Source organism: Periophthalmus magnuspinnatus, chromosome 1 (genome assembly GCF_009829125.3).
Source record: "Periophthalmus magnuspinnatus isolate fPerMag1 chromosome 1, fPerMag1.2.pri, whole genome shotgun sequence".
Taxonomy (NCBI): Eukaryota; Metazoa; Chordata; class Actinopteri; order Gobiiformes; family Gobiidae; genus Periophthalmus; species Periophthalmus magnuspinnatus.
The window spans coordinates 23,127,585-23,704,300 of NC_047126.1; the positions used below are offsets into that span (position 1 = coordinate 23,127,585).

At 39.2% G+C, this 576,716-nt stretch overlaps 1 protein-coding gene and 1 pseudogene across 1 annotated transcript; one reads left to right on the plus strand and one right to left on the minus strand.

The window, feature by feature from the left end:
* Positions 1–82,528: 82,528 nt before the first annotated feature.
* Positions 82,529–344,006, plus strand: LOC117369807 (protein sidekick-1-like). The gene is made up of 48 exons (XM_055222923.1): positions 82,529–82,722; positions 162,612–162,683; positions 221,480–221,636; positions 226,173–226,279; positions 227,971–228,118; positions 243,455–243,588; positions 254,471–254,497; positions 258,776–258,878; positions 263,790–263,965; positions 266,099–266,182; positions 267,577–267,771; positions 268,442–268,558; positions 269,641–269,808; positions 272,125–272,227; positions 274,088–274,261; positions 274,500–274,636; positions 275,260–275,407; positions 285,789–285,929; positions 286,234–286,415; positions 291,244–291,359; positions 291,945–292,140; positions 295,119–295,217; positions 297,228–297,419; positions 301,219–301,340; positions 301,925–302,037; positions 304,685–304,835; positions 305,294–305,531; positions 306,547–306,662; positions 309,120–309,306; positions 310,349–310,447; positions 316,498–316,692; positions 319,789–319,990; positions 321,640–321,743; positions 322,987–323,057; positions 323,856–323,991; positions 324,623–324,679; positions 325,140–325,241; positions 325,638–325,753; positions 327,944–328,130; positions 329,219–329,356; positions 330,217–330,378; positions 330,900–331,025; positions 332,400–332,564; positions 333,225–333,362; positions 334,973–335,105; positions 336,378–336,507; positions 337,262–338,008; positions 343,675–344,006. The coding sequence occupies exons 1-47, from the start codon at positions 82,560–82,562 to the stop codon at positions 337,562–337,564; spliced, it is 6,630 nt and encodes a 2,209-aa protein (XP_055078898.1). The 5' UTR covers positions 82,529–82,559; the 3' UTR covers positions 337,565–338,008; positions 343,675–344,006.
* Positions 344,007–437,474: 93,468 nt separating this feature from the next.
* On the minus strand, positions 437,475–437,976 carry LOC117374434 (hypoxanthine-guanine phosphoribosyltransferase-like; annotated as a pseudogene).
* Between the last annotated feature and the right edge of the window lie 138,740 nt (positions 437,977–576,716).

A 576,716-nucleotide genomic window follows, 5' to 3' on the forward strand; every position in this document is an offset into this window, starting at 1 on the left:
AAACACCCATTCAAATGCACCTCTGCTGCCTCAGTGCTCCCAGAGTGCACCTCGAGGGGAGGGGTCCTTCACACTGCCTGATTAAAAAACAAATGTAGGCAGCACATATCTATCTACTGGAAATAAAACACATCTAATAATTTAAGAAGGATATTTAGACTAGTATAAACACCCAAGCACTGTTTATTTTTCAGAAAAAAAATACTTTTCAATCATTATTTTCAATATAAATGTATGGGCTCTTGGGGGCCCTCTAGTGGCCTCGGGGCCCTAAGCAGCTGTTTAGTCTGTTTATAGTCTGGGCCGGCTCTGCTGATTACATCCAGTTGATTCTGATTACAAACACCAGGCTCCAGGAGCAGAGTTTGAAGCGTGGATACTTGTTGATGACCAATCACACTGTTCCTTATACCTCCAAACCCCGCCCTCCTCCCTCTCCCCTTTAGTCCTCCAGGTACTGCCCAGTTTAGCAGCTTTATTTAAAATGTGGTTGTGGACAGAGTTTAGATGTTTAGTCCTGAATTCTTTTAAATATGAACATAGACAGGTGGAGGGGCGGTGGCTGAGGAAAATGAACTCTCTGCACTACAGAGCGCTCTACAGGAGACTCCCTTACCCTCTTTATCCAACCATCTGTACCACTCCACTCCTCGGAGATCTCATCCTTTCTATAAACTCTAGTGTTATTTTATGTGAAACCTGACCGCTGTCACGTTGTAAAAGGGAGGAACAATGCAGTGATAAAGATAACCTCCTGCTTGCTTTCCCCGTCTCCTTTAATCCCTTTAATATGGCCGATCCCTGGCTTCAGATGGCACACAGGACTTGTTTAAAGGTTTATGTGGGCATGTTAAAATTCAACTGTGAAAACAAGACTAGAAAACAAAACAGTTTCCCAAAGTTGCCAGTAGAGGCATTCACACATAATCAGTAAAAATCAAATTAGCTAAAATAATGAGATAAGCCAATAATAAGATCATATTTTTAGTGTTTTTTTACATGCACAAGAGAAATCTGTTCCCAATTTATTACATTACAAAGTCTTGGCCCAGTAGCAGCAGCTTTTGAGGTCAAAATAAGTCAAGTTGCTTAATTTTCTAAGTCTAAACCTACAACCTAACGTATACCCACTGACCTGACTGTTACTGGTTCAATCTCAGTGACATTGGAAACTTTTTGTCCTTGGGCAAGACACGTCAAACATCTTTACTGCTGAATAAATGGAGAGGACAGGCAGCTACCTTGGTTTTGTCTTCAGTCTAAATCACATGTGCTGTAAACAAGGATGTTGAATGGTTGTTTTCTGTTAGAAGAAGTAGTACTTGAGACATCCCTTAAAGGTGCACTATGTAACTTTTATGGCAGGGGTTTGCTCTATCTCCATGGAAATCTTAAAGCTTTCTCTAGAATGTAGCACAGTATGGCATAAACCCCGTCTACTGTATCTCTGTGGAGACCAGGAAGTGACACTATCAGTAGAAAATCTGTGAGTGAATGAAGTGAGATAGATGCATTTAACGCCATACTGTGGAACATTCAAGGCAAAGCAATAACATATACTGTATTTTCTGGACTACAAGTCATACTTTTTTTTCTTTTCATAGTTTGGCCGGGGGTGTGACTTATACTCAGATATAAATGTGGAATATAAGTCACATCTGAGTATATAATTTCACACCTTCGTTATGGTCACACTGACAACTGCGTTTTTTCTTCATTATTATGTATTTTTTGACTTATACTCCATAGCGACTTATAGTCCGGAAAATATGGTATATGGGATAAGAAGTTGGCCAGGTCTGATCTGTGGAGAGGTGACCCTGCTGACAGTAAGAATCCATATTTTACAATTTTTTTTAGTTCAGTAAGCACTTCTTATAAAAACAAGATAGATTATATACCTTTAATTGTAGTATTACAGACTGATCTATGAAACTGTATGAAGCACCTCTTTACCGTTGCCATAGTAACGGACCTAAGTAGGAAATGTTTAATTCTTTGGCTCCCAGAAGACGCATCCTGGCACTTCCCAGCCCCCATCACACCAGGCCTAAATTCTATTGTAAGATTTATGGATGCACACAGCTCAAACTTTGGATTAGACTTTTCTTAAAACATCCACAAAGTTTCTGCAAGGACAGAACAATTGACAATCTTTCAGAAAAGAAAGAAGCCATTGACTGAAGTAAATCCAGATAAATGTGCCATGACCAAAACACAAATAAAAGACACGTCTGTTTGATGAAACTATCACAGCTAATGACTTTCTCCACAAAAAGAAGAGGAGCCGTGTACAGTGTTTACACTGTGAATATTGACAGGATTGTTTGCATTGTTTGCACATAACTTTAGATAACTCTTAGCCAGTTTATCTAATGTTGAATTTTTTGACCTCAGTCTATAGTCAACCACTCTCATTTGCATATTTCATATTAGAATGCTTTCTGTTTAACTTGGTCAATAAATATTCATAAACCACAATTTGCTTTTGTAAACAGTGATGCTTTTTCTAGATATGAGCCAGTGATATGGTACATGAATTTGCAAACCTTCAGAGCATTGTTTAATTCATTTACTCATTCATTTGGATAATTGATTTTACTAGATTGGTAATATTTCTCAACTTCTGTTAAGCGGTGTCCCAAATCTCTTCTTTTAGTCAAAGCCGAACACTCACAAAGACCACATGAGTTAAACTTAATCCAATTCTTTATGTCAGTTATACCCCTAATAAACCCTATATAATGCACACTAATTTAGATTTGGTTATTATTATATTTGTTAATTATTCATAATACATCATAATGGAAATATGCTTGTTTCTGCACAGAGCTTGTGTCTGCACGGTGCCTGCACAACAGTGGAGAGTTGTGTTATGTGCGAGACCATGGAGAACTGCGATGATGAAAACAAACCAATGAAATAAAACACCGCAACAAAGGGCAAAACATGAAGGCTAAAGTGAACAGCGCACGGAGCTAACGCTGAAAAATGACACGACCTCAGTGCTACGGAGAGTAAGTGCTCAAAGCAGAACCCGACAGGAAAAACACGTGTAGATGTGAACTCTTATCTTAGCCAAAGTGATGGGACATAAAACTGAAAAAATGAGTCCATAGCCAGAGTAACTGTAGTTCAGATTTAACGTGGCCGGGTTACAATACAGTCTGTTGACAAGTAAATTAGTAATATATTCTAGGGACATTTTGAGTTGGTGTATCTGTCTATAAAGGTGAAATATTTCTGTTTTGGGGATATGCTGATGTTCAACAAAAATAAAGAAGAGTTTTATCTGTGAACCATAACTTAAAAAGAAGATCAACTGTGCTTTTAAACAAATTTTATGCAAGAAAAAGTAAGAAAAATGACCCGACTTGACGTAAATAAGTGATAGATTACACAATTACTGAATTAGATTTGATTACTAATAGCACATAATCAGTATTTCAGTGTCAAACGTGAATGCTGCAAACCACAACTATAGCGATGTTTGATGAGGGAATAAATATAAAGCATGGTTAAAAGTTTCGAAAGTCAACTTGAATATGTCTCCTATAGAAAATCAAAGAACTTCATTACCTCTACATTCAGTTACGTAATAATAATGCACATTCTGATGGTGAATGGCCCCTGTATAAATTACCAGAGCTGTTGAGATGGTGCTCTGATGAGATGTAATGATCCTGGTTCTAGTTCTCCTCACGGAACATTGCGTACGGCTGCTCGAGTTAGCATACGAGGTGTTACAGTGGAGTGAGAGAAGAATTGGTTTGATACGTACACATGTGGTAGCGTTTAGCTTTTTATAGTCGAGGGTGTGCTACCTGCTTGTCTAAAAAGATTATGTTATTTTACCTGGAATGTTCCACAGTACGGCGTTAAGCTTATCGATGGGGACAAGCAGGTGACGCTTGCAGATCCAAGTTACAGGTCAGATCTGTGGAGATGACATTCTGGTCACGTTAAGTAAGAATGTATGTTTTTGAGGTACGTATCAGCAATAAAACAAAACAAAAAAAACAAAACAGCTGTAATTGAATAAATGCCATACCGTGGAACATTCCAGCCAAAGCAATAAGTTAATCCCGGAGACAAGCAGTTTGCAGACTCCCACTGGAAAAGTTACATAGCACATCTTTAACCTCCTGAGACCCGAGCTTTAATCAAATAAAATAATAAAAAAAATAAGTAAATAAAAAAATAAAAATACAATAAATATAATAATAAAAACAAATAAAAATAAAATAATTAAATAAAAATAAATAAATAAAAAATAAATAAATAAACAAAAAAAAATATTCTAAACTCTTAGAAATATTCAAAATTGAAATTTGCACTGTGGCCTAAACAATCCAAAATGTGTTGTCCACAGATGAGGACGCCAGGTCTCAGGAGGTTAAAGCAGGCCTATGCAAAGTCGACTTTTCGGAGCTTTTAAACATGTTATAGTTGTTTCCTTTCATCATTTACTCAATTGTAGTTGTATTTGTGGTGTTTCATTCATTTATTTTCAAGACACCATATTTCTAATCAACTCCTGTTTTCACCGTCACTGGTACACGCCCACTTCTCTGCACTTACTCCTCCATTTTAATTTTCTTAATCGGTGATGCCTGTAGGAATCAGCAGCATTTCTTACTATTTTTTATTATTATTTTTTTAATCTGCAGTTCTCTAGCGTGATGTGTATCCAGCGGAGGTGCCAACAATTTTCCGACTCTATGGCAACGTCAGCTCCCATTGGACTTGTCTCTTTTGTTAAATTGTTTTAGATTAACGTAGCAATTTTACAATTTTTAACATCCACGGCTGTCATAGATAATAACTATATAGCGGACACCAGCACAATAGGACTTCTTTAAATATTCTTAAATGAATTGTAAATTTATTCACTAGGGCTGTGATATTTAACTTCAAATCTCAATGCATTTTTATTTATTATTAGCATTAGTATTAGTATATCTGTAAATTATAGTATTTCAATGTTTATCCATGGTAACTGCCTGTAATATTAGTGTGTAACTGTAAAGGCTTATTTTTATTTAACCTCTGTGCTTGGATTAGCAGCTGTTATCTTACCTTTAACTCATTTTTTAGGTTGCTTGTTTGCTTCTGGTCTTCCACAATGGCTTCCTTGTGGCCGGCAGTGTTCTTTGGTTTTATGTTTTGTTCGATACTGCTTTGTATTAAGTATTTGGGTCTCCATTTTCACAACATCAAGGGGTAAACTGGAGCAAAGTGGGGTACTTGGGTGTGGTACCAAGTAGTGTTGTCACAATTTTAAAAAGATTTCAGTAGAGATGAAAAGGGTCAATACTGATTTCAATACCAAAATGGGAAATTAAAACAGTATTTTAGATTTTGAACAGTATTAGTAGTTTCCTTAATGAGGGGTTTTATGAAAATGTTACTTTTTGGAGTTTTCTACCATGTTATAACATTCCCTCATCAAAAACATGGCTGAAGTACTTTTATATGTCATCCATGCATGTTTGAGTACCGGTAATCAGACGATCTCTCCCGGGTACTACTCAAACCTTCCTCAGTCCAAACTCATAGTCACACACGGCCATTTTTCATAAATATACAAGAGCAGGACACAAAGTAACACACAGTGGTAGTTTCATTAGCGGATTGCACGCTGATTCTAATGTGACAGTGCTCTGAAGGGGGAGTCACTAGGCCTGCCACAGTAAATGCTATATCGATTATGGATTGTTTTTCTTTGTACTACTGGGAAAGTTTTTGTTATTTTTCTGTACTACAATAAGATTTGAGCTGTAGAAATTTTGAATTATGAACTTATATGACTAATTATAGACACAAACTGACTACTTAAGTGTTCAATTGTGTTTTACATTTTTTGTCTTGTACATTTAGAATACTTCTGCTTTATGGTTTGGTTTCATATTATCATTTATATTTATGTCAGCAATATATCGCACTTCAAACTGTGTCATGTGACAGGCCTAGGAGTCACTTTCACAGGGACAGGGTTGGCCCAGCCTATAAACAGACTAAGCAGCTGCTTAGGACCCCAAGGCCACCAGAGGGCCCCCAACAGCCCCCATTTATGTTTAAATAATGACTGAAAAAGTTTTTCTGAAAAATAAACAGCGCTCGGGTGTTTATACTAGTCTAAATATCCTTCTTAAATTATTAGATGTGTTTTATTTCCAGTAGATAGATATGTGCTGCCTACATTTGTTTTTTAATCAGGCAGTGTGAAGGACCCCTCCCCTCGAGGTGCACTCTGGGAGCACTGAGGCAGCAGAGGTGCATTTGAATGGGTGTTTTACAAACTAAAAGACTTTAGTTAGTCAGGTTAAGTTTGTCTTAAATACAGGACAAAGCAAGAAGAGCTCAGAGGGAGGTCACTTTGGGGACAGGACTTTTCAGAGAAGACTCGAAATATGTCAAAATGTACCACCCCCCGTACAGGACACACCTCAGAGGGACAGAGGACAGACAGGACACACCTCAGAGGGACAGAGGACAGACAGGACACACCTCAGAGGGACAGAGGACAGCAGGTGAGTCTGTTTATTACACTGACTGTTTGTGGTTGTGTCTGATCCTTTTGTCTCTAAACATCAGATGATGTGAGTGAAGTTAAAACAGGTCACTGTGTCACATTAACAACGTTGATTATGACAGAAACCTCTGTTAAATCTGCTGAACCAAAGAACGACCTGTGAACGACTCCTGAATGTGTGAATGTTCATACAGGGACGCACCGATACCATGTTTTGCAAAATGAGTACTTTATTTTGAGTATTTACCGATACAGAGTAAAGATTAATTTCATAGGATTTTTATAATATAGACTACTTTTTCATCTTTGAATATTTATCTTATCTACTGCAGTTAGGTATATTCAAATATAATTTATTTAGATAAGCACCTGGCTTTAATATTTATCACTTTCACAGACTGCGTCCGAGCTAACTGCTAACGCGCTAACTGCTAACGCGCTAACTGCTAACGCGCTAACTGCTAACGCGCTAACTGCTAACGCGCTAACGAGCCACTGTTAGCATAACAGTGACTGTTGTGTTACTTTTACCAGGGCCACACTGTGACCAATATGGACATGCTGTACTTTTTTGAATTCACACTATTCAGTCGCTAAATGTGTTTGTCAATTTTAGTAAGTTCCAATGCAGCACAAGCAAATAATCACCACCACCACTTAGCAACATTAGCATGCTACTATTGTAAACACAAGCACTGTGCTGATGTCCTCTGTGAATAAAACCTTTATAGTCCTAAATATTTGTATATTCCACGTGACAGTCACATGTGATCACAGCTGTGCTTAATGTGCAGAACAGGGAATGTGCAGCTTTATGTCCAGAGCAGCTCTGTGGAGAGATGAGCTGTGAGTCAAACAAGAGGCAGCACAGATACAATGGTATTGACTCTTGGTATCGACACTGGCACCCGATACTGGTATTGGTATCCGTGCATCCTACTTATTAATATGCGCATTTAGGCAAAATCTCCCATCCAAAGCCTGACAATAAACATAAAAATGATGTAATCCTAAAATCCTCTTATTTAATGTTCAGTCCTTCCAAATGATCTGGTGATTATAAATCTGATGTTATGTCCAGGCTGTTTCTCTTATGCAACTCTTAACTTGGATCACTACTTTGTACTTCTTGAGTGATATGATTTTGCAGTAAGTATACCCTTGCTTAAGTACATTGTCTGACTACTCTATCCAACCCTGCATCGTATGACATAAAGAATTGAGAAATGTAAGCCCACTTTAGTCAACTGTAACCAGTAAAATGCACTAGAATTTAAAATTTTCTCTGGCAGACCCCCCTTTCTTACATGTTTTTATACTGTTATACTTGTGGGTATTGCTGCTGTGAGCCTCTAGGATTTTCAGTCTTTTAACAACTGGTTGTGTTGATGTCTTAATGTTGTCAAATATGAATATGTGTCGCTGAAGTGGAGACGGCCCCCGAGGGCAAATTCAGCTTACTGCCCCCTAAAGGCCAGGGCCGGCCATGCGCAGGGAGAGGGCAAGGGGAGGGAGCTCAAAAATGAACATTTTTGGTGAATATATATTTTCACACCAATAAAAGATAACATGGCACTCTAAATATGTTTTGTGTTCCCCATAGAAATGTAATAGCTCCTATATAATATTACAAGTCTTGTAATATTTCTGATATTCATCAAGGCGAGGAAAGTTTATTTGTAGAACACAATTTGTACATAAAGTAATTCAAATAAGAAACAAATAAATTAAAACATAAATAATCACAAATAATCATCATAAAATTAACATTAAAACAGAAGAGTGCGGAATAAAAACCTTTGAGTCATAGTCACAGCTAAACAGAACCGTTTTGAGTCTGGATTTAAACATTGTCAAAGTAGAGGCCTGTCTCACATCTTCAGGAAGACTGTTCCAGGTTTTAACTGTATAAAACTGAAACACTGATTCCCCATGTTTAGTCCAGACTCTGGGCACCAGCAGGAGGTCGATCCCTGACGTCCTCAGAGTGTGAGATGGTTCATCAATATCAACCAAGACCATTCTAAAACTAAAAAAAATTCTGATTTTGTCCAAAAATGTGATTTTTCCTGAAATACTTGCTCAAATAAGTAGTTTCAGTTGTAGCTTTAGTATTAATTATTACATGGTAATCTATTTAATTTATTTATTTTTTTTACCACTTTAGTCTAAAGTAATGCTCGCTATAACAATTAACATCACATTTCCTGAAAAAATGAGAACTCTATTTAATTAAAAACTGAATAGTTCCCAGTGTATTTAATATGGGCTTGGTATCGCTGTCATCCCCTGTACATGCGCAGGTTACAATCAGTGCATTTGTCTGAGATGAGGTGCGACAATGGAAGTGTCACCAGATCTGAGCTCCTGATGAATTCCACCGGCAGAGGAAAATGGTTCGAACATTGACTGGCGCTGATGGAATCTTCGTATTTCTGGGCTGTCTGGTTAATGGTTATGAATCGTTTGTGCTGGTGCTCCATTATACTGCCTGGTCAAAGAAAATTCAGTCCCTATCTCGATTTAAAGGGAATGTGTTATATATTTCTTGTCGTTATTGGTCTTTAAACATGCTTTTGAGTACATTTGCTGTGGCGTCTCATGTTTTAGATCTTAAACTAATGGGTTTGTTTCAGGGCCAGCCCTAGCTTTCAGCGGGCCCTAAGCAGAATATTATTATCTTGTTACTATAGATAAAAAAACAAATGTAATCTTTATAAGGGGATATTTAGGCTTCTGTAAATGCCTGAGCACTGTTTCCAGTAAAACTCACTATTATTCATTATAAATGTATGGGCTCTTGGGGGCCCTCTGGTGGCCCTCTGGTGGCCTTGGGCCCTAAGGAGCTGCTTAGTCCACTTATAGGCAGGGCCAGCCATGGTTTGTTTAGTACCATTACTGAAATCTGTTTTAGGACTCTACGGGCAGCAGAGAGAGTAAAGCTTTAGCTAATGATGAACATGGCCCGACATGTTAGTGTATGCACGCAGTTGTAATCAAAGTGATTTGAGAGCATAAAGTGAAACTAAACACTAAATCAGCTTATTTTGCTACTAAACTCTGAATATGGTGTAATAGTATTGTATACTGTCATGAGTTGCAATTTTATTGCAAACTAGGTATATTTGCAGCTTTCTGGTCAAAAAAGTAAAAACCTGCTTTGCCTCCATTTCAAATACTGCATGACATCCCACAGGACTGCCCTGATTACAGCCAGATGTTTTTGATAACAAACATTTGGCTGCAAGGGCAGAGTTTGAAGTGTGGATACCTGTTAGACCAATAACACTGATCCTTATACCTCCAGCTTCTGCCTCTCTTACCCCTCACTCTCTTATTTAGTCGTCCAGGTACTGCCAAAGTGAGCACTATTTGAAATGTAGTTGTGAGTGTAGATGTTTAGTCCAACTTTAAAAGGAGTCTGGCAATTATTTATGGACAGCAGAGGGTTTCTACCTGTGACGTGACAATCCTGGCAAAATTTGAAAACATTCTGATGCTCAGAAGCAAAGAACTTTTTACAGAGCAATACAGAAAGCAGCATGAATGAAGCTGTGTACAACTTCAGGTTTGTGTGATGGTGAGGGAACAATGCTATAACTATTTTACATAATATTTTGCATTGAAAATAGTCCACTGTTTAAGAGAGAGTGTTTTGTATTATCATTGTGTTATTGAAATTGATCGTCATTCTCTGTAGCATGATAGGGCATCTTTAAATTGTAGCAGTTCTGTTCAGACTGTAAACTTTTGAAACCCCAGCCTGGTGTTTGAGCTCCTGGCATTTGGGCAGGCGCAGTCCGACTTGTGTGCACACTCAAAGAATTTGCTCTTTGCTTCCGAAATACCAACCCAAACGTGAAGAACTGGGAGGCTCTGACCTTAAAGGCTCGTGTGGGTCAGGTTAAATTAGAGAGGAAAGGTGTCTGTGAGGTAAACAGTGAAAGGCCAAGTTTTAAAAGTTCACTGTTCATTTATTGTATTAATTATATAGGAGTAAAAAAAGTGTTGCAAATTGAGAGCCTTTTCAAATAAAAGCTTATGATGAGCTCTATAAATAAAGAAGACCTTTAGTGGGTATATCTGTGATATAGTTATAATCTATGACACCTGTGGATCATTACGTTTTAATTTGGATATTTTAAATCGCAATATTCTTTTAAAACAACAAAGACAACAAAGAGCCACACAGTTGTCGACACCTGCTATGGATAGCACATCACACTAACAAGCTTCAGATTTTTTTTTTTCTCATTTGTACCAAAATAACTGCAATGCTGCTGAATCCTACTCATGTCACCACTTAAGAAAATACATTTGGAGAACAGACAGTGGGTGTATACTGGTGACGCTGAAAACGAGACTTGATCAGCACAATGGCTTCTTCAAAATAATAATAATAATAATACATTTTATTTATAAGTGCCATTCCAACACTGAAGGTCATGGCATAAACACAATAAAAATGTGAATTATTTATTAAAATGATTTACTTAGAGAAAGCTAATCTAAAAACGGTCAGTTTTGAGGTGGAACTTAAAAATAAGGATTTAAAACTTGCTCAAACAGGCACGACTTCGGGTGAGTAAATGGGGGGGAAACAACTATAACATGGTTAAAAGCTCTAAAAAAAAAAAAGTCCATTTTGCATCCGTGATCATTTTAGAGTTGTTGGATTTTTTAGGTTTTAGGACCGTGCAGGTGGTGAAATGAAGGATTTCATTGGTCACCCTTCATTTTGAACTAAATCAAATTTCTCTCACTTCATCAGTTTAATGCTTCACTCATTGATTCTGCAGAGATATGCAACTTTTTTTTTTTTTTTTTTTTTTTTTACATTTGCAGTAGTTTCATTAGTGGGATTCACAATGATTGTGAGAGTGCTCTGAAGGGGGAGTGATGTAGCACAGGGAGCAAAGGGAGGGAAGTGTCAAAAACAAAAGAGAGACTGATTTAACATTTTAATATGTTGTTTTTGGCTAATATAGCATTTTGAAGGTGACAGAAGTTAACATGGTGGTTTAAATATGTTATGTTTTAGCAATTAATACCCCATAGAAGTAAAATACCCCCTCTTCTAAACTCATTTGTATATGATGTTTTCTCAAAACCAAAGCTTGTATGAGTATTCAAAGAGCGTATGTTATCTTTCATAATCAGATAGTTTTATAGCTATAGTTAGTGCAGACAATTCACAAAGTAGGAATGAGCTTTGGCGCAGTGGTGCAACATAAAACAAATGTAAAAAGGAATGCATACAATTAGAAGTTTTTGAGTCTCATTCCAAATAGAGAGGATTAAATTTATATAGCCACTCTTTTGCTTTGTTTTATGATGAGACTTACAACGATGCCGTCAGTTCATTTTTAATCCCTTTGCTCACATATGCAGTTTTTTAATGTTTCACTTTCCCAGTTCCCACTATTTGGTGCATGGCCGTATAGATTCACTTCAGTGACCAATGCAGGAGTAGTAGTAGTAGTAGTAGTAGTAGCAGCAGCAGCAACAGCAGTAGCAGTAGTAGCAACTGCGTTTGTATATCTTACAATACAGTCTTTGTTCTCCTCAGTCAGATTGACCTTCAGAGTGTTTCAGTAGTAATAGTAGTAGTAGTAGTAGCTAGTAGTGGTTGTAGCAGCAGCAGGGGGGAGCCCAAAATTTGACCCTCTTCCTATTTTATTTGCAGGGGGGGGGGTGGCATGTGAGTGACAGGAGCAGCAGCTGTAGTAATCGTAGCAGTAGCAGTTATAGCAGCAGTAGTACGTACATCTTGCAGTACATTCATCTTTCCTTTCTTTGTCTCTTTCTTTCCTCTGCAGACTGTGAAGAGACAGACGCGAGAAGAGCCTTGACCTTTACACTTGATCCCTCCATCACTCTCTCCTTCTCTCTCTCCTTTCTCCTCCTCCTCATCTCCCTCGCTCTGCTTCTTCTCCCTCTCCTTACCCCCCCTCCCTTTTTATCTCTCCCCCTGTCTACAATCTCCCCGTTTTTTTCTGTCACACTCTTCCCACCCTCTCTCTCCTCCTCCTACCTCCCTCTTTTTGTCTCTCTTTCTCTCTCTCACACTTCCTTCCCTTTCTCCCCTTTGTCCCTCTAATTCTCTTTTCCCTACCTCTCTCCTCCCCCTTTCTTTCGTCCCTTTATCTCATCCCCTCCTGCTCCCCCTCCTCTTCCCTCCCTCTCACAAACTTTCTTTCTCTGCCTCTGTCTGCCTTTCTCTGTGGTCTTCCCTTCCTATGTCTCTTCCCTCCCTCCTTCTGTCTGTCTCTGTCACACACACACACCCTCTTCCCTCCCCCTACCTCCCCTCTCCCTCTATTTCTCTTCTCTCCCCTCCTCTCTCATCCTACTATCTTTCTCTGTCTCCTCTCATCTCCTTCTCTTCCCCTTCCGTCCCTCCCTCTTTTCTCCTCTCAACCCCCCCCTTTTCCCCTCCTGTCTCTCTGTCCCATAACCCCCTATCTCCTCCTCGTTCCTTTTTTCTCTATTCCTCCTTCTCTTAACCCCTCCTCTCCCCCTTATCTCCTGTCTCTGTCCCTTCCCTCTCTCTCCCGCATCCTTCTTTCTCTCTCTTCCTCCCTCTCTCTCACCCTGTATTCTCACTTTTTTCTCGCTCCTCTCCCCCTACGTTACTCTCCCCTGCTCTCTGATTTACTCTCCTTCCCTTCCTCCCCCCTTCTCTTTCTGCCTTCTCTAGCTCACTCTCTTGCCTGTCTCTTTTTTCTCTCTGTTCCTCCCTCTCTCACCCTCTATTCTCAATCTTTCTCACTCCCTCTGCCCTCCACTCTCTCTGTTCTCCCTCATGTGCTGTGATTTACTCTCCCCCTGTCCCTCCCTCCTCCCCTCCCTCCCTTTCTCCTCCATTCATACCTCCTGCGTTCCGTGTCTGTATTAGCGCCTCCATTACTCCTCCTTCACCATTGTTTCAGGACGGTCGATCGGCTCTGACACAAAGGCCGCTCCCACACACACACAATCAATATCAATATTTAAACACACAAAACAGAGGAGGAACACACTGGCCTCTGTGCATAGGTAATGTTACGATCAACTCAACCATATCATTAAATTCATGTCGTATTGAGAAGTTTTCAAACGGGGTTAATGGGGGTGGTATTTAAGTGAAAATTGACGTTTTTATTATTATCTGAAGTTGATTTTTGTTCCGTTTGTGCATGTTTATAGAGCTTGAGATGAATGTCAAAAAAGTCAGTTACCATGGAAATCCGCCATGTTTGTAGCAGTAGTGCCGAACACTCATAGAGCTGTATCAGATTATATTAGTTTATTTGTCATTTTTATGTTGCATAAAAATGAAATTATGTTTCACACAGCCACCACAATTCAGTGCCAGAGTAGATGTTGTAAAAGTAATATAGAATCGATTCAGAGTATGATTTAACAGCCTAAGTACTGTCGGTAAGAAGCGGTGGAGCATTCAAGGAGTTCTGTAGATGAACTTTGGCCAAGAATCGAAGTGTTGCACTGATAAAATGTGTAGGTAGAGGCGTATGCGTCAGGTGAGACGTAAGTGTAGGTCACGTCGCCATCTTGGTTCACTCCGCTTGATTGTTTCGGTTGGTATCTCCTCTGGAAGGTCTTTGTCCATCGTCTGTAGCATCTCAGAGGTCTATAGTTAGCACTTTAGCTATTAGCTGTTGTTTCAGTCAGTGAAGATGGGTCATTAAGTGGTATTTTCTCTGGAAGTTCTCAAAGTGTTTCCTCTCGTAGGTCTTCTGCCACATTGGTGTAAAAGGTCTGTGGGGTCTCGAGGTACATTGCCAAAATAATGAAAAATTAAAACAAAAAACTGGTAAATACATCCATCAATCTACAGTGTCAGAAAACATTTGAATGAATGCTAAGGCTAGTATTTAGCATCTTAACATCTCCATTGGTTTGACATTAGGCTCCCTGAAAATTCTGCAAACAGTGACGTCAAAATCTCCAGCTCTATTAAACATTGGAGGAAAGAGTATGGAAATTTGTTCACATATTGGGTACAAATGATAAAACACGCTCACAGTACTAGTTATTTTAGGCAAGATTAAGTTTAGATTTCAAACATCATTTTATGAACAATTTAATTTAAATGTTGTCTTATGTTGTCTTGCCCCAGTACAGGTATATTGTATAAGCAGCTCTCTAAGCAGGTCAAAATAAGTCAGCTGTGTACTGTCTGCATATTATAAAGTCTTTTGGCAGCACTTTAAAATACAGTCCAGGACTTACTGTGGTAGTTAGTAGATACTTGACTGGTAATTACGGTGGTACTTACAGTGGTAGTCACTTAGTACTTCTGATGGTACTTTGGCTGGTACTTATACTGATACTTATTGCAGTATGTCATATTAAGTGAATGATATTAAAGAATATGTTGTTATGAGGCAGATGAAGCTTTGATTTCATTATAGGTTCATAGAAAATACACAAGACAAAACATTGTGAAAACACTGTCATGATTCACGTGTTTCTGCTCTTTGTTTTGCCTCCTGTGTGCTCCTTGTTATTATTGGAAATTTCTTTTCAATGTGATTGTTGTATTAATGTGAAATTAAGTGTTTGTGTGTTCAGTTTTGTCTTGTGTATGTTTCTATGAACTTATAATGAAATCAAAGCGTCATCTGCCTCATAACAACATATTCTTTAATATCATTCACTTAATATGACATACTGCAATAAGTACCAGTACTAGTACCAGTACTTATTAGTGCAAGTATCACTTTTTGTACCACTAAAAGTACCGCTGTAAGTACCACAAAGTACCACTATTAGTTATACAGTATGTCTCAGTATAAGTACCAGCCAAGGTACCACCAGAAGTATCATAGTAACTACCCCAGTAACTACCACTGTAAGTACCACTGTCAAGATACTGTCAAGTATCTACTAACTACCACAGTAAGTCCCGGACCATATTTTAAAGTGCTACCAGTCTTTTATTGTTTAACAATCAGGAAATGTAATTAACGTTAGCTTTACTGTGAGTGCAAAACTCCCTTCTCTCCTCTGAAATGTGTGAAAAGCGCCTATAAACTCATTTTTAGCCTGAGTACTTCTCTCAAACAGAAAACACTTTGATGTCATGTGGTAATACAGGAAGTGCTCCACTGTATTTTTAAACTCCATCTACCTTCACTGGAATCATTTGGATAATTTCAGCCCTGGAATGGTCAATCTATACTGAACAAAAGGCAAAAGGTCGGTTACCTTGAAGACTACAACTACATGACATCACAAAGTGGAACAGAGCATTTTGAGCTTTGGAGATGCAGACAAACTAATAATAAAGGATTACTCAAACATGTGTGAATGAAACAAAACACAACTCCAGGTATGGTTTGAAGAGGTAACAACATTATAACATGCCTTAAAGGTCACAAGTCAATTTTGTGTACCGTAAATTTCGGACTATTAAGAGCATCTGAATATAAGCCGCACCAGCAAGCAGCAGCATTTTGTACATATATAGGCTGCACTTGAATATACGCCACACGTTACAAATATGTTGTAACATGGGATACTTAGACAGAAAGACGGTACACAGAGGGTTTTTTGAGTTTTAATTTAAGACGCGCTTTTTTTCAAACTGTGCCTGAAAATCTGCAGTACGGCACAAACACACCATCAACACGGGATGAACACACCTGCATGTTTAGAAAATTACACAGAACTAACACGGGCCATCTGCTTTTATTTCCTTTTATTATTTTTATTCTGCAAACTGACAGTTCAAAATTAAAACTAGTCTATTCTTCAGTGCATAATATTTCTCCACGTCTGTCTCACTTTTGCGGTTACTGCTAGAGAGTGCCCCCCGGTGGCTGTTAGCCAGTAAAAATCTATAAATTAGCCGCACCGTTGTATAAGCCGCAGAGTTCAAAAAAGTAGAGGCTTATAGTCCGAAATTTATGGTAATATAAGACCTTTGAACATGAACTAATGGTAATCCTGAATCCTCTTTGATTTGAAATTTTCTCGCTAACAAAGCTAATAAATACTTATAATAAATACACTAGCGTGTATTGTTTTCAGCTTGCTTTAGGCTTCCTCGTCAGTGTGCCAAACTAGTGTCAACACATTTAAACATGGCATAGGGAATAATATCAGAAATCTCCAAAACCTGTGATAGCTTTCAAGAAACAAATGTACAAATTTATGCTTCAGAGATCAGTCAGCAACCATTTTCAAATCTGTTAGCATTGTGGAGGCGCGTACATGTTCCGCGCGCTTCGCCATCTGATCCCTCACAAATCTACTTTTAAGCCTGCGTCTCTCTCCGGTGACACGCGGCAGGTGAAGGTGTCATCTGCTACTGACATTTTCATAAAGGGAGAACTTTGTCTGCTGGATGCTATCTGAAACCGAACATAATGGCACCCACTTTTACGCCCGAGCTGTCAGCCGCTGCTCCGTCAGGGTGTCAGAGTGCGGGTACATTTCATTTTCTTCAAGACATATGACAGAAATACAGCGTTTAGTGTGATGGGAAGTTGCAATGTGTTGGTGTTTAGAAATAAGTAGAGTGCTGATCTGTTTGAAAGTTAAAGTTTTGTTGTGTAACTTTGGAAAATAGTTGTATATAGCGCATCATTTTGTGTTTGGCAGCTTAGATTTGGGATTTCTCATTTAGAGCTGAAAAACGATGGAAAACACGCACAAATTTCTGAATTCCAAGTGTAAAAAACACAATTGCTGGCAGAGTGCACAAGGATTAGTGCACTTCAGATTGGAGCAGTTTAAATGAGACTAAAACAAGTTTTGTTTCAGCGAAGGCATTTTAAACACTGAGCTTTAAAGAGGGGGTATTTTGCATCGATTGTATTGAGCTTCTATCATGTTATAACATTTCCTCATCAAAACCTGCCTGAAGAGGTTTTAGATGTTATCCACACCCTCGCCGCCACCTGCGTGTCTCCTTGGAGATGTCATTAGTTTGATCGGAAAGCTGCACAATATGGCATTAAACTCAAACAGGTCAAGGGCCATCCATTAAAAATGTTACATTGTGCACCTTTAAATTCGCTCACATAATGGTCTGTTTCTACCATCAAAAAACATATTATTTATACAGTAATGTCTTTGCCATGGCAGCTTGGTGCAGACATATCATGAGAGAAAAGGAAATGGACAAGTGAATGAGATGGCCTCTAAAGACATGATTTACGAGCGGAAGTGTAATGGAGAGTGTACGTGTCAGGAGTACAGGTCTTCATTTGAACACACACACACACACACACACATTGGGTTTACATCAGGGCCAGAGGTGGGGAGTACTCGGTTAAATGTACTCAGTTACGTTTACATGAGAAATTTTTTTCAGTGTACTTTTCTAGCAGCATACTTGAGTAATATTTTATTGAAGTAACAGTACATGGCACACTCTCAACACTCTACACGCAGACCACAGACACAAGGAGAATCGGATGAGATTTTAAATCTCTGATCGCAGACTGCAGAGAAGAGACCACACACCACAAGCTAGAGCACCTCACATCAGCTGTTTCCTGTTTCCTACAGTAAACCAACTTTGAGACTTGAAGTGAAGTGCTCTGACCTTTTGAGCATTTTATAGTTTAGACATTATATATAAAATGTGGTGTAGTAGTTCAGATGAATGCTTTTAATTCACCGAAGGTTGGCAATCGGAAGTCATGTTTACTATCGCTAATCTGAAGCAGCTTCACCCAGATCTGTGCAGCATGGATTTATATAAACAGACACCCATGAGGAACTGAAAGCTTCAAACTGGATTAATAGTTTTTTTATGGGCTGGGTGTGATTATTTGCGCACACATTCTAATGGATAATCTGGATGAGAATGCTGCTTTTTCACTTTACAGGTTTACGAGAGCTAAGTAATAAAGTCGGCTAATTATTTTGCGTGATTTCTAGTGTTTGTATCCTGCACCTCTGTGTCCGTGACTCCGTCTGCCCCTGATGCTCTGTTTTATTGGCTGGTGCTGTGACGGTGATGTTCTGTATTTGATATGAAAGAGCCACTCAGAGTCACACTGACACCACACATGAGGAGCACAGTGGATTGAAAATATATATAAACATACAAAGATCCAAAGCTGGGTCGCACCTCTCCAAAGTCGAGCAGAAGCAATTTGGGCAAATGATCCTGTAGTGTGCGGTGGGCTTTACTTGAGTAACATTTTTTATTACTCTTCCCACTGTGAGTAAGTCTCCAAGTAACAAAAGGTTTATGGTGACAATATGAAAATCAATAGAAAAATTGTGTTTCTTGCACTGCTCCAGAATTATCCATCCATCCATTTTCTTCCGCTTATCTAGGACCGGGTCGTGGGGGCAGCAGTCAAAGCAGGGACTCCCAGACATCCCTCACCCCAGACATGTCCTCCAGCTCCTCTGGTGGGACCCCAAAGCGTTCCCAGGCCAGCTGAGAGAGATAGTCCCTCCAGCGTGTCCTGGGTTTTCGCCGGGGCCTCCTCCCAGTGGGACATGCCCAGAACACCTCCCTAGGGAGGTGTCCAGGGGGCATCCTGAGCAGATGCCCCAGCCAGCTCAGCTGGTTCCTCTCTACTCTGAGCCACTCCCGTGTGACCGAGCTCCTCACACTATCTCTAAGGAAGCCCAACCACCCTGCAGAGGAAACCCAGTTCGGCCGCTTGACTCGAACCTCGATTGACCGGTAAATCGAGAGCTTTACCTTTTGACTCCGCTCCTTCTTTACTACAACAGTTCAATACAGCGACTGCATCACTGCAGACGCTGCACCGATCTGCCTGTCAATCTCATTCTCCATCCTTCCCTCACTCGTGAACAAGACCCCGAGATACTTGAACTCCTCCACTTGGGGCAGAGACTCACCACCCACCCGGAGAGAGCAAACCACCTTTTTCCGGTCGAGAACCATGGCCTCGGATTTGGAGGAGCTGATTCTCATCCCAGCCGCTTCACACTTGGCTGCAAACCGCCTCAGTGCCTGTTGCAGGTCCTGGCTCGAAGAAGCCATCAGGACAACATCATCTGCAAACAGCAGAGATGAGATCCTGCGGTTCCCAAACCAGACCCCCTCTGGCCCCTGGCTGCACCTAGAAATTCTGTCCATAAATATAATGAACAGAACCGGTGACAAAGGGCAGCCCAGGTGGAGTCCAACATGCACCAGGCAAAGGTCTGACTTACTGCCAGCAATGCGAACACAGCTCCTGCTCCGGTCATACAGGGACCAGACAGCCCTTAGGAAAAGGCCCCGGAGCACCCCCAAAGGACACCACGAGGGACACGATCGAATGCCTTCTCCAGATCCACAAAACACATGTGGACTGTTTGGACAAACTCCCATGAACCCTCAAGGACCCAATGGAGAGGATAGAGCTGGTCCAGTGTTCCACGACCAGGACAAAAAACCTTCAGAATATTTTCTGTTGTATTTATTGTCTATCGTTTGTAAATGATGGGTAGCCAATGAGTTCCAATGATATATCATTCTAGTTTTGCCAGGTAAGCGTACTGTGTACTTTTACTTGAGTAATACTTGGCTACCCACCTCTGGTCAGGGCTGGGCAATAAGACAACGTTTTGTTTTTTTCTTCCTGCTGTCTGAACTCTGCTCCATCCTCTGCTTTTACTGACAGAGGATAGACTGTAGACCTCATTAAAACCCCCAACCATGTTTTGTCAATTAAAGTCAGTGAATTGCACAGCCGTAGTTCACATGCTTTTAGAGGACATCACATTATTTCCATTGTTTCCTTCTGCTAAATTTAACTCTCTACAGGTATGTTTTTGATGAGGGAACAATCTTATAACATGGCAGAAAGCTAAAAAGTAATACAATTGCATAACACCTCCTCTTTAACCTAAAACCCCAATCTTAACTTTAAATTATGTTGTTGAGCTAATGATATAGGATGGAGGGTGGGGATAGGGTTGTCAAAAGTATTGAATTTAAGATACTAATCGATGCTAAAACTAGTATGGCCAAAAAAATAAATTGATTTCTTTGCACAAGGTTGGGGTTATGATTTTAATTATTTAAGAAATCGCCTTCAATTTCTGCTTTCAATTATATTTGTATACATATGTAATCCTTTCAAAATCTCATTTATTAGAAACACAACTCAATTGATTCATTGCCCAGCTCTACCCTCTTTAATATTAAATAGTGAAAACATAATATTTGTTCTTTCTTCTGCTTGTAAGGCCCTTGATCACGACTAGTACAGAGACAGGTGCCTGCAGCTTTCTACTCTAGACTAGAGAAGACTCTGTGAGACTACTGCAACTGCTGCTTGAGATAAGATTGACTTTTTCCACCCACAGAAGGAGCAGGAGGATTCGTCGAGGTTAAACATACCTGCGGTTGTCTAGTGTTTGAAATGGGAACTGGAACAAATGCTCTGTGTAAGTGATGATAGAGTAAATGTGTACTGTAAGTCATGGAGAGTCTGTTGAAAGGCGAAGTGACTTGTGGGCTCAGTAGGTTACTATTTATAATATTACAGTCATAAGTGAGCTAGCATTAGCCAACGGTTTTTCAGGTAGTCAAACACCTTAACAGGACTGTGAACGCTGATGTTGATTACAGGCACCTGAAAATGTTTAAATTTATTTTATATTTTGTTTTTTGTTTGTTTGTTTGTTTTTGTCACCATGGAAACTGCTGAAGATTATTTCATAGACATACATGCAAGAGTAAGTATTGTCTGTATTATGGTCTTAATTTGAAGCTAAATTATTGGGTAAGTATGTAATAATAAGAATGTAACAATATGTGTTTCTTGGTCCAGTTTAACACTGATGTGGTCTTGGTTTGGTCCTTTTCTAGTTCTCATTTAGTCCTAGTCTAGTCTAAGTGTAGTACTCGTAGTATTTGGTTCACAACACCTGTTCTGATGGCATACTGTGATGTTGCCCAACATAATACCTTATAATATGGATACTTAAAGCTGACCTGTTCTGTAAAATCAACTTTTTAGAGCTTTTAACCGCGTTATAGTTGTTTCCCATCACATTTCCCATCTCAGAGTTGTATTTGGAGTGATTTGCGCATGTTTGAGCAATCTTTATTCTTCTGTATTCAAGACATCATTGATCTGATCAACCCCCATTTTTACCACCGCTGATACACAGCAACTTTTCTGTACTTACTTCGTTCTACAATTTTATTTTCTTAAACTGTGATAAGCAATAGGATTCAACAGCGTAGTATAGTCACTTTGACACAAAAAAAAAAAAAAAAAAAATCTGTGCGCTAGCGTGATCTGCTGCTATTTATCAGAGATGCTAACTGTGTGGCTCTTTGTTGTGATGACGCTTATGGCAGTGTCAGCTCCTACTGGGCGCTGCAGTCTAATGCGGAAGTCAGCGGACTTGTCTTTTATTAAGTCAGATCAGTATTTAATTAGATTATAACTATATAACAGACACAGGTGCAATATGTCTTCTTTAATTTTATGGCAAGTTTTATTCCTGATCATCAATCTAAATGTGAAATGCAAATGTTTATAAAATTTTATGTAACTTTTATAACTGTATAACATATGCAATATATGTATAAGTATTGCATTATGAGTTGCCATTAAAACAAGCCAGTGTACCTTCACCATTCAAAGTCTGGAAGGACAAACTCATTTTCTAATGTTTATTCATGTGTTTCAGTCATAAAAGCACTTGAAATGAAACATGGAAATCCATTCAGGATATCTTAGCCAACAAACCAGAATATTACCATTAAAAGCCTGCAACAACGACCTTTCAAAATCCAAACAAAAGCTAAAATATGCCATAATCACTCTTACACAGTGACATACAAGTTTGACATTCAGAAAATAGGATGTTTCAGTGCTTCATTTGTAAATCTGAAGTTGCCAGGACAAAAAGTGACTTTGTCCGATATAAGTTCAAAATATGACCGGGACCAACACAATGAGTGAGCAATGACAATTGACTCTCAGAAATGCCAAAATACAAAGCAACTTGTCCATCTTACCCCCTAATAGCACAGACCTGTTATACAAAATCAACTGCCATGTTACAACTGTCTGCCTTTCACATTTACCCTCTGGAAGATGGATTTAGATTGATTCATTTATGATTGAGTTATCTTTATACTGTATTCAAGACGTCATTGCTCCGATCAACACCACAGTACACACCTACTGCTCTGTACTTACTTCTCCAATTGTTCTGGTGCTGCCAGGTTTTCCCGAAGCAATTTTTCAACCCTGAAGTCGGAGCACTTTTTTCTTAATTGTTGAAAGGCCTTTGTTAAATGCTAAATTGCTAGATTGACTCTGCTGAGTTTTAAGCCATGCTAGTTGTAATCTCATCATAAACATACCCAGAATGTTGTCTTGTTTCATTCACACATGTTTGAGTAACCCTTTATTATTGTCTGTTTACATTTCCAAAGCTCAAAATGGCCCCGTTCCACCTCGTGATGTCATGAGGTGGTAGTTTTTAAGTTAACAGCTATCTTTTGTCTCTTGTTCAGTAGAGATTGACAATTCCTGGACTGAAGTTATCCAAATGATTGTAGTGAAGTGGAGTGGAGTTTAAAAACACAATGGGCCACTTCCTGTGTTATCACATGACATCACAAGGTGGAGCAGTGTTTTCTGTTTGAGAGAAGAACTCGGGGGTTGCAGGGTTTGTGTATTAAACATGTGAATGAAACAAAACACAACTCTAGACATTTTTTGATGACAAAATGACAAAATATTCTAATTTATTCTCTTTAAGTAATTTCAGTATTGCAATTTAAAATGTCTAAATTATAACAATGTATAGCAGACAAAAGCACAACATGCCTTATTCGACTATGTACAGCCTATTTTTATAATTCATCAGATGTGTTTCTATGCATGCATTGTTCTTGGATGTTTATTCACTCTATGCCACGAGTCACAGAAGCACCTGCATGCATCACTTTGTCTCATTAGGGAATTTCACAGTATTTCCGTACCTGCTTGTCACAGCCAGATCGTGTCAGATCTCAGAGGCTAAGCAAAGCTGGGCGTGGTTAGTGCTTGGATGGGAGACCACTGGGAATACCACATGCCACAGTGGGGAAGCTGCGGCTTTAGTGGACACTGTTATTGTTTCCCTAGACAAAACACTTCACCCACATTGCCTAGTATGATGTGTGTGTGAGAATCGGTCGTGGTTATTTGTAAAGTACTGAAGAAGTGTGTATTCTGGATTTCAGGCAAAGATGTGAGTATGGTCACCAGTGAATCCCTGTGAGTTCAGATGGGCGTGATTGACCGGTGGATTAACCAATCAGAGACACGCATGGTTTTATCTGTATGAAAACAAATATGGCTGCTCATGAGGTAAAAAAAAAAAAAAAAAAAAATTGAACAAAATATCACAGTGCCTGAAAAGCACTAAAGCACTAAACTCTCTTAATCTGAGGTGAGAGAAATGTAATTTTGTTCAAAATGATGGGTGATCACTGAGTTCCTTTGTTTCACATGTCACAGAAAAAAAGCATAATTGATTCCACAGTCATTTTGGCTCTGGCTCGTGATACAATGGTTGGAGACCAGACTGATATCCCTCTGTTTAAAAAAAGAGATTTTTCATTCTGGACTTGCCAGGCAGAGCAATTATTATTATTATTTCTTATCATTTGGTAATATAATATAATTACAATTTAAATTGGCCCCAAACATTCTGCTGCAGAACATTGCGGAGGGTGGTAACTGAGGCGGCCAGTCAGATTCCACAAGTAAATGAATAACATAGCGCAACTGAAACTAGTAATGAGCTAAGGTATGCTGGACCAAATAATTATAGATAAAGAAAAACGTATTTATAGTATGTCACAGTGTCAGACAATCTCCATAAGTAGAATTTGTGTTTTGTCAGCAAGCATATATGTTTGGATATGCATGGTTTATAATAATATCTCTATAATTACCTGTTCTCCACACTGTTTTTTTTTTGTTTGTTTTGTTTTGTTTTGTTTCTTTACAGTTGGACTTAGCTGTTGACAGAACTAACCACAAAATATAAATATATCTTTTAGACATGATTGTTTTAACATGTATTTGTGAAAATTATGAGCAAATACCTTTATAAAACTGCAGTCTTTATATACCCCATTATAAGTCACTTTGTCATGGTCGTCATGGCGATCTAAAAATATCCCGGAGGCGTGATGGGATCAGGTGAAGGGCTTTGTCAAATGGAGGTGTACCTGTCCCAAAGGAGAAGAGAGCCACGCTGCCCCCTACAGCACAGACATCTGCATCCAAAATGACACCAACATCTGCGTGTCTCTGTGATGGTGTATTGCTTTGCATGGAATGTTTCATGGTGTAATTTTAAAGGAGCCCTATCTGATTTCAAACCATGAGTCAGAGAGCATGTTTTAGTTTGAACTTTTGACCCCCACTTTAATCTTGCAGCCTTTGTGATACTGCACCATGGAAACGACTGTTTAGTGTTCTCGTTTCAGGCAGGTGTTTTCTTATAGTCTGATCTCTGGCTACTAATTGTGTTTTTGGCACTCTTGAAAATGCACCATGACAGAAAATCAATAGTTTGGCATAGTGTCAGGCAGTTGCTTTCCCATAATTCTTAGTAACTGCGTGCCTGATTGGATGAAAAAGCGTGACCCTCGGAGCAGTTTCTCTATTAGTTATTACCTGAGAAAATACAATCTTATTTTACAGACTTTCAGCTCCTTTGTGGGATCCAAATCGTTTGGATCTGTTCCTTTCAAAGAGCTGTTCAAAAGACTGGATCATTTACTATTTATTTATATGACAGAAGCTAAGGTGAGAACATTTTAACAACAGACTAATCACAGAGAAATGATCAAGGCTCAGATGTGTTGAAAATGGATCAAACTGAGAGTGTCTACCCTTTCAAATGATGTACAATCTAAAAAAAAAAGAAAAGAAAAAGTGCATTACAATAATCATAAAAATAATACAAATACTTTTTTTTTTTTTTTTTTTTTTTTTTTTTGGTGCACAAACCACCAGTTCCAACAGTTCATGCTAAGGAGCCGTTCAAAGGAGCCGACTTCACATCAGTACCATCATGTAAAGAGCAATTTTAGAGAATAAATTAAAATCAGGGACAGGCTAGCGATGGAACTAACAGATCTTTTATGGGACTCTTTTGAATCTAAGAGCCATTCAAAAGACTGGCTCTTTATATTTAATTATATGTCAGAGGTCAATGAGAGAACTCATTTTAACAACAAACTAATCACAGACAGAAACTACCAAGGCTAGGATTTGTGGGTGGGGGTATGTTTAACTTTTATAATAATAATTAAAAACTTAACTGCTATTAAGATGCCAAATGTTTTCTGTCTTAGAAGATCTCATTCGTGTAGCCCGCTCTGCTTCTGAGCTGATTCTTAAAAATGCATAAGAGTTAGAAAGTAAAAGATTCAGCTCTTTTAAAAAAATGAGATCCGGATCCAACTGTTCACTTTAAGGAAGTGTTCAGAAGAGCCGACTCGCTCACGAAGGTCACATCACTGGTACTGACCCTTTAAACGTCTATTAGCTTCCTCTAAGTGGGGTTGCATCTCCATAGATCTGACCTGTAACTGGGCCTCGTGGCATCACTGTGGAGATAGATAGGTTTAATGCTTTGTTGTGAATTATCGCTCGAGTTCCGTTTTACTGCAAAACTATAACAACACAAATGAGAGAGGAGGGTTTGGGGAGAGACTTGGCGCAGTATAGGAGATGAATAGGATGAACTGCTGAGAGAGAGCGGGAGGACAGAAAAAGATGGTATGAACGGGTCATTTTCAGGAACAAAAGGAGTATGTGTTCTGTAGGGATGTATGGGGTGTATGTAGTCGACATGGCAACAGCAGCAGTTGTTGTGAGGGAATACTAGAGCAGAATTTGATTTGATCTGTTACAGAGTGAGGTATGGTTACTGGGGCATGAATTATAAAGGCTACATCACCGACCTTTTCTCTCTATTCTTGTGACATTGTAGCATATTGGTGATATAGTCTGGAGCTAGGCCATGGAAAGCTTTTGAAGTAATTAAGTTACTCTAACGTGAATAATTTTTTCTCTTCAGTAAGTCACTTCTTGGACCACTACTTTGTGCTTTTACTTAACTAATATTATTGCGAAGTAAAGTTACCTCGTGAGCAGCCATATTTGTTTTCATGCGGACAGACCATGCGTGTCCCTGATTGGTTAATCCACCTGTCAGTCACGCCCATCTGAACTCACATCTTACATAAAAGTATAAGTATTAAGCAAGTATAAGTAACTGAGAACCATTTGCGTCTATACTAGTTGAGGAATAACCAACAGGAAATTGGATATTCCCCGAGACAAGCAGATGCACACCCTCCAAAACCAATGTTACATAGTGCAGCTTTAAACAGCTAAAATAAGGCTCAATAACGTGACGTATAACAAACCGAGTACCATTATTTTGTTATCTGCAGCTATCCTCTCCTATCTCAGTAAGACACCACATTGTTATCTGTTATAACAGGTGCACTTGCCTCCAAGCTCCCCTTATGCACCCACCACCACCCTCTCTCTCTCTCTCTCTCTTTTTTTTTTCTCTTTCCCTATCACTCCCTACTAACTGTACTCCCACGGCGTTCCTACATGCACGACGCCCCGCCAGCCGCTCTCAGATCTCCGCACACGGGCGAGCAAAACACAAAACAAAAACGCGTAAAATGAACAGCAGGCACGATCCCCCAGGGTGTGAGGCTTTTGGTCCAGCCTCTCCTCCTCATCGCCTCTCGCGCTCCTCGGTTCACACAATGACCCTGAAATCATCGCGTGTACTCTGCCTTTCTTATTTCAATAGACTTGCAATGCCCGCTGCTTTGGCACTTCATACTTGTGTCATGAAAGAGCTCGGAGATGGCGATTTTCACAGTTCGCTATATCATCTCGAGTGATCCAACTTCACAGCACAAGGTCCCCGCGTCTTCCACACAATCCCAGGCTATTTATCCGGAAAAGGTCTGCGGGGGGTGCTGCCGTTGCTCGCCAATTGCTCTACTCCAGTGCGACAGTGTGGTTGGGGTGACGGAGTTGACATTAACCCGGGGGGTCATTACCGTTACAGAGAGTGTTAACCTGAACTGGTGGCCATATTATCCTTCACTTAACTACCCCCGTAAGAAAGTGTTAATGTTAGCAAAACTTTAATAGTAATGTTTATGTCTCAAGCGCCTTCAAGGTGCTTTGCCGAGATAAAGTAATAACAGAGTAAGAATGTTAGAACAATAAAAATACAATACAATACAACACAAATGGGGAGTGAGGGTATGAGGGGGGAAGACTTGGCACAATTTAAGAGATGAATAGGATGAACTGTTGTGAAAGAGAGAGGGAGGACAGAAAAGGATGGTAGAAACTGGTCATTTTCAGGAAAAAAGGGAGATGAAGTGAAGTCTTATGTGTTTGATAGTAAACGTTATAAGTAATTAAGCTACTCTTACTTGAATATTTTTACTCTTATCCTTGGATCCATCCATTTTCTGCCGCTTCCAAGCAGGGACTCCCAGACTTCCCTCACCCCAGACACGTCCTCCAGCTCCTCCGATGGGACCCCAAAGCGTTTACTCTTACTTGAATCATTTCTTGGACCACTACTTTGTACTTTTACTTGAGTAATATTAATTTGAAGTAACGTAACTCTTACCTACGTACAATTTGTGTCTTATTCTTGCTTGTTGCCAAAGATAAGTTTCTCGCCATACTGTGAAATATTCCAAGCTGAAGAATAACTAAGGAAGTAACATATTCCCAGAGAGAAGCAGATGGCATACCCTCTAGAGCAAAACAACTAAAATAAGGCTGAAAAATGTAAGGTATAACTCTAAATATGATTTCTGACTGAAACTTGGATCAACTTTAGCATGACATTTTCGCAGACTAAACCTAAAATATTATTTGACTAAATCTGAACGAAAACAAAATTAAAATATGTTGCTACAATTAATACCACTATAGGCACCTGACAGCTATGCCCTCTCTCGCCCTCCGTGTTATAAAAGGGCACGGAAAAGGCGATTTTCACAGTCCACTATATCATCTCCACACGCAATAAAGTGATCCGACTTCACAGCACAAGCTCCCCCCGTCTGCCGCACAATCCCGACCCATTTATCCGCGAAAGGTGGTGGGTGGTGCTGTCGCTGCTTGGCAATTGATCTACTCCAGTCTGGTAGTGGTGATGGAGTTGACGCTCACCAGGGGGTCATTACTGTTACATAGAAAGACTGTTCGTTAATCTGAACTGGAGTGGAGCGCTCCGTGGAAGACAGAGAACTCACTGCTGGAATGTGTTGCTATAATGTTGTAAGAAGTAATTTTGGTATGAAGGTACGAGTAAGTTCAGCCAGGAAGATGCTATTACTACTCTTGTGCTCAGTATGCTACAGTCAGCCAATACGAATAAGTTTTATTGAGCAAGATTCCAAAAATTGGCAGTGGTGGAAAGAGTACTGAAATTGTGAACTCAAGTAAAAGTAGTTACATGGCTAAAAAATGTAAGAACAAACTATGCATGAAAAATACTACTCAAACTACTTGTTACTTGTTACTTTTAATGTTTTGGAGCAGTGTTTTATACAATACATAAATAATGAAACAATTTGCATACTCTCTTAGCTTTGACATTAGCATTCAACTAATTCAGGCATGTCTAAACTGTGGCACGGGGGCCAAATGCGGCCCTCAGACCAATTTTTCTTGGCCCTCAAGCTTCCAGGTGAATTGGCCCATATTACAGTACTTAAACAGTACTATTTACTGTACATTTCTGAAAATCTACTTGCTGCCAATGTCAGATATTTAATGTGTCCCGTTGAGGATGCATGAATAAAGGTCTAGTGGTTCAGTCTAACTTGTAATAAACACACAGATTTGAAGTATTCACTGTATTGGCGACCAGTCTATGTCCCTCAATCGGTCCTCAGCTTTGTCAGTGTTTTTATATGTGGCCCCTAATGAGAAAAGTTTGGACACCCCTGAACTAATTAGAATGACATGACACAATTTTGGCAGCTATGTGAATGTGGACAAACGCTCTACCAGCTGAGCTACTGTCGCCCCACGAACAGAGAAAATGTACAATACTGCAAAATGATACATATGCCAATAATCTCTGAAGTGATGGAAATGCACTCCCTCTCTTCCTCCATTTTGTTGTTTTAGCAATGCACCATAACCCCCCATTCACACCGCAGCAGCAGAACCATCACCTCTGTACCTCCTCCTCTTCACCACCAGTGTGAAGTACCTAAAAGGAGGTTATTGTGAGGTCGTAATGTTTTTTTTATGTGACAAAAATGCACCACATGACAAATATAAACTATATTTTGGACCATATGTTACGGTAGCCCTGGAGGGACATTGGAAATAAGGTTACTCAAAACTCACTCACGTTGGTAAGCCGTATGTGTAAATACTGGCTTCAGATGTAGTCACCCATACAAATATTTTAGAACTAAATTATTCTTCGTGTCATTCAGTGGGAAATTGCTTCAGGAACTGCAGGGGCCTGTTGTTATACAGGGTAATATCTCACTTTGTATTACACCACTAGTGTAACCTATATATATAAAAATGTGATCCATGGCTTGAGGCCTTCTGCTTTCTGTATGGTGATGTGTGCAACAGAGCAGTGTTTCTATAGCCCCTGGGGAACCCATGCACTTAGCAGGGGCTACTTGGAAAAGGAGGTGAAAGTGTTCGGCAATTTATATATTTCTGGCAGTCGGGGATGGAATGTAACGAAGGACAAGTAGTGAAGTACTGTACTACAGAACAAAGTACACATTTTAAGTATCTGTACTTTGTGAATTTTATAGTGGATATGTTTTACTTTTACTTCACAGCATCTGTACTTTCTACTCCACTACATTTTTGAACAGGACTGAAAAGTAAAAGTATTTTTTATCATAGTTTGAGACCTGCTGAAAAGGCTGAGGGTTTATTTTTAACATGTTTGTCATTTGAGCAAATACAAATATACAACGAATAACAGCTAGCAGAATTCAGTAAAAATGTTTATCAAAATCACTACATTTGAAGCTGTATTACATCTCAAAATCTGTGCAAAATGCTTTACTTTTTACTCTTTAAGTACATTTTCAAGCAGGTACTTTAATACTTTAACTTAAGTAGATTCTTTGTGTCATATTTTTAGTTTTACTTGAGCATTTGTTTTGTCCTGGTATCTGTGTTTTCACTAAAACATGATCATAATATAACTGTTCATAGTGTAATCACCATTACCATTTATTTAACTAATACTTAACCTATGATAATTAATTTTATGATTTTTTTTTTTCTTTTTTCTTAAAACAAGATTGAAATTCCTCACCTCACATTAGTCTGTTTGGACCATGTGCTACGGTAACCCTACAAGGACATGCGCAAATGAAAAATATGTCCTTGTGATTTCCATTTGAAATTGCAAAGTTGAAGTCAAGTCAATTGCAATCACTAGAAACGAGAAAGTATTTTCAGAAAAAAAAAAAACATGTTTCCCTGCTCCTGCAGTTTGTGGTCTTTGGTAAAGTGGTTATGTTAGTAGATATTTTACATTGTCCTATGACACATAGTGATCTTGAATGATCAGCACAAGAAAATCAAGCTAAGATAAGACAAACCTTTATGGGAAATTACAGTGCAACATAACACAGATGAACAACAGGTGGAATATGCAATCAAAATCAAACTCAAGACACATTATACATATACATACATATTTACAACAGAGAAAAACGCATCACAGTGTCAGCAAAGTAAAGCTATAAAGCTACACAACTTTGCTCAATCCGTGTGTCTGTATTCTGGGCCATATGCTGCACACTAACCACAGTCACAGTATTCATTGTATTAGAGTATTTGTACAATAAGTGACTATAAGAAGGGTTCTATACAGAGCACCATATGGACACATGAAATAAACAGCAGGTCATTGTACTAGTGAAGACTCATTCAGTACTGCACATGAGTACTACAGGAGGATGACACATGTACAGGACTAGCATTGTTCATTGTACAGTCTGACAACAGCCGGAAGGAAAGGCCTGTAGAACTTCTCCTTCACACAGCGAGGGTGGATCAGTCTGTCACTGAAGCTGCTTTCCAGATCAAGCTTCATTCTGTTATTTGAATAAATCCCTGATAGTAACAACAATTATAATATTTAGCTAAGAATCTGACATGTATGTGACTTACACTTCAGTGGATATTCTTGTTGATAATGTTTTAGGCCTGGTTAATCCAAGTGTAATCTAGACCTGGTTTAAGCGTGATAGGTCGAGTCCAGCAAAATCTTCTGACCCGCCTCACATCACGGCATCTCTTGCTCAACAACTAAAAAGGCTGCATATTGAAATGTAATCCCATTAAATTAGTTTGACTATATTGTGATTCAGTCTCTGAAAGTATCCAACTTTTTTGTCAAACATTGTCTCACACTCTTGGGCACCCCTTATATCATGTACTGTGTTATTTTTTTATTTTTTTTAACCCTATTATAGCCAAAAAGAACTATTATGATTTCTTGCTTTAAAGATATTTATGCCAAGAGGAGCTATTATGCAAAATTAATCACTTTTTAGAGCTTTTCATCACCACAGGTAGACCCCCACAGCTTAATTTTGTTTTCTTAATCGGTAAGACATGTAAGATTTGGCAACATCTTGTAGTCATTTTGGAACAAATAAAAAAATCTGCTACTCTCTAGCGTGATGTGCAGTTATCCATAGGAGGTGACAACAACTGCATGACTCTTTCTTACTTTTTTATGAAATCGTTTTAGATGAATATTGCAATTAAAAAGTCCAAATTGTAACACATTGATCTATGGCTGTCATAGACTATAACTATATAGCAGACACACATTATGTCTTCTTTAATCATGTAAAGATATATTACTAAGAACATTTTAGATCCTACGCAGGTCTGGCTTTCTGTTAAATCGGAAACCATTTCAAGTGCCCTCCTGGCAAGTGCTCGCATACCCCTAGCGGTCCCCTTACCCCTAGTTGGGAAACACTTGTCTATTTGTTTGTCCTCGTGTTTCCCCTTCACCTCTCTCTTGCTCTCGTTCTTCTTCGCTCACTCCTTCCTGCGTATCACAGAGGGGCAGAGTACAGGGACGAAACAGTTCTCGGCAGGTTAAGCTCCAAAATGTTGCGTGTTTTATTACAATCTGACTCATATTCACCAACAATACAAAGATGTACTTTCATAACCTGTTGCTATGTAATCCTTGTTTTGTCCTATTTTTTAGCCCTGGTTTAGTCCTGGTCTAGTCTTGGTTTAGTTATGAGTTTAATGTTGAAAATGGCATTCTAAAGAGTGTTTTTTAATTATCATCATGGTATCAGAATCGGTATTGAGTATCAAGTCTGTTACTTAGTAGTTTGAAATTTTAGTATGGTGACACTAGTGTGAAGGCTAAACTAGGATCAAACTCAGTCTTGTTTACATTTCCTATCTCACCTTCATCTCTCCCCTAAGCTAACCCTAGATCTGCTCGACAGGTATACCCCGTCTCACATGAAAGACTTCCGTTCTCACCCCCTCCACCCTCCCCACCCTCTCCTCTCTTCTCCCCGGGCCCCCGGACTATCCCACAGCCCCCGGGAGTTGGCTAACAGGTGGAGCCAGTTCTTTTGCAGGGGGGATCAAATTTCTATCGGGGCCGTAATCCAAGAAGGGTGCAAGATATGCTCGGGGCCGCAATAAAAACGCAAACAATAAACCAGGTGTGGGAGAGGAACGAGGAGGAGACACGGTGACAGTGAAACAACCAAAACAGTAGTGAATAACTGAGGAGTAATGAACAGCCCATTGAATGATTAACGTTAGGTGCAGTTCTAGGCGTTTGGTAGCTTTAAACGAGATTTTGGTTGTGGGTTTCTAATGGATACACGTTTTTTTAAAGTGATACACCACATGATTAGATAAGTAAATGAATGGCCATGTAAGAAAAGCATATTGTAATGATCAAAAAGCAAAACATCATATGCTTTAAGGCGGGGGTGTCCAAACTAAGGCCCGGGGGCCAAATGCGGCCCTCAGACCAGTTTTTATTGGCCCTCAAGCCTCCTGCTGAACCGACCCAATTGATCATAAGCAGTACTTGTAACAGCAAATTAAACTATTTCTACCACTATAATCTCAAACATCACATTGCAGTGTGATACAGACCTAAAATGAATGTGTTTCAAGCCTTATTAATACACAGCGGCTCTGTCAAAGCTGTTTTTAAAGTACCGCACTGCACTGATCGCTGGTCTGTGGCCCTGCGCTGCGAATATGTTTTAAGATGTGGCCTTCGATAAAAATAGTTTGGGCACCTCTGCTTTAAGGGTTAACTGTAGCTATAGCTCACTTCCGTTGTATATGCTAAAGCGCTAATTTAGAATGACATTATTAGCACAAAAAAAAAACCATTAGCATACTCACCTTTATCCTGCCCTCTTTTTTAAATTTTCTGACCCAGGACAGACTTCTTTCATCTCAGACAAATCCTCCAGCTAAGGTAGTCTTGTCCAAGCCATAGCTAAAGGTTTTGGAGATGGGTCCCGCTGCTCCTGACAGGTTGCCCCAGCTGCATTGAAGGATGGGTCAAATGCAGAGGACAAGTTTCCCTGTGGGGACAATAAAGTGTACCTTAGATGAGTGATGTCTAGGAACCGATTTGCTTCTCTCAGGGAGCCGTGACCTGACTTTGGATCTTCCTAAAGCGATTTTGAAGCCGCTGCGCTCCTCATGTGCGTCGTGTCAGTCTCATCAGAACCACAGAACATCACCGCCACTGAACCAGTCAATAAAACAGTGTCAGGAGCAGACAGAATGACAGACGCGCAAAACACAAACTCAGGAAATGGCAAAAATAATTTAAAAACGACTTGATTACGCACCTCTTGTAAAGTTGTTAAACTGCATCTCATCCATATTATCCATGAGAATTTGTCGTCTGTAAATAATGACACCCAGTCCACTAAACAACGCTATTAGTCCAGTTTGAAGTGTTCTTTAAAAGTAAAAAGTGAGTTGTAGCAAGAGTAGTTCCTCATGTGTGTCTGTTTACATCAGCGCAGCAAGGATCAGGGTCAAGCTGCTGCAGATTAGAGATAGTGACTGTGCATTCAAAATATGTATCTGAACTACTGCACCATATTTCACATATAATAACAACACAGTTTTTATTTGCATCTAAATTAGATGTGCAACGCTCTGTTCTTTTGAACACTTTACAGTCTTAAAGCGAGTCTTACTGTACAACTTTAAGCTTGTGGTGTCTGCTCCCTTCGCTGCCATATCCCGTTGTGGTCTTGTTGAAATGTCACACGATTGTCCTCGTGTCTGTGGTCTGCACTTTGTGATGCACATTTAAAAAAAACAAACATTTAACACTGAAAAATCCTGCAGTGTGTCGTGAGCCTTAGCTATAGCACAAACTTTGCAAGTCAAGGTTTAAACATGGTAAAGATATACTGCTTTAAAAACACCTTCTTGATTGAACAGTTTGCGCTTCATTCATTTACTGCAATGTGAATCATATTAATATTACTAATGAGTGTCCTTAACATGGCTTGAATGGGTTATTATGGAGACCTTAAGTGACTTTCTGCATTGTCAATACGGTAACATTTAATCCATTTCATGAAAGCTAGTTCTTCACGTCTGCTTGTCTCTCTTTGTAGTGTCTGTTCAAATGGCATGACCTGTGAATATATTAAAGAGATAAGACCTTGAAACCTCCATGTTAATATCTAAATATCTCTTTGCCTTTTGTAGGATTACACAGGGTTAGGCTTATACATAATATGTCATAATGAGGTTGAAGATACATTTTAATTTGAAGGATTTTTTTTTTTTTTAGATTCGTTTTTTACATTTACTCTAAAAATCATCAGTTAAAGCCTCAGTACGTAACTTTCTAGCCACTGTTTATTGCACTGAAAAGCATGTGCACCCTGAGCAGGCTTGTAGCTCCACAAACCTGACTCTCCTTCTGTTTGCAAGGAAATATTGTTCCTTTAGCTAGAATATGTCACAGTATAGCATAAAATGTATCTATCGTCATGAAGAATGTTCCGAAGTATGGTTTTAATTCTCTTTTTCCATAGAATCATGCAGGTGACCCTCTACCTGAACCCTCAACCAACTGAACAAACCACAACCAAAATGACAAAAAAATTCAACAATTATTATGAGAATGAATGAATGAATGAAAGTGGTGTTACAAAAAATAAATAAATTGATGTGCAAGGTGTCGTGTTTCTTCAGTGACCTTATGTGGCTCCAGTTTTGTGAGGGGAGGGGTGTGTTCTTGTGTTAGATAAGACCTTCATGGCTGAATATGTGAAACATCTTCAAAGTCTTGTAATGTTTATTTTAAAACTTCCTTACTTTTACTTGCCGTCCCTGATTTTTACCGTCTTAAAAACATGAAAAACGAAACTAGTTTATTTAATGGTGTGCAGCGGTCCAAAGTTCTTCCTCACTTACCTTATGCATTCTGAGGATCCTAGTTATCCAGTGCAATAAGATTATAAGCAAACAACTTTTACAACTTTCAGAGACCAGAGCGGAGTCAACAACTAGCATGCTAACCGTGCATTCCCTGATTCCCTCAGTAGATCACTTTATGATTAAATGCAGACAGTACAGAGTGGACTAATATTGACTTCAAGAGCTGGTTTTACAGGATATGTGTACTAGGGCCAGACATGGAAAAATATCAGGTACAAACCCTTTAATTTTCATCTTATTCCCACCTCTTGCCACGTGTTTGTCACTTTCAACCAATCACAGCCTGCTTTACATCTCAACCAATCACCTGTTAAGCCATAATGGGAGACCTTTTTGAGAACTAAATTTGTGATACTAAACATTTGAATGACATTATAAATCCTACAATTAAAGAAAAAAAAATTCTCCTCCTTGTCATTCTTCTTTTCATTTTTCTTCTTCTCATTCTCCTTCTTCTCATTCTTCTTCTTCTCATTCTTCTTCTCATTCTTCCTCTCATTCTTTTTCTCATTCTTCACGCTCTTCTCCTTCTCCTTCTTGTTCTTCTCATTCTTTTTCCTGTTCTTCACATTCTTCTCCTTCTCATTCTTCCTTTCATTCTTTTTCTCATTCTTTATTCTTCTCCTTCTCATTCTTCCCGTGCTTGTTCTTCTTCTCATTCTCCTTCTCATTCTTCCCGTGCTTGTTCTTCTTCTCATTCTCCTTCTCATTCTTCCCGTTCTTGTTCTTCTTCTCCTTCTCCTTCTCATTCTTCCCGTTCTTGTTCTTCTTCTCATTCTTTTTCCCGTTCTTCATATTCTTCTCATTCTTCTTCTTCTCATTCTTCTTCTCATTCTTTTCATTCTTTCTCATTCTTCACATTCTTCTCCTTCTTCTTCTTCTCATTCTTTTTCCAGTTCTTCTCATTCTTCTTGTTCTTCTCATTATTCCTCTTCTTCTCATTCTTCTCCTTGTTCTTCTCATTCTTCTCGTACTTCTTCATCTTCATCATCTTACAATTCAATCAGCTTTCCACCATGTTATAACCTTGTTCCCTCGTCAACAAAACCTGCCTAAAGTAGTCGTATATGTCATTGATGCTTGTTTGTGTAATCTAGTGATCTCTCCTGGGCTCTGTTCAAACCCTCCTCATGTTGTTCAGCTGTGCTCACGTCCTCCATGCTCTCACAAGACAAATTTACAAAGGCATGATACAAAACTGTATACAAGAACTTGATAAACCTCATGCAGTGTGCAGTGATAGCGCTCTGCAGGGGGAGTAACTTAGCACGGAGAGCAAAGGGAGAGGAGACTATGCTGTTTTTGACGAGTATACCATTTTCAAAACCATAAAATGTCTCATAGTGATCTAAATATGTTGCGTTAGCGTTTAATACATTTTAACAATTTGTGTTGAATGGTGGCATTGAGCTCGTGTAGAAAACATGATCAAAAACCTTTTATCTTTTAGTTCTTGTTTTTTTAGTGGATGAAGGCTACAACCTTAAGTTAGTTGTGATTCAGGGTTGTCTTTGGGCTGGCTGAACAATAAAATCAGCTTGCAAAAAGACAGCAGCCGTGAAAACTTTACAGCCCCCGAACTCTCAAAAACGTCTCCAAATATTCCCTATTCCTTCCCAGTGCCCAAAGGTTGTCTCAGTTCACGGAGCAGTCAGCTTTATGTTGGTTTTTATTTGGTGAGCTGCTGTCTACTTTCTTTACTATCTGCGGGTTTGGACATGAGGCAAACGGAAGAGACATCACTCTATTTCATTCACTCAAAATCAGAAGTGTTACCCTGGGAACAATATGACACTGGTGTGAGCTAAAGACTGAAGGAAGAATACACAATCATCATTTAATGGTGTGATTGACAAATACGAAGATTATAGCTAGTGCTGTGTTTAGATTAAGTTGAGACGCAGCAGGTCATTGGTAAAAAAAACATTAATTTAGAGATATCGATTTGAAATGTCTTCTGTAAATGTAAGAAAAATGCATTACAGGGTTGTCGCGAATGGTTTAATGTAAAAATAAGGCATTTTATGTGTCAAAGTTTACAATTTTTGGGACTCTGAAAACAAACATTAACAGAGCCAGGGTTAAATGTCTTGCTTCTTTTTGTTGGCATATTAGATATAAAAAAATAAACTGGGCAGCTTTTAGTATTTGAGTAAACTAAATCTGAAAATTTGTCTAAAAATTATAATTTCATTTTATTTTTGGAGTTAAAACTGTAATAAATCAAACTTGGAATTAGATATAAAAAAAAAATCCATTGAATGTTTTATCAAAATCTTGTTAAGTAGGGATTACATTTACATTATAAAATACAGAGGTGGGTGGGGCAAAAGCCAAAAGTTGTACTCAAGAAACATTGCTATTGGCTACTCAGGTAACCGAAGTTTTTACTCTAGTAAGACTAAAAGTATGGCGTCAGAACACTATTACAATTTAATGCATTTGAGAGAACAGCCTTTACAATCACAATGCCCCATATAACTCTATGGAGGCAAGTTGCCGTTAAATTACGTTAAATTAAATATTAAAACCTCTTTCAGTGCAGAGTGGATAATTTTGTTATTTCCATATGAAAGCTTATATGCTATGAGACCAAACTGACTAAAAAAATGAAAAAAACACACAACTTTTGCCTGTAATAGCTTCCCTTAAAGAATGTATTTATTTATACATTTGATTTATGCATCTCAAGTCGCTATCCAAAATAAATAATCCATCCATTTGCTCTGTACAAATGAGAACGCATGCACAATGGCAAACAAAAGACACAAACATCTTTGCTCATCTCATAACCAACTGACCCACATCCCCTGTCCTGGCACAAGTATTTTAGTATTGCACAGACTACAGTAAAGAGGAACATCCATAAGTCTGAATGAAGTCATAATATAAGAGGAAGTAACAGGTACATGGTGTCTTTACATGTGTGCAGAGGTGATAGATCTTAGTGTTCTAGGGAGATTATTCTAGTCCCCGAGAGCTCTATAGCAAAATCCCTGTCTCCCACCTCTTTGTTGATTCTTGGATTGGTGAGAGGGATGTTGTAGATGTCGTAAAGGGCCCATATATGCTAGTTTTTGATCTATGTTATACTGGTGTTTCCTCATCAAAAACACTCCAGGAGTTTTGCTTTGTTTCATGTTTAACACTCAAATCATGCATATTTAGGCTGAGTTCTTTACTCAAACTTAAAACGCTCTATTCCACCTTGTGATGTCATGTGGTAATACAGGAAGGAACTGTGTTTTTAAATTTCATACCCTTAATTAAAAAAAAAAATGAATTATTTCAGCCCTGGAATTGCCACCTCTATTGAACAAAAGGTAAAATGTAGCTGTTAACTTGAAAACTACCTATTCGTGACATCACAAGGTGGAACAGAGCATTTTGAGCTTTGGAGATGTAGACAGACTAATAATAAAGCATCCTTGTAAAAATATGTAGCTTAATCACTGTCACGCAATGCTAACTGCTATTGTTTTAGCCTCATTTACACTGCTGCTTTTCCATAATGGGTTAATCCTGCAGCTAGGTACTCCTAACCATGAAGCTAACCCATAATCTGAACAAGGGTACTGCTCCGTATAGATCACCCCAACAACACCTAAGTTTGTTACCTGCATTTGACCCATCAAATGCAGATGACAAATTTCTCTGCGTCGACCACAACAAACAAAACATTAGCATAATTAATCCTTGTAAAGTTAAATAACATAATCAATCTAACTCAAAACTAACTGCTATTGTTCCCAACCTCATTTACATTCCTTTTTTTTTTCCCACAATAGGCTAATCCTCCAGGTAGGTACTCCTAACAGTCAAACCAACCCATGATCACTCCAAAAACACCAAAGGATGGGTCAAATGCAGACAACAAATCTCCATATGGTGATAATATAAACTGTAACCTTTGCAAAATTAATCTGTGTAAAACAAAATAATCTGTTTTTAGCCTCATTTACACTGCTCCTTTTTCACAATAGGCTAATCCTCCAGCTAGGTACTCCTAACTATAAAACCAACTCATGATCACCTCAACAGAACCAAATAATAGGTCAAATGTAGATAAATCCATGTAAATAACTTAATTGGTCTAACTCGATACTGACGGATATGGCTCTTAACCTCATTTAAACATAGGCCAGTCCTCCAGCTAGGTACTTGAACTGACTTGACCTGGTACTCCTAACCATAAAACTAACCCACGATCACCCTCAACAACACCAAAAGACGGGTCAAACGCACACAGCTTTCTCTATACTGACAATAATAACAACTGTATAATAACCTTTGCATAATTAATCCCTGTAAAACCAAATAGCATTATCAATCTCCCAGCACCTCGCTTCACAACTCCACTCCATCATTTCAGTTTTAGTGTTTTCCAAAAAACAAAGCCATCACAACACACTCTTACCACCCACCGCGAGGCGAACGGTTCCACTCCCGACTTTACACCTCCAGCACCGCGGAGCCATGTAATATTGATACGGGCTGTCGGCAGAGGAGGTGTGGCGTGGTTGGCCCTGATTCATATTCAGGGCCTGGGGCAATTACGGCGACAATGAAAAAGATGCTTACAGAGGCCACCTATAGAGCTGATGGGAACGGCACCTCCACTTGCTAACACAGCCATTACGATTGATGGGGTTTGCTGAATTCTAGGCGTTACGACCGAGTTGCCCTGGTTTAGAGAGGGAGATGGGTAGCTGAAGCATGCATGATAGTAGAGTTAGGGTAGTACTCGGTTACCTTTACTTGAACACTTTTAAACAAATTGTACTTTTCTAGCAGCATACATTTACTCCTGAGTGACAGCACTACTTCAGTAAATAATTTGGTCACTCTCTCAACTGTCTGTCCTTCAAATTATATTAACTTCAAATTATAAATCCCTCTCTCTTAAGTTATTGTTACTTGAGTCATTTCTTGGACCACTACTTTGTAACGTCGCTCTTCTTAGAGTACATTTTTTGGTTACTCTGCCTATCTCTGCATAATAGGTTGAAGTTATAGATCGTCCTGACCAAGACTAATGATTAGCAATTATTTTTTTGTCAGACAGGAGCGTTTGTTTACCTGCTGAACACAGTTGTTTGTAACTTAAAATAACGTTTGTGTGTGTATTATTATGATGCAAAATCGGTTGCCAGCAAAATGGTGCAATGCATTTACAATAACTGCTAGCTACCTTAAAGAAAAAGTGACAGAATATTGGCTTTAAAACATGGAGGATCACTTTCTGTATTCTCAACTAATGACATCACAGGGTGGACTTGTTAAATTATCTTTTCAGAGCGAGATGGGCGAAAGATCCAGGATTACTCAAACAAAAGACAACTTTACATAGGTTTTTGGTGAGAGAACAACATATTCACATCAAAAAAAGCTAAGTGAACTTTAAATTTAGGATTCAGAAGAGGTATGGGTTGATTTCGTCTTGTAATATGAACGCAGTAACAGAGACAGTAACAAAAGATTTGCAGCTTTTTACAACTATAACTGACCCTCATCTATTTTGGCATGCGTTCTTCCCCCAATAAAATCAACATTAATGGTCAACCAAAGCAGGTAAGCTAGTAAACCCCACCCTCGCACGAAACGCCTGTAATGTCATCCTCACTATTCATGCCGTTTGTCAATGTCCTGCAGTCAGTCTTAAAAAAAAAATTAAATAAAAAATAAAAAATCTCCGTATGCAAACTCTACAGAAGTGAAAAATCTGTTAATATTGACATTATTGCTCCTCCGTACATGCCAGCAATTAGTGCAAAGCATTTACAATAACTGCTAGCTATCTTAAAAAAAAAAGAAGTCCTGTGACAGAATATTGGCTTTAAAACATGGAGGATCACTTTCTGGTTTCCCAGTTAATGACATCACAGGGTGGACTTGTTAGATTATCCACTTTTCAGAGCGAGATGGGCGAAAGATCCAGGATTACTCAAACAAAAGACAACTTTACGTAGTTTTTTGATGATATTATGTACTTAAAAGTCCTCACCTTTCATGCCGTTTGTCAATGTTCTGCAGTCAGTCTTTTAAAAAAAACAACTCTTTGTATGCAGACTCTACAGAAGTGACAGATCGGTTAATATTGACATTATCTCTCCTCCGTACATGACAGCAGAGCCAGGGGGGAGCTCATTAGCGGCGTGAGTGCGTGCTAGCGGGTTGGACGGTCGATTGGCACGGGGAGTTAAACAGGTGTTAAAGTGGCAGGGGACAGTATAAACCTACAGGGTGGGTCGCCGATGATGTGCGGGGGGAGGCGGGCGGGCGGTTAGGTGAGGGTATAGGTTATCAGGTCGCACGAGCGCAGAGGCACAGAGCAGATGCGGCAGTGCGTGTGAAGAAGTGGGCCAGATTTGTCACCCCAATTAATCTATCCAGGTAAGTTTTTCGTGAAAATAAGCCAGACGTAAAGAGGTCGAGAGACATATGGTGAAATTATGTCAAATCTACCGAAACTGCAAGTAACTAGGGCTGAACGGTTTGGGGGAAATGTCTAATTGCGGGATTGGATTTGCAATTTCTGTTTTAACGATTGTGTTCAAAGTTAACATTTAAACACGTCCAGAAGAAATGAAAGCCTGAAATATGAACTGACAAATTTAATCAAGACATTTCAGAACAGATCTTAGCTGAGGGTTTGTGCAGGATATGATATTTGGTTGTTTGTAGAGGAAATGATGGTACTTCAAAAATGCAGTGGTTGGGATTTGCTAAATGGGTCCATTCAAATTGCGATTTTGATTCAGTGTCGATTCATCTTGTTGCCCTCAGCGGTGGATGAAGTACTCAATTTTGTTAAGTAAAAGTACAGATACAGAGGTCAGAAGTTGCTCAAGTAAAAGTAAAAGTATGACATGAAAAAATCGGCTCAAGTAAAAGTATTGAAGTACTCAGTAAACAGTAGAAGTATTTCACGCAACTGCTGCTCATTTGTTAAAGTGATAAATATAGTGATATTGATTTAAAAAATGATACAGATTATAAATAAAATAACAGTATAAATATAAATTAATCAAAATCAAAAAGACGTTTTACGAATCAATTTCTAAATTTTTCGTATGAATTTTATGTCTTCATTTTTGTTCGCTCAAAGCCAAAGCTTGAACTCTAACATGGTAAAAATAACCCCTCAAATCATATGAAATGTACTTTTACTTTTCAGCTAAGTTAAAAAAATGTAGTGGAGTAGAAAGTACAGATATCTGCTCTTAAATGTAGTGAAGTAAAAGTAAAATGTATGCACTGTAAAATGTACTTCAGTAAACTACAGATATCTAAAAATTCTACTTAAGTACAGTACTTTACTACTTTTACTTTGTTACTTTCCTCCACTGGTGGCCATACAAGTTACTGAGTACAAAATGGAAGATAACTGTCTGTGAAGTGATACTATAATGATGTAGTACCAAGGCCCTGCTGTATTTCTCGAGCAATCTATATCCTTTCTGTGTGGAGTTTTCATGTCTTCCCTTTGTCTGGGTGGTTTTCCCCTGGTGTTCCTCCTCCTAAATGCACAATATAGGTCAATCCTCGAGCTAGGTACTTCTGAGCGAGCTGGAGGGTTTGCAGGACAACCACTGCTCCTGACAGATTGCTCCATGCAGCAAAAATGCATGAGGTGTTTCCAAGAGAAGAACTTAAAGACCTACTGTGTAACTATTTGGGGAAAGGCCTGCCACCTGTAAACTTGACTATCTCCATAGAGACAAGCAAGAGATGCCATCAGGCCAAGTTACAAGTCATATCTGTGGAGCAGTGACTTCGCACACAGTAAGAATGAACATTTTTAAAGGTATTTTTGTGTTATTAATACATAAAAAAACTGAATAAGTTGAGATACATATCTGCTTGTCTCCATGGGGATAGTATTGCTTTGTCTGCAATATTCCATAGTGTTCATTTTGGTAACGGCAAACAATTTTGTGTTTTATTGCTCAAAAATATGCATTCTTATTGTGAGCGGGGTCACCTATTAAATACCGTAATGTGGAATATTTCAGGCAAAGCAATAACATTTCCATGACAGACCTTCTCATGAAAAAGTTACATAATATGCCTTTAAAGTCCTTGTACATGATTTTTTTTTTCCCCTGCTCAGGTATATAGTATAAACAGCTCCTGAGGTTAAAGTATGGTAAGGCTGCTGCGTGCTGTCTGCATTTAAGCGGTTTATTGTCAATCAGGAAGTGCACGTTAGCATGCTAATTGCTATAAACTCATTGTGGTGAATAATTATTATGCCCGGAACACATAAGGTAAGTGAGGAATAACTTCTGCCCACTGCAAACTGTTTAAATTGAACTAGTTGAACTTTCCAGATGAACTTTTCCAGATGGTAAAAATATAGAACCTTTAGGTAATAAGGGAAACTATGGAACAGTATATAAAAAAATAATAATAATAATAAAATCAAAATTAAATAAAAAAATAAATAAATAATAATATATTTAGATCATTATGTTAACTTGCTACATTTGCCAAAAATCAACAAATTTACATGTTTTTGACGCTCTGAGTCCCCCCCCTCCCTTTGCTCTCCACAAGTCTTCCCCCCTTCAGAGCACAATCACAACACACTCCTGAATCCCACTAATGAAATCACTGCACATCGCATCAGGTTTGTCAAGTTGTAGTGTACAGATTTGTTTCACACTTTTGTATATTTATGGAGTGTGGGCTCCTATAAAAACACAAATGGGACCTTAAAGTCCATGTAAATTCTAGCTCCATACACTTCAGGGTCAGTGGTTCTTTGTACATTGTTATAGCTGATTTTTGGTGACAGGGATTTGTGACACCCAAACCTGTATTGAAAACCTGCCATGTTGCTTCTCATTTAATCTCATCTGAAGAGGACACCATCGAACATTTAATCAACAATATTTATTCTCCACAGGTTGAGACACATTGGATCTGACACGCTCATAATACCCGCTATTTTTCTTCACAGCATACTTTCAGACGCCAAATATAGTACCTTGAATTAATTTAAGTGATTTCTTCAGTATATTACGACAAAGTTGGCATGTTATTTTTGTGTGAGAGGTTTTCTGAGGATACTGTGCTCCCCTCCATCAACTTGAAACATGCAATAAGCTAAACCTCCAGCTAGGTACTTCTAACCATGATTGTATCTTCTGGATATTGCTCTCCACATTGGTCACTCACCAATCAGTTTGCTCTAAGATTCCCTCATCAAGAATGTCTGAAGTGGTTTTATATATGATCATGCATGTTTGAGTAGTCTATCCTCTTACTTATGGTGAGCAGTACGATTCTGTTCAAGACTCGGCCCATGAGCCTTGGTCACCCATGTTGCTGCACAGCCATTTTACATCATTAGATTAGATTGTCATTGTACAAAATACAATGAAACTTTTGACAGAGCAAAACTGCAGCAGTAAAAATGAATAAATATACACATTCTCACATTTATATCAATAAAACCACATTAATTAAATAAATTAAATAAACTGATGATTCCCTTTAGGCCTTTTATCAGTGCGTGGGTGTCTGGAGCACGTCCTCTGCTCGTGGGTAGAAGCTGTTGCACAGCCTGTTTGTGTGTGTGATGGGAGTTTGAAGTCTCCCCAAGGGCGAGTGCAGAAGGGTGTGTAGGGACCCGTGTGCTGTTTTCAGGGTGTGTAGGGTCCTGCAGGATGTTGGAGACCTGTGTTTGGAGACATGATGAGTACAACTCTACAACTCACAAACCTGATGCAATGTGGAGTAATTTAATTGGTGGAATGCACAATGATTGTGTTGTGATAGCACTCTGACGGAGGAGTAACTTAGTGTGGGAGCGAAAGGGAGCGGAGACTATGTAGGTAAGTGTTTTTCGGGAAATATAACATTTTCAAGTTCATAAACTACAACAGGACTTGTTCTGTAGTCAAACAGTGTTTGCAAAGAACACTTGGCTCTATTAGCAAAGCATTCATGTTGCCTAAGGCCTTCATTTCATAATTTTTTCACTGTTCATTTCTGCTGGCAGAGGAGGATGGTCCAACTCCTGAATACCTTCATGAACATGGAAGTGTAGTTTTCCAAATGTAGACATTATATTTATTTTGTGAAATGCAAATTCAACATGTTTAAAATCCCCAAAAGCTGCAAGAATGCATATATCCACTTTAAAGGCGTACTAAATGCAGATCCATGACTAGGCGGCCCCACTCAGAGACAATCCATGGCTTTCAAGGTTTGTTTTTTCAAAGCAACATCTCCATAAAGCAGATAGAAGACCCCCCACCCAAAAAGCATTGGTGCAATACACTGTCCACCTTTTAAGTGTTGACTTTCTCCTCTCTCTTCAAAAAATGCATATACAATTTTGCACATAATAGACTATATCCAAGTAAATATTGCAGTATCCTGGAGCGCTGAAAGCAGTTCTGAAACGTAGAGAAATAAACTGCCCTTATCTCCCACTAATATTGTCCCGGTTATTGTGCCTGCCGCGTTTTATCCGTGTCTGAAATGGTTCCAGAGCATTACCTTGACAGTGGGCAGCAAATGCGTATAGGTAATGCGCAGGAGACGCCGGTAATTGGGGGCTAAATTGCTTCAAAATTAGACCGGTTGAGCATCGAGTTGGTGTCAAAGCCATGATAGAACTGCTCTGCGTGTGCGCGCATCTGTGTGTGTGCTCTGTCAGGCGTGGAGAGACGTCTTAAATAATAAATAGTATTGATTTGAATAAACAATGTCTGAAGTCGGGTTGGTGTGGGCTCCCTAGCAAAATACAAGGTTTTTTTTTTTTTTTTTAATCTTCCATTAGCCTCATAGTTAATAGTAGAGAGGTCGACAGCACAAAAAGGCAATTTGCTTAAGCCTGCAGGGTGCATTGTTGACCTTGGTTTTAACATAATTTGGTTGGAGGGGCTTGTTTTGACCACCACAGCGTGTGGCTTTGTCACAGAAAGCCCCATTAGCATCATAGATTTTAATTGTTTTTCTTTTATATTCCGTCAGGGCATTCGAGGTATTGTGGATAATTCTAATTGAAGTCTTTTTTTAATTATTATGCCTTAGTCTTGTTATTTCATATTGTACAACTTAAAGACGGGATACTATGCAAAATCGATTTTCTAAGCTTTTTATCACATTATAACGTTTCCTGATGAAAAACATGCCTGAAGAGGATTTAGATGTCATTCATGCGTGTCTCAGTATTTTAGTGATCTCTCCTGGGCCCTATTTGAACCCTCCTTATGATTAGCTGTGTGATTCTGTGCATTGCTCAGTTCTACAACACACATGCTCCCTCACAACAATTGTCCATAAATATACAAAAGAATAATACAAAACTGTACACAGCAACTTGACAAACCTGATGTGATGTGCAGAAGTTTCATTAGTGGGATGCAGCTGATTGTGTCGTGAAAACGCTCTGAAGATAAGTGGGGGGGATAAGTTCATAGTGTAGCTAGAGGACCTTGGGATGTTCTTTTGATTTCTCTTTGTTGCTTCTACAGGTCTTTGGATGACTTGTTTCCATAGCAGCTAGTGAACCTTGGCTGTTTCTCTGTTCCTCTGTCTTGTTTCTATAGCTGCTAGAGGACTGTGAATGCCCCCTCAGACTTGTCCTAGTAGCAGGTAGCAAATCTTAGATGTTCTTCACACTTGTTTCAGTAGCAGCTTGAGAACTTTGGGTGGTCTTTTGATATGTCACCTCACAACAAAAGACCAACAGCTATGGATATTTTATTCATATTGCTCTAAAACCTTTAAATGGAAAGTAAATTTGCGAATGTGACCCTTGATGATTTTATTTATGGTCTGTTTGCATGACCAGAGATCTACAAACTGAATTTCTCTTTGGGGTTAATAAAGCTGTTGAATGATTGATTGACCTTGGGTTTTCTTCAGATTTCTCTCTATAGGTTCTAGATGACTTTGACTGCTCCTCAAACTTGTCTCTCGTGCAGCTACATGTTCTTCATGTTGGGTGTTCTTCAGACATGTCCCTATAACAGCTGGGTTACCTTCACTTTTCAATAACTGGGGGTAATGGAGAAGGGGTGAGGCTAGTAGTGTCCTCGCCCTACTCCACCAGGTCAGTATTGAACAACCTGCTGGACATCTCCCCCTCACAGTCTATATCAGGCCAATCAGTAACAATGAGGAACACAAGTTATACCAATTAACCAGTTAAACCAATTAAAAAGTTGAGAAATCATAACTCATTTATTATATGTAAAGAAATATGTCATCTCCTATATACTGCCCTATACTATCGTTCACCAACATGTTTTCTATCCTACACTCAAGTGGAGTCAAATGCATTTATGATCACTAGAAACCCTTAAGATGATGTACACCAAAATCATTATTAAATTTAAATAACTGGGCGTCATCTTCTCTTCAAGGTGCAACTTTTACGTAATCATCTCAGATCATGTGACAATTTACTGTAAACTTGTTGTATAGTACACAATTTGTCATAACGCTTTATTCTGTCAGAAAATACATGCACAGAACACATTAAGAGTTGCAAAAGTACATATTTTTTTAGTGTTCACAGTGGTGACCGGTGGGTTGAAATGGGTTAATACTCATTGGCTCCTGTGGCTCAGAGAATAGACTTTCTCTCCATGGACCAGCACCAAAGTACATTTCTGACATGTTAGTGTCATATGAACCATCTCACACTCTGAGGACTTCAGGGACCGGCCTCCTGCTGGTGCCCAGAGTCAGGACTAAATATGAGGAATCAGCGTTTCAGCTTTCTGCAGTGAAAACCTAGAACAATCTTTGTGAAGATGTGAGACAGGCCTCTACTTTGACAATGTTTAAATTCAGGCTGAAAACAGTTCTGTTTAGCTGTGCATACGACTGAAAGGTTTTATAAAGGTTTTTATTCTGCACTTTTCTCATTTAATGTTAATTTTATTTGTGATTATTTTTGTTTTGATTTGTTGTATTGTGACTCTAATGTCTTATTTCTTTAAATAACTTGGAATTACCTTGTGTACTAGTTGTGCTATACAAATAAACTTGCCTTACTTTGCTTAATAACCCATAGAAGTAAAATGCCCCCTCTTTAAAGGTATACTGTGTAGCTTTTTTATGTGTGTTATTGCTTAGCTTAGAATGTTCCACAGTTTTGTTGCTGAAAAATACCTTGCATGACATACATTCTTACTGTTGAGAGGAGTCTTTTTTTTTTTTGCCGTAAAAACCTCTATAATTAAATAAATGCAAGATCCATATATCTATAACATCTCAACATAAGAAGGTGGCAGACCCCACAAGAGAAAAGTCACATAATGCACCTTTCGTTTATTATTTCATTGTTATATATTTTGTTTAGTAGATGATTATTTTAAGACAAAAGGTAAAACTACCACTGCATGACATCACAAGGTGGAACAGAGCATTTTGAGCTTTGGAGGTGTAGACAGACTAATGGGATTACAGGATTACTAAAACGTGTGAACGAAATAAAACACAGGGTATGTTTTTGATGAGGTAGCAGCAGTCGATTTTGCCTAATACGGGACCTTTAGCGGTTTATACTAATACATCAAAATTGGTTTATTCATGAATTAATAAAAAACAACCAGCCGACCAATTTGACTGAAACGTTGATATCAAGACCCGCATCCCTTAAATGAGCTACGCTTTTCAGAGCAGAAATGGACACTTTTACTTGTCAGGGCCAGTCTATGCAGGCAGTTAGATGCCATTTGACAGAGCATTGTGGGAGATTTCAGCTGGTGGTCAATTTGCCTTTGCAAAGAAATGCGACGTTCAGCTTTGCGCGTCTTTTCAGCAGCTAACACAAAAGACCATTTCACAATCATTACCAGTTTTTTTTTCTTTCCTGTGTGCGCCGCAGAACATTACATCACTCAGAAGTGAACAGAAGATAACTACCATTATTTCATCCACTCTTTTACCCATCTTTTTCTGCACTTCCATATGTCAAAGTTATTAAATGGATTTTTTTTCTTTTGTTTTTTGGTTTTGGTTCTGTCTTGTTTAGTCCTCATTTTAGCCCTGATGGGGACTCAGTTTGCTCCTGTTCTTGACCTGGTTAAGTCCTGATCGTATCCAGGTTTCATTCTGAGTTAAGTCTGAGTTTAAAAAGGTCTAATTGCAATCATAATGTATTTATTCTAATATCAAATATCCAGTTCATTTTATTGTTTTGTTTCTTTGCATTACCGTCACGGCAAAACTCTGCTCTTGTCTCTGAAAGTTTATAGCGTTTATAAACTCATCACAGTGAATAATTAGGATGGTCAAAATGCATAAGGTCGTGAGGAATAACTTTATAATATCTTTTAAAATTATTAGCTTAAAAATGCAAATGTCAAAATGCATTTTTAAGAGTAATTACCCCTTTTGTTTTCAAACTATAGATTAAAGTAATGCCCCTAAATCCATGCATTTATCTCCAGTAGGTTAGACTGTAACGTCCTGCTCACTGGCCTCTCCAAACGAGCGTTAAGACAGAACAGAACATCCAGAACACTGCTGCTCGGGTCCTGATTAGAATCAGGAAGTACTTCACACATAAGTCCTAAACAAGCACATAAGCACCACCACAAGTATATCTCCGACATGTTAGTAAAATATGAGCCATCTCACACTCTGAGGACTTCAGGGACCGGCCTCCTGCTGGTGCCCAGAGTCAGGACTAAACATGAGGAATCAGTGTTTCAGTTTTATGCAGCTAAAACCTTCAGTCTCCCTGAAGATGTGAGACAGGCCTCTACTTTGACAATGCTTAAATCCAGACTCAAAACGGTTCTGTTCAGCTGAGCATATGACTGAAAGGTTTTTATTCTGCACTCTTCTGTTTTTGTTACTTTTATGGTGATTATTTGTGATTGTTTATGTTTTGATTTGTTGTATTGTGATTTTAATGTCTTTCTTATTCTGTAAAGCACTTTGAATTACTGTGTGTAAAAACTGTGCTATACAAATAAACTTGCCTTCTCTTGCCTAAAGTCTAAGCAGGACTCTCAAGTTTGAATATTCTCTTGGAGCACATGTGTTTGGCCATGTCTTTATCTCATGACAGAGGAGTCTGAATTCTGCAGACTACTTTGACCTACTCCTCTGATTTTAAAAATGCTGGACAAGTGTAATTTTTACAGTAAGTGTTTTTTTGTCAGTAGCATGCATCATGCAACAGTATTAGTAATAGACTGGTAAAACTTTACAGTTAATAACCTACCTTTGCTAACACTGGCAGCAGTATCATCTGTCAGACATATTTTCTCAGAAAAACCACCATCACATTGTATTAGTACTGATTTGTTGCAAAGCTGCATCATATTTGCTGAAAAAGTGGGTTAATTGTGTTGTTGATTTTTAATGATGAGACATTCACGAACGAGTCGGCACTTTTGAAGAGACTCTTAATGTGAATGCCTGGAACCAGAGCCAAATCCAATTTTTATGCATTTTTATACTGATTAACACTGAACCGTTACAAGAATCAGCACAGAAGCAGAGCAAGTGACACCAGTGAGAACAAAAACATGTATTTGGCATCATATTAACATTTAGATTTTTTATTATTATTATTATTATTATTATTATTATTATTGTTATAGTGCAGTGTTGTATTTAGATTATTCATCATTTCAAAGTGAGTGAATTTTAAAATGAGTCTCACATTGGCTTCTGTCATATAAATACAAACAAAGCCAGTCTTTTGAAAGTATCTTTGAAATGAATGGATACAAAAGATTTGGCTCCCCTAAAAGAGCTAAAAGTCCCATCACTATTGATTTCCAGATATCTGCCGCTGCTATCAGCTGGACTTCACTCTGCCATCAACTACACACTGAGACTTCCTGGTATGGAACCCTAGTAAACACCTTAAAACACTGCATTATGATGATTTTAGATTTTGTTGCTAGTATTCTTTTCTGAAAATAGGCACAATTTGATTAATGATTGCACATTTGTTTACAGGTGTCCAGAGGTTCTACTGAGCTAAAAATATTGTCCATTTATTTTTACACTGTTGGATATGGGGTCATTTGTTCATTTTCAATTTGTTTGTTAGTAAGAAACACATTTCTTCTGTTTCCATTAACATCATCATTCTGCCTTTTACGGTTTTGTCTCCCCCTTTACTTTGACAACTACAAACTTCTGTCTTGCATCCCATATTTCTGTCTGTCTTGCATCCCTTTCCACTTTGGCATATCCACTTAGTGTTTCTCGCTCACAAATATGCGCTCTATGCTGTAAATATTGTTTGCAAAATAAAATAATAATCAAAAAGACAATACTGTATAAGTATTGTTTCGATTGTGTACAGTTCACACAATGGGATGAGGTTATATAGATGTAACTTAAACTTACAGAAGTGAAACAAGTGAAAATGTATTATGTATAATTGTTGCATGGATTTTAAATAAAAAGCCATTGTTTCTAAATTACTGTATGTAAAGGAGTTTTATTGTGAAAAGCTAAATAGCCTTTAACTGTATCGAAGCTGTGAAATCAACAGTAGTGTGTCGTAAAAAGAAACTTCATAATGTTAAAATGCTGTACACCTGTATGCGGTAGGAAGTAATTATTTTATTCACAGCATGCTTGCCATAAGTATACCACATTTATGTTCTTCCTGTGCTCAGAACATTGCGTCCCTGTGCCTCAGAAGTGAACCAAGATAAATACTATTATTATATCAGTTACTTAAAAGGTTTCTTGGCACTTCCATAGGTCAAAGTCTTTTTTTTTTTTTTTTTTTTTTTTTTTTTTTTTTTTTTTTTTTTTTTTTTTTTTTGCATTTGTCTTGGTTTGATCTTGGTTTAGTCCTGTTGTAGTCCAAATTTAGTCCAGGTCTAGTCCAGGGTTAGTTTGGTCCATAGTCTCTGTAGTCTTTGCAGTGTTAGCAGCTGAATCCGAATTTTCTATATATAGTTGAACAAAGTTTGTCTCGCCCCAGTACAGATATATGGTATAAGCAGTTTTTGGGGTAGAAATGAGACCACTGTGTACTGTTTTAAAGTTAAGATAGTCGTGTAATGGCTTGCTGTGAAAATACTTGTAGTTAAATTATAGTTACTAACAAAATACATTAGTTAGACATGAATTGTACTGTCAGGTACTACCTCAGACAGAAGTAGCTTGTAGCCTGGTGAGATGTTACTCATTTCTACAGTTGGTGTGATGCCGTTTCTGAGCCATTTTTGTTAAACCCTTTAATGAAATATAAAATCACATATTTGATTAATTTATACAATATAAAATAAATAAATAAATCAAAATAATGTAACCTTCTGGACGCAGTAACTACATAGTGTAATATTACTTCTCCAACAGTGGTTAGTACTTGCCTAACCTTAAAACTTAACTCTAAGCTTAACATTTTTAACCCATATCTGAACTTTAAACTGTTGTTGAGCTAATCAAAGTTTTTACCTCATGAAAACCTGATTTTTGTCACCGTAATAGATTTTAGTCCCTGCAGTGTGATTTATATCCACCCAAACCCACAAAACACACCCACATGAGCCGAAATTATTGCCAGGATTGACCATAAGTAATTTGTGGAATCTAGCCGGTGCAAAATGTAGACAATGCTAACCAACTCTACAAACCAAATATACATTGATTCCAGTCGAGTGTTAGTCCCCTATACCATGTCCTTCTCACTCAAGGCTACGTTCTCATTTGATTTTCCTCACTCCCATTCAAATACACTTAAATGGCATGTGCTATCTTTTAGTGCTGCCATCCCCTGCCCACTCCAATGTTTACTGAACTAAACACACGCGAGCACGGACTCTGGCTAAAGTAGTGTCTCTAAAAGTACGCTGCCAGAGGAGTAATGCGGACATCTCCTATGGGACTGTTCCCCTGCACATTCTAAATGCTCCTCATCTATCTTTTATATGGAGTCTATAATGGAGCATGGGCAGCAACAAATCTGCGGGTTGAGATTGAAAAGTAGAATATGCAACACGAGAACTGGGCTACAGCTCGTGGTTTGGTTATGTGGTATGTGGAGGATGGAGAAAGGTATTTCTGTGACGGCATGAGCTGAGTGAGATGGTGGGTAAATGAGAATCGCAATTGATACTTTGCAGTGACATCACGCTGGGGGGGTAATGCATATACGTCTATGGTGGAATGTTGAACACTTACCATGGTGAAACACTGTAAACACAGCTTTGTTTAACGATGGTCTGAAGATGGTTCACCTACTCGACTATCTGCCTCCTCAGGGTCAGGCGACAGATGAGCTTAAGTCTTTAGCATGACAACCCAAAGAAGGAGAAAGAGGAAGCAGGAAATAGCATGTAAAAAAAACAAAAAACAAAAAGAAAACACTGAATTATTTATTTATTTTGTGTATCATAATTTTTTTCCTTTCTTTTACGTATTTTATTCATTTATTTTCTCACATTTACATTCTCTTTTCTCACTTACGTCTTATTTCTTGATATATCTTGTTATATCTTGGTATGTCTTGTATGGCTTGATATGTCTTGGCATGTCTTGGTATATCTTGGTATGTCTTGATATGTCTTGATTCGTCTTGGTACGTCTTAAATATGTCTTGGTATTTCTTGGTATGTCTTGATACGTCTTGAAATTTCTTGGTATGTCTTGGTGTGTCTTGGTATGTCTTGGTGTGTCTTGGTATGTCTTGGAATGTCTTGGAATGTCTTAACATGTCTTGGAATGTGTTGGAATGTGTTGGTATATCTTGATATGTCTTGATACGTCTTGATACGTCTTGGTACGTCTTAAATACGTCTTGATATTTCTTGGTATGTCTTATACAGTGGTGACAAATGGTGATATGACTGATCACTTTGTTTGTCTGTCTTGTATTTTTTTAAAAAAAAGAAAAAGGAAATGAATATTTTTCAGCAGCCTGGGATCCTGAGTTGTTCCCAGACCAGCCGAGAGACACAGTCCCTTCAGCTCCAGCTAGGGTTGCTTAGCTTGAGGATATTAGGCTCAGTTCATGTAGAAATGGAATATCAAATGAAACTATTAGGACATTTTACAACAACAAGATTCAATCTTTGCGATTGTGCCAAATCTCAAATACCCACTCAGCAAATCCATCCCATTTTTGAACAAACTGACTCACCAATTTATTTATCCTCTCCTCCCGCTGTTCCTACTTAAACGTCACCAGGGGCCACACACAAATCAGGTCCCTGCTTTTGACGCTGAACGTTTCACCTTGTCCCAATGGCATGCTTCTAGACGCTGAGAAAAAAAAAGATGCAGAAATATTTAATGGAGTTAACATCCCATCTCCATATAGAAAGGCCACGACCAGCCATCAGGGACTTGAACTGGTGACCCTCTGGTTGGGGGGTGCTGACCATGCAAGAATTTCTCCTTCTTTTAAGTGCACGTCTGCTGTCATTGAGGTAACATTGAAGATCCAGGATACATTAAGGCATATTACATTTTTTATAAGAAGAAATAGCGGTGGTGTAGTTGGTTAAAACCTTCACTTGAACTAAAAGGTTTCTAGTTCGTAGTCGAAAGGCATAAAAATTGGCCAGAATAAATATAGCACATGTGATTGTTACGGTCTTATAAGATGTATAATATGGGAAATGGGGTGTTACAGCATTAGAGGGAAAGCCACTCAGCTGATTGGTTGGTTTAAACATAGCTGCAGTTTGATTTGTTGAAATGGAGGCGTGGCTGGATGAGCAGGAAGTACGCAGACAGGGGAGGATTTTCTTGATTTCAGGATAGGCGTTTCTATTCATACACAATGATTTATTTGTTCACTTTTAAAAAATATTCTGAAACCTCTTATTACACATATTATACATAAAAATAATGCATATGTATGATAACATTTTTTGTCATCTCAGTTTCACAAGCCATAGAATAAAAGGTTTCAAATGCACACTTGTTTGTCAGTTGTGTTGTGTAGTAAGAAGTTAGAATGAGGTTTTAAACATTAGCTTCAAGCATGAGTTGGTTCGTAATTATCTGTAAATGCATCATATTAAGGTACTACAATCACAGCTGTGTTATTTATTTATTTATATATTTATTTGACAGGGACAATGCAATCAGACATAGTTACAAAATGAACATTGCAGCTGATGTGATGCATATAGAGTTTATAGCAAGAGCTAATTTTCAACTCCCGTCCCTGGTTGGGCTTTTTTACAATTTACTAATATGCAAAGTATATTAAAACACTTATCCCTTAAAATAGTTACATCAGTGCCCAAATATACATTTAACACTCACACTTTAACACTTTCTCTCACTCACCAACTGTCATACTACTTATTTACAAGTGGGTACAGTTTTGACTCATTTTCAGCCAGTTCTTAACCCTAGAGGTGAACATATTTAACTCAGAAATGCAGACAAAAGCAGACAAAAGACACATACGTTTTGGTCATGCCTCACGTAAAAGCAGAATTCACTCACTGAGCTACAGCGGCTGCACTAGCACTGATTCATGATTGGCTGCAGGTGCTGCGGTTTCGGTTTAAACCAACTGGATATCAGCATTGACCCTGACAACCCAAATGAGAGACTCGTGTGAGGCTCATTCTGCTTTCTGATTAGATATTCCTCTTGAGACTCAAAACACCAAATTATAACATAAACAAAGTGGCCATTATGTGCAATGTTTTTGTAATGAAGAATAAATCAGCATTGCTATTGTTATCAGTAAGAGCTAGATTTCATTTGTTTACTTCTCATCTGGGGACACAGTTAGATCATGTTTATGAAATTTTAAATCAGTCTTACATAGGGTTTCTTTAATATATTTTTCAGTTGAATGTTTGTTTTTCTCCTTGACCTGAACAGCTCTGTAAATAGAATAAATATATTGACTTCACCTTGCGTTGCCTCTGTGCTTTACCTTATTAATAAATCAAATATGGATGAATTCAAGGACTACGGCCCGGGAATCTAACTCCCAGGATGTTAACAAAGAGTCAAGGCGTTGCAAGGCATTCTGGGATTTCAACTCATAACCTCAGCTTTTGCGAGGGTACATTACTGAAAAGAACATATTTGGATTGCTGCTAGTACAAGATATTTTTTTCCGATCAGATTTAACCATGACAAGAAGGTCGGGGGGCCAGGGATCCAGGGACAAAAAAACATGAATATTTGATGATTTAAAGTTCGTAATCTGCAGTAAATGGGTACTTTGGTCTTTGTAATTGCCCGGATAGTAACCGGTACACTTTAGAAATACAATAAGAAGAATAAGCTATTATCTTAAAAGGAACACTGGCCCCGTAGCAAGACGGTGTTTAATAATTCTGACTTATTATGAATGAACTATTAGACAATGAACATTTAGTCAAGGTCTGATCCCCTGTACTTTATTTTTTTTTTTTTATAAAAGGTTGTGCTAGTGCCAAAAGGCCAAACTACATGCAAAAATGTAACCACGGAAACCACATTTTCTGCTCATTTCTCCTACCATTAATCTGTCTTTATCAACCAATCACAGCTTGCTCTCTTAACCTATCAACCAATCATCTCTTAATATGATCCTATAAACAGAGATAGAGTAAATTCAGCCTTTAAGACCTAACTCCGCTCCCGTGTACTCAACGCTTCTACACAGTTTACCTGCTCCTCGGCCAGAACGCATTCAATAAAGCCTACGAATAATTTTCTTTCGTGGCCGTCTGAGTTTTTCCATGTTGAAATGTTATATCTCTCCCTTTTCACTTTACCTTTTCTCCACCACAGCAAGAAAAACACCAACCTCGCCATATCCTCCTCTTCACCATCAGTGTCTAGGCCCCTGGGATATGTAATTTGTCAATATATAATTTTACATAACTGTGTGGGCAGCCTAACCTTCCAGGGTCTAAGTACCAAAGTTTATTCTTTCAGCTTCTCTCTCTCTCTCGCTTTAATCGTTTATCATTTTAACTCTCTCCTGGTAGGAAATGATTTTTTTTAGACCTGCAGGACCAAGCAACTTAATGTGACTTGAGAAAACATATGTTTGTGTCTGCTATATAGTTATAATGGTTAGAGTGTTGGTTCCCCATCCCAAAGGTCGGAGGATCGAGTCCCGCTTGGACCAAGTTCTGTCATTGTATCCTTAGGCAAGACACTTCACCCACATTGCCTAGTATGAAAGTGGTGTGTGTGCGAATGATAGGTGGTGGTCGGAGGGGCCGATGGCGCAGATTGGCAGCCTTGCTTCCATTAGTCTGCCCCAGGGCAGCTGTGGCTACAATAGTAGCTTACCATCACCAAGTGTGGAAATGAATGAATAATGACTATAGTGTAGCACTTTGAGAGGCTTTGACAAAGCGCATTACAAGAGTAAGCCATTATTATTATTATTATAATCTGTGACATTCATCATTATGTTGTATTTTAGACATTTTGAAGTGCTCTGCCGGACCATGCTGACGGCAAGTACAGAGCAAAGTGCAGAGTGTGTTTGGTTTAAGTTTTTTTCACTAGAATTATATGGGGTAAGGTATGTGTCAAATGCATGCATATTTATCTATGTTTGTGCAAAAAATGTATTTTGTATTTTCTTGAGAGAATACAAATTTTAAAATCGCAGCATTTCACATTCATAAGTACAAAAATATAAAATGTGTATTTCTCAACTTGAGAATGCGAATCTCAGCTGTGATTAAACTGTCAATATGACGTCGCTGCTCACAGACATGAAGAGTGGAGCAGACACTCGTGGACACACTGCTCTGGCTGTAGAAAAACTGTCACTTTGCACACTTTTGCCATATATTAATGTATTTATTGTTTCTACAACAATAACGTTATAGAATTAAACACATTTTTATTTACAAACTCTGCCCTTGGCTTGTCTTAATGCGGCCTCCAAGTGTTTTATCATCATTATTATAGGGTAGTAATAGATTACAGTGTATAGCCTATATATTACAGAAATTTGCTCATGAGCATTTGTTAATTCATTTGGAATGGGACAGTGCACTTTCACAAAACACATCATTAAATATGAGTAAAAGATTTAAAAATTAGAAAAAAGGCTACAGTGTTTCCGCTGCATTCATTTGTGTGCAGTAAAATGCCCCCCTCACATTCACCTGTCTCTAATGTTCACACTGCTTTACTTCATCTGCAACCTGCGACAGCTCGTGTGGCGTATTAAACACAGTTATAATACGTGTTATGGGCCAATTTCATCAAAAGCGTTGTAGAGCTTTTAAGTCATTGTCTGTCACTGGACTCACTCCACCACTCTGCACACGAGAGCGAGGAGGAGGGGCTGTCTACAAGTGCACACGCACAGCACACATATACAGGCAGCATGTACACATGCAGCATGCGTGTGTGTGCAGACATGCACATGCAGCAAGAGTGTGCACACACACATGCAGCATGCACACACACACATCCACACACAGAGAGACTTCTATGAGTCCGTGCTGAGACAGAGGTGAACGTTAGATTAGTGCTACTTTGAGTCATTTTTGCTCTGTGGTTTGTTTTGTTGTTGGTAGCACATTACTTTACTTTGCTGCCAACTACAGGGACAACTTGTCAGAGTTAAAGGGCCAGAGCTCCATTCATTGTAAATAGGCTATAAAATCCATTAGAAAATACTTATAATTTGAAAGTTTGACAAATACATATGTGAGATCAATCACTGCCATATGACATTAATTGGACCTAGATAATGATTGAGTAATAATAATTATTAATGAACTAATAAAAAATCTACTTAATAAAGTCCCTCGTGACATTCGTGGATTCAAATATGGCCCTTGAGAATTGTCTACCCCTGGTCTAAACCCATCCACAGTAGGTGAGTGTAGTGCTTTGCCCTAGGACACAACAACAGCATGGACAGCTGGGATCAAACCACAAACCTTCTAGTTACATGTTGATCGCTGTACAACCTTAACCACTCTAGTCCTAACAATGGTAAGCAATTAATTTGGAAAGCAGTTCATTTGAAAATCCATCTTGCTAGCTAGCTTTTGAATACTACTGCTTTTTTAGGATGGGAGCTTTGGCAGCCAGGGTGGGCATATTTTCCATGAATTATTGAGCTGCGTTTTCTTCAGTACTTTCTTCACTACTTTTAAAAGACAGTTGTATCAAATCAAAAAATATCTCTGCATCCACTCGGGACACTCGAGTATGGACAACTTATTACGCTCAAGCATTTCCCATTAGAATTTACCAGCCTTCTTTTAGGATTCGGGTCAGTTTTAAAGACTTTTTTCTCCCTCCTACCCCGAAGCGAAATGTGTTAAGATGCGCCTAAGAGTCATTCACATAATATTACGGGGTTGTTCTTGACCTGCCAGACGCCGACTTGAGGAAAACGTGCTAAGGAGTTGGATGAAACGTAGAATCTTGAAAGCCGATGCCGTGGGATTTTGCCAGTCTGGTGGTCGTTTGAAGGGAGGGAGTTCAGGGGTAAACCGGGGGTATTGGAGAGACCGGGACCGGGCTACAACACTCGAAGGCAGTGCGAGAGGAGTCAAGGCCGTGTGTGAAAGTAGGACGAATGAATAATTGTTTTAAGAAAGACTGTGGATTGGGGATACTTAGTCTTGTATGGTTCAGGGTATGCTACCTGCTTGACTTCGTAGACTCTGGGGCTGCAACAATCGAGTCGAAATCACAATTTGAAATGACACATTTAGCAAATCACAAAGGCTGCCATTTTTGAAGTGCCATAAATTCCGAAATATCGTCTTATTCTCCATAAAAACTGCTAACCCTGTAAGTTCGATCTATACAAACATGTGATTCTTGTATTCCTTTGTGATGCCTATTTGCCCGTTCTCCTAGATCCATTTAAAATATGAACTTTGAACAAAATTCTACCATAAAAACATAAATGGCAATGCTGTTTTCCCCCGATCATAGACTGTATAAAGAAGTGGACTAAGAGTGTGACGTCGCCCATAGCGTTCAGCTTCAGTCAAATGAAGCTCGTCGAGGCTAACGGTGACGGGGGGAATTTGGAACCAGGCTCTATATTTGGAATTTCAACTGTGAGTATCATAGCAACCAAAGAGTTAATCTAAAGCGAAGCTGTTGAAGGTAACGCCCCGTCCTGCCCGCACCACTGGTTTAGCAGAGGGCGGGTGCTTAGCAATGCTGTCAATCAAAGACCAGCGGGAGTGACCTCGGGGAAAGAAGGCAGCAGATTTGTCTTACTAATGTTCCTATCTTGAGTTACAGACACAGTAGTGAAATAAAAACAAGAGCAACATGTAGAACAGGTTAATACGAACATTTTAAGACCAAAATGATGAGCCTGACAGCAGCGAATTGGAGCCAGAGCCCATGATCACTTCCTATTTCGAACGTGACGGCTAGCAGGTTAGCTATGTCCATTTATATATAGAGTCTATGGCCCTAATAGAGAGCAGTTATCACTTTGTCTGGTTTCACTATATGGTATTAAGCAAGCAGGTGACACTACTTTGGCAAGTTACAGGTACATTCTATGGCAAGGCAAGCCCACTCACAGTAAGAATGCATGCTTATTGAGGTATTTTAAAGCAAAAAACACATCCACATTTGAAGACAGACTTGTTTAATGACACACTGTGGAACATCCAAGCAAATATACTTCATATTACAGTGGATTTAAATAGCTCCTTTCAAGACTAAGTTTAAATTGCATTATTCATTCACTCCACATTTGATGGCGGTAAGATAGCACTGAAGCCACAACTGCCCTGGGGTAGAGTGATGGAAAAGCAATCACATCTCCATGGAGACAAACAGAAGGCAATTTACGCAGTTCAACTTTAAACGTTGTATATTACGCACAGAGCCAGATCTCACCTTCAGGGGGCCCTAAGCAAATTTGGTTTGGAGTCCCTTGTCACTTCAGGTGCCACTCGGGCTCAGGTGATTATTCACATTCGACAACATGAAGCACAGCTGTCATCATCTGCACTAAATGTATCTGTAATAACAACATCAGACAGACTAAAGCACCAAGGCACTTATAGAGGCGGAGGACATAGGATAATAGAAGAAATAGGCTACAATCAAGACCTGATTATCAACAAAAAATGTAGAATATTATTATGACATTTTTACTGTTTAGTACATTCATATTTTACAGTTGATCAAAGTCTGATTACATTTATGGATTCTGTAATGTTATAAAGTTGTATATGTGACACACTAGACACACTAGTGACACACTAGGCCCCTAAGTATGGTCTCCAAATTTATACTTCAACATAACACTTTGATTGACTCATTATGAACAGGACAATTATAAGCCTCTGTCTTTCTCTTTTACTATCATAATGTGACTATGCACTGCCATGAAAATGTTAAAAGTTTCACTTTAGGATTACATCATTTTTGTGTGGGTGAATACCCTTATTAATATGCACATGATGTGTACGCAAATTAGTGTATAAGTGGTTAATATGCATGAAGACGCCAGCGCATTTGTGGCTCGTTCACGGGTCATTCACTCGTCCAGCAAAGGCAAAGAGGAGAAGTTTCCCTTATTATCAGCAGTAACCCTCTGTAGCCTATTTTTGCTGTGAGGCAAAGACAACAGACAAACGTGTAGTGAACTTACATCATGCTGTCTTCATGCTGTTGCTGAGATGTGTTTATGAGCGCGGGAGGAGGGCAGAGAGGTCAGGGGCACTGCAATGTATAGTACAACACATTTAATAAATCAGGAAGTGATATTTAAGCATACAAGCAAATCAGGGGACTTTTCTGTTGTAAGTACAAGTAGAGTGACAGACACACTATCGGGAGGCGGGGCCCTTCACAGCTGCAGGGCCCTACACAACTTGCGTAGTCTGCGTATAGGATGATCCAACTCTGATTATGCAAAATGAAATCTTCTGAGCTTGAAGCTATGTTAGAATTGTGTTACCTCCTCATAAACATACCTGGAGTTGTGTTTTATTTCATTCACACAAGTTTGAATAATCCTGCATTATTAGGCTGTCTGCATCCCAAAAACTCAAAATGCTCTGTCCTACTGATGTCATGAAGCAAGAGTTTTCATGTTAACAGCTCCTTTTACCTTTAGTTCAGTAGAGAGTGGCAATTCTAGGGGTCAAATCATCCAAATCATTCTAGTGAAGGTGTATGGAGTTTAAAAACACACTGGAGCACTTTCTGTATAAACACATGACATCACAAAGTGGAACAGAGTATCTTCTGTCTGAAAGAAGAACACAGTCTAAATACGCAGGGTTGTGTGTTAAAACATGTGAATGAAACCAAACACAACTCCAGGTGTGTGTTTTGATGAGGAAACAACATTATAACATAGATCAGAAAATAGCGTAATAAGGGCCCTTTAATCTGTACAATGAGTAACCCTTTGCTCTACACTGAGGAATGAAGCTGCTTAAATGAGGTTAAACTCAATAGCCGCTGGCTCTGAAGGTTGCCATGAAGAGCACTGACACAATCCAACCGAGTCTGGTGAAGTGTTTTCAATCTAGAATCTGAAAACTGCCTGTAGTTTTCTACTCAGAAGTAATGAGTAGAGTATTTTCATGCTATTATCTATACTGTAAAGGTATTATTTTAGAGTAATATTAAAACTCATAATATTAAAACTTGTAATATTAAACTTTGAACTTTAAATCATTTGTTTTCATTTAGATTATTTGTTAATTGTAAAACACAATATCGTACTAAAATGTCTGTGGTTTTATAGTTGAAAAAATGTGACATTCTATAACCAGATTTATTTATTTTATTTTTTTTTTGATGAATGCAAGTAAGTAATAAGAAGTGGGCGGGTATAAGGGGTAGATGAAAAAAAAAAACATTTTTGGAGCGCTCATGCCTAGTTCATTTTAAACAGTTTGCTGTCACTTAACTTTTGCATTCTGACCATCCTAATTATTTATCATTATGAGTTTATAAGAACTTTTCACACCTTTCAGAGGCTAGAGTGGAGTTTTGCCATCACAGTAATGCAACTAGCAAGTAATAACTAGTATGCCAAGTGCATACTTCCTGATTCTCCAACAATAAGAGTACAGTACTCATTTCACTGTGGATAATGACACACTCTTACCAGCATCAGCCAGTACCTTCACAAGGTATTTTGCTTTTGGTCTTGGGTTGATATGCACATCTCTCACTAAAGGGACACAGAACCCTTCTCCTTCCTGAGTGGTATGATGGCTGGACATTCTCATGGTGTTTATATTTGCCTATAATTGTTTGAGCAGATGAACGTGGCACCTTCAGGCATCTGAAGAGTACATCCAAGGATGAACCAGACTTGTGCAAGTCCACAATTCTCTTCCTCATGTCTTGGCTGATTTCTTTTGACTTTGCCATGATGTTACACAAAGAAGCAGCCTTCAAACACATCCACAGGAGTGTCTCTAATTAACTCAAATGTTGTCAATATACCAATCAGAAGCTTCCAAACACATGACATCATCATCTTTTCCCAAATTGTTTAAATGCATAGTAATTTTGCTGTATCTAAACTTATGATTTTGGAGAAAGTAATGAAAATACTTCTCTCATTATTCTGGCATTTAGCAAATGGAAATAATTTTGTTAATCCTAATTGACCTAAAACAGGAAAAGTTTGGTCTGATTTCATGTCAGACAGTGAGGAAAAAAGTGTATGTGTCTTTTTATATTGTGTGTGTAAACTTCTGGTTTCAGCTGTATAACACGATTAAAACTCATGCAAATCTATTTTGCAAAACACGTCTCCTTTAAAGTTTCAAATTGGATCACTTCTTCCCCCTGTGCTCAGACAAAAGATAGACAAAATATCCAGCATGTTCAGTGCAGGTTGGGTAGGCGGGGGGGTACCCGTATCATAGCAACAAGGAGACATCTGACGATCAGTAGTCTGGTTCTGTCTGTAAACATGAGAGGGGAGACAGGTAGGAGAGTAGGAGGTAGTGGGGGGGAGGAGACTTCTGAACGGGCACGCTGTAGGACCCAAGCCTGAGTCAGGGCTGCACCGTGGGGGTGGAGGAGGGAGAGGAGGAGGGAGGCTGAATGTGTAAAAAAAAGTTTGTTAAAAATAAAAAGAGAGGAATTAGAGAAGTGCGAGGAAGGTCATGAACACAGTATGACTATAATCTGTTGATCATTTTACCACCTGTCAGAAATATGTGAAAATATGAGGTGAAAAAGAATGGTTTTCTCCTGTCATATGAATAAATTCTAGTGTTGGGAGTTTAAATTCTAGTGTTCTTGTCCAAACGCCGTTCAAAAGAGTGGCTCTTTGGCTCTTTATTTATATGACAGACACCAATGTGAAGACTCATTTTAACATCAAACTAAATACATAGACAAATGAAGAAGACTAAGATGTGTTTAAAATAGTTCAAACTGAGAGCGAGCGTGAACTTTTATTATGTCAAATATGTGCACACACCTCTCACTCGTGTTGCATACTCTGCTTGCTTGCTGGTTCTTGTGTTGTTTCAGCTTTAATCAGTATAAATAATAATAATAATAATAATAATAATAATATAATAATAATAAAAATCTGTTCCAACCGTTCATGTCATGTCATTACTATATAAAAATTTTGCAAACCTTCAAAACAACAAGTTCATGTTTTCTCGAACATGGTATAACATGACCCACGTCTATGTAATATACAGCAAGAAGGTTACAGGTTTCGTCTCCTGAGCTCCCTGGGCATTTCTATGTAAAATTTGCATATTCTCTTGAGTGGGCTTCCTCTGGGGACCTCAGTTTCTCCCATCGACCCCAAACATGCACAGTAGGGAAAATCCTCCAGCCAAGTTTGTCCTGACCAAGATTAGCTGAAGATCTATAGATGGGTCTCTGTGACACCCACTGCTCCTGACAGGCTGCCCCTGCACCACTGGTTGTAGAATGGGTCAAATGCACAAGGCAGCAAGAAAGTATATGTTAATCTGAACAGTATGAGCTTGATTTTGTCCAGGCTTAGTCCCAGTGTTGATGTGTGAAAGTGTGAACGTGTGAAAGTGTGAACGCAGCCCTTTGTCTGTTATGGGCATGTCTTAGTCTTCCTTCAGAATGATGGTGGCTTAGTGGTTCAAGTGCTTTTCCCTCACAACATGAAGGTCCTGGGTTTGAGTCCCAGGTCCGGTACATCTCAGTGAAATCATCCTGCTTATATAAATTTATGTTTAACATTTCTGAACAATACAACACTAAACAATATAAAGGAGCTATTCAAAATGCTTCGGAGGTTACAGCAGATATCCGAGTATGTATCAGCTTCTTTAGATGTGTTATTGGGATCTGAGGGAATCTAACCACAACACCTCAGTCATAGTTCCTGGGTTTACGTGCCTTTTCCTTATTCGCTTTTTTTTTTTTTTTTTTTGGACTAGGCCAGTTATCCTGTTTTCCTGGTGTGCATGTGAACGTACAGTTATGGAAGTTGCTTTTGTCTTAACTCAGGTGCTGTTACTGGGAAGAGACGTAGGTGTTGTGTAACTCATTTGTATTTTGAATGAGACGTTTCTTTCAATGACAAGTTTTATTTTTGATTCACATACAGTAGGAAAAAAGTCAATGTCACTTTGTTCAGCTGAAAAAAAAAAAAAAAAAAAAAAAAAAAAAAAAAGAAGAGAAGACTTTCAAAGCTCCACAAACTGTATCTCCCATTGCAGGCAGTGGTCCAAATAACACACAAACGAATACCGTAAATTTCGGATTATAAGCCGCTACTTTTTTTCCACGCTTTGAACCCTGCGGCTTTTACAGCAGTGCGGCTTATATATGGAATTTTACTGGATAACGGCCCCTGGGGGGCGCTCTCTAGCTGTAAACGTAAAAGTGAGACAGACGTGGGGAAAGATTCTGCTCTGAAGAATTCACTAGTTTTGATTTTGAACGATCATTTTGCGCATCATGAAATGGATATGATGCCGTTTTTAAGATAAAGAAACAGAAAGGAAACAGAGCAGGGGTCGGCCTTTAACACGCAAAGAGCCATTTGGATCCACTTTCCACGTAAAATAAAACACTGGGAGCCGCAAATACTTTTTGACATCTAAAATGAAGATAACACTGTATAATAACAATAATGTAACGGAATAATGTAGGTTTTACTTTCACGGACAAGCCTTCTACACGTGGCAGATAAATATGGCAAAAACAACTTAAGTGCATTAAAAAAATACAACTCACCAAACCGCTGCATCATGCATCGCGCTGATTATGTGATTATGTCTACTCTACTCCGCAGTTTCTTTAAAAAAACAACAACAAAAAAACTCGTAGCGTATCATTTTATCCCAGGTGCTTATTCTCCATGTGCCAAAGCAGTTTTGAAGGTTTCATTGCCTTATTTGCTTTTCCCGTATGTTACGCAGAGCGGCCTCTGTGCGTGAGTCACCTGTAGCGACAAACCCAGATTTTAAGTAGGCATTGTCTGTTAAATTTATCTTTCTTTTTCTTGGAGGTCGTAGTCTCCTCTTCTGGCTCCTCAGTTGTCCTTTTCCCCTTTGTTAAAAGCTCTCCAAAGACTTTTGTTTTGGCTCATTTTCACTCGCTTGTGGCTCTACTTTTGTGCGTCGTGTCTGATGTGTTATATGTGATACGTCACCGCGGAGACAAGAGCAGATAATAAACTTGCTACTACATCAAATAGATTTCTGTGGCGATTTCCAGCAGGATTTTCATGATACATCTACGGACGAGCTTATTAGTGTGTCATTAGGGACGGGCGAAAGTTGCTCCTGACCCCTGTGCGCACAGCGTCTGAAAATCAGGGCTCTTTACGCAGGACTGAGCTGTGTCTGTGTTAGTTCCCAAGCCACGCAGAGCCGCAGTATGAGGCTGAAAGAGGCGCATACGGCTCCGGAGCCGCGGGTTGCCGACCCCTGAAATAGAGCCACTGCACGTAAGCTCGACATCAATGAATCCAACTTGGTCAATGTAAAAAGACGACAAAAGTTTTCAGAGGAAATAAAAGCAGATTTTCCGTGTTGGTGCAGCTTTATTTTATAAACCTGCAGATGTGTTCATCCCGTGTTGTTGTCGTGTTGGTGCCAATTTTCAGGCACAGTTTAAAAAAAAGTGTGTCGGTGCACCGTCTTTCTGTGTAAATGTCTCATGTTACAATATGAAAACCTGCGGCTTACATTCAGGTGCGGCTTATATATGTACAAAATTGATTTTCTCTTCAAATTTAGCTGGTGCGGCTTATATCAAGGTGCGCTCTGTAGTCCGAAATTTACGGTAAATACAACTTGCACCTCTACATACTTATTAGCACCGCATGATTATATAAAACAAATGTAATATTACCAACAGCATACTCTACAGCTGCTAAAAATAGATCATAATGTTGCAGTGCATTGTGGGATTAGCCCTTAGACAAACCCATATGTATTGTTTTCTATGCAGCGCGCTACAATTTAGCGAGTCAAAAACGTTCATATGGCTATATTTTCTTGCCATTTAAATTCATCCAGGACATGAGCGATGAGTGATTCATTACATGTGAGTAAGGATTGTGGGTGGGGATAGGGGGTAGGTGAAAACAATGATTTTTCTGAGCACCCAAGTCAAGGTTCAGGACAATACTGGATTATTCAAACATGCATGAATCAAGCTTTGTTATCAGTCAAAGCCCGATCTCGTTAGATGCCAGGCCAATGCCAGGGGCGCAGCAGTAGGTTTAATTGAAACTGTTGTTGTGCAAGACACTTCACCCACATTTTGTAGTATGAATGTAGTGTGTGAGTGTTGTTAGTCATATGGGTGTTTTTTTTTTTTTTTTATGTACTTACCTTGACATATTTCGGCTGCTAGCTGTAAGCCATCCTCAGAACTGTCACCGGTGTTGGTTGTGGCGTGTCATATATCAGCTGTTACTTCCTGTAGGCGTGCTCAGCCTGATAGACCTGGCAGGTTGCTCAGACTGACCACGCCTCCCCGTCGCCCGGTGGTCTCTGGAGAGGGATGTCCCGTGTGTGAAAGGAGGAATGCTCCTTCATCTTGGTTGATGGTGCCTGCCCCCCGCTTTGTGATCTCTGCAGATACTATCAGTCTCAGCATGGTCTCCATCAACCTGTCGGATCCTGATGGACCCTCCATCAGAAAAATGACATAGTGCGCCTTTAAGTAATATTGTGTTTTAATTAGGTTATAGCATAATGATTTACACATGTGATAGATTATTACCACGAAGCTTTACATGTCCTGGATCTCAGTTTGCACCATCTGTTTTTCATTTTCACAATAACATTTATTATTTATTTCATTTGTTTTGCATATAACCACGTTGGAACTGCAGCTATTACACCTACAATGAGGTGTGGACAGCTGTCATGCCATCTCAAGCCATTTTCCGCCCACAGCATAAAATATTCAGTCAATTGGTATAAAAAAAAAGTCATTGTTTAGCTGGAGAGGTGACGAGGAAAGCACAGTTTGAAGGTCAAACACAGAGTGGATCGCAGTCCGACAGCTGTGCAGGTGTTGGAATTTCATAGGTGATGGAGAAGATGTGAAGGGGATTCCTGGAGGGCCCGGTCCCTGTGCCCGAGTTAACGTCACAATCACTCAGGCAGAAAGGCAATTAAGGCTCCTGGCTACGGTTACGCAGTGGAAAGTGACAGACCCGTGAATAATTGAAGACAAAACAGTGCATTGCGAAAAGTGTGTGTAAGAGTGTGTGTGTGTGTGTGTGTGTGTGGGTGGGGGTGTGTGTGTGTGTGGGGGGGGGGGGTGGGGGGGGGGGGGTGCGTGTGTGTGTGTGCATACATGTTGGGATTTCATGCTCTCTGTGGACATGGCATTGACTTAAGAGCTTTATTTTATGGGTCCAGTATTGCAGAACTCTGAATCCAGATCAAAATGATCCGGATTTCCATATCCCTGGATTCTGATCCTTGGATCATACACTTCAATCCCGGTATTTCAAAACTTTGTTGGATTGGATCAAAATGATCAAGGACGGCAGGCAGGATGCAATGTGAAGTATTTCACTGAGATAAGGAGCAGTTGGGAGATTTTTATTACTAAAGTAGAAAATAGGGCTGGAATTGTATGTCTATTTGGTTAAAATCACTTGTTATGTTATGTTAAACTACTAAATCACTACAAAGCAATACAAAAATTGCATTAAAACTTTGCTTTTTTATGCAAAGTTGCCTATCCTTTATAGGATACACAACTTTACCTGTTTCTCAGAGAGAAACATTTTATCCATCTGATCTGTCATGTTTTATAGTAATATTTGACTCTGTGGCTCTCATCGTTTGTAGCATCATGACAAAACATTTCAGAATTCAACCAAGATAATGACTTATTTCACTGGTGAAACTGATGTATATATTAAATTTACAAGAGAAATTTAATTATTACACTTTTAAAATTTTCAATCATATTCATATCATTTTGATGAATAAAAGTTCTTATATTGTCATATTATAACTTGAGGATTCTCGATGAGTAAAGATTTACTCATTGAGATTTTTTATTTTTTTTAACCTTGGATCAGCCTCAAATCCACCTCTGAGGTGGGATCACTTTAATCCTGGTTTTCAGGATCAAAATTATCCAGATTTGGCTTGAAATACCCAATTTTGGGTTCAAATCCAATTCACTTGGATTAAGCCTGGTGGATTTTGTATGAAATACTGGCCCCAATCATTCATGCATGTTTGAGACATCTAGTGATCTCTCCTGGACCCTGTTTGAACCTTCCTTTCAGTACAGTCTGCAAATGTCTCCACTGTCAAGTGACCTGGATCCCTATAGCAAAGGTGTGGCTACCCAAGGAAACGAGATGATTGGACAAGAGAGAACACAGACTCAACATGGCAAAAAGCAGATATAAACATAAAATAATTTCTAACCAAACTCTGACTTGATCTTGTGATAAACTGCCGTATTTCCAGTGATGGCAACTTATACGTTGAGATGATAAGCTTCGTGCTAGCAACAGCTGTTTCCTGTTTATGCATCTTGCATAAAGATAGAAAATCTGATATTTCCAGTGCATAATACATCTAAGAAGAGTCAGACCAATGCATTATATAAAGAGATGTAAAAACACCGCAGAGGCTCAGAGAAGTGAAAGAATCTTTTGCCACTTTTCACACACAGTTTTTGTGAATTGCTGAGATTGCCCTTATAGTTATGAGTATAATTCAGATATGATTCTATTTACTAAAAATAACATGTGTTATGTTTGGGTGACGTCGGTGTCTCACGTAGCAGAGCTTTGCCCCTGGACCTGGAGCTTTTCCCGGAGCATGGAGACACAACTCTGCTGGAGGCAGTCGCACCAAACAGACCCCCTCCAAGGCGGCCCCAAGCGAACCATGCCAATGGAAAAGAGACTTTACAGTTAGCAGTAGGATCCTGTCACCCATGCTCCTGCTCAGCATTTTTCAATAAATATACAAAAGTACAATACAAAACAATACACGACAACTTCACAAAAATAGGTAAGATTTGCAATAAAATCTTAAATGTAATGATGGTCACTAAATATTGGTGAAACAATCTGTGTAACCAGTCACTACTTGCTTAACTTTAACCTATTTTAACCCATATCAAAACTTTACCCAAGTTGTTGACCTACAGTGCTGTGAAAAAGTAGTTGCCCCCTGACCGATTTCTTACTTTTTCTTCACCTTTGTCACTCAGATCAAGCTAACTTAAATATTATACAAAGATAACTCACAGGTAAACACAAAATGCAGTTTTAAGTGCCGATTTTATTTATTAATGGAAAAAGCCATCTGAACCTACATGGCCCATGTGAAAAAGTAATTGCCCCTAAACCTCATAACTGGTTGGACCACCCTTAGCAACAATAACGACACTCAAGCGTTTGCAATAAATGGGAGTCTTTCACATCTCTGTGGAGGAATTTTGGCCCACTTTTCTTTGCAGAATTGTTTTATATCAGCCACACTGGAGGGTTTCCGAGTGTGAACCTTTTTAAAGTCATGCCACAGCATCTCTATTGGGTTCAGGTCTGGACTTTGATTAGGCCACTCCAAAAACCTCATTCTTTTTTTTTAAGCTGTTCAGAAGTGGACGTGCTTCTGTGCTTTGGATCATTGTCCTGCAGAACCCAAGTGCACTTCAGCTTGAGGTCACAAACTGATGGCCAGACACTCTCCTTCAGGGTTTATTGGTAGAGAGCAGAGGTCATGGTTCCTTCAATCACAGCACGTCATCCAGGTTGGCATGATGTTCTTTTTATCAAATTCTGTGGTCATTTTACACCAGATGTAATGGGATGCACTCCTTACAAAAAGTTCAACTATTGATTCATCAGTCCACAGAATATTTTCCCAAAAGCTTTGGGGATCATCAAGATGTTTTTTGGCAAAAGTGAGACAAGCCTTTATGTTCTTTTTTGTCAGCAGTGACTTTTGCCTTGGAACTCTGCCATGACTGCCATTTTTGCCTAGTCTCTTTCTTGTAGTTGAGTCATGAACACTGACCTTTACTGAGGCAAGTGAGGCCTGCATTTGTTTAGACGTTTTACTGGTTCCCTTTGTGATCTCTTGGATCAGTCGTTGCTGTGCTCTTGGAGTGATTTTTGTAGGCCAGCCACTCCTGTGAAGGTTCACCACAACCATGCTTTCTCCATTTATGGATAATGGCTCACACCGTGGTACGCTGGAGTCCCAAAGATTTAAAAAATGGCTTTGTAACCTTATCCAGACTGAGACATGTCACTTGCTGTACTTTTCTTTTTATCTGTTCCTGAATTTCTTTGGATCGTGACATGATGTCTTGGGTTCAATATGGCCGACTTCACCTTGTCAGACAGGTTCTATTTAAGTGATCTCTTGATTTGAAAGGTCTGGCAGCAATCAGGCTATGAAATACAATTAAATAATATGATTCACATATATCAGAGTTACCTCATCATTTAACAAGGGGGCAATTATGTATCATGTAGGTTTGGATAGCTTTTTTCTCTTAAATAAAATCATCACAGAAAAACAGCATTTTATGTTTACTTGTGTTATTTTTGTTTAATATTTAAATTAGTTTGATTTGAAATACTTAAATGTGACACATGCAAAAAGTAAGAAATCAGGAAAGGAGTAAAGACTTTTTCACAGCATTGTAATAGTAAAGGAGTCCTGATTTTTCTCTTCATAGAGGATTAGTGTTGTCACAATGCACAAATTTCAACCTCCATTTTGATACTAAGATAGGCTGCTCCATAGGCTGCACAATACTGATTCAAGGAAACACTCTTTATTTAGACAATAGAATGTGATTTTCAACATTAAATAATAACACTTTTTTTTTTATATTACCATAAAGGTAAGTTCCATAGTGGTCCATGGGAGTATACTAGTCCATGTGCTGGCAAAAGACAAAGTTTAAATCTGTCAACTGGACAAATCATTGTAGGAGTGAAGATGTTTCACTGCTCATCCAAGCTGCTTCTTCAGTTCTGGTCAAATTGCTGGTGGATGCTGCCTTAAATCTATATGAAGGGAGGAGCTAACTACACTGAAACTGGAAACAACTATTGTCTTCGGTTTCAACTTTAACAACCCTATTCAACCTTTAATAGCCCTCCTGTTGTTCTCTTTTGTTTCTTTTTGTTTGCTTTGGGTCTGAGGATGGAGTTATAGATGGCTCCGCACTCCGCTATACCACGCCACTGAATCATCTCTGACTGAGGACACAGACCCTCACTCACAGACCCTCACTCACTGGATGCGTTTCATCTCCTCACAGCTGCACTGCACAGGGCTGTGAGTCCAGAGGAGCTCATGAAGCATTTGCACAGAAACCCCGAGTTTGTCAAGTATAAGTCCTTGTTTACTAAAATAACGACTTACACAAAAGCCAGAGAGCTACTGCAGATCACTGTGTTACGTGAGATTACTCTTTAGCTCATGACACATCCACTTACACGTGTTTTTTGTCCACCACAAGGGTAATTAGGCATTAAACTGTAGTGTAAACAAGTCCAATAAAGGTTTTCACATCACTGTGTTTCAGTGACATAAAGTGAAAGTTAACAGCCTCCTGAGTCCATCTATCAAAGCAACAACTATTAGAAGTAATCTGATGAAAATAACGTACATGCGGAGGGTATTTACTTCGTAAATCCAGATGTAGTTCACGTTGTCTTTACTGTTTGGTGGTTTCTCAATTGCGGAGATTGATCTGGCCAGACACCAGTGGAGAAGAAAATAGACTTTGTCCGTAATTTTGTCAGAGGAGAGCAGCATGGCGGAGCACCAGCACAGTCCTGCACAACATACACGAGATGTGGAACGGCTCTCATTTACTACAACAGCTGCACAATTACAACACAGTGCATAGTGCCGGTGGAGATGCATGATGTGGAGTCATCCTTTAAGCTATTCAGGAAAGATTCATTGCTCCCCTGTGAATGTGACTTTTTTAGTATCAATACCTGCTCAAATAAGTATCTACATTGAATACCAGTTTAACCATCGTTTAATATACATTTAATATAACATTTTTAGATTTTAGTCCCCGCAATGTGATAAATACGTGATCATGTGTGTGTGTCTGTGAGCGAGAGGGGTGAGGAAGGGTCATATCTGCCAGTTTGAATTGAAGCTGGTGTGAATACAAAGGTTCAGGTGGTGGCAATCGGTGACCTCCCCAGTGGACAGCGGTGACCATGTGATTGGTGAATGTAGGACGCAGACACGATAAAAGCAGTGACGTAGTATTGCACAGTATGGTGAGGGCTGGTATGTTTACAAGAAAGGCAAAAAGCACTTTACACATCAGGTCAATTTATAGGTCATGTTTGTGGACAGGGGACTCTGCGCTCAAGCTCTGAATCTATGTTTTTGATGTATTTTTTAGCAATTAAAACACTTGAAATACAGTAAATGCATGATAGATAACTTTAATGCCATATTGTGGGGCATTCAAGGCAAAGAACTAGCATTTCCATGGAGATAAGAAGGTGTGGTACCCTCTCAAAGAAAAGTTACTAAGTGCACCTTTAATAAAAGAAACAAAATTGCGGTGTCCAATGGGAGCTGACGTTGCTGTAAATGTCATAGAGTCACACTGTCATCCTGTGGGTAGCTATGGAAGTGAGTATTTAAGTCTGTCTTAAAGTTGAAGTAAACACAAAATACATTTTTTGCTACTAAATTGGTACATGGTTAATAGCATTTTCTACTTTTCCTTCAAATTTTTCACATTTTTAGTGCAAACTATATAAATATGGACCTTTCTGGTCTAAAACGCCTACATCTATGTTTGTGCTGCCTTTAGTGGCCGCTGCAATTTCCAGTAGTTGGTGACATCACAAAACACTCCCTTGATTACAGGCAGGTGTTTCCCCTCACTGAATTCTATAGTCCCCCAGGTACTGCGTAGTTCAGCAGCTCTATTTGAAATGTGGTTGTGGATGTAGTTTAATGAGTTAGTCCCACTTTAATATCTCTGAGCTCTCCCAAACCCTTTGGCACGTCACATTCAGTTTTAGTATTCAGCTTCTTGGCTACGACCACAGCTTTAAAAAAGCTTTTTCATATGTGAAAGTAAAGCAAGGTGAGCCACCCTCACACGACCAATTAGCTCTCATATCAAAGCATTATAGTGACTCATATGGCTTGTTCTTACAAGTTTGCAATACATTAATGTAGTGGCCTTTCACAATATGCTTTTTGGAGGACTACGGGAGTGTTAACTGCTAACACATAACATGATATATTTGCTGAAAAAACATATTAACATGTTTTATAAGCCTCCCCTTCATTTTTGATGCCCTGAGAGCCCCCTCCCTTTACTCTCAGTGCTCTGTCACTCACCCTTTAGAGCACCATTACAACACAATTAGCTGCATCCCACTAATGAAACTACTGAACATCACATCAGGTTTGCCAAACTGTTGTGTAAAGTTTTGTATTATGCTTTTTATGGAGAACTGTCATGTGGGAGCATGGATGGCGTCGGCTTGTGGGCTGATCATTGGACATAGTCTTTCAGCTCACCATAAGGAGGGTTCAAATACAGCCCAGGAGAGATTGTGAAATTACTCAAACAAGCACAGATGACATCTAAAACCTCTTCAGGCATGTTTCGGATGAAGGAACAAAGTTATACTGTGATAGAAAGGTCTAAAAAAATCTACTTTGCGTAACACCTCCTCTTTAATAAAAGTTACCTCCGTTCCACTTTGGGTCGATGCACTGGTTTCCGCTTCAATTTCATTTCCCTCCCATTCTTCCATAACTCCTGCTCTGTATCACTTGGCCTCTTTCCATTCAGCCCCTTGCATACCTCCCCTTTAATGTCCCCAGACACTTATCTTCATTGCATGCTAAATAAACCCCATCACCGCTCTCTTTCTCTCTTTTTAGCTTTAGAAGGCGATGCAGACAGTGTCCTCAGACTCCGCACGGCCGGGGTCACGCAGGGTTGTCCTCCTATTATCAAAGGCGGGAGGACAGACAGCTAAATGGATAGGGGAGCCGAGAGGAGAAGAGGCTAGCTAGCGCGGACAGCCTGATGCCTCTGCTCGACCACTCCGGGCGATGGATAGCCTGTCTCCAAGGATTTATCGAGCACATAAAAGAATAGGTCACTGCATTGTAGACTTTTATATTAACGTGGTATTTAATCACTGCCACTGCAAAGATATAGCCGCGGGACCGTTTTAGCATCCGAACGACGTAAGTGGAGTGACGTAGCAGTAAACATATACTTGAGTAAAGGTACTGCAGAATGATATTACTCAAGTAGATGTACCGTTGTAGAATAAACGGAAGTAGTCCCACCAGTACATGACCCAGAGACATGAACCTTCAAGAGATTGTGATGGCGTCGTCCATCCCAGTCTAGTCTAGTCCAGTTTATGCGGCTATTAGGGTTGTGAAAAGTATTGAAAATCAAAAACTAATGGAACTAAATACTCATTGTCACGCACAGGACAGACTCAAACCTTTCCTGCGTAGCTTTAGCATGATCTCCAGCTGTATCAGAGAAAGTATAAGAGCTCATAAACGGTAAACGGCTTGGCTATATCGCACTTTTCCACCTCCAAGGCACACAAAGCGTTTTACATCAAGAAACCACTCACCCATTCACATTCTCATACGCCAGTGTACGCCGACACCGTGAGTAAGGTAGGTTCAGTGTCTTGGCCAAGGACAATGATAGTATTCATCTGTAGGAGCTGGAATCACAACACCAACCTGTGAGTCAGTGGATCAGACAACTGTAGCAATGATGTTTATGTCGAGAGTAGGATTCGAACCCCCAACCTTTGCCCGTAGTCTCCTGTACTCCCGTCACGTGGACTGAGGGATCACACGGACATAAGGCCACATGGTAATATACAAGAAAACACGACCAGTTAATGTTGAAAATAACATTCTAGTCTAAATAATGAATGGTCGCGGTACCAGAATCGGTACTGAATATCGAGTCTGTTCCTTAGTTTTGAAATTAAGTTGAAATTTTTGTATCTTGGCAACACTAGCGGCTATGCTTCCGTTAAAGGGAGCATTATACGTCTGATGATGCACGCCAAGATAACTATAATAATAAGGGCTGAGCTGGCAGTGTGGGGCTGGCACAGCACAGAAATGCAGTTTGTCTTTCAAAGTGGTTGTCCAAGAAATGATTTCCCCTTAGAATGATATGGCTCTGGTAGACGTTTTTGTTGAAATTTAGTTTTTATTTTCTTGTATAATCTTACACCTTCTTCTCATTTTTCAAGGTTTCACAGCATTTGGTGCATTTTTTTAGTTTTTTTTGTTCCAGTGAGTGGTCAGAACTTTAAAACTAATTATCAAGGACTATAATTCAAAGAGGACAATTACTGAAGTTATTTTATATTCATTCATATCCGTTTCATATCAGTTGCTATTCAAAATGATACTGATTGTGCTTTAATGTCTGCACTCTAAGGATCTGCTTTATTACTGCAGCCCCATACTTCACCCAGAGCCCTGAGGTCAGCTGGATGTGCCCAAAGCCAGGCTCAAGACCAGAGGTGACAGGCTCTTTTCTGTGGCAGCGCCCAGAATATGGAACAGATCCTCTTGAGTGTTTAACGCAGTTTAACACTAGACTGAAACCCACCTCTTCTAGCTGGACAGGATATCTTGGTGTTTTATTGTTCTTTGCCTGCGTTTGCGTTGTTTTTTTTGTTTTTTTACTTTTATGTGAAGCAGCTTAAGTTGTATTTTAAATGTGCTATACAAATAAAATTGAATTGAGGTAAGCGTAAACAAGTATTTGGGTAAACTACGAGAATAACATCTGATTTATAATTTGAAGTTAATGTAATTGTAAGGACAAAATGTGAAATAATGCACAAAATCTAGTATCTGATGTCAACATAAAACTTACTCACGGTTGGAAGACTAAACAAAACTGTTACGCAAAAAATATTACTCAAGTGGAACTAAAACTATCATCTGACACAACTATTAGAAGTATATATAGTAAATGTATTTAAGTACTACCCACCTTTTCCTTGCAAGTACAATCTTTTAAAAGTTCTTTAAAATATGAGGTTGTTTTGCAGGTGATGGATGGAATGAGTTATACGCTTGCAGTTGAATCGTGCGCTCTATACCTTTCTAAGTACGCTCATTAAATTGTGAACTCGCCAATTTGTAATGGCCAAAGTAATAGTGGAGCATAAATCTACTGACATTCATGGGACTGGAGTAAAAAAACTTAAAGGGCCTGTACCAGATTTTTTTCCCCCATGTACTTCCATGTACAGATATATTGTATACGTTTGAGGTCAAAATAAGTCCTCTGTGTGCTGTCTGCATCTAATTAGAAAGTGTTTTATCATCAGAGAATCAGGAAGTCCATGGTGGGCTTGCTAGTTGTTGTCAGCGTTACTCAACTCTGGTCTGTGAAAAACACTTATGATGATTTGTTTATTTCAAGCATTGGTCTATGGTCTAATAACATTTTTCATACTTGTCCAAGAAAGGGAAACAAAATAAATAAATAAATAAATAATAATAAAAAAAAAAATAAAAATATTATTATTATTAATAATAATAATAATAATAATAATAATGCATGAATACACTTTGAATGTATCACATGTACAAAATGTCTTTAACCTAAGTATTTGATCAAAAAGGAGTGGGATGAAGTAATATTTATGAAGTAATATTTATTCTCACCCCTGTGTTATGCATGTACAATATATTTCTAGTTTGCTTCCTTATAAAGTCACACAAATCTCATAGTATTAATATTCACAAACATTCAAATGTACATATCCAAGACTAAGCAGTTACGTGTTCTCTGTGTGTTTCTGTGTTTTTATGCATTTTCTTAAATTTGTGAATACTTTACCCCCCCCCAAGTCTGTTCCCCAGTTTGACCGACACACAGAGTCACAGAATCTTTTCCTTGTATAGTTCGGATGATTTTTTGTGTTTACTTTAAAACTGTCCAGTCCTCTCACTCGTCCCACTTATAAACTCATCACTGTGAATAACTAGAATGCTCTGAATGCATAAGGTAAGTGAGGAATAACTTTGGACCAGTGCAAAACATTTTAAATCAGGTAGAGCTCCTTTAAGAGTCGAGCTTAGTAAATAAATTATAATATTTAAAGGCGCACTATGTATTTCAACCTCGGAAAACATGTATTCTTACTGTTAGCGGGGCTGCCTCTCCAGAGATCTGACCTGGAACTTAACCTGGTGGTGTTATCTGTTTCTTTCCATAGAAACTGAAGCAATAACATCTCAGAAAAGTTACCTTGTAGACCTTTAATTAGACACTATGTTCTATTTGTATATACTTTGGTACAATATTTAGTATGAGGCGCGTATAAATTCTATGGTACACTTTGATACTGTTTTGCCAATAATGAGATTTTTTGGCCTTGTCTGTTGATATTTCTGCAATTACCGAGTCTGACAACATAAAACAAAACTGGCACAAAGTCCATAATCTTTTCTGCCTGTGCAAATAATTATCCATTAGAGTCTCAAAAGGGCCGATATAATGAAATAACTCAGGAGCGAATATGGACAGACAAAGTCATTATTTCAAACATTAGTTGGGAACAATTCACTATAAATAATCGTGTATTGGCAGATTTACTGTTTTCTCTTTTTCCACTTTGAACAGAGTCGCCGTTGCAGCTGTTTAAGTACAAATACAGACAGTTTTTACTCTTGGGTGACCGCTGTCTTACAAGTGACAGTATGTAACTTTTTGCGTTTTATTGCACTGAAAAACATGTGTCCTTACTGTGAGCGGGCTTGCATCTCCACAAACCTGACTCGTATTTGGGCTGAAGAAGGGCCTCCTACTGCTTGTTTCCATGTAAATGTATATTTTTTTTGTTATAATATTTCACAGTACAACGTGAAACTTGTCTATCTTCGTGGAGCATGTTCCGAAGTATATTTCAAAGTTTTTACACATACTGTTCCTTTAAGACTAGAGTTTTGAGCATTTAATTGTTTCATTTATTTTGGGAATAAAAAAATGTAAAGGTATGTTTATTTCGTCCTCTTTTTTGTTATAATTTAGTGCAATACTGGCCTTCTACATATGACTGAACGTTTATTTTTATTCTACATTCTTCTCTTTTAATGTTAATTTTATGATGATTGTGATTATTTATGTTTTGATTTGCTTTTATTGCAATTTTAATGTCTTTCTTATTCTGTAAAGCACTTTGAATTACTTGTGTACAAATTGTGCTGTACAAATAAACTTGCCTTGCCTGCTAAGTGCAATAACACAACTGGAGGTTTTTGTTGAGTGGCACCACAGATTTCTGGGTTGACCTGTGCCCCCCTCTGGCCTCTCCCTTCAAATGCCCCTGTCAGGAAACAGTGTTCGTCCCAATGTGGAGGAGCAGCGGCTCTAACCCAAGCTTGACAAGAAATTACCTTGTTCTGGTCCAGATTTTTCAATAGATTAAGAAGTTAAAGTAAGCAACACAAACAGACAAGTTCATGAAAAAGTAGTATTAACACACATTGCCTGTTTTTGTGCTGGGAGGTGGATTTGAGTTGTGTTTAAACTCGTCTCTCTGATCCAGATCCTGGGACTTTATGAGAAAATATGTACTGGATTGTGGCTCTGGTGAGTCTTGGTGCTCGGAGGCGCTTGTGTCTCGACGTGTGCAGCTCTAGTCACTTTTTCCAGTCCAGCGCAGAGACTGGCGAAGGTTTGGGGGGGCGCCAGAGACCACGACTCCCTGTCTGCTGCGCCACGCCTCTTTTTACGCACTGCCCAATGAGAGGAGAGGGAGCTGCCCCCTGAGCCAATCAGAGCAGACGGATGATAGTGAAAAGAAGTTAAGTTTTTTGAGTTTGCCACAGAGCGAGTGCAATATTTCACTGAGATTTCGTTTGTAGGAGAAGAGTCGAAAAGTAGTTCAGTAGTGCTCACATGCGCTTTGACAAGACGGGGCAGCCTACAGCAGAGGGTCAGGACGAGCCCTCTCTCTCCCCGAGTCTGTGCGCCGAGCAGAGGCACAGGGCAGCGGGCTGGCAGGTGCTCATTTGAGGGAGACGCATCGCTCCAGACGGCTGGCCTCTCCTCAACAGGGTGCCGCCACCGAGACTGGACTAACAGCGCCAAACGGGCACACGAACTCCCGGGAGTCTCCAGCGGACTGTGGACAGCTCCTGAGCCAGTGTGACGCCGCCTCTCTCCCGTAAAGAGTGCTGGAGTGACTCGCTAAAAGGCTCTGAGCTCCGGTGTCGCAGCAGACCCTCTGTGGAGTAACATTAGCTGGAGAGGATCTGCGGTTCACGTTGAGGTCACTTTTTGTCTGTCTCGTTGCGCATTCACCGCTCCGTGGATTAAAAAGTCCTTGTTAGAGGCGCTGTGTGGGATTTGGGTGTGCTTCTGTGAACCTGTTGTGTCTCTCCTCTGTAATGTGACACGCTTAGCATTAGGGCAACTTAGCCTCTCTGGTGTCACCGTTTGGGGAGTGATCTATTTCCACCCCGCCCGGACCAGGCTAACCCTTCATTAGTTCGGGCAACTTGTGTCCACTTCCCCGCCTTCTGGAGCTCGCACAGCGGCCCGGGACTGCCGCTGCTCACGGCGTGTTTGTTGAAAGGACCGGTCTGGAGTATTCAAAGAATCAATTAGAGGATTGATTTTAGAAGAGAGCACGCGCCCGGGGCAGAGAGCGCGCGCTCGTCTGGACAATGTCCCGGTTTTATCGCCTCTCCGCTAATACGCACACGGAGTGACTAAACAGCCAAATGATCCACGGGGCAAATCCCGCTGAAGACGTCCAAACAGGAGGATTTGTGTCGGTGGTGGAATAAGCCGATAAGTGCAACACACACTCACATGTATTAATTGTGTCGGAGTCTAAATGAAATGGTGGCAGGATAAGGCTGTGATTATCCTGTGGAGCGGGAGTGGAGGAGAGGGAAGCCCTCCCTTCAGTCTGCCTGCGGAGTTTGGAGCTGTACGCGGGGATCTGTGAGCACTGTCGGGGACTAAAGTGCGTGAGCCGCGTGGGGTGTCCCTTCTGCGGGTTCTTTCCCCGTGTGAGAGTTTTTATGAGAAAGTAATTGAATTACAAAATAAACGGATACGTGCCCTGTGGTTAATCTTGGACGTATTTTGGGAAAATGAAATCTGGATTTGACTGCACAGAGCAAGCGGAGGAGACCGCTTTACGCAGCCAGAGGATGACGCATGGCGCGGCGGCCACCAGGAGCAGGGGTCCCCGGTGTGTGGAGCTGTTCGTGCTGCTGCTCCTGGGCAGCTGCTGCCACATGTTGCACGGTCAAGGTAAGGCTCCTCTCCGGGGCAGTCCATCCGAACGTCACGCTGTGCGCCCCGGGATGACGGGCTGTAAATCTAAGAACAATTCAGCTCCTGACATAAATCTTATAGAAGCGCGCTGCTTTTAATTGTGTTGCACCATTCATCTGATCGATCTGTGCGCGCGCATCCAGCTCTGCACTCAGCTGTGCAGGAGGCACGCGGGTGTGCATGGATGCGTGCTGACTCGGTCAAACCAACTTTGGAGCTAAAATGACCTGATGGTGCTTCAGTTTGGGGCTTGTTACTGTCCAGTTCTAAAACTGTCTGCGCTTCAAACATTTAGAGTTACTCACGGCTCCAACTGTCAGAGGATCTGTGCACTGCTCCGACTGGGGTTGTTGATGGATGATAATAACATTATTTATATTTATATATGATATTGTTATTTCTGTTACAGTAGTTTAGGTCATGATTAGAAGAGCACACATACTTGTAGACAAACACACCATGTTCTGGCTGTATGTCACCTCCTGAGTTGTGGAGCAGGGCTGAGTAAACGTCCCAGAGAATGACTTGGGCTCTCGCAGACAGAGCGGTGCTTCCTCAGGGACCACTCCACAGCCTCGGGTCACACTGTGGAGCTCTGCTCTCTTCTTCCCACTTATGACTGGCTAGATACATTGTACTGACTTTTGTAATATCATTTTATCGCAAATTGGAAGAGAGCAATCAGTAGTGTGGCTTTTATGTTGTGGATACAATTGGAAGTATTTCACATGCAGTTTATGGTCAAGACACAAGATACATAACATTACTTTTAAAAGTTCCTCTTCATTCACTAAACCTCCAGAAATACCAGGGTGTTATCTGATCCGTGCTGTTGTGGCTAATACGCAGATTTAAGTCTATGTGATACTATAAAAGTAAATACTACGATTTAAAGTTGAAAATCACCTTCTATTGTCTAAATTAATAGTATTTTTTACTATTTAGTCTTTTCCGCAGTATCGAAATCAAGTTAGAAATTTTAGTATCATGACAACACTATATGAGTACGCTGGAAATTTCTGTTTTCACCTACTCCATATCCCCACTAGGGCTGCAACTAACGATTATGTTTAGTTTTTAGAATTTAGTATAGTTTAGTATTTATTATTAATTAAAATCAGAAATAGTTGAGTCATTTTTTTACGTTTTGATTCAGTTATGCCGCCGTAGGATTCTATTATGGAGCTGTTTTAAATAAATATCGCTGTCTACAATCAGCAAAATGTTAAAGGCGCTGTACATATCAGAGAGCTAACAACAACTAGCATGCTAACTTGCACTTCCTGATAACTGGACAGTAAAAAGCTTTCTAATTGGATGCAGACAGCACACAACGGACTTAGTCTGTACCATAGACTGTATAAAGAAGTGGACTGAGTGAGTGTGACGTCACCCATGGCGTTTGGCTCCAGTCAAATGGAGCTCATCGAGACTAGAGCAGTTATAAGAGCGAATTTGGAGTTTCAGATTTGGAATTCCGACTCCGAGTATCATAGCAACCAAAGAGCCAATCTGGAGCCAGGCTGTTAAAGGTAACACCTCTTACCCGCGCTTAGCAACACTGTCCATCGTGATTTACGGACGCGATAGTGAAATAAAAACCCCAGGATGATGTAGAGCGGGTTAACGCGTGCAATTTAAGACCAAAATGACAAGTCTGACAGCAGTTATGGAGAGAGGGGCGACAGTTTTCAATGTAAAGTGAATTGGAGTCGATGGAGCTGGAAGCGCGTCCAGCACGTTAGCTCTGTCCATATTTATATATACAGTCTAGAGGCAAGACAAATTCTGTGCAAACACATGGAAGAACATTGGGCACATAGCCTTTAAATAATCCTCTGCATTTAGTTGAGTTAAGTAGTACGTAAAAAAAATGTAATATGTCTTCTTAAAGCCTCCTGTTAGACAAATTGACACTATACTCCCATCTATCCTTTTTTGCATCATCCTGCCTTTCTTCTCTCCCGTCGCATAGCCATCAGCGGGACTGGCTTGATGTAGATGTGCTTGACGATCCACTTAAAACGCGAAGACCCGAGCTGGGCGTGCAGAGCCATGGGAGCGCGCACTGTCTGTAAACTCGGCTGACAGCTCATTTTGAACCGGGACACTGCTGCCACGGCAACAGGAGCGTGATTTATGACAACGGGCAACCAGTGAGGGGAGGAGAGGGAGTTGTTCAGTAGTAGTGGTGGTAGTAGTAGTAGTAGTTGTCATGATACTAAGGAATAGACTCCATTTCCAATACCATGATAAAAAAACAAAACAACATTTAGACCATAGAATGTGATTTTCAGCATTAAATAATAGTACTTTCGTTTATTTTACCATGTGTAATCCCTCACTCATCCAGGTAGGTTCCGTAGTGGTCCATGGGCGTGTACTAGTCTATGTGGTCTTATACTTGTTCTGATACAGCTCATTTTTAAGTTGATATTTAGGTTACTACTGCACAAATACTTCAAGAAATGTTTTACCAGTGTTGTTTTTCACTTCATCTACAGATATATTACACATTTCACCATAAATTATACTTTTGTGTAGCTCAAATCAAGCCTGCTACTACTACTACTACTACTACTACTACTATATATCGACTTATCGCTCAATACATGACAGATGGATCAATTATTTTTGGGGGTGAATTTTTATCGTGGGCACATTTTCTTTTGTACTAGTGGAGACGTTTTGTTCTTTTTCTGTGCTGTGATGAGATTTGAGCTGTAGCGTTGAATAAATAACTTCTATGACTCATTAAGTATTTAATTTATTCATTGAAGCTGCACATATAGAGTAGTTATTTTGGGAGGAAACGCTGCTTTAGGGTTATGTCATCGGCATAAAGGCATTCAGTATTATAGTTTATCATCTATATTTTCTTAGTTAAATTTGTTTTCATGACAAGCCGAGCTCAAACACAGTGTTGAGGTAGATAGTAAGATAGTCATTTTTCCCATCTTTATTAATAGAGAACCTAATTAACTAACTATCTCTACCCTGGAATGTCAGAATGGTTGTTTATTTTTGTTATAAAAACTTCAATCTGTTGCCAATCAACAGATGGCTTCATTCTACTCCTTCTCAAACATACTGTGACTTGTTGAGTGTTACATGAGATTGCTGTTTTTGTTCCTAATGTTTGAGACAAATACATTTCAACTCAATTTTTTTGTGGTTTTGCAGATATTTGCACTTCTTAGCAAATCGGCTATCGGTCTTAAATCTTCAGCTCAGGCCGATATTTAGTTTGGCTGTTCTCTTGCCTAAAGAGTGCACAGAAAGCTTTATTTGAACACTTTAATGCAAAAAGATAACTGCTCAAAACGTGACTGCACTGCTCTGTTGAAGGTTTGTGGTAAAAGTGGACTGTGAGTGAGTTTTTCGTAAATTAAAAGCACATAATTTGGTGAAAATCATCAAAAGTGACCCTACACATTGGCCCAAAAATATCGGCAGTGTATCGGACATCGGTCTCTCCGTATTCTTAACATCGGTCAATTGTATCGGCCATGAAAAAAAACATATCGGTCAATTTCTAGATGGGGGAAAGAACCAGATTTTCATATTTATTACATTGCACTTGGCTATGAAATATCCAAAAGGTCAATTCGCAAACGTTGAACCTTATAACTTTGATTATTGACTAGACCCAAGAACTGACTGTATCACAACAAAAAGCTGCATTTTAACTATTTTAATTTCAGCTGTCCCCCATCTGTGTTAAAATATATTGGCTATGATGTCACCTGAAACCCAGTAATAGGTTGCGTTCACATGACATTTCAAGATCCCAGAATTCATGTGGTTTAAACTGAGCTGGTGTGAACAGGTCTATGGCAGAATTTGCTGTTTAACTGTCAGATTTGAGATTTGTTGACCTGGTTTATGGTTAATATCTCGAATTACTGGGGCTATTCACATCAAACAAAAATATGGAGCATCAGTTTGGACTTTTCTTTCAAAAACAACAAGTCTCATTCAAGTGCTTTTCAATGAATCAGTCCTTTATTCTGTTTTTATACCTTTTATGATAATTAACACAGCACCACAATAAGCTTCAAAAACAAAGCTTTTCACTACAGTTTTTACAATGGCAACAATACTAAAGACTAAATAGGCTCAAAAGGGAGTGGGAAGAAGTAAAACTCTTGATTAGAGATAGATTTATTTGTTTTATTTATTTATTTATTACACAGACAGTGCCTATTGAGTGCCAAACAATAACTTTTTTGTGTATTAGCTATTTGTTTTAAATTCTAGTATTTTGTTAGGCCCTAAAACATGATCTTTATGTCCCTATGGGAGAAAAATGCATTTTGAGCAAACAGCCTTTAAAGTTACAATGTCCCATATAACTCTACGGCTGTAAGTCTGTGTAATCCCTCAGTCGTCCAGGTTCTTTTTCTACAACTGCAATTTGATTTAATTAAATATTAAAACATGTTTCGTGGCAGAGTGGATCTTTTTGTTGTTTCCACATGAAAGAGACCAAACTGACCAAAAAATGAATGATAAAAGTTTTGCCTGTAGCCAAAACATGAAATAAAAAATCTGTTATTCTCAAAGCTTAGACAAAAAAGAGTAAAACAAAATTGTATCTGAAGGAGCTGTGCACGAAACACAAATGTTCAAATCATTTCATATAGTCAGCATAAAGCTTTTGTCACTTGTAGATTTCTCAAGTTACTCAAGTAAATGTAACTGAGTACTACCCATGTGCTTATAGTAACTTGAGACTGAAACAGTTTATATTGCATAGCGAGTCCAATACTTCAGCTCCGTTCTTTGTTTTCTTGTTTTTCCCTGCAAGTCTCAGGCAATCAGTCCCAATAATGTGTAGAAAAGCTTTTCCACCCATTGCCTCTTGTTCTACATTGCAGGAAACCACCGCCTAAATTAGTCAAATCCGGGATGGGGAATGTGCTTTGACATCCAGACCGGTTAATATTTGTTATTCAAATTTGCTAAGTAGATGTCTGATAAATGTGCTGGAGTACTTTACATTTATATGAAGAAGATTTTTTTCTCATATCCATAGAATTGCGTCTTAAGTGCATGTAAACGCAACTCATTCGGGCAGAAAATGGATTCTTGTAGCACTAAAGGCGACATATGTTTTACTCTAGCAATTTAAATATTTTTGCATAGCTTAGCAGTCATGTTATATATTTCAAAATAATTGTTATGTTAATTGTTATGTAGAGTGGTGGGTAGTACTCAATTACTTTTACTCAACTACAATACCGGAGTAACCTTTGAGTAGTTTGTAATAATATATTCAACATTGTAACAGTACGTTTTGGTTCAGATATGATTTAGTTTGTCTGATTTTTGTGTCTGTCCTTTGAAAATACCAGAGTTTTCCAATTACATAAACTTAAATTAAGAATCAGATGTTGTTTGAGTAATTTCTTGAACCACTTCAACTTGGGAAACATTATTTTGAAATAACAATACTCTTACTTCAGAAAATGTTTTGGCTACATGCCTCTGGATATGTATTATGCCCTTTTTTCAGCACTTATCCTTTCTTTCACGTTCTTATTGATTGCTTGAATTTGGTATGACGCCCTCTACTGGTCACAATGGGGAGTGAAGCATTTTGAAAAGACAAATTAGCAGCATTTATCAACATAACTAACGGACAGATGATATGGATAGGGCCAGCGCAGCGTTTCAGCGTACACCTTTGTGGGTAGTGTATATGGATTTTTAATAGCTTATATAGAGTCAAAACTGAGAACTAGTATTTAAAGGTGCTAATATAAACGATATATTTTTAAAATCTACTTTTGGTCACCTTTGATTAGATATTTCACATAGTACGATTAAGCTTTTAGGGTTGTCAAACGTATCGAAAATCAGATATTAATCGATGCTAAAACTAGTAGATACTCTTTAAAGTAAGTATCGATACTAAAAAAGTTGCATCGGGTTTTGACAGGAATGAACCTTTCCTGAATCGCTTTAGAATGATCTTGGGCTGTATCAAAACAAATATAAGACCACATAGACTAGTACACGCCCATGGAACCTACCTGGATGACTGAGGGATTACACAGATATAAGACTAGATGGGAATATAAAAGAAAGTACGATGATTTAATGTTACAATATTACATACAAAAAAAACCAAAAAAAAAACACCAAGAGATGGCACAACGTCTGCTGAGGTGTAAAGCAGTTTGAATCAGGTTATAATCAATAGCTTCTAGTATTGAAAGTAGAGCATTTCAAGTGCTTTAAACAGATCAGTCAGAAAACAGGTGGGCACTTCTTGGACTACCACCTAATGACATCACGCAGTGCAACCAACCATTTTTTCAGAGTTCAGTAGAATGAAACATCCACAGACGAAACAAAACCACAACTCTAGACATGTTTGGGGTGCGCGAACAGCACTACAACAAGGCTAACAGCTCATAATAATCAGTTTAGCATAATGGAAGACCTTTTAAACCTGTGTGAATGGAACAAAAAACTAATCCTGCTATATTTTTCAGATACTCGCAACAATCTTACAAAGCTTAACAACGCAGAGTTAGCGTAACAACATGTATCTAGCCTCTCTGCAAAGCTCCACTGCCCCGAACATGACCTTTCATTGTGGGATCCTTTTAAACAGACCTGGAAATATTCAACGGGACGAGGATTTATTACTGCACCAACCTGCTATTAGTTTGGGATGCGCGCGGAATGAGGTATTAGAGCCATTGTCCTCTCCGCAAATGATTTCCATAAACTAGATTGGGGCTTGATTGTATTGCGAGGGCGGGGAGGAGGGTTGTGAGGGGGGGGGGGGGGGGGGTTGGGGCAGGCGTCGGTGTTGTAAATATGATTGTTTTTGTAGCGATCATGCTTGGATGGGTTGCAGGATTAAGGTATTGGACATGCTAGCTAGCGGGAGGGGAGGGAGGGTCGGTGTTGCTGTTGATAATCCCACTGTTAGCCAATGACCCGTTTACTTTCTAGATCAGTGGGCCCCCCGTTAGTTGTCTGGTGTGAGAGAGAAGCACATAAAATTGAGATGGGTAACAAGCATGACATGCGATTTAAAGGGGACATATTTTGCAATTCAACCTGATTTAGAAAAACGTGTTATAAATGTGATTGAAGCGTGTTTGAGTAATCCTGCGTTGTCCTGCATCTGGGACTTGAGCGTGCAGAAAATGCGCTTTCACCTAACCCCTATCCCTGCCCACATCCCTAAACTTAGTTGCAATTCACAATATTCAGTCTCTAAGTTGTACATGCAGCAACCACGCTTCAGCATAAAAACACATAATGAAAATCCTTAATGAAAAACTGTAATTAATTTAAATTGCTATTAAAAATGTCAAAGGCAGTTAAGAGATGAACTGAGGGACCGGGACGGCTCATATGGTAAAAGCAGATCAGATAAATAAACAGGACTAAAACGGTTAAGAGCTTTATAAACCAATAAAAGCACTTAAAATCCATCCTGAAGCTCACGGGAAGCCAGAAATAGACAGAAATATGTCCCCTACACATCTTTAAATAGACAGTTTGTCATTTGAGATCTAATTAGAAATGTTGTTGAATGAGAACCACGTGGAAAGAACTGTCCGTGACTATCTCTTTGTCGTGGTTTAACCTAAAGGTAAGAAAAGGGACTAAATTTGAGGGGGATGATAGTTTTTTCTAGGATTCAAAATTGGGTGGATGTCCTTTAAGTAGAAAACAACCAGGAAGTAAGCAGGTGCTAGGAATTGTAAGTTTGTAATGTGTTATGAAAGAGGATTGTAAATTGTTTTAAATGGACTAGTGCTGTTCTCCCAGCTTACTTTGTAGAGCGTTTGTCCACTGATCCAAAGGTTGGCAGTTCAAATCTCACTCTTGACATAAACACCATTGACCCACAGATGAATGCGGTCATTGTGTCCTTGGGCATTTAACCCACCTCTCCCTCAGTGTTTGTGGACACTGGTGTATGAATGGGTGAGTGGTTCCTTGATGTTAAAGTGATTTGAGTGCCTTGAAAGTGGAAAAGCGCTGTATAAAAATGTGACCATTTACTGTTCTGTTTTTCATGTTTACTGTAAAAACAACTCCATAAACAATGTTATGTTTAATACTAATTTGTTAAGCTGTTATATTTGTTCTACTTTCCAGACAAAAGAAGTAGCATAAAAATGAAACTGTGCTTAGTATTCTGGCATTGTTATGAAAAGGTCTTGAAAGGTTCAATTCCCAGTCCACCTAGGGCCCCTCTGTGTGGTGTTATTATGTGCCCATGTTTCCCCTTGGGCTGCGGGATTAATTGCAATCAAATGAAAATTTCTTGGTTGAATGGTCACAATTAGCAAATGGCAAAGGCTACAGTTAATTACGTAAGATAATGTCTCCTGCAAGCAACAAAATACCTCCTTAAGGTTCGCTGTAAGATTCTGTCCAATGCTCAACCCACAAGCCGCTGCTCCCACACGACAATCCTCCATAAATATACAAAACATGTACACGACAAACCTGATGCAAATGTGCAGTAGTTTCATTAGCAGAATGCACAGTGATGTGATAGCGCTCTGAAGGGGGAGTGACTTAGAACGTAGAGCAAAAGGAGGGCGTCAAAAATGAAAGTGAAACTTATAAAACATGTTAATGTGTTTTTTTTCTTCCCAATTATAGCATTTTTAAAACAATGAAAGGTAACATGGTGATCTAAATATAGTATGTGTTAGCAGTTAACATCCTGTAGAAGTAAATCTTTAAACATCTACAAACACGTTCTGAAATGTGTGAGATTCTTGTATTGGTTTGGCAGTTCATATTTCAGTCTTATTTCAAATGTCAATGTAAACTTGGATTGTAGGTGTAGTATCTGTGGTAAATATTTGTCATTATCAGTTTTAGTACAGTTAAGTGGTAGTTTAAGGAAAAAAGTAGAAGTACAAAAATGTGTACAGGAAATATAGTGGTTAGTTCCAAAAAACTTGTCCTCAACATCAAAAATACCATCCAAAATGCAAGAACGTTTTATGCTCAAGTAACACATTTTTAAACCTTCACTTAACAAACAATATCATTTATTTGTATTAGTCTAATCATAGCTATTGTCAAATGTAGACAAGTTTTGGCACTTGGTAACATGATAGTTGCTAGGTAACAGTTATAGAAATACCTTTGTGATATAATTATGCTGCCTGTGTCCAAACATGAAGTAAAACTGTCAACTTCACCAAAACAAAACAAAAAATAAAAAGAAACACTAGAAAAAAACGAAGGTAAGATTTTTAGTCAAACGTGTCTTCTCTCAGTTCTTCTCTCAAATGGAAAACACTCTGTTCCACCTTGTGATGTCATCTGCTAATACAAGAAGTGCTCCACTGTGTTTTTAAACTCCATACAATTTCACTGGAATCATTTGGATATTTTCAGCCCTTGAATTGCCAATCTCTCCTGAACTAATTTTAAACGGTAGCTGTCAATTTGAAAACTACCATTTCATGACATCACAAGGTGGAACCAAGTATTTTGAGCTTTGGACATGTAAACAGACTAATAATAAAGTGTTACTCAAACATGTGAATGAAACAAAACAGCTCCAGGTATGTTTTTGATGAGGTAAAAACATTCTAACATGGCTTAAAGCTCATGAGTCAATTTTGTGTAATATAGGACCTTTAAAGAAGAACATGATAAGAAGAACAGAAACTTAATCTCCTTTTTAAATTTCTCTTGTTTATTTATTCTAAGCTGGATAAATATTTTCCAATTTCTTCTTTTCAAAACAAAGTGTTTATGTTCCTATAGCGACGCCTGTCCCCTTGGCAGAGAAACACAATTTAGCACAGCACAGCGTGAAATGAATCAGACAAGGCATGCTTCCAACTAGCATCCAAGACAGATATGAACAATATTGATCCGTGGCAGGGTGTGAAACTGCGCTAGCATGCTCTGCTCATTTAGTGCAGCATTTATTGGTGGATTGGCGCGACATTTCTGCTTAGGGTGTGGAAGGGTTAGAAGGTTCAGTGAAAGATTGTAACTAACTGGTAGCAAAAAAAAAAAAAAAACTTAAAAGGTTAGACAACCACTTACACTCGCAATCCAATCCAAATTGCAATTTAAATGGACAATTTAGCAAATTGCAAAGATTGCAGTTTTTGAAGCACCATCATTTCCTCCACAAACAATAAAACATCTTATTCTGTGTAAAACTAGCAATGCTAGACTGTTTGTCCTGTCGCTTAGACCTGTCCAAACATGTTCTGTAGGGCTGTAGTCTAATGAAGAAATTTGTGGTTAACAAAACTATTACATATCTCTATGTACCTGACCCTAATTGCATTCCTCAGTCTACACCTGCACAGGAGTTCATGCCAAAACTATTATGGTAAATGGTCACATTTTTATATAGTGCTTTTCAACCCTCAAGGCACTTAAAACACTTTACATCTAGAAACCACTCACCCATTCACACACACATTCATACACCAGTGTACACAGACACTGGGGGCGAGGTGGGCTAAGTGTCATGACCAAGGACACAAGGACAACACTTATCTGTGGAAGCTGTGGGTCAATGGATCTGAAAAAAGTCACATTCATAGAACAGGAATGAACCAATGATATTTAAGTCGAGAGCGGGATTTGAATCACCATCCTTCAGATCAGTGGACACTCTACCAATTGAGCTACTGGTGCAAAAATGTACTAGGAAATGTACTTATGTACAGATTCAACTTGTGAATCATGACTTTAATCTGCTTTTTTATAAATACCAAGAAAGACCAAATCTTCAACAAACTCTCTCACTCATTAACTTCTCTTTTTTGCTGTTGTCCCATATAAATCCCTATAATCTAAATGAAATTATTTGTCAAGTAATGCAAATTTTGGTCAACCGAGACACCATTGACTGAAGGCCTTTAACCCTAGTATTCTGAAATTTGAATATTGTTTTCATGCATATTTCAGTCGTTTAATCAAATCTTCTGAATGCCTTTAAAATGTCAACTTGGAACAGAATCCCATTATTAAAACATAAATCACAGGGCTAACAGAAAAATCACAAATTCTTCAACCCTCATCGGTGCAACTAAGAGTGTAGAAGGGCTGGATGGTTCAACTAAAGATCACAACTAACTGGCAAAAGAAAAAAAAAAAAACAGTGAAAAGGTCAGACAACCGCTGACACCCGTTTTCCCCGGGCCGCAGATGGCGTGCCGGGTAGAATATTTTAGGGTTACTTCGGACGGAGGGAGGATGGGGGGGAGGGGTGGCAGGAATGTGGCTGTGGGAAGGGAGGCGAGGGAGGTCGGAGAGGGGGTGCATTTGTAGAAAGTGCGCCAGCAAGTTAGCGTTGGGGAGGTATCGGGGTTATTATGGAGGTTAAGAGGATTTAGAACAAGGGGGTGATGGAGAAGTTGGTGCTTTCAGACAATGTAAGAAGAGAAAGGGGGTTGCCATCTGTTGCTTAGGTTGGTTTCGAGGTGGGTCATTGGACGTGAGGCAATGACATATTATTGGGGATTTGGTTATAATGTCAAAGATTGTACAATTCGTACTCATGTTCACGTAAAATGTACTTTTAGAGCTTCTTACCATGTTGTAACTTTGTTCCTGGAGTTGTATTTTCTTCATCAAACACTTACAGTCTTAAAAATGAAAAACAGAAGTAGTTCATTTTAAACAGTTTGCAGTGGTCCAAAGCTATTCCTCACTTACCTTATGCATTCCGAGCATCCAAATGTTTTTGTTGTGTGGGAGCGTGGATGACGTAGGCTTGTGGGCTGAGCATTGGACAGAATCTCACAGCTAACTGTAAAGAGGGTACGAATAGAGCTCAGGAGAGATAGCTAAATCACTGAAACATGCATGGATGACATCTAAAGCCCCCTTCAGGCATGTTTTTGATGAGCGAACATTATAACATGGCATCGCATCAGGTTTGTGAAGTTGTAGTGTATTGTTTTGTATCGTGCTTTTGTAGATTTATTAAAAATGTCTATGTGGTTATGTAGGGTTGTGGGCGGAGCCTTGTACAAGAGGCGTGGGATCATACAGCTAACCATAAAGAGGGTTCGAATAGGGCCCAGGAGAAATCAGTAAATCATCATTTTAAGTCCCCTTCAGGCATGTTTTTGATGAGGGAACATTATAACATGGGAGAAAGCTCAAAAAATGCATCATAGCTCCTCCTTAACGTTATAAACCATCACTGTTCTAATCTAAGTTTTTGTTTGTCATTGTTCATGCCCATTACTGCCAGCAGAGAGACACACCAGACATGCCAGTAACCTCAAAAATAGTGGTTTATATGTCCACTTCAAGTTTCTTATTTGTTGAGAAATGGTAGCGACTACATACGCTATAAATCTCCATCTCCAGGCCCCATTTCTGTGCAGTCAAAATGAAAAACTCTGCCTGAACACCTTTTCATCACAATATTTTCAAATATGTGACAAAAATTATTGCACTCACCATGTTAGGATATTTTTAGCTAGCATGGTGTGTAACTCACTCAAAGCAAACGTAAGCTAATAAACGTAGCGTACTACATTTCTATGGGGTTTTAACTGAACATATTTAGATCACCATATTACCTTTTATTGTTTTGAAATTGCTATATTCCCCAAGAACAACATATCCACATGTTTGTTTAGTTTCTGTTTTGTTTATTGACGCTGAGTCTTCCCTCCCTTTGCTCTCCACGCTAAGTCACTCCCCCCTCAGAGCGCTATCACAGCACAATCAGTGTACGTCCCACTAATGAAACTACTGCACATCTCATCAGGTTTGTGAAGTTGTAGTGTATTGTTTTGTGTCACGATTTTGTATATTTATAAAAAATCATCTGCAGAGAGCTTCCAGGTTTCATTCGCTTGTGGGTAGAGCGTGGGATTATACATTTAACTGCAAAGAGGGTTCGAATAGGGCCAGGGAGAGATCGTAATATTACTCTAATACGCTGCTTCGTAATTATATGTCCAATAATGAGCTCATGATCATTTCTATAAGCTGTGAGCGTCTATCATTTTACCTTAGCTTAATACGTGGTCAGTTGCACTCCAAAGTGTGATCTGTTCTGGTTTATGTGAGGACATGAACTTGTGTTATCGGCGGCTGCTCTTGATGTCGTGTCAGACTGTGCTAACAAATGCATTAATATTAATCAATAGTGCACACTGCGGTAACATTACATTGGGGACATTAGTTTGTTGAAATGCAATGCTCTCTCTTTGATCACACAAATTCTGCTCACCGTCACTGAGAAATAAATGCTGGCAAACAGGATGTACTAAACAGCGTATAGACCGGTTAACGATTATTTGATTAATAAATTAGTTGAGTGTTGTTTACGGGTTAGGCAAAAGGCGGACTGGAGCACCCGCCGGACATACTGAAATCATGCAAACTCAGAAAAGCTCCATAAAATCTGCAAATAGAACCTGCAGCCTTCTTGTTGAGAGCCAAAGTGAGAACCAGACTTCACTTGTGTGGTCCAATTGTGAATTTTGAACATTGAAACACTTAAATTTCATAGTTTCTAGAAAAATCAATGATGAACACCTTCTTATTAAATACTTTTCTTTATAACGTGCACAAAAGTACTAGTAGTAATATTACACAAAAGCTTGCATATACGCTTTTTCACCAAATTCACAAAAGTTGAATTCTTCTTATGCATCATTTCTAGTGTGTGCTGGTCTCCATAGAGTTTTATAAGTTTGAATGCCATATTTTTGGAACATTCCTTTCAAAAGCGGTGACGTGGCCATGGAGGCATAACCTTTAAGTGCAATTGTGCTGGAATACTATCCCTAGTTATGACCATTTTCAACTCATATATTCATTTAAGCCCAACCACCTTACATTTTAAAAGCCAATAAAAGCCATTTCATGACTTTGCATAGTATTATACCTATCACACATATCTATCTGAAGTGGCAGTTTATCATATAGACGACATACTGCATTTTTCAGCACACTCTGGCACCGCTTATCAAATCAATAGCCACCCCAAACCAATCCCTCTCCCTCCTGCCTACTCGCCACCCACCAAACGAGATCAGTTTCACTCAATTCCACTTCACCCTTCCCACAAATGCATAAGGAGGAGGTGGGGGGGTGGTGGAGTGGGTCACAGCCATATCACCAGAGCAGACGGGGGTGACAAGTCCAGCCGGGACAGCTGGACGCGTGTCTGCAGCGATAGGCGGAGGGGGTGGGGGCGGTGGGGGTATGTGGCTGAGTGGTATAGACGGGACCTTGGCATTTGTGGGAGGGCAGAAGGTGCTGACTTTGCATCCGCAGCGCTCTGGTTCTCCGTGGAGGGGGAGAGGGGGTCCGTGGTGAAGCCAAGTTATGATGTGGTCATACCATGTTACTATTGATCAGACTGCGGAAGGATGACCGGCATGCACAGACACTTTCTAAGACTGCATTTTAAGGAACGTCATGAACTATATAAATCTATCCTTAAATTTTGTCATGGTACTAGAGATTTCGAAGGGTCTAAGCTTTATCATTTGAGATTTTATGTTACAGCTAAGTAGGTTTGTCAGTAACACTTTATAATAACTTTACTATTTACAATCTTAAAGCTGCCATCCCGAACTTTTATTTCAGCAGTAGATGGCCGATGCGAAAGAAACCTTTTCCAACTGCCCCCTCCACTCACCTGGCCTTTGTTCAGGCTCAGCTCTCTGATCTTCTGTCAAGCCAAACCTGGCACACTGTCAGACAGAAGTAATATAGATAGCATCTAGTGGTGATATGTGAGAATACAACCGGGCAGAGTCGGCCAGTCTAATTACAGATGGTATCTTTAATCAAGCATGAAGAATTGCATAATTTCTTAAAGGACAAACGGTATATCAAGAAAGACTCGGAATTAGTAACTACATAGCCTGATCCATTCTTAATAATTAATTTGTTAACTATGAACTGCATTAATTTGAACCAATAGTGCACACTGCAGAAACATTACACTGGGGACATTTGTTAAAATGCTTTCTCTTTGATCATACAAATTCTGCTCAACTTAAGCCTTTAAGGACTGAGTACAGCTCGCCTAGACTTTTATTCTTTTTTTAGCCATAAAAATCATGTTAAAGGAAGAATGTACTGCATTTTTTCCACATAACTACCTCCATTTTACATATCCTTTGACACATCTGATTGGTCATCTTCGAGGGACAACGTAAGCACATTACTGTAATGACAGTAAAATATTTAAAGAGCCCCGTGCCTCTGCTTTGAGATGCCGTTTGAATTTACATAAGAACACAATTGGTTGCGGAGTTATGGTAATGGAAAGTCTGCAACCGCGCTCTATCGGTGATGACAGCATCTGCCACAATAGGGTTAACTGTGATGTGACAGCTAGCATGCCTTTTTCATGTTTTATTGTGGCTAATTGTAGTTCTTAGAAACATTACCTGTTTGTCATTATGAAAGTTGAAATACTAAATGAATGTGGATTGTTGCTGCACATTTTCTAAAAAGGTCACAGTATCATCCTACTTATTGTCTACAAATGTCCTAACATGTTTTCATTTCACTCATCATGGTCATATTTGAAACGAATAACACCAAAACATTGTTATATAGCCTTTATGTAAGCTGCACTGGGGCTAAGGATCATTCCTTATATAGTTCATAAGTGGAAAATGACACATACTGTGTTACTAATGATCTGACTGTGGAGGGAGTGTTAAATAAGAGTACTTTGTTCATGTTCACTGCAATGGAGAAAAGTACCATGGTCTATATTGTTCTGGACAGAATGACAAAAGAGGGTAAGTTGTCACACTATTTTACTTATGATCTGACTGCAGAGGATTAACATGCACAGTACAACACTTTCTGAGACTAGTGGAATTATACTTAGATTTAAAAAAACTTGGACTAAAATGATATTTGATAATGTCATGATAATTACTACATCAACTTGAACGATATTTTTTGGTGTCAGTATTTATCGTGAGTACTTTTTTGTTGCAGTACTGGGAAATTTTTGGATATTTTTTGACTATATGATAAGACTTAAGGTGTAAAAGATTAAATTGATAACTTTAACTCATTACAGATGCAGACTAAGTACAAGCAAAGAATCATGCTTATAGTAGTTCTGAAGAGTATCTCTGAAGAGTTGAGGTAAGTGGATAACTTGCATAGTTAAACACTCGAAGATGAATGAAATGGTTATAGTCAAAAGTGAGTGTTGCAAAACTTCTTCACGTTGGCTACAGTCGAGCACCTCTAGTTGGCTTAAGTGGAGCAAAGAATCATGGTCTATGTAGTTCTGAACTTTGTGTTACTAATGAGCTATAAGAATGCTGTGTTGGAATTTCATAGCTCCTTTGAAGACACCCATAGTGCTTTCCATACTTTCATTTTCTTCTGCTTATCTGGGGCTGAGTTGTGGGGGCAGCAGTCCAAGCAGGGACTCCCAGACTTCCCTCCACCCAGACACTTCCTCCAGCTCCTCCAGTGAGACCCCAAAGCGTTCCCAGGCCGGCCAAGAGACAGTTCCAGGGGCCGCCTCATAGTGCTTTACAGTGCATTATTCTTTCCCTCCATCCTGTGTGCTGGTAAGTTAGTATTTCAGCCACAGCTACCCTGGGGCAGACAAAAGGGAGGCTGGTAATCTGCACCACCGTCCCTTCCAACACCTTGAACACTCACGCAGACACCACATTCACACTCGGAACAACACTTTGCACTAGAGCCTGGTCTTCCCAGTGGTCTACCATCCCAAGTACTAACCAGGCACAGTCTTGCTTCCAAGATCTGCACATTGCCAGTCAGGTATGGTCAATGGGTGATTATTTGAGTGCGGAGGGCTGACACGGGGAAATTATTGTTGTCAAACTTAAGAGAAAATTAAGACAGAAAAAGCGATGCATAACATAATACATTTTTTCATACTGGCTGCACTGGAGCCAAGGATCGTGGAATTAAGAGTACTTTGTTCGTACATTTGTGGCAATGGAGAAAATTAGCACGGTCTATAGAGTTCTGGACAGGATGACAAAGAGGGCAAGTTGTCACACTGTGTTACTAATGACCTGACTGCAGAGTACTGAATAACATGCACAGTACGACACTTTCTCAGACTCATGGATTTATAATTACATTTCAAAAGAATGGGACTAAAATAGTGTCTAGTAAGAGTACAGTGTTCATGTAGGTCCATGTAGCTTTGAAGAGTTGAGATAAGTGACTGTTGTACTGTTCAACACTTCTGTAACAGTGAAATTATTATTATTATTGCCTTATTTCAAAGCATAGAGCAAAGGATCATGGTCGTTGTAGTTCTGGGAAGTTATGATGTCATACCGTGTTACAATTATCTAACTGCGGATGATTGACAGCTGTAGCGAAAGAATTGCTTTCACATTTCCGATGAATGATAGCAATTTCTTCATGTTGCCTGCACCAGAAGTAAAGGATCATGGTCTATGTAGTTCAGGGGTTACAATATCATACCATGTTACAATTTATCTGACTGTGGATGGTTGACAGACACATTGAAATTGTTTTAATAAAAAGACAGAAAAAGTGATTTCTTCACGTTAGCTACGCTGGAGAAAAGGATCATGGTCAATGTATTCTCGGGAATGAGTGCAAGTTGTCATACAGTGTTACCATGGATCATGCTGCAGTGTCGCCAACTGACATGTACAGCGCCACACATTGCGAAACTAAAACGCAATGGAGATTAATGTACTAGCAAATCGCATTAGGTTGAGTTACACACTATTATGCCCACAGGGAAATTATTTTGGTCATTGAGCTCATCCATCATATAGTAGTGCATGGTGACAGAGTGGTTAGCACTAATACTTCTCCTACCTCTGCATGATGAGAAAAGAGACCTGAATTAACTAGTGATGTCCAATACCGATCTTTTAAAGGGGGCTATTATGCAAAATACTTTAAATTTTAGCTTTCTACCATGTTATAATGTTGTTTCCTCATCAAAAACGTGCCTGAAGAGGTTTAGATCTCACCCATGCATGTTCCGGGAAATTAGCAATCTCTCCCAGGTGCTATTTGAACCCTGTTTACAGTTAGCAGTACAATCCTGTCCAAGACTCAGCCCACAAACCTATGTCATCCATGCTCCCACACGACAATTCTCCATAAATATACAAAAGCATGATACAAAACAGTACACAGCAACCTGACAAACCTGATGTGATGTGCAGCAGTTTTGTTAGTGAGATGCACGCTGATTGCATTGTGATCATAGACTGTATATATAAATGGACATACTATAGCTACCGTGTTAGCCTCCACATTCCAAACAGGAAGTGAGTATAGGCGCAAAGTGGTTCTTTCAAGCTTTGGTTACAATTCACATTCTATTGACAAACCATGGCCCCTCTCTCTGTGAGCCTTGTCATTTTGGTCTTAAAATGTTCATATTAACATCTACATGATCCTTGTGGGTTTTTTTTTTCGTTGTATAGTCCTTAAATCAAGATATGGACATTAATAACAGACCAATCCAGAGCCTTCTTTCCCTGAGGTCGCTAGCGTTAGCAACAGGTTGATTGACAGCCTTGTTGCTAAGCACCTGCCCCTTGCAAAACCACCAGTGCAGAAGTGCAGTGCAGAAGGGGCGTGTAACTTAACCCATCTTTCTCCTGATTTGCTCTGTGGTTTCATGCTCAGATTTCCAAATATGGTCTCTGGTTGCAGATTAGCCGCTTTAACAGCTAGCCTCGATGAGCTTCATTTAGTTGCAACTGCACGCTCTGGGTGAAGTCACACTCCCTTACTCCACTTCTATTATACAGTCTATGGTTGTGATAGCATTCTGAAGGGGGAGTGCGGACAGCAGAGAGAGGGGAGTCTCAGAGCATCATAATGAAAGTGAAACTTAACATGTTAATACGTTGTTTTGGGTGAATATAGCACAACTTTAACAATAACAACATGGTGATCTACATATGTTTTGTGTTAGCAGTTAATACCCAATAAAAGTAAAATACCTCCTCTTTTAGGGCTGGGCAAAAAAAACTAAAAAACAATTAAATTGATTAATTGAATTTGAAGTTCAAATCAGTTTGTTTGGAAGAAAATCTATTTTTATTTCCCTGACTTTTGTCCATTGGAAATTGCACTGAAAATGCAAGAAAGCCTGCTCCCAGCGCTGACTGCTTTGAAATCAGTGATGTCAAATTAAATGTTAGGGGGGCATGTTTATGCAACAGTTTGTTTTATCTCATTCATAAAAGATCTCCCCACTGGCCAATGGGTTAAACATGATCACTGAATACAATCTGTTCAGTTTTTATCATTTCCTGTATTTTGCAAAACATTTTTAGTGGAGAGAGATTTTTTCTCATTTTAGAGAAAAAAATCAACAATTTTATTTTCAGGCAAAGTGTTTGACTATGCTGATACAAATCTTCAATCTGATACCTAATTGACATTTTAACACCAGTTTAAGCAGTTCATGCGCCTTTATATATAACACTGAGTATGTTCATTTTGAATTTAATTAAACATCTTTCTTTACAAAATTTAGAATACAAGTCTGCATTTTCAAAGAAAGACCAAACCAAGAGTGATGTGGTAGAATGAAAACATGACTTTCAATCTCATCAAAAACATGCCTGAAGTGGTTTTATATGTCATCCATGCTTGTTTGAGTAATCTCTCCTGGACCCTATTTGAACCCTCCTTATGGTTAGCAGTACGATCCTGTACAAGGCTCAGCCCACAAGCCTACATCACTCATGCTCCTATGCTGCAGTGTATGAATATACAAAAGCATGATACAAAACAATACACTGCAACTTGACAAGCCTGATGCGATTTGCAGTAGTTTTTAGAGGGATGCACGTTGATTGTGTTGTGATAGGGCTCTGAAGGGGGGGCTCTGGGCACCAAAAACAAAACTCAAACTAATTAAACATTTTTATGTTTTCTGTGAATATAGAATTTTCAAAACAATAAAAGGTAACATGATGATGGCAAAAGACAAAGTTTAAATCTTTCAACTGGACCAATCATTGTAGGAGTGAAGACGTTTTGCTGCTCATCCAAGTTGCTTCTTCAGTTCTGGTCAGATTGCTGGTGGACACTACCGTATATCTATCTCTAGGGAAGAACTGACTACACTGAAACTGTAAAAAGCTATTGTCTCCATTTTCAGCCTTAACAACCCCATTCAACCCTTAATTGCCCTCCTATTGTTCTCTTTTTTTCTTTTTGTTGGCTTTGAGTCTGAGGATGGAATCTGATCTGTGAGAGATCATGTCTAAGGCCCCCATTCCTGTTCAAGGAAGGATTGTCCTTCCTAACAACAATAGCTTCTTTAACTCCCCCTTCAAACCATTTATTTTCTCTTCTTTCTTTCTGAACTTCACTATCTTCAAAGGAGTGGCTTTGAGATGGAGATGCACAGCAGACTGTGGTCCTGAGGAGCTCTTTCAACAGTGTTGGTACATCCTCTTATGGAGTGTCTGTTTAGTTTCTTTAATGTAACGCTCACTGGTTTTGTCCTTTGGGTGAACCAGTTTCTGTTCTGAACCTCATACAGTCTGAAAATTCTCTGAACTTTTTTTTTTCATGGTGATCTAAATATGTTAATCGTTATTACTTTATAGAAGTGTAATACTAATCCGATACTTATCCGATACTTATTATATTAATTTTCCATTTCAGTCTATCTCTCAGTCTTTACATTTCAGTCTTTCTCTTAACCACTTCTTCAGCGATAATGATACAATGATAATCCATGCCTCTACAAGGTGACACAAAAGCGTTTTAAAGAGTCTTTCTAGCATGTAAAGAGTTAAACCATCCCAGCCTGACTCTAGGTGGTGAATTGCCAATGAGTGAGTTCCATGCCTGCTGGTGTGTGCATAGGGCAGCTTGGCGGGGGACGGCGCATTGGCAGTGTGGCTTATTGATTCGATAAATGGTGCCAAGCGGCCTGTTCGGAGCTGCACATTTTCCAGGTTCTGACCCCACAATCCCAGACGCTTAATACTTTTTATTTTATCCCCAAAAAGGACGCAATTCTTTTTAAGAGGCTGAGTCCGCTGATCCTTTTGGGTCTTCCCTCCCTCTTCTCCTCCCTTTCCTCCTCCTCTTCCTCTTCACCGCCCTCGCTCAATCGATGCCCACACCCCTGCTCATAAATACGGAGCTTTAGATGAGCCAAGTCTGGCCTGGTCCGCGAGCACATTTAAATAAGCCCATTGATCTTTCATTTTGGACTTAACGTGACGGGAGCATTTTACTGTCTGCCTGCCCACCTCCCCCTGCTCCTGTCTTGCTTCATAACTCCTTGCAGGCTTTTGTTTGCACTCGTGTATAAATGGCGTTTTAAAGGGTTTTATCGAATGAAAGCACAGTGGATTATGCCAAAGTTCTGTTCAGCTGGAGGAGACTTAAACAGATAGAGACAATTTAAGGTCCAGTATTCTGCTAAATTGTCTTTTTGAGTTTTAAATCATGCTGATGACTGTTGTTCTCAAGCCAGAACTTATCTACATCAGTGTTTTGTTGCATAGCTTACATAGTCTGTGATATACTGGTTTACTGATATATGGGGCCTTTATTTGCACTTTTTATCTTCTGGAGATCACCTTAAACCAACAGCATAGGAGAGTATTTGAGTTGAGCAGACTAATAGCTTAAGAAAGACATAAAGCTTTATTTTACTTTAGTGCAATCAAGTACAGGTAGGGCTGTCCAAGTGTGGAAAATCAGACACTAATAGATACTTATTTGAGCAAATATTGGTACTAAAAAAGTCACATTCACAGGACAGAAATGAACCTTTCCTGAATAGCTTTAAAGCCCATGGACCACTATGGGACCTACCTGGACAACAGATGGATTACACAGATACAAGGCCACATGGGAATATAAAAGAAAGCACTACTATTTAATATTGAACATGGCATTTCCTTAGCTTATTGTGGTATCGGAAATCAGTATCAAATATCAAGTCTATTCCTTACTATCAAAATCAAGTTAGAAGTTTTAGTATTGTGACAACACTAGGTACATGGCCTTTTGAGACACGACTGAAATATGAACAGATAAACTAAACTATAAGTACAAAATGTCTGTAGAAAAACACAGGATTTTTGTTATAATTGCACATTTGGTAATGGCGGTAACTGAAAGTGTGATTTTGATTGGCTTGCAAGATATTCCACAGCTCTGTTCTGATAGATTTGTTTGGACAACAAGCATAGACTGGTAGTGGTGAGGAGGAAATGGATAGCCTTGGCAGATAGTTGGTTCTGCTGCTGCGGTGGAGATGGGACAAATGGCTGTAGCATATACCTTAAGGTTCATATGAAAGGTTTTCATGTTTTTCTAATTATGACTTTGTTTGGTGGGATAGTACCTGTGTTGAATACTTATCGTAGTTTTACATCAGGTAAGTGGCAGTTTGTAGGAAAAAAATAGGAGAAAAGAAGAAGAAAAATACAAGAAATAGCAGTGAGTTCTAAAATGGAATACCTTATACCTTATACTTATGTCATCAACAGTATAAATATGTATTCAACAAAATAACAGTGTTATTCATTTTTATGGGTCTAATAATAACTATTATGCAATTTAGACTGGTTTTGGCTCTTGTCAACATCATGGCTTACCCTGAAAATCATTTTTAGACAAATCTTATTTATTTTGTGTGTGTGAAATGAATACTCTAACCTGTAGATACGCACTTGAAATGCTTGGGAGAAGAAAGGTACAGCTATGCATTGGACTGAAAGTTGAACTGGCATATTTTAAAAGTTGGAACGAAGCACAGTTTGGAACATTGGCCACATGAAAAGTGATTGCAGATAATGCTAATATAAGTAGGTCTTGTCATTATTGCTAACCTTGCCGAGGGTAATTGCATTAAAATGGACTTCCCGTGCGACAGCTGCTCTGCGCCTCCCTCTGTCAAAAAGAATGGACCAATGTCACCGTGAGGAAGAAGAAAGGAGGACAGGTTTTACAGTTTTTCAAGAATTTTTCATAGGATTTGATTGAAAATGTGTTCCTGGCCTCACAACCTCCAGCTGTAACGAAAGTGAGGAGCAGGTGATGCAAAACATCAGATTTAAGGCTTCATTAAACTGACAGTTTAAAGGTGTGCTATGTAAGGTGTCTCGTGGAGGGGTCTGGCACCTGGCTGTTTCCATGGAGATGTTACTGCTTTGGTGGAATGTCCTGCAGTGTGGTATTAAACCAATCACTTTTGCATTTCTTCAATTACATGTGTATTACTGCAAAAAAAAAAAAAAAAAAACACACCGGAAAACATTACTCATTGCTGTGTTAGTAAACTCCACAGATCTGACCTGTAAGGCTGGTTGTCCTCATGGAGACCGATAAATACATTTCTGTTAGGGTTGTCAAATGTATCAGAAATCAGATACTAATTAATACTAAAACTGGTATCTGAATTAAATACTCCATTAAGCAGGTATTGATACTGAAAAGTCAAGAAATGAACTTTTCCTTAATAGTTTTAGAATGATCTTGAGCTGTATTAGAACAAGTATAAGACACATAGACTAATATACGCCCATGGACCACTACGGGACATACATGGACGCAGGCTTGGATGCAAAGGGCCACCTCATTTTAAAAGGCTTGTCCCTTAATCTTAGGCAGGTTAATTAATGACACTTGATGGAGGAGTATTGTCTTTGCATTTTGTTTTGGTCTAGACACACCACTCCCTGGACGACTGAACAATTACACCGATATAAAGCCACATGGTAATATAAAGGAAAGTACTTTATGATTTAATGTTGAAAATCACATTCTGTTGTCTAAATAAAGAGTGTTTTTAATTATTTTGGTATCATAATCGGTATCGAGTATCAAGTCTGTCCCTTAGTATCATAATCGAATTTGAAATTTTAACATCGTGACAGCACTAATCTCTCCAGAAAAGTAACACGGTACACCTTTTATTAATCAGTAATGATATAATATGTTTTGAGTTTAAGTGGCAACCATTTAAAGCAACAGTATGTAACATTCTGGAGGTGACAAACCTTACTTTGGAACATTCTCCATAGAGATAGATATGTTTTATGCCATACTGTGGAATATTATAGACAAGTGAACAACATTTCCATGGAAACGAGCAGGAGGAAGTCCTTCTACAGGCCACATACGAATCAAGAGTCAGGTTTGTGGAGATGCAAGTCAGCTCACAGTAAGGACACATGCTTTTCAGCACAACAACAACATAAAAAGAGCTAAGCAAGTCTTATTACGTACTTTGGCTTTAACACATGAAACCTAACAGATACAAAATGTCAAAAGTCGGAGTAGTGTAGCAGTATCAGCACCAGTAGTAGTAGCAGTAGTAGTAATATCAGCAGCACTAGTAATTGCAGTAGCAGTGCAGTACTAGCAGTACTTGCCATAGCAGTAGTAGTTATAGTAGTAGCAGCAGTAGTAGAGCAGTATCAACCCAAAAAAAATATTCTTACATGTTTTATTTGAAAGAATGCATCATATTCTCCCCACAGTTCTCATAGTGGCCTGTTGGGGGAGCTCTTCTCATGTGAAACCTAGGCCAGAGTGAACCTCAAGACCTTTGCATTTATCCCTCCTGACAACAGAAACATGTTTAGTTCTGACCAGGCCTGCTCTTCACTGCCCTCTGAATACAAAAGTGTATGTTTACATTCTTTCTTACCACGTATAATATATTATTTACAATATGAAGTTGTACCTTATCTACTCCTTTGAGCTGTATCAGAACAAGTATAAGACCAAATAGACTTCTATATGCTCATGGACCACTATGGAACGTACCTTTTGATAATATACAAAGTTCTGTATGATTTAATGTTGAAAATCACATTCTACTGTTGAAATAAAGAGTGTTTTATTATTGTGGTACTGGAATAGGTATTCAGTATCGAGTTTGTTCCTTAGTACTGAAATCAAGTTTGAAATTTTAGCATTGTGGCAACACTAACATTAAGTATATATATATATATATATATATATATATATATATGTGTGTGTGTGTATACATTTTTTGCCTCCAACTTATTATAATGGTGTGGTCATGTTAAATATATTTAGATTCAATATATTTGTGATTAAATTTAGTGCCACTACAAATGCCCCAGTTTTTAGGCAAGGCAAGTTTATTTGTACAGCACAATTAGTACACAAAGTAATTCAAAGTGCTTTACAGAATAAGAAGGACATTAAAATCACACAAATCAAAACATAAATAATCACAAATAATCATCATAAAATTAACATTAAAAGAGAAGAGTGCAGAATAAAAACCTTTCAGTCATGTGCACAGCTAAACAGAACCGTTTTGAGCCTGGATTTAAACATTGTCAAAGTAGAGGCCTGTGTCACATCTTCAGGAAGACTGTTCCAGGTTTTAGCTGCATAAAACTGAAATGCTGTTTCCCCATGTTTAGTCCTGACTCTGGGCACCAGCAGGAGGCCGGTCCCTGAAGTCCTCAGAGTGTGAGATGGTTCATATGGCTCTAACATGTCAGAGATGTACTTTGGTGATAGGCCATGGAGAGACTTGTTCACAAGCAGAGCTGCTTTAAAGTCTCTTGTTTTACAGCTGTTTTACTATTAATTGTTATTTTTGTTAGATTGATGTAAAATATAGTTGTGATCTGTTGTTAAGTCTCTTATGCTCCGAGTGAGTGACAGGTATTTTTAATCACAGTGAAGTGTGGACTTTCAGGGGAATTTTTTTCAATTTGTTTTTAATGGTGAATGTCCGGAGATCTGGTCGTCAAGGTCCCCGCCTTCGACTGCCGCCCAGATCTCTCTGCACCCGCCCCTCATGGCTCCTCGCGCAGGTGGTGAGTCCACGGGAGGACGGCCCCACGTCGTTCCTTCGGGCTGTGGGGAAAGGCCCGGCCACCAGGCGCTCGCTGCCGAGCACCCACCCCAGGCCTGGCTCCAGGGTGGGGCCCCGGTAACGCCAGTCCGGGCGACGTAAACGGCCTTGTTGGATTGCTCTTGATGATGGGCTTCTGGCTGGGATGAGAATCAGCTCCTCCAAATCCGAGGCCATGGTTCTGGACCGGAAAAATGTGGTTTGCCCTCTCCGGGTGGGTGGTGAGTCTCTGCCCCAAGTGGAGGAGTTCAAGTATCTCGGGGTCTTGTTCACAAGTGAGGGAAGGATGGAGCGTGAGATTGACAGGCGGATCGGTGCAGCGTCTGCAGTGATGCGGTCGCTGTATCGGTCCGTTGTGGTAAAGAAGGAGCTGAGCCCAAAGGCAAAGCTCCCGATTTACCGGTCAATCTACGTTCCTACCCTCACCTATGGTCATGAGCTCTGGGTAATGACCGAAAGGACAAGGTCGCGGATACAAGCGGCTGAAATGAGTTTCCTCCGCAGAGTGGCCGGGCGCACCCTTAGGGATAGGGTGAGGAGCTCGGTCACACTGGAGGAGCTCGGAGTAGAGCCGCTGCTCCTACACATCGAGAAGAACCAGCTGAGGTGGCTCGGGCATCTGCTCAGGATGCCTCCTGGACACCTCCCTAGGGAGGTATTCTGGGCATGTCCCACTGGGAGGAGGCCCCGGGGAAGACCCAGGACACGCTGGAGGGACTATCTCTCTCGGCTGGCCTGGGAACGCCTTGGGGTCCCACCGGAGGAGCTGGAGGACGTGTCCGGGGTGAGGGAAGTCTGGGAGTCCCTGCTTAGACTGCTGCCCCCGCGACCCGGCCCCGGATAAGCGGAAGAAAATGGATGGATGGATGGTGAATCAAAAGACTATAAAAATACTAATACACTATAAAAAATATGTCTGTCTGATCCATAGTAAAAGTCAAAGTTAAATCTGTCAACTGGACAAAACGTTGTAGGAGTGAAAATGTTTCACTGCTCATCCAAGCCGCTTCTTCAGTTCTGGTCAGATTTCTGGTGGACGCTGCCGTCTATCTATCTGAAGGGAGGAAACTGATACTGTAAACAGTTCAACCTTAATGGCCTCCATTCAACGTTCAATGGCCCTGGTGAGTCTCTCCATTGTTCTATTTGTTTCCTTTGTTTGCTTTGGGTCTGAGGATGGAATTACAAGTTGGGGACAGGTGATGTCTAAGGCCACCATTCCTGTTCAAGAAAGGATTGTAATTTTCGTATTGATAACTTGAAGTTTAAAATAGAAATCTTAAAAAGCAGTTGTTACCTTAGCGGGATGCACACTGATTGTGTTGTGATAGCACTCTGGGGGGTGACTTAGCACAGAGAGCAAAGAGACTGAGAGCGTTAAAAACAAAAGTGAAATGTTGTTTTTGGGGAAATATAGCATTTTTAAAACCATAAAAGGGACCATGATGATCTAAATATGTTATGTGTTAGCAGTTAATACCCTGTAGAACTAAAATCACCCCTTTTTAAGCATAATGACATTAATGATGTTTTAGTGAAATGAGTCATTTAACGTGTCATGTGCATTTTAACTCCCTATGCTCCACTGCTTGCATTTCCTGGCATAGTGCTGCTCCATAGCTTTCCATATTTCTTGCGACCCCATGCTTGCCATAGCAGCTGTTGTCAGACATGTTGGACAGCCCTATTGGATTACCAGCAGATGTGGGCACAGATAGGAGCTGAGGGGGCACTCGGGCTGACTCAGCTGTCCTCCGTGTACGCTGCACGTGCACGGGTATGCGCACTCTTTATTATGTTATGGTAATGCAATCTTAGCTCTGAAGTCTAGAGGTCGCGGCCCAATGGATTACACGTAATCAAGTGGTCAGCTTTGTGGGTTCCAAGGCTGGGAATGACGGACTAGTCTATTTGTGATTCAGTGTTTGACTTATGATGCTGGTAGTATAGCAATACGGTGAAATGGGTAGGTGCTTTTGACACTAGGGTTGTCAAGAGTATCGAAAATTATATGCCAATAGATACTAAAGCTAGTATCAAAAATAGATACTGACTTGAGCAGGTTTTGATACTAAAAAAGTCACATTCACAGGATTGAAATGAACCTGTTCCGAATAGCTTTAGAATGATCTTGAGCTGTATCAGAACAAGTATAAGACCACATAGTATACCCCAGACTATAGTAGTGACCCATGGACTACTATGAAAGCATTACACAGATATAAGACAATGTCTTATGTCCATATACCCCCAGACTCCACCCCCAATATACACACACACTTTTTTCTATAGTCCAGGTACTACCCAGTCCAGCAGTTCTATTTCAAATGTGGTTGTGGGTAGAGGTTTTTAGTCCCACTTTAAGAAATTACAAACACAGCATAAATAATGCATCATCATTATTATTAATAACCTTGTTTCATTGTCGGCACTTCAGAAAATATGTTTTTAGATTTGAGTAATTACCATATAATTAGTTGTTTCATCTGCTGTACATTAAGAAGCAGAGTTACAGAGGTTTAAATTGTGTCTAATGACTTAATGAGAGTGAACCTGATTTGTGGCCAGAGCAAATGTAGGGTCAATTGATCCAGGTCAGAGTACCTCACAACTTCTAACTGTTAATGACTGCTCCAATTGTTTACACTATAAACCTCACCAGCTCTCTGCTAGCAAGCCAATACCTATACAGACATGAATGAATGCATTTAATTAGATTTTCTTCAATTATTACCGCAAGCTCAGTACTCATAAGTTGTCTTAAGTATTAATGAGTGTCAACTAACTGATATATGAAGCATGTCTTGTCTTCAGTGGTTAGTCGCTATGGCAACAGTAATTTTCATCATTCTAAAACTCATGGATAGACTCAAATAGCATCTCAACTTGAGACAAACATCCACACCCCAAATTCCACCCCTGCATCCAGGTGTTTGTAATCAGAATGTCAGGGCAGTCTTGAGTGGTGTCACCAACTACTGGAAATTGCAGAGGCCACTGAGAGCAGCATGCATTTAGATTTAGGTTTTCAAACAGAAAGCTGCAATCTTACCTAGTTTGAACTAACACTGCCAAAAATGTCTTTTAATATTAACACTCCATATACACAGATGAGTAGTGAAATTATTCCTTTTTTTACCAGTAGATGGCAGATGTGAAACCCCACTGCCCTCAACTGGACACTCCCCCATCCCCTCAGCTGTCCTTTTCCTCCTCACCTGACCCGTCGCCTCCCACCTCCCCTCACCACTTGATTCAGTGGCCTAGCGAGTACATAAGAAGTGACCATGTTCAGGCAATATCCCCGTGTCTGGCTGCTTGTTGCCATGGATGTGTCATGGCTTTGGCTGGAATGTTTCATCGTATGGCATTAAACCCCATCGAATCATGCAAATGGATTATTAATTTTACAAAAAACATGGTTGCAACATTGATTTATTAAAGATTTTACTGAAAATGTTGCCTAATTTTATGTTTTTAATTTCTTTTTCTTTTTTCTTATGTGACTTATGTGACGTAATTACATAACTGTTACCTTGTAGCCCTACTGTTAACAAGGTCTAAAGGTCCAAATTGCACAATAGTTAAGATTAGACTAATACAAATAAATGACAACCTCTATATTTTGTTAAATGAATGCTTAAATGGTCAAAAAATGCTTACGTGTTAACTGTTCCTGCATTTTGGATAGAATTTTCTGTGTTGATGACATGGGTAGAGGTGTTTTGCTTTAGAACTTACTACGGTATTTTTGGACATTTCTTCTCAAATTGTTTCCTACAAACTGCCTAAAAACTGCCTTAACTGAGGTAAATCTATGATAAATATTTACTGCAGGTAGTATCCCACCAAACCAAGGCATTATTGAAAAAAACTTAAAAACCTGTCATATGTACTTTAAAGGTCCTGTATTATACAAAATGGATTCTTGTGGGCTTTTACCCATGTTATAATGTTGTTACCTCATCAAAAACATATCTGGAGTTGTGTTTTGTTTCATTCACACATGTTTGAATAACCCTACATTACATCTGCAAAGCTCAAAATGCTCTGTTCCACTTTGTGATGTCATGTAGTGGTATTTTTCAAGTTAACAGTTACCTTTTACCTTTGGTTCAGTAGAGATTGACAGTTCCAGGGCTGAAATGATCCAAATGATTCTAGTGAAGGTGTATGGAGTTTAAAAACACAGTGGAGCATTTCCTGTATTACTACGGGACATCACAAGGTGGAACAGAGTGGGTGTGTGTTAAACATATGTGAATAAAACAAAACAAAACTCCAGCTATGTTTTTGATGAGGAAACAACTTTCTAACATAGATCAGAAAATAGCAGAGTGTGTCCTCTTTTAAATGCCAATGCAACACCACAATCGTAAACACATTCGACAGGAACTTGGAGGCCAACCAATTACGGGAAACTCAGAACCGAACATAATCGACAAATGAAACCGTGTGCATCAAAGTTATGTAAAAGTCACGCTCCCTTTGTCGGGTGCAGAGTGATTATCGCACAGACCAAGCCTCTAATTGACCCTTTCCTCGTTACTGTGCGGTTAAGTGAATTTCACTTTTGTGTTAATTGTTTCACACAGATGAGATGGGCACATGGGTGTACTGGCTATGCGTATGTGTGTGTGTATCTGTGTGTAGAGTCATATGTGCGTGTGTGAAACTGCATGTACTTGATTAGGGTGCCCAGCGGATACGTGAGAAGTGACCACGTCCAGCCAATGTCCCGCAGATGACCTCCCCTTTAATTAAGAGCTGACTCCTCTGCCGCGCCTGAGGAATTTGTCATACTCTGTCTTCAAATAGAAATTCATATGTGAGGTTTTATTATCATGCAGCTGGCTCTTCTGTCCTGGATCTTGTTTTAGACTTGACGGCAGGGATGATGATATGAGAAAAAAAAATGAATTACTTCTATACTCACATTTTAATTTAAAAAGCCTATATTCATTTTTCTGATGTGATCCTTAACAAAACACATTTGGACTTTTGTTTCATTCACACGTGTTTATCAGACAAATCCTGCATATTTTGGCTGAGTTCTTCTCTCAAACAGAAAACACACTGTTCCACTTTGTGATGTCCTCATGTGGTAATACAGGAAGTGCTCTACTATGTTTTTAAACTCCATACACCTTCATCTACTAAACTAAGGTAAAACTTAGATAAAAAAATTACTTATAAACAACCCCTTGATGACATCACAACGTGGGACAGAGCATTTTGAGATTCGGAAATGTAAACAGACTAGCCTAACAAACAAAAAACACAAGTCCATTTTTGTTTTTGAGGAGATAACGACGTTCTGATATGGCTTAAATCTCATAAGTCAATTTTGCGTAATGTAAGACCTTTAATAATGCCGCTGATTTTGTTATAAAAAGTATTCTAGATTGTGTATAGTCCAAATGAGTACGTGAGTATTGAATCTATCTAGCAACAGAAGCTAATTAGGGGTAAAATATAGCAAAAACCTTTTGTCCATTATGGCCGGGAACTCCTTGTATTTCACCGGAGGAACAGGGACAGTGCTGCTCCTCTGTCAGTGCATTTGCCACATTTAATAGACCGCACAGTTGGCCCAAAAATAGCCAACACAAGGTTACATAAGCTAGCTGTTAGCTCCAGGCATTATTGTCACAAACTTGAGTCACTTAGCAAACTTTTCTCCCTCGAAATGCACTGGCGAAATAGGGCAGCCTTGGCTACTACCCTGTATTTGTTTAATTCTTTCGTTCCTTCCATATTTCTTCCTTCCTTTCTTGTGTATTTCCTTAAATTGTACATCTATCCTCCCTCTCTTTCCTTCTTCTCTCCTTCTACCTTTCTTCCTCTCCTTCCTTGCACACTTCTGACATTCTTTACTTCTCTGTCTTATTTCCTCCCTCCTTCACTTACTATACATTCTTTCCTTCTTTGCTCACTTTCTTAAGTATTACCTCCTTTCTGTCCCTTCTTTCGTCATTTCTTTTTTCCTCCCTTCTTTCATTCATCTCTGGCTTTCTTTCTTTCCTTCATCCCTCCTCCCTTTTTCTTGCTTTCTTTCATCCCTCCTCCCTTTCTTTCTTTCACCCCTCCTCCCTTTCTTTCTTCCTTTCTTCCTTTCTTTCTTTCTCTTTCCTTCATCCCTCCTCCCTTTCTTTCTTTCATCCCTCCTCCCTTTCTTTCTTTCTTTCTTTCTTTCTTTCTTTCTCTTTCCTTCATCCCTCGTCCCTTTCATTCTTTCCTTCATCCCTCCTCCCTTTCTTTCTTTCTTTCTTTCTTTCTTTCATCCCTCCTCCCTCCCTTTCTTTCTTTCATCCCTCCTCTCCATTTCTTTCTTTCCTTCATCCCTCCTCTCTCCCTTTCTTTCTCTTTCCTTCACCCATTGTCCCTTTCTTTCCTTCTTTCTTTTTTCTTTCTTTCTTTCCTTCCTTCATCCCTCCTCTATTTCTTTCTTTCTTTCTTTCTTTCTGTCTTTCTTCCTACATGTCTTCCTTCTTTCTTATCTCCCTTCTCCCCCCCTCCCTCCTTCTCTTATCACCTTTCCCTCCCTTCCTTTCTTCCATCCTTCTTTCACTGAGACTTGATGCCCACTCCAAAACCAAACACTCTTTCTTCAGACAACACAATGTGATTTTCAACATTAAACCGTAGCACTTTCTTTTATATCACCACGTGGCCTTCTCTCTCACTTATCCCCCCGTCTTCCTTCCACCCCTCCCTCCGTCCCACCCAGTCCCACCCCTTTCTCCCCTTGTTCTCCTGGCGTATCCTCCGGGGTGGTGTCCTGTCTGACAGATGGTTGTCGGGAGCTTGTGTAAAATGAGCTACGTCAGGTCAGACCGGCGCAGATCCACCTTTGCGTCTCCAACCCGCCGTGTACGGAGACCCAAAAGTGACATCATTGGAAATAAATAAACACAAGAATAAACTGTGAAATTGGGGATACAATGAATACAAACATAAGTACTTCATTTTGAGTACTTGCTGAGGTACACATTGCTTTTAATTTTTCATCTACGTTTGTGCAGGGGCGGAGTTTGAAGTGTGGATACCCGTTAGACCAATCACACTGCTCCTTATACCTTTAGACTCCGCCCCTCCTCCTCCCTCTTTTCTTTCATCCTCCAGTCACTGCCCAGTTTATCAGCTGTATTTGAAATGTGATTGTGGGCGGAGTTTAAATCCGTAAATCGTTACTACAACCACATATACTTGCATGATAGCGTGTTACTAAATTGCGGATAAACTTTTTTTTTTTTTTTTCTCCACGGTTCATTCCCTAGTTGGTGCTTGGATGTGGGACCACTGGGAATACCTATAGCCAATTTTTCACCGGGATACTGTTTTAAATTTCTACTAAAATCACTGTAGTTAGGTAAGTCCAATATAATTTACATAACTGCCTTCAATATCTACTGCTTTGTTTCCAGACTGCGATCTCCACATTAAACGCTATGGAGCAGTTAGCATCACAGTGAGCGTTAGCGTCTTAATTTTACCACGGCTGCACTTCGACCAACATGGACGTTCTGTACCTCTTTTAAAACCTCTGACCTCGCTCTATTCAGTTTTGTCAGTTACAGTAAGTCCCAATGCATGCGTAAGTAAAGAATCACCCACACCACTTAGCCACGTTAGCATGCTACTATGTAAACACAAGCACTGCGCTGACGTCCTTAATGAACAATAAAAACCTTTAAGAGTCCTAAATATTTTTATAGTTCATGGGACTGTTACATATGATTAAAGATGAGTTTAATGTGCAGGACAGTTAATGTGCGTGTTTATGATCTCCTCCTCTCTGCTCACTGTTCAGAGGGGAGCTGCGAGTCAGATTAAGTTACAGCGGTATCGGCTCTTGGTATCGGCAGCGTATTGGTGAGTATGACACCTGGTATCAGTATCAGGCGCATCTCTAGTTGGAATGTGTTTAAAAAGTGGTGAATATAAATATTAATGTGTAAATAAATAACTTGTAGTAATAGTAGTGGTATTTGAAGTAGTAGTAGTAGTCCCTCCCTCTGTTCTATCCTTCGTCCCTCTCTTCCTTCCTTGTCTTCTTTCTCTCTTTTACCTTCCTTCCTCCCTCCCATCTTGCATTCCTCCCTTTCTCCTTTCCTTTCTTCCATCCTTCATTCCTTTTCCTTCTTTTTCTTCATTCCTTCTCTTATTTACTTCCTCCATTTCTTCCCCCTTTCTCTCTTTTCTTCCATATGTCTCTCCCTCTCATCATTCCTTCTCTCTTTTCCCTTCCTTCCTCCCTCCCATCCTGTTTTCCTTTCTTTCTCCCTACCTCTCTTCCATCCTTCACCCCTCTTTTCCTTCCTTTTCTTCATTCTTTCTCTCTTTTCCCTTCCTTCCTCCCTCCCATTCTGTTTTCCTTTCTTTTTCCCTACCTCTCTTCCATCCTTCACCCCTCTTTTCCTTCTTTTTCTTCACTCTTTCTCTTTTCCCTTCCTTCCTCCCATCTTGTCTTCCTTTCTCCCTCCCTCTCCCATCCTTCATTCCTCTCTTCCTTCTCTTCTCTCTTTCCCTTCCTTTGTTCCTTCCCCCTTTCTCGCTTGTCTTCCATCTGTCTCTCCCTCTCTTCATTCCTTCTTTCTTTTCTCTTCCTTTCTCCCTCCCTCTCTTCCATCCTTCATCCCTCTCTTCCTTCCTTCCTTCTCTTCATTCCTTCTCTCTTTTCCCTCCCCCCCTCCCATCCTATCTTCCTTCCTTTCTCCCTCCCTCTCTTCTATCCTTCATCCCTCTCTTCCTTCCTTCTCTTCGTTCCTTCACTCTTTTCCCTTCCTTCCTCCCTTTTTCCCCTTTTTCTTTTTATTCCATCTGTCTCTCCCTCTCTTCCTTCTTTCTCTTTTCCCTCCCTTCTGTGCTCCCTCTCATTCTCTCTCCCTCTCTCTCTCTCCCTCCTTCCCTCCCTCTTTTCTTCAGTGTACTATTGGCTGACAGGTTGTAGAGTATATCTCCAGTTTTCTCTCAGCTGTGACAGTGCTGTGTTCATGCTCAAATTGTAGAGTATTTTGGTTTGACAATCTGGCACCCACTCGCTCTATTCCGGCTGAGTGTTTTGGTGGCTCGCTGGACGGACGCGGTAGAGAGCGGTAATGGGGGGGTAAACGCTCGTCCGGGGTGCGGGGTGGAAGTTTGCCACGTGGAGTCTACAGTGTCGCCATAGTGATAGATGATGTAGGACGGAGTGGTCTGAACAGGCGGGTTTGCTAAATGTGAACCCGCCAGATTTACACTGTGGACAGGAGCAACAGTAGAAGAAAGTCCACCTGGCATCTTAACATTCATTTTTTAAAGGGGGGTGAGGGTCAGGAGACATACACAAAATTGTCTTTTTTTAAGGCAAGTTTATTTGTATAGCACAATTTGTACACTTCAGGAAGACTGTTCCATGTTTTATCTGCATAAAACTGAAACACTGATTCCTCATGTTTAGTCCTGACTCTGGGCCCCAGCAGGAGGCCGGTCCCTGAAGTCCTCAGAGTGTCAGATGCTTCATGCCTCATAAACACTTTATAATATTTGCACAAAACTGGACACTTTATAACACCGGTCACTTTAATAAGTCATGTTTGCACTGTTGTTCTGATGCTGCTGTTGTATATATTTTCTACCTTTAAGTATTTGATTTGATTTTTTTAAGCATATCTTTTTTAACTTTGTGCATGCCCTTATTTGTATTTGTATTTATTCAGTGTCTTATGTTGCACTTTATCACCAAAGTAAGTTCCTAGTTTGTGAACTGTTTTCACAAACGGTGGCAATAAAAAGGATTCTGATATGGCACTAACATGTCAGAAATGTATTTCGGCGATAGGCCTTGGAGAGACTTGTCACAATCAGAGCTGCTTTACAGTCTATTCTGAGCCACAGGAGCCAGTGCAGAGACCTGAGCACAGGACTTATGTGCTCATACTTCCTGGTTCTAGTCAGGACCCGAGCAGCAGTGTTCTGGATGTACTGCAGCTGTGTTAACGCTCGTTTGGAGAGGCCAGTGAGCAGGACGTTACAGCAGTCTAACCTACTGGAGACAAATGTTTTTAGATGATAAAAAGCTGCAGCTGTTATTATTATTATTTGATGTGGCTGTTAAAGTTCAAGTCTCATTATTACCCCTAAATTTCTAGCCTGATTTGAAGGTTTTAGAGAGAAAGAGACTGGAGGTGACTGCTGACACTTTCTCTATGTTTCTGTGGGCCAAAGATGATGACTTCAGTCTTGTCTGGGTTTAGCTGGAGAAGGAAGAAACTTTTTTTCTAACCATGCATGTTATAACGATGTTTTCTAATCAAAAACACTAAAGACTAAATCCACTTTTTCACTACTAAACAGTGCATATGGTGTTTTAATAGCAGTATCACCTGTTCTTAGTCATTTTTTGGCAACTTTAATGTAAACTTGGTACAATTGCAAGTTTCTGGTCAAAAACGCCGACATCTAAGTTTGTGCGGTTTAGACCAATCACACTGTTCCTTATACCTTTAGACTCCGCCCCTCCTCCTCCCTCACTCTTCTCTTTCATCCTCCAGGCACTGCCCAGTTTATCAGCTATAATTGAAACGCGGTTGTGGGCGGAGTTTAGGTGTTTAGTCCTTTATTAAATCCATAAATCATTACTACAAACAAACATACACTCGCACGATAGCATGTTTTTGTTTTTTTTCTCTGTGGTTCATTCCCTGGTTAGAGCTTCGATGTGGGACCGCAGGGAATAAGAGGTACCACAGTGGGGGTAACAGTGAGTGGAAACTACCCTTGGGCAAGACACGCCACTTAGACCTGTCACAAAAACAAACTTTGAAGTGTGATATATCGCTGAAGTCTAGACGATGAACGATAATATTAAAACCAAACCATGAAAAACACTACTCTAAATGTGCAATATAAAAAACATAGCAGCACCTACCTACCTCGCCTAGTAAGAAGGTGGTGCCTGCGAGCGTTGGTGGTGTTCGAAGGGGCAGATGGTGTAGACTGAGTAAATGAATAATGCATTGTAAAGCGCTTTGGGTGTCATGAAAGGCGATATATATAAATCCAATGCATTATTATTATTATTATTATTATAGTACAGAGGGAGCTCACATGCAAACCCTTTCACTGCGACCTCTGACCCTAACCCGTGCTTGACTTTTTTTTGCAGGCGAACATAATCGAACTCGAATATTAACTTTGTCTTATCAGGTTCGTCCAGCATCGTTGATTTTACACAAACTTGCCCAAAAAAACATCCTTCAGATTTCAAATACACCCGCGAGATACCACTAACTCCACTTCTCACTCTCCCCTCTCCTCTTCCGCCGTTCAGATCACTATTTCCCCTCCTCGCCGTGCTGTCCGGGGACTAGAAAATCCTTGCCGCGGGAGACACACACAAACACACACACGTGGATCCTCCTGAGTTTGTTAGATACAAGGGAGGAGGCAGTATCGACCCAACGGGGGCTCAAATACAAAGGACTATACGCGGGCGCTTCTCAAAACAATTCATCTGAAAGCATTCCAATGAAGACCAAATATCACAAAGCATTACGCATTACACGGCTTTCGCTGCACTGTAGGCACCCCGTCGCGGCAGACGTATTCTTTCGCTGACAAAATATAGATCCATAATTCTTCCATAAAGAGAGAGGTTCGCGAAGGCCAGACTCTGCAGATGGATCTGGATAAAAGAATCAATTTAAAAGTTTGTCTGTGCTTTGTTTACATGAATAAAATGAAGTTACAAGCGGAGATGAGGTGGGATGTGAACACACGCCTAAAGTTGGATTTATGTGGAGTTTTTCTAAAGGTACGCCATGTAACTTTTCTGGTGGAGGTTCTGCACATCTGCTTACGTCCATGGAGATGTTTGGCTTCGACTGGAGTACGGTTTTAAATGAAAATATCACTTTTATTCGGTTGCTTGTGTTTGAAATACCTTTAGAAATATGTTTGTGCCTTACTGTGTTTGCCAGTTAAATCCAAAATGATATCTCTCTGTATTATTATTATTATTATTATTATTATTATTATTATTATTATTATTATTATTTTATAGATTTTTTTAGACAAACATAGTGACTGGGTGGAGACGGCAGAGGAAAGTGCTAGAAATTTGTAAGTGAGGAAAGAAGTTATAGAGAATGTGAATTCGGGGGAAAAAAAACAAAATAAGTAAATAAATAAAATAAAAATTAATTAGGTGTTGTGATCAGTAAAGTTATTTTTTCCTCCCTTTTTTTTCTCTTTCTCTGTATTTTTTATTCAAAGGATTATGAGCCTGCTCCCTCTGCCCTCTGTTACGCCTCGAGCCAGAACCAAACGTGATGGTGCAGTCAGATGTGTTGTTTTCAGTGTTGCATGCTCGTTGTTCACGTTCACTTATCATTCACAAATAAAATCTAATTTCCCTCACCTCAGATTAAAGTTTAGATTAGAGTTCATTGATTCTTCGCTCATTGATTCTTCAGAAATCAGAACGCAGCGTTGTTTTTCCCCCTCTCTTTTCTTTCAAATAAGCAGCCATATTTGTTTTCAGGGACCATGTGTGCCCCTGATTGGCTAATCCACCTGTCAATCTGAATATGGGGAGATTCACCGGTGACCAGATTCACACCTTCATAAACTATCGAAGACGTGTATATTCTGCGTGTCTCCATGGTGATAAATATGTTTAATGCCTGATATGTTTATATTTGTGGATGATGAATGTGGATTAATGCGAAACTTTAAGGCTGTCAGCTGTGTACAGTCTGCATCTAATTATAAACCGGTTTACTGTCTGTGAATCAGGACGTGCGCGCTTATCATGCCAGCTGTTGTTAGCATTACCGTCACAGCTCCTCCCTTCAGATAGATGTAAGGCAGTGTCCACCAGTAACTGACCAAAACTGAAGAAGCGACTTGGATGAGCAGCGAAATGTCTTCAGTCCTACAATGATTTGTCCAGTTGACAGATTTTGCTATTACCTTCACAGTAAAACTCACTGAAACGTTTGAAAACTGCTTATAACTTCATCATGGTGAATAATTAGGATGTTCGTTATGCATAGATAAGTGAGGAATAACGTTGGGCAAACTGTTTAAAATCAATTAGTTCTGTTTTTCATGTTTTTAAGATGCTAAAAATTAGAAACAGTACCTTTAATCAAACAGAAGCCACTGAGATATAGCAACATTTTTTTTTTTTTTTTTTTTTCAAATGTTTATGTATTGTTACCGAGGCAACAAAATAAATGAACTTCCACACAATACATACAGTGCATCTGGGTTAGGGCTGTCAATAGTATCAAAAATCAGTATAATTTAATTTAAGTAACGATACTAAAAAACCAGGACAGAAACAAACCACATGGTAATATAAAAGATTTAATGTTGCATATTTATGTATATATGTTTTTTTTTTTTTGTTTTTTTTTTATTATCTACGTAGTATCGAAAAGGCATTGAGCACCGACTGTATTGATTAGTATCGAAATCAAGTGTAAACTGCATGACGACGGTAATCTGGGTGTTCTTCGTTTCACCATTATTAGCGTTTTATGCTTGCCACAGAAAAAAATAAAATAAAATAGGTGCAACGTTGACCTCCAAAGGCCCTGGGGCCCAGAGCCAAAACTCATAAATGAAATTAGAATTCATCATTTGGCTCTCCAACAAGAGGCTGATTAAGTGTGAAGGCTGGAGTGGCAGAACACGGCTCTGAGCTACTCTCATTTAGGAGGACCGCAGGCACTTGTTCAACCCAGCGACCACAGGGAAGAGGTGACAAAGTACAACTGCAAAATGAATGTGGAATTTGCAGTTATGGTGTTGTACTTGCAGGCGGTAAGGAGATGGGATCTGATGTTTAAAGGAGCTGGATGTAATATTTTGACCTATTCTGCTTTTAGTCGCGTTCTCATTTTCCCTCTCGAAGTTGTATTTTGGGTGTTTCATGCATGTCTGAGTCATCTTTATAGTCCTATATTCAAGACGTCTTAGCTCCATCCCCTCATTTTCATCGCCACTGGGAAATGCGTACTGCTATGTGCTGTATTTTCCGGAGTTTAAGTCGCACTGGAGTATAGGTCGCACCGCAGTATAAGTCGCACCTGAATATAAGTCGCACCTGAATATATTATTTATTTTTTATTTATTAGTTTATTTGAATAGGGACAATGCACATTAATCGACATTTCTGTAAATGCGCCAGTATTAGCTATACAGCTAGTTTCCAACTGCAGTCCCACTGTAACTGTAAATCGCACCGGATTATAAATCGCACTGAAGTATAAGTCGCACCGGAGTATAAATCGCACTGAAGTATAAGTCGCACTGGAGTATAAGTCACACCGGAGTATAAGCCGCACCGCAAATGCATAATAATGAAGGAAAAAAACATAAATTTCACATATAAATTGCATCTGAGTATAAGTCGCACCCCAGGCTAAACTGAAAATAAGTGCGACGTATAGTCCAGAAAATACAGTACTTTCTTCTTACTTCTTGACCGGTGATATACAAAGGATTCAGCAGCCTTGCATAGTCATTTTGGTACAGATGCAACACAATCCACTGATTTACAGCTACACATAGGAGGAACTGTTAGTTGTCATGATGTTTACGGTGACGTCAGTTCCCATTGGGCACCGCAGAAGTCAGCTGACCTGTTTCTTTTATTAAGTTGGTTTAGGTCAATATGTCTGAATTATAACATAATGATCCACATGTGTCATAGATTATGACTATATAGCAAATACAACCATAATATTTAGTTTTCTTTACATTTCATAAGCTAGACTTGACTTGAGCTGTGTCGTTCAAATCAAATATAGCTGCTGCTGCTGATAATTGTAATGCTGATTTATTCTTGATTGCAACATTGAACATGAAGTCCAAATTGTTTATGTTATTATTCGATGTTTTGGTTCTCAAAGCAATTATCCAATCAAAGAGCAGAATGAGCCATAATGCCTGGTTCAGCGCTGAAATCCAGTTTATTTAAACCCAAAGGACTCTGTCTGATCTGAGTCATCACTATAAAATCCCCAGCACCTAAAGCCATAGACTGGGAATGAGAAAAACGTGTATGTTCAGTTGTGATTGTAGTTTTTGAACAATATGAATGAAGTGGAGTCTGATTTTTCTGAATAATCACAGGTAAGTACAGAGAAGTGGGCGGAGATAGGGCTAGGTGAAATCTGAAATTTTCTGGGTCAAGCCTCACATGCAGGACAATACAGGATTACTCCAACATACATGACTCTGTTAAAATCTTAAAGTTGATTTTTCATATGTCTCCTTTAAAGGTGCAGTTTGTAACTTTGCACAGAAAGAATGCATGTAGATTCAAAGTAGTATTTACAATATAAACATCTGTAATTTAATAGATATGTGTTGTATTAAGTGTTTAATGCCATACTGTGGGACATTCTAGACCACATGTGTCAAACTCAAGGCTCGTGGGCCAAATGTGGTCCATCACTTTATTTTATGTGGCCCGCGGCAAAGTAAATTAAAAGGTGTGACTGCCTTAAAATATCAGTTTGTCGTATGCTGGTGCAGGTGGGACCAAAAAGGTGCAGAACTCGGAGCAAGTTTACAGTGTTTATTTACAGTTTGTGAAATAACAGACAAGTATAGCTTAGCCCGGCGAGAGGCGAGGAGCCGGGTGCGAGCCAGAGTCCGGGAATGCGTCGAGGAGAGCAGGGACAGGAACAGGGAGTAACCAGTACCGGAGCTGGAGACAGGAACAGGGACGGAGCCAGGGGCAACGGAGGCAGGGAGCGGGAACCAGAGCGGGAAGCGGGGTGCAAGCCGGGGTCCAGGACGAGACAAGGTGGTGGAGACAAAACAGACAATACCGGAGCAGGAACACAGGGTCAGGAACAGAGCCAGAGGCAGAGGAGCTGGGACGGTCCAGGGAGCAGGAATCTGAGTGAAGTAAAAGTCAGCATCAAAAAGGTAACAAGAGAGTACAAAAGCAGAGCAGGAACAATCACGTTTGACACGCGGACGATCTGGCACCGAGTGTCTGGTCCTGGCTCCTCTTATCCACGACAGGCGGTGATGATTGCGCTGATGGAATGCAGGTGCGCGCGGGAGGAGCCAGGAACTCCGCCCAGCTCCAGGTTCAGGCAGGTGAGGGAGGGGAAAAGCACACAGGGAAACAACACAGGAGACAGAAATACGTGCATCATGACACAGTTTATCAGGAGATACACAGTTACACAGCCATTTTTCATATCTATGCAAATCCATATGCAATATTTGTAACTTGAATAAGTAATAAATATAGAAACGGTTAAGTAACAAGCTTAATAAGTAGTTGCATTTATTTTACATTACATTTGGTTACATTTAGTTACATTTCTAAACAAAGCAATAATATAACTCCTCCACAAAGACGAGCAGATGACAAACCCTTCATCTGAAAAGTTAAATAATGTGACAAAATTGGGTGTTTTAATACATGCATTCCTACTTTGAGCAGGCTTGTCACTCCACAGACATGACCTGTAACTCGCCCTTGTGTTGCCACATTCTCGTCTCCATAGCGATAGACAAGTTGTAACGCCATACTGTGGAACGTTCCTGCCAAAATATTTCAATCCCAAAGGAGACTCTCCACCAGCAAAGTTAGTTCAACTTTAAAATGTTCACTTTATCTGTTCAAAATTCAGACGCTTCAGAACAAAATATGACAATTATCAATAACCTCAGGCACTTGTTCAACCACAGAGAGACGAGTTACAGCAGCATCATTTGTGAAATTTTGAGGATTCTCTTTTGTATGTTCAGCAGGCTAGAAAATCGAATGGGGTGCTGTAATTGGTTACGCTATCGGTTGGAAAAATTCAGATGTTTCACTGCAAAATGTGGTTATTAACTAAGATGTGAAGCAGCTGTTCAACCAAATAACTAAAGAGACAAAAAGACAAATTACAACGTCACATTTTATGAAATTTTTAGAGTTATGTTTTCAAAGTGCGGAAGAAAATGGAATAATTTGTTTGGATTTGTTATAACCCTACCAACATTAGAATTTCAAATGTTAAAATTTATTCAAGGTGTTTTGTCTGTTTGGGTCGACAGTTCAAATCCACCTCTATCTATTTTAATCTGCCGTTGTGTCCTTGTGCAAGACACTTCACCATGCTTGTCCACCCCAGAGCAGCTGTGGCTAGACGTAGCTCTTTCGATTTGAATACGCTTCAAATCTTATGCCTAATTTTGACCACACTGATGTGAATGTAGTTTTAAAGGTACAGTTTGTAACTTTCTGGAACTCCATGGAAACAGAAAGTTAAAACCGTACTTGAGAACATTTGTCATGGAGATAGATACGTTTTATGCTGCATTTTGAAAGATTATGGCCAGAGGAACAACATTTCCACGGAAACCAATCGAGTCAGGTCTGTGGAGATGCAAGCCCAGAGTAGGGACACTTGTTTTTAGTGTAATGCTTTTATTTTTGTCTATTTTTGGCTAAAACGTTACATACAGGGCTTTAAAAATACTACGTGGTCTGATACTATTCCAAAACTATTCAGCGAAGGTCTAAATGTATCCAAAGTATTTTTATTTTTTTTTCAGTCAACACATGAACTCATGTCAGTTTCTGGCGCTGATACTTTTGACAACCCTAACATGATTGGCAGGTGACATGGGGTAAAAAACTATACTACTCTTTACAGAAAATTCTATGCTGCAAACACAGTATTTTTCAAGGTTTGCACAAAAAAGTTATGAATAGAAAATGGCTCGGTTAATGTGTTCATGAATACTTCTGTAAATATGTTTTTTTGTTTAGCTTGGCCTTGCAAATGTGTCAAAATATCTCCAAGGCTGGACTCCCGGAAAGTGCTGTAAAGAGGTCCAACAATTGATTTCAGTGTATGAAAAAAGTAAAATAAATAAATAAATAATAATAATACTTTATTAATACTGTATTTGAGTTTTGTTTTGTTTCTTTCCCCGTAGAAGCAGCTGTCGAGGTCAAAATATGTCCTCTGGTTGCTGCCTGCACCTAAAACATTCTATTGTCCGATAATCAGGAAGTGTGCTGTAGCATGCTAGATGTTGTTAGCCTTGTGCTGACAAAATTGCTTGCTACTTTCTGCAGGCTTGTCTCTCCATAGATATGACCTGTAACTTGTCACTTTCTCGTTTCCATGGCGATACACAAGTTTAATGCCATACTACAGAACATTCCTGCCGAAATACTTCTATCCCAACAAAGACTAAACCAGCAAATTCAGTCCAACTTTAAAATGTTCACTTTATCTGTTCAAAAGTGTGATGTAGCATGATAGATGTTGTTAGTTTTACTGTGACGACAGAACTCCGCTCTCGTCTTTGGAAGCTTGGAGAGCACTTGTAAACTCATTGTGGTGAATAATTAGGATGCTCGGGATGCATAAATGTAAGTGAGGATTGACTTTGGATCACTGCAAATGAAGTATTCAGTGCTAGTGCAGCCTTTGCAGCTCAGTGAGTGAATCTTGGAGGTTCTGAGCTTCACACGAGGCCTGACCTGTCTGTATATAGTGAGAATGGATAAAATACTAGTATGTATCCTCTATATACAGTTTAATCCACTACCAGCCAGTGTTCACTTGTGGTTGTAGTACCCTGTATCAAACAGTAAGAGCACACGCCACGTACAGTTGCTTTAAGTAGTTGTCTTGTCTGTCTTCTCCAGGTATATTTGACAGTGCTTGACGCTCCACTGATGTTAATCTTTGTGATGTGTACCTCAGGGTCAGAACGCCTCACAGCACGAGCGCAGGCCTGTTTGATGTCTTAAAGGTAGAAGCGATCGAACAGCCGGGGGGAGAGCAGAGGTTTAACATGCAGCTTTGATCCCGGAGACCAAGGTCCAGACTGGGGCACCCACGGAGGAGAGGTGCCCACTGTACTGTCTGTGTTTGTGAGTGTGTGTGTGTGTGTGTGTGTGTCTGTGTGTGTGTGAAAGAGGAGACCGAGCAAGGCAGGAGCAAGAAATGTTTAGCTGTAAGATTCTGTCCGATGCTCAGCCTTTTTTGCATTTACTTCAAAAGGCTCATATTACACTATTTTCCGATCTATGTTATAATGTTTCCTCGTCACAAACATACTCGGTGTTGTGTTTTGCTTCTCTTAAACTGAAAACACTCTGTTCCGTCTTGTGATGTCATGTCAATACAGGAAGTGCTCCACTGTGTTTTTAAACTCCATACAATTTCACTAGATTTAGATTTACGAGGCTTAAACAAAGCATTGAATTTATGTCTTAAATGAAGACGGGGTGCGATTTAATAACTTTTCTTCTTCCCACTCCTTTTTGAGCTTATATAAGGATTAATTTGTGAAATGTGTTTTAAGTGTAACCGCTACATGTGCTCACAAAAAAATAAAAATAAAATAATAATAATAATAATAATGATAATAAAATAACATTTAAAAAAATAAAATAAAAATAAAATAGATAAATACAAATAAATCTATAAATAAATGAATAAATAATAATTAAATATATAATAAATAAATAAATACATAAATACATAAATAAATGAATGAATGAATGAATGAATGAATGAATGAATGAATGAATGAAGGTACAACAGAATATTTTGAGATTTGGAGATGCAGACAAGCTCATAATAAAGGGTTAGTCGTGTGTGAATGGGACAAAACACTCTGGACATGTTTTTGAAGAGGTAACACGATTATAACATGGTTTAAAGCTCACAAGAGTCATTTTTGAGTAATATAGGAATGAAATGTTACTTTTTAGCCCAAAAATATGCACGTTAAAGGCTTGTTGGGTTTTTTTTTGCACTGAATAACTGAAAAAACATGGGTCTATACTCTGAGCGCGCCACCTCCAGAAAGTTACATACTGTGCCTTAAATAATTACCTTTAAATACGTTCTGCTATGAAAGGCATTTTATCCATCCTTTTCAGCGAGTGCCAATGGAATTACGCAACACTTGGCTTCTGACGCAGCTTAAAATACTTTTTTTTATCTCCTTGTGCTAGCTTGAGAAAACCTGGAGAGCCCCAGTACACAGTTTGTTTTAAAAAAAAATGCTGCTCTGTGGGAGTTGAAAATTCTCGTCTGGTTGCGCTGTAAATTGGCTGCTTTTCTGAATGCAGCAGAAGGCTAGAGTTGTGACTTTCGGCCCACGCGTTCTCTCAGTTACAACTGTTAAGATTATTTTTGTTCGGCAGTTGTGGTATTTTTGTTTGTTTGTTTACATTGATCTGTGTGGCACTCGGTGCAAGTTATGTTTTTAGGAAAGGTCATTGGTATTGCAGCAAGGAAGAAATAGTTATTTTTATTGAGTGAAATACAAGAAAATTCCCAGGAGACTGTAATTAGTGTTTTTTAGGGCTGCATGATGCTGGAAATTATTGTGATAAACGATATGGCTGATAAGTGCTGCTATAGTACTGCAAAATTATAGGTATTCATATACTTTTTGACCCAATAATTTCAGTTCATATGTTGTAAAAATAGCTCTTTGCCATTTGCATCAGTGTTTTATCCTCTGAGAATCAGAAAGCGTGCTGTTAGCATACTGGTTGTTGTTAGAATTAGCAGACACTTTGGGCCTGAAAACAAGTCTTGATCTTTGGTTTCATTCTGTACTTATTATTATTTTTTTAATCTATGAAGTTTTGAACTTTGAGAGTGTTTAAACAAGAAAGAAATGGGAGAAAATGTTAATGCCTGTCTGAGAAAAGTGTATAAAGTGTGTGGTGAGGGGTTTTACAGCCTTTAAACATATATAATTAATGTAAAAAATAAAGCTACTTCACAGATTTTGCCTATTGCGGGTTATTCTTAGAGCGTAACCCCCCACAATAAACAAGGGACCGCTCTACAGCCAAAGGAACAGCATGCGTGTGGAAATAAACAGGATCAGGCCAAATAAGAGTCACGTTTATGGAAAACACAAGTTTAAGACAGAAAACAGTACTGGTAAAACAAAAAGAAAAACACAAAATTTTGGCCAAAATATTACTTCTATCTTTTGGATTCTCAGCTCTTGTCGCAGATATTCTGAGTTGACATTACTAAACAAGATCTATGGACCATAAAACTAAAAGATATTATGATTATGGTTAGTGTCTTGGCTTAGTCAGATGATGCCAAATGCTTTGAGTGGAAAATCAGTTTATCTTAATGGAGTCAACTTCATTTGAGTTCACTTGTCCTACATAATCCCTACTACCCCCCCTGTGTCTGTGCGTTCGCATCAGTCTCCACTCCTTCCTCCTCTCACTGCAAATTTGTGGCGCTACCATTCATCTCATTAGCGTGCACATGCTAGCAACATTACCATCGCCATTTTGTGAAGAGCGAATGGGGAATAAATGCAAATAAAATGAAATTGTTATAGGAGAGGATAGAAATGAACGATGTAATCTCATAGTGGTTAAAATAGCGGTGGCATGTTCTCCTTATGTCTGTATTTGTGTCGCCAAGGTGATCCGCTTTCAACTTCAAACGTGAGAAAAAAGCAGTTTATCTTGAGCAAAATAATAGTTCACCGCTTTTAAAAAGTGCAGTATGCGACTTTTCTGGTGTCGCCAAGGTGATCACTGTAATAAACAATAGGGTAGTTTAACTTAAAAAAAACATAAGTTGAATTTCTGTCTTATAGTTTTAGGTTATTTTAACATACTTATACTACTTATGCTGAGTAACGTTATTTGTTCTAACAAGACATGTTTTACTTCAGCAAAACTTGACAACTTTCCAGGTAAAAGTCAAAATTTTAGTTGTTTATTAACCCAAATTCAACGCCATATTAAACTAATGGCTTTTTGTCTTCCCTTATGACAACTTATTATAATAACTTATACATATTTAGGAACGCATTGCTCCAAATTAGGTTAACTCATCATTTTAAGGCAACTCAAACGTTTACTTTATATTACTAACTGCAATATTACAATACAACTGTGCAAACTGTAAGGGCAACTCATACAAAAGGCATATTTTCTGAATTGGGGACAGTCTGTTGCATTCACAGTTATAAAAATATGTCAGTTCACATGTTTTCCCTGCAGCATCACAAATACATGTGTGTAGGCAATAGCAGTTGTAGTTTGTAGAGCCAATAATACATTCACGTGGAACTAGAGTAAACAAACATGCAGTTAGGCCTTGCACGTCTTTAAACCCGACTGAGCTTTTTTATCTACAATATTTAAAATGGCGTCTCATACACTGAAAAAACTCATTGCCATAACCTGTTTTTAAATGCCAGAGAACTTCAACGAGTCACAACATAAAAACTATTGAAATGCATTTTAGTAGGCAAGGCAAGTTTATTTGTATAGCACAATTCATGCACAAGGTAATTCAAAGTGCTTTACAGAATAAAAAAAATATATTAAAATCAAAATACAACAAATCAAAACTAATAATCACAAATAATCATCATAAAATTAACATTAAAAGAGAAGAGTGCAGAATCATGCAGTCGTATGCACAGATAAACAGAGCCGTTTTGAGCCTGGATTTAAACATTGTCAAAGTAGAGGCCTGTCTCACATCTTCAGGAAGACTCTTCCAGGTTCTAGCTGCATAAAACTGAAACACTGATTCCCCATGTTTAGTCCTGACTCTGGGCACCAGCAGGAGGCCGGTCCCTGAAGTCCTCAGAGTGTGAGATGGTTCATATGGCACTAACATGTCAGAGATGTACTTTGGTGCTGGGCCATGGTGAGACTTGTCACAAGCAGAGCTGCTTTAAAGTCTATTCTCTGAGCCACAGGAGCCAGTGCAGAGACCTGAGCACAGGACTTATGTGCTCATACTTCCTGGTTCTAGTCAGGACCCGAGCAGCAGCGTTCTGGATGTACTGCAGCTGTGTTAAGGCTCGTTTGGAGAGGCCAGTGAGCAGGCCGTTACAGTAGTCTAACCTACTGGAGACAAATGCATAGATAAGTCTCTCTAAGTCTGGCTTTGACAGTATACCTTTGATTTTTGCAATGTTCTTTAGGTGGTAAAAAGCTGCAGATGTTATTGATTTGATGTGGCTGTTAAAGTTCAAGTCTGAGTCCATTACTACCCCTAGATTTCTAGTCTGATCTGAAGATTTTAGAGAGAGAGACTGGAGTTGAGTGCTAACATTGTCTCTCTATTTCTGATGAAGATGATGACTTCAGTCTTGTCTCACTTTATCTGGAGAAAGTTGTTTTGCATCCTCATACTGAGCTGTTGGATGCAGTGGCAGAGTGAATCCACTGGTCCATATTCACCTGCTGCCAGTGAGACATAGATCTGAGTGTCATGTGCATAGTTGTGGTAGGACACATTATTGCTGCGTATTAACTGGCCCAAAGGCAGCATGTAGAGATTGAACAACAGGGGTCCCAGGATTGACCCCTGGGCACCCCACAGGTCAGGGGTCAAACCTTTTATCTGAGACACATTTTTCAATTTCAACAAAGAACTCCCTGTTTTCTAAATAGGATCTGACCTAGTACTCCCATTTTTACCTTGTTATTACTTATTATAATATTTCAGACTGGAACTAAAAGCAGTCACTGGTTTGTCAGTGACGGTGCTGCCTCATATAAGATTTGAATGCAGTAAAACACCAAATGTAAACGTAAAACCTGCACAGGACTCACCATGTGGACATCTGTCAGAGAACGTCGACTGTGCCAATATATTGATGCCAGACTTTTATAAGCAACTGTAACATATTTGTGTGACTGATTAACATTTCTTTTCCTCTGATGTAATGCAGAGTCCAGGCATCAGATGTCCTCTTTTCATTTGTGCTCTGCATGAAAGAAAAAAAAAAAAAAATCAATTTCAATAATCAAGCATCACCTTTCCTCTCTGAAGCTGCACAACACCTTCAGCATTCTGCCCAGGCGGCGCCATGTGGGACTCAAGCACAAAATTTACTCACTAAAAAACACAAATGAGTGTGTAGAGATCACTACAGGATTCAAATGATATCATATATTAACTACTGAAATTGATTAAGTTTAGATTTCATCACCTGGTGCAACTCCACAGGACCATCATGTCATCAGGACACACAGTGCAAGTGCAGACAGTCTTTAAACACACAAAAAAGGTCATTGTAATTATTATAATTACATTGATTTAGGAATGAGTGAAGGGCTGTTACATCCCCCGTGTTTGCCAAATAGAGAAGTGGGACAGATAAGTTGGCACTTTTGCTGAGCATTACCTTCATAGTTGTGTTGCTCTTTTTCAAACATTCACACATTGGACTGATGGACATTTGTGCAGTTTTCTCAAGCCCTGTTTAACCTAAGGCAAAAAAAGGTTATATTAAAATATATAATCACACAATTATAATCCAACAATATTGACATTGTTCTCTATTTTCACTAGTTTTGATCTGTCCATTGACACACGTTATGTCCAGTGCCTTTAAACACATATAGCATGTATCTCTCAATATAAAACAATGCTCACATTGTTCAGTAACATTAGCTAAGTGTTGGTACTGTGTCCTTTTTAAGTCCACCTGGTCCTGCCTCTCTGTTCTTTAACATCAGTAAAACCCATGGGTTCATTTGGTCTCTACATTTGTATTTGTGTATGGTTCGCGGTGCTGCTGGGCTCCTGCTGAGCGATAGGGGACTGATTAGACACTCATGGCACCGACACACGACAGGCTGTGTGAACGAGAGGACACCAGCAGCACAGACCTGTAAATATGTTATTATTCCACTAGTAAGATGACAATAGACACCTCTAAACACCCAAGGATGGTGGCATGTTATCCCTGTGTCTAGGCTGCTATGGTCAAGGTAATCCAGTTTCTCTCTTCAATTTCAAACATGAGCTGATCCTCCAGCTGGGTACTCTTGAGTAAGAATTTTGGTCCAGAATGCCTAGCTGGAGGATATGAAGACACGCCCTTAGCCCCTGCACTGTGTTTGCCCATTGTCTTTTACAGATTTGTACAGTTGTTCCTATGAGAACAATTAATTATACCTTAAATTAATTCAAACTGTTTAAACAATGAGAGATTTACAATATGTGTTTGAAGAAGCTTTGAAATTTACACAAAAGAAGTGATTTTGTCTCATGAGTAACCAGCAAACTAGCTTTGGGAGTTGGGCTGCGCTAAAGTGACACAAATGAAAAGAATGTTTTAAAATTGTTACACCAATAACACAAAAAAACACAAAAAGTGATATTTTTGCAATTTATGACAAATTTTCTAAAATGTGTTTGAAGGTGTTTTTCATGTCAACATGCTGCCTAAAAGAAAACAACTTGCAAAACAAAACATTTCTTCCTTTTTTTTTATTTTTTAAGAGGGAGTATTCCAGTTCTATGGGGTGTGAATTGGTAACACATAAATATTTAGATCACCATGTTACCTTTTATTGTTTTGAAAATGATATATTCAATGAAAACAACGTATTAAAATGTTTAATTACTGTATTTTCCGGACTAGAAGTTTCACTTTTTTTTCATACTTTGGCCGGGGTGTGACTTATACTCAGATGCGACTTATAGGTGAAATGGTTAAAATATATAATTTCACATCTTTGTTATTGTCACTGACAACTGCACGAGGGCACTCTAGACTTCTGTTCAGAGGTGACACCCAGGATGAAGAATTCAATGGATTTAGTGAGTTGGAGTTAGATCCAGTGTAAACTTATTTTAAACTTGTTTTGTTTTATGCTTTAGTTATCTGATTAACTGTTAACATCTTATGTTAACATACCAGACACTTATTGAGTTTGCTTCATGTAACTGGATACATACAAACGTGCTGTACTGATGATCAGCCTGTTGTTCTCTATTTTGTTGATATTATTATAATTCGCCTTTAAAGATAAAACATCTCTTCTTGGTCTCGGATTTTGTAAAATAAATTTCCCCAAAAATGCGACTTAAAGTCCAGTGTGACTTATATATGTTTTTTCTTCATTATTAGGCATTTTTGGCTGGTGTGACTTATACTCCGGACTGACTTATAGTCTGGAAAATACGGTAGTTTCAATTTTGTTTTTGAGCCCCCCTCCTCTTGCTCTTTGTGCTAAGACTGTCTCCCTTCAGAGAGCTATCACAACACAATCAGCCCTAATGAAACTACTGCACATCACATTCGCATTTGTTCATCGGTTTGTCAAGTTGTTGTGTAAAGTTTTGCATCATGTATTTGTGTATTTATTTAAAATGATCCTGTGGGAGCCTGGGTGTCGTAGTCTTGTGGACGGAGCCTTGAACAGAATCTTGTAGCTAACTGTAAACAGGGTTCGAATCATCCCTGGGGAGAGATTCCTATATTACTCAAACACGCATGTATACAGACGGGGAGAACTGTTAACCATGAAATCAGAATCTAACCTAATCCTTTTAAATTAATCTTCAATACCTCACTGTATCCACTTATTAACCTACACTGACCTATTACAAATTCTCCATAAACATAATGGCATTACACTAGACTGCATTCACTGGCTCAGCTCTGTAGCAATTAACAGCTGCCACACTTCACAGGTACATAATCACTCACTAATAAATCTGGTGTATTTCCTCTTCAAAAAGACGTCCCATTTTAATTATAGGCTTGCATACGAACGCGGCGAGAACACGTTTAAAGCAACGTATCATCAAGAAGAGCAGAGCGAAATATCACGACAATGTGGAAGGAAGTGGGAGGATGCACAAAACTTATCTAGGCTAATCTAAGTTAAAGAGGGAGTATTACGTTAAATCGATTTTTTTGAGGTTTATAACGGTATTTCCTCATCAGAAACATGCCTGAAGAGGTTTTAAATGTCATCCATGCGTCTTTGAGTAACAATTTCCTTTACAATATTAGCAATTATGGTTAACTGTGGGATTCTGTCTCCATAAATATACAAACGCATGATACGACTTCACAAACCTGATGCCATGCGCTGTGGTTTCGTTAGCCCCCCCAAAGGTAACGTGGCGATCTAAATCTGTTACGTGTTAGCAGTTAATACGCCATAGACCGCGCGGTGTGGTTGAAGTACCTTGCTCATTGACACAAAATCACCGCGAGCGCCTTGCAGCACTGAAATAGAACAGGTGCAGAGGAGTTACTGGAGCAGCCCCTCATTGTGTATTCACTGATGTTGTTGGAAGATCGTTAGCAGAATAAATGTGGACTGCGCGAATCACAACACCATATGTTCAGGAGTGGACCAAGGAAAAAAAAAAAAAAGAGGAAGAGGAAGAGCAGGAGGAGGAGGAGGAGAGCCACTGCAGCAGGTTTTAATAAATACACTGCAGAAATGGCAACGCTAAACAAGCCAGAATCAACTGAAATCATGTGCTGTTTTATCATTAGTTTCGAGTAGCTTAGAATTGTTAAAGTAGACGTAAACACATTTTTAACAGCTTTATCAGTATTATCATTATCAATAGTCACTGCAATTTCAAGTAGTTGGTGACATCACATAGGACTGTGCCAATTAAAGCCAAGTGTTTCTGATTACACCTGGCTGCACGGGTGGAGTTTGAAGTGTGGATACCCGTTAGACCAATCACATCTCTCCTTACATATCCTCAGACCCCGCCCCTTTTCCTCTCTCAGTCTTTCTTTACTCCACAGCACAATAGCACTTTAGCACTTTTTTTTTTTTTTTTAATGCAATGCAGATTGTAAAAGCAGCTGCTGTGTGCCGTCTGCCTCTAAGTCTACAACGCCATATTGTCCGAGAATCAGGAAATGTGCTATTAGAGTGCTAGTTGTTGTTAGCTTAGCCATGATGGAAAGCTATATTTCTGGGGGGGGGGGGGTTTCATTTCTTCTTTAGTTATACGTACATGCACAGAGAGTAATGTGTAGTAATGTGGCTAGTTGCAACTGGGAGGGCATCTGGTTGGAACTGCGCAACCAGCTGAGCGTATATGTTTACATCAGATCGAGTTTTTGTTTGTTTAAACGTGCAAACAATCAGACCTCCAGTTATCTTGAGTTTCCTGGCCAAGGTTTTTTGCAAGTTTCATTTCTATTGTCCGATAGAGTTTAACAGAAAAGAATTGAAACCCACACATTTCCGCTCGTTTCAAGAAGTCTAACGATTCAAATAATTTTCAGAGCATTTCAAACTGGTATTCACTCCTTTTAACAATTCAACCCAAAACTCACAATTACCTTGAAGCCCCCATCAGCAGTAAGTTCACTCAAAAAGAAAAAAAAAATAAATCTGGCACATTTCTATTCATGACAAAATGACAACAAGTAGCATAGTGTTTCATTATTTTTTCCTGCATATTTGAGACAACATTACACTATTATCCCCGGTCCCTCCGCTTTAAATAAATTAGCATGTAGATTAATCCCATTTCAGGTTGGTCGTGGAGGTTAGCGCTGTAGTAGCTTTGCCTTGATTTTCGTTCGGCCTTTATTAAGCGCAAGGACGTCACGGTGGAGCAGACGCAACCCGTTTCTAACCCGGAACCGCGGGATTATACGAGCTCAGACGGTTATTAGGTACATCTGAACTCTGGATGGAGAGAAAGAGGGAAGGAGGGAGAAAGAAAGCAAGAGATGGAGATAAAAAGATGGAGAGAGAGAAGGGGTAGAGAAGAGGACACTGGGAGAGACAAGAGAGGAAGGCGGGGTTGAAGACACTGTAATAAAGCAGGGATTATTCTTAATACAATTCATACTTTGCAGCTGATGTCAACAACATTCCCTGGAGGTGTGAAGTTAACTGGAAGCACTGCTCTGCCTGAAGCTCTGTTACTCGAGTTAGACTTTAATCTGAGCTTTGTTTCAACACAATCGGCACCCGGTGAGCTGATTTCTGCTGTGAAACGTACATAAATAAAAATGCATGAGGTTTATATAGAACCACAAGCCAGTTTCATCCTAGGTAAGGTGAGTGAAATGTCTTGCCGAAGGACAGATTAGATATATTGTGGTTGAGGCTGCTATTTAGTTATAATCTATGACATCTATGGATTATTATGTTAGGATTTGGACTGTTTAAATGGAAATATTCAGCTAAAACGACTTAATAAAAGAAAAAAAAAACAACAATGTGAGCTGACGTCGCCGTAAACATCATCGCAACAAAGAGCCACACAGTTCAACATCACTGATTAAGAAAATAAAATTAGAAAATGAAGTAAATCCAGAGCAGCGGGCGTGTATTGATGGTGGTGAAAATGGGGTCGATCGGCGAAATGGCGTCTTGAAAATTAGCGTTTAAAGATCTTTCAAACGTGTACGAATCAGTCCAAATACAACTTAAGGTAAGTAAGTAGAGGAAACAACTATAACATGGTTAAAAGCTTTAAAAAGTCAATTTTGCAGAATAGGTCCGCTTTAAAAGAGCCAAAAAAATGCACAGTTAGTCAAATATACACAGCAAAAACACAGTTTAGTATCGTACAGACCCTTTAACTCAAATTAAAGATAATGGACGCCAAACCATGCAGTTCCAGTGACAAGTGCCAATGTGAGATGTGCTTCTTTGGAAATGGATGACGTTGCCATACTTTTTGCACCCTTGTTTGTGGCTAAAGGTGTGCTATAATAGTTATTCTCAGCCCACATCAATGTATAATCACTTTCTCCAGGTGTCCTTTTTGCACATACGCTGAAGTATCTGAAATATATATCAGACTTTCTATTTATTGTATATTCCTGAAAGCCCCACAGACTTCATGACTTGTATGTTAGCGTTTTTATTTAGCTATAAGTGGAGCTACTGATGTGCCTGAAAGCTAGCCGCTACAATGCTAGCGCCGCCCACACGCTCACACGGACCCGCACAAACAGCCCGCGGTCAACCATGGAGAGCCGGGACTATTTTTGGCATCGCGTTAGCAATGACACATAGCCGTTACGCTTTTAGTATTTATTTTTTCCAGGGTTCTGCAAAGTTTGTGCTTTGAAGGAGAAGTTAAGGAACTTTCTTCTTGAATAAGTAATCGGTGTGGGTTTTGTGGCATGGTCAGAAAGTGGTGTAATATGAGACACTTCACAAGAATAGAAAACAAAAACAAAAAAAAAACTTTATTTTTGAAATTGTAGTGTGCTTAAATAAATCTAAAAAACAAAAAAAAAACAAAAACAAAAAAACAAGGCTTTTTATGTGTAATGACAAAATTGGACATATTTGGGACATAAATCTGAAAAATGAATAGAGCCAGGTCTAGATGTCTTACTTCATTTTGTTGGCATATTAGATACAAAAAAGAAAAAAAAAAGAGGATTTGAATAAACTATTTTACTGAGAATTGATGTTGAGAGCGCAAACTGACAAAAAAACAAACAAAACATTCTTACATTTTGAAATTGAAGTAATGAATCTGAAACTGTAGTGCACTCACGTAAAAAAGACAAACATCAAAAAGACATTTTCAGATAAAAATAAGACTTTTTATGTGTGAAAACTGACAAATTTGGACACGTGTAGGACAAGAATCTGAACAATGGCCAGGTATCTTCTTCTTCTTCTCTTCATTTTGTTTGCATATTAGATACAAAAAGAAAAAAACAACAACTGAGGATCTGAGTAAACTAATTTCTTCTTGACAATTGACATAAAAAAACAAAAAAACAACAGTCAATTTGAGGCTCAGCTTGTCGTACAGACGTTTCCTGAAGATTCTATATAGGTAGGCGGTTCTATTCTTAGCTCACGTACACGGTGCTGTTGTACCCTTGGGCAAGACACTTCCATATTGGCTACATTTAGAGTGCGAGTTGTGGATAGGAGTAAAAACGTACAAAATTATTAGGATTTTGCAGAAACACATTTGTAGATTTGTAGACAGAAAACTCAAGCTCACTCCATGTTTTCTCCTTTATGGCATCGTGCGTATAAATCCTTATAATACTAACAAAATAAGTTATATATATACAAAATGAAAGGAGGCTAAATAAATTAGGTTTGAAGTATCTCAGGCTGACTTTTTCTCCTTTTTAGTTTCTAGCACGTCTCCCTTCGATATAGTTGCGTTTCTGTGTGGATTTACTGACCTGAAAAGAACAGAAACGTCTTCATGTATAATTCTTTTTCTATTAAAAACAGTTTGATTTTAACTTTTCTCACAAGCTCCACGGGGGAAAGGGGAACTCTTCAGAGAGGATTCCAGTATTCCTTTTGTCTTAAAGTGTTTGCAGTACTTCAAAAATGCACAGATCTACATATATAAGTCAAGAATAATAATAATAATACATGCACGATTATGTTTTATTTAGATGAGAATGCAGGTCATCTAGATCAATACTTCTGCAACTCAGCTATGTCTTCTGAACAAGTGAACTAGGCCATATTCATTAATCTATCATTTCATAAGTAAAGAGTTATTTGAATAAAACATAGTTGTGTGTGTGTATTAAAGAAGACATATTGTGCTTGTGTCTGCTCTATAGTTATTATCGATGACACCTATGGATCATTATGTTAGAATTTGCACATTTTAAATCACAATATTCATTTAAAACTGAAAAAATAAAAAAAATTAAATTAAAGAACGAACTGTTGACGGTGAAAACAGGAGTTGATCAGCAATATGGCATCTTGAAAATAAGCGATTAAAGATTGGTCAAACATGCACAAATCACTCCAAATACAATGAGAAAAGGGTAAATGGTGAAGGGAAACACCTATAACATGGATAAAAACTCTGAAAAGTCGATTTTGCGTCATTCAGAGCTCACATCAGCCATGAGTGTCCAAAAAGTGCTATACAAGTCTTTTTTTTTTTTTTTTTTTATTGAATTGATTTAAAAAAAAAAATCTATTTATTTATGTATTTATTTTTATGTATTTTATGCACACAAAAAAAAAAAAATCTGAATCTGAAAAATGTACATACTTTTTTTTCTTTTAGTTTTTTATCAATTCACTAGTTTTAAGAGACTAAGAGGCTTGCACTTCCACAAACCTGACTCTTATTTGGCCTGGACGAGGGTCTCGTTTCCATGGAAATGTTGTTCTTTCGGCTATAATCGTATAAGATTCTACGACTAAACCTACTCGTGTTTGTATCCTCAGTATGTGACAGCTAATGGCATCCCAATTTAAAGGTGCTCTATATAATTGGGGAGATTGGTTATTGCGCTGACTGGAAACTTCTACAGTACAACATTAAAATCATCCTTTTCGTCTCTCGCAATGTATTGTGGTCTATATTATCATTATTATTATTATAGCGCAGGACACTACTTTACAAGGTGCATTGTGAACTACTTTTTCACCAAGTGGACATTCAGACAGCACTAAAAATGGCGTGAAGCCTAAATGGCGGCCTAAGTAGGGGATAGTGGACATTCAGACACAGCCTACATCTTGTTTTGTATGCACCTGATGGCTGACCAACCGGGCGGGGTCAGCTTAGCGTAGTCGTAGTAGTGTTTGGTGGTTTCATGCATCAGTGGCAGCCCTGTGTGAGCCCTCTGTGATTAGAGTGGCCTGGAGTACTTCATTTGTGTAATCAGGCTTTAATTGGCATTGAGGAAAACACATTCATCAGACCACAATGACTCTCCAGGTTTCAGATTTCCTCAATTGAGACTTGCTGCAGACCTCCACCCAAGGACCCTACCTTGCAGACAAGAGAGGGCGATTTATCAGTCCCAGTATCGGTACCAGCTCATATATATATGCACCGTATCGCTGTAGTACTTTTTTATGCATAAATAATTGTTTTTGCATGAACTCCCGTGCAGGTGTAGCCTTGTGAGTGCAGTTTGGGTCAGATACATAAAGACATGTTATAGTTTTGAGAACTTTTGCCAACTTTTTTAGCACGATATATTGCTACAGAGATATACTGCAATGAACGATAAGATTGAAACTATTTTATAACACTGATAAAGTAACAATAATGCAAGAAAATACTAGAAAAACATCTTTAAATAGACCGTATCATTAAAAGACATGAGCTGCAACAGATACACAGCAGAATGAAGCAATAATGAGCCGTAGAAGTTGCTTTTTCAAGCCTCTACAGCTCAAATCTTTTCGCAGTACAACAAAAATAACAAAAATCTCCCCGTTATCGCAACAACCCCAAAATACATTGTTCCTGCTCTACCTCCACTGACATGTCCCTCATCATTTTTCATTGGTTTACTTTATAAATGACTTAATTACGCTTTCTGTCACTTGTTGCCTTAGTTCATTGTGCGTTACAGGCCAATGAAGGTGATAAAGCTCATTTCAAACACCAATAGATTTCATTTCTACTTTGAAATTTAGTAGCTTTGTGTTGTCTTTGCTTTACTCTGCTTGTGTAGGTTAATTAGCAGTTTAAAACATGTCGTAACAAACAAAAAACACATATTTAACTGTCAACTTTGGCCTACATATACAAGAGCGTGAATAGCAAAAGCATATTCGATGTAGTTTGTCCTTGTGTGTTGCCGTAGACCTTGTGTCTGGTTCAGATTTGGCACAAATCTGTAATGGTTAAGGTTAGGGAAATGGTTTGGACTTCTCTTAAATGTAAAACTATGTCAGCTTTTGTAATGCTACGTTACTTTTAGGGACCTAAGTCGCGTGAGGGTCGTCTGGGTGGAGGTCTGCAGCCAGAGCCCTCTCGATTTTCCTTGCATATTATTTAATTACTCTGGTTGGTGGAGTCAAATGAGCGCAGAGGTGCAGACTGGCCAGCAGGGGGAACAGAGAGGTAGAGGCTTAGTCGCAGGTTACATGGATGTCAGAGGAGTCCAGAGATCCAAGCACAAAGTAGAGTGGTAATAGTGTTCACTTGACCGGCTGCACTTTGAAGGTGCTGTAAGATTTGATATTTTCCAGCGCTAAATTGTTTTATAAGAATCAAAGGCCATCGAGGTTCTCAAAGTATTTTTCACTCATTTTCCACATAGACTTTTAGAAAAATTCAACTATGCGTGAGCTCGTGTTAATGACGTGATTGTGTTTAGTCCAAAAACAGCACATTTATGACTTGAAATTTGCTTAAATTAAAAAGAAAATGGTTTAGTGTTTTTTTAAAAGTTCTATGCAAGTGGTTGAGAAAGTACTAAACAGTTGCCTAAATATCTGCATTAAAGAAACTGTGTGTAGCCTGCGCTCTTACAGTGAAAACACCAAAAAAACAAAAACAAAAATACATTCACAACTGACCCTGGGTTGCCAGTGCCTTAACCTGCAAATAGAGGACACATACAAGTTTTTCTTAGTATATATGCAGACTATGCCCCATGTGAAAGCGCAGAACCTACAGAATTCAGTCACTGAGCTGCAGAGGCTGAACTAGCACTGATTCATGATTGGCTGCAGGTGCTGGGGTTTAGGGAGTGGCGATTCAAAACAGAATCAAGTCCGATTAAGTTTAAACCAATGGATTTTAGCATTGGAACTGGCAACCCAAATGAGACTGGTGTGAGGCTGCTTCTGCTGTCTGATTGGAAAACTGCCTTGAGAACCAAAACGCCAAATTATAACATAAACAACTTGACCATCATGTCCATTTTTTTGTAACACTAAGAATAAATCAGCATTAGAATTGTTGATAGTACAAGTTATATTTGATTTGAACATGTTTACCTTTTATCTGGGGACACAGATGGGTCAAATTCATTATTATTATTATTATTTTTTTAATCAAAATTTTACATACGGGTCCTTTAATATAAGATGAACTAATAAAAAAGCAGTACTTATTATTGTCATTTTTGCCCAACCCTATAGATTTGAATATATACGCGCACACACATACACACACTCTGGCCCTTCTCTCTGTGAGACAAAGCAATTAGCTCTCTAGAAAGGTCCTGGGTTCAAATCCCTCATTATCTCCCTTGTTCTATATCCGTGAGTTGCTCTAGCACCATTGAAAGTCGAACGAAACCTAGAGGACAAATTTCCTTGAGGGGACAATCAAATCCACCTTAACCTTAACGCACCCAAATAATGATGTAATAACTGGCCCGCGCTTCCAACCGCCCTATAGTCTGCCCCGATCAATAGGGAGAAAAATAGCACTCTTAATTTATAATGTTACTTTCATATTAGCCAAAACACTCCGATGATTAGTTGAGCTTCAGCTACTTGTAATTTAGCGAGCGCTCTTTGGCCCGCAGTTGGAAAAGCAAAGTGCATTTTTTAATTAGAGCCCTTAGATCGTTTAGCGAGGAGGGCGGAGAGGGAGTGGGCTTTAATCTCACACTTGGTTTCACCCGTAGTGTCTTGCTTTTATACTTCCCTTTTTAAGACATAAATCTACCGCTCGTACTGCGAAAAGCATGCATTCGTTGGAGGTTAGGAACATTTGGTTTGTCTGATGAAAAGATGAGAAGGTGGAGGAGCTGACCTGTCATTGACAAATCAAAACACGCAAGAGACGCTCAACTTTAAAGTGTCTGGGCACAATTTTTCTCCCCGTTTATTTGAGCGAACTTGTTCCTACTTCAGTGCAGACGTATTGTATAAGTAGCCCTTGAGGTCAGTCGACTGTGTATCTAATTACAAAGTGTGTTATGAATCAGGAAGTGCACTGTTAACATGCTACTTGTTGTTAGCTTTACCGTGATGGCCTCTAAATCCAACGCGTCATCATCATAGCTAGCATACATATAGCTAGTGCTGGACAATATGGAAAAAATCAAATATCACGATATGGATTATTTTATATCACGATAACGATATATATCACAATGTTTTCAGTTATTCTCTGAAAAGTTTGACAAAAAATGTATTGCTTTTTTCCAACTTTATTTTGAAGCAACGTTTAACTCAACTGTCACAAGTGAGAAACATACATTTTAGTGCAACAATATAAATGTATCGAATGAAAACAGCTGTGGAGGAGGTGCAGTAGCCTTCACATTTTTTCCAAGATAACAGTTATTTAAGCATAACGTACCTCGGATCAAGGACTTTGACAAGGTCTCGAAAGCTGTCCTTCTCAACTACATATGCAGGAGCCTTTGCAAATGTAACTCGAGATGGCACATGTGATTTGTTTATGGCGCTGGGATGTTTTCTCATTTCTCTTGTGCGAAAGACTGCTTTATCTTCGGCTGGCTATAGTTTTTCTTTTCGCAACTTGTCCCCGCTCTTCCACAACTTGGTTTAGCTTGGATTTTTTGGATTCTTATGTATTCTTTTTCGTGGACCTTCTTTAGGCGATAGAAGAGGTTTGTTGTGTTGACGTCGGGCGCGGGAATAGTCTTGTAGCGTAGTTTGCATATGGCCGTCTTCCGCTCCGTGTTGGACCTGTTGAACTCAAAATGTAACCAAATGACAGACGTACCCCCTCTTTTTGGTTAAAAGTGCTTGTTTTTGGGCTGTCTGCGTCTCTGTCTGTTGCGGCTCCGGGCGTGAAACTTCAACCTGTTGTGCGTCCATCGTTCAGCACTCATGAGTTAAGTAACGTAAAGCACGTCGCAAAGCTGTACGAGAATGTAAAGCAGCGTCGTGTCGCAAAACCACAAGATGGAGTTTCTTTGCAAAAAATCTCTTTATTATTCTTTATTTTCACTTATAGTATGCATAGTGACCAGACAACACTAATACCATCGTCACAGGCTATTTAATGATATATTTGCTGTAATAATTGATAAAATTAGGTCAGAAACAATAGAAGAGAAATGGCATGATCGACTCTCTCTTCTTCGTCCCCCTGATATGTCTCGTCATATCGTCCAGCACGACATAGAACCGATCCAGGGAACGTGTGCTCACAGATTATTTGCTCACACACAAGCTCCTGCAGTTGTTACTTTCCCTTTTAATGCGGTGGACCCAAAAAAACATAACATCCAAGCTAGTCTTTGGTTCAGAGATAATTTCTGGCATTGATGGTCTAAAATAAGAACTCACCCAAACACAACACAACGTCCAAACTATGTAATATTTGGCTGTCTGTTTCTACTCGCCTAACCTTACACTGCAAAGCGGATTCTCATATTTGTAAGTTCACAAACTCATGAGAATCTTGGCAGGCTCCCGCTGGTGCGATAGTGCCCGGCCGCTGGTGGGCTAGAGACTGGACCAATCGCAGAGCGGCAGTGAGGTTTGGGCGGAAGCCAAAGGCGACGCTACCGAGCGAACCAAAACAAACACGGCCATGGTGACAGACCACTTCAGCCTGTTATTGTGAAAATACTGACTCTTTTGTTTGTGAAAAACGTGCAGAAGGCAAACACTTTCTGCATTTGTGAACAGGGACGATGTGCTGTTCTCTCAACTGGATTTGACCAAAGGTAGATTTTTTCTTTTTTTTCTTTCAGTATTTGTTTGAAGGTGAAAAGCAGTACACATGTCAATCTGGAATGACCCTGGTTATTTTCCCTGCCCCGTTCTCGTATATCCTCTTCCAGAAAAGTTACATAGTGCACCTTTAAAAAACACCTAATAACCCCGACACGTGTAAACTGTGTAGTGTGGGTGCGGCTGTCTCTTGTATGACTTGTTGTATCATATGACAATGGGATGAACACAAATGAGACGCCTTAAGGCAGTGAGGACATAATGGCTGAAACACTCTCACACTATTATGTGCGCTTATTGTTCAGCATATGCGTCAATCCAACATATTCATTTTCTTTACCTTTATTTCAGAAAAATCATTGTTGAAGCTATCAAGCAACAGCACATTCTTACTTTTAAATAGTTTTAAACTGCCCGGTTCAATAATGCGTTGGCAGACAATAAAATCACCTTGAATTTCAACAAAGAATGAGTCTCAAAGTGGTAATAGTCACAAGTTGAGCATGACTGCACTATCCACTATCTTCTTGTCTCCATGCCGATACTATTGTATGTTCCACAGTACAACATTAAACATGTCCATATTCCTACACACAAGCAGGTGACGGCGCAAGGTCAGATCTGTGGAGAAAGTAAAAATACATGTTTTTCAAGGTATTGCTCAGAAATGAAAACATCTATTATTTGTACAAAGGCAAGTTAGGCAAGTTTTGAAGGTTCAATGGCAAAACAATGACATCTCCATGGAGACAAGGAGGTGGCGGATCCTACAACAGAAACGTTACATAGCGCATCTTTAAAGGCAGCTTTGGAATAATTTATTTGCTTATCCCTTGCCTTGCCACTTGACTCACTTAACCTGCATGAAAGCACAATTTTAAACCAGTCGTAAAATAGGAGCCTCTTAGCCAAGTGCAGCTAATTAATCCAAACTATTTCATTACATTCACTCGACCAGAATGAGTGTGTGCTGATGGGCCCATAGAGTTTGTGTATGCTTCCAGTACAGTGCACTCTAAAGAGGGGGCATTACACTTCTATGGGGTATTAACTGCTAGCACGTAACATATTCATACCACGTAACATATTCATACCTTTTATTGTTCTGAAAATGCTATATTCCCAGAAATGTATTTACACGTTGATTAAGTTTCAGTTTTGCTTTTGACACTCTGAGCCACTCCCCCTTCACAGCACTATCACATTATAATCGCTGTGCATTTCGCTAAAGAACCTACTGCACATCGCATCAGGTTTGTGAAGTTGTAGCGTGTGAAAAGTTGTGTTGGGGCAGTGGTGCATGAAGTACTCAATTTTGTTACTTAAGTACAGATAACAGAACAAAATAACACTCAAGTAAAAGTAAAAGTATCACATAAAAAAAATCTATTTAAGTAAAAGTATTTAAGCACCTGTTTAAAAATGTACTTTAAGAATAAAAAGTAAAAGTATTTCACACAAGTGTTGTTAATTTGTTAAAGTATAAATGTAGTAATAACGATTGAAAATGATACATATTTTGGTCAAAAGTCAGTTTCTAAAATTTTCTCATGAATTTGTGTATTTATTTTTGTTTGCTCAAAGCTTGAACTCAAAAACTTTAGTCAGGATGTTACCACAAACATAATAAAAAAATAATCTTTTAAATCATATGAAATGTACTTTTACTTTTCAGTCCAGTTCAAAAATGTAGTGGAGTAGAAAGTACAGATAGCTGCTCTCAAATGTAGTCAAGTAAGGCAGATACCTCAAAATTCTACTTAAGTACAATACTTGACTCCTTTATTTCGTTACCTGTCACTGTGATGAAGCATGTGACGTAGGCTTTTGGGCTCAGCTTTAGATTGTACTGCTAACCATAAAGACGGTTCAAATAGGGCCCGGGAGAGATAGCTAGATTACTCAAACATGCATTGATTATTTATGAAACCCACGGGTGTTTTTATTGCGCTAAAACCTTGAAAAACAAACATTTTTACTGTGTAGCCTTTTTTCCAGTGAAAAACTACAAGACTGTAGACTTATATGAACTTTGTTTCAATCATTTTAAAGCCACGGTAAGTATCTTTTTAGCCAAAATACACTAAATAAAAGCTTTTTTTTCCATTTTGCTCATGTTTATTCTACTGAAAAACTTGAAAACATACATCCTTCCTGTGCACAGGTTTGCATCTCCACAAACCTGACTCTCATTTGGGCCTCTTCCTGCTAGTTTCCATGGAAATGCTGTTCCATTTGCTAATAAATCTGCATGGAGAATCTCGCGAAGTCTGGTTTTAACTTTCCATCAAACCATGCCAGTGACGTACCTTCTTGAGAAAGTTACATACTGTACTTTTCATCCCAAAACCCCATCCGTTTCAGCGATGTAACACTGCTAATTTGCTATGCTAAGAAACCAAAGCAGCAAATGAGCACTATAACCTTTTCTATAGGCTAAACAAAGGCGCAACTTCCATTTTAATTCAAATGAGCATGTCGGCGGCTCGTCCAGGACCCCAGCTGTGTTATTATAGCACTCTAATACATCCATGATACAAGCTAATCATGTTTATGCTAGCAAGTAATTAGCCGCACTGATTTCATGCATTTTTTAAGCGTCGGTTGAAGAGCTTAGCAGTCAATAGTCCGCTAATTTGCCATGCACATCGATTTGTGTTTATGTATCATGTTTGAAAAGCGCCAAATTAATGAAGGAAAATGCAGCTAGCACCGCCGAAACAATCAGCGCTTTTATATTAATTAAAAAACCCAATTGCAAGTCATGATTTGAATATTTCTTGGTAGCTTAGCTTAGTGATGTAAATGGAAGAAATGTTTGTTATCATGGACGTTCATAGACGAATGTTAAACGTGCACGATGTAACTTTTTTGTAGGGGGTACATCACCTGTTTGTCTCTATTACTCAATACTTTTACTTTCTGTCTATACCCAATATGAACCGATACCAGTGTAAGGACAGGAAGTGGCATTTATTTCCTTAAAACACGTTTAACTTATTACAAAAGAGATCCGATTGTGTTATGTAACTGTCATTTATCCTTCAAATAACTACTGAAGAGCTCTGTATGAGTAAAAGTTCAAATATTATGTTATATTATGATTATTCTAGTTCAAAAACAGCCTGTGAATAGTCTTTTTTACATCCAAATAAAACTCCCAACCAGAATATCGACTTAACTGATGGAACTGACACCCGATCCAGCAATATTTTCAGTATCGGTATAGTATCGGTATAGTATGTGTATCGGTGCGTCCCTAACCTTTATGCTATTCATGATATTGCTTTGTGTGTAATGTTGTATAATCTACTTAACATGCAGTACCTGAAAGGGGGTCGCCTCTCCACAGATGTGACATATAACTCTGTGGTGTGCTCGCCTCCATGGGGGTAGATAAATTCAACACCATACTGTCGAACATTTTAGGCGAAATAATAGCCTTGGAGACCAGCAGGTGGTAAGTAATTCCTTGATGTTGTGTCCTACTAAACATTTTCTGTCTAAGCTATTAAAACCAACCAGGATATTCCATATACTTTCACCAAACTCATTTTAAAGTGCTATTCACGATCAAGCTATTAGCAAGACATTCTGTGTGGTGAAGGTAATTTGAGCTCTGAAGTGATGCTGGTGTTTATATAGCCTTTTATATATATAGTAAAGAAGGGTTAGGGTCATGTTAACAATAGCCATTTAGAAAACTTTCCTCCCACTGTTGCCAACTGGGGGAGGGAAAAAATATCTAATGCAGGCAAATTGCAAGACAACATCTTTCATAGCCTACACTACATAATAATAAATAATACATTATCTAATACATTTTCTATTTACTTTTATTGATTAATTTAGCAGGACATTCTATCATTAATAACATTCCAAACACGGGTATTTTACTTCTATGGGGCATTAACAGCTAACACATGCATATTTAGATCAGAATGTTACCTTTTATTGTTTTGAAAATGCTATATTCGTCGAAAAAAACAACATGTTAACAAGTGTCACGTTCGTTTTTGACACTCTGAGTCCTCTCGCCCTTTGCTCTCCGCTTTAAGCCCCCCACCTTCAGAGCGCTACACAACACAATCAGCGTGCAATGAAACTACTGCACATCGCATCAGGTTTGTCAAGTTGTTGTGTACAGTTTTGTATCATGTATCATGCTTTTGTATATTTACGGAGTATTGTGTTGCCGCGCGGATGTCGTATAAGCTTGTAGGCTAAGTATTGCACTGAATCTTACAGCTAACCATAAGGACGGTACAAATAATGCCCAGGAGAGATCACTAAATTACTCAAACATGTATGGATAACATTTAAAAACCACCTCAGGCAGGTTTTTGATGAGGAAACAACGTTATAGCATGCTAGAAAGCTACATTTTGCATGATATCGCCTCTTTAAACTGTTTATTTTAGCTTCGTTATATAGTTTGATTGTAAGCTGCATTCAAAGTACGTCTGTCTGTTGGTTAATTTAATTCAACTGTCAATTGTTTTTCACGCAACTTTGATTTTAATTGAAAATCCATTGAACCGAAACACAGACATATACAGTCTATGTTTTGAATATTAGCACCATAAAGTTACATTATAAACGCTTCGACTAACTATATGCATGTCTTTGTTTTGAACCAAATAGCTGCTTATATACATTTCTGATAACATCTCAACAAATTTAATCCCGTTCTCGTCAGCAGTTGTGACAGAGGAAGTAGAATTGGCAGATTAAGTGCTGATTGTATTGAGCCGGTTGAACGCAGGTGCCTGAAAAGCTCATTCACAAACATGCAAACCTACCTACCGCAGCGCATTTATCTGCACATCTCATGCACGGGACCGCACAATTTACAAAGCCCAGCGTGCGCTAACATACAACGCTACATGTGACAAACACGTGCTCCCGACACTACGTTCTATAGGTTTAAAAACGCCGTGCAGTGAAAAGTCAATACGCAGCTATCAACTATATGTTTGCTCTGTTGAAAACGATGGTGTAGTGATCCACATAGAGTTGCCCCGAGCTGCTGGATTGACATTTTAGAGCAGTGGATTATGCTCATGGAGATGTTATTGCTGTGTCTAAAATGCTCCACGGTATGGCATTAAAAACATGTAGCTCCGTGAAGAAAATCAGGTGATAAGCCGAGTTACAAGTCAGATTTGTGGAGGTGAGTCCGCATCTGTTTCAAGGTTAGGAATAAAAACAAGGAATAAAAACATCCAAAATCCAAAGTTTGTGCTGTAGAGGGACGGAAAAGTCACTTCTGCTTTTAATTATTGGTTCATTCTGCATATTATTTGTTGTAACTCTGTGATGATACTGTATTTTATTTATTTATTTAGTTATTTATTTAATGCAAAACATACATAAATAGTGGACATACATATACAATAGTGACAAGTGGTGATAAGACATACAAGACAAACCAAGACATAACACGGTTTGTGAATGTAACAGTTATTTAAAATCGTATGTGACAAGTCTGTGTGTGTGTATGTGTGTGTGGGGGTGGAGGTGTGTGTGTGTATGTGTATGTATACGTCTGTGTGTGACATTTCTGTGATTTTGGACGGGGGTAAGGTGAAGATGGGAGAGCAGTATGCTAGTTAGTCATATAGGCTTATAGAGAATATAGATGGGAAAAAATAAAATAAATAAATACATAATAATAATAATAATAATAATAATAATAATGAATTAGGTGTTGTGCATGATACTGTATTTTTTAGATTTTTTTTAAAACTGGGATTATTTTTTATTATGTCTGTGGCATAAAGTAGTTTCAATATTATCGTTTATCGTAATATTTCTCTGTAACAATATATCAAAGTGTGCTTCAAAATGTGTTATCGTGGCAGGCCTGAGCAGGTCATGGTGTTGTAATAAAAAATGCTAAAACAAACAAAATACAAATGCGAACCTGGAGTATTTAGCCTCAGTGATGCATGTCTGTTAAAAAATGCTCAGTTTGAATTTTGCCAGGATTGTTGCATCACAGTTAAAGTCATTCTCATGTTTTTAGTTTATAGAAGTTTGTTGTTTGTAGAGATCAGGATTGTCTCATCATATATCATAGAATTCTGCGTAATGTTAAAGTGAAACACTAAACTTAACTAAAGATTCAAAGGTTTTCTGACGCTATAGTGTGATAAATATATTTACCAGTGGTGACCGAGCAGCTTGATGAGGTGTTTCGTGGCTCTTTTGTTTACGTTTTTATGTTGTGTTTGCGACAATGGACACAAAGTCAAGTTTTTACATTCAATCTCAAGCTCTAAGTCTTATATTTGCCAGTTTTTGAATATTAAGAATCAATATCTGACTTCCAGCGTTATTTGCTAACTAACATTAAAAGCTCAAATTAAATTAGAATTTGTACTGTAGCTATGTTTTTGATGCAATTTGTCCAGCATATCTGTTGAATTTGGCACTAATCATCAGAACTTCAGTAAACTAGGCTAAACTGTGCTGCACATGGTAATGTTTTCTAATGAGGCTCTGGTGTTACTTATGTGCGGTCGCCAAAACAGTCTTAGTTTTTCATAGCCTGTGATGTTTGTTTTTGTGTTGGCATGGGCTGATAATAATTAATCACATTCTAAGAGATCAAATCATGTCAAATTGTCAAAGATCATTTTCTTAATGAAGAGGTCTATAGCCAGTCCTCTGTCAGTAAAAGCATGTGGTTTGCAGCAGTGTTCAGACTTTGCACGGATAATTGGACTATTTTTGGCACAGATAATTAAGTCTTCTTTATGAAATTGATATCAGAAGCCATTTTAAACCCTTAAATAAGGCAAATTAAATAGTCATCAATACAAGGGTGGACATGGCATTCATTTGTTTTGCCATATTGCCTCATGTAGCCTATGGCAATCTGTAATCATGTGCCAAACTAATTTAGACTTTACAGTAGCTATTCCAGTTTTCCTGCCAGGAGTCACTGAGGATTCAATGTGTACTATTTTTTGTTACTTTTTTATTCATTTTTATTTGAAATGTTGTGTTGTTTGTGAATTGTATTTGCTCCTGAAATCCTCCCTTTTCTGTTATCTACATGTAACAATCTGATTTGGGACAAGAGCAGAAAGGAGAAGTTAGTGAGTGAGTGAGTTAGCTGAAGACTTGGTGTTTTGTGGTAGTTCTTGGTAAAAAAAAAAAAAAGGCAAGGCAAGTTTATTTGTATAGCACAATTTGTACACAAAGTAATTCAAAGAGCTTTACAGAATAAGAAATACATTAGAATCACAATGCAACAAATCAAAGCATAAATACACATCATAAAATAAACATTAAAAGAGAAGAGTGCAGAATAAACCCCTTTCAGTCATGTGCACAGCTAAACAGAACTGTTTTGAGCCTGGATTTAAACATTGTCAAAGTAGAGGCCTGTCTCACATCTTTAGGAAGTTTGTTCCATGTTTTAGCTGCATAAAACTGAAATGCTGTTTCCTCATGTTTAGTCCTGACTCTGGGCACCAGCAGGAGGTCTGTCCCTGAAGTCCTCAGAGTGTGAGATGGTTCATATGACACTAACATGTGGGAGATATACTTTGGTGATAGGCCATGCAGAGACTTGTTCACAAGCAGAGCTGCTTTAAAGTCTATTCTCAGAGCCACATGAAGCCAATAAAAAGACAAATTAAACTCATGTTTTATAAATTGAATCTGTCTCTATATAAGTACTTAGAATCAATTCTTTGATACCAATATCAATTCTGTGTTTGTGTCATGCATATAAATGAGGTTGTCCTGCATGCATCTGGCACAGGGCGGGCTGCATTATAATTAAATATGTTTTATGGGTGAGAGCTAAACGTGGAGAAAACCAATCTGATATGTGCGATGCCAAGCACTGGGTTAAGTAGTTAATCTCTGGTGTTCATTACAATATAATTAAACAACACTAACACCTTATCTTGTCACTTTATACTGAATTAAAAGCAGAATGATTAACTGAGCCCTAATTCCATAACAATTGCTTAGGAACTATTGTTTTTTTGTTTTTGTGTTTTTGTTTTTTTTTTGCTTTCTGCCATGTTATAAAATTGCTCTCTAATCAAAAACAATACTAGTCACTAAAAGAAATCACCAGGTTAAACATTTGTGAATTTACATTTTGGGTCTTGCCCCCCATCTGGGAGTATGACGTCATCCCTTTCTAAACTCTGAAAACCACCAGTACTTATCTTTGTTATGAAGGAGACTGCAAATTGTGATCGATTGAAATGCTATGGCAAACGTTACCTTCTCTGGCTCATTGTGTTTTTCTATCTCCCCTGCATTATGACGAGCACGATTCTTCACTGCGGCCTCCCCTCCAGCTGTGAGGGCTTACAGCGGCGCGCTAATTGGCCGTACGGACCGCACTCAGTGTACGTGTGAGTTTTTGAAATGGGCTCAATGCCTGCTCGCTGGCTCCCTCGTCCCCATTAGAGGAGTATTCAGCGAGAGAGATGGCCTTTGTAATGGGAGATAAGGGATTTAAACAGGTGTCCAAGCTCATTCACCGTAAAGCTGTACTGCGGAACTTATAGGATTTGGCTTGTGGTGGTCAACTATTATAAACGATGATAATGATGAGGAAAATAAGAGCGAAAAAGTGGTGTAGTTGCTTCGTCATATTACCATAAGCTAGTCAGTTCAAATTTTGCAAGAGGCTCATATGCGGTCACTCTTCACCAGGATGTTCCTGCAGTAATGTAGCTGGAATAGGAAGCGTATCCGATGTAAAAATCATTTAAGACAGTAATAAATAGGTCATTCTGTTTGCAAGGTCATGTTGCCTCAGACGTCTATTGAAATTCTGCTTCAGTTTTCCCCAGGTAGTTACGTACTAGATATAAATACAGAGGTTTCATAGGTTCCGTAAATCATCTGCAGACTCGTTTTCAACATTTCTAACATCGGTTTGCGTTGATTACAACTGCATGCTTATATTAGCATGATGTTTGTTTGTTTTCAGTGGTTCATTCCCATGGCTAGCAGTAGTTGGAGTGCTAACCCTTAAAGTTGAAAGCTTTTTTTCATTTTGGCTTGTGTTTATTGCACTGAAAAGTCTTGCATCTCCACAAACCTGACTCTTACTTGGCCTGGAGAAGAGCTTCCTCCTGCTTGTTTCCATGGAAATGTTCCTTTGGCTACAATCTTCCACAGTATGGCATAAAACATATCTGTCTCTATGGAGAATGTTCATAAGTATATTTTTTCTTTCTATTTTCATGGAATCATGAAGATGATGTGTGATCTCCAGAAAGTTGTATACTGTACCTTTAACACAGTATTTAAATAGGAACTAAACATCTAAACTCCGCCCACAACCACATTTCAAACAATGCTGCTAAACTGGCCAGTACCTAGAGTAAAGGCCTGGAGCCTAATTTTCATTCATTTTTGACCTGAATGCTGCAAATGTACATAGTTTGCACTAAAATTACAAATTATTAATTTGGATTTTGATTCTTGTATTCATTTGTCAGTTCATTTGTCTTAACAGAATCCTAATAACAATACTTGCCAGGAAAAAATTGTGATCAAATATTTTCAGGGGTAGCCAAAAGTTGTACTCAAGTAAGATAGTGTTATTGAAGTAGAAGTACAAAATAGTGGTCCAAGAAAAAAAAGCAAAACCAGTTACTAAGTAAGAGACATGGGACATAACATCGGATTTATTCCTTTTATTTATAGTAGTTACAAAACAATAAAAAAAAAATAATGCTTGCAGCTGATGCAATGCATACAGAGTATAGCAAATACAAAGTGTCCACTCTCGTCCTTCAAATGTATCATTTGAAGAAAAACAGAATAATGCACAGAATCTGGTATTTTCAAAGGACAAACACAAAAATGAGAAAAACTACATCATATCTGAAGGAGCAGTGCAAGAAACACAAACATGCAAATAATTTCATATTGTCAACATAAAGCTTTAGTCACTTGTCGAATTACTCACAGTGAGAAGAGTAACCCTAACTTTTACTCAAGTAAGAGTACTGTTAGTTCAATAAAAATATTACTCAAGTAGAGGTAAAAGTGTACTGCTAGAAAAGTACTCTGAAAAGTACAGTTTCTTTTAACAGTTGCTCAAGTAAATGTAAGTGAGTGATTTTAACTGAGTACTACCCACCTAAGGGTATTTTTCCTCAAATCGTTCAGCCCTACATAGAACAATGAAGGTTTTCCACCTCAGTCCTAATACGACACATTCATTTCACTTTATCTTTGACTAGGTATTTCTCAGCACAGACCCACTGAAGTTAGTTTATAGCTCTGGCAGCAGCAGTCAGCCATGTGTGAGCTTGGGTGATATTATGGGATTTCACAGCCCAAAAGCAGTTCAGGGGAGCACATCTAGACAGCGACCGTCCCGCGGGTGAGTGAGACCTGAACCAGGACCCATCCAGGGGTGTTTTGGGGGTCTTAAAGGGGGGAGATTTTCTCTATCTCCGACGTACAGCTTGGCACTCCAGGCAGCGCCACCAGCGATGAACCACGATGCACTAAAATGATGGTCGTCCTAGGTTTATTATAATAAATACTAGGACTACACCCTTTTGGGGAAAAAACATGTGATTACCATTAGATTTGCACTATATGTTTAAGACATATGAATTTATAAACTAATAGACCAGAAGATGTTAGCAGCAAGACAAGGTGGACAGAGTAATTTAAAGTGCATCAGAGAATAAGACAGACATTAAAATCACAATGCAAACAAATCAAAACATAAAAACCCATAACATGCCAGAGATGTACTTTGGTGCTAGGTCCAGGGAGAGACTTGTACACAAACAGAGCTGCTTTAAAGTCTATTCTCTGAGCCACAGGAAGCCCCAGGTCAGCTATGTCCATTTATACATACAGTCTATGGTAATTTGTATGAAATCAGGCCCTGAAGAGAATCGAGATGTGCAGCCCTGACACTATATTATTACTATATTGATGTATAGATCAGAAATATGACATTTGAGCAATATGGTTTTTAAAAAAAGGAGGTGGGGAGGTGTCATGTGCACGGTGATGTTCATGATGTTACTGCTTAGCCCAAAATATTCCACAGCAGAACATTTACCATCTTGTATTTAGTATTTAGTCTCTGTTCCTCCAGATTAGAGTGTTCAGAAATACTTGGCTCCGCTGCGTAATGTCACATTCAAATTGCTTTCTCTACACCGGAGTTCATTTTAGCTTCTCCCTTTGCATACGTTTAACTTAATGCGCAAATTAATAATGCATAAATTAGATACAAATTTAAAACTCACATTCGACCACCCAGCTAGCCTTAATGCTTGCCTTGCTTTTCACATTTCAGCACCATTTTGTGTCACCACTTTTTTTTATGAAGCAGATAAAATCATTTTCAAAGTCAAATGAGATTTGGGTGGACAGTGATGGATGCCCTAATAGTCTTGGCTCACATCCATCAGGGTGTCAGACGGCATAAAATACACTTCCTATGAACTCCACTCAAACGCAGTAGAGTGGAATGCGCCAAAAGTTGTAAAATGTTTAAATGATATAGAGACTTTATGAGGAAAAGTCATCTCTGATATCGTAATATGGTCGCCTTTATATATTTTTCCACATAAATCAGGGTAGAAAATGGCTGACAGCTCTTATGAAACCCATTCTTAAAGACCCTGTACTCAATTTTTTCTCCATATATTTGAGCAAAATTCAAAATGCCCCAGCACAGAGATTTTATATAAGCAAGTCAAAATATATATGCTGTGTACTGTCTGCATCAAATTATAAAGCGCTTTATCTGTGCACATTAGCATGCTAGTTGTTTTTAGTATTACCGCATTAACTCATCGCAGTGAATAAGTAGGATGTTTGGAATGGATAAGGTAAATGAGGTAAAACTTTGGACCAAAACTTAAGTGGTAACCCAGGAAGTGCCACTACAGTAGTCCCTCGTTTATCCGCAATAAGCGAAATCCGTGAAGTAGTCAGCTTTATTTTTTACAATTATTCTATATGTTTTAAGGCTGTAAAACCCCTCATCACACACTTTATACACTTTTCTCAGACAAGACATTAACATTTTCTCACATTTCTCTCTTGTTTAATTAATTAATAGTGACTCAGGCATATTTTACAGTTCCTCTGACCGCGCTTCGTCCTGGCGCCGCTCCACTGTAGTGTCAATAGAACACATTCTGTACTGTACAGGAGACACGGCACGGAGGAGACTGGTTGACAATGGTCTACAGTCCCTTAGCCAATCAGGACGCAGAACACAATGCTGTAATAAAGCATGTAAAATTGCAACAAAAAAAATCCACGAAACAGTGAGATCGCGAAAGGTGAACCGCGATATAGCGAGGGAGAACTGTACATGTGTTATTCTCTGTAAAATGAAAAAGTGAGGTGCTTATTCTGCTTTCTGATTGGATAATTGGCTACCGAAACACGCATGTACCCACAAATGACTGCATGTGAATAGTAAAGGGCACATATTATATAAAATCATTAACTTACATTAACCCTAACCCACCTATCCGCTGTCGCTACTCACATCCAGGGGTGGCACCAGACAATTTTGATTGGAGAAACTAATGGAGGTGCTAAGTTTTTGCAGTGGGGGCGCTCACTTAACATGTTCATTTGTGACCGTACCCCCTCCTCCTACCGTGTTTGCTTCCGGTTTTGAACAAGTTTCAATGTAGTTAGCCCCCTGTAGTGATTTATGAAAACTAATATGGAATTATTTTTTTAATTGTAGCCTCATTTTGAACACTGTAGTTGCCATTGGGACAGTTTTAGTCAAGATTGGGGCAAAAATCTTTGGGGGAGTGAGATGGGGCAGCATTGGCTATTCTAGGGGAGGCTAGTGCCCCCTCAAGCCCTCACCATGGCGCCGCCCCTGCCCACATCTCTCATCGGTTTTGAATATTAAAAATTAAGTTTCACAAATATTCCAATGCATGTTTCAAAAATAGATGTCAAGATCAACATTGTATTTTACATATAAACCACAAAACAAAGTAAAAATCTGGTTACATTCAAGTACCATCCAGCAGCATGTTGATGTCTCCATAAACAGTGTTTTCTGAGAGCTAGGGAAGAGTGAGTTGGGCAGGGTCATACACAGTCCAACGTATTCGGCTCCAGTCTGAAGGTTAGTATTGACATCTCTGTCCCCTGGTGCTTCTTTCCCTCTCATTATAAATATGTGCTGTTTGAACTGACAGCTCCACAATGGGCTCATTTAGACTCTGCAGAACATAAAGAACTGCACACACTCCTCTCCTTGTGCAGTACTGATGAATCCTGCCACCTATGAAAAGCCTACAGTAAATTAACTAGTGAAGGTTGTTGATTAAACATCCTATAATGCCCAAAATTGACTATTGTTAGCTTTTAGAATGTTGTTACCATATCAGAAACAGACCTGGAGTAGTGTTTATTTCATTCATGTTTGAGTAACTCTTTAATATTAGTCTCTCTACATTCCCAAAGCTCGAAATGCTCTGTTCCCCCTTGTGATGTCATCCCTATGAGGTAGTTTTTGACTTAACAGCTAGCTTTTACCTTTTGTTCTGCAGAGATTGTCAATTCCAGGCTTGAAATTATCCAAATTATTCTAGTGAAGGTGTATGGAGTTTTAAAACACAGTGGAGCAGGGTTTGGGTGTTAAATATGTGTGAATGAAACAAACACAATTCCATGTATGCTTTTGACGAGGAAACAACATTATAACATTACTGAAAATGACTTTCTATTGCCTAAATAAAGAGTGTTTTTATTATTATCATGGTATTGGAGTCATAAACTGTATAAAGAAGTGGACTAAGTGAGCGTAACTTCACCCATAGCGTTCGGCTCCAGTCAAATGAAGCTCATCGAAGCTTGCTGCTATTCGGGCGAATTTGAAGCCGAGTTGCGTATTTGGAATTCCAGCCACGAGTATCATAGCAACCAAAGAGCCAATCCGGAGCGAGGCTGTTGAAAGTAACGCCCCTTCCCGCCTGCACCGCTGGATTGGAAGTGAACAGGCACTTAGCAACGCTGTCAATCAAACCTGTTGCCAACGCTAGCGGGAGTGTCCACGGAGAAAGAAGGCACCTGATTCGTCTGTTATTAATGTTCATACCTTGATTCACGGACAAAATGGAGAAATAAAAACACCAGGATCACGTAGAGCGGGTTAATACGAACATTTTACAGAGAGATGGCTGACAATTTTTCAACGTAAAGTGAATTGGAGCCAGAGTTGATGGAGCCGGAAGTGCGCCCATGATCACTTACTATTTGGAACGCTGTGGCTAGTGCGTTAGCTATGTCTATTTATATATACAGTCTATGGTATCAAGTCTATTCTTTAGTATCGAAATCAAGTTTGAAATTTTAATACGGTGACAATTGGCTGCAGAGCGCTCCATTAAAATCACCCAAGCTGATCATTAGCGGTTGATTCAAATTTGATTACTTGCCCAGCCCTAGGTACAAAACTTAACTGCTCACTATATAGACCACCTTAGGCCACTTTAAAATGTCACTCCTCTGATTGGAACAAGCCCTCCTCTCTATCTAAAGTGTGAGAGGGAGCCACTCCAAAAGGACACTATCAGATGGCGCAGATGAATGGGGCGTATCTCCTTTACACAGCTGACACTATCACACCCACTGCGGCTCTACTCATTACATGTTTACAAGGCCCCACAATGACAGCCATTTTATCAGCGCCTTTCAAAAAAGCACCAATAGGATCTACGCGTGAGGAGTCGCGGAGAAGCAGATGGAGCAGGCAAAAGTTGTGGCAATTCACACGCACAACAGGGCCGGATTCAATCGTTTTGTTTTTTTTTCCAGGTGGTTGGATTTGTAAATATAAGGTTTGCTCAAATTATGAAGTCGATAAAAATAAACCCTCAGCCTTTTCAGCAGGTCTCAAACAGTAATGAAATGTACTTTTACTTTTCAGTCCTGTTCAAAAATGCAGTAGAGAAGAAAGTACAGATACATCTCAAATGTAGTGAAGTAAAAGTAAAATGTATTCACTTTAAAATATGTCAAGCTTTTACCTAAGCACAGTACTTTAATACTTTTACTTTGTTACCTTCTATCACTGCATATGGATCAGTTCTGTCTTATTTTATTAATGCTGTTTTCTGTCTCAGTCCCTAACTGACAATTCCTGCCTGTTCATAGTGGGATTTCACCGTTGCAAGCAGTGTTTTTTTCATTTATGTGTTTTTATTGTTGAAAAATGGCTAGAAGACATTTTGAAAACCTACGTGACCTAGAGTACAGGCAGGGAAAACACTCATAAAAGTCAATTTTGCATAATATTTCCCCTGTAATAATCGTGTAGCCTGTAGAATCGAAACTAAAACTGGTATCAAAACTAGATACTCATATGTACAAATATCATTACTGAAAAATAGAAACAGAAAGAACAGCGTTTTTTTTTTTTCTGGATTACAGTTTTAGATTGGTTTGGATCTGCAGAATTTGTATTATCATTATTATTTTGTGTTGAAAATGTCATTTTTTTAATATCACTATGGTATCAAAATCAGTATCAAGCCTTTTCTTATTATTAAAATTGAGTTTGAATCTGAATAAATGTTTAAATGTGAACTTCCCCCTGCATTTTGGATGGAAGTTTATGTTCTAGATTGTACGGAGCCATGTTTTATGTAATGCCCATAGACTGTATATATAAATGGACATAGCTAACGTGCTAGCTGCTGCGTTCCAAATAAAAAGTGATCATGGGCACGCTCCTGGCTCGTTCGACTTTGGCTCCAATTCACTTTACATTGAAATATTGTCACTTAACTGCTGCATTGAGCGTCATCATTTTGGTCTTAAAATGTTCGTATTAACACACTCTACACGATCCTGGTGTTTTGGTTTTTTTTTTAATTTCGCTATTGTTTCAAAATATGAACATTAATAACACGCAAATCAGACACCTTCTTTCCCCGAGGTTGCTCCCGCCAGCGTTGGCAGCAAGTTTGATTGACAGCGTTACTAAGCACTCACTCCTTGCTAAACCAGCGGTGCGGGCGGGAAGGGGTGTTACCTTCAACAACCTCGCTCTGGATTGGCTCTTTGGTTGCTATGATACTTGCGGTCGGAATTCCAAATGTAGAACTCAGCCTCTATGACTGCTCTAGCCTCGATGAGCTTCATTTGACTGGAGGCAAACGCTATGGCCGACGTTACGCTCACTTAGTCCTCTTCTTTATACAGACTATGGCCATTTCCAGCGTTTTTTTTTTTTTTTTTTAAGTATGGTAAACATGTACGCTACCAAATGAACTAATAATCTGAAAAACATGAAAACTGGTCCGATGCACTTTAATCATGGTATAATTTCTATATCAATTTATCGTTCAATATATGGAAAGCTGGAGCAATATCTTTTTGAGGCCAGTATTTACTGTGTGTATATTTTCTTTGCACGACTAGGAAAGTTTTGGGATTTTTTTGGCAATATGACAAGATTTCAGCTATAAAAGTTTGAATAAATCACTTCTATGACTCATTACAGATGCAAACGAAGTACTAAAGGGATTCATTCTCCTAGTTATTAAAGTTATTGTACATTCAGAATAGTTTTTTGGGGATAATTCTATTTTAGGGTTATTGTGTCAGTGACATAAATTAGTTTCAAAATTTGTTATCGTGACAGGCCTAGTGATAAGTAAGCACCAAACTTTCCTAAGCCACGGGCCCTGTGTTGGTTGTTTTGATGGAATTGGCTAATTAGCGTCGGCCTTTTACTCCGCGAGCTTGAGTTTGGTGTTTGATGATTTTTACACTCACGATCTCTATTTATCATGTGGTTTTTAAGCATGGATAGTAAAATATGTTTACTTCTTTATCTGTTTGTAGTTGTATCGGGAGTGCGGCGACCCAGACAAGACGGTGAGAGCAGCCAACGGACGATGTCAGGAGTAGAGACAGGTATGTTTAAAGTGTGTCCATGGAAGAGGATGTAACAGTGAAAGGGCCTGTGTTGCACTATTTTGAATCTATGTTATAATGTTGTATCCTCATCACAAACATACGCGGAGTTGTGTTTTGTTTCATTCACAAAAGTTTAGGCCAATAATCCAGTGTGTGAATGAAACAAAACACAACTCCAGGTATGTTTCTTACGAGGTAACAGCATTATAACATGACCAAAAGCTTAAATGTGTCAGTTTTACATAATCTAGGACTCTCAATGTGCTGATGGATTAGACAACTCCTCATATAATAATCATGTATTAATAATCTGAGTATATCAATGCAGTCTATCAGAAGTGTGCTAAAAATGCACCTGTACATTTCTCAGTTGAGTTTCAATATAATTTTACGATATTTTTAAGCCTTACACTGAAATTTAGCTTCATTTCCAGCCATTCTTTTAATCCTGTCCTTTTGAATAGTTTTCGTTTCATAGATGCCATTCAATCTGCTGTGGGTTGACAGGTCATTTATGAGAACAGGAGAAGGCTACACACGCGTTTTGTACTGTAACCCACGCACACACCGATCTATCATCAGCTCAATGTAATGGACGGCTGGGGTCAGAGGGATCGCAGACCCGTGGCTGACCCCTCCTGACACCAATAAGAGACGTGGCCTGTCAATTGGTTTGTGTGGATAGACACACAGAAAAGAGATATATAACACAAGAGCGAGCAGAGCAACAGCTGCGGCGGTAAGGGTGTCGGCCAGTCGTTATTGAAAAAAATAAAATAAGAGCAGCTTGAAAATTGAAATACACGAAGTTTGTAGTGTATGTAATAGATATTTATATTCTACTGATTAGGACTTGGTAATGGATGATACTTCTGGTAAATATTTGTTAGTTTTACAGCAGTCAAGTGGCAGTAGCAGGAAAAAAACGTCAAAAAGAAAAGTACTACCAGGCAACTGGCAACTGCGACACATTTCCCACCTCCAACTTGAAAAAATGCCCTGGAACGCCGCTGGTAATTACCACCGCAAACTGGGAGAGGATGAGACTCCCACTTCAGATACTGCTTCAACTGTGGCGTATTACAACAACATAATCACAAATTAAAAACTGTATTTGAGGGAATAACCAGCACATAAACGACGCCAACACTTGACTTGACTTCAACTGGAACATTCTCAGGTCGAAACTCGCCGCATTCAACTGGGAAATAAAAAAATAAAAATAAAAGGGCTGATATGGATTTTTTGAGTCGATACCGATACCTGATATATGGCTTGATGCTGTGGCTGATACCGATATTTGCCGATACTGGTATTTAGCTTTCAAAATCCATAGCAAGACCCACATGTGTGTCTGAAGTTGAAGTAACAATCACAAATTAACCCTTTAAGGACTGAGCACATTATAGACCAGCATAGCTCGCCTGGACGTTTTTTTCTTTTTTAGCCATAAAAATCATGTTAAAGGAAATATAAGCATGTACTTTTGCCTTTTTATCACACAACTACCTCTATTTTACATATCCATTCATATTTTTCCTTTTATGCAGGAAACTTAGATCAGAAAACAGCGTAATATGGGCCTTTTAGCTTGAGTTATGTTGCACATGTACACTTCCATCCATCTTCACACTTATCCGTGATCAGGTGGTGAGGAAGATGAGGAAGAGAAGGAGGAGGAGATGGAACCAACAGGTCAAATGATTTGTGCCTGACCACCATAGCTCAGTGTCAGGCCGAGCAGACGCGGTCTCATCAAAGGGGATTGACAGAGGGGGCGGTCACAGGGCGGAGGGGGCGTGACCTCACTTACAGGAGGGCAATGGGGCTGTCACCTCACATCACAGAGGGGAGAGTGGACGGATTGTCTAACAGGTAATGAGTTGAAACTAACATAGTATGGTTACTGGCCTTTAAACATGCTCTTGAGTGGCTTTGCTTTGGCTTTTCATGTTGTAGAACTTAAAATAATGGCTATGAATAAAAAACACAAATCATTTCGTACTCCACATATTTGAATTTTGGTGTGACAAAAACTAGCTGATTAAAGATGTGGTATTACAGTGGTCCCTCGTTTATCACATTCTAAAAATAACCCTCAATAGGCGAAATATAAGTAGTTAACTTTATTTTTTACAATTATTATATATGTTTTGCAGCTGTAAAACCCCTCACCACACACTTTATACACTTTCCTCACACAGACATTAACATTTTCTCACATTTCTCTCTTGTTTAAACTCTCTCAAAGTTGAAACCTTCATTTCATCGACATTGCTAGTTTTCTCCCCGACAAAACCCACAAACATACAGCACTTCAGAGTCACACTGCGATCCAACATTTATGTAAATTTGTCTGAACACATTCTGTACTGCACAGGAGAAACGGCACGGAGGAAACTGTGGACAATGGTCTACAGTCCCTCAGCCAATCAGGACGCAGAACACAATGCATGTTCATATGCTGTAAAAAAACCATGAAAAATTGCACCAAAAAAATCTGTGAAACAGTGAAACCGTACAAGGTAAACCGCAATATAGTGAGGGACAAAAGTATACATAATCACAGAGAAAGAAAAAAAAATCCAGATCCACTGACCCACAGGTTGGCAGTGCGATTGTAACTCCCACAGATGAATGCTGTTGTTGTGTCCTTGGGCAAGACACTTAACCCACCTCGCCCCCAGTGTCTGCGTATACTAGTGTGTGAATGGGTGAGTGGTTCCTTGATGTAAAGTGCTTTGAGTGCCTTGAAGGTAGAAACACCCTGTATAAAAAGTGACCACTGACCATAAGGGACAACGAGAAGTGGATGACTGAATTAGATGAAGATTTGGTGTTTTTTTGGTAGAAACTTTACATTGGTTCTTAGTACTTTTTGCATGCAATAGTTGTTTTTGCATGAACTCCCCGTGCTGGTTTAGTCTTGTGAGTGAAGTTTGGATCAGACACATAGAGATTTTTTGCCATGCCCCCTTTTTAGTCCACAAATCAATCGGCAGGACATGTCTTTAATCAACCGAGAGTTTCTTTAGTTGACTACAGCCCTAGATTCAACACATTTATACATCCTCAAAGCCCAAAACCAAGTGTTTTTAATGCTTCATTTTTGCTGTCCCCTCATTGCAGACTTGGCTTGTATAAAATAAACAGGAGAGAAAAACATATTGACATTCTGAGCAGTAAAAGGAGTTATATCTGATGTTTACATGTGGTGTGATTCATGCTGCTATTCTGGTTGTTCCTCATTAAAACTGGCCTCTTTTGGGTCCACTGCTAGGGGCGCTATGCTATGTTAGTTTATGTTTACATGTTTCACAGTGTTTGCTACTTTACTGCAGCAGTCTTACACATATGTTAGTATTGTGTAGGCTCTCTCTTTCACTGACACATATGCAACGTGCGCGCCTAAAGCAGGTATATTGTTTATTGTATTGTATTGTATTGTGACTATATATCAGAAGGAGGATGTGACAACAGGGCTTCAAGTGCTGATTCTTTTTGTCAAATTAGTGTTGCCATGATACTAACATTTCAGACTCAATTTCGATAAGGAATAGGACACTTAATGTAATCCTCAGTCGTCCAGGTAGGTTTCATAGTGGTCCATGGGTGTATACTAGTCTATGTGGTGGAAGAATAGATAGATCATTTACAAACAAAGTGTATTATAATCAGTTTGTGAAGTTGTAGTGTATTGTTTTGTAACGTGCTTTTGTGTATTTATGAAAAATCAGCGTGTAGGGGCATGGATGATGTAGGCTTATGGGCTACGTCATCTTCAAGCATGTTTTTGATGAAGGAACAATGTTATAACCTGGTAGAAATCTCCAAAAAATCAGTTTTGCTTAATACTCCCTCTTCAAGGCTCTTACTTCCGGGTTTGCGATTAATAAAATACTTGATTATCAGAAACATACAATACATAGCGGCCTGGTTTAGTCTCAAAGAGGTGTTCTTACATGACACGCCATGGAAGAAACAGAAAAGAAAAAAAAAAAGAACACAATAAAAAAAAATAAGATGAGTATTGTTTGAGTAGTTCCAGGATTGCCCTGCATTTGACGCTTTGAAGAGGTAATGAAATATATCGCTTTTTTCACTTTGAGGCTTTTAAATTAGCTTTACTCTATAGTCTTTACTCTATTATCATGTTGACGAGAGCCACGTTTTAAGTTAACCATTTCAAAGTGTCACTCAACTTATTTTATTTATTTTTATTTTATTTTATTTATTGTATTAATTTGATTTAGAGGGACATTTATTTTATTGTATTAATTTTCTTTCATTATTTATTTTTTCTTTATTTCCTTTATTTTTATCTTAATATTGTATTTTATTTATTTTATACATTTTATTTATAGTGACATTTATTGTATTGTATTAATTTTCTTTCATTATTTATTTTTTCTTTATTTCTTTTATTTTATTTATTTATAGGGACATTTATTTTATTTCATTTTTTATGTATTTATTTTATTTTTTTATTATTTTATTTTATAAGTACATTGCAGAATAAATGTACTGCACAGACCAGATTTAGCTTCCATCTGTAGTCCCTGGGCGGTCCCCATTTCAATCCAGTCCAATCCCCTCATTCACCCCTATTTTATTCTATTATTTTTATTTTATATTAACTATTTTATATTTATATTAACTATTTCATTTAGATTTCTTTTATTGTATTTATTTCTTGACAAATTCATCGTCTTTCTCACATCACGCCTTCATCTGATTGTGCCTTTGTTATGGAGCAGATCTTTAAAGTCCATCTCTGCCCGTCAGTCCTGGCACAGACGCATCAGCCGCCTCGTGCCATGCGCTCGGTAGATTAGGTACTTTTTACTTCCAGAGTTTAAGATCACATTGCCTTATCGTTGACAACAGAACCTCTACTCCAGCCAAAGATATATGTTCCAGCTCTGCGCTAACCCTTTTATTTATCTGTTTAAAAGCTCATAAATCATCGGCTTTTTCATATGGCTGAGCATTCTGTTTTCAAACGGCCTCTTGTTAATAGACCGCATAGTGTAAAAAAAAAAAAAAGATAGCCTATTTCAAATGTTGGCCTGATCTGACCGCACGGTTGCCATGGGTTTTAACAATATTAGTGAGATAATGAACAAAGTCTTTATGGAGCTCAACAGTGACACCGCCCACCCTCCGGTTCTGAAAGTATATTTCCATTAATTTTTCTCACAGACTTTATGAAAAAAAAAAAAAAAAATCGATTAAAAGTTTGAAAGCTTGCTCAGGGTTAATCAGCTCTGTGGTAACTAGTGACCACAAGATATATCATTTTATTTAAAATCTCTTTCTCAAACTTTATAAACCATTAAGTTATAAAAGCATTTCACCGAATCTTGCGTTTTAAATGTGCTTTTTGGCTTTAAATCAACCGTGTTATGAATATTAATTACCGTGTAGCTGGTTCTCTTCCTCTGTGATGCCTTTGAACTCTTAATATTAAAAGTGTTTATTGGAAAAAAATATTGAAAAATGTACTGTTGAGCTCCATGATTCAATGTTGTTGGACAATAGTCTTGCCACGATACAAACATTTCAATTCTGATACCATGTTGATAATAAAAACACTTTATTTAGACACTAGAATGTCATTTTCAATATTAATTCATAGTACTTCCTTTTATGTAATCATGTGGTCTTATATCGGTGTCTTTTATCAGTCGTCCAAGTTGGGTCCATCGTGGTCCATGGGCGTGTACTAGTCCAGGGGTGTCCAAACTTTTCTCATTAAGGGCCAAATATAACAACACAGACAAAACTGAGAGCCGATTGAGGGCCATAGACTGCTCGCCATAACAGTCAATACTTCAAATCTGTGTGTTTATTACAAGTTAGATTGAACCACTAGACCTTTATTTATGCATCCTCAGTGGGACACATTAAATATTTCAGATGGGCAGTGAGTAGATTTTCAAAAATGTACATTAAAAAGTACTGTACAATTCACCTGGAAGCTTGAGGGCCAAGAAAAATTGCTCTGAGGGCCGCATTTGGCCCCCGGGCCACAGTTTAGGCATGCCTGTAGTAGTCTATGTGTCTTGTACTTGTTCTGATGCAGCTCAAGATCATTCTAAAGCTGTTCAGAAGGTTAATTTCTGTCCTGTTGATGTGTGATTTTGTTAGTATTGATACCGCAAGTGACTCATTTTGATACTAGTTTTAATATAGATTAGTATCTGATTTTCGATACTTTTGACAGTCCTATTGATCAAAACGTTAAGAATGTGAAATATGACCAGATGCTGCCAGACAACGAGCTGTAGTCGAGTTGGATCTTAAGAAAATGACTCATAATCATTGTGCAGTAGCAGATGTGTATGAAGTATGGGTGCTGAGGAGGGACACGCTGCTCCAGGGGACATGAGGACACAGGGACACTCAGGGAGACATGTGTCCTGTGGGGTATTCAGACTCTGTCAGGGACCATCACAGCTCCTGTCAGCAAACACACTGTGACAGACAAAGTAGGAGACGTATTTCCTCTCTTCTTCAGTCTACTCCTGTCTGTTCCGCTCTTCTCCTGTTGGCTCCTCTCTGCTCCTCTCTACTCCTGTTGGCTCCTCTCTGCTCCTCTCTACTCCTCTCTTCTCCTGTTGGCTCCTCTCTGCTCCTCTCTACTCCTCTCTTCTCCTGTTGGCTCCTCTCTGCTCCTGTTGGCTCCTCTCTTCTCCTGTTGGCTCCTCTCTGCTCCTGTTGGCTCCTCTCTGCCCCTTTTTGCTCTTTTCTGCTCCTGTCTCCTCCTTTTGCATCCTATCTACTGCTGTTGGCTCCATTCTACTCCTGTCTGCTCCTTTTGGCTCCTATCTACTCCTGTCTGCTCCTCTCTGCTCCTGCCTGCTCTTCTCTTCTCCTGTCAGCTCCTGTCTGCTCTTATCTGCTCCTATCTGCTCCTTTTTGCTCCTCTCTGCTCATTTCTCCTCCTGTCTGTTCCTCTCTACTCCTCTCTACTCCTCTCTACTCCTCTCTGCTCCTGTCTGCTCCTCTCTACTCCTCTCTGCTCCTCTCTGCTCCTCTCAGCTCCTCTTTCCTCCTGTCTGCTCCTGTCAGACTGATTGTTCTTTTATGTGATGGACCTATTATGTAAATCGACTTCTTTGTGCTTTGAACCATGTTATAATGATGCTCCCTCATCATGCATATTTGAGTAATCCTATTGTCTCGCATTTGAGGCATGAATGCTCCGAAAATTTCAGTCTTCACCTACCCCCTGTCTCCCCCCACTGTTCTGCAATAAAAACACAGACTCACCATCAAATATTTAGGTTTCATATGCAACTTGCTACAATGTGATTCATCTATCAAGAGGGGGGGGACCAACAGCAGGGAATCAGGTCAATGGCTCTTTATCTAGCGTCGCGTCTCATGTTGATTTCTCATGATTTTATTTTTATTTTTTTCATTGTTCATTCCCACAACAATGCGTAATATGTCTCATTTAACTTTGGCAGCGCAGTGGCTGAGTGGCTGGGACTCTCGACTCCCAGCCAGAAGATTTCAGGTTCAATTCTCAGGGTTTTACATGCACCATAGGTAAAATCCTCCAGCTAATAGTCCTGACGAGACTAGCTCAAGATCTCGAGATGGATCCTACTTCTGACAGGTTGCCCAGCAGCATTGAAGGACGGGTCAAATGCAGAGGTCATATTTTCCCTACACAATAAAATATAACTCAACCATAACCCTAAATGAACTTAATAATGAACTTAAATAATCTTAGAATCAAAATATGTATGATAATAAAACTGCAAAATCAGCACTTTTTGGAGCTGAAAAACTTTAATTTCTCTTCATTTTTCTTAACATTTCTTCCCCTCCCTCCCTTTCCCTACCCTCCTCTACCCTCCTCCCCCACATAATATATAAAACACACTTGCTCTAGGTACAGCAGAGGCAGAAATAGCGTGATAGATGGTGTGTTGGCGCGGTAATAGCTCCCCGCTGCTTTGGATGTATTTAAGTTGTTAATAGCCGGCGTCAGCGGAAATGCCCCCACGAGACCGCACGGTACAAACCTGCGGAGAGGCTGTCGCGCAGAGAAGAGTTTGTACTGCGTTTGGACAATATTATGATTAGTGTCACCGGCTGTGAACAAAACTCCCAGTCAGCCATTTTGTATCATATAGTGTCGTATTCCACCCACTTGTGTATAACCTGATGAAAGAAGCTTGAGGCTCGGTTTTGCATCGCATTTGTGCCATACTGACAGAGCTGACACTTTGCATATTTCATAAAAGGTATTTAAATAAAAAAACAAGAGCAAAAAAACAAAAACCTTTTACCATGTTATAGCATTCCCTCGTCAAAAACAGATGTCATCCATGCATGTTTCAGTAATCTAGAGATCTAAATAGGTTATCTGTTGGCAGTTAATAGCCCATATAAATAAAAAAAACCCTCTTTAATGTATTTCTGTTGTAGTTAGTTCCCATATTTTTGAGGATAAAGGCAAACCAAAACCAAATAAAAGAAATTGGACTAACTGTAGTTTAAGCAGATTAAAGGTGCAAACAAACAAGACTTGGCCTGGTGGTGTCACTTGTGCAAGTGTAGACCCCCCAACCAGAAAAGTTACATACTGCACCTTTACATATACTTTAAAACACGTGAAAATAACGGACTAAAATTAGACAAAATTAGACGACATGACTAATATGTTCACAAAATACTATTTATTCAGGGTGTATTTCAAGCTGTTGTGCAAATGAATATAGACGTGTAGGAAAAATATAATGAGTTTTTTGCCAAATTACTTATCTATCTACTTATTATTATTATTATCATTATTATTATTATGTGTAAATAAATAAAGAAACAGGGTAGAAAAAGAAGAGCATTTTCCTGTTGTTTCATCATGGCCTGATAAACAGCCTCACACTGACGCATGTCTGAGGAAGACACTGACACTTTGAGAACATTTTGTTACTAATTAAAATTCACAAAAAAGATAGTTCATTTTCTCTACCTGAAAAATAACTGTAGGCTGGAAACCACAGGTGATTCAAATGTTTAAAGGTACACTCCAAAATCTTTCTGGTATCTTTCATATTCCACAGTATGGCTTTAAACTCTTCTTCTTCCTAGAGACAGGCTGGTAGTGCCCCCAGGCGCAAATTACAGGTCAGATCTGTGGAGAAATGCCTTTTTCAAGGCACTGCTGTATCATTAAATACTACTGCAAATGAATAAATGCAAAATAGATGAAATAGTCAAACTGTGGAACGTTCCAGGGTTCCATTGGTCTAATGAAGGGCTGAATGTACAACAGACATGTTTCACACTGCACTCTACTCCACTTTATTATTATTATTATTTGGGTTGTGATCTATAATTTCTGCCAAATGCAGTTATTTGTTTAGAGCGGACCTTTTCTGCAAAATAAATTTTTGGAGTTTTTTAACCATGTTATAGTTGTTTCCTCTTCTCATTTCCCCTCTCAAAGTTGTATTTAGAGTGATTCATGCATGTTTGAATAAACTTTATTCTCCTGTATTCAAGACGTCATTGCTCCAATCAACCCCCATTCTCACCACCACCAGTGCACACCCACAATTTACACATTTAAAATATCTGAAATGACGTCTTAAAAGAAACAAGTCTGCTAACTTCCCCGTTAGAAAACTGTGGCGCCCAATGGGAGCTAACACCGCCCTAAACCTTATCCCTACAAAAAAAACCTCTTATGGATAGTCCCACTAGCAAGTCTGGGATTTATTTATTTATTTATTTTTCATTTGTACCAAAATGACTACACGATCATTAATAAAGTAATAAACAAAGTACCGAGCAGTGGGGGTATGCTGGTGACGGTGAAAACTGGGAAAATAAGCAATTAAAGATTGCTCAAACATGCACAAATCACTTGAAAAACGACTTCAAGAGGGGAAATGAGAAGAAGAAACAACTGCAACATGGTTAAAACATCTGAAAATTCCATTTTGCATAAAACCAGAGGGGGCAGGGACTTAGCCCTAAGCTCTGGAACGCTCTTGTATTTTTTTTTCTTTTAATTTTAATTAGATTATATAAATTTTATAGTTTTAACTCTTTTTTTTAGCTTTATGTACTTTAATGCTTTATATATGCTTTATTGATTTATTTTATTGTTTTTTTGTTTGTTTGTTTTTTTGGAGGAGAAGCATAACATAGTCTCAAGTCACGGGGCTCAAGTCCGAGTCACTGACCTTTGAGTCCAAGTCGAACCCCAAGTCTTAGTCCATTTTATCAAGTCAAATTTCAAGTCCTCAAAATAGTGACTCAAGTCTGGCTCGAGTCAAAGTTACAATTTGCAAGTCCCCACCTCTGGGATATTTTGTGTCATTATAAAATGCTTGTACCTGGTGTTCTTGCCTCTTTGTATGTTTCATCTGTTGTGTGTAACAGTGATTCATAACAGCCTCAAACAGCAAGAGCAGTTACTTAACTTACCAGACCAAACTTACCTTTAGAAAAAAAGTTATCATAGGAATATAATCTGGCCTAGGGACGTTGCAATTGCCCTAGACCATAATATACCCGAGTATAATAGAGCATAGGCCTCTTTCACTTGGGTATATTCCACACAGGGGGTATATTGCACCTTAGGAGAAAAAGCTAAATCAGAGACTCCCAGAAATAACTTTGTCTGGCCGACCTTTTTTCTTTTTTTATTGCTGTCATATTTTGTGTGTGCATGCTGTTGTAGGTCTCTCTCAAAACTCTACAAAAAACTCTCAAAAAAGAATACCAGGGATACTTTTGGATCATCTGTAAACATTGGCAGGTGGATGTATTTTCACGTAAAATAGAAATAGGAGTTGTGTGCACCGTGGATCTATTAAAACGACTGGATATTGGTATCTTAGATGTGTCTTGAGTTGGATTAGTGGCCACTCATTGGTACTGCAGTGAAAAATCCCTCCCCAAATGCCAAGAAACCATTTTTTCCATAGATCGCAATGTAATCAGGAAAAAAACAGGAAAACCGGACACCTGGCCTAGTCTAATTTAAACCGTTTCTTGTAAATGCATATAAACTCAGGAATTATGATCAGAGTGTAGTGAATCTCAAAGATCCCAATAACATATCTGGAGAAGTCTGTACATACTCGGATGCCCGGTGCATGTAACTGTGCACTCATTTTATATAAGCAGCAAAAAAACTGCTACAAACAATGTTTGATTATTTTATAAAAGTTTTGTTCATTGTTTTGTTAAAGTGAAAGTGAAAACTACCTGAGCATCAGTGTAGAAAGTGCTGCAGAGCAGTAATGTGAGTAAAGCAGTTACCCACATGTCTGAAGATAAAGCATTGAATCACACTGTCAAAAGTGTGGTCTGGGACAAAAGTTTGATTTAGATTAGTTTAGCATCAGAATACTTAATATTCTGAATACTTAACACTAACTTTAGTGTTAAGCATCTCAAAATCTCACTTGGTTTTACATTAGGCTAACTAGAAATGATATGATCCAGATGGTTACAGGCCACGCCTGTGTAATGTGAACAGAATAATATGTGTGACTTGTGTGTTTATTCTTCAACAGCAAATAATAATAATAATGAAGTTGGTATAAGCAGCATACATAAACTACCCTCAAACTCCACAGGTGCACAGTCCTATTAGGGATAGTACCAGTACTATGTGATGTACTGTGTGATGTACTGTGTGACGTACTATGTGATGTACTGTGTGATGTACTATGTGATGTACTGTGTGACACACTATGTGATGTACTGTGTGACGTACTATGTGATGTACTATGTGATGTACTATGTGATGTACTATGCGATGTACTGTGTGACGTACTATGCGATCGCTGGGATTTGATCTCAGGTCATCTGCTTGCAAAGCAGCCATGCTCATGCTTATTTAAAGTCAAAATAAATAATTTATTTAACTGTTACAAACCTAAAATGACTGAGTGCAAAGAAAGAGTGCATAAAATAAAAACATTTTAGCAAATTCAAAATAGTTTACTGATATATTGTTATGACATCAACATTATGTTAATGATGATGTCAGTTATTCATTCAAAATGTGTCTATTTGATTTGACCAACAGTCTGTTTAATTCAATTCAGTTTATTTTTTATAAAGCTTAAAGTCAATAACAGACAAGTAAATTAACCAATAGGAAACAAGCAAATGGATAACTCTCCCAGAACATCCCCTGTCCTTAGACCCTCCTTCTCAGCAAGGAAAAACTCAAAAAATCCATTGGGCAAAAGAGAAACCTCGAGGAGAACCACAGTGAAGGAGAGATCCACTCCCATGGACAGACAGGCTGCAGACGTGTCCAGGACTAATGCGCATCCATTTGCAGATAAAGTTCTAATCTGTAGAATCAGAGCCTGCTCAAGACTAAAGAAAAGAGGAAGGCTTATCCAGGGTAGAGTAGGGCTCATCCAGCCAGGTGAAGGAAGGGATGATCTGGGCCCAGAGAACAGGATCAGGGCATCTGGGGTCCAGTCATCAACAGGTGGTCAGCGGCCAGGCATCAGAAACATTTGCACATCCCAGAGGGGAGTGGGACAAAGGACAACTTGTAAATAGCAATGGACAGATAGATGAACTGCATAGTGAATATTGTTGACAGAGAAAGTAGGAAGAAACAGAAACAATAAAATTTAGACTCAGGATTATTGTGGCCAAAATAACCGCGATTAACGATATTATCACGAAAATTATTAACCTGTTAACATTCCAACAGCCCAGGCCTACAAGTTTACAGCAATGTACATATACTTCTGCTTCACTCACACAAACAATCTACATATCAAATGAAAGCTACGGCGCTCGTACAAAAAAGTAAAAAATGTGGATTTGGACTTCACTTACCATTGAGCGCTCTGGTTCTGTCAAACATCAACATATTCCCACAAAGTTGGTCTCATTCGTTCCGTAAAGGTCCAGAGAATATAATCCAGTGAAGAAATTATGTCCACAAAATAAGATCCTCCATGTCAAATCTGCTGCAGGAAAGTACTCCAAATATGAAATCTGCTCCATCACTTCTTTGTATTTCTTTGGTCAATTTCAGGCATAATAAACTGACAGCGCCAACTTTCTTCCTCAGTGCTAAACACACATGTTAGCTTCTGATTGACACCAATGTTGGCCAATAAGGTGGGGGTTGTGGGTTACTGAGGCCGCAGACAGCGAATCAGTGCTACATATGACTGAAAGATTACGCCCCACTCTCCCCCTTGTAGAATCAAGCAGTTACATTACACACATTTAGTGACATTTGCCCCTTACAGCCAATGACCAGCAGAACACGACGATGTATGGCATGCCACGCTTTTCCGTAAACGACGTACCTGGCCGAAAATGTGTACTTCTCAGTGTAGCCGCCATCTTGCTGAAATGGGACAGTCCTTGTCGCGCCGGAAGTGACGCAAGTGCCCGTCGACAGCACTGTGAACGATGCATTTAAAGCACTGTGGTGAATTGGGACATGGCCGAAGCCGAGTGGATGCAGAAATCTGTGCATAATGGCGCATTCTACGCACTGTTGTTTTGCGTTTTAAACATGATGAAACGGACAAAACAAAGGAAATACACAATCGAGGACACTGTGGATGTTTGTACAAGTTAAACTAGAGTCATCTCAGACACATCTCGGTTCATGGCAAAGAGTGAAGTTCCCACAGTGGACTCAGGAGTAGAGGACATTATGTTTTGATGGATTGGATGCTGTTCTCGATTGGTAAGCATGGTTTATTCTGCTATTGACTTAATTGTAGGTAAAATATATTGTGTGTGATCGTTAGCTTTGCTTCTGTGCACATAGTCTGCATTTGAACCATGTGCTCTGGCACATTTGTGTTCAGCTGTATGAATTAGACTTAATTTGTCTATTGTTTAAAAGGTGTTGTTTTATTCTGCAGGTTGCATTATTGTAGGTAAAATATAAGATGTGCACACATCAGCATCTCATCTGTGCGCACGGGTGAGGCGCGCACTGGCACGTTCCCATGGAGAGTTACGGATCAGAATTATCTTATTGTTGATATCATGGCAGAATGGCAGAATATTTGTGTTCAAACACCAGAACTAACATCTAAATATTGTATTGAAACTGCAAACATGATTCAGTGTGGTGCCGAAAAGGCGATTATAATTGTGCGCGATGATCACGATTATTAAAAAATGACACGAACGATTAAATGCGGACCTTTTTTAAATCGCGATTAGCGATATTATCATATATCGTCCCATCCCTAGTGCTCAAGTTACCATACTTCCCCCAGCATAGCTGATCCTAAGGCAGCTTAGCTAAAACTGTGGGTTTTATTTCTGCTCCTAACTGGCCAATCCATGGGCTACTTCAAAGATAAACAATTTAAGCCTGGTCTTAAATGTAGAGACTGTGGTGGCCTCTGTAACATGGGCAGGGAGCTGATTCCATAATACAGAAACTTGGGTGCTAAAAGTTCTCCCTCCTACTGTGCTTTTAGACACTCTAAGAACAACCACTAGTCCAGCATTTTGAGAGCACACTACTCTGTTTGGATGATATGGTACTTATCAGATAAAAAGGATTTAAACCAGCTGAGGGCTGCCCCTCTGACAGCTACGTCTCATTGTAATCTCTGCAGTAGAATGTTGTGATCGATGGTGTCAAACGTTGCACTGAGGTCCAGCAGAACAAGGACTGAGACCAGTCTATTTACAGCAGCCAGTAACAAGTCATTTGTGACTTTAAGTAGTGCAGTTTCTCAGCTGTGGTGAGCTCTGAATCCTGATTAAAAAACTTCAAATAAATAATTAGCCTGTAGGTGGCGACAAAACTGTTTAACTACAACTCTTTCAAGGATTTTTGAGACAGGGAAGATTAGAGATGGGTCTATAGTTAAATCATATAGATCAGGTTCAAGATGAGTTTTTTCAGAAGCGGTTTAATCACTGCACATAGACATTTTCTAATGTAATGTATTTATTATATTAAGGATAGGATCTCTAATTAGAGAGAGGACTTATTTGAGGAGTCTGCTTGGAATAAGATCTTACATACAAGTTGATGTTTTGGAGAACATACAGGCTGAAGTTATCTCTGTTTGGTCGACAGCAGTGTCTAGTATCACTGTTGGATTTATGTGGGACACTAGTTTTACAACTTGGGCTTTCTCAGTACTAATTGCAGGAGTAATTTCATTGAATTTATCTCTGATGTTGTGATTTTGTAGTTAAAAAACTTAAGAAAGTCATTGCTGCTGAGCGTAGCAGGGATTGAGAGTTCAGCTGTGACAGTTTGTCAGCCTGGCTACAGCGCTGAACAGAAACCTGCTGTTGTTTTTGTTTATTTCTATTATATTTGGAAACTATCTGTTTTGGGCCTTCCACAGAGTCTTCTTATAAGACAATAGGCAGATTTTCCATGCCTGTTGGGATTGCTCAGCGTGGGAATGGTGCCATGGCCTCTCAAATTTTTGAACCTTTTGTTTGAGTGAGTGCAGTTCTTCACTGTACCATGAGGCGGGAGGTGTGGGCCTTACAGCCTTCTGTTTTAACACAGTGACAATATCACAAGTGGTTTTCAGGGAGTGCGTAGATCATAGACTAAAGTTGTTCTCAGCAGGGTCACATGACACGTCCCTAAATATTGGCTCTAATGTTGTATAAATACAAAGTGTGAGGCTTTTACCGAAGTCTTAAGACTCCAGTCTAAGCTTCTGAGCTGTGGTCCAGACTTTTCTGGACATTGCCTCTGTTCAAATCCCATTTCTCAAAACACTAAATTACTTAGGCATGACAGAGGTGAACTGAACCAGAGATTTAAAACTTAAAATTTGTTGGTGCAAAGAAATAAAGTAGGGGATTATAAAGTGATGTGTGGTCATTAGTTACCACAAAGATGATTAGCCCTGAGATAGATTTATTTTTATTTTTTTCTATGGGAATGGTGAATGGAAAATGTACTTTGGGAACAGTCAATATATTGAAGAGACCACACCTCTAAAACATGTGGTCTCTCACTGCAGCTGGTACAAAAGGATATGTGCCGACTGCTACCTCTTCTGGCAGATGTCCTGTTGACTTGAATACTGGATCCATGCGAGCCACAGCCGTTTTGAAGCGACTGACCAGAGCTGTAATGTCGACATGCTCAGAGGAGTATGGGACGTCTGCAAGAGCCTGTAGGTGCCTGCATGGGAGAGGACAATGTCAGTTTAATCACTTAAAGTATCTGAAATAATTCTAGTAGTTCTTTATATTATTAAATAGTTTGTTCAACAAAGTCTACCTCAACAGCTCAGTCTCATCACAATGTTCCCACACATTTTTCTGAACTCTGTGCGTTGACATAAACAGCTTCACGGTCCGAAGGGCTTGGAGACATGCATTTATCTAACAGGAGTTAGATGTTTGGGAGTCTGAAATCCAGAGATATAAATCATTCTGCCTATTCAGTAAGACCACAGGAATATTATCAGATGACCAGTGTAAAGTAAACTCACCCAGTGCGTGCAAGGTCAGGCCCTTTCTCGGATTGAGTTGGAGAGGTGGGCATCACAGGCTCACCCTTGAAGAGGTCCTTCACTTTGGGCACGGCCTTTTCTTGGGTCGTAGATTTCCCCTCAAACATGATGCCAATCTCTGGCCCTGCCTTGGACACAGGTTCCTCTTTCTTGGACTCTTTATGACCCAGCTTTGGACTGGGCGTACACTGTAGAAATGAACATATAAAAATTACGTATCAAGACCTATTTGATTAGATTTTTTAAACTTAAGATCACATGAAATATCCTTAAAGGTGCACTATGTAACTTTTCTGGTGGAGGGTTCACCACCTGCTTGTCTTATTGCTTGTCTTGGAGTGTTCCACAATATGGGATTAAAGCTACAAATATTAATTAAATGTGATTTGATCAGAAAAGTGACATAGCACACTTTTAGTGAACTAAGTATTGATGATTTCCTCACACTGGTACTGCAGCATATGCATCCAGTCACTGCGGATGGAGCCACTTTGTACTCTGTTGAAGATCAAAAATAGAAAAAAGTATTAAAATACATTTCAGTACACAGGACATCATTAAAGGTGTGTATGGGGCACTTACCCTGAAGCACTTTGGAAGCCTAAAGAACGTTGTCCTTGGTGCAGACTTAGGACCGCTGTAACAATAAAGTTAAGTTTAGGCAAGTAGTAACAGAACCACTGTAGAAGCCATCAAGAGCACAATTGGGAGTAGTTTTGACTATGCCTTCGCAGCATATGTGTCCTGTGATCTATGTATGAGTATGTATCTCTGTAGTTTAATATAAAGCACTGAGTATCCATATAGAGTCTATGTTTACTGATATCGACAGTTTAAATAATGTGAGATGAAATAGCGAAAACAACATTTACTCTAAACTAATGTGCAGATGTTGTAGCCTACGCAGCATGCTAAATCACTCATCTCAATGTAATAGACACAGAAAAACAATAAAAACAACATTGACAAACACGGATTTAACTTAAGTTTGTAATAATATTTTTCTACAATAGACATTTCTAAGCAGTCCATTAACATTAAACAAATGAAAAGTGTTTAGCAAAAAGCATTTAGGATCTTTTGTCTTCAAACTACGCTCTCTCTCTCTATCTGATTTAAGCCTAATTAATAGTCTAAATATTTAATCTGTCTAGTTTGTGAAGTGTTATGAGACAATGGATGATAAAAGAAAAAAAAAAAAAAAAGAATGTGTCTTGATTACCTGCTCGCCCGTTTAGGTGCAGACATCTGCTTGTACAGTCAATCGGGAGTTATGTAAATCTGGTCAAATGTTCCGGCTTTCTTCTGCCCTTGATAATGTGTACATCCCTGTGCGCAAGAAAAATCCACAATCTTTAAAACTCCAATAAAGTTTGTTAATTACGGCAGATGTGGTTGGTTTATATGGGAATTCTCTGCAGGTATCACTGCCAGTATGGGGTTTGGAGGTGCATGCTGAAACAGCAACTGCAGAAGGTCTATAGCTTATATTTTATCATTAGATTTTAGATTTTAACCCACGATGGACTTAAATAGCCTGTAGGATTTGGATCAGTTTGATAGATACCAGGTTAGTACAGTGGCAAAAATTGTACTTAGGCAAGACACTTCACCAACACTGCCTATTATGAAAGTGGTGTGTTCGTGTGTGTTTGTTGGTTGTGGTCGGAGGGGTCAATGCCACAGATTGGCAACCTCACATGTGTCAGTCTGCCCCAGGGCAGTTGTGTCTACAGTAGTAGCTTACCTCCACTGAGCGTGGAGTGAATGATTACTGCACAGTAAACTGCTTTGGATGTCTTGAAAGGCGCCATATAAATCCAGTGGCCAATTAATTAATTAAAAAAATTTGCTGTATGCAAGTTTATTTGTATAGCACAATTCATTCAAGTAATTCAGAGTTCCTTTCAGAATAAGAAAGACATTAAAATCACAATACAACAAATCAGAACATAAATAATCACAAATAATCATCATAAAATGAAGAATAAAAGAGAAGAGTGCAGAAAAAACAAAAAAAAACAAAACAACGTTCAGTCATAGTCATAGCTGAACAGAACCATTTTGAGTTTGGATTTAAACATTGTCAAAGTAGAGGCCTGTCTCACATCTTCATGAAGACTGTTCCAGGTTTTAGCTATGCCTCACTCTGCATGCGGATCTGTGTCGTCTGTGTTGGCCCTGTTTACTTTACATGAGAACCAAAGGCTCTGCTGTGCAGTGACCACCTTTGAAGTTGCATGTGCGAGACCACGTGTTCATTTGATAACTATTTACTTATTAAGGGAAGGGGCTTGTGGTTGGCTCTGGTGTCCGGCAAAAAATAGAATCCAATGGATTTCATTCAGACCACTGGAGCGCCTCCGCCATCTGAGCTCCTTTCGTATTTTGTACTATACTCACGGCTACCGGACCAGAGCTGCACCATGTGCAGTTTGAGCCCGGGGTAAAACTGCAACACTGATTCTCATGTTTAGTCCTGACTCTGGGCACCAGCAGAAGGCCTGTCCCTGAAATCCTCGTAGTGTGAGATGGTTCATATGGCAATAACATGTGGGAGATCGGAGCCACAGGACTTTTGTGCTCATACTTCCTAGTGTTCTGTCTGGATGTACTGCAGCTGTCTTAACGCTCGTCGAGCCCACACGGTGCAACACTGATCTTGCGGATGTTGCTAGTTAACAGATCGTGTGGCCTAAAACTGTTTTTGTGCTGCACATCCCCGTTGCTCTTAAGATATGAGCCAAAACTTTCAGTGTCTGTGTAATCCCTCAGTCGTCCAGGGATGATCCATGGTAAAAGCAAATTGTAAAATCTGTCAACAAGACAAAAACTTGTAGGAAACATCTTCACTGCTACAACTTTTTGCCCAGTTGACAGATTTTACAATTTGCTTTTACTACAAAACTTTCAGTATCAATCAATTTTGAAAACTGTCCGTGTTTTTTGTTTTGTTTTTTATTATTATTATTTTTGTCATAAAATGGTGGACACCTTTACCACCACAGCTGTTGCTCTATCCATTCTATTGTCCAAGTGACAGATCCCCAACCAGAAAAATGACATAGTGCACCTTTAAATTAGCTCTTTCTATCACCTTCACAATGGCACACATAATGTCTGTGAATGGCACTATTATGATCCAGTTGGCCCAGAATGAAGAGCAGTCACAATGAGAGGAGACAAGTTATGGCCCTTGATTCTGTGCACCTCACTGGAACACATGGTCACTGCCACTGTCTGGTTATGTTATTGACTAAAATGCTAGTCAATTTTTGTCCAGATTTAAAGGAACTGTATGTACCCTAAGCTCTTCAATCACAACTGAGCCATCAGTGCCTTCACCTGCACAGAGGAAACATTGGGCATGATGGGCATAGTATTTTATGTTATAATATGCTGTTTTGGTTTTAAATAAAATTATCCAATCTGAAAGCAGAATATAGTTCCTTCAAATTATGTTTTAAAGAAGTGGTATTTTACTTCTATGAGGTGTTAACTACTAACACATAACATATTTAGATCACCGTGTTACCTTTTATTGTTTTGAAAATGCTATATTCACCGTAAATGACATATTAACATGTTTCACAAAGTTTCACTTTCATTATGATGCTCTGAGTCTCCACTCTCTTTGTTGTACATGCTAAAACACTCGCACTATCACAACACAGTCACAATGCATCCAGTTAATGAAAGTACTTCACATCGCATCAGGTTTGTCCAGTTGTTGTGTACAATTTTTTGTCATCTTTTTGTATATTTATGGAGAATTATCGTGTTGGAGCATGGGTGAGATAGGCTTGTGGACGGAGCATTGGACAAATCTTACAGCTAACCCTAAGAGCACAAGGGAGAGATCGATTACTCAAACATGCACGGATGACATTTAAAACCACTTCAGGGATGTTTTTGATGAGCAAACATTATAACATGGTAGAAAACACCAGAAAGTCCATTTTGCATAATACCCCCTCTTTAAGAAAATTTCCTATGGGGCAGGGCACAGCTGTCAGAGAGTGCAGTGACAGTCCTATAGGGAAACATTGTCTTTCCAAACAGCAGGGCAGCGGAGGAAAGAGTGGAAGAGGCAGATGGAGAGGGAAGGAGGGAGGATAGAGGAGGAGTGAAGCACTGGGCAAGGTGTAAAAAGTGAGGCAAGTAGATTATGAAATATTTAGGAAGAGTGAGAGGAGAGAAAGACGGAGAGGTCATGATCCCTGCTCCCTCTAATGACCTCTCTGAAGGGAGCAGCTACAGGAGAGAGAGACAGAGAGAGAGACAGAGCGACAGACGGAGTTGAGAGAGGTACACAGCTTTCTGCCTGTAACTGTTTTGACTGGCCATGAACTTTTTTTTCACAAATACTTACAAGTAACATTTATTTTGAGATGGAGTCAGGAAATGTTCTTGCAGAAGTCCAGTCGGGATGTAGACAGATGTACACTAAGAGTTTGGACACATTTTCTCATTCAATATTTTCTTTTTTTTTCATTAGGTTCTGTAATTTCTAAATTTTATTTGCATACATAAGACATCAAATGTATGACAGAAGATATATGGAATTGTGTAGCAAAGGAAAAAAAAAGAGTTACATAACTCAACCAATTATTTTTATATTTTAGATTTGAATGCTCAGAGTAACCCTTTGTTTTGTTGACAGTGTTGCAAACCCTTGACTTTCTCCTGAAGTCTCCTGAAATGTTTTTTGACATCACAGCTGTGCCACATCAAGAAATGCCAAACGTGCAAAGCAGTGATAAACACAAAGTGTGGTTATTTGAGTTTTTTGTTTGCTACATACCATACATTTCCATTCACAGTGATGCCTCTGTGATGCCTACATTCCCATTGTAAATAGACATGCAAATTGCATCAGAATTGTGAAGTCGTAGCATAAGCGTGGGAAGTAGGGGTGCCCCTCTGTTAGATTCCCAGGGAACTACAAGAAGGCCCTTTGGTTGCTGCCCTCTGCTGAGCAAAACTAGATCTATTCCTAACAGAGATACGATCAAAATAAACAAACACTCATTTGAGGTGGTTTAACACGTGTTAGTGGCTCTGTGGACCAACCCCAGTGTGCACTAGATTTAGTTCTGTTTACTTCACTTTTGGGTCAGCCTTTTTCAGATAGACCGTGCATCATTCTCCCCAAACACACTCCATGAGCCTCGTGAGAGTCCATCAGCTGCGCTTCAAGTGGACAGAGTCCCATGAACATGTGATGGTCTTTTCTTTCACCTGTGGCTAAATACGCCATGAGGACTGCACACAGAGGAGGTGTAGTGGTGGAGGAGAAAAAGCATTTTAAATGATACACAGACAGACCCAGGTGTGCCTCTGCAGACTGAGGCAGTAGGACACTAGTCTAAGCACTCTTTTACTGTCACAGCAGACTGAGTAAGTTGGCCCGAGGTCGGCCGAGTTCACACCTCTCCGAGACCTTCTGTTTGAAGCGCTCTTGGACCGGCCATTGACTGCCGTCCAGAGTGCAACTGTTGTGGTCACACCAGCCTAAGCGCGCCCCTCTCGGAGTGAATGCTCTTTTACGCGGACCTAACTAGTGGCAGTGTGAAAATTATCTTATTGAATCATTTCTGCAACTGTTTGCCTAAAGGTTAAACTGAGTAAAGTAAACCCGAATGTGATGTCACGCGCTCATATGTGGTGCGAACCTTTGAGCACTGAGCAGTGACAGCTAGTGTTTATATTCTGTGGCGGATTTTTGGCAAAAGAACAGAAAAGGACAACCCCGGACTGGAGCCAAACTGGATTAAGAGGAAGAAACAAGCGTACTTAAAAGTTTGTACAGATCACATTTGGTTAAAACTAATCCATCAGGACTAAGTGTTCAGATGGTGAGAAAAGCACGTGTCCCCTGTCTCACAGCGGTGGATTTGTCTTCATCTGAGCAGGAGAGCATCGCGGTGAGTAAAACACCATGCTGTTAAACAATGATTTAAAATTTGGCACCATTACCAAAAGAGTGAAGACATTGTTTTCACATGTAGAGTTTCATTATTTCTGTTACTCTGACCCACGTGACGCCTGCTTGAGTCATACATGTGTCCACGTCTGTGTGTATGTCTACGATGCATATAGAGAGTAAGAGCACGAACCCTGTCCTTAAACTATAGCGTGAAATGATTTTTTGTGGTCTGATTTACTTTGCATGCATGATCACGGGAGTCCAGAAGCTCATTGTGTTGGTGGCCAAGGCCGACAGTATAAACACAAAATTATATCTGCATTCCTTGGACAATAAAGAAGTAAATAAAAATATCTCCGCACACCCTTCCAAAATTGCGTTCCCGCGGCTATGAGATTTGCACCCTGTTTTTGTATATATCTATGGAAAATAGTTGTGAGGTAAAATGGGTGACAGAGGCTTGTAGGCTCAGCATTGTTCAGAATCTTAGAGCTAATGTAAGCAGGGTTTGACAAGTGCCTTCGAGAGATCACTAGATTACTCAAACATGCATGGATGACTTCTAAATCATTAAAACATGGTAGAAAGCTCCAAAAAGTCGATTTTGCTTAATAATATTTGTTTTGAAGTAATGTGTAATATAATTTAAAATCAAGCTTCAGTTCACGGGACACATTTTAAACATGTCCATGAGCAGTCATATCTAAGCTAACTGTAACAAGAATCCCAACCCTCCTTACCGACGACATTGTGTTACACCAAAAATGGCAAAAAACTGTGCTAATTAAAATTGCAATTGGTACTGGTTGATGGTTGTGTCACATGTAGAATACGGATTTCTAGTTTTATCACAGTACTAAAATTTCAAACTTTCAATTTCGATACTAAGGAATAGGCTTGATACTCAATGCCGATTCCAATACCACGATTATAATAAACAATAGTACTTACTTTTATATTATATTATATCTGTGTAGTCCCTCGGTCGTCCAGGTAGGATCCATAGTGGCCCATACTTGTCCATGTGGTCTTATACTTCTACTACTACAGCTCAAGATCATTCTAAAGCTATTCTGTCCTGTGAGTAGGACTTTTTTAGTATCGATATCTAATGAGTATCTAGTTTCGATACTAGTTTTAGTGTTGCATGGTATCTGATTTTCTGTACTTTTGACAACCCTACAAATTTCTCTATAGGGACAAAATAGTCTAAAAGGGAAAATATTGCGCCATTAAAATGAAATCATAAGGTATACATCAAAAAGTCAGAGGAGGTACTTCTACACAACGCATACATCCCTTCTTTTATTGTTTTACCAAATCAATCCCAAACATAAACAACCCCATGCGTCTCCTCTAATGACACGTTACTGAAATAAAGTTTGCCTTCGGAAACTTGGAGAGAGGGAGAATAATGTGCCGTCGTTCCACATGAATCGCTCGGAAACATTCAAATGCGAGAGCGGCGAGATCCGAGCGTATTTTCCGAACGTATTTCCGACAGCTCCTCTGCAGTGGCACAGCTCATGAAAAATCACCAAAGCCATCGATCACCCAGCACTGCTCCTGTCCCAAACACAACACCATAAGACTAGGGTGTTGGAAAATTGTACTTTTTGGAGTAGTTTTCAGACGCTTTTAGTCCGACTTGAGTAAGAGTGTAACAGTACTCTTACTTGTGTAAAATTTCCGGTGACTGTGAGTAAGTCTACAAGTAGCAAAAGCTTTATGTTGACAGTGTTAAGGGCCCATATTACGCTCTTTTTTGATCTATGTTATAATGTTTCTTCATCAAAAACATACCAGGAGTTGTGTTTTTTTCATTCGCTCACGTTTAATACACAAACCCTGCGTATTTAGTCTCTATTTAGTTCTTCTCTCAAACTAAAAACTTCCTTTCCACCTTGTGATGTCACGTGGTGATACAGAAAATGCTCCCCTGTGTTTTTAAACTCCATACATCTTCACACCAATAGACTCATTTGGATGATTTCAGCCTTGTAATTGCTAATCTCTGCTGAACAACTTCACCCACTTCATGACATCACAAGGTGGAACAGAGAATTTTGAACTTTGGAGATGTAGACAGACTAATAATAAAGGGTTGTGAATGAAACAACATGGCTTAGAGCTCACAAGGGTCAATTTTGCGTAATAAATGACCTTTAAATGTTTCTTTCACCGCTCCTTCAGATTATGATTTAGTTTGGCTCATGTTTGTGTCCTTTGAAAATACAAGATATATTGTGTAGTGTTTTGTCTAATTGGTGTCTGTCCAAAATTTTAATGCCACGCCGTGGAGCATTAGCACTAACATCTTCACAAGGACTTCAAGTTTGTTTTAAATCTCAAAATAAAATGCTAAACTGTGAAGTATGTTATAGAGAGTAGGATTTTAAAACAAACGAGGAGGTTGTTCTGAGCCCAAAATGTAGTTTTTTTGGAGAACGGCTGGTGATAATCTCAGTATTTACATTGTTTTTTTTTTTCCTTTTTTAATAATAATCTTTTTTCTAATTACAAATGATTTATACTCAATATTTAGATTTTGAATCAAGTTTCAAAGCTTGCTCAGGGCTAAAGACCACAGGACCTACCATTTTATTTACAAATCTGTTTCTGAAACTTTATAAACCGCTAACTTATTAAAACATTTCACCAATTTGTGAGTTTTACACATGTTTTTTGGCCTTAAATCAACCGCGTTATGGATATTCGTTACCACATAGCTGATTAGCCTCCAGGATGCCTTTGATTTCTTATTATTTGCGTTTTTGAAAAGTCTACGGAAATGGAAAATTTACTGCCAGAGTGGACTTCGAAGTGGGCGGGGCTGTTGAGCTCCATTACCAACATCTCAATAATCTGTCCACTTTTATTTTCAACCTTTTCCTATTTTCTTCCCCTTATTATTTGAAAGTATGAGTACATTTTGGGCTCATATTATGTCCATCTCATCCATGTGTGTTAAAGCAGAGGGTGGCTGTGACTGGACCCCGCTCTGCCCCTGTCTCTAATGAGGCACAGAGTTTACACTCTCTCACAGTAAACACATCTGAACTCATGCTCTCAGCTGGACTGCATAAACACATCTCTAAACCGTGGAGGGCCCAGTTAGCATGTGGGGACAGAGCTAGCATCATTATGAGACAGGCACGTTAAAGAAGGTTAACAAGCCAGAGTTTTAAAGCAATCTTGGTCAACTCCACAACAATATTTCATCATGTTTGCATAAAGTTACTGTTATGAAACCATGAACCTGGGTATTAAGAATGAGCTATGAGAATGAGCTATACAGTAATCTATGCACTAATTCTACCTGTGACGTAACTATCCAAGGAAACTTCAAACAGTGATTTCTGAAGATCAGAGCAACACAAACTCATAAACAGGATTAATGAAACAAGAGTGAATGAAACAAAACTCCAGGTATGTTTTTAATGAGGGAACAATGTCATAATATGGTTAAAAGCTCAAAAAGTCAATTTAGTAAAGTCTATGTCTTTTTGTGCATATTGTATTGTGTTTATCTACACATTAGATTAGTTTAAAGTTCTGAACTGCATAAACACATCTCTTAGCAGCGTAAACTCTGGAGGTTTAACAGACCAAAACCAACCTGCAAGACAAAGTTTTAAAGCAATTTCGGTCAACTCTAGAAGAATATTTCATTCAGTTTGCATAAAGTGTAGCTATTACTTATTTATGGACCTAAAAAACTGTTGTAATTCTACCTGTGACATAATCATCTGGGCAAATTTGAAGTCCTTTCATGTATATTTTAGTTTATCTGCTACACTTTATTGATATCACATCTCCAGCCAGATTGCATAAACACATCTCTTGCTAACTTAAACTGGAGGGGTGAGTTAAAATGTGGTGGCAGAGCTAGCATCATTAAGATTCAGGCAACAGGCTCTTTTAAGAGGGTTAACAAGCCACGACCGACTGGTAAGGAAGAATTTCAAAGCAATCTTGGTCAACTACTAGAACAACATTCAATTTGCATAAAGTTTTAGTCATTAAACCATGAACAAAACAAAACCTAGCTGTTTAACCAATATAAAAGACACGCTAATATAGTCACGTAGTTGTAATGATGTCAGAAATGCTCAAAATGAGTCTGGTGATACATTTATGGTGTATAGTTTAGTTTATCTGCACAGAGCTTGTTGGCATCACATTTCCAGCCAGATTGCATAAACACATCTCCTGCTAGCAGCTTAAACTGTGGAGGGGCGAGTTAGCATGTGGGGACAGAGCTAGCATCATTATGATACAGGTAACAGGCACTTTTAAGAGGATTAACAAGCCACTGGCAAGGAAAGGTAAAAGTTTTAAAGAAACTGTGGTCAACTTTAGAACAACATTTCACTTTGCAAGTTTTAATATGATGATTTTTCTAATATAAACATGGAGGTGTAATTAACGCAATTTGATGCAGAAATATTTTGAGTATTTTTCTTATTACAGTTGTCCCTCACTATATCGCGGTTCACCTTTCGCGGCCTCGCTGTTTCACAGATTTTTTTTTACAGCATATGAACGTGCATTGTGTTCTGCGTCCTGATTGGCTGAGGGACTGTAGACCATTGTCCATCAGTCTCCTCCGGGCTGTGTCTCCTGTACAGTACAGAATGTGTTCAGACAAATTTACATAAATGTTGGATCGCAGTGTGACTCTGAAGTGCTGTATGATTTCTCCCCGACAAAACCCACAATGTCGATGAAACATTCTGCACCAACAAAGTCTTTGAGAGTGTTAAAACAAGAGAGGAATGTGAGAAAATGTTAATATCTGTCTGAGAAAAGTGAATAAAGTGCGTGGTGAGGGGTTTTACAGCTGCAAAACATATTAGTAATTGTAAATAAAGCTGACTACTTAGCACAGGGGTGTCAAACTCAATGGGCCAGATGTAACTGCAAAAATGCAAAAATGTATTAATGTAACTGAATGTAATGTAAAATAAATGTAACTGCTTTTTTAACTTATTACTTGACTACAAACATTGCATATACGTTTAGATGTAAAAAAAAAAAAAAAAAAAAAAGACTGTAACTGCATATCTTCTGACAAACTGAGATTTTAAGACAGTCATACGTTTTAATTTACCTTATCACGGGCCACATAAAATGACGTGGCGTGCCGCATTTGGCCCCCGGGCCTTGAGTTTGACACATGTTACTTAGCAGATTTCGCCTATTGCGGATTATTTGTAAAAACCCCAGCGATAAACGAGGAACCACTGTACTCACTTAATGTATGCATTCTGAGCATTCTAAGTATTCACAGTGATGAGTTTATAAGCACTTTCCACATTGACATAGCATTGACCTCAAGAGCTGCTCATACAATGAATGTCTGTACAGGTGCAATAGAAAATCTGATCAAAAACATGGAAAAAATTCAGATACAAGACCTTCAGCTGTACTTTCACTTGAGTGTAAATTTTCAGTTCCACCAGCACTGGCAGAAATGCGGGAGAAATATGGGCTTAGGCAGGTTGGACTATTCCCCAGTTGAGTGTGAATATACTGGCCGAGCTCCAGGACTGTGCAGGTCTCGGTGGCCTGTCCAGATGCTGCTGCCTCTGTCTGCACCGCCTCAGGGCTGGTGCTTCAGCTGACAGGTGCTATGTCAGAAGAGCACACAACCAGACCCCACACCACCGGACCCCCACACACACCACCGGACCCTCTGTCTCCTCCAAAAACTGACACACACAAGGAAACATGAGGAAACAGTTAAGAGTTCTGCTGAAACAAGTGCTTTCTGGAGGGGGAAGTGTGTTGCATGTTCACTAATATTATTCTACTTTAGGGTTGAATCAGAGCTAGTATTGAATCTAGATACTCATTTGAGCAAGTATCGATGCTAAAAAAGTCACATTCACAGGACTTTAGAATGAGTTGAGTTGCATCAGAACAAGTATAAGACACATAGACAAGTATATGAACATGGACCACTATGGAACATACCTGAAAAACTGAGGGATGACATTCAGATAACACCATGTGACAATATAAAAGAGAGTACTATTATTTAATGTTGAAAATGACATTCTATTGTATTGTGATAACACTATTCTATGTTTAGTCTTTAGTTTTAATTTTGGTTTATTAATCAGCAAACTCCAAATGGATATCACTCTGTTGTTCAGGTTTTGCCAGACGACTTTTATCAGTGTCCAAAGTCAGGCTTAAAACTATGTCAATTGATTGATTCCATTCTGGGTGATTGTGTGGAAAAATGAGTTCTTATAGTGGGTCCTATTGGGTTTTATGGTCTGATAGTGTATGGATGATTAGATCTGGTTCGGTGGTCAGCTGGAGTGAGGTGGGCGGGTCATTGATGTTTTTGACGTCCCTCAAGCGTTTTCCATCTAATAGATATTACACTGCTTTTTGCATCAGAGTCAGAATTTTTCAAAACATGCTGCTCTTCTCTGTACTCTTTCAGGTTAAGTCTTGTCCTTTGATAGATGAGGGTCGCAGATGGTAGCGCAGTATTCAAGGCTGCTGTGTACTAGCGAGTTATAGACAATGGTCTTAGCCCCAGGGAGCCAGTGCTTCAAGTTCCTACTGATAAAATGAAAAGGCTGTAGAGGCAACAGTGGCTCAGCTCATCTCTTCCATTAATGAAATCATCTGAGGGTCTGTTGTTGTGTCCTTAGGCATGACACTTCACCTGCTTAACCTAACATAGTATGACCCTTACCAACTGAGCGCGGCGTGAATGAATAATGAGTACAGTGTAACGCTTTCGAGTGTAAGGTATTATTATTATTCATTAATTAACTGTAGTCACTCTTTTTAGTTTCAATGACATATATTTAGTGTGGACATCAAATAACCAGAAAGTTTCCAGTTCCATCTCAGCTATAACCAGTGGACTGGGCAGGACACTATCCATCCATCTCCACTAAATGTACTATAAACGTTTGTGTGATTGGAAGTGATAAGAAATTGTCCGCCGAAGGGCAGCAGTAGCTTACCATCACCTCCATATCTAGAGTGAACAAGACAAGTAAAACGGCTGAGAGACGAGGTGCTGTACAAGATCGTAGGGCTGAGTATTACCATGTAGCTCCCGGTGCAATACATATCCTGATACAAACAGCACTAAAAAGAGTCTTAAAAGTTTACAGTTGTTGTGCTCAATAATAAAATGCATTGGGATTTCATGTCCACAATGTTCTTACAATTAGAAAGTAATTTTTTCACCTCAGCAGCTTACACTTTAATGCACTAGTCAGAAAGTAGTCAAAACTTAACAATCAATTTATAATAAAATGTTATTTAAAAGCATTGCAACACAGCATCTCCTATAATGTGTTTGGGGTCTGTGAGCACATATTGTCACATTGATGTTTTGAGTACAGCCCTACAAAATTTACAGTTGTTTTGATCGTTTTTATCATTAGGTAATAACATAAAATACAATGCAATGCTGCCCAAAATGATTTTACAAAGCCTGAATAAAACATACTATTTGAACTTTGACTTTTTCAGCGTGTTGTTCTTTTTATTTTGTCAGTGTACATTAAAAGCTTTTCTCTTGTCCTCTTTGGCTCCTCAAACTCTCTGGTGCAAAACCAGCTAAAATTGTCCTGAAAATATATGACCGTACTAACTGTCTCTCTCCCTCTGTGTTCCCGGTGCTGCCCTGGTTATTGCTCTGTGCCATTTTTGGACACCGCTGCATCCCATAGGTGAGCAAAATTTTTATTACAGATTAAGCACTTAAAACTTGGAAATTTTGGAACCAGGATTTTGTCATGGCCTTTGCCAAAGTTTGTTTTTTGTGTTTGTGTCTGCGGTGTTTTAAACTTATGGTCTTCTATAAATCTTTAGCAATTGAAGGGGACAAGACAAAATACATGCTCAAATACATGGATAAAAATCAAGTACAGGGCCTTTAATATTCCATTTGTTGTCATCTATCTTTGTAGGACAATACAAGTTCTATTTAATTAGTCAAACAGTGTCAAATCATTAAGACATTAAGTGTAAATTAGCATGAACAAATATATTTGCACAACTTATTTGCACTGCATTAGCTGCTGCTCCTGTGACCTGCCATGTGTTGTAATCAAGGCTCCAGACTGTGACCAAATGCTTGCATTTTGACCCTATTTTTGGTGTGTGTGTGTGTGTGTGTGTATTTGCAACCACATATTTTTGTGAGGTGTGTACAAATTCACAGAAGTTAATTTATTTCCTTAGTCAGTACTGCTTAGGATTTGCATTGAATGTATTTGAGTAATAAGACGAGCCGCGCTCATTTGTGCTGCTGTCTCTTCTCTCGTCTTGGCTCCGCCTCCCCTCTCCTCCCACAGCAGAGGCAGACACAGCTGAGTGGAGGCTGAGCTCAGACTGTTCAGGCTGGGTCTTTGTGCCCACAGCAGCGGTCAGTGCCGAGTGTGATCCATAGACATCTCTAGTATCTGTCCAGGACTTGTCTGAGGCTTAAATTCAACCACATTTTTTGTTCTAATAAAAAGATAGTCACACGTGGCAACATGCTTTATCATTTTTTAATCACCAGTTTTTCAGTGTGCTCAAAGAGTAGCTTTAGTAAAACGCACAGTAACCTTTATAAACTCAGACCACACTGTGTCCCACAGAGAGACACAGTGTCACATGTCACATGCGTAGGAACTCCTGTGATAAAAGTGAAGATAAGGAGCTAAGTGTGTTAGCATCAGGCACTGACTGCATATATACAGTCAGTGGTTGACAACTGTGCTGCTCTTCACTATAATCTGCATTCTCTGTGCTTTAAAATGTTTCTCATATGAAAGAGTATAGAATACATCATTAATCAAACTATATGTGAAACTACATATGAATAATGAGAGGAGGCACTGAGTGAAATGTACACCGTTCTTATTCCATTGTTCCAACTTCTTCCAACTTACATTCACTCAATATATGGTTTATTTTCAAACCAGATCAGTTTTGATATGCTTCTTGCTTTCAGCTTATAAATAAATCCATCTGCATTAAACACCTATTAGCTGGTTACATTCCAATTAAACATTAAAATGAAGCATATAAATTAGCTCCATAGTATTAAGTAGGAAAAAAATGCATCAGTTTATACATGTGCCCCAAAATGTTCTGGTTGTGCTCCCAAAAGCCTTCAGTCAGGGGCCACTGTGCAACAATGTTTGTCTGGAGCCCTGGTTGTCATGTAGAAAGAATTGTGAGATTGAGCAAAAATTGTTATATAAGCCCGCAGTGTGTAAGATGTGTCTGAAATGTCAGCTTTTGCCCAGAGTTTAACCTGCAGGCACATGTTCAGGTCGCCTACCCTAATCATAAAATGTGTCTTGGACTGATAAGTCAAATCTGTGCACAACACCTCTGCAATAAAATCACAAAAGCCTGAATAAAGCAGTGTGTGAACACATTTTTTGAGGTACATTTCTCTGAATCTGGTATTATGTAAAATCTTTTTTTTTAGCTTTCTACCTGTTATAACATTGTTCTCGAATCAAAAACAGGCCTGAAGAGGATTTAGATGTCATCCATGCGTGAAATTTAGCAGTCTCTCCCGGGCACTATTCGAACCTTCCTTTAAGGTTAGCTGTAAGATTCTGTCCAGTGCTCAGCCGACGAACCATCCATACTCCCACATAATTCACCATAAATATACAAAAACATGATACAAAACTGTACACAGCAACTAGACAAACCTGAAGTGATGTGCAGTAGTTTCATTAGTGGGATGCACACTGATTGTGTTGTTTCAAAACAATAAAAGTTAACATGGTGATCTAAATATGTTATGTGTGAGGAGTTTATACCCCATAGAAGTAAAATACCTCTTCTTTAACCAGTGGAGATAGAGAGGCTGAAGTGGTTGATAGTTCTGCGGCTGCGGTGGAGATGTTGCTGGTGATTTACATGAGAAGCTAAAACATGTAAGTCAATAATCATATCTGATTGTTACATACTATCCATGGAATGATGAAAAAGTTGGACCATTTCCCAGAGGTGGGTAGTACTCAGTTATGTTTATTCCATTGTATCTACTTGAGTAGTAGATCTAGTTTTTAAGAAATTGTACTTTTCAGAGTTATTTTCTAGCAGCATACTTTTATTCCTACTTGAGTAATATTTTATCGAAGTAACAGTTCTCTTACCTGAGTTAAACTTTTGGTTCCTCTTTCCTCTGTGAGTCTACAGTGACAAAAACTTTATGTTGACAATATGACACAATTTGAACGTTTGTGTTTTTTGAGCCACTCCTTCAGTTTGTGTCATTTTTGTGTCTGTTCTTTGAAAATACCAGATTTTGTCCATTATTTACTTTTATTCTTACTTTTTTACTCTTACTTGAGTAATTTCTTGGACCACTACTTTGTACTTCTACTTGAGCAATATTATTTTGCTGTAACTTTACTCTTACTTAAGTACAGTTTTTGGCAACTCTGCCGTCTACTCTGACATTTCCATGGCAATAAACAACAAAGGTGAGAAGAAACCCTCAATATCTTGTATCTATAACAGACATGTGGAACCCATGAACAGGGTTTTACTTCGAAAAACAGACAGTTACGGTTGCACTAAAAAGAGAGTTTTATGTAATATGAAGCATTTGTACAATACTGGTGGACTCCCATAACAACAATGAACTGTGAAGTCAATTATGTGATGCTACTTTACTATAAACTACTTTGATTCTAGTTTATTCTTTATTTGTCAGGGACCATGTACAAATGCATTAATCTTACAAAGGAGAATGATTTGTACCAGATTTAGCTACTGCTACTTTCCATGTGCAGTCCCTGGGCAGGTGAACACACATTAAAAATGCACATCTCATTACAATTACATTATAAGACTAAGAGTTCATCATTAACATTAGCAGTAAAATCCAAAATGTCACTATTTCAAATACATCACGTTCCCTACAGTCCATACAAATACTGATGATCATTATGTGCACGTTTTTACAGTGAAGACAGCACAGTACAAATTAACTTAAGCGATGTTGACACACTTGATCATCTCAAATGTGTTTGTTCAAATTTCTAGTGAAATGATTAAAATCTACAGACAATTTCAGAGTGAAGAGTCTGGGAGCTGATTCCACGGTCTGATGGTTTGAAAAGAAAAGGCCAAACTGTGCAAAGGCCGACAATCTGTTTGGAACTGTGCAATTTAGATTCACAGAGTTTGTTTGGAGCAGAGTTTAATAAATGTTTGTCAATGGAGGTGGAGGTGCATTATTAATCATTTTGAATAGGTTTCTCAGATTTGAATATGGAATTAAATTGTCAAAACTGATTTTTTTTTTCAACTTGCAGTGCAAACTTTCAAACAAGGTATATATATGTTTTCACAGTAATACAAAATTTGCATTGTTGCCACATAATGAATAATTCCAAACAAAATGGTTAATCTTTTGGATTGTCATCAAGTCCTCAAAATGTCGCCTCTACAAGAAGCCAAAACCAACGAATAACCATATTTCTGTGCTCTCTGTTTTACATTCCATTTACTTGTTTGAGTTTTTACCCTCAATCAAAACATTTATAGCCACGTTTTATTGATTGCAAAAAATATTATCCAATTATCATTATTCTGAAAATCCCAAAAGATATTACCATCTCCATTTCAGTCAGTCCCGCCCACCGCTACACTATAATCTTGTCACATGTTGCCTGATCGGTTGTAATTGGTCGATTAGGGCGGGAGTAGGCATGGCTGTCCTAACTCTTCACCCCATTACCACTCCTTCCTCCTGTCTTCTATATCACATCAATTCCTTCCCTCTTCCATCTCCGCAGCTGTAGAAATTACTAGTCTCCTCGCAAGGGCGCATCATCAATCCCATGATTCATAGCGGGGTGCCGACATAATGGCAGGGCCTCTGATTGAACGCGCTGCCCGGATCTTCGCTCGGTTTAGCGCACGTGAGGGATGGGCCTGCAACGAAAAGGCGTATTACATTTTAAAAGCAAAACAAATCCAGTGTTTGACCTGAACCTCCGGCGGTCCCCTGTACACCCACGCTATGAGCTGTTTGTTTGACCTCTGCTAGCTTGCTTTTGCACTTTATCGCTCCATTAGTGCTAAATGCCGGGCTAGTTTAGAGTGTTTTTATGGATGTTTTGGTAATGGCTGAAACAATTATAGAAATGAAACAGCCAGGCTAGCGGAATGCGATAATAGAACTAATGCAAATGGAGCAACTTATTGTACTGAATTTACATATATATTTTACATAAAGATTAATTACAGTCAAAAAGTCTAAAGACTGCAGTGTTGTTAAAGAGTGGCTTTTTTGCTACCATGTTATAACATTGCTCCCTCGTCAAAAACATGCCTGAAGAGGTTTTAACTGTCAGCAATGTATGTTTGAGTAATTTAGCGTAATTTAGTGTTCTCTCCCTGGCACTATTCAAACCACTTAACGGTTGGCTATACAATTCTGTGCAATGCTCAGCCCACAAAGCTACAACACCCGATGCTCCCTCAGGATGATTTTCCATAAATATACATAATATAATATAAATAAATACACTACAACTTCACAAACCTGATGTGATGTGCAGTAGTGTCATTAGCGAGATGCACGTCGATTGTAATGGGGGGTGACTTATAGCATTTTCAAAACAATAAAAGGTAACATGGTGATCTAAATATGTTATTTATTAGCAATTAGTACCCCAGAAGTGCAATAATCCCTCTTTAAATAATATTGACAGCATTACATTAGTGAAGTGGCAAAACATTTCCTTATTGGTTTTGTTTTTGTTTTTTGCTCAAAATATATGTATAAAAATCATAGTAAATTATTTAAAAAAAGAAAATTATTAAAATACATATGTGGCACTCTTTCCTCAAAACCTTAGACTAGATTTATGTAAAAGAAAAAAAAAAAATAGAAAAAATCTTGGTAATTCCCATTGCTGACAGCAGAGGGAGCTCCAGTGCCTAAATACCTCATTGGAAACAGAAATGTAGTTTATAAAGCGCAGATGTTATTTTATGTTTGAAAATGTGAAATACCAAATAGTGTTTAAGGGAATTAAAGCTTCAACAATGCATAATATGTTTTCTTAACAACACAAGTTTTTGCTTCTCACAATCATTGTTACCTCTTAGTTATATTGTGACATTTATTGATGGGTCTGTCTAGTCCTGACCAAGATCCTTGCTTTCTCACACAATTAGAAGAGTCTAGTCCAGCCCATTTACAAGCAGTCAATATGCAGCCGGCCTCGTGTCTATGTAACAGTGGTAATTTGCTCCTGTTCTCTTGTTGGCCTGTAGTTTTTATTGAGTGCTTTGTGACATTTTGCAAATTGGTGTGTCATTCAGAAAAAAAATGAAATGGAAAAATTGCTTGCATCAAATAAAGTGGGTAATAATAGTTATATAAATCATACAGGCCCAGACAAACATTATGCTTGTTTCATTCAATGGGGCAGACCACCAACTGCTTATTACAAATTGATAAGCCTCTTTTCCAGTGGCGTGGTTCACTTGCGGCTGCTTTGGAGGAGGTTCTGTTTGGTGTGGAGGTAGCCGTCAGGTTTTTCTGCATTTATTTCATGTCTCTTGCCTCTACACTGCACTTTAGCATCTCTGTATGTAATGCGTTTGGTTCGGTTCATAGTAAATGCATCAAACAGGGTGGTACGGTTCTCAGCCCCTACTGAAAATGAACCAGTGGAAACAAGGCTTATGTGAGAGTAAGACAATATAACATAAACCTTTTGTGGGAAAACAGATTTATCACAAAGACAGCACTCAAAAAGAGACGAGAATACGCATTGTTGTGATACTTCTTGCGGTTAATATCTAATAAAAACTGGACAACAGAAAAAACAGTGAGGTACAACACACTTCATGATGCAAAATTGACTTTGACCTTTTAACCGCGCTATATTATTGTCCCCTTTTACTTCTACGGGGTTAACTGCTAACACATTCTGTGATTAATTAGATTAATAATAAGGATTTGGGACAACAGCAGAAGAAGTTAGTGAGAGTGAGTTAGCTAAACACTTGTGAAAAGGCACATTAAACTTCATATAAATTGTTTCGTGGTACTTTTTTCTGTATAAATAGCTGTTTTTGCATGAACTCCTGTGTACGTGTAGTCTTGTGAGGGCAGTTTGGGTCAGATATATAGACATACGTAATAGTTTTGAGAGCTTGCCCCCCGTTTTAATCCGCTAATTGATCGGCGGGTCTTCAGTCGACCAAGAATTTCTTTAGTCGAGTACAGCCCTAGTGCACAAGTTCTGTCGGCTGTGCTGCTGTTTGGGAGTGACATAAGACTACCCGCAAGACAGAGACACAGATGGTATTTATAAAGTATTCATGCTCTAGTTTAGACCGTCTGACTACTGCAAACTCAAATCATTTGTCTTGATTAAGGGTGGGACGAAACACAAGATTTAGGTCCCTGAGACACTTTGACACAAATTGTAATAAATATATCATGGCATAGTTTTACTTTTTAATGAACATTTTAAAATAATAATATAGCCAAATGAATATGGAATTTGTGCCCTCAGCTTTCTAAGGTTGTTGAAGAATATGTGCTGAAAATGAAATAAAAGTGGAGATGAATGCACCCCAATGACTTGTTTTATCCCCCTTAAAGTTCCTTAGCTTTTTTGTTTTTGTTTTACAGTGCTAGTAGTTTTTAAATGTAATGCTAGGTCTCAAACATAATGGACCTGTTTGCACAACATCAGCATCCAAAGTAAAGATGAACTTAAGACTGCAAGGTCAGACTCATGGGCCAATAGACTTGCTACATGTTTGCACTCCACAATAATGTAGTGTAGAAAAATATGAATCAATTTCCCCCACAAGCTCTTTAGACCCAATTGTCTCTAATGTATTAATTACAATTTTTAATGTGGGTTTAATTACAGTAGGTCAGTTGAGAGCGCGTTTGTCCACTGATCCAAAGGTTGGATCAGTGGACAAACGCTCTCGACATGAAAAAAAATAAAAAAATTACAATCATTGGTAGAGCAGTCTGATCCACTGAACCACAGGTTGGCAGTGTGATTCCAGCTCCCACAGATGACTGTCGTTGTGTCCTTGGGCAAGACACATAACCCACCTCACCCCCAGTGTCTGTGTACACTGGTGTATGAATGTGTGTGATGAGTGAGTGAATCCTTGATGTAAAGCGCTTTGAATGCCTCAAAGTTGGAAAAGTACTATATAAAAATGTGACCATTTACCATTTAGTGTCACCATAATGTACTCTATACTTGTACTTGAGTCACATTATGGATTCCCTTCAGTAACAGGTATGCTATAACATTGTTCCTCTTTTCAAAAACATGCCTAAAGAGGTTTTATATGTTTTCCATGCATGCTTCAAACTCTCCCCATACAAACCTTAAGGTTAGCTATAAGATTCTGTTCAACACTCCTACATCAAAGCCTACATCATCCACGCTCCCACACGACAATTCTCCATAAACATACAAAAACATGATACAAAACTGTGCCCTACAACTTCACAAACCTGATGCGATGTGCAGTAGTTTCATTAGTGTTGTGATCTGTTCCACATTATGACATTAAACTAATCTATCTTTGTTTCTTCTTTGACTAGAGGTGGATTTATTGTTTAAAAAAATAATAGTAAATTAAATGCTACCTAGTGTAATCCCTTGGTAACTCTTCATTCATGCTTTAGTTAGTTAATTAGTTGTAGTTATTATAAAAACATATCTAATAATGACTAAATAAAGCTCAGCCTGAACTCAGCCTGAATCATTCATATTAATAAACTTTTTTTTCATTATGAATTTGTTTTTTTATTAGGCTAATTAAAGTATAGTAATTACAAACTGTATGTAATGCCTTTTTAATGTGTTTTACATTAATACAAGGGCCAGTTCTAGACATTTAGTTGCACTGGGCAAGATTTTTGTTGTGGCCCCCCAATGGATGCACGTAAAAAAATAAAATCAATAAAAATCAATAAATCAATACACCAGTCATAATAAAACAAATGCAAACAGATTAGATAAATAAATGGATGGGCATGTAAGAAAAGCATACTGTAATAATCATTATATGCTTTGAGGGCCAAATCTCGGAGGATGTTGCGGCCCTAAGAAACCGCTTAGTTTGTTTATACAACGGTCCGGCCCTGCTTCATACTTGAGTACATTTTTGGCTACTCCTACCTCTGATCATCATTCAGACTAACCCCTGCGTTTACCCGCCCTAATTTCCCTGTCATACTTTACCGTGTCCCGTTCCGTGAACTCAGCACTTTCTTTGGAGTTGGAGCCGTCTCCCTCAGAAACTCACAGTAGCGTTTGGCTCTACTCCACTAATGCGATCAGCGCCAGTGGAATAAGTGAAGTGAGGAGAGAGCCCTTTGGTTATGTCAGAAATGCACCCACTTACATCACGCTCCGTTCACCCCTCCAGACGTCAAAACAAGACATTTCCTGACATTTGGGCTTTATTTGGTAAAAGTCGAAAGTCGCAGTCTATTAAGGAAATTCATAAACAAATTATAACCCCCTCACAAGGACACCGGGGAATAGCGTCAATTTCTCATGATGTTGCAATGTGTTGAAATGGATTATATATTGTTGTGGTTGTTTTTCTAAATCATCAATTTGTTGATCAGAATAACATGGTGAGTAATATGTGTGGGCGTGTCTGTGTGCGACAACCGCTTTTTGCATTAAAGAGGGGGCATTATGAAATATTTTTTGAGGTTTCTACCATGTTATAATGTCATTCCTTTGTTGTTCCCTCATCAAAATCTTGCTTAAAGAGGTTTTAGATGTCACCCATGCATGTACTTTAGCAATCCGTCCTTGGCCCTATTTGAACCACGGTTAGCTCTAAGATTCTGTGCACGAGCCACGTTACCCATGCTCCCACACTCTTAAAGATATTAAAGAGTGATACCAATTAGATTAACTTTAAAGGAGGTCTATGTAACTTTTCTGGTGGAGTTTCTGTCATTAGCTTGTCTCCATGGAGCTTATTGTTTTACCTGAAATGTTCCACCGTATGGAGATGGACCGTATAATTTGAAAGTCAAGTATTTTCTTGAAGACAAGCAGGTGACACCCAAGTTACTGGTCAGATCAGTGGAGAGGCAAGATCGATCTTTGTAAGAATGCATCTTTTTCATGTTTTTGTTCAGCAACTGACACACCTGTAATTGAATAAATACAATATCGAACTGTTTAATGTCATACTGGGTAACATGTAGGCAAAGCATCTTTAAAGTCACAGTATGTAACAGTATGTTTTGTTGTTGTTGTGTTTATTGCACTGAAAAACATGCCTCCTTACTCCACAAACCTGACTCTGTATTTGACCCATGAGCAAGGCCCACACCTGCTTGTTTCCACAGAAAGGTTGTTCCTTTGGCTATAATCCTCTAACACAGCTCATGCCAGACTGATATGTGTCGGCCTGAATTGCGTTCTGAAGTGATGACTCTCACTGAAAGAGATCGGAAAAGGTGGGACGTCATGACAATTATTTAAATCTGATTGGCCGAAGTGTCACAACAGCGGACAGAAGACAAAATATGTAAGTCTTGCTACATCCAGCTGAGAGAAAAGCACAGCCATCTTCCCTGTCCATGAATTACCTTTTTTTTTTTTTAACAAACAAAATGATCTGTATTGATGGTCAAATAGGCTGAGGTACATCTGTTGGTGTCGCCATATTTGTTGTTTTGGTTCACTTTAGCACTTCAAACCTCAGTGCTGCTCTGTGATTGGTGCACCAGCCACCTGTCAGGGTGCAAGGTTAACCCTTTAAGGACTGAGCACACTATGGGCCAGTATAGGTCACCTAGACTTTTATATTTTTGTTAGCCATAAAAATCATATTAAAGGAAGTATCAGAATTTACTGCATTTTTTCACACATCTACTTCTATTTTACACTTTCATCCGTATTTTTTCTTTTACGCATCGAATAAATGACTGGGAAAACCCCCGCAGCACCGTGCTCTCATTCGTCACCTTCGCGGAGCAACAGAGGCAGATTACCGTAACTGACGGAAAAATATTTAAATAGCCCCGTGCCTCCGCTTTGAGACGCTGTTTGAATTTACATGAGAGCACGACCGGTTGTAGAGTTACGCTGCTGGAAAGTCCGCATCCGCGCTCTATCGCTGACGATAGGATCCGACGCTATAGGGTTAATGATCTTCAATCGTAAAACTATCTTTACAGAGAATGCTCCGAAGTGTGGTTTTAATTTTCGATTTCCATGGAGTCATGCCTGTGACGTGCCACGTCCAGACAGTTGCATACTCTGCCTTTACGTAATTGCAATATTTTTGATTTGCTGATTGTGACTATTCAAGGTGCGATTTTGATTTGGTTGTGATTAATCTTTCAGCCCTGCTTTTAAATGTACTTTTTATCAAACTTGTTCAAAAACAGCATCTAGACAACAGCCAAATTCAAATCCAATTCAAACAGTGCAATCACAACCCCACAGATGATTCAAATCTGCTATATAACTTTTACCTCTGTTGTATAGTTGGTATTCTGAACACCTCTTGAGAAAATAGAAACAAAAGTACTGAAACTTTTCCACAAACTTCACAGCGGACTTTCAGCTGTGGGTGGATGAATTATGGCCCAGCATTTTGTAAATTCTACACCACAAACTCAAAACGTGTGTCTGCAGTGGAAAAGGGGAAAAAGAGTCTGTCGTCTGTCAACATAAGCTGTGCCGTTAGCCATGAGCAGAGGTGGGCAGTACTCAATTACTTTTATTTAAGTAACTTTTCAAAGAAATTGTACTTTTCAAAGTACTTTTCTAGCAGCATACTTTCACTCCTAGAAGGTTGAGTCAAAATGTCACTTAGCAATGTTAGTCTTTTGGGTTATACATAAAGCTCAGAAATGTTAGTATATCAACAATAAAAATACGAAAATGTAAAGGTGTTGGTTGTTACGATGAAACAGCTCTATGAATAGTAAGGCCTTATCAGTTCTGCAGTGTTGAAGTCATTGCCTCTGTTTCAATTATCGAGCCATTTTTGAACAATACTCCATTTTACAGCAAACAGATGTTATAGTTTAATGTTAAATGCCTGAGTATAATATTTTTTAGTAGGTTAAGGTTACGGTACACTTTATTGTCCCCGTAGGGAAATTTGTCCGCTAAGACATCTCCTCAGAAGCGGTGAGCACTGCAGTGTTGTGCCGATGGTGCATGTTTGGGTTGATGGGGGAAAGTGGAGTCCCTGGAGAAAACCCACCCAGACACAAGGAGAGACATGCACGCCCCCTACTGTCTGACACCTTCTTCAGGACTGCATCCCATGTCACGAGTTATCCCCCTTGGACCTTGTTTGCGGATCTCGATGGCCTCTCGGATCCAGCAGTGATGTTTGTGGCTTTCCGTAACCAACACTCAGCAACATTTACGTTTGTGTCCATTTATCTCAGTTTTTAAGCAGTGGGTCAACAGTCTTTTTCATGCAGTTGATAGATCTCCACTGAGGAAGGAGCCTTTTCTGCTGACATGATCTACATTTATCATGGAATCCAACTACATTTGTGACTACTCTTATTTCTCACACACTTTTTGGTCATCTGTAACTGTTTGCTGACACTTTTGAGACGAATATTCTTGCGCTGACTCAAACCCCACCCATCTGTTCTTCCACCTTTGCTGTGCTTCCATGGATTTCTACACTGTACCCATCTTTCACAGCAACTTTACTAACATAATAACTAATAAAACGTCCACACAGGAAGGAAACCAACAGAATAATTACTTTGTATGTGGATGGATGATGTAATAGCGTAATTTCAAGAAATCTTAAACTAATCTATAAACATACAGTAGCATGTTAGTGTTGGGTTAATACAAAAGTTTACGACTTTATGGTGTGCAAATGTTAAGCATCTTCTAACACTCGCATTATTCTTATATAAATATAAATCTCCAGCCACTGTTTGTTTGTGTTGTGTGTGAACAGCTGTGCAGTGCTGTGCGATAATTGCTTCTTCGTTCTATTGGCTCACGTTCGAGGCAAAGCAGGTTTTGTTGAGTAAAATATGTTCTAATTATATGTTGAATTTTGTGGTCTTCCTCGATGGAGACCTATGTTTTCACAAAAGACACCAGATAGATGGTCTTGGCCCACTGCCCAATTAGTTATTGGTTTAAACAAGGGAAGAGCAATTTTGGTGAGTGTTTTTATTTTTACTTTTTACCTCAATGCTGATACTCAGACAGTATTGTTGTTATCTATCAGAAATGTGCTGTAAATGTTTGGGTTGAGGTTCTAGCATTACACAAAAAAAAACATTTGTATATCGTAAAATATCACTTTACACCCTTGTTTAAAAGAGTTCTGTCCTTTTTATTTGCACTGTGAACACAATTTGACCTCAGAACGAGTCCAGTGATGGTTTTTAGCTTTAAAAACTGCTTAGGAGAAGTCTGAAGTTTTATCTGTGACATAACAATTCAGGCAAAATGCAAATAGAGCATCTTTGAGTTCTCAGAGAAACTGACTTTGTTTTGAATATAGTGGTAAATGTGGATATATATGTCCCTGTATAACCGCTATACACAATATTCAAATTTTCCATATAGATTCGAAAAGTGTATTCGGCTTAAAATATCACCCTGCCTAAAGTTGTAACAAGCACAAATATGACACTATAAATCATGCAAGTACGACAGTGAAATTCAGAGAAGAGTGCCAAAATTCAGTCTTGCATTGTATTATTCATTCACTACAGTTAGAGAGGTGGTGGTACACTTATTTTAGCCACAGCTGCCCTAGAGCAGACTGACGAGACTGTCAATCTGCGCCATCGGCCCCTCTGACGACCACAGACCTTCACATACTAAGCAATGCGGGTGAAGTGTCTTGCCTAAAGATACAATAACAACAGTTTCCACTAGAGACACAGCTTCCTCACTGTGGCACCTGGTATTCCCAGCAGTCTCCCATCCAAGTAGTAACCAGCTTACCAACCCGGCTTAGCTTTAGACTGGATCAGGTATTCACAAGGTAGCATGGCTGATGTATCCTATTGAGAAGGATTTTTTTTTTTTTTTTTTCTCAAATGAATGAATACACCTATATATTTTCCTTATGCAAATTCTCATATAAAGGTCATACAATTACTTCTAAATCCATCTTTGTTCAATTGTAAAAACTTAATATTCACTTAATGTTGCAGCACTGCAGCCCCTTCAGAAGAAAACATCAAAGATTCATGTCAGAATTGTATATTTTGTGCATGAGGCGTCTCACAATGAGGCCTCTCCATAATACATCACAGCTCCAGTCTGCTCTAGCCAGACACCAGAACCACCACATTACCTCGTGAGCCTTTAACTATTCATGGGCTCCGCTCTGTCAGATGTTCCACACCTGATAACACAATGCTTTAAGAATGTTAAGGATTCTGCAGTAGGCATCATGCATGTTTTATGGGCAGTTTGTTTTCTTAAATCATTTATGTAGAAGTAACTTATTATAGATGAAAGAGAAATAAAAATTGAACCAAAGCCGCTATTTAGTTTTCAGAGTCCTGCTGTCCCAAAATGCTGCAATTGAGAATATACACTTCTTCAATACTTAATCCATTATTGGAAATTTTTTTCCCAAAGGTGAAATTATGAAATCCATGTGGCATTTGTAGTACTTTGGCGTTATTTTTTCATGAAAATTGCCAAAAAGTACATGAAAACATTATAGCATATATCAGAAAATAGTGCAATATGAGCCCTTTAACTGTAAAATTATGATATATGTCAGCAAAAAAGCATAACACATCTTCTGGAACTTGTGCAAGTTTTTTAAGCGATCCCTTCTCGACCCTATATATTTTCCTTCATACTGGCAAGGCTAAACTATTGCAACACACAAAATAGGGCACTTTGAGACGTTCCCTTGAAGTGAAGTCGACCAACCAAAGGACCGACTGCCTCCCTCCGTTCAAACACTTGATCAGACGAGTTGCATAGTGCTGGGTACATTGGCTTCAGAATTATAATACAAGTGGCAGCTGGAACTTTCTTCTCTGCATGGCTCCCAGACTGTTTGAAGTGCAGTCTACCCGGTCCCTTACCTGTGAGCTATGCGGCTCTGCAAAGCTCTGTGTTTGAAAAATTTCTCAGGATTTTTGTCATGTCTATAGAGGGATCAATGCCCCCGTGTGTTGTGTCTGGTAACATCCAAATACTTTGAAGGGAAGTGCTCAGGGTTGAGATTGTTGTTGCGAGCTAGTACTTCCGAAATTGCTTTAATGAGTGGCATTGTGGATTCTCAGTGTTAATAAATTAAGAAATTTCGTTCTTTTTTTTTTTTGTCATTCCTGATTAGCAATTGGTAGCATATTGGTTCTAGTATCGGTATTGGCCAATATAGCTATCTGATACTGATATTTTCTCCCTTTTTTTGTGTCCATGTGTCACCCCTTGTCTTTTCGAACAGACTCATGAGTAACAATGGAAGTACAAGAGTGTTATATTTCTGTACACAAACATATACTACACAAATATGAGAGATTATTTTATATCCCATTTTACATACATTTTGTTATTATTTTTTTTTACAAATATGAGTTTATGTTCTTTACTTCAACTTAAGCTATATTTCTAGATCTTGCTATGGATTGTAAAAGTATAATATCAGTATCAGCATTCATTACCGAGATGCACGCTGGTTGTGTTGTGATGCTGCTCTGAAGGCGAAGGCTCAGAGTGTCAAAACTGAAACTTATAAACCAAATTAATATGTTGTTTTCTGCAAATATAGTACTTTCAACAACAACAAAGGTAACATGGTGACCTAAATATATGTTAGCGGTTAATACTTCCATAAAAGTGTAATACCCCCTCTTTCAGGACATGTTTCAGAATTAACAGTTAGCCCCGCCCATCCACTCTCTCATGTACGAGGACGTCTGTGATAGCGGCAGACACTTCTTTCCATACTACTACTACTGCGTGTGATCTACCATAACTGCGCAATTGATATTTTCGGACATCTATGTACTTCTTCAGGAAACTTCCGACACTTGTGGTAATTCCATGACATTCAACAACAACATACCTAACTCCCCGTCTTCCATTTTGACCTTTCTTCCATACACTCCACTTTGAATCTCTAAAGCCCCATAGAAAGCACCCAGCCAGACCCATGCACTACACTTCATATTAGTATGCTTCACCCCCTGTGCTTAGTGTACCCTCAGGCTTCCATACCTCTCCATCTCCAGTCCAGACTTCTCCTCTCCCTTTCCCATTTTCCCCTTTTTGATCCGCTCTTCCATAATGAATGAAAGGATGCGTTTTGTCATTCACCGGAGATTTCTCGATCTGCCCCTTCCCAAGGTCGGCGGGTGGCACCTGTCAGCGGAGATGGAGGGGCAGACGCTGGTGGACAGGACCGACCTTTTTACACAAAGAGAGTGTGGAGGAGAAAAAGATGTTAAATGCAAATGGATTAGCTTCAACTATAGTGAATATGATTATGTAAATTCTTTAAAGGGGACCTATGATACGAAATCTACTTTTATGAGCAGTGTCCCAATGTCATTTGTTTATTCAGAGCTGTATATCAATTGATTTGTGCATGTGCATGTTTGAGTAATCCTGTATTGTGCTGAATATGAGGCTTGAGTACTCAGAAAATCTCAGTTTTCACCTGCCCCCTATCTCCGCCCACTTCTAAGTAAAAATAGATAGAGCCAGGTTTAAATTTCTTTCTTGATTTGACATATCATACATACAAAAAAGTGCAGGGAGGGATTTTGGATCTGTTATTTAGTATTTGAGTAAACTAGGTCTTACGTGCCCATTTTTTGGAGTTTAGGGTTAGATATGGTAAATTGTCATGTTTTTATATAGCACTTTTCCACCTTCAAGGCACAGAACGCTTTACATCAAGGAACACATTCAAACACATTCATACACCCACGTACACAGACACTAGGGGCAAGGTGGCTTAAGTGTCTTGCCCAAGGACACAACGCCGATCAGTGCCACCACTCAACCAATGATTTGAACTGCCAACCTTTGGATCAGTGGACAAACACTCTACCAACTGAGCTACTGTCGTCCCCCTTCCATAAATCTCTTTCTTCTATAGTTTTCGTGGCCTTTATTTATTTATTTGGAAAGTTTAGGGGGAAAATGAATGGGAAATGAGATAGTTCCTCTAGCATGTCCTTTAGCTCCCGTGTCCTCCTTCCGATGAGACACTGAGACAAGACATACCCAAACTCACATTCATAATTGTTACATTTTGCCCGACCATAAATTCCCCACTCCATCTCGGCTACACCATATGTTTTGGACCCATCACGGAATCACGTATCGCAGTGCTATCGTTCACCCATCTGTAGAAATAAACCGCTTTTTGACAGATTCTAATGGGGAAACGTGAGTCCCTGCAGTACTCGCTCGTCCACGTGCTGGTGAAATTTTGGATTTTCTAGCACTGTGTGTTTGATATAACTGATTGGATTCCTTATGTCGCTGCGCTGGAACATATGTTTGTCTTCCACTCCTGTTTTTAATGAGACTCCAAAATGAAAGAAGAGGGAGGATGAAAATTAAATCCGAAATAATTATTGCAGCAAGTTTCCGCTAGTCCTTCAAAAGTATGGGATTGGAGATGACTGGCGTCTCCGTGGGAGGCAGTAGTTGGTTGACTACTTTGTGCATTTCAAAGTTTTGTAAAAGTATCTGCTACAGATTTTTGGATTGGGAGATTTTTGGTTCTTTTTGGGTATATGATACGATTTAAACTGTAAAAGGTTGAACTAATGAGTCATTACAGATTGCAGCTCATGATTTTTTTTTTTTTTACAGTATTGTACATTTAGAATATTTTTGTGATTTAAATCTATTCTTGGGTTATTGTGTCAGTGGCATAAATTTGTTAATATTATGGTAAATGATCATGTTTTTATATAACGCTTTTCCAACTTTAAGGCACTCAAAGCGGTTTACATCAAGGATCCACTCACCCATTCACACAGACATTCATACACCAGTGCATGCAGACACTGGGGGTGAGGTGGATTAAGTGTCTTGCCCAAGGACACAACGATGGTAGTGATCTGTGGTAGCTGGATTGATATATACAATATATACAATATATATACAAGGAGGGAATATAATATAAATACAAAATATTTGCTCTATACCAATTATTATTAACAACAGAGCAAAGCCGTTGTGGTGGACATTGCAGTATCAAGTGATGGAAACATCAGGAAAAAGGAACATGAGAAACTAGAGAAATACCAGTGGCTCCAAGAAGAGCTGGAGAAGGCCTGGAAGGTGAAGGTATCAGTGGTGCCCGTGGTCATTGGACCACTCGGGGCAGTGACCCCCAAACTGGAGGAGTGGCTACAGCAGATCCCAGGAAAAACAACAAACATTTCAGTCCAGAAAATTGCAGTAGGAACAGCAAAGATACTGTGCAGAGCCCTCAAGCTCACAGGCCTCTGGTAGAGGAACCGAACATGGAAAAGAGGGGATAAGACCACACACACACAGATGCATACATATATACATACACGCATATACACACATCTCCAGTTGAACTTTTATTATCAAGTTGTCCGAATCTCACTTATTCATATTTGCATTGTAGAACTAGCGATTAAACATCATCTAATACTGTCCCAACGATGGTTTGGTCTACCTCTAGATCTGATTTAGCCCTTGAAACGTGCATTATGTCACCTTTCTGCCTGTCTCTATGGAGATGATATTGCTTTACCTGGAACGTTCTACAGTGTCTTGCATGTATTAAATTACAGGTGTTTCTATTGTGTTTTATCATGCTTGCCACACCACAAATCTGACCTGTAACTTATATGGTGTGGCAGTAGATAAGTTTAATTCCAAACTGTGGGACATACCAGCAAAGCAAATGCATCTCCATGGAAACAACAGTGCCAAGTGAATACGCTGAGTGAGGCTTTGCTCCCTCATGTACGCTCCTCTGAGCTTGATCCAAGCTGACAGTAGTAGTGTCTGTGTGAGTGTGTCGGTGCAGACAGTTGACCTGCAGTGTGGCCTACCTCACAAATGTCACTGATCATGGCTTACGTCCATACACTGTGTAATAGAAGTGGACTGAGGGAGTGTTGCAACTAAATGAAGCCAGTTGAGGCTCGCAGTTATAGCCGCTAATCTGCAACCAGGGACCATATTTGGGAATCTGAGCGTGAGTATCATAGCAACTAAAGAGGCCATCAGGAGTGAGGCTGTTGAAGGTGCAGGGGGTAAGCGCTTAGCAACGCTGTCAATCAAACAAAAAAGAGAAGGCATCTGATTGTTTTGTTAATAATGTTCATATCACACATGTTTAACCCACAAACCCTGCATATTTAGACTCAGTTCTTCTATAAATTAGCTTTTTCAGTCCAGATAGTACACCTGAGTTCTGCCCAGTGTGCCAGAGTATAAATCAATATATATCAATAATGTGGGTCAAATGCCATTAGACTAAGGGCACGTTCACATTTGCACATTTGCCACGTCAACACTAAACCAGAAACTTTACCTGAACTGAACATTTTACTACCAGTCAAATGTTTCCTCTTTATTTCCGTGACTATTTACATCGTAGATTGTCACTGAAGACATCAAAACTATGAATGGACACGTATGGACTGTAGTAAGCAAAAAAATAAAATCCTAAACTCAAAACTGTAAATAGCCACTCTTTGCTTTGATGAACACTTTTGCACTGTTGGCATTTCTTGACCTTGGCAAGGCACAGCTGTGAAGTGAACTATTTCAGGAGACTTCACCAAGAAGCTCAGTGAGAGAAGGTCAAGGATTTGCTAAAAAATGTCAAATTTATGGTATACAGATAATCTTTTATTTTTCTAGTCACTGTCCATGCGTTTTAACTCACAAAAGACTGATGTAAAGTGAATTATGCACCGTTTTGGGGTCTAATTGTAAATGTTTTTTCACTGTTGTGATTGGTTGATTACTTTTAATGGGGCAGTCCCTTAACTTACATAAGGGGAGCGGAAGGGGCTGTCTTAATAGGTGAGGAAGGTCACAGGGACCGAAACGTTGCGCGAATAAAAGTGAACCAAGAGTGAGAAAGTGTGCAGGAGTTTTCTTAACCTTTCAGATCAAGCGCCTCTTCTCTGACGTACCTGTCGCCAAGTCAAATGTGCAGAGTCTACACAGAAACGAAAATGTAAAATATGGAAAATAAAATAGATTGAGTAATTTAACTTTTATTTAGCGCAATTCCACATATTTTGCTTCCTTTATTTGCTGCCATCTGTTTGTAGAAAATAGTAAACTTAAAGCAAAAACTTTTGGCTGTTAGTTTAGATCAGGACTAAATCAAAACCAAGACTAGACAAAGACTACAACAGGACCAAACTAAGGCCACATCAGGATTTAAATAGGTTCCATTTATGACCAAACTAGAGTAGGCATGGGACGATACTGAAATTTAGTGTGACGATTGTCATGGGCAAAATAATTGCGATTAATGATTATATCATGATAATCATTAAAGTTGCTGACAGTTTAAAATGTTGTGGATATTAATGTTCATAATTTATTCTTAAAAGTTCCATGTTTAAAGAACTGTTTTGTACTTTGTTATCACTGAAAACTGTAAGAATATTCTGGATGAGCAGGGCTGTCAACTGAAATTTGGGGGCCCAGGGCAAGAAGTCTCACATGGCCCCCATCTAATACAAATTAATAGGAATAGAGTCCAATTCTGGGCCCCTAAACCCTGAAACAACAGACCACTTTGTCCTCCCCGTCGACTTCCCTGGTGATAAGTCATTTTTTCAGCTCATTCTGGTGACGCAATGGTGATTATGTTTGTTGACGATTATCACGATTATATAAAATGTCCCACGAATGATTATTGTCAACCCTTTTTATCACGATAAATGATATTATTGTTTACTGTCCCATCCCTAAACTAGAGTGAACATGTGAAAGTTGCACTTATCCTGGACTTTTCTTGTGTTTGATGCAGGGTCTGGTTCAGTTTGTGTAGAAGGTCCTTATTCTACTTCTGGTTCAGTTTGTTTAGAAACCTTTAACCTCTGTTTAGTCCTGGTTTTTCTCACGTTTTTTTTTTTATATTTGAAGTTTTGTTCCTCTAAAGCGACAGTTTTGAGGTCCTATCTGATGTAGTCCCCTGTGTATTCCCCGTTTAAAGAGGATTTGTTTTACTTCAATTGTGGTTTTAACTGCTAACACATACCATATTTAGATCACCATGTTACCATTTATTGTTTTGCTGAGTCCCATCCCTCCCTTTTCTCCCGGCTTAAAGTCACTCCAGTGTTGCCAGGTCTGCAGTTTTCCTGTGGAATTGGGAGTGGAAGAGCTGCCCCAGGTGAAAAATATTATTTGTGGGTTTGGCCAGAGCTATTTTTCCAAGTAGATTTTAAAATAACCCTATTGAAAGTCGTGAATTTCAGTGACAAATCTTCATATTCAAAGACATCGATGCGATTTGGAGCTTCTATCTGTGCTTCAGACAGAGGAATAGAGGCAGGTCTGTGTTGCCGGAGGAGCGCGACTTTCACAAATACAGTGGAAAACCCAGCTGTGCCCTATATTCCGCAGGTTTTGGGAGGTTTTTCAGGTATAATCGTAGTTTAGACCTGGTTTAGTCCTGTCTTTCTCGTGTTTCTATCAGTACCCACGCCCTGCTCCGTACAGATTTGTCCCGTAGAGGAGCTGACCTGTCTTGTATATCCGGTGTAGTCCTGGTTTAGACCCAGTTTAGACCGGGTTTTGTCCTGGATTAGTTCTGGTTTTCTCTTTCAAGCTGGCAGTGTTTGCATCATTCCCGCCGTCTGCTCCAGACAGCTTTGACCTGCGGCGGGGCTCTTCTCTCAAATGTCACTGATCATACTCCATTCCACCCGATTACCCATCAGCCCCTGCTCCTGTCTCACATCACACCACTGCTGTTCTCGTGTGTCAGGTTTTATACAATTTGTGTGCATGAAGTACTGAACATATGGATTAAGATTTGGAATGACAGCAGACAGGATAAGTGAGTGAGTGAGTGAATTATCGGAAAATTTTGTACTTTTTTGGTACTTTTTGGTATTTATATGTAAAAACTAAACACAGATTCAACTCATGATTCACGTTAAAGCTGGCTTTATATAGTTATATTGTTTTGTTAGTACTTTTTTCTGCATAAATTCCTGTGCAGGTGTATGTCAGATACATATAGATAGTGTACATAATAGTATTGAAAGTTTTTGCCACGCCCCCTTTTCCCGTGCGTTATATTTATGCAACCACACACCACAAAACCTGGATTTCAGAATCAAAAAAACAAAAAATAAACACTGTAATAATTGGTAATACTTCATATTAACTACTCCCTAATTGGCCTTTCAGACAGTTCTATGGGGTATTAATTGCTAACATATTTTATAGTTAGATCACCATGTTACTTTTATTGCTTTGAAAATGCTGTATTCTCCAAAAACAACATATTAACATGTTTAATGAGTTTCGTTTTCGTAACTTAAGAGTCCCCTGCTCCCCTTGCTCCTTCTAATAAAACTATTACTACTACTACTGCTCATCACATCAGGTTTGTCGAGTTGTTGTGTACAGTTTTGTAACATGCTTTTATATATCTATGGAGAACTGCTGTGCCAGAGCGTTGAATAGGTTGGTTTGTGGGCAGAATTGTGCTGGTTCGAATAGGACGACTCAGGAGACATCGGCTTCTTCAGTTCTGTTCAAATTGCTGGTGGGACGCTGCCTTATATCTGTCTGAACGGAGGAATGCAAGTATTCAGTATTCTCCTCCCTTCAGATAGATATAAAGCAGTGTCCCACCAGCAATTTGAACAGAACTGAAGAAGCCGCTTGGATGAGCAGCGAAACATCTTCACTCTAAAACTTTTATACAGTTGACAGATTTTTAATTTTTCTTTTGCTATGTATCATATCTGGACTACTCAGGGATTACTCAGACAAGTGCTCTATGTATTCAGAATAGTACTCTACAAAAAATACGTTGTAATGCAAGTATTCAGTAACTAAATATATTTTGAAAGTATTCTTCCCATCTCTGCATGTACACAGCTGAAACAATACCATTCTATCTGAACAAAGCGAGCTAAACTGCAGCCACGTAACAGCTGTAATTCAGAATGACATTATCATCGGAGCAATCACGTCTCATTTTCACCTGGGTCTTTCACAGCAGCCAAAGAAAAGCCGGATTGGTAATTACAAAGAGAATTACACCCTCTGCTAATTATACCCAGGGTAATTAGGCTTTTTAATTAAAGATTATTGTAATTAAGTGATTATGTCGTTCAACTCAGATTATGTTATGTAAAGCCACCCAGGCACTTGGAGCTGTCTGTTCAGATCATGTTGTATTACTGATATTTAAGGGGGTGTAAAGGTTACACGCCATTTTAAATTATCACAGATACTTTTTCACTTTCACTAAATAACTCAATATTTGAAGTAACTGAATGAGTTTTGTTGACAAATGGTTACGGTGCACTGTGTAGCATCTCTGGTAGAGTCTGGTATATATATGACTGGTTTCCATGGATTTATTACTGCTTTTCCTGGAATGCAGTATGCATTAAATGTATATGTATATGTATATGTATACTTTTATTCAGTACCAGGCGTTTTATTGTATTTAAGCGCTTTAAAAGCATGCATTCATACAGTGAGCAATAGCAGTGCGTGTGGTATTTCACGGATAAACGATCATCATTAAGATGGAAAAAAAAAACAGATATAAACAGAAAATAATTATTTCTTACCAAGCGCTGACTTGGTCTTGTGATAAATCATCATAGTTCCAGTGATATGACTTTTATGTTGAGCCAATATGCTTTACAAAACAAACCTAGCCAGCTTTTCCCTGTTTATCGATGCACGCCACTCGTGACAAGATACAAAACATTACATTTGCAGTGTATAATGCAACTAACAACCAACACTAGCAAAGCCCAATGGATTGGACATAAAGAGATGCAAAAACACAGTGTAGAGGCAGAGAAATGAAATAAATGCAGAAAAAGCTGATGAAAAACCATAAGTAGTTTTTTGTTTACTCTTAACTTTAGCCTTCTCTCACAACGTCACAAACTCAGAATTACTTAAAGTCTTTTTGTGATTCACTGGCATCTGCCTTATGATTAAGATTATAATTCTGCTATGATTTAGATTTGATTTATTAAGTTAATATTAGTTCTGTTTGCATAACGTCAATGCAGCAGAGCCCTGCCCCTGGACCCAGAACTGGAGCATGGAGCCACTCGGCTGGAGAGAGCCGCAACAGACCCAGACCAAAGCGGCCCCAAGTGAACCACGCCAGTGGAAAAGAGGCTTAAGGAGCGAGAAAAGACCAGGCCCCCACCAAAAAAAAATTGCAAAGTGCACCTTTAAGCACATTATTACTACATTTGCAAGTTATACTCTTGCAGTCAGTAGCATTATGTCCAGCCAATCTGCTTCTAATCTAGTCTGAGACCAAAACTGAAAAAAAGTAAAAATAATTTTGCATGAATTTGCGTCATGTCTACTGAGTGTAATTTTGATGTGGTGTGAGCGCTAAAAGCACTAACAGTTGTCTTAATGTATTTAATTTATGCATACAGACTCATTTCATTTTAATATATTGTACATATTTTAATGATTTCTTTGTTTATTGTTGCTCCATTTACTAAATAATTCTAGAACATGACTTTTTATTGTATCTGCCTCCCCTCTGCTCGCGGGGCAGCTGTGGCTCTGGCTGTGGCTCTGGCTGTGGCTGTGGCTCTGGCTGTGGCTCCGGCTGACACTCTTGCGATCCTGTTGTTGTCAGCCTGTCATTTGGTGTCACATGTGATAATGAGAGCTGGTCAGTATAGTCGCCTCGGTAGCAGACGGCTGTCAATCAAAACTCCTCTGACGCGTGATTGGACAGGGACACATTAGGCCCGGAGCGATTTGTGCTGCCAATGTTTCTGTGAAGGGAGTCTACTGTTGATGTATTGGCAGTTTAGAAGCATTCACAGACAGAGTAAATAATATTGTGATTGTTGATTTGAAATGCTACAAAAAAGAGACCTGAGTAAAATAGAAAATGGGAAAAATTTAATGGGACAGACACTCTGTTTGTAGAGCTCAGTTGTGGTGTTATTTACAATGAACTGACAGACATTATTTTCAGTATTTACTGTTGTGCACCTCGACAGTATTGAGTTCAGAATGGAGATGAACGAGAGTTCAACATGTTCTGAGAGTTTGATTCTGAGTGCACAAGGCGCAATAAATGTTCTATTCTTATAATCCACAGCGGTCATGCAAAAGACATGAGAGTTCAACACGAGAGTTCCAGAGAAAGGGCAATGTGTCAAAGTCCAGCACAGTTCATTAAGTGTCCACAGCAGAGGGCGATAGGTGTGTGTGAGCGTGTGTGGAGGAGCGGCTGCAACGCCTCCTATTGCAGCCATCCAGGTTCTGGAGTATCCAGTTTCTGGAACCTGGTCTGTGCAAATCAGGACCAGCAATAAGTACTACAGTATTTAAGTATCACAACAAGCAGCAATTTGTCATAATAATCATCCATATATGTACATGTATAAATATTTGTACTCCATAGAATAGTAAAACATTTTCCATTAGCAATAGTCAACAACACATTTTAGCTTAGTTTAGTACATTTCTGTGGGATAGACATAGGCCTCTTTTTCCCTGTACAATTGGGAAACGGGTATTAGTGTTTCAAAAAGGAAGGCTTTTTATTTATTTAGTGATTTAATTTTAGTTTAGTTTATTTTTTGAGTACTCAAAATTACATGTTGACCTTATTATGTCACTTTTTTCTATTTAATTATTATATGATTCAAAGCAAGTGATTTTGATTTTAAAATATACTCATTCAGTTAGCATACAATAGTCAAATGGAAAAAGGTGACATAATACATTTAAATAGTGTCAATGGATAATTTTTGACTGCACATAAATAATTTAAACGTGCAAAAATCTTCTCTTAGTAACTGTGTTTTTGTGAGAATTCTAAACCTAAAACACAAAACAATGAAAATCTTGCAACCCATTTTTTCTTATTTTTGTGCCAGTAATATACAAGAACATTTTCAAGTTGATTTTTATTTTGGACACAACTATTCCCTTTTTGTTCTATTTCTATTTGGAAAAAAAAAAAACACAAAAATCATGACATTAGCCCCCTCTGCACTATGCTGAAATCACTGCACCTGCGTCCCCTGCAAGTCTCCTGTTGCCTTTGTGCCTCTGAGCCAAGCACCTCCGCAGCCAACCCCAAGCACTACCAGAGAGCCATTTGATTGGACCTTTAGTGTAGGATCAGACACAAGCGTCGTAGGCGTTTGTTGGTGTGAATGCTGTTTGCCAAGCTACCTGCTTTCATTTGCGAGCATTAATCAAAGTAAAATGGAGCCCGCGGCACAGCAGATGGCTTTGGAGAACAAATGTTGAGCAATCCAACTGCATCAATCATCAACCACAACAAAAAAAAACAACAAAAAAAACACTCGGACTTGGAAAAACATTTAGCTGCGCACTTTTAAATGCATGTAATTTGTTGTGATTCGGGCAGCAGTGGTTCATTTGTTAGAGGCAGGCATCCACAAACGGAAAGGTTGTAGGTTCAATCTCAGTTATGCATATTGATATTGTGTCTCTGGGCAAGACACCTAGCTTGGATTGCAATTTGACTTTCTCCATGTCTATTATAGAGAAAGAAATAATAGTGGAGCTTTTTTCAAGGTGGCACTGACAGATATTGAGACCTTGAAAACAGGATAGAACAGGGTTACTCAAGCATGCAAGGATTACTCAGAATACAAACTAATGACGAAGAAACATAAACAGCTCATTAAGCAAATTTAGCATAATATTTTTCTTTTTAAAAAACGTTTGCAATACATGGACGAGGCTAGCTACACTAAGACTTCTGCACCAGTATAACTACAGTAAAGGTTAATGGTGTTGACATGTGTGGCGCTGGTGAGAGATGCCGTTGACACAGAATGAGAGCCATGTCTCTGCCATTAAGCCCCACGACAACTGTGACTACAGAGGTATCCACTGGGGAGAGAATGAATAATACACTAATGTAAAGAACTTTGAGAAACGTTTAAAGTTATTCATTTAACCCATTGTTGTATAATTGTATTACTTCTCAATCATAATTATTTTATCTTTAAACAATAGTGGTCATTTCAGCATTGTTTTTGAAATCAGGACATTTCTGCTCCCATCCAGAAGCCATTTTCAATTTGATGGAAGTGGCTTGAGATACTCTGAGCTAACCAAGTTCAGCCCCATAGGGAGGAGTTTTAAAGTGAATCTGGTCTGCTCTTGTTTAGTAGCTAACATCATCGTAGACATGTTGTGCATTGGCTGTCTCTCCTGCCGCATTGTTAAGTGCATTTGATTGGCTTGTACTATATTAACTAGCAGAAAAGTTAAACAGCTTTTATGCAAGGTTTGAAGTTTCACACCCCTCCCCCTCCTCCCCCACCATCATGGACATGACCTCCAAACCCACCTCCTCCCCCACTGCCCTCACAGTTTTGGAGCAGGACATGACTAAGCTTTTCAGGAAGCAGAACCCCTGTAAGACCACGGGCCCAGACGGTGTCTCTCCTTCCACCCTTAGACACTGTGCTGAGGAACTGGCTCCTGTCTTCACGGACATTTTTAACACCTCCCTGGAGTCATGTCACGTCCCAGCCTGCTTCAAGCTGTCCACCATCATGCCCGTCCCCAAGAAGCCCAGGGTCACTGGACTTAATGACTACAGACCTGTGGCGCTGACGTCCGTAGTCATGAAGTCACTTGAGCGCCTGGTCCTGCACCACCTCAAGTCCTTCACCTCCCCCCTTCTGGACCCTCTGCAGTTTGCCTACAGAGCCAATCGTTCTGTAGACGATGCCATTAACCTGGCCCTTCACTTCATCCTCCAGCATCTGGACTCCCCGTGAACCTACGCCAGGATCCTGTTCGTGGACTTCAGCTCTGCATTCAACACCACCCTCCCTGCTCTGCTCCAGGACAAGCTCGCTCAGCTCAATGTGTCTGACTCCACCTGCAGGTGGATCACTGACTTCCTGACGGACAGGAGGCAGCGCGTGCGGCTGGGGAAGAATGTCTCGGACACTCGGACTATCAGCACAGGATCTCCACAGGGCTGTGTACTTTCTCCCCTGCTCTTCTCCTTGTACACCAACTGTTGCACCTCCAGCCACGACTCCGTCAAACTGGTTAAGTTTGCGGATGACACCACCCTCATTGGACTCATCTCGGACGGCGATGAGTCTGCCTACAAGAGGGAGGTGGACCGGCTGGTGTCCTGGTGCAGCAGCAACAACCTGGAGCTTAACGCCTAGAAGACAGTGGAGATGATTTTGGACTTCAGGAAAGTCACAGCTTCCTGCCTCCCCTCACCCTGACAGACTCCCCCATCACCACTGTGGACTCTTTCCGCTTCCTGGGCACCTGCATCACCCAGGATCTCAAGTGGGAGCCGACCATCAGCTCCCTCATCAAGAAAGCCCAGCAGAGGATGTTCCACCTGCGGCAGCTGAGGAAACGCAAGCTGCCAGTCCAGATGATGGTGCAGTTTTACACTTCCATCATTGAGTCCATCCTCACCTCCTCCATCACTGTGTGGTTCTCTGGGGCCACTGCCAGGGACAGACAGAGACTGCAGCGCATTGTGCGCTCTGCTGAGAAGGTGATTGGCTGCAGCCTTCCATCTATACAGGACCTGTACGTCTCCAGGACTCGGGGGCGAGCAGGCCGTATAGCAGCTGACACTTCTCACCCTGGACATGGACTATTTGAGCCACTTCCCTCTGGCAGGAGGCTACGGTCCATTGGGACCAGAACCTTTCTTCCCCTCTGCCGTTTGTCTCATGAACACTTTATAATATTTGCACAAAACTGGACACTTTATAACACCGGTCACTTTAATAAGTCATGTTTGCACTGTTGTTCTGATGCTGTTGTATATATTTTCTACCTTAAGTATTTTATTTTATTTTTACGCATATCTTTTTTTTTTACTTGCATGCCCTTATTTGTATTTGTATTTATTCAGTGTGTTTTATGTTTTATTTTGCACTTTATCACCAAAATAAGTTCCTAGTTTGTGAACTGTGTTCACAAACGATGGCAATAAAAGGATTCTGATTCTGATGGAACCACTCTTGGACGAATGAGCGATTACACTATCTTGTTTCTTCTTTCAATCATGGTATTTGATTGACCTGTTCCAGAGAAAAGAGATACAAATGTATGTTCTTAGAGTCCAAGCCGCATAAGTAAAGTAAATGTGTGTATTTCTTATTGCAGAAGTGGCACCATACCTGCGTGGCACCGCCCGTGTCCAGCAGGTGGTGCTGGAGGGGAATAGACTGGTGCTGAGCTGCTTGGCCGGAGGGAGCTGGCCCCTGGAGTACCGCTGGAGCTTCAACGGCACCAATATCACTGACTGGTCTCCTCAGTACAGGTCAGTCTTGGAGGTTCTACACACTCTGGACAACTCAGTAGCCTCATACATTTATATACAGGTGGTGCTGTTTTGTACGCAAGTGCTCCCTTTGCTGATCAGGTGCTTTTAAAACTGCAGCAAGATTTTAATGAAAAGAAAAATTCCATCATAACTCTTAAATTATCTTTGAATGCACATAAAATATTTACCATTTAAGTGATGTGCAAGCTACAAATCTTTATACACTAAATGGTACATCGATTGAGAGTCACCAGTTAAAAATTTCTTGGATTTTGGCTTGACAAAAACTTCCTTTAAATTACATATCTCGGACTTATGTAACAGCCTAAAATCAAAATGATATTTTATCACAGAAACAAATCCAGGAAAGAAATTGTTCAAGCAACCTTTCGTTGTATCCTGGATTATGGGGATGTGGTGTAAATGCAGACTTCGGCCTTTGAAACTGCTAGAGCCGCTCTTTCATTCGGCCCTTTTTTTCATAACAGGTGATGGATTTGAAACCCATCACTGTGTTCTCTGTGGAAAAATGGGTTGGCCTTTGCTGTCTGTTAGAAGAGAACAGCATTTATCTATTATCTATTTACCAAAGTTTGCACTAGTGTGGCTATGTTTCAATAATTGCCAGAAACAGCCTTAGTTCACCATTACAACCAATATTAGTTAGAGTTTGCAAAAACAGTTTCACAGCCTTTATTTGCGTAAATTCTCCAAACTTTGTTGCCAGACACAATTTAGACTAAAGTCAGTTGACCTCGAGGTTTCTCTGCACGGATCTGTTTGCTCAGATTTATAGCAATTCAACTGCTGCCTCTACGACCTGAGCCCAGATAAAACAAAAAAAAAGGATGGCTGGATTTTCACAAACCTTGGGCACATATTTAACATAAAATTTACATATGCACTTAAAAAGATAGCATATTAGCTGTGACCTGTTTAAGTAGAGGTTGCCATAGTAAGAGACCAATAATTGAGCAACAATACTTTACAGAGATGCGTGGGTCTGGAACAGTATCCCGTCTCCCTGGTTTCAGATTGGCGTGAGTGACAGGCGGATTAACCAATCAGAGAAAGAGATAGCGTTATTATGCAGTCTATCCAGTAGTTGCATTTCTGTGTGGATGGATTGTTGAACACTCCACAGTAGGACTGTCAAAAGTAATGAAAATCAGATACTAATCAACACTAGTACTGAACTAGATATTCATTTATCAATCAAAAAATCACATGTGACCAAAATGTTCTTTCCCTGAACAGTTTTAGAATTATTATAAGCTTTAGTAGCACTAGTATAAGACCACATGTTAACATTAAGAAAGTACTATTATTTTGTTGAAAATGTCATTCTGTTGTCTTACAATCATTATCAAAATTGGTTCTGATCTTAAAACGTGTGAAATTTTAGAATGATGACAGCACTTCCCCATCGCAACTCATGCATGGTGCGTTCATGCATTGACAGAACGTTTTACCTTTTTACCTTTACCTTGAAGAGGAAGAAGCATCTATCTGTTAGCAGTGTAGCACATACTGACTAAACCCACAGTTTGTAAGAGTTAAACAAACCCATATTTTACCCTGGTCTTGGGCAACTATGACAAATGTACTTCCGAATAGAGCGAAGCCGAGCCAGCAGATTTCAGCAGATTGGGCAGTGTCCAGGAGGAGGGTACTATTGGACAGATAGAACTGCTTAGTAACTCTATGTTCCCAAAGGCACCACTGTTAGTAGCTGTTATACGGCCAGCTGCTGTTAGCCACTCGTGGTTAGGTTTATGGGCAAAACAAAATGTCCAATAATAGGAACACAATGTTATTAGGGATCTTGGCAACATGTCTGCATTTAAATAATTGGCTTTGGATGAAATGTGGAAAAGCATATAAAACTGAGCTATATTCTGTAACTGAAATGGATGATACAAAAAGGAGACATATGTGATATATTGATTGAGACTGTAAAGAAGTTATGATCACTGATAAAATATACCTCTTGTCGTTTTTTCACATTATCACCTATTCAGATTGTCGTCTTCCCCCTAAAAAAAATTAAAACCAGGACAGTGGTTAGACTTTTTACTTAATTTGGAGTTTTAAGCAATAGACACCTTGTTTCAACAGGTATCCTCCAATACTGGGAACTGGGGTTAGGTCGCCATCTACTGGCAATAGAGGTAATTCCAATTCAATAAACAACCCTCAACTAGGGTTAGCTACTTTTTTTCGCGACATGCTAACAGAAACATGCTGTTGCAGTGATCGCAATTTTATGTGGACCTAGAAATTGTGCAGGAAACATCAGGACTTTTACCTTTTACATCACAAAACTGGAAAATTCAAAATTTGATGGGACAGGATTCATCAATCAAATGTAAATAAAGCAAAATACAACTTCAGGTATGTTTTTCATGAAGAAACAATGTTATAACATGATAAAAAACTCCAAAAAGTCAATTTTCCAAAATATGTGTTCTTTAAGGCTTCACCTAAAGATGATTCTTGTTTTAGCCTAGGATTTAAGTATAAGCCTTGGCTGAAGTAACTCTGATGGAATACTCCTAGAGTCCTTTTGGTTTTAGTCATAGCAACTGGTAACCTAAATAAGGGACTCATGTGACGTTCATCCTGCTTTCTGATTGGATGATCATCTTGAGAATCAAAAAGTCTAATTGTAATGTTGTTGTTTTTTTTTTTTTTTATATATAATTATGAATACATTGCAATTATTATCAGTACAATATTGAACCTTGTATCTGGTGACATGGATGTTCATGAAATCTGAAATACAAATTTTATATACCCTCCCTTTAAAATGTATTCTATCTGTAACAAAACAAAAAATTATGTTCATTCTATTGGTTTAAATTGGTTTATCTGTCAAAAAATGTCCAAAGTCAGACAGAAGTCTAACATAGAAGCTTTATAAATTTTAATAATTATAATTCTAAAAGCTGATTAAAATTTGTCACGCCATGAATTTGACCATCCCTTTACACCTTTTGGAAAGACACGGACTTGTTGGACTGAAATTCCTCATTTGGACCTGTACTTGAATGGTCTTTAGCTGTTGTTAAAATGGATAGTTAGGCACACAAAGATGATGCACCCGATTCCCATCCAATTTCATGAGAACAGATGGGCTCTTTCATACGAATCAATGTGTTTCGGTTTTGTGTACACTGGCAACGTGCACCAACAGCCGGGGAGTTAAACCCTCAACCCCTTCTGGACTTCATAATGAGCCCCGTAGTGATGTCCGATCTGCTATCCCTGTGTGTAAGTGGCTGCCAAATCCTCCATTAGACAAGCATAACGCTGCAAAATAATAATAAAAATGTTGGTAACACATTGTTTGGCACAGAGGGTACTCCTGGGCGTCTCCTCCCCCTCGTCTGGTGCTTTGGGGCTGGGACGAGTGGACCTTGCTCAGATCAAGGTTAGGGAGTTAGGAGTGGGCACATATGGACATGCAATTGCAAATCGGGGTGGGACAAGTATTAAAGCATTAATAAATTGGTAAAAGGAATATCAAGCATGGGTTAAGTTGTACAGGTATTATGTAAATGTTTTTGGAGCTTAGTGCAATAGTTTCATTAGTGGGATGCATGCTGATTCTGTTGTGATAGCGATCTGAAGGGAGAGTGACTTAGCACAGAGAGCCTGACTATATAATATGTTATGTCTTAGCAGTTAATACCTTGTGGATTTATAATACCCCCTTTAACTCTAGGTTAGAGTTGTATTAACTTGAACATTTTATAACATTTTTGGCTAGCTTTGAGATTAGCATGCAATAAAAAACAAACAATGGGGTTGGCCTGAGAGAAGTTTTACAAACCCATTAGCAAATAGGTAAAATTAGATAGAAAGGCACGTAATGGGGAGAGGGGGGTGGGGTTAAATAATCTAAATCCATAAAAGTCTGAAGAAATATCTCATATATAAACTAGTTAAAAGGTCTCAGGTCTCAGCACTGTAATGCTAAATTAACTTAAACTAAAACATTTCTTACACTATCTTTTGTATTTTCACTTTGTAACAGCCACCTTCCTGTTTTATTTTGAAGAGTTTGCATACGTCCTGTCTAGCTAGCATCTTGAGTGAGAGTTAGCTTGGCAACAGAAAAGATAATAAAAGCTGAATTAACATGACCTTTGCATTAGCTGTCCTTTTGACAAGGCGTTTGGCTAACATGTAAGTACTTGGTAAATTACATAATGTTTTACGCTCTTTATATAGTCGCATTTAATCTGCAGGATTACTGAAACATGCATGAATATATCTCAACACAAAAATAAAATTCAAAAAAGTAAGTAGCTCTGATAAACATTCTTTTTTCTCATGAATTTCAGATAGAAGTCCATATATATATATTTTAATTAGAAAAAATTAAAGCATTATCAAAAATTGTGTCAAATTGTCATCAAATCAATTTGACCATATCTTTCATGTATTTTTTTTTTCTTTCCAGTGTGATCATGAACTTAACCACGACCTTTGACCCTGACCTTGTGTACGTATATGTGTGTGTTGCAGATTGTCCATAGAGCAGACGCAGCGTTTGGATGCGGGCCTGTACCAGTGTGTGGTGAGGAACCGGATGGGAGCGATCATACACTGGAAGACCCAAGTGCACGTGGCCTGTGAGTACACTGTGTTTACTATACTTAATCCAGCATCTCCTTCACCATCAGCCAGTCTGACGCTAATCACAATTTAGAATCACAATCGCAGCACCATTTCAAAGGAATGACAAGAACATCTCAAATTGTACAGGAACAAAAAGGAAAAGTAAAGCTTAACGTCTCATTTATGTGAAGTCTATTTTTGATGGATGCCGCAGTGGTATTAATGATTTTGTAAATGCCACACAGATATAGCCACACAGAAGACAAACACAGTAAAACAGTTTTCAAGTTTTCAGTGGCACGTTATTGTATCAAGACGGAACCTTTTATTTCCTCGTTTCTGGTATACCAAAAACAGAGATGGATGTCAACGCCGGCCAACTTAGCTGGCCAAAACATTTCTGAAAGGAAGTGAACAATAATTAGGATTCTCGTAATACACAGGGAAGTGAGGAATAACTTTGGACCACTGCAAGCTTTTTAAAATGAACTATTTCTGTTTTTCACAAATAAATTGGGTACCTTTAGTCTTATTATTACTATGATATTTTTGTGTTTCCAAAAATAGCAGGACTTAAAATATAAATAGAAATACTACAAATTGAAGTCTTACTATAATGGTACATGGTTTTGTCAGAATACAGAAAGAAACAGGTTAAAATGTGCCATATTGCCCTTTCCCCCCTACCAGTATTGTTTTTTGCTTTGTGCTTGCTGTGCTAACTTTCTTATAGTCCCATTGCACTGTTATCATGACACTAAAACTCTATTCTGAGGCTCAGGAATAGACTCGATATTCAATACTGATTCCGATACTATGATCATAAAAAAACAAAACGAAAAAAAAACAACTTAGAAAATAGACAATTTAAATAATAGAAATCATTTTCAGCATTAAATAACAGTATTTTCTTTTATGCTATGTGGATTTATATCTGCGTAATCCCTCAGTTGTAGGTTCCATAGTGGTCCATGGGTGTATACTCGTTAATGTGTCCCATACTTTCATTCTAAAGCTATTCAGAAAAGGTTCATTTTCGTCCTGTGAATGTGACTTTTTTAGTATCGATACTTGCTCAAATGAGTTTCTAGTTTCGATACTAGTTTTAGTGTTGTTACATATCTGATATTCGATTCGTCAACCCTATCCCATTGTGACCTATAATACATTTTTATGTTATTGTTATGAATAGAACTGGAGGAATAATAAAAAAGCATTATGTGTTTTGTTTTTAATGAAAGACGGGGGCAGGACTCAATAACTTTCCTCTTCCCACTCTTTTTCCAGCTTAAATAAGAAGAATTTGTTTTATGTGTTTATTGGAGACATGTATATTTACTTTCCTGACTCGCTTGGAATAAATAGATGAAATGAATGGTGCCAGGAACAATAGGTACCCGGGCAAATACTACCACAAAGTTTGTAAAAAATGTCCTCAGTGTTTTTTTTTTTTCTTTCATTAAAGTATTCAAAGTAAAGGCAGTGCTAGTATACATTTACAGTAGCACATAATACTTTTGAAGTAGCAATTACAGTGACAAAGGTGTATACTTTTTTACAGATAACTTTTCACTTCTACAAATATAGTGTCTCTTGATGAAGTTTTAACCCACTCTTTCCTCTCCAGTTTAACTTATGATAAAATATACTCTAGTTTTATTTGTTAACTTGCACATTTTCACATTTTGCCTGATTTTTCTTCCAGATTTGGGGAACTACTCGGGTGAGGACCAGAGAAAGACAGTTACACAGGGCAGGGCTACGGTGCTCAGCTCTCCTCCGCTGGCGTCGTACCCCCAGGCTGTGGTCACATGGTACAAGGACGGTCAAAAGATCATCCCCAACAACAGACTGTAAGCACTTGTATTTTAAGTTGCTGTATTGATTATTTTGAATTTCCAAATCAAATGGTGGGCGGGGGCAACTGTAGACTAGTACATAATAGTAATATCTAAACAGAACATACTTTTTTGACAGTACTAATTGAAATGACTGTAGCCCTGCAATGTTTTTGGGATCCAGAACACACACTTCTCCCACACTTGATGAAGATGTGAGTCTGGTCACTGGTGAATCTCCTTGGGTTCAGATGGGCGTGACTGACAGGTAAATTAGCCAATGGTCCATCTGCTTCAAAACAAAAATGTCTGGACTGAATGGGGACTGAAAATGACCAATGAGCACCGCACTAATCTGAGGTGATAGAAATTGTGATGGGTGACCAATGAGCTCCTTTGTTTCACGTGTCACTGAAATAAACACATCTGATTGCACAGCCTTGTTTCAGTCTGACTCGAGGTGTCTGAGGGAGTGGTGATAGGTATATACAAAACACAGAAAGAGATGATTCTGGACTTGGCAGGTAACTACTATATTATTGTTTTGCCTTTGACAGTGGTACTCCATTGTGCACACTAGTTTGCTGCCAAGTTTCATACTGAATTAAAGGCTGTTCAGAACTTTTTCTTCAGTGTCATATATTCTTTGAAGATAGCCTTGATTCCTTATAGAAAAGTCCAATTAACACCTCTAGTTTGATGCCACCTGTCGCCTACATCCTTTCAATTTCCACTCACTTTGAACTGATTCCCCATTGTTACCATTGTTCTCCTGGCTAGCTTCCCAACATTTTTGCTCTGTATAATCATCATGCTATTCTGATGAAGTGCTCCTCTGGTGTGGTAGATTGTTGTTCTATAGTTGGAGTCTGCAGGAGCAGTTGAAAGAAATCAAAGAGAAAAGGGCTCTGGGAATATTGAAGGGCTTAACACAATACTATGACGATATTATGAATTCTATATAGGATTTTCTTAGTTTAGTTTAATAAAATAACTTGTTTATTGATACAAAATGGGAATTGCTTGGACACAGTGGCTCATATATAAAAAAAATAATAACATGTATGGCTTAAGAATGAGTTATTGTACTGTTGTATGGATTATAAGGTTATCTATGACACAAGGGTGAGTTGTTGTTGCCTGGCAAATCCAGAATGATATCTCCCTGTATTTTTTATACACATTGATATCAGTCTGGTCCCCTTTGTCCTCCGTTTTGTCTCAAGCCCGGTCAAATGTGATCGTGCAGTCAGATTTGTTATTTTTTTAGTGACACATCACCGCAGATTAACAGAGTTTAATGCTTCATTGATTGATTCTGCAGAAATCCACGATGTTTTTCAACCCCCTGTCATATTTTTTTCCAAAACGGATGGACCATACGTGTCCCCGATCGGTTAATCCACCTGACAATCACTCCCATTTGAAAACCGGGAGTTTATCTATGACGCAAGGGTGAGCTGCTACAGTTTTAAAGATTATAAGGTTATTTTTTATTGATTGGAGTAATATTGTCTTTAAGATAACCCATAAAATACTTATTTTTATATTATATTTTTGCCAGTATCACCCACTACTAATATGGGGTTTGGAACTACTAGTAAAGAAAACGCAGTATCCGTCAGTACAATCAAAACAAGAAACTCCAAGCTTTCCAACGAGCTACACTAACAGGCGTATCTGTCATATGTGGAAACTACATTAGCCAATGACATCACCCTAATGCTAACCCAGTGCTGGCGAGTGCTAACACAGACTGGAGTGTGCAATGCAGTGTCATCCTTTGTGTTTGTGTGTGGAAGTTACACCAGCTGATCCCGGGTCCAGAGGGAGGACAGGGGCCAGATGGTGCTGACGTTTGGCTGTCGCTGCGGCTACCGTGCTGATGATGTGTTTATGAAGGCTATCGATCCAATATACATCACCGGGCCTGTCTCACCGCTAGCCAAACATGTTTAAATTTATGTCAGGCTGTGCGATGATGTATTGGGTACTGCGACTCCACTGCCCGGCATCCCATAATCACACATCTCGCTACGACAATGCGCATGTCCCCTTAGCCCCCGAGACCTCACAAGCTGTCACCCTCCCTCTTTCTCTCCTCACGCTTCAATGCTATTTCTCACTTTTGTTTTCCCCCCAATCACAACACAAAATTATTCTTCCATCAACACAGGAGCTGGCAGTGCGAACTCATTCCCCATCAGTGTCGCATTGGGCACATGATAGATGGTGAATAATTTCAAAAAGTCCATCACCAAAACACATTTTTCCCTCAAGGTTGCCATTTTGGGAAACCAAGTGTTAGATTGATGGTTGTTGAAAGCGAAACACTGCTCGATGATTCACGTGGCAACTGGAGAAGTTTCATAACTGTGATTTTTGGTGAGAGGAATTGCTTTTGCGTTTTCGAATTTGATTTGATGTATTTGCAAAAGTGTGCTCCCCAAAGGGTGTTTTATAACTCAGACAACAGCAACTTCACCAGTACTTATTACAATGATGTAGAATGGATAAACCTTGGAAGAATTATGTATTTGTTCAAAAGGTGGCGAAGAGGAGATGGAGAGGCTGAGGAGGCTGATATATCAGATGAGTCTAGAAAATCGGGACAAAACATTTTTGTAGAGTAATGTCTGGGCTGTACAGAAATGCAAAGGAACAGGTTCTGAATAAATTAGCATATTTCAGTATATATTTTAATTATTCAATTGTTGTTGAATCCCAGACTTCTCTCACCCCAGACACTTCCTTCAATTCCTCTGGGAGGTACCCCAAGGTGTTCTCAGGGACTCCTTCCAGTCGGACATACCTGTAACACCTCACCAGGAAGGCTTCCAGGAGACATTAGAACAGATGCCATCTCAGCAAATTCCTCTCAACATGGAGGAGCAGCCCTATTCCAAGCTAAAATGTGTGACTGAGCTCCTCACCCTATCTCTAAGGGAGCGCCCAGCCACCCTACGGAGAAAACTCATTTTGACCACTTGTATCTGCGATCTTGTCCTTTTACCCAAACCTAATGACCATAGGAGGGGTAGGAATGTAGATTGACAGTTAAATCAAGAGCTTTGCCTTTCAACTCAGCTCCTTCTTCACCACAATAATCCAATACAGCAACCACATCAGTGCAGATACTACACCAATCTGCCTGTCAATCTCGCGCTCCATTCTTCTCTCTCATGAACAAGGCCTCAAGATACTTGAACTCCTCCACTTGAGGCAGTGACTCTCTACCCACCTGAGGTTGAGAACTGTGACCTAGGATTTTCATTTCAGCCGCTTCACACTCGGCTGCAAATCACCCCAGAGCACTTTGCATGTCCTGGCCTGATGAAGCCATCAAGACAAAATCATTTGCAAACAGCAGAGATGAGATCCTGTGGTCCCCAAACCGGCCCCCCATGGCCCCTGACTGCATCTAGAAATGCTGACCATAAAAACAATGAACAAAACCGGTGACAAACAGTAGCCCTAGAGTCCAACATGCACCTCACTTTGCCGGCAACGCAAACACAGCTTCTGCTCTGGTCATACAGGGACCAGACAGCCCTTACCCCATACTCCCAGAGTACCTCCAAAGGATACCAAGAGGGACATGGGCAAATGCTTTCTCCAGATCCAGAAAGCACATGTGGACTTGCTGGGCAGTCTCTCATGAACCCTTGAGCACCCAAGAAAGGGTATAGAGCTGGTCCAATGCTCCGTGGTTGTGACGAAAACCGTACTTCTCCTCCTGGATCCGATGTTCAACTATCGGTCAGATTCTCCTCTCCAGTTCCCTAAACCTTACTGGGAAGGCTAAGGAGTGTGAACACATCCTCCAGTTCCTCTTCTTAAATAGAGGGACCACCACCTCGGTCTCCCAATCCAGAGGTACTGTCCCTGACCGCCACGCAATGTTGCAAAGGCGTGTCAGCCAAGACAGCCTCACAACATCCAGAGTTAAGATACTCAAGACAGATCACATACACCCCCGGCTCCGTGCCTCCGAGGAGCTTCCCAACCACCTCAGTGACTTCAGCCAGGGTGATGGATGAGTCCACCTCCGAGTCCCCAGACGTAACGGTTATATTGAGGAGATCCTCGAAGTAATCGACAGTGTCCCCAGTCAAGCAGGTCTCTACCCGCACTGTAAACGGTGCTGGTGAAGCATTGCTTCCCTCTCCTGAGACATCGGACCATTTGCCAGAATTTCTTTAAGGACAACTGATAGTCCTCCTCCACATCCTCCCCAAACTCCTCCCAGTCCTGAGTTTTTGCCTCTGCAATTGCAAGAGCTGCAGAACTCGTTCTTCAGCTTGACGGCATCCCTTACTTCCAGTGTCCACCAACGGGTTTGGGGATTGCCGCCATGACACGTACCACAGACCTTTCGCATTATATGTATACATACTAAGTTTGTCCAAAATATCGAATATCAGATACTAACTGATACTAAAAACCAGTATTGAAAATAGATACTCAATTTAACAAGTATCAATACTGAAAAAGTAAACATGACAAAATGTAACCTTACTTGAACAGTTTTAGAGTAATTTTGTAATTTATCAACATTGAAAGAAGGCTCTATCATTTTGTGCTGAAAATAACATTCTAAGTGTTTTTTGTCATCATTGTGGTATAGTAATTGGTAAGGAAATCGAGTTTAAAATTTTAGTATCATTGACAACACAAATACACACTACCATTCCACAACCAAATGTTCAAACCTCAGATTAAACTGGTTTTGATTCAGTTTCACAATCCTCCTCTTTCCATAATCAATTTTTCATATATTTTACTCAACTTGTATGCCAACATTTCTGACATTCTGAGCATGTAGCCAGAGTAGCCGACAACGTATAGCAGACAGCGCAGCCCTCTCCACTCGCTGTTTTAATACCTCCACTGTGAAAAGCCCTGCATATGTTTACGGCAGCATTAGCATATGTCTCTGAATCTGAATGTACGAACGAAACTAGCAACACACTCAATGGCCATCACGGGGCCGGGAGTAGTAGCGGTCCTTTACGACGAACAAAACAACTCTTCGACTGCTTAATGCTGCTAATGTGAATTAATGCGCCAAATGATATAACTACACATCTGCCATTGTAATTTGCCGTAGTTTTTGCTCAGTACACTACCTACACTGCATTTATTTCTATAACAGTGAGGGACAGCTTGTATTTAGGATAATGGGCGTTTGAGATGCAGACTTGTAATGGACTTCAACTCCCCTTCTCTCTCTACAGTCTGCGTGAGTGTGTACGCGAGATGCCCAAGGGAATGGTAGTACTCAAGATATTCTTTGGCTAGTTGTGTTATTTCCTTGTAGGGTTGTCAAGTATCGAAAGTCAGATATACTACAACTGAAAAAAACAAAACAAAAAACAAGATATGTATTTGAGCAAGTATCTATTCTAAAAAAGTCACAGCAGGACAGAAATGATTATCTTTAGAATCATCTTGAGCTGTATCAGAAAAAATATAAAACCACATAGACTGGTATACGCCCATGCACCACTATAGAACCTACCTGGACGACAGGGATTACAAAAATGACACATGCATGAATCTTTTGGCTGATAGCACGACTTTAGAACCGCTTATACAGACAGAAAAGTGAAGCAGGGTGGCTCGCCCTCGGACAGCCAATCAATTCTCATCCCCAAAGAGTCGTATAGTGACTCACATGGCTTTCTTACAAGTTTGCAATAAATAAAATGTCAATGGCTGCATACAACACATTTAAAATACACCTGAGGAAGTGGCTTTTTAATAATCAAACCTGTCAGCTGTTCTCAGTAGTGTACTTTTAAATCTCTCTGAATCATAGAGATGCAACGCCATGTTTTCTAATATTGCCTTTGGTTTTCAGGATGACTTTTTAACATCCGATCAAATGAAAAATAGCCATTTAAGCTAACTCTGATGCATTGACATGTGCATTGTCCCTATTAAATAAACTAATAATAAATAAAGACTCTTCTTTATACCCCCAGATCTCGCCCTCCTCTCCTCCTCTACAGTCTAGTTTAGCAGCTCTATTTGTGGGCGGAGATTAGGTGTTTATTTCCACTTTAATGACGGAGCCAGAAGATGCCTGTTGCGGTCAAACTAGAGCGCACCACACTTTGTAATTCCATCCCTGTTTGTAGTGGTCAATATGAGCAGTTTATGCATCGGCAGGCTCCTTTTGATCAGATTCCAGCGGGTCTATTTCACAAGCACTGCGAGTCATCCAATGATATAATGGTTTCATGTACTCCAAAAGCATTTCACCTGTTAAGCTTTTTACACCAAGACTGCATAGTAATAGAAAAGAAAGTACTATGATGTAATGTTGAAAATCACATTCTATTGGCTAAAGAGGCTTTTTTTTTTTTTAATTGTCGGTATATTATCATTCAGTACCAAATCTGTTCCTTAGTATTGAAATCAAGTTTGAAATTTTAGTATCATGACAGCATAGTGAGCATTCATAGTTACTATATAAACCACATTATACAGTTTGTTAATGCAATTTTTGATTAATAAAAATAATCTAAGTGTATTGAAAAGTAAAGACTCAAAATATGACTTCATTGTGCAGATAATTTTCCCTTACAACTAAATAAAATAGCCAAAAGACAAAAGTGAGAGCGAGATCAATTATAATGGATCCTATTTCGTATTACAGGATTAATTCTTATTTTATTCATTACAAACTCATTGTCCACATAAGAGAGAAAGTGATTCAAGCAGCACTGCATAACATGTGTGATTCCATACTATGCAACATTCTCCATGGAGCTCAATGAGGTTTATACCCCTGTGGAAGATTATATTGTATTTCCATGGAAACAAGCAGGAAGAGGCCATTCTCGTAGCCGGGGTGTAGCACAAAATTCTGGGGAAATCATCCTTGGGGGGGTCCACACTCATATTGTCTTATGAAAAATGCACTGGGCCCTGGGTAAACAGTACCTTTTAACCCCCTCCCCCAGCCTGATGCCCCTTCCTCCAGGCAGGTTTGTGGAGATGCAAGCCCAATCACAGTAAGGACACATGTTTTGCTGTGTTTTTCAGTGCAACAAAAACATTCAAAATAAAAAAAAAAGCTTTTATTTCATTTCATTTTTTTAAAGTTACACAGTGGCGCTTTAACTACTGTAAATTGTTATAAATGTAAAGCTTATTGACAATATATGATCAGTGTTTTGTCAGATTAGACTTAAACAGCACTTTTGTGAAAAGACTAAGTTAAAAAGAGCTGCAATTACTTGAAACTATCACCAGCTCCAAAAAAAAATAAAATACAACTTCATCTCTATTACCAAAAACATGAATGAGCCTTTCGTGGTCTTCAACCCCCTAACCGCCATTCAAATATTTAGGTTAGTGGAGTTCGTGAGTAATGACGCAATCTATCCATTTCTACCCATGTATCCAGTGTCACCAAATCCAACAGGCAATGCATTCATGTGGGCAGCTAGCTAAACAGTGGCTAAAGGCTAACGCTAACGGCTGCGAGGGGTTGTGAATGCATCTTCTGTGCTTTCTCAAATGGGGAGAGTGTTTGTGGGAGAGAGGCTGTCAAAGGTACACAGTGTGGACATGCTTTACAGCACAGTCCCCCTGGTGCAGCTCCGCCTCTGGCCTACACTGCAAAAAAGAATATTTATGTTTCTGTAAATAATGGAATCTTGTTGTAAGGTGTTATGACTAGTTTAGTTTATGTTTATTCACTTGAATGAATGAAATTTATTTTGGTTGTTCATATTAAAAATAATAACAATACTAATAATAACTTAAACTACCTTGATCTCACTTTAATATAAGAAAAACACTTCTAAACAAATCTGCAAACATGATTAATATTCTGATTTCAACTAATTGAAACTAATTAAGATATTTTTATTTTAAAGGTACAGTATGTAACTTTCTATAGGCTGCATGTCACCTGCACGATTGCCTGGAAATGGATAGTTAAAATCATACTTCAGAAAAATCAGAACATGGACAAAGATATGTTTTATGCTATACTGTGGAGGGTTCTATTCCTATGGAAACAGGAGAAGGCCCTCCTCCAGGCCAAATAAGAGTCAGGTTTGTGGAGATGCAAGTCCACTCATAGTAAGGATGCATATTTTTAAGTGTAAAAAAAAAACTTTTTTTTTATTTATTTTTTTTTTAAATCATGTTTTTAGTTTAGTCTACTTTTTGATTAAAATGGATTTAAATGTCCATTATGTCAGTGTTCTGTTATCTCCATATAGATGCAATTGTGGTGCTTAGAATGTTCCACATTATAGCATTAAATGTATGTATTTCAAAACAATGTTAATGTATGTTACTTAAGTCACAGAAAAACCTCCTCTCACATGATGTTATGATGCATCAGCTACGTCATTTAACACAGAGTTGACTCAAACTGAACAAAATTTAAAAAACGTACAAAATATATTGTTAAGTAAACTTTTTGACTGGTTTTGAGTTGTATTACCTTAAAACTTGTTAGGTCACTGTACTGTTCAGGTTTACAGTGAAGATGCATAAATTTAACATCATACTGCGGAACATTTTAGACAGTAGAAAAGTTACATAGCGTACCTTTAACCAACTAGGTATATGTTGACACAAGTAAAGTAATCTCATAGTAAATTATTCAAACCGAATCCAATTCCACATTTATTTTCTTGCAGTGATCTGGAGCCACTTTACAGTAGAGTGTCCCTCTCGTGCAGCTCCGCCTCTGGGCCCAAGTGAAAATTAGCATAGACGATATTAACTGCAAAGACATAATTTTTAAAACACAAAATACATAAATTCATAAAAGACTCCAGCTACAACTTTGGGTTAGGGTGGATGGTGAGAGAGTGATAGGAGCAGAGGAGAAAATTGGAATTGGCTGCGCTTCCCTGATGCTAATCTGACTGGGAAATGGGATTTAAAGAGGAAAAGACTGAGGCTGTTTTTATTATTATGGGATAGAAGAGGATGGAGTAAGGCTTATGGATAGATGAGATAATTTCAGTTTTTTAATTTTCCATTTTGCCCGAAGAAGAACACACACACACACACACACACACCGCTGAGCACTTTGTGGAGTCCTCAGCCCTTTACCTTATAGCCTATCTTAAATTTGGTCTGTCATTTTGTGTATCAACATAAATATATTTTTATCCTTATAAAGTTAAATTTGTGTTGCCAGAGTAAAAGCAGCTCTGAGGGTCAAAATGACATCTCTGTGTGCTGTTTGTGTAGTGTACAGTGTGAGTGTAGAGGGCTAAAGGGGAGAGTGATGAGGTGTAGAGGGCTAAAGAGGAGAGTGACGGGGTCTGGAGGGCTAAAGGGGGGAGTGATGGGGTCTGGAGGGCTAAAGAGGAGAGTGACGGGGTCTGGAGGACTAAAGAGGAGAGTGACGGGGTCTGGAGGACTAAAGAGGAGAGTGGCAGGGTCTGGAGGACTAAAGAGGAGAGTGGCAGGGTCTGGAGGGCTAAAGGGGGGAGTGATGGGATCTGGAAGACTAAAGAGGAGAGTGAGTGGGTCTGGAGGACTAAAGAGGAGAGTGACGGGGTCTGGAGGACTAAAGAGGAGAGTGATGGGATCTGGAGGGCTAAAGGGGGGAGTGATGGGGTCTGGAGGACTAAAGGGGGGAGTGATGGGGTCTGGAGGACTAAAGAGGAGAGTGACGGGGTCTGGAGGGCTAAAGGGGAGAGCGATGGGGAGGAGGTGTGGGGTCTGGAGCACTAAAGGGGGGGAGGAGGGTTGTCTGTCTGCATCTAATTAGAAAGTATTTTTATTGTCCATGAACCATGTTGTCAGCATGCTAGTTTTTGAAAGTTGTGAAAAGCGCTTATACACACATTGTGATGAATAGCTAAAATGCTAGGAATGTGTTTGCAAAATGAGGAATATGTTTGGACCACTGCAAACCCTTTGAGATGGACTTCAAATCATACCCTATGTAATATTTTCTGCTTGTCTCCATGGAGATGTTATACCAATGTATTTGTGTAAGTAATCTAAAAGCAGTTAGAAACCAATGAGCTCAAGCATGAAACGGCTTGTTACATAGTTTCACACATTAACACGCTGAACTGGCCTCCTCCTCACATACTCCACTGCAACGATGTCAAGATTATCCACAATATGATCACAGGAACTAAAAACTAAAAACTGTGATCATTGCCGAAGCAAGATTATGTAATTTCTATTCAATCACCTCTGCAAAAAAGTACAATTAAAGTGGAACTAAACATTAAATCAGGGGTTTCCGTTCTTTTTCCTCTGGTGAGTTACCTTTACAAAATGAAAATGCCAGAGAGCTACTTATTTTAGCAGCTGCAAGAAATTGAGTATATTTAAGAGTCACACTAAGCCTTAGACAGGGTACAGTTAGCTGCCTATAAAACACAAACCTTTATCCATTTATTAGTGCACGAAGTTACGCATTAAAATGATACATTGACAATAATAATAGGCATTTGTTTAATCAAATTTTAATTATTCAGCAATTCAGAAATACCTTGGCGAGCTACTTGGAAGGAGGTGGAGATCTATTGGTAACTCCCAAGCTACAGGTTGGAGACCCCTGTACTAAATTCACTTTTTTACTACTGAAATGTGTACGTGGGGTTTAAATAGTATTGGCTACTGTTCCTAGTCTTTTTTTTGGGCAATTTTAGCACAAACTAGGTCAGTTTGCTTGCAGCTTTATGTCCAAAAACACCTAAATTTAAGTGTGTGCTGGCTCCAGTGGTCTATGCAATTTCAGGTAGTTGGTGACAGCACAAAAGACTGCCCTGATTACAGCTAGGCTTGTCTGATTATAAACACATCGCTACAGGAAGAAGTGTGGATACCTGTTAGACCGATCCCACAGTTCCGTATGAACAACTCGTAGTCTTAGTCTTAATCTTCTGTCATATAGTTAAAGATACACTATGTATGATGCACTTTGGGGCGGTAGTGTAGTTATCACCAAGTAACCCAAATCACAGCATTACCACATTGAAAGAACACATTTCACCACTCATCCAAGTAGCTTCTTCAGTTCTGACAGTCACTCTCTTAAATATCTGTCTGAAGCAAGGAGCTACCAGCACTGAAACGAACACAACTTATTTGTTTACAGCAAAGAGCTACTAAGTTAATTGAACTACCCTAAGGTGTGAACTGGCACAATAACTACCACATTGCTGTTTTGTGTCCACCATGCTCTGAAATATATTTATTTTGGAAACGAAAATTAATGGGAATTTTGCACTGGCTCCCTTCTCAGTGAAATAAAAAAAATGATCATGTAGAGGGGATTGTAATGAACATTTTAAGGTCAAAATGACAAGCCTGACAGCAGCAGTTACGGAGTGAATATGCTGACTTGAAACGAGGCAGTTAGCTATGTCCATTTATATATACAGTCTATGCTCTCAACTAATCATCCAGTCTTTTTTGCTTCTTTTCTTTCTTTTTCTTTATTTATACAGGGGAATCCAATGAGAGCACTTGGGCTTTCTTTTTCATGGGAGCCATTTTATCTTCACACCCATCCTCCTGTCTGTTTAACTCTCCTGATTCAAAATGACTTGCCGGTTATAGGAAACAAAATTGGTAACAATTAAAAGAATTGGATCCTTTAAAGTTGTGTTATTCAATTATAGACGAAGGCAGTCCGATAGGAGAGTATAGCTACAATGTTTGCTATAGTCTCATCCGTGTGTGTCGCCTGAGGGGGAGCAGTCAGTGCATATCGCTGCTGCACGCAAACATCTGCCGCGTCGCAATTTGGGTTGTCTTTAATTAAAAAGACTCAATTAAATAGAAATTGCAACCAACTGACGACTGAGGCTTATTAGATTTATCCCACTCCATCCAATATGTGCTTTTTAAGCCTGTGTGCGCGGTGGAGATGCTATCCGGCTTTGCTAACGTCAAACTTTACTTTCTTCGACTGTTCCTGCTTGGTTTTGCTCAGTGTAAATGCAATGGGGTGGTTGGGTCTGGAGGACTAAAGAGGAGAGCAAGGGGTGAGGCAAAGCTCAAGAGTGGAGCGTGAAGGAGGAATGGGGTGTGGTCTAGAGGACTAAAGGGGAGAGTGACGGTGTGAGGTTCGGAGGACTAACGTGGAGAGTGAAGGAGAGGAGAAGCAGGGTTTGGAGGAATAAATGGGAGAATGGGGGGGGGGGCAGAGTGTGGAGGACTAAAGAGGAGAGGGATGGGGAGGAGAGGTGGGGTTTGGAGGAGTAAAGGGGAGAGTGAGGGGGGAGGAGGGGTGGGGTCTGGAGGGGAGAGTTTGGATTCTTTGAGGGAGCCTGACTGAGGCCTGATCCATATCTGTACTCAGTCCTGGTCCAGATTTCCTTGTTCTGGTTTGGTTAAAATGCAGTGGCATAATGTGTAGTGTATTTTTATTACCTTAAGTTATTTAATTTCTAGTTTATTCTAGTTTTAATTTAGGTGAGCCTTTCGAGACAAAAACACAAATTACTGAGTGATTACTGAGTGAGCACTTATGAGTTAAAACGAGTCGATGAGCTGAGACAAAATAATGAAAGACGACTCAGTAGCGCCACCTCAAACTTTGATTTTCATGGGGCCAATGGAAGCCCGACCCAGAAAAAAATCTGAAACTCCTTTTAAAGTTTTTTTTTTTTTTTTAAGTTTAAAAATATACTTTCTGATTGGAAACTATGACATCACACTAGGCAATTCCATGATTGTTACTAACAACTATGACACTGTACACTACCAAAAAATATTATTTGAGAATAAAAGTATTAAGAAAACCCACACATTTATTTAGTTGTAATCATATTTTAAGTGTCAAAAATTATGTATTTTTTAAAATTTGGATGGAATTCTCCCGAGCCTTATGTCATCAATACTCTCTACTTCCTGTCACTTTCAACTTTGCCTCACAAACAGGTTCTTGATTGCTGCAAAACTATCATTAATATGTGCAGGTATTATTCCTCTTGTACATATAAATAAACAAATTAAGTCAAAAGTAGAGAATCATCAAAACCTGTCATACACACTTTAGCAGTAAACAAAAACAAAACTTCAAGTGGTACTTTTGAGGTGCCCACATCATTTCACACAGTTATAAACCAAAAAGTCAATATTATATTTTCTACTCCATCTATAGTGGACAAGCCCTGGCTCTTTTGAGTGCTCTTGTGGAATCACGTTTTCGACCCTCCTCTCCTCTGCTCTTCTGGTTCGCCTGATGGCTTCCAATTTTAGCTTGTTTGTGCTTTTAGTTTTTATGTACAGTGACACGGGATAAATAACGTAGCAGCCGGGAGCTCGACCAGGCCCTAAAACATGTCACTTCCTCTGCCTTTTATCCACCTGGGTATTTTTAGGCTCCGAGTGCTGTGTTCACCGTTTTTATGTGAACTGTTGTGTGTACAGCCCATATGGAGATGACATCTTTAAATAATGCACGTGTTAATAAGTCATGTTTTATTTTTTGTTTTGATAGGAACATGGCGGTGCATCTGACCACTTTGCTGACCACATTTTTAAACAAAGTAGTGTTTTCTGATCCAAGTGCTCCTTTTGCAAGTTTTAAAAATATCGCTTTACGGCAGATGTTCCACAGTATAGCATAAAATGTATCTATTGGTGGTTTTCAGATGCTGGTGTGGCAACGTCATACTCCCAGATGGGGGGGGGGCAACAGACATTTATTTCTATTGCATTTACCATTGATATATCAAAAAGGTAAATTCCCAAATATTTTATCAGATTATTATTATTATTATTAGTGACTAAACCTTACAACTCTCTGTATCACTACACAATTTAGCATTTTAGCTGTATTTAAACCCACAATAAAATAAAATAATTATCATCTTTCTGTGTGTAACCTTTCCAATCCACCTGCTGCAATCCATGGACATAGATAAGTTTAATGCCATACTGTGGAGCATTCCAAATCCATAACATCCATGGAAACAAGCATGTGGCGGCAGACCCTCAACCAGAAAAATGTGTGTGTGTGTGTGTGTGTGTGTGTCTGTGTGTATAGCGGAATGTTCAGCTCTTACCATAGTAACACAATGCAAAACTCTGCCAAAAAGTTTCAGGGAAAAAAAAAAGTACTGAACAGATTTAAAAAAACACATTTTCTGGAGCCTGTGATTTTCAACAAAAAGGTGAGAGTGGCCAACAAAAAAAACTGCTGGATAATGCTAGCTAGCTTGTGACTGTAATTTTATCTGTAAGAGATTTTTTAGAAGCACAAATCATCTCACCTGGAGTTTCAACCAAGTCACCTCTTATGGCTCAGAGTCTAACAAGCCTCAGATAAATCAGTGCCACGTATGAATACACAGTTTAGTTGTGAAAAAAGTGTATTTATTGTTTAGTTCCACTATATAAGCATGTGCCACAACTGCCAGAGTGTTTTACCATCACGGTAATGTTAGCAACAACTAACATGCTAACAGCTAGTTGCAGGTTCACAGATGATAAAAAAAAACCCACATAATTGCCTCCGGAGAGAATCCAGAGTAATTTTGACCATAAGAGCTGCTTTTGCAATATATCTATACTGGGGGGAAACTAATTCATCTTTATTACATAAAAAAAGAATGGGTTCAGCTTCTTAAAGATATCTAAAGCGTAATCCTAAAAGATTTGTTTAAGAGCTCTTCTGTCTGAGCCGACCAAGTCTATGAGAATTTAGAGGCTAAGAGCTAATCTGCCTTTAGAATGATCCCTGTGTTTACATTGGTTTTCATCAGTCTGGGACTAGCGTGCGTGGTTATCCTTAAATAAAAGGAGTCTGAAAAAATAGCTCATGTTACGCCCTGTCCCCAAGCCTGATTCAAAAACGTATGAGAAAATGTCAGACTTAGAAATCAAAGTACATTTATTTATCAGTGCAGTATGTGACTTTCTGGAGACTGCACATCACCTGCACGATTCCATGGAAATAGAGACTTAAAACCATACTTCTCCATAGACATAGATACTGTGGAGTAGTATAGCCAAAGGTACAACATTTCCATGGAAATAAGCCGGAGAATACCCCCTTTCAGGCCAAATAAGAGTCAGATTTGTGGAGATGCAAGCCCGCTCACTGTAAGGCTGCATCCTTTTCCACATTTTCAAGTTACAGGTCAGGAAACCCCACTAAAAATAAGAATGAATGGTTTCCAATGTAGTTTGGAGCAATTAAAACACCTGCAATTGAATAAAAGCAAAACAGGTATGTTTAATGCTATACTGCGGCGCATCCCAGTCTCTCTTCTTGGAACAACAACAAAAATAAAGTTCATACAAAGCCCAATCCCGGCTGCAATGCACAACTTAAGTACATTGAAACAGAATCACTTGTGAATAATGACTTTCTTTGTCTCCCTTCTATAGAGCAATCACACTGGACAATCAGCTGGTCGTCCTGGCAACCACGGCGGCAGATGCAGGTCGATACCATGCTGACGCGGTAAACGAACTCACGGGAGAGTCTGTGACCAGCCCCGCCATCTACGTCAGCATATCAGGCAAGAAACTTTTCTACCATGGTTGAAGCCTCAAAGCACTTTATGTTTAGCATATTTAAAAATGTAATAAAATTAAAATATCAATAGATTATAATAGATGAATTGTTATTAAATCATTAAAGGTGCAAAATTAAAATGATTAAAGGTGCAAAATTATTATTAGGTAATAATTTTAAGAGCAGAGAGTTAAAATTTCTAAATTTTAAAAATCACCTTTTAAATATTCAGCACACATATTTTAAGCCTTCATATTCAACGGTCAAAATTCAGAGTGTAAAAAAAGAAATAAAAAATTTAAAAGTGTAAAATTTTGCAGCAAAGATCCAAGATCCCAAGGCATAAGCCATCGATCTTAAGTAAGTACTTAGTAACAACCAGGAAGTGCTGTAGGGAACCAGTCTGATGTCAGAATCAACCCACTCAAAACCTCATCTCTCGAAAATGTTTACACTCTGAAATTTGACAGTTAAATCTGAGGGCTTGAAAATATATGCGTTTAAAATTTAACATGTTACTTTTTTATTTAGAATTTTTAAACACATTGAAATATTATATTTAATAATTCAGAAACTGAAATTTTGAATAAAGTCAATCAAACATGTTTTTTCAAAAGTTCAAAATTTAAAATTGATAAATTCAATTGCATTTCAAATTTTGCCAAATAAACTTTGTATTTGCAAATTTGGGAATTCATTTTATTATAGGGTTTTCTAAAATGTCCATTGTTTCATATCTGTTGAAATATGCATGCTTTGGGTACAGGGCTACAGTCCTGTAGATATACATACACTGCATAAGTTAACATTTGAGTTAAAATGACTTTTGTGTAGTTTTCAGTTAAGACAAATAGCAATACTGGCCTGACCTTGAATGCTGGTCTTATGTCACTGGCAGGTACTTCTGCGTGAAATAAAAAAAAAAAAAAGATATGTGATCTGATTTGAAACAGACAAAAAACAACAAAAAAACCAAATCAAGATGAAGTCGGTTAACTCATTTGGATAATGCTTTTTACAGTGTATGCTTTTCTGTGGTGCCTTTAAACTTTTCCTATTGACTTTGCTCCTCCTTGTGCTGGTGGTGGCTTCTATGTTTGTATGTCTATTATGTGTGGAGACTGGGGAACAGACTTTAGTTACTTTATTGATAATAGGAATAGTGGTAATAAACTGTTACGTTTATTACATTAGACCAGAGCTAAACCAGGGCCTACATCTACATTAGGAGTTGAACTGGGCTGAAACCAGGACTTAACCAGAATAAGTGTGAACTCTTCTTTTTTCGTTTTGATACACACAAACCACGCGTGTCTCTGATCGGTTAATCCACCTGTCAGTCGAGCCCATCTGAACTCATGAGTGGTTTAACAGTGACTTGTATTGGAGAAGTGTGTGTTCCGGATCCTAGAAAATATTTGCCATCATCATATGAAAACTAAACAATGGGTAGGGTTTGATAATGTAATGTATTTTTATTTATTTAGCACTTGTTAAAGTTCATAGAAGCAGGTTTGAAACTAACAGCCAAACAATAAAAAAAAATGCATGTGTATGAACAGTTGTTATCATGAAGATTACAATACAACACATTTTTTTCCTCACACTACATTATCACTTTAATAAAGCCAAATATCATGGCCACTTAAACTGTCATCAACTTCAAGGAGTATTATGCAAACAGATTTTTTTTTTTTTTGCTTTCTACCATGTTACATTGTTCCCTCATCAAAAACATGCCTGAAGAGGTTTTAGATGTCGTCCATGCATGTTTCAGGAACTTTGCGATCCTTTCTGAACCCCATTCGAACCCTCCTTACAGTTCGCTCTAAGATTCTGTTCAATTCTCAACCGCAAATCTACGTCATCCACGATCCCACACGACAATTCTCCATAAATATACAAAAGCATGAAACAAAACTGCACACAGCAACTTTACAAACTTGATACAATGTACAGGAGTTTCATTAAGAGGATATGTGCCGACTGTGCTGTGATAGGGCTCTGAAGGGGGAGTGAGTTAACATGGGGAGCAAAGGGATGGGAGGTTTTGGACCATGATGCTGAATTTTGATCACTGTAACGGTCACATGGTGTATAGACAAGGATTGATACTAAATAATCACATTCACAGGACGGAAATGAACCTTTACAGAATAGCAAAAAAAAAGTGCAAAGATATAAGGGATTACAAAGATATAAGGCAACATGAAATAAAAGAAAGTACAACTATTTAATGTTGAAAATAGCATTCTATTGTCCAAAAAAATTGTGTTTTTATTATCATTGGTACAGAGGATCGAGTCTATTCCTTAGAATCGAAAGCAAGTTTTAAATTCTAGTCTGGTGACAATCCTACCATAGACTTTGATTGGACTCCATTTAAAAGGCAGTGTGCTTTGGCAAACGCACATAGATAAAGTGTAGTAGTTTGTCGTAAGTGTCCCGCAGAGTGATCCCCGGGTGAGCTTTAAGAACTTAAATGGCAGTTAGCAATTGGTTTTCTGTCTGTGAAGGGCTGCGTGCCCATTGTGATACTGTTGTGGGGCTTTTCATACAAATAAATAAATAAATAAATACAAATGAATAAATAATAACTATCATTAATAAAAAATAAATAAATAAATAAATAAAATATATTTTTTGTGTGTAATCTAGACTAAACTACAAAAATATGTCCACTGTAAAAATGTAATGAGTATATTTTGAGATATTTTTCTGGATTCTGAATTTAAAAGTGCACTTTGCAACTGGTGGAGAGTCAGGCCCCTGCTTGTCTCCTTTTGCTTTGTATTAAGTGTTCCAAAAGTATTGCCTTAAACTTACTTATCCCCATGGAGACAAGTAGACAGACAAATTACTGGTCAGATCTGTGGAGAGGTAACCCTGCTCATAGTGAATGTTTTATAAAGGTAGTTTTGAGCAATAAAAACACCTGTAGTTCTGTAAATGCATGACAGGTAATGTTAATGCCTTGGAACATTCAGCAGTCAAGGAAAAGCAGGTGTGCAGACTTTATCCCCCAGAAAAGTTACATTGTGCGCCTTTAACATATTTTTCTAGTTTTTTATGGTGATGTGTTTGAGATGTTAATAATCAAATCATTATTTCACACAATTGAAATACTCAAATTTCATGCTAAAAAATGCTACTACTTCTCAAATCGCTACTGAGCTTCTCAAATTGCTACATGGCTATTTTTTTTCTGCCAAAAAAATAATAAATAAATAATAATAATAAATAAATATAAAAATTCTAAAACATATTTGCTTTTACTATTTTATTCTGTCCTACTGTAATATAAGGGACCATTTCTATTTGCTAGCTCTCGTATCCTCTCCAAAGGTCAACTAAACAGTGTTATCTAAACATTTTTATGGCAGTGAATAATTCATTTCCGTAACTCCAGGGTAAAAATAGCACTTCGTGAAAATCTTAAAGCTGAAAACATTCTATTTTATTATATTTCTATTGTAAAACAGGGCTGTTCAGGTTCATTTCTGAGCCAGATATATTTATTTCATAACATATTTAGATCACCATGTTACCTTTTATTGTTCTGAAAACGCTTTAGTCGCCAAAACAATTTAATAAGTTTCAGTTGATGCTCTGTGTCTCCCCTCCTCTTGCTCCTCGCGCTCCCCCTTCAGAGCACTTTCACAACACAATCAGTATGCATAGTGCTAATAAAACCAATGCACATCTCTTCAAGTTTGCCAAGTTGTAGTGTATTGTTTTGCATTATGCTTTGGGATGTGGAAATTGACATGTGGGAGCATAGGAGACGTAGGCATGTGGACTAAGTACAGGCTTGTGCTGCTCAGCATAAGGAGTGTTCATTTAGGGCCCAGGAGAGATCGTTAGATTACTTGAACATGCATGGATGACATAGATAAAATATAAAACCACTTCAGGCATGTTTTAGAGGGAAAGATATTATAACATGAGCTCCAAAAAGTCAATTGTGCATAGTACCCCCTCTTTAATATAAATATTAAATAATTAAGGACCTAGAACCAGCCCTAGTGGAACACAATGGACCAATTTGCACTGCCTTTGCGCCCTTGAGCAAGATACTACCCATCTTGCCCATGAACGAATGTGGTTTGTGTGCATGCGTGATTGGTGGTGTTGGGAAGGGCTTTTTGTGCCACATTGGCAGCCGTGTCTTTGACAGTCCACCCAGGGCAGATGAGGTTACAAGTAGCTCAGAGTATAAGGCATGACTCAATAATGTAATGTCAAGTCACTTTTGAGTATTAGAAACATACACTACTATTGTATTATTATTAAATGTAAACTTTTTTTATTCTGTAAATGTCCTCTTAATTGGTGGGATTCAGAGGACTTAAAAACATGAGAATCTCTGGTTAAGTTAAAAGGTTAAGGTCTAATACCATCACCTTCACCAACCCTCATTGCCACTGGGGCACGTGGGTGACAACAGTGCGGCCTATGGGGTTGTACAAACAGACAAATGGAATCATTATGAAATAATGAGCAGGAAACCTTCCATAACTTGGGACAACCTTGACATGCACTATAAGAATGTCTGAAACTTATGACATTTGTGATAGTGCTGAGATGACTGACAGCTGACTTGATTGACATGGTGAATTTGAAAGGTCAAATGCTGCAGGACAGAACTTGCTTATTCTCCACAGAGAATCATATGCAGTATTTATCTATTGAGTTGTTTTATTGTTGGAGTGGATATGAGATTTCACTTCCATAATAAGACTGGTTGTCATAAATATGTAATTGGATCAATGTAGAATCCTTAAGGACTTTGTCACTTGTATAAATGATCAGCTTCTCTTGTTAAAATACCAAAAATAGTTCCAGGAATTGACTCTGTGTAAAAGAAAGTTGTGTTAATTATTTAAACTTAGCATAAGCATCATTTGTAAAGTCTTTAACATACTGTTAGTGAGTTGTCTGTGAGTATCAGCGTCCACTGCGTGATCTCTAAGCATATAATATAGGCATGACTAGGAAAAACCCCATGGCGTTTTAACAGGGGCATAAGGGGCACAATTACACTTGTAGTGACTGGAGCTAGCTAGGCTAAAGTGTATGAAGTATCATAATGTTGTAGCTGCATTAACTCACAGCTGCTGCCAGTCAGAGCAGAGTTGATTGACAGTTCATCAGTAGTGACCGAAACTGTATTATTAGCCTTTCATATAATAAATTACGTTCACAGCTCATGTTTCACCACTATTACAAAAATGGACTTGGACTTAACACTTGGCCGTTTCGATGCTCTGGTCAGAACTCAGACTAAAGATGAGAAGAGAAGAGAGAAGTATGCTTGGCGTACCTGGAAAAAAAGTTTGCTCAAAATTGACAAAATAAAGGAAATAAGTAACAGCTGGTGGAGTTTATATTCACAGAACCATCTGTTTTGAACTTGTTTGAAACATCCACTCATTTTTGGCAGAACTGGAAATGGTCTCAAACAAGATGCCCATACCCCAATTTTTCACCACATCCACTGCACTAAATAATTTCCAGTGGTTCATTCTTGAAATTGACATTGAAATCATGAGTCTTGAACCTTACTCTGAAATTCTCCTGAATTAAAAAAATAAATAAATAAATATTCGTATGTGGATGTCTTGTCAACTGTTGTTTGAAAACTACCTGTTTTATAAGAGTAAATTTAAAAAAAAAATCTAAAAATATCAACAAAATGAAAAAGCTGTCATAATTTTGTAAGGATACACTTGGACTTGGAGCATGGACACATTTTCAATACCACCCTCCAGGGGGCGCTCATGAAATTGAAGCTCTGCTACTATGGACAGTGTTGGAAGTAACTGAATACATGTACCAAAATTGTAATGTTTTGATTAAAGGAACACCTTTACTACATATGTTTGAAAATGATGCAAACTTTTTTTAAGCTTTTACCATGTTATAATGGTGTTCCCTCATCAAAAACATACCTGGTTTTAGTTGTTGTAGATGTCGTCCATGCTTGAGTATGAGATGTTTGAGTAATTTTCAATCTCTTCCGGGCCCTGTTAGAATCCTCCTTAAGGTTAGCAGTACGAGCCTGTACAAGACTCAGCAAACCCCACAAAGCCTATGCCACTCATGCTTCCGCACGGCCATTTTGAATAAATATACAAACACATGATACAAAACAATCCACTACGACTCCACAAACCTGAAGCAATGCACAGTAGTTTCATTAGCGGGATGCACACTGATTCTGTTCTGACAGTGCTCTGAAGGGACAGTGACTGAGCATGGAGAGCAAAGGAAGTTCGGACTCAGAGCATCAAAAATGAAAGTGAAACTAATTGCACGTTTTAATATGCTGTTTTTGGTGAGCATTACACTAGCATCATAATTAATCCATAGAAGTGTAATACCCTGTCTTTAATGGGCTTTTGGATACAATGGGTGATTTTCTATATCAATTTAGTGTAAAGATTGAACTATGTAATGATTATCTTCAATTTTTATTTAACACTCCACATAAAGGAAATACGAGGAGGTATTTTACTACTATGGGGTATTAACTGCCAGCACATAACATACTTAGATTATCATCATACCTTTTATTGTTTTGAAAATACTATGTTCGAAAACAAAATAACATGTTTTGTAAGTTTCACTTTCGTTTTTGACGTTCTGAGTCTCCCCTCCCTTTGCTCTCCACGCTAAGTCACTCTCCCTTCAGAGAACTATCACAACACAGTCAGTGTGCATACAAGTGCATATTGCTTCAGGTTTGTCAAGTTGTTGTGTACAGTTTTGTATTATGATTTTGTATATGGAGAATTGTAATGTAAGAGCATGGGTGATGTGGCTTGTGGGCTGAGCATTGGACAGAATTTTAGAGCTAAGTGTAAGGAGGGTTTGAATTGGGAGAGGTCGCTCAGTTCCTGAAACATGCATGGATTACATCTGAAACCTCTTCAGGTGTGTTTTTGACATGGTAGAAGGCTCAGACAGTCACATTTGGATAATACCCCGTCTTTAAGTAGTAAGTTTAGCTAATCGCAGAACCATCTGTTTTGACCTTGTGTAAAACATCCATGTATTTTTGGCAGAACTGGAAATGTTCTCATACAACTTGTCCACCTTCAGATTTCCACCATATTCACTCCACTAAAGAAATGCCAGCAGTTCATTCGTGGTCCGTCTGAGCGCGCAGTAAAAGGTCTGTGTCAGTCGCACTAGAGGAGAGGAGGAGATTGACAGGATAAATTGGAGCAGTGAGGGCTTGAGGTGAACTCCGGGTTTAGACGGGAGACAGACAGGCAGCAGACAGCAGAGAAATGCGCTTAAATGGGACTCCGATAGATGGACAGTTACCAGACTAGTGGAGTTGGTTTGGTTTTGTGTAATTCCTTTAAGGGATTGTAGCTTTTTTTCTAATTCAGGAAAACTTATGTTGCAAAAGAAAAAAAAGCTTGCCAATTTTAATGCTAAAATCCAGTTGGTTAAAATCGAAAAGGACTCTCTCTGATTTGAATCCTCATTACCTAAAGCCCAGCACCTGCAGCTAATGATTCAATTTCAACTGAGCATTGACATATTCATTAGGGCTGTAGGCCTTTAGTTGTTTAGTCTTTTAATTGGCAGATAGAGTCTTAGACCACTTTCACACTGCCACTAGTTGGGGCGACGTAGAAGACCATTCAGTCAGAGAGTGGTACGCTTGGGGCAGTGTGAACCCAGCAGTCTCACTCGACACTCGGTCCGAGAGCGCTTGAAACAGCAGGTTCTTGGAGCTGCGCCACTTACGCTCTGAATCGAAGCGAGTGTGGTTTGAATGCGGCTGACCTCGGGCTGACCTACGCTGCCCGCTGTGACAGTAAAAGTGCTTTGAATTGGGGAAATAGTGCTCAGCTCACGTATATTTATATGAATAGGCACTGCAGAGCTGCTTTTTGGCAAATTTGTCTGATGAGACCATTTGGATCAACTTAATATCAGCTGTCTCTTCCTTCCCCTGTCTGCATAGGTGAGCCTTAGTCTGTCTGTGTATCACTCAAAAAGGCCACCACTATAGGGGAAGCGAGCGTGTGCATGCGTATTCACAGGGCTCTGTCTCTTGAAGCGCATTGTCATAGAAATAAGTTTGCCGATCAGCTGGCGGACTCTCATGTGGCTTATAGTGTGTGTTTGAGTTGAATGATGGATGGTGTGTGTGAACAAGGCCGACCCAAAAGTAAAGTAAACAGAATTAAATCGAGTAGGCACTGGGGTTGCTCCACAGAGCACACTAATCTGTGTGAAAACCACCTTAGTCGGTCAAAATTTGTATTAGGCAACTAATTTTATTTAGTTTATAAAGATATATGGGACAACAGCAGAAAGGAGAAGTTAAGGTGTGAGTGAATCAGCTAAAGATTTGGTATTTTGGGGTACTCATGCGTAAAAAGGCAGATTAAATTCACGAATCATAAATTTAATCTGTTTTACATAAAAACATGCATTGTATTTCTCAGTATTTTTGCATAAATAGTTGTTTTTGCATAAGCTCCTGTGCAGGTGTAGTCTTGCGAGTGCAGTTTGGGTCAGATACATAGAGATATGTAATATTTTTTAGAGCACTTGCCACGCCTCCTTTTTAGTTGACTAATCGATCGGTCTTTAGTCGACCAAGAATTTCTTCTAATACAGCCCTATTGGACACATACAAGGAAAAACTTGCATGTGTCTTCATATTCAGGCTGAGGCACTAACAACCCGGGTTCAGCTGTGATTGTACTTCCTTTTTGATGGTAAGCTACTATTGTAGCCACAGCTGCCCTGGAGTAAACTAATGGAAGCAAGACTGTCAGTCTGCTCCATTGGCCCCTCCAATCACCAACGACACTACTCCCACACTATAATCGCACTAAGCAATATGGGTGAAGTGTCTTGCGTAAAGGCACAACAACAATTTCCTCTAGAGTCACTGTGCCACCAGGTATTCCCACTGGTCTCCCATCCAAGGACTAACCAAGCCCGACCCTGTTTAGTTTCCGATATCAGACAAGATTAAGCATTGACAAAGCAGTAAGGAAACATCTGATTGAGGTGTTGGCTCTGTTTATTTCACAGATAATGCTTGGATTTGTCTTTGTTTCCTTTTGGCTTCAGTCGATAACAGCATTGGAAAAGCCATTAACAACTTGATGCTAACAGATACATTCTTAGTATAACTTGTTTTAAAGGTCGTAAAGGTTTATAGAGTATAACATACGACATTCACCATTGTCGTTACACATATTATGAATACAAGTTCCCTTAATGCAAATATGTCTGCTGTAATGGACTGCCATTGACCCGTGTGCTGTTTGGAATAATACAGGCTTTTAAAACTTGGCCCACATTGTGTTTCCTCCATTAGAAACGCACATCACCTTGTCTTTTGTCACTAAATTTGACTTTACAATATTTTTCCCACTCACAACACAGTTCTGTTTCGGTTCATACATTTAAAAGGAGACACAGAATGCAAAATGTACTTTTTTGAGGACATTACATTACATTGTCCCTCATCTAACACACACCTGGACTTGTGTTTTGCTTAATTCGCGTTCGTTTGAGTAATCTTCTGTTAAAAGCTCCTTTGCCTCTGAACCTCAGTGCAGTTTGAATTTTCCCATGATTGTTGTGTCACAGGTGGAAACCCTGTGCAGTTTTTAAACCCATAAATCATTGCAAGACATATTCAAAGTAATATTTCAGTAAAATTGCGTTCACAACTGAGTGCTTACATTAACGTGTCGGGAGATTCAAATTTTAATTTCACAAATGTGACCTATCTGTATATCCAGATATGAGGTAGACATGTTCAAATCAAATATTGCTTTTACTGATAACAATTGTAATGTTGATTTATTCTTCAACATGATGGCCAAGTTCTTTAAGTTATAATTTGAGGGTTTGGTTCTCAGGACAATAATCCAATCAGAAAGCAGAATGAGCCTCACATGGGTTTCTCATCTGGGTTGCCAGATTTAATGCTGAAATCCAGACTCTCTCTGATCTGAATCGTCACTACTTAAACCCCAGCGCCTGCAGCCAGTCATTAATCAGTGCTAGTCCATTATTTGAGTGGCAACACATTTTTTAAATTTTATTTTATGCCAGTGTATCTTTGTCTTGCGGTATGGAAATAGCATATTGTGTATATTATATATTATATTATTATTTCCCCGTCCTTGTCTCTTTTTTGTTTTTGGCAAATGCTGTATTGTAAGTTCCTCTGAATATCCCTGTTCCTCTCTGACAAATGATCCTGGTGCCTCAGCCATATTGAATGCAGTGTGTACGGTTTGATGGATGGCTGTAAACACCTCCTCATCCTCCTCTTTCTCTCTCTTCATCCTGTTTGCGTTCACCTACTTTTCACCAATCTTATCTATCCTGTGTGGGTTGCGTTCATGTTCAATAGGATTTGACAACTCCCAGTTACGAAAAATAACAAAAATTACTCAGATGCCAAATATATAAATTAAGATGTATGGAATTATGTACCAAAGAAAAAAGTGTAGTAACCCAAAATATGTTTTATATTTTAGATTCCTCAAAGTAGCCACCCTTTGCTTTGTTGACAGTGCTACAAACCCCTGACTTTCTCTCAATGAGGAAGAGTGCAAGTAGTGACCAAAGCAAAGGATGGTTACTGGTATTTTCAAGAATCTAAAACATATTTGAGTTATTTCACACTTTTACTACATGTTTGTACACAATCAATTTGAATAAACTATGGGCATTTTATAATATTCTGACAACACATGAACACAGCCTATACTCAGTTTGACCTTTATTTTCTTATTGTGAATTAGCTTGAACAATTTTAATGTCATTTTATTCTTTTCTTACATCCCATCCTGTTTCTGTTTTTATTGTTTTGTTTTGCTGACGGGCAGTGGGCAAGAAGAACCGCGGTTGGAAAGGTAACGCCCTCATCTCATCCATCTATTTGAAACACACGACGAGAACTCAAAGGTGCAGTGTGGAACTTTTCTGCTTAAGGGTCTGCCACCTGTATCCATGGAGATGTTACTTGTTTTGACTTCACTGTTCCACAGCTGCTATTTAAGGATTTATTTTATTGTGGTTGTTTTTATTGCTCAAAAATGCTTTATTTTAATAGATTCTTTTGCCAGACCAAGGTTTAGTTTGTTTTCATACCTGATGGGCTTCCTCAGAGTGGTCACATGATTTGTTGTTTGCTCAGCTGACTTAAACAGGTGTTGGCGCTGTCTTCCTACCAATGGAGGCAGGACAACAGCGCCATCTGCAGTCCAACTTCTTCACAACAGTATCCCAGGTGTGTGAGTAAAAGGTCGCTCCTGTCCTGGTCCTGTGGCACGTTTCCATATTTTGATCGACTCCTTAATTCAGCGACAATGTTTGTTGTCCTCTGTACCAATGGTATGCCATCCCAAGAATCTATTAAAATAAATTATCAAAAGAACAAATGAACCTTGGTGAACTATTTTGCTCAAAAATATTCAAAAACATACATTCAGAACACAGTTTTCAGTTCCAAAACACTTTTAAACTTACGATTCTGTGAAATTCTCTACTAACTTAGGGGTTTATAAAGTTTTGAAAAATATTATGAATACAATAAAATATAGGCAAAATGTGAATATTTATGCAGATTTCAGTAAGATCTAGTTTCCAAAAATACTAAAACAAGATATCCAAAAATCCCACAGTTTGTAATAGTTTTGTGTTAGTACGCTACAGAAGAAGTTTCAAATTGTTATCTTTATATTTTAGATATGTTGTATTCAACTGCAGTGTATCGCCTTAATGCCATACTGTGGATCGTTCCAAGCAAAAAAGCAAATTGTCCCAAAGTTCAAAATGGAAAATGAAAGCATTGCCTTTATCAACTCCTCTTAAAGTGAGACTAAACACCCAAACTTCACCCTCAAACACATTGCAAATAGAGCTGCTAAACTGGGCAGTACCTGGAGGACTAAAGAAGAGTGAGGGGGAAGGAGGGGCGGGGTCTGGAGGTATAAGGAACAGTGTGATTGGTCTAATAGGTATCCACACTTCAAACTCCGCCCCTGCAGCCAGGTGCCTGTAATCAGAAACACCTGGTTGCAATCAGGGCAGTCCCTTGTGATGTCATGTAGTACATTCAATTGGCACCAGCACACACTCACTCACTGCTTTGACTGTTTTTGTTCAGAAAGCGCCAAATATACTTAGTCTGTACTAAAGTTGCCAAAAAATGACTAGGAACAGCAGATAATATTGGTAATATACACAGCAAAAATAGTTGGATTTAGTGTTTAGATCCACTTGCTCCTCATGCTCCTTCTATCCTCTCCCTCGTTCAGTCCAGAGCAGGCGGAGTGGGCAGGTTAGGTTGGTAGGTTCATGTCCGACTGGATCTCATTACGCCGTATAGACCCAATGGTGTGAGCAGGAGTCAGCTGACCTCTGCCAAGCGTTCTCGCGGAAAGTGAAAGATAATGGACATGCAGCACTGTCACCAACCGCCTGTTCTTCCCCTAAGTCTGCGTCTGTTTAGGAGGTCGTTTCTTTGAGAGCATGCAGTGCATTTAATGAGCTGTTTTTATAGATTTTTGAAGGGCCCATATTACGCAGTTTTCTCATCTATGTTATAGTATTGTTTCCTCATCAAAAACACACCCGGAGTTGTGTTTTGTTTCATTCACAGATGTTTAAATCACAAACCCTGCATTGGATTATTCCTTCAAACAGAAAGCACTCTGTTCCACCTTGTGATGTGGTAATACAGGAAATGCTCCACCATGTTTTTAAACTCCATAAACCTTCACTAGAATCATTTGGATCATTTCAGCCCTTGAATTGCCAATCTACTCAACAAAAGGTAAAATGTAGCTGTTAACTGGAAAACTACTGTTTCGTGACATCACAAGGTGGAACAGAGCATTTTGAGCTTTGGAGATATAGATATAGACTAATTTTAGAGAGTTACTCAAACTTGTGTGAATGAAACAAAGCACAACTACACCTATGTTTTTGATGTAGTAATTATAATTATATTAAATTATATCATGGCTTGAAGCTCAAGAGTCATTTTCAATGATATGGCAATATAGGACCTTTAAAGAAACACTTTGGTATTTCTGGTATAAAATGATGTACAATATTCAAACAAAAATCACTCGTTTGCCCTCCACAAATACACAGCACCATCTGTGGATGTTGATATTAGCCATGCTGCTAATTTGACATTTTAACATGATTCAGTCCTCACTTTCATTGCCAGTGGAGGGCATCGGTCTAACATTCTCATCTAGCCTAAAAACTCAAGTGGCAAATTGCAACAAAATTTGTGAATACTTTTGAAGTAAAAATGAAATACTAATGCAACAGCACTTTCAGGTATCAAGTATTGCCTCGTATTTTCAAAGCCAGACTAGTATGCATAATATGTCCCCTTGAACTATTCCTGTAGTGTTCACCTCAGTCTCACTTGGCATTTCTACCTGATCAGAGAGAGAAGATGAGGACTGAGGGTGCTACAAAGTTTCTAGATCTGAAAGCATTGATGGAATGAAAATTAAATAGACTCCATGTAAAATTCTTTAGAGCATTTTAATACAAAAGCTCTTTTGTATTAAAATCACAGTAGTTGCTGTAGTATTACTTCATTTATGGACTGAAACAAAATCACTAGTTTCACCCATCACAAATCTACAGCACCATCTGTTAGCATGATGCTGAGATTAGCTACACTGCTAATTTGACAGATTTTAACATGGCGTATGTGCCACTGTTACCAGCAGAGGGCATCAGTCACCAAATTCTCATCTGATCTCAAAACTCAAGTGGCGAAGTGGAAAAGAAATTCTGCATGTTTTTGAAGTAAAAATATGAAATACCAATGCAATGCAATGGCACTTTCTATCAAGTATTACCATGAATTTCCAGGAGCAAGAGTATTTCTGGGTTCCATGTGGCATCACAACATTCTATTGGCCAATGTTATTTAATACAGTGAGTTATTTAATAATGTTTGCCCATACAGTGAGTTCTAGGATCTAGTCAATAATAGTAATGGTACTGCTCCCCATCTGAGAGTATGACATCATCACAGTCAGCGGTGGCTAATACTCAGTTACATTTACTTAGTCTTTTTTTTTTTTTAATTGTGCCTTTCATAGTAATTTTCTAGCTGCATACTTTTACTCTTACTTGAGTAATAATTTTTATTGAAGTAACAGTACTCTTTTTGGTGACTCTTTCCACTAAGTAGGTCTACAAGTGACAAAAGGTTTTTGCTTTTTGCACTGCTTTTTCAGATATAATGCATTTTTGTGTCTATTCTTTGAAAATAGCTGATTTTGTTCACCATTTAATTATTTTTTTTTTACCAATTATATTAACTTTAAATTATAAGATGTAATTTTGAAGTGACCTTGCTCTTAGCTGAGTACAATTTTTGGCTACTCTACCCACCCCTGATCACAATCTAGAATCTGAAAACAACCAGCAGTATGCATAATATGTCCCCTTGAACTCGTGCAGTTCCTCTAGTGCTCACCTCAGTTTCTCATGCCTTGTACCTGATTAGAGAGAGAAGAGAGTGGTACAAAGTGCATGGGATCAGTGAGCGTATGTTTCCCAGTGTCTTCAAAGCACACTCCGGTCCAATGGAGATCTACAGGCACCAACCACACTCAGCCTAATGATGTGTCTCTGTGTTAAGATGCACTATTGTATGGGGCTACGCTACTCAGACTGGGGCACGAGATATATAGTGAATAATTGATGTTCTCAGTTTTCTTTTTATAGGTTCATGTGACATCACAACATTAACTGCCAGATTGCAGATTTGTTGACCTGGTTTATGGTTAATATCTGTAACAATGTTTATAGCCTCAGAAAGTGGTGCCTTCATTCATTCAACATTTGTGCATCATAAGGTTGGTTATTTCTTTCAAAAACAGCAAATCTGTTATTTAATTGGAGTTATATAGGCCCCTGCCCTCCATCTGAGAGAATGACATCATCAAATTCCTGATGAACGCAGCAAATAGTAACCATATTGATACTGCAGCTGATATCATGAACCTCCCTAGGAATGTGACGCTAATACAACTTTCGGCTACTCTACCCACCTCAGTAAATCTTTGGTAACATTGACCCAAAAAATCGTAATGTTTAATGTTTGAATTCTACGTGGATGAATAATTTGTTACGCATCTCTTTGACAGATCCCGATACCGACCTGGTTGCCCCGGTGATTGTGGTGGCTCCCAAAGACACGACAGCGGTTGCAGGGCGGGCAGTGACGCTGGAGTGCATCGCCAATGCCAGGTATGCTCCATGCATCAAACCAAGCGCTCCTGACAAACAATTACCTGCCGCACCTGCACCCATCTGTTGTGGCAATGAAAGGAGCAGGCTTCCTCCAAGTCAGCACTTCTGCTCACTTTTATAGCCCAGAAAACATAGCCTGTCTGGGGGTGGGGTAAGAAGATGACCCGCCCGCTCCAAGGAAGGTGAAAGGTAGAATGGTAATAGGGTAGTATAATGTAAATGTATAGTTAGCGTGGTACAGTGCAGTTATTGGAGTCAGCTTTTTGTATTGATTGAAACTGTACTTTTAAGAGAGCTATGCAAAAGCAAAATCCACAAATCCACACATGTTGAACGAGTGTTTTAACACTACTGACAGAATGCTGGCACTGGTGTTTGTAACACTGTGTATAAACACCAGTGTCTCAATTATTCAAAATCGACTTTTTGGAGCTTTCTACCATGTTGTAACATTGTTCCCTCATTAAAAGCATGCCGGGTGGTTATATATGGCATCCATGCATGTTTGAGTAATCATGCAATCTCTCCTGGTCTCTAATTTGATCACAAACCCGATGTGATGTGCATACTAGTTTTTATGTGATAGCGCTCTGAAGGGGGAGTGACTTTGTGTAGAGAGCAGGGAGGGGGTCTTAGAGCGTCAAAAACAAAAATGAAACTTATTAAACATTTTAGGGCCTCATTTATCAAGCGTTTGATCACGTGCTAAACACATACCCATGCTAAAAGTGGAGCAAAAACCCAATGTAATTTTTCACAGAAACGCTAAAAAAGATGCAGCGCAGTTTTGCTCCTATGCTTAAATGAATATGAAAACCGGAGCATAATATTTGCAAAATTTGAGGAGGAAGCGTAAATGAAGTTGTTTAGTGGGAGCTGCCAGATTTATCATAAATACTGCTTTTTACACTTTTTACTACTTTTTATTTGTTAAATGTTTCAATGATGAACAAGGATAGATAAGATAATAACATGTTTTTAAAGCAACAGCAATAAAATGTAAACTGTACCTGTTACAGACACGCGCGATTATGTGCGTGTATTAACACGTTCCGTCATCCCGTCCAGAGCAAAGCGGATAGCGCTGGTTAACCTACTATTTTACCGGGTCAGACTCGCCTTAATCCAAATGCTATGTGAAACACTAAATGTCCATTAACATATCAGTTTTTTGGCAGAAACAACACGCGTACTTCCCAATGATACATCATAAGCAACATGCCCACAGATTGCACAAGCTATTTTTTTGTTTGTACTCGCAGTTTAGCACCTGGAAAGACAATCAAGTCTCTTATACACTGTTTTCAGTGAACATAGCATTTTTAGGAAACATGGCAATCTAAATATGGAAAACAATTAAAAAAAATAATACCCCCTAGGAGTGTAATACCTCCTCTTTAAGAGGACAATTTTGTTTTGTTCTTTTTGTCCAAAGACCAAAATATTCAACTGCTGTTGTGTGCTGTCTGCATCTAATCATATAACATTTATTTGATGGTGAACCAGAAAATGAAAATCTGATAGCCAATGTTGGGATTAGCAAATCTGCAATCAACTGCATATTTGTAGCACACATTTCTATACTGATTTACAGAGATTAGTGGTAAAATGAATATGAAAGGACATCATTTAATATTGCTAATGCATTTCTGATTATGCTCTGTTCTGTAAATTAAGAACAGAACTGAGTAGCTAGCACTCTATAAAAAGCCAATACAAAATATTAACATACCCCTTTCAATATAGCTTGGCAAAACCCTCCACTGCCACTCACCCAGTATAGGCAAATCCAAGTGCGTCTTCCGTCTCCATTGATTTTAGAGCATCCCTTTTAAAATGAATGCCTTCTTCTCACCTGTCACTCCAATCATCTACACCGTAACATCCTCTTTTTCAGCTCAATAGCCACATTCTACACACGGCTCTGGCAATGACCACCACACAAAGGCCCGTCCACATGAAAGCCCTGCAAACCAACTCCATATAACTCCATTCTAATGGACTATTCACACTTATGATTGAACTCCGTTGTGGAATGTGACAAGCAAATAGCAGTAAGAGCAATCGGCATCTCTTGAGATGTCAACATAAGCTTTAAAAGGAATGTTAAGACTCAAGCATTGATTCAAAGAGCAGATATTGTCATATTTTAACAACACACTGTGTCTTCCAAAGAGGTACTTCTACTTAAAGAGCACTTACTGTGCGAAATTGATTATTTTGATCTTTTAACCATGTTATATTGTTGTCCCCTCATCAAAAACATACCTGGAGCTAATTTCCTTACTTTCCCGTTGGTGACACTAGCGGGAGCTCCAATGCCTAAACATCTCATTGGAAATGGAGGTGTAGTTTAAATAAATGTTAACTTTTATATAGCAATTTTCTACCTTGTTGGCACTCAAAGCACTTCACATCTAAGAACCAGTCACACATTCACACACTAGCATATGCAGACAGTGGGGGTGAGAGCGGTTAAGTGCCTTGCCCAAGGACACAATGGCAGTATTCATCTTTGGGAGCTGGAATCCCATCACCAGCTTTTGGGTCAGTGGATCTGACCACTCTGCAAAGATGTTTTATGTCAACAACAGGATTAGAGGCGCCAACTTTACCAACTGACCTATTGCCACCTCAGTTTATTACACATTATCAGAAAATGTGAAATAACTGTCCTAGTGTCATTGGTTCTGGGACTCAACACTGAAAGCTAGTATTGGCTATTCAAGCCTGACTCTGCTTCCACACAAAGATCTTTACATAGAAGCTAAGAAGAACTTTGCCAAGATAAATTACCACTTCTTGGGCCAAGGAAACTCATAATGTTATAAACAAATTATACAAAACAACTCCATATAACTCCATTTTGACAGAGTAGCTAACCACAAAGAAATGTTAACAATGATAGAACAGAAGTTGTCCTTGCTAAGAATGTACAGGAGATGGGGAAAAAAAACACACACTTAGCTGCTGTTGTGTGTTAGTTCTGTAAGTATGTGCATAGACTTCACTATTCGCTATTCACTATTCACTATTCACTATTAAGACGGATTTCTTGCAAATAGTCGTCCAGATACAACAAAGTGATACATTTATTATACATTTCTGAGTTATATACCAGTGTAAAATGTTGTTATATGTAGTTATAAATGAGGCAGTGAAATAGAATTATGTAAACTAAAGGTTGTTTGCACCTTGGTTTTCTGAAACCAAACCAGTAACGAGGCAATTACTTTTTACTTGACTTCAAGGTACTTCAAGGTTGTATTGAATGATCAAAACATTACATTGTGTAATACATCTGAGATCTAAAATAAGAAATGGAAGTTTGTTTTGTTGCACGGAGGCTGAGGTGCCACTTGTCTTGACAGGCTGTAGGAAAATAAAGCTTCCTGGCACAGATCAATCAATCAGTCTTTATTTTATAGAGCCTTTCACAACACTTGAGGTGACTAAAGTGCTTTCTAATAAAATCAAAACAGTATAAAAGCATTAATCACAATCAACGACAAAATGTACAAAGTGTTGAGCATTGAGCGTTAAAAGCCAGTCTGAATAAATACGTCTTGCGCCTAGATTTTTAAAAAGCTAAAGTGTGTGATGGTGTGCATGTCGGGAGGGAGCGTGAAAGCCCTGGATTCTCTACATACTTCAGTGTTCTAGGACAATATATTGGGAATAAACTGAGAAACCTAAAAATGCACTGATGTAAAAAAATAAAATAAATTGTGCTATTTTCTACAATTTAGCTCCATGTTGACAATAGCCATGCTGCTAGTGTGTCATTTTAAAATGTGTCACTCCCCACTATTGCCACCAAATCTTGCTATTTTAAGAATACATATTTCCTGGCCTTACTTCTCTTTTAAACATGCTTTTGGCCCCCTTGGGGTAATCATTTCACATTTTCTAATTTATAAATAATGTATACAAATGGAAAATGTACTTCCTCTGCTGTCAGCAATGGGAATGAACAATGAGAAAGTAAACAAATGAAGTCCTTATCTTCTGTGACTGCTATGCTAATAGATCCATGGATTGGTTGTGAACACAGTTTGACTGCAGAATGAGTCTGGTGATGGTTTATGGCCTTAAAAACTGTGCAGGAGAAATCCGGACTTTTATCTGTGATGCAACTAAATGGGCAAAACATACTCCAAAACTCCAGGTATGTTGATGTGGAGACACTATAACATGGTTAAAAAATCCAGTACTTTTTACATAAAATGTGTTAAAATTGAAAGTGATGGACAAATTGCAGTAAGGAACACTACATCAAGGAAACTAAGCAACTATTACACAAGAGTCTACATCAACACAGAAGAGATAATTCACCTTCTACTTTCATCTTAAAATCTCAAATCATTCATTTGAAGACAGTGTGGTGCAGATTTTAAGCAAAGAGAAAAATTGGTATGCTAGGGGGGTGAAAAAAGCTATTTTTGTGAAGAAAGACAATTCCTCTTTGAACAGAAATGGCGGATTGAGGTTTAATCTACCAGCTGTTTACAGAAGAATTTTAAACTCGTGGAGAAAGACCACAACAAGCTAATTAAATGCTAATCAGGTACTCATCAATACTGTAGGTGAGAAAGCCTATATAAAATTAGGGCGGAATGTTGGCTAGAAAACAAGTGCAGGGCAGTTTCACTCTAAAACTCCTCCTTTTGGGGCTCGATTTAATCTCAGAATAGGATAAATCCTAGTGCCTCAAGCCGTGTACCATCAAAGTGAAAATGGCTTGTGGATAGAAGCCGAAACAGTGTCCAAATGACCGCAGTTGAAACCCTCTCTACACTGAAGGACAAACTGTTGCGCACTATCTCATTGTCATTCATTTACAATATTTTGAGTCCAGTACCAATGTAAACAACCATAATAAAGCCCTATGGTGTTCTCTGGTTGCAGACCAGTGGAGAACCTGCTTTTGTCATGGAAGAGGGATGGTCGGAGGATAGGCAGCGGTCCCCGTCTGCTCCTGCCCGCTCCAGACTCCTCCGACTCGGGCATGTACATCTGTGAGGCTGCCCTGAGCAACAGCACCACCAGACCTGTGGAGGCACGAGCACACCTCACAGTCATAGGTGAGACCATAGAAACTCTCCATTGATATGCCTCCGATGTCACCAACATTATCTGGAGGTGTGACGCTAACGGTGATGCTAACTGTAGGCACTGCTCTGTCAGAAGCTCTTTTACTCAAGACTCAAGCCTTTCTGACCATAAAGAATTGGAATCCTCTCACATAAAATTACAGTCACAAGCAAGTTAGCATTACCCAACAGTTCTTTAGTTGAAAATCAAACATCTAAACAGGACCATGAATGCTCGTATTGTTCACAGGTTCCTAAAAATCTGTTGTTTAAATCCATTTTGTAGTTTTTTTCTTAAGCTCTTTAAATTGTTTTGGTAGTGTTTGCTAATTTGTGCATTGTATCACCTAAGTAACTGCTGAATATTCTGCCATAGATACACATATCGAACACCCCCAGCAGTCACAGCAATAAGGCATTCTGGAGGGGCTATACTATTTATGTTTGATAGTCTCCAATGGTATGAATGGTATTTATATTTCATATCAAAGGAGAGAATCCGTAATACAAAGTTACGTCAACTGAAGTCTATTTAAAAATGAATTTAAATTAATATCATACTTTTTTCATTTATAATTATTTTAAAAAATACAATCTATACTTAAAATGTGTTATATCACATTTTGATGTCAATATTTTAAGTTAATTCAACAAAACTTTACATTAAATTAAAGTTGCAACTTTTTTGACTGGAGTGACCTAAATAATGTCTGTGTCATTTTTTTATTTTTATTTTTATCACTTTGCACTTTGCATCCGTGATTCATAGATCTATAGTTATATAGTTATATATAGATATATATAATATATGTAACTCTCATTATACAGGTGGGGGCCATGGCTTTGAACCAGCAACCTCACGCATAATAAAGCTATAGTGTAATAGACTTTTTCGATCTGAGTGACCTAAATAATGCTTATGTCAATTTTCAGTAACGTTGCATAAAGTAATTTCTGTCTCTGTATATAGATTTGATTTGACTATGAAACAGTGGATGTCTTTGTTCCCTCAGTCCAAATGATAAATAATATGTTGATGTTGGTCCTATTCACTTTTTTACATGTCATGGTGAATACAATGAATCCTTCAGGTTTTGTGATAATTGGATAGTAATTGGATAGTTGTGGACTGTGGATTTATATTGTAGGGGGCTATAGTCACAATTGGTTATGTGCTCATTACTCTGCTCTATTTTTTGATTTTGCACTCTAAATTTTAGCTCTCTAGGCTGATACACGTGGCAGTGAGCAGGTATCAAAGAAACAGGAAATAAAGACATTTCTGATGACATGCTCCACAAAAACCTTAATGAATATTCAAGAAAAAAGGAACTATTGACTGCCAACATGTCTAGATGTGGCATATGGAGTGTGGGCTCATTTGGATGAAAAACCTAGGAATAGATAGGTTTCTTATAAATATATGTCAAAGGGGCTGCAGAAATGACATCCAATAAGGCTGACTTCCTGTTTGATTTAGAGTACTGCTCAATTATGCTTAAGGCTTGTCGTCGTGTGTTCTATCACTTCTATAAATTTCATTGCCCAAGGCAAAGTACATCTGTCTCCCGTCTCATAGAGGTCACTTAGAAGGTGACGCAGTAGAGCCATTTTGTTTGGACCATGTGAAATACTGTTATGAGAATAAATTTTGCACTAAGATGGTTCACTCTGACAACTTTGGTGCGTTCCTATCCATGTTTATTAGGTGTGTCGCTTTCTACTGTCTAACCATTACTCTAACCCTCTCCAGTCCCTCGATGGGACATTTTCTTCAACTCGGGCCTAATAATAATAATAATAATAATAATAATAATAATAATAATAATGATAATAACAATCAAGAACAATGCCCCTCGCCTGTTACTTTGTTACCGGCTAGGGCCAAATATTTGCTTTGAATCAATATAAAATATTGTAATAGAATCGATAATTAATTTTTACTTCATTATTTAAAGTACAGTATGGAATTTGTATTTTTTTGCCTATTGTGATATAATTTGTGAGACCTTTTTTTAAAAATCAATTTGATTTTAATTGTTCAACTTTGATCGTTCTTGTTCATTGATGTGTAATCTCACACATCCACTGTTTGTTTGAACTGTCCATGCTGTGTCTCTCTAGTGCCCCCTACCCTGGCCATGCAGCCTAAGAGCAGGACCATAGGAGACCTGGAGAGGAACGTGGAGATCCCATGTGTGGCTACAGGTACAGCACGGGTTTTAAGTTCACTACAAATATGTTATTATTGTGTGAGGTCAATCAGTAAGTTGCCATTAAAGGTGCACTATGTCCCTTTTATGGTGGTGGTCTGCAACTTGCTTTATTGCAATAATATGTAATAACATACAACATATCAATGTCCATGGAGACACTTTTTAAAAAATTTTGTTTTTTTCTTTTTGCAATGAAAACACCAATAATTAAAGGTGCTTGTATTGTCTTAAAAAGCATAAAACAAACAGAACTAGTTCATTTTGAACCATTTGCAGTGGTCCAAAGTTATTCTTCACTTACCTAATTATTCACCACTATGAGTTTATAAGCGCTTTTCCCAAAATTAAGAGACCAGAGCGGAGTTTTGCTATCACAGTAAAGCTAATAACAACTAGCATGCTAACCACTTCATGATTCTCAGACAATAAAATGCCTTATAGTTAGATGCAGGCAGCACATAGCAGACTTATTTTGACTTCTTAGACACCCATGAAAAAGAGTGTGCTCTCATTGGGTTCCCCTGTATAAATAAAGATAACAAAAGATCTGCCTATACAATATATCTTTATTGGGGCGGAACAAATTTTGTTGAAAAACGTGCGAAACTTGAGTATAGGGCTGTTAAATCAGTACAAGATGGATAATTTTAATGCCATACTGTAGAACATGCCAAACAAAGCATACGTAGTGTGACTGTCAGCCCTATATTATGTGAATTTATTAAACCCAGCATTCAAATACCTCTTATTTTAGACAGAAACTTAGCTCTGTCAGGCAAACTTAATAATGTGTGCTTTGTTGAGAGGTGGAATCCAATAACTGTAGTGTTTGGGTTCCAAAAGTTCTATCAACATTTCATAAACTGTGCATGACAGTAGTAAACAGAGCTCTTTTTGATATGGATCTCTAGAATAGTAGGAGAAGACGGACATATCAGGACATGTTTTATTCAGAGTGTTTTGGCCTCTGCTGGCACCCTTACCCACCTACACCTCAGATCAATATATTATTAATACTCATTATGGCCACATGCATATTTATAAGTTACACTTATTGGAAAAGAAGGCAAGTTTCAAAGTGAGTGCGTGGCAGTTTTTGTTGTTCAAAAAAACCAACAACAAACAAACAATGTGTTCTGAACAATTTGGAAGGAGCCACATTTTATCATTGTGAAAACCTTTGATTTGCATGTGTTTCAGTAATTCTAAGTTTAAGAATTTAGTTCTTAATTTGTGGGAACAAATTGGCTAAAGTGTGGGTACGAATTACACGTTGTAGGAATTAAATCATAATTAGAGGCCACAACTTGGTATATATTTTTCTGCAGGTTATCAGGCGAGCTCCGTAAACTTGACTGTGTTTTGGTGTGTGTTGTGTACCTGTAGGCATACCCCAGCCAAGGATGGAGTGGTTCAAAGACACAGTACCTCTGTCCAAACTGGCTAACCCACGGTACAAGGTCACCATGGCAACGGGGCTGACTGTGAGGCGGGTGCAGCCCGGAGACGGAGGGGTGTTCCAGTGCATCGCCCGTAACGCAGCCGGAGAGGCACAGAGCTACACGCAACTACTGGTGTCCAGTGAGTCCAACTGATTATGCAAATATAGTTTTGATGTATTCTGGGGAGGGTTGTCAAAAGTATCAAAAATCAGATCATTATCAATACTAAAGCTAGTATTGAAACTAGACACTAAAAAAGTCAAATAAACGTTTCCTTAAGCTTTAGAATGAGCTTGAGCTGTATTAGGACAAGTTGATTTTGTGTTTAACCATGTAAACACAACATACTTTACCAGTCAAAAGTCTGGATACACTTTATGTTTCTTGATCCTTGATTATTTACATTGCAGATTTTCACAGAAGGCATCAAAACTATGAATGAACACACATGGAATGCAGTAAACAAAAAAATAAGTCAGAATAACTCCAAACTTGTTTTGGGTGACCACCCTTTGCTTTCATCACTATCACTGGTAGCGTATTAAATCATGTTATTTTATACATGTTAAGATTCATTTACAATTTAGCATTAGGCTTATTGTTTACATAGAAGTTAATTCAGCTTGAACATGCTGAAGTTTGAAGTTGTACTCTTTTCCTCTCCGTCAACTCCTTTAAAGTACTCACTGAAATGTCTCTATTCATTTGAAACCACATTTACAAGAAGTCACCAAATTAAACAAAGTAATGATCACGATAATTCACAAATCCTTGTTTTAATGTAAAATTGTTCCTGTGCTTGTGTCCAGGCTTGGCTCCTGTCTTCTCTCTGCCTCCTGCGGATCAGACAGTGACTGAGGGAAACACTGCTGTATTTCACTGTCAGTGCAGTGGGGCCCCCAGACCAGCCATCATGTGGAGGAGAGGTACACAACTACAGCCTTTACAACGGGATGCTTGTGTTAGCCTGACCTTTCTATAGGCTAGTGGTCTGGTTTAAAGTGGACACAGCTTTAGCTTTAAGTTTAATCCTTTTTAAAAATGTACTCAGAGTTGTATTTTAATTGATTCATGCATGTTTGAATAATCCTGTATTGTGCTGCATTTGAGGCTTGAGTGCTCAGAAAATTACACTTTTCACCTACCCCCTATCTCCATCCACAGCTCTGTACGTATTTGTGATTATTCAAATATTCCTGACTGCGGGAATAAAAACATACATGAAAATCTGATAATCTGAAAATTTGTTACAGTGCAGTGCCAGTATGTGAGGGTGGGATGTATCAGTTCTGAAGTTTTGAACAGAAAATCACTAGACCTGTTTCTATTCTCAAGTTGTTTTAGATCATTATTGCTGTTTACAATGAACAAAATGTAAAATGATGATCTATGTATGTTATAATTCAATACTAAATCCCGTTAAAAAGCATGTTTTCTTTAACTGGCAATTTTTAAACTCCAAATTTTGAATATAGACTAACAAGTTACAATGCCTTAAATTTCCAAAAGAGTGTACGCAAACTAAGTTCAAATTAAAATTCAAGGCAGTTCATAGGTTGTGTCTAGCTAGCAAAATAGCAAGCTAGCTTTTCATAGTATCAGAGGCATAAAAAATGATGCTATTATGTGTATTTTAGAATGTTGTTACAAAAAATTATAACCGTATGGAGTTTATAAACAAAGTGGAGCACCTCAGCTACTACCACATGACATCACAAGGTGGAACAGAGTGTTTTCTGTTTGAGAGAAGAACTCTAAATATGCAGGATTTTTGTGTTAAACATGTGTGAATGAAACAAAACACAACTCCAGGTATGTTTTTGATGAGGAAAGAACATTATATAATATAGATCACAAAATAGCGTATGGGCCCTTTAATAACTTTTGTATTGAGTGCAGTAATGTTATCTTTCACGAACGTCGAAATATAAAGCTTAAAATGTGTCGGAGGCCAGATAAAAATGTTATGGTTAATATACCTTGTCATCAGTGGTATTTGTCTTTGCAGGAACCCAGGTGCTAGCTAGCGGTTCGGTGCAGATCCCGCGCTTCAGTCTCCTCCAATCAGGCTCGCTGCAGATCCATCCAATCAGCTCGCAGGATACTGGAGAGTACACATGCTTCGCCTCCAACGCAGAAGGGACCATCAACTCCACGGCCACCCTCACTGTGCTCAGTAAGAACATAATACAATACGTTATGTTTCATTTGAACTTAACGGGGCTCTGTGGTAAGAGGAAAGGCAAGGCAAGTTTATTTGTGTAGCGCAATTTGTACACAAGTAATTCAAAGTGCTTTACAGATTAAGAAACACATTAGAATCACAACACAAACAAATCAAAACATAAAATGAACATTAAAAGAAAAAAGTGCAGAATAAAAACCTTTCAGTCATATGCACAGCTAAACAGAACTGTTTTGAGCCTGGATTTAAACATTGTCAAAGTGGAAAGTCAGAGGATTGATCCCCTTGAACCTATCATTGTGCCCTTTGGCAAGACAATATTTTACATTTTGTTTGTTTTGTGTTAAAAAAGTATTGTATAAAGCATTGGTTTAATATGGTATTATAAGTCTGTAGGCCGAAGTCGTTTAGTTGATTCCTATATTTTAGTATTTTAGTATTTTGTTGATTTATATTGTCATTGTCATTTACATTGTCTTTAGTACTTTTTCTGCATATTTTTTTTTTCCATGAAGGTGTAGTTATGTGAGGGCAGTTTAGGTCAAATACATAGAGATGCATAACAATTTTCCCACCAAGTCCATACCTTATCTAACCCCTACAGTGATTAAAACGCCTAACATAGCATTTCTGTCCTTTCATTTTACGATCCTATCAATATCTTAATAGAATATCACACGGGCCTAATTGGAACATGGTGCCCCTTTAATATGGCCTGAGTCAGCACAGCACGTACACCAGCCTCCTCTGTGTACCGCTCATTTGCCCGCAGTTCTTCATCATTGAAAATAGACAGCGCTTAAGCAATACAAAGCGGTGAAAATTTAGCTGCTGGAAGCCAAGTACTTACAGGCATTATGCGGCTGTTTGTAAAGCCAGACATTTAGTGGTACTCATAAGACCAATATATAAATGAAATGTGTAGTAATTCAGAGGAGACATATTGTGAAGTATGCTGGTTTATTGTGTGGCACTTTAGAATAGAAGTCATTTTGTACTACATGGAAGTGCAGTATAATTTTGAAGTACTCGTGCAATATATAAACAAAATGTGCAATAATTTAAAGGAGACATATTGTGAAATATGCTGGTTTGCGAATTTAAATAATCTTGTATTACATGGAAATGCAGCTCCAACTACTGCATACTGCTAATATGTCATTGAGCAAGACACTTCACCCACCTCATGCAGCATAACAGTGCAGTGGGGGTCATATCATTGTTTGGTTTGGGACATATTAATGGCTAGTGTTAATAAAGCACTTAATAATGCATATTAAGCTAATAATTAAGGTAATGTTCAGTTGCATCAAAGTGATGTTAATGAACAGTAATTAATGAGCATGTACATTATTTTTTGTCCGTGTATTTTAGAACATGTACTAAGTTCTAATTAACTACTTACATTAGCCATTAGCCGTGTGGTCCCCAAAGTGTTTCCATTTTGACACTTGACTGTCTGACTCTTACATCGCACTTTTAATCATGTTAAAATTGTTTCCACTTCTCATTTACCCTCTCCAAGTTGTATTTGGGGTGATCTGTGCATGTTTGAGTAATCTTTATTCTCCTGTATTCAAGTGTGTAGTAGTATTCAAGAAGTCATTGCTTCAATCAATCCCTATTTTCACTGCCACCAGTAAATGCCCTCTGCTCATACTTACTTCATTCTCCTTTTTTTCTTAATCAGTGATACACACAGGATTAAGCAACATTCTGTAGTCATTTTGGTACAAATGCAAAAAAAAATCCTATGCTTGCTAGAGTGATATGCAGCTATCCACTGGAGGTATGAACAACTGCACGACTCTTTGTTGTGATGACCTTTGCAGCAATGTCAGTTCCCACTGCCCCATTATTAAGCATGTAAAATGTATTACTAACAACATTTTACATTCAAATCATATTCAATTCCATCTTTCTGTTAAATCTGAAATCATCCAAGTACCTCCTAGCAAGTGCTTCTGTGCTTGATTTTTTCAAGTATCAAAAAAAAAATAAAAATTTTAGGTGTAAATTGTGCCTAACTTTTGGATGTAGCGTGATGTCATCAATATGGGATTCCCTAAGAATAGATCTCTCAACTTCCTGTAATTTTCAACGTTTCTTCACAAATTGCTTTCATTTATATTTATATTTGCAAGTAGCCCAGGACGTACCGAACCCAACCAGCAGTCAGTATAAATCCGGCATTATTCCTAGCGGTCTCCCATCCGAGTACTAACCAGGCCCAACTCTGCTTAGCTTCTCACATCAGGCGAGAGCTAGCATTGACTTAGTAATATGGCCGATTATATTTCTTCACAGATCGCACAGTGATTTCCGTGCCTCCGTCTGACCAGAGGGTGATCAAAGGCACCACCGCAGCACTCAAGTGTAACGCCACACACGACCCTAGAGTCAACATCAGGTAACTACAGGCTCGGGGGACTAGAGCTATTGTTTCTTTCTTTTTTTTTTTTTGATAATTAAAGGTCCTATATTACGCAAAATTGACGTAATCAGAAACATACCTGGAGTTGTGTTTTGTTTCATTCACACATGAGTAATCCTGCACTAATGTCTGTCTGATGTCTGTCTAAATGCTCTGCTCCACCTTGTGATGTCATGAGTGGGAGGTTTCAATTTAACAGCTACATTTTCCCTTTTGTTCAGTAGAGATTGGCAATTCCAGGACTGAAATGATCCAAATGATTCTAGTGAAGCTGTGAAACTAGTGAAGCTTTGAAGTCAGTCTAAATAAGCATAGTTTATGGGTTAAACATATGTGAATGAAACAAAACTTTTGATGAGGAAAGTGTTACAAAAAGATAAAGTAAATCCATGGGTTTCAGAATGACAAAAGATCTGGAATGTTGCCATGGTAATCAACAACCCAAAACATAATATATCTTTTGAAAGGTCCCCAAAATGTCACACACAACAGAAAATAGCGTATACTTTATAGATTTATTTGCTCAAAGAATTCAAGGGTCTTAACAGTTTTAGGATTGGTGGACAAATGGATGGTTTCTTTGTAATACTGGAATTGAGAGAGGAAAAACTGGAAAGAGGGGTTTGCTTTTATGAAATATGAAATTTAGCCTACATAATGAAAATATTAATGATAAAATAAAATGAGACATACAGTTACAGACATATTTGCTAGTGCTATGGGTGGCTTTCAGATTGTAGAGTGTGATTATATCATACTCCCAGATGGGGGGCAAGAGCCAAATTTCCCTATAGATTACACTGTACTTTGTAATGAAATATCTAAAAAGTAAATTCACAAATGTTGGACCTGATCATTTCAATAATTAACAAGACCCAAAAACATGCTGTATTACAAAAATATCTGCATTTAAAAATATATTTATTTTAGTTCCCCCCATCAGAAATATAGATTGTAATATCCCACACACATATAAAACATGAAAAGCAGTTTTAGTTAAATGTGAACATTAGACAGACATTGTTGAATTATTCAGACTGTTTTTTGCATGGCATCTGGGATTGAGTCCAAAACTAGAAAAACAAAAACACAAAATGCAACAATATCCACTTGACAGAATATGAAAATATGCAGCTCATAAACATGCTACTTTTACATATTTTCTGTTTATCCACTTGCTAATAGTATTTTCTATGGATCGAAGACGTCGCCTCTGTTCCTGAAGACATTAAACAATCAATTACACATCCATTTTGTTTTTATGACAATATACCTTTGTATCTGTATTATTTCATAAGATTTTGTATTTTTAATAATTTCTCCCACTTACATATGTGATTTTATTGGCTGTTGTTGACAAAACAGTAACACAGTTTACCTGAAGGGGGTAGTGTTTCCTTATTAACAGATTAGAGAGTGAGCACAGGTTACATTAAGTTAATCAGTGAAACTGACACTGGATTTTGAACTATTGAACACACACAATTTGTACAAAATGTTTTATTTCTAAACTATATAAAACAAATTTCAAAAACGGTGGACACAATGCCCATTATCCAATCAGAAAGAAGAATGAGCGTCTCATTTCTGTCGCCAGTTTCAGTGCTGAAATCCAGTTGGTTTAAACCTAAATTAACTCTCTCTGATGTGACAATTTATAAATCTCATCTCTTAGACTTGTATGTGGGTGGACAAGCCAAAAGCATTTACTTGAGTACTGTTACCTCAAAATATTACTTAAGTAAAAGTAAAAAATGTTGTTGTAATAGAACTATTTTCACAAGTACAAATTCATCCAAAAAGTGAGTTGACGTTATTTTGTGTGGTATGTTCCAGTTTCCTTTGGGATCGTGGGGGTGCACCTGTGGTCTCATCCAGTGGGGGGCGTGTCTCTGTCCAGCAAGGCTCGCTTACCATTGGCCAGACCTGGTCAGGTGACATTGGAGACTACACCTGCACTGTTCTGTCCAAAGCTGGGAACGACTCCCAAACAGCACGCCTGGAAGTCATGTGAGTGTTTACTAATATTCCTATTAGGCTCAATCTGACCCCATTGATGTCAACATGGACGTTATTATGTCCCATAATAATGATTTAATGTTTAAAGTGTTGAGTGTTTTTAATCAATACTGTGGTATCCGAATTATTAGTGGGTAGTGAGTCTATTCCTTAGTATTGAAATCAAGTTTGAAATTGTATTATTGTTAGAACACTAATACATTTTGGGATTGTGATCTTGTTTTCACAGAGAGCTGCCCCACTCCCCCCGCTCGCTGACGGCCAAACTGAATGACACAGACTCGCGCTCGGTGCTTCTGTCCTGGCTCCGGCCCTTTGACGGGAACTCTCCTCTGCTCTACTACCTGCTTGAGCTTTCTGAAAACAGTATGTATACACCCTCACTAGGGCTATAGATCCAAATCACCCAGACCTGAGAATCAAAAGTGCTTAACTCGTGTGCACATGACACATGAGTAATCCTTTATTATTAGTCTGTTTAGATCCCCAAAGTTCAAAATGCTCTGTTTCATCTTGTGTTTTTCAAATTTACAGCTACCTTTTACGTTTGCGTCAGTAGAGATTGGCAGTTCCAGGGTGGAAATAATCCAAATGATTCTAGTGAAGATGTATGGAGTTTAAAAGCACAGAGGATCTGTTATATATATATATATATATATATATATATATATATATATATATATATATATATATATATATATATATATATATATATATATATATATATATATATATATGCCTCCATGGAGAGGTCCGGGCATGTCCCACTGGGAACAGGCCCCGGGGAAGACCCAGAACACGCTGGAGGGACTATGTCTCTTGGCTGGCCTGGGAACACCTTGGGGTCCCACTAGGGGAACTGAGGATGTGTCTGGGGTGAGGGAAGTCTGGGATCCCAGCTTAGAATAGCCCTGAATAAGTAAATGGATGGATGGGTAGAGTTAATATATAAAAGTTTGTAGTCTTTACATGCATCTTGTTTCTTCTAGACTCTCCATGGAAAGTCTACCTGTCTGAGGTGGATCCCACTGTCAACAACATCACAGTGGGTGGACTTACTCCAGCCAGGACCTATCAATTCAGACTGTGCGCTGTCAATCAAGTGGGGAGGGGCCAGTACAGCGCCGAGACACAGAGGTGAGTCAACAAGCTAATTTCATTTATCCTCATTTACTTTGGGTATTTGCTTTCTTTAAGGACCTGTATGTAGTCTGCACTCTTATTTTTTTTTAAAGGTACTACAATCACAACTCAATCTGGGCTACCTCACGTGAAAGCTCAGAACCTCCAGAATTCACTCACTGAGCTGCAGAGGCTTCATCAGCACTGATTTATGATTGGCTGAAGGTGCTGAGGTTTAGGCAGTGACCATTCAGGTCAGGCCTTTTAGTCAGCATCAGATTGTATCTTCAACTGGAAATTGTGCACTATTCATTCACTCCATACTCAGTGATTATAAGCTGCAGTTATAGCCACAGCTGCCTTGGGGCAGACTAAAGACTCTCAATAAACAGGAAACAGCAGCCCTCTGGGAGCTAGACCCCTGTAGGGTACACTTCAGACCCCTCAGATGAGACATTTGCAGATTGACCACTCCAAAGCAAGCCAATGGAAACAAGGCTGCCAATCGGTAATGTGGGAGAAGTGTCTTGCCTAATGACACAACATCAGTTTCATTAGAGTCACTGCTGCCCTACTGTGGCACCTCATATTCCTAGCAGTCTCTCATCCAAGCACTAACCAGGCTTCACTGCTTAGCTTCAGTATCAGACAAGACCGGGCATCCTATTTCCTCTGCATGGCTCCATAGCACTTGTGTTAAAGAAGACCTATTGTGCTGATGTCTGCTGTATAACTATAATCTATTACTCCAGTGGATCACTGTTATAATTTGCACATTTTAAATAACAATATTCATCTAAAACAACTTAATAAAAGAAACAAGACTTCCCACTGGGCATGGGAGAGTCGGCACCTGTGATGGACAGCTGCAGATCACTCGTTTTTCATTTGTACCACTATGACTACACGATGCTGCAGAATCCTGCATGTATCTCCAATTAAGAAAATAAAATTGAAGAACAAATTACAGAGTAGTGGACGTATGCCGTTGGTGGTGAAAGCGGGGTTAATTGGCAGTATGGCATCTTGAAAATAAGTGATTAAAGATTGCTCAAACATGCACAAATCACTCCAAATACAGCTTCCAGTGGATAAATGAGAAGGGGAAACAAATATAACATGAATAAAAGCTCTAAAAATTTGATTTTGCATAATAGGTCTGCTTTAAAGCCATAGATTACAATAATCCTCAAGGCTATTTCACAGATGTTTCTAGAGTGGCGCGGGACCGTCTGAATGTGTAACATGAAGTGATTTGCGTGAAATAGACCCTTTCCTGTTCCATTTGGCTCTAATAGAACTGGTCACCTTTATTTACCACAACTGCCTGTGAATAAAACCTCTAGCTCTCACAGTGGGTCGCGTGTACACACATTTGCAGCTGACATGATTAGAGTCAGGCGAGCAGGAGGAAAGGGAGAGAGCGTCCATTTTGGTTCAGAGGCACTTCCCGCAGAAATGAACGATTTGTTTAAATGGCTTCCGTGCTACAATTGGCTGCGACGTGTGCTGGCTGCCCCAGTCCATTGCTTCGGCAAGCCATGCAGTAAAAGTGAAATGATCTGTGTCTGCGGAAATTGGAAAAGCAAATAGATTTGCAGTTATATTCAAAATTTGTATTTATATTAGGCGTTTAAACTACTTTCAATGGAATTTCATGTTTATTTTACTTAAAGATCTACCATGTAACTTTTCACCTAAGCTTACTCATGCTTGATTGATGACTCTTTCTGAAAGCGATCGGGACGCTTGGGGCAAGGTGTCACAACAGAGTTGTCCATACCTGTCCACAAAGCGCTTCCCTCAGCATGCACAAAATAATCCATATTTTCCCTGAAATAAGATGAAGGATGTGTGTCGGCCACATAAAGTGTATATATAAATGAACATAGCTAACCTGCTAGCCGCTGCGTTTCAAATAGGAAGTGAGCAGGGTAGGCATACCACTTCATCGACTGGCTCCAATTCACTGTCTATTGAAAAACGGTCTCCCCTCTTTCCATAACTGCTGCTGTTAGGCTCATCATTGTGGCCTTAAAATGTTCATATTAATCCATGCTACATGATCCTGGTGTTTTTATTTGGCTATTTTACCTATAAATCAAGATATGAACATTAATAACAGACCAATGATGTGCCTTTTTTCCCCCGAGGTCGCTGTCGTCCACATTAGCAACAGGTTTGATTGACGGTGTTGCTAAGTTACATTCAACAGCCTCGCTCTGGATTGGCTTTTGGGTTATGAAACTTGCGTCAGAATTCCAAATATGGAACTCGGCTCCAAATTTGCCCCTATAATTGCTAGCCTCGATGAGCTTCATTTGGCTGGAGCCAAACGCTTTGTCACGCTCCCTTAGTCCACTTCTTTTTACAGTCTATCGTTGGCCAAGGCTGGCTTTGGGCATATGCGACCAATGTCGTCGCCTAGTGTGCCAGGCGGTGGAGAGGGAACCAAATTGCAGTCATAAAAAAAAAAAAAAATTAATTGAAAAAATAAATTTGTTGAAATACAACATGATTTAATCTCCTTGCTGATAGTTTTTCCTCTAAAAAAGCATTCAAAAATAAGTAAAATAAGAAAAATCTGGTTCAGCCTGGCAAGGAGCCACAATGCCCTGTTTGCTGTGTACAATGACATATAATGCATCTGAATGAGCCTCATCATTAACATTAATATAGCGCAAAATCAAAGAGTCTGGAAACAGTTTGGAGTCCAAAATAGTGTTCTACATCCCACAAGTCAGTCTTTATATTTGTATAATACAATGGCACTACTGCTGTCGGCGACGCCATGTTTGTTTTTGTTCACTTGGACACTTCACCTTTGAATCTGCCCAAACCTCAATGCTGCCTCGAGTTTGGTATGTATTTTTGATAAAAATAGACTTCTTTTGGATTATTTCCACGTGCGCCTCACCCAGACCTGTGGCAGCAGAGGTCGGTTTAACAGGGAACTTAGGTTTGAATCACTTTTTTGAAGGACCTGCACGGGTCCCAAACTTGAGCTGACTCATAGTTAGTGTACAATGGGCGTAAAAAATGTCTTGTGATCGGAGGCCATCTGCATGCTGCCCACAGACCCACAGTCATTGCATCAACTCTCTGTGAGAGAAGCAACCTGTCTAGTATTTATGAGCTCAGAACAGCCTCTGCCACAGTTTTCAGCAGAGCACCGATTCAATCAACACGAAGCTTGAGTAGAAGAGAGACCAATCCCATACCCAACATTTCAAATCATCTGCATGGACTCAGTACTCAAGAGTGTGGAGGAACTTAACAAATATACAATGACCTTTTCTAAAACTTTTGAAACAATGTGTTTCTGTGATGTTTACTCGTCATAAACATAGCTGGAGTTGTGTTTTGTTCCATTCAGACTTGTTGCTAATTACAAGTGATTAGAAGTGCATTAGCATGGGGCGTACACATTAGCCTGTCTGGCCCTGCTCTCTCTGGACACACTGAGGAGACAGGAGCTGGTACACTCAGTCACTGCAGTCTGGCAAATCAAACACCAAGCTATTGTGAGGAGTGTGAGTGGTGTCCTGGAGGGAGGCTGATTATGGCCGACACATTAGACTGTTTTAGCTCAAATAGTATCATTTGTTTATCAGAGAATGGAACACGCTATGAGCACACTCCAACACCGTGCTGGGCTTTAGTTATACTCATGACAGGAAAAGCTTTCAAACTATGTCAACATGGTGTAACTACTTCATCAGCAGTGACAGGGCTAACAAGTGTACTATCAAGTCTATTATCACACAAGTTCCACAGTACATTTACAAGAGATGAAGGATTTGGGGGGAAATAGAGCTGAAGTATTTGGGGGGAAAAAATAAATTGAAATTTTTCTGACTTGTATTGCAATGACATTTGTGTCTTTTGTTTTCAAGTCAAGATTCAGAACAATTTAAAGAAAGGGTATGTAGCTTTTCTGTATGTGGCTTTTACTGGTTTCAAATAAGGAACAATGGTTGCAACAGAATCTGGTGTGTCAGTGCCTTAACCTGCATATAGAGGACATTTATAGTTTTTTTTTTTGTTTTTGTTTTTTCAGTATATGGACAGGCCATACCTCATGAAAGCTCACAACCTCCAGAATTCACTCACTGAGCTGCAGAGGCTGCACTAGCACTGATTAACAACTGTAGGTGCTGCGGTTTAGGCAGTGATGATTCAGATCAGGGAGTCCATGTAGGTTTAAACCAACTGGATTTCAGCATTGAGGATCTAATTTGTGTTGCCAGTTATGTGAGGCAAATTCTGTTTTCTGATTGAAGAACTAAAGATTAACTCTCGAGAACTAAAACACCAAATTATAGCATTAATTGTGATTGTGATTAAGAATAAATCAGCATTAATATTCTTATAAAAAAACTTACTTACTGGTATCTGTGGACAAAGATAGATCATGTATTATTGAATTCTGAAATACAAATCTGATAAAGCCTCCTTAAAGCTGTGGTATTAACATTTGAGAAAAGACTGAAATATGAACAGCTACAGTTCACAAGAATCTCATGCGCTTCAGAACATGTTTGAAGAGGTCTTGACTCCAAGGCTACCTATTTTGTCCATAAAAGACCAGATATTTTGGCAGGGAACGTCTGATGAAATTATTACAGCCTTTACAGTTTGATAATTCAGCTATTCAAATTGCAATTAATTGACCAGCTCTATCATTTAGCGGGTGTTTTCACTTGAACTTTAAAGTACTTTAATTGTGTCCTCGGGAAAATGTCAAGAAATTATTTATTTTAAAACATACATTGCAATCCTAATCAAAAGAAGAAAATTATATATGTTAACACTTAACTTTTTTTTTTTTTTTTTTAATGATTCAGGTTTAGTAACTAGTTAAATAATACCCTAACTCCTAACTGCAACTCCTGATCTTAACACCTTAATCAATAAGTTACAAACACACAGTACAGTAGTTATCATTCTTAAAAGCGAAATTGTCATTTTAGAGCTTTAAAAGTGCCTAAACTCCCCATACAACCACATTTCAAATAGAGCTGCCAAACTGGGAAGTACCTTGAGGACTAAAGAAGAGTGGCAGAAAGAAGGAGGGGCGGGGTCTGGACATATAAGGAGCTGTGTGATTGGTCTAACAGGTATCCACACTTCAAACTCTGCCCCTGCAGCCAGCTGTTAATAATCAGAGGCACATGAGGTCACCAAATACCTGAAATTGGCAGTGGCCACTGAAGCTAGGACACACACATTTTTATACATTTTTGACCACAAACCTGCAAATTGTCCTAGTTTGCACTAAAATAGCCAAAAAAAAAGGACTAGGATCAGTAGACAGTGCTATTCACCAACACCATAGACACAGTTTAGTAGCAATAAAGTTGATTTCCAATTTTATTTTCTTAATCTGTTATACACATAGGATTTAACTGTTATCAGTAAACCATACCATAAAGAGAAAGGGGCAGGTGGGAATTGGCTCACGAACCCAGAAATCAGTCTTAAGATGTCAGTATTGTGATTTAAAATGTTCAAATTATAACATAATGATCCACGATCATCGCTGACTATGACAAAGCACAATATGTCTTCTTTAAACTGACTATTTGTTAATTTTGAGTTAAGTCTTTGTTCATTCTTTATTAAGGGTGATTCAAGTTATAAAGTATTATAAAGTGATATCAACCATACTAAAAACAAGTTTGCTGTGTTATTTGGTACATCTCAGTTTATGCATTTCAAATAACACGTGCGCTTACACTACGGTCCAGATTAAGCCTGTCCAACTCAAAGATGTGAGCGGTGTGTACGTGTGAAGAGTACTGCTCAGCTCTGCTCTTGTACATAATCTGCAGAAAGCCAGAGAGATTACGTGACATTTACATATATTTACTCAACAGCATATGTCAGACTGCGAGTATGAATATTAATACAAGATAAAGACTCACAAGGGGAAATGTACGACCCACTGACACGCTAACACTTTTCTTCTGATCCCGTCAAGCTCTGAGTTTGAAACCAAATGGAAAAAAATCGCTTCATTTATTTAATAGAATGGTAGCTGCAAATATACAATGATCTTCAAATGCAAAATATCCAGTGTAACGTTTAACACACATATACTACTTCTTTTGTCTGGGATCCAAAATACATCTTCATAAAGTATTGAAAAAGAAGAAGTGTGTGAGTCTGGTGTGATTGTCAGCTGGATCAGTCAATCAGGAACAGTCATGGTCCATCTGTATCAAAACAAATATGGAAAAAAGAAGGGAGAAAAAAATCACAATAACTTTTTACTCTTTCTTGTCCATGCACGTACACTCCCCCTGCATTACACACTGATTAGACCAAGACCAAACTCTGAGTAAAAGCTAATCTAAACACATGCTACAGTGTGTGTGCAGAACCCACTGTGACATGTGGGCTGAAGTTTGCCTAATGAAAGTCGTCTCAAACATGCTTGAATCACTCTAAATACAACTTCGAGAGGGTAAATGAGAAGGGAGACAACTATAACATGGTTTAAATCTCTAAAAAGTCGATGTTGCAGAATAGGTCTGCTTTAAATTGATTTGACCAGAAGTACAGTTTAGTGGTCTAAGAATTCAAGTAAAAAATTGTGTGGGAAAACTATTACTCAAGTAACTGTAAGAGCACAACATCTGATTTATAATTTGAAGTTACCGGTAATTTCATTGGTAGAACAAAAGATTAAATAATTAGGAAAATTTGTATTTTCAAAGAATGGACACAAAAATGAGAAAAACTAAATCATATCTGAAGGGGCAGTGGGAAGAGGAACCAACACTTTTAGAATACTGTTACACTGCAAAATATATAGTAGGAGTAAAAGTATGGTGTCTGAAAACCACAAGGATAAGTACATCCATCCATTTTCTTCTGCTTATCCGGGGCCGGGTCGCGGGGGCAGCAGCCTAAGCAGGGACTCCCAGCCTCCCTCTACCTCAGACACGTCCTCCAGCTCCTCCGGTGGGACCCCAAGGCATTCCCAGGCCAGCCGAGAGACATAGTCCCTCCAGCGTGTCCTGGGTCCTCCCCGGGGCCTCCTCCCGGTGGGACATGCCTGGAATACCTCCCCAGGGAGGATAAGTACAATTTTATTAAAGAGTTACTCGAGTAAATGCAACTACCCATCTCAGTCATTTCAGTGAAAATATTTTCTATAATGCTCAAGTAATGTTTACGTGACCTACATCTGGAAAAACAAGCTTTATCCTTTAAGTGAACATCTGCTCCCACTGTTAAACCTAAAGGAAAGATGTACTATTTTTTCTGAGCCTGTTAGTGGAGAATCTATATGTAGAGGTCAGAGGGTCCGGCTGCTGCAGACGTGACTGTCAACTGTGAAAAGGCCCTATGGATTTAGACTAAGGCTGAATTAAAGGTGCACTGTGGAACTTTTCTGGTAGAGAGACCACCACCTTCTGGTCTTCATGGAGACAAGCAGGTGATGACTAAGATAAATTAGAGGCCTGAGGTTTCATTTATAAAGTGTGTGTACATATTCTATCTAAACACAACTCAGAACTAAGCAGTCCAGTACAAAATCTTTGGGCGTCAGGACTTTCATAGATGAGGTAGAAAGTATCAGTGCTCAGACATGAGAAGTGAGCAGGTTTGAGGAAGTTTATAGAAAAATTCCATGTATAGTTTTTTCAGTGAGACTCCTGATCTGTGGGGAGGCGACCCTCCTCACTGTAAAAATGCCTTATTTGCTATTTTCACTAAAAAAAAAAAAAAAAAGGTTGGGTTAGGGATAGGTGAAATCAGTTTTGTATAAATCTTTTGAATGAGGACCAGGTGATTTCATATACTTTTTACCAGAGTTATGGGATTGTTATGTGAAGATGTCACTTCCAGCTCCAACTGTCAACTTTACCACTGATTTCTAGATTTGTTTTTGACACTATGCCACAGTGCTGTTTATATATTCATCGGATGCTAGACAGTTACCTTTCAAAAACGAATGGTTAACCACAGTATCAATATATAAATAATCTATCATAACAAAGGATTACCAGTGTGTACATTTCGCTAACTGCTGGTGTTCTGTGTGTTGATATGTGTTGTCAAGATGATGAGTCGGAACATCAAATTGACAGCTCCACATAAAAAGGTAGCTTCTTGAAAAGATATACCTGCGTTTATCAAAATTTATTCAACATAGGTATGCATTATATTTAGGAATTTAACGTCAAAGCATTGTAGTTGTTCATACAGTGTCGTAGTGTAATTTGAAGTTAGTTCAGCCTAGAGAGACAGAGCTGACTTTCTAACTCTGTTCCTAATCAAATCCTAACCTTAACCATTTCCTGGCTTTAACCATAATTTATAACCCTGTTCCTAGACTTCAGTCCTTTTAATGACCGCTTGACCTGACTATTTAGCTAGCACCAAACACATCAAGTCCACCTCAACCTTTTAGACGTTCTGCCAGACTTATAACTCTGTAAATATTAAACTGTAATCCCTTTTTGAAGTGAGACAGGCTGAAAAATGTGAATTATTGAACCCGGAAGTGACATCACACTTAATAACTCCACTCTATAGCCCTTAGGAGGAAGTTGTGTGGGCAGGTCATCAAGTAAACCCATTCCTTGAGATTCTGACGCTGCAACCAGAACTGTGTGACCAAAGCGGCATCTAAATCAGCATTACTCTTACGTGTTTTCTCATATTTGCATCCCTAATTTCAAACATGTTGCGTCGTTTTCCTCGTTCCCAAGAGAAATGTTGATTCAAGTTATGTGCTAAACGTCTCCATCAATAACAGCTGCGCTCAGTCTCAAACTAATGAAAAACGAAAGATGGAAAAGCACCGCGTGAATGAGAAGTTTCCAGGAGGAGGCGCTGTCCCAGGGAATGAAATCAGAATATAAGATGATTGGATTCAGATACTGTTTACTCCCATGTGTCCCGCTTGCTAAATGTTTATATGAGCAGAGCCTCCAGCAGCAATAGAACACAAACTTTCTTACAAAATTGGGTTGGTTGTTTGAAAACTCATTATTAAAGGAGACATATTATGCAGAGTTGACTTTTATGAGCTTGCTTTGTTTCTTCATCAAAAGTATTGGATTGTGTTTCAGGCATGGTTAAAGAAGACATATTGTGCTTGTGTCTGTTATATAGTTATAATCTATGACACCCCTGGATCATTATTATAATTTGGACATTTTATTTGCGATATTGATCTAAAAAAAAAAACTTTATAAAAGAAACAAGTCCATCTTTAAAGTCCAATCACTTTTACCAGATTTTTTGATCATTTGATGATTATTTCAGTGCTTAAATATCCTTCACAACTCAAATAAATAAAAATGTCCAAAATTATAGAATTATACAATAGAGCTAAGGCCGCAGACATTTTTTCTAAGAGACATCTGTTTCTGCTTCCAAAATCTTTAACAAACTTGTCCAAGGGTTTTATCCAATGGACTCCAGCAACATCAGGACATATGCGGGGTCAAAAGTTGTTAAAAAAATATTGATAGGTCTCAGAGTGTAGTCATGAAGAGATCTTAACAAAGCGGCCATTTTGAAAGTATAACTATCCCTTTAACTTTTTCAAATGTTGTCGAATCTGTATCAAATCTGTGTACCGTTTGTGTATTTTAATGACCCGAACATAATGAGATGTGACTTATATTGTTTAAACGACTCTCCAGCAACATGGCACAAAACATTTATCTACAACATCACACTGGATTATTGAATCATGTCAAGCCAGAGTTGGCAGCCCTTCCACTGAAGCATGCCCTTTGTGGTTGCAAGGGTTGCGCTTGCCCTTTATTACTGCTTGGAGTTTTAATTATTATTTTTACACAAATTGTATTCCATCCAAAATTCAAGTGTCGCAAAAAATGTTGTAACTTGAAGTCCCCAGGAAAAAAATATTGAAAAATGTCTATCTCTGATTGTTGATGGGCGCCACAGAGAATTTCGTGAATGTCCATGGGCAGCAGATATGACGTCCTAGCATCCGTAATGAAAACAAAGGCCAAAACATGTCTGAATTTTAATGATTAGACTAATACAAATACATGATAACACTCTTATTTTGCTAAATGAAGGCTTAAACTGTCAGAAAAATGTGTCCCTTGTGTGAAAATTGTTCCTGGAATTTTCAGTTTTAATGACATAGAGAGGTATTCAGAACTCACGGCTATTTCCAGCATTTTTGTACTTTTCTTTTCAACTTTTTTTCCACAAACTGACACTTAAAAAACATGAAAAACTGCCATGTCTGTGTAATTCCTCAGTCATCCAGGTATGATCCATAGCAAAAGAAAAATTCAATTCTGTCCACTGAACTTTTGTCGCCATTTTTTTTTTTTCTTTTGCTATGGACAAACTGTCATACGCACAATAACATGTGTTTTTCGCTCTTGGACAGGCTGATGCTGAGAGAAGAAGCTCCCAGCGCTCCTCCAAAGAACATTGTGGCCAGTGGACGGACAAACCAGTCCATCATGGTGCAGTGGCAGCCCCCTCCTGAACCCCAGCTCAACGGGGTCCTGAGGGGCTACATGCTCAGGTACTAACACCCCCCAGACATTCAGCAGGTTGAGACTGGCCAACACAAATGATGTTAGCAGACATAATGAAGGAGCTGTGTCGTGCAGTTAAAGTGGAACACTAAATCTACTTTTTTGCCACTAAACTGTATGTGGTATTTTAATTACGTCATCTACTGTTCCTGTACTTTTTGGCCGTTTTGGTGCAAATTAAGTATATTTGCAGTTTTCTCGTCAAAACATCCCAATCTAAGTGTGTGCTGCCTTCAGTGACCTCTGGAATTTACAGTAGCTGGTGACCTCACAAAAAACTGTTCTGTCCAGGTACCGTCTCGCAGGTCTACCAGGAGACTACCAGGAGAAGAACATCACCAGCCCAGAAACCAACTACTGCCTGCTCAAAGACCTCATCATCTGGACCCAGTACCAGATCCAGGTGGCCGCGTACACAGGAGCAGGGCTGGGGGTGTACAGCAGTCCTGTCACGGAGTACACCCTACAGGGAGGTAAGGAAGAAAAATTTAACAAATGAAATAGCACGTTTCCTAACCTATTTGCCATCACAGCAATGTTAAAAACAGCTTGCATGCCAACGGTGTACTTCCTGGTTCGTGGGCAATCAAATAAACCACACAAGCTGCTTTTACTTTATTGCATGAAAAAAAATCTGGTACAGCCCCTTTATGACCCTTAAACAGCTGGTATTACATTTGTTTAACTTGTTCAGATAACAATTGTCTTTTGAATATGATCTGATATTGCTACTTCGGTTCAGGGTACCATTACTGTTACATTTAGTATTCACTATATGTACATTGGTTAGTAGTGTTGTCTCAATACTAAAATTTCAAATTTGATACTAAAGAATAGACTCTATTCTAAATATAGTAAAAAAAAAACCAAAAACAGCTCTTTCTTTAGACATTAGAAGGTGACTTTCAACATAAAATCGTAGTACTTTCTTTTATGTTGCCATGTGGTCTTATATTTGTTGTGATACAGCTCAAGGTTATTCTGAAGCTATTTAGGAAAGGTTCACTTCTGTCCTGTGAATGTGTTTTAGTATCAATACTTGCTCAAATGAGTATCTACTTTCAATACTAGATTTAGTATCAGATTTTTTACTTTTGACAACCCTTGTAGATTTTATATAGTATTCCAGTTTTTTGCCTTGTGTAATATGTTTTAGACCAAAAAATTCCTAAATCCAGAGACCTATAACTTCCTGTTGTCCCATTTCTACTCAGTGCTAGCTTGATTTGCTATGTACTCTTTAGCTTCCCTCGCCTCTGCACTGTCTTTCCCATCCCTGGTTTACACTCCTATTAAACCGTATTAGAATAATGAATGAGCCCAGTGCTTCCTGAGTCTATAAAGCTGTCGGCCGCTCTTGTAATAATGACTGGATCTTTATGCCCACGTGTGTGTGTGCGGGGCTAGGCTGATCTTTAATAACCATAATAAACGTACAAATAAAACCCACTTTGAGGAATGATCGCAGTTAAACAAGATTTAGCCCTGCGACCACTTCCGATTTTAGTCATTTACTGTCTCCTCCATTGCTGTCTGAAGTTACTATATTAGATTTAAAGAACACATATTATGCAAAATTGTCTTTTTTAGCTTTTTAACCATGTTATAACGTTCATCAAGAACCAGAACCATGTTGAACCAGATTTTTTCTAGTGGTGACTGGACCCTAGAACTGACTATATTGCAAGAAGATCATTTTAGCAATAATGGGCCTCATTCATGAAGCTTTCTTACAAACAAATTTGTACTTAAGACCTTCTTACGAACATTTTTAGCATTTACAAAATTTTTCTTTATTGAAAATGTTCTTCTGGAAGAACAAATCCTACAAACAGCACTCGTAAGCAAAATATATAAATTAGGGCTGGGCACAGAAATTTCAAGTAGGCACCGACCGAAAAGACTCAGTAAGTGACGTCACCGAAAATGTATATATATCAATGAGCCAGTACATACACCGCATTGATTTATTTATCCGCAGCACAAACGCTCACGCCTCACGACTGCACTCTGCACCAACAAATGACACAAACTGCAAACTCACATTTTAACAGTCTCACATATGTCCGAAGAAAGCACAGTAAATCATCTCACCGGTAAAGAGATGAAGAAACAGCATGTCCAGAGTGGCAACTTATATCCACCTGAAAACTTCAAGTCTTCAGTGCGGAGTCTTTATAGTGTCTCAAAATCAAAGAGTTGTGCCTAGTAATAAATTCACATCCTGTCCCAGTCTGCAGTGTCTGCGTAAAACTGAAGCCAAACAGATAATATGAACCAAACTCCGCCAACATCCTCCCCCTCCTTGGTCCCGGTAAAAGTGTAATTCCCAAATAAATATGGTGCAGTAAATACCCAGTGTGGAGTGTGCATCTGCATAAAGATGCAGCCAGACGAGTCCCAGTAAAGTTCACCATAATTCTGCTCCTCCGTGGTAGTGTGGTAAAAGAATAAAGTTATTTATGAAAAGCAAAGAGCATGTGCTCTTTTTTGATAGAAAGTGAAGTATGCAGCGAAAACAAAAGTGAGACTTAAGCGGGTGTCAGTCCAGGTGAGCATCAGCTGTGCGCTCTGGTTCATTTGCACATCTGTTTTGAGTTATAACTGGATATTGTATAGCCTAGTACTATGTTTTAACATAGTTCTAATGTCTAATAAGATTGGCAATACATTTACATTAAAACAATACAGGCACCGAAAAAGAACTGTTCATTTATTTATTTATTTATATATTTATTTGACAGGGACAATGCAATCTGACATAGTTACAACATGAACATTGCAGCTGATGTGATGCATATAGAGTTTGTAGCAAAAGCTAATTCTCAACTCCCGTCCCTGGTTGAGCTTCTCCACAATTCACCAATATGCAAAATATATTAAAACACCTGCCCCATAAAATAGATACATCAGTGCACAAAAATACATTCAACACTCACACGTTCTCTCTCTCTCTGTCATACTGCCTATTTACAAGTGGGTACAGTTTTGACTCATTTTCAGCCAGTTCTTAACCCTAGAGGTGAACATTTTCAACTCAGAAATGTTTTTTATTTCAGTGGGCAGTGAGTTCCACAGTTTGCAGCTCTGATATGAAAAGGCGGACTGTCCAAAAGAGGTTCTGCGTTGTGGGATTGTACAGTTCTTAAATCAGTAAAAAAAAAAGCAGGTATTGTTAAGGTACTGATATCGAAAAAAATCAAAGAGTACCCAGCCCAATTTATAATGCAACAAAAAATTCTAATTCCTCCATGACTGTAAGTTATATTTTTCCCAAAAAATATTTCTTATAAATGTTATTGAATCACCTCATAATATTTTTATGAGGAGTTTTATAGAGCATCTGGTCTACTTGGTCTAACAGATGTTGTTCAGCCTGAGTCTGTCCCAGCCCCAGTGCTCGCCATACGGGCCACTGTTACCGCTCTGCACCCACTCGGCACCTCACACCTCCATCACCCCCCATGACCGGAGCGCACTTGAATGCGCCCCCACCCCTGCCCCCCTCACTCACTATTTAGAGCGAGTCCGCTGTACGTGAAAAGCACGATAAATAACAGTGAAAGCTCTTGCTTATTTAAGTAAGTTGGTGACTTAAATACATCCTTACTGAATGTGTTCGTTTGTTTGGACATTTTTATTCACTGCTGAAGCTGTAACAGCGCTCTGTCTTCCTCGTTCACTCTCTCCCTAGCCCTTTCACACATAAATAAGCCCATAATGGCCATATATATAGAAGTTTAGATGGTGTTTCTTAGTAAATACATGTCATTTTTTATTGTAAATGAGTATTGTGGTGTTCGTAGCTGGATGCAGGTGAATTAGGTTCAGTTCTCATTTAAGAAGTCATTTCACTGCTGAAGAATGTGTTGTGAATCTGGCACAGAGTTCTCAACATCTTCTTGAAGTGGAAGTTATGAACATTTTGTAAGAAAACATGTACGAATGAGGCCCATTCATTTTATCTGCCCCCATCTGTATTAAAGGCCCTGCACTACATTTTTTTTCTCCATGTATTTGAACAAAATTAATCCTGCAACAGAACAGATATATTGTATAAATAGCTCTTGAGGTAAAATGAATACCACTGTGTTCTGTTGGCATCTAACTATAAAGCTTTTTATTGTCAGATAATCAGGTACTCTGCTAGCATACTAATTGTTGCTAACTTTACCGCCATAATACACTATGCTCTTGCTTATTTCTTGTGAAATGTAATTATGAACTCATAACAATAAGTGACAAATAATTTTGTACCACTGCAAACAGTTTAAAATGAACTACTTCTGTTTTCCACATTTTTAAGACAAAGTCAAAATCAAGTACAGCAAGTTTCAATATCATTGGTGTATAGAGTGAAGCAGTCTCCATGTGGTCAAAAATTGTATCTTCTAGCGCCATCAGCTACTTTACTCCTGTTGTAAAGGATCACAGGCGTCAATTTTAGAAAGCCTAATGTCAGCTCCATGTATCTTGCATATTAAAATATTGTAATACATGTGACCATAATACTGCTACAGGTCATACCGACTTGGTTTGGACATGACATGATTTATTAAAAAGATGACATTAACTACAGGTCATTGAACACCACACCAAATTAGTATGCAAAACAGGCAGGCAAAATACAATATGGCATATTCATTTTAATGAGTAATTGGCTCATTTTGCTCCCGGGAGCGGCCTGCAGGGTTGGCATTTAACTTTTGCAAGGTTAGCAGAATTGTATGCACTAAAATGGACTGAATCTCAATATGTACATTAACACATTAGTTATGTCAATCTTTAACCTTACATGGGTTTAAAGTTCTTTAGCATGCATTATTCAGACTTTTGAATTACTTTTGGACAACTACTACTTTAAAAGTAATTCAGTCCCTGCCAACAGTTGCCAACAGAGGGCTCATGGATTGACCCATAGCTGATACACTGAGGACTGAAGTAGATTAAATGTGGTTAAAAATAGTAGTGGGTAGCATCAATTTTCAAGATATTTCTTAGCCAAGGCAGTTTAAGGGCGGACAATGTCTAAATTACTTTGAACTTTAAAAGCACAGAGGTGCACTTCCTAGATTACCAATTTATGATGTCACAAGGTGTGATCGAACATTTTGATTTCTGTAGACGAACTAAACAGGCAAGACGCTTTAAATATCCATGAATGAACCTACACCAGATGAGAAAACAGCATTATAACATGACTGAAAGCTAGCTTAGTCAAGTAGAATATGTCCTTAAAATGTTTGCTTTGGTTTTGTTCTTCTTCAGATGAGTAATATGTCTGTGTCTGCTTGTGTCCAGTCCCCACAGCGCCCCCTCAGGACGTACAAGTGGTTGCAGTCAACTCGACGACCATTCGATTCACATGGAGCCCCCCACCACAGCAGTTCATCAATGGAATCAACCAGGGATACAAGGTAAATGTGGGAAAATAGAATAGAAATAGAAACATACTTTTGTGAACTTCGCTACAACTTTTCTCCATAATTGAAAGTATTGATATGGACATATAAGTTATCAGCCACAACATTAAGACAAATACTCCATATCAGCACTGCCAGGAAAAAAAATCATGTTTGACCCTACCTAGAATTTATCTTTATTTTATGGGTTTCAGAATGATGAAGAAGGACTGTTGCCATAGTGATTAACAATTTAAAACAAAATATTGTATCTTTTGAAAGGTGAAAAGTCCTCTAGTGATTCTAATATTGGAATGTAGTGTACAGTAAAGTCTCCATGATAAAGTGCATGTAGTAGATTAGATTCACATTTTAGTTTATAATTTTACTTCCTGTTTGGACATGTGCAGCAGATATGACATACGTAGAGATATCGTCCATAACTGTTTCTATAATGTAATTGCGGCCCAAAACTCATCAACTAATTACATTATTGTAGTTGTAGTTGATGGATAAAAATACATGACTTTTTTTTTTTAAATTAACCAAATAATAACTAGAAAAACACAAAAATCTGAAATACATTTATCGGTTTTGCAGCTGATGGTGTGGCCCGAGCTGTCCCCGGAGGACGTGACTGTGGTAACCATCACTCCCGATTACCCGGCCAGCAGACACACAGGGCTGGTGAGCGGGTTGGCTAAGTTCACTTGGTACTACAGCTCCACCCTGTGCTTCACCACACCAGGAGACGGGCCCCGGAGCCAGCCCAGCCTCCTGCAGACACACGAGGATGGTGAGTGCCCCCAACTGTGCACTGCAAAACAGAATATCTATAAGCCTCGCAGCAGAAAACAAATCATTAAACAAAACTTTGTCTGGCACTCTGAAAAAGTTTATCTTTAAGTTTTAGTTACATTTTAGTTTTTTTATTGATCAGACAGGGGTCAAAATTGTTGAGTCAAAAATCTTCTTAATTAACTTATAGGCCTACCTCTGAGACTATTTTGGCCCACAGTTAGAGACAATATATGTATTTATTTATTTTACTGAACAGTGAACATAATAAGCTCAAACTTTTCTACGTGGGTATTTTTAGTCCATGCAGCCTGCTTTTTACTAACACTGGGACTCGTTCAGGAAGCATTCTTATGAACAAATTTGTAGTTAAGGCCTTCTGGCAGAACATTTTTGGCATTCACAAAACGTTTTCTTAGCTGAAAATGTTCTTCCAGAAGAGCAAATGCTATGAATAGTGAGAAGCACTCATAAGAACAAAAATTCTACTGTTTAAGAATATTATGACTCCTCCATGATTGTAACTTATATATTTTCTGAAATTATTTCTTATAAAAATAATACTATGTGATCCAATAACATTTATGAGGAATTTTGTAGACCATTTAGTCTGTTTGGTCTAACAGACTTTACAGGCTGCTGTTCTGCTGTAACAGTGACAGTCTCAGTGTCCCAGCCCCAGTGCTCTCCATATGGGCCACTGTTACAGCCCTGCACCTGGGCACCGCACTGGACTTAACACCCCCGCTTCCCCATCACCTCCCATGACCAGTGTGCACTTTATCATGGGTCCGCTACTCACGAAAGTGCGATAAATACAATGTAAGCTCTTGCTTGTAAGTTGGTGTCTTAAATACAACTTCACTGTGTGTGTTCATGTGGTTGGACATTTTTAATCACTGCTGAAGCTGTAAAACAGTGATAGTTGGTCGACACGCTCTACCTGACTTCCTCCTTCACTCTCTCCCTCACGCGTGGATATGTTATAATGCCAAGCCCATATTGGCCATATATAGAAGTTTATAGGAAGTTTGGTACTAAACAATTATTCATTTTTATGTAAATGAAATGTAAATGAATGTCATGGTGTTCATAGTTGAATGTGGGTGAATTAGGCATTAGAACTTTATTTAAGAAGGCATTTGGCTGCTTAGTTAGAGTTCTCAACATCTTTAAAGGCCCATGTTTCTGACTCTATTTTTATTCTGGAGTTTGCTCAGCTGTAAGAAGCACAGCCATTTAATTCCTACATTAGTATAATTAATGTTTATCTGTTTATTTATTTCCATTAATGTATTGCTTAAGATAGTGCCAATGTTTTCACTTACTTTTCAAATATGTATTTGCTGTCCAGTTAATATTGTTGCTCAGGCAACTTAAATTTTATTCATGTTTGAGTGTCACCACAGAACCTTCAGTGGCCTTTGCTGGACCCCCTGTAAAAAAAAAAAAATCAAAAACTCCGAGCTATGCTCCTGGTTAGAATATTTGAATTAGCTTTATTAAACATTATCCATTCTTGTGGCATTAATTCCCTTTTAAACATGCTTTTGGCCACCTTGGGATAAGTATTTCACATTTTCTAACTTAAAATTATGTCTGCATTTGGAAAACACACTTTATACACTACACTCAACTATGCAATTAGGCATTGGAGCTTACTCTGTCAGCGCGAGAATTAACATTTAGAAAGTAAACAAAGGTCCTTATCCCCTTGTGAATGGTATGCTAATGGAAACACGTGTTCAGTTTGACTCTAGAATGAGTCCCATGGGCTTAAAAACAACATAGACGTCCAAAGTTTTATCTGTGATGCAACTAAACAGGCAAAATGCCAATGGCATATTTTTGAGCCTCAGAGAAGATACTTTAGGTTAATGGATTAATGAAACAAGTGTGAATGAGTTGATGAGGGGACAACAATATAACATGGTTAAAACCTCAAAAAAGTCAATTTGGCATAAAAAGGTATCTCCTGTTTCCAGGAGAAGCAAGCTCAATTACAACTCATAACTATGGCCCAACTCTATACTGATTTCCCATTTTCTTAACCCCTTCCTTGCATCACAATTTTACAGTTTGTATATACTTTTGACGATTGAAAATTCAACTCATTTGTTTTATGTCACTCCCATATTGACCTTCCCATAGTAAAATGTACAATAGCCGTAGGCACAGACACAGCCGTGACTACAGAGGTAAAGGGACATTAGCCGCGCCACTAGCCATGTCTATTGATTGAGTGTGTGCTGTGTTGAAGGTTAATGAACAGTGTAATTCTTACCTGATGATAGCTTAGCGTGTTGTAAAAGGATGCACATGGCTAGCTTATGTGCTTTAGTGGAAAAGTGGGCTCTGAGGCATTGGGAATTGTCAAGGATACAATTATATAGTGATGAGTGAAAAACTTTAAGTAGAAGTAATAGGACCTCACCTATTAAAGTGAAAACATGGTCAAGGTTTAGTCTGTCAGTCAAAATATTGTTATGGAAACTAGCATCAAGGTCAGTCACACCTCATTCTGAACTTCAATGGCAGAGTTAACACCAGTCCTTTCAAAATACCAGATTTGTTTCATCCTTTTGATTCAATTGCCTTGAAATTATTAAATTAATATGAAGTTCAGACTTTGCATATAAGGTTTGAGATTGGTCTAACATGTATCCACACTTTAAACTCCTCCCCTGCAGCAAGGTGTTTGTAATCAGAAATAATTGACTGTAATCAGGGCAGTATTTTGTGATGTCACCAACTACTGGAAATTGCAGAGGTCACAGAAGGCAGCACAAACTTAGATTTTTGATCACAAAGCTGCAAATGTACCTAGTTTGCACTAAAATTACCAAAATTAGGACTAGGAACAGTGGATAATGTTATTAACACACCATATAAAGTGGGTATAGTGTTTAGTTCCACTTTATTATAATATTATAACAATGTGTACAACTATTTATCATCTTTTGTCATTTCTTGTAGTCCCTGGTCCTGTTCGTCAGCTGACTTTCTCTGAGATCCTGGACACGTCCCTCAAAGTGAGCTGGGCTGAACCAACGGACAAGAACGGCATCATCACAGGTACTGGATCCATGCACAAATTGCAAACTCGATTTTGATAACAAGGCACAGGCTCAATAACTATTTTCAATACTAGAATAATGCATCAATTTTTGGCAGTATAATGTAATTTTCAACACAAAACTATAGTACTTTAGGGTTTTCAAAAGTATTGAAAGTCAGATGCTAATCGATACTAAAACTAGTATTGAAAATAGATACTGCACAAGTATTGATACTAAAAAAGTCACATTCACAGGACACGAGTGAACCTTCCCTGAATAACTTTAGAATGGTCTTGAGTTGTATCAGAACAAGCATAAGACACATAGACTACTATACGCCCGTGGACTATGAAACTTACATGGACAACTGGGATTACACAGATAAAACACAACATAGTAATAAAAAGGAAAGTACTATGATTTTATGTTGAAAATCATATTCTACTGTCTAAAGAAAGAGTGATGTTTTATTATTGTGGTATCAAAATCAGTATTAAGTATCGAGTCTGTTCCTTAGTATCAAAATCAAGTTTGAAATTTTAATATCATCACAGCACTAGTACTTTGTGTATCATCCCTTCATATATTATTATTATTATTTCAAAGTTGTGTTATTGATAAAAGTATTTTTGGTAGTTTCGGTACTAGTTTTAGTATCAATTAGTATCTGATTTTCGATCTTTTCGCAACCCTAATCCATGCACTGTGTTGTTGTATGTAATATATTCAAGCCTGGTCTGGCTTCACTCCCCGCTGCCTTCACTCTCTCTTCACTATTATGCTCTCTCTCTTCCTCCATCTCTCGTTCTCAGTCTCTCTCTCCATCTCCCAGAGGAAGCCATTGGCTCCTCATCAAAGTGAACAAATGCACCTGCTGCTCTTGCTCTCTCGTCCCCTCAACCTCCCGTATCCCTCTCTCTCTCCCCCCGCCTTCTTTCTCCCCTCTCCCACCATGACTCCCTTTTTCTCTTTCTCCGTCCCTACACACTCTACTCTCTACCTCTCTCTTCTTTCTTCCTCCTTTTCTCCCTCTGTCTCCTCCTTTCTCTTTCTACCTCCTTTCTCCCTCACTTTCCCACTGTCTCTCTCACTGTCTCTCGCTCTCTCGCTCTCTACGATCTCTCTTTCTTTCCCCCTCTTCCCCTCTCCCTCCATCCCTCCCTCACTCTACCTCCCCTCTTCCCTTCTCTGCCCCACCGCTCTCTCTCTCCCTTGCCACATCTCTCTCTTAGTAGAACCCAGTTGTTCCACATCACGCTGACTGATGCTCAGTGAGTCGGGGTCACCTTCCACCCCCCACCCCTCTCCTCCTCCGGCTCTATCAGCTCCTGGTGGGTTATAGACGATCAGGGACTGGTCTCTCTCTTTCCTTTTGTCTTAGTTGGCTGGTGATGCCTGATGTAAAGCAGCGCTGCAAAAATGAATCAGAAAGTTGCTTAAAATCTGTTTAACATTAGAAACAACATGGCTGATCTGGGCACCTGTCACCAAACCATGATGCATTTCTTTTGTTCTGCACTGTAGTTTGCGATGAAGATTCTGTTGTTTATTTGTTGGATAAGGCACGCCCCCCTCTGTTCTGAGGGAGTTTGATTACTACCCTGGACAGCAAGATGGATTCTCATGATATTTGTGAGTTCACAAACTCATGAGAATCCATCTTGGCATACTCCCGCTGGTGCAATAGAGCACATTCACTGGTGGACCAGAGACTGGACCAATCATAGGATATTATTATGGAAGCACTTTGTACATTTGTGGACAGGAAAAATTACTGTACGTTTTCTCTCATCTGGATTTAAAGAAGACCTAAGTAAGACCTATTTTCAAAAATATTTTCAAAAACATTTTCATTGACAAATCGTGCATATTTAGGCTGTGTTCTTCTGTCAAACTTTAGGTCAGTGTAACCAATACACGGCTATACTCGCATGGACGGCCCGTCTCTCCTTATTGTAATCCCTCATAACTAACAAAGTCAACGGCCTTGTTGTAAGCTCAGTTATTTCCGTTTGGTTCCCCCCAGGCTACGTGCTGAGGTGGGAGGTGTCCGGTGCAGAGTCCAGTGCTCAAGAGAAGGCCCTGTCTAACTCCACCCTGCAGTACCATCTCAGCGGACTCACCTCTACCACCACCTACAGCCTACAGGTGGCAGCACTGACCGCCGCAGGCCGAGGGGCAGTCACTTCCTCTACCATCTCCACTGGGGTCCCTCCAGGTACAAGAGCACACACCAAACAACCACATTATTTAAACCTATATTTTATTTTAGGACTCAAACAAATGATTATTTTAGTAGTTGACCAGTTAGCGATGCATTTTTTGATTAACCCAACTAGTCAAACGATTATTTCTATCGTACAGTGAGACATGCCTGGGGTCCAGAATACACACTTCAATAGTTTACAAAGATGTGAATCTAGACACAGGTAATCTTCCTATTTTCAGATGGCCATGATTGACAGATGGTTTAGCCAATCGAGGACACACATGGTCTGTCTGTATCAAAACAAATATGGCTGCTTATGAGGAAAAAAGAACAAAACAGCGAAAATTTCTGCAGAATCAATGAGCAAAGGTTTGATTCTGGTGTGAGACGCGATGGAGGAAAAGGTAATCAGACTGGTATCCCTCTGTATAAAAAATACAGACAGATATCATTTGGGATTTGTCTGGCAAGCAACAAATGATTATTTTAGAAGTTGAGTAGTCAGTGATTCGTTTATCGATTAGTCTACAATAGTCAAACGATTATGTCTACATTTTAAAAGCATTATCAACCAAATCAAGGTTTCTAAATGAATATGCATATTTATGAATAAAGTGAATTGTTGATCAAATTAGTTTTAATAATGCCAATGTCTCTTTTCGTATGCGTTTTAGTGTCTGTATTGTCCAAATAAAGATTACAATTATCAAAATACAGCTATGATATTTTTTTATAGTCAAATAGCAAGCACATTTTACAAGTCTATATCCAAGCAAAGGGGAAATTTCAGAAAGAGACACACCATTTGAAGAAGGTAATGCTTGGTGAATTAATTTAAAATCCATTTTCAATTTACCTTTGCAAAATGGAGGCATGTAAAAAAATTTTCCTTGGCCTTAAGATTTTGAGTTGAACTGTAATTTCAGACATTTCTAGAAATAACATTTTATCAAGGTGCCTTGTCAGACTGGTGATTCATGTCTAGTATTTCCAATTTTCACATAATTCTAAAATATCCTCTCCACAGTTGGGAATGACTTGGTTAGTGTGATTGGAATAGGGGCAGGAGAAGAAAAATGAAAGAGCCGATATCATGCTCTTTTCTGATCTATGTTATAATGTTGTTTTCTCATCACAAAAAATCATGTGTTTTGTTGGATTGACATATGTTTAACACGCACACCCTGCAAATTTAGGCAAAGAAACAGAAAACACTGTTCCACCCTGTGATGTCATTGAGTGGTGATACAGGAAGCGCTCCACTGTGCAACTGCATACACTCGCCGTATTTGTTTTGGACCATGCATGTCCCTGATTGGCTAATCCACCCGTCAATCGCATCCATCTGAACTCTGGGAGATTTACCGCTGACCAGACTCACATTTTCATAAAGTATTGGAAAATTATGCATTCTAAATCCCGGGAAAATGTTCGATACCACCAATGCCGATATTATCACCGATATTACATTATCTGCCCATTTCTACCTTATCCTTTATGTGAATTTAAAGGTAATATATTACACATAATTGATTTCTGTGAACTTTAAGCCATATTATAATGTTGTTACTTCATCAAAAACATACCTGGACATGTGTTTTGTTCACATGTTTGAGTAAACCTTATTTATTATGTTATTAGTCTGTCCTCACCTCCAAAGTCCGCAAATGCTTTTATGTTTTGTTTAGTTTAGATTGGAAATTCCAGGGCTGAAATGATCAAAAATGATTCTAGTGAAGGTGTATGGAGTTTAAAAATACAGTAGGCCACTTCCTGCATTACCACATGACATCACAAAGTGGGGTGGAGTGAAGAACTGAGCCTAAATATGCAGAGTTTGTGTGATGAACAAGTGTGAATGAAACAAAACACAACTCCAGGTATGTTTTTGATGACTTTATAACAAAAAACATAGATCAGAAAATAGCGTAATATGGGCCCTTTAACGTTACATATTAACTCTTTTCTTGTGGCTCATTGCTATTCAACAGGCAATCCCAAAAAATATTTAAATAAGTGAGAATCTAATGAGACAGAACAGACAACTGCTCATTGAAGAGATGCAGAGGAGAGTCGCTGTCCGAACATTTTTGTGATGACTAATTTATAAATGCACAAAGTAAAACCGAGATGGGACGGGTTTGGATTTGGAGAGGTTTTATTAATTTATGAATTCAAGGGGGAAAAGAGCAAAGGCTGTGTGGTGGAGGAGAAGATGAGAGGGAGAGGGGCAGGGAAGTTATCAGTCCACTCTGGTTATGTATTCATGTATTCAGCGAGAAGAAGAAATTTGGCACTCATCTGAACTGGACAGCTGATATCAAGACTTTTGGTAATTAGAAATATGGCTTGAGAATTAAGCAAAGAGAAGAAAAAAACAATTGTAGAAATAAGAAAAAAAATATGAGCGTTTTTTTTTAAAGATGAAAAAAATATCTGAAATCAAAAGTTGCTTCTGGTATTTGCTATATGTTTACATGAATTATTAAAGGTGCTGGCCTAAATTCTAAGTTCATTTTAAATGGTTTGCTGTGGTTCAAAGTTATTCCTCACTTTGCTTATGTATTCCGAGCATCCTCATTATTCACCGCAGTGAGTTTATACGCACTTTTCATAATTTCACCGACCTAAGTTATGCCGCCACTGTAAAGCTAACAACAACTATTATGCTAACAGCACACTTTCTGATTATCGGACAATAAAACGATTCATAGATGCAGACAGACCACAGAGGACTTATTTTGACCTCAAGAGCTGCTTATACAATATGCTGTACTAGACAAACTGTGCTCAGATACATTTACGTTGTTGTGTTGATTTTGAACTTGAAATAACTTAAAATAGGGAAATCTTGAGAACACACTTGTTAATACATGTACTATTGTAGTTATTTTAATTGCTGAGGTTCATTTCAAGTCACGTTAACAAAAAAAATCATTAATGGCAATTAATTATGTTAACGCAGGTTAACGCAGGTCACATGGATCAGTCAAAAAATCTGGATCAAAGAGCCCCCCTCCGATCAGTGAGTCGCTGCGCTCACTTTTTCCTCTCTCTCCGCTCAGCACACACACACAGAGCGGGCGAGTCCGCTGTGTGTATGTGCACTGGACATAAGGAAGAGAGCACTTCTGTACAGAGAGAACGACAGTGATGAGTCAAAGCTCCATCTGAGTATTTAAACTATCCCAAAAGAGTCAGTGATCATGGAGAAAAGGCCAGCTAAAGTCTGCAAACAGAGAGCGCCACAAAATACATGATTTTTTTGTGGCAAGTTTGTTTGTTGCTCGTGTCTTTGAAAACTACTGAGATATTCATATTTAGTAAGCAGAGAGCTGGTTTGAACCAGGAATGCACCAGAACTGAACTGGGACTAAACAAGAACTAAATAGGAGGACTGTTTACCAGATCAGAATCAGGACTAAAGCAGGACCCTGCCAGCCTCTATCAAGGTCACAGTGAGCAGAAAGGAGCAGCAGATGATACATCACCACCACAGGACTAGAGGCTTTTTGATATATATATTAAAAAAAAGTTAAATAACACTGCAATTCAATATTTGAATGTAGACAATCAAAGAGTAATAAAATGGACTAATACTGAAACATGCGATTAATCACAAGTATGCGATTATTCGCAATGAAAAATTTGAGTCGCTGCCCAGCTTTTTTTCAATACAATTTCCATAGCATTTTAGATCATTCTTTTATACAAAACATCAAACTTTAAACTGTGTAAAGTTGCAATGTACGTGCCTTAACATAAAATGGCTGAACATGTTTTCTGTATTCTCTGGGCTTTGTTTCAGAGCTGCCTGGAGCTCCTTCTAACCTGGTGATCTCCAACATCAGCCCGCGCACAGCCACCCTCCGCTTCAGACCAGGCTCTGACGGCAAGACCGCCATCTCCACCTGGATCATAGAGGGACAGGTACCACCAGTGTTATGTCTTGTTCATAGATATTTAACACACGGATGGGGATATGCCAGGTTATGTTCACTTTTTGAAGCTTTTAACCATTAATTTAACCAGTCACACTCTTTGTTTTTTTCCCAACCCTTTTTAATTTAAAGGATGGTATTTGATTTTATTCAATTCAATATTTTTTTTAATTCCATTTGATTGTCAGATGTACTATAAATAATAAAATAGATAAAATAATAAAAGCCATATCTATTTTGGATTATTATTTTATTTATGTGCTTGTTAATTATTATTTATTTTCAAGTATACCATGTGAAATAACAGTGCAAAAGTATACACAAGAACTCACAAAAAACTCATAATAAAGTTAATTTGATGCTTAGTTGTATTATACTGCATGCTTAAGCCCCACTGTGCAACATTCCAGGCCATAAATAGTTAAAATTATGAGTTAACCCACTCACTGTAAGGGAGCATCTATTTTTCATGAAATGAAATAAAAGTAAATCTGTTGGATGAAATGTTCCACAGTGGAGCTTTAAGCTTCTACCCTGACAGTTCCAGCTGACTACATGTTTGCTTATGTCCAGGTGGTGCTGGAGGACGGGAAAGAGGAGCCGTGGAAGGTTCTGTACCAGGAGGAGAACCAGCCAGACACCAACTCCATCCAGATCCCCAACCTGAGCCCCTTCACCCAGTACAGGTACGAGCAAGTAGCCTAGAAACCAGACTGGCTCTCACTGTGTTATCTGATACAGGGAATCTTTCAGTCTGGTCACTACCACCTCCTCTGTGGACAATATATTGCTACAGAGAAATATAACGATAAATGATAATAGTGAAACAACTTTATACCACATAATCACAGTAAGCCATTGTTAAATTGACAGTATCATTAAACAGTATTTTGTCTCATTCACACTTCTTTCTTGAATCCATTAAACCAAAGTAAATTTTTAAGCACATTAACCATCACCGGACTAAATTGTTTACTTTCTAAATGTTAGTTCCCGTTGCAGACAGCAGAGGGCGAACCATCGCATAAACGTCTCATCAAAAACAGTCATAGTTTATAAAGTAAATTTTCCAAATGCAGACATTATTAGTTAGAAAAAGTTAAATGCTTATCCCAAGGTGCTCAAATGTGAGAGAATTTAAGCCACAAGAATGCATAACATGTGGTCTTTAAAAGTGCACTGAGAAGGGACTCCCCCCCTAACCCTGCTTGTCTCCATAGCAATGATATTGCCATGCCTACAATGTCCCACAGTATGGAATTAAACTTGCTGATGTTGCGTATGTTTAATCTCAAGCATTGTTAATGCTTAAAAAAAAAAAATACCCTGAAAAATGTGTTTTCTTACTTTTATCCGGGTCACCTCTCCACAGAGGTGACCTGTAACTTCACCTGGCTTATCTCCATGGAGGTAGATAAGTTTATGGTTATGATGGGGAACTCAAGCAAAGAAATAACAGCAGACGAGCAGATGGCAAACCCTCCACCAGAAAAGTTACTATTGCACCTTTATTTGAAGTATATGTTTTTTGCAATACTGCTAACCATTTCCCATTTAAATGCCAGTGCTAACCTCATTAGCACAGTTATTTCCATCTGTTTTTAACTGCAGTCTCCATGGCGATGTGAGTGCCTAAGCCTGTATCTGTGCCTTCATCTGTGGTAGTCTCACTGAGTGCCTGAGAGTCCATTCCCAGGGATTAGACTGTCAGCGGTGACACCCCAGGCTTTTCAGATAAAGTGATTTTCATGTCTGTAACTTCAAACCCTACACTTTCTCACGGTGGGGACTACATCAGTTTGTCTAATACACCTGTCTACAGAAGTACTTTAAGTATCTATCTGTCTTAACGTATCAAGCTAATCTGGGCTCCAAGATAATTAACTTAACTTTCAATTAAATTTTATTCATGTGGGAAATTACGATCCCTCTCTCTTATTATTATTACCTTAGTAATAAAGGTGCACTATGCACTTTCTGGTGGAGGGTATGTCACTGGCATAAAAATGTGATTGCTTTTCCTGGATTGTTTCACAGTCTATTGTTCATTTATTGAATTGCAGTTGTTTTTGTTGCCTAAAAATACTTACCATCTGCTTGTCCCCATGGAGATTTCTTAAGCTTATGCCATTTTCTGAAACATTCCAGGCAAATCAACAACATTTCTGTGGACAAAAGAAGGCTTCAGACCATCTACTCTCAAGTTACATAGCGCCCCTTTTTAATTTTCAACTATTTCTTCGCTCTGTGGAGTAGCCCCAATGGCACTAGCTCACTTGACTGTTTGGTTGGTCACAGGCACCACACACACTTCACCCTAAACACCACACCATGAGCCACATGAGAGGCCATCAGCTGATCACCCAATGAATTTCCATGACATGACAACTGCTCAGAGTGGCACAGACAGACCCAAGCTTACCTGTAGAGATGATATAAAGTTGATCCAAATTGCTCGTGGTGAGGTGCTTTCACATCTGGTCCAGAGCAGGAGAAGAGCTGCTCCAGAATGAAAGAGGGGCCACTTTAATATTTGTGGATTTTCTTTTGGAAATTTCTTTCAAAAATAGTAATTCTTCCATAGAATTCTGATGACTGTTGCCCTCCATATGAAATGATCAGTCGCCAAATACTAGAACGTGGATACAACCTATGAGTGAATAAACCTATGAATAAATAAGTAACACATTTGGTGGTCACTGCTGAGTTGAGTAATGGTGCGTTGGCACCGGGGCGTCCGGGGCTCTGAGTTTACATGCAAAGTCTATGGTGGACGCGCGTCTTGGCCGCCCTGCGTTTTGCAGTGCATTTTGAAGTGTCAAAGTGGAGCAAATCTGATGTTGATGCGGTGCGTCTTGAGTGTTCACGCAAACAGAGTGTCTGTCGCCAGAGTTGAAAATGCTGAACTTTTGGCGTTTGACGCGCCACGTCAACCAGAGACGACGCTCCAGTGATTTAGTGATGTCATTATCCAGAAAAAGTAGAAAGGCATCAGCCACAATCTAGCTGCAACTTAATTATGCTGGGGGCACCAGCTAGCATAAAGGCTAGTCACTGACCCAGACATGCCGCCGCCAAGCCGATTACCTTCATTGATGGGTTTTATGTAATAAATACACTAAAGCTACTCTCTCAACCTCTGTGTCTTTTTGAACGATGGCAGAGTTCAGAGCAGAGAAAACAAAATATCCAAAGGCACACACAGAACGCAACCGATGCCCTGGACCCGAGGCATTTGTCCTCAAATGCAAAGGTGTTCAATTAGAGGCGTCTAAATCGTTTTTGATGCCCCAGTGAGAACGCACCTTAATTCTTTGTCTCCTCCCTGCGCAGGTTCCGTATGAGGCAGCTGAACATCGTGGGCACCAGTCCTCTGAGCAGCCCCTCCAGGACCATCCAAACCCTGCAAGACTCCCCCGACAGCCCCCCCACACAGCTCAGCCTGCAGGCCGCCTCTCAGACCAGCCTCCGGATCAAGTGGAAGGTACATGTGCACACGCATATGATGAGACCATCATACTGTGCAAAATCAACTTTGATGAGCCTTTAACCTGGTTTGTTACAATGTTCTCTCATCAATAACTCACTTAAAGTGAGGCTTGACTGCTCGGAAAATTCCTGTTTTCACATACACCCTGTCCCTACTCCCAACACTGTACTTAGTTGCAATTAGATGAAAAATTAAGAGTCCAAATGATTCATAGATTGCACGTTCAGACTCAACTGAATGATTTGGGAAAAATTTAATTGTGATTTTCCTGACATGTGTTGCATTAAATTAGTGATGTATGTTTTGATAATAGGATAGGGTTAACAGTTTTATGCAGAATGAGACAGGATTTTTTTTTTGTGTTTCTTGAGGAAGTTATGGCATTTGGATTGCGTTCATTCAAAGTTTGATTAAACGTTTTTCTTTTTGTCTTTGCTGCCGTCCTCACTCAGCCTCTGGAGCAGTCTGAGTACAACAGCAGCCCTGAGTCCATGGGCTATCGTCTGCGCGTGTGGAGGACAGACGGACAGGGAGACCAGCGCACCGTAGAGATAGAGGGAGAGAGCGCCACAGAATGCACCGTGGAAGGTTTGATTCCCTGGACTCACTACCAAGCTCAGATCCAAGCCTACAACTCCATCGGACCGGGGCCTTGGAGCAACACACTGGCTGCCATGACAACGGAGTCTGGTAAGAAGTATTGTTTTCAAATCACGACTACCTTTTTAATACTATTAGCTATTTAAACTTTCACACCTCAAAACACACCTTAGACAACTACTGCAATTAAACATCTCATTACAGCTGCATTACCTAACTTTTTCCTTCATAAATGATAGGCACGGGCAATGTATTGGCCCCAATATTGCTATGTGTTGATATTGATAAAATGTGCCAATATCGATATGTATGATTCAGTTAGATCCCGATAGTAGATAGAGAGGGACAACAGGATTAGCTATTTTTTCCCTTACTGTTTGTAGAGAACATCATATTGTTTGAATCGCTGCTTTTTCCCAGCGTGATTTGATGATTGCAACAATTAAGATTATATTTGGATTTGATAGTGTTTGTTTGCAGTGTTGGAAAGTAGGGTTGTCAAAAGTATCGAGAAGTATCGATACTTAAACTAATATGTAAAGTAGATCATCATTTGAAGGATCAACACTAAAAAAGTTACATTCACAGGACAAAAATGAACCAATCCTGAATAACTTTAGAATGATCTTGAGCTACTTTTACTCCTGTTTGAATAATATTTTTATCGAAGTAATAGTAAAAAATTTTTGGTTTTGGTTACTCTTCCCACTGTGAGTAAGTTTACACATGACAAAAGCTTTATGTTTACAATATTAAATTATTAACATTTGTGTTTCTTGCACCGCTCCTTCAGAAATAATTTAAATTTGGTTATTTTTGTGTCTATCCTTAAAAAATACCAGATTTTGTGCATTATATAAAGTTAAGTCGTTCCAATTGCATTCACTACAAATAAAAAATCTGAATATTATGTCCCAGCAGTTGATACTTTGTTTCACTTTCACTTGAGTAAATCGTTGTACCACTACTTTGCATTTTGACTTGAGTAATATTATTGTACTGTAACATTACTCTTACTTACAATTTTTTTCTACCCACCTCTGCTAGTTTTGCAGTGGCAGCAGTAGATTGTTTTTGTTGACATAATGTATTTGTGTGTTTTCAGTTCCTTCTGGACCTCCTCAGAACGTGACAGCAGAGGCGGTCAGCTCCACCAAGATCCTGCTCACCTGGACCCCCGTGCTGAAGGTCCAGAAGAACGGCGTCATCCTGGGATACAAGGCAACAGCTTTTTATTATTATATTAATCTAATTATAAAAACTTAACACATGTATTACAAGTAGAAGTGGCAGATATTGCACATGTTGGTACAGATCTAAACTAGGCTTGTTAAAAGAATTGAAAATCTGATACCAATCGATAGTAAACCTAATATCGAAACTTGATATTCATTTGAGCAGGTATTGATACAAAAAAGTCACATTCACAGGACAGAAATGAACCGTTTCTGAGTAGCTTTAGAATGATCTTGAGCTGTATCAGAAGACACATAGACTAGTATACATGGACCACTATGGAACCTACTTAAACGGGATTACACAGATATAAGGCCACATGGTAATATAAAAGAAAGTACTATTATTTAATATTGAAAATTAATATTCTATTGTCTAAAGAGTGTTTTTAATTATCATGTGGTATCAGAATCGGTATTGAGTATCAAGCCTATTCCTTAGTATCAAAATTGAGTTTGAAATTTTAGTATTGTGACACTATGGTGGAAATTATTGTACATAAAAAACGCAACCTTTGTCAAATGCCAATAGTGTAATTAATTTAAACTTACCGGTAGATAAAAAAATGATATTATATTACAGATTTGGTGATCTATTGGGCAGTGTGAATAAAGGATATTACCAGATTATAAATCAGTAATGGTAGAAAAATAGAGGCAGTCACAAAAAATCACAGTGCTTCTCCTCCCAAAATGTATAAAACTGAAATTTGATCCGAGGGCATAACTAGTTGATTTAATGTGGTATACACTTTAATGGTCCTATATTATGCAAAATTTTAGATTTAGATCTTAGTCATGTTGTTACCTCATAAAAAGTATACTTGGAGCGGTGTTTTGTTTCATTCACATGTTTGGTAATTCTTCATTATTATGCTGCCTACATTTCCATCTCCAAAGCTCAAAATGCTCTGCTGCACCTTGTGATGTCATCAAGTGGTAGTTTTAACAGCTATTTTTAGCCTTAATTGAACTGATTAAACTTGATTGACCTAATAACCTTAAGTTTTCATGACAACATTTCAGCATGACTAAAAGCTTACATGAGTCAGAGTGTGTAATATCTGACCTTTTATTCACAATATTCGTTCTTTAAGTGCTTCCGGTCCGCCTGCTCTACACAGGTTTCTCACCACCCTCTGGGACGAACGCTCTTTCGATGTTAATAATAGACTTTTACTCCTCCATCCAATGCAGACCCGAGCCTCCTGCTTTTATGTATGTTTACGGAGATGACATGTTCAGAATTGGCGGCGACTGTGTTCCGAGGTGATGGGAGGAAATGGAGGAGTGCATGGTAGAGTGGAGCTAAAATGATGGAAGTGAATACAGTGTAAGCAAGAGAGGTTTTAGTGTAGGGCCGGGGCATATGGGAAAAAAACTGTATCATGATTTGTTTCTTTGTACTGTGTTATGGCAATTTTCAATTTAATATAAAAAAATCTAATCAAATAAAAAATCGAGAGCGGGGAGAAAAGGGGGGTGTTTATTTATTTATTTTTTTTATTATGACATCATCAAATTCTACAACATGAACTTAACCAATATAGATATTTGTGTTTTGAGATTGAACAGTGTTTTTTTTTTTTTTTTTTTTTTTTATATATATATAACTTATCTTATTTTTTTTATTATTTTTTGTAACATTTATATTACATGAAGTAGAATACACAATAAAACTAAATCAAATAGTTAAATGGACTTTATGTTTGGTATTACAATCACAGCTGAATCAGTGTTTTGTCAGAGCTCACTATATGGACAGGCCGTGCCTCATGTGCCTCCTGAATTTATTTATTATTTATTTGAATGGGGACAGATACAACAAACACAGATTAACAATTAAGTCATCTGATGCAGGTATCAGTGTTTATGGCCTGAGCTAATTTGCAACACTAGTTCTCACTCACTGAGCTGCAGAGTGATGGTAGGTAGTGATGATTCAGATCAGAGAGAGACATTTGAAGTTTAAACCAACTGCTTTCTGATTGGATAATCGCTGCGAGAACCAAAGTACCAAATTATAACATAAACAAGTTGGCTATCATGTCCAAAGTTTTTGTAATTAAGAATAAATCAGTGTTACAAGTCTTACTAAGGGCTATATTTGTTTTGAACATGTTTACTTCATATCTAGTGACATATTAGGTCATATTCATGGTTTTATGCATTTGTAAACCGTCACTCACAGGTCACAGCTTTTTTGTCATTTCAACAAGTATACAGAGGAAACACTAGATTTTTTTTCTTTCTTTTTTTTTATCATCACCATACCAACTGCAAAAAAAAACAACCTTTGTAGCTCAAACCAAAGGGGAAAAAAAGTTTTGTTTTGTTTTTTCTCAAGGTTTCCAGAACTCCCCCCTCCCCACCAGTTTGAACAGTGTCTAAAACTTGACATAACACCAGATCTCATACATTCCCCCTGTGTATTTGCCTGCAGGTGTTTTACAGTGAGCGTGACCTGGTATCCCCGCGGCGGGAGCAGGTGGTCTCTGGAGAGGGCCGCGTGTCCCTGATGCTTTCCCCGCTGCACAAGTACACCGTGTACGAGCTGAGGGTCCTGGCCTTCACGCGCTTGGGGGACGGGCCCCTCAGCGCCCCCCTTCTACTCAGGACTAAAGAGGATGGTGGGTCTATGGTCTATAACATGCATCTATAATAAGAACTGGATAAGAACTGGATAAGACACACTAGTGGCTGCTCATAGGTACTGCATTTCTGGGAATTCAAACTGTCCGTGTTTGGCTGAAAATATATCTGAAAAATCAGATACAGGACATTTATACTGGTTTCACTATTTTTTTTGTTCAACATAAATTATCTGACATCTGGGCTAAGAAATTGTATTCAACTACAAGTTAAATTTTACTACTCTGCTGGTATTTGATTTTGCCTGAATAAAAAAAAAGGTGCAATCCAACTGGTGAAAGATGAAACACACATAAAAATGACAGTGGACATAATGTAACCCAACAAAGGAACAGAGCGTGTGTGACACCACAGGACAAACTGTTCCTGTTATACTTGGACTCATCTTGCCGGCCTAGAAAAAAAAGGGATGAACTATTATTATATTGTTCTGATATTTATTTAATTTATTGGAAAATGCATTCAAACATGTAAAGAAAAAAAAAAAAAAAACACTGAAAAAAAATAAAAAATAAAATCCATGGAGATGTTAAGCTATGTCTGGAATGCTCTACAGACTTACCTATCTTGCATTTACATACATTGTTACTGTGAGATGGCTCAGCTCTCAACAGATCTAACTAGCAACGGTGGCTGCGCTTTCCCCATTATCACTATTCTCCATGGATAGATAAGTTTAATGCTATACCGAGGAACATTCCAGGCGAAACGGTAACCTCTCCATGGAAACAAGAAGAAAAGTCACATATTATACCTTATAAGATTATCTATTGGGCATTTTTTTGTACCTTAACTGATGATAGACTGGAAATAGAAACAAGTCAGATAATCTAATAAATAAATAAATGAAAACTTTTTAAACCGTTTTAGTCATTTTCTCATATTTGTACTGTACATTCACCTCTAGTCTGCATTCAACAGTTACCTTATGCTTTATCACTGTTATTGTTTTCTCATGCATGTCTGTGATGCTGTATCTTATATGTGCTTAATGATCTGACCCTCTCTCTCCGTGTCCAGTCCCAGGCCCTCCGGTCAGAGTGGTCTTCCCTGAGGTGCGACTCACTTCAGTGCGAGTGGTGTGGCAGCCCCCCACCAGCCCCAACGGCATCATACTAGGTAACACCAACACACCTCCTCTCAAACTGTGGGACGTGGGCTTTTTATCAGCATTAAGATAATCAAAATCAAGATCAAGGTAAATTATATTATAAAGATTTAAATCAGACATAAAATCTAGCACATCATATTGTCAGCAGAGTAAAGCTATAAGGCTACAGACGTTTGCTCAATATGTGTCTCTGACTGTGGTTGTGAAGAGTGCAGCATATGGACCAGAGTAAACAGCAGTTAAAGTCACTTCATTGTATTAGAGTATTTGTACAATAAGGGGCTATAAGAAGGGTTCTATACAGAGCACCATATGGACACATGGAATAAACAGCAGGTCATTGCACTAGTAAAGACTCACATTCTGTTACAGTACATGAGTACTACAGGAGGAGGACACATTGTTCATTGTACAGTCTGACAGCAGCAGGAAGGAAAGGCCTGTGGAACCTCTCCTTCACACAGAGATGGTGGATCAGTCCTACACAAAATGATTGTGCACAGTAAATGACTTGATTTCAGAATTTAACTTTATTTGCGGTTGATCTTTACTGTGCAGAAATGTCTAGATAAATACCAGCACTTGATTTAAGGAAAAACATCTTGATTTCAATAGCTTTGACTTGTCAAGTTTAAAAACATAAAAAACATAAAAAGTAAAATTTATTGCACAGATCTTTAGTCTAAAAAGATTGCATCTAAATTTTAATTTCTGCACACTCATGCTTGTTTCTTTAAAGCACTGTAACTCATTGTTACTGTCTTAAAAATGTGGAAAAACAGGAGTAGTTAATTTTAAATGATTTGCAGTGGTCCATCGTTATTCCTCACTTTTCTTAACACATTCTGAGCATAATTATTCACAGTGATGAGTTTATAAACACTTTCTGATTGGCTGTTTGGTTGCTATGATACATGCAGTCGGATCATAGCTGAACACTAGGGGTGACGCCGCACTCCCTCAGTTCACTTCTATTATATAGTCTATGCCATGAATGCTGTTCAAATGTTTAATGTCCCAAATCGTCATTTGAACACATGCAGATAAACATTTCATTTTTTACAGTGAGTGAGTAAGTGAGTAAGTCAGTAACAGGTTTCACAGGAGGAGTGTTGTATCCTCTCAGTCAGACCAGTGTGCAGTAGGACAATTTGAGCGATGGAACTGTGGGCTGGGAGCTCTGGGGGGAGCATATTTAGCGTGACACCACTCTGCGACAAAACGTATGAGTAGGAGGTTAAATCTGTTCTCACTGCCTCCCCTGCTGCGAACAAGCTGCTATGCTTTGTAAATTTGTATTATTCACTGCTTTAGAAAGATGACAAATGACGCTTTTAGGGGAGAGGTGGTGGTTAAATCCCAGCTCCAATGAATGTGTTTTGTCTTTGTGTCCTTGAGCAAGACATTTCATACAGTTAACTTGAGTGAGTGATAACTGCAACATAAACAAACTTGTTGAAAAAGTGCTAAAGGCTGATAACATACATTTTATTTGCCACTATGAGTTGTTTGAAAGGTGTTATATCTGTCTTTTATTGTCTTAAACTGTGAACAACAGAACTAATTAATTTAAAACAATTTGCAGTGTTTCCTCACTCACCTTAGGATCCTAATTATTCACCACCTTGAGTTTATAAGAGCAGACCAGAGCAGAGTTTTGCTAACAAGAAATAGCTAGCTATGCTAACCACACACTTCCTCATTAGCGGAAAACAAAATGCTTTATATTAGACACAAACAGCAAGCAGTGGGCATATTTTGATCTCAAGAGCTGCTTATGCAATGTGTATTTGGTGGGACAAAACAAAACAAATTTTTTTCACAAATACATGGTAAAGGGATTTTTAGATATTTTTACTGGTTTCAGTATTTTTTGTTCAAAATAATCTGATATCTTTTTCAGTTTCAGTACCAAAAAAATACATAGGAACATGGAAACTTTCCTAGTTTTAGAATAATACAGCAGAACTAGATGACAGGGTAATATTAAAGATAGTGATTGTAACTGTCTGGAGCCTCCACATCACCTGCATGACTCCATGGAAATAGAAAGTTGAAACCATATTCAGAACATTTTCTATGGAAATAGATACATTTTATGACATACTGTGGAATATTATAGCCAGAGGAACAAAATTTCCATGGAAATAAGCAGGAGGAGGTCCTCCACAGGCCAAGTAAGATTCAGGTTTGTGGAGGTGCAAGCTCGCTCACAGTAAGAATGCAAGTTTTCAAGTTTTCTAGTGCAAAGAACACAATGAGTATTTTTAGCAAAATACATACTGTAGCTTTAAACATTTATGAATAAAAATGAAACAGAACTAATAAATCTAAACGAGTCAGGAACACTTGGATATGGGCAACAGGCTAAAATCCTGTCGTTTTTCCTTGTGTAGATAGTCCGATTTTTCTACTTTAGATTTGAACTGCAGTTTTAACTAATCTGGCCACAATATTATAACAAGAAGAGGTGAGAGGAGGTGTGGTGTTTCTTATCTCATCATCCATCCCCACAGTCTGAGACTACATGACGAGATTAGCACCAGGCAGCAGGATTGGCAGGCTACACTCTGTCACCCTCGGGCTTTACATTGCTTTTGGTAGTAGGTGAGGAGGGCATTGTGGGAAATGTGGTCGAGGATCAGTGATTTGTGTGTGATTGTGTTAGTTCTTTTATGGCTGATGTGCATGGACAAAGGAACACAGAGGGACCACTGCACTATGGTCCCTCTATATAGATATTAATTATAATAAAGATGATTTAAAAGTGCAATGTGTGATTTTTCTAGTTGAGTAGCTGCTGCCTGCTTGACTACACGGATATTTTTTTTCCTGCAAAGTTCCGTACCCTAGCTTTTAACTTATCTATCACCATGGAAACAACCGGTTGATGGCACCAGGCTGATTTACAGGTCAGATCTGTCGTGCTTTTAACCAATACAAACACCTGTGATTGAATAAATGCAAAATGGTTACGTTTAAAGCCACGCTACGGAACATTCCAAGCAAGGCATTGACATCTCCACAGAGACAAGCAGGTCTTTTTCACTCACATACCACATTACAAATCAGTCAAGGAAGGTGAAATGTCTTGCCTTAGGACACAACAATGTCAACGCTAGAAGAAAACCACCAATCTTACAGAAAAGTTACATAGTGCACCTTTTAAAATATTGTTTATAATAATGAATTCAGTAAACTTTGCAAGAATCACCAACTTTAAGAGCTACTACTTAGATACAGCTTGTCAAAACTACTCCCCAAATGGCAGATGATTTTGATGAAACCACATTGACTTTTATTGGCGCCGAGCAGTTCTCAAATCTATAAAAAGCTTTTTTATATTTCGAACTTTAGAAGAATAATTAATATCTGAGTAAGGAGAAGCTCATGGGCCGCAAGCGAAATTCAAAATAAAAATTTCTATATGCTCGCAGAATTGTAATCGCTGCGCAAAGGGATTTCAGGACAGATTTGAGCTCAGTATAATCTGGTTGTACTGGGGCGGTGCAGGTGGCATATAATTCATTAGATTACATGAGGTCTATGGGTCACTGTGTCATTACCTCGCAGTCATGATTACATTGACTGATAATGTTAAAACAATATTATATTTATACTATGTCGGATTGTCATAATATAAGCTTTTCTAATCATGTAGGTCGGCAATCCCCTTGTTCCCAATACATTTAAAACAACTCTACAATGTGAGTGTTCAGCCTCATTTTTTGATCCATCTTAAAATGCTTTTTCCTCATTAAAAACATACCTGTAGTTGTGTTTTGTTTCATTTGCACATTTTTTACCACACAAACGCTGCATATTTAGCCTGTGTTCTTCACCAAAATGAAAACACTCAGCCCTGGAAGTTACTGTAATGTTGATTTAATCGCAAACAAAAAAACATAGTTCACGTTTTCATTTTGCGTTGGTTCTCAAGCTCATCCAAAAGCACAATGAGTATTTTCAAAACAGTAAAAGGTAACAGTGATCTAAATATGTTCTGTGTAAATAATGGAGAAGTGTAATAGCTCCTCTTTAAAGGTCCTATATTATGCTATGTTTTAATTTACTGTATGTACCGTAAATTTCGGATTATAAGCCGCTACTTTTTTTCCACGCTTTGAACCCTGCGGCTTTTAGAGCAGTGCGGCTTATATATGGAATTTTACTGGATAACGGCCCCTGGGGGGCGCTCTCTAGCTGTAAACATAAAAGTGAGACAGACGTGGGGAAAGATTCTGCTCTGAAGAATTCACTAGTTTTGATTTTGAACGATCATTTTGCGCATCATGAAATGGATATGATGCCGTTTTTAAGATAAAGAAACAGAAAGGAAACAGAGCAGGGGTCGGCCTTTAACACGCAAAGAGCCATTTGGACCCACTTTCCACGTAAAATAAAACACTGGGAGCCGCAAATACTTTTTGACATCTAAAATGAAGATAACACTGTATAATAACAATAATGTAACGGAATAATGTAGGTTTTACTTTCACGGACAAGCCTTCTACACGTGGCAGATAAATATGGCAAAAACAACTTAAGTGCATTAAAAAAATACAACTCACCAAACCGCTGCATCATGCATCGCGCTGATTATGTGATTATGTCTACTCTACTCCGCAGTTTCTTTAAAAAAACAACAACAAAAAAACTCGTAGCGTATCGTTTAATCCCAGGTGCTTATTCTCCATGTGCCAAAGCAGTTTTGAAGGTTTCATTGCCTTATTTGCTTTTCCCGTATGTTACGCAGAGCGGACTGTGCGTGAGTCACCTGTAGCGACAAACCCAGATTTTAAGTAGGCATTGTCTGTTAAATTTATCTTTCTTTTTCTTGGAGATCGTAGTCTCCTCTTCTGGCTCCTCAGTTGTCCTTTTCCCCTTTGTTAAAAGCTCTCCAAAGACTTTTGTTTTGGCTCATTTTCACTCGCTTGTGGCTCTACTTTTGTGCGTCGTGTCTGATGTGTTATACGTGATACGTCACCGCGGAGACAAGAGCAGATAATAAACTTGCTACTACATCAAATAGATTTCTGTGGCGATTTCCAGCAGGATTTTCATGATACATCTACGGACGAGCTTATTAGTGTGTCATTAGGGACGGGCCAAAGTTGCTCCTGACCCCTGTGCGCACAACGTCTGAAAATCAGGGCTCTTTACGCAGGACTGTGAGCTGTGTCTGTGTTAGTTCCCAAGCCACGCAGAGCCGCAGTATAAGGCTGAAAGAGGCGCATACGGCTCCGGAGCCGCGAGTTGCCGACCCCTGAAATAGAGCCACTGCACGTAAGATCGACATCAATGAATCCAACTTGGTCAATGTAAAAAGACGACAAAAGTTTTCAGAGGAAATAAAAGCAGATTTTCCGTGTTGGTGCAGCTTTATTTTCTAAACCTGCAGATGTGTTCATCCCGTGTTGTTGTCGTGTTGGTGCCAATTTTCAGGCACAGTTTAAAAAAAAGCGTGTCGGTGCAGCGTCTTTCTGTGTAAATATCTCATGTTACAATATGAAAACCTGCGGCTTTTATTCAGGTGCGGCTTATATATGTACAAAATTGATTTTCTCTTCAAATTTAGCTGGTGCGGCTTATATCAAGGTGCGCTCTGTAGTCCGAAATTTACGGTAGTAATGTTGTGTTGTTTCATTCACGCCACTTAACAGACAAATGCTGCATAGTTAGGAGTTCTTTTCTGAAACGGAAAACACTCTGTTCCACCTTATGATGTCATGTGGTAATACAGGAAGTCCTCCACTGTGTTTTTAAACTCCATACACCTTCACTAGAATAATTAGGATGATCAGCTCTGGAATTGCCACACTACTGAACTAAAGATAAAAAGTGGCTGTTAACTTGGAAACTATTGCTTCGTGGCGTCACAAGAAGCTTTGGAGGTGCAGCCTAATGAAACAGGATTCTTTAAACTTGTGTGAATGAAACAAAACACAACTCTGGGTATGCTTTTGAGGACATTCGAACATGGCTAAACGCTCACAAGAGTCAATTTTGCGTAATATAGGATTTTAACCGTTTTACTCCTCTCTCCCCTTGTTTCCAGGATACCAGATCTCGTACCGCCTGGAGGGCCGTGATGCTTTGCGCTGGACCACTGTGGAGGTGGGCTCCACAGGGAGACAGTTCACCGTCACTGGACTTGCCCCGGAGCAGACCTACGCCTTCAGACTGACCGCCCGCACCGCAGTGGGGTGGGGCCAAGAGCACCAGGCCCTCGTGGTCACTACAGAGCGGAGAGGTATGGAGAGTGAGAGGGAAGAGGTAGAGGAGGAATATCTGAGTTAATTTATGCAGTTATTTGAGTCAAAATCAAGGAGTCGTTTGTGGGACTAAACTCTAAATCAACTTTTTTTTTTTTTTGCTACTAAAGCTTCTCCTTGGTGTTTTAATAGCACTGATTATTGTTCTAAGACCTGCCCTCCCTCCCTAAATCTCCTCTTTAGTCCTCCAGACCCCGCCCCTCATCCCCCTCTCTCTCCTCTTTAGTCCTCCAGACCCCGCCCCTCATCCCTCTCTCTCTCCTCTTTAGTCCTCCAGACCCCGCCCCTCATCCCTCTCTCTCTCCTCTTTAGTCCTCCAGACCCCGCCCCTCATCCCTCTCTCTCTCCTCTTTAGTCCTCCAGACCTTCATCCCCCTCTCTCTCCTCTTTAGTCCTCCAGACCCTCATCCCCCTCTCTCTCCTCTTTAGTCCTCCAGACCCTCATCCCCCTCTCTCTCCTCTTTAGTCCTCCAGACCCCCTTCATTTTTGCTCTTAAACACATGACACATCAAAATTAGGATCAACCTGTGCCTTAACTTGGAACTAAACCCAGATTACACCAGGAATAAACTAAAACTAGAGCAGGGCCAAACCAAGTCTACTTCAGGACTAAACTGGGCTAGTCTTGGAACTCTTGAAACCGTATTTTACTGAGAGTTTTAAACATTTTCACCAAAATTTTAGACAAAGAAAAAAATACTATGGAACCTTTTCAAACTTCAGCAAAAGTTTCAACATTTATCATCTTGACAAAACAAGACCATATTCAGTCAATTCTAAGTGTGAACGATTTTTTTTTTTTTTTTTTTTTACTGTACTTTTGTGTAAATCTGACACAAATGGAGCTAATTTTCAAAGTCTCCTTGGGTGCACACGGTGAGTCAGGTGACACTTGCAGCAGGTGGTTAATAAGGTGATAATAGCCTCTTTTCCAAGTCCAAATTTTAAGAGAATGGAAATTACAAGAGCTTTTATGGGCTGTCATTTGTGCTGAGGCGTTCCATTAGACCTCTGCAGGATGACAGCTCCAGGTTTGACCCAAACAAGCCTTTCTACGCATTCATGGTATTAAAATGGAAAGGTAGAATTGACCATAGTTTTCAACATTTTTACAATGTATAGTACTATTACTTGAGTAAACGTTTCGTTACTCTTGCACCATAGACTGTGTATATAGCTGGACAGAGCTAGTCTGCTAACCACCATATTTCAAGTAGGAAATAAGCACGAGCAGAACATGGCTCAAATTCTGTTTCTATTGAAAACTGGTCTCCCCTCTCTCTGTAACTGCTGCTGTTAGGCTCGTCATTTGGGCCTTAAAATGTTCAGATTAACCCGCTCAACATGATACTGATGTTTGCATTTCACTATTTTGTCCATAAATTAAGATCTGAACATTAATAACAGACCAATCAGGTGTTTTCTGTCCCAGAGACTGGCTCTTGTTGGAGTTAGCAACAGTTTTGATAGACAGCGTTGCTAAGTGCCCATCCTCTGCCAAACCAGCGGTGGCAGTGGGATGGGGCGAGTATCTTCAGCAGCCTTATAAGTTGCCATGATATATGTGCTCGGATTTCCTAACAGGGGACTTGGGTTGAAAAGTTGGTAGGTCTAGGTTTCAAAACAACTTTATGACTTCATCATCTCAAAATATGAAATAAAAATGCAAAGGAAGACTGCATAAAATAAAATAGGAAGTAAAGGAACACATTCAAAACCCTCAAACTGAATATTCCCTTGATTTGCTGTACTGATGATTCGTTGTGCCCTATTTCAATGTAATTATATATTTGCACATTTGTAATTATAAGTAGCTGTGAATTGGAGCATATTGCAAGTTACAGCCTCCGTTTAGTACACAGACAATTCCAATCTGGAAAATGGTGAAATGTGTGAATGGACCATGTGTTTATCATGAACCAAATAAGTAAGTGTTACATAAGGTGTCAATTTGAATATGGTCTGCTGGGATTGCCAATGGTTATGTAAAAACATTGGAAAGAAGCAACAACATGATATCAGGACCTAGAAATATGATATAAACGTGAACTGATTAACTGATTAACCCTTTATGACCTGACATAAAACAAGTCCGCCAAAGCATTATGTACATTTGCATGCTGTAGTGTCATTTTAGGACTATTACATAATGTTATACGCAGCTCTTGAACTTCAAACTCCATCAATGAGAGCATGTTGAATATTTCACAAAACTAAAATTCCTTCACAAAAAATTTAAAATGTTCCATATGTTTCTGAAATGCTGAAATTGCAAGTACTTTGTCCCTGAAAATTGTAAATAACTTAACTCTTCAGAAAGGTTTTTCAAACCAGATAAATATTATTTGAAGTTTCAACTGTTTTAAAAGCATCATTAAAAGTAAAAAAAAAAAAAAAACAACAACATTTATTTTAATTAGCAGAAGATGAAAATAAATTAAAAGCTATAAAAATAATAGCCAAAAAGTTAATCATACAAGAAAATGCTATCAAATGAATAAACAAAAAGTAAACAAAGGTACAGTTAGGATGCATTCACATTAATGTTATTTGGTTTTAAATTGAGTTCACTTAAGTCCTGATGTTCTAGTCCTTAGTCCTCATCTAGATCCAGTTACTTTAGGGTTTAGTCCTGGTTTAGTCCCAAGTTTGATGTGGCAAATGTGCAAGCATTAATGCACCCTAACAATATATATAGTTAAAAAAAAATTATGTCATGGTCAGAGAGAATTTCAAGTGCATTATTTTTGTATAACCGCACAGGTAGTACAGTAACATTTAATCACTGTTGTATATCACTACACTGTGAGTATCAGCACAGCAACAGATAAACAAATGAACTACTTTTAGGAGGGACTACCTTCAATTAAAACTGAGATAACAAATGCCTTCAACATCCATGGACAACCAAAAGGGTGTCAGATTTAAAAATGAACTGTTTTCATTTTGTGGGACCATGGCAGATTGATCATTTAATCCTTACTCATATCACGACTAAGTTAAATAAACTTAATAAAAAGTATATAGTGACTAACATTACCCTTCTGTCTCCTGTCCGTCTGTCCTGTCCCAGAGCGTCCACAGCCCCCCAGGAAGCTGTCGGTGCCACAGGAGGGGGTGGAGACCAGGCAGGTGCTGCTTCACTGGGTGGCCGGAGGTTCTGGCTCCTCCCCCCTGAGGTACTTCACGGTCCAGATAAAAGAACTGCCCGATGGAGCTTGGGAATCCCACACCACGGATGTACCGCACAATGTCACCAACTGGACCATCGATGGGTAAATATGTGTGCATTGCATTTGATACGAGGTTATGTGGTGTCTGTATATTTTAAATTGAGTAGAACAGGTTAGATTACTAATTAAAATATAGTTAGGGTCTTTATATTTAAAGAGGGGGTATGCACAATAGGTATTTGTTTTTACTTTTTACCATATTCCCTCATCAAAAACATGCCTGAGTGTTTTTGAGCATTATTTGAGATCTCTCCCGGGCATTATTCAAACCCTTCTTATGGTTAGCTGTAAGATTCTGTGCAGTGGAAGCCTACGTCATTCATGCTCCCACACAACAATTCTCCATAAATATACAAAACATGATACAAAACTTGACACGGCAACTTGACAAACCTGATGTGATGTGCAGTAGTTTCATTAGCTGGATGCATGCCAATTGTGTTGTGCTAGTGCTCTGAAGAGGGAGTGACTTAGACTGGAGAGCAAAGGGAGCGGAGACTCAGAGCGTCAAAAACAAAGTGAAACTTCTAAAACATGTTAATATGTTGGTTTAATTTAAAACAATAATAATATGTTGAGCTAAACATGCTATGTGTTAATACCAATACAAGTAAAAATACCTCCTCTTTTTCCTACTTTAACAATTTTGGTGAAATGTATAATTTTACTTTGCAGTGTCGTGATTTCAAAGCCTGTTGTGCAGTGTGTTCAGTGTGTTGTGCAGTTCTGCTAACTCCCCCAAGCCCCTCTAGCTGTTCTGATCCCTGTTTAAGATGTTAAGGCGTCTCTCTCTGTATCTCTGCTTGATAAACTCCAGGGAGGCTCGTCTGGCCTCTGTTGTTTTCGTGTCATCTCCTGGCTCATTCCATCAGTACTAAGTCCTTTCAAACTCTGCTAACCCACTCCACACGTCACTTAGATTCTATTTTTTGTTTTCCATTTTGGCATGTTCAGAAATGATTCTAGTTATGATACGACCAAAACAATATTTCTGTCCATAAATAATGCTTTCTCATCTTCGTGCTGCGCTGTTGGGACCACTTTCCATTCAATGCAGTCTCTTTAGAGTAGTGCCTCTATGGAGTGGAAAATTCCCCAGGGTACAAATCATATATGAATTGCAAAGGATGTTGGAGTCTATCATTTTATGCTAGGCAGATAGCCAATGGGAATACTGCTGTATAGGGTAAAATATATACTTGTGAATTTATGGTGGCTCTGTACCTCAAGGCCCACTATGTAACTTCCCCTGCTTGTCTCCATGGAGACAGTGTGAACTAAAATTATCACATCTCCTTGGAGACCATCAACCTTTACCAGAAAAATTACATAGTTCTCTAACTGATTATGGACTGTCCCACAGTGTGGCATTAAACTCACCTATCTCAATGGAGACAAAGTAACACCAAGTTAACTGGCATGTCATTGAATTAATGGAAGATACATACGTTTAATGCTATACCGTGGAACATTCCTGGCAAAGCTATATCTCCATGAAGACAAACAGGTTAACTGCTTAGCAGGGAAAACGTACTTACCCCTAATGTACCTTAAGGCTTGTACACCACCATTGCCTACTCTAGTCATATTAGTAGTTAGCTGGTTGCTATGAGGAGGGCATTTTATTTTATTTTTCATTTCATTTCCAGTAGCTCAGTGTAACATTTTCTTCTTCTGTCTCTCCCTCTCAGCCTGAAGCCCTTCACCTCATACAAGCTGAGGATGTTGGCCACAAATGACGTTGGAGAAAGTGTCATGAGCAAAGAGACAGAGGCCGTGACCACTCTGCAGGACGGTGAGATTAAGACATACAGGGCATCTGAAGTGAAATACTCTGTCACAAGTTTGGACACACTTTGGACACTCTTTATTTCCATTACTATTTAAATAGTAGATTCTCACTAAAGGCAATGTGACTATAGAGTTGTTAAGTGATGAAACTTCACAGTTGATTTCTAGCTTTGTTTTGGTTTCTTATTCATCAAAGAGACAATGACCTTTCAAAAGCGTATGTTTAACCACAAATTGTATCAAATATGTAAATAATGTAGTAATAATCTATCATAACATAGGATTACCAGTGTGTATATCTAACTGCAGGTCACCACTAACACTAGCTTTAGCCTAGCGTATAGCTTCGTATGTCAGCCTCCCTTATACATATAATTGTAGATCCATGCTTATAAAATCTTGTTAGCTTTAAATGAATGCAATCACTTTTAAACATGAGATCGGTTGTTACTAAAAAAGTGAAAATTGTAATATGTTCATTAGAAAAAGTAAAATTGAATACTGTCAGCTGAACAAAAAGTTATTTGAGTGAAGAGGTTTTGCCGCTTCTTCAGTTCTGGTCTGATTGCTGGTGGACACTGTCTTAAATCTATCTGGCAGTGTCCACCAGCAATCTGACCAGAACTGAAAAAGTGGCTTGGATGAGCAACAAAACCTCTTCACTCAAATAACTTTTTCGTCCAGTTGAAAATATTGATTTTTTTTTTTTCTTTTTCTACCTGGGCGACTGAGGGATTACACATGTTCATTGTTTTTAATCAGATGGTGGACCCAGAAGTGAGATCACATTTAACAACACTATACTGCCTCATTTCAGTAAAAAAGGCTCTTTTCCAAAGCCTAGTTACTTTGCCTTGGTAGTGGGTCTCTCCGGAGTCACTTCCTTCCAATCCAAAGCTAGTGTCTTGCTTTAGCCAAAACAGACAGTTAATGGAACAGGCTTTGGAGTGGTGGAGCAGCAGCAGCAAAAAAAAGAAAAGTACTTTCTCATTTTCCTTTTCCTCATTCCCCCCACCGCCCCCACCGCCCCTTCCACCCACGACCCTCGCTGTAATACTCAAACATCCATGGATGACATGTAAAACCTCTTGAAACACATTTTTGAGGAAACAATCTTATAACATGTTAGAAAGCTCAAAATAGTTGATTTTCCACAATACCTCCTCTTTAAGTTCAATTGAAATAACAAAAGAAGGTGGCAAAGAAGGTCAGAATAAGTCTCATTTCATTCCTTGTGTGTTTTGCAGTCCCTGATAAGCCTCCGGTGATCACCTCTGTGAAGCCCACTACCACCACCTCCGTCCTGGTGCAGTGGAAGGTACAAGCTTTTTTACTTTAAAAATATGTATTTACTAGTTACTGTTATAGCTTTATTTTCCCCATATTTCTTATTCTGTGCATGAAATCCAAAATGAGACTCATTTTGTTCTTTGTTGTGTATTGTATAACCCCAATTTGCAATGTTTGCTTTGCATTTTTGCAGGTTTAGGTCAAATTGTCTTGTTGAAAATGTAAGAATTGTGCAGTCATAATTAACATAAGATTGTTGGACTAAAATGATGTTTTGGCAAAAATGTATATTCCATTAAATGGGGAGTGAGTTGATCTTTTTGATTTGAAGGAACACATGTGGTTAGGGTTAGGAGTTAGAGGACCAGGGCAGTATTTGCATAGGGTTGTCAAAATAGCAATACTCATTTGAGCAAATGTTGATTTAAAAAAAAAACAACAACTTTCCTGAATAGTTATGAACAACCTTGATCTATATCAGAACTAGTGTAAAACTGATAATGTTAAAGAGAATATTATTTTTGTGTTAAATATTGGATTGTATAAAAAAAGTTTAAATTATAAGTGCTCAGAGGTGGTCATCTGGACACTGTTTTTTGGACATCAAGACATTTCAGCTCCCATCCAGAAGTAATTTCCCATGCATGGAAGAGGAAACATGTCCAGAAGGCTTTTCTATGATGGACCATTCCTGGACAAATGAGGGATTACACCGCCTTGTATTATTGTGATATAGAAATAGACATGTAGCATAATGCCTTTGTTTGTTTGAAATCTTTGAAGGCTTTACTAAAGTCTTCATTGCTTGTTCTGCTTATGTGTGTAGCCTCCCAGTGAGGAGAGTGTGAATGGGGTCCTGACTGGATTCCGGCTGTACTACAAAGAGATCCCAGCCAACAGCTCCACCAGCTCTGAGGCAGGAGACCAGGCCAATGCCACAACGTCAACTGCCCTCATCACTGGTGAGTCTGTTCAAATATTAGTCCAGAAAAAAACAAACGTCATTGATATAAGGGCCTATATTACGCTATTTTCTGATCTATAATCTTTTCTGATTTATGTTATAATGTGTTTTGTTTCATTCACACATTTAACACACAAATCCTGCTTATTTAGATTTACTTCTCTCAAACAGAAAACACTCTGTTCCACCTTTGATGTCATGTGATAATGCAGGAAGTGCTCCACTGTGTTTCAAAACTCCATACACCTTTACTGGAATGGATGATTTCAGCCATGGAATTGCCATTTTTTACTGAACGAAAGATAAAAGGAGCTGTTAACTTAAAAACTACAACTATATGACATCACAAGGTGGAAGAGAGCATTTTGACCTTGGGAGACTAATAAACCTGTATGAATGAAATAAACACAACTCCAGATATGTTTTTGGTAACAGCAAATTAAAATTTGGTCAACTGGACAAAAAGTTTTTTGAGTGTAGACATTTTGCTGTTACCACAGACGTGAGGCAACAGAATCCCTTTTGTGTAATATATGACCTTTAAAGTGCAATTTGAAAATTAAAATGAGCTAGTTGTAATAGTCTCTATGTTTATTATATTATTGTTTTCCTCTCTTTTTCTTTTTCAGCCAAAAGCACCTTTAAGACCATCAGCAGTGCCACACTAACAGAGTTCGAGCTCACACGTATGTGTCACTCAACCACTCAATATTACTTTATGTTTATTAATACATTTGAAAAATCTAGTTCAAGTTCACTCTCTACAAAACTACTTGAAATTGTGTTATTGAAGTTGTATTGATTACTAATGTGTCGTTTAGTCAACTAAAAAGGGTGTGTGGCAAAAGCCCTGAAGACTATTACGTATTTCTATGTATCTGACTAAACTGCGCTCACAAGACTACACCTGCAGGGGGAGCTCATGCAAAAACAACTATTTCTTATCTAACTTTTTTTTTGCATAAAGTATTTATATAAAGACAGATTAAATTTGTGAATCATGAGTTCAATTTTCCTCTTTAACAGACCAAAAAAAACTAAAAATCTCAAATCTTCAGCTAATCACTCAGTAACTTCCTACTCAACTTGTTAATTAGTGAAGAGCTCCTGACATCATAGGTCTGTTCTTGTGCATGACTTGTGCAGAGCTAAAGAAGTTCCAGCGGTACCAGATCTTCATGACCAGCTCCAACATTGTGGGAGAGAGCCCGCCTTCTACAGCTGTGGACGTGTCTGTGGGAGAGGCAGGTGGGTGCTCTGGGTGCAGTAGGCAACATTAAATTAAAGAGCTGTCCTTTATATTGCCATGTGGCCTTATGTCTGTGTAATCCCTCAGTCGTCCAGGTAGGTTCCATAGTGGTCCATGGCGTATACTAGTCTATGTGTTCTTGTACTTCTTCTAATACAGCTCAAGATCCTAAAGCTATTCAGAAAAGGTTAATTTCTATCTTGTAAATGTGTCTTATTTTAGTATTGATACCTGCTCATGTGAGTGTCCAGTTTTGATACTAGTTTTGGTCTCGATTAGGATCTGATTTTGAATTCCTTTGACAACCTTTGTAGCCACTCTCAGTATCTAACCATCAGATGTCTACGACTTTCACACAATGACTCAAAGATGAACTGAGTCTGCTCTCCCTACAGCGCCCTCTGTGGCCCCTCACTCCATACGTGTCTCAGCCCTGTCCCCGTCGGCTTTGGAGGTGACGTGGGACGTACCCCCCCTCGAGACCCAGAATGGACTCATCCAAGGATACAAGGTCAGGCACCATAACCTACAAAACATGGACTGAAAAAACTGTAGACTGTACTGTATGTTTGAACTGTTCCTAAAAATAGTTTCAAGCCCAAATTCTCTCTTAAAGATACTGCAGCCTACCTGATTTTTACTGTCTTAAAAACACAAAAGACATTCATTTTATGAGTTTATAAGCACTTTTCACAACTTTCAGAGACCAGAGCGGAGTTTTGCCATTGTGATAATGTTAACAGCTAACAATAACTAGCATGGCAAAAGAAAAATTCATTTCTGTCAACTGTGAAAGTGAAATAAGTCTTAGCTGTATGATCAGTTGAAGAGAGATGGTTCATTTATCTGCCCGTGCTTCAAGATGCTTTTTCCACTCAAAAAACAGACCTCAGGCAGTTTACTATGCAATATAGTATAAATCTTTATTACACACTTGCTGCTTTTTACTCTCACATAGGAGGTTTGAAACTTGTAAATATACAGTAGAGCTGAATGAGATCTTATTTTGATATGAAAACATTCCATGATGAAAAATTTAATTTAAAAGTCCCATATTACACTGTTTTCTGATCTATGTTATAAAGTTGTTTCCTCATCAGAAACAGACCTGGAGTTTGTTTTGTTTCATTCACACATGTTTAACACACAAACCAGGCATGTTTATCCTGAGTTCTTTTCTCAAACGGAAAACACTGTTCCACCTTGTGATGTCATGTGGTAATACAGGAAGTGTTCAGCCCTGGAATTGCAAAAGGTGACACTTGTGCCTTGTTAAGGGACATTTGTGTATCTGAAGGTTCATTTATTTCGATAACTTTGGCTGTGGCTGTTCCATTGCCATGAAAATGTAAACAGATTTGTAGACACTGAGTGTGTTTTGGAAATTTGTGACTTCCATTATAATCTTTTTTTTTTTTGACTCACTTCTAATGTGACACTATATGAAAAATAGCTATCTTTGAACAATTTGTGTTTAGAAACCAGGGAAGAATTTCTATTTTTTTCATCAAAAGATATTTGCATGTGTTGGCAATGAGTAACTCTTCATGTCTGAATGGTTGGAGTGGGGGTATTTGAATCAGAGACTCACTTCTACTTGTATAGAAATATGTGTATCTGATGATACTATTATAATGATAACATTGGCTGTGGTTGTTCAATTGTCATGAAAAAACATATGTGTACTGTTACAGGTTTTTAGACAAATGTGAATTTCGCAATATCACCCCTCTAAAAATCAAGGTGAAAATTATTTAGAAAACTTTAAATTGCTCACTTTTAGCCCCTCCCTCCATGACCTTTATTGTTCCCTTATACAAAACATAGTCCCATGCAGGAAATGTGTGTTTAAATGGGCTGCTCATTAAAAATGTGTATTTAGGGACAGATTTAAAAATGTTAATTTGGTAAAATTAACCCAAAATCTGAGACTAAATGCTGCTAGAAAATGTGCATTAAAAGAAAAAAAAAGTTCTTCAGCATGGGCAAAACCTTTTCATTCAGCCTGACAGCACCAAAACAAAAAATGCAACAGACTCAATCTTACCATTGATTATTCATATGGGTGAGCCAGTCACAAAGTTATAAGGAAAAGTCACATTTATTTTCATTTTATGGATTTACAGTAGTGTCATAATACTGTCGTAGTACTCAATATATAATTTAAAGAAGAAAAAAAAAATTGAAAAATATTAACGTGAATATTAATGTTTGATGATTTTATGGCAGATTAAAAAAGTAGACAAGTTATGGCAGTTTAAAAAAGTACACCATTTGTATGAAACACTCCCAGTGTACACATTTAAAAAGTATTAATATGAAAAGTACTGCTCCATGACATCACAAGGTGGAACAGAGGATTTTGAGCTTTGGAGATGTAGACAGACTAATAATAAAAGGATTACTCAAACATGTGTGAATGGAACAAAACATAGCTCCAGGTATGTTTTTGAGGAGAGAGAGTTTTATGACATGACTAAAAGCTTACAAGAGTTTTCACAATTTAGCATTATATAGTACCTTTAAGCAAACTACAGAAGTTTCAAAGTGATATCTCTAAGTGCATCTTTAATGAGCTTCCTTTTACAATACCTGACAAATATTGTATCAAGTAGAGCATCCAGTGCTAATAATTGTATATATAACTACAGTAGTCAAATTCAAAGTCACATCTTGACATTTGAACTCTAACCTGCTGCAGATTCACTACTGGGAGAGGGAGCAGCAGAATCAGACAGAGAAGGTGAAGGTGGTCTTTGTCCCCCACACTGCAGTGCACCTGACCAACCTGAGCAGCTACACGGCCTACATGCTCACCCTGACAGCCTTCAACACAGCTGGAGATGGACCCCCCAGTGACCCCCGTGGAGCCCGGACACAGCAGTCAGGTATGGCTCCACATGCTTTCTAGCTACTAATGTCAGCTTGGTAAACTATATCTATATATGAACTGTTCCAAAAAGAACAATACAAGTGTTTGGAGGTAATTGTTTTACTCTGACAGAAGCCAAACAGATGCTTCTCAATCCAAGTGGAGTTCTACAAATTATCAGTCTGGGCTGTCCTTCCTTGAAAGTTATCAGGAAAAGACAAACTGTTGTTAAAAATAGTAGAATATAAAGCTCAGGCATCTTCCTCATCATCAAATACACAAAGCACTTCTTCAAAAACAAAATAATCCATATCTCTAAGTCAAAAGCAGAATATCCAAGATTTAGCTGTTGTCATAACAACGCTAAAGATAACAAGAAGTAATTAATATACACTGAATTTTGTTCAATCCTTTTCAGAGAAAAACTGTAACGGGTCATTTACTGATAGCATGTTGCACGACAACTGTAAAAGAAAAATGCAGTTTTGTAAAGATATTTTTTATGAAAAGAGTCATATATTTTGTACAGACATATTGACTAACAGACCAAAGATGTGCACTTTTTTAAAAATAAAATTGATGGTAGGAAATTGTAAAAGCTACCCACTCTACACTGCTACACTGCACCATTGGTTCCATCAGATGCATTTTTTTACTATGAGCATGATTGTTTTTTGTGAGGTTGAAAAATCTAATTTTGAAACAATGAAGCTCACAGCATAAGGCAACAGAGACCTATGCACAGTTAAAATACTGAGTATATAGTCATATATAGTCATAAAAAACTATTGAAAAAATAATTCTCCAAAATGATGATTAAAATAAAACTAATTTGCAGAGTGATATTTCAGACTAAGGTATTAAAGTGATATTTCTGCACTGTTATGGTCAATTTTATAGTTTATTTATTTGCATGTCATTTCCAATTATATTTTGGCACATTTTGGGCTGATTACAAAAATACCATCTAAATATTTCCATCAAAATAATCTCTTCCAAAACTAGACATAACCTGTGGTAATCCATATTTGCCAACTTTCTTTTTCCACACTATGGTTGTTTTCCTAAATAGCATTCTAACTTTGTGTTGTGTTGTTGTTTTAGCACCCAGTGAGCCAAGCTTCCTGTCCTTCTCGGAGGTGACCGGCTCCAATGTGAATGTGTCCTGGGGCGCCCCCTTGAGTCCTAATGGTCAGATTGAGGGCTACAGGGTGAGGTACCAGCCCACCAGCCCTGTGCAAGGTGTGTATTTTATGTCTAGGTCTAAGTCTACGTCTAGATCAGTAAGTTGACTAAAAGGAGGCTTGGCAAAAGCTCTCAAAGCTATAATGTAACTGGAGTTCATGCAAAAACAACTATTTATGCAGAAAAAACTACTAGAAAACAGTGTATTTATATCAAGACAGATGTATAAAGAAGAGTTTAATCTGCATACATAAATACCAAAAACTACCAAATCTTCAGATAACTCACTCACTCAGTAATTTCTCATTTCTGCTGAGCACTCAGACTGTTCAGACTGTTCAACAGCACAAGACAATCAGGAGCATAGGAGTAGAACAGAACCAAATGAAGTCTATTGATACTTTGCAGTGACATCATGCTGGGGGTGTTCTGCATGTACATCTATGGTGGAATGTTCAGTAGTTACAATGGTGACACAATACACACATTAGCAAACACAGCCAAAAGAGTTTGAAGATCTAAGATTGATACAATACATTTTCTGGAGCCTGTGATCAATATGAGCGTTCATGGTCACATTTAGAGATTTGATTTTCAGCAAAAAGGCTGAGTGACTAACTGAACTGAACTGTTGGCTAATGCTAGTGAGCTTTTGACTGTAATTTTATGTGTGAGACACTTGTTTAGCAGCACAAATCAGCTCACCTGTTGTTTTTCTAGGTAAGTCAGTTCTTTCTTGTGCGATGTGTTTAAATAAACCTCAGATTAAAGTGTAATAATGCCTCAGACAGAGCAGAGCCTACAGTTAGCATTACACCCCCAGGGAATGTTGATGACATGAGCTGCAAAGTATCGATTAGTCAACCTTGTCCACCCCATAACTGTTCCCTGTGCTCTGTGTCCTGGCTCCTGTGCAGGCCTGACGAGAGCCGTGACTGTGGATGTAAATGGAGGATGGCAGCGCTGGCTCAAGGTGCGAGACCTGACCCGAGGAGTGACCTACATGTTCAGTGTGCAGGCCCTCACCGTGAGCTACGGACCAGCAGTACAGGCCAACCTCACAGCCCAGCCACTGCCAGGTGAGGGCGCTCTCATGGACCACAAAAGGTTCACACTGCACTTTTTAGTAATGCAATATTCAGATGCGGTCAAGAACAAGTTGTATCTTAAAATGAAGCTAAACACTAAATCTATTTTTTTTTTCACTACTACATTTCACCCCAAGAGCTGCTTTTACAATATATCTGTACTGGGGAAATGGACCATTTTAATAGGGGAACCTTTTGAAGAAATTGTACGTCTAATGGTACTTTTAGAGCTGGATACTTTTTACTACAACTCATAATGGTAACTCTACTATAGCTATATATGTCAGTGGCAAGTTGTAAAAGTTTATGTTGACATTTAAAATTATATTACAGTTTGGATACTTATTTATTTTAGTTTAGTTTTTTCATGATCTCAATTTGTTGAGAGTATATAAACAAAATTAGTATTATTTTGAGCTGTGTTGACTAGTACCACTTCTAGATTATTTGATTTATTCAGGAATCTGGTTTGTCATGTTAAGTTTGTCTCTGCTTCTCTCATTTTGCACCAGGCTCTCCAGGAGCTCCCTTGGACCTGAGCGTATCCAAAACCTCCTCCGGTCTCACTTTGCATTGGTCCGAAGGAGACATTGGCTCCGCCCCCATCTCTGGATATGTCGTCGAGTCCCGCCCCTCTGGTGAGGAAAGTCCCATTGAGATTCGAAGATCTCTTTTTCAACCAAGTCCTGACCAAGAGGCATCAACAACACCCACAGACAAAACATTTCATATAAAACAGACCATATAAAACATTAGAAACTGTGACATTTCAATTATTACATTTCCAGGTCTTTCAAGAGTCAAAATTAATCTCTTAATCTGAATCTCATCTTTCTAAACTGAAATAAATTGCATAATATGTCCTCTTTTAAGTCAAAGCATCCATTACTTACTCCGCACTCACCCTTTCCTCCCTCTACACTCCTTTTCACCGACTTAAGAGTGCGTTTTTTTCATTACAACCTGCTGTGCAAATCAAGCCCTGTGCAGTTTTCTGATAAGAGATTATACCTGAAGTCTACTGCTCTAAGTGGGCTCTCAGCAGGGGTCACATCACTGCTCACTGCCTCCACACAACCTGCTATTAGGATTCACTGGCCTGCACCGCGGTCAGGAGAGAAAGCTTCGTCTGTGCGCTGACAATTACCTGAAGTATTGGGAAAAAATGCTCTCTGTGATTAGAGTGGGCAAAGTGGATGATGTGTCTTGATCAGGGGAACAACAACAGCATTCCTGGAGTTGTGTTTTGTTTCATTCACACATGTTTGGGTAACTCTTTATTATTAGTCTGTCTAAATCTCAAAAGCTCAACATCTCCATTCCAACCTCTACGTATGTGCTATCTGCTGCCTATGTCCAACCAGCCAGTACAATTATAAACCTAAAAAGAAGAAATAATAAAAAATAATCAAGTTAACTATGTTTTTGTGAAATGAGTAGTCTAACCAGTCGCATGCAATTTAACTATAGCACTTTAACTATAGCATGTTTTGATCCCCTATTGATACTTTGCAGTTACATCAGGGGGGAATGCATGTTTTTCTATGGCAGAATGTTCAGCAATTACCATGGTGACACAATGCACACATAAGCAAACACAGCCTCAGAGTTTTTAGATCTGAAAACTCATAAAAAAGCGCAAAAGTGATTTAAGCAACACATTTTCAGGAGCCCGAGATCAAAACGAGCGTTCAAGGTCTTGTTCAGATGCTTGATTTTTAGCATTAGCATCATATTATTTGAGAGGAACTTGTTTAACAGCACAATTCAGCTCACCTGTTCCAACTAAGTGAGTTCTTTCTGGTCAGATCATGTTAACACAAAGCTGGGATTAAAGTCTAACATGAGTAACAGAGCTTCAGACAGAGCAGTGCCACAGTTAGCATCATGCCCCCAGGGAATGTAGATGACATCAGCTGCAATTCAATTTGCAGATCAATTTGCCCAAAATGTACCACCACTTGCACCATTTTCACACCCTGGCTTCTGTGTTGTTCTCCTGCTCGCTGTAGATGAGGGAACCTGGGACTCGTTCATCCGCCTGGTGCCCCCCAACAGCAGGTCTGTGGCCGTGCCCATGGAGCGCCTCCGCTCGGGCATCAGCTACGAGTTCAGGGTCATCGCGCTCAATCGCTACGGTTACGGCCAGCCCAGTGCCCCCTCCACTGCCCTTGCTGGTAAGGCACAAGAGGAAACGTAACACATGAACCACAAACTAAAGAAGATGTATTTAATTATAAGCTTTATTTGAATGGTGGGGGGTGAGGGAGGTCTGCCAGCAGCTTATCTTCGTCAAAGTGTTATTGTTTTGCCTAAAATGTTCAACAGTATGGTATTAAACTTATCCATCACATATTACAGATACTTTTATAGCTAAAAATACCACAAAATATTAGCATTCTTACTGTGAACGGGTAACATATCACTTGCTTGACATACTGTGCAACATTCTAGGCAAAAGAATAATATCTGCATAGAGATTACTAAGTAGGTGGCTACCCTCCACCAGAAAAGTTATACATTAGTATTGAGTAGTTTTTAATATTTTAATATTCAAGAGAATGAAAAGAAATTCAGACAATAAAGGTACAAAGTAAATAAATATTAACTGCTTGCTTACCAGTACTCAAATCCAGGTAAACATTCTGAATTTAACTCATTTAAAATACATACTTCTTTACTGGCTACATAAGAAAATTGCATTTAATAGAATGAAGAAAAAAGTAATATTTCACAGAAACACACAAAAATAAAATAAAAAAATATATATACATATACATACATACAATACAATAAAATATAATACAATACCAATGACTTTTGTGTCCCTTGCACAGCCCAGTCGTCGCGGCCCTTCTATGAGGAGTGGTGGTTCCTCTTGGTCATGGCTCTGGTGGGGCTCATCCTGGTGTTGGTGCTGGTGTTTGCTCTGCTGCTTCACGGACACAGCTCCAAGTACAAGAGCTGCTCCTCAGGTTTGGATCGGCTCAATTCTCAACACTACAACACTACTATGATAGAACGATACAATACATAGGGACAGATGCAACAAACATACATTAACAAGTAATCTGATGCAGGTATCATGTGTATGTGTGAGAATACATGTCAAAGGACAACTCTGATCCATGTCAATACAAAACACAACTGTACCAAGAACAACGATATCTGTTGGCTAGTTGGTTATCAGCAGATGAATCATACTCAGGGGTATCTGCCTGTCTGCTTAGCTGAACTAGATTACTGTGTGCATAAACACTGTACTTCTGATGTGCATTATTTCAGAAGCTAAGCAGGATTGGTCCTGGTTAGTGCTTGTATGAGAGACCACTGGGAATATCATCTAATGTAGTATTTTCTATATACAAACTCAGACAGCAATAATCATTCCCAAATGCCACAAAACAGCATTTTAATGAACAGATTTGTTCTAAATGTATTCTATAAAAAAAACTAATGACCAAAAGTACAAGATAGCAGATACAAGAGGCTGAAATGGGTTTCCTCCGCAGAGTGGCCGGGCACACCCTTAGGGATAGGGTGAGGAGCTCGGTCACACGGGAGGAGCTCAGAGTAGAGCCACTGCTCCTACACGTTGAGAAGAGCCAGCTGAGGTGGGCATCTGCTCAGGATGCCTTCTGGACGCCTCCCTAGGGAGGTGTTCTGGGCATGTCCCACCGGGAGGAGGCCCCGGGGAAGACCCAGGACACGATGGAGGGACTATGTCTCTCGGCTGGCCTGGGAACGCCTTGGGGTCCCACCGGAGGAGCTGGAGGATGTGTCCGGGGTGAGGGAAGTCTGGGAGTCCCTGCTTAGACTGCTGCCCCCGCGACCCGGCCCCGGATAAGCGGAAGAAAATAGATGGATGGATTATTCTATAAACACACTCAAGCAGCATTTCTTTAGGTTCATCTTGTGTATGAATGAGACTGCTTTTGTGAGAGCGAATGCAGGACATGGGAGGAAATGATCCCATGGAGATGATGTGCACCATGTATGTTCTTTAACACTGTCCAGACCAAATAAACCAATAATATGTACAGACCTCTATTTATCTCATACCTTAATAGTTTCGGCTGCACTCTGCCGCCTTCCTATTGCATGATTTTACTGTGATGTGTCTGCTCTGCTGATTTAAACAGATTTTGGCTCTGTCTTCCTACTTGGAGCAGTAGGATCGGGTTCATCAGAACTGTACCTCACGTGTGAGAAAGTTGGTATGCCCCCTCATTCAGATTTATATTCCGGGGGGCGTGATTTCAGATCTCAATGGCCTCCCCGATGGTACTTGTTGCTCTCTATGCCTAGGACCATAAGATGTTTTTTCCATCTGGTCTGATATTGTGAGCTTAAGATGGTGGACTGGTGGCTCAGTGGATCGGGTGTGTGCTTTGGTTGCTTCTTATTCTGAAACAACCAAAACATGTGATACTCCTGGGATACAGTTCTGAAGAAGTCGTCCTATCACTCTAAGTAGGCCCCAGCCCCAAAATCTGTTTCAGCCCATGAAATAAATAGAAGTCTGTACATAAGATTCTAACATATAAATGTTCAGTATTGTAAAGTGCGTATTCTGTCCTGATAGGAAAGCACCTGTCCCCTGCAGACGAGTCGGTCACCCTGGACAACGGGGGCTTCACAGCTCTGGAGCTCAACAGCCGAAGCCTCAACTCTAAGAACTCCTTCCTCAAGAAAAACGGGACCAGGTCCACGCTTGTGTACGTTTTTTTGTTTTGGTTTTTTTTATATTAAAATGTGACAAAACAAAAACTGTATTACACTTACATTACACAGAAACAGTCAAACAGATGCAGATATACACTACCAGTCAAAAGTGTGGACAAACGTTTTCATGTCTTTTTTCTTTATTTTCAGGTGTACAGTACTCAGTTACATATACTTTGTTACATTTTAACCTTTACTTGGCCTTCTTACTGAGATAAGGCCAAGGGTTTGGGGCACTGTCAACAAACCTAAAGGTGGCTACTTTGAGTAGGAGTTTGAATATAAAATATATATTAAAAAAATGTTTGGTTGAGTTATTTAACTTTTTCTTTATATCTTACATCATATATTTGATGTCTTGAAAAAAAATGTTGAAAGTAGTAAACATAGAGAAAAGGTGTGTCTTTTGACTGGTAGGCCCTACATCTTCTCACACGCAGCATCGTTCATCATTCTCTCCTTGCACATTTTCAGTGTAGGACTTTTAGGCTCCCTGCACATTTTCAAAGTGAGTTCAGTACTTATTACTCCGAACACAGGTTTGCTCACATAAGGCACTTGTCCTTTGTGTAAGTCACATGGTAACCAACACTTTCCTCTAAGAAACCAAAGGGCAATTCCATAAACCATGTATCAAAGCACACATGACATTTTAACTTTTTCAACACACCAGCTGTAGCCAAGGAATTCTTGTTTGACAAAAGACATGTCCTGCCATTCAATTAGTTGAAGTAAAAAGGGAGCATGGCAAAAGCTCTCAAAACTATCTGCACTCACAAGACACAACTGCACAAAAACAGCAATTGTGCTGTACTCAGAGGTCATGTGATGTTGCTGTGACATGTCCAGTGAGCTGATTTAAACAGATTTTGGTACTGTCTTCCTACTTGGAGCAGTAGCAAGAGAGCGCCATCTGCAGTCTGACTTCTTCAGAACTGTATCCCAGCTGTGAGAAAGTTGGTATGTCCCCTCATCCTGGTTTACAGTTTACCAGTTCTAAAGAAGTCAGACTGGAGACAATGCTGACATCTTACTGCTCCAAATAGGAAGACAGTGCAAAAATCAGTTTAAATGATCCATCTCCTGGTGTCCCATACAAATCTTAATAATCTAAATAAAATGATTGATAATACAAATTCATACAAATTTTGGCTGACTAAGACACCATTGACCAATTAATCGATGAAACGACTAAAGGCCTACAGCCCTACAACAGAAATCACTTTTACCTTTCAATTACCTGCCTAACTGGGGTTTGTGTGCAGGTCTCCTCCCAGACCCAGCCCAGGCGTCCTGCACTACTCTGATGAGGACATTTGTAACAACTACAACGGGACGGCTCTAACTGAGAGCACCAACCTCACAGAGAAGCCCACCGAGGTGTCCGAGTCAGAGGTACAACTTGCCCACAGCAGCAAGAAATGAGGGAAAGAAAAGAAAACATTGGACCACACACAGTTTCAGGGTGCTAAAAGTCTGGGCGATGTTTATTTATGACAGTGTCCAAGTTTTCAGTCCTGATTTGTTTGTATTGGAGTATTGGTTCAAAACTCTTGATTATTTTTATATACCCTAAAATCCGTGCAACCTTACGGAGACAGTTACATTTTTTCTTATCTATTCTTATCTACTTTAATGCTGAATGATGTAACTTTTTTGGGTGGGTGTGTCTGCCACGTTTGTGTTTTACAGTATGGCATTAAACCTATCTATCTAAACCTATCTATTTTGAAGGTGTTATTATTTTAAAAATCCCTTAAAAAACACACATTCTCTTATTGTTAGTGACCTTGCCTCTTCACAAATCTGACCTGTAATTTTATAGATTATTTTAATGCCATACTTCTGGAAATCCCAGGCAAAGTATGTACGTATGGAGACAAGAAAGTGGCAGACCCTCACCAGAAGAGTTTAACATTGTTCAACTTTATTTGGTTTTGACTCATCATATTAGGTGACTTAATTTACAAAGATGATATGACAGTTTTTGTTTCACACTAAAATGCCAAGTATTTAAAGATCATTAAACTGTGATATGATTTCCTGCTTGATTTTTAAGTAGTTTAGAGGGTTGTCATGAAAATCCATCTTCTGAAAGGATTGCAATCTACAAACAGATAACCTGACTTCTACTGTCCTCTCCTCGTAGCTCACGGACAGCGACTACGAAGAGGAGCAGCCCAAGCACTCGTTCGTCAACCACTACATGAGTGACCCCACCTATTACAACTCGTGGAAACGCCAACCGAAGGGCCTCAAGAGCACCGCCACCTCCGGCTTCCCCTACGAGGAATGTGCCACGGTCGACAAAGAACCCTACTACCAGACTGTAGTGACTCAGCACAGCACAGGAGGAGCCTACACCCCCAGCGGACAACCGGCGCACACACTACCCAACAACAACCCCCCCGGCTCCCGGACCCCCGTCACAGGCTTCTCCTCCTTTGTCTGACTATCAAATGCACCAGATGCCCTCCCAAAGACCTGAGCCCATACACTTGCCACTTGCCTTTCCCTTGGTTTACAAAGAACCGCTGCGAAAAATGGATTATGTACATGAGTTGAGCTGACTTGAATTCTGGTATTTGATTTGAGGAGTTTTGGCTGGATTTTATGTTGAGGTTTGAGCTTTGAATACACTGTAAAAATAAATAACTTGGATTCATAATTTATTTTATTTTCGTACTTTCTTTACATGTTTTGGTAAGTTTTGATTATTCACAATTTGCAATGCAGAAACCAGTCAAAGTATCGTTAGACTACTCGTGCTTTTTTCTTACCGTATGGTCAGAAATTACTATAGATGTATTTTTGGGTCAAGTAAATTTACTCAAATGCAGGAAAACATGGAGAATTCAAGTCATTTCAGCTGTTGTAGATTATTTCTGTCGTAACGGTGCGGATAGGACCAAAGGATGCAGACCAGAGCAGTTTTAACAGTGTTTATTTACAGCGGTGAAAATGCAGTCTTTAAACAGGTCACAAGAGCAGGTACAGGAACCGGGGAGCGGGAGACGGGTCAGGCGGGTGCGGTGCAGGTAGAGGCGGGCAGGACAGGACCAGGACGGGGATAGAAGCAGGTGCGGTACCAGGGCGGGCGGAGCAGACGAAGACCAGAGCGGGGAGCGGGTGACAAACCAGAGACCAGGACCGGACAGGAGACGAGACGAGCAGGAGACGAGACGAGCAGGAGACGAGACGAGCAGGAGACGAGACGAGCAGGAGACTAGACGAGCCGGAGACGAGACGAGCAGGAGACGATACCGGGACTGGAACGTGACGGCTGGAGCTGGGCGAGTGGAGGCAGGAATCTGGAGGGTGCATAAATCCAAATGAGCATTTGCAGGAAGGTACCAAATAACAAAGCTTAGCTAGAAACATTCACGTTTTACACGCGGACGGTCTGGCACCGAGTGTAGACTGCCAAGCCTTCTTGTACTCAGCAGCAGGTGGTGGTGATTAGGCTGATGCACCCCAGGTGTGCACGGGAGGAGTCAGGCACTCCACCCAGCTCCAGACACACAGGTAGGGGAGGGGGAGAGAGCACGGGAGGACAGGGAAACTGACATCATGACAGTACCCCCCCCCTAAGGTCCACCTCCTGGTGGACCCCCAGGCTTGTCAGGATGAGCGCGGTGGAAGTCTCTCACCATGTCGGGGTCCAGAATGCGTGCCCTGGGCACCCAGGATCGCTCCTCCGGACCGTAACCCTCCCAATCGACGAGGTACTGGAGGCCCCTACCACGGCGACGAACGTCAATCAGGCGGCGGACGGTGAACGCCGGGTGGCCGTCAATGACTCGGGCGGGCGGTGGGGGATCGGCCGGAGGGCACAGGTCGCTGGTCCGGACTGGTTTAACCTGGGAGACGTGAAAGGTCGGATGAATCCGGAGAGACGGGGGTAACTGGAGGCGCACCGCCGATGGATTTATGATCCTCATGATCTTAAACGGTCCCAGGAATCGGGGGGGACAGCTTACGGGAGTCCGTCTTCAGCGGGACCGTCTTGGCGGAGAGCCAAACCATCTGGCCAGGTTGGTATACGGGCGCCGGGACACGGTGGCGATCGGCCGTCGCCTTAGTGCGCGCTCCAGCCCGAAGAAGGGCCGCCCTGGCCTTCTTCCAGATCCGGCGACAGCGCTGGAGATGGCGCTGAACAGACGGGACGGCGAGGTCCCTCTCCTCCGTGGGAAAGAGAGGGGGTTGATATCCCAGCGATGCCTCGAAGGGGGACATACCAGTGGCGGAACTCACGAGGGAGTTGTGAGCGTACTCTATCCAGGGTAGGTGAGTACTCCAGGTCGCGGGGTTGGCGGAGGCTGTGCACCGTAGGGCCGACTCCAGGTCTTGGTTGGCCCGCTCCGTCTGCCCATTAGATTGTGGATGGAACCCGGACGTGAGGCTAACCGTGGCCCCCAAACTGTCGCAGAAAGACCGCCATACCTGAGAGGTGAATTGGGTCCCTCTGTCGGACACGATGTCCACCGGGATGCCGTGGAGTCGGAAGACATGACTGGTCAGCTGGTCGGCAGTTTCTTTGGCTGTGGGGAGCTTAGGCAGGGCAACGAAATGGGCGGCCTTGGAGAAGCGGTCCACAATGGTGAGAACCACCGTGTTCCCCTGGGAAGGGGGAAGGCCCGTCACGAAGTCCAAGGCGATGTGGGACCAAGGGCGACGAGGAACTGGGAGAGGATGCAAGAGACCAGAAGGGGGTGAGTGGGAGGCCTTGGCCCGAGCACATACCTGGCAGGCGGCGACATAAGCCCGGGTGTCTGTGTCCATCGTGGGCCACCAGAAGCGTCTCCTGAGGAGGGAGAGAGAGCGACCGGCACCAGGATGGCAGGCGAAACGGGAGGCATGGACCCACTGGAGCACCTGAGACCGGACAGAATCGGGAACAAACAGTTTATCTGGAGGGCCGTTACCTGGGTCGGGGTCGTTGGTCTGGGCCTCTCGGACGGTGTCCTCGATATCCCAATGGACCGCGGCCACCACACACGAGGAGGGGATAATTGTTTCTGCGGTGACCGGGCTATCCTCCAGGGCGAACTGGCGGGAGAGGGCATCCGGTTTGACGTTCCGAGATCCGGGGCGGTAGGTGAGGAGAAAGTTGAAGCGGCTGAAGAAGAGGGACCAACGAGCTTGACGGGGATTGAGGCGCCTGGCGGACTGGATGTACTCCAAGTTTTTATGGTCGGTCCAGACGATGAATGGTTGCTCCGCCCCTTCGAGCCAGTGGCGCCACTCCTCCAAGGCCAGCTTTACGGCGAGGAGCTCCCGATCCCCCACATCATAATTGACCTCGGCCGAGGACAGTCGCCGGGAAAAGAAGGCGCAGGGACAGAGGCGGTTGTGGGGGTCGAACCTCTGCGAAAGCACGGCCCCCACTCCCGAGTCGGAGGCGTCGACCTCCACGATGAATTGCCGTGAAGGGTCGGGCTGGTGCAGGATGGGAGCGGAGGTAAATAGTCTCTTAAGCTTCTCGAAGGCTGTCTGCGCCTCAGGAGACCAGGCAAACGGCAAAGCAGGAGAGGTGAGTTTAGTTAAGGGCGAGATAACCCTACTAAAATCCCGGATGAAACGTCTATAAAAATTGGCAAAGCCGATAAATCTCTGGAGCTGTCTCCGGCTGGTAGGAACGGGCCACTCAGTGACAGCCTGGATCTTTTCAGGGTCAGCTCTTACTTGGCCCCGCCCCACAATGAAGCCCAAAAAGCTGACCTCCTCTGCGTGAAACTCGCATTTCTCAGCTTTCACGAACAGTTTATTCTCGAGGAGGCGCTGGAGAACCTGGCGAACGTGCTGATGATGCTCCTGGGGGGACCGCGAGAAAATCAAGATGTCATCCAAGTAAACAAAGACGAATCGGTTAAGGAAATCACGGAGCACATCGTTGATGAGGGCTTGGAATACGGCAGGGGCGTTGGTGAGACCGAAGGGCATAACCAAGTATTCGAAATGTCCCAGGGGTGTCTTGAAGGCCGTCTTCCATTCGTCTCCCTCCCTGATGCGCACCAGGTGGTACGCATTCCGCAAATCCAACTTTGAGAAGATGGTCGCACCGTGGAGGGGCGTAAATGCCGAGTCCAGTAAGGGAAGCGGGTATTTATTCTTTACGGTTATATTGTTCAGACCCCGGTAATCAATGCAAGGCCGCAGGGATTTGTCCTTCTTAGCCACAAAGAAGAACCCCGCTCCCACGGGTGAAGTGGACGGGCGGATGATTCCGGCAGCCAGGGACCCACGGATATAGTCCTCCATTGACTCGCGTTCAGGTTTAGACAGGTTATATAGCCTGCTAGATGGTAGTGGGGCACCCGGCAGGAGGTCAATGGCGCAGTCATATGGACGGTGGGGCGGTAAAGAGAGGGCCTTGCTCTTGCTAAAAACCTCCCCCAGGTCGTGATATTCAGCAGGCACCGAGGACAGATTGGGGGTGTCTGGGGACGGATCAGCGACAGGAACGGACCTCCCGGCCGGAGGGAGGGCGGACCGAAGGCACTTGGCGTGGCAATCGGGACTCCAGCCCGAAACTCCGCCCCTGGCCCAATCGAAAACAGGGTTGTGGGCGCGTAGCCAGGGGTAACCAAGGACCAGAGGAGAAGCGGAGGAGGACAGGACATGAAACTGACGGTTCTCTTGGTGGTTGCCGGACAGAATCACGGTGACAGGTTCTGTGATGTGAGTGATGTGCCCCAGAAAACGTCCATTGAGCCCCTGGGCATTTAAGGGGCGTTCGAGGGGCTCCAGGTAGACCCCGAGCTGCTCCGCGACTTGGGCATCAATAAAGTCCCTCTCAGCCCCGGAGTCGATAAGGGCGGAAACGCATAAGGTCTCTGTGCGAACGCACAGGGTGGCGCTGAGCCGCAGTCTATTAGAAGAGTCCAGGATGTGTTGCTCGCCCACCAGTACTCCCAGTGCTACTGGTGGGCCCCCCCTTTTGGCCGAACTGGGCAAGTGACCACATAATGTCCGCGCTCACCGCAGTAGAGGCAAGCCCCGGCCAGACGACGCCTCCGTTGACGCTCCTCGGCCGACACAAGGGTCCTGTCGAGTTGCATGGGCTCATCCGGCGGGGGCGGGGCAGCGCGTGGCTCCGGCGGGACCGGTGACCGGCGTCTCTCTCGGCGACGAGCCCGTAGGCGGTTGTCTATACGGTGAGTGAGGGAGATGAGGGTCCGCAGGTCGGGGGGTTCGTCCCGGGAAACCAATTCATCTTTCAAAGTCTCGTTCAGGCCCCGCACAAACACAGCCCGCAGCGCGCTGTCCGTCCAGTCCAGCTCCGCCGCATGTGTCCAGAATTCAATGGAATAATCCGCTACCGTCCTGGAGCCCTGGCTGAGAGTCAATAACCGGGAGGCAGCATTGTCCTGGTAGTGCGGGTGGTCAAACACCAGCTTAAACGTGGACACAAATTCATTAAAATCCAGGCTATCCACAGACGTCTTCATTAGGCGCGCCTCTGCCCACTGGAGAGCTCTGCCCCGGAGTAATCCACATATATATCGGATCTTGGTGGCCCCCGAGCTGAAACGAGAAGGGCATTGCTGGAACATGAACTCGCACTGGAACAGGAATCCGCGACAGAGGTGAGGTTGTCCAGCATACGGCTCCGGATCCGTGCCTCTCGGCTCCGGGAGGCGTGGCGGCGCTCCAGCTGCAGCAGGCGGGGTGACGAGGAGCGCGGCCACCTGGTGGTTAAGCTGTGCCACCTGCTGGGACAATGTCTGATTTAGCTCCAATAGAGTTCGAATGGATTGTTCATGCTGACCCAGCACCGCCTCGGGGTGAGAGTGCGTCAGGCGGCGCGTCTGGTCCGGATCTGAGCCTGCTTGGTCCATAGTGGCCAGACCGTTCTGTCGTAACGGTGCGGATAGGACCAAAGGATGCAGACCAGAGCAGTTTTAACAGTGTTTATTTACAGCGGTGAAAATGCAGTCTTTAAACAGGTCACAAGAGCAGGTACAGGAACCGGGGAGCGGGAGACGGGTCAGGCGGGTGCGGTGCAGGTAGAGGCGGGCAGGACAGGACCAGGACGGGGATAGAAGCAGGTGCGGTACCAGGGCGGGCGGAGCAGACGAAGACCAGAGCGGGGAGCGGGTGACAAACCAGAGACCAGGACCGGACAGGAGACGAGACGAGCAGGAGACGAGACGAGCAGGAGACGAGACGAGCAGGAGACGAGACGAGCAGGAGACTAGACGAGCCGGAGACGAGACGAGCAGGAGACGATACCGGGACTGGAACGTGACGGCTGGAGCTGGGCGAGTGGAGGCAGGAATCTGGAGGGTGCATAAATCCAAATGAGCATTTGCAGGAAGGTACCAAATAACAAAGCTTAGCTAGAAACATTCACGTTTTACACGCGGACGGTCTGGCACCGAGTGTAGACTGCCAAGCCTTCTTGTACTCAGCAGCAGGTGGTGGTGATTAGGCTGATGCACCCCAGGTGTGCACGGGAGGAGTCAGGCACTCCACCCAGCTCCAGACACACAGGTAGGGGAGGGGGAGAGAGCACGGGAGGACAGGGAAACTGACATCATGACAATTTCATTTTTGTAGTGTCCTCACTGTGTCGGCGAGTGTGTTTTTTATGCCCACGATTTACCCATAGACTCCAAAGACTCTGAGACAAGAGCGAGCTGTACTTAAGAAGAGGTTTGGACCACAAAATGGTGGACTCTGCACAAACGCTTCTTCTTCAATCTCTCTATTCCACATCTAAGTGCACAAATACACATGCCCATCTCCCGAGTGGAAAATTACACTGCAAAATAATATCTGCTGGGCTTGAGTATAAAATGTTCATGTCCATTTGAGTAGTTCTGACTAGTTTTGATTCCCTTTGTTAGCCTATTTGATTTATTCAGGTTGTTTCGGACTGGTTTAAATCATTTATACTTGTACGTAACTCTTGGTAACTTAAAAAGAAACTACAAACGCAATGGTACCTGTGTTGCCAGTGCCTAAACCTGCAGATAGAGGACACATATAACTTTTTCTCAGTGTCAGTCTATGGACAGGCCTCGTGTTAAAGCTCAGAACCTCCAGAATTCACTCACTGAGTTGCACTAGCACTGATTCATGATTGACTGCAGGTGCAGGTAGTGAGGATTCAAACCAACTGAATTTCAGGCATTGAAACAGGGCAACCCAAATGAGAGACTCATGTGAGGCTCATTCTGCTTTCTGATTGGATAATCACTTTCAGAACCAAAACATCCAAATTATAACAACTTGGCCATCATGTCCAATGTTTTGCTGTAATTAAAATAAATCAGCATTGCAATTGTTATCGGTAAAAACTATATTTAATTTGAACATGTTTATCTCATATCTGGGGACACAGATAAGTCATGTTTGTAAAATAAAAAAAAAACAATCTTACATCACTCCCTTTAAGTATAAGTTGGTTTAAATAAAATATTATAAAAATGCACTTAAAAATCTCACTTCACCGTTGTTTTGGTCATTTTGTAAAACTATTGTTTGCTATAACGCTGAGCCATTTTCTACTTTAAATATGAACAAAGTGGTTTCTAAAACTCCTTAACCATCTTATCATTTGCAAGCAATGAAAACAAAGTAAACTGTAACAAGTGAGAAATAATTCTAAACAAGTTAAATATCCTATTTTTATTTGACTTTAATTATTAAACACATTTAAGCTAGTCCATACTACTCAACTAGATAAATATTATAATTCTGAAGTCACGTGGATATTTTATTTTGTGCAGTGTAAAATACCAGACGGTCCAGCGTTGGATTTTGACACAAATGTGGCATGGTCAGCTTTAAGACCAATGTGGACTATAACAATCAGTAATAAGCATTAGAACAAAGATGGCGGAGGTTTTAGCACTTAATTCTCAGTGAGAGTGACGTGTGGAAAAGATTATATATATATAGTATTTGAAGAAAGGTGTTTTTACTGTTTACTGCCTGTGGTCAGCCATAATGCTTGCACTGAGCCGACGAATTACATTTCAGATATTTTTGTTGTTGAAATTATGTTTACGCTGGATGGTGTACGTAGGCCATATTGAAAGAAAAGAATCTTGATATTACAAGAAAATATTTGATTTCAAGGTGACATATTTTGAGACACTGTTTTAATAAATAATAATACTCCCTACACTCTGGTGGTGGTGTCTGTGGTCGCTCACTAACACACTCATACTTGGACAATATGTGTGAAGTGTCTTACCCATTGAGCTACAATCCACCATATTCCACACTGGACACTCCTCAATGGTCACTCAGGTTGTATTATTTTGCATGGTGCTGCCGATCTTGACAGCAAATAATTCTATACACATTACAAAGGCGTTACACAAATCAACCTGCTTTTTATCATATTTTAGTGGCAAAGCCTTTGTCAAATTCTCAGTTTAAATGAATGGGATTTCTGTTTAACCTCAAGTGCCACCAGAAAGAAGAATAAAGAAAGAAGTTTATTAGAGGCAAAAGTTGTCGGAGCACAATAAGAGAGCGATTGTTGCCATTATATATTACAGTTATACCTATAAGGAAAAATAAAGCAGTCTAATGTTTAATACAATCACCTTTTAACACCAGACTAACCTCTGTGCCTGTCTGTGTTGCTCTTGAACAAAACTAATGCTGTATGACACTGTAGGACTTTCTTTCTTATCAGAAACATGCAAAAAAAAAGCCTTAAGTTAGTAAACTTGCCAACATGTTCAATGCCTTGCCATATGTGTGCCATAGTTGCCATAGTTTAGTCACTACTCTAAAAATCCAGGATACTCTGACTGCACATGTGTACAGGGACATGCATATCCTCTGAGCACATGTACATGCCACAAAAAGAATACTGTCATAACTGGGATAAGGATCATAACCGGAATACTTGAGCTCATATAAACACACAATGGTTGTGTCCATATGGTGTATTGCTACAAACAACATTTAATTCTGGATAGAATATAGACCAGTGCAGTGTTTTTTTGGGTGAATATTAATTTTCATAATTCAAAGAAAACATGTCCTGGCAGAGACCTGGAGAGTTCTTGCATTATTAGGACCACAAATGCACAGCATGTCCATTTAAACGCTTAAATTAATGTATTTTCTGGCCCAGTTTTTACCATAGACATATAATTAGGATATGTGGCATTTGATGCTAATGCTATCATCCACTTAGCAACTCGGATACTCTGGGAAGATTTTTGAACACAGAGTCTTGTTTACAGCCATCGCTGCGTGTCTAAACCTTCTGATGTCTTATTTTAGATAATTGTGGCGTAAAAGTGGTGTCTGAGCTAACGGCTAATCCATTTTCAGTTGAGATTTCTGAACTCGTATGCGTCTGGTAAACATCTAGTGACCACTAAACATTCTCTTTCACATGTTACTGGTGTGAAGATCAGATACATGACATCAATATCATGAAATAAACATTTTATATACTTTAAAATGAAGCTTGGCTTAACCGTTCACTTGAATGTGAAGGATGTTTGATTTGACATAACTCTGCGTAACATCATGATCGAGTTGTAGCAACAAGCAGAGACAGACCATAGACATTCACAGATGCAAAGTTCTGTATTATTTTCACATTTTCATTTTATACCATTCTATCAGATTAGATGAGGTTTTATTGTCTCTTTATACAGAAATTGTTATTAATGATAACTAATAATAATGCATTTTATTCAAAGGCACCTTTGTGAGCACTCAAGGACACAACACACATTAAGACACACAATTAAAAACAATTAAAAACAATCAGACAATACAAGACAGATTGTAAAACATCAGTGTGTTAATGGGGTAAGCTAATATAAATAAATGGATTTTGAATCTGGATTTGAATGTAAGGGGTAAATCAAGAATATGGAGATGGGGTGGGAGTGAGTTCAAGAGCGCGGAGTGAATGCTCTGACCCTGAGATGGGGGGTCAGAGAGCTGGAGAAAGGAGGTCTGGAGGGGGCCGGAGTGTGTGGTGATAGGTGGGGGGTAAGTATTAGAATCTTGAACTGAATTCGAAACTGAACAGATGGAGGAACTGTCTATGGAAATGGAGGGATTGGGAGTTTTGTTGCTATTGAGCTTTAGGAGATTTGAGAACTAGGACTTTATTTGGGGAATACATCGCTGGAGGGAGGCTGGAGGCAGAGTGTTGGTTGGTTTGGAGATGTATAGTCTGCACAGAAAGAGAGTTTAAACAAGAGAGAAATGTGAGAAAATGTTAATGCCTGTGTGAGAAAAGTATATAAAGTGTGTGGTGAGGGGTTTTATAGCCTTAAAACATATATAATAATTGTAAAAAATAAAGCTGATACATCGCAGATTTCACCTATTGTGGGTTATTCACCTCCACGATAAATGAGGAAACACTGTACAGATGTTTGAGTATTGTGAGACCAGTTTTTGTGTAGAAGTGCTCAAATTGACGCCTCATGGCATTCAGTTGACGCACACCGGGAGTGAACCAAGGAGCTGTGTGTGCAAAGGTAATAATTCAGGGTTTGAGAGGAGCCAATGTATTTAACACATTTTGAAGGTTGGTATTATAGAAATTAAGCAGTTCATTGAGAGAGTGTAAACCAGGCCAATGTTCAAGGTGTATTTGTTTGGGACAGAGAGAGCTTAACACTGAAGTATATTAACATACGATGAGAAGGTCAGTAGCTTTACAAATGAATAGCGTGAGATTTGAGCAACAGACCAAATCTAAAATATAACCTTTAGAGTGAGTGGAAAAGCCAATACATTGTTCCAGGTCAAAACTATCCAGACCAGTCCATCACCCATTAAAAGGATGTCCAATCACACAAAAACACCAAAAGAGAACAGACAAAAGACAGTCCACACTCACGCACCAAGAGCCACAGTATCAGCCCAGTGGTGGCAGTTACCATGAAAACAGAACTGACAAGATCTGATACAAGACGCATTCTCAACACATTCATCAATACTTTCCAGCTGGAGGCACATTGTTCCCAGTCCTGCTGCTAAAACACATCCTGAAAAGCAAATGTCTGAAAAAAGTATTGCACATTATCAAACAAAAAGTACAAATTAGCTAGCTGAAGTTTTGCACAAATTTGTACTGTTTGGATTTTCTGTACATAGGAGGTCATTTGTCCTGTATTTTTTTCCACAAATAAGTATTACTTAAAATTGAATAAACATAACATAATAATATAGTAGGATCGTCACTTTAACATTGCTTTGATGCTTTAACCTCACATTCAAATGATCCTGTGTTTTATTATTAGAACCTCAGGGGGCCCACTTTTAACACATATGCAAATGTAAATCTATCAAATTGTAAAACTAACTATTGGTGTCAAACTGAGACTGCCATTTTCTTCTTCCTAAAATAAAAAAAAAAAATACAAAAATTAGTTGTCTCATTCTTGTGGACTCTATAAACCAGTTTATTATCTGAGAATCAGGAAACTTGTTGCAGTGAGAGAAGTGAGTTTGAGCCATTCAAAACTGTTTCTAACAAAATTATGAATTGCAAATTGTTTTTCACATGTCATGTTGAAGACAGTAAAAATGGACATGGACTCACAATTGTGTTTTTCATAACTACAAAGAACAAATTACTGTCCCTGTACACAGCAGACTGTGGCCAAACAGCATTTACCAAACACACTGATATCAGAACATTACAAACACGGACACACTACATGACAGCGCTCATACACTTATAAAACCAGAGGTGAACTGTCAAACAGATATGAGATTAGCTGCACTTAAGATAAGTAGCATGAACAGATGCATGTGTCACTCCTCTGTCTGTTTTTCTCATCTGTTTGTAGTCCCACCACAAAAGAGTTACCAAAGAATGATGTGTACCCATAAAATCCACAGGGAATTGAAAAGAACTGAAAACAGCGAGTATTTGCCCGCTTGTCAGCATTAAACCAATGTAATCCCAGGAAAGTCTTAACGGCCTTTAAAGTCTATCTCTGTTTTTAGCCAATCACTGTCTCCAGTCCCTCGTCTCTGTCTTGTTTACTTCCCAAAACAAAAGAAAAAACTGCAGCTCCATTGAATGAGATGAGAGAGATAAGCCTGATCTGTCACTAACAATAAAATAACCAGCCTGTTACACTGACAGTAACAGTGATGGTGATACAGCAGAGGAAAGAGTCATTAGTTAGATTACTCATTATTAGAAAAAATAATGCTGTTAGTAACGCTGTTATACTTAAACAGCATTATTCCCAACGCTGGTCGACAGTGCTGCAAACCCTTGGCCTTCTCTCAGTGAGCTTCAAGATGAAGTCCTCTGGAATAGTTTGCACTTTACAGCAGGTTCAAGAAATGCAAAAAGTGAAAACCTGGGTTCAAAGCAAAGGGTGGCCATAAGAAAGTACACGCGGCATGCCCCGTACCCAGCTGATAATCATGGACCCTGATACTGTTGGTGCCAAAGTTCCAAAGCATACACAAATCTCACTTTTCAGCTTTCGCCTATCAGTCATTTCATGTTCATATCATGTCATTTCTGTCACTTGAGCAGGGCAACTCTTTAACTGTTTAAAACCACCTCTGTGCGCTTGCAGTAGCCATAAAAAAATAATAAATAAATAGACGTAGTTTATTTACTAAACTGTGGTCAGAATTGGCCAACTTTAGTGCTCCTGCATATTGCCATGTTGAGACGTGGAAAGTAGACGTGTTGGTCAGTGGCAACTCTGAGAGTTGGGCGTATGAGGAGGTGAGTTCTTCGAAGCACTGGCCTATGCAAAGTCTTAATCCATGCGGCACTATTGGCAGTAAGGACAGAATTTATCAGTACAGAGGGTGTAAAAGTGTGCAGATCGTGTCTCTGCTGCTGCTCCCATTATATCAGGCATACGACTGCCAAGCCAAATATTTTCTTTTTCGGAGTTGTGTGCCCTCACTGGTCATAAGACTAGTCTAAATCCTTTTTATGTAGTCCACATTATTTTTTATGTAGTTCACATTACAACAAAAATGCAACTGCTATTTATCCCTAATTTGAACAGAATGCGGCTGCATGTTTGATGGACCTGACAGCTGCAGCTCCTCTTTGATGGACTATGAGTAACAGTCGAACCCACCGTGTCTCAAGTTATGTGTGTTTTTATTACTGCTGCTGTCTTCACAACATGTGATATTTTTAAGTTTGTGAATTAACAATTTTAGACTTTATTTAGAGAGCCTAATCAGTGCACATAAAACAGCAGTGTTATCTGTGCAAAAGTTTACACTTCTCAAATGTATGCACTTGTTTATTGAACTTTGATACAGGAACTTTTAATACAAAACCTCATGGTTGTCTACATCTAAAAACTGACCATACAAGAACTGAAATGGGAGAAAAGCTGATCTACCCAAGCCACCAAATGAATGAAAGTCACAATGTGGTTGTTACAACACTCAGGTCCAACGGATTCTGTCAGAGACCAAACAGAAGATCCTCCACTTCCAGAGTAAAATCTGTGATGATCTGGCACTGAAGCGGCACATCTAGTCTTTGGAGGAGTCCCTGAAAAATGAAGCGACAATGAGGACAAAGGTGCTTGCTTATAATTTGTGATTTGTAATTTTTTGTGATGTGTTAAAATGTGTGTGTAATGTAACTGCTGCTGTCTTGGCCAGGACCCCCTTGAAAAAGAGCTTAGTAATCTCAGTGTGACTTTCCTGGTTAAATAAAGGTTAAATTAAAAAAAAAAAAAAGTAAAATGAAAGAGATGCAGTGCAGCACCAAGGCTCAGCACACACGACAGGTGGAATCTATGACGCCGGAGATGGAGAAGATGCAGCAGAGGTTTGAGGCACAGATTTCACCTTGATGCACACAGAGTTGAACAATTTGCAGGCGTTAGCCATTGAGTGAGAGAGGCAAACTCACCAAAAGATCCACCATAAGACCATACAGGGTGTGTGTGGGGGTGTGACAACTGTCTCACCTGGAAGAGGCTCACAATGAAGACAAAGAAAACATGAGATCAGAGTTGAATGTGGGTCAGGAGAGACTTAAAGACAGGATTTCAGCTCTCCAAATCCTTTTAGAGGAGGTCAAAGGCAGGTTTAAGAACAAAGAGACGACCTGAGGATCTCCAAATTATTGCAGAGCTCAGAAAAAGGATTTCTAAGAGAATTGCAGATCACAGATCTGTTGGACAGTAACAAACTCTACCAAAGGTGGCTAATCAGAAGAGGAACCTCAACAAAATGTTTAATGCCAAGCTAAACATTGGAATCCTCAACCCACTTGCCCAGCAAACGCAAAAGAAAGAGACTTCGCCACCAGATTGAACAAGTCTTCTAATGGCAGAAGGCTGAAGGCCGCTGATTTGAGCATGACCGGTGTAGGAAGTGGAACCCTTCATAGCCAACCCCACCTGAAACTGAGCAGGATCAGAGAGAGTTGTATTCTGTGGATCTGTCCAAACAGAAGAGCTATTTATCTGAACTGGAGAAGAAATTGGCTACCACAAGTTAAAAAAAGTATACCCATGATATGAAGAAGGAAGGGTTTACATTGAAGACAAATGAAGGACAAGTATAGAAGCGACATTTTGAAACTGAACCAAACAATTAAATCTTTTCAGATAGAAATGCAGAGGCTCCAAACACAAAATTAATGTTTGTGAAAAAACAGTGCTGAATTAACTGAACTCAGAACTCAGCTCAAAAGTGGAAACATTTGAATTTGAGAATGAGCAGTTAAAAGAAGAAGAAATTTTAATATTGCATTGTTTCAACACAAACCTCACAGCCACAACATGCCAAAATTCATGGAGACACCAGACCTTGCCCAATCTCAATGCCATACATAAACCAGCCAACAGCCAGTCCTCAGTCAAACAGACTGCTTCCATCCATCTCCCCCAGAACTCAAAAAAATGTATTGATTACTCAGTCGAGGATTGTACGATAATTGGCACCAAATTTTTCACAATATCTGCATGCTCCAGTTCCCATAGACTGAAGTGCTGAATAGCGTATACAATTCCTTGACATTGGTAAGAAAATATTAAGATCCACCAGCCCTACTTGGCCCTACTCTACTCAACTCTATCCTAGCTTGGGGCATTTCCAAAAGCGCCTCTTAACCAGTATCATGTACCTGATTGGCATTCATTCCTCAGTTATTTATGGACGCTTTGTTGCTGTTCTCACCTGTTTTACAGTTTTTATAATTATGGGGTGATTCTACATCTTGCATCTCCGCTGCAGCACGCACTGTGTACTATTTGTGCACCTATTGCAGTGTATAAGAGCTGTTCCACGTCTCACGTACAATCCCTCCGACAAATTTACGGACCAAGTTCAGAACACTCTTTGCATTACGCTGACAACAATATTCAGAAAATGTTTTAACAGTAGATCAGGACTGTGCCTAAAATGTGCCTGTAAATCCTGGGCTATGCCCGGTCTATCTCTATCAGAAAAGATAAAAACAAAAATATCACAGGGGGCTGAGTCCTGCAGAAATCATAGGTGACCAAAGACCTCCAACAACTCTGATTGGACGATCCCATTTGACCAGGCTTGAGACGCAATGGAGGACATGGAGACCAGACTGAGATCAATATATATATATATATATATATATATATATATATATATATATATATATATATATATATATATATATATATATATATATATATATATATATATATATATATAAATTTTGCTTATCTCCAAAACAACAGTTATGATCTGACTTATTTTTGGATATATCTCCCACCTTTATGTCGACAGTAAATCATGTTATATTATATTAATGTTTACAATCCTAACATGTCTTTCTCTTATAAAGATGAGAGTCATTATCAAACTGCTCGGGACACCATCGATGTCATACCTCCAACGAGGGAGGAGGACAAGGCGTTTTTTTAAACGCTTTGCAGGTTCTTGGAAATTTTTGGTAACTAACATTTCTTCTAGTTAGATTCAAAAACAGAATCACATTATCACATGTAAAACAATATATTTTGACATAACTTAATTTTCAAAATCTTTTTAGACTGATAAGGAAGTCCAGGACAAGTACAGACTCAGCCCAACGCTGCACCGCACCAAGCAGTATTGTTCACTTCATGAGATTGTGGACGTATGTAATAAAATGCAACATGCAAATGAAACCTGTAAATGTCAATACTCATCTATTGATGACTTGTTTCTAGACCCGGTATAACTTGTCTGACCTGGAGGAGGACAAAGAGTTGCACGCCGCCACAGTCCTGCTCCGTAAGATGTTGGAACCTGATGCCCACATACGAATAACTCCTGCTGAAATCCTCCAGGACCCATTTATCTGTGGCCAAAAGTAAGTTCATAAAGTCAACAGAAACACCTTAAACCTGGGAGTTAATTAGCCTTATACCATGAACAAAGACTTAATTCATAATCAACAAATTGTTTATTAAGAATGAGTCAAGCTCAGTAACTACTTAATTAAAAGATTAAACAGAGTATACCAAAATACAGTGTTAAAAAACTATATTTTTGTTGTTGTTTGCAGTACGGAGAGTGAAACAGAAGAAGAGGCTGAACCTGTGGACAAAGAAGATGAGAAACTGAGCGAGAGGTGAACAGACTTTGGTCGTTTAATGAGACACTGATAAAATATGTCTTAGAACGAATTCATTTAATAACCAAGTAAACTATAGAAGTGTAATATGATTTTTTTTCCCGTCCAGCATGGAGAATGTGGCGAGCCTGTCCACGAACAGGACAGAGGACAGAGACTCTGACCAGGAAAGGACAAAAACAAAATCAATTGGAGCAGCTTTGCAGCAGGACGAGCAGCAGAGTGAGAGGTGAGCACGGCTTTACTCATATATGAGACTGTTATAATATGTCTTTAAACTAATTATTCAATCTGCAAGTAAACTACTGAATTATAATGTGATTAAATCTGTTTTTTTCTATAGTATTGAAAGTGTGGTGAGGAGGACGACGTCTCCCGAGGTCATCATGGTCAGACCAGCTCTACCTGAAAACACATATACTCTGGAGCAGGACGAGCAGCAGAGTGAGAGGTGAGCACAGCTTTACTCATATATGGGACTGTTTAAGAACAAGGTGACCATCATAACTGACTGTAGTTTGCACTGGTACAATGCAGGGTACAGTCTGTAGGTGGTCACTTTGTTAAATCCTCCTTGTGGTCAATAGAAGAATAAAATAGAGGGTTGGATAAAAACAGCAATAAGGAAGAATTAGAAAAAACAACCCCAAAGCAAAGTGCACCCTGAGCATTAGCTCCAGTTAACAGAGACATGTCCCAAACACAAGTGGGACTGTGTCTATTGTTTGGCTGGATCTGATGCCGCCTGTCCGTCCAGGGAGTGGATCCCTCCTTCTGCGGCTCTCCCTGAGGTTTCTCTCTGAGTTTTTCCTCACCCTGAAGGAGGGTCTAAGGACAGGGGACAGGGGACACTGTAAATGACCACGATAGAATGATTCGGGCTTGGTGATGACTTAATTAGAATCACAATTATTGGCACTTGAGCTAAGAAATTTCTCCAATTAGTAGTTACTATTTAATTAATTCTTAATTAAGTAGTAACTACTTAGTTTATATTCAATTAATGTGTTAATTAAGTAGTTACTTAGTCTGAATCATTCTTAATGAATTATTTGATCACCATAAAAAAAGACTTTTTTCATCATTTAATAAAAATAATTTTCTCAAAAATGTCTGTGTTGTTGTTTGTGTTAAATGCTTTTCTATGTGACTCTTGGTTGCTATGCCGACAAGTTGATGTTTTATTGGTCAATCACTGGTCTGTTTTGGAGACTGGCTCTGGTGAGTTGAGACTGCTGTTGTTTTGCTCTTGTTTTGCGTGGGTTATGGCCAACAGTAGCCTTTGTGTTCAGAAAACAAAGATTAAACTAGAGAAGGACACTAACTTCACTCCCCTGTGCCATTAAAACCCCGAGGTATGATGTAAGGCTGATTGGGAAGCATTTGAAATGTTGGCCCAGGCTGCAAAATGGTCCATGGAAGAGAGAGCCCTCCAATTAGCCTTGTGTCTCACTGAGGACTTACAGATGTGGCACCTGGAATCACTGTCTACACCTCAACAAACCTAGTCATTTTAAGGACATACTATACACTAACGACAAATTAAGAAAGGAGAAGACACATGGAGCGCAGTAGCTGATACTTTGATTATATTTGCAAAGCATCATCCATTAAAAAAATATATATATATATCTGATCAACATTTAATATAAAAGCAGTATAAAACATGTACTTGCTTTGAAAGGGTGACTGGCAAATTGTCTGTACAACAACTGCAATGCATATTTGACCAAAACAACATGGTTTCACACAATAACTAAGTCTAATGATCTGAAAACTGCTCCAGACCCACGCCTTACTCGCAGTCACACACCGCAGTGGTCAGTGTGGCAGTCTTTCGGGACCTGCGTGAGTCCAGAACCACAGCCGGTGCAGTCAGAGTACACCCTGTGTGATGCCTCTGCTGTAAATTGACACTTAAATATACAAGTGTTTGCAGCTTCACTTGTGTTTCGCGTCACTATAACTCCTGTGGCTTCAGGGCAACTTCATTAGATTCAAGATTTTAAATTGTGCTAGTCAGGCCCGAGCCTGGGACAACGTCCCGGCGAGGGACTCCTTAAAATGGAGTCCGGAGCATGGAAAATGGCAAAAATCAAGTAGTAAACATGCCCCGACATGACAGTGACTGGTATCAAAAATTAGAAATCAATGAGCTCTAATTGTCACCAAAGACCCTGAGAAAAAAATAACAAAAGACGACTCGGTAGCGCCCCCTAAAACTTTCATGGCTAATGGCAGCCTGACTTGGAAAAAAGTTAACTTAAAAATCTGAATCTCACAACAAAAAATAGAACATGTCGGGACATGACAAAAATTATATTATGGCCCCGCTCTAAAATGTACAGGAAATCGGCCATATTGGATCAAACCCGGGAATGACAAAAGTGCACACCCTCACATTCAGGACATTTTCTCGCACAGTTTTAATCACAAACACTTCAAATTTGGCCAAATCCCACTAAACCCATGTGTGATTAAAGATTATCAATTACATTTTGATTATGACTTTGGTTGTGGTCAGGGTGAATTTTCAACAAAATCGCAATTTTTGGAATATTTCCAAAAAATGTTTTCTCTTCTCACACATTTTTTTTTGAGAAAAAGCTAATACAGCGTTTATGCACATTTGTGAGCTGAACACAATGATATGCAAATCAAGGCACTCTCTCACAAAATGACTCTCTAGCGCCCTCTTCAAATTAAATTTTCAAAACTTCATAGAAGACAATCTATTTGTCTTGGACTTGTGAAAAAATTCACAGGGGCCTTATTTGTGATGTGAGAAAGTCACATGACTGTAGCTGTTATAGTTTAGGAGAAAAATAATGGGTGGAGGAAAAAAAATCCCATTATTATTATTATTATACTTACAGCTTTGAAGCCACTTTTGACCCCCTGAGCTTTAATGAAAAGTCAGTTTTATTGGACCCAAAATTCAAGTTTGGCAAAAAAATAATAATAATATTTTGACTTTCAAAAAAATTACTCTTTCAAAATAACTCAATAGCACCACCTCCAAAATCAAAAAACATTACGGCAATGAGAGACCTTTTACATCGTAGACAAATGAAATTTGGTACAAACATAGAACATGTCAAGACAAGTAAAAAATGATATAATGGCTCCACCCTAAACCCTACAGGAAGTCAGCCATTGTGGGTGGAACCCAATTTTTTCAAAATTTTAACTCTCACATTTGAAGGGCCTGCGAGCGCCTTTATCACTGCTTACAGTTTTAATTCAAATTAATATTGTTGTTTTTTAGTCATTATTATGATTGGTAGAAATTAAATGAATTACTATAGGACAAAATAAATAAGTTTAGCAGGTTCCTCTGTTAGGCTGTTTGTTGTTGTTGTGCACACCCCTGGATGCTCAGAGCAGAGTCACAGTCTGAGCACAACAGTGACAACAATAGGCTGAAGTGGCGCCTAAACACCACACTTTTGGATGTGTCAGGACGTCTGATCTCATGTCTTATGTATTTGTTCTTTTAAAGAACAAATATTATGTTTTTATAACATACCAAAACATGTACATATGGTGTATAATAATTGTAATATTAGATCCTGTGGTCTTAATTTCTCATGATTTGTGCTCCAGAGCCCTACCTCCGACCCTTGCTCAGAGCACTGACTGAAAATGACTTGTTTTGCGCTGGCTCCTTTACTGTACTTCTAAATCTGATACTTCACACCCCACCCCTCTCCTGGCATCTGGGAGTGTTTCTTTACCTGCGCAACACCCTCGGCAGCCATTGTTGTAGTCCTCTAGATAACGGAATCACTCACGGTCTGGAAGTTTTGCTGAAAATAAATGACTTTTTATCTACGGATTAAAAATGGCACAAGAAGACTTTACTGTAAAACCCTACATGCTCCCTGAGCACGAAGATGTTAAAGAAGACCAACCTTCGGAATCTAGAATGAACGCTCCTCATTGGTGAGTTGGTTAACAAACCATTTCTAGCCAAAGGTGCATTTCTAGCCAGCTCGAAATAAATTGTCTAGTTTTAAAATACAGGTCATATGATGCATATTATTACAAATTTAATTTGCATATTATTACAAATGAAATCATCTGTGAAGTTTGCTCATGCTTCTTGCTTCATTCAGCTTCAAGCCCATGGTTGTTTTCTCTGAGATAAAGTAAAAATACAGTTTGCTTGGCTATATAATACTGCTAAACCAAATATGACTAAAAGTGAGACATTTACAAAACTCCACCATAAACCACATGTGCATATGTAGTTTGTTTACAAGTGTGTACCTCACTGTATAGCTTTCACGTGTAAACATAACACTTGACGTTGAGGATGAAGTATGTCGTTTTGGCTCATGTGTGCAATTGCTGTTGTTCATTTTGTTTATTTTTTGTCGTTAGGTGTGACACATGTAACAACTGAGCTACAATTCTGAAACTGAAGTGGAAAATAGATGCGGACAAGAAACGCCCAAAGTGAGTTTGCTTTACAAAAACTATTCATTTACTGTATATTATGCACACTCACGTTATTGATAAAATATTTGGTAGTTGAAAGCAAGAATGGAAGTCCCCAGCCAACCCACATGCACGGTGAACCAACTAGGACTTGGGCCTGTATGTCTCAATATATACTTCCTTCAAAATGCCATTAACGTGTACAGCACAGTTTGGACCATTACATCGAAGAGGAATGATGCAGTAAATTGACTTTTTGACTATGGTGCCAATTTATTGGAAGTACAATTAAATAAAAAAATATGGTAATGCACACTGTATCAATAAATATTTAGTACTTTACTGACACTGCAAACACAGGCAAAAATCTTTAAATAAGTATTGCAGACTGTGTTTCACTGCAAACAGACCCAATAAACAACTTTAAAAATACAAATAAATAGATTACGTATTGCACAACATACATAGATTATTACTTTAGTCTCACTGCAAGCACAAGAAATAACACAAACAAATAAATAGAATAAAGAAGTTATTGCATGCTGTATAACTTGTCTTTTTTACTTCTGTTTCATAGCAAGCACACTCATAACACAACTTCAAAAACAAACAAACAACCAAAACATAAATAAATAGAATACATGAATAATTAATAATAGAAGTTCTATGTCATGGTGCTGGGGATGGCGGGGTCAGAGAGTTCGTGTGGTTCTGCCATCTTGTGTCGTCCTCTGAATACACCAAGAGTTCCCAGATGAAGGGGGCAGTATGTGGGCTTCAGACCGGTGCTGGATTAAAGCCGGAGGTAAAAGCAGAGATGACAGTTGTCTTGTCTGGATGGGGGTGCAGAGTGGACAGTGGAGGTGGAATGACGATTTGTATCATCTCCTGGACAAATGGAGCTCAGCCTTTATCATTATTTTAGTGTAGTTTTTGACTTACCACATTGTATAGATAGAAGGAAAATGATCCTTTAAATGGAGCCTTTCTATAAATCCGTTGCTGGCGCAGCTTTGAGAAGCATTCCTCCCTAAAGTGGTTAGCACATACAAAAAATGTCTCAGGCACATTTGTAGGAACATTTCCCCCCAAAATAAAAGTAATCCAGGTAGTTGTCAGAGGTTCTATGACTGGAGGCTGGTGTACCAGTATGTGCTGGTTAATACAACCAACAATCTAACACTGAGCTTTATCAGTGTGCACTTTCTTCACCATGTTGAGCTTGGACTGCAAATCACATAAGAAATCCATGCATCTGCGGTAAACGCTTTGATCGTGCTGCAAGACAATTGTCTTTTTCAGTTATCTAAAAATGACCAGAACAACATGAATATGAGGTCTGTCAATGAAAAATAAAAGCAGACATGAAAATTGAAGTGTAAAATGTCTTCATGGGCTTGGAAATATTCCTAGTGCTCACAAAATGCCCTTGATTTCAGATTTCAATGAACAGGCTCACTACCAGCAGCAGCTTTGAGAACACTGCTACTCGCATAAGGGCTGGTGCTCCTGCTCTGGCTTTGGGTCAGCCTGGGGGACAAAGGGCTGGACCAGGGCCACATGTGCGTGGGGCTGTGGTGAACTCAGAGTAGAGCAGAAAACAGAAACAGATAAAGCTGAATAAGAGGACTGTGAACAGTGTTGCGCACAGGTTTGTCAGTGACCTGTCCAAAAAGTGCCTCGGCTCACCGGGAAAACTCTCAGTGATCCAGATGGGAAACAGAGGAGGTTTGATCATTTGTGGCTTTAGCTCTGATCCTTATCCACAGTGATTCACATGGCGATGGACATGACCTTTTTTCCAAGATAATCTTTCCTACATTTTCCATTTGTTCATATACTCTGCCGCCCCTCATCTTTACTTACGTCCTCTTTAAATTAGTAATTGGAATTTAAGGAACCATATGTATGATTTTGATTTTTTATTCTACTATTAGTTCCCGCAGACACAAGGTAGACATGTTCAAATCAAATATAGATTTTACTGATAACAATTTTAATGCTGATATTTTCCTAATCACAAAAACATTGTTATAATCTCATGTTTTGGTTCTTGAGACACATGAGTCTCTCACTGGGGTTGTCAGTTACAATGTCTAAATCTAGTTAGTTTAAACCTAAAAAGGACTCTCAGATCTGAATGGTCACTGCCTAAACCTCAGCACCTGCAGCCAATCATGAATCAGTGCTAGTGCAGCCTCTGCAGCTCAGTGAGTGAGCTCAGTGGTTCTGAGCTTTGACACTGGGCATGACCTGCCCTTATACTGACAATGCGCAAGTCTTTGATGTGTCCTCTATGCAGGTTGAGGTACTGGCAACCCAGGTTCAGTTAGAATTGTAGGACCATACAAAAAATAAATTAAAATAAAATAATCAAGAATGAAAGTGCAGGCTGCAAACAATTCCTAGAATTTTGAATGCTGTCTCTTCTCAAATCCCAGTGCCTGATGCCATGTATAAATCAGTCAAGGGGAGGATAACATAAAATTGTACAAATCACTGTATAGTTGAGTAATAATTACTCACGTGTATTACTGGATTTCTCAATTTTCCCCAGCTTTGCCAGTCCACTCTTGCTACTTCAGATGATTGTTTTCTTTTTTTTAGCATAGTGTAGATTTTTTAGATTAAATTAAGCATCTGTGATTAAAAGATTAGTATTATGATGATTGGCAGCACATGGATGGCGACGCAGGGTAGTTCACTCCTGGCCTCACAGAAGGGCGACAATCTAATAATGTGGAAGAAGGGTCAGACTCGAGTGAAGGAAATCTTTAGGCCGATTTTATAGCGTTATTGCATGTCCTTCAACATCCCTTATCCTCTTGCTGATTCCCTCCAAGTAGATACCGCTTGCTTTCTCACTGAGATTCTTGGCAAGCAGGGTAATGGGCTCGACACACGGGGAGCGACTAACGACAGCGTGCAGCGACACTCATCGCATAGGCTTTAAAATCGAACACACGGGCAGCGACAAACTGCAGCGACTAGCGGCAGCTTGTCACGTCGCGCTCTGTTCCAGAGCAGATCGCGAGCCTCCTACACGTCTGATTGGCTGTTTATTTGGAGGGAATTTTGAGGTTAAAAGCGGTAGATGGGAAAAAGACGCTAAAATGAAATCTCGTAAAGTTTTGCTTCATTTGACTAAAATATTAGAATTGGTTGCACTCCCCAAAACAAAAAAAAAGCGATCCTGGGTCCTCCTTATTCTGCAGCTAATTCTGTTTAATGTAAAAACCTTAAATAAATATATTTTTTTAAATGTTGAATCAGTCTTTAATACATTTGGTTATTAGCCTCAATAAATTTATCTGAATTAACAAATTTGCACATGTTAACTTACCACTCATATTCACCCTGGCACCAACGAGGTCCCAGGCAGTTGCTTTTTTTGATATATCTCGGTAGTCTCTTTGTGATATGTCAAAAAGAATTGGGAAATCCGACACCGTGAGTATAATTTTCTCCTCCATGATGTTTCTGAAGTGGACAGTGCATTGGCTCGTCAATCAAACTCTCGCTAATTGGCTGTTGTGCAGGCGACAGCGATAAAAGTAGAAAATTTTTCAACTTTCATTAGTCGCGTCGCAGGCCCGCGTGTGCACGTCAACATGCACGAGCGCGAGGTTTTCACGTGCACGACTTTCGCTTGTCGCGGAGGTGAGAGAGACGACCGATTTTCGCAGTGTCGCACAGGTAGCATTGAAAATAAATGGAGAGCGAGCGACGTCACTCCCCGTGTGTCGAGCCCATAAGGATGGTATATTTCTATCCTATTTAACTCAACATGGTGTCACAGACCTACACTGAAGAGGAATTATTTTCTCCTCTCTCAGTGTCTGTTATGCATGTGTTTTTCCAATGCATTAACCAGGTCAGACTGAAGCTCGTGTAGAGATGACATGGCATTTGTACATTGTGTCTCTTGCTGAACATTCCCCCATACACATACCTGCAGTACCCCCCAGCACGATGCCACTGCAAAGTATCAATTATGTGTATTTCACTTTGCCACAAGTTGCCTCCATTCTGAAATTGTGAACATTCTGATGACACAGCATTACTTCCTCTTTTTTTTTTTTCCATTTCAGTCCTGCAAAGTCAAAAGATCCACTCCAGGTAGATACAATGGGGAGATTAGTATTGACAGATGTATTCTTTCTTCGTCTGCTTCAGTGTCGTTATAAATATATGCTGTTAGGGCTGGCAGCTCCACAATTGGCTTATTTACAGCGTTTGGCCAGAAGGGCTTGAAGAATGGGTCTAGTTCTGAACAGTGCACACCTCCTTTTCTTTGTGACAAGGTAGAACCGTAACTCTGCAAAAGACTTTCTGCTGCCTGTCTTTGTAAATCCACTTTTATCACCTCTAACTCCACTTTTTTAGTATATGTTTTAATAGCATTATCTACTGTTCCTAGTCGTTTTTTGGCAACTTTAGTGCAAACTAGGTTAATTTGCAGCTTTTCCGGCCAAGAGACAAATTTCCCAATTGTTTACATTGATTTCACAAATGTTGAACATGATTATTTCTGCCAATTACTAGATCTACAGTATTTGACTTCTGTGGTGTATTAACTCGCCAACACATAACTCATTTAGATCACCATGTTACCTTTTATTCTTTTGAAAATGCTATATTCGCGGAAAACAATGTATTAACATGTTTTATAAATCTCAGTTTCTGTTTTTGACGCTCACTCATCACATTATAATAAGCGCGCATTCCGCTTATCAGGTTTGTCAAGTTGTTGTGTACAGTTTTGTGTTAAGTTTTGTACATTTATGGAGAATAAGGAGGGTTTGAATACAGCTCCTTATTCTGAAACATATATAGGTGACATCTGAAACCTCCTCAGACATGTTTTTGATGAGGGAACAACATTATAACGTGGTAGAAAGCTCAAAAATGTTAAATATGATTGGCTTATAGAAAGTTAAATCTGAAACCCAGCAATATAAGACTTGTAATAAAAAGTATGCTAATGTTTAAATCCTTCTACAGCCAATCCTGTTCCACATGTGCTCCTTTAAAAGAATTCTCCGTTTTCTTTTATTGTTTGAAAATGTGCCCTGACTTTAAGTGTCTGTGCTCCGAGATCTGGGTCTGAAGTCAAACTATAATGCAGCACAATAACAGTCTTTGTCAGACAGATTATATTGAACAGCTCCATCTGCATTTGTTTACCACTTTCTCTCACTCTCACTCTCCACTAGAAGCACTCAGCAACACAAAACACCACAGTTCACAGTTCAATAGGGGAAAGTACCATTTCGCAGACTTTTATTGGCTTGAACTTAATTTGGAAGGATAATACCAGTAAATTATAGTTTTACACCAATCAAGAAAGTTTGTGTGGAAAAGTTGAAAAATATGTTGAAAATTACACTTTCTAAAACATATAGATGACATCACGTGAGGGAGAATACTATCCAAAATTTGACACAATTTACATGTAAGAAATGGATTTATTGATTTTGTCTGATACTTTAAACCACATGTGTCAAACTCAAGGCCCCCGGGCAAAATGTGGCCCCCCATGTCATTTTATGTGGCCCACAACAAGATGAATTAAAAGGTTTGACTGTCTTAAAATGTCAGTTTATCAGGAGATACAGTTATACAGCCATATTTTTACATCTGTGGAAAATGTATATGTAATATTTGTAACTTGAACAAGAAATAAATACAGAGACAGTTAATGCACAAGGTAAAAAAGTAGTTACATTTATTTTACATGTGGCCCTTTGAGAGCGACCATTTTGCTGATGAGGCCCTTGGTGAAAATGTGTTTGACCAACCTGCTTTAAACATTAAGTCAATGTTTTTCATTTTATATACACTTTTATATTTATTTTTTTTTCAATATATTGATTTAAGAAGTGTGTATTCTGGATCCCAGGCAATGGGTATTAAACTGTGGAATATTAATTGTTTTAAAAATGCTTTATTTGCTGAAAACAATGTATTAATTCAGCTAATGAAACTGGAAATGAAACTGGGAAATAAGGCAGTGCGGGAGCTTGGGTTGTGTAGGCTTGTGGGCGGGGCCTTGCACATAAAAGCCTTTCCTGCATATTCCCAGTAATTTACCCAAGAAACTACCAGATCAAAAATGCAGGGAAATCAGCTCTGACTTTGTTCACACATCACCCAGGTTTTGCAAAATGTTGGTAAATTCCCAGGTCAGGCTGTGTGTGTGCATGTGTGTGTGTGTGTGTGTGTGTGTGTGTGTGTGGGGGGGGGGGGGGGGGGGGGGGTGTATTGGGCTTGAGATCATTTGAACTCACAGCCCAGAATTTGGTGCTACACCCCTGTCTGTCAATCTCTTATCATACACTAGGAGGGCAACTTTCTTCTGCTGCAAGTGTTTTCTCTTTTTTTATTTCAGACTGTTTATAATTCCTTTTGTTTCAACTCTTTGCTGAACCCTGAGCTAAAGTGCCTCATTGAAACTAAAAAGGCTCCTCCTGAGAGCATCTTCATATCTGTCATCTGGGACTCCAAAGCTTGAAACCAAAATGGAACAACAAAAGCAGAGGAGAATGGAAATATTCATTTTAGCACATCGTGACAGGTTTACTTTTCCATCTGAATGATTTAGCACAGTGAGGGTTAGTCTTTTCAGTTATTCTAGTCATTTGCTAAGTGTTGACCTTTGACCTGAATGATTCATGTATTGAAGTCGTCTGGGCTGAGTGCACCAACTGAGGTAACACTGAGTCGGTTCTTACTCTAATGTGAAACATGAAAAGCATGAAAAGGTTTATAGTTAAAAGTTTTAGGTATTATGCAAAAACTTTTTTTTTGTGTGTTTGTGCTGTGATAGAGCTCTGAAGGGGGAGTTACTTGGCATGGGGAGCAAAGAGAAGGGAGACTCAGCATCAAAAAATGAAAGACAAACATGTTTAATAAAAAGGTAACATGGTGAGCTATATATGTCATGTGTTAGCAGTTAATACCCCATAGAAATAAAATATCCCCTGTTTAAAGTAATTGCAGCATTTTTTTTTTTCTGTGGGAAATAAAGTCCCTTTTGTTTTGCCCCAGTGTCATGTAAAAGCAGCTCTTAGGGTCAAAATGAGACCACTGTGAGTATTTAATTATGAAGTGTTTTATCATCCTCAAACTAGGAGGTAGTGCTGGTGTTTGTATGCTAGTTGTTTTACCGTAATGGCAGCGTGATTTGGGTGCAAGGAATGCAGTAGGAAAGTGTGTAGTAAGTCTGAACTGCTGAATTTAAGTTGTTTTTTTAAGACATTGAAAATCAGGTAGAGTATAGCCTAATGTTTTATCTTTATCTCAATCTCTGTTAAAGTTTTAATCTGTATAGCGGTGCATTTGTCAGTTTAAAGTCCCAAAATAATAAAGCAAGCCTCACTATGGACAGAAGTATAGTAGGAGGTTTGTATTTGATGAATATTGATGTCATAAATATTTAAAGACCTATTGTGCTTATGTGTGCTATACAGCTATAATCTATGATCTCGTCCAGCATTATTTTATAGTTGATGACTATGTAACGCTGTTGAATCCCGTATACATCGGTGGTTAAAAAAATAAAACTGGAGACCAAAGTAAGCACAGAGCAGTGTGCATGTGCCGGTGGAGGCAAAAATGTGGATTGATTGGCAGTGTGGCGTCTTGAAAAAAGGCGATTAAATATTGCTCAAACATGCACAAATCACTCAAAATACAACTTTGGGTAAGTAAATGGTACAGGGAAACAATTATAACATGGTGGGGCATTACACAACATGTTTTTTTTTTTGTTTTTCATTTTTACCATGCTATAATGATGTGATGTGTGATGATGATAGCAATCTCTCCTGGGGTTTATTTGACCCCTCCTTACGGTCATAGGTGTGGGAACATATGTTAGTTAGGGAGAGCTGAGGTGAAGATGAGCAACAGTGGTGCCAAAACTGCTTACAATAAGTAGAACCTGCATTTTAGGTGCATATGTCAGACACACACTATGTAACATGTAGGAAATAGTACTAACAACATACAGCCATTATACATCCATGCATAGAACCTATTTCTTTCCTTTTTTATTATTAAATATATTATGTCATAATTTAAAAATCATATCTTCCAAGTCATCATGCAACCCCCACTTTGGGACAACACACAGACTAGATCCATCAACTTACCATCTCGTGCACACTCTAATGCTGTGCCTTTATATGACGGTGATGAATATTATAGTGCCTTTGAAATCACAACAGGTTAATTAGCTTCTCACAGTCTCGTTGGCCTCCTTCACCTGATGCATAACCTCATTTGTGCCCTCTGGCTGGCCCTCCTCTCCACTCTCCCTCCTTCCCTCTCCATCTGCCTCTTCCTCTCTTTCCTGTGCTGCCCTGCTGTTTGGAACGACCGTGTTTCCCTATAGAACTGCCATTGTGCTCTCTGACAGCTGTGCCCTGCCCGATCTGCGTCGCTTCAGGTCTTTCATAAAACTGAATGGGATTTCCCACTAACCTTTTCCCAAGTGCAGAGAATGAAGTGAAATAACGTGTATCATCTCATTGTGACACCTTTTAAAGACTGTGACTCCAGAAGACTAGCGATTCTATCCTCTTCACTCTGGTCCAATAGGATCATAATGTGCTGTCTGAGGAGATACGTAGACTATATTTAAGCTGGAATACAAAGAGCTCCATTTTCACATGTCGCTGTGCTCTGTGGAATGGTCCCAGCGGCGCTAGAGTTTGTTCTGTCTGCTTCACTGTTGTGTTCTTGTTCACATGCATTGCACATCTTTCACCTCTAACCATAAGCTGCGTGAGAGGCCATCAGCTAACCAAAGAACTAATTTCCGTGACAAGTTTCAAGCAAACAGATCCCCTGTGGATTGAATTCAAGTCACTCTTACCTTCAACCTTTAACTCTAGAGTGCTTCGATACCTCCTGTTTAGAGCGGTCTCAGAGCTGCATTTTTAAAACTCCATATTCTGCTATTTTCTGATCTACATTATAACGTTGTTTCCACATTATAACACACATCAACACATGCATCGCACATTTTTAGCGCACATATTTAGCCTGAGTTCTCAAAGAGGGTCAAAATTAAATCGTTTTGTACTCTCTGCACCTAAATATCCACTAACCAGGAAGTAAGGTTGGTGAGCTGTTAACATTCTACTTGCTACTCTTGAAGGTTGTGAAAAGCACCCATACATTCATAACTGCAGAGGCTCACTGTGCAGGAAGTTCACAGAAGCGGGTGTGTAACCACAGGGTATATTGTTGTATATTGAGTATATTATATCTGTCTCTAGGGGGCGTCACGCGTTACTTTTACAGGTTGAAGTCACTGAGTGTGAAAATGAGTTGACACCAAGATTCTGAATGTTTTCTAAATGGTGATCCAGTTAGGGCAGAGCAAAGAAGCAGGACTTGTATTTATTATGAAAACCCACACTTCAAACTCAGGGGTTTGAAACGTTGCCTGTTTCTAAGTACGACTTCTGAGATGAATGGTCGTTCCAATGTAAGTTTAAAAGCAGTAAAAATCCAACCTCCGACACAGCTGAAACACAGCGTAACGTTCTGTCCCATTCTTTTGAATAGGACACCAAAATAAAAGCATTAATTTTGACATTTGTAGACAGCGCAGACAAATGGTTTTTCCTTGAATTTTTGTTACATTTGCCAACAAGTAATAACAGTCAATATTAAACTTCCAGCTCCAGTTTCTAAAGTTCACTAATGTCTGCAGGATTTGTGGCGCTTATAAATAAAATAAATGTTTTACTGTCAAACTGCCGTAGCTTGCTATATTTTTAGGGCATTATTGTCCAGCCTAACGTTAGATTTAGGAAATGTTTATTACGTGGTTGTTAGCTTGTATGCAAATTTTGCCCTGAACGGTCATAATCTACGGAAAACAGTGCTCTATGGAGTGATGTTTACTAATGAGGCTTTACCGTAATATTACTCTCTTACTTGAGTAAAGATTTTTGGCTACTCTACCCACCTGTGTAAAATGCTACCAGCCATTAGAAAGCATGCGTTCAGTTTACAAACATTGGAAGGTGTAATGTTTGTGAAAAAAAGAGAGAAATAAAACCTGCAAGCAGTGATAAAGGACCGTCATAAGCCTTGCGACAGTAAAAGTGCACGTTTCACTATCAACCCTGGTCTGACATTTGGTTCAAAATTGCACACTGTAAATAAATGTTTCCGTCCCATTTTAACAACAGAAGGCTCTGGAGAGGAATTTTTTTAAAACATAAATTTAATTCATACATCACTATGTCCAGCTTATCCAAATACACAAACACTACTGTCAAAATAACCACTTCATTAAGAGCTCGTCATGACCACACCCTGAAACTTATATAAATTCTTTTGCGTCTTTTGACCCCAGATGTGTCCTGATGCTGCCTGACTTTGGAGTCCACGGGATAAAAACAAGTTCTTTAAAGTACGAGTGCTAGATTTTTATTTGATTTTGAATTTGAACCCATATATCCAAAGCCCCATGTGATTTAGGGTGGGGCCATAATACAGTTTGGGCCTCAGTTATCATTCCAGGTGCTAAACTACAGGTATAAACTGAAAAATAGCTTGTAGAATTTGTGGGTGTGTTATGTGTAATTTACTGTTAGGGAGTGCGCCTATTATTTTGGCCGCAAAACTGATATGTACATGACAGAAAAAGTTTGCGTGCCTCTGCTCCTGTGGGCTGTGGAATTGCTGAAGTTTTGTTGCAAATTAAGGTTTGGCTCTACTTTTGCAAAATCATCTGACATCTGGCATCTGACAAGAGTCCATGGAAACTTTGAACAGTAGGGGAACCAGTGTTATCCTTTCGACTTACATGCAGGATGACGGATCAAGGAAATATATGTATGCCCACATGTGTGCCCGTGGCATCAGAGTGGTCCAGAATGGTGCCTGGACCCCACGGTCTCTGCTTTAGGACATGGGACAGACGTGTAAAAGACCAGTTTGATGAACAGCTGCTGTCGAAAGCTCCAGTTCAGTCAAAGACTCATGAGAGCCAGGGCCAAAACATGACAGGTACTGCACAAATTGGTGGCAGTTGTTTATTTGTTCATGCACGGAACACTTCCTGGGGAATTTACACTTACAACTTTGCCTTGCAGTGTTGGTCACAAGTTTTTTTTTTTCTGTTTTTGCTCATATTCTTCTTTCCAAAGTCTTATTCATGAATAAATTCTCTTTCACTTCACAGTCCCTCAGGAGAAAAATAAAGTAAAATTGCTTGAAAATGCAGAGTCTGAAAGTCTAGCTCTTCCTTCCAGGAGCTGCCCCGGTAACTGCCCTGTGCTACATTTCAAAGACATCAACTCCTCTGGGGTATCAAGGTTTTTTCAATTTACTAAAAAAGTGCTCATTCAAATTATGATCCCAGATTTTCTTACTGTAAGAACCTAGTCTGGCTAACATAGCAAGTTTTTCTGTACTGCACAATAGGCTATAGCCAGGGATCTGATCTCATCTCCCTGAGTTCCAATGGGTGGGATTGACACTAATGCACTGGAACACAAAGTGGCTGGCTCGGTGACATCACCAAAAGCAGATAAGGGTCAGGAAGTAAACAAAGCCTGCTAAAGACAATAGCACTGCCACTGGTTAAAACATGGATCTATTAAAATAACTGGATAGAGTATTGCCAGTTTAGAGCTGTCGTGAGTTGGATTAGTGGCCACTCATTGGTACTGCAATGAAAACATTCCTCCTGCCCAGAAGGGATTTTTCTCATTGAGCACAATGTAATCACAAACTGCTTGTGTTCGGTTGACAGGACACCTACAGCTTTCACATAGATCCAGCTTTGTGGTGATTTTACATCTTTTCAGATCATAAACATTTTAAGTTTATGATCTGTAAAGGTTTATGCATCTCTTCCTTTGGCCAGCTTATGATTCCTGCTGGGTATCTGATTACGGGCAAGGCGTAGCTGTTTATTGCCTGGGTCTTGTTCTTGCCATTGAGCTGACTTCTTAGGACTCGCGTTACTTGTTGAAGGTATTTGGCCGTGGCTGCTTTCCTTGTTTCCACTTCAAGGTTGCCATTTGCTTGTGGGATACCAAGGTACTTGTAACTGTCTTCAATGTCCGCTATTGTCCCTTCTGAGAGTGAGACACCTTCTGTGTGGACTACCTTCCCTCTCTTTGTCGCCATCTGGCTACACTTCTCAAGCCTGAATGACATTCCAGTGTCTGTGCTGTAGATCCTGGTGGTGTGGATCAGTGAGTCCATGTCTCGCTCATTTTTAGCGTACACGTTTATGTCATCCATGTGGAGGAGGTGACTGATGGTGGCCCCATTCCTGAGTCAGTATCCATGGCCAGTGTTGTTGATGATTTGGCTGAGGGGTTTCAGATAGATCCAAATAGTGTATAATGGTCATATGATTATTAGTTCGTTCTAGTGCACCTGAATGTCACACCTTGAATGTCAAACACAAAAGCCTCATTTTGGAACCAAATGTGACATTTGGCCTGCCTGCAAATAAATTAGAAATAAGTGATAATCTCTATGTCAGTATATAACTTAGAGAACAGCCAAGTTCACATACCTCAAAATGAAAGCTCATTCAGGGAAATTATAATAAAGAAAATTCCACTACATTGTAATGAAACAAGAGATGTTGCAGGACTCTTTGTACAGGAACAATAGAGTCATAAAAGAGTATGTTCTTATGTAAAAAAAAATAAAAATAAATATTATGTATAAATAAATATTGTGTGCAGTGAAAATTGCATTTTTTCCAATCAATAAAAGAGAATATGATGATCTAAACATATTATATGTAACATATTAACATATATTAACAATTAATACTCTGTAATGTAAACCCCCTTTTTCAAAGCAAAAGTCTTTAAGGCTTACTGCTTATTTGTTGCTTTGTGCAATGAGATGGACAGACAGTAAGACATCTTAACTTTACAAACAGGTATGGCGGCTGTCATGAGTCTGAGTTTGACACAATTTGTATTATAAATATATTATTATTACTACATATTTTTAGTAAATGTCCTTTTAGCTCTTCCACCTTTACTTCTGTCTTGGTGGTTTTCTGATCTTTGCTCTTCCATCTCTCACAGTGATCCTCTGGGACCTTCTCCGCTCTGTGGGACTGAACCAGGGCCTCTTTAATAGAACCTGCTTTTGTGTGTCTGTGTGCAGCTGGAGAAGGGAGCACTGACAGAGAAGGGCACATATACTGAATATGGAAGAGGTAGACTCTGAGGGGAGATGGAGAATGCTCATTTCATCTAGGGCAGAGAGAGGGCTTCTAAGCAGTGGTGTGCGGTCAAGGCAAGCAGTGCTTGTCCAATAAAATGTGTGTGTGTCTTAAGTATAATTGAATTGTTTGGAATTATATCCAAATAATTCCATTTTCTCTTCTTGCCTGTTTGAAGCATGGTTGAAGTCACATTGTCCTTTAGTACACTCTACTGGCCACAGAGCGCACTGCATCAACTGCGGTTCTGAATGTCTCATTAACTTGTGTTGCTGTCCAGTGCTACAGAGGCCATGCCGTGCCACACTCTCAACAGCTGGTTGTTTTAGAGACTTGTGCATGTGTAATGAGGACCACGGCTGGCCCAAACAGCGCTGAATAAACCCATATTATTATAAACCATGAGAATCGGACATCGGAGGTGATTTCTATTGAGTGCGAAAGTAAGTATGTGGTTTTAACTTTAACTTAGCATAGCAAGATGTTAGAAATACAGACAGTCATTTAATCAAAAAAGTGAGCTAGTTTCAGGGCTAGTTTGTGTGAAATGGAGGATACAAACGGAGCAGTGGTGTGACAGCGGCTGGTACAGCGTGGAGACGTCTGGTCTGTGACCTGTCTTTATGGAGCAATAACAGGAATACTACACATGTGTGGAGGAACATATGGCTGTTCTGGACCTGCTCTGCATCAGGGAAATACAGAACGTTTATTCAAGAAGATGTGGTTTTGATTTGCAGCTGGAAAGTGAGTGTAAGCACGCTGTTCTAAGGCTGGGCTGTGTTAAAGGGGACATTTGTGATGCATGAGGACTTATTATAGCCGACATGCACCTGTCTGACCAGTTGTTGTTAGTATCTCTGTATGAATGTACATTATGTGCAGTACATTTCATATGTGTAGAGCTGCCATATGTCACTCATATGGTTTCTAGATGCACAATAATAACTACATGGATAATACTACTAAAGAAGTGAACAGTGGTATATGTCAGTAAAATAAATATACTAATTTGCAATGTAGTTTGTATTAAAAGTGGTGTTATTATTTGTTATTAACTAAATATCGATGTCCAGCACAAGTCTGATTGTCTACCCATAAAAGTCACAGCACACTACTGCTTTTAAGTTTGGACTATGAGAAAGTCATCGTGAAAGCCACAAACCAGTGCATGTCATGATACACCATCAGTGAAATATCTTGAAATTGTATCGTATCTTGAATATCGTGAGAAAAAAAAAAAAAAAAAGTTAATTTTACAGTTTGCACTGGTCCAAACGTTATCCCTCACTTGTTGTTCTTAGATTATAATTATTCAGTGTGATGAGTTTCTAAGCATTTGTCTCAACTGTGAGACCAGAGTGGAGTTTTTGTCCTTACGGTAAAGCTAACAACAATTTGAATGCTAACATGCACTTCCTGATTATCGGACAATAAATGCTTTCCAAAACTCTACACTGTGAAGAAGGATGTGCAAGTTTTTCAGTGTTTTACCATCTTCCATTTGTGCAGTCAGTAACATGGTTATAAATGATCCATTGGTTCTTACTCTTTATGCCTCTTAGCTGAAATAAGATGCAGCAGATAAAACTCATTTGGAAAGAATTTACAACATTATAATTGAAAATAACTAACTGCATTGTGACTCACTGCTGCAGTTTAAATGGTCCCTGTTCCAAATTATAGTAGAAGAAAGCTATTTGGCTGCTATATTTTATGGGTTGTGATTATGAATTTCCACTCCACAACTTTATACCTGTTTGCCAACTTTTATTTACTCAAGTTATTGTGCAAAACTGTGTTGGCTTTTTCTTTTTTCGGATAGACAAAGACAATGAATTAACATCTGTGCTTACAGTGTGCTTAAAGCAACACAGTGTAACTTTTTGATAAAAAACAAACAAACAAACAAACAAACAAAAAAAAAAACCCAAAAAAACCAAACATCCTCCTGCTTCCCTCCATGGAAATCCTTTGCCTATTTAACACACTGACACATGTTCACCACTAACACAGTGTGAGCCACTTCTTCATTCTTTAATCCTTACTTATCCTGCACTTTTTTTCTTGCTCCAATTTTTTCAGGCCCTCCTGAACTTTCTTTAAGAGCCATTTCATTATTTAATTACACTGATATGATTTTAAAACACAAAGCTTTTTTCACTTGTGCTGCACACACAGCTGTGCATGTGAGAGACTCAACTAATCAGCAGTGGAAAGGCACTGATTAGATACATGTGAAAAAGAAGGTGAAAAAGTTCTCTGCACACCGCTGATTGGCGGTTGTCATCTAAACTTTTGACTGACAATTGAAGCAACTCCAGTGCTGATTGGCTGTGTGACAGATCCTCACGTTTTTGCTGCTGTCTCTGTGGAGCAGCAAGTGGAGGCCAGTGATGGACTTAATTATTAATTACAGAGGAAATCATTTGTTTTAGGGGAACTTTCATGAGATTCTACCTTTGCACTGCCATTCTACCATGTAAATATGAAGCAGTTTCTCCTGTTTGACCTGCTGCTCCTGTTACACAAACAGGCTGGACAAACACCACCTCTCACTATGAAAACCTACATAGCATCATTTCACATTTAGAGGCCTACATTTAGATGAAAGGGGCATGAATGAGGCGTGAACTGACCTATTTGCATGCATACTAATTAATGGTCATATTTATGCATAATAATAACACTGTACCATTGTCATTACATTGTCTATTCAAATACAGCCTGGCAGAGACAGACAGAGGCAAACTGACCAGAAAGTTTAAGGTTTGCCCATTTGGAATTAGACCAGTATCATTAGCCACTAATTAAAATAAAAGGAAATAAGATTAGTCATCGGAATGGGCCCTGTTGTCTTTTTGTTTCATTTTGTAATAATAAATCATAATACTATTTTCTTCGGCTTTATCCGGGGCCAGGTTGCACAGGCAGCAGTCTGAGCACCCTGCCCAAACTTCCATTTTCACACACACTTCTTCCAGGGGGATCCCGAGGCGTTCCAAGGCCAGGTAAGAGACATAGTCCCTTCAGAGTGTCCTGGGTCTTCCCTGGGGAAGACTTCTTCTTCCTCCAAGTGCGAGTTGTCCAGAACAGGGAGACATCCAGGATGCATCTGGAACAGTTGCCTGAGTCACATCAGCTGGCTCCTCTTGATGTGGAGGAGCAGCTGCTCTACTCCGAGCTCCTCCCGTGTGACTGAGCTTCTCACCCCATCTCTAAGGGAATGTACAGCCACCCTGCAGTGGATGCTCTCTTCGACCATTTGTATCCGTGATCCTGTCCTTTTGTCCATTACCCAAAGCTCATGACCATAGGTGAGGACAGTAACATAGATTGACCACTAAATCGAGAGCTTTGCCTTTCGATTCAGCTCTTTCTTCACCACAACGGTTCGATACAACGACCGCATCACTGCAGACACTGCACCTGTCAATCTCACACTCCATCTTTCCCTCACTGAGAGGGGGTAGAAGACCCCAAGATACTTGCACTTCTCCATTTGAGGCAGTAATAAGCAATAAATCATAATGTAAAAGTTAAAAATTTATTAGATTCCCCTATCTAAAAGACCACCAGCCAACACTCGAGTCTATGTACATGAAAATGAACTACGCATGATCCGTTCGATGTGCTTTTTAACTGGGATTTCACTCTTGCTAAAATAATCCAATAAATATAATGCTGCTTCATCGACCATTTCAATTCATTATGGTTCGACTCGAGAGCACAATTAACACAAAGCCAAATGTCCTTTTGTGTGTTTTGTGTATTTTATTATTCCTCATTTGCACATAAACTGTTCTCAGGTCAAACTTAATCTGCACCTCATTTTGCCTGAAGATAAAAGCTATTACTCCCTTTGTGATTCTTATGCGCCTCCCCATTTTTTAATTTTACAAACTGTCAGGTTCTTTTCATAGAGAGGAGCTGAAAGGGAGCTAACTTTAAAGTGTTATTGCAGAGAAAGAAAATCAATAAGCATATCTAGGCACTACTTTGCTCTCAGATAATTATATTAAGTGTACCATATTAGACAAAATTGACTTTTATGGACTAAGTTTTGTTATAATGTTGCAGTTTGTAAAGTTGTGTGACTAAAGCTGCATGTTGAGACTAAAGCAGGAGTCCAGGACCAGATTCTGTAAAAAAATATGGTGTCTGCCTTCAGAGGATAGTCATTATTTTAAATTTTAAAACATAAAACACCAAAGCAAAGGCAGCGGTGACAAGGCAAGGCCAGTTTATTTGTAGAGAACAATTTGTACACAGATAATAATTAAGTAATTCAAAGTGCTTTACAGAATAACAAAGACATTAAAATACAACAATACAACAATACACAATGCAAGAAATGAAAACTTGGATAATCATCATAAAATAACATTAAAAGAGGAGAGGGCAGAATAAAAACCTTTCAGTCATAGTCACAGCTAAACAGAAAAGTTTTGAGCCTGGATTTAAACATTGTCAAAGTAGAGGCCTGTCACATCTTCAGGAAGATTTTAGCTGCATAAAACTGAAACGCTGGTTTAGTCCTGACTCTGGGCACCAGCAGGAGGCCAGTCCCTGAAGTCCTCAGAGTGCAGGTCTTAAGTCTTAAGACCGCTGTAGCTATTATTGGTGGAACGTAATAAAGTAAAAGTAGAAGTAAAAGTTTGAGGCATCTGTACTTTACTTATGTACATTTTAAAGTGAACATTTTTAACTTTGACTTTACTACATTTGAGAGCAGGTACATTACATTTTTTAACTGGACTGAAAACTAAAAGCATTTTTCGTGACTGTCTGAGACCTGCTGAAAAGGCTGAGGGTTTATTTTTTATCATCTTCGCAATTTGAACAAAGAGAAATTTACAAATAAAACCAGCTAGAAAACAATTCACTTGTTTTTGTTGAATCAAATTCAGCACAAATCTGTATCAAAATCAGTGCTTTTGATGCTTTATTATACATCTGAAAATCAGCACAAAAACTTTTACTTTTTTACTCTTTAAGTACATTTTAAACACATACGGTGGTTCCTTGATGTAAAGCATTTAGAGTGCCTTGAAAGTGGAAAATTTTGGGTGTTGTTTTTGCTCTGGTATCTTTAGTTTTACTTAAGTAACTAAATAGAGTACTTCTTCACTGAGCAAAGGTAAACAAGGGCATGTTTAAAGGCCAATAACAAAACTAGACAAGGAGATACCAGATAAGGTGCAATGGAAGCTGAAATCAATCCCTAAAAGGCTCAAATGGCTCTTGTGTCAAAGTGTCCAATTAAAGCTTTATGCATGTATACTTATAGACAAAATACTGGCTTTTGCTGTAGATTTAAGTCAAGTATCTATCTCTAAAATGTACCCACCTTTACTGTCACTGTTAGGCTGTGTGCATTTGTCTAGCCGGGCCATTTTGAAAAAAGTCAATACATAATCAGCCTGTTGGGAAAGAAACAGCAAGTCCCTTCCGACCTGTGCAGGTAGAATTAGAAGACCTGTCAAACTCTCAAAGGTAGAATGCTTTACAAAAAATGTCAGTACACATAATCTGAGATAGTCTTTATCGCCCTCGTAGGGACCAACAAAATCCACTTTGCAACCCGACAGGAGCGGTGTACGACAGCAATGCAGCGCCCGAGACCCATCAAGTACATAGACATTGTTCCGTGGGGAGAGATACACATAAAAGGTAACACAAAGCACTGTTGTTTTAATGACAGAGCATAAAAGGTTGTAAAATGAATCTAGTTTTCTATAAGATATTGTATTTACTGTGCGGTTGGGCTCATGCTGTAAATAGTGGGTTATACAGGTATGTCAGTTTTATGAGAATTGAAGGAGCTGCATCTTAAAAATATGAAAACGAGAACTAGCTCATTGTCAGGATCCTAACTTGGGTCGTTTTCGTTGTTGTCTCCCCCTCCCTTCTGTGTTGTGTTTCTCTTTTCCCACTTGGGCGTCAGCTTACCTGATCTGACAGCTGGCACACCTGGACCCAGTTTCCCTCATTACCCGCAGCATAAGAACCCTGGTTTTTCATGCACTTCTCTCCAGTTTGTCACTGATACTTCCCCAGTTAGTAGATGTGTTTGGCCCCACAAGACAAGTTCACTTTTTTTCAGTGGTTTTGTACTACAGTTGCTTTGTTGTGTGTCCAGGTGCCTCTGTCGTTATTTTTGGAAGCTGCTTGGACTAGCCTGGACAATAAACAGTTACTACTTTTGCTCCTGCTTTTAGGTCCCAGGTAAAACCTCTCCTGCCCCTCAACACCTGTCCTTCCTGTCCCATATCTACCTGCACCTCTGGACCCCCCCCCCTCCAGCCTGATACGTACCACATTTCCCTGATTACTAGTTTGGATCATAAACACTTAAACTATTCAGCAGTTGTGTTCTGCTTTTGGGTCCTACGTAAAACTGTGGCCAAAGTTATTCCTCTCTAATAACTTTAAATACCAAACATCGTAATTATTCACAACGATCAGTTTATAAGAGTTTTTCACTACTGTCAGAGACCACAGTGAAGTTTTGGCGTCGCGGTAATGCTGACAACTAGCATGCTAACTATGCATTTCCAGATTATTGGAGGATAAAACACTATAATCAAATGCAGACGGTACACAGATGTATTTTGACCTCAAGCTCGAGCAGCTTTTAAAATGTAATTGTACTGGGGAACCACCAAGTGTGCTCAAGTACATGCAAAAATCAGGTGCAGGTGCTTTTTTAATATGTTGGACCTGTGTTTTTATTTTATTTATACAGAGCGATATCGATAGTCTGGTCACCACGCCCTCTGTCACGCATCGAGCCAGGCTAATCCACCGGTCAATCGTGTCCATCTGAACTTGAGGAGATGCATCCGTGACCAGATTAACTTCTTCGTTAAGTATTGGAGAAGTTTGAAGTGTGTATTCTGGATCTCAGGCAAGACGCTCCACTAGAAAAAATGACATAGTACAACTTTAAAGCAGCTTCAGTGAAACTTTTGATGTCAGTATAAAACAGTAAACGGTCCAATTTTTATACAGTGCTTTTCCACCTTCAAGGCATTGTACATCAAGGAGCCACTCACCTATTCACACACAGGTGTACACAGACACTGGAGGCGAGGTGTCTTACCCAAGGACACAACAACAGCATTCATCCGTGGGAGCTGGAATCGCACCACCAAATTTTGGGTCAGTAGATCCATGATGCTTTATGTCAAGACTGGGATTTGAACCGGCAACCTTCGCATCAGTGGCCTAACACTCCAACTAAGTTACTGTCCCGTATGTAAAAGCATAGCCGATGCACAGACATTTTATTCAATTATAGATTTTATATTTATATCACCATGTTTGCGTAATTTCTTTATTAATTCAGAACATGTCAAAATTGTCACATTTACAATAGAGTTTGTGGATAAACCAGATGCCCCGGTTGCTTGAATGAGCCATACTTTAATAGATTATTTATTCCCATCGAGCAAGCTTCAGATTTGTGACGACAGAACTAGGTCTTTATTAGAAGCAGGGCCATTCTTTCTAATCTCTTTGCTCCTGGTTCATGTTTTATTATGATGTAGAATGATGACTTGCTTTTACACTGACTTCATTGTGCATGCTGTTGCTGTGAGCTCAGCACTTTCTCCCAAGTCCTGACCCGTCTGGAGAAATTCTGAATAATGTTTGGCTTCGTGGCAGTAATTCAAACAGAGCTACAGTGGAATCAGAGTACACGGAGGAGCCAGGAGCAGGGACAGGTCTCTGGGTCTCTGATGGTGTCACAAACGTTTGCATCATGGCTCCTTCACCAATAAGATGTTCCAAAATGACACTTTCTGGTGCTTAAGCATTTTTTTGAATTTCCATTTCTCGCTTCTTGGATATAGCTTCGACTGCATATAAAAAGATGAAGCTATAACTGGGGAGAAATAATTGGATGGTAAGTTAATGGTTTGGATTATGCTTAATTAGTCATATTTTAATTATTATTTTCTGTCTGACTGCATGGGAGGTCCAGAGGCGCAACATGTTTCTCAGCATTAAATTCCTCTTTGGATAACTGACTTCAGTGCCAGCAGTAACAGTTATAGACACATATTAGGCATTATTTGTATTTTTATTGACCTTTAAACATGCACTTGAGTACCTTTTTGCTTTTGCATCTCATGTTTCAGCACTTTAAATAATTAGCTTTACCTTCTGCACATTTTTCACAAACAAAACCGTCCCTATTTCCGCTAATATGGGATTAAGTATGTCTGTTTGCACCATGTTTGTTTTAATTTGTTTGGGCGTTTCACCTTTGGCTTCCGCACAAACTTCAGTGCTTCTCTGTGATTGGTCTGCTCACCCACTTAACCTCGGATCTTCTTGTGCAAGGTTACCACATAATGGCATCTGGTGTAGTATACTGGCAGCAGAGAGAACTAATTACCATGTTATTTAATTAAGGAACAATATTTGGAGACAGAAATACTCCAAATGATCTACAATGTGATAATAATTCACTTCTGATAATACACACCATGTTCTAAAAAGTGCACTCCAATACTGGGAACTGGGTTTAGGTAACCATCCACTGACAATGAAGGTAATTACTACTGAAAAATCATATAACAACAAGGGTTACCAGCTTTTTCTGACTTGAGATCCAGAATACACACTTTATCATTACTTTACAAACATTTGAGTGTTACAAACTGTTTCTACTGATGAAAGGAAGTAACACAACGATGCGCCAACCACTGAATGGAGATCTGGAGCCAACCCAAGGGAAGTGTTGAACCGATGCACCACTCAGGAGGCAGGATCAACAACGGCATTTTAAAAAAAAATATATATATATATGTTAACAAAACACATGGTTAAGCAAAGAACAGGGGAGAGTTTTTTGGATAATCCACGTAATCCACCATCAATCAGGGACATTTATGGTCTGTCAGTATCTGGGAAAAAAAATAAAAAATAAAAAATGAAGGAAAAAAAAAATCACAGGGGCTGAAAAATTTCCTGTATTTCTGCAGAATCAATGAGCGAAGCATTAAACTCTGTTCATCTGAAGTTAGATAAATTAGATTTTTATTTGTAAATCTTAGGTGACCAATGAGCTCCTTCGCTTCATATGTCTCGCAGAAAAGAACAACTTTGATGGTACGATCATGTTTGACCGGGCTTGAGACGCAATGGAGGACGTGGGAACCAAACTGATATCAATCTGTATAAAAATACAGAGAGATGTCACTATTTATTATAATAATGACACACAAAGTTGCTTTACAATTCTCAATACTCATTCACTCCACACTCCATGATAATGAGCTACTGTTGTAGCCACAGCTGCCCTGGAGTAAACTGATGGAAGTGAGGCTGCCGATCTGCACCATCACCCCCTCCGACCACCACCAACACTCACACCGCTTTCATACATATGTAAATGAAGTGCCTTGCCCAAGGACACAATAGCAGTTTTGTTATTGTCACTGGTGCCCCTCTGTGGCACCTGGCATGACAGCAGTCTCCCATCCAAGCACAAAGCAGGCCTCGCCATGATTATCTTCTGAGATCAGGCTTTGACAAGGAGGTTTGATCATTTTTGCATAATATGTGTCCTTTAAATTGAATGCCTTGTGCACTGCTTTTAGCTCTTTCACACTTTTTCCTGTGCACTTTCTATTAAATGGATGGGAAAAAATGTTACTCCTTTATAAGAAGTAAGGGCACTCCACCTTTTAATGCATGATATTGAACATATAACATACCAAATACATACATCTAACATTAGGCCTAAAAGGGTGAAATATGGACTTGTGTGCTTTTAGTAAATAAGACAGATACATGAGAGGAGGCGGGCTTGTGAACAAACTGTAGTCTGCTAAGCCTCAGGGCCACAACATCAGAGTGGTGTAGAACAAGCTCAATACAAAGGCTTCACTTAAGAGCTCACCCACAGTACACAGGAGGCAGAGAGAGCTGATCAGCTACACGGAGAACCAGACACTTTCTGATGTAGTCTTATCTTGGATTGGGAATTGCACTCACCAAACCAAAAGCCTGATTCAGAAAGGATAGTCTAATAAGGGAATAGGTAATCAAAGCAATATATCTTAAACTTTTATGTCTAAAATATGTCTTTTATGTCTCTTTTTTATGTATGTAACAGTTTTGAGTTCGTGACCTAGACCAGCTTTCATAATATACTCAATGGGGGCAAAACCAAATGAATTTTCGAATGGCCATGAAGCAGAGATATATACCATTTGGAAACATAAAAGCTTTATCCCTCCCTTTGGCTCTGTGTGCCTCTTGCTGAGGTTCAAACATGTTTCAAACTGTGGGACATTTCAATATGGAAGAAACCGGATTCCTAAATCTTGCATTCGTCCTGAGCGAAGCATCACACCAGCAGAGAGAGATAATAAACGTTTGTTAAATCCATTTCAGAAAAAAAAGCAGACATTGTACTGGCCCTGTGTGCTTCCCTCTGTGCATTATTCTGAAACAAAATCATTGATAGCCTATTTTTGCAAAATTTTCTGACTGCTCATCACACAACACATTTTGGTCAGAGTTATGGGCGGTTGTCGCGTTCTTTGCTGGATAAATGCAGCTATTTGCAGAGCTCTTGTGTGACTCCACAGCCTTAGGTTCCTCCTAGTCTCCAAAAAGTCGTATTGCAGAGATGTAGTGCTGGTAAAAGACAAGTTTTAAGGAGAGTATCCCATGTCACTGTTGCCCGGTGTAGTAAAAAAGCTGAAAACTCTACAAAAGGCACATGGGTTAATATATTTAACATGTTATTGTTGTACACACTTTAAGGACTAGACTAGACTGATTCAATAGATTGCACGATTTTCATGTCTGGCTTTGGTTTTTAAATCTGTACTTTCCCCAGAGTTTGTAAGCTGCTGCACTGGACTCCTAACACACACATTGTCCTTGGCACACTGCACATGTTAAACACACAGCACATCTGTTGTGTAGTTCACACAGCGAGACGCTTCCTTCTGTTCAGACCTCACTGAGCCGCTGACGGATGCAGAGCACCACAATAATGAATGTCCCTCTGTTTAAGTGCTGTGTGACACATGAAAATGAATGAGATGAGAACACAGACACACTCTGCTCCTGCATATGGAAGCTCCAGGCAGGCCTTAGAGAAATACATTTCCCATAAGGCTTAGCACTCACAGACCACCTGTGACATCAGAGCATTCTTTAGGGTAAGAGCAGGATTATGATCTCAGGCATATTTAAAATAGACATGGTACAGTCAAAATGATATGGAGCAGATGCAGAAAACACTGAACAAATAAACATTAGTAATAGCTATTAGCTTTATTAGTTGTCTGGGATCCAGATTACACTCCCAGATGAAAAGAGTGTGTGCATAATCCAGACTCACGACACCACAGTGCAGACAGAAATAGTCTGCATCTCAGCAGTATTCAGTCATACATATAGGATAAAACAGGGGTCCTGATGTTGGCTTAAGCCTGTTGTGTTTGTGCTGCTCTGTCTCTGAAGCACAGACTGAAGCCTCATGTCTTTGACAAGTGCTCAGGAGCAGGGATCTACCAGAGCAGGGGATAGAACCGCCACATGGAATAGACCAGAGACTAGGAAAACACACCCATGAAAACAGAGATGTGCACAGACACTTTGAGGGGCAGATGCTCAACCAAGAAAAAAGGGCACATTTCCATATCACTTAAAATGAACTTATTCAGGGGATTTAAAAGTAAGCAAAAATGTTCAGCTTCTTTAAAGATTACATTTAGGTGTGTGCCTGCTGAGGTTTAGCAGCAGAGCTTTGTGCATACGTGTAAAAACTATCTTAGAACTAGAACTAGAACATATTGCTATAGACTTGTTTCAGTGGCATGGTTAAGTTTTGCAGTGTTATCATGGTAATGTTTTACACGAGATGCCTTCAGGATTTATCAAAAAAAAAAAAAAAAAAAAAAAAAAAAACGATTAGCCATCTCAATTGTATTATAAGGACTTACACAACTGCCCACAAGAAAAAAAAAGAAAAAAAGATCTATTTAAAGCTTGACAAAAACTTGTATGGTTATTAGTCCATCATGTGTGCCAGTCCAATCTGATCATTAGGATTACATTTTAAAACTACACAAAAGTTAACAAGGGGGACAATGCTTTGCTGCTTATATTAGCTAGACTACTTCAAGTCAAGTTTCAGTTTCTGCATGCCATGTGCTTTTCCTTTACTAAGGGCATTACAATTATGTTTAATATCATGAAGTATATTGAATTCTCCCCTCTGACAATAAAGCCCACTGCTGAGTTTGGGAATAGTTTTCACATCAGAAAGTAACCAAACTAAGAAAGGCAAAGTTGTGAAGGTCAGTATTTTAATAAAAGTCAAGCTCTTCTTGGGTCATGGGGAATTTGAAAAGGCCATCTCTGCTTTTATTACTTTTAGCCTGTTGCACTCAAAGTTCACAAGTCTTGGCTCTTTTTCTTCAAATTTGTAAACAGCATTTATTGTAACCCTGTTTGATCCACAATCCACTATTTTTCTAAATGCCACTGGGCACATTTGCTGTGGTTTTTCATATTTTAGACTTTCATCAACACTTTATTGCACACTCATATTCCAGAGTTAAAAGACAACACAGTCAGGCTCATAATAATACTATCCTCACAATCATTAAGGCGACAAGTGAATCTGTGAATTAAACAGTGACAGTTTTGATCCTTGCTAACACAAACGGGTTACTTGCACTTTCCCATCTGGGCCTTTTCGATAGAAGTTATATTTGTACGTTCTCTCTCACTTGATTTTATGGTGTCCACTCTGCAAACAGAGCGTAGGTTGTAGGTGGATACTAGTACAATGATTTAGCTGGTCATGATATACTAGATTTAGGTCTGTCTACTTTGCTATCAGCTGAACACCAAACTTATTTCCATGACAACGAGCCTCAAGCAACAGAGCCACTTCCTGCACTGTGGTCTTTTCTTTGACCTGTGGCTAAAAGTGAAAGTGATATGCGCTGGTGGAGCAGAGAAAAGGCACACACAGACAGACCCAGGCTCACCTGCACAGACAGAGGCAGGAGCAGAGCCACTGATATTAAAAAGGGGGTATTACACTTCTTTGGGGTGTTTATTCCTAACCCATTTTCCAACCATCCATTTTCTTCCGCTTTATCTGGGGCCGGGTCGCGGAGGCAGCAGTTTCAGCATTGAAGCCCAGACTTCCCTCTCCACACACACTTCCTCCATCTCTTCTGGGAGAATCCCGAGGCGTTCCCAGGCCAGCCGAGACATAGTCCCTCCAGCGTGTCCTGGGAATTCCCCGGGGCCTCCTCCCGGTGGGACGTGCCTGGAACACCTCCCTAGGGAGGCATCAAGGAGGCAACCGGAATAGATGCCCGAGCCACCTCAACTGGCTCCTCTCGACGTGGAGGAGAAGTGGCTCTACTCTGAGCTCCCCACACTATCTCTAAGGGTGCGCCCAGCCACCCTGCAGAGGAAACTCATTTCGGCCGTTTGTATCCGCGATCTTGTCCTTTTGGTCATTACCCAAAGCTCATGACCATAGGTGAGGGTACGAACGTAGATTGACCGGTAAATCGAGAGCTTTGCCTTCCGGCTCAGCTCCTTCTTTACCACAACGGTCTGATACAGCGACCGCATCACTGCAGACGCTGCACCGATCCACCTGTCAATCTCACGCTCCATCCTTCCCTCACTCGTGAACAAGACCCCGAGATACGTGAACTCCTCCAACTGAGGCAGAGACTCACCACCCACCCGGAGAGAGCAAACCACCTTTTTCCGGTCGAGAACCATGGCCTCGGATTTGGAGGTGCTGATTTTCATCCCAGCCGCTTCACACTTGGCTGCAAACCACCCCAGGGCCTGGTTCGATGAAGCCATCAGGACAACCTCATCTGCAAACAGCAGAGATGATATCCTGTGGTTCGCAAATCGGACCCCCTCAGGCCCCTGGCTGCGCCTAGAAATTTTGTCCATAAATATAATGAACAGAACCGGTGAAAAAGGGCAGCCCTGGCGGAGTCCAACATGCACCGGAACAGGTCTGACTTACTGCCGGCAATGCGAACACAGCTCCTGCTCCGGTCATACAGGGACCGGACAGCCCTTAGCAAAGGGCCCCGGACCCCATACTCCCGGAGCACCCCCCAAAGGACACCATGAGGGACACGGTCGAATGCCTTCTCCAGATCCACAAAACACATGTGGACTGGTTGGGCAAACTCCCATGAATCCTCGAGGACCCGATGGAGAGTATAGAGCTGGTCCAGTGTTCCACAACCAGGATGAAAACCACACTGCTCCTCCTGAATCCGAGGTTCCATTATCGGTCGGATTCTCCTCTCCAGTACCTTGGAATAGACCTTACCGGGAAGGCTGAGGAGTGTGATTCACCCTCCGGTCCCCCTTCTTATACAGAGGGACCACCACCCCGGTCTGCCATTTCACAGGTACTGTCCCCGACCGCCACATGATGTTGCAAAGGCGTGTCAGCCAAGACAGCCCCACAACATCCAGAGATTTAAGATACTCAGGACGGATCTCATCCACCCCCGGAGCCTTGCCACCGAGGAGCTTACCAACCACCTCAGTGACTTCAGCCAGGGTGATGGACGAGTCCACCCTTAAGTCCTCAAACTCTGCTTCCTCCTTGGAAGACGTGACAGTGGGATTGAGGAGATCCTCAAAGTATTCTTTCCACTGCCCGACAACAACCCCAGTTGAGGTCAACAGTTGTCCGCCTGCACTGTAAACAGTGTTGGAGAAGCACTGCTTCCCTCTTCTGAGGCGTCGGACGTTTTGCCAGAATTTCTTCGAGGCCAGCCGATAGTCCTCCTCCATGGCCTCCCTGAACTCCTCCCAGCCCCGAGTTTTTGCCTCTGCGACTGCATGGGCTGCGGCACACTTGGCCTGACGGTACCTGTCGGCTGCTTTAGGAGTCCCACAAGCCAGCAGGGCCTGATAGGACTCCTTCTTCAGCCTGACGGCATCCCTTATTTCTGGTGTCCACCACCGGGTTCGGGGATTGCCATAGCTACGTGCAGCTTATTCCTAACACATAACATATTTAGGTCGCTATATTGCCTTTTATTGTTTGCTGAAAACAACGTATTAACATGTTTAATAGGTTTCAGTTTTGTTTTTGTGCCCCCTCTCCCTTTTCTCTCTGCACTAAGTCACTCCCATGCCACATTACAGTGCTGTGTGGGAGCAGGGGTGGACATAGACTTGTGGGCTGAGCTTTGGATAGGATCTTACAGTTAACCATAAGGAGGGTATGAACAGAGCCCTGGACTCAAGGGAACAACTTTATAACATATAATTTGCAAAATACGCCCTCTTTAAGTTGATACATTTTGCCTCAACAAATGCAAGTTGCAAAGAAAAGGGCTGCAGCACCTGTACATGAAATATATGTGATCCAAACACTTTTTGAACTTTGTCTAAATTCAGCACTTTTATCACACTTTTCAGGAAGAAAAAAGTACTATGAATACCTGTAATGTTTCTTTCTTTTTTTTAAAAAAAAATCAACATAACAAAAAGGTTATTATGATTTATAAGCCCATGATAGACAGCCTAAAAGTCTAAGTGTTGGCTTGTTAAAAATATACACATAGTCATATACTTTACAATATATAATTAATTACATTAAACCCAAGATAAAACGTGTTCATTTTTAAAGTATTAATGACCCAACTTGAGCAGCACAGACTTGGTCTTATCCATGTACCAGTGCACTTTATGACAGTAAAATGGCACTTTCCAGGCCACAGCAACATTTTGGCAAAAACTTGACTCCAAATTGGCAAAATATCTTTTAGTGTGTCCCAATCATACTGTCTGGATTTAATTATAAAGCATTTTATCAGGGCCCAGCCTATAAACAGACTAAGCATCTGCTTAGGGCCCCGAGGCCACCAGAGGGCCCCCAAGAGCCCATACATTTATATTGAAAATAATGATGTTTTTTGGGGTTTTTTTGCAAACTAAATGGTGCTCAGGTGTTTATACTAGTCTAAATATCGTTCTAAAATAATTAGGTGTGTTTTATTTCCAGTATATAGATATGTGATGCCTACATTTGTTTTTGAATCAGGCAGTGGTGTGGACAGCTACATGTTTACACCGGTGTGAAGGACCCCTATAGATAAACTTAACTTCAACTTTTAGTCTTTTAAAGTACGAGACAAAGCATGAAGAGACCCAGAGGAAGATCGTTTTGGGGAAAGAGGGATTTTTCCAAGAGGACTCAAAATATGTCACCACTTTACACCATTGGACCTGGAGGATGAAACAGTGAAGCTCGATGTGTATATTTCTGCATACGAGACATACATCAGAGCAGCAGGTGACTTAGTTTAAACTGTGAGATGGTGCCCTAAAGCAGATCACTGCTCCTGTGTCAGATTAACAACATTTATTATGGCAGAAACCTCTGTTACATCTGCTGGACGAATGATCGACCTGTGAGCTTCTCCTGAATGCTGTGAATACTCATTAATATGTGCATTTAGGTGAAATAGCTGCTAATTTCATATGCAAATTTATGTTGCGTAACTCAAGTCTGCATCCAAAGCCTGACAATAAACAAAATAATGTGATCCTAAAATCAAATGTGAATCTTTTTGTGGTCTGTTCTTTGGAGTTACCAGATTTTGTACATTATCTCATGTTCTGTCCTCTTATATATTAATTATCTGATGATTATAAATCTGATGTTATATCTCTTATGTGACTCTAACTTGGAACGCTACTTAATACTCCTCGAATAATATAATTTTAAAATGACTGTACCATTGCTTAAGTAGGCCACATCTTTTGACTACTTTACCCAATTCAGAATTTTATTAGTACTGATAAATGTAAGCCCATTTTAGCCAACTGGATGCATCAGAAATCAGGAAAAAAAGATCCCCCTTCCTTACAAATTTTATACTTGTGGCTATTGCTCTTGTGAGCCTCAAAAATGTTCAGTCTTTTTACAACTGGTTGAGATGATGACCGTGTTGTCTTCATTTTGTCATATATGAATACGTGGCACTGAATTGGCGAGGGCCCCAGTGGCAAATTCTATTTAGAGCCCCCTGAAGTCTAGAGACCCTGCATTTTTTATTGATGTATTATAAGAAAGTCTGCATTACCTTGTTAGTTATTATTAGTCTTACCATCAATGCAAAGCTTTGGTCTCTGAAAGTTGTGAAAAGCTCTTATAAACTCATTACAGTGAATAATTAGGATGCTCGGAATGCGCGAGTTAAGTGAAAATCAGGTACATTGCTTTTAAGGCAGTTTACGCCCTAACATTTTTCTCAATAAGGCTGATTAAATAACAAAAGAAATGAAACTGTGGCATGTCTCTCTTACATGAATTATCTGTTTGTCTGTGGGATTCATTTTTTCCAAACAGATGATCTTAAGTATTCTTCTCATTATATTGTTTAATAAATTAGGATTCCAGAAGCTGCAGTGTCGTGAGCGTCCATGTCTGTGCATAAATGATGACTTTATTAAGCCAGTATTTCCTCAGAAGAGAACAGCCTGTGATTCTCCACAGCCTCCAGCCTTCACATCCACTCCACGTCCATCTGCCACAGGGCTCAGAGCTCATTAACAGCAGAGCATTCTCCAAACCTGGGCCAGGGTCACAGCCAGGAGACAGGTGGTAGGTCTAACTCCTGCTGACAATTATCAAAAACACTCAGATACTTAATATGTTACTGACATACAGAATCTTTGTGTCATGTTTAAAAGTGTTCAAAAACTGCAGAAAAGTGCCTCTTTTTGCTTCTCTGGCTATATTCTGCACTGCCCATTCATGACCTTTTCTTGTTATGGGTGCCATTTTGAGGACTTCTGACCAATGTTTCCTCTAATTTTTCACGAGTCTGAGCAAACACACAAACTCCCTGAGCGTCCCATGGACCACTGTGAGCGACATCAGACGTGCACACTGTGGTCATGCTGCATCACATCCATCCAAGTTAAATGGTTTATTAAAACAATCAAATTACCACATTTACATTTCTGTTATAAGACTTTTAATTAAGTGCTTTAGCCACTTGACAATGAAAATGACAAAAATCTTGCTCATGACCTGTGTAGTATGTTAATGCTATTGGAAGTATAAATATTTAATTTTAACTATGGAAAAACATGAGCTTCCAACCAAACCAAGACAACTGTAAACTCCAATGTTGAAAACACACTTAACATTTTTATGATAAAGCTCTGACTTGTATTATGAGTATAAGTCATTGTGTGAAGCTTTTGCTTGATTTTTACAACTCATAAACTAGTGCCAGTATCAATGACCAATACACACTGAGAGGAATCTGTATCTGCACACCCAGCTGCTCTATTACTGTACATTCATATATCATATCAAAACACAATATATAATGTGCATTTGTCTATAAAATATATTCAAAACAAGTGGTATGGGTCAAAATAAATATATATTTACAAACCACACACTGCAAACAGTAACCAAACACACACTGGAAACTAAGAACACACTGGACATGATTGTACAGTGGGACAGTCATTCTGTGACAGTGGCTCAGTGGTTAGAGGTTGGAGGATCGAGTCCCGCTTGGACCAACTTCTGTCATTGTGTCCTTAGGCAAGACACTTCGCGCAGACTGGTATTAGCTAATGCTAATGATTACGCATGATATATTTGACCCACAATTAAGTCAATAGCAGAATAAACCACACTTACCGATCAGGAACAGCATCCAGTCCATCAGCACATAAGGTCCTCTGCTCCTGAGTCCATCATGAGATCTTCACTCGGTTCCACGAACCGCTCCAGGTCCGAGATGCCTCTAGTTTAACTTGTACAAACATCCACAGTGTCCTCGGTCGCATACTTCCTTTGTTTTATCCGTTTTGTCTTGTTTAAAACGCAAAACTGCTGCAAAACAGTGCGTAACAGTGCGCCCGAGGGCGGGCCGTCGGAATGTTAAGGGGTTAAACACTTAGCATCATTAGCGAGTTTTCACTCCACATCGGCCACATTGGCTAAAACTCTGATAGTGGTGCATGAGAACGCCTGTCAATGACGTTGATAAGCTGCGCAAACACGTATGTGAATCACATAATTGGCTGGAGCAGCTCGTCCCCGGTCACACTCACTGACTCACATTGAAAAATAGCGCAGAATGAATTGTTGTGTGTTTATTTTCAATTCCGGTTCGATTTTTTTGTGCGCAGCACAGATTTTCTGTGCGCGGAGACCGTGTCAGCAGTGCGCAATTGCGCATGCGCAGCTTAGAGGGAACAGTGCTTCTGACCATTCAAGATATGCATACTTAGCTTTAAAGGTTTAGTTCTTGTGACCAGGTGTTGTGATTTGCTCTGAAACCCAAGGTCAAAATAACTCCTGTGAGTTCTGTTCAACCTTGTGATGTCATGAAGTTGTAGTTTTCTAGTTAACAGCTACATTTTACCTTTAGTTCAGCAGAGTTTCCCGGGCTGAAATTGACCAAATAATTCTAGTGAAGGTGTATGGAGTCTACACAGTGGAGCACTTCCTGTATTACTACATGACATCACAAAGTGGAACAGAGTGTTTTCTGTTTGAGAGAAGAACTCAGCCTAAAAATGCAGGTTTGTGTGTTAAACCTGTGTGATTGAAACAAAACATAGGTCCAGGTGTGTTTTTGATGATGAAACGAAACATTATAACATAGATCAGAAAATATCATAATATAATAAGGTATATTTTATTAATCCATTTAACCAGTGCTGCTGGAGCAACCTCTCGGGAGCAGTGAGCTGCGCCCGTGGACATATCTTCAGATCCAGAGTCTTGGTGAGGACCACTGTAGCTGGAGGATCTTTTTCTACTGGCAATTACTACACCTGCACTGCATCAGCAGAGCCATAGACAAATTAATTCCTTGTGCCCTCTGCTGATATTTTGTATCCCCAAAGATCCATTTTATTTTTTCATACAAATTTCACATATAAAATATTTAAAGGTGCTATACCTGACTTTTACTGTGAAAAACACAAGTATTTCATTTTAACTGGTTTAGCAGACATCAACACATCACGCTGGTTTAGCTTAGCTTTCATTGGCTGCGTTTTAGAATTGGTTTTAAGATTTTACTGATTGCAGATTTGTTTGAAAAAAAAAATCAATTAAACTATGTCGTATTTTTAACTGTGTTAACTGCGCCGGATGTTACTCTAAAATGTCCCATTAATGTCAAAACAATTGGTATAATAATAATGTATAATGTGAAACTTGGAACTATAACTCTTCGTGCCATACCAATCAAAGTCAGGGGGACCCATTTTGCATATTTTATCTTGTTGCTATGGTGATGCACGAAAGTGCCCATGTTATCCTAATGAAAAAATGTCCCAACTTTCCTAAAACCCAAAGAAATGAAAGAGCTTATTAGTATAATTGAAGAATGTGAAATTTGGCAGTGACTCTTCAGGTCATCCCCATCAAAAAGTCCAAGGGGCTGTTTTATTTTGCACAGCGTTGCCATGACGATGCCTGAAAGTGCCCATGTTATTGCACGGTGGTCCTGAAATGTCCCATTAATAAAAAAATAATAATAGTTCTATGGAAGAAGGTGAAACTTGCCCCAATGACCCCAATGATTTGGTCATCTTGACCAAATAAGTCTATGAGACCCATGTTGTATTTTGTACAGTGTTGCCATGGCAATGAGTCTAATGTGTGTCTGCTTAGTGACATGAACAGCCCAAAGGCATATTAACACAGAGACGAGTGGTGTGTTAGCTCCATACTCAGGAAATGTCGGGTCATTCACTGTTGCTTGTGATGTTTAAGCAGCGAAACCGCAAATTTCCCTGATTTTTTTTTTTTTTTTTTTTTGACATTTCACAATTCCCAAAAAGCTTTGAAATTTCACACAAAATCATTTTTTGTCATTCTTATCAAAATAGTCAGCGGAAACGATGATATATTTTTCATTGCGTTGCCATGACATGTACGAAAGTGCTCATGCTATTCTAATGGGACTGACACCAAACATGACAAAAACATCAGTATCACGGAAGGATGTGAAATTAGCATTGGCGGCATATGGAGTGAGTTTTGGGGCAGTGGAGTATTGAGCACAGCCGTGAGGGCCGTTTGATGCCGCTTGCAGCCGTAATTACACCTAATTGGTTTTGCAACAGTGAGTTATCACTACATCACTACAGTCCAGTGTTTCCCCTACACCCTGCCCGGCCAACAGTGACCCCGCCCTCTCAATCTAATTATCGGCAAAACAAGCATCTTTACCAAACCCGTTCTGCTGCTCCATAAGAAACTACTGTATTCATAGAAATCCAGTCTGTATCTTCTCTCATACTCTGCCTGCTTAGTCCAGTCCATCACTCAAAGTTATCACAGCAGCGGCAGCAGTGCTGATGGTAACACGACTAGGACAGATGCAGAAAGTATCCCAGCTCATGAGTAAGACATCATATTCATCATAATAACATGTATATTAATGCTTAGTGGCACTTTGTAAGTAAACAAAATGCAAGCCAAACGTACTAGTTTAATTAGCATCATTTGTTTGACAGATACATTGAGGTGTGCATGAGTTCTGTAAAGCAGTGAGAGGATGAAAGTGAGTTTTGCTCCTGTGACATTTGTGTTGATTTTGTCTGCAGCTGCTTTTATTCAAAAGTTCACCATAAATAACTATATTAGGTCATAACTTCTCTCTTACACTCACTCAAACAGCACATACTTTTGAGCTGCTCCTGTGTATCTCACTCTGTAGGGCTGTTTTGAGCTGTCTGCCCAGTCAAAGGAATTAGGCCTAAAACAAACAAACTTCACCTCAGGAGGCTGAGGCTCTCTGATAATGGGAACAGTTTCTGTGTGAAGCACATCTCCTGTCACAGGGGCAGGTGCAATGTATTTATGTCACTTTATGCCAAGGATGGGGTTGTGCAATAATGTTATGGTATGGCTTTATTTCCATGGAGAAATTGTGCAAACTGTTGAAATCTAAATTTGAACCTGAGTAAATTTGATGAGCACTTGATTTTTGTTTATGGTCTATTGATGCTTTATCCCTGATGCACTCACTTCTTTCTTAACTACTGAGTAAAGTTAGTATTTATATGACCACAGAATGCAGAATACATGTTATTGCATTCTCTATAATCTCAGGATTATAGAGAATGGAATAATGAAATGCTATTCCATTCTCTATAATCTCTATAATCTTCACCTTCAGTGTAGAAGTCCTTTGGAGTGTGCATGTCTCTGCTATGACATTTTATGCCTGTGCTAGCCTCTGCCATCCTCTCTTCTGTGATCTCCTAAAAATCTTGTACAGATGGAACAAAAGAGACTGGTCAGTAGAGCCAGCTGTTTTGCTGAACTCCTGAGGAAATGGTCAAAGAAGATAATGGACAAAGCCTCACCCACTACAGACCTGGTGATGCTGCTGGAGGTACCATATTATGTACTTTTAAATCAAGTATGACTAATAAAACTGTTTTACCTAACCATGATGAACCCCAATATACCGCAGTTTTTTGTCATACATCATGCCAAAGGTGTGTGTAGTTCTAAACTTTTTTTTCCCTCAAGAACAATATTATCCTCTTCGTTTGTGGCTTAAATCTTATATATAAATATAAATATTTTTCTTGCTACCAACCCCCCATTTTCGCCCACTGAAATATGGCGAAAACTCATGGAAATTTGCCAAAATTCAAAATCGCACCTCTCCAATTTCTGACTATTTCCAATTTTTTTCAGAATTTAATTTTGGCATCCCAATTAAAAAAAGTAAATGACAGCCATGCTGTATTTAGCCAAAAAATATGGCATATCTAGAAAAATAGTGCGTTGGTACCCTCTGCGGGTGCTTTGGGTGGCGGCAGTGGCCAATCGTTATTATTACTCAGTGCTCCACAATGCCACAGCCATCCACAGGCCTTTAAACTGTATTGTTAGTTATTACAGGAACACTTACCAGAAGTTATTTTTTGGTGTGTCTAGGTGCAAAACAAATTGGCAAAGCAGCAGGGAGGGGTGTTGAGTGTGGAAGTGACAGCTTGTGAGGTCTCTGCTGATCACTTCTCTGGGGCTGAGGAGCTAGAACATGGGCAGTGGCATTGGGACATCGATCAGTGACACATGGACATAAATTCAGATTTGTGCAGTGAGACACACAGTAAGAAGCGTCATGGGGGTGATGCATAACGGATCAGCTAACATCATAAACAGCTCATTTGCCACTACAACAGCCAACCGCAAGCACCATCTGGCCCCTGTCCTCCTGCAGGACCCTTGAAGCAGACGACACACAAACACAAATTATTCATCAGCTCCACACAGTTAATAGCCTTGTGTCTAAAGTCTAAATTAGGCCCATGCAGCAATGTGCTACAGTCAGGAGATCTGAGCTGTGGAGAGAAGTATTTCAATGTTTAAAGTGGGGGCATTTGATTTCTGTTGGGTATTAACTGCTAACATATTTAGACTGGCATGTTGCCTTTTATTATTTTTAAAAAAATGCTATATTCGGCCCTAACTAATGAACATGTTTGATAAGTTTTACTTTTGTTTTCGACACTCTGGCTTCTCGCTCTGCCACATCAACCAGAGGTTTAACAAAAAATGTATAAACAAATAAAAAATCTGAAACTCAAGTTGGGATAGCTAAAGAACTAACTCAGCTGGTTGTTGATTCATTGTGGTCTCTCACAAAAAAAAACAACAACCAAAAAACAAAAACTCATCCTCACCCTCTGCGGCTCATGGCCTGCTGAGTGCCTCTGTGCTGTCCTTCACACCAGCTCTCTCAAACCATTGGTAGGATTTACATCCTGTGCAAGGGTTTGTCCTCCCATAATGGTATCTCCAGCACCTCTTCCGCTTTGCTCCACTGTGTGAGACATTCGCTAAACATGTCATCTGTTTGGGCTTTGTCCTTGATGACTTGACTTAAGGATCTTTCATCCTGGACTGTGGCTCTCACTAGTCCTTGAACACCTTCCTTACAGCTCGTGTACAGTCTAAGGGTGCTGGATTTGGGATGGAACCCACCATGCATGGTCAGGAGCTTTCAGGTCTTAATATCTGTGGTCTGTATTTCCTCCTTCGGCCAGCTTATGATTCCTGCTGGGTATCTGATTACGGGCAGGGCATAGCTGTTTATTGCCTGGGTCTTGTTCTTGCCATTGAGCTGACTCCTTAGGACTCGCGTTACTCGTTGAAGGTATTTGGCCGTGGCTGCTTTCCTTGTTTCCACTTCAAGGTTGTCATTTGCTTGTGGGATACCAAGGTACTTGTAACTGTCCTCAGTGTCTGCTATTGTCCCTTCTGGGAGTGAGACACCTTCTGTGTGGGCTACCTTCCCTCTCTTTGTCGCCATCCGGCTACACTTCTCAAGCCTGAATGACATTCCAGTGTCTGTGCTGTAGATCCTGGTGGTGTGGATCAGTGAGTCCATGTCTCGCTCATTTTTAGCGTACACTTTTATGTCATCCATGTGGAGGAGGTGACTGATGGTGGCCCCATTCCTGAGTCAGTATCCATGGCCAGTGTTGTTGATGATTTGGCTGAGGGGTTTCAGACCTATGCAGAAGCAGTGGGGACAGTGTGTCTCCCTGGCATATGCCATATTTGATGGTCACTTCTGCAAGTGGCTTGCCATTGGCCTCAACGGTGGTTTTCCACAACCTCATCGAGTTTGCAATGATGTACCGCTCCAGGCATTCAGTGATCCATGTGTGTGGCACTGAGTCGTGGGCTTTCTTGTAATCAATCCAGGCAATGAGCAATTACCAGCCAGTGTGGGTCCTTAGGCAAGAACCTTCATGCTACTGCCTACCTCATACAATGATGAGTGCAAATCAAACTTACGAGATGCCAGCTCAGACGTTGCCCAGCCAAACAAGATCTGTCTCGGGTATTGGGGACCAAGAGCACCTTGATGAGAAATGGGCTACTGGAACAAGACGGAAATGCGTGAGATGCAAGAACAAGGCTCTGTTGGAATGCTACTGCTCCAGTAAACAGAGTCAGAGGATAACCTCTCATGAAGAGGACGTGAGACAAATGGTCACTTTGAAACCCACAGTCCAAGCTTACGGCGAAGCAACTAGTAGCTCAGTGTTCCAACATCCACAAACAGCAATAGCTATCACAACTTGAGATTGATGAGGTACAACACAAATGCTCCGGCGAGGGAGAGCCAGGATGCCAGGTCAGAGGGGAGTTAACATCAACTCCCCAACCGGAGATTGGGTACAAAGCCCCAATAAATATCACGCTGAGCGAGGCAGCGACTGACCTGAAAGACAACCCTGATGCCAGTTACAAAGGCTAAGTGAAGTACCATCTGAAAGTCTCTCAGAAGATGTGAATACAGATTATATCTTTATATATATATATATATATATATATATATATATATATATATATATATAGGAGCTTACAGGAGTTTTAAGTTTTACTATCCTGTACTGTAATGGCAAATGCTGAATTTCAGAAGTTGGGAAAAGCATTTATTTATTTAATTCAGCGTGGTCAATAATTAGGATGCTTGGAAGTGAATGCAAGTGAATATTAACTTTGGGGTACTGCAAACCGATTAAAATGAACCTTTTCACAATTTTAAGACAGTAAAAAATTAGGTACAGCTCCTTTGCACGGGTGTGTGAACATGTGAGTGCTTCTTTGATGAAAAGTGACTTTAATTCCTACCTAAGGTAGAAAAGCACAATATAAATGTGGCCTTTTGCTTTTTTAATGTAAGTTATAAGAGCTGCCTTCAACCTGAATGTTTATAATTCATGCTTCTTGCTGTCGCACCTTCTCATCTCTGGACCTCAGGCAGATCCACTGTCAAAACACTTGAAAACAGTAGTTTTTATGAAAACTTTTAATATTACCATTTTCTATGCCAATTTTACGTGGTAGCATATAGCTCTACCATTTCTGAAATGTCTCTTGTACAACTTTAAATTTAATAAGAGCAGTCGGGGAACGGGCGGTTAACAAGCTGAAATAAAGTATTCAATAAACCTCTTAGGAAGACCCACAGCGCACATTTGAGCAGACATGACAAATCAAATAGAGGCAGTGTAGCCAAAATGTACTGCCGCGTATAGACCAACAATTTCAGCTCAAGTGCCATTTACAGACCACTCTCTGTCAAACCCAATGTTTTCATAATGGCACTAAACCACAACTGTTACATTAGCACTTTCTGCATTCTTGACAGCCTCTTCTTCTCAAACTTCATACCAAGTTAGCATTGTATTTAAAGATGCACTAAGCAACTTTCTGGAGGAGAGTCTTCCACCTGCTTGGCTCTGAGGATGTTATTACTTTGCCTGGAATGTCCCACAGTTTAACATTGACCTATTGGCATCAGCTGCTTGTCTGTTTTGAGAAGAGCTTTGCTGGAAGGTTCTACAGGAAGAACGTTTCCATGGAGACAAGCAGCAACAGCTCACACTTTGCCTATGTGTCACGGTGTCTGAAAAAAGATAACCCTATTTCCTACTAAGATGTGGTCTAACTATATCCAGATTGCAAATGAATTACACTCCTAGGCAAACACACTAATTATATCCACTTTGCATTGCAGCATGACTGTCTTGTATATTTACACATAGATGATCAAAAAATGTCCTTGTGTTGAACTTGAATTAGACAGAAAACACATATGAACATAAGTGTTGACTGTGCATTCTTCTTAAGTGGTACAGTGCCACTATGATTGTGCTTTTTCTAAAGCAGAAAATACAAGGGATGCAAGATAATGCCTATAGATGCTAAAAAGGTATAGGGGGGTTTATGCTTCCTCTCCCAAGAAATTTGATCTAAAAGAGGCATAATTTCCTGTTTGTTTTTAATTTTGTTTTGCCAAAATCCCAACTGCTTTTTCTACTGTGATGGCAGAAACAGTCTCTATTACTTATCTATAACACATCAAAGCAAATGGAGAGAATTTTTAAGGACAGAATATATATTTTCCAGGACATTTGGCTCTTTACCTAATTTTCCATGTGGTCTCCATGTTTGTAGGCCAAATATTTTCCAGGTTTTCTAAGAAGTTGGGTAATCCTGAAGCAAGTGGACCGTTTGTCTTTCATAGAATAATATTGATTATCTTATTGTGTTAAATCAGACCCTTATTTGTTTTGTAAATAGGACATATTAAGTCAAATTTTGTTTTAAATCATGCTATAACAGTATCATCATTAGTTTACAACATTGGATTGATTCACACACTTTGAAGTAATCCTGTATTGTGCTGCATGTCAGGCTCGAATGCTCAGGAAGTCTCTGTACTCACTTTTAATTATTACAAAAAAAAATCAGACTCCAGATATCTAGGTACATGCAGGGTTCAAAAAAGTGACAAAGCAATTTTCAACTATAAAAACAAGTAGATGAAAATAAGATGCAAGTGGGCGGGGCCTATCAGATCTACAGTTTTAAAGAGGAAGTCAATGCACCTGTTTCTATAATGGACCTGTTTCTATTATTTTGATCATGATTGCAGTTTAAACCCACCGTGTAACTTTTGCACAACCCCCCCCCCCCCAAAAAAAAAAGAAAAAAAAAAAAGTCAAGCTTGTCTCCATTGGTAAAAATCCCATTAGGTACAATATAATCTACAGTATGACAGAAAAGTTCATCCATCTCTATGAAGAATTTCCAAAGCGAAGTGACAGTGTTGCTTTTAAGTAACTGAAAAAGCACAATATGTTTTCTTTAATGTATACAACTCTTATGCATAATAGGACCTTAGCACCTGCTCTGGGGTCTCATATATAAAGCATCTGGACGTACACAAGTGTTACGTATGGGACTTTCCAGCTTAAGCTTGTGATTTATGAAAAAAGATAACATGCAAATGAGTGGTGTAGCCAAAAAAAACTTTGGGAACTTTGGGTATCAGAACTTTCAGAGATGAGGTAGAAGGCATTAGAGATGAGATGTGAGCAAGTTTGAGGAAGGTTATAGAAGTTTGTGTTTTGTCCATACATGCACTTTTAGTAAAAAAAAACAACAACAAAAAAACGCTTAAAGGGGAGTATTATGCATTTTTTAAAAGTTTTCTACTATGTTATAATGTTCGTTCAACAAAAAAACATGCCCTGAAGAGGATTTAGATGTCATCCATACATCGCGATCTCTCCTGGGCCCTATTTGAACCCTTTTTATGGTTAACTGTAGGATTCTGTCCAATGCTCAGCCCACAAACCTACATCATCCATGCTCCCACACCACAGTTCTCTATTAATATACAAAAACTGTACACAACAACTTGACAAACCTAATGTGCAGTAGTTAGCGGGATGGACGCTGACTGTGTTATGATAGTGCTCTGAAGGGAGAGTGACACAGAGAGCAATGTGAAGGGGGACTCACAGTGAAAGTGGCGAAAATGGCATTTTCAAAACAATAAAAGGAAACATAATCTAAATATAGTATTTGTTAGAAGTTAATACCCCGCAGAAGTAAAATTCTCCCTCTGTAATAAATGAGACGTCTGACGGTGAACTTGTTGAGTGGTGTCAGATTGTACTGGTGTCAGATTGTAGGAGATTGGTAATGATGCTGTAATGGACTGGGTTTCTTTGGTGGAAATTTGGCAAACAATGTGCACAAACAGCAGAAGGGCCCAGGCTTAAGTCCCGGCTGTTGGTCCATGCTGCCAGTGTACACACAACAGAAACACATTGCACACTATTAAGTTTGAGGAAATTGGAAGCCTTTGCATGAAATCTATCAAGTTTGATGAATTGAAATGAAAAATGTCTTTCGGGCAACCACTGAAAGTAGGAAAATCCATTGGGTCTATTGGTTAGGGTCAAAAATTTGTGGTTTTAGTGTATATATAAACAGTATATTGATACTTATGCAGTGACATCATGATGGGGAGTTCTGCATGTATTTTTTGACAGAATGTTCAGCAGTTAACTTTCACTTTTTAAAAATACAAAATAGATTTAAACGCGACATCAGGCATTAATGGACCCATTTAAGTGTTAAGTGTTTGATTCAGCAAAAAAACAGGCTGACAAAAACCGTTGGCTTATGCTAGCTTGTGAATGTAATATTATTTGAGATAGATTTGTTTAACAGTACAAATCGGCTCACCTGTCGTTCCTACTAAAACCATTCTTTCTGATTATGTTAAAACAATGCTCAGACTAAAGTTTGATTTGAGTGACAGAGCTTCAGACAGAGCAGTGCCTCCAGTTAGCATCACACCCCCAGAGAATGTTGATGACATCAGCTGTAAAGTATCAGTAACCCATGTCAGTGTCATCATTATAGCAATATACTGTTCTCTAGACTAGAATAGACAGTGTGAAGGTGTTACAATATCACCTGCCATAATTTTCGGAGGCACTGTCAGCACTTTATACTTTCGCCATTGACAAGAAAGACTCAGAAACATTGTCCGCTGCCAAAAGTTAACCCAACCCCTGGCTTTTTCGTGCACCATTATCTGAACAAGAGAGACTGAAGGTGTGAGAACCCATTTTCAGGTCGAGTGGCTTGTCATTCAGACTGCAACATCTGGCACTCACATGAAAACTGGACGCTCTGCTGTGCTGTTGTGGTCAGCGACTTTGAAGCTGCACCACATTTCATGCAATAACTATTTACTTATTGAGAGAAAAGACTGGTGGACGGCTTCAGTAAAAATAACCATCTGAGCTCTTCTCCTATTTTGTACTATACGGAATACTCACGGCCACCGGACTGGAGTCTGGGCCCGGGGTCAGGAGCCATGGACATTATGCATATTTAAAAGAGACGACTGAAAAAAGGCTACAGCTGACCACAAGGAGGGGTTGAATAGATGACATCTAAAACCTCTTCAAGCATGTTGTTCTTGATAAGGGAACAATTTTATAACATGGTAAAAAGCTCTACCTGTAAAATAAATGCTACCTGTTCATTTTTTCATATGGGTTCAGAGCTAATATTATTTTGATGATCTTATTATGTAATATGAATGTATGAATGTAATTATGTATAAATATGAATATGTAAGATGTGTGGTCATCTCTAAAACCGCTAGTCTCATCAAAAATACAGGGTGTACATAGTTTAATGTTAGTTTGTTGTACAATGTATACCTTATTTTCACAATCTTAAAAAGAAAAAAGCCCATTTACAGTGGTCCAAACGTATTCCTCGGTGATGAGATTAAAAACATACATCTTAAATTGAACTGGCCACTTTTAACAATATCCAGCATACTCGTTGGTGGTCTTATTTTTATCCTAAGAGCTGCTTTTACAATATATCTGTACTCGGGCAAGACATGTTTTTGATCTTTTTCTGATGCTATGATTGATGAAATTCCAGGTGTAGTATGTAATGTTGTAAATCTAAAACTTGAATGTATTTGTTATTGTTTCTATCTACTAATAAAGTTTGTTTGTTTGTCAATTCTACCTTATAGCAAGAATTTTCTAGGTTTTCCAAATATTGTGTGAAGTTTGACCTCTGTGCCTTTGTTTCCCACCATCCTAAAACATACTAATCCTCTAACTACTCCCCATGTGTGTCTTTATGACTGTCCTTTATAAATGGCCTCGTAAAAAGGTCAAATCTTTCCATTTTGCTGCATTAAACAGGGTAATATTCATCTTTGGTTTTACTGCCCTGAAAATGACGGGATTACCTGATTAAACAAAAGGGGACTTGCTTCAGCATACAATTCATCAGCCCTTATAAGACTATATTAGCTTTAAAATGGGCTGACTGAGCCGCTGTCCCTCATTCCCTCATCTGCATAGGGTTCTATAGTGTAGAAAGTCACCTTAAGGGAAGTTATCAAGGAGTAAACGTTCGCACACAGAAAGCAATTATTGTTTATAACAGGGGTCGGAAAACCTAGGCACGGAGGATAAAAAAGACAGATTACAGTTTTTTTGAAGACATGTCCTGTGGTCTCACAAAACTAAAATTGAACTCTTTGACCATAATGAACATTGTTACATTTGGAGGAAAAAGCGGAAGGCTTGCAAGCCAGGGAACACCATCTCAACTGTGAAATATGGTGGTGGCAGCATCATGTTGTGGGGCTGTTTTGCTGCAGGAGGGACTGGTGCATTTCACAAAATGGATGGCATCATGAGGAAAGAACATTATGTGGAAATACTGAAGCAACATCTCCAGACATCTCATGATCCCTGTTTGCTGTCCTCCCGTGCTGTGTTTTCCCCCCTCCCTCACCTGCCTGTCTCCGGAGCTGGGTGGAGTCCTGCTCCTCCTGCGCACACCTGCAGTCCATCAACGCAATCAACACCACCTGCGGTGGATAAGAGGAGCGATGACCAGACACTCGGCGCCGGAACGTCCGCATGTCACACGTGAATCCTACTGCCTTGCTTTGTATCTTGGTTTTTGTGAACTTCTTGCCTCATTTGGATTTTTTCGCTTTCCCCAGATCTCCGCCCGAGTACCAGCTCCGGAAACCCTGTTCCTGTACCTTCTCGTCATCCCTGGTATGGTCTCCGATTATCCTCACCCTGCACTCGTGACCCTTCCTGATCACGGACCCGCACCCACGCTCCCCAGCACCCTTGGATTCACAGACTATGTTGACTAGTGCACTAACCCTTGAACTATCCTTGCTTCCCGGTCTTGTGGATTTATGAACTCGAACTCTGAACATTTTTGTGAATAAAATTCTGTTAAACCTTCGTGAGTTGTGCAATTTTGGTCCCTCCATCTTACTGGTTACGACAAGACATCAGCCAGGAAGTTAAAGCTTGGGCCCAAATGGGTCTTCCAAATGGACAATGACCCGAAGCATACTGGCAAACTGGTTACAAAGTGGCTTAAGAATAACAAAGTCAATGTTTTTGGAGTGCCCATCACAAAGCCCTGATCACAAATAATAGTCCGATTTAATTCAGAGCGTATGTGTCTTTTTATGTATGTAAACTTCTGTTTTCAATTGTATCACACTTGATCACTCTTTTTGTATCCAATGTTATTTTAATATAAAATACTTTAAGTAATTATATTCTAAAACAGCAGAATTTCTGTGCATATGCTCATAATTGTTCGTAGTATTTGTTCCTCCAGGAGACATTTTGTGAATGCCAAAAATGTTCACAAGATGGTCTTAAATACAAATTTATTTGTAAGCATGTTTCTTGAATAAGGACCATTTCCCTACAGGAACAATAAAGTAGACCTTCACCTTACAATAAAGCTGCCCGTAGCAATCACAAACCCCTTATCATACAGTCACACTTCCTCTATATTATCTACTTCATACGGGCATATTATGCCGTCATACACAAATCAAAACATATGTAACTGTAATTACTTCGAGCGGGTTCCTTGCAGATGGCATGTTACACCAACCTGTGAAAACTGCGGTGCCTGTTTGACCAAAGCAACACGGTCTCACGTGAGTTCATGCAATAACACATGTCTAATGTTTGATCTCCAAAGCTCAAAATGCTCTGTTCCACCTTCTGATGTCATATAGTGGTAGTTTTTCAGTTAACATGTATATTTTACTTTTAGTTCAGTAGAGATAGGCAATTCCAGGCCTGAAATTATCTAAATGATTCTAGTGAATCACAAGAGTGTTTTCTGAGAGAAGAACTCTGCATATTTAGACTCTAAGTCTAAATATGCAGAGTTTGTGTGTTAAACGTGTGAATGAAATAAAGCCCACCTCGGGGTATGTTTTTGATGAAGAAACATCACAACATAGATCAGTATATAGCATAATATGGGCCCTTTAATGACTTTTTAAGTCTTGAGGGACCTGCATGATTTCCAAACCACATGACATTTGCAGTCAGTGTGTTTATAAAAGATAACTTTTTGATAAGTAGTGCATTGGTGTAAATTCCTGTTTCTTTGTTTTTTTTATATTGGGTGAATTCTGAGTAGATTTTTGGTATGCAGTGACAACACAGAACACAGAAACAACTGAAGAAAAGATGAGATGAGCCAGGCAGTTATTTTTTGCATTATATATCACTATGCACTTTGGAAGCCGTGAACGTCAAACTCCAAATTCAAAAGGAAATTTGGGGTTGATCCAGAATGAAATTGTGGTCTTCACGATATTGGCACTCCTGATAAAATAAATTGTTGTAAATTTGGAGACTTTCTGATCCCAAAACTGTACAGTTCTCCATCACTGGATACATTTATATGAATAGTCAGATAATCTAATCATCAGAGCCAGACTCTCTTGAAAATTTCAGTCTATGTGTAATTAAAGACTTGCTCTTGAACATGTGATGCGTTTCATCACTCGCCATGTATTTGATACCGCTTTAAATATTTATATAAAAACTTTATTTTATACCTAAGGGTAACACTGCAAGAACAAATGTATTGCTAAACTGTAATTCGAACATACAATGATCATAAATCACTTTTCAGTTCATTCCCTCTAATCATCATCATCTGCAGCCCACGCCTGCTCCAATCCCATCACCCCCCCTCCTCTGTCCTCCCCCCTCTCCTCTCCTGGACGGCTTCAGTTGGATTTGTCTCTTATCACAAACTCATTACAGCTGCAGTTTACCTTCTGCTGCCTCATTAGCCTCCCACTGCTCCTCGATTGGCCTTGACTCCGGTGCATCCTGTTTAAAATGCAGATTTTGACATTTTTTGGAGAAATAATGGACATCTAATACTAGCAATAAGCTGCACTATTCTGATGAGCCACAATCGGCCTGCAGTCAGAGTGAGGAAGTACTGAGAGACATTAGACTACACTCGAGTGTAGGCACATGTTTTAAAGAGTCATTATGATGCACCCACAGGACCGGTGTCTGGAGTGACAGCAGGAGAAGTTGGTGTTTCACGCTTCTTAAGTCTCAATGTATATGGCATGCACATTCACTTAAAACAGTCTTGTAGTAGCTTTAGACTTGCATGTGCTGGAATAAATAGGAAATAGAGACTCATCCCGCCGCACACCCAGCGTCACACACAGATCTACAGCCCTGCTCTGACAAAAGAGCAACATGCTAGATGAGCACTTTGGTCAATTATCAATGCACTGCTCTGTGTGTACATAAGTATTTGGATTCAATGGGAAATTGAAGGTATGCAGGGCATGGACATACACCTGCAGACGCCACAGCTCATGCTCAGATGTTAGCGCTTTGCCTGGAAAATTCTAATATTCTAAAAGTTCAGATTTTGAGACATAAGGTTTATTCTTGTGTTCCCCATGGCAACACTGTACAACTGTTGCCACTAGCAAAACAAGGATTTTTATTTTTTCATTATCTGCTGAACCCACTGTCACTCTCCTCATCTGTTGTTTAGTGCTTTGCCTCATTGTCTAACTTTTCCACAATAAGGCCTGCAGATGGTAAATGGTGGAGCCTCATAGCAATACAGAGAACATTTAGTTGTTTGCCATAGAAATTTTGCATGAAGATGTGTTGAAACATTTGCTGAGGTTTTCTTCACATGACAGCAAAGGAGCAGTGAGCAGTTAACCTGGTTCATGCCAGTAAGTATCAATCTGAAAGCAATCGAGAAAAGGCAGAACGTCATGGCGAGCATTTAAATCTGATTGGTCAAAGCAGAACAAGCCAAAAAAACTTTTAACTTGCAGTTGAGAGAAAAGCACGTACAAGAGCACATAATGATGTTACGAGCGCCCTGCCCCTGCGTGCGGCTCACTATATAAACTCATCTATACATAGATAAAGATTACAGGTTACAGTTCATCAGAGTGATTCGCTGGTTGACCAGCAGATGGGTGAGATAGCTCAATAAGAAGTCTACAGTGGGTGCAGATGGGTCGGGTCCAAATCCTCATCCGCTTTAAAGTAGAAAGTCAGCACAACAAGCCTCACCTAAAGCTTTGACTGTTAACACTTGACTTTTGCATCTGCGTGTGTTTGACTCCACAACTTTATCCCCTAAGTCCAATTTGGTTCACAGCTCCAAATGAAAAAAAGAGAAGAGAATAGAAGAGAAAAAGATAAAAGAAAAAAAGCGCAGCTTTGCACATGGAGCAGCCATGTTATCTCTACAGTTTAAACACATCACGACTATAAAAGTGATGCGTCAGCATGAAAAAACAAGTCACAGATCATACACTACATGTGCATAGTGCATATAGTCAGGTTCCTCACCAGACTCATTCACAGCATGTTTGCCATTTCAAACAAGTCCTAAAACCGTGACCTGAGCAGCACTAGTATGTATGATTCAGGTCCTATGGTACAGCACAGAGCAGGAGGGGCGCTGACGACAGCACTGTGAGAGCTCTCTCTTATGCTGAATGCACCCGGTCCTTACCACCATATAATGAGAAATCAAAGACTGTGGGAAAAGTGTACAGCCGTGAATATGTTCCACAAAGCCGGAGCGTTTAGTCACTTTTTATTTTTTGAAAATCATATTCACGGAGTTAGATGCATAAACGATTAAGATAGAATAGCTGTGTAGATTCAATAGCGTGAAGTACTGCAGCAAAGTGCCACACATTCCTCACCATATTTCAGATGGATTAAAAGCAACATAAAACATGAGGCCAGGTGCCCTATATGCTGTGTTTTAGTCTTTAGTGTTGAACTCAGAGCTCACTCCACAACCTAGTGTGAGGCTGCAGCTCACAGGCAGCTACAGAGAGCAGCAGAGGGAGGGGATCCACAGAGAACCACTGACACATGAGCTGGACACAGATGAACAGTAGTATGAGGAAAACACACATTAAGTTTAATAAAGGTCACCTATAATTGGTGCTAATAATAATCTTGGTAAATGTCTATCTTGGAAGATAATTCTCAGTTAGGTTGCTACATCCATTTATTCACCTAAAATCCACCAGATTACAGGAAATTACACCTGTTTTGTGCTAAAATTCCTGAGAGAGGACCCCCAGAACCCCCCTGCTTGAAAAAAGATGCTCTACATCAGACCTTAAAAAAAAATAAAAAAATAAAATACAATAACATAGCAGTCTGTAGGTCTAGTGACGCCCCTGCCATCACCCAACACAATAACACTTTTATCTTCATTAGTGTAATATTAGTGTAATGCACTGATCAATAATACATTGTGATGTCTAATATTTATGCATAAATAAATGACATCATCTGAAGTAAACAATCTCTCCACTCACTTTGTTGCTCCATTTCCTTCTCCCACAATTCCTCTTCCAGTTTTAGTCTTGTTTTTAGAGTGTCATTAACAGGGAGAAAGTGACAAACATATGTTCCTGCATAAGCATTTAGAAACCAATCAGTCTGGTTCCACACATCTGAGGAGGGGGGATGAGACAGGAGAGATGCAGTACGTGGGCGTTCTTAAATGAGGCAGAAGCTAAAATCCGAGCAGTGAGACTGTACCTCCTGTCCCTTGGCTGTCTGCCAGTCAGGTGTGCAAGTCATAATATTTAGCACAGCAGTGGCTATAGACATTTGTCTCACAGCAGGAAGGTCCCAGGTTAAACTCATGTGCGGTGTGGAGTCTTTCTGTGCTGAGTTTGCATGTTCTTCCCTAAATTTGAGTGGATTTCCCCCATCAACCTGCACATTCACAATAGGCTAATGCTCCAGCTAAGTAAGTTGTGACCATCCTGATGCAAAGATGGGTCCCTAAAATCTAAAATTGGGTTAAATGCAGAAAGTAGACCCTTACCTCACTTTAAAGCCGTTTGTAGAACTGTCAAATCCTATCACAGTGTTCATATCCTTGTGCTTTATTTTTAGGCACGTGCACAGCTTTAGAACAGCTTTTCCAGACAGAAAAGTGGAACTGGCTTGAACTGCCCATGCACAGCTGATGTGAACACTGCTTTTACTTACTTAAAAAAATACTTGATGATTATTAGTTACAGAGAGTACGCAGCAGTATTGCTTTTATAGTGTTTTCTTTGGGGGGAAATACAACATTTACTCATTAATGACAACAACAAAAAAAGCCGGCATCTGCAGTGCTTTTTGTTGTTTTGTTTTATTTTAGATAATAATTTACATATTAAACAAGCATCTGCGCTAAAGGCTGAATACATATTTTGTGTGATTCCAGTGAGAAAATGTAAGAGAATGACCAAACGTAGGGTTGAAAATCAGATATTAATCAATTCTAAAACTAGTATTGAAACTAGATAATCATTTCAGCAGGTATCCATACTAAAAAACAAAACATTCTTAGGACAGAAATGAACCTTTCCTGAATCTGAATAGCTTTATAATGATCTTGAGCTGCATCAGAACAAGTATAAGACACAGACTAGTATATGTCACATCTGCAAAGTGTCTGTTCTGTTATGTTATTATGTGAATTATATGTACAGGTTTGAAATAAATATTCTAACTAAAACTTGAACCTATGCCCCAACACTTCCTGTGTCCTATCTACTTCACTTTGTTGTTGTCCAATCATCTATGAATTAATTCACAACAGTAAGATAATGCGTTTGTCCTTGCCAAGATACAGTGTGACTTTCCACCATGTGTTTACAGACAGAAGAGAAACGTGAGGTTGTCCTTGGTGTAGCACAGATGTTTTCATTATATGACATGACTTTATTTTTCTACATTTGAGAAAAAATGATAGGTATCTCAAATTCCAGTTTCATAAAAATATTTTATTTAGCAGTTGTTGTTGCGTCAGTGGTAGCAGGGGGTTTAGTCATAGCAAGGTGCTCTTCATTTCATTACAGGCACATTCAGGATGAATTTGCATGTCCATGAGTCCATGATTCCTCCTGGATGCCCTGGTTGCTCCCATCAGCCACATACTCTTCAGTCAGGTTCTCTTCACTGTGTGTGTGTGAGAGTGTTAGGTGGTGAGCTACTATTGTAACCACAGCTGTGACCACTGACAACCACTGAGTGTGGAGTGAATGAACAATGCACAGAATTCTAAAGCGACTCTGCGTGTTTGGGAAAGCTAATACATTATTATTAGTCGTACTGTAGTATGTTGCACAATATGGCTGAGGCACAAACTCCTGATTCTGGTTTTACTCAGTTTCTGAATCAGAAATGCGAAATGCATAATTCAATTAAAATGATTCATAATGTGTATAGTGCCTCATTTATCAAGTGTTTGTTCATGTGCTAAGCAGCTAAACACGCTAAAAGTGATTAAAAAAAGACACTAAAGACGACACAGCGCACTTTTGCTTCTGTGACAGAATGCATATGAAAACCGATGTTTTCGCCACATGTGCAGAAATTGAGGCCGAGGAAAAGCAGATCCATCATTCCTCCAGTCCAAAACAAAAAGGATGGACTAATGCTGCTTAACCTGCTGTTATACGTTTTCATGGGTCTTTATCAGATGCTTATTAATGCAAATGTTAATCTGCAACATAACTTCAACTCAGTATAGCCCACAGGAGCAGAGGCATGTAAGCTTTTTAAACAGTTTATAGTCACAGTTTAATGCATGGATTGATAACTGAGGCCCATACAGTATCCCTGTCTAAAAGTATTCTCTATTTTAAAGATTTGTGACACCATTTTGGGGCAGACAAGAGAGCGTTTTTCCTTCACAGACCATCTCATCAGTACAACCCTGCTTCGGAATTTCAAATCTCTACTGATCTAAAGGTAAAACACAACTGTTAACTTGGAAACTACTGCTTCATGACATCACAGGGTGGAACAAAGCATTTTGAACTCTGGAGATGTAGACAGACTGAGTAATCCTGTATTATTAAACGTGTGAATGAAACAAAACACAACTCTGAGTATGTTGTTGATGAGGTAACATTATAGCATGGCTTAATGCTCATAAGAGTCAACTTTCATAATATACCCTGCCCTCTATGGAAAACAGGCTGAAGACAGAGCTGGGTTATCTACAGCATAGGTCTGCTGTATGTCTTTGCTGAGAGGAACCTGCCAGATTTTTTTTCTGGAGGCTGTAAAACTAGGCCTGTGACAGTAAACACTCATTTATGAAGCATCCTTCCAAACAAATTTGGACTTTTTATGAATATTTTTGGCATTCAGAAAATGTTTTCAGGCAGAAGCACTCTTAACAACAACAAAATAGCTGTTTTAGAAAAGATGCAGACAGTATGCAGTAGACTTATTTGGACCTTATTAGCTGCTTATACAATACATTTGTCCAGGGGTAAGACACATTATCCCAAAATACATGGGGAACAACTCTGGTACAGGGCCTTAAAGTGTATAAAGTATTTGTTCTTTTAAATATAACAGGGACCATGCACAAAAAGACATTTATTTAAAAGCCTTACAAAGCCCAGGGAGATGTCTGCTCGTGCGATAGACCCCAGGTCCACAAACAGGTTGGAGGAGAAATAGTTAAGTAGATTTGAGAGCGCAGGTGATCCATCTTGTGCAGAGGTGACACAAAACAAATGTGTGGAGGTCGGGAACAGTTAGCTTCACTGTGTTGATGAGATAAACAAGTATTCCACCTGCAGCAGCCAGTATTAGATCTGACACACTCCTTAGCACACATGAGCCAGTCCCACAACACACTGAATTTAACAGGTGCATTGCTTTACCTTTGTATATACCACTTTATAAGTAAAGCTTAAGTAGCCATAATAAAGCAAGAACAAAGACTTCATTTATAATGAACACATAGTTTATTGAGAAAGATTAAGGCTTGGTAATTATTTGTGATAACACTCTGAAGAGGGAGAGACTTACCATAGAAGCAAGAGGAGGGGAGACACAGCATGTCAAAAACAAAACTGTAACTTATTAAACATTTTTAAACATGTATTAAACATGTTAATACATTGTTTGAGCGAATATAACATTTTCAAAACAATGAAAGGTGAGATGGTGATATAAAAACACTACCTGGCCAAAAAAAAAGTCGCCACCTGGATTTAACTAAGCAAAGAGGCATGAGCCTCCTGCAGTCAGTCAGGTCTAGGTTCAGCAACAGTCTGTGCTCAAAGAATGAGGTCAGCTGACACCTGAATATACTGAATGACCAGGTTATTCCATCAATGGATTTTTTCTTCCCTGGTGGCACGGCCATATTCCAAGATGACAATGCCAGGATTCATCAGGCTCAAATTGTGAAAGAGTGGTTCAGGGAACATGAGACATCATTTTCACACATGGATTGTCCACCACAGAGTCCAGACCTTAACCCCATTGAGAATCTTTGGGATGAGCTGGAGAAGGCTTTGTGTCAGACTCTACCATCATCAATGCAAGATCTTGGTGAAAAACGTATGCAACGGTGGATGGAAATAAATCTTGTGACATTGTAGAAGCGAAATCGAAACAATGCCACAGTGAATGTGTGACGTAATCAAAGCTAAAGGCGGTCTACGCCTTTAGCTTTGATTAGGAAATATTAGAGTGTGTGACCTTTTATTTTGGTAGCAACTTTTTTTTTTTGGCCAGGCAGCGTAGGCGCTAAGCCTGAATGATTCGAAATATACTATTTGTTCATTATGAATGAAGTATTTGTTCATGCTTTATTAAGGCATGAATTAGTGAACTATTTTGTTTAGTTTTACCTTGGGACCTTAAGTAGCATTCACCTGGGATAAGTGAAGCCTGATTTTTCAATGAAAAGCAAACTTCTCTCCTGAATATTTTAGATTTGTTTTGCATAACATCCGACTTCTGATCAACAATCATGGCAGCAGCTAGGACAAAGTCATGGCAGTCGAGGACGGCATTAAACTGATGTTTTGGGAGAGTCACAATATCAGCAGCAGTCTGAACAGATGGTGCATAACCACACCATTTGTGTTATGTTTATATCTGGTGCACCTCCATTAGAGATTTTGGTGACTGGAACAAATGCAAGGAAAGGGTCAACTACCTCTGTCAATAATACAGTGAAAGTCTTTAAACAAAACATGAAAACTGGGTCAGACTGGGTCAAAGCCTTTGTGTTAAGGAGCTGGAATCTGTAAGATCATTTCACATTCCTTTTTTAATACTAACAGTTTTATCATTTGAGAGCTGTCTTCTTATATGTTGCAGATTCATGTGAGAACAATCAATGAGGCGTAGCATAGGCATAGACATTGTCTCTGACCCACCCACAGCACCATCGCCCACACCTCACCACCAGCCACACATAAGCAACAAGGTGGGCTGACACATTTCAAATGGATACACAAATGATAGTGGTTATGGGCACTTTTGACACTGCCTTATGGCTAGTTACAATTCTATTAAAAGTGCAGAAATTAGCTGCACTAAAATAAATCAATATTGTAGAATACTTCTGTGTTTAGAAACTTAGGCTGTGGTGTTGTTCTTGTTATAATTTGTGACTTTTTATTTGTATTATTTTATATTCAATTGGTTTGGGACAAATTATACTCAATTATAAGTACAAGTATAGATTTAAAAATCTACTCAAAAAAGTAAACTTACCCAAAAATCTACTCAATTACAATAACGAGTATTTGTAATGAGTTACTTTGCACACCTGCGATCTGGCATTAGACAGGTTACTGTGTGTGCTACAGTGTTTCTTACTGTGGTACAAACACTGTGGTACATGTAACACTGGGAGTACACAAGCTCCTTCAGGTGACTCTTAAGTTTGGGAGTTTGCCTAATTTAGTACATTTTATCTGATTAATCTATAATAATAATAATAATAATAATAATAATAATAATAATAATAATACTCTCTTTAGAACTACAGTGGAAATGAGGGAGTCCACTTAGACCTGGTTTAACCTTGTATTAGATTAGACATACAAGAGTCCTGTTATAGTTTAGAACTGGCAGTACTTGGAAAGCCAGATGATTTCTTGGGTAGAACTGGAAAGGTTTGAGAGCCACTGACTTACTACATTATTAGCAAGATGATATTATTTTACTGGCTCACCAAAATTATTAAATTATTGGCCGTTATTATGTTATCGCTTGCACTCCCCTTTCAACATCACCCACCTCATGCCTCTTATGCCCTCACCTCATGGGACTATTTCTCATGGCGCAAGAGGACGATCAGAGCCCTGCAGACAGAGCGAGATAAGACCAGGAGCACAAACTACTCACAATGAATCCCAATTGAATTCACAGCTCACCTCTGCAGACAGCGGCAGCTCTCCGCCTCATGGACCCTCTCTCCCAGCGCTGTCATTCACTTACTTAAGGGATTATCTAAACGCACCAGGCACAATACTATAGTCTCAATACTATAGCAACGAAGCCTTCTACACTATTTTCTTGTGTTCTAATTCGCAATCTCTTTGTTGTCTCGTTTTCTAAGGCGTTCTATTGTTCTAGTTGTTGCAGACTTGTACAAAAGATGCCTTAATCCGTATCAGACTTGTGCAGACATTCGTTTCATTCCGAGCAAAACGCGTTGTTTATATTTGAGTTGGAATAAAAAGAGGGCTGTAGAGCTTTGACAGAAGTTACTTTTCAACAGTAAAGTTATAGACTTAATTCTTGTGGAACTTTAAAGGTGGTATTTTACTTCTGTGGGGTATTAACTGCACATAACAAATTTAGATCAACCTTGTTACCTTTTATTGTTTTGATGCTATATTTTGATGCTATTTTCACCAAAATCAGCGTATTAACATTCACTTTTGTTTTTGACGCTCTGAAGTCACTCCTCTTTCAGAACGCCATCAGTGTGCATTCCCCTGCACATCGCATCAGGTTTGTGAAGTTGTAGTGTGCAGTTTTGTATCATGTTTTTGTATATTTATGGAAAATTGTCATGTGGGAGCATGGATGGCGTAGGGTTGTGGGCTGAGCATTACACAGAATCATACAGCTAACCTTTAAGGAGGGTTCAAATAGGGCAAGATGGCAAAAATTATTGAAATGTGCATGGATGGCATCTAAAACCTCTTCTTCAGGTATGTTTTTGATGAGGGATTTTTTTTAATTTTCTCAGTTCATTCATTTTGTAATTTCTCATTTCTAATTTTTGAGAAGAGCTCCATGTTCCTACTTTTGTCAATAAATGAAAAACATGCTCTGTGTTCTAACGTTTCATCAAAGTTTTTTTGAGGGGTAAAAGGGGCACTGTGCTCTTTGTTAAACACAGCTCTTAAAAGCCCTGTTGCCAATTTTTCCTTTCGGTCTGATCTTTCTTCTGCTGCCACCATGAGAAATAGTCCCATTAGTGAGGGCACAAGGGGCAAAAGGTGGATGATGTTGAAAGGGAACATTGCATTATTCAGTCATTTTCGTAACCTGACTAATGCCAGACTGATATGTGTGTCGCTCAGAATTGAGTTTTGCACATTTATCAATCTGGAACGGCTCTTGCTGAAAGTGACTGGCAAAAGGTGGAACATCTAGATCAGCAGTCTGCAATCACTCTCTAAAGAGCCACATGCGGCTCTTTAAAGCCTCCAGTTTGCACTTTGATTGAGAAAAAAAAAAAGTTTAGGACATTTTTTGGGGGTATGTAGAGTTTGTAGCATTCCAAAGAGTATTCATTCTGTACAAATTTGTATTTTTTAAATTTATATTTTGTTCTATATTTCTGAGTAAATTGCATGCATAAAATCGGAAAGAATAATGATAATTTTGTAGAGTAGATATTACATGTAATTTTTTCTGCATTTTGGTGCATTTTATATGTAAGTCCCACATGAATAGAAAATGTTACATATTCTTTCTAATGTTAAGAGCTGCAAACAGTTGACTTACTTCTAAGTTAATTTCACTTCGTCTTGTAAAACATATGGCTCTTTCTGACTTTGATTTGGTTTGAAATGGGCCAAAGTGGCTCTTTTAGTGGCTCTTTTAGTGGCTCTTGTTAAAAGGTAGCAGACCTCTGATCTAGATGAATATCTGAAGCTGATTGGTGAAGCTGAAGTGTTTCAATAATGGAACAAGCTCAGAAATCACATTTGTTTTAAACCAAGGTGAGAGAAAATCACATCTTACATCTGTCCACACATGCTCAACATTCTTCCCTCAGCACATTTTACAATCACGCAATAAAGATCATGGACCACTGCAATATACAGAATATACTGAAGCTCAATCAGTTCTATTCTATTTAACAGGGAGTATTATGTTAAATCAATTGTTGTTGTTTTTTAGTTTTCTACCATGTTACAACATTCTCTCATCAAAAACGTGCCTGATGAGGTTTTCGATGTCATCCATGCATGTCTGAGTAATTTAGCGATCTCTCCCAGATCCTATTTAAGCTACAAGATTCTGTGTAACTCTTGGTGCACAAGTCTACACCGCCCATGTCCCAACGCAACTCTCTATAAATATACAAAAACATGGTATAAAACTGTACACAGTAGCTTGTAAATTGTGATGTGGTAGTGCTCTGAAGGGGGAGTGACTTAATGTGGAGAAAAATTCAAGTGAAAAAATGTTAATTGTCAGTGAATATAGCATTTTCAGAACAATAAAAGGTAGCATGGTGATGTAAACATGTTATGTGTTGGCAGTTAATACTCCCTCTTTAAACTAATATCCAAATGCATTAATAATCTAGCACAATAAGTACTTTTTTTCAGAAACAAACCAGCAGCAGCATCACCAGAAGCACCTCCAGTAATAACTGTACAATCTAACACGACAGAACCACATTTGGACTGCCTTTTCATATCAAAATCGTAAACTATGGAACTCACATGTAACCAATGTTCCCTCTAATTTTTCGCGAGTCTGAGCAAACACACAAACTCCCTGAGCGTCCCATGGACCACTGTGAGCGACATCAGACGTGTGCACTGTGGTCATGCTGCATCACATCCATCCAAGTTAAATGGTTTATTAAAAGAATCAAATTACCACATTTACATTTCTGTTATAAGACTTTTAATTAAGTACTCTAGTATGTTAATGCTATTGGAAGTATAAATATTTAATTTTAACTATGGCAAAACATGAACTTCCAACCAAACCAAGACAACTGTAAACTCCAATGTTGAAAACACACTTAACATTTTTATGATAAAGCTCTGACTTGTATTATGAGTATAAGCCGTTGTGTGAAGCTTTTGCTGTGACTGAGTGAGATTGTCCTACTGTGTCTGGGAGACAGTCCGTTAACTCTTTTTCAGTATATGACACGATCATTTGATTTTTACAACTCATGAACTAGTGACAGTCAATGACCAACACACACTGAGAGGAATCTGTATCTGCACAGCTGCTCTATTACTGTACATTCATATATCATATCAAAACACAATATATAATGTATATTTGTATATAAAATATATTCAAAACAAGTGGTATGGGTCAAAATAAATATACAAACACACACATTTCAAAATGAAGATTGGCATCAGCTAATGCTAATGATTACACATAATACACATTTGACCCACAATTAAGTCAATAGCAGAATAAACCACACTTACCGATCAGGAAAAGCATCCAGTCCATCAGCACATCAGGTCCTCTGCTCCTGAGTCCATCATGAGATCTTCACTCGGTTCCACGAACCGCTCCAGGTCCGAGATGCCTCTAGTTTAACTTGTACAAACATCCACATTGTCCTCGGTCGCGTACTTCCTTTGTTTTGTCCGTTTCGTCATGTTTAAAACGCAAAACTGCTGAAAAACAGTGCGTAACAGTGCGCCCGAGGGCGGGCCGTCGGAATGTTAAGGGGTTAAACACTTTAGCGAGTTTTCACTCCACATCGGCCACATCGGCTAAAACTCTGGTAGCGGCGCATGAGGAGCCTGTCAATGACGTGGATAAGCTGCGCAAACACGTATGTGAATCACATAATTGGCTGGAGCAGCTCGTCCCCGGTCACACTCACTGACTCACATTGAAAAATAGCGCAGAATGAATTGTTGTGTGTTTATTTTATTTTCATCTCCGGTTCGATTTTTTTTGTGCGCAGCACAGATTTTCTGTGCGCGGAGACCGTGTCAGCAGTGCGCAATTGCGCACGCGCGCAGTTTAGAGGGAACAGTGCATGTAACTCGTGTCAAATAATGTCCCACTTCCGGTGAGGAGTTGGTTGTGGCGGGACAATTTCCTTCTTAGCGGTGATGTCAGACGCCAAAATTCCTCTCATGCTGCTCCTGCTGTGGCTGCTTGTGGCTGTTTCTCTCGGCAATCTCATTGAAAAATACATTTGACCCGACGGATACGTACCTCTATCACTAAATCAACTATCAGCTCAACGGTAAGTGAATCCGTTTACTTCTCATAAAGTTACGTATGTTTTGCGGAGCTGCGGATCCCCATTTAACAGGCGTCAAAAGCTAACGCCAACGCTAGCATTGAAACTAATACGGCCAGCGTGACCAAGAACGTTTTTTTTAGTTTAATTTCTACCTTATTTACATTTATGCGAGAGCCGAGCTTTTTGCCAAAAGGGCTAGTGTTAAGTTAGTACTTTATTTTGATCCAATTTGACCCATCTCGATGCTTTTGTAACTTTTTGATCTTTGCACTAATATAGTCGTGATGTTTTGAATGGAACGTTCTTATGTGATGCGCAGCGTTAGAAGATCCATGTTCTTTTTTTTTTTAATGAATTGGGCCGAGATGCCCATAACATTTGATTTATTTAATGAATTTTGAAAGTGCACTTTACCTCACTTTACTTTGCTTTGCTTTTGAAATCAAAGCTAGTTTATTGGAATTATTTAATTGTTATTGACAAGTTAATTTTGATGTAACAAAGATTATTTGGTTATGATATATGTACTGTTAAGATGTATGGCAGGTATTTATTCATTATTTATTTATTGAGTTTATAGTAATGGTGAATTACTTTAAGATAATTTATTTTTGTTGTATGCCAATTTTATTTTTGGTTTACTGACCCTGTTTTTAGGTCAGGTTTTTTTTCTGCACTGAATTCAACGACAATCTCACAATAACCTGGATGGCGAGCTACCCCTTTTCTTCATAAACTGGTAGGAACAATTTAACCTTTTTATTTTTTCCCCGCTTCTTGGATTATAACACGCTCTTGGATTACAAAGATATTACAAACGATTGGGATGACACAACCTTGGAATAAATACTCGAACCTGGAACTGGAATGGGACATTTGCACTTTTTTTTTTTTTGGTTCTGTTGCATTTCATTTTGTTTGGTTTCTTTTGTATTAATTATATCTATTTAATATATAAAGTCATGTCATATATGCGTTACACACAACCCCCTGAACTAAAGTGCAAAACGGTGCTTAAGATGTTCACCTCACGGCTCAAGTCTGGGTTAAAAACAAGCCAAAGTTGTACCCTGCTGTAAATAATATATTGTGTGTGTATGTGAATGTGGGAATGTCCGAAATGTGAAACTGCACTGTAGTAAATATGCGTTTAAAGAAAATGCTGTTAAACTGTGTTGAACTGGTTTGTGTGGGGAAAAGCACAACCACAGACAGGAGTTGAGAATTAGTACTAGCTACACACTGTATATGGGTCTGTGACAATGATTATGTGACAGTGAATATGTGTGACTGCACTGTCCCTGTCAAATAAAGTAATACTTGTTTATTGCCAGGGATTATGTTTTACAAATAACCCACATTAGGCAAAATCCGTGAAGTAGACAGCTTTGTATTTTACAGTGATTATATATGTTTTAAGTCTGTAAAACCCCTCACCACACACTTTATACACTTTTCTCACACAGACATCAACATTTTCTCACATTTCTCTAGTGTTTAAACTCTCTCAAAGTTCAAACCTTCGTAAGTGGCTTTGTCGGTGCAGAACATTTCATCGACATTGTGGGTTTTACAGCACTTCAGAGTCACACTGCGATCCAACATTTATGTAAATTTGTCTGAACACATTCTGTACTGTACAGGAGACACAGCACAGAGGAGATTAATTGACAATGGTCTACAGTCCCTCAGCCAATCAGGACACAGAACACAATGCGTGTTCATACACTACAAAAAAAAACAAAAACATGCAAAATTACACAAAAAATCCACGAAATAGCGAGACCGCGAAAGATGAACCACGTTATAGTGAGGGACAACTGTAAACCAAATTTGTCTTGGCCCAGTACAGATATAATATATAAGCAGCTTTTGAAATAAAAATAAGTCTGCTGTGTACTGTTTGTATCTATTTATAAAGTCATTTATTGTCCCAAGAATCAGGAAGTGCACAGTTTTTAGCATGCTAGTTGGTGTTAGCAGTACCATGACAGCAAACTCCGAGCTGGCCTCTGAAAGTTAAGAAAAGTGCTTTTAAACTCAAGCTTCCTTACAGGTTTGCAGTCGGTGAAATATACTCTATGGGAGAAAAGTGCATTTACTTTACACGATCAATGAATCTACTTGTCTTTAACTGTGTTTCATACATGAATATTTAAGTTATACAAAGTAAGAAGGAAAAACTATAAGGTATTCTGGGAGTTCTCAAACTCGCATGAATCCATCTGGCCCAGCTCCCGCTGATTCAATTGCGTAAATGAGGAATAACTTTGGATCCCTGCAGACTGTGCAAAACTAGCTATATTTTTCACATATTTCATAAAGCCCTTTGGCACATCACGAGTGTTAACAAAGAAGATTTTTTTTTTTTGATCAGCTATTTTCAGGCTTTCTTGCAGGTTTGCAATTGATGACATACGCGTTTACAATATACTCTATGGGACAGAAATGAATTTACACCATTAGACGTTTAATAAATGTTTTTGAGTTTTGAATCTCCTGGCACATTTTGCTGCGTTCTTTCAATCTTTTTCAGTCCGGTATTACTTGTCTAAGATAGTAGCTGAAAGTGATTTTTTTTCTCCCTCACGGTGAGTCACAGAGCCACACTGTTTGTATTGTTGCTGTTGTATTGATTGCTGCTGGGAAATGACGGAGACAGAGCTGCACAAACAAGAGCCGCGTCCAGCAGAATGACACGGACACACAGACAGACACACACACAGACACATGCCAGTCTGAGAGATTTAGTTAAAATCCTGGTTCCATTTCCACTTGTTTTCATTTGTTGTCTCTCTATTTACCAAATCGAAATCTTCCAATGACAATCTACATTTTGACAAGGTTTTGTCAGCGTAATAGCACAGTCTTCAGGTGAGATTATAAGACTTGGCTAAATCTAAATGCTACGTCTGAATGATACTGTGAACTGTTTCAAGAAATGACAATTAAAGTCTTACAAGAAATTAAGCTTTTAAAGCAGACCTACTGTACAAAATCAACTTTTCAGAGCTTTTAACCATGTTATTTTTGTTTTCCCTCACCATTTACACACCTGAAGTTGTATTTGGAGTGATTTGTGCATGTTTGAGGCATCTTTAATCTCTTATTTACAAGATACCAAATTGCCAATCAACCCCCATTTTCACCACCACAGGCATATGCACACTGCTCTGCATTCTCCAATTTTATGTTTTTTTTTTACCTGTGATTTGGCAGCATTGGGTTGTCATTTTGGCATAAAATGCAAACCTGCAGCCATGTGCACACTTTTTGTTGTGATGGTGTTTGCGGCGACGTCAGGTCCCATTGGGCAGTGTAGTTTTCTAACACGTTTATTTTATTAAGCTGTTAAAGATGAATATTGAGATTTACAATTTATTATAGATTACAGCTATACTGCGGACACAAGCGCAATAGGTCTTTAAAAAAATAACTTTTTATGACCATTAAGTGTCACAAAGCTTGAGTCTTCTTCAACAGAAACAGTAAAACTTGGACCACCCAAACGCAGTCAATCCGAGCATCTTATTTTTAAATTTTCCAAAATGCTGCTTCTACAACAAACTCTTTGGTTTGCAAAATGTACAATACACAATGTGTAATAAAGTGAAAATATAATACTGTTGCATACTGTTAACTGTTACATTGTGAGTATTATGTTCACACACCTGCTGTGGAAACACTGAATTTAAAAACATTGTACCAGATTATTACTGCATAAAAACATGAAAAACAGAACTACTTCATTCAAACATTTATTTTTACCTTGTGCATTCAGAGCATCCCAGTTACTCTGCAATGAGTTTACGAGAGCTATTCACAGCTCTAAAAGGCCAGAGGCAGAGTAATGCTCACAGCATGCACACTTCCTGATTAAACCTGCCTTTGACCTAGACTAATCTGGTTTTAGACGTGGGTTAGATCTGAAGGACGTACTCGAAATTCCAAGTATTTTCTTAAGTAGTACTTAGAGTGTAAGTTTGAAAAAGTCTGCTCTGCCTCATTAGCAGAGAATATGATTTTCTTCAAAAGACTTGGTTTATTCTTTCAAGTTTGTGCTTCCTCTCAAGAGGAGACATAGACTGCTCAAATCAAAACACTGTATTCCTCATGCAAATGCACTGTTTCATACTTTAAACATTTATTGGTAAAACTATGGGTGGCACATATGATGACACACATCCTTTTCCTTTGTTTTTGTGCTCCCCCTTTTCGAAGTGGATATGTTGTAAACACAAATCCAGTTGACACCTGTGTCATACTCAGGAATTTATATTCAGTTTATAAATTGCCGGATAAAGACATTTCTGTTGTTGCTCTGATAATGACAAACTAACAGTTGGCTACCTGAAGACGCTTTCCCTCAAATTATAGTAATTTCAGCAGCTCACTGACTCAGCATAAGAAATCGCTTAAAGGTGCTATACCTGATTTTGACTTAAAAATGTAAAAAATGGAAGTAATTAATTTTAAACAATTTGCAGTGGTCCAAAGTTATTCCTCACTTACCTTATGCATTCTAAACATCCTAAAACGTTTAATATATTTTGGGGCTCAGTATTTATTGTTTGTACATTTTCTTTGCAAAATTGGGAGGATTTTTGTTATTTTTGTTGTAATATGCTAAGATTTGAGCTGGTAAGGGTTGAATAAGTTACTTTTAGGGCTAATTATTGCTTTTGCTAATTATTTGGCTACTTGCAGCTCATGGTTTTTATTGATACTGTTTATTTAAAAATGTTTTTTTTGGGATTATCTTGCTGTATTTTAATTGTATCAGTGGTAAAAAAAAAGAGTTTCAATATTATCGTTTATCACAATACAGGATGTCCATAAAGTCTCTTTGGCAATTGGTAAGATATCTTAATGAGACTTGTTCTTTTGTACTCAACGTTTTCCAAAGTTTTTTACCTCATTTAATACACCTCTATATGCACCATTAGTCGCGTGAAGCACATTTAGACGGTACTCAATTTCCTGCCACGTTCGCTGTAGCAGAGTCTCGTCAATGGTTCAATTACATCTGTATCTTTTGCTTTAGTTCAGTAATGTCCCGTGTCTTTGTTCGATACACAATAGTTTTGTTGAGTCTGCGTATCCGATTTCGTCTCAATAAACCATGATAAATGTTGTGCCTTCTCTTGAGGAGTAGACATTTCTTAGGGGTTCATTCAAAAGGATGTGTCTTTACTCAACAGGATCTCTGAAATACAAAAATGCAACATGATTAAACACTTTTAGAACCATTGAGTACAATAGATGGAATTTAATTAATATACTGCCTTTATAATTACATTTTAAAATTGTAGAGACTTTATGGAAACCTTGTGCATCTCTCGTGCTTAAAACGTATTGTTGATTGTGCTCATATCAGCCTGTCTCTGCAGCCGTAGATTTAACTACTGTGACGTCCTGTGCATAACCTCTACTGACGATATACACAATGGGCCTGGGGTTTGAATTGGCTTCTACCTGAGCTGCAGCAGCGTACACTTGTGTTAGAAAGTGTTTGTTTGTCTTAGATTCCAGATATTGTTTACTGTGAGTGTACCTCCATCAATAAGTGAGCCTGCAGATGGAACTTTTTCTAACTTTAATTGGTTGTGCTGCGTCTGTTGTGTCTCCAAACAGAATGGCCTTAAAAGTTCCTCTTGTGGGGAAAATGAAACAGAAATATCATGCCCGTTTGCATTTTAAGAGTAGTTGTAACAAAGATATAATTTTTTGGTTTGTTTTTTACCAATGTACATTCTTGATTTCTTATTTCAGCAAGAACTTGTCAAACTAGGACTCACTTTATGGCTTTGTAATAAAGTAATCCAGTGGTTGATAAAGTGTACAATGATATGCTATGGCTGTGTGTGGCTGTGGAGAATAGCTGACTGAGAGGTGAGGAGGAGTCGGCCAAGGCGAGGCTTACAGGGTGAACACTACAGCAAAGAACGGAGCTTCAGGTGCCAAGGTTCTGAATGTCTCAAAGGAAAAAATGAGAAAAACATTGAAATGGCTTGAAATAAATTTACCTTAGCTTAGTTTAAGAGGAGGTATTATACAGGGTGTCCATAAAGTTTTAGTCAAGTTTAAAATGTATTTACAAAGGCAAGGTATATTAATTAGATTTATTCTATTGTACTCAGTGCTTATGGAAGCTTTTAATCACATTGTGGTCAGCATGTTTGTAAGTTCCTCAATCAAATATTTCCAGACCGCTGGATTGGAAGAGATGGACTAATTCTGTGGCCAGGTTCACCAGACATCACACCTCGGGATTTCTTTCTACAGGGCTAAGTTAAAGATGGTGTGTCGAACAAAGATACGGGACATAACTGAATTAAAGCAAAAGATAAACAGATGTAATTGTAACCACTGATGAGGCTCTGCTACAGCCAACATGGCAAGAAATCAAGCACTGCCTTGACGTGCTTCGTGCGACTCATGAACAAGCCTGATTAAGATATCTTATCAAAAGTTTTAATTTCTTTCACAGAGGGCAGGGCTGAGCAGAGAGGGGCTGTGTGGTGGGAGCATGGGGAGCGCTGTCCAGTGCTTCCTGATTATATAAGCTTGTGGGCAGAGCCTTAGAAAAGTGACGTGGTATATTTTCCACTTCACTGTAAGTAGGGTTCAGATAGGGTCAGGCAGAGACTGCAAGATCACACAAACACGCTCAAATGATTCAGAAAACCACTTCAGTTCATAGCCAAACACAAGGACATAGCGATAAAAAAAATAAATAAATTTCCTCTGGAGTCCAGCAGCAGATGGCCCGTGGCATGGTTTTGGGTCCCAACTAGGTGGTTGGAGGCCCCTGGGTTAGACTGTAGGTATGGTCTTCTCCCTTGTCTCTGTCTGACTATATCAGCATTTCACCTGTCTAATTTACCATGTCAGTCAAGCCCCATGCACATCTCCACGTCAGTTTCCTCAGACCACTCTTCCGTATATAGACTGCATCAACTGTCATCTCATCTTGTTCAGAATAAGAATTGTCACAGGTTTTTCAAATTCTCTCCCAATGCTATTGTAGGGTTTAACTCAGCGATTCCCAACCTGTTTCTCATAGAGACCCATATATTTTACCTGTGGATATGTTGGCGGGTAAGCTACGGTCTTATAAGGAAAATAATCGATATCTGGTTAATAAAGATGTTATAGAACTGTAATGATTATAAACTAACCTTATAGCAGTTACCATGTCCCTAATCTCCCTAATCAATCAATCATCTTTATTTATATAGCAAAAAACCAAAACAAAAACAGACAAAAAAACAAAGCTATGCATTTATGTTCATTAAAGGGCCCATATCATGCTACCTTCTGAACATGTTACAATGTTGTTACCTCAACACACACATACCTGGAGTTGTGTTTCCTTTTCTTCACACAAATCCTGCATATTTAGGCTGAGTTCTCTCAAACAGAAAAAAAAAACAACCTCTCAGTCACGTGGTAATACAGGAAGTGTTCCATTGTGTTTTTAAACTCCACACACCTTCACTTGAACTGTTTGAATGATTTCAGCTCTGAGATTTCCAGTCTCTGCTGAACAAAAACAAAAGTAATAGGTAGTGGTTAACATGAAAACTACTGCTTCCTGACATCTCAAGGTGAAACAGAGTATTTCCTGCTTATAATAAAGGGCTATTCAAACATGTGAATGAAAAAATTATGCAGCTCTAGGTGTTTGAGAAGGTAAAAACATTCCAACATGACTAAACGCTCACAATAGTTAATTTTGCATATGATAGGACCTTTTTTTTTAAATCCAGCTTGGACCTTTTTTGTAAAACCCTTTGGAGGACCTAATATGAATCTTTGGAGACCCAGGTTGGGGATGACTGGTTGTGTTGGCTTACTTTGAGTTTTTCCATAATTTTCATTCCATCCTTTTATGAAATCAGTACTTAAACAACTCACACAGTCCCCTCAAATGTGCACTCCAGATAACTGCCAAGCCCTTGTTAAACATTAGCTCTTATCACCCCTCAAGTCAAACATTCCAATGATGAATAAAAATGAGCCTGTTTGAACCTTTTAGACTAGCAAATCGCGTCTTGAAAAGGGACACAAAAAGACGAGGAGATAAGAGGGCTCGGTGAAAATAGAAGCGCGGTTCCGTTTATTGTAAGAGGCTTAAGAGTGAATCTGAAGAGGTTATAGATTGTGTTAGAAGTGTTATCTTGGTGTTACTTTGTATCCTCGGCCAGTGTTAAGTGGTATGTGGCGTGGCGGGCTCAATTCAACCATTAGGGAAGTGCGCTTTTGATTAGTCATGGGTGATACCAGTGATTTTTGTTTCGATCTGATACAAAGTTAAAGCGGGTCTGAACATCTAAAGTTTGCCCCTGACCACCCTGCAAACAGAGCAGCTGAACTAGACAGTACCTGGAGGATGGAGCGATAGTGATATGAGGAACAGTGTGATTGGTCTAACACAGAGCTCTGCAAACACTCTCTAAAGAACCACGTGCGGCTCTTTAAAGCCTCCAGTGCAGCTCTTTGCACTTTGATTGAGAAAAATATATATATATATATATATATATATATATATATATATATATATATATATATATATATATATATATATATATATATATATATATATATATATAAATAGGAAAACATTTTTTGGCTCTATTTTATTAAGTTTGTATTTGGCAACATTTTTATTCATTCAATTGAAATTATTTAAATGTATTTATTTATTGTTACTATTATTTATATATTTAAAAAAATACGATTTCATGTGTGTGTGTGTGTATATATATATATATATATTTTTTTTACTATTCTGAAATCCCATGCATGAAATCTGAAAGAATAATGATAATTTTGTAGAGTAGATATTACACATAAAAAGCACCAGAATGCAGGAAATTACATATATTTGCTCAAAACCCATTTCAAACAAGTCCACAAAGTTCATAAATAGAAAATGTTACTTATAAAAATCATATTGGCTCTTTCTGACTTTCATTTGGTTTGAAATGAGCCAGTGTTGCTCTTTTGCTGTTAAAGGTTGCAGATCTCTTAACACTTATCCACACTTCAAACACCTGGCTGTGATCAGGGCACTACAGAGTGATGTGATGTCATCAGATACTTAAAACTGCTTTCGCCAGTGTAAATGTTCCTAGTTAGCATTAACATTGCCAAAAAAATGTCTAGGAACTGTACATAATGTATTTTATACCATAGAAACAGTTTAGTAGCGAGAAAACGTGGATTTAGTTTTTAGTTCCACTATAACGATGGCAAGTATCCCAGGTGTGTGAGTAAAACTGACTACTGCAAAAGAGAGAACCATTATGGATTGGGACGGAGCAAACGTAGGGACAGAGGACAACAAACATTGTCACTGGGAAAAAAAAAATAAAAATGCTGGAAGAGGTTTTAGATGTCATCCATGCATGTTTCAGTAATTTTGCAAATTCTCCCAGCCTTATTCGTACCCTCGTTATGGTTAGCTGTAAGAGTCTGTCCAATGCTCCGCCCACAAGCCTACATCACCCAAGCCCCCACAAAAGTATGATACAAAGCTGTACACAACAACTTCACAAACCTGATACGATGTGCAGTAGTTTCATTAGTGGGATGCACACTGGCTATGTTATGATAGCGCTCTGAAGGGGGGGTGATTTAGCACAGGGAGAAAACAGAGGAGACTCAGCATCAACAACAAAAGTTAATACATTGTTTTCGATGAGTACAGCATTTTCAAAACATTAAATGCTAACATGGTGATCTAAATATGTCGCGTGTTAGCAGTTAATACCTCATACAAGTCCAGCTCCTCATCTTTAAGCCTTTTTTTTTTTTTTTTTTTACCTACCTCTATTGTTCAGATGCAGACTCACAATAATAGCCTTTCTCATTTCGAAGTCTAAGCCAGAGCCCAAGCAAAGCAGAAATTGGATCAACCCTGTCGGACTGGTATCAAGCAGAGGTCTCGGGGTCAACGCGTCAGTCGCTTAATATTTTATATGATATATTCAGCAAAGGGAAGTGAGGGGACGTCTTGCAAGGAAATTGGTGTGTTCCATTTGTTCAGGCATCAGGGTGCATTCCAACCAGAAGCGTGTCAAAGGGAAGAGAACACAGAGAGGAGAGAGATTGACAGCATAAATTGGAGCCACGAGGATTTGGAGGGGTGAACTTTGGGTTTTAAACGAGACAGCTGACAGACGGTGAGAAGAGACCCAAAATGTGCTCTTAAGATGATGTCTTTCACCTGGAGAGATGTGAGAAAGGAGATGGAGGGATGTGGAGGACAGGTGCAGAGAGTGTAATGTTGAAAGGAACAGATGAAGGAATTGGGAGAGTGGTTTGAGATTTGATGATTAAATTGTCTTTGTTTTGTGTTAGTTGAATGATGATGACAAAAAAATAAATAAAAAATTCTAACTACCTTTTTAATTGTAGAAGGAAAAAACACACAAAAAGTTAAAAGGTTGTAAATGCTGCTTCGGTCATTCACATCAATACAGCAATCTATTTCACAAGCAAATTAAAAGGTCCCATACCTGATTTTTTTCCCCACGTATTTGAAGCAAGGCAAGTTTATTTGTATAGCACAATCATACACAAAGTAATTCAAAGTTCTTTACAGAATAAGAAAGACATTAAAATCACAATACAACAAATCAGAACATAAATAATCATCATAAAATTCCTTCCTGGTTCCAGTTAGGACCCAACAGCAGCGTTCTGGATGAGCAAAATTTGTGTTTCTCCAGGACAGATATATTGTATAAGTGACTCTTGATGTCAAACCAAGTCCACTGCCTTCTGTCTGCATCAAATTACAAAGCATTTAATTGTTGTTAACCACGAAGTGCACGTTACCATGCCAACGTCAAAACATCAAAAATCTACGCTCGTCTCTGAGAGTTGGAAAAAGTGCTTATAAACCCTTAGTGGTGAATACTTACGATGCTTGAAATGTATAAGGTAAGTGAGGAATAACTAAGAAGCACCAACTGTTTAAAATGGGCTGGTTCTGTTTTTCACCTTTTTATAAGTCTCACTTGGAGGTTATTAAAATAAGACCCAAAATGCAAGACTGCTAAATAACAATGCTTAAATCTACAAAATGGTAAAATGTAATAAATTTATTGCATTTTAACTCTTTGCACGTTCATGTTTTGGAGGGAGGGGGATTGGGCGTGGCATGCATACATTAATTTTCTATGTACAAAAATGTAATATGTCCTATGAATATTAAATATGTAGCAGATGCCCTTTGCTTTGGAATACACATGAGTTGCTTTTACTAAAATAGCTGGCAGGTAAAGAGTTAAGTGCACTCAAACGGATGAGTGACTACCACCCAGCTCGTGTAGGTTCAGGGAACTAACAAGATCGAAAATCAGTAAAATAAAGAAGTAATTTAATGAACAGGGTTGTAAAAGGTAAGCTAAAGAAAAAGGAGACTAAAATATTCAAAACTATGTAAATGTGAAAGGGTTTAAATAAGAGAGTAACAAAGTCAGTATTGACAGTCGAGTGTCTCAAAACACTTCACATTAGTGACGTAACAAAAGAAACACATACAAAATGGCAGACTGTCCGCACACAGGCCAGCAGCCCTGAACAGGTGCGCTGAATCTTCTTAAATAGAGGGAGACAGCTGCAGGTGAGCCACAGGATTGGCCAGGCGGGAAAACAGTCCTCCAATCACCAACAAGCGCTCACACAGCCAGGATTTCATGGGAGAAATGGGACAGACTCAGCAGCACACAAACATAACAGGAAAATAGTAACAAAAGAAAAGAACTTAAGGCCTAGGGTCGTAACAGCGTACATGTATTACAAACCCACGTGGAGAAATTGTACTTGTGTCAGCGGCAACCTAATCAAACAGCTTAATCATTTGACAAAATACGGTTTACCTGATCTGACAGCTGCCGTACTATACATATATACAAACAAATATCCAATTTCCCTAATTGCCTGCAGTATAACCTCTAGACCCCTCGACCTGATACTCGGCTGAATAGTTCTTTGTAGTCAGTGTTGTTGGTGTGTCATGAAGACGACTCACTTTCTACTGTGACTGATTTAAACTGTTACATAAAAAGCACTTTAACCAAAGAGTAACTGGAACAAAAAAAGGTAAAGATTAGCCATTTGTTGCAATACAAATTAAACTGAATGTGTTTGCCATCTTCTTAAAATTTGGATAATAGTAGCCATGGTTACAAAAAATTTAGTTTAAAAGAATCCTCAAAATACAAGTCGCACTGGCCAAAAGTATCTGACAATAAACTGACAGACAGTGAAGTGCCCCTGTACTTGATCCTCGCTCTCCACCTGTCACTGTGATCCTCTCCGCTGTAACAAGCTCCTATTCACTGCACACAACTGCCCGAGCCCATCTGACACTCCTCTGTGGACTGTGCACGTAAAAGCATTGAGCGTGGAAATGGCTTCATACTTTGATGCAATGTCGTCTCAATATCAAAATAGTCTTGAATTCCATTGTTTATGCCTGTTTTGTGAGAGTCTTGACCAGCCGGCAGTTCTCAAGAAAAGGATTTGTTAAAGAAGCCTAACATTCAGACACAATCATTCTAAGAAGCAGAATGTGCATTTATTTGACCTATTTATTCAGTTCATTTGGGCAACACGGTCAGAGAATTGATAGTTCACAAATTCACAAGGATTATAGGGAGTTTATTCTAGCCTGACAAGCCACACAGCCTTCTGTTTTGGAGCAAATATCCAAATAGATACACAAAAGATCAAAATGACTATTCTCCTCAGGGTGGCTCCCTTTAGATATAGTGTGAGGAGCTCGGAGTAGAGCCGCTGTTCCTTCATGTCAACAGGAGTCAGTTGAGGTGGCTCAGGCATCGGTTCAGGATGCCTCCTGGAACTCTCCCTGGAGAGGTGTTCCGGATATGTTCAATCAGGAGTAGGCCCCGGGGAAGACTTGTTGGAGGGACTGTTTCTTGGATGCCTGGGAATGTCCCAGGAACCTCCTGGAAGAACTGGAGGAAGTGTGTGTGGAAAGGGAAGTCTGGGCATCTTTGCTCAGATGGATGGATATAATTCTCTAACCTAAGATTGACAGGGTTTAATACTCTCCTGTGTTAGTTTTTTTATTTTTATTTTTTATTATTGACACAAACAGCAGGGCAAAACCTAACCTTCCTCCTTTGCCTGTGTGACTTGATTTTCTGTGTCCTTCAAGCTAATTTTAACGATTCAGGTAACTTCTCACAGATTGTCAGATAATGTCAACAATGTGATTTGTGAAAATACAACTGTACCATCTGTTTTAGACCAGTCACCTAATACATAAATACATGATACTAATTATGAATCTCTGAGCCAATGTCCATTCAGACTAGTACAAAATACAATATGGCATAGACATTTTAATCAGGAATTGGCTCATTTTGCAGCCAGGAGCAGCCTTCAGTGTTGGCATTTAGTAGTTGCAAGGTCAGCAGAATTGTATTATTAACAACAGAGGCATTCTCAATAAGATTGTATAGAACATGGAAAATCATTGGATTAACGGGCCTGTACCCTAATTTAAAACAAAAGAGGCACCATTTCAGAGTTTCAGTGGTCCCTATTCTCTGATCTGGTGCAACTTGCCATCTACTGGCAGTGGAGGGAACTTACCACAGTGAAAACAAATAATATAAGTAATGAGGAACAGGTGCGGGTATGTGGATGTAAACACACAGCAGTAATGAAAGCGACTTGATGCCAGAAATGCTTAAAATGAGAACTTAAAAACTGCGCAGGGATTATATCTGGCCATCTATGACATCACAATCGTGGGAAGATTCAATGTTGGGTGTTTTGTGAGACTCGGAGGCGAAGGATTACAAAAACCAGTGTAATTGGCATAAAATACAACTCCAGATATATGTTTAGGAGATGTCTGTCCAATCCCTCAGTCGTCCAGGTCTGATCCATAGTAAAAGCCCAACAGGCTTAGGACAACAGAGAATCGGAAACCTGGAAGGAAAGGTGTAACTATTCCTTACACAGCTGGTGTGCCTGAAAGCCTCAGACAGTATGAAATTCTTGTCTATTTCAAACCTACAAATACTTTAAGACACCCAAAGGGCAAAATCGCGAACCATAAACAAAGTAATGTGGTCTACTCCATTCAGTGTAGTAAAGAGTGCAGTGAGCGTTACATTGGAGAAACTAAAGAGCTACTCCATAAGAGGATGTACCAACACCGTTTGACATACATCTCAAAGCCACTAACCACTCCTTGATCAGAGGAAATAAATGGTTTGAGAGGGGGGTTAAAAAAGCAATTTTTTATTAGGAAAGAGAATCCTTCTTTGAACAGAGTGCTGTAGACATGATCTTTCACCCACCTATAACTCCATCCTCAGACCCAAAGCAAACAAAGGAAACAAAGAGATCAATAGAGCTAGCCAGGATGATAATAGGTGTGAAAGCAGCCATTAAGAGCTGAATGAATATGCTAAGTATGACTCAGGCACAGTGCACAGTTAGTGTAGCTCAATAGACTTAGCCGACATACAGAAACTGTAAACAATAGCTGTTTCCGGTTACAGTGTAGTTCAGTCCTCTCTTCAGTTAGACATAAGGCAGTGTCCACCAACAATCTGGCTGCTCATCCAAGTTGCCTCTTCAGTTCTGGTCAAACATCTTCACTGCTACAACTTTTTGTCCAGTTGACAGATTTTACTTTTGGCTTTAACTATTTTTAAAGAGGGAACACTATTCTAACATACTTAAAAGTAAAAAAAAAAAAAAAAAAAAAAAAAAAAAAAGCTAATTTAGAATAACATCTTCTTTAAAATGTATTAGTCCTGTTTTTCACATTTTTAAGTAAATTCAAGTACAGCACCGGTCAGAGCACCCTTTATCTATGGGGGTCAAAACTATATGTGGTTTTATAGTACTACCAAGTCATTCTCAAACTTTTTATTACATCATAAAATATTTGGCTTTCCAACTTTTGTCAATATAACAAGGACCAAACATTTATATTTAAAATGCAAATCGGACATGAAATATGGATAGGCCTTTTGTTTTGTTTTTGGCATATCAGTTGGCATATTTATATTTTAATAACAGAAAGCTCTTGGGCATTCTCCTGACTTGAAAAGGTTTATTGTCGCCCACAGTGCACACAAACAAGACGTGTCTCGTGAACTTAACATCTGGCAGCTCGAAGCTAATTTAGTGAGAGTAAAATTGTAATCAGCCATTCAAACTGCAAGCAGTGATAAAGGGTCTTCCTAACCCTTGTGAGCGCAGAAGGGCACGCTTCAATGGGAGGGCTGCCTATTGGTGATGAGACAAACATGAACAAGTTGACTCTTTTGAACGGTTCCTTAAGGTAAACTGTTGGATCCGGATGTCATTTTTTAAAAGAACCAAATATTTTTCTTTCTTATTTTTATGCATTTTTACACTGATTAACACTGAACCAACACAAGAATCAGTACAGAAGCAGTGCAGGTGACACAAGTGAGTGATTTGTGCACAAAAAAACATATTTGATAACATAATAATGGTTAGTTTATAAAATTAGAAGCCGAAAGTCCCATCACTGCTGCCTGTCAACCCTGGCAGGATATTTTGATACAAAATTGCCACAGTTACATTAGAAATAAATGTTTCCATCTTAACTTTGCAAGAGGCGCTGGAGAGCCATGTTTAAAGATGGAGGTTTAATTCACATATAATTATGTCAAGGTCATCAAAATACACAAAATCATCTAATTTTCTCCCATTTTAAATGATAAAAGTTAGAATAATGTAAATATAAATTCTTTCCACAACAAACAGATTGGCTTTTATGATTTTTTTTAAAACAAATTTTGAACTGACATTTCAAATGGCAAATCATTTAGTTTTCAGTTTATTTGTTTATTTTAACAGGGACCATGTGCAAATGCATTACTCTTATAAAAGAAGAGATGCTTTACAACAGATTTAGCTAAAGTTAATTTCCATCTGCAGTCCATATGTACGTCCACATGCAATGCCAAAGCCAGAGAAAAAGTTTGAAAAGCAAATAATTAATAATGTGGTTTATAAAATGTATAGAAATTGTGCAACAACTTGATCTAAACATTGGGAATTAATTTTGAGTCTAATGTTTGTGAAAGAACCAGCACCAATTTGTGTGTTAAACATGTGTGAATGAAACAAAACAAAACTCCAGATATGTTTTTGACGAGAAAACAACTACCTAACATAGCTCACAAAATAGTGTAATATAAGCCCTTTAAAATCTCTGAACCGTCCACATGAGTGGTCTGAACTTCACGTTTAGTTAATGCCTGTATTGTTATCTTCCATCAGTTTGCAGACCGCGGCTTTGTGCCCTGCTGTGTGTGTATGACAAGTGAGCGCAGCCTCGGCCTTGGTCTGGAGCTTGAAGAATATGCAACAGGCTCGGCATCTGGCGGAATGGGTATTGTACACATCCTGCATCAGCTAGTCCCACTAAATGTCCTTCTCCAGCCACACACCATGCATTGTCTGGGCATGGCTTGTGCAAAACTTAGCGGTGGTGGTGCTCCAAGGGCCTGTAGGATACTGCAATAGCAATACTATTATATAAAATAAAGTTGAAATGTATTTAATAAAATGACTATAATTAATAAAATCCTGTGAATCAATTGAATATCTCTTAAAAACTTAACTAAAACTTTAAAACTTCCATTATGAGGATGCTGTTGTAATAACTATGAGCTAAAAGAGAGCAAAAAAAGTAACTTTCACCTGAGCAAATCTTCCAACTGCTTGAAATACCACATATTTCCAGTCCAGAGGAAAATTCTTCAAGCAAATCCACGGCTATCCCATGGGCTCACCGGTCTCCTCTATTATGGCTAACTTATAAATGGAACAATTAGAACATAATGCATTGACTTCATTTCCAGACACTCCACCCACACATTTGGTATTGATACGTAGATGACAACTGGACTAAAATCAAAATTCAACATCTGGAACCTTTAACTGCACATCTTAACGCTGTGGATCCAAACATCAAGTTCACACAGGAAGAAGCCAAGGAGAACAAATTGGCTTTCTTAGATTGTGCAGTAACTGGAGAGGACCGGCGACTCGAGGTAGATGTCTTCAGGCAGCCCACACACATCGACCAATATCTGCTGTTTGATTCACATCATCCACTGCAGCACAAACTCTGAATTATCCCTACGCTGCAACACAGGGCTCAAACACAGAGGGAAAAGTGAAAGAGGAACAACATGTGGAGATCGCCCTGTCTGCTTGTGGATATCCAAAATGGGCCTTCAATAGATCTAAGAGAGCTAAAAAAAAAAAAAACAGGACAACACAGCATCGGAACCCAGGAGAAAAGATGTAACCGTTCCTTACATGGCTGGTGTGTCTGAAAAACTTGAGAGGATTTTCAGACAGCATGAAATCCCAGTCTATTTCAAACTCACAAACACTTTATGCCTGAAACTGGTTCACCCAAAGGACACAACCCAGAGCCACAGACGAAGTAATGTGGTCTACTCCATTCAGTGTAGTGGATGTACCTATAGCAACATTGATTACGTTACATTACTTAAAATTATTGTCCCAGGTACAAAAAAAGTGGCTAAATTTATCTAACTTCACCCTAAATATGCACAAAACTCTGCATGCATTGAGAACATTAAATGATTTTAATGTTAAATATACATAGAGGTAGCATATGTAACTGAGAAATAGATTTTAGATATGACTTTGACACACACACACATACAATAACTTTATGACCTATGTATCATTTATTATAAGCAGTAAATCTGAAAGTATTCTTAAAAAGCACTAAGATTCACAGGTCTTTACAAAAATACTCAGGGCTAGCTGACTGATTTTTACAGGACAGAGCACTCACCACACACTCAATAACACAAACTCCTAGATAAATTGAAATATGTGAAGGTGTAAAAATACCACAACACATGAGTAGTGATGGAGCAGTAAGTGAGGAACCCTAACACCAACCCTAGACCGGATGGGCAACCACGTCTGAACCAGCCCTGGAGCGCGAAGAAGACAAAGTGAGGATAAAAGTCATAGGTTATGTCACACAAACAGAAAATGTCTCCCCAAATACACAAAAGAATATATTTAACAGACTACTAAATTGGCGGTGCGTTACGTCATACAGTGTCTTGTGAGGGACAAACTGCAGTTGGTCACATACACATAACTACCACATAAAAATACTGAAAACACAGGAAACATGAGGTAGTTTCATCACAGTAGGGTTAGGGGTTATGGCAGTGGTCGGCAACGTCCGGCCCGCGGGAAAATGTTGGCCCTTTGCCAATTTATTTTGGCCCGCCAGAGGATTTTGGACTTTCTTCCGGCATTGATTCTTTAATACTGTCATGATCCGCTCCGTCTGCTCCACGTTTTTCCTCCTGTCCTGCTCGTTCCCTCCCTCACCTGCCAAGCTGGGCTGAGCTCCTGGCTCCTCCTGCGCGCACCTGCAGCTCATCAGCGCGATCACCACCACCTGCTGTGTATAAGAGGAGGCAGGACCAGACACTCAGGGCGAGATCATCTGCGTTTCTACACCCTGTTCAGTGCCGGTTCATCTTCGTTTCAGCCTCATCCCGTTCGGTGCCGGATCGTATGTGCGTCTCCACCCAGCTTGCTGGACCGTCTCAGCTCCAGCGCTCCCGGCTCAGCTCCGACCCTGCTTCCCAGCCCTGGTACTGTCTGTTTTATCTCTGCATTCCGCGACCCCGGACCCTGGTTAGCACTCTGCGTCCTGCCCTGGTGCTGCCCGCATCGTCATCTCCGCTGCGCTCCACGTTCCGCTACTGGATCCTGGCCCGCCTCACCTCCTGCTCACCGCCAGATCAACCCTCGAACTGCACCATTTGTCATTTCTTTAATAAATACTGTAAATATTCCCCGAGTCTGCATCCTTTGGTCCGCTACACCCACCGTTACGACAAATACCAAGTTATGTGGGCACTGCTACGGGCATTCCACTGCCCATGGTGTGCATGTAACACAACATTAAAAGCAAACAATGAACTGGTGTGTACATACACCTTCACCAGTCAAAATCGTGGCTAACTGTTTTTGGACATCTGGTGAGGCAAGCGTGCAGACTGCGCGCAGCTCAAGGAATGTGCACCCGTTACGCTATAGCCTTCTTGCACTTCTGTGGTTAGTTATTCAAAATTCCCTATTTTATTAAAATAAATCACTTAATCACAAAACTGTCAAAATACTCAGTTTGAAGATTTCTTTTAACCGGGGTGGGGACTTGCTTTTTGTCCGCATGTCAGGTTTTATTGTTCCCGACCTTTGCTCATGTTTGACACAACATAAATCCACTTAGCCATGTCAATTTTAAACATTTTTCATTTACGTTGTGATTTTATCACGATCCTTGCTGCACTTGGCATCATCCAAGTCCTACAGCTCTCCCACAGTGGTACGTAAAGGTGCAGGTCATTACGGCACCAAATGCGGAGTAAGGAAGCCGTTAGTGCGGTATTACGCACGACTAAAAGCCTGTCGTAGTTTAACCATCGAGGCAGAGCTAAATCGCAGTGATGGTCACAAGAAGACAGCGTGAGAAAAGAATTTTGATGGAGAGATTTGACGATAAGCAATAATTACGCAGCTTCCTGGTTCAAGTAACCGTCTTAGAAAGATTTTATCCTTGTTTAAATCCGCACATTTTAACCACAAAAGTATTAGTTTCAATTAATATCATGAGACAAAGACCTGAATAAATGAGGTAAAACCTTAAAGTGAAAAGTTTTTCATAGCTCTACCCGATACTGTGCGCCTTTAGTATCCATATTACCATGTTCAACAAAGGCATAATTCTTACCAAAACCATAATAAAAGGAGCAAAAGCTTTTGCCCGAGGGTTTTTTAATTGGCTGTTTTAGGTGAGTTAAAATGCATGTAATTCATATTTATGTATTTATAAATATATGTAAGCCAATACCTTTACCATCTGGCCCGCCACCTGTGGGCGCTGAAAAAAATTGGCCCGAAGCCAAGCGAAGTTGCCGACCCCTGGGTTATGGCATATGTTTCCATCATTTCAGTCGCCAACGTCACACTCTGTACTTCTCCCGTGCCTGTTCTTTCAGTGTGCAGATGTGGTCGAGGTCTCTAAAGTACTCATTGTAGTCCAGTGCCTATCCCACGAGGCAGGCATCAGGCACCTCAAAGCCAATATAGTCCGGTCTGTACTCCGAACTCCTTGGGGTTCTCTTCACCACCAAACTTGCAACTTTAACCAGTTTAGGATTGTATTCATTAAGCACAGAAAGGAGCTTCTGCATGGTCCGACCGGTGTCTATCATGTCTTCCACGATCAAAACATTCTTGCCGTCAAGTTTGGGCAGAGGCTCCCTTAAGGATGCACAAGGCTACTATGTGGTGTCCTCCCATGTTTTGGATTATGTCACAGGCCAAGCGTTCAGTCCTGTCCATGATGAGTCCATGGGGGATGATAACCTTATCCAAATCGTTCTCATAACGTTTTGGCAGGCAGAATAAATCCAAATCGTGTCCCTTGTCATCGTCAGCAACGTGGAGATACGAAGTCATGCTGGCAGCTTTGGTACGGTAGCGTTCACTGGCAGTGGGGTGAGTGAGGAGACATGTCGGTATACAGTCTCCTCCTCATCTCCAGCTTTGTTTTTTTTTAACTGGGACTAAACACATAAACTCCTCCCTCAACCACAGTTCAAATAGGTTGCGTCTCTTTTCTCTTTCCTCCCTCCTTCGTTTTGATTCAAGTGCTCAAGTCCTCGATTCTGCAGAAAATGGGTGAGGAAGTGAGGACATGCGATAATATTGCCACTTACAGAATTAAAATAAAGCAGGCCAATTCCAGTAAACCATTTTTAAATAGACAGTGTCATTAAAAGGCATAAGCTGCAATACATAAGTAGCAGATTGAACCATTAATTGGCCACAGAAGTGACTTATTCAACCCATTGCGGCTCAAAGCTTATTATATTACAACAAAAATAACAAAACTCTCTCCACTTTTGCAAAGAAAAAGTCCCCACGATAAATACTGAGCCCGAAAATGTACTGAAAGACAAGTCGATATAGTAATTATTGTGACAGGCCTAGGAGCAGAGGAGAGACACAGTGAGGGAAAGGAGCAGCGAAGAGGAGCAGAATAGAGAAGATGCAGAGAGACAGCAATGGGAGAGGAGGAGAGACACAGCGAGGAAAAAGGAGCAGAGAAGAGAGTAGCAGAGCAAAAGAGAAGAGCAGAGGAGAGACACAGCAAGGAGAGGAGCAGAGGAGAGACACAGCGAGGAGAGACACAGCGAGGAGAGAGGAGCAGAGGAGAGGAGCAGAGAAGAGAGGAGTAGAGAAGAGAGGAGCAGAGGAGAGGAGTAGAGAAGAGAGGAGCAGAGGAGAGGAGCAGAGGAGAGGAGCAGAGGAGAGGAGCAGAGGAGAGGAGCAGAGGAGAGGAGCAGAGGAGAGAGGAGCAGAGGAGAGAGGAGCAGAGAAGAGAGGAGCAGAGGACAGACACACCGAGGAGAGAGAGACACAGCAAGGAGAGACACAGCAGAGGAGAGAGGAGCAGAGGAGAGGAGAGGAGAGAGGAGCAGAGGAGAGGAGCAGAGCAAAAGAGAAGAGCAGAGGAGAGACATACCAAGGAGTGAAGAGAAGAGAGGAGCAGAGGAGAGACACAGCAAGGAGAGAGGAGCAAAGAAGAGAGGAGCAGACGAGAGGATAAGTCTGAATTTGTTAAGTGACTTTGATGGAAGACCCTCACTGTGCTTTAACATGTCGACCCCCTGTAAAGCAGTGCTGTTTGGGAACAGGGCTGGTTCATTCTGTTTACAGACCTTTTAAATATCAATATTTGTGGACAGGCAAGGGTAACATTTTGGTCTGCAGATTAGAAACAAAAGGACACTGTTCGACTTGAAGGTTGTGTTTTAGAAGTCATTCATTCCATTAACAATGACTAAAACAAGGAAATGACTTGAATTCATCTGATGTGGGAAAGGGAACGGATAACTCATTTTACGTGTGATGACTGCTGATTGTGATGTGTGTTTTTATGGGACTAGTTGAGGACATGTAAAACAAATTTCTGTGTTATCTTAAGAATAGTCTGTATATTGCAGTTTTTGGTTGTTGCCCCTATATGCTCAATTAAAGAGTAATAAAGTGTGCTTAAATGCAGAGAATATTGATCGTTTCAGGCATGTCTCATTCTATAGAATTCTTATAGTAAAAGAAGAAACCTTATAGTAAATGAGAAGAAGAAACAAGTATTCATCTTAATTATACATTTTGACTGTTGTAAAACAATGAATAAGTAACTAACAATGAAACAACCTTAGAATGTCTTCTTTTTCTTAAAACTAAGCATTTTCTCACTTGTAATGAACAAATAAAATGTGGTACTAGCATCTCAGGCCTCAGGCTTTATGTGACTGATTCTACTGGCAAATGTTATTTTAAGACAGTGAAAATATAATGAAATCAAGATAAACCTTATTCATTCAAGCACTTTAACTTATTATCTTATTTATGACTTTTTTTTCCATTCAAACGAGCTTTATGCAAAAAAGGACTCAGGGAATATATTTCCTACACCACATTGACCACAAAGGTCTTCTAGTTAGCTTTAATAATTACATCCATGACTTTGTGTGCAAAAGTGAGCGTTGAGTCAAACAACTTCCTTGTTTTTTTAAGGCAAAACATCGGCTTTTGAGTCTGCAGGAGAAGTTTGACCACCATTGTTTTCAGATGTTCTTTACTCGAGGAAGTCCTGCTGCATAGTTTCATTGTTGATTATACAGTTACATCCAAGAAGGCATAATATTAGACAAATAACACTGAATTAATGTGACTTGTTTAAAAATGCTGTGGAAGACATTATTAACCTTTTCCTCGGAAGAACTGGAGGGAGTGTGTGTAAAGTCTGGGAATGTCTGCTTAGACAACGGGCTCCATGATCCAGCCCAGATAAAGCAAAAGAAAATGTTTTATGGGGACTTGTATACTTATTTGTTTTCTTTTCTTTTCTGCTTGTATTGCACTTTAAACAGGCTGCCCATAAAAAAGAGAGTCTGTGTTCTCATTGGGTTCCCCTGTATAAACAAAGATGGATGGATAGTGCCGACAAGGCTGTTTTATGGGACAACCTGATGTAGAGAAGGAAGAGAGGGTCAAGTTAAATGCCATATTTACTTTGTTGCGAGTCTTCAGCAAAATTCAGTTCAGTTCTGGTCAGATTACTGGTGGACACTGCCTTATATCTATCTGTAGGGAAACAATAAGTGTGTTTCAGTGTAATTAGCTCCTCCCTTCAGATAAATAAGGCAGTGTCCACCATTAATCTGACCAGAACTGAAGAAGTGGCTTGGATGAGCAGCGAAACGTCTTCACTCCAACAACTTTTTCCAATTGACGGATTTGAATTTTCCATTACTTGCTAGCAAGATAAATTGTCATGATTTTTGAGAGTTCACAAACTCTTGAGAATCCATGTTGTTAGGCTCTAGCTGAAACGATCACTTGTGATAGAGCCTGAGCCATCCGAGGTGCATAGACTGATCAATCACAGGGAAGTCTTGTGGTTTGGGTGGAAACCATGATGACGACTTACTTCTGATATTGCAGAAATATGCACTATTTTGATTTTTGAAAATTTTCCAGTGGGAAGTGCATTTGCGGACACTGAGTGGTTTAGGGTAGGGCCATGACATACTTTTTTGTCTGTCTCGAGATGCCATATGCACCCAATTTTGCATGATGTCCCCTATATCTGTAAGAGGGTCCTATTCTTATTTCTGTGTTATGCATATATGTGTATAAATCCACCCTAAAAACAAACCGCTGACAGAAAATGGCTACAGTATGCATCTCCTCATCCTCATTTTCTCCCATACATTTCTATCACTGACAGAAATGTGTTGCATTTGAGTCCAGTTTACCTGTGTGATACATTTCCAATCTCTCCATTGTTAATTTGAAACGCTGTCTTTTGTTAAAGGAAATAATTCATATTTCAGCCATTGGAGTATTTATGGCTCACTGATCCGTGAATGAACATAATCACCTCTACTCCCCCTGAACAGCACGCACAGTCATATAAACACAGCAACTAATGCATGTTTGCAATGGGAAATAGACTTTACCCGTGAGAGGGCTCTTGGCCATGACTTAATCTGTGATATGCTATCTCATCCATATGGTAATTTTATGAATGAACCGACGATGCATCTGATTGGTCAACCCTGGTTTGTCACTCTCTAAACCAAAAGCCATTAATAGTATTAATGCAATGGATTCATATAACATTTTTCAAGACATCCAGAGCTCTTATTCACTCCTCACTTAGTGGTGGTAAGATAATATTGTAGCACTGCTGCCCTAGGGTTGTTGCCTGGACAATTCAGAATGATATCTGTCTGTATTTCTTATACATAGAGATATCAGTCTGGTCCCCACTCCCTCCGTCGTGTATCGAGCCAGAACCAAACATGAACATGCAATCAGATTTACTTTTTTCTGTGACTCATGTGAAACAAAGGAGCTCATTGGTTATTGGAGCCCATATCATTTTCAAACAAAATCATTTAAACAAATTTCTCTCATCTCAGATAAACAGAGCTTAGTGTTTCGCTCATTGATTCTGTAGAAATCTGCAATGTTTTTCAATCCACTGTGACATTTTTTTTTTAACTTTTTCCTCCTATTTGTTTTAACATGGATGGAATAGGTCCCTGATAATCGCTAATCCTGCTGTCAATCTCCCAGCTGAAAACAGAAATGGATGCAAGGCTGCCAGTCAGTGTCATCAGCCCCTCTGCCCACCACCAATCACTCACACTTCACATTCATGCAATGTGGGTGAAGTGTCTTGCCTAAGGACACAACAATAGCTTCTCCTTCCCCTAGTGTTCCCAGTGGCCTCCCATCCAGGGAGGCCTGGCCTTGCTTAGCTTCTGAGCTCAGACGATTTTGGGGATTGAAAGGCAGAAGACTTCACAAACTAGATGTGATGTGCAGTAGTTTCATTAGCAGAATGCATACCAATTGTGCTGTGATAGTGCTCTGAAGGGGGAGTGACTTAGTGGGGAGAGCAAATGAAGTGGGTTCTCTGAGTGTCAAAAACAAAATTGGAACTTATTAAACATTTTAATACATTATTTTTGGTGAATATAGTATTTGTGAAACAATAAAATGTAACATGGTGATCTAAATATGTTGTGTGTTAATACCCACAGATGTGTAATATTCACTTTTTGAAAACACCCTTTGCCCTTTTTAACTGTGATGTAGTGGTTATTTAATACTTCACACAAATAAGCAAGTGTTAAATTGTGTTTTGAAAGTTTAATGTTTTTAATTATTAGTCTGTTGTGACACTAAATGCAATAAAGTTCAAGCTACGCATTGACCGGGTGCAGGGCATGTGACAGGGGTAATGGGGTGTGTAAAACTAGCTTGATGACAGCTCTGTGTGTGTGTATGTGAACTGTCTGATGCACATAAACAACTTAATCATCCTCCAGAGAAAATGGTGTTATGTGCTAAGAGGAGATGAGGAATTAACGGCGGGGATGCACGTGTGAGTACTGTGTGCACTGTAGGGATGCAACTGAGCAGTCTTGTTTTGATTTGATCCTTATTTCAATACATGTGTTACCATATCAATTTTGAAGTCGCAGACAAACAAAAATATTCAATGTTATTTTTTCAGCTAATGAGCAAAGCATAAACCCATCTGCCAGACTGAGATGTGTAGCACTCTTAATTGAGCTCTACACATGATCGATCTGCAATGGGTCTTCAATATCGTTAAGGAAGAGGGACTCAGTGAAGTTTTAGTACAGCAGCCAACTGACATGCTTTAATACCAAAATAATATAGTTTTTAGCACCACCATATCTACAGTTTTTAAGCTTGGTACCTTGTAGGGATGCAAGATTAATCCCGTGGACCATTATGTTATAACTTGGACATTTTAAATTGCAATAATGATCTAAAATGACTTAATAAGATAATCAAGACTGATGAAGTCTAGAAAACTGCGGTGCCCGAGGGGAGCTGACATCGCTGTAAACATCATAACAAAGAGCTGCGCAATTGCCTGCACCTGGATAGCTGATTCAGAGAAAATAAGAGAATGTACACAATAGTGGACATGCATCAGTGGGGGTGAAAATGGGTCGATTGGAACCACGATATCTTGATTACAGAAACGTGCATTTATCACTCTAAATACAACTTTGAGAGCGCAAATGAGAAGCAAAACTACAACATGGCTAACGGCTCTAAAAAGTTGATTTTGCAGAATAGTTGCTTGAAAACTTAATTTGCAAATCTAATCACATTCCCGTCAGAAAAATCGCAATTAAATATTTTTCCCAAATCGCTCTCTTGTCGCGATTCAAAGATCACGTGCCTCATTTCCTGATGTCTAGTAAGGTATCTTAGATCATCTCTTATGCTATATTGTCTCTATGGATGAACAAATAAATCAAGCTTCTGAAGATGTTTACCTCCTACGTCTGTGAAAAGCTTTACCTTTTCCAAAATAAATAACACAGCACAAGAGAAGTTGTATAGTTGCATCCCTAGTGGACCCATGTCATATAAAAAAGGTATGTTAATATTTGTTAGAAAAACTAGGCAAGATCTTTAGTAAAATTTTAAATGCAATTATGATGATGTAATCTAACCTGTCATGTGCACTTTAAGTATGAGCTCTTTTCAAAATGATATTACTACCTCTCACTGTAACTTGGGTGTGCACCAGTTTTTAATTTTGGTCTGGTTGGTAATTCACTCAGCATATGCTTTGGAGAATCACGGTGACCTGAGGGGTGGACTTCAGAAACTGGGCTAAATGACATTAGCGAGAGGGAGAGGGCGGTAGAGCGGCAGGGGTCTGTCAGCAGAGCCTGTACTGCACTCGTATAATGTGATAAGACTGCACACATGTCATCAGCAACGCCCGCTCCAGCTGCTCTCCCACAGTGTAACAGCCAGGGCCAGCTCTAAGCATTTGGTGGCACTAGACAAAAATTTGTTTGTCCCCCCCAGTAAGGGATATACGGTTTTAGAAGACATCGATACACTGATCATAATAAAAGAAAGACCCCTGCACATCCACACCCTCTCCCTTACTTTTTCTTCTCCCTTGTCATTCTCCATCTCGCATCTTTTCTCTCTCCAGGGCTTTTCTCTCTCAATGGAACCCAATAGCTCCACATCACGCTGACAGTCACCTTCCACACCCCTCGCTTTCTCCTCCTCGTGCATCTCTCTTGCAAAAAACCCCAATGACATTAAGAAGTCCGGTTTGTAAATGATGTTGATTTAATTAAACAATTCAAAACACAAGGACGTACACATAGGGCTGCATTGACTATTCCTACTGCCTTCAAGAAGTCTTTCTAATATTATTTAGTATTTTCATTTCACCATCTTCTCATACTTGGCTCAGTCTTAGCTTGGTATAGTGATATTCAGGTTGTATATTCCAACTACCGTACTGGTGTGACGACTTTAGCTCTGTTCTACAGCTGTGGGTCATACAACTTTGACATTCATTCATCATTAAATCCTTAAATCACAAAAAGAAGATAAAATACTACTATTGAACTGAAATTCTGAAGACATTTCATTATGCCCAGCAGTGTGGCTTGCCTAGGATTCAAAATACACACTTCTTCAGTATTTTACAAAGATGTGAGTCTGGTCACCGGTGAATCTCCTTTGGCGTAATTGGATTAGCCAATCGGGAAATGCATGGTCCGCCCGTATCAAAGCAAATATGGCTGCTTGCGAGGGAAAAAAGAAAGGAAAAAATATCCCAAGAGACTGAAAGACGCCACAGAACTCTATACAAATAAAATCTAATCACCTACGTTGAAAATGCGTCACTGAAATAGATAAATCTGATTGTACGATCATCTTTGGTTATGGATTGAGATGCAATGAAGGGAGTAGGAACCAGACTGATATCCCTCTGTACTTTTTAGTAAAAACTAACGGTATGCACAAATAATTGTCTGATGAACTTCACTTTTGAATCACCCAATTTTACTGTTAAAATCCCTTACATCAAATACATCACTTTTTATTTTTGTCTATTGTTGTCTAGTAGTGTCTGTGTAATGCCTCAGTCACCCAGGGATGTTGATATGTCTTGATGATGTGTACTTCTATACAGACTGATATCAGTCTGGCCCATTGACATTATATAAATGGTCATAGCTAACCCACTGGCCACCATGTTCTAAATAGGAAGTGAACAGGGGCACGATGTGGTTCCTTCAAGAGCTGGTTGCAATTGACTTTCTATTAAAAAATCATCACCCCTCTCTCTATAACTGCTGCTGTGAGCTTCATCATTTTGGTCTTAAAATGTTCGTATTAACCTGCTCCTGATCCTGTGGTTTTTATTTCACAGTTTTTGTCCCTGAATTAAGATACTCCCTTTGGTTTTGCACTTGGATTTCCAAATATGGTCCCTGGTTGCAGATTAGCTGCTATAACTGCTAGGCTTGATGAGCTTCATTTGGCTGCAACCGAACACTATGGGTAACGTCACACTTCCTTAGTCCACCCTTTATTCTTCACTAAGTGTGTATTCTGGACTTCAGGAAAGTGTTGTCACGATACAAACTATTTCAAACTTGTTTTTGACACCATGGAAGAGACTCAATACATAATATTAAAATGAAATAAATACTAGTTTAAGACCTTTCTAAAACTATTCAGGAAAGATCTAACTTTGATTTTGTCTTGTTTATATCATTTCTCCATTATCAATTCTTCAAGTGAGTATCTAGTTTTGATGGACATTGGCGTACCTCTTTTGCGGAAATCAACAAACACCATACCTGCAAGGAACGGGAAGGTGTACTAAAAGATATGAAAAATACAAAGGACCTGACAGAAAGCAGGTGGTTGTGCAGCTGAAGAAGGACGTGGTGTCTCAACAAAGTTTTTTTTTTCACAAAGCCAAGAAGGATGCTGATGCTACGTTATAGGTGAGTTACGTGGTCAGTTACATGGTGAGTGAACTCATGGCCAAAGCGGGAAAGCCTAAGAGACTGCATGTTACAGGTCAATGATCCTTTTTCCACAGAACAACAGCAACAGTCAACAGCAATCAGCAGTCACATTTTTATATAGCACTTTTCCACTTTCAAGGCACTCAGAGCACTTCACATCAAGGAACCACCCTCACATTCACACACCCATTCATACATCAGTGTACACAGACACTGGGGTTAACGTGGGTTAAGAGTGTTGCCCAAGGACACAACAACAGCATTCATCTGTGGGAGCTGGAATCACACCACCAACCTGTGGGTCAGCGGCATAATCAATTGGAAAAAATGGGTCTTTCCCCTGATCTGGGAGCATGTCATTACCATATTCTTGAATCGGAAAAACACCAATATAGTTTAGTTTTCAGATTTTCATTCATAAACTGCTGATGAGTTTGTTACCTTTACCATCCCAAGTAATGATCTAGTGATGGACTTATGCAGACAGGTAATGTTCAGAGCAGATATATGTCATGTAAGCACCAAAACACAAAAAATATGGTTTAAATTAGGGTTGTCAAATCAATACTAAAACTAGTATCATTCACAGGACAGAAATGGATCTTTTCTGAATAGTTATAGAATGATCTTGAGCTGTATCAGAACTAGTATAAGACACATAGACTAGTATACGCCCATGGACCACTATGAACCTACCTGGACGACTGAGGGATTACACAGATATAAAATCACATGGTAATATTAAAGCACTATGACTTAATGTTGAAAATCACATTCTATATGATTCTAATGTTAGTAGTATCGGAATCGTGTTCAAAATGTTAGTATCGTGACACTAGTTTAAATCCATGAATTTTTCTTCGTACTAATGGTGTTGGACCCAAAACACAGTCCACTTTCTCCAAGAGTTCAACTCAAGTTTGCATATGGAACACAATATAGGAAAATATAAAAAAATGCAAGGTTCAATTTACATCTGCTTTATAATTCATTCAATATACCAGCATAGCAAGTATCCCCAGAAAATAGAAACCGTCGTATGAGAAATAACACTTGATTGTAAGCCTCATTCTAGCTCCTATCTGGTCTATTACCAGTCTGTGCATCCATTGGCGAGGATTACACTGTCAGTGCGACGCCGCTGGGACTCGAGATGAAGTGACTCTGAATCTGTTAAGTCTCTCCTCTTGACTCCATTTCCCTGTGCAGGAGTTTATCTCTCCAACTGGAGCATGGGAACGTGTCAGGAGGAGACGTCCCTGGTGTCTGCGTGTCAGCTCATCTGCGTTAGTCTCTTTATAACACTGCAAAACAACTGGAAAACATGCTGCTTTATTCTGAATCTATTCAAATTGTGCATAAACCCATATCACAAGAGCAGTCTTCTCAAAAGTGTTGATGTAGCTAAAGATGCACTGATACAAGAATTTTATGCAGATACCAATATTTTGGGACCCAGTTGGGCCGATAACCAATATTGAGCTGATATGTGTAAACTGATCCTTTAGGAGGGAGACAAGTCAAATGATGTCTGAAAAAAAAAAAATATATATATATATATATATATAAGTATGCGTGAGTCACACGTTTAATCAAACAAATTGTCAAAAACTTTTCTAGAGTCTCTAAAAGCCTGTAACTTTGTCTTTACTGAGTGTTTTGTCCTAGAATAAAAACTGGATACAAGTTTGTAGCCGGGTCGAGTATAAAAATATAACTTAACAAGAATGGTTGCAATTTTCTTCCTCGGCAGTAGGTGTCACTGTAGTATGTGGGGTAATGCAGTAGTCACTTAAAGTCACACATGTGATGTCATCATAGTGCGACAGCCAAGCGCCTCATTGAGAAACTGACAGAAAACGGTGTGCTAAGTGGTAAAATGTTGTTTTAAATGTTTTTTGAGTATAAAAATAATCTTTGAAACTGATAAACAATGCTGCAAGTCCATATCATTTGGGCCCTACTATATACCATAAATTTCAGACCATAAGCCGCTTTGAACCCTGCGGCTTATACAACAGTGCGGCAACTTTATGGATTTTTAGTGGCTAATGGCCACCAGGGGGCACTCTCTACCAATAAACGCAAAAGCGAGACGGACATGGGGAAAGATTATGCGCTGAAGAAGACGACAAAAGCTTTCAGAGGAAATAACATGGCCAGTGTTGGTGCTGTTTTATTTTCTAAACATGCAGGTATTCATTGCTTGTTAATGGCGTGTTGGTGGCGTACTGCTGATTTTCGGGCAGTTTAAAAATTAAAGCTAAAAGAAAACTTCTGTGTACAGTCTTTGTGTGTTATGTTACAACATGAAAACCTGCGGCTTATATTCAGGTGCGACTTATATATGTACAGAATAGAATTTTGTACAATCAAATTTAGTTGGTGCAGCTTATATTCAGGTGCGCTCTATAGTCTGAAATTTACGGTAGTATTTTGTGGTCATATTCTAACCACTTGATATAACCTTCACCCCCTCTTTAATCAAATACACTGGTGTTAGGTTTGTTGGGTTTAAAGTTTATGACCCCTTTAACCCTTGTCCGAACACTGATCATCACATGTGATTGTCGACAGCTCACCTCTGTGTCTCCTCATCCATTTCATTTGTTTTTTCCTTTTCATGGCCGAGTGGGTAGCAGCATAATCAGCCCCTGCTGCCATGCGCACGCTAACCCCAACCTAACGTCATTTCTTGCAGTGCGTGGACTCAGTCAGTGGCACCACTGTCATTTTCATCTTACGGTCCTTTCATCCCGCTCCCTACATTCCGCCCTATCAAAGTCTTACAGACAGCAGAGTATTTTTCCATGTAAGTCGGTCATATGAGATGCTGGTTACCTGTGTAGAATGTTAATGGGACATAACATGTGCGGTATATAATGGAACCATAAATTTTTAGACACTTGCATTCTTTAGAGACATAGTTTATTATCCTCTATATGCAGTGTGGCATTTTAAGATTAGCCATTATAAACTAGCTGGGCGGTTCCCATCCATACTTGCCAGTTGGTGTAGAATAATACTTTTCTTTGAGTGAACAGTGTCTGCTAACAGCTAATGTGGCTTCAATGACTGCATTACCAAAAGGGAAATGTAGAGATAAGATTTTTTTTTTTTTTGTTATTTGTCTTGTAAATGAAAATGAATAAATGGATCAAACTTTGAAAAACAAACAAACACAAACTGGAAGGTTATATTAGATGAAGCCAGCTTGTATGTGAACACATAGGCTATTTTACGGTTTTATGGCATAAATGTATATTTGAGTAATCTGTCCAGGGCACTATTTGAACCCCTCCTATGGTCAGCAGCACAAGCTCACGCCTCTTATACAAGGCTCAGCCCACCAGCCTGTGTCCTGCCATTTTTCATAACTATACAAAAGCATGATACAAAACAATACACTACAACTTCACAAACCCAATATGATACGCAGTAGTTTCATTAGTGGGATTCACACTGACTGTTAAGATGTCCCTCTGAAGGGGGAGTGACATAGTTCAGAGAGGGACTCCGAGCGTCAAAAACAAAATACTTAAACACTTGAATACATTGTTTTTGGCAAATATAGCATTTTCAAAACAATAGATGGAGACATAACTAAATTTGTTGTGTTAAAAGTAGAGCTGGGCACTGAAGCTGGAAAGGCCCTGATCTTTATTGCAAAGCTAATATAAGACGACATTGTAACATTACTGAAAATACTTTTATTTAGTATCGAAATTTACTTTCTATTTTCTTATCATTGTGGCATTGAAGTTGGTATTGAGCTTGTTGCTTAGTATCAAACTCGACTTCTATTGTGACAACACTACCGGAAACAGATTATGCCCTTTTGTGAGATGTCTACATTTGGCACAGTGCTTTGAACTCGGTTGCCAGTGCTCCAAACATCCTTTGTCTTTTGCTGCCAAAACATTAATGGCCTCCATGGAGCCAGTCTTTGCAGAATTACAATAGCCCTAAAAAGTGGTCATGGCGTGTTTTGTATGTTAATTTTCAGCACAATGTCATTCAGTTTGAAAAAGATTGTTGTTATTCTGACAGTGATTGATAAAGTGAAGAGTACATAGGTTTAAAGAGGGGGTATTATGCTTATTTTTAGCTTTTGACCATGTTATAATGTTCTCTCATCAGAAACGGCCTGAATACGTTTGAAATGTCATCCATGCATGTTTGAGGATTTTAGCCCTGTCTCCCTTATTCAAACCCTCCTCACACTCTTAAAATGGATATGTTACTGCTATTTTAACACATGTGCTCATTTATATTGAACATCAAACAGGTACAAAGGTTTGATTTATTTTATAGGTTTCTTATTCCTGATTTATTACGTCAAGGGTTGGTTCTGGTTTTCAGTCCTAGTGTAGTGTAGGTTAAATGTCAAATGCAGTGGATTATTCAACTACTTGCCTGGGATTAGATCATTTAAAGTTGGACTAAACACCTAAACTCTGCCCAAAACCACGTTTCAAATGAAGCTGCTAAACTGCGCAGTACCTGGAGGGCTAAAGAAGAGTGAGAAAGGAGAAGGGGCGTAGGTATAAGGAACAGTGTGATTGGCCTAACAATTATCCACACTTAAATTCCGCCCCCACAGCCAACTTTTTGTAATCAGAGCTGCAATCAGGGCAGTCTTGCGTGATGTCACCAACTACTGGAAATTGTAGTGGCCACTGAAGGCAGCACGAACTTAGATTTAAACGTTTTTGACCAGAAAGCTGCACATTTACCTGACCATGAACCAAAAATGACCATGAACCATTTAGTAGCCAAAAAAAAAAAAAAAAAAGCAGATCTAGCGTTTAATTCCACTTTAACAGCTCATGCTAAGGTAAACGGCTAAAGCTAGTAACTTTACACAGCATCTGTTTATTTAAGGGTGTTATTTATGGGTCAGCAGTGCTCTAAAACAGTGCTTCTATCTGTTTTCTTTCAGTTATGTTGTGTAGTTAAAGACCTGTTGCTGTCCACTTTTCAAGGTGCATTCTGGGAAATTTTGCTCTACTTTTTCATCCACTGGGCTTTGTCGTAACCCTATTTCGTGCACTATGTGTGGACATTTGGACAGCCTAGGAGACATGGGACAGTTGTTTTATTATTAAATTGTCTATATCTGTCAGTTGCGTCTTTATGGTTCTCATCCCACAAGGTTCTCTGAAAGCTGTAGTGATGATTGGTCCAGTAGATTTTGAGCAGCCAGAGCGAGTTCCTCCACTCTTCCTTCTCTAGCTTACTCTAAATAAGCTGCTTCTTTATGGTTTTATTCCACAATGCGTGATTTTTACTGTCTTAAAAACATGAAAAACAGAAATAGTTTATTTTGAACAGTTTGCAGTGGTCCAAAGTTTTTTACTCACTGCATTCTGAGTATCCTCATTATTCACCACAATGAGTTTATAAGCACATTTCACAACTCTCAGAGACCAGAGAGGAGGTTTGACGTGGCTGTAAAGCTAACGACAATGAGCTAACTCTCATTTACTGTTTCCCAGACAATAAAACACTTTATAACTAAATGCAGACAGTTTGTAGCGGACATCTGAAGAACTCCATAGGGAAAATATCTGTACTGGGATGAGACAATTTCTAAATATATAGGAAAAAAAAGTCATCAAGTATTCAAACCTCTGTCTAATATATAAAATCATTAATGGTCTGTCATCCCCTCCACTCAATCAGTTTGTGAAGATAAGAACCAGCTCTAAGAGGGTAACACGAAGGTCTGCCCGAGGAGACTATAATGTTCCTCTGAGGAGAAGTGTCTTCGAGTGCCTTCTCAGTGACAGCTGCACAGGAGTGGAACTCGGGCCCTCAGAACATCAGAGAAATAAGCACCTATATTCTGTTTATAAAACATTTAAAAAACTGGTTCATAACACATCAAACATGTCTGCGTTAACAATACTAATGACTCCCCCCTGACTAACCAGACGAGCACTTGTGTTTTCTCTTGAGTTGGATGTTGTTGAATGGCTGTGGACTGTCTTGTATGATGCTTGTGTTTTGTTTGTCTTTTCTGAACACTTTTATTGACAGTGTTTGTTATATCTGTTTTTAATGTTTTTTCTATAGTATATTGTAATTTTTGCTGTATAATATTTTTACTCTTGTTTTTAGGGAGACAGGTCTGACATCTGTCCAGGGACAACAGATGAAAAATAGCCTTTTGGTTAATTCTGGTGCATTTGCAGCAATGCTACTAATGTACACTGTCCCTGTCAAATAAACCAATAAATAAATAAAAATCTGGCACAGGCCCTTTAAGATCATGGAAAGTGAAATCTCGATCCACCAAGATGAAAAATCTGTAAATGACTTAATATACGTATAAAAGAGTGGTAGTATTTCCAAAGCTCCATTGACAAACACAGACTGGAATCACAAGCATTCTCTCTTTTGTATTTCCTGCTTTATAATCTTTACATTTACACCAGCACGGATCTATGCCAGTGGAGCTGTACAAATTAACATAAGAATGGATTTCATTATACTTGGCCTTCTCCAGCACATACGTTGAACAGATTTGGAAACCATGGCAGCGTTGTGTGAATGCCAGTTCTACCCAGTCAGCTACTTCTGAATAATACAACAGTCTTATCACCCATACGACAGAGGGCTCTACTCATCCAGGATGGCAGAATAGACGTGAGCGACATGTTTGCTAGCGTGGAACAGTTTCATTCGTACTGACATACTATCTCTATTGGCTATAATGTCCCTTCCTTATCCACAATCAGATAATAAATGAAATTAAAACTTGTACCGAAAAAGTATCTATATTAAAAAGTCACATTCAGGAGATAGAAATGAACCTTTCCTGAACAGCTTTAGAATGAGCTTGAGCTTTATCAGAACAAGTATAAGACACACAGACTAATATACGCCCATGGACCACTATGGAACCTACCTGGACGAGTGAGGGATTACACAGATATAAGGCCACATGGGAATATAAAACAAAGTACTACGATTTAAAATGGAAAATCACATCCTATTGTCTAAAGAAAAGTGTTTTTATTGTCATTGTGATATTGGACACTGCTTGCTACTGTTTAGGTACTGTATATAAAGGTGATTCACAATAAATTTGAGCTTGGGTGATGTAAACTTGGGTGAAATAAGAATTTAAAAGGTGCAGTATGTAACTGTAACTGTTTAAACCTTACATTTGGCATGTAAATAGATGTTTTATGCCATACTGTAGAAGTTAATAGCTAAAGAAACAGCATTTCAATTGAAGATAAGAGGTGGAGAGTGGAGAAGCAGCCCTCCTTACAGTAATCACATTTTTCAGCGCAATAAAATCAACCAAAACGGGGTAAAAGACAACATGTGTTTATTTTACAATCAACTGTATTGGAACTAGAGGTACAGCCACTGAAATAATTTTGTTTGAAACATGTTTTCCAGATCAAATCAGGAAGGTCAGACAAAGTCCCTATTTCTGCAGTTTGGATTCAAACTCTGTGTCTGTGATGAGCACAATGTCACTGAACAACTCCATAGAGATAGTGCATTTGTGTGATGTCTTTAAAAACACTATGCAACTTGCAACACTCTCCGGTTGGATGTTGTAGAACAAGGGTGTCAAACACATTTTCACTGAGGGCCACATCAGCAAAATGGCTGCCCTCAAAGGGCCAGATGTAAATTAAATCTCTCTACTTTTTTAACTTGTTAATTAACTGTTTATTTATAACTTTTTCAAGTTACAAATATTCTATATGAATTTGCCTAGATGTAAAAATAGGGATGTGTAACTGCATATCTCCTGATAAAATGACATTTTAAGACCATCATACCTTTTAATTTAACCTGTCGAGGGCCAAAAAAAACTGATGTGAAGGGCCACATTTGGCCCGTGGGCCGTGAGTTTGACACGTGTTGTAGAATGGACTGGTGGCTGACAGTTGGAAGAAGAGGCATTATGCTGGAGGTGTAATACATTCAAAGTTTAGTTGCCATCAGTACAGGACCCAGCACCCGGAGACATGAACGCTCAAGACAATTTGATAGTGTTGCTTATTCCAATCTCGTGCAGTCCAGCCTGACTATGCTTCTGTTGTAGGGAGTATTATACCTTTAATAATGTAAGATAAGGTAGCTTGGACTGAGCTGTCAGAGTGGCACAGCACAGAAATGCAATTTCTCTGTCAACGGTCTGCCTCCTACTTGTCTCCATGGAGATGTTATTGTTTTGCCATGTATGGCATTAAACTTACCAACTAGCATTTATACATTCCAAAAAGATATACTCTGAACAACAGCAGCAGGCTACTTCCAGTCAGAGGGAGGGTCAGTCTGGACATTTCCTCTCTAATACAATTCTTCTAAATCCTGACAGATCAGACAGTGGACAGAGAGATGCAGGTGGATGTCACTGACAACATGTTAAACAAATGCAGGAAAACTTCACTGGAGTACAGTTTTAGGTGTAGACCATTTCTGTGGTGTTATTTAAACAGGTATTAGGCTCTGAAATTAGCAATGGCATTAGCAGACACACAAAACATACCTTAATTTGTAAACACAGAAGCTCATAGGGATAGAATGGAAGTGGAAATGACTCCACTGACCATCGCTCTGACCGGAAGTGTCCAGCTGCTGTGGACAGAGCCTATAGCATCTTTATGGAAATGAGGTTTCTTTGTGCATAGTAAAGCTTTCAAATACCAGGACAGCTAAAATTCTATAGAAGAATAACACTTCTTTTTTTTGTAGACAATCTATCTCCCAGAATATAGGTGCACAAAAACAACTTTTTATCAGCAACTTTTAAAAACTTTTACAAACCTACACAGAGGTAGAATTTCATTTCTCTGTTACTTCAAAACTGCTCTTACAAAACAAAATGGGTTTGCAGTTTTACACTTTTCGCCGTGTAATCTCTGAAGGAGGTAAACACTGTGAAATGGAAGACTTTGTTTTAGCTTAAAAACACCCCCCTCTGTGCTGGAGTCTGTCACTTATCAAAGGCCTATTACAGCTGCTCAAGCAGGACACACTATAGCCCTATGGATCTATAGTATTATTGCAGTTTGAAGCTTATAGCACTTTTGTGAGAGCGGAGGAGACCAGGCATTAGTGAGGAGAGGAATGAAGAAGCTCCTGAAGTGTGCCCTGGGAACAGATGTGCAGCTGAGTGGAGGGGTGTTCATCACATGGCGGGGACTAAAATCACATTCTATATTAGGGACCTGTCTCACTTATGGGGAAAAAATCAGATCCACATGATGTAATTCCTTTATTAATGGATCAAAAAGGTGGTTTGAAGTTAAAATATGGGTTAAAATAGCCTATCTGTATAGTTTAGGCAGGTAATAAGTATATGGTTTAGGATTCATGTGATGTCCTCAAAGTGTATATAGTAACTGACTATACAGTAACTGTTACTATAGCCAGTTATTATATATAGTAACTGGCTATACTATTCTGTACAGCCCAAAAAGTAAAATACAACATTCAAAGAACTATTTATTTCATATTTTTAACTATAAACAATTCATTTTACTATTGTTCTGTCACACTGAACTGCTCTTCACCAGTGACAGAACGATCTGGAGTAAACTTTGCACAGTTGTTGCAAAGTTTACACCAGATTAAATCAATAGGAGCACAACCTAGTCCTGTCTCTTACTCAAATTTCAGTTTTATAAATATTGGGAGAAACACTGTGATTTTTTTGTCACTATTATTACATCATTAATGATTTATAATTTAAATGACCAAAACTTTATGATGAAATAGTAAAAGAAAAATGAAAATCTGTCAACTGGACAAAAAGTTGTGAGACACTAACTTTGACACCAACTTTCTAAAATCAAACTTTTCAATTTGAAATTTTGAATCTTTTGGTATTGACCTTTAATCTAAAAATGGTTAATATATGTTTATTATTTTTAAAGTGAATAAATTGATATAATCTCTTATTAATTATAGAAAGAGACATCTTTAATCTCAAGTGACTGTGAAAGTCAGTTCATCCCGTTTGCATTGGTTTCCTGTACGTCAGCATAGAAATCTGATGGAAGAAAGGTGAAATGAATTATTCACTAAATAGACAGAATCTATATTTAGAGCACAGAAGGTAAAGGTAATCTGAACTAAACCAGACAAATTGAAGATAAAAGATAATATTTTACTTTGACTACAACATGTTTCTGAGGCGCACAAATTGGTTAAGTCAAGAAGGGTTTTTTGGCTGTAGAAATCTTTCCTATTGGCAGAGGACGGAGCCAATGACACAAACTCACGTATTCTCACAGATATGCTAACCATGGTACAGCTGTGAATGCCATCTCTACCCAGGCAGGTGCATCTGAATAACAAACTCATGTAATTGTTCATGCAGGAGAGCACTGGTCTTTTTCAGATCAGAGTGTGTGTGTGGTGAAGAACACATCTCCACACACACACACACACACACACACACACACACACACACACACACACACACACACACACGCTTTAGCTGTTGCAGAGCACGTTAATTTGTCACAATGTGCCTTTCAGAAGTGGCCTGGCTTGTCAAACCCGCAGGTGTAAAATAAAGTTATTCATTTTAGATGTTATTATGTTAGTGAAGGTTTATTCATTATTTATGGAGCAAGTCCATTTCAGTTTAATATGAGCAGTGTTTGGAGGTAACTAAATAAATATGCACAGAATATATATGAAGAATACTTATTTTAATGTCTGTTCCAGTACAGTTACTCCTCCATTTCGTCGCATTCAGAATACACTTTCCTAATATCTAAGGAATATACTGTGGTACTTGTTTTTACCATCATCTTCAGAAATGTCTTATTGTGAAAAGGTTGGACATTGATAATGGTCAATAGTCACATTTTTATATAGTTCATTTCAACCTTGAAGGCACTCAAAGTGTTAAACATCAATGAACCACTCACCCATTCACACACACATTCATATACCAGTGTTCACAGACAGTGGGGGCGAGGTGGGTGACTGCATCCATCAGCTGGAATCACACCATCAACCTGTGGGTCTGTGGTTCTGACCGCTGAACCAGTTATGTCAGTCGAGAGTGGATCAGTGGACAAAGACCACCAACTGAGCTGCTGTTGCCTGCAGTGTTCATACATTACCAGCTTATATTTTACTGAATTCTGCTGTTGTGGAAGGAAATATGTGATGCTCTTAAGTTTATCTCAGCATGTGATGTTTTGGATAATAATGGTGATTCTTCTGAGCCTGATTAGGTTGAATCTGAACCTCAGGCAGATTTTCTCTTTAAAACCTCTCGCTTACATGGAGGTCTTAAATGCGCTCCACTCCATATTCAGTTCAATTTTATTTATACAGCACATTTAAAAACAGCTTCAGCTGCTCAAAGTGCTTCACATAAAAGTCAACAAAAAATGAATATACTGAAAATACAACACCAGAACAATAAAACATTGAGATATCTCGTCGAGCTACAACGAACTGCCCGGGAGAAGAGGTGGGTTTCAGTCTAGTGTTAAACTGATCTGTTCCATATTCTGGGCGCTGCCACAGAAAAGGCTCTGTCACCTCTGGTTTTGAGTCTGGCTTTGGGCACATCCAGCTGACCTCAGGGCTGAGTGGAGTATGGGCTGCAGGAAGTCCTTCAAATAAAAAGAACACACAGTGCAGACATTTAAACAAATTCAGTAACATTTTGAACTTGATATAAAGTACAGGTTGCACCGCACAGGCGTGATGTACCCTTGTCTCTTTGTTTTTTGTGAGCAGAGAGCTGCAGTGTTCTGGACATTCTGTAAGCACTGCATGGAGTCCTGGTCCAACTCCATATACAAAGAATTACAATAATCCACATGTGATGTTACAAAAAAGCTTTTGGTTATTTTGCTTCACAAAAATGGAACAGGACCATGCAAAACTGGATAAAACTGGTGCCACTAAATCACTTTAACAGTCTGGTGATAAACATTAACAATCACACTGCACCTGTTTTTAATGTTTTAAATGGACCTATGTAGTTATTTGTTTTGCTTGTTTTTGTTTGTATTGTTCTGTATTTTAACATGGCGCTCATGTACTGTCATTGAGCTCTTCCTGTATAAATAAATATAGATGGAATGAAAATGAAACATGCATGAGCGTAAAACAAGCACTACTTTAGCTTACCACTGAGGCACTGGTGACTTTTGCATCGTCGTGTCGGACACCTCCATGTGTCATGTCCAGTAGACATTACAGAGAAGAGAAGACAATCAAAATCAATTTGACATAACTTTTTTACCAGGGGAAAAAGGCAAACTAGTATAACAGAGACAGAAATAAAATGATAAGGTTTCTCTGATTGCACATGTAAACACACACCAAAAATCTGATCTCATTATGGGGTCATCTGCTGTTCCTGACCATGTAAATGTGCCCCCTGCTGGATGTTTTCTACCAATCAAAAGTTAACATATTGACAATGCACAACCCAATGTGTTTGATACAATTTCGTTTTACGGCTGCAGTTTTATGTAGGACTGAAGAGTGCAGCTGAGAGTCAGTTTGAGAGGTGAAAAATATCCCGTTAGTCTGACTGTGGTGTACCTCGCCTCAGGGCCTGTCTGGCTGCCATGATACTGCTGTTGTTTTCATGTCATTCTCTGATCATCTGGTCTCCAACTTTCCAGGAAAACTCAAGTATCACCTTGTTAGATCTCTGTAAGGCCTTGTTAAGTTCCAGTGCGTGGTAGCTCTACTCTCTTTGTTCTTGTAGTTTCAGATTCTCTACTTTGTTTTTTTGTTTTGTGCTTTTTTTTTTTTTTTTTTTCTCTCGAGCTACTACTTTTCCACATGACATCAGATCTAAATGCTAATAGTTTTAAAAGGTGCTGTAGGTCTTTTTCGGTCTTAAAAATATGCGATACAGAACTAGTTCATTTTTAAACAGTTTTGCAGTGGCCCAAATTTATTCCTCACTTACCCTATGCTTTGTGGGTATCATAATTATTCACAGTGATGACCTCAAGAGCTGCTTATACAATATAATGAGGTAAGACAAATTTAACTCAAACATGGGAAAAAGCTTACTTTTTGGGATTTCCAGGAGTGTTTCCTTAAAATATACCTTTTTCTACCCTCAAAAATGTACTTGAGTATATCATAAATAGTATAATCTGAGACAAATTATGTAATATACCCAAGGTAAGTTTATTTGTATAGCACAATTTGTACCTAAAGTAATTCAAAATCACAAATAATCATCATAAAAGTAATATTAAAAGAGAAGAGTGCAGAATAAAAACCTTTCAGTCATATGCACAGCTAAACAGAACCATGAGGAAGACTGTTTTAAGATGGTTCATGTGGCTCTAACATGTGGGAGATGTACTTTGGTGCTGGTCCATGGAGAGACTTGTTCACAACCAGAGCTGCTTTAAAGTCTATTCTCTGAGCCACAGGAGTCAGTGCAGAGACCTGAGCACGTGACGCATGCGTGAAGTACTTCCTGGTTCTAGTCAGGACCCGAGCAGCAGTGTTCTGGATGTACTGCAGCTTTGGAGAGGCCAGTGAGCAGTTACAGTCTAACCTACTGGAGACAAATGCATGGATAAGTCTCTCCAAGGATTGACCCCTGGGGCACCCCCACAGGTCCATGTGATCACAATTTTTAATACCAACAAAGCACTTTCTGTCTTCTAGATAGGACTTGCAGGTGACACGAACCTCCTCCATAGCAACATTAAAGGATCTAATTATATGCATTGATTTGCTAACTTCGCTAATTATGTTTTGTGGGGTATTGTTTATGTATAGATCATAACTAATACCCCACGGTTGTTATTGATGCTACTCTCCAAAATGCTGCTCAATAAAAAAGTTAACTTGTTGAAAAAGTAATGAAACAAACAAAACAAGATATGTATTTTTGATGAAGAATGAATGTATAAAAGGAACTGCATTTAATATTTTGTTTTTGAATTCTATAAACACGATCTATCGTTGTCCCCAGATACACAACTTGGCCATCATGTCTAATTGTATGTCATATTTTTTTGTGTTTTGGTTCACAAGACGTTCATCCAGTCACAAAGCAGAACGGGGCTCAATCCTTCTCCTTCCTTCTCTTTTGCCTTAACCTTTGAGAGCTATGTCATGAGATCAGCAACAAGGGTTAAGGAGGAGTAAGGAGCAGTGAGGAGGAGGAGCTATCAACATCTGTTCAGTAAAAACTACAACACCCAGAAAACTAAGTACAAAAAAACACACACCATCCTCTTCTACTGCTGAGTCTTGTGAGGATTACTTAAACCTTTCAGTCTATACTGTCACCGTTTTCATCACTACGGTAGCCTTTATAAATAACTCTACTATTAAATAAAAAGCTTTCTGCACTAGAGGCACAAGTGTGGAGCTAGGGGTGGGAAAAATAATTGTTTTTAGATGCTGTTATGACCCAGCTCATCTAAGGTCAGCGAAGTTACACACACACAAAAAAAAACAGGATGGAAAAACAGTAAAGAACACAGATGTAAAAGTTAAACTAAACAAAAGGGATCTAAAATACGTAAACAGAACGTAACTTGCAAGGTTTTAAACAAAAGAACAGCATAAACAAACACAGTGTCTCAAACCAGAGTCACTTCCACATTACCGACGTAACAAAAGAGACACGTTCAAAATGGCAGACTGTCCACACACAGGCCAGCAGCCCCGTACAGGTGTGTTAAATCTCCTGAAGTAGAGGGAGAGAGCTGCAGGTGAGCCACAGGATTGGCCAGGTGGGGAAACAGTCCTCCAATCACCAACAAGCGCTCACACAGCCAGGATTTCATGGGGGGGAAAGGGGGACAGACTCAGCAACACACTAATAAACAGGGAAATAATAACAAAAGCAAAGAACTTAAGGCCTAGGGCTGTAACAGGTGCTTTAAAAATGTCATGATTTCAAACTTAAAACAGTGCTCAATATGCTCTGATCCGGTGCAGCTCGCTTTGTACTGGCAGCAGAGTGAATAACCATAGTGACAACAGAAATGCTTAAAATTAGTTTGTTGAGGATTTATAGACTTAAAAACTGCACAATGTTTCCGTATATGACATCACAGTCTCAGGAAAATTGTGAGTTTGGTGAGGCTCCGAGGCAAAGGACTTCAAAAGGACTACAAAAGATTACTGAAACCAGCGTGAATGAAGCTAAGTACAACTGCAGGTATGTTTTTAAGCGTTAAAAGAAAAAAGAAAAGGTCTATTTTGCATAATGTGTTTTTTAAAATAGTGCAGACTACAAGAGTAATGGAAAAGTACTTGGCTATAAGATACCTAATGGCCCATGTGTTATGTACCTAGGCTCGTTGGATGAAAACAATATTCAAAGTGAGGACTTCTATTTGTTTAATGCGACGCTGTTAGCTAACAAGAACAAACAAGGACGTGGTTGAAGAGTGACCCTTTTGAACTGAACCAATGGACAGATATAATAGAGGAAATTTATGTGATGGAAAAAAAATGACTTATTATTTGAGAATGAAAGCTGGTAAATTTGAGAAGTGATGGACAAAATGGATTATTTACAAAGCCCACTCCAATTATAACCTGCTGCTTTGCTTTCTGCAGAACCCCTCATTGTGTACCTTTGTGTATGTTTGTTAAATTTAAAAAAAAAAGCACAAATAAAAAGTAAAGCAAATACATTAAAAAAATGTGCAGACTATATACGGTCACTTTAAAAGCTATAAATAAAGCCAGGTTAGAATAAATTACACTAGTCTGTTGGATTTGAGCAGTATTGAGCAGACATTGTATTTCTCTATTTTGGAACAACTGAGCTCATCTATAAAATCCAAGCAGCAGGTCCTCACATCGATCTCATCAGAGCAGTGTAATATTTCAGCTTTAGGGAGATTAGCCTGAGGACGTACTGTGTCTTCATTACAGGCCACACTCATCCAAGTTAATGGTTTCATTTAGGATCATGGTTTCATATTGAGTTTGATATTTCATCATTTGCTGCCAGAATAGTGTATAGGCTACATCCAGTGCCTTGTTAGCATCCATTAGCTGGTGAAGCCTAAACCAAGAAAAGGCCAAAATGAAGGTAAATGATGTCGACATGTCCTTGAATATTTTTCATTATTCTGCTGCATAAAAAACAACATACTTATCTGTTGTTGCTTTAATTCGAGAAGAGGGTAGTACTCAGTTTTATTTACGGTGTTACATTTACTTATTAGTGTTTGAAGTAATTGCACTTCTCTTGAGCAGCTTTCAGGCAACATTCTTTTACTCAAGTAACAGTACTGATCTTGAGTAATATTGTACAGTGTAAGAGTAAAAGTTTTGGTAACTCTTTCCACTGTGACTAAGTCTACAAGTGACAAAAGCTTTATGTTGTGAAGATAAAATTATTGTTTGAACATTTGGTTTCTTCGTCTTCTTCTTTAGACATCATTTTGTTTTTCTCTTGGGTCTTTTGCTTTAAAATGTTTTGCATAATTAGATGTTTTCAAGATTCAAGGTTTATTGTCTTTCCAACATATGAGAGAAACATATGGTTATAGAAATGTGTTCCTCAAGGCCCAGTGATTAAAAAAATATTAGGACAAAAATTAAGAGCAATATTAAACACATATTAAATACTTAAAACATTTAGCATTACAATACACAATGTAAAGTGTAGCAGGGTTGGCAGCTTAAGCAAGAAGTGTCAGTGTGCACAGTGTGTACCTCAGGAAGGTAACAGCTTCAGGAAAGAAGCTGGACGTTAGTCGAGCTGTTATGGCTTTGACGGAGGACAGAGGGACAAATAGGAGGTGTGAAGGATGCAGGGGCTCCTCCGTGATTCTGAAGGCCCAACCCTGCAGCGCTGAACTGTGGCCATACCACACTGTGATGGACCGGAGCAGCACACGCTCCACCCCACATCTATAAAAAGAGATGAGTGCTTGGATGAAATGAGGGTTCATGAGGGTCTCCTCAAAAAGTATAGGCATTGCTGAGCCTTTTTTTTTTACAATGCTGGCTGCATTAACAGACCAGGTTAGGCTGTCAGTGATGTACAGACCCATGCATTTCCAACACGACACCACTTCAACTGTTGTGCCCATGATGTAGATTGTGGCCAGTGGGCAGTTGTTGAACTATCAACTCTTTTGTTTTGAGAGGATTGAGGCAGAGGCAGACTTATTTCTGCACTAGGTCTCCAGCAGCTGAGCCTCCTGTCTGTGTGCTTGCTCATTGTTTTGTTAGATTAAACCCACAACAGCGGTGTCATCTGCAAATTTAACAATCTGACAGGACGGGTGAGAGGCAATCATATGTTAGCAGCGGGGGGCTCAGAACACAGCCCTGGGAAGAAACCTGACCTGAGAGCGGTTTATGAAGAGAAGCAGCCATTAATCTTAACAGTCTGCTCCATTAGTAAGAAAGTCCAGCACCCAGTTGCACAGTGATGGGTGAAGCCGGAGCAGTTTCTCTTTATTTGCCAGGGTCTGTGGTACGATGGTGTTGAATGCCAAGCTAAAGTCCTGGAAGAGGAGCCAGACATACGTGTCCTGCCTCAGGAGGGTGAGATCCTGGTGGACAACAGCCACCACTGGGACTCTCTAAAACCAGACCATCCTGTTTATTGGGGCAGACTTGTCCAATCCAGTGAACTGGTGAGTCTGAATCTTGGATGCTGAATGCAATGTTATTGGTGACTTTAGCATAGCAATAAGGCTAACATGGTAATGCTAACATCAGGTTCTATGAATTTGTTGATGTGATCTGATTAAGATGCTAACGTATACTTGATTAAGAGAATGCTGATGTTAGCATGTTAACATACACTTAAATTGGTTTTTGCATATTCTCTGTGCTTTTCAAATACTTGCAATGTTTCTGGTATGCTAATGTTAGCTTAGTCTTGTTTCTTTGTGTATTGGGTACCTATTGCATTTTTATAACTGTTTTATTTGTGTAACTGTTTTATGTATTTTCTGATTCTCAATGGCCCTGCTTGTTGTTCTCTGGCCAGGTGCCCTCTGTTGGGTCATATGTCGATGGCAAACTAGAGAAACTGGCCTCGAGCGGAAAACGTTCCCCTGTTACCCATCTGCACCTATTGTCACGGTCTGGTAGGACGCTCTGCAGCCTGTTTTTCTCCACTGCTTGAAGCCCACACTTCAAAGTCTCTGGGTCAATTGCACGTATGGACAATTCAACTGAACTGGACAGACACTTGCATGGTGGATTGTGTTTTCTCTCTCATTCAACTGATAAAGTTGAATCCTGGACAACTATTTAATTTTAATTTATTGGTATCATTTTGAGTTCATTTAATAACTCAATATTCTCTTCTCTGGTTGTTATTTACTGGTCCCTGCCCTCCAGCACCAGTCGTTCATAGCCTTCTGCCTCGAGTCTACAATACATCTATTACATCTGTTACACTATTATTACACCATAATATGCCAGACTCTTGTTGCAGCTGTTTCATCCCCAGATTGAAATGAAAAATCCCGGGCTTTTAGGAGACAGCGGACACCTCCATCTCTGAGGTAAATGTGGTGATAGTTTTACTGAAGGTGACATCATCAGCACATTTGACGATGTAGCTGACGGCAGTAGATATATATTCCTACAGACTGATTATTCCGTTATATACAGTGTATCCTTGAATAGCTGCCAGTCTGCTGACTATGATCACAGGGAACTTGAGACGCCTCTGCACTACTCTGAGCTGCCATGATGCTCTTCCAATTGTATATACTTCAAATTATAAAACAAATGCTGCGTCCTGTCACTTACTCATGCTTAAGTAGAAGTTTCCCCAAATACTTTCTTGGACCACTCCTTTGTACTTTTATTTGAGTAATATTATTTTGAATTAATGCTACTCTGAAGTACATTTATTTGGCAATATTTCTACCCTGTGTTGGACAAACTTTGGGACTTCAAAAAAACAAAAAAGGCTGCTCTACTATGAAAAAAGTTAATCTGGACCATGGTTGAAGTAAAATATTCTGCAAAAATCCTAAGTATACTTTAAATTTTTGATTGCGTTATAACCAGAAAGTACATTGGTGGCTCTAAACGACTTAAAGTGGGGCTAAACACCTAAACTAAACCACATTTCAAATAGAGGTGCTAAAATGGGCAGTACCTGGAGGAGTAAGGCGTCAGTGAAGGGTGAGAAGGAGCGGGGTTTAGAGGTATATGGAATAGTGTGACTGATAATTACTAAATATTGTTCCCTTGGCATATTTTGTTTGGCTTTGTACTTTTAAAGAGGGGGTATTTTGCATTTTTTGTAATTTTTTTTAAGCCTTCCACCATATTATAACATTGTGCCCTCATCAAGATGTCATCCATGCATGTTTCAGTAATTTAGCGATCTCTCCTGGGCCCTATTCAAACCCTCTTTATGGTTCGCTGTAAGATTCTGCACAATGCTCAGCCCACAAGTCCACGCCACCCAAACACCAACATGACAATTCTCCATCAATATACAAAAGCATGATACAAAACTCCACACAACAACTTGACAAACCTGATGAGATATGCAGTAGTTTCATTAGCATGCTGATTGTGTTATGAAGAGGGAGTGCCTTAGAGCAGAGAGCAAAGGTGAAAGTGAAAGTTATAAATATGAGGAGAGGAGAGGTTGGACTTTTAGACAAATAATTAATAACTAATGATTTTAAGTGAAACTGCACTACACTTGCTTTTTCCTCCTATCAGTGAGCCTATTTTAAATCTAAATATATAGGTCAGATTTTTTTTCCCAATTTTTTTTCCCAGCGTGAGATATCAGGAGTGTGGCATGAGGCAGTGTTTTTTATCCATGCAGTGTTCAAACAGACTAGCAAACCAAAGAGAGAAAACCAGTCAGTTACAACCTGCAGCACAGTCTCACATGGGCAAGAAACCCACATTTTAATATATTTGTTTACATGTTTTATCAATAGGCTTGAATACTGAATACAGAGCAAAAACCCTTATCTTAAAAGACTGGAAAGCACCAGCAGAGCCGACTGTTTGTTTGAAAAGTGGCTTAATTAACTGATTTCTGCTATACACACAAGACAGGAGACAGATGGGAATAAAATTGGGAACTCTTATTGATCCAGTTGACCTCAATAAACCATGGGCAAAGATCAAACCTTTGGACAGATATGGACCAAGGACACTTTTCATGGACGCCAAGGTCGTTTTCACACTGCCACTAGCTAAGTCGACATAAAAGAGTATTTGCTTTAAGAGAGGTGTGAACCTGTGTGAACTCAGCAGTTGTATTCTGATTTACAGTAAATGGCTGCTTCGAAAGCACTTGGAAGGGTAATTTTTATTTTTAGTTTTTATAAATTGATAATGAATAGCAAGGTGTACTGGTGACCAGGATGTGTGTGTGTGAGTAAGTGCCAGTGGAAGTTTTATTACAGATAAAATGATTTCTGTTTTATTGACATCATTTAAAAAAACAACAAAAACAGGCCTGTACTCGCTCTGAGATCATCTGTTCAGAGTGTTGTGTTCACACTGGCCCAAACACACCACACTCAGCTCAATGCTCTTTTCCATTGACCTATCCAGTGCCAGTAGAAAACATCCTGGTTTTGTCCAAAACATCCTTCAGGGATTTAAAATCAAACTCGAGTAGCCTCACTGTTGTTTCCCTGTGTGCAGGTAGCTAGTGTTTTTGTTCTGTCTGCAAAGTTCAACCAGACAACTTATATAATGTATGTCACCTAACAATATGAGAAGGAAATCATGGAATGTAGTTAATAAGTAAATCAATAATAATTGGTTTTAAAGTGTTTAGCTTTATAAAACCTTAAAGGGGCCATATTATGTAAAATCAGCTTTTATGAGCTTAAACATAACAGCATACCCTTATCATTAATATTTATGTATCTATTTTGATTGATTTATGCATGTTTGAGTAACTCTGTATTCTGCATTTGAGCCTTTAGTGCTCCAAAAATGTTTGTTTTCACCTATTGAGGCTGAGTCTGAGTCTGAGTCTGCCCTTTGCTCACTCCTCATTCAGAGCACTTTCACAACACAATCAACATGCATCCCGTTAATGAAACTACTGTGTACAGTTTTGTATCATGCTTTTGTGGAGAAATGTCATGTGGCCTCTGGGCTGAGCATTTGACAGAATCTTGCAGCTAACCATAAAGTAGGTTCAAACAGGGCCTGGGAGAGACCCCAAAATGCTCAAACATGCATGGATGATATCTAAAACCTCTTCAGGCATGTTTTTTTTAATCACCACTGTGTACCTCACATGAGTAATTCTACTTTAGCACCAACTGACTACTCCACCAACCTCTGCAGAGAAATGACAGTACCATTGTTTTTGCCTGGAGCCTTCACATCTTTGCTGTTTCCGCAATGAGCATTTTGTGAAAGTTTTTCTCCAAAACATCTGTCAGAGATATGGAATGAGACTCGAGTGGGTCACGAGTGTGTTGTTCTTTTTTATATTCTGGTTAAATCCTCACGGTTTTGTTACTTTATTTGTCCTTCTTGTGTTGCCCATAAGGGATGTCATAAGCCTTGCTTCAGGGTAGACATGTAAAATGGAGAGTGCTCTTGTGTTTGTAATGAAAGATACAAGGAGGATAGCAGGAAAAGTCACTATTGAGTAAAAATCCCAATTTGTATGGTTATAATGAGCATATCCCAAAGTCTGAAAATATTTATACATGAAGTTCTTTTGTGAAAAACCCCACTGCTATCCCTGTAGTTCAGACCTTTACAAACATATTCTGAGATGCATGTAATAATTGCATTAGTTTAGGAGTTCATATTTCAGTCTTCTCTCATATGTTAATGTTCCTTGATGTGTCAATAAAACTTGTGCTTTGAATGCACTGTACCTGATTTTTAGTGTCTTTTTAGTGTTTTTCCTCACTAACCTTACGCATTCTGAGCATCCTAATTATTCCCTGCGATGAGTTGTAAACCTTCAGGGGTCAAAGTGCAGTTTTGTCGTGATGGTAATGGTAACAACTAGCTTGCCGACGTGCACTTCCTGACTATCTAACAGCTTTATAATTTGATGCAGACAACACGCACTGGTTTTGGTCAAATACAAGGAAAAAAAAAAGCAAAAACGAGTACAGGGCCTTAAAATAGCATATCAAAACAGTATCATAATGCACAACTTCGATCTTACATTTATTTCATTCTATTGAATTGCATTTTATTGATTTTTAAAAATCCATATTTATCTTGTATATTTGTAGCGCTTTATTGCACTGCTACTTTTTATTTTACTGCTGCACAGACGGCCTTTATTTGTGGGACAAATTCTTCAAAACATGATTCAATAAGAAATCCTTAGAAAGCACAAGCCAGTTGTTTGTAAGGTCTTGGAGACAAGTGCTTCTCCCACAGTGTATGCTTTATAAGATATTTGAACATAAAGGAGGCACAGATGGAGGTGGGTTCTATATCATTTTAAAAGCACTTGAGCAGAGTACAGAGATGAATGGAACAGATCTGAATTGTTGTAAGAGGACCATTCTTCATCATGAAAAAGCAGACATGGTTTTCTAACGGCAGCTGTTTGTGCAGTGCAGCTCAGGATGGACTTTTTCGAGTTATTCCTTATTGAAAGCTGCAGAAAGTTGTTTGGAAAATGGGAACAACATACTCTTAGTCATGTAGTGCTAATTTAAAAGTTTAAAATTGATAATGAATCTAAGTTGCAACAATACATTCAAAGCAGACATGCTTTTCACATGTATACAGTAGATCTGGGGCTGCAAGATTATTCACAATCAAATCAAAACTGCAATTTCAATGGACGTAATTAACACATTGCAAAGGCTGCAGTTTTTTTAAGTACTGTAATTTCCTCCACAAATGACAAAATAGATTGTCTTATCATCAACAAAAACTGCCAAACCCTGCAGTTTAACTTTGTGCAAATGTTCTGAAATAACCTTGTCAAAGGCAGATCTCAGAAGCTAAGCAGGACAGGGCCTGTCAGGGCCACAGAGAATACCAGGTGCCACAGTGGGGAAAACTGTCGTTGTGTCCTTATGTTCCCTAGTATAAAAGTGCTAGTATGAAAGTGCTGTGTGCATGAGTGTTGCTGGTGGTCTGAGGGGCAGATGGAACAAAATGGCAGTCGTGGGTTTGCCCTGGGACAATTGTGACAACAATAGAGTGTGGAGTGTAAGAGAAAGAATAATGCACAAAATTCTAAAGGAACTTTGAGTGTCTGGAAAAGCTCCTACTACTACTACTACTACTCCTACTCCTACTCCTACTAATTTGTCAGTTCGATTTAAGTTTATTTTTTCTAAATTTTCCTGGTAACTTCGAATGGAATTCTAATATTAAACAAATAAACTATGACTTCTGTTGAAGTGACTGCGCCTGCCCCAGCAGCATCTATGTACATCTGGTGCATTGTTTCAGCCTTGCCTCATCTTTGCCTACGGCTCTGTTTTGTTTCACTTTTGGCTTCGGTTCATTTTGATTTGATTAAGTTAATTTACATTTTAGTTTGATGCTTGGTTTGATCCCCTCCTCTTGTGGCTGGCTCTCATTCACAGAGCTCTGGTGCCTGTCTCTGAGCGCCACTCGGTGTGAATATTAGTTATATCTGTCTGTTTCACTGCTTGATTTCCTTTCTTTATTGTCAAGTTTTTAAACTTTAAAATGCAATACAAAAAAGTCCCAGACTCACTAGTACAATCAATTCACATCAAGTTACATCAAGTTGCATCACATACAGGAAACAAGAGAATGTCAGCAAAAGTACACAAGAAACTTCAGGTTCAACACATCTCTAATAAAGATCCCAAACAGTGACGAGTCGGGGGTGGATTAGGCATGTAAGATATTACTTGTTAAGCCCAATAAGACTTCTGCCATCCTTTTATTGTAAGTCCTTGTCCACAATAATATGTTCTTCCTGGCAGCAAAAGTGAGTATGCAGTACAGCCTGTTTTTGTTGCTTGAAATGATGAGTTTGCCCCTATCAAAATAAACTCTCAATATCTTATGGATTTCACATAGTATAACAGACGAGTACAGGACCAAACATGATGTGTCACAGTTCTACATTTAATTTCAGGCACATGGGAGTCCGATTGTGGTTCATTTAGAGCAGTAACTGTTTGATTTTCTAAGTTTCTACTGGTTCGCAACTGCTGTGATTTTGGGCCTTGCAAAAAAGAAAAAAAAATCGAATTGTACAAAATTTGTGGAGGACTCAGACGAGATCTTCTGTACGGATTTTAGCTAGCGTGATTATTACAAAACCACAGCCCTATAACAACAGGACAAACCGGGTGTGGTTAGCATAGCATCCTAGTGTCTGGTAGTTTCATGCATCAGTGGCAGCCCTGTGTGAGCCCTCTGTGATTAGAGTGGCCTGGAGTACTTCATTTGTGTAATCAGGGTTTAATTGGCATTGAGGAAAACACATTCATCAGACCACAATGACTCTCCAGGTTTCACACACCCAATTAGTCTACTGGAGTCAACCAATCATTAACCAGAGTGCGTGGGCGGCAATCAGGGGTTACACTTACACAGGAGGAGGCCACGGTCACTGCCCTGGACAGTAATCAGACAGAGAGGTGTGAGAAAAGAGACTGGACTGAAATCACCAAGGGCTCACACAGGGCTAGCACTAAATCATGAAACCACCAGACACTAGGATGCAACGCTAACCACGTCCAATTTGTCCCATAGCTCTTGCAGTTGTTATAAGGTAATGTTTTGTAATAATCACGCTTTATTTATTTTTTTGTAAAGCCCAAAATCACATCAGCAGAATCAACCGATAAAGTTAGAAAATCAAACCATTACAACTTTAAATTAACCACAGGATGCACATTTCGCCAAATCGCAGGCATAAGTGTAATGCATAAATATGTATACAGCAGGTTATACAATGATGAAACTAAGAGGGAGGTTAGAGCGTGTCCCCCAAGAAAATTGTAAGTAAACTGCATAAAATCCCTGCATTTGGATGCTTTTTGGTGCTATTTTGCTAATGTTTATGCACTAAGTTTCTTTATGGTTACTATTTTCTACTTTTTCTGTACATACAGAAGACATCAAGTATATGATGCAAGATATAAGGAATTATGTAACAAAGAAAAAAAGTTAAATGACTCAATGACCCTGGTCCTTCTCTCATGATGAAGTCTCCTGAAATGGTTTTCACTTTACAGGTGTGAATTATCAAGGAGTTATATATTGTGTTGTTTTTTTTTTTTTAACTAGTGTTCATAGTAGTGAAGTTTTGATGCCTCCATTAAGAATCTACAGTGTAATAAAAAGTAACCATATATATACATATAGCACATACAGTATCAAAGGCATATTCTTTTTTTAAACAACTTAAATAATAATCATTATTATATTTATTTAATTAATAATAATAATAATTATTATTATTATTATTATTATTATTATTATTATTATTATCCTGTATTTTATAGTTTAGTTTGAAATAAATATGATTAGATGAGCCTTTGTTGCCCCTCGTGTCAATGTACTTATGGCTCTTTTAGCAGCCAGAATACTGATTTTTTTTTTTTTTTTTTTTTTCAAAATGATTTGCTAGGGTCCCTAGAGGACGTTACAATGCTGTATCATCAAAGTACCGCTAACAGCAACCTGTTGCATGTGGCTTTCAAGTGATCAAAGACATAACTACATAGCACATTTTGTGAACGCTGTTCATGATAAAAGGACTGGAGGAGGATGCTACAGTGAGTCTGCAGGAGCACTAGCTCCATGTTAAAGCTCTACTTAGTTTTAATGTGCACGCAAACTAGGCAAAAACCCCAACACTGGGGAAAGGTGGAATAAGTGTGGATAGTGTCACTACAGAAGCAGCTGTCAGTCACCTCTGCTCTGAGCTGCAGTACAGAATACACAGCAGTTATGAAGCGTTTGAGTGCAGCAGTGCAGTGCAGAACCTTTCATTGATTTCCATAAATGAATAGCAAGCTTGTGAATCCAATCCCTAACAAATGATAAGTTTAATTTGTGGATCCTAAGTTTGAATATGCCTTACAAAAACTCCCATAGAGTTATATAGGCCCCTGCCCTCCGTCTGAAATGACATAATTGTATAATGTGACCGGAAACTCTATAATAGATTGCAGCTCACTCAGTTGATGCTTTCTGTTGAAAAAATGTTGAGTTAGAGAAGCACTGGGAGGAGCACAGTGCACTATTTAATTAGAGCTCTGCAGTCATTTGGGAGGGCAGCCTTAATCTCACAGTTGGTTTCACCCGTGGTTTTGCTTTAATATTTTCTTATAAAGACAGAGATAACTGCAATTTCATGAGACAGGCCTTAAGAAGTGGTTGTGCTTACAGATGATTATAGAAGTGTTTTAACTCTTGCCTGTACTTTACACTGTACTATGATGACGGGGGTTGTACTTGTCCTCTATGGCTGGATTGTGAATGAAATATTCTTATTATGTGTGTGTTTTACATTAACATTTGTCAGTTTTGTGAGACTGAAACATACTGCTATTCAGATGTTCCTGATCACATTGTGAACTGTTATGAATGAATATATATATATATATATATATATATATATATATATATATATATATATATATATATATATATATATATATATATATATATATATATATATATATATATATATATATATATATATATATATATATATATATATATATATATATCCATCCATCCATCCATCCATTTTCTTCCGCTTATCCGGGGCCGGGTCGTCCTCCAGCTCCTCCGGTGGGACCCCAAGGCGTTCCCAGGCCAGCAGAGAGACATAGTCCCTCCAGCGTGTCCTGGGTCTTCCCCGGCGCCTCCTTCCAGTGGGACATGCCCAGAACACCTCATCCTGGACATACATATATATATATATATATATATATATATACACACACACACACACATACACACACATTTGCAAAGTTTAACACTAAAGAGGAAAAAGAATGAACACTGAAGTTAGTGGTGTGACGTTCATGAACGAGTCGGCTCTTTTGAACAGTTCCTTAATGTGAATGGTTGGATCCGGATCTCATTTTTTAAGAACTGAATCTTTCTTTCTAATTTTTGTGTATTTTTATGTTGAACCCACACAAGATTCAGCACAGAAGCGGAGCCTGAGATATGAGTGAGAACTTTGTGCAAAAAAACAAAACAAAAACGTATTTGGCATCATATTGACAGTTACATTTTTTAATTACCCTATTATTATTTTGGTTAACATTGCATTTAGATCCTGCATAACTCTAAAGGGTAAACACTCTCAGTTTGAACCATTTTAAACACATCTGAGCCTTGGTCATTTCTCTCAGTGATTATTTTATAGATAAAATGAGCTCCTGCATTGGCTTCTGTCATATAAATAAATAGTCAAAGAGCCAGTCTTTTGAACGGCTCCTTGAAATGAACAGATTCTAAAGATTTGGATCCAATAAAAGAGCCGAAAGTCCTACCACTAACTGAAGCCCACGCTTGACCAGCCACTCCCCATCGGCTGGCAAAACTTTTTACTTGAGATAAGTGAGTTTGGTGCTTCAGTTGTTGATTCTTCAGAAATCCAAGCTAGTCACATGTTATTTTTCTCACCTTTTTTGTCATAAACCACGTGATCGGTTAATCCACCTGTCAATCACGGCCATTGGAAATCAGGGGGACAGGATATGGTTCCAGACCTACACGTTTTTTTTTGTTTTTTGTTTTGTCAAAGCTCATGGTTTTGTCTGGCCTGGCAACTGAAATCCTGCATTGATTTTAACTTTCCCCATAAACTTTAATGGGCCCCAGAGACTTATTTTAAACCAAGCACAGACCCAATAGATGTTTTTACATTGCAATAACTTTTTTACTTAGTTTTATAATAAATAAATACATATATAACATAATCACTTACATGTGTGCTTCAAAGCTGCCCTCTTTTGGCAACTATAGTGGAGCTTTATATTACTTTTGCTATATGTGCCAAGTATTATTTTAATGAGTGATTTTACATTATGCTTACACTGTGTCATTATACCGTGTTGCTCCTTGAAACTCAGCGAAACACTTGCTAATGAATCAAAACAAGCAAATGCATCCAAATGTATTCTCGCTCTTATAAAATACAGCTCATTTGGACCAATCACGTCAGAGCTCTCTCTTCTTCACTGACTCTATGTAAACAGTACAGTCCTGAGGAGGTTGTCCCACACACCATTAAGTGCCGTGTAGAGGGATTTAACAAGGAAGCCTGAGGGAGATAAACTGCAGAGCCGCATGCACAGACTATCTGAACCAGAGGGATTTTTCACTGCTCAAACTCAAGCACTTTCAGACGTCAAAGACAAGTCTAACTAATGCACTGCGATAAGAAAGTTTAGGCAAAGTTTCAAGTTTGAGTGTAGGATATATAGTGTCCTCCCCATAGAGATGTGAACACAACAGTTTTAGAATTTATTGCAGAAAACAGTTCTATTACTACTTTAACTGATTGTTGTAAAAATATTTAGTATCGATCGACTTTCTCATTCCCAGGAGAAAGTCTACATAAGATCTTTGCTACTTTAATTATTTAGAATCTAACTGCGATTTATTTTTGTCTCTGTCTTATGAGATACTGTGTTCAAGTCATTTCCTTTGCGGATTAGTAAAGTTTGTTCAAGTCCAAGTCAAGCATAATTAACATTAAAGAAGGCATTATGGGTTTTTTTTTTTCAAATCCTACGATCCTTGTCTTGGTAGTGGGTTTCTCCAAAGTCGCTCCCTTCCAGTCCAAGGCGAGTGTCCTGCCTTTGCCCAAATTTCAGAGGTTCAGAGTAAATGAGCAGCAGCAGAACAAAAAGAGAATCAACTACATTTATTGATAACAAAAATATTAAAATAAAAACATGCATCCAAACAGGTCACAGGCATTTTATCTGAGACACATTTTACAATTTCAGTATAATGAGAATAATTATCAGCTAAAGTGCCACCACAAGGACTACAGTAACTACCCCAGTAATTACAACTGTGCAGTGGTTCGTCGTTTATCGCAGGAGTTTCGTTCTAAAAATAACCCTCAAGGCGAAATCCACGAAGTAGCTTCATTTTTTTTACAATTATTAATATGTGTTAAGGCTGTAAAACCCCTCACCACATATTTTATACAATATTCTCAGACAGACATTAACATTTTCTCACATTTCTCTCTTGTTTATTTAATTAACAGTGACTCAGGCGTATTTCACAGTTCCTCTGACCGCGCCTCTTCATCCTGGTGCCGCGCCGCTGTCGTGTTGATCGAACATTTATGTAAATTTGTTTGAACACATTCTGTACTGTACAGGAGACACGGCACGGAGGAGGCTGATGGACAATGGTCTACAGTCCCTTAGCCAGAAGTGCACGTTCATACGCTGTAAAAAAGCATGTAAAATTGCACAAAAAAATCAATGAAACAGCAAGACCGCGAAAGGTGAACCACGATATAGTGAGGGACAACTGTAACTACCACCGCAAATACCTAGTAAGTCCCTGTTACAAACCGTTTCCTAGTAACGCAAGATAGTGTATAATAAGTAGCTTTTTTAATGTTGGGACAAGTGGAGGGTGTAAAAACAAACTTAAAGTTACACTACAAATAAAAATCAACAAAAGGAGGCTCTATAAGTACAAAATTCTAGGTATGCAAGACACAAAAAGATCAAGTTTCTCCATTATAGGTTTAAGTCCAAAGTTCACAAAACACTCAATTTTCAAAGCCAGTAAGGTGGCACGCCGATCAGCAAACAAAATCAGTCAGCAAGGGGTGACAGGGGGTGGGTCCTTTTAAACTGCAGCGGCCACAGGTGGAGGGCAACGATTGGCCGGGCCTTTGATTGTCCCTCCGATCACACAAAGAGCGGGGCTGTCAATCAACTGCCAGCTGCGGGGCTCACCAGGAGGGGCCGAGAGGGAAAGAGAGAGAGGGAAAGAGAGAGACACACGGCAGGAGGAGCTGGAGACTGGGTGCTGTAACAGTCCCAGACACTATTTTAAAGTGCTACCAAAAAATGTATAGTTTTTATATGATGTGACACCCCCCAATGACCCCCTCACTCTACATTATGACCCCTTCCACCATAGTGACGTCCCTCAGCACATTTTCATTTTTTTAAGACCAAATACATGATGCCAAATTTGTCTGATAAACCCAGTGAAGGATACACATACACTCATCTAAAGGATTATTAGGAACACCTGTTCAATTTCTCCTTATCTAATCAACCAATCACATGGCAGTTGCTTCAATGCATTTAGGGGTGTGGTCCTGGTCAAGACAATCTCCTGAACTCCAAACTGAATGTCAGAATGGGAAAGAAAGGCAATTTAAGCAATTTTGAGCGTGGCATGGTTGTTGGTGCCAGACGGGCCGGTCTGAGTATTTCACAATCTGCTCAGTTACTGGGATTTTCACGCACAACCATTTCTAGGGTTTACAAAGAATGGTGTGAAAAGGGAAAAACATCCAGTATGCGGCAGTCCTGTGGGCGAAAATACCTTGTTGATGCTAGAGGTCAGAGGAGAATGAGCCGAGTGATTCAAGCTGATAGAAGAGCAACGTTGACTGAAATAACCACTCGTTACAACCGAGGAATGCAGCAAAGCATTTGTGAAGCCACAACACGCACAACCTTGAGGCGGATGGGCTACAACAGCAGAAGACCCCACCGGGTACCACTCATCTCCACTACAAATAGGAAAAAGAGGCTACAATTTGCACGAGCTCACCAAAATTAGACAGTTGAAGACTGGAAAAATGTTGCCTGGTCTGATGAGTCTCGATTTCTGTTGAGACATTCAAATGGTAGAGTCAGAATTTGGCGTAAACAGTAATGAGAACATGGATCCATCATGCCTTGTTACCACTGTGCAGGCTGGTGGTGGTGGTGTAATGGTGTGGGGGATGTTTTCTTGGCACACTTTAGGTCCCTTAGTGTCAATTGGGCATCGTTTAAATGCCACGGGCTACCTGAACATTGTTTCTGACCATGTCCATCCCTTCATGACCACCATGTACCCATCCTCTGATGCTACTTCCAGCAGGATAATGCACCATGTCATAAAGCTCCAATCATTTCAAATTGTTTTTTTGAACATGACAATGAGTTCACTTTACTACAATGGCCCTCAGTCACCAGATCTCAACCCGATAGAGCATCTTTGGGATGTGGTGGAACGGGAGCTTCGTGCCCTGGATGTGCATCCCACAAATCTCCATCAACTGCAAGATGCTCCTATCAATATGGACCAACATTTCTAAAGAATGAATCAGCACCTTGTTGAATCAATGCCACGTAGAATTAAGGCAGTTCTGAAGGTGAAAGGGGGTCAAACACCATATTAGTATGGTGTTCCTAATAATCCTTCAGGTGAGTGTATGTATCCTTGGTAAAATTCTAAACTGCTAACCAAACAGGACATAAACCAATCACACTGTTCCTTATACCTCCAGCCCTGCCCCACCTTACCCCCTCACTCTTTTCTTTTACTCCAGGCACTTCCCGGTTTATCAGCTCCAGTTGAAATGTGGTTGTCGGTGGAGTTAAGCTGTTTAGTCCCACTTTAAATACCTTACTATAAAATCTGACAACCCTAGTACACACTGCTCCATCTTCCACCAGACATCCCATTCACATCCACACTATTTCACTCCCATTTAAATCTCTCCATTCTTAACTCTAAACCAGCTCGATTGTAAACAGAATGAATAAATGTTCTCAGGCGTCGGGGTATTTATAAGCCACTGGTCCATGAATGAACATAACATCTGCTTGTGCCAGATGCGGGCCCGCCTGCACACAGTCAAATGAACACGCAGAGACACAATAGTTAATACCAGTCGGCAATTACCACGTGGGAGGGGGTATTAAAGAGGCCAGTGCGTGCGGGAGAGCCTGGACATGTATTGATTGGGTGCAAGGCGTGTTGCCGGGTTAATGGTGGGTGTAATTTGAGTTTGATGATAGCTTTGTGCACGTGTGTTTGCTAGTATGTGTGCATTATTGAATTTTGCAGATGAATAGCCTAATTGTTCTCAGGAGAAAAATGGTAACAGGCTGGGAGATGATGGGAAGTGTCAGAGGTGCAGGTTGTAGGGTGAAAACGCTGAGTGAAATCAGATGCAAGATGAAGATAAGAAATATGCGAAAACGTGCCTGGAAGCAGCTTGGTAAAAGTTCACTGGGAAAAAAAACAAAAAACAGTCAAAAAATCTAGGGGAAATGAACTATAAAACAAACTACTGCAAAACAAGGAAAGTTTATTTGTTTTTTCCATTACATTAGGGACCAGTGATCTCCAGTGATCCCATGTGTTTGTATTAAATGTGGAAACCAAGAATTTTACATTGGTATTTAAAGGCTGTCTGTCACACCGGTAAACTGGACTCAAATGCAACACCAAGTGAACCGTCAAATGTCTCAAACTACAACAAAAAGTGTCCTTTAAGCAGGTAATTCAGAATATGCTAAATCAGGGACTAAACAACTGAGGAATAACGTCTTATTTAATGTCAACGAAAAGCTCTTCCACACTGGGGATTCAAATGGGGAAACAGGCTGGACCAATAAACTCAGGGACAGGTAACTCCAACAGATATAAATGCAGGCACAGAATTGCAGAAATGCAAACAACAGAGTATATCAGAGGAGCCTGAAAGTTGCTCTTGTCTAGTCAACAATCTAGCAAGAACTAACTGAACAGAAGCAGTATATATAGGCTACCCTGAGCTGATTAGCACAATGAGAGGCAGCTGCTGGGAAACCAGGGAGGTAACAAAAGAAGGGCCGGAACAAGCGGAAAACGGAGCCGGACTGAGGAAAGAAAACAAGCAAACAGGTAGAACTATGACACTGTCATTATCTTGGCTCAACCCAGTCTAAACAAATTAAAATATTAAATGTATGTTGCATATGTGGAGCAAAAAAAAAAAAAAAGAAGTATGATTATTTATGCACGAGAATCGATGCTTTACGATACCTTGGTCAGTATTGATACACCGGTGTTTGATATTGATCTGCCCAACACTAGTGTACATTTAAAAAAATAAATCAGATCACTAGTATCATGAGCACCCACACTGAAAAATAATATCTTGTTCTATATATGGCCATTATTGTAACATCTAAAACACGCCAAAGCAAAGGTACTCCAGAGACTGTTCACAAACCAGTAACAATACAAAAACACATAATATGTGTCCTTTAAAGTCACTGTAACCAAGAAGTAGAGGGGTCCATAAGAAGCCTCATTATCGTGCTCCCTGGGGGATGAAAAAGAGGAAGTGGCTCTCGAGACAAATCATGTTCTCTTATGCAGTTGCGTCTTCTCCACAGACTCTATGGTCTCTGATGGTAAGTATTGTACATTATCTACAGATAATCAAAGTCTGGGTTTCTGCACGCCATGCATATTTGCTTTTAAGTTGTCCTTGGAAAGATGTTTGAAGTATGTTATATTTAGGTTAGGCTCCCCCTTTCTGAGACCGAGTCAGAGGCAGAGCGGTGATCACTGCCCGAGGCTGCGAACACTGCACTGCCTCTCTGGCTCAGCGGGGCTGTGGAATACCCTCACCCGCTACTGTCTACGCCTCGCAGCAGAGAACAGGGGTTTGATGATACTTCGAACATCATAATTCAAAGGATTTGTGTGGATATTTCTCTTTTTACAACATTCACAGGTTTGACACTATCACACTGCAGGAGGCTATAGTAGGAAAGAGTTCACAGGGATCAGGTTCAAGCTTGCAGTGTGCTCACATCAATCATCAGCATCAGCACTGCACATTTCAGCGGGGTGCACCACTTCGTACCCTTGAGTGGACTGGCTAGCAAGAGCAGTGTTTCCATGGTCAGTGTATCTTCAAACAACGGAGCTTAAGACTTCCATGATGAGCTTGACTCTAAATCAGGACTAAAATCTTCGTTTGTCGTGAATGTGGTAAAAAAATGAACTATCCACACAAATCCCACTAATGACAATGTGCAAAGTGTCCACATATGTTACTTTGACAGCTAGCTCCTGCTCCAGTAAGACGGTTCAGTCAGAGCAAGAACCACCAAACCTCGCTTTCTACCCTTCTCATTCTGTCAGAGCTTTTACACACGCAGGAGAACGAAGTGGCCCAACGTGTGATAAAATGCACCTGCTGTTTTCGCTCGCTCTTTTTCTTTCTCTATGGGGCTTTCACTCCCTCCCTTTCTCTCTAGAGGGTTTTCACTCCCTCTCTCCGTAGAACCCGTGGCTTCATATCACACTAACTGATGCTCACTGTTAGGGTCACCTTCCCCCCTCCCTGCCCCCTCTGCTCCTCCTGCTCCACAAGCTCCTGGTGAGGAAAGCTGAATATTCACTACAAGAATGTTGCCTGTTTGGGTGTTGAAAGCTCCCACCCTCTCCTTCACGTGGAGCTGTAATGCATGACTGTGGAGATGCAGGGGGACGTGTTGACTCCTGCTTGCACCCAGTTTAAATCAAGTGTTAGGTGTTGCTTATGTATGTCTGGTCTATATAGCTGTTCTCAGTAACCCACAGTCTGAGGATGGTAGTGGTAGGAAGGGTACCCAGCTTAAAAATAAAATAAAAAAAACATTACATTGTAGGACTGGTGTGCTACAAAACAATATCCCCTATCAAAAAATGTAATTAAATGTTGACTCTTTTTAAACATAGTGTCATGTTTTCCATCTTAACATTGCATTATGACATACTATGGAAGATTATAGCCAAAGGAACAATATTTCCATATGAAGAAGAACAAGAGAGGCTTGACAGACTAAATAAGAGTCAGGTTTGTGGAGATGCAAGCCTGATCACAGTAAGGATGCATGTTTTTTGGGGTTTTTTTTTAATGTAAAAAGTTAGATACTATGGCTTTAAAATGTCCAAAATAAAACATAATTAATCGTCATAGGTTAACTACACTGTCTGGCCAACAAAAAGTCACCACCTGGATTTAACTAAGCAGATAGATTGGGGTTGCTGCAGTTGGTCCGGTCTAGGTTCAGCAACAGTCTGAGAATGAGGCCAGCTGACACCTGAATATACTGAATGACCAGATTATTCCATCACTGGATTTTTTCTTCCCTGGTGGCACGGGCACATTCCAAGATGACAATGCCAGGATTCATCAGGCTCAAATTGTGAAAGAGTGGTTCAGGAGCATGAGACATCATTTTCACACATGGATTGTCCACCGCAGAGTCCAGACCTTAACCCCATTGAGAATCTTTGGGATGTGCTGGAGAAGGCTTTGTATCAGACTCGACCATCATCAATGCAAGATCTGGGTGAAAAATTAAAGCAACACTGGATGGAAATAAATCTTGTGACATTGTAGAAGCTTATCAAAAGGCGGTCCAAAGAAATATTACAGTGTGTCACCTTTTTTTTTTTTTTGGCCAGGCAGTGTATATAGCAGACAAAACCACACCATGTCTTCTTTATATTAACATTCTAGATAGCCCAGTTTTTAATCTAAATCATTTACCTTGGATCAACATAAATTAATTACATGGCAAAATAGGTGACATATTTTTAAATAGGGTCAACAGATTTTCGAGAGCTGGCACCAGTACAACTTTTGTGTCAGGCTTTTGATAGTATTTGAACTCAACCCTCCCAACTATTGCTTTTACCTCGGTGGTTTGTCTTGATCCGTTCCCTAGATTTAATTTAATCTCTTTGTTTTTTCTCTTTCTCTCCTTCCTCTGCACCCAATCCTAATCTCAACCCTGCCTTTGTTGATGACCCTTTTTTAGTGTGTTAAAATAAAACACAGACAAAAAATTAATAAATAAAAAAACAAGTACTACAAGCTCAGTAAGTAATGAGGCAGAACAGACAAGAGACATTTGACCAAAAACTGTTCTCTGACAGAAGAAAGACTCAACATTTCTCTTTGAATGTTTCTGTGATGACTAATTTATGAATCAAAACCACAAGATGGATACTACAGATCCTGGAATTTGGTGAGTAGCAAGTAATTTATGAAAAAAGTAAATTAGGAGGATGCGAGGAGAGGGAGAGAACATCTCCTGTTTACTTATTCATATATTCATAGTGTTGAGTGGATGTAGTCCTTCATTGAAATCAGCTGATTTGCACATCTGCACATTACATGGCTACAGCATGTACTTGACAAAAATCTGAAAGTGCATTTGTATTTTGTTTTGTGCCTCGCTTTTCAATGGACAGCCATGGGGTTTCTGCTGCCAAGCTGGCCAAGCATTCTTTTGGGAATCATTGTTATAATTTGAACATTTTAAAAACACAATATTGATCTAAAACAACTTAATAAAAGAAACAAGTCCACCACCTTTCACGTTAGAAAACTGTGGCTCCCAATGGGAGCTGGAAACGTCATCGCAACAAAAAGTTGCGCACAGTTAAGGCTAGTGAGTTGCAAATTTTATTTTTCAATTTGTTCCAGAATGGCTACACGATGCAAACATGCTTAAATCACACTAAATACGATTTCAAGAGGGTAAATGAGAAGGAAAAACAACCAGAGCTGAACTGGCAGAAGAAATCGGCCTTTGACATTTTCATCTAGACCGGCCCCCCTAAAGTAAGTTCAAAAGTTCCCCTTACAGGACCCAGAGAGTGCTTGTTGTGTACACCCCTGGATACTGCAGAGCAGAGCCACAGTCTGAGCACAGCAGTGACAGCAATAAGCTGAAGTGGCCCCTAAACACCACAGGCTTAGTGCCGCATGAAAATGAATGTATTTTTTTCAATGAGCTAAAAATAACCAGAACAATACGAATATGAGGTCAATTGATGTAACATAATAACGCCGCTTATTGTAACAGTGTATATTCTTCTATGTTTGAGCAATAAAAATACCTGCAATCAAATAAATGAACATTCACAAAAAAAAAACTAAATATTACACGAAATTGACTCTGCTGTTACCTCATCAAAAACATACGTGGAGTTTGATATTATTACTCTTGTCTACATCTCCAAGGCTGTGTTTTCTGTTTGAGAGAGGAACTCAGCCTAAATATACAGGATTTGTGTGTTAAACATGTGTGAATGAAACAAAGCACAACTCCAGATATGTTTTTGATGAGGAAACAACATTATAACCCCAGAAAATACTGCAATATGGGCACTTTAAGTCCTGTGGAAACGCAAATCAATTTGCATTCAGAAAGCTCAGTTTCACAGGGTCTCTGTTACAAAAATGAGCATAGCTAAACAAATGGGGATACTCGTATGTTATCCAAACTATTTAAACAAAAATTTGTTTTGCACCTTCGACATCAGATCGACCTTGTGCAAATAAATATGCAATTTTGTTATTTTCAAAGTACATTACTCACCATTTATACAGAGGTGGGTAGTACTCAGTTACACATTTTACACATTTTCAACAATACACAAACAATACATCATAAAAAAGTGAGAAACCCAGTTGCAAAACATGAAAAAATAGTCAGAATATACTATACAAAACAGTACCTGTCGATGGTTGATCTAAAAACACCAGAAAGACCTCCAAACCTTATAATATTTCTTATTTGAACCTTTCAAGACAAATCAAGTTTTTAAACATTTTTAAGATAAAATAATACACCTTTAATCCAGTGTGACACTGTGGGTGGAGCAACATCTTTCCACTTCACAAGTATCACACATTGTCCCAATACAGCTGAAAAAGCGATACATTCCTGACCCTCAATCAGTAGTGTCAAACCCTCAACATCAACCCCCAAAATAAACAAAAGTGGATTTAGTGTTAATCTTATCCCTCATATACAAGAAAAGGCCTCACAGATACCTTCCCAAAATTGTTGTTTTGGAACAGAGGCAGGACACGTGGATCAAGTGGCCTCATCGTCACACATCATCATCTTTTGACATCTCTGCTAACAATTTTCACCAGAAACACTTCAAACTTGGTCTAAACAAACAAACCCCATGTGCTGCTGCTATTACTATTACCACAACATTGCTCTACCTCAAATATGTAGTGTATGTTCATAGACTGATGTACATCTATGGTAATAATCTACCTTTGTTAGTCCACTCAAAAATATTCACATTGCACATTGTAATATGTTTTTCATCCAGCTAATGTTAGCATGCTGCTAGCTGGCCTTTCTCAATTGGAAGATCAGATTCAGTCTCTGATCTATATTTGTTTTATTTTTCCCTTTTCTGTTTGTACCATAAATGGTCAGGTATCAATTGTCTGTTAAATTGTATGTTACTAGAGCACGGAAGAGCCAACCTCTGAGGGAACTTTGAATATGATGTGGACAGACCGGGATCATCTTCAGCCCGAGGAAGCAGGGGCAGGAGTGTGAGAGACTCCTGTCACAAGACAAGGAAAACAAGGAGGAAGAACAAGGTGGACAATGAGGCAATGTACTGGACAGTTTGACATAAGGACAAAACCAGGGTCCAAAATATCCAGGATCAGAGGATTACAAGTGACTCAGTACATTTACTTCAGCACTACATTAGTGTCTATTAGGATTAAATACAAATGTTTCTTTGAAGTACAAATCAAATAAAATCACATTGGTCAGTTTATTTTGGTGCATTATTGTTTGTTTAAATAAACTTGTCTCTTTCATGTGTCTGTACAGATGAGAATATGATGGAGCTGTCATGACCCAAACTGCAGTGTGTGGCAGACCCAGACCAATAAGTTTATAAAAGAAAAAAGTATTTAACAATAATCTTTTATTATTTCAGTAAAGAACAAGTTGACATCACTATGGTTTATGCTGAGGTCTAGTCCAGTGGGTGCCCTGTTAGTTAATAAAGTTTCTGAAAAAATAGCATAGTGCCACTCCCCTCCTGCCTCTCACAAATATCATCTACAATGGCTGAAGGACAGTTTCTACCAGGAGATATTTGTAGAAGTTTGCACTTATTGATATACTGCTAAATTGCTAAATAGCTTATATAAAATGTATATCAGATAAAATGTCCCTGACCTGTGGGGTGCCCCAGGGGTCAATCCTGGGACCCCTGCTGTTCAATCTCTACATGCTGCCGTTAGGCCAGTTAATACACAGCAATAATGTGTCTTACCAAAACTATGCAGATGACACTCAGATCTATGTCTCACTGCAGCAGGTGAATATGGACCAGTGGATTCACTCTGCCACTGCATCCAACAGATCAGTGTGTGGATGCAAAACAACTTTCTTCTGCTAAACTCAGACAAGACTGAAGTCATCATCTTTGGCCCACAGAAACAGAGAAAGTGTCAGCAGTCACCTCCAGTCTCTCTCTCTAAAACCTTCAAATCAGGCTAGAAATCTTGGGGTAATAATGGACTCAGACTTGAACTTTAACAGCCACATCAAATCAATAACATCTGCAGCTTTTTACCACCTAAAGAACATTGCAAAAATCAAAGGTATACTGTCAAAGCCAGACTTAGAGAGACTTATCCATGCATTTGTCTCCAGTAGGTTAGACTACTGTAACGGCCTGCTCATTGGCCTCGCCCAACGAGCTTTAACACAGCTTCAGTACATCCAGAACGCTGCTGCTCGGGTCCTGACTAGAACCTGGAAGTACGAGCACATGCATCCTGTGCTCAGGTCTCTGCACTGGCTCCTGTGGCTCAAAGAATAGACTTTAAAGCAGCTCTGCTTGTGTATAAGTCTCTCCATGGCCTAGGTCCAAAGTACATCTCCAACATGTTAGTGCCATATGAACCATCTCACACTCTGAGGACTTCAGGGACCGGCCTCCTGCTGGTGCCCAGAGTCAGGACTAAACATGGGGAATCAGTGTTTAAGTTTTATGCAGCTAAAACCTGGAACAATCTTCCTGAAGATGTGAGACAGGCCTCTACTTTGACAATGTTTAAATCCAGGCTCAGAACGGTTCTGTTTAGCTGTGCACATGACTGAAAGGTTTTTATTCTGCACTCTTCTCTTTTAATGTTTATTATTTATGATTATTTGTGATTATTTATGTTTTGATTTGTGTGATTTTAATGTCTTTCTTATTCTGTAAAGCACTTTGAATTACCTTGTGTACAAATTGTGCTATACAAATAAACTTGCCTTTCTGCTGCTCCAGCTCTTGTGTTGTTGGGGCAATGACACCTGCTAGAGGCACAAACCTTCATGGACCATCAGGTCTTGATGGGTGATTCTCGTTCCTCTCTGGGACAAAATCCTTGAACAGAATATGAGTGCCTGCAGATCACAGATGTACTCACCACATCTTTGTCCTCTTATTGTAAAGCTTTCCCTTTCTAGACAGAAAAAAGAAAAACACTCAACTGGTTATAAACCCAGCCATATGCATGTTTTTTAAATGTAAATGCAATGTAAATATAATTATATTTTAGAAATACAAACTGTATGTAGCCGTCCTTTTTCCTCCTGGTCCTCTGTTTAGGTGATTGTTGATGCTAAATAGACTTGTGCCTCATAAACCTTGTTGAATGCAAAGCATTTTCCAGCACTAAATGTGTATGTGGGTGTAAGTATACAAATGTAGCAGCAGAAGTGAGTAGTACTCAGTTACATGTACTTCGTGTAAAAGTTCAGGTTACTCTTCCCTAATGATAAGTCTATAACTGAGAAAGGTTTGTGTTGATGATATTAAATGATTGGAACATTTGTAATTTTTGTTCCTTCCACTTATATAAATTTTAAATTTTAAATCAGTTGTTATACTCTGACAGTAACACAATTACTGTTGCTCGAGTTATTTATTTATTTATATATTTATTTGACAGGGACAATGCAATCTGACATAGTTACAACATGAGCATTGCAGCTGATGTGATGCATATAGAGTTTATAGCAAGAGCTAAGAGCTTATATTTTTCTTGGATCACTCCTTTGTACTTCTGCTTACTATAGAGTAAAATTTTTGACTTTAAAGACCAAAACTTTGTGCCTTCAGACATGGTGTATCCATCACTAATTCACGTAACCACCTTGAGCCACAGAGCCCTTCTGAATCAGTGGCTTCTGTTTCCAACGGGTCATGAGCCAAAGTATGACTCCTGCACAGCTGGCACATGACGTAAAGACCAGTCCATAGGCCCTGTAGTATGAGAAATATGATTATTACTGCCATTCTGTTCTTGTATGTATAATGAAATTGTGTGTAATCCCTCACTGGTTGAGTGAAGTGACAGGAGGCGTTTATTTTATATCTTTTATTACCTAGCCTCTTCATGTGGTGCAGAAGTTTGTTCTTGACTGTTGCCAATGGCCGACTTTTCCACATCTTTCACTGAGAAATCAGCAGTAAAGTGTAGACGGCTTACAGCTGTGCAAATCATTTTAGATTGAGAAACATTTTCTGGAGAAAATATTAACACAAAACATTCTTCCCCAGCAAATATTGTAGTGAAATAATAACCCCCCCCCCCCCCAAAAAAAAAAAAAAAAAGTTTAATTTATTTACTGTCTAAGAACAACAGTGGAAACCAGAGGCTGCAGGATCTCACCCATCCAGTCTGAGGTAGAGGGACAGATGTGACATTTATAACTACAACAACATTTGGTGCTTTGAGAAAGTTGATGTGTAAGAGTCAAGTATGCTGGACAAAGTTTTAGCTACAGCTCGGAGAAGCCGCTAAGGACTGCTGCGCCAGGGGAGTAAACAGTGTCTTACGCAGGCCGAGTGTGTGAGAGGCGTGTGCATACATCACGTAATCCCAAGCAAGTCATTTACACTAGACATAAGGAGCCTGATGACAAGCGAACAGCCAATACATTATTGACTAAAGTTTAGCTGGTCTCATCACATTCACAGTTTATGGATTTTTATTGTTGTTGTTTTTTTTGTTTTTTTTTCACCATAATTACAAAGCTGCTGCTTTAAGGCTCTATGTTTTAACATGACTGTCTAGCACCCCTTCAAAATGAGTTTTGAAATATTCATAAAAGCCAACCTATTTGAAGAATTGAATAATTTAGAGAGAGGCTCTTCATGAGAAACAATGTGACAAAGTTACATAATTTTAACTTTTACTGTTTGACCTTAAAAAAATGAAAGAAAAGTTGAAGGCCCAAGCGCCAGAAGTTGTTAGTATTGTAAGGCCATTCAAAGCACCGCTGCTGGGAAGTGAATTGCTCGTGAGTGACCAGGGACTCTCATGACCGAAGACTGGGCCAGTGCTTTCCAAAAATTTAGAGATTATTATATAAAAATAGGAACATTGTTTTCACATTGGAATATTATATTCTGCTTATAATTTTTCTTTGGACCAACCCATCCATTTTTCATCTAGTGAAAAATTTGCCCCAAATTATGAAATTTCCCAATTCACAAATGTTGCTCCCATTTGGACAAATGAACAAAAACTATCCTCAAATTTGAATCAGTTGATAAACTCCATGCCCTGAACCTACTTAGTGTGAAAGAATTGGACATGCCCCCTACAGAATGAAGTTAGCTTTCATAATTTTGCACAAAATTTAGTTTTGACATCCTGATCAAAAAAATAAATGACACCCATGCCATTTGTCTTATTGTTTTGCCATAGTAATGACAGAACTACATGTTATTGCAATCACTAAATCTCACAAATTGTTGTTTTTAACAAATGAGGCTTTTACGACCTCCTCCTTGGGCGTTTGTCTGAATTAGCTCATATTTGGTGATAATGATGTACTGGAGTGGGTCATGAAAAGTTCTCCAAATTCTTTTGTACATGATTTATGGTATTTTATTATGGCAAGTGCTGTAGAATCATGACATTTGACACAGAAGTAGATCATGACACGACAAGTAATAAATATTATGGCAACACCGTCCGTTCAGCATCACTCAGCAGTTTTTGTAAATGTTGTACTTTTAAGAACTTAGAATTTTACTTTGAAATTGTCAATTTGGGTAGAATTCAAACCACCAACCACATCAGAAGAGGAGCAGCTGAGCTACTGTTGCCCCCACATGCATGTGCTCCCAGTTTTTAAATAGTTAGACGTAGCACTTTATTGTGGCCTGTACCTGATTTCAAACCATGAGTTAGCTCCACCCACTTAATCCTTTCTGTCATTGTGATATTGCACCATGACAGAGACTGGGCAATAAAAGGTGAGTCAGTAGCTTCTGCATTAATTATTACACAATAAAATGAGTAGGTTATATATTACATATATGGAATCAATACCATACAGTGCATGAGGTAAAGAGCTGGTTCGGACCCTTTAGGTTTACGGCTTTGCTGCCTGAACCCTAAAAAAATCTTTCTCTAAAAACTCTTGTAAAATACCAGAGTGTGAATGTCTCTTCCTTCCTTAACTTTCCTTAATCAATACCTTGTTACGTCTGTAGATAGCTTTTGTGTTTCTGGGTAGCATACAGACTTGAAAGCCTTAGATGGTCTGCTCTATAAAAATAGTTTGAGTGTAGCCGTTTTCTTCCTGATCTTTAGCTGAAGCAGATAGTGGATAAGCTCTGGCTTCTGGTCTCCTCTGCAGCATTCCCTGAGCGCCCCCTGTGTGCTGCTAGTAGTTCTGATAGAAATCAGGACACAGTCTCATGTGTTCTGTCGGCCAGCAGTGATTTGGGTAACAATGAACAGACCTGCTTACCTGTCCTTCCTGCAGTGGTATTATCTCATTTGTTCTTCCTCAGTCGTGCAGATGTAACATTAGTCCTGGTCATGGGTGTAGCTGGCATCTGCAGTTATAAAAAAGAATACTCACGCTTAAACAACTAAAAAAGCAAATAAAACCATATTAAATACAGTGTGTCAATCTTTGACTTGAGATGGCATTACCCATCAGAAGGCAAAACTGTGGCACATGCTCACGGAGTAAACAAGTAAAAGACGGCCTAGTTTTACTGTGATGCGCTGAAGGTTCTGGTAGAGGAGGATACTACCAGGAGCTGACACTTCATAACCCAAATGTACTAGACACAATTCCATCTCGTAAGAGTGAAGGACCGTATCAGTGCTGTTGGAGAGGCCAATCTTAATTAAAATGTGGTCCAAAGGAAATGGCAGGACAAAAAACCCACAAAACTGTTTATGATTGCTCCAGCTAAAACAAGAGATGCACCATAAGAGCAGATGACACTGGACTGAGGAGGAGAAACTTGTGCTCACTTTTTGTGATGAGCAGGACCCAGGACATTGATTCACTGATTTTGGATCATGGTATGCACATTATAACATGTTTTTAGCTTTCAACATGATCATGCAAAAAAACAAAACACCACATTGAATTTTCCTATTCCAGTTTAAGCAGTGTAACATTGCACATTACAGAAATAGCATTTTGTTTGTAGATTTATTTGAGAACCAGCCATCATCATCATTATCAGAAAACAGTAAAGTACCGGTTGTGGTTGAGATTGAGTGTGCGCTGTTGGATGTGACCACACAGAAGAGTCTGTCCACTCTGGTGGTCATGCCACACCTCCTGCATCATGACACAAGAACTAGAGCCTGGAGCTCACAAGAGCTAGTGCTGTGTCCCCTGTAGAGCTGCTGTCGTGGCACTCACACATATGGAGACAGATATCTGGACACACACTGAGGAGGCTCACGGTGAACAAAGAACTAAAGTTATATTCTGTTCACAATCGTCTCTTGTGATATGTGTTTAGAAAGAACAGGATGTGAAATGCAAAATTCAATCACATCATTTCATGATGCCAGTCCTGCAGCATGGTTTAGAGGATCCACATGCACAATATTATTCATGTATAAAGCAATGATCACTACATGAGTATAAAATTAACTGGCAAATATCCCAAAACATGCAACTCAAATGTATTAACAGGTGTCAACTTTAGAAAGGGAAGACGTATCTTGGAATTCATTTGAACCCTAACATTGACCATATTATGGTACTTTTGAAATGTGTTAAACAAAATTAAAGATTTTTTTTTTTTGTAGCTTGAAAAAAGGCATTTATTCTCAATATACTTGTCGTAACCAGCGTGGCGTAGGGACCAAAGGTGCAGACTCGTAAAGTTTATCAATGTCTTTATTTACAGTGATCGTGAGCACAAAGGTAATAGTCAGTAGTATAGTTCGTGTTCATAGACAAAGCTAGAGTCCAAAAACCATGGAAGCTGGGGAGCGTGGTTGCGAAGCCGTGGACGTGGAGGGAACGAGGTGTACTGGGAGCAGAGCGAGACAGGATCCTACCAGGGTTGGGGTGCATGAGCAGGGGAGGTCCGGAGCTGGTTCCCGGCGGATTCCTGAAGGAAAAGGGGACAAGGTTCCGGTAAGCCAGACCAGACAGAATTCCAAATCGGTGTAAAGCCAAGAGCATAATCACGTGAGTACGCGGACGTTCCGGCGCCGAGTGACTCGTCCGGACCCCTCTTATCCGCGGCAGGTGGTGTTGATTGCGCTGATGGGGAGCAGGTGCGCGTGGGAGGAGTCCGGATTCCGCCCAGCTCCGGAGACAGACAGGTGAGGGAGGGGGAAGACGAGGACGCAGGGAGAGCAGAAAAGGAACCGTGACAATACTATATGGACAGCATAACCTAAAAGAAGAGACTCATGTGAGGCTCATTCTGCTTTCTGATTGGATAACCATCTTTAAAAATAAAAATAAAACTAATTATGGCATAAACAACATGTCTGAGAAATTCCTCAGTCGTCAGGTATGAGCCAAAGTGAACAGAACAGAAGAAGCAACTTGGATGAACAGCAAAATGTCTTCACTCAAAAAATGTTGTCCAGTTGACAGAATTTCACTTTTCTTTTACATTTTTTTCAGTATTTTTGTAAGTGAGACCAAGTCTAAAGTAAGACCTATATTTGATTTGAACACGTTTATCTCATATCTGGGGACACAGTTAGGTTTATGGAATTTAAAATCAAAATCTTACATCCAGGCTCCAAACGGTTCTGTTTATGTGTGCATATGACTGAAAGGTTTTTATCCTGCACTCTTCCCTTTTAATGTAAATTTTATGATAATTTATGTTTTGATGTGTTGCATTGTGATTTTAATGTCTTATTATGCACTATTATTAAGCACTTTGAATTACTTTGTGTACGGAATGTGCTATACAAATAAACTCGCCTTGCCCTGCTGAGGCTCTGCCAACCAAAAAAAATAAGAGGAACATGCTCTAGCCGACACTTTAGCATCTCTTTTGAAATGTGGAGACTCTGCTTTAAAATGTGAGAAAACAGGGCAGTGGAAACATAGGAACATGCTGGATTTCCATATTCATTAGACAAAAAGTGCAAAAGTGGGGCAGCGCAATTTTGTATTATATGAAGACTAAATAAATACTCCTTACCCAGCCAAACGGTCACAATGTGCTCTGATTACCTCTCCACTCTCTCTGGCCACAACCATGTATGCAGAGGGTTTTTCTCGTCCAGGAATGTGGTTTGCAAAAGAAATGATTGAAAATGAAATGGATCTAACCACATAAAAGTACCATCACGTCAGGATCCCGATCTGTGTTTTCTGTGCTGTCTTCTGCGCTTGGAGCTGGGAGGAGATTCTGGCACCACCCACCACACACCTGCAGCCAATCAGCAATTCAGCCTTCACCTCTGGAGTACAAAGGGGCTGCTGATTTCTACACATGCTGCCAGATTGTTAGTGAATCCTCTGTGATCCCGTTTCTGGACCCACCTTACACCCTCCGCCTCGAACACCTCAGCCTCCGACCCAGCTTCCTACGACCAGCTCTTGAATTTTTTTTGTTTGTTTGTAATAAACTCTGTTCAACGTTTACTCCGAGTCTGCATCTTTGATCCCCCAGTCGTGACATTACATTGGTTAAATTCTCTGACAAAAGGAGCATTAATAGGCTTTAACCTGTTATAGAGCTGACGGTCCCCCCCTACTTTATAAATCTACAGCAATGTACATACACTTCTGCGTCATCCATACAAACAATCTACACATCAAATGAAAGCTACAGTGCTCATCTTTTCAAATATGCAAACTATTTTCACCTGCACTCACCACACTGCTGACAGGAAAGATGTTTTTACAGCAAAAAATCACTTACCTTTTGAGGGCTTTGGTTCTGTCAAACATCAAAATATTCCCAGAAAATTGGTCTTGTTCGTTCTGTACAGGTCCAGAGAATATAATCCAGTGAAGAGATTATGTCCACAAAATAAATTAGATCCTCCATGTCCAATCTGCTGCAGGAAAGTATTCCAAACGTGAAATCTGCTTTGTTGCATTTTTGCATTTCTTTTGTCGATTTTCAAGCATAATAAACTTCAGACAGAGCCAAATTAGCTTCTCAGTGCTAAACACACGCGTTAGCTTCTGATTGACACCAATGTTGGCCAATAAGGTGGAGGTTGTGGGTTACTGGAGCTTCAGACAGGAAATGAGTGCTACAGATGATTGAAAGTTTACGCCCCACTCTCCACCTTGAGGAATCAACCAATTACATTAAACATGTTTAGTGGCGTTTTCCCCTTACAGCCAATGAGCATGCCGTCCTTTTTTGAAAACAGACGTAGCTTGTCATGTGCGTAAACAAAGCCGAGTGGATCCAGGGACTACTTGTGTAATTTGTGCACATTTTACGCACTTTTGTTTTGCAACAGTTTTGTGTTTTAAATATGACAAAATGGACAAAACAGGAAATGCGAGATCGAGGACACTATGGATGTTTGTATAAGTTAAACTAGAGGCATCTCGGACCCGGAGCGGTTCATGGCAAAGAGTGAAGTTTCCACGGTGGACTCAGGAGTAGAGGACCTTTTTTGATGGATTTGTTGCTGTTGTCGATCGGTAAGCGTGGTTTATTCTGATATTGACATAATTGTAGGCAAAATATATTGTTTGTAATCACTGGTTTGTAATCACTTCTGTGCACATAGTCTGCATTTGAACCATGCGATCTGGCACATTGTATGAATTAGACTTCATTTGTTTGTTTGAAAGATGGTGTTTTATTCTGCAGTTTGCATTATTGTAGGTAAAAATATAAGATGTGCACACATCAGCATCTCATCTGTGCGCATGGGTGAGGCACGCACTGGCACGTTCCCATGGAGAGTTACGGATCAGAAGTGTTTATTGTGGATATCTGGCAGAATATAGTTCAGACAGTGATAACTGTGCTGCCCCATGGTAAACCCAAATGTTATCTGCTGATTGACGCCTAATTTGACAAAATGTGGATCACTGAAGCCCCAGATCGCAGAATGTTTACGCTCTCTCACTGCTGTAATATCAACCAATTACGACGCATTACTGACTAACGCTAAGTGAGGATGATAAATTATTTTTTGTGTGTTTCAAAGTGTGTAAGTGTTTACCAGACATATTTACTACTACTGATGGCTCAATAATGTTTATCATTTTAATTTGGAGAGGTCAGAACAAAGGAAATTTTACTAAGAAAATTTTACCCAGAATTGTAAGGGATTAATATTTCAAAAATAACACAACGAACTACTCAGGCGGGTATAAATTTTAATCTTTATAGATTTTAAAATCCTAAACGTTTGACCCAACCAATCATTTGGATTGCAGTAAAATATGAAGTCTACTACACAAGATAATTCATCAGTTTAGATTATATGAAATTGAAAATGATATCTTGTATTTAAACTTGTTTTCTCTATATGACTGCGCTGTCCCTTCCAAAGCTTTGATGTATTCGCTGCCAAAACACTTACTGCCCCCAAAACTGAATTTTGCACATCATGAGGTCACATGAGTGAAAACCACCATTTGCATTTTGAGACTCTAGCCGTGTCTCAATTCAACAGTTGTAAACGTTGGCTGCATTTGAAGGACACTTACGTCCCTTCTGGTGCGACTAGGCCTGTCCCATTTCATTCACCCCACAAATGGGCCGACAAATGTGCCCTGAGTTTCCAGTGTTTCCATGGAGATTGGACCTGAACGACATGTGCATCCGAGCACACTTCGCACACTGCCGCACCACGTGTGACTTCTTCAATAGGAGAAACAAGGCATATTTTCTTAAAGTTATGTTATACTAGCTACAGTTTGGAAGAAATCACGTAGAACGTTACATTTCCCTATTGATATTCAAAGGGAAAGGTTAATTCCTCACTTCATTCAATCTACACAGAAATAAACGCCTGCAACAATGACACTTTGACTCTTCTTTAATGAAATATTAAATAATTAAAAATAAAACTAATTATTTCGTGTCCATTTTACACCTTTAGGTCATGAGTCAACAGCCGTATAGCTCATTAGCGCTTTGTACAAACAACTATAGTGTGCTGAGAGTGCTACAGACAAAATACATTTTATTTATGTAATGAACACAATTTGAACATTTTGAACTCTTAAACACAGGCCGATTTGAAGGTCTCTTTGAAATGAATTAAAAAGCTGAACTTAAACAAATTATTCAGCTTTTGGGCTTTCGGAGGGTGTAGCTGAGACTTGACCTGAATATAAAAAATAAATTGGAAAAAAAAGCACTGTCACTAAACAATGAAAAATAAATATTTGCTAAATATCTGCAATATTTATTTTACCTGGTTAATGGGACATCTGCTCCTGAACCTATGTGCACAACGTTTGCAAATCGGGGCTGTATGGAGTCATTTTCATCTTGACTCAGGACTGTAAGCTGCCGTCCGTGAGGAGTGAGTGGTGTTTGTTTTTAACATGGCTCATGGAGAATAGCTGCTCACATACATATGTGGATCAGAATATTGACAGGACCCCAAATGTATATTTCTTTGTTTATGCAGGTGTCAGGGATGGAATGCCATGTTTTAAACACAAGTTTGTCTGGTCTTGGAAGGTTCTGAATATCACTATTTGTGATTCTGAACAAAAGTGGCCTTCTGACGGGCAACATCTTCAAGATCCTCTGTCAGGCGTTTGAATTTGGACACTCATATCTTTGTCAGCCAGCTCCATCTTCTGATCAGGTTGACTCACACCTGCAAATGCAATCACATTAAACAGGGATGGACCAACGGTCAGGGGCGTGATGATGAAGGACAACATGTTTTTTTTTTTTTCCCCCCTCTGAACTCATTTCACAAATGCTTGCATTGTGGTGATTGCAGACCACAAATACTCTGAATTTATCACTTTGTGAGCTTGTTTGAACTCCCTTAAAGAGGGGAAGTGAGACAGTGTGCTTCTCTGTAAATCTCTGGCAAAACTGTCAACGTTAACACCTCCTCCAGCATGTAGGGCTGTGTCTCCTCTCCTCTGAAGAGTTTCAGCGTGTTCAGGTTCGCTGCCATGTCCACCATGAACTGCTGCTTTTCCAGACACTCTGGTTGTTCCAGATCAGAAAAGGTGAGCCCTTTGCTGCTCATGAATATTTTCACCTCTCCCAGACATGAAGCAAAGTGTCTCAGCACCTCTCCTCTGGACAGACATCGGACTCTGTTATGCAGCAGGAGATCAGAGTACATGCTCTCCACCTCATCCAGTAAGAAACGGAACTGATGGTGATTTAAACCTTTTGCCATTATTTTATTGATAATCTGAATGACCACATTCATGACCTCTGTGCATTCTGGAGGAAAAATTTGCACGCACAATGCCTCTTGGTGCAGGATGCAGTGAAACGTCAGCAGCTTTCTATCCAGTGACTTGTGCAGCAAGGCCACAAAGGCTGTGTGCGCTCCAGTCAGTAGTCACTGACACTAGGTGGGTTGTTTTTGTTTCATTGGCTTTTAAACAATCAAGCACAGGCTCACAGATGTTCTCCCCCATGTCTGGCATTTTAGTGGAATCAGCTCATCCATTTCTTCCTGTGGTCCAGCAGAGTTCACATATCAGCAGAACAGTGCTATTTGTTCAATGTCACTTTTGTGTTTGGTCTCATCACAGGCGGTTGAGTACACTGCAGCTGAACTGATGTCTTTTAATTCATCTTGTGATATTTTCTGTCAGTTTTATGGTTCTGTCTTTGACAGTCTTCGCAGAGAGAGGCATCTTCTGAGTTTCTGCACAATTTCACTCATTTTTTTAAAGTCCGCAAATAGGTGTTCTGAAATCTTAATGAATGACTTCATATATTCTCCATCTGTGAACGGATTCCCATACCTGACTATTTCCAGAGTGGCCACAAAACTTGCATATAGATGAATTTGCAGACTTCATCTACTTCTTGAATTGATTTTTCCTCAGATCAGCCTTCTGCATCAGTTCCGAAACTGCTTTTTTTCTCTCTTCTCCCTCAGGATATTTTTCAGCAAAGGCTGTGTGTTTATTTTGGAAATGTCTTGCGACATTTGACCTTTTATTGTTAGCCAGTCTCTCTCCTCAAATTAGGCATACTAGTAGGCCACTCTCGTCCGAGGTAAATGCAAATGAATCTGCCCAGGCATCATTACATGTTCTATTTTCTTCAGATATTTTTCTTTTCTTTCTCCATACTTGGCCTATTTGGAGTTGAAAGTCCCTTGATGAATGCACCGCGTTTTGGCGAGTAAACCGGCATCTGCAAGTGTGACAATTATTTTGAGCAACGAAAGAAAATTCAATACAATTTTTTTTTTAAATATTTTAAGATCACAATAATCTTCCAATTTAGAACTAAACTTAGAAATACACTTCAATTAAATACTTATTTATTTTCCCAAGCCATGCAGAGCCGCAGTATAAGGATGAAAGAGCCACATGCGGCTCCGGAGCTGTGGGGTGCCGACCTCTGATCTAGAAGATGATGTCCAGAGAGATGCTGACTTTGCTGACCTTAATACATTGAAAACATGTAAAATAGTCAGAAATATTTGATTAAAATAACCAAAACAAGTTAGTCATGTAGGACTATTTTTAGATTGATTATACGACCTGACCTTGTCTTTTTAGAAAACTTTTGAAGCAAAAGGCAACATCAGTCTGTGACTGACATTAACCAACAGAAGCTGAAGCAATGTTGACTGGATACCAGCTTCAGTTTATGGATGGCATTTTTGAAATTACTTTCTTAACCTCAACTCTCTGACAAAAAAAGCAAAAAAAAAAAAAAAAACCCCAAACAAACAAACAAACAAACAAAAAAACAAAACCTCTCTAGGCTGCTCAGACTTAACAGTAAACACATGGGAAACACAATGCAGCCTTTGGTTAAAATGTGTTTTCTGAGGATGATGTTGATGAGGAGCAAAACTTCACTTTAGTTTTTTAATACTAAAGTGCACATTGAATGTTCACCTCTTGTAATAAGAGGAGTGTACCTATGTTCCCACTGCCTTGTTTTCTCATGATTGAAAGTAAATCCATGACCTTTACCTGACCTTAACCAGAGTCTCTAGGGTTAGGCCCTGCTTTACTGCTTTAATGATAACACTACAAATGTGGGAACATAGAGCTGACCCTATATAAAAAGTGCTTTTTTAAATTGTTTTTATTAATTGTTTCAATTCATTTAGATGAAACTTTTTTTTTTTTTTTTTTTGGAAATATATTTACTAGAATACAAATTACAAAGGGCTCATACATGTGGGGCCATTCAGGTCCTGAGTCCCAGGAAAACAGACCTAATTCTTATTCTATATAAGGGCTTACATTCTGGAGCATTTAAACATAGGCAGAGGTAGGACGTAGTATCGCACATGAAGACTGGACATGTACCTTCACAACCTCAGTCCTGTTGTAGGGTTTAATAATTTGGGAAAAATATCTACTGCAATATTTCTGACAAGCATCATGTTTGATTAGATTTGCAATAGCTTTTTGAATAAAATAACTCCAAAGTTCACATTTTAAACAGGTCTAAAGAAATGACAAAAAGAAATATAAACTGATTAATACAACAATCTTTTTTTTTTTTTTTTTGCAAACTACAGGATTAGCACAATTTATGCAGAATAGGAACAACACATTTTGTGAAAGAATTCCTGATTGTTAAAACATTGCATTTGCTAATTGTCTTAATTCAAACTGCAATGTCTTTTTGATTACAGTTGATCTTGCAGCCCTACTCAGGAACATAGATGACTATCATCAGCTGTTACTGTTTGGTGTTAAGTGAATTTATTTATTTCATTTATTTATTTGATTGTGACACTGCATGGTGATGAACAGACATGATACAACATAAAAGTAAGAATTACCTGGGACACTTTTTTATGTGAATTTTGAAGGACAATGTTGGGTCGAGGATAACTCTAAGGTATTTAAATTCTGGAAGCAGATCAAGTTCAATTCCGTTAAGAAAGACATTTGATTCCTTTATTTCAGTATGACGTTTTGAGAGGTACATACATACTGTTTTTGTTCTGTTTAACAAGAGGCATGAGTCCTTATGCACAGACGATAAGGCAGCTGTGAGGTCATCAGCAGCTCGCTGAATGTTTTTGTCTTGAGTGTAGATGATTGGATCATCCACACACATCTACATCTGTGTATGTTCATAGTGGCGTTGCAGGTCACTGAATTCAAAGTGAAGTGTAAAGTCCGACCACTGACTTTGACCCACTGTTAATTCCCTCTCTTTCCTCTTAATCAATAGAACTCTTTTCATTTATCAGGGGTCATTAATCTTATGTGGTACATTCAGACACATGGTGACACCTGATACAGCAGGTTCACGATTGGCACACTGCCCTCATCTATCAAACTGGACACAGGAGAATGCAAATCAGCTCAAGAGGTTTTCGAATGAGACACGGCCTTTATTTTCTCAACCCTTTTGGACACCTTTGCATCAGTAAATTGCATTTGATAATTAAAAGAATTGTGTATGATTTAAAGAACACATAGTATGCAAAATGTACATTTTAGCTTTTAAACATGCTATATTGTTGTCCCCAAAAACATACTTGGATTTGAATTTCATTTCATTCAGCCATAAATCTAAAGTTTTATTTTCTGAGCACCCAAAAATGCTCTGTTTGCATTGTTTGTTGTGTTATAGGTAAAAATTCACTATAATTTTTTTAAGTCTTTGATTTACAATCAAATTGTGTTCACAACAAACGCATGACTATGTTAGCATATCATTAACAGAGGATAAGGACCTCATTTGTTTACTTTCTAATTGTTCATTCCTGTTACTGACAGAGGGAGCTCCAACACCTAAATAAACTTTCCCATATTGGAAATGGAGGGGAAGTTTATTTATGTGTATATTTTCAAAATGCAGACATTATTTTAGGTAAAAACATGTTTAAAAGTGAATTAAAGCCACAATAATGCATAACATGTTCTGTAAATCTGTTCCAATTTCACTGTGCTGTTTACTTAAGTATATAGAGCTCTCTTTTGTAGACATTACAATGTGACAGTCAATATTACAGTCTCTGGATGCACAAAAATACCTACTTTTAAGTGCAACTTTAGAAAACCTTTACAGATATTTCCCTTGTGGAAAGACAAGTGCACTTCTCGATGACTCCAGGCCGAGCTGACTTTATAAAAGGAATGAGTTTGCCGTTTCACACTTTCTGCACAGCGATCTCTGAAGGAGGTAAACAGAGCGAAATAGAAAGTCTGTTTTTAGCTTCAAATAAGGGTTAAGTCTCTGTACTGCAGTCTGTCACTTCTCAAGCTCACCGAAAGGCCTATTATAACTGTTCAAGCAAGGCAAATATAGCAATATGGATCTACAGAATATATATTGTACCATTCAAGTTTATTGGACTTTTGTGAAAGTGCAAATGAGAGCGAGCGAAGGAGTGCAGGCAGAGGGTATTAGAGGGAGAGGAATGAGGAAGCTGCTGGACTGTGCAGTTTAGTGAAGCTGTGGAGGAGCGTGTGTGAGTGTGAGTGTGTGTGTGTGTGTGAGGGGGTGTGTGTGTGTGTGTGTGTGTGTGTGTGTGCATTCTCGCGAACCCTATAGAGGGAGGAGCAGGTGCGGGTTTTAGACTGGACTGAGGACCATTTTCAAAGTGAGGACATTTTAGGGTGCCCTCACTTTGCTAAAGAAGAAAAAGGTTCCTGAAGGTGTCCTTATGCTTCCCAGAGAAAGTCCTTAAAACAGTGGAAACATTTTCCCTGGAATTTCACACAGATTTTACTCTTGAGAATGTGGTACTGCAGGTAAAAAAAAAAAATTCTCAAGTGTGCCATAGTGGTACTGCAATACATCAAGGTTTTCCACCGTCCTCTTCTTCAAGTAAAGAAAAAAAAAAAAAAAAGATATTAATTTCAAACTTTCACTGTAGATTACTGACATAAATAAGAGGGGAAAAAATATATTTTTTCACGAGAAAAGTTTGTTTTTCTGATGAGAAATGATTATTATGAGTACAAAATTCAGATGAGGCTTAATAGAAATGTTCAACATTTATTACCAAAAACATTGCAAAAGTTCTGTGGAACATAAGTAATTTCACTGTAGAAACTGTGAGTCTCAGAATATCACAAAATATGAAAACTTCAGGTGGTTTTGTTAAAGTAAAAGCATCAGATACATGTGAGTGACATCAGAGCCTGGTTTAAGCACATTTAACACTGTGTTTTACATTATTTATTTAAGTAATTGGAGATTATGATGGGTATTTTAATGAAGGCAAAATCCTTAATCCTAGTTTGTTTTTTTTCCAATTTAAAACTACGGGAGTTTTACCTGTGGTTTTAAATTGGAGTCCTAGTCCTCCCTAACTCTATGTGGCGTTGCTGGGTTTTAATTGGTGAAAGTGTAACCAAATTTTAATCATTTTAAAGAAGCCTCTCTCGGCCACACATTAAGCATCTCAGTATGAAGCACTGGCCTTAAATTCATCACATCACAACATCACAATGAAGATCAGAATGAATTTGAATTCTATCAACTCCTTTTTCCCATCAGATGCTCAAAAAAAAAAAAACAAAAACAAAGAGACTCTGGAATGAGGAGGAAAAGTGTGCAGTGGAGAGAAGAATGGGTTCAGTTCATAACTGTGAGACGAGTACCTGGGAAAGAAGCCTGTATGTTGTGCATCACACAAGAGTCTCCTGCACTGAAGAACCGCTCTTGGAAGGATCTAAAATGTTTAGTTTATAATGAAATTCTTAAGGTCAAGAAATATATTTATGGCAGCTAAGGTTTGTTGTGAGAAGAATGAAGTGTGATTCTCTGCTGTGTCTCTATCAAAGTTAAGCATCAGTTACAAATGAATGTGGCTAAGCTTTTTCTGCTGACCTGAAATTATGAGTGACAGAAGTTCACCTCTAAATTAATTTACTATAGAGATTAGCTCAGACTCATTCAAATACTCATATTTTCAAAAGATTACATCAATCAGACAGGAGGTTCTGACACTCACAAGTCGAGTTTAGCAGAAGTAGCTTAGCCATATTGTGGAACAATTTAATATTAGACACATTTTTGTGTTCAGGCTTTTTATGTTCAGCCATGTCCAACACTGCCTGTTGTTAAACAATTTGACTGAGATGAGGCACAATCTCTCTTATTTGTGAGCTTTGCCAAATCCACATTGATTATTAATGATTGAACTACTGAAACGGTGACATTGTTAACACAGATTCATCTTTATGTGACCTTTATTATTGGGTTTGTTTGTTAAAATCTGTTGTTTGCAAAAAATATATATAACAGCAAATATGCTTAAACCCTCTTTAGCCTGGTTCTTGCTATATAATAATTGTCTTAAAGTTGTAAACATCACATTTTGTCTCTTAGACATCTGACATTTTTATCAAAATTGAGTTATTCATGTCCTCTTGTTCCTGGGTCACTTCTGTAACTATATCCACATTTTATAGAGTTTGGTGCAATTTTGAGGAGTTTACGAGCAAAAACATTATCAACTTTAAAGATTTTCTTGGCGTTAGAAAGTTCTATGTGCCTGAGCCAATCAGAACACAGAATAAATTTAAACTGACCAATCAATCTGTTAACAGCTTAACGTTGATCTTCTGTCTTTGTACTCTATCAGACTTTTTTGTATAAAAAGGGCATTTCAGACATATTTCAGATCAATCTTTATATTAGTGAATGTTCTTTAAGACAGTGGATGCTAAACATTAAATCTAATGGCATTTGAAATTTTTACTTTAAGTTGTGCCTAAGTAAAACACCGTTAGCTGCTAGCTTGCTAACTAAACAATTGAGCATTTCAAGTTTAAACATTTGAAACTGATTTTTTTTCCTGATTAAATCTGGAATATTAACATGTCCATTTGCTTTTTATCACATAAATGTAACCCACGTGACCTAGATTGCCCCACCCATTACCGCACTGGTAAGCGTTTAATTACCTGCTGCGCCAATGTCACTTCCTGCTCTGGTGCTCCCGCTGTTGCTCACTGTGGCTCGTGCTGGTCGTGCTCATCAATTGTTGCTAAAAATCCGAATCAACTGCTTGCATTCTACACATTCAACCGTCCGCTCAGTGGTGAGTCTTTCTCTTGTTTTAACCGCTGTTTAATTGAGAATAAAGCGCCACTCTAGCACTACGCTAAACTATAACGTACCCCCATAGAGCTACGGCTAAACATGCTAATGCTAGCGCGTGTGGGGAGTGCAACCCGTTTTGCGTCAGTATTAATTAAATACAAACTAAACCAAGATTTTACTTTTGCTGAATTAAAGGCCAAACCTTTAAAGTCAAAGGACACTTTTAGTTTTCTGAATTACACCCGTTTTGATGTTTATTTGTGTTATTTTGATACGAGTGATTAGCTACGTTTTGTTTGTTGCGCAACTTGTAAAGAACTTTGATATATTTCAGTTAGTAGGCTAAAACAAAGGCAGTTAACTTAAAAGGTGCACTATGTTTTTTGGAAATGTGAAATTAATATTATCCAATGAATAATAGGAAATCCAACTCTTTTCCACTGATTCCACTGTCCTACCTTCCCCTCAGGTCAAGAGTCTGGGTGTCATCCTCGACAGCACACTTTCTTTCCACTCCCACATCAACAACATCACCCGCTCTGCCTACTTTCACCTCCGCAATATCTCTCGTCTCCGTCCCTCTCTCACTCCTCTGCCATACTTGTTCAGTCTTGTCACCTCCCGGATTGATTACTGTAACTCTCTCCTCTATGGTCTCCCCAACAAATCCCTCCAGAAACTGCAGCTTCTCCAAAACTCAGCAGCCCGCATCATCACCAGGACCCCATCTTCCCACCACATCACCCCCATCCTCCAAGAACTACACTGGCTTCCCATAAAACATAGAATCCACTTCAAAATCCTCCTCACCTGTCGTAACGGTGGGTGTAGCGGACCAAAGAGTGCAGACTCGGGGCAGATTTACGGTGTTTATTTACAATTAGTGCACAAGACAGTTCAGACAGTTCATTTATCTCACACGGGACGTAGGTAGCGGGAGGCAGACCAGACGGGCGTAGGGCAGAGCGGGCAGGAGACATCCAGGGCCAGAGCACGACAGGACAAGGCGCGGGAACAGGAAGGACCGAGCAGGAGTAATCCAGCAAGCGGGAGCCAGGGCAGGTGATGGGAAACAAGCCGGAGACCGAGACAGGACAGGAGGTGAAGACACACGTAGGATCCCGCAGACAACGACAGGACAGACAGGGTGAGGAAACGCAGACGATCTCCCGCCGAGTGTCTGGCCCCAGCTCCTCTTATGCTCCGCAGCAGGTGGAGGTAATTGTGCTGAGGAGCTGCAGGTGCGTGCAGGAGGAGTCAGGAGCTCAGCCCAGCTCCGGCAGGTGAGGGAGGGAAGGAGCAGGACAGGAGGTAAAACGTGGAGCGGACGGTGCGGATCATGACATCACCACTTTCAAAGCTATCCATAACCTGGCCCCACCTTACATCTCTGACCTCCTCCACATCTCCATTCCCTCTCGCTCCCTCCGCTCCTCTTCCTCTCTCCAGCTCTCTGTCCCCTCTGCCCGTCTCATCTCCATGGGGGGCAGAGCCTTCAGCTGCTCTGCTCCCCAGCTCTGGAACTCTCTCCCTCCTGACCTCCGCAACATTGACTCTCTTCCACTTTTCAAATCCAGACTCAAAACCCACCTGTTCACACAATCCTACACCACATAATCAGTCACTCTCACCATCATCCAGTTTTGTATCTCTGCTTTATCTGTGAATATGTGTTTTTAACTTTGTCTTGTACAGTGTTCTTGAGTGTCCTGAAAGGCGCTTTCAAATAAAATGTATTATTATTATTAGTAGTAGTATTATTATTTTTCTCTTTCACTGGATTTGAAACAAACTTTGAAACTTGGTCTGAAAGACTTTGCTCACCCACACACACACAAACTAATGGACTAAATAGTCATATGGACAATCTGATTTCACAAGACTGAAGTTGTCATTTATTTATTTTCTTTATTTTGATTATATCTTGATTATTATATACCTGTCTAATATAAATGTTTATTATTATTATTAGTATTATTGCATTTCTGACCATATATAGAAAAAATATTAATACAATCATTCATATAATCAACTTTATTTTGTCCGTGTTTCTTTCACTTACTTACTGGCTCCCTACCGAATCTAGTCTGAGACATCTTTGCAGTCAGTCTGCCTAGCCTATCATGTGTTACAAGTTACGAGCTGGCCAGGAGCCATAGTGGGTGAATGAACTTTTTGTTTTCCTTTTGTGACTTTTTTGCGAAAAATGGCCAATTTCATCACTCAGTCTGGTATTAATGTCTCACGATCCGTCCTCGTTACTGGCGTAACTAACACTGACGCAGAAAGCGAAATTGTTGATTGCTTACACAGTTACGGTGATGTAAAACGTGTTCTGAATGTTACTGACCCGAGTAGTTCCTTTTACAAAAACCTGATCTTTGAGTTCATAAATGATTAACTAGCATAAATGCTATTTCTTCATTGGAACCGCTGTTACCATATACATACACTTCTGTAAGAGCCGACCGCACACTCCGTGTTACGTCCCTTTCATCTGAATATGCAGCCACAGTGAGCCGCAGCTCCTGAAACTGACTACCTCATTGACCTTAAGCGCATTGCAGAACGCTCTGGTAAATGCTTCGAAGACGTCTTGAAATCGGTAATGGATCAAATTGGCAACCATTTAGAGCAAGCTGGAGCAAGCAACAATGATAATGATGACACTAACAATGATTCTATTGATGATGATGATGGAGGTGATGGAAAAGAAGAGGAGGCCATCAACATGCTACCCACAACTCGGACCCTAACTAATACAATACTTCCCGAACCTCAACCAAATCCATTTTGTCAACAAGAGACACGCCAAAGACCAAGCTATTAATTTACGCCCTCTCAAAGAATTTCACTTTCAAGAAATGATATAAATCCTCAGGAAATACAAAGGGTTGTAGTGGAACACGTTGTCCGGAACAGTGACGTAAATGTATCATCTTTGCTACTCCGTTCATTCTCCGGCAAAATTCCTAAACCAAATAATGAAATGGACTGTGAAGCATGGAAAACTCAAATCGAACTATTATTCGCTGACCCCTGCCTTTCAACCTTGCACATCACTCGTCACCTCATGGAAACTTTGTTGTCACCTGCTGCAGACTTGATAAAAGGATTTACTACTAGGATTTATTACTATACTCCGCATACTGGATTCTGCATACGGTACAGTGCAAGACAGGGAGGAGCTCTTTGCTCAATTTTTAAACACGCTCCAAAATCCCGGAGAACAGCCCTCATCTTACATTCAACCACTGCATCTCACACTCAGCACAGTAGTTAAAAGAGGTGGCATTCAGGTAGCGGATAAAGACAAACATTTACTCAAACAATTCTGTCGTGGATGCTGGGACAATTCAGTCATAACAAAATTACAACTTGAACAAAAGAAGGACCATCCACCAACATTTGCAGAGCTGTTGTTGTCACTGAGAACTGAAGAAGATCGGCAAATTGTCAAAGAATCCTTGATGAAAAAACATATTGGTTCCTCTAAAGAGTCAATCTGCAGTCTCAAAGTGCCTGTTCCTGCGCAAATCCCAGTTCAAACTCGAGTACAAGTGATGAGCTAAAAGATTTAAAGAAACAGATCCAACAGCTCCAATGTCAAATGTCCGCCCTACTGTCCAGAAAAACTCCTGATTCAAAGTCTGAGCCAAAACCAAACAAGCCAAAGTACAGCAGTGATACTCCACCCCAAGCCTCAGCCAAACTAAGACCCTGGTATTGCTTCAAGTGTGGTGAAGATGGCCATGTTTCATCCTCCTGTCCCTCCTGTAACACTTTTTCACAATTTACAAGATAAACATTGTCCAAATGTCTCAAACTTGACTTTATATGTACAAAGTTTTCTCTAAAAAGGTTGTAGTTTATTCCCACTTATTAAATAAATGTAACACATTTTTATTTTTGATACACAAGTGATCAAAACTTTACATCTTAATATCTCGGCCCTAAACACTGATTGATTGATTGATTGATTGATTCTCTCTCTCTCTCTCTCTCTCTCTCTCTCTCTCTCTCTCTCTCTCTCTCTCTCTCTCTCTCTCTCTCTCTCTCTCTCTCTCTCTCATCTCTCTCTCTCTCTCTCTCTCTCTCTCTCTCTCTCTCTCTCTCTCTCTCTCTCTCTCTCTCTCTCTCTCTCTCTCTCTCTCTCTCTCTCTCTCTCTCTCTCTCTCTCTCTCTCTCATTCTCTCCTCTTACATTCTATCTCTCTTTCCCTCTCTCTCTCTCTCTCTCTCTCTCTCTCTCTCTCTCTCTCTCTCTCTCTCTCTCTCTCTCTCTCTCTCTCTCTCTCTCCTCTCTCTCTCTCTCTCTCTCTCTCTCTCTCTCTCTCTCTCTCTCTCTCTCTCTCTCTCTCTCTCTCTCTCTCTCTCTCTCTCTCTCTCTCTCTCTCTCTCTCTCTCTCTCTCTCTCTCTCTCTCTCTCTCTCTCTCTCTCTCTCTCTCTCTCTCTCTCTCTCTCTCTCTCTCTCTCTCTCTCTCTCTCTCTCTCTCTCTCTCTCTCTCTCTCTCTCTCTCTCATGGTTAAAAAAATGTTCTTAAAACTTGCTTCTAAATTTTTTTCAATCAAATGTATAGCTCCTCAGTACCTCCTACTGTCTAGAAAGTGTATTTTTTTCTTCTTAAAACACTCTGAAAGGCAAGTCCTCAGTTTGGAGGTTTTTAACTAAGACCTTACTTTGTGGGGTTTGTGGAGGTGTGTGTCCGTGTGTCCGTGTGTGTGCACGGGTGCGTGCGTGTCTTGGACCTCAATATTTGCATCTGCTGTCACATTTTGTGTTTGTGCCTGACACTGTCATCCAGGCGACACCACAGGTTGTTACAGATTGAACCACTTTCTGAATCAGTCACATGGTACAGCCGGGCAGCAAGGCTTCGGACGTCATCATTTTCAGCTCCTCCCCTAAATGAAGCAAGTCTCGATACACACATCGTGGAAATGTCCCCTCCCCTACTCGGCACATGCTTCGAAGCCTCAACACAAAAGACACATCACTACTGCGCCCTGCTGATGCCTCCATGCTGGGTTGAATAGCCTTTTGTTAGCTTAGCTTTTTGTTTGGGCTGGTGGGTCCGGACATCTTATTTTCGTTATTTTCTGTAGGGAAAGTTTATGGATTGTGTTTGTTGGTAGGGTAGGGACAGCGGTGCACTGGCAGCTCATACGGCTCTGTATAGGGGCTGTCCAGTGCATCGTCCTTATTTTACATTGGCCGGCTCACCATGGTCCCTTTCCTTTGTTACTTTTTTTTTTTTTTTTGGTTGGGCACGGGGTTTTGTAAGTTGTTTTTTTTTACCTGTCTTTCCATTTTTGACCGACACTGAAGTACTATAAAAATAAACACCTGTTTGAACCCTTATCCTTGTTTCCTGTGTCTTTTCATAAATATGTTTGATTCGTTTGGGTTGTAACAGCAGCAACTCAAAAAAAACTTTTTTTGAAGTGCTGTGAACGCAGCTCACTGGGACGAATGTCCGTGTGTGCCCAATAGAAACGAGGCACCAGTCAGACACGGAAGAAAACACTCCATGACAACGCTTCTGTAACTTTCACTCATTGAGAAATGTTTCTCTGCATCAAGCCCGATGTCCCGCCCCCGAGAGCCATATACCCTACCGTGATTGGTAGGTTCGTTCAGCTCCGCACACAACACTGTAAAGTGCCTTACATATCAAACTCGCGGGCTGCACAAACATCGGGGCCCCCGGGCCACAAATGGCCCACGGGCTGCGAGTCTGGGACCCCTGCGCTAAAGTCCTCATCAAGCCATCGTACTCATTCTGCTACCAAAGCAACCTGTGGACTGTCTAAAATTGGCACTAGTAAATACATAATAAATAGTAATAAAGCTTGTTGTAACTAATATAATGGTTAACAAATGTATGCACGCTTGACTGTTTGTCATTTCCTATTTAAATTTCAAATCCAGCTCAAATGTGACAATCTGACAGTCTTGTTGTAGTGAATGACAGTGATTTTCAACTAGGGAAGATTGTTTTATTATTATTCAGCTGAAAAGGAGCTGTACTTTCAAAACTCTGACAGTAGAAGAGAAAAACTGAAAAGAATGTCAGTGAGCTTCATTAATTATCCATAACAGATAATACTGTAACAGAAAAGTTTTTTCTCTATAAAGTTTTGAAAATGTTCACCATATATACATTTTACATTTGCCATACATATAAAAAATAAACGCCAAAGGAAATCAAAGTCCTCCAACAACAGAACTATCTCAGTGTCATTGTCAGCTGAATGAAGGAACTTTAGGGCTGTCAATTGATTAAAATATTTTATTGCAATTTGACAATAAAACTTGAAATTTTTTAAAAGTATGTTTTAATAACACATTTTTGCCCTGATCTTGAGCTAGTTTGGGTCAGAACAGCCTTAGCTGGAGGATTTTACCTACAGGCCATGGTTTAGGTTGATGGGAATATGGGAGCACCCAGAGGAAACCCACCCAGACACAGGGAGAACATGCACACACGGAAAGACCTGGGTGACCCAGAAATTGAACTGTGATCCATGAAGTCATTTGACATGTTTTTTTCTATTTAGTACACTCAATATCAAGTCAAGCATGCTGGGCATAGTGTGCACTGAACAAAAGAATAGGAAACTAAAGTATAAAGTTTACATTTTTTTGTAACAGGTGAAGCAGGGGAAGAACCACAAGGCTTTCACCAAGAAGTTTTAGATACAAGAGGAGGCTCATCTAAGGCCAGCCTCACTCCAGCAGAGGACCTCGTCCTGTCCACTCTCCCAAAAGAGAGGGTGGAGGGGTTTGAAGGATTTTAAAAAGAGCTTGAAGATCAGCATAATTAATTCATCCATCCATTTTCTTCCGCTTATCCGGGGCCGGGTCGTGGGGGCAGCAGTCTAAGCGGGAACTCCCAGACTTCCCTCACCCCAGACACGTCCTCCAGCTCCTCCGGTGGGACCCCAAGGCGTTCCCAGGCCAGCCGAGGGACATAGTCCCTCCAGCGTGTCCTGGGTCTTCCCCGGGGCCTCCTCCCGGTGGGACATGCCCAGAACACCTCCCTAGGGAGGCGTCCAGGAGGCATCCTGAGCAGATGCCCGAGCCACCTCAGCTGGCTCCTCTCGATGTGTAGGAGCAGCGGCTCTACTCCGAGCTCCTGCCGTGTGACTGAGCTCCTCACCCTATCCCTAAGGGTTCGCATAATTAAATATTTTGTTAAAAGATTAAGCAAATTGCTACAAAATATCATGTTCATATTCCTGCAGATTTTAGGGAAACTGCAGTCATATACATTTACCACATTTGACCCAGAGCCACTCACTGTCCCCCAAGGCCAGAGGATGTCCTTTTCTGGAGCTCCAGTAACACCAGGGTTTTAAAATGTGCAGAGGGGGCTGCTGGGCCTGTCTAAATGTCTAGAAGTTGTTGCTGCCTTTAAACAGAATTGCCCCACCACTCGAGCATCTGGCTGGCCCCCACACGACAGCCCCTCCATCTGCTGCTGTGGCTGGGTCTCCCCCGCTCAGGGGCAGGCCTCTTGTATAAGGTTCGGCCCACAAGCCTACGTAACCCATGCTCCGCATGGCAATTTTCCATTTTACAAATTTTCCGATGTACAAAAGGAGGATACAAAACAGTTAACTACAACTTCACAAACCTGGCGCAATGTGCAGTAGTTTCATGAACAAGATGCTTTAGTTAATAGACATATTAATCCATTAATCCATCTACCTCTGTGTGTCCATCCTGCCACACTGTCAGTCTGCCAAACTACATTACCAACTCACAACCAGCGTATAAAGGTCCTGAAGAGGATCAGGATGCAGCTACTTTTACCTCTGTGCTTTGTTTTTATGGAGTCTCTTGTGTTGTACAGGAGCAGTGGATTGTGGGAAACGCAGTCTGGGATCAGTGACTTGAGTGTTTGACATTGTTGTAGTTATTACATGGCCTACTGCACAGGAACAAGCACGGCTGCAGAGGTCACTGTCAAGAGGACGCAGGCCTTGATATTTATGTCACGTGTCACTTTTAAAATATGAGGACGATGTAACAATACCGTGTACCCAATCACTGGACCAAACCTCAAATGTTTTTGTACAAGTATATGAAATGCAATGCCCGTCATGACTTTGGGCTGCAGTGTCCAGGGAAGCATGTATAGAATATTAAAATATAACAGCATATAAACACACAGAATAGATTTCATGGACAGTCTATATTCAAATCAAATGATGCATGGGTTTTCTGCCTGCTTGACTATATATTTTTTTACAATGTGCATTAAAGAGGAGGTATTTTACTTCTATGGGGTAATCACTGCTAACATATAACATATTTTGATCACTATGCTGCCTTTTATTGTTTTGAAAATGCTCCACTTGCGGAAAATAATGCTTTAATATGTTTTATAATCTACTGTATGTAGCCAGCGCTCTTACAGTTAAAAAAAAGGTAACACAGTCACAACTGAACCCAAATTGCCAGTTTAAATCTCCAGATAGAGTGCGCACACACACACACACACACACACACACACACACACACAGTTTTTCTCATGCCATGCCTCAGGTGAAAGCTCAGAACCTGCAGAATTCACTCACTGGGCTCCAGAGGCTGCATTAGCACTGATTAATGATTGACAGGGGTTCAGGTAGTGAGGATTCAGATCAGAGAGTAGGTCTGGGACCTGAGTGAGGATGCAACCAGGCTTCAAAGGGGTACATTTACAATATTCTTCCTTTAATGTAATAATTTTCTGCACCTCAAATGAGGGTGCAAATTCTCATAAATGTGCATGCACCCTTTTACACCAGACCTGTCAGAGAGAGTCCTTAGAGACCACCTGGATTTCAGCATTGAAACAGATAACCCAAATGAGAGATGTGTGGCTCATTGTGGTTTCTGATTGGATAACCAGAATACTAACATAATATTATAACATATAAAGAGGGACATAGCCACCGACTAATTCAATTCTGTGAAGCAGACAAAAGAGTGAAGACATTTTGCTGCTTATCCAACCAGATTGCTAGTAGAACACTGCCTTATATCTGCCTGATTTAGGTCTGAGAATGGAGTCATAAATAGGAGATAAATGGTCCTTTGTTGAACAGGAATGTGGAGCTTAGACATCATTTATCTACTATTTATAACGCCATCCTCAGACCTAAATCAAAACAAGGAAAACAATAGGGATAGAAAATAGGTGTGAAATCACTCATTAGGGGCCTGAATGATTATGCCAAATATGACCCAGGGACATTTCACACTTGTGTAGTGTAGTTCAATAGACCTAGCTAACAATAGAAACTGTAAACAATAGGTGTTTTTTTTTTTTTTTTTTGTTTCAGTGTAGTTGGCTCCTCCCTTCATATATAAATATAAGGCAGCGTCCACCAGCAATCTGACCAGAACTGCCACTTAGATGAGCAGCGAAACATCTTCACTCTAAAACCTTCGTCCAGTTGACAGAATTGAATTTTTACATTGCTATAGATCGTACCTGGACCACTGAGATATTACACAGGCAAATAAATGGGGCATCATGTCCAATATATATATATATTTTTTTTCTTTTTTCTCTGTATCCAAGAACAAATCAGCATTAGAATAGTCATCAGTAAAAGCTATATTTGATTTGAACAGGTCTACCTTATATCTGGGGACACAGATAGGTCAAATGTATGATTTATCTAAAATCTTACATACAGTTCCCTTAAGTGTGACTATAGTGTCATTTCTTATTACTTATTATCCTTGTTTTCAAAGCCTTCGCTATACTCCTGCTTGTTTTAGAGCTGCAAAGTGGGCCATAGTGAAAAAGATAACAGTCCATCTGCAGCGTGGAATCAAATGTCCACTGTGCTCAAAAGTCTGTGGCTATTATTGCAATTGCCTGTTACTACTGTTATTTTTTTCTTTGCCTGAGAGTGTGAATTTTATTTAAAAAAAAAAAAAAAAAAAAAAAAAAACGCCACTCGAACGTGTCTGTATTTAATTATAGTTGATATTAACCCACATGTCAATACGCAACAAAAAGGGCATCTGGGAGACTTTTTTTTTAACAAAATCTATCCAGTTTCCTGCAAATCTATGAAAGTTCCTGCATTCTAGACCATTTCAGAGGTAAATAATTTGAAGTGCAAATATGGTTATGTTTTTACTACCCAGTAAATACAAAATAAAACAGTTATAACAGAAAATGGACTCTTTACTACAGAATCACAAAGACTGGGATCAATACACTGTTTGGACATTAAAGAATGAGCTGTGTCCCATATAGCCTAGTTTTATCATCGCAGGCATATAAATGTAATGAACTCTTCTTCTAGTATCGTCAGCCCACTTAAGACTTTGAACATAACCCTTTACTGTTTGAGGATTATTTTAATCTCTACTTTTTGCTTGAGTATATTCCCTGTTTGTAAGATTCAAACTGCAGTGTGGACAGTGGCTCCTGAAAAACAAATCTTTTACGGAGATCTGAACTCATGTGTTTGTGAGCTCGGCTATTGAAGCTACGTAGTCACCACATTGGTTATGCACACGCCTCACACCATATGTATGTAAAATCTCATCACTTATTGCATGTTGTTATAATTATAATTTCTTGGTGAACATGAAAATGGCTGTTAAAAACTCCGTGCACCAGCATTGAATCAAACAAGGTCTGGAGCCACTTAGCTTTGTATTAGCGCGCTGCAAAAGTACTTTCAAATGTGAATAGCAGACAAACAGAGTGAACATACTGAGCGCTAAAACTTTCACCAGACTGGTCCATGTATTTGCAGTGGCCTTGCTGTCTCCTCTCAGGGGCGGGTCAGCTCTTGGCTCCTGCAGATGCACCAGACGTACGCTTTCCCTTGCTGTAGTGAGAGCGCCCTGGAGCGGACACTCGTATACAAAACTTCGTATATAAAACGAATATAAACGGGGGATCTCGCTCCTCCATTTATTTTTATTGCAGATCTACACAATTCACATAAAAGACCTATTTCGAGATCAAAACAACAAATTTCGCTAAAAGGTCCACCACCACCGCTTTACTGCTGGTATGGACATATGAGCCTTTTCAAACAGACGCAACCACATCCAATCCCCGCCTTCGCTCAGAGAACAGGTTCATTATTTACCCAGAGAATGCTCCCAGCAGACTCCCCTGTTTACATGTGAGCTGATGGATGCAATTATTGTTATTTATTAAAGTATCGAAAGGTCAAAGGTCAGTTGAGACAGATTGGAGGGATGGTGGAAAGGACAGATGGAGGGGCCAAGCGGGGAGGAGAAGAGTTGAAACTTTTAATGAGGTTGGAAGCAGCAGGAGAGAAGAGGAAAGCAAACATCAGCACAAGTGGAGACACGGTTTATCAGCAGTGGGCAGTAATTATGAAAGGTCCGGTACATAACAGAGGTAAAGTAGGTAGGGTGTAGAGATCTGAGCACGTTGGGATGAAAGTGGAGGAGTTCAAGTATCTCAGGGTCTTGTTCACGAGTGAGAGAAGGATGAACCGTGACATTGACAGGTGGATGGGCGCAGCGTCTGCAGTGATACTTATTCTACATTCACCTATATCAGATACAAGCGGCCAAAATGAGTTTTCTCCACAGGGTGGCTGGGTGCCATCTTAGAGGAGGAGGAGGAGCTCAGCCACACAGGAAGGAGCTTGGAGTAGAAGAAAATGGATGAATGTGGTCAAGCAAGTACACAGTTTGTACTGTGTTGTGGAAATATGAAAAACAATCTCAAGATAAAAGAAAAAATAAATGTAACTATCACCAAGACATTTTATGTGTAGAGTGATAGGACAAGTATCAAACTATTTTTTAGGACAAGCTGCGTGCTGCATATTTCATTTGTCCTAACAGATTGATGTGTTGCACTTTGAACTGAGTTCTGCTCATTATCAGTCTAGAATTACACCCATTGCTATTGTTCTCTGCAGAGTTTTAGCCAATTAGGCCTTTTTGGCCTATAATAAAATATATAACTATTGGGATGAGAGTGGGTTTTGGTATGAGTTTGGATTGCACACATGCAGTGAATGTGAATAAGATTACACAAATTTTACTCTTATGAGCTTTAAGCCATAATATTGTTCCCTCCTCAAAAACATAACTGGAGTTGTGTTTTGTTTCATTCACACATTTGAGAAATCCTTCATCTACAACGCTCAAAACGCTCTGTTCCACCTTGTGATGTCATGAAGGGTTAGGGTAAGGTTTTCAAGTTTAAGTTAACAGCTCCTTTTACGTTTTGCTCAGTAGAGATGGGCGATTCCAGGGCTGAAATGATCAAAATGATTCTAGTGAAGGTGTGTGAAGGGCTTCCTGTAATGTCACATGCCAAAGTCAAACAGTGTTTTCTGTTTGAGAGAAGAACTAAGCCTAAATATACAGGTTTTGTGTGTTAAATGTGTGAATGAAACACGACTCTAGACATGTTTTTGATGAGGAAACAACATTATAACAAATCAGAAAATAGTGCAATATAGGCCCTTTATTCTGAAAATCAAGCACCCCAGTCTCGCTGTTCAAACCTTCATTACGTCGTACAGTGTATTTGACCTCCTTTTGCAGATGAAGGGGTTTGAATCTTTATTTGAACATTTGAACATTTGATCATTTGATTTTTTGCAGTTTGCCTCCATAACACTGATGAATGAAGTTGAGAACGTCATCTCTACACTTCTCTCCAAACTTTGTCCCAGAATATTCAAATGAGATGTCTCCACTCCGACTGAAGATCACTCGGAAACATTTGCAGAGTGTCGTCAAATGAATCTGACTTTTGGTTCAAGATCAAAGCCTCACTAAGGTTATTCCTTGGTCCTTGTAGCTATTTTATGCAAAAGACAATTGGAGTGGGGTACGGGTGAATAATTCTGCTCCTCATTATCGTCTGAGAACACACTTGTGCTGCGTTTTATATGGTGCCCACTGCAAGTCATGGCACTTTTTACTATGAGCAAGGATACGTGGAATTAATTTACATTTTCCATCTTTTTGTCATAATCAGAGGTTTTCGGAGCTTTTAACCGTGTTTCTGCTTCTCGTTTACCCTCTTGAAGTTATATCTGGAGTGATTCATGTTTGAGAAATCTTTCATCGGTTATTTTCAAGACGCCATATCGTTGATCAACTCTCGTTTTCATCGCCACTGGTACACACCCACTGCTCTTTACTTACTTTATTCTCAAGTTTAATGTTCTTAATCAGTGATACACATAGGATTCTGTAGCGTCACGTATTCATTTGGGTTAAAACAGAGAAAAAAAAAAGAAAATTTGTGGCTCGCTAGCGTGATGTACAGCTATCAGTTGGAGCTGCTGACCGGCTTCATGGATCTTTGTTGTGATGACAGCACAGCGATGTCAGCTCCCATTGGGCAGTTTTCTAATGTGGAAGTCAGCGTACATTGTTTTGTTGTCTTTTATTAAGTTATTTTAGATGTCTGTCTGATCCAAAGTAAAAGCCGACGTTAAATCTGTCATCCGAACTGAAGAAGCAGCAAAACGTCTTCACTCCTACAACATTTTGCCCAGTTCACAGACTTAACCTCGGCTTTTACTTTGTTTTAGATGCATATTGTGATTTAAAATGTGTAAATTATAACATAACGATCCATGTGCAAGCACAATACGACTTCTTTAAAGGCCTGTTCCCAATCTCTGTGTACTAATTACTTTTTTATTTTTAGATTTTCTTGAAAATGCGCCATGACATAGAATCAAAGGCCCGGGTTAGTGTCTGACAGTTGGTTTCCCATGAGTCTTAGTAATAATAAGCCTGATTGGATGAAAAAATTGAACCGTGTCAGTAGCTTCGGTGTTGTTAGTTAGTGTGTAGTTTCAGTGTAGTTTCCAGTAAAAAAAAAAAAAAAAAAGTGTTCACCAGTGATCTCACCAGAACTGAAGAAGTGGCTTGGATGACCTTCAACTTTTTGTCCAGTTGACAGATTAAAATTTTTCTTTTACTATAGAGGCTCTTTAATAATTTTATGTTTTTGAAATACCTTTATCAAGAGTTCTAATTGTCTCAAGGGAGTAAGCTTGACAGGGTAAGTGAAGACTTTTAAATAAATATTGATTCAAGATTTTAAAAAGACATTTGCATGTAAACAGAAAAGGCAGTCTCAAAAATCAATACAAAAATACAATTTCAACTATAACATTAATAATCCTCGCAATTTTTGAAAAGAGAAAATGCGTCATCCGTAAAGTCGAAGTACCAGGCCCTCATATTGATATCGATCTCATCAGAGCAGTGTAATACTTCAGCTTTAGGGAGATTAGCTTGAGTACATACTGTGTCTTCATTACAGGCCACACTCATCCAAGTTAATGGTGGCGTTTTGAGCATGTGGGAGAGGAACAAAATGGACAGTAGATGCAAATATACGATGCGGTTTCAGATGGAACAAAGTGATTCGCTGGTGTGGTCTAAATATCTGTCTGAATATCACACAACTTTTTATAGTAGTTCTGTACTGTTTTGGAAAAATGTAACTGTGACTTTTTATTGTGATTAGATTTCCACAGCAGGAATCCAGTCAAGAAGAACGCTTATAAACTTATTGCTGGGAATAATTTGGATGCTTGGAATGCATAAGATAAGTGAGGAATAACTGTGGACCACTACAAACCACTTAAAATTAACTACTGGTAGTTCTGTTTTTCACATTTTTAAGACAGTAGAAATTAGATACAGTTTAGTTTGTTGTAAAGTTTTAACACTGTAAAAGGTGCCCCAAAATGAAAAGGTGCTAGGGAATAGTACCATTAGCCTTGATACTTGCATCAGATTACTTCATTTTACATCTGTCCCCATCAAATAAACACTTTTTTTCCAGTGTTTATAGAAATTATAAATAAAAAGTAACAAAAAACAAATGGATTTCCTGAAAAAAAACAGGTATCCACACTCCAAACTCTGCTCTTGCACCTAGCTGTTTTTCTTATCAGAGCAGGTCCTGTGTGATGTTTCGGGGCACTTGAAATTTCAGTGGCCACTGGAGGCAGCACACACTCAGTTTTTGACTGTTTTTGAATACAAAGCAGTATGTACCTAGTGTGCACTAAAAAAACAACAAATTACTGGAAACAGTAGACAGTGCTATTAAAACACCATGGAAAACAGTTAAGTAGCAAAAATAAGTTGATTTAATCTTCCCACTTGTAATTTATGCAAATATTGCCGAGCACTTTTTCACAGAAACATTAGAGGCTTTGGCCGATTTACACCTGTGCTTGGTTCCTGTCGGGCTGGAGACAACGCCAGAGTCAACTGAACACAGCAAAGGGATTTTTGTCAGTGTTGATGTGAATGCAGTGTCATGTTCTGCCTCCTGACTTGAAAATCATCAAATTTTAACTGGCCATCATTCCCAGTGTTTTAATAATTAAGAATAAATGAGCAATTCAACAGTTTTCAGTAAAAGCAAGGAACACAACACATGCAGTGGCAAACCTGTCTTGGAATGATCTGCAAGAAAACTGGGAGAAGTTTTACAAGAGCACACCTATCCATCTGTGTGATTGGACAGGTGGCCAGGTTCTGTTACAACCAAGTGGCCAATCACAGTCTGAGGCTCGCCTTTCGATGTTTGCACACTTAGCACCAAAGTACCATTCAAAGAACCATTCGGAGAACGCGGCCGACAAAGGGTACTCCTCTGTCTAGCCTCCATCGGCTGCAAAAGCCATTCCAAAATGGGACAGGGACAGGCCTACACCACGCAGCGTACTTCAACAGCTGTCTGTGCTCTTACGTTACGTTGCCTAGCAACTGTCGCGGTTGCTGACTAATGAGCTATACGGCTGTTTAATTATTTCCATTTTACATGTTTAGGTCATGAGTAGAGTTTTATTTTTCATTCTTATTTCATTGAAGAAGAGTCAAGGTGTTTATTTCTTTAGATTGAATGAAGTAAGGAATTAACCTTTCCCTTTGAATATCAATAGGCAAATATAACGTTTTAGGTGATTTCTTCCCAATTGTAGCCAGTATTACATAACTTAAATATACCTCATTTCTTCCATAGAAGAAGTCATGCACAGTGCATGATGGGATATAGCAGTGTGCATCTGTCTGCTCAGATGCACGCGTCGTTCAGAGCTGATCTCCCTGAAAACGCATGGCACATTTGTTGCCCGAATTTGTGGGGTGCACTGAAATGGGACAGGCCTTGTCGCACCGGAAGTGTACAACCATTGAACTGAGAGACGGCCATGGACTGAGAAAAGAACACATGGAAACCTGAAAGTGGAGCCTTGTACAATCAACCATTTTATACAACAGAGCAATGAAAAAAGTAAGACACATAATAGATTCTTCTACTAAAACAGTACGCAATAAAAGAATGAATGGTAAAATATGAATTCATGGGAACTGTCTAAAAAACTGTAAAATTAAGTTTCTAACTAACACTAAATAGGCTTCTTTGAACAACTTGCACAGCTCTTTGTGATGTTGCATCATTGGTCTTTCATTGCACAAGTGTTTTTCTGCCTCATAATGAGCTTGAATGTTAACTATAAAAGCATGGAAGGGCTTTATATCAGCATCCACTTGGGACCAATTACACTTCCTGTCTGCAGAATATGGACAGAAGGCTTCAGTTTGTGAGCATCATTTCAGTGCAGTTACTGTTCTTTTATGTCAGACACATCCTCTGCACTGCACCTTTTCAATACTTGATACAAACAGCTGCACGCACAAATCAGCCAGATACCATTTTCAAATTGAATTTATTTGTATTAGTTTCGATTCAATTCTCAACAAGTTTTGATTATTTTAAACCATTTAATCAAATGAAATCATATATTAAGTGGTAAACAGTATGTAACTGAATATGAAAGGACATGTACAAGTTTTTTCTCAGTGTCAGTACATGCACAGGCCATGCCTCATGTGAAAGCTCAGAACCTCCAGATGCTGAATGAGCACAGTTCATAACTGGCTGCAGGTGCTGGGGTTTAGGTTGTGACGATTCAGGTCAGAGAGTTCTTTTGGGGTTAGCAAACTGGATTTCATTAATAAAAAGGACAATCCAAATGAGAGACTCATGAGGCCCATTTTACTTTCTGATCGGATAATCATCTTGGGAACCAAAACATCAAATAAACGGGAAATCATTTTCAATGTTTTTGTAATTAAGAATGAATCAGCATTAAAAATGCTGCAGTAAAAGTTGATTGATTTGAACATGTCTACCTCATATCGGAGGACAGTTAAACCGTGCTGTAATGTAATGTGTAAATTAAAATCATGTGAATTTGTAATGAATTTTGTAATTAAAGAAAAAAATAAAAAATAATAATACAAACAAATGCATAATATTAAAGAAAAAAACAGAAAAAGACAAAAACTCTAAAGCAAAGACTTGCACAAAAACGCATATACCATAATTGTAGATACTTTTGATTACATTTTAACATTGTTTAAGCCAACACATGAGCCCCTCTCACAATAAATGCCGTTTATTTATTTTTTTGCCTTTCCAATCTCCACTTGCGTCTGTAAGGTTCATGAACATCCAGACTACAGGAGGAAGACCTTTCCATATTCTCATCCCTTTATAGGAAATACAATCTTCTGTGGTGAATGTTTTGCCCAAAAAGGTTGAGAGAAAAGATATGTGATGGATAAGAAAAGGCTGTCTACTCTGTAAAATGTGCAAACAGGAGGTGAGCGTGTGCTTATCAGTGGCCATAGTCAATGTAATGTCCCTGTTCCAGATTCTGTTGGGTACAATACATATGGGAGGCGTCGACTTGTCTGACACTGATCCTGGTACTGCTACTACATCCCCACAAAGTTTTAAAAAAGACGCAACTAGTTAAACATTTGTTGCTACAGAACAAGCCCAACTACATTTTAAAGTGGGACTAAACATCTAAACTCCGCCCACAACCACATTTCAAATAGAGCTGCCAACTTGGGCTGTACCTTTGAACAAATGAGGAACAGTGTGATTGGTCTAATAGGTATCAACACTTCAAACTCCACCCCTGTACCTGGTTGTAATCAGGGGAGTCTCTCGTGATGTCACCAAGCACTTAAAACATTAAACTGTATATATGTTTTTGACCAGAAAGCTGCAAATTTACCTAGTTTGAAATAAAATGACCAAAAAGCACTAGGAGCAGTAGACTCTGCTATACACCATATACACAATTTAGTAGCAAAAACAGTTGATTTAGTGTTTAGTACCACTTTAAAAAGAGCTGATAAACTGCGAGGGGAGGGGCTAGACGCTAAACTGGCTTCTAATGATGCCCGTGGTAAACTTCTCATTGAGAGGTGGAGACAACACAAGAGTTTATAGTCACAAACACCTGGCTTTAATTAGACCAGTACAGTGTGATCACAGAGCTCTGGAAATTACAGCAGCCACTAGAGGCAGCGCACGTGACCAGAAAACTGTAAATTTACCTGGTTTGTAGCTAAACTGACTTAGTGTTTAGTTCACTTTTATATCATAAGAGTATGTTTTGGGGTATAGCTACAATGTCACATACATAAAGCTTGGACCCAATCCCTACAAATGACACAGTTTATATTAATGTCTGAGCTGTGTTTATCCTGAGCGCATGTGTTCTGAGCAGGTGGTCTGAAATCTCATTGACAAACACACACCCGCAGTGTCATTATCCACACATAAAATGCACAGGACACCTCCGAAGCAGAAATCCACCATGCACACTCAGACAAGGAAAACAGTCTTAAATAACTCTTTAAGATTAAGATGTTCCTAGTCCTAAACGTGTGTGTTGTACTAAATCCTCAGGTAAAATATAGTCTTGAACTGAACCATTTAAGATCTTAATTTATTAGTGCTGTTGATCAATAAAAAAGCAGAAAACATAAGCATACCTCAAGGCTCTCATTTAGGTTGTCAGTGTCAGTGCTGAAATCCAGTTGTTTTAAACCTGAAAGGACTCTCTCTGACCTGAATCCTCACTGCCTCAACCCCAGCACCTGCAGACAATCATGAATCAGAGCTAATCTGTTTTTGAACTGAAAACCCAGGTTCAGTTGTAATTGTACAACTTACAACTGAAAGAGCACAGGCTAAAATATAGTACTCACAAAAGGAAAGAACAGAAACAAAAGAGCAACCCAATAATCCTCCAGGTTACTACGAGTAAATACATTTACTGATGTGAGGAATCAGAGGGACGATTATTGGAAAGAAATCAGCTGATTTAACTGTCTACGTGCCATTTTAATAGTTTTAACCCCCAAAATCTGTTAATAATCAGATTTTGAGTGTGCATGTAACCACAGCCATAGTGTCTGAATATCGTTGAATGAATGTTTAAGAAGTTTAGTATTTTAAGATCTCCATTATTTACTGCTGTCTTTGGTCATTTTGACCTCTGAAATTGCCACTTTGATTGTGACAAATGTTTAACATTGTACCATAAATATATCGTCTGCAGGCTCCATGAAAGGCTCTTTGTCGTTTTCTGAGAACGCTGAACTCCTTTCATGTCAATTTAAATTTATAAAGGGATTATGCATGTAAACAGAGATTTACATGAATTATAATATCTAAAGATGGAACAGGATTACTCGATGCCTAATTTGTCTCCAGACTCAATCACTTGTGTAATAAAAGAAAAAAAAACGCTACTCATTTGCACCAATTTACCCACAAGTGTTATATTTCAATAGGAGTAAAAGTAACACAATTTGTACTTTCTTTTTTGTTCACAGTTGTAGCAATGCCTTGAGCTACAAACGTCAATAAGAAAAATAAGATTCAGAGATGTTCTCCACACCATTCATTTGGGAGTAGTGTTGTCACATTACTAACATTTCAAACTGGATACACATTTCAGTTAACCTTGAACAGCAAGATGGATTTTCACGATATTTGTGAATTCACAAACTTAGGAGAATCCATCTTCAGAGGCTCCTGTTGTAAAGACAGGGAGGGGCCTGACCACAGCATAGAGGTTTGTGCAGAAGCCAAAGGCGAAGTGCCCAAACAAACCAAAACAAACATGGCAACGCCAACAGATGTACTTCAGCCTGTACTTTTGTACTTTTAGCGAAAATACAGCCTATTTTGTTTGTGAAAAACATGCAGACGTTGAGCACTTTGTGCTTTTTTGGACAGGGAAGATGTTTGTGCTTTTTCTACAAAAGTTAAACTTTTCCAACTCTGGTGTTTGACGTGTGAACACACAAACATGCTGCATCAAATCCTTTAAACACGTTACAGAACACAGATATTGCTTGTAAAACAAATGCCTTTGACACAGACTTTTTCTTTTGAACTGGATCTTTTTAAAGTCTAAAAGTCCACATCTTTTTCTTATTTGTATTAATTTTTGCACTGATTTAACAGAAGAATCAGCAATGAAGCAGAGCAGGCAACACAAGAGACAGCTTTATGCAGAAAAAAAAACAATACAACATTTGGTATCGTAGTAACAGTTAGCTTTTTATTATTATTATTATTATTGTAGCTCAAAGTTTTATTTAGACAATGCATAATTTCAAAGGTTAAACACACTCCCACTCTCAGTTTAACTTTTTAAACAAATCTTCTTGGTCTTGGTCATTTCTCTCTGATTAGTTTGTGGTTAAAATGAGTTTTCACACTGGTTTCAATCATATAAATACATTTTCTATAACAGCAGTGCTTTCTTTAATTACTATGTGGCGTGATACTACTTCAGATAAAAATCAAGGCCATGTTTGCATTTTTTTTAATTCAAAATTTCATTAACGTTACCTATATATGTATAACATTTATGTTTTCATTCATCGCAAGACCATTATCCAATCAGAAAGCAGAATGAGCCTCACGTGACTTTCATTTAGGTGGCCAGTTTAAATGCTCAAATCTAAGGGACATAGCTAAACTGCTCCACCCACTCTGGCTCCAGTTCAGTTTCCATTGAAAAAACGTCACCCCCTCGCTCTGTAACTGCTGCTGCCACACTTGTCATTTTGATCTTAAAATGTCCATATTAACCTGCACTACATGATTTATTTCACTATTTTTTCCATAAATCAACATATATGAACAATAATAACAGACCAAACCCTGCCAAACCAGTGTTGCGGTGGGAAGGGGCGTTACCTTCATCACCCTTGCTCCTGAATGGCTCTTTGGTTGCTATGATACTTGCAGTCGGAATTCCAAATAACCAAATTAACCACTATGGACAATCCAAATTCATCAGTGAAGTTAGGAAGGAGTAAAGAAAGGAGCAAATATGCTTCCTTCCCTAGCTCCTTTAACATAGCAACCAGGAAGGTTCCTAACTAACAACAAGGAGCTACAAGTTATCCCACAATTCACTGCGCAGATCAAACCGAATGTTTCCAAATACTGATAAGTTATACACTGCGTCAAATTATAAAAATCTTCTGCATGCAAAAACTCACCTTTACAACATATTAAGCATAACTACTATAGAACCACACCAGCCCGTTTGATATTATAAAGTCTTTAATGCAGCTTTGGGCATATCTGTTTAAGTTTTATAGTAACAAAACTTAAAACTGCATGGCTAATTTCCATGAACATTTTCTGTGACAGGGGATACACGCTGCTCACGTTAAGTCTGTTCTGTGCTTACACTGCTGGAGGTTTTTCATGGGTAAGTAAACTTTAAATGGTTTAAATAATCCTCATCAGACTATGTGCTTGTTGAGGTTCATTTTTGGGTGTTGCAGTTTTTACTGAGCAGATGTTGTTCCCATCGCTGGTTAAAAAGCATTGACGGAAACCGAAAGGGGAAGGAAATGACAAGGAAGGAGGTATTTTTGCCCCGTTTTGGATTGGGTCCTGGCCTCGACGAGCTTCTTTTGGCTGGAGCTGAACACTATGGGCGATATCACACCCCAGCACCTGCAGCCAATCATTAGTCAGTGCTAGTGCAGCCTCTACAGCTCAATGAGAAAAAAGTATAAATGTCCTCAAGATATAGGTCAATGCACTGGCACCCCACGTTCTGTTTTGACTGTCGTATCTATGTAATACTGATCATGTGTGATAATGTACATTGAGTTATTATATAAATACTTAACCTAGAAAATGCGGCTTTACACATGCGGGTTTATTTCATCGACATATCTTTGATCTTGTGAACAGAGATTTACATGAATTATATCTGAAGAGAGAAAGGGATTATTCAAATGTGTTCAGAAGCTGCATTCTAATTGGTCCAAGCACTTGTTCACAATAAAAGAGCAGCTCATTTATTTTAGCATCTTCTTAATTGGACTGGCATTTGGAAATGTTTTGTTTTCTCCAAAAAGCAATCATTATTTTGTTTGCCAAGATGTATATAAAATGAAAATAAAAAAACTAAAAAAAACTTCAGTGTTCACTTAGTTTTAGAGCCTGTTTTTATGTTTTTTTTTCCCTTCCTTTTATCCAACACTTAAAATAGAGTGTTCAGAGCGTAGAATAAGTACCCTCTTCTCTCTGCTTGCTTTTATACTGCAGAGAGAAAGGCAAAGTCACAGTTCACTGACATGATTTTGTGGCTATTAAGTCACAGTAAAAATTTAAGGCTGATCAAATAGCGGTGACAAATTTTTAAACACATACAATGATTAAAACGGCTTTGGGTCCTAAAATTACTCCAGCCGTAAAATGAAGGAACTTTGTACTTGATCTTCTTGTTTATCTGGTTTTATTATGAGGCCAGTGAGCTGTGCAGGTTTGGTCTCTGGTCTGTTTTCTGTAATGGTTCAAACTGTGATAACTATGTTGACTATAAATTAGTGTTGTCACGGTATTAAAATTTCAAACTATTTCAATATTAAGAAATAGGCTTGATACTTAATAATGATTCTGATATTACAGTAATAATAAAAAACACTCTTTAGACAATAGAATGTGATTTTCAACATTAAATCATACTTTTAAAAATATATATTACCATGTGGCCTTATACATTTTATAGTCAAGTCTATAGTCTAATGTGGATTTTTCTTGTCTGTGTAGACCCTCAGTCGTCCAGGTCTGATCCATAGCAAAATATGAAGTTTAAATCTATCGACTGGACAAATCGTTGTAGGACTGAAGATGTTTCCAGAACTGAAGAAGCGACTTGGATAAGCAGCGAAATGTCTTCACTCTTACAACGATTTGTCCAGTTGACATATTTAAACTTTGTCTTTTGCTATGGATTTTCCTTGCCATATTTTTACAAATACAATGTATTTGTATCCCTTGTCCATATCTTTAATACTAAGGTGGTCCACTCCATAGGAATGTGCATGACCAGTGGAAGTAGGTGTGGTACAGCAGAGGCAATCCTCAATAAAACCCACCATATTTTGGAGGAAAAGGTCATTTCATGGCACCTGACTGGGCCTTTCTGTGAACAATGCTGTTGTTAACACAAGGTCCCAGGACTCTATTGCTTCCAGAATTCTAAAGGAATATAGCAGCATTTCTGTGGATTGGTGCCCACGCCGCATAGAGGGTGCACAGCAGAGAAAAACATGCCGCATTTTGTGTCACTTCGGATACAAAATAAACTTCTAATACTTTACAAAGATCACATCTTTGTAACACCTCAGATTTCAGCAGAATCAATTGGCAAAGCACAGAACTCTGTTAATCAGAAGTGAGAGAAATGTCATTTTGTTTTAATTAAAAATATCTTTAGTATTTGGGTGAGCCAAATCTAAATTGCCTAAAAATTTATTAGATGAAAAATAAATTGTTTAGAGTTAAAACTTTAATAAAGCAGGAATTAGATATTTTTTTAAAAAATCCTTCATTAGTTTCGACAAAATGTACAATGTACGATAACAAACAAATCAATGTATTTTTAAACATTAAACATGGTTTAATCAGGTTTTCTTAAATGATGACAAAATTGGCTAGATATTAAGAAAATATAAAGCATTTTTATATAATTACATGTAAATATAATGTCTGTAAAGCCAAATGTAAAAGTTGTATCTTTCACTCTTTATGAAGCTAAATATTTAGTCAGTATCCAAATGATTGGGTGGCCCCTCCACAGAACGCACGACTGTACAAGGCCAATACTCAGAAATATCTACTTTGAGCACTAGTGAGAGAATGGAGGACATTGAAGGAGCCATGATAGAGGGTGTGCGGGCAGCCCATGGGTCTATAATAAGAACTGGATGAGACATTCCCCCCTGTCCCGGGGTGAGATTGACTAGTGGCTGCTCTATAGGTGCTGCAGCTCCCAGGAGCTTGAGCCCAGAAAGAAATCTCCCATAGAGCACAATCCATTTTTGAGGAATTCAAACTGCCTGTGTTCGGCTGACAGGGCTCCACAACTTTCACAAAGGTCAGATTTTGGAGTGATCCTTTTATTTTCACAACATGAGCGTTTAAAAATCTTAAACCCCCAAAAAAGCCTAAAGCTTTGTAAAATTTTGCCTAGTCCCGCTCTGAACCTGCACTAGCTCCGCTCTAGCAGCTATCGCTCGGATTGTGACGTCACACGGTGGAAAGAGCTAGTTCACATTGACGAAGTAATGTGGAAGAGAAAATTATTTTTGGTCCATGCGCAAAAAAGCACAGGCCATTGTAAACAATATGATTCCACTACCTAATGTTATCTGTAGCTAGAACTATCAATATTCACAAAGTATGAATAAAAAACAAGATGGTTTTTGAGTGTTGTTAATCCATCAATCACATTTTATTGTCTCCCATACAAAGAGATATATCATTCTGGACTTGTCAGGCAGGCAATGGTTTCTCCTTAGCAGAACGTCAAAAACAAACCTAGTTTGCTCGTTTTAGCATCTTAAAACCTCAGTTGGTGTAAGTTTAAGCTAAATTAAAACTCTATTTCTAAGTTAGAGCTGTGATGACACAATTCTGAGCTCTATTGCTATTTTTGAAATGTTCCTTTTGTTCTCAGCGACATGCGGCAGGGCACATATACGCTGCTCCCTCTCCAACGATCCTCACACACAACCTGGGACTGGACCCATTGCAAAGACCAGTAAGGCTGTACTATGCAATATTGGATCTGTATACTCTGCTATCAAATGACAAATCTTTGATTTTTTAAATTCATTTTTTTAAACCCAACTCTTTTTCTGGGATCTGCAGAAAACATGCATGCACCTTCCAAGAAAAGTGCATACATGTTAGAACAAATTCTATACTATACTCAAATACTAAATAATGTTGCCAGTTAAAAATGAAATTTGCTGCTTGTTTGCTACAGTGAAATGCCTTATGCGCTGGCAGATCCAGCAGCAGAGAACCAATCTGTTATTTTGGACAGGAAGGTAATTGACATATTGTCATTTTTATTAAGATCATTTTGTCACATCCATCTTATTTTAAGCAAGCTATGTATTAATGCACTTTTTTCTGGTGTTTTCTCTAGTGTCCTTTCCCCTCAGTGCATGACCATAAGAGAGCTGGCTTTAGAAACCAATGAGCAGAAAAGACTTAGATAAAAGATGTCGGGTGCCTGCCACATACATCTGCGTTAGTGCTCACAGTTCCTAGAGGGGATAGCTGCAATGGGCCGGCTAAGGCTGGTCTGATCGGTCCAATATCGTTCACTTCTCTGTGGTCTGAGGAGCGTATAAGAGCTGAGATCATGGACATTTTTAAATAGACCCTTCGCCTTGTCGGAGAACCTCTATTTTTAACTAACTTTGTCCAAATGTTCAAACCCTTGTCTCAGCATAATGACAGGCATGGCTGTTCCACAAGTTACCACATCACTTTGCAGAGAAGGTATTGTACTGAAGGTGTTGCTGGGAAGGTGTTGTAGAGAGAAGCATCAGAGTGAAGGCATGTTGTAGATGAAGGCAACAGATTAAAAGTGTCACTAGGAAGGCGTTGTGGAGGAAAGCGTTGTAGCGAAAGGCATCATGGAAGATGTTTGTAGGGAAAGGCGTTGTAGAGAAAGGCATCGTATGAAAGCTGTTATAGTGAAGGCGTCGCAGAGAAGGCGTTGTAGAAGAAATATGTCGAGTTTAAGAGCACTTTTATTATGAAAACCAACTTTGGGGTTGTCCACAATAAAAACGACATGATACAATGACAAATCCAGGGTTTTTTCCACAGTAAAAGGACTTTAAAACAACAAATTATGGGTTTTCATAGTAAAAGCACTCAAACGCTTTGATGCTTGAAAATGCGCCGCAAAAAAGATAGGGCGGTCTAGATGCACGTCCATCATAGACTTTGCACGTAGACTCGACATCGGGCATGAACGCACAACTAGGTAGTCAACATGTAAGACGGGAAGGGGTTTAAACATAAAAACATAAATACCTTTAAAGGGTATCTTTTTATGTGCAGGACGCCACTCAATGAATATGCTCGGTGGTCAACAAAAATTGGTTTTCCAGTTTTGACACGACCATTAACTGAGCAATGTTTGGAAGAGAAAGTCGTCAGGAAATTAAAAAAAGTTGTAGTTGTAAAAGAGTAAAACTGCAGGTTGAGGCACTGACAGAATTACAAGGGCTCTAGACAAACTTTTTCTCTAGTGTCACTGGTTTTGATGTATTTTTTTAAATGAGCCTCAGACTCACACATTATTTGCACAGACACAACTCATTATACAGGTGGGCCGGTATCAGATCAGTCTGCGAAACCAATCATGATGTACTAACGGCAATGACAATCAACTTTCCATTTAAATGCATTAAACACCATTAAGCACCTGTCACACTGGGATGCTGATCTATCGCCGACACAAATCACAGAGTGGCTCCCATCACAGAGACTGGAAGGCCCGCTCTCCTGTCTGCTCCTCGTGCCACCTTCATTCGCCCTCTTGCTCATTCACATGCAAGGCTTTGATGTCGGGCTTCCTCTGATGCCCTTTCTGTTGCCAACTCACTCATTTTTTTGCCGAAAATAATACGTTTTGACATTCCTTTTTATACAGTGTAATAAAAGGGTGGACAAACGTTTTCTACTGAGGGACACATTGGGATATTGGCGTGTTATGGAGTGCTGGACCCGTTTTCATGCTGGTATGATTTTATTTCAGTTGGGGGAGAAATGATTTTTACCATAACTTTCAAACAGCCTAATCTAGACTAGACAAACTAGGGAATGTGCAATCATTTTGGTCCCTCCCCTAGTGTTTTAAAATCTTTCAGGACCCATAATTATTTTTTTATGACTAAGGTCAATTAGGCCTTTCTTTTTTAAGAAGTATAGTGCCAACCCTGCTTGACCCCACCATTTGAGAACCACTGCTCTATAACAATTCAGCAACAAAACCATTTTATTACCATAATCAGATTGATGTGAGTGATGGATTATTTAGTGAACACACAAACTGTACAGTTACGTGTTGCACTGTTCCATCAGTTTATTCCTGCCCAGATACAGTGTGGAGTTAGGTTAGACTTGTTTCTTATGGATAAAATTAATAAGGTCACACTTCTAATCAGCGCACAGACGAGAGGAGTGATGTGATGCGTGAGGAGGAAGAAAAGGTGCAGTGGCAGCTGTGCCATATTCCTATGTGCTTCAAAACATGTAATGGTTTGATTCACTAACAGAGGGACCAAGTGCGTTCTGGTGTAAAGCCAAAGTTGCGGGGCAGTGAGCAGGGCGGATTAGAAGAGGTCGATCTGTGCCTGCTACAAATAAGATCTAATTTCTCCGGGGTGTGGCTCTGGACCTGTGGAGCCCTGTGCATCATGTACAGAGAGTTATCGGTTGAAATACAGTTTTATTAAAAGTTGGAAGGGTCTGCGGGCCGAGTGGAAACTACGTGGGACGTAGTTTGCCCGCTCTATGATTTAACCCCCCTGATCTCAGACTGAACCGGAGAGGTTTTTGAGCGCAGTGGAGCGGGTAGGAGCATGACCTAAGAGTTTGAAAGAGATAGCACAAGCCTCAGTCGGTGCTGCTGTAGGGCATGTGAGTGCGGGAGCGACATTGTAGTTTGGGAGCAGAGGAGATGCAGTATTGGAGCAGAAGCAAGTCTCTGTTAAGTATCAGACTGTCGTACTGTCTGGGGGATCAAAGATACAGCCTCGGAGTAAGGTTTAACAGAGTTTATAACAAAAAACAGGATGTGAATGCGGGTTGGAGGAGCGAGTAGTAGGAAGCTGGGTCGGAGGTTGAGGTATTTGAATCGGTTGTAGGTAGCTGTGTCGGAGGCGGAGGTGCAAGGTGGGTTCATGAAATGGGATCTGGCAAAAAACAAGAAACACCAACTAAGTACTATGACTATAACCACAAAAAACAGATTGAGCCAAGCACAGCTGTACTACAGAGGATACACTGACAATCTGGCAGCGTGTGTAGGATCCTTGGTCCCTTTGTACTCCAGAGGTGGAGGCTCGATTGTTGGTTGGCTGCAGGTGTGTTGTCGGTGGTGCCAAAGTCTCCTCCCAGCTCCAGGCATAGAAGGGAGGGAGAAGACAGCACAGAAAACACAGACAGACTGGGATTTTGACACAGATTCTCAGATGAGTTGTTGGGATCTGGCAGAATCTAAACACAACATCTCAATAGTAGTTCCTGGGTGCACATGCATTTTGATGAATCTGTTTGAATTGGAAGAGGCCAGTTGTACGGTTTTCCTGGCGTGTATGTGAACGCAGTGAGTGACAGCTACACAACGTCCTGTTTTTGCATTGTTATTCACCCTTGTACGTTTTTACTTACAACCTTGACTACATTATTTTCTAGCAAATGTCAAATCATTTCCAGTGTCTGATTCTGCTCTTTGGTTAATGGCTTTACATCACGTCTTAATGAAATACATTAAGACGTGATAAGCTACCCACAAATCTTCAAAGGTTTCACCGTTTTTTTTTTGTTGTTTTTTTCTAATGGGTCTTTAGACAACCGAATGCAACAACGAATGACAGTTGAGGACCTGAAAAAAGATGTGTTACTTATTTCTATAATATTGCATAGGACTACTTGCATATGATTACTTACTTAGTTACACAGCCTGACCTTCCCTGGCATGATCTACATAAAAAGAAAAAAAGACAATCTACTTTTGCTGTTGATAGGCCTGTCAGTGCAAAAATGTTTTAATTCTATGGGGTATTAACTGCTAACACATAACATATTTACTTAGATCACCGTGTTACCTTTTATCGTTTTGAAAATGCTATATTTGGAGGAAACAACGTATTCCTGTTTTGTATGTTTCACCTTTGTTTGAACATTGCATCAGGTTTGTGAAGTTGTAGATAGTGTTAGTAAAGTAAGGGAGTAAACAGTCATATTTTTCCACCCGCCAACCTGAGGGTCAGTGGTTCTGAACCATCAACCTTTGCATCAGTGGTCAATTGCTTTACCAACTGAGCTACTGGCTAAATGTGTTACTAAAATATACTCTGAAAATAGTCAAATTAAATGTCAAATTAAATGGATTTTAAGCCCTAATCATAGCTCTGTTTGGTTGGCTCTATAGAGATGAGGTACCTTCATGTCATGTGGAACAGTGACATTACAAAATGAACAGAGGTCTGAGAAACAACACAGACATATACTAGTAAAAAAATTACAACTGACAAAACTATATGTACATTTTGATATTATATACTGTCAATTTTCACTGTATTCATAACAAGTGATTCTCCTCTGAGACTTCGTCCGTCCTTCTGTCTTCTCCCTATGTCCTCCTCCTGTATTGTGTCTTGGTGGTTTTCTGATCTTTGCTCTTCCATCTCTCACAGTGATCCTCTGGGACCTTCTCCGCTCTGTGGGACTGAACCAGGGCCTCTTTAATAGAACCTGCTTTTGTGTGTCTGTGTGCAGCCGGACAGAGGAGGCCACATATACTGGTCTGAATATGAAACAAGACTCTGCTGGGTCTTGTGTTGTGCAATTCTCATTTCTTCCAGTGCAAATTTCAAACTATTCACCTCACCTGAATATAGGGTACACAAGCTAAATTTTGCACATTTATGAGCTGCACTCAATTATAAGCCACATGTTGTAACGTGAGATATGTACACAGAAAGATGGTATGCTGAGGTCATTTGAGTTTTAATTTAAGACACGCTTTTTTTCAAACTGTGCCTAAAAATCAGCACTATGGCACAAACACACCATCAACACAGGATGAATACACCTGCATGTTTAGAAAATAAAACAGCACTGACACGGGCCATCTGTTTTTATTTCCTCTGAAAGCTTTTTTCATCTTTTTACATTGACCAAGTTCGTCCTTCTCCTGCCTCCAACGTTGCACCATCGATTCATTGATGCCAAGCTTACGTGCAGTGGCTCTATTTCCTTCTTTGATGCCAGAGCCATTGCCTTTAATTTAAAAGCTGCATCATTTGCATTTCTTTGTGTGTTTTCAATTATGATGAGGGGGTGTGCATGATGGGCAAAAGTTCAAAACCAAAACTAGTGTATTCTTCAGTGCATAATGTTTCCCCATGTCTGTCTCAGTATTGCATTTACTGCTAGAGAGTGTCCCGTTAGCCAGTAAAAATCTACAAATTAGCCGCACTGTTGTATAAGCCGCAGGGTTCAAAGCAGGCAAAAAAAGTAGAGGCTTATAGTGTGAAATTTATGGTAACTGGAAAAAATAAGTTTATACTTTTTTTTTAAGATCTGCCTTTTCATAATTACATTTTTATTGAATTATTTTATATTTTTTAATGGACTCACAAAATTTTTTAATGTTTGACATGGATTCTTAAATTTGAAAAGAATCCCAAGTAATTCCAGGGCCAGAGGCGGGGCACAAGATTTTTTTTTTGTGATTTGGAGCTAGTGTAAATTCTGAAGACCTAACTCCGCTCCCGTCTACTCACCACTTCTCCAGAGTTTACCTGCTCTTCAGCCTTTTTCACCTCCTCCTACAGTATTACTCCTCCCCACTGCATGCTACACCTCCTCTTCATCCAAGCAGTGCCCAGTATGCCTTATTTTAACCCCAATCACAGACACTCCTAAACGTCATCTAACTGGCCACGCCCTTCATTACAATGTCTTCTCCCTCTCAGGGACTGAGCGTCAAAGAGAACTCATTCAATAAAGCCTACTAATACTTTACTTTTGTGTCCATCTGAGTCTTTCCAGGTTTAAATGCCTGCTGCGCAACATTTTTAAAAAAATGTTTGAGCTGGAATCTTGAATTTTATCACTAGTAATTACAAAACCAGGGGCGGGGCATACAATTTTTTTGTGAAATGCAGGATGTATTTTACATAACTGATGCATAGGTTGTATAGGTAACGTAAAAAGCCCATCAGGGAAGAAGCCTTTTCGCAGGATTAAGCAGCAGTGGGGTTTGGTGTTTGGTGTGAAACATTTTAAAAGCCTGATGTTGGTTTTTTTTTGTATTTATTTGAATATCAGTTATTTGACCTGAACCTCCAGTATTCCCTTATGAACCCAAGCTTCTTTGCACTCATGACCCTTTGCTTGTTGTTGTTACCATTGATATATCTCTCCATTGAAGGCTGGATGTAAGTGATGAATGTAAATCTGTGTGTGGTGGACTTCAGTGGATTTCTTTTATACCTCCTAAAGGCAATGCAACACTGAGGCTCATTGGACTTTTTATTGGATCTGAAACTTTTGGATCAGTTCATGTCAGAGACATTCAGAAGACTGGCTCTTTTTATATTTATTCATGTACAACAGAAGCCAATGTGGGAACTCATTTTAACAGACTAATCACAGAGAGAAATGACCAAGACTAATATATAAAATGGTTCCAACTGAGCATGTGTGAAATTATGCAAAATCTAAATAAAAAGTTTCTGTTATTATGATGCCAAATATGTTTTTTGTGCACAAATCTCTCACTCGTGTTTCCTGCTCTGCTTCTATACTGGTTCTTGTGTTGGTTAAGTGTTATAGAAATGCATAAACATTAGAAAGAAAAATATTTGGCTCTTTTCAAACCTGAGATCCAGTTTAAGCCGTTCATGTCAAGGAATCGTTCTAAAAAGTCGACTTGTTTACAAACGTCACATCACTAGTTTTGCCAAAGGGCACAATCATAAATTATAAGATTGTATTTCTTGGCATTTCTGTCTTTAAGCCCAGTCTTGCCAGTCCTAATGAGCAGAATGCATGTTGTAAGCATTTATTTGGTGCATTAGGCCATAAGATGGTCTAAGGCTGGTTCTAGTCTGTGCAGTCGGGCGATCAGAGCTGATTTCTTTGAATTGTGCCATGAAGTTATTGCAACTAAAGACAATAATAATTTTTTGGACTGGATTATATTAAACTTATTGTTGTTATTAACAACAATAATTTGAATAACTAAAATAATAATGTAATCTGAGTGCATTTGTTTCCCATTATACCTCACCACAGTAATGTTGTACATACTTAAGACACAAGAGGCTCATGGGAGATTTGAAATCCCCACTCCCAACTTCACCGCACACAATTTCCAGAGGGAGAACACTTCAGAATCCAGCCTGATTGGCCTAACAAGGGGCTTGTTGAATTTACAGTGCTCTCTAAACTGGACGATACACACAGCTCGTCACGGATAGTTTCATTCAAACCTCTGTTGATTGTTGTTGCTCTGGGTGAGTTCCATTTGAGGTTTTATCACCCATGGTTGTGTTTTTTTCTTTCTTATGAATGCTCTTTATGGGGGTCACCAGTGACTGCTGACTCCTCAGTTCCAGAAGTAAATTTCCCATTCATATTTCTCATATTTTGAAAAAAAAAAAAAAAAATGTATGCAAAAAATGTATAGCTTAAATAGCTCGCTCAACTTAATCAGCTATGTGGTAAGTAATGACCACAAGACCTATAATTGTATTTAAAACTTTATAAACTGAATCTTGCATTTGAAATGTGCCTTTTCAACTTTATCATAATAATATTACTCACCACACAGCAGTTAGATGTACGATTATATATTGGACCTTGTTATGAAACGAATTACATCTATCTAATGCTCATGAGGAGTGTGCACCTGCTCCTGCTCAGAGACTCATTTTCATATGACACCTATTGTTTAGAGAGTGATGACACCTGGTTTTAATGCAGGACATAAGTGATCAAGATCACTAAACCCTCACCTTACTTGAGTAAACATAATACTTAGCTATTACTTTGCGCCTTAAATGTATTGCTAATTTTTCATTTTACAAATTGATGATTTTGGTTAGTGCAGAAATGAATTAATAGATGAAGGGTGGCTGAGCACTTCCTTAGCAATAGGGTGAGCAGCTCAGTCACACAGGAGCTCGGAGTAGAGCCACTGCTCCTACACATTAAGAGGCTGCTCCTTCCAGGTCTTCCAGGCATGTCCCAGTGGGAGGAGCCTCTCAGCTGGCCTGGGAATTCATCAGGATCCCCCTGGAAGAGCTGGAAGAAGTGTGTGTGAAAAAAAGTCTGGACCACCCTGCTCTCACACTGCTGCCTCTGCGATCTGCCCCCAGGTACAGCAGAAGAAGATGAAAATTTAAATAAAAGGAAAATAAATCATTGTCCAGAGAAACTGGGGGCCTGGGGAGGACTGTGCAGCAGCAGTGTGTCCCAGCCGCTCCTCCCCGATTGCTCCTGATGGTGTTCACCTCTTGACCCTCTTTCTTCTGGTCGCCATCACTGATGCAGATGTTTTGCAAAATAGTACAACAGACAATCAACACAAAGGTGAGTTTCATCTCAAGTGCCTAAAAAAAATAGACCTCCATCTGGCTTTCATTATACTAAATGCTCTATCTATCACAGACCTCATGCCCTTGAATGAAAGCGGCTGAGGTAGGCTAACAGTGGGCTACTTTGATGCGGCCTGTATAGGTGAGGAGAGTGTTGGGCTGCAGGATGGAGCTGGGCTGTAAAAGGAGATATTATTTGGAACAGGGGAATGGTCAACAGATTCATGGTTACCATGAATCTGTTGACCACGTTGACCATAAACAAATCAACAATCAGCAACTGCTGTGAATTTGTACTTATTTAGGAGTTTCTGAAAATGTCTTGATCCTGCTGCTGAAAGCCGCAGCATCTTGGGGCAGTCCACTGGGCAGAGGAGGTGAGTTACCATCTGCTTCGTTATGTTGTTGATAGTGGATTGTCAAATGCCTCGGCAGCAACACAGTGGGCTGCATCACTAGACAACCAAAAGAGAAAGACCAGGACGTCAAGACCCCATCTCTGGTGGTTGGTTATCAACAAGTCTCTCTCTCTTTATTTGTCGGTGACCGTTTAAAAATGCATTCATCTTACAATAGAAAAGATGACTTGTACCAGATTTAGCTTCTTCTAGTGAGTGATTGTGACTATGGTCCTGATTGAGGTCTGAGAGCACATACTAATAGGCTGAAGTCTTACTTGAAGACTTGATTGTTTAGGAGGCAGGACAGAGGTGGTGTACCTTTACAAATGTATAGGCCTACAAATATAAAAATGTTTGTGATTTCTTTACTGAAATGAAATCCATTAAGGCTTTGCAGTGGATAATTAGGGTGCTATGGATACTTAAAAAAATGTCTTAAAAAGTTTTAAGAGACTACAATCCAATACAAGGGTTGAGCCTGAACATGAAAGTTGTACCAGGGAAGTTCAATAAGAACTGAGGACTTAGTCCATGAAGGCCCTCAGACTGGTTTCAATTACTTCAGTTTTATTTTGTTTATAATTTTTTTATTTTCCTCCTGTCAGAAAAATTCCACTGCGCTTTATGGGATTTTTTTTTTTTTTTCTGGGCCAGGGCTACAATATAAATTGCCACAAATAAAATTAGCATAAGGATATATAGCGCACCCAAACAAGATCTTATACATCCATGACTTAGACACAGCCAAAGGTGTAGAAAACTTGAGGTCACGAGGGCCAACTGAACCTCTGATTGGATGATAAGCGTTTGACCTTACAACTATTCTGCTTCACTCTGCCTGTTTGTGTGACAAGATTGCCACTAAAACATGGAAAATTGGGGTCTCGCAGAGCCATTTAAAGGAGTCAATAAGTAATCAGCTTGGTGGTTATGTAACAGAAGCAATTTGCTAAGGAGTACACACAAGAAGGAAGGGTCTGCCACCTGCTTGTCTCCTTAGAGAAATGTTCCGCAATATGACAAAAAACATATTTATCTTCCATTTGCGCTCCACAGCTATGATCTATAACTTGGTTTTATGGTATCACTTGCTTGTCTCCATTGAAATAATAAGTTCAGTGCTGCACTGTGGAACATTATGCACAGCAATAGCGTTTCTTTAGAGACAAAGAGGAGCCAACCCTCCACTAGGAAAGTTACATTATGCTTCTTTAGCCTTATTTTTTTTTATCTTTCTACAATGTTATAACATTGTTCACTCATCAAAAACCTCAAAAGAGCCGCTTAAGTACACGGTATACTTTCCAAATAAGTAACTACAACTCAGGATGCACCTCTCACCACAAAGCTTCAACTTCAGGATTAAGGATACATATTTTGGTTTAATTTCATAATTTGATGCTTTATTTGTACCCAATAGGCGATTAAAAGCATGAAAACATGTCCTCATAAATGAATGAATATACTAAATAAGACACAGAGACATGAACGTTGGGTACTTCGAAAGCTGATGTAATTACACTAAGGGAGGGAAGTTTCAGAGTTGAAGAACTGTACAACTCCTGAAGGAACCAAAGCCTTCTTACTTCTCTCTGTGCCACAACTACAACACAGTTTACTAAAACATAGGATACAGTCGACATGACCACAATTACATGAATATTTACTTGATTTGGGATTTATAATTTTTTTTCATAATTTTAAGGCCCCAAAACCTTTTCCACATATGCTTTTTGACTCAAATTTCATCAGAATCATAGAATTCATCAAAACAGAGTTTTTCATCAGAATTTATGATCTTATTGAATTATTGGATATTCCAGCCCATTTGACTCTGCAGGTAAACAGCAGAAGACCAGCTCATGTCTGGGGTCATGTGTGGATAGTAGAACTAAACTTTATCTTATAGAGGAGCAGGATTAACACAGGGATCAAATATCACTGTAAATATGTGACTGGAGCTTTAGAACAACTAAAACACACACAATTCAGAGTCAAAGCCTCCTACAGAGATCTGTATAAAATAGATATATATAAATAAATATGATTGATGTGTAAATTGAAAATTGACCTTCTTACGATCAACTCCTCAAGTTAAAAAAAAAAAAAATCCATTATCAGTGAACAGAGAGTCCTGTTCACAAAGTCAGATCAAATGAAAAAAGAGACAGCACAAAGGAGGCTGAGGTTCTTTGACATCTGCAGGACAATGCTCAGTCTATAGTGGCCAGTGCCATCGTACACTGTGGTCTGCTGGTCAAACAGTCTGTGTGTGAGAGACATTAATAGACACAAGATCATCAAGTGGATTGGCAGTGTTGTGGGGGAGGAGCTGGACTCTGACTGTAGTGTCAGACAGCAGGACGTGGTCCAAAATCAGGACTATTGTGGATGTGGTGGTCAGGCAGCAGCCAGCTCTGCTCCACAGAGGCACAGGAAATCATTCCTGCCTGTTGCCATCAAACTGTGGTGTAAAGGTCTCACTGTATAATCCTGCCATATTCTGTCTAAACCTCATTATTGTACTGTATATGAAGATGCACTCTTTATCATATAAATTAAAATGTCTTAAATTTATTTTAATTTTATTGGGGGTTTAGTTGATAAAGGCTTATTGTATTTGTTTTCCTTATTTTTGATAAATATTCTTCTGCTGGTTGGCTGTATCTGTAACGAAAAGAATTTCCCCTTGGAATGAGCAAAAGTAATTCTGATTCTCAGGCACAATGGAACTTTAATTGGCTGCTGGACACAATTAACAATCTACCAATTACTTCCAACTGAATTTGTGCAATATATATGTGCAATATCTATTTGAGAATGTTTTTAAGTGTCGATGTCTTACCTCATGTTCAAGTACCAAAAGTGTCACCCATTTAAGATTCCAGGCTAAGGCTGAGGGTTTTGCAGTTTACTTGGTGCATGGTTTTAAGATTACGTACATTATGTACATAGTTTGTTTTTTTTAATAGTTTGTGGTTTTGATTTTACTTCATGATTTTTTTATTTTATTTTTTAATGTTAATTTACCATCCCTTGACTAGATAAAAGTTGCCTCATCCCATCGGCACTCACTTTACTTCTTCTCATTAACTTACCGACCTCGTGGGTTGAGGGTCCCGTGGGTTATGTACTGACCTGTGCACTGCTAATGTCCAGTCATATCATTTTATGTTGTTTAGTAATAAACTTTATGCAGACAGACAAAATCCTGGAGGACAGTAATATCCCTCTCAGAAACTAGTGTTTATACAATACCAGCTGATATTTTATTGGATTCAGCTATTGTAAATTCCAAAGAGGAAATATGTGATACTTTCAATAAGCATTTTATCTCTGCATGTGATGTTTTGGATAATAATAGTGATCCTTCTGAACCTCTGGCAGATAGCAGTCAGATTTTCTCTTTAAGCCCTTTCACTTACTTGGAGGTCTTAAATGCTGTGTCCACGGAGCTGATGACCTTGATCCAAACCTTCTATTACCAGCTGCCCCATATTTAATTCAACCTCTATTACATAGTTTTAATGTATCAATTTAAATGGCAGTTATATCAGAAATACGGAAAACATCACATTTTGGATTTACATAAAGGTGGGACAACTAATAATGTAAATAATTTCTAGCCAATATCTAAAAGAGCTTGTGTTGCAAACATTTTAGAAAAGTTGGTTGCAAATCAACAGTTTATTTAAATAAATCCTCCTCAATCGGGTTTCACAAAAGGGCATAGTATTGTCACTGCAACCGCAAAAGTTTTAAATGACATTTTCACAGCAACATGACATGTAGCTCTGTTTATTGATTTAACCAAAGCTTTTGATTCAGTAGATCATAAAATCCTCTTGTAGCTTCTGAAGCATAATGGATTTGACAAGGCTACATGTAATTAGTTCTAAAATCATCTTTCAAACTGAACCCAGGCATTAGTAGCCAATGTTTTTAAATCAGATGTTTTAACTTTAAACAAAGAAGTGCCCCAAGGCTCAATTTTGGGTCCTCTATATTTATTAATTTGATTAGCTGCAATTTAAGAGAAAAGCTCATACATTTATATGCAGATGATGCTGTTTGCGCTCCCTTTTCTGAGCGAGCGATTTTTCAAACTGCTGCAAGATTTTAATGAAATCCAAAATTTCCTCAAAAAACTTAAATTATCATTGAATGACAAAATTGACAAAAACATATCCTTAAATGTGCATATCTTTGACTGATGTAACAATTTCTAATCAAAATGATCATTTTAGTATAGAAGCTAATCTTGTATCCCATTGATATTATAGAAAAGAAATTGTTTAAGGAACCTTTCTTTCTGCACTAGATTATAAAGAGATAATATACATGCAGACCTCAGCCTCTACTTTTACATACTCTTTCACTCAGCCCTTTCTTTCATACCAGGTGATGAATGACGATGAAAACCCATAACTGCTCACTCTATGAAAAAGTAGGTTTGCCATTGCTATCTGTCAAAAGAGAACAGCACTGTAGGCAATTTATTTATAAGAGACTCTTGAATATCTCACTTGTTGAATTTTGATACAGTAACTTTTAATGCAAGATCTCATGATTATCTAAAAACTGGCAGCACTATAAATGAAATGGGAGAAAAAACTTGGTTATTTTACGTTGCAAAAATGGAATAGATTTGAGGGATATGCAAAACTGGATACATTGGTGCCACTAGTGCACTTTAATAATCTGCTGATAAACATTTATAATCACAACTGCACCTGTTTTAATGTTATAAATGGACCTATGTAGTTATTTGTTTTATTTGTTTTTTGTTTTATTGTTCTGTATTTTAACAGGGCGTTCATGAAAAAAGAGTCTGAGCGCTCTCATTAGGTTCTCTCTGTATAAATAATGATAAATGAAATGAAAAACGTAGTGTCCATTTTAAAGGATTAATCAATGGGTGCAGTCTCAAGAGGACAATTATTTTAAATGCTAAAATACGGACAACTGGTGTCTTAAAAACATGTATGAATCAGTGTAAGTCTAATCCTGTGTTCAGACGGTGGAGTCATTGAGCTAAACCGGTCATCCAAGGAAGAGGATGAAAGAAGTAGAGGGACACTGTGGCCAAAACAAAAACTTCAAAAGTCACCCTTGGGAAAATGATAGTATCCACTTGCCTACCTTCTGAGGTAAGTCAGCAGCTCAGTCTTTATTTCAGCTAGTAAGTGTAGTAGACTATTGTTTCTAAACACACCCTAGAAGGTTAACTGCTTGACAACCTAAAAGTGTTGTCTCCAAACATTGTCAGTGAAATCCCTCAGCCGTCCAGGTATGATCCAACCCAAAGTTGAAGTACGCATATTTAAATCTCCTTCTTAGCTCTCACAAACCCTCTTGCACAACACTAGTACCATCAACACTCAGCCAATCTCCTCTCATCCCAAAGTATATTGATGCACACAACTCTTTGTTTGGAGTTTACGATCAATAAATTGTTTAATTAGCTGCAGACAGAATGCAGTGATCTAATTTTGTCACAACATGCTGCATTTACAATCTACTTTATGAGGGAGGAAACAAAACATTCTACTAACAGTAAAGTAGTTAGGCTTTTTCCCTTTTTCGTGTCAAAGTGCTTGTGTTGATGTATTATTAATTAATTGATGGAGGCGATGGTTTTCTCTGGATGTGTCTGCCTGTAACTACAAAGTCCATTAGTGCGAACTTGAGAATAAAACCAGACTACTTGAATTTGAGAGGCGGAGATGAAGAGGACCGTAGTAGCAGATGTCACCATGAAAAAGTATCAGTAACATTTACCGTGTAGTGCACTTAGCTGTGGAGGAATGAATCACAGTCAGTCAGGCAGAAAGAAACACATGTAAGAGGTGTGACCGGAGAAACGGAAATGAGGGAGGAGGTGTGTGTGTCTCTGTGTGTGTATAATCAGTAAAGTGAAAAACACAGTGAAATTGAAAAAAATAAAATAAAAATCTTTTGGACACCCTTGCTTTGGTATTTTACATTTTATATCTTATAATGTGCATGTTGCTGCATTTTTTTCAGTTCCAATAACCTTCAGTATTTCCCTTAAAGGACATGTGTATGATCTTTTGTATCATTTTATAATTAGTGTGACATTATTTTCCAGTTTGAGCGGTCCCCATATTTGGATGGTGTAGGGCTCCATCTACTGACAGCAGAGGGAATTACCATGGGGAAAAAAACTAACGTTACCTAATTGAGGACTGTGCAGGGTCTCTATGTGTGATGCAACAATCCTGGGAAAATTCAAACAATGATTTGTGCCAGCTCAAAGGGAGCGGACTTACTGCACAAGATTGATCAAACAAGCATTATTTAACCTAATACAACACCAGGTACATTCTAATGAGGGAAAAATGTGAAATAACATGGTTAAAAACTCAAAAGTACATTTTGCATAATGCGTGTCCTTTGTTTATGTTTATGTATTGACTTTTTAAATCCAGTTAGGTCTAAAAAGTGCCCTTCACCAGAGGCTGCACCAGGAGGATGTGTATCTAATTAAAAATCCTTTGTTGCCCGAGAATCAGGAAGTGTGTTTTAGCATGCCAGTTATTGTAACAGCAAAACTCTGCTCTGGCCTCTAAAAGTTGTAAAACACACTTACAAACTCATTGTGAATAATTATGGTGATCAGAATACATAACCCAAATTGAGAAAAACATTGGACCATTGAAAACAGTTTAGCTTTTAAGACAGTAAAAATCAGGTACAGCACCTTTAAGGTTCTGAAAAAAATGGCTGTTAAAAGCCTAATATGTATAAATTATGTGTAAACAAAACAATAGTAATAGTTAAACTTCAAAATGAAGTGTTCAGTGTTTCTGCTGAGTATGCAGGTGTGTGGTTGTTGTTCTTGTAGATATTTTACATCAACCTGCTGGGGTCCTGGAGATGGAAATTAGCTCACATATTTACATGATTCATGGTCATGAATATGTATTATCCCTTTACAACCAAGTACAATGAGAAGTGGGCAATGGAATAGAGCCATAAATCTGAACAACATCAGGACTGTGTGTTCACATATATTTATGACGTGTTCTGTAACACACAATGCTGTCGGGGACATACACACATACAAACAGGCTACTCGACGTGTATGATTTGATTTACTGTTTGTCATCTTGGAATCTCAATTCTCTGCAAACCCTTGAATTTTACATGCGAACCCAGTTGCAGGAGGTTGTTCTTATGATGTGGGTTCATTATTACATTACAGCCACCTGTGTAATTATACAGTCAGTGGAGAGGTCAGCCTCAAAAAGCTCACATCTGAAATCCTGGTTTAAGGCAGATAGTCACACAGAACTTCTGAAGGGATGTCAGTGGCTTAGTAGTTAGTGTGCTGTTCAAACTCTGCTCAGACCTATGCGTACTGTTGGGTACTGTATACATGTACTGGAGTGTGTATGAATAAGTGGGTATTTGTGAAAGCAAATGTAAGGCAATGAATAGAAACAGTGCCTTGACTATAATCCAGTGTGCTCATGTATGTTCATTAACATGCATGTCCAGACCAAATAAACAATAAAAAATCCTATGAAGCCTGGGTTGGAGAGTGTCATGGGGATGGTAAAGGTCTGATTGGCATCTTAAAATGTTACAAGCTCAACCAGCTTTTCAGTTGCTACCCCACAATAATAACCATTGCCACTCACAGCTAACAAACACAAAGAAAAGGGCAACCCGCAATTGTAAAATATAATAGGACACTGGTCTAGATAGATCAGTTTTATTTGCCAGCACTCAGAAATGTACATTTACTCTGCATTTGAAGGATGTCAACATTACCTTGAAATATGTCTGCTGAGCATGTCGTTTCTCCAGTGTAAGATTAGTTCTTTGGTGGCGACTCTTTGGTCAGGCGGTTTATTTAATGCAGAGTTTTATGCAGCAGCAATGATTCACAGTAGAGAACATTTTCTGATTTTCTTAACCCATTCCAATCATGACATTCATCACATATTCATCCAAATCTTGACAACATAAAGTATATGTGAGTATTATTTGTTCTCCAGTTGCATTACATAACACAAAATTGACACAGGTGAGCTTTTAGTCATGCTGGAATGTTGATACCTCCTCAAAAACATACCAGTGCTCCACCTTGTGATGTCATACAGTGGTAGTTCTCAAGTTAACAGCTGCCTTTGCCTGAGTAGAGATTTGCAATTCCAGGGCTGAAATGATCCAAATGATTCTAGTGATGGACTTAAAAACACAGTGGAGCACTTCCTGTAGTACCACATGACACCACAAGGAGCAGAGTGTTTTCAGTTTGGGAGAAGAACGCAGCATAAATATGGAGGTTATGAGAGTTTAAAGTGTGAATTAAACAAAAATGCAACTCCTGGTATGTTTTTGATGGGGAAACAACATCATAGCAGAGATCAGAAAAGTCTAATATGGGCCCTTTAAAACATTCTTGCCGACGGTGATCTTGGTCCCTGGCTGAATCCACCATCTCCTTGCTGGGAGGAGAGAGCCATAACCTCTCAGTTTTCTTCTTTTACCAAACACAAATGCCGCCTCCTCCTCCAGGCAAAGACAGGGGTCACCGAAAGTGTCCGATCCCCATCAGAGGCTTGTGTGTCTGGGCACATGTGACAGTGGGACAGCCCTGAGCTCTGGTGCAGACACTGACAACCAGAGATGAGACATTTGGAGCTTCAGGAGTTGTTCAGAAGATTGGGTCACAAACTGAATCTCATTTTTAATGTTTACTTTTTCAGCAGTATGCGTTTTACTCAAAAATTTGATTTGAGCTAGACTAGGGCACTGAGCTGGCTTTTTCAGTACTGTACTGTAGCGTTAACTGTCTGCCGATACCCAATATCAACTGATATTCAATATCAACTGATACCTGTGCAGAGACTGAAAAGGGCATTTATTTCCTTTAAACAAAAATAAAGTAAGACAAAACTGATCCAAATGTTCTATGTCGCTGTTATTTCTCCCTCAAGTAACTACAGGACAACTTTACATCATGATCTGAAGGTTGGAGATTCATGTCCCGCTCATTGACATTGGTTGAGCGGTCAGATCCACTGACCCACACGTTAGTGGTACAATTCCAGTTCCAAAGTTATTCCTCACTTTCCTAATGCATTCTGAGCATCCTAAAGGTGTTTATAAGTGCTTTTCATAACTCTCAGAAACCAGAGTGCAGTTTATTCATCACTGTAACGCTAACAACAACTAACATGCAAATGTTCACTTCCTGATCATCTGAGAATAAAATGCTTTATAATTAAATGCAGACAGCACACAGCAAAAATATTTATATACATATACAGTATACAGTACATATATCTGTACTGGGTCAAGAAAGAATTTGCTCAAATACAAGCGAAAACATCTGGTACATGATCTTTAATGTACGTAGAAAACAATGAATGAATCTGAGCCATGATATTGATGTTCTAAAAAGCAGCAGAGGTGAAATATGATGGATTATAAATTAATGCGCTTATATGTAGGAAACAAAACACAACTCAGTGCAAGTATTTGCAGAGGAAATAACATTATGGTTAAAAAACAAAAAAACAAACAAAAAAAACAACTCTAAAAACTCTGTTCCGAGCCCGGTGCCGTCACTGACAACACATTTGTTTTGTTCCATACAGAAACGTAGGATTTATGAAGCTCTGGTCTTGTTTTATCTGCTATCAGTGTATCCTCTAGTCTTGTACTCCTCTGTTTGCTGAGACTCAAATATCTCTTTATGAGATATTGCTTGGCGTTCTTCTTGCAAATCCAATTTCCAGTGAAGTGCAGATATCAAATATACTTTCTCTTATTTTTACTGTAGAGGTGAATGTAGTGTGCAGGTATGGAAAACATTCTGCAATTTCCTTGACCACCATGCTCCCGAAAACATTTACCTTATTGTAGTACCTTTTTAAAGATGATTTTAGCTTGTAGGCATCCCGCCCATAACCACATTTCAAATAGTGCTGCTATCTTGGAAAGTACCAGGAGGACTAAAGAAGAGAGTGAGGAGGGAGAAGCAGCGGGGTTTGGGGCTATAAGGAACAATGTGGTTGGTGTAGCAGGTATTCACAGTTCAAACTCTACCCCTACAGCTAGGTAATAAGAAACACCTGGCTTTAATCAGGGCAGTCCTGCGTGATGTCACATAGTACATGAAATTGCAGAGGCCACTGGAGGCAGCACACACTCAGTTTTTGACCGGAAAGCCTCAAATTTACCTAGTTTGCATTTGAAATTCCAAACAATTTTCCAACAATAGACAATGCTATTCAGACACCATATACGCAGTTTAGTAGCAAAAAAGTTGATTTACTGCTTAGTTCCACTTTAAAATGTGTTCATCTGAGGATAAATACTGCTTTTGTTCGGTTTTGTTTTATGAATCACTCCATATCTCTTCTTTTTCAATATGTGCAGCTACGTACTGCAACATTTACATGATTGTTATAGCCAAACATCCTGATGTGCAGAATGTTGGTGCAGAGGTAAGTGAACAACTGTTTAGCTTAAGTTGTCCTAAATATATGCATACAGCTGTATATGTGTGATATAAATGTTGACCATTCACACCTATTCACAGCGTATTCACATATCAATCCATGTCCAGTGTCACAGTCACGTTACAGTTGGTCTGTGTAAGAGTAAACAGGCTCTTCATGTGTGTGGCAATTACCAATGAGAAAGTCTCGTCAAAGCAGATACATCTGATACCTTCACCACTCAGCTACCCTCCAGATTCCCAATATTTCACAAATAAGATTCTTTTTAACTTGATGCTCATCTTTTTTGTGGATTACGAGGGACAGAGCCAAAGTGTCAGGTGTCAGGGCTAGCCCTAGCTTTCAGGGGGCCCTATGCACACCTGGAAGCACCTATGTACCTGGACTCAGCTATTGGTGATTAACATTTGACAAGATTATGACTCTGCTCTCATCAGCTTGTCCAATTGTATTTGTATTTATTTAACTAACACACTGAAAAAGTCAGAATCTCACAATTTCTACAGCTCACTACAATGGGCTTCCATTTACAGTATACAATCCAGAGGTAGGTAGGGCAAAAGCCAAAAGTTGTACTCAAGTAAAAGCACTGTTAATTTAAATGGGAATATATATATATATATTACTCAAGAAACAAAGAAAAAAGTATGGTGCCACCTAACACATTATTGTTCTACACATTTATATTTGCTTATACAGGCTACAGCTTAGACTGAAATGTTTAGGCTCAAAGACATAAACGTATGCCTACTTCAACCAAAAGATACATTTTTCTAAATATCCAACAAAAATCTTTAATAAACTAATATATCAATGGTTTTATTTGAGGTCATAGCCTCATCATGAGTCATGGGCAGCGTTTTGGTTCAGGATCACGTTATTTGGTGATTATTGCAGCCTAGGGTATGAATGCAAACTCCAATGCATTTAGCACATGCACAAACACCCCTGCGTGTTTTAGAGTCTGTATAGTCAATTAATAATGATCACAGATGATTAATTGATTCATAGTTATAGTTATTTTTTTGGTTAGTTTATCACAATTATTCCGGTTTGTTGTTGCAGCCCTAGTGTGAATGCAACTTTATTGGCTCTAAAAGAGGCTCAGACTGCTCCTCTCTGTCCTCCAGTTCTGAGACAGTCCTGGTCTGCAGCACCACTGGACTAGCCTGAGTCTAGAGCTGCTAATAGTGCAAATAAATCCTGCCCACAGCCTCAGTGTTTCTGCCCCTCTCATATAAATCTGAAATGGAAGACTTCCCTCCTGTGCTCTGAGCAGACAGCAATCACTCAGACAGACAGAGGAAACAGGAGAAATGTGGAGCCACCAGACATTCACCTGTAGGAGGAGATGAGGGGGGCTGGAGAGTCAAAGACACTCACAAGTTTGAGAGTTGGGGCATTACTTTATTTATTACTATATTTCTCCTTTGTTGTAGAGGTGTGCTCCAATATTGGGAACCGGGGTTAGGACACCATCTATTGAAATTATTATTCAATAAACACCAAACAACTAATGAAACTGAAACCTGCAGTTGCGATTTGACGGCAGAAATGATTTTTCTTTTGATTTATGGACTTCTGCACTTACTCCGAAGCAGCGGACTTGCTAAACAAGGATTTACATTAAGTGTGAATAAGGCAGAGTCACAGGCCCCGCAGCAAGAACCCTGTCTACACATGCGTCAATTGGTTCAGTGCGTGCTCCATGGCACACTCTCAATACAGTGAGGCGCAGTGTGCCTCTACATGAGCTAATCTGCTACAGGATCAACTCCCCCCAGACCAGCGCTGACCCACCCCCGAGGGGAGACAGCTCCGCACTGATGCATAGATCAGTCAGGTCAAAGTTTTAGTGCTTGTTTGTCTGCTGTCCACATTTTAAAATACTTTTGCGGCACGCTAAATGAAGCTAAGTGGCTGCAGCCTCTATTAATTAACTCAGTGCTGGTGCGTGGTGTTTGTTTTTTAACGATTGCTTTCATGTTCAGCAAGAAATTTCAATTAATGTGTAATAAGACGTGAGATTTTACACGCTGCAATGTGTGGAGCGTGGACGACCAATGAGGTGACTATGTAGTTTAACAGCTTAACTCTTACAAACATAAGTTCAGATTTCATAGAAGGTTTGGACTGTGCGTTTTTCAGGAGCCGCTGTCCACACTGCAGTGTGACACAACTTATATGTAGACAAATAGTACTAAAAGAGTTCAAAAGTTATACAGTTTGTAATTTAGTCTTGATGTTAAATGTCATACTGTGGAACATTCCTGGCAAAGCAATTTTGCAAACCTTCCACCAGAAAAATGACGCAGTGGACCTTTAAATAAGCAGACTAATTGAGTAATGATGTAACCTGTCATATGCACTTGAAATCACACTCATTATGTCTCAGCTGTCCCTTCTTCTCTGTTCCTGTATACACTACTTTGGTTGTGAGCATCTGTTGTCATCTTTGTTTCTTGACCCTCTGAAGAAGTCACTTTTTATCTGATTAGTTGTTCAAAGTCTGATGTTTGCGAATCACATGAGCGTCTGCCAGGCTCTTCCTGTGTTAATTACCACACATTAATTAAACAAAGCAGCCTGTAGCAGCAGATGTCCAGTGTGTGCAGATGTAGACCCATCAAACCACATCAATCAGAGCCAGATGACAACCTGACTGGATACATACACAAGACGTCTGATCACATATTTCAGGCAGCGTTCAGGTCTATTGACAGGACGATTGAACAAAGCTGGTGAATTTTGAAGATAATGGTGAAGCATATGGCAGATTGCAGTTGAAAGCAGCGTGGGCAGAATAGCACAACACTGAGATTAACTTCCCAAAAGAACAACTTTTTTTTTTTTTGTGCTTTAAAACACATGGGAAAGAAAGAGTGCTATATTACCATCTTGAAGAAGAAGTAATGGGTTTGTGCTGAAATGGCAATGTGATGCAGTTAAACTGTATATGCATCGCCGATTGACAAAATAAAATTGTAGAACAAAGTACGGAGCAGTGGGTGTGTACTGAAGGAGGTGAAAACGGGGGTAGATCAGAGCAATTGCGAAAGATTATTCAAACATCCACAAATCACTATAAATACAACTTAAAGTGGGAAAATGAGAAGGGAAATAATTTTAACATGATTAACAGCTCTTAAAAGTCAATTTTATCTCATTACTCAAAAAAAATAAAATAAAATAAAATAAAATAAATCAACTCTTTCATTTTCAAGTCAATTTGAACTTTGACTGTAATGTTGTGGAACATTAAAGTCAAAGCAATAGTGTCCCTATAAACACAAGCAGATGGTGGACCATCCACCAGAACAGTCACATAGTGCATCTTTAACCACTCCAAGAATCACAAACTAATCAGAGAACATTCTAAATGTGCTGCTTTCTCTTTCTCTAAATAAATACACGTTTGAGATAATAATAATAATAGCACCACTTGTATAATTTATTCTGTTAAAAGTTTACTGAGATCAATTCTATGATGGTGTAAAATTGGTTCCTTGTGGAGGCACTGACTGGGAGACATCGATTTGGAGTTGTGTTTTGGAATTATAATTCATTTCACAGCAATGCCCCTCCCTCCTGCGGTTGTTGCATTGCAGCAGTAGGCACACAGACACACCACTGGGAATTTCCAATTATCTGAAACTAGATAGATTTTTTGATGCTTGTGAATGGGTGTGCTTTGTTCACACTAGCAGCCAGTATCAACAGCCAACAACCCTACTGGAGTTTATAATGAGCGAAGTCCAACCTGGTCCAGTATTTACCCATTAGAGAAACACAGTCCATTAAAGCACAGTTTAAGGCAAGGCAAGACAAGTTTATTTGTGTAGCACAATTTATACACCAAGTAATTCAAAGTGCTTTACAGAATAAGAAAGACTTAGGGCCACCTCAAGTCTTTTGTCAACAATACAAACAAATAAAAACATAAATAATCATCAGCATAAAATTAACATTAAAACAGAAAAAAACAGAGTGCAGAATAAAAATATTTTCAGTCACAGTTCACAGCTAAACAGAACCATTTTGAGCCTGGATTTACACATTGTCAGAATAAAGGCCTGTCTCACATCTTCAAGAAGACTCTTCCAGATTGTAGCTGCATAAAACTGAGGACCTCAGGGACAGGTCTCCTGTTAGTGCCCAGAGTCAGGACTAAACAGGGGGAATCAGTGTTTCAAAATGTGAGATGGTTACTAGGTGCAAGGCCATGGAGAGACTTGTTCACAAGCAGAGCTGCTTTAAAGTCTATTCTCCGAGCCACAGGAGCCAGTGCAGAGACCTGAGCACAGGACACATGTGTGAAGTACTTCCTGGTTCTAGTCAGAATCAATGAGCGAAGCACTAAACTCTGTTAGTCTGAGGTGAGAGAAATGTCATTTTGTTTGTAAATGTTAGATGAGCAATGAGCCCCTTGTTTCACATGCATCACTGTAAAAAACAAACAAACAAAAAAACAAAAAAAACAATCTGATTGGACGATCGTGGAAACTGACTGATATCCCTTTGTATAAAAAAAATACAGAGATATCAATATCATTCTGGATTTGCCAGGCAAGTTGTCCATTCATACATTCAAAGAATCCCAATTATTCACTGTGATGAGTTAATAAGTGCTTTTCACAATTCTCAGGGACTAGTGCAGAGTTTTTCTGTGACAGAAAAGCTAACAGCAAATAGCATGCTAACAAACACGCCTTAATTATTGGGATAAAATGTTTTCTTCAATATATCTGTATTAGGGCAAATACATGAGATAGAATTGGGCACAAGGCCTTTAATCCCTCATGAAGGAAATTCATCCTCTGCATTTGACCCATCCTTCAACCAAGTGCCACTGGAGGAAACTGTCAGGAACAGTGAGCTGTTGTCATACAGCGCTCTGGGACACATCTCTAGATCCTCAGCTAGGATTGCTCAGGACCACTTTATCTGAACGATTTTACCGACACATACAGAAACATGCAAACACTGCACATAAAGGGTGTGACCCAGGAATCAAACCTGTAACATTGCTGTGAAGTGTTAGTGGTATGGGATAGTCGGGACAGTGACTACTACTTGTTTTGACATTTGCTATATATGTTACAATGCAATATTAAGCCTCCCCAGAACTGGTACGTAGAAAAATAATTCATGCAAGCTGTAACTTACTCACAACAATACTCACACACCAATGAAATCTCATTTAACAATAGTTTCATACTGTATAACCCTGCTTAGATAAAGTATGATTGTGTCATATAATCCTTCTTTATTAAATTCATTAGGATTATCTTCTCTGTTCTTAATCCGCTTGCACCATTTATAACAAGCCACTATCTGACATTATCAGGAGCAGGTAAAAGCCGTCCTCAATAAATCACACCTTTATTAAGTCGGCGGAGGCTGCAGGCTGCTTCTTATTAATATTCGTACGGTGGTATTCTGTCTTTTGTCAAATGCAGTATATGGCTGCTTTTATCTACAGAGACTTGCACATTTGTTTTAGAATAGTAATGAAGCTAGCAGAACTTCTGGTTTGTTGTTAATCAGTGCCATTGTGGATTTCCTGTTCTCTTTGGTTAAAGTTAATTGAATTTCAGTCATATTTGATCATTTCCATTACAGCAGTGGACTCTACACTACACAGGCTGCTATTAACCTCAAGAACATACAATCATCCTACTTTGATCCATCCATCCATGCATTTTCATCCACTTTATCCAGGGCTGGCTCACGGAGGCAACAGTTTGAATAGGAAAGCTCAGACTTCAATTTCCACGTACACTTCCTCCAGCTCTTCCAAGGCGATCCCGAAGCATTCCCAGGCTAGCCGAGAGAGACAGTCCCTCCAGCGTGTTCCCTTGGGCCTCCTCCCAGTGGAACTCTCCTCTCTCCTCCTATCTGGAACGTCCTTCTACTTTGAGCTAAATAAAAGTCTATATTCTAGTATTTCTTGTAAGACATCTCAGTTTCTCTTAGGGCCACCTCAAGTCAAGCACAGCCCACAGTTTGACAGACATGTTTGGAGTTCTAACACTGTACACAGACAGCAGTATCTTCCACATTGTTTTGTGGGTATGTTTGTGTTTGTGAAGGCTTGTGTCGGGATATGCACTTCCACTGAGAGAGAGAAGCTGTTGGCCGACAGTGTAATAATAGAGGTGTCAGGACTTGGTTTTACAGCTGACAAGCAAGTACAGCTTTGGATAGAGAAAACAGAAGACAGTATATTTACAGGCAACTTTCAAGCAGCAGTTGCACAGTAGTTGCACGGTTTAGCCATCAACTCAAAGGTTAGAAGTTCGATCCCAGCTCCAAACAATTTATACTGTTCTTGTGTCTTTGGGCAAGACCTTTCTCCCACTTTGCCAATGTATGTGTAAGAATGAAGGTGAATGAAGGGAGGTGGCTCCGTTTGGCAGTCAGCCCAGGGAAGCGGTGGCTCTAAAAGCTTATCACTGTGAACTTTTGCTGCAACCTGCTAGCCGCCATGGAGATGTTAAGCTATGTTTCACAGTGTGGCATTAAAAGTATCTGTCCAAACATTATATGCTGCTCTTGTGTTCTTGGGCAAGACATTTCTGTTACCTGGCCAATGTGTGGATGGAGTGTGCGGATGAGAGGTGGTGGTGATCAGAGGGGCAGATGGCATAGTTTGGGAGTCAGTGAATGAATAAATATACAACATTTTAATGATGCAGTATGCAACTTTTTCAGCTAAGAAAAAAAACAAAAAAACTTAACTTAACAGTAATATTCTTAATGTTAAACAGGTTCTACATATCTGATCCATAAGGCAAGTTTATTTATAGCATGATTTGTACACAAGGTAATTCAAAGTGCTTTACAGAATTAAAAAAGACATTAAAATCAAAACATAAATAATCACAAATAATCATCATAAAATTAACATTAAAAGAGAAAAGTGCAGAATAAAAACCTGCAACTTGTCCTGATGCCATCCTGTGCTTGTCTCCATGCAGAATATAAGTTTAATGCCATACTACGTAACATAACAGGCGAAGCACTGACAGCTCCATGGAGACCTTTTAAGTGATGTGTGTGAGAAAAGTGCAGGTTTATAACAAAGGAAAAGCAAGGTGACTTTGGGCTCCTTTCTCTCACCAAAAAAGCTGATCCATGCTTTGTGAATAATTGCAGAGACATTCAACTTTTTAAATATATTTTTTCCCCATCTTCTATAGATTGCTTTAGACCTAATGATTATTAGATAAATTTGGAGGCTTTAATTAGTGGATGTGCGGGATGTTTCATCACAGAGCAAATGGGCTGTGTACAAATACACTTCCGTCAAATAAAGACGAATAGACAGGCAATACTGAACACTAATCCTGATGTATTTAAAAACCCCATATCAGTCATTAAAGTGCTAATGAGGTTTTTACAAGTTTAATGGCATGTTTATAATTATGAAAAATGCAGCATGAGAATTAGGAAAAGCCTGTCAATTAGGGTTTGTTTTGATGATTACAGCGGCTTGCGTTCATTATAAAGGGCGAAAGTGGGACATTGTGCCAAGTAGGGCTGCGGTTGACCAAAATTCATTGACCAAAATTTGTTCTAGTCGAATAATCGTTTTATGTAGATTATAAGGATTTATATAGGACAAGAGCGGAAAGAGGAAGTGGTTGAGTGAGTAAGTTAGAAGGAGATAAAAGCAGGATAAGTCTCTCCAATTCTGGTTTTGAAAGTAATGTATACCTTTGATTTTTGCGATGGTTTTTAGAAGATAAAAAACTGCAGATGTTATTGATTTGATGTGGCTGTTAAAGTTCTAGTCTGAGTCCATTATTACCCCCAGATTTCTAGTTTTAGAGAGAGCGGATTGAGATGACTGCTGACACTTTCACTTTGTTTCTGTGGGCCAAACACTATGACTTCAGTCTTGTCTGAGTTTAGCTGGAGAAAGTTGTTTTGCATCCACACACTGATCTGTTGGGTACAGTCAATCGAGTTCTGACAGCTTCCAGCTACTTGCATTTATTATTAAGTGTGAAAGTGGGATAATATAGTGTATTATTTAAATCACAAGGATTTACATAGGATAATGTGGGTGAGTGAGTGAGTGCTAAAGATTTGGTACTTTTGGCATTTATAAGTAAAAAGGCAGATTAAATTTATGATTCACAAGTTGAATTTGTCTTTATATAAATACCTTGTTTCCTGTTATTATTTTTTTTTTCTGCATAAATAGTTGATTTTGCATGAACTCCCCCTGCAGGTGTAGTCTTGTGAGTGCAGTTTGGGTCAGCTACGTAGAGATATGTAAAAGTTTTGAGAGCTTTTGTCTTCATGTCTTTTGTCGATAAAGAATTTCTTCCGTTGTCTACAGCCGTTATGCCCAGATTATGTCAATGATCATGTTATTCATTTATCCAAAATATACTATCCATGATAAGACCATATTTATTCCTGTTGCACAGAGTGGATTTTTATACATTAACCTCTGGGTAGGTCTCTCTTAAAGCAAACAGGAAAAAAACTTTTAACAATCCCGTTGAGAGAAAAGCACAGACATCCTTCATATCCATAAATAAATTAAACACTTCTCTCTTTTTTTTCCAAAGAAAAAATGTATATTGACTAAACTACATCAAAGTGTGTCCACTGACGCCCCCACGGTCGTGTCAAACCACAGTGCTGCTTTGTCATTGATCTAGTGGGTCCAATCCACAGTTAAATTTGAGTTAAAGTGCAGCAATGGTTCAAAATGCATTCTCCTGAATTTGTGAACTCACCAAGACTGCAAGAATTTATCTGGCTGCAAATGGTTATCTCTGTTTTCTATCCAGTTACAACCAAATGACTTAAAAAGATACATAAATGACATTTAAAGTGCAGAAGATGTGGATACAATTACCTCTTATGAAGGATCATTATAGTAGACATAGATCAGAATATAAATGTGGCCATTAAAAGATAATAAAGGAAAAGGACTGTAAAGTAATTAAGAAAACATTTACACATGCTGCTTTTTAAATGTATTTAAAAGTTACAAAAAGCTGTAAGCTTATTTACCCAACATGTTTTGGGTGACTGAACATCGGCCTGTAGCAGAGGTGTCACCTGACAGGTGTGATGTGTCTCTGATCAGCTGTGGTTACAGGGTTTGGTAGATCCATCAGACTGACCATACCTCGAGAAGTGAGTCCCAAAAACCAAGGAAGATCCAAGAAAAAATGCCTTTAGTGCTTTTCTAAATCATTCGTACAGGTGTGAGTAACCGTATAGTCTCTCTGCAGTGCTCCCCGTGATCCCATCACACGGCGCCTCCCTGCTCATCTCTCTCCTCACAGAACAGCGAGAGACAGAGATGCAAAACAAAACTGAAACAAACTTTTGAATATATTGTTTTTTGTCCAATATAGCATTTTCAAACCAAACCAAAATGATAGTTATGCTACCTGTTAGCAATTAATACCCCATGAAGATAGGCCCCATATTACTCCAATATGTGATCTATGGAAATACTCCACTGTGTTTTTAAATTCAATACACCTTCTCTTACTCCATGGACCAGACAAAATTATTTTTGCATCACTCTGGTGGGAAGGGCTATCAGTGATTTTTGAAAAGGTCCATATCTAAGCTATATATTTTGGTGTGATAGACTTTTCTGAGTTTCAGCCGTATAACAGGCATCAGCCTTTGAAGAGCACAAACCATGTGTTGACCATGTGGTCCCTCAGTTGTCCAGGGATAATCCATAGTAAAAGAAACATTCTGTCAACTGGATAAAGAGTTTCGCTCAATAACTTTTTGTTCAGTTGATAGAATAGATTTTTTTCTATGACTTTAGACACAGGTCTATATTTTGGTTTAGGTCATGTGCCGCCTACCAGATAATGACTGTGTATGTAATCACCATGGTAACCTCAGCTTTTCAGACTGTCACATGGGAATTTTTTTTGTGTGTAATATGTAAGATTAAATGGGCACACACCATTCACATAGCAACACTATCACAACTACCATCACTATGTACAAACATTTGTCTCTGAAACTAAGCTGTATAACTGTGAACATCATGTAGTCACGGCTCTACAACCAACACAAATAAACACAAATGAACACAAATGAACACAAATGAACATAAATGAACATAAATGAGCACAAACACACAGACAGATGTTAATATTTTGGACAAGAATTACATTGTTTAAAGCCATAACTGCCTGTGTTATCTTTCTCTTGTGCCTTCGACTATAAATGAATTTGAAACCATGCCATTTGAGGAGGAAGTGATCAAAAAATGTTCCTACATATCAACTTCAGTATATGGACAGACATATGATACATTTACTGAATCCTCAGATTCAAGAGTCTTTTAATATCACAAATGTGTGTCTGTCATGTTCCCAGAAGTTTCAGGGTAAAATGTGGTAAAACTGTACTGAGAAAATGGTAAGAGACATAACTGTGCTTGAGTGAAGGACAAGACTGTTTCCTTTAACATGATATCAAACACAAAGGTTTAAATGTTATTTGATTGGTGTCCCATGGTCTAAACCAAACTATGGGCCTGTGTCTGAAGAACTTTTTTTTTTTCACACTTCAAAAAGGGTGTTATGGCTGAATCTGAGAAAAGTCTGTCACACCAAAATATAAAGCTTAGATATGGACCTTTTCAAACATCACAGATAGCCCTTGCCATCTTGAATGATACAGATGTAACAAATTTGGGGGCTGGACCATGGATTTACTAGAATAATTTGAATAATCTGAAGCCCTGGTACTACGAAACTTTGAAGGTCCATCTATTATTTTAACCTCGTTGAAAATCATTCATGCCTCGATACAACATATATTGTAGACTTTCTCAACTGAAGAAAAGGTAAAACAAAAAACACACGAAAAAGCATCAACTTGAGGCTAGTCTAGTGCATTGTAGAGTAAATCAGTTCAATTGAGGCTAAAAGTAGCTATTAACTTCAAAACTACCACTTGATGACATCACAAGGTGGAACCACTGGGCATGTTTTTGATGATATTCTAGCATGGTTAAAAGCTCACAAATCAGTTTTGTGTAATATAGGACTGTTAATAATGATAAAATCCCCAAAACACCTCATGGAGATACTAATTCTTGCTTGGGCAGTACATTTTCACACTTTATTTTTACTTTATATCTGCAGGAGACTTTAGTGACCTTAGAATCCGTACAATGTGACTTCTCATACCATTTAATTTGTCCATTCTTTCTTACTTCCATACCACAGAGTTCAACTTTTCTTCCATTCACTGGTCCAATTTATGCTGTCAATCTCGTCTCCCGATTCTCTATATTTTCTCTTCCACCCAAGACAGCTGTTTGGGATTCACCTTCATATTGTAACACATGGATGGCACATATTTCATTCACAAGTACTTTTGGCAGTTTCTGTTTTAGAATTCACCCAACGAGATAACAAGCCAACTGAAGTGTTGACCCCAGGACCTCCAAAAATACCAGACGGGCAGATCTGATCAGAATTCCGGGCTGGTATCATTTTTCCACTGGCCTTGAAGTCGCTCAGATTTTGAAATGAGAAGGGCAATTATTTAGAGACAGCATCTGAACAACAGAGGTGGGTCGACCTTTCAGAATGTTTGAGGATTTTCTGTGTGATTGTTTGTATGCTATTTCACAGCTTTTAACATCAGCAGAGAATAGCTACACTATATAATCAAGACATTTAAGTTTGTCAGACTCCCACTGATCCATTATGTGATAAACGCATTGTGGTCATTAACAACGGTATTTTTAAACATTATAAGGCCCATAAAGCATAAAATGAGGTTGATTGTGTTATGATACTGCTGTGAAGGAGAAGCAAGGGGAGTGGGCACTATAGCATTTTCAAAACAATAAAATGTAGCATGGTCATCAAAATATGTTATATTTTAATACAACAATGCCCCATAGTGTAATGCCCACACTTCACTGACCAATAATCTGAAGTTTTGGGTTGACTTGTTTCACAGCTTTCATTGTTCTGGATTATGGAGTACCTCTTGCCTGTTCACATTTCTGCCTGTGTTCTCCTTTTGTACAAATACTATTTCTCTTCATTTCATCACACTCTTCTCCGCGGTTGTCTTTTCCTGTCGTCTTTGCAGATGTCTTTTGTTTAAATGTTCAAACAGCACCATTTATGTCATCTTTGGAATTCCTTTTGCTTGGATTAAGTGATGATAAAAGCGTTGGTTTCACAAGCAACTACAGTTGTGTCTGAAATGCAGTTTCTTGTCTGCTTGCACCAAGATTCATTTTATTGAACTGGAGACATGCAGAGCCCCGTCACATGTCAGATGGGTAAGAGCTGTAATGATGCACTTGGATCTAGGGAAGATTTGGTACTCTTTGCAGGGACGCTGCGGTGGATTTCATTCATGATTTACTTCACTCATAGTTTTGTTTAATTGATTTATTTAAACATTTTTAAACATCCAGATTGGCTCTTGCGTTGTTATGATACTCAGTTGGAACTTGGCTCCAAATTGGCCCCTGTAACTGCTCTAGCCTCAATGAGCTTCATTTGACTGGAGCTGAAGCCTATGGATGATGTCACACTTAGTCCACTTCCTTATACAGTCTATGGCCCCTACGCTCTTCATTGTGTCTTGAGCCAGAACCAAACATGATTGATGATTGTCCAATCAGATGCGAAAGACAAAAATAAGGTTTAGTGTTTTGCTCATTGAAGAAATCAGCAGTGTTTTTCAGTCCCCTGGTGTTTTTTCCTTTTTTTTTTTTTTCCTCGTAGTCATACTTGTTTTGATACAGATGATATTCTAATCCACCAGTCAATCACACCCATTTGAAAACGGAGAGTTACACTGGTGACCAGACTCACATGTTTGTAAAGATGTATGCAAGATCCAAGACAGGATTCAAGGCAAGCAAACATAAGGGTCCTGTCCAAAAAGTATAGGCATTTATATAGAGACATGTATATATCTTATATATATCTTATATATCTATATGTTGTATAACCGCACACTTTGTCTTGACTTTTTTTGGGATTGTGAATAGACTGTCAAAAACCCAATGAACAGTATTAAAAAAACAACAACAAAAAAACCAAACACAAATATACATAAATATGTGGACTATTTGAGAAGTTTTTGGTAAATACTGTAGATGATATAAAGGACAAAACAAGAATACTGAAAAAAAAATGTAATTGATGGAAAAAAGGAGAGCTGTGGATTAGATAACCATAATATTCAATGTGTAAGAAAAGGGGATTATGGACTCCAGTGAGATTGTGTGACAGATGATTGACACTAGAGTATATTGTTCTGTGTTCTGTGTATGGAAGAGCGAGCCATGTAGCAGTCTATGAAAACTGACGCAGTGTAACCATGTGTGTGCGGCATGATTGACACCTCAAATTGGAAAGTTCAACCTCTGAAGGAACACATACAACCTAGACAAACCTTTCCCTCTGAAATGTGAAATGTACATGTGACTTTAAAGCATTGTGACATTTAAAGATGCACTGTGTAACTGTTGGCAGATGATCCATCATAGGCTTGTCTCCATGGAGATGACATTACTTTGCTAGTAATTTTCTACATTATGGCATTGTTTATCTCCATGGTGATGAGCACTAATGCCACTAGCCCAAGTTACAGATACATACTTTTTTCAGTACTTTACGAAGTCTCTCCGGGCATGGTTGACAGGTGGATTAGACAATGGTTCATTCACATCAAAGCAAATATGGCAGCTTAAAGGAAAAAAAAAAGGAAAAAAAACATCCCAGGAGACTGAAAAACATGAACGGAAGAATGAGCGAAGCACTAAACTCTTTTAATCTGAGGTGAGAGAACAAATCTGGTTACACCATTGAGTTTGAACCTGACTCAGGAGTGGTGACCAGACTGATATCCCCTGGTATAAAAATATAGATCTTTCTGATCTTGCCAGTCAAAGTTACATGCATTTTTTTAAGGCTTTTAAGAACATTATTAACAGGTTTAATTCCATACTGTGGAGCATTCAAGATGTGTTTAGGCCCAACTTAAACTTGACAAAGCCCCATTCCCAGAGGGATGGGGCTTTGTCTAAATGTCCAGCTAATAAGATAAACAACTAAACATCCAGCTAATAAGCTTGACTTATTGTGAGTTTGAGAATCAGCAAAGTCTGGTTAAGAGAGGAAGATGATCTGTTGATGAAAGAATGGAGAAACATGAATGGATGGTAACTGTGAAATGGTAAAACAACAAAACTGTGACAATAACCTCTGTCCATCTCTCACCCAACCCTCCACCCAGGTTCTCGTTGACGCATTGGTCACTTCATAATTGGACTATTGCAGTGCTTTCATTCCTTAAAAACTCATTGCCTACTTAAAAAATGTCTGTAATTCAGATGCAGGAATCATCATCCATTCAGACTCCAGAGAACACATCACATCAGTCCTCATTCAACTCCACTGGCTCTCTGTAACCCGTAGAATACAGTTCAAACTCCTCATGTTCAAAGCAGAGCATTTAGTGGAGATGGGACTGCTAACCTTTTTTGACAAACCATTATGCTTGCTAGTGATGAGTGTTTTCATTGATTGCTGTGGAAACGTGTTGTTGCATGTTGCAAAAAACAAAATAAAATAAAAAAAAACTAAAAAAAAAAACTCAAGTAATCCCATGCAATCTGTTTTTTGTTATAATACAGCTATTAAAAAAGGGCTTTATAATCTAACAGATTGTTTTGTTTTTCTCTTGCAAGATATTCTGTTATCAGATCACTCTGAAGAGTTAGCAAATAAAATGTAATATTTGTTTGAAGAACAAGACAAGAATGACAGAAAGATTTTGAAGAAAGTAATGAAAAATTGTCTAAAAAAATCTAAATCAGAAGTTTACATATAGTAAGATGACTATGCCTTTAAACAATCTGGGAAAACTCAAATGATGATGTCATGTCTTTGGGAGCTTCTGAGAATTGAGGACTCTCACAAGTCTGGTCCATCCTTGGGTGCAATTTCCAGATGCCTGTAGATGCCACATTCATCTGTTCAAACAATTATAAACACCATGTAAATGTCCAGCCATCACACCGCTCAGGAAAGAGACGGATTCTGTGTCCCAGAGATGAACGTGCTTTGGTCCGAAATGTGGACATCAACCCAAGAACAAAAGATTTTTCCTGTTGTTTTGTTTTTGTGTGTTGGCGGCAAGGTGGCTGAGTGGCAACACTCATGCCTCACAGCAAGAGGGTTTGGTTCGATCCCCGGGTCGCCAGGCCTTTCTGTATGGAGTTTTTCATGTTTCTCCCCGTGTCTGGATGGGTTTCCTCCAGGTACTCCGGTTTCCCCCATCAACCAAAACATGAACGCCCTTCGAGACAACTGTTGTTGTGATTTTGGGCGTTACAAAAATAAATGAATTGAATTGAATTGAAAAAGCAAAAGACCTTGTGAAGATGCTGGTTGAAGCTTATAAGAGTGTGCCCTTACCCACATTGAAACAAGTACTGTACTGACATGACCTGAAAGGCCACTCTGCAGGAAGAAGCCATTACACCAAAAGAAACATGAAAAATCCAGATTAAAGTCTGCAAATCCACACAGGGATAAAGATCTTAATTTCTCAAGACATGTCCTGTGATCTGACGCAGCTAAAATTGAAGTGTTTGTCCATAATGAGCATCGTTACATTTGGAGAAAAAAGGAGGAAGCTTGCAAGCCTGAGAACAACATCCCAAGTGTGAAATATGGGAGTGGCAGCATCACGTTGTGGGGTTGTTTTGCTGCAGGAGGAACTGGTGCACTTCAAAAAAAATATGTGGAAATACTGAAGCAACATCTCAAAACATCAGCGAGGAAGTTAAAACTTGGGCTCAAATGGGTTTTCCAAATTGACAATGACCTGAAGCATACAGTCAAACTGGTTACAAAGTGGTTTAAGGATAACAAAGTCAATGTTTTGGAGTGGCCATCACAAAGCCCTGATCTCAATCCTATTGAAAATGTATGAGCAGACCTGTAAAGGCATGTGCGAGCAAGACGGCCTACAAACGTGGCTCAGTTACATCAGCTCTGTCAGGAGGAATGGGCCAAAATTCCTGCCCACTATTGTGAGAAGCTTGTGGAAGGATATCCAAAACATTTGACCCAAGACATACAGTTTAAAGGCAATGGAATCAAATACTAATGAAATGTATGTAAGCATTTGACTTAAAGTAATGACTGTCAAAAAAAATCCCTTCTCTTATAATTCTGGCATTTAGCAAATAGAAATAATTTTGATATTCCTAATTAACCTAAAACAGGAAAAGTTTCATGTCAGACAGTGAGAAAGTGTATGTGTCTTTTTATATAGTATATGTAAACTTCTGCTTTCAACTCTGCATCATTATTTTTTATTTTCTTTTAATTCATTCTTTTATTTATTCATGTTTTTTTTTTTTTTTTTTTTGAGGATTTAGGGCTCTATGTTTGTATGGCTTAACCAAATCACTCATAATGTCTCTATCATGTCTTCATCATTCCTCCAGGTGCCTATTTTTATCAGCTTGGCTTCTTGAATATTTAAAAAAAAGTTACATTAAAAGATCAAATCTGTTGAACGATTCTCTTAAATGAACAGCTCCCACCAAACTTATATAGCTAGTGATTGTAACCATGATGAAAGCAAAGTGCACATATACCAGTCTCTCCTGTGTATGCTCTGGACTCCACCGCTGCGTCTCATTAATAGTGGAACAGATGAAGTGGTGCACAGATTGATTGATTGGGTCTGGCTCTAACAGATTTTTTAGCACAGAGATAGATCAGTGGAACCGGCCACAGCTGTTCCTCCAGAATGGCTTGGTAATGGACTTCATCTGTCTGTGTGGAGGGCATGTCCACATGAACACTTTTCTCTGTGGAGTGACTGAAGACTGTACACTCCACGCTGTTGGGCCCTTCATCCAACACTCTGAAGGGCACTATTTTTGGATCAAAGTCCTGTTGAGCTATTCCTGTTCACAGCAGTCTATTTTGACTCTCTCTCTCCAATTGTGGTTACCGTAATGTGCCTATCTTCTACAAAAGTACATGGTGACAGAGCACAGCTTATTTGACCTCAAGAGCTGCTTATGCCATAAATTTGTACTTGAGCAAGACAGATTTGACTCAGATACATGTGAAAAAATAATCAAAATTGGGATTGAAGTAATATGTTATGTCATGGGATATTCAAATTTTCCCAAAAAAAGACGGAACAGAACTAGTTACCGTATTTTCCGGACTAAACGTAGCTCCGGAGTATAAGTCGTCCCTGCAAAAAAATGTGTAATAATGAAGAAAAACATATATAAGTCGCACTGGACTATAAGTCACATTTTTTGGGGGAAATTTATTTTACAAAATCTGAAACCAAGAACAGACGTTTTATCTTTAAAGTTATAATAATAACAACAATAAAATACAGAACAACAGGTTGAATAGCAGTACAGCACGTTAACTTAGCACATATTTATTCAGCTACATGAAGCACAGACAGAACTGAATAAGTGTCTGGTCTGTTAACGTAAGATATTAACAGTTAATCAGATAACTAAAGCATAAAAAACAAGCTAACAAGTTTACTCTGGATCTCACTAAAATCACTAAATCCATTGAATTCTTCATCTTCGGTGTCGCTTCTGAATAACTCCACTAACTCCAGAGGTAGATGACATTTTGGTACACAAGCCTAGAGTGCCCTCGCACGATTGTAAGTGTGACAATAACAAAGATGTGAAATTATATATTTTAATAATTTCACATATAAGTCGCATCTAAGTATAAGTCACACCCCGGCCAAACAATGACAAAAAAGTGTGACTTATAGTCCAGAAAATACAGCAATGTTAAATGATCTGCATTGGTCCATAGTTATCACTCACTTACCTAATTATTCACCGCAATGAGAACTAGTACACTGACACACACTTCCTGATTATCTGACAATAAAACATATTCTAATTAGATACACACAACGGATTTATTTTGACCTCAAGAGCTGCTTATACAAAATATCTGTACTATGCAAGACACATTTGGTTAAAATACATGTGAAGAAATCTGGTACAGAACCTTTAATGTGACATTGAGGTTGAAGTAATATATTTCCATGGGATATTCATAGATCCTTCTGTTCAATTCAAATTCAAATGGGCGGTAACAAGGAGCTAATGTATTCCAAATGTCTACACTACTGTTGTCCTTTATCCTGATAATAATTGCAGTCCCCACACAATTTCAAATACACCCAGAGGCTCTGCTAATGAGGCGCTTTGATGAAACGCAGCTACAACTGTTTCTGTCTAAAATAATTATGTTCAGTATTTCTGCAGCTGAGATCAGAGAGAGGATTCTGTCTATCCTTGTGGATGTGAGTTCTGGTACTCTGATTGTCATTATACTTTATTGTGGCTTTTTAAAATACTTTTGGACACAAAGCGTATAAGGAAAATATAAAACATGGCTGCCAATAAGTAGTAACAAGCTATTTGTAGAACCCACAAGCCCCACAGATGCAAGTGTGCTAGTGTGCCTCATTGAGAAAGAGCATTTTAAATTTAATTTAGACTGTAACTTTGCCATTCCCCATAGATTTTTACAAGAGTTTAAAGTGCATATCACAGGTTATTATTCTCTATTACTTATTATTACGTATGACTTGGTTTGGTGGTATAGTATCTGTGGTAAATATGTATTATGCTTTTAAATCACTTAATTGCCAGTTTGTGTAAAAAGTTGAAAAAAAAAAAAGTACAAAAATACACAAAGTAGCAGTGAGTTCTAAAACAGAATCGCTCTACCTATACCAACAATACAGAAATTTCCATTACAAAATGCACACACTGTTTACACACATCATTACACACATTTACACGTCTAATCATATCTATTGTATAATTTAGACAGTGTGGTTTCTAGGTAACAGTAATGGAAATACCTATACGTATAGCACATCAGCTCCTCGTATCAAACCAGGAAGTGTTATAATTAGTATAATATATATATATATATATATATATATATATATATATATATATATATATATATATATAGTTATAAACTTCAATAAACTTTTAAACTAGGCAAGTTTTTTGTAAAATCTTAGGAGTATGTAAGACCCCTGTGTCATATACACTTTAAAGGGATGATGGGTGGATATGTTTTTCTAACTTTGCAGTTATTTTTAAAATTATTTTTTATTTATTTATTTTGTACTTATTTATTTTCATTTTGTGGCAGTCCTTTTGGTCAGCTTTAATAACATAATTAATCCTGGTTTGTGTCATTAAATGCAGTATATAGACTATCTATACATACAGTACAATTGTGGTATCAGTGTAGCCTATAATAAATTAAATAATTGTATTATTTGATATAATTTTACAATGATATAATATTGAAACTATATGATAGTTTTTCTTAAGTAACTTACCTCAGACTCATTCCTCTGCACTTTTGGCTCACTCATGTTTGTGTGGATCTATATTTGACGTAACCTTGGTAAGAAATTGAGAAAATAGTTCTTTGCAGTTCTTGAATGTCTTAAGGAAAGCTTTACTAAAGGAATATTTACCATTAAAATAGTGGTGAACAAAGAGAGAGGGCGTGAGAAATTACCACATAAAGTCTTGCACAACATAATTACAGCCCATCACTTTACTTTAATGACCCAAATGCAGCCCAAAGTACACAACTATTCCAATACATCATGTGGAACATTTTCATTTTGTAGCTGCTTGAAGCCAATTGCTGCTTCTTCGCCCATCACTTTCACAACAAAAAACTACAAAGAACAGAGATTCAGAAATTCTGAACTTATATTATCATTGCAAGAGCGATTGTTATTTAAATTGAAATTTCAAATAGCAATGCATGTAATTCCTGTATTTGCGTAGCAGTTCATAGTTCACTCTCAAAGGTTAATACTTTTGGGGTACCTGACTTTTTATAAGCAACCTTAGGTTTGAAGGATGTGTGAAAGCTATTTTTATGAAGAAAGAGAATCCTTTGAACAGAAATAGTGGATTTAAGTTTAGGGTTAGGCTTAACAGCTGTGTACAGAAACCTTCTCTCGCTGTGGTCTAAGGAGGGACTAAGCCAGTCAAATCAGGCACTTAAGAATTCTGAATGTGAGTCAGATAAATTACAATCGGGATGTGTTGACTCGTAATGATGTTATTGCTACTCAACAGGGGTAGTATAGTTTCACTTTTAAAACTCCTCCCTTTGGGGCTGAACTTATCCAACTCAGTGTAATATAAATCCCACTGCCTCAAACCAGTACCACCGCTCTCTAATTTGTACTGTCAATGGTTGTAGTTTTTTTGAGCTTGTCCCTGTGCTGCACTTTCACGTCATAAAAGAGGTGATTTTTAGCCCTTCATTCAGGGTTGCTTCACAATAATAGACCCATAAAAGTCTTTCATCCTCTAAATTCACTTTACAAAGAGGAAACAGACAGGGTTGTCCACTCTCTCCTTCACTAAATCTCCACCAGGCTGTCAGAGCTCATTACACTAAATTTTAACCCATTACTCAAAACAGTAACTGACTGTCTTGCCTCAGGGCACAAGAACAGTTTTTGCCTCTGGAGACCCATGGCTCCTGGTATTCTCAGAGGTCTCCCATCCAAGCGCTATCCAGAGGGCCATGCTTCTAAGATCTGATGAGATCAGGCTTTGACAAGGAGGATTGGGCACAATAGTGCACCTCCTCCTGGAAAACAACTGTTTGGTCTTTGTATGTTGAGACAGGGTTGAGCTTTCGATCTTAATATCAAAAGCACCAACATGTCTCAGCCGACTGCCCTCCCCATAATGGAGTCAGCATGTGCTCTGTGTGTGTGTGACAGGCCATTAAAATGTGATTAGTGGATAATTAAACCCAAGCTCTGTCTTTGGAATATTAAACGGCTGTGTAACCTAACCTACAGTGAAATGTCCTGTAATTACTAGTGAAATGATTAATAAAGTTCAAAAGTGGGCACAAGGAGAGAGAAGACCAGAGGAAGAGGAGACAAAGGCAAATAAAAATGGAGAGCCAGTGGGTGAACCAGGTCAATCAAGGAGGGAAAGCAGAAAAGACTGGTCAACACACTTTCCCAGAGGTCTGTGGAATATTCAAGCTTAGAGAAAGGCACTTTCATAAAGAAAACTCTTTGATGTAAATTAAGATTGCATGCTTTCAAAATAAAAGCTTGAAGATAATGAATTAATTGAATTAATTCCCATACCACAATCATAACAACGGAATGTGATTTTTAACATTAAATCATAGTTTCTTTTATATTACTATGTGGTGTGAAATTTGTGTAATCTATGCCATCCAGGTAGGTTCCATAGTGGTCCCTGGGTGTGTACTAGTCTATGTGATTTTATACTTGTTCTGATACAGCTCAAGATCATTCTAAAGCTATTCACGACATGTGAATGTGACTTATTTAGTATTGATACCTGCTCAAATGAGTATCTACATTAGATACTAGTTTTAGTATTGATTAGAACCTGAGTTTTTATACTTTTGACAAGCCTACTAAACTCATGTGCCATGCTTTATTCTGGCTAATTAACGTGCTGAACAAGACGTTTGTGGTTTCAAATTCCTGACTGTACATGACCTTTGAGTGGAGCTGGCCTTCTCTTGGTGTATGAATGGGTATAGCAGGGTATGGAAACAACAGCCTGGACAACAGCTTTAACTCATTTAATGAACTGGTCGTGCTGCATGAAAATGACCAGAATTAATACAAGGTCCATTGATGTAAAATAAAAACTGCCATTAAGGCTGAAGCTTGTAGAATGCCTTTGTAGGGGTTAAAACATCCCTAATGTTCACAAAATGCTTTACTTTCAGCTTGCTTTCAATGAGCTCACTATCGGCAGCAGCTTTGAGCAAACGGGACAGGGGCTGGCATTCCTGCGCCAGCCTCATCATGTCGGCTTTGGGCCTGCCCGGGTGACAAAAACCTGGGCCAGGACCACATGTCCGTGGGGCCGTGGTGATTAGAGCATATACAGCCAGAGAAAGCGGAATAAGGGCGGGCCACTGAAGCATGCATCAGGTCTGACAGCGACAGGCCCAAAAAGTGCCTCGGCCCACCAGGAACGCCCCCCGGTGCTCCAGATGGCCAGTCAAGCCCTGCAGTTCAGTACATTCAGCAATAGTCAATATATTTCATGTGTTATTTTATGTTATATTATAAAGTGAAAAACAAGACCACTTTATAATAACAACACCTTAATTAGCCTTAATAAAGCATGTCATTGTTAGGCTTAGTAACTATTGAAATAAGGGCTTAGTTAGGGGTTGGGGTATTAATGAAGTAATTTTCTTCTTCCAACTTATTTTCAAGCTTAAATAAAAAATAAATATATATATATATATATATATATATATATATATAATATTATATATATATATATATATATGTGTGTGTGTGTGTGTGTGTGTGTGTTTGTGTGAAATGTGCATTAAGTGACACACGTGTTCATTAATCTGCTCGAATTAAATAAATAAATAAAATTAAGGTCGTTTTCACACCTAATAGTCCAGTAGACTCGGTTCGATTCGGGACCAAAATTGAAACATTGTTAACATTTTCAACTGGAGCGGTTTGCTTTCACACTGCTTTTTGTCAAACGAACCAAACCTTTTGAGAAGCTTGTCTAATCCTTCACATGTGGTGGCGCTGTACCAAAAACCATGTCACGTATTTTTATGTATTGTTGACGAAGTTTTTTTACTTTTGTCCGACACTGCGCTACAGTGCGGGGGAATCCTACTGCTTTCATTTTTTCACTTAATTTATAAACCTCGTTGTTTTTGTGCGTGGTCACGAGTAACTGACATATATTTTCATCAGACCATATTTCTATGAGGGCTTTTACCTCCTCTTCACTCCACGTCTGACCACGAGCCATTTCTCCGCTCCGCTAGCTTTGCACCCGTGTTCATTTTGGTTTTATTTACCCAGAATGCTCTGCATGTAATCCACTTCCTGTCTTTGGAGTGGCCTGTGGTCCGCTTGGCGTTCACATATGCATTCGAACCGTACCAGAGTTCACTTCAACCAGACTGAGACCTAGGTTTTTTGGCGGACCAGAGTTCGCTTTTTTGGACCGTATCAGAGTTCGATTGCACATTCACACCTGACCAAACGAACCGGACTTTGTGGCCAAAAGAACTAGAGTTCGATTAAAGCGTACTAACCAGTGCTAGTGTGAATACGACCTAAGTTATTAAGCCTCTTTTCATGGAGATGCCAGTGGTGGAAGGGATGTAGTAAAACAAGAGAACCCTCTCAAATATTTCATAAACAAGAGCACCCTCAGATATTTCATAAAGAGTCGTCTCGTAATGGAGAGCACAGGTCACTGCAACACATGACTGACCTGGACACTGTCCACACAGCTGAGAGGGGCACACGGGCTCTCATATATGTTGGCCCCTTCATGGACCACAGGGTGGTCTGGATTACAGACCATCAAGCCCAATAGTTTCCCAATATTTTGATCCATAGTCCATGTTGGGTCATGTGTGTGCATGAAACTGCACAGACACAGTGGAATTGTTACGTCGCCAAATACAAAACTAAATCTCTTGCCTGCTTCTAGCATTAGAGTGAGTTACATGTGCGATTAAAAGGCGCATTTCTTAATATTACATTCTATGTACAAGTCTATGGCAAGTTTTTTTCAATAAAGAAAAAAAATCATAAATAGGAGGCATGAAGGTTGAGTCATGAGAGGAGAGGAAAAAAAAGGATTGATTGAACTGATTGATCCTCTTGATTCAAAAACCCAACCATATCACTGATCATGATGACTGGTGATCTCTCGATCTTTTGATTAACTGCTCAGCTCTAAAAGCACCTCTTCTTTCTGCAGTAGATTCCAAAGCATCCTCTCCCCTGACAGGCTGAGCAGATGCTTCAGTTTTTATCTCAGTGTCATGTGATCCACCTCCACATTTGTTACAAAATATAACACATAAAGCTTAGTTGGTGAAAAAACAGTAAAATATCTACCTGAATTTGACGATATGCCATCTAGGAATGTTATGATATAAAATTCTACGGAATTTTACGATCATTGTGAGAGAAAACACCATGATTTAATGATTATTTATTATGACTGACACCAAACAACTGTGAAATGAAAATGTTGCTGTGTGTGAACTGGTTTATGAAATCAAGCTTTCAGAATGATAAAGTAAAGGTGAGATGAATAAACAGCCTAAAAAGCCTATAGACTGAATGGAAATGATTCAATTTTGATTCAAAAATTGTCACAATTAAGATTTTTTATCTCTTATGATTATGTTGTAGCCTGAATAATCGATTAATAATTATTCAATTATCAATCAAACTAATTATTTTCACATCCCCAATGCAGGAATAAACGCCTCTCTCATCATGCATTGTGGACTAGAGAAAAGCACTTATATTTGTCAGTGTCTTGAGTTGCTCCTCTACATCCACGGCCTTTCCCTCGCAGCACCTTGTGGTTGTTCACCAGGATAACTGCACATCGATAATAGTTTTCATTATCTCCATTTTATTCTTGAAGTCACTGAAAAAAGCTATTCACAGATTCAAGGAAGACTTCTTTCACAATGCCCGTAAACGATTTTTTGTGCTTGATAAGAACATTGGAAACACGGTATGAAACAACTATGCAACTTTTTGTGAATTTTGCTTGCCCAAGCCGTTGCTGTGTCTTTCACACACATTCATTGTTTAAAATGACACTCCAAATTTGCTTTTTTAGCAGAGATGGGGCATATCAACTTGGAGTTTGAGTAAACAAAAAATAATCTTCCATCCATTCACTGTGAAAATTTTTGTTTCATTCACACATGTTTAACATCACAAATCCTACACATTTAGGCTGAACACTTCTCTCAAAATGAAAACACTCCATCTTGCGATGATAAGACAAGAAGTTCTCAACTGTGTTTTTAAATTCTATACACTTTTACTATAATCATCTGGATAATTTCAGCCCTGAAATTTCAGGTCTCTACCACAAGAGGTAAAGAGTAGATTTTAACTTGAAAACTACTGCTTCATGACAACAAAGTGGAACAGAACATTTTGACCTTTGGAGATGTAAACATGTGTGAATGAAACAAAACACAACTCCAGGTACTTTTTTGAGGAGCTAACAACAGTATAACATGGCTTAAACTCAAAAGAGGACCTTTAACTGTAGTGAATGTAAACTACTATGCATGTTCAAAGTAAGGGTCATGACAGGTTCATGTTGACCACACCCCCTTCTGGATGTATGTGTGAATGTGAAGAAATGGGTTCGGGGAGATGTATTTATTTCTGAAACTGGTCAGGCAATTGACTACCTTTCACTAAAACCCTTGGTTTAGGGTAAAACTTACAGACTCAGCCACAGATAACTGCTACTTCACTTCATTCTAGTGTTATTTGAGTCTATGCTCAAAAGTTTTCTTGTAACACACACATTGTCCTTGGCACACTGCACATGTTAAACACACAGCACATCTGTTGTGTAGTTCACACAGCGAGACGCTTCCTTCTGTTCAGACCTCACTGAGCCGCTGACGGATGGAGAGCACCACAATAATGAATGTCCCTCTGTTTAAGTGCTGTGTGACACATGAAAATGAATGAGATGAGAACACAGACACACTCTAAGTCCTGCGTGGAGCTGCCATATGCCAGAGCAGAGAAATACATTTCCCATAAGGCTTTGCGTTGACAGACCACCTGTGACATCAGAGCTGGAGAAACATCTTTGAGGTATTGAAGGCTAAATGCTGCTGCTAATTTCAGATCTTGTCAAGTGCCAACCTCCTCAGTGGCACTACAAAAATGAGTGTACAGTTGATTAGGTCACTCTTGAACTGCTACTGACAAAGGAAATTTGTGATTGTTGTCATTTTTTAAATGTATGTGGTCATCACATTTTTTGGAGAAAGGCAACAGCAAACTGTTAAATACCAGCAGAGGGCACAAAGTCTCCGTGTACTGGTACATTGTAATAATGCTCTTTTCAAACAAAATGATAAATGATAAATACATGATAAATTAACATAATCTGGGTGCAGCCACTAGTAGAGCTCCACTTTGCAAGCTGTGCTATATGATTTGCTCCTCTACATTACATCTGCTGCTGAAAATTGTTTTCAAATTGCTTGAGACTAATCCTAACCAAAGCTATGTGGTTAAATTGACTAATATTAAGGGTTTGGTTCAAGTTCACAAATCTTTAATAATAATAATAATAATAATAATAATAATAATAATAATAATAATAATAATAATAATAATAATAATAATAATAATGCATTTTATTTCTAAGCGCCTTTCAAAACACCCAAGGACATGGAACAAGATAAAAATTTGATAAAAAACATACAAATACAATAAAACATGACAAGATTGATAAAAGATGTGTGATTGGTTACAAGAGGTAGGACAGTCTGAACAGGTGAGTTTTGAGTCTGGATTTGAAGAGTGGAAGAGAGTCTAAGTTGCAGAGATCAGGAGGGAGAGAGTTCCAAAGCTGAGGGGCAGAGCGGCTGAAAGCCCTGTTCCCCATGGTCACAAGTCGGGCAGAGGGTACAGTGAGCTAGAGAGAGGAGGAGGAGTGGAGAGGGCGGGCAGGAGCAGCAATGTGGAGGAGGTCAGATATGTATGAAGGGGCTAGGTTGTGTGTTGCTTTGAAGGTGGTAATTAGTATTTTGAAGTTAATTCTCTGTTTTATGGGGAGCCAGTGGAGTTGTTGTAGGACGGGGGTGATGTGGTGGATAGTGGGGGTCCGTGTTATGACCCGGGCTGCAGAGTTCTGAAGGAGCTGCAGTTTCTGGAGGGATTTATTGGGGAGACCAAAGAGAATAGAGTTACAGTAATGCGGGAAGTTACAAGGCTGTGGACTAGAATGGCAGTGGTGTGAGGAGTGAGGGAGGGGCAAAGACGAGAGATATTGCGTAAGTGGAAATATGCAGACCGGGTGACATTATTGATGTGTGAGTGAAAGGAAAGTGTACTGTCGAGGATGACACCCACACTCTTCACCTGAGGGGAAGGATGGACAGTTGAGTTGTTAATGTTGATTGAGAGCTGTTAGATTTGGAGAGTGTGGATGGGGAGCCTACTAGAAGGACTTCTGTTTTGAAACTGTTTAGCATGAGAAAGTTAGTGGAGAACCATGTGTTGATTTCCTGTAGGCAGAGGATAAGGGAGGATGGTGGGAGTGATGACGAGGGCCTGGAGGAAAGGTAGAGCTGGGTGTCATCCGCGTAGCAGTGAAAGTGAATGTTGTGCTTACGGAAGATGAAACCAAGAGGGAGGATATAGATCAGGGGCGGCTCTCTGCCAATAGGAATGCGGCTCTTTGCCTCGTATAATATTTTTTATATATACTGCAGCTCTTTGCATTGTCTCATGTTTCACTTATTTTTTTCTCTCTTAAAACACATTCAAATCCACCAGGGCTTATTAAAACAAACAATAAACAATATATAAAAACTGATTTATCACCTTTTTTTACGCTGTGTCTGACACGTGACCGCTCGTCATCTGCGCGGGTCTCGTCTAATGCCGCGAAAATAAGTAAACATTTCATGCACGTGCAGACTGTTACCCTCGTGTCAAAATGGCAAAAAGCAAAACTAAATGAAAATATGAGGATGAACACAGGACATTTCTGGAAGAACGGGAAGATGCTTACTTTTTTATTGAACGGAATGGCAAATCACTCTGTTTAATCTGCAATACTACAATATCACATTTCAAGGCTTCAAATCTTTAGCCTCATTTTAGCCTCTCCAGACTCATATGGACAAGGAATTCCCCAAAGGTTCTGAACTACGCAAGCACAAACTGAACACCTTGAAAAACCAAGTAAAAAGACAGTCTCAAATGTTTCAGCAATTGAACAAGCATGGAGAAACTGTGACACTTGCGTCCTATAAAGTGGCGTGGTAGATTGCCCGTGCTAAAAAAAAAAAAAACGTACAACGAAGGAGAGTTTTTAAAACAGTGTTTTGTGGATGTAATTGAAACCTTGGCTACGAATAATAAAAAAAAATCCCACTGAGATTATCATCCCATCACTCCAACAAGGTAAGAAAATCTGTGATGTGGTTTGGAAATAATACCTGATTTATGCTTGTGTTAATATTTGAATAAGATAAGATAAGATAAGCCTTTATTAGTCCCACAGTGGGGAAATTCCAGTATTGCACAGTTAAAGAACAGAAGGAAAATGGTACATGTAATAAAACAAGATAATATATAAATAGCTTAAAATAATTTAAAAAATAAACTAAAAATATTCCATCAGTTTACATTATACAGGCCCTACATGTGTTTCTGAAGTGAGTTCAGTAGTTGTGTGTGTCAGAGAGAGACAGATGAAGATAAAGAGCAAGTGTGTGTGTGTGTGTGTGTGTGTGTGTGTGTGGGTGTGTGTGTGTGTGTGTGTGTGTGTGTGTGTGTGTGTGTGTGTGTGTGTGGGTGTGTGTGTGTGTGTGTGTGTGTGTGTGTGTGTGTGTCTTGGCAGGTCAGTGCGTCGTGTGGCTCTTTGAGTGTTACGGTTGAAAATTTTGGCTCTTTGTACCTAACTTGTTCGCCACCCCTGCTCTAGTGGTTCACACAAACCATG

What these genes read in the sequence shown, in the direction of transcription:
- LOC117369807 (XM_055222923.1), top strand. Translation starts at nt 82,560, where the DNA reads ATGAAATCTGGATTTGACTGCACAGAGCAAGCGGAGGAGACCGCTTTA. An exon ending in ACTCAGGACTAAAGAGGATG is followed by an intron (nt 309,307 to 310,348) that starts GTGGGTCTATGG and finishes CTCCGTGTCCAG; the next exon opens with TCCCAGGCCCTCCGGTCAGA. An exon ending in GCCCACCAGCCCTGTGCAAG is followed by an intron (nt 329,357 to 330,216) that starts GTGTGTATTTTA and finishes GCTCCTGTGCAG; the next exon opens with GCCTGACGAGAGCCGTGACT.